Source organism: Elgaria multicarinata, chromosome 6 (genome assembly GCF_023053635.1).
Source record: "Elgaria multicarinata webbii isolate HBS135686 ecotype San Diego chromosome 6, rElgMul1.1.pri, whole genome shotgun sequence".
In the NCBI taxonomy this organism is placed as follows: Eukaryota; Metazoa; Chordata; class Lepidosauria; order Squamata; family Anguidae; genus Elgaria; species Elgaria multicarinata.
The window spans coordinates 111428444-112005159 of record NC_086176.1 but is presented as its reverse complement, the minus strand read 5'-3'; the positions used below and the strand labels follow the sequence as shown (position 1 = coordinate 112005159).

Sequence of the window (576716 nt, the reverse complement as noted above, 5' to 3'; positions counted from 1 at the left end):
TTTCCTGATGTCCAGCCGGAATCTGGCTTGCTGTAACTTGAGCCCATTATTCCGTGTCCTGCACTCTGGGAGGATCAAGAAGGGATCCTGGCCCATCTCTGTGTGACAACCTTTTAAGTATTTGAAGAGTGCTCTCATGTTTTCCCCTCAATCTTCTCTTCTCCAGGCTAAACATGCCCAGTTCTTTCAGTCTCTCTTCATAGGGCTTTGTTTCCAGACCCCTGATCATCCTGGTTGCCCTCCTCTGAAGAAGAAGAAGAAGAAGAAGAAGAAGAAGAAGAAGAAGAAGAAGAAGAAGAAGAAGAAGAAGAGTTGAAGTAATGGATTCTTCTGAACTATCTTCAAGGGCTCCCCCACGTAGAGGGCACTACAATAGTCTTCTGAAACTGGTGCTGCTGTTGTTGTTATTTGTCTTCATTCTGGGTAAATCCCACCCCCACTGTCACATTTCCTTTCAGTCAAGGCCTAATCAAATCAGAACCAAGTTTCTGTAATGGCACTGTAAGCTTCAATGCTGTAGACTCTCTGAAAATATTCCTGGAGAACTCCCAGAAAATGCTTCGCATCACAAATGTGATAAATGGGAAGCAGGGAATGAAAACTTCAGCAAGCCTCAGCTTTTACTGAGACGCAGCTGCACTTACAAGAACATATGTTGCCATTGGGAGGTAACGCAGGCAGACTTCCAAGACAAGGGTTTGGGAAGGTTTGTCCTTGCCAAAGCTAGCAAGAAAGACAAAAACATAATACAAAGTGACCGAGAGAACTGAGAGTGATGGGCAGGAAATAACAAAACGAGGTCCAACCTGGGGATAGTGGAGTCACCTGGAACATCTGGGGAAGCTGCACCGGGGAAAATGTCAATATGGTGGGAAATGGTTGAGTGTAGAGGAAGGGGAGAGTATGAACTGAACCATTGGGGACACTTGGCTTCATGAAAGAAAATTCCTCCACCTTTGGGTGGCCTGAGAAGAAATCAGGATACAATTTCTAGTTAAGCCTCCTTACTAAGCAGTGTGATTTACAACATCCTCCCAAAAATTGCTGTGGATAAATTGCTGGGAAATGGAAAACAAAGCAGAGGAGCAGGGGGAGGGGACAGACACAAACATTGATTTGCAAGTAATTATTTTGCAAGTCCTGAATGTTTTGTATGTTTTGTCCAAGAGGATAAATGATACGGGGCTACAGCAACACACATTTTGAATAAGCACGGATGAATTTGTTAGTTTTGCTTTCTCCCGCATTCAGATTTTTAGAACTGGACTGGGTGGGGGAGGTATTTTCCCATCCCATATATAAAGAAATTTGTGGATTTTGAAACGAGGATGATCAGGGAACTGGAAACAAAGCCCTATGAGGAGATACTGAAAGAACTATGTATGTTTAGCCTGGAGAAGAGAAGGCTGAGGGGAGACATGAGAGCACTCTTCAAATACTTGAAAGGTTGTCACACAGCGGAGGGCCAGGATCTCTTCTCGATCATCCCAGAGTGCAGGACATGGAATCATGGGCTCAAGTTAAAGGAAGCCAGATTCCAGCTGGACATCAGGAAAAACTTCCTGACTGTTAGAGCAGTACAACAATGGAATCAGTTACCTAGGGAGGTTGTGGGCTCTCCCACACTAGAGGCCTTCAAGAGGCAGCTGGACAACCATCTGTCAGGGATGCTTTAAGGTGGATTCCTGCATTGAGCAGGGGGTTGGGCTCAATAGCTTTATAGGCCCTAACTCAACTATTCTATGAAATTCTCACCTATCTGCACCAGCGAAGTTCCATAGGTACAGCTGTTCCCAGTGTGGAGAGAACCTTGTTGTACTTGCCTGCCATATATCTGTTAAAGGTGTGGAGTCTGGCAGAAAAAAGAGATGGTGACCTTAATTCTGTATCACAAACATGAGCAATTACACAGGGATTAAAAAAAAACAGACTTTTAAGAACTAATCACTCAAAGCAATTGGTCTGGATGAATGGATATGCCAGTTTTGGTTTTGTTTATTTTAAGACTCAAGTTGTTTCCATTCTGTTTATGAAGAAATGTATGGCTTTTGATAAGAAATTGTTGTTGTTGTTGTTGCTGTTAAATGAACCAAATGAAATCCGCACCCATTCCTAATTTTGATTTGCTCTGTTCCTGAATGTGTTTACCTGGTGGAAAGCTCAAAACCATGTAGATGCTCTGCTTAGTTGCAGCCTTTCAACTCTTGTGACTGTTACTTTTTCATAGCTAATGAATCAATTCAATGGTTCATCCATGTATGACAACAGTACCATCTCGAAATGCAGACAGCCAAACAGTTGATGGTATCATCTTGGGATCTCTCCTCTCTCATCTCACACTATCGCCCCGCTCTTGCTCTTCGCTCCTCTGATGCCATGTTTCTCGCCTGCCCAAGGGCCTCTACTTCCCTTGCTCGGCTCCGTCCATTTTCTTCTGCTGCCCCTTACGCCTGGAACGCTCTTCCAGAACATTTGAGAACTACAACTTCAATCGCAGCTTTTAAAGCTCAACTAAAAACTTTTCTTTTTCCTAAAGCTTTTAAAACTTGATGTTGTGCAGACTTTATACTGTTAGTTTTACCCTACCCTGTGCCTGCTTACCCTACCCTGTGCCTGTTTGCATTCTCTTCCCCTCCTTATTGTTTTACTATGATTTTATTAGATTGTAAGCCTATGCGGCAGAGTCTTGCTATTTACTGTTTTACTCTGTACAGCACCATGTACATTGATGGTGCTATATAAATAAATAAATAATAATAATAATAATCTACACAATGCATAGATCAAGTGTGTACATCCATCCCGATTCATTTCAGAGGCCAATTTGGAGCTTCCGAATCATCCCCAATTCAGCTTGGGGTGACTCAGAACCAGCTCAGCCCACTTTGGATTCAGTTTTGAATCCAAGGCAGGTGTGCTATCTCCAGTATTCGAGGCAGTAAGCCTGTGTACACCAGTTGCTGGGGAACATGGGTGGGAGAGTGCTGTTGCACCATGTCCTGCTTTGTTGGTCCCTGGCCGACGGCTGGTTGGCCACTGTGTGAACAGAGTGCTGGACTAGATGGAGCCATGGTCTGATCCAGCAGGGCTCTTCTTATGTTCTTATGTCTTTTGTGATTTCCCAGGAGTGAGGTTGACCAGAAGTCCATAGGACCCCCCTCCCCTCATGCTGCCCCCTCCCCTCCTGCTCTCCTGCCAAGCTGTGACCACCACCCCAATCTACAGGACTTATGTGAATCCTCCACTCCTACCAAGGAGCTCCCTGTCATTCAGAAGAGCCACCACAGTCTTCAGGCTGTGGCAGCCAGAAATGGCCTTTTCTGGTAGGAGAGAGGGGTACAGTGGCTGGCCATCAGGCTGAGTCAGCCCAAAGTGCTTTGGCTGATTTGGGCCAAAGAGGTACAATCTAGTTCTGAACCAGATTCAGGGTTCGGGACAGAAGCAGTACACACCCTGCTCAGAATTTCCCAAAATGGCTGTGACTATCATCTGTTACCCTAGTTTTCTCTAATAGATTTGAAGAGAGAGGCCCAGGTACATTTAAGTGGGTAGATGGGATGGTTTGAATTCAGGAGTGAGAGTTAAGTCCTCCAGTTCCTTTGACCAATATCTCATCCTTTTGTCACATGTTTCTCTAATACTTACTGGATATGCACAGCACAATATGGATGTGGGTGTAAACAAATGGTCCAGAGGCCATTTTAATGGGTGGAAGCAGCAGCATGAAAGAATGAGGCGGTAGGATGTGAGATTGTAGAACGGATTGTGCTACTTCAACTTTCGCTGGGGGGTGGGGTGGGGTATGCAGAGAACCATGTTTTTGAATGCTTCCCCGCCTGAAGCTTTGCCTGCAAGGAAAAAAAATAGCACAGCAGGCAAAATATCAGGCTAGACTCTTGTCTCATGTGCTAGTTTTCTTCTGGCAGGGGGATTCTTCTAAGAATCAGCATTCTCAGGTCTTTCCCCAATAACCTGAAATTGCTACAGTCCATGCTACCATGGGCCTTGCTAGACCTACCTTTAAATCCTGGAGTGTGGAGGCGCCAGCCCGTGCTAGAAGTAGTGAGGGCTGTCGCTCCTGTTCACACGTGACACGCGACGGGGTAAAGGAAAGCCCCGTCGCGTTGGCCATTTTTTTCTTCACTTAAAGGGGTCATGTGTGCAGGAGCACACCAACGATAAAGTAAGTGTAGGGTTTTTTTAAAAAAAAGGATTCCCTGCTCCCCCTGCCCCCGATTCCCCCCCCAGCGATGTCTGATCCCCCCCATCGCCTACGCACCCAGCCTGTCTGATCCACCGCCCCATCACCTGCCTGTCCAGCCTGTCCAATCCCCCTCCCCATCGCCCCTGGCTCCGCTCTTCTCCTCATCTCTCCTGCCAGGTCTGCTCTTTTCCCCCCGGCCCCCATCTATCCCCCCGCGATTTCCCCCCTGGCCCCGATCTCCCTCCCCCCCGTGATTCCCCCCCCCCGGCCCGATGGGCACAGCACTCCTGTGGAGCGCTGTGTGCGCAGCTTCTCCTGGCTACTCGTGAGTAAGCTGCGTAGCTGGGAAAAGCCACGGAACCGCCTAGACCTTCCGCAGCCCCAGGCTCAGCCCAGGGCTGCGGAAATACCGGGCCACAACTGGTGCTGGTTATCCCAGGCCAAGGGAGGGTTTAGCCCGGGCTGACCCCGGAATCCCCTGTGCATCATCTGGATGCACAGGGGCGAGCCCGGGTGTCAGCCCGGGCTAACCCCTGGTCTAGCATGGCCCCACGTCATCATTCTATTACCTCCTCTCCATCTCATCCTGATGGGTGTGTGTAGATGCAGCTGAAGTCTCATACTTGTTGGACCTAGGACTTGAGTGCAAAAAAATCCACATCTCAAGCTTAAGTGGCAAAACAGATACATTGCACCACCAGTTGGGATTGAAGCATGCACATCTAAATGGCTGGGTTTCACATTTTTTTAAAAAAAATATATGGAAGCATGAACTTGTCTCTACTGCATGTTTAGACTACAGCCTAATCCACGGACCATACTGGAGTTAGTTCAGGTCGTATGAAAGTAGAAGTGGAAAACCTGGCTTTTTTGCTTTTTGTAACATTAACGTTATTTAAGCACAATGTTCATTCCATTCTATATCCACATCAGTTTGCAATATCTTTTTAATTAAATCTGAACACATATACATGGACATTTGCGCGTATTCTGTAAGCAATTTCCCCTAAGTGCAAGCCCTTTTCTCTAACGCACGCCTTTTTGCACACTATTTTCCCTAATGTATATGCATTTTTATACTTATTGTGTTTTTTTTAATCAGAAAACCACATTGTACAATTCAGAGAAGTATGAAAACCAAAGGATAATTGCCTTGTGGTTCGGGTGTTCATTTGGCAAATGCAAGTTAGGTTGATTCAAATTAAAATGTGAACCAAATTATTTTTCCCCACCCCTAAATGAAGGTACACTGGCAGAAAGTACACTATTCAGAAGCAGGTTCCAGAGAGTTGACTGAAGCTCACTCCCAGGTAAATGTGTTTAGGATTGCAGCCTTAATCACTCACAGTCAGAACCCTAGACATCCTCATAGACAGAATTTCAGCACCGCTATTCTTTCTCCTGCCTTATTGTTGGCAAACCTGCTTTGACATTCAACACATGCTGCTATTCCTCTCATCTGAAAAGGATAAACCACCAACGTTGCCCAAGAATTGAGCCAATAGAGTCCTTGCTGACAGGTGTTCAAAGCTCAAGGTCAATCAGATATTCTCCAGTCAAACCAGGTTCCGAATCCTTCCATACATCAGATCAAATTGCCCAGCTGTCTTATCTCTCGTCTGGCTCTGCTTTAAACAGCGCATGTTTATGGATGCCAGGCCTGTGTTTGTACAGACTATACCCCTGGGAAGTGTCCTTCCTGGAGATCTTGCAGGCTCATTAATTTTGTCAACAGATCTGGGTGTTTTTTCAGACTACTGTGGGGAATGTTAGAGAAGATTCTACAAACACTGGAGTGAATTATCTGTGAGAAGCATTCTCCGAAGAGGCATGAGAAAACCAGCTCTTTTTCAGACACTATCCTCGTTGCTCTGTTGGAAGTCGCCTAAAGCAATATTTGAAGACAGATATAGAGGAACCACCTCGGTAGAAAGATCCAGAATTTCTCCACAGAGGAAGGGTCTCCACATCACTCTGGGTTACCACTCTGACCAGATCTACATCAAGCAAGATACTCCACTATGAAAGTGGTATGAAAGTGGTGTATGGAGGCAGGAGCCACACTACTGCTTTATAGCAGTATTGAAGTGCTCTGACAACTGTTGGGGCCCACTGACACATTCCACATACCGCTTTCATAGTGTTATATCCTGCTTGGTATAGATATGTCAATGGGCCCCAATAGTTGTTAGTGCACTTCCGTACCTCTATAAAGCAGTAGTGTAGATTCTGCCTCTTTCTTAAAAGAATTTTTTGAAGTAATTTTGCAGGTTCTTACTCAGCTGAAACATATGAGGGATTTGGGGGGAAGTGACTTGGGAAAGGGAAAGGGAAATTGTATCCCTGTCATCAGGGCCGGTGCCAGACTATTTTGCGCCCTAGGCAAGGTGAGCTACTTTCACACACACACACACACCAAAAAATGCCAACTTTGATTTTTAAGAACATGGAAAAAATAAGCACAAAACTTGAAACTGCTAAATTTATTTTAAAGTACAAGAAATACATCATGCCAATTATAGCAAACAAATTGGAAAGGAACATCTATGGGTCTGAAATGCATTATTTAATAGGAATATCACCTCCAAATCATCCCCTCCAACTCACACGTACACGCACACACACACATTCAGCATCACTCACTCCAAACAAACACATGCATGAACACATGCATTCACTCAAAGACCCCGTGCACCCCATTCACCCATACATTCTCTCTCTCTCTCTCTCTCTCTCTCTCTCTCTCTCTCTCTCTCTCAATCCCAGGCATGTTCCAGAAGTCCAAATGTGGAGCTGTCCCACCCCCACCCCAGCGTCCCTGGCTTCACTTTGGCTGGGCAGGCGCAGGGCACCATCTTGCCCGCCCAGGCCCAGCTGAATCCTCGGGCCGGGCCGGCTCACAGCCAACGCGTGTTAGTGCTGCGCTGTGCCTGGCGCCCCTGTTAGCGTGGCACTCTAGGCAGTCGCCTGAGTGGCCTCTATGGTAGCACCAGCCCTGCCTGTCATCAGACAGTATGATCCATAAGTTATATAGACTTCTGGGAAATTATTTAGGCCACAGTGAGTTCATTTTGGCAAATCAAACTAAACTTGCTCACATCATCTCCCCGTACTTTTCATCCATGCCAGGACCTTAGTAAATCAGAGGCATCCATAATGCCAAAATGGTAGGGGATTGTGCCCCAGAAAGTTATCCCATGGGATAAAAGATCATGGACTGATTCCAGTCAGATTTGGGGGCAATATTCCTTGAAAATGCTACACAGAGGGTTGGATCCAACATCATGATACTACTAGCAGGGATCACCACTTGTGGAATGGGACTTCCATGTCCTCTCCTGCCCACTGCAGCCTTCTTGCACATCCTCCAAATCTGCTTCAGAGGGAACAGAATGATGGACTATATAAGCCTGTGTTCTGAGCCAGTGCAGTTCATCTTATGTTCTTATGGCAAATTTACAAACCGCAACAAGAGGGGTTCACCTATCACCATTCATGACGGCGTGTCAGTGCATACATGAACATTGGTTGTTGTAGAGGGACTGCAGGAGACAACTGAAAGCGGTAGCCAGCTGTGCATGCTCCATTGCCTGTACAAAACACAGGAATTAAAGAAACAGAACCAGGGAGAATTCCTAATGCAAGGGCAGAGAACCTTTTTTTTTTTTCCAGTCGAAGGGCTGAAATCTATTTCAGTGAAGCTCTTGGGACTAAATTCCAGTGGTGGGTGGAGCTAAAGGCAAAAGGCACATGCCCCAAAATACCAAAAATACCAACATGTATCAGCTTAAAGCTTTGATCACCAATTACTAAGGCCTCATCTACACTAAGCAGGATATTGTGCTATCAAAGCAGTATGAAAACAGTATATAATAGGCAGGAGCCACACTACTGCTTTATTGAAGTGCACTGACTACTGTTGGGGCCCATTGACACACACCATATACCTCTTTCATACCACTATATCCTGCTTGTTGTAAATGAGGGCTAAGACTTAGGTGAGGCATTTCAACCTTTCCGAATGGGGGAAAAAACTGCAGAAAAGTCAGGAAGCTACCAAAGTATTGGTGGGGGGAAATGAAAGGGACACGGGAAAGGGAGTGTGGCCTTCTGGGGTAGGGATGTTGTGAAAGCCCGAATGAATCTACAAGTCCAATGGACTCCCCCCGTAACACCCCCTGGGTCCAGTTGGGCACCTGCATCACGAGCGTGGCCCTATGCTTGAGTGCTCATCAGACCTTGATTAGAACTCAGCAGGCAGCCATCTTCAATGCCAAAATTGTGCTCTTCCCCTGCTGTGTCATAGAATCATAGAATCATAGAATTGCAGAGTTGGAAGGGGCCTACAAGGCCATGGAGTCCATCCCCCTGCTCAGTGCAGGAATCCACCCTAAAGCATCCCTGACAGATGGTTGTCCAGCTGCCTCTTGAAGGCCTCTAGGGTGGAAGAGACCACAACCTCCCTAGGTAACTGATTCCATTGTCGTACTGCTCTAACAGTCAGGAAGTTTTTCCTGATGTCCAGCTGGAATCTGGGTTCCTTTAACTTGAGCCTGTTATTCCGTGTCCTGCACTCTGGGAGGATCAATGGTAGGTGACCATATGAAAAGGAGGACAGGGCTCCTGTATCTTTAACAGTTGCATACAACAGGGAATTTCAGTAGGTGTCATTTGTGTATATGGAGAACCTGGTGAAATTCCATCTTCCTCACAACAGTTAAAGGTGCAGGTGCCCTGCCCTCCTTTTCCTATGGTCACCCTAGTCAATGGGGCCTTTATGACTGACACTGACACAGTGAGGGGAAATGTGCAGTTTTGGCAGTGCGGACAGACGGCTGCCGAGTGCCTGGCCAGCTGAGCTGAGCCTCAGAAGAACCTTGCATGTCCCAATGTGTGGGGGAGGCTGGCAGCTGCGATGGGGCGAGAGTCCAATGGGGCAGATGTGGGTGAGTTCACCCACCCCAGTTCTGGGGACCCCAAGAGGGCCATATTTTACCCCCATGCCTGAGGTTCTGACTCCTCTTCAGAAACAAGTCCAGCAATTCAGAATGGTAAGATCCAGGATGAAAATCCAGACGAGAAGAATTTTGGATGCATGGTTGATGATTCCATGTGTAAAACAAGGTAGGAAAAATTACGAGCTTTATCACACTAGCGTTATACTGTGCAATCGCTGCAAACTGCGTGCAAAGGACTCCGAAGTTTTCCAGCTTATAATCTGTTTTTATTGTGAAGCACTCTCATGCATCCTGCTTTAATTGCACTTCTTAACCAAAAGAAGTGCAATATTTTGCTACTAGTTTTCTAGCGTATCATTTGTTGTTTTCCGAGCGGCCACTGGGGCGCAGGAGCAGGATTTGAAGAAAAATCAAACAAATGCTTACATCTGCATAAGCTTTAAAGATAAAGACATCAAAATTGGCGCAGTAATATATATTAAGGAGAGCTTTAAGCATACCAAATTTGAATTGGATTGGGTCATCTGTTGATTTTTTCTGATTTTTTTTACATTTTCTCCCTTAAACCCATTTCCTGGTATGCAAAGGATCGCTGTCGTCCGGTAGCAAAAACAACAACAACGGTGAAAGCTTAGCACTACGGGGATAATTTGAGGGAAATAGGTACGTGGGATGAAGCTCAGCTATGCTTTTTTCAGTGCTCAGGTATCCACTCTGATTATGGACGGGGTGAGCATAATCTACATGTGTGATTGTGAATACAGAGGCAGAAGTGATTTTTATTTACTCCATCTTATTAACACACATGATCATACAGAGATCCTTAAAAGTCCCCGAAAATGAGAGATCATTTCCCCATGATTTGAACAGTCCCAAGGAGAAACTTGAAAGACAATCAAATGAGTCAACTGAACAATTTAAGCTTCGCAGATATGGTCTCAACAGGCAGCAATTACATTTCGAAGGAAAATGTTTTACAATTGTAATTAGACATAATAGGAAGAATGTATTTTTCCCCTTTATCCTTCTCCCATGGCGAGTCAATTTAATTCTTAAATACAAGAGACATAATTGATTTTAGCCCTAGATTAGTACTGAAAATGATCTATATGCATTCTTGCTAATGGAACAAGAGAATTCACCTTCCTTGGGGACCACAACCCAACCCAGTTCACAGCAAAAAATTATTAGTCCCTGACAGGTTAGCTAACAGGAAAAAAGGGGAGGCTCAAATACCCCACAGATTAACAATTTAGTGCAATAATTAATGCTGCGCTCTTTCCAGTTAATTATGGATTGTGTACATAAACTTATTACTATTATTATAAAGACCACAAAGGGAAAATGGCAAGATGGAATGATGACATCAACTGCGCTGCTAAGAAAGGCCAGCTGCGAGAGTACTTTTACACGGGTACCAGTTCAAGGGGAGACTTCTAACCACATATTCAGCGAATGTTGAATATGGCAGCAGATGTGGTTTATATTCTGGATACTTGGAACACCCAGGCCATGGCTAGACCAGGCCTATATCCTGGGATTGTCCCGGGGTCATCCCTGTACATGCTAATGACACACAGTGGATTCAGGGATCAGCCATGGACGACCCCGGGATGATCCCAGGATATAGGCCTGGTCTAGCCATGGCCCCAGTCTACTGCCTGTTGGAACCACTGTTCTTCCCTCACCAATGGCAAAGCCATCCCAATACTTAAGGGAGGCTCTCCCCGAGATGGAGAGTTGTGCTATTCACAATGCCATCTCCATAATCTACGTGTTAGAATCCCTGCTTTAGTTGTGTTGGGTTTGTTTTAATTACAGGTCAGAGCACGCAGTCTTCATGGTCAGGAGGGGCAAATCAAACGTTGCATCTTTTAGATATCCAGGTGCAGGCAGGTGTGTTTGGATGCTCCACACAGAAGTGTTATAACAGCTACTGGGCGCAGGGTGCTTCTAGAAGAGCCCTTTATTGAGTAAGTGCACTGCCCCATTCTTGGGCTGGTGTTGTTCACAGGCATCACTGTCTTAGCTCAGTAGTCCTTCTAGAGCCAGTGTGGTGTAGTGGCTAAAGTGTTGGACTGGAAGTTGGGAGACCTGGGTTCTAGTCCCCCACTCGGCCATGGAAACCTACTAGGTGATTTTGGGCCATTCACAGACTCTAAGCCCAACCTACCTCACAGGGTTGTTGTTGTCAGGATAAAATGGACGGGAGGAAAAAAGGTGGGATATAAATGCAATAATATTAAACATTTTACTAATGTTTTCCTACTCCATCTTCCGTGTTTTCCTACTACTTCCACCTTTTCCAAAAAATATTAAGGAGCAAAAGATGAAATCGCTGCACATTGCCTTTTGAACGGTGGTGTTAGAAACCCTCCATTTAGGAGCACCTATACTCTCTTCCCTTGTTGCAGGTAAAAAAAAGAAATCAATTTCTGTAACCCCAAACCTGTTTAACTATGCCCTGGAAACACCCAAATTCAAAAGAGTTGGGTTTTTTAAAAATGTATTTTCAAATAGTTACCCCATAGTCTATATTTTTATGATCTTTCTGCTTATGGTGACACCACACTTAAGCTTCATTCCCATAACTCCCTGAGGCTGGGTATGGCCACCTCACTCTTTCACAAACCATTCACATATACCAACCACCATCCACAAGCACAAACATGGACTATTCACATGCACACACCATTTGCACACACATAAACCTCTTAGCCGCACCTCCTATACTAATCCATGCAGATCAGCTGGGAGGGGGCATTTCCCTTGCCCAGTGCTGAGAGGCGCTTCCTTTCTTCACACTGAACAAAGGGCTTAAATCCAAGGAGGAGCCTCTCTCAGCACTGGGCTGATCCAATCAGCAGCTGATCCATGGGAAAAGTGGTCATGGCTTTTCTTTTCTTTATTTAACTTAGGGTGACCATATGAAAAGGAGGACAGGGCTCCTGTATTTTTAAAAGTTGTATCGAAAAGGGAATTTCATTTGTATGTAATTCCCTCTTCATTATAATAGTTAAAGCTGCAGGAGCCCTGCCCTTTTTGTATCTGATCACTCTAGTTCTAGTATATCTCCTACAGCCTTAACTTTTGTGATGAAGCAGGGATTTCAGCAGGTGCTGCATACATGCAAATGACACCTGCTAAAATTCCCTTTTCGATACCACTGTTAAAGATGCAGAAGCCCTGCCCACCTTTTCAGCCTATTTTTAACAGCCATGCTGAGGGGCGTTGTTGAGAGAGGCCGTGGGGGGTGGGGGTGATACCTATGACAAACTTTGCGGACAATAGATTGCCATGTGCTGTTACCAACCAGGTTTTGATTTTGTCATTGATCATTTCACTTTTCCACCTCATCCCCCAGTTTTGTCTTGGGGTGGTTCTGGCTTGATCCTATAACCTAGCAGTTGTCAGCTCAGAGCTCATTTCCTATTTTTTGCTCAAGCGAGCCAACTTCTCCCCGCCCCTCTCTCCATCCAATGATGGTTTTGTTTTTTTTAATTATCATCAGGACCCTTTGTTGTAATCCCCGATCAATACGTAGATTGGATATTCCAAACTGGGAAACTGCAGAACAGCTCCGAGAAGGAGAAATAATCATTCAATGTTATTAAAGCAATGGCTGATGGCAGCACTATTCTCTCGAACCACGGCAACCCATGTCTCAAGTGCTTATTGATTTGCCTTTATAATAATTATGCTCCATTCAGAGAGTCGAAAGGGGAGAGAGTCACTAAGCAAGACCGAAACAACAAAATCTATGGGTGTGTTACACCATGCTCTCTCCAAAGATCCCGATGTGCAAAGGGCAATCCCTATTGTCGGATACATGCCCCTCAAATGTCCCAATTTCAGCTTTTGAGGAGATGTTAGGGTTGTCTTTTATCTTTTATTTTTGTTCCTTTACTTTTCCCTGTGCACAAGAATCCTTTGGCTTACAGCTCCCTCATCATAGCAGAAGTAAACCACAACCATGCACATCAGGGGAAGCTCGATCTGTGGGGCTCCAGATGTTGTTGGATTCCAACTCCCATCACTTCCAGCCAGCAAGGCCAATGATCAGCAATGATGGGAGTTGTTTTCCAGCAAGAGGGCCAAAGGTTCTCCATCTCTGACGTAAATGCATGAGGACAGAATTTATTTATTTATTGCATTTCTATACCTCCCAATAGCCGAAGCTCTCTGGATGGCTTACAAAATTAAGACAATTCAAAACAAAACCACAGTATAAAACCATAATATAAAATACAATATAAAAGCACAACCACGATTAAAACAGCATGTTCTAGCGTACTGCTTTTCTTCCTTCTAGGAATGCCCATCCCTGTGGAATCTGTCCATTTTGGGGCTCAGCAGACTCCTGGCAAACACCTAACTCACATTTGCCGGGTGAGCCATGGGGGGCGTTTCCCAAAATCTGGGTTCCCCCCCCCATTTTATTTTTAAAAATATGTAAATAGAAATGTCCGCAAATTGTGGGTTGCAATCTGTATGATTTACGCAAATTCCAGATGCACAACGCATCATTTGCACAAATTTCAGCTGCAATTGCACGAATTAAACAAATTGCAGCTTAAATTTGAATAAATTATGCAAATTGCACCCAGCAATTTGCATGTGTTTTTATTTATGTGATTGGGGGGGGGGGGAATCAACAACTGGAAAAATCCACGAGCTGGTCCAAACGGATGCGGGGGGATCTACACTACTGCTTTTAAAGCGCTTTAAAGCACTTTGAAAACGTTTTGAAATATGCAGTGTGTCCTGGGCCCCAACAGTTGTCAAAACTGTTATAAAGTGCTTTAAAGTGCTTTAAAACAGTAGTGTAGATCCCCCCGCAGATTGAGTCAGGCCAGCTCATGGGGGAGGCGAGCCGAAAACTTGGGGAGGGGCAGCTGAGCTGATGAAAGTTCAGGGAGCTCCACTTCCCAGATGGATTCCTCTGACATTCCCACTTCCATCCCACCCGCTGTAGGGATAATAAATGCAGCTTAATTCATGAATTCCTCTTCCAACCATCCTATAGTCAATGTGATGAGATTTATTACAGTATTAAACACCCTTAATCTTTTGTAAAGTTTCAATTTTAAGCAATTCTTATTAGAATCATAGAATAGCAGAGTTGGAAGGGGCCTACAAGGCTATCGAGTCCAACCCCCTGCTCAATACAGGAATCCACCTTAAAGCATCCCTGACAGATGGCTGTCCAGCTGCCTCTTGAAGACCTCTAGGGTGGGAGAGCCCATGACCTCCCTAGGTTCTATTGTCGTACTGCTCTAACAGTCAATGAGTTTTTCCTGATCTCCAGTCAGACTCTCGCTTCCTGTAACGTGAGCCCGTTATTCCGTGTCCTGCACTCTGGGAGGATCAAGAAGAGATCCTGGCCCTCCTCTGTGTGACAACCTTTCAAGTATTTAAAGAGTGCTATCATGTCTCCCCTCAATCTTCTCTTCTCCAGGCTAAACATGCCCAGTTCTTTCAGTCTCTCTTCATGGGGCTTTGTTTCCAAGAGCAACTTAATATGAGCAGAGCCCAAACTTCAAAGGGGAGGTTAGGATCAGCTTACCATGTCTCCCTTCAGTCTTCTCTCCTCAAGGCTAAACATGCATAGATCCTGATCAAAACTGAACTGTCACGAATTTCTCATACATCCCTACACTCAACACTGAGAAAGGCAAAATGGGTGGGGTGGGACAATGACATCAGTGGGTGTGGTCACACCCATGGAGATCATGGAGTCCATGGAAGAGGTCCCGGTGAAGCAATTCAGTTCCCTACCACATCCTATCCTCTTCTGGTTCTGCATCCCGGGCATAGATTTTCCAACCTTGATCTACCCCTTTCCTTCCCCATTAAAACCCTTGCAAGAGGTTTAGCCATTACAAATAGAAGTCTGCTTTGCATCTGTGACATTCTGCGATGCATGCTGTTCGGAAAACAATAAGTCCACTTGTCTGTTAACCTCTTCTGCTTATGTGTTGAGAGGAAGCGGTGCTGCGTCCTTGCAAAGGGAGTCTTTCGTTTAATCATTCACATTGAGAGCATTTTTATTGCTTTTCTCCCATGCCTATGGGGGGAGAGAACAAGGCCAGCTCACAAGTTCACCTGCCTGCACAGTCCTCGTGTTGCAAACCCCGCTTCCTCTATTATTTATTAAACAACGATACGGTGAAACAATTACATTAGCAGATTCCCCCTGAAGTATTGATGTGCGAGGCATCTTATAATTATTGCAAGACAATCACACTCTTGGGGGACAGAGGCAGCGAGGAAAATAAATGTCATGTGTATGGGTTTTTTTTTTTTGCCAGGACTGGTGGCGAAAGCTATAGTGCCAGTGCATAACTTAGCACTGTAATAATGCCATTTGGCTCGCATAGAGTTTAAATGATTCATGGGGTGTTTTGCAATTTAAATGAAGCTGATCACACACACACACACACACACACACTGTAGAAAATTCACAGATACTCCCCACTGTGATTGTGAAAGGGTGAACCTCCTCTCCCTGGCCATAGCTAGGCAGGGCAATATCCTGGGGCGATCCCAGGGACATCCCTGTGTGTTCACATGACACACAAGGGATCCCAGGAGCAGGGAGAGATGATCCCTCTCTGGCCCCAGGATCTCGCCTTCCACTTCTATCCCACTTTTCCACAATCTCAGGCTAATCCCGAGACTGCGGAACGTGTGTGCGGGCGTCACGGTTTGTCCCAGCTCCTTGTGAGTAACCGCGAGGAGCCAGGCACAGGCCACAGAGCTCCTCAGGAGCTCTGTGCCCATTGGGGTGGGGTGGGGGGAAAGGGGGAAATCAATTTTTTTTAAAAAAGAAGACTTACCTTCTGCACACAAGCACTCGTGTGCTCCTTCTTCTTTAAAACAAAAAAATTAGGGCTGTGCACGGACCCCCCGCTCCGCCCCGCTCCCAATCCGCAAATTGCAGATCGATCCCACTCTGCCCCACCTTGATCCGCCTAGGGGCCGCTCCACTGCAGAGCTCCGGCTCCGAAACGGAGCTCTGCAGCGGTGGGGAGCGGTGACAGGTAAGGCCCCCTCCCTCCTCCCCCTTACCTGCTTCTGTCCCAGCCTGCCGCCAGCTTTACTAGAGCCCGCGGCTCAACCAGGAACTGTAGGCCCCACTTGCAGCCTACACTTCCGGGTTGAGCTGTGGGCTCTAGTGAAGACGGCAACAGGCCATGACGGACGCAGGTAAGAGCCCCCTTCCCCTTGCCCCCTTACCTGGCTCTGCTGCTGTCGCTGCATGGGTGGTGGCAGCAGCGGCAGGGCCAAGTAAACCCCCCTTACCTTTTTTGCAGAGCTCTGGATCGAGGCGAAGGGTTGTGGAAAACTGATGACGAACGATTTAGAGCCACCTACTTCTCTTTTTTTTTTTGTTTAGAGCAGCCCTTCTTCAACCTGGTGCCCTCCAAAGGTATTGGACTAAAACTCCCATCATTGCAAGTCAGTAAGTGGCTCTAAGTTGTTCGTCATCAGTTTTCCACAACCCCACAGTCACCTCTGCATATCCTATTCTCCATCCTGTCCTCATGGTTTATCTGCTTTGGGAGAATGAGAATTTCACTGGTACTTTCTGCCTCCTTAGGGAGGATGTGGCGTTAAGGCTTGTGAGCCTTAACTCCCAATTCCCTGCTTTTTGGTGCTTGGTTGAAAACGGTACAGCCTTAACGTTGTTTTGTAAACTGTAGTTTTTTTGTTCATTGAATAGCGTTGGTGTTTAAACTCCCATCCCATGTTCGGTGGTCCTTATCCAATCAGGTCCATGCACACTTATACTAGAGTACACACATGCACAATAATCCACAGCTACAAGCTACTCTATTAATGCAACATGTAATTTGTCTCCAAGGGCCCTCAAAATGAGAAAGACCCTCTCCTTGAGTTGCCACAGGATGTCCCCTCTGAAAATCACCCCTTCTTGTACAGTCATCTCTTATTTATTTTATTACAATTTTATACCGCCCAATAGCCAAAGCTCTCTGGGCAGTCCACAAAAATTAAAACCATTAAGAACATAATAAAACATCCAACAATCTAAAAACCCCAATACAAAATACTATATAAAAAGCACAACCAGGATAAAACCACACAGCAGAAATTGATACAGGATTAAAATACAGAAATAAAACAGAAAAGTTTAAATTTAGGTGTTAAAATACTGAGAAAATAAAAAGGTCTTCAGCTGGCGACAAAAAGAATGCAGTGTAGGTGCCAGGCGGACCTCTCTGGGGAGCTCGTTCCACAGCCAGGGTGCCATAGCGGAGAAAGCCGTCCTCCTAGTAGAGTGGGAGGAACCTCTCTCCCCTGCTCATGAGAATATTTCATTGTCACTACCTTCAGATCCTGATGGCTCCTCCAGAGAATTTCTCCTAGCTCTGGGCTTCTTGTTTTCACACATCCCAACACACACACACATACCTATCCTAGAGGCAGCAGGCATACCAAAGTGCATGTCTCAGAATCGCAGGGTTGTCTTCTTATCTGAGAACTGTTCTCCTCCAGGAAGGTGGGACCTCGAACACACAGCTCCCTGCAAAATCATCTTAAGCTTCACAGCAGTGATGGAGCAACACTTGTCATGCCCCAAATATATTCCAAAGAACTGATCCATTACAGCTTTTGAAACATCTCAGCCTCCGTTTTTTTTTTTAAAAAAAAAAAAAGATTAGCTGTATTAATTAACTTACTACATTCAAAGCAGTTCTGAAATCAAACTTCAGCATTACACCATAAGCTCCATTAATTAGCTATTATTTAATCAGGATCTGCTGGTGCCTCCCCACTTTGTCCATCCTATTTGGATCATAGGGCATATCATGCTTCAGTCTTAGTGATCCCTTATCAAACCTAAACGCTTCTTACACAATCTCTCTGGCCTTCTGCTGACTCTCCAGCCTGCGAAGCAAAAGAAAATTCAAGATACCGAGTCTTAGTTTAATTTAGCATTATTTCGCATCATATCCCCTTGAGAATGGGGTGGGGGGAGCAGTGGTCCAACTCTCCTCAATGGCGAGACAGATTACGGTTCTTATGTCTCTGTTTCCATTTGATAATTAAACTCTAGTAGTTAATCAAAGGAAATCATCTTGTAGCAGGAAGCCAGAAGAAGCTAAGTAGGCTGGAAAGGAGATTAAAATACTAGCATCTGTGAAATCTGCCTGAGGATTTGCAGCTCCAGCTCTATTTTCCTCATCCTGAGCAATGGAGTTCCAAGGAGAGTCCCAGAGCCAGGTTGAATTTCTGCTGCTTCTTGCTGCACTTCAGTTCTTGTAGATTTAAGTGGCTTTAGGATACCAACGATCTCTTAGGAACATAGGAAGCCCTCTCATGTTGAGTCAAACCATAGAATCATAGAATAGCAGAGTTGGAAGGGGCCTACAAGACCATCGAGTCCAACCCCCTGCTCAATGCAGGAATCCACCCTAAAGCATCCCTGACAGATGGTTGTCGAGCTGCCTCTTGAATGCCTCTAGGGTGGGAGAGGGCGCTTGTACATGTATATCAGTATATCGGTTGTCTGGAGCTGCCCCTTTCCAGCATGTAACTCCTCTGCTGAGGGAACTGCACTGGCTGCCTATTTGCTACTGGACTAGGCTTAAGGTTCTTGTACTTGTGTACAAAGCCCTACACAACTTGGGACCAGGATACCTGAGAGAGCACCTTCTCCCCTACCAACCTGCCCAGTCACTGAGGTCATCCGAGGGTCTGCTCCTGGTGGTCCCACATAGATCCATCCTCCGATTGGAGTCCACCAGGGGACGAGCCTTCCGCGTGGTGGCCCCCCTCCTATGGAATTCCCTGCCTCTGGAGGTCAGCCAAGCGCCAACTTTGTCTTCCTTTCGGTGCCTCCTGAATACGTCATTATTCCAGGAAGCCTTTCCTTAATGACCAGCCACGGTTCACTGTACGGTTTGCTTCTTTTTAAATCTATTTTAAAGTTCTTTATTCTGTTTTTATTTTATTTTATCTTGTACACCGCTCCAAAATTTGGAATGGGGAGCAGTATATAAATATTGTAAATAAATAAATAAATAAATGGGCAGAGCTAGGGAGATGAGTACAGGGCAGAGATGTTTGTTGTTTTAAATAGGGATGTGCTCCGCTCCGATTAGAAGCGGAGAATCAGAAGCGAATTGGCCTGCTCCACCTTGCCCAGAGGTGGAGTAGAAGCGGACCGGGGACCCGTAGAAGCACAGCGAAGAGAAGTGCCAAAACGTGGAGCACTTCTCTTTTCACGGACCGATCCGATCGCCATTTTGGAAAATTTTGCCCATAGGATTGCATTGCGGAAAAGAATAGGGGATAACTGTGTTGTTTTTTAAGCTATCTTTATGAAACTTCTTGTGCTTAGAGAGCCGTGGCTGGGGGTCATTTTGAGCCTACTCTCAGCTCTCTGTGTGCTGCGGTTCGCTTGCTAGAATTTTTGGAAAAATCGGGTAAAACAGCGGGAAAATGTACCTTTTTCGAAGGGCTGAGGGGCAGATTCATGATCACATGATCCCAAAGTTGGAGGAGGGGATAGGCAAAATGGGTAACTTGGGATTCTGGGAACTTCTCTTTCTTAGTCTGAACGGACTTTTCCCAGTGTTTTTTAACACAGTAGCCCCACCAGATGCACAATCACAACCTGAAATCATATACTAAGCCAATAATAAGAGATAGAAAAAACACAGCACTGCTACCCACCCTAACTTTGGGGAACAACTGAATAGATGTGGTACAAGGGGATGAGCTCCCCTAGGGCATGTGGATGTGCCCTGTTCACTCTCCTGTCCTTGGAGGGCCATCAGAGCCCTCCAAAGGTAAATCACTGGAGAGAATGCCTATCATGAGTTGAAGTGATCGTTTGCTTCTTAAAGACTGGTACCTAGACAGGACCAGTCAAATTGGCAGATGATTCCCCCTCCCCTTGGGCACGTCCACTCCCCTCTTACTGGTAAAAGACAGATATAGCCTTTTTTAAAAAAATCTTCTTGTTGTTTATTCAGCAACACTGCTGCTTTTAATTCCACCCCTCCTTTGTTTATTTATTTATTTATTTATTCCATTTTATATGCATTACTGGCTTTGAAACTATCCTTGGCTCACTTCCTTGTGCCCCAGAAATGTCTGCTGCCTGCCTGCCTTCCCTCTCTCCTCCCCTGCCCACCTCGCAGGGATGGTTTTTGTGTGTTTTGCTTTGACTCAGGGGAGAAGTCCTTCCTGTGCACAAGTTCCAAATCAATTTTTCAAGTGTGGAAGACGATTCATATTTAGGTTTATCTCTACTCCCCAATTCATGGCATGTTGGGATTTCCTTTGAAATGGGCCCATTGAGCTGTCTGCAGATAATGGGGTGTCCGACTTTCATAAATTCCCCAAAAATCCGGAGATGATGGGATTGGCTTGAAACTTGGCATCCATGTGGACACATGGGTAAGCTGTCATGGGACCGAAGGTGAGGTTTCTGACATGCAAATTGACGTAGTTGTAAAATGGGACTTGATTTGGGGTGAGTTAAAAGGTTTAAGCCTCGCCAAAAATCAGGGGATGATGGGATTGCCTTGAGTCTTGGCGTGCATGTGTATCCCTGGATAAGCTATCATGGTGCTGAGTTTGAGGTTTCTAACGTGCAAATTGACAGAGCTATCGAAAGGGGTGTGAATGGGGTGCCCAATTTTCAAAAATTCCCCAAAAATCAGGGGATGATGGGATTGGCTTGAAACTTTGTGTCCATGTGGACACATGGATAAGCTATTATGGTAGCGATTTTGAGTTTCTAACATGCAAATTGACAGAGCTATCGAAAGGGGTGTGAATTGGGGTTATGGGTGGTGCGTTAGAGGTTAGAGCCCCGCCAAAAATCAGGGGATGATGGGATTGCCTTGAGTCTTGGCATGCATGTGTATCCCTGGATAAGCTATCATGGTGCTGAGTTTGAGGTTTCTAACGTGCAAATTGGCGGAGCTATCAAAAGGGGTGTGAATGGGGTGCCTGATTTTCAAAAATTCCCAAAAAATCAGGGGATGATGGGATTGGCTTGAAACTTGGCGTGCTTGTGTATACCTCCATGAGGTGTCATGGTGCCAAACTTGAGGTTTCTAACTTTCACAGAAAAAAAGTTGCATACTTTTTTAGCTTTCAATGCAAGCCTATGGGGGGGAAACGGAGCTCCGATCCGGATCCGGAGCTCTGCAGCGGAGCAGAGCGGACATTGGCGGAGCGGGGGCGGAGCAAAGTGGCCCAATCCACAAATCGTGGATATGGAAGAGAAGCAGAGCGGGGGGTCCGTGCACACCCCTAGTTTTAAATGACTCCAGAGGGATGCGCATGAGCACAGACGAGCAGCATCTGGTTGAGATGTTTTTATGTGGTTGAGCTTTTATATTGTATTTTATACTATGGTTTTATATTGTTGTTTTATACTTTGAAAGTTTTTAATTTTTGTGAACCGCCCAGAGAGCTCCGGCTATTGGGCGGTCTAGAAATGTAATAATAAATAAATAAATAAATAATGCTTGTATTAAAAAAAACAAACCACTCATCAGTAAAACATGCAAAACATCTGGTGAAAATGGCATTTCATCCTTCTAGAATGGAGGGAAACTGCTCAAAAAACCATGAAACTATCAAACAATTGATGGTTGGAGAAAGAGGGTGTGGTCGTTTAAAGGGGTGTGGCCAGAAGGTTTTGCCCCCACCCCCCATTCCAAACTGTGTTAGAGCTGCTGTTCTGTAAAGACCTCCATGAATATGGCTGATTTATTATTTTGGGGATGGACATGTCTACATAAGTAATACATGCCTCTTATATTAATGGACCTGTTCAGAAGACACCTGAAACCCTGCTGGTTAAGCAGCAAGGTTGAAGGTGTCTTGTGTGATGTGTTTTGCTAAACCCCGCTCACTCACTAAGCACAGTCGGAATGGTCAGCAGCAGGGTGAGAGGCTCTGACCATGGCTTAAAGTGTTGTGTGCGACAGCACGGCTTGTGGCTAGTGCTAACTGCAGAGAACCACCATTTCGCTAACAGAGCTTGAAGCGTCGTCTGAACCGGCCCAGCAAATGAGAATATCATGGATACCTTACATAGCCATTTTAGCTCAGCTGTTAAGTTGTGCTTGTGCATTCCTCCTTGCCTTTCTCTGGCCAGTCCACCCATTCACTCATTTTCCATAACCTGCAGGTATCGGTGATTAGAGGATAGGGCCTATAACTAGTATGGGATTAGCCAGTTTCTCCCTTTGGAGGGAGAGTTGAGTAGGCATTTTACCTGCCACACATTGGCTCTAGTGTACAGGTTTTCGCCTACTCCGTACTGAAATCAAACTTAGGCCATAGCTTAGGGTGACCATATGACAAGGAGGACAGGGCTCCTGTATCTTTAACAGTTGCATAGAAAAGGGAATTTCAGCAGGTGTCATTTGTCTATATGGGGAACCTGGTGAAATTCCCTCTTCATCACAACAGTTAAAGTTGCAGGAGTGATACTATAGTGACCAGATTTAAAAGAGGGCAGGGCAACTGCAGCTTTAACTGGTGTGATGAAGAGGGAATTTTACCATTTTTCATAAGGTCACCCTACCATAGCTAGATGGGGCTATATCCCAGGGTGATACCCTGGATCGTCTCTGTGCATCCACATGATGCACAGGGGATCCTGGGAGCAGGGAGGGATGATCTCCTCCCTGGGATCTCGCCCTACCCTTTGAGCCCGCTTTTTCCACAGTCTCGGGTTGCTCCCGAGGTTTGTCCCAGCTCCTCGCAGTTACTCGTGAGGAGCTGGGAACCGTGCGCAGGATGCAGAGCTCCTCAGGAGGTCTGAGCCCATTGTGGGTGGGGGGAGTGGGACAAATAATTAAAAAAAAACTTACCTTTTTTGCACAAGCATTTGTGCGCTCTGCTGCTTTAACAAAACAAAAACAAAATGGCGGGCGCGATGTCCTCTCCTTCCATGGTCATCGTGTACCACTTGTAAACAGAGGGGGAGATCTTGTGATAAAAATATCGCAAGATCCTCACCCCTCCGTCACGCTAGACCCGGTAGGTCTAGCTGAGGCCTTAGTCAAGGATCAGTAAGGAAGTTGATTTGAAGAAATGGGGTTGTACGGGAGCCTTAGGATATTAGAAAAGGTAAAGCAGCAGTTTCTGCAGCTGAAACTCTCCCCACGGCCTGAGTTTGATCCCAGCGGAAGCTGGTTTCAGGCAGCCGGCTCAGGTCAACTCAGCCTTCCATCCTCCCGAGGTCGGTAAAATGAGTACCCAGCTAACTGGGGGAAAGGTGATAACGGCCGGGGAAGGCAACGGCAAACCACCCCGCTATAAGGCCTGCCAAGAAAACGTCAGTGAAAGCTGGCATCCCTCCAAGAGTCAGTAATGACTCAGTGCTTGCACAAAAGGTTCCTTTCCTTTCCTGGTGAGCACTCTCTGGCACCTTTATGGTGATCGGCAAGTATGGAGGCCCTGCTCCTCAGGTGCTGTGCAGCTCTCGTGTCAGGATTCCGCTTGCCTCTGTCTCACCTACAGAGTTATGTGGCACCAGGCAGGGAAGACATGGGGTGGTTTCCCCCCAATCAACACACATGTGTAGCTTAAGAAAGGGGCCAGTTTTTACCCAACTCCTGCCTTTGGCAGAGTGGTCACCCAGAAGCCAGGCTAGTTTCTTGGAGAAAGGATTTATTAGATTCCCGCACTCTCACATGCAGATCCAGGGAGGGTGAATTACCCATTTAAATAAAGAGGCCCTAGTTCTTCCGCTTACTTCTCTGCCCGCAATCAGCAAGCAGGACTGGGGAGAATTTGGCACTGAAGAGCCTCTGGAAGCCAAGAGATAACAATTCAAGTTTAGATGCCCCAATCAGGGATGCTTCCAAGATTCTCCTAATATGCAAATGTCTTGTAAAATGTCTGCTTTCTGAGTCACCTGGTCTTGTGGAGCTAATGCTTTAGGAATATTCGGCTCCATTTATTTTTCAGAATTTTGTTCAGAGCACAATGGATGTGCCGTTTGCCCCCAATCAGCCTTCAAGAGGAATTGCGAACGAGGGCCACAGGAATCCCATTGAACAGCCGTGGCACAGGGGTATCTTTTCATCCCTAGGCCTAGTGACTTAGCAGAAGGAAGATTCATACGTTCCACAAAATGAATATATGCGGCGAATCTCATAAGATTAAAGATGCTTTGCTATTAAAGGGAACATGATGGGAATGCAGCTGCAGGCTCATAAAGAAGAAAGATGTACAATGTGGTGCCGGCATGAGTAGATATTTATGAAAATCAAAGCCACCATTGTAACAGGTAACATGCTCTCATTAAACTCTAAAGCATGAAATAATAATGCAAAAAGAAAAATCATCCATGGAACTGTTTTTATATTCTGAAACCCTTTGAAATATCATCATCACCTGCATCAAATGCCTCACACATAGCGGTCCCTAAATTCTCTCTACAGTTTCGTTCATCTTTTTCTGTTCTTTTTACCCTTGAAATTTACCTTCACTGTGGGAAGAAACAAAGGTTATACAAAGCCAATTATAAAATGTTCTTTTAAGAACATTACGTTACTATGAAGGATTGAATACAATTAATATCAATTAGTTCCTATTAAATTTAATAGAGGCTGAGTTATTGAGTTTAATTCAATTTCAATACATTTCAATTATGCCCCTTTTTTATTAATTCCAGTCACTATCAATTACCTTCAATTAATTTCATTTACTCACAATACATATTCAGGTAATTCTCCGTTACTTCCAATTAGTTGCTATTAATTTCAGCCAGCGTCTGTGGCTGTGAATAGACTCCAAAAGAAATAAATGGTCCTCTTGCAATATGGATTTGTCACATCACCAGATACTCACCTAGAGTACCAATTTGCTCCTAGTTTTCCTCATCCACATCAATGGAGAGATGATAATAATCCACACCCAAAATACACAGGATGGAATTTACACATTATAAGTGTGTATGCCTTCTGATGAAATATCAGTTCTGGACTGGCCAAAATGCCAGGTGTTCTAGCGTTTTTAGAAGTTCTGTTGCTGAAGAAGGCCTTGACCTGGTTTATATGACACAACATCACACCATGGGTGATTCCCCATGGAGGGTTGTTGTGACACTCAAACCCAGCACAGATTCTGCAGGAGAAGTTATTTTTCATGAACAAGTTGTCCTAAAAACCCATGGGTTATAGTTGGGTGGTTCAGGATGACTTGTTTTCAGGATTGTTGTGACATCTGAATCCAGCAGGGGGACTTCATCCAGGTTTGTTAGGAATTAGGGCTGTGCTCCACTCCGTTTCGGATCCCCGAATCCGAAGCCGAGCGGGCCGATCCGGACCTCTGAAGACCAGTTCCAAAGCAGATCGGAGGAGGTCCGAATTGGCACAAAGCAGTTCAGAACGGTCCAAAGCGATTCGGAACGGTCCGAAGCTCCGGACACAGGTAAGTGGGGGGAGGGGGCTTACCTGGTGGCAGCACAATCTGTGCGGCGTTGGAGGCAGAGCCAGGTAAGGGGGGAGGGGGGCTTACATGTGGCTGTCACGGTCCGGGCGGCAGCTTCAACTGAGGCCCAGGCCTCAAGGCGGAAACACAGCCTGTTTCCGGCTTGAGGCCTGGGACTCAGTTGAAGCTGCCGCCCGGACCGCAACAGATGCAGGTAAGTGGGGGAGGGGGGCTTACCTGCAGTCCATGCAGCAACAGAGACGGAGCCAGGGAAGGAGGCAGGGGGGAGGGGGGCTTACCTGGCTCTGCTGCCTGACGCAGCCAGGTAAGGGGGGACTTTTTTGGCCCCCATTTTGTCCCCCCTTCCCCACTTACCTGCCCCTGCCGCCCGCCGTAGAGGCAAGTAAGTGGGGAAGGGGGCAAAATGGGGGCCAAATCTCGACCCGACCCTCCAGATCTCGCTCTGGATCCCGTTCCAGAGCAGATCGGGGGATGGTTGGATCAACCCGAACCGGTTAGTGCCCAATCCGGAAGGTCCAGATCGGGACCTGAAGCGGTTCGGGGTGGTGGTGCACAGCCCTATCAGGAATGGCTAGAGAGCTACCCAGCAAGAGCAGCAAGCCACCCTTGCTGTTCCTCATAATTTCACTAGTGCCGCCATCACTCTCCCTCAACCCTTCTCAGTGCTGTCTACCCTGGGCTCATAAAAATTGAGAACAAAAGACACCAAAGAATGTCAGAAAATTAATTCTGTTTGGTGATTTGATGCATATGTGTGGAGGGGGTAGGGGGGTCCCATGGTGTGGCAGGGGAAGGGCGTCCCAGGGTAGCCAGCAATTGCAGAAAACAGATTACAGAAAGAGTGCTGATGTAAGAGTTCTTCCACAAAAGTGCCTGGGATACATGCCAGGAGCCAGCAGGAGAACTGGGGGCGGAGGCTGCAGAGAGGCCTTGACCTGGTTTAACAGGGCCTTCTCTGCTGTGGCACCCCGGCTGTGGAATGAGCTCCCTAAGGAGGTTCGCTTGGTACCTACATTATATGCTTTTAGGCGCAGGGTGAAAACCATTTTTATTCTCCCAGCATTTTAACAGTCTATAAATAAATTTTAACTCGGTGTTTTAAATTCGTAATTTTGCATTGCTGCTGTTTTTATCTGGTTGAGCTTTTATATTGTATTTTATATTATGGTTTTATACTGTTGCTTTATACTTTGAATGTTTTTAATTTTTGTGAACCTCCCAGAGAGCTCCGGCCATTGGGCGGTATAGAAATGTAATAAATAAAATAAATAAATAGGGGAAAACAAGCCATGGAAAGCTGCAGACCACCTGATCATCTGGCAGGTTAGGGAGTGAACAACCCAGCCACAGTAGCTTATTCTCAAGGTAGCTTAGCATGACCGGTGAAATCGCCCTTTGTCATGCATGCACAGAAGTTAATCGTAACCCAAGATAGTATGACGGCACGTGGATTACAAATAAGTAATATATCACGGATGTTCACTGATCGTTGCCCTAACTTCCAGAAGGGAGTTAGGTTTCATGGGCTTTTTTATCCCTTGAAAAACTATGTGCCAGTTCACCAGGTCAGATTGGCTAGTGATCCTGGGGGTTTTCTCTTATTTTCTCTGCCTTTCATTCCCCGCTCCCTCTTTTATCACACTGTGGATTGTACTAGCTCACATCAACAGAGAGATGAAGATAACCCACAGTCAAAGTACATAGTGACAATTGTTGTTGTTTATTCATTCAGTCGCTTCCGACTCTTCGTGACTTCATGGACCAGGCCACGCCAGAGCTTTCTGTCGGCCGTCGCCACCCCCAGCTCCCCCAAGGTCAAGTCTGTCACCTCCAGAATATCATCCCTCCATCTTGCCCTTGGTCGGCCCCTCCTCCTTTTGCCTTCCACTTTCCCTAGCATCAGCCTCTTCTCCAGGGTATCCTGTCTTCTCATTATGTGGCCAAAGTACTTCAGTTTTGCCTTTAATACCATTCCCTCAAGTGAGCAGTCTGGCTTTATTTCCTGGAGTATGGACTGGTTTGATCTTCTTGCAGTCCAAGGCACTCTCAGAATTTTCCTCCAACACCGCAGTTCAAAAGCATCTATCTTCGTGACAATACTAAGGAAAAAGGAATGTAACCTCCTACAACATTTCCCCAATTTAATCTACTCCATCTCCCCACCTCCTGCCTGCCTGAAAACGCAAAAGAGCCATTAGCTCTGTTAGCTAAAGGATTCATGTCACTTTCCACTAGCATCATGGTCATGATCCAATGCAATCCCTGTTTTTTGCTGAAGTTTTAGGCAAGGAAAAGGGCAATCCAACCCTTGATCTCTAATGTATCCAAAATTCTGATATCACATCTAACTTCATACTTCAAGAGAGACACAGGAAATACTAACAATTTTGGTTGCAATTGGAGGAAAATTATAGAAATATATATATGGGGGGACGTGTTTGTGATCTCAAAGAGATACAGTATGGTATAGTGGTTAGAGCACAGCTGGCTGGGGTGTGCTGGGAATTGTAGGACTTTTTCCCCCCTGTCTAAACATGTATAGAATTATACTCTAAATATATTAAATGCCTCATAAAATTTCCCTAGGTGTTTTACAAAAATACATAATAATGATACAATTTCAATGGACATAACAATCTACGGTGGTCAAGTGCTCCAACACAGCATAAAATATCAGGTATGAAATAAAATCAGATCCCAGAGACTAAAATAATAAAACAGAAAAATATTTTAAAAATTAAAAAAAAAAATTAAAAAAAAATTTTAAAAATGCAAATTCGGGGAGAACAGGAGATGTGAATGCTTGGGGCAAGGAAAACCAGGAGAAGACTATAAAAATTCAGGGAGGGGATGTTTTATTCCCCAACTTTAGCAAACATCTCTGGGAATTTTCATTTTTTAAAATCTGTTTTTCATTTTCTTTTCTTTTTTCCCCTTTTCTTTTCCAGGCCTCCACATCTTTACGTTGAGGTGTAGTGGAGGGTGTCGTCCCATCACCGGTACTGAAAAAAGAAAATCGGTTTAACTGCTAGCCTGACCTTTCTGTGCATAGTATGTGGTGGTGGGGGGGAGGGATTTCATCTATTGAATAATAATAATATTTCTTACCCGCCTCTCCACTTGGATCGAGGCGGGGAACAACAGTGAATATAAACCTTTGAAATTTGTGCTTTTAACCTGTTGGTTGTTTTATTATGGTTTTAATTTTTGTGAACCGCCCAGAGAACTTTGGCTATTGGGCGGTATAAAAATGTAATAAATAAATAAATAAATAAAATACATAAAAAATAGTATACATGATTAAAACATCCTTGAAGCATCCTAAAAACATTCTGAAATTTCACTGGATAGGCCTGCCGGAATAGAGCAGTCTTTATTGCTTTTTAAAATCCTAAAAGACTGTCAAGTTGATGAATCTCCTCCGGCAGGCCATTCCACAGTCTGGGAGCAGCAGAAGAGAAGGTCCTCTGAGTAATACCTGTCAGCCTAATCTTGGCTAGCTGAAGGAAATTCTTCCCAGAAGACCTGAGTGTGTGGGGCCGATTGTATGGGAGAAGGCGATCCTGCAGGTAACCTGGACCCAAACCTTGTAGGGCTTGGACCAGCACTGAGCAAAGGATCCCCCACAGAAGATCCACCAAGACCTTCACCAAGGAAGAGCTATTTACTTGGCTCTGCCGTTGAGCTGCTCATACCCTTCCTAGATTGGAGCTGGGATGCACGTAGCATCTGACTCTCCCACACTAGAGGCCTTCAAGAGGCAGCTGGACAACCATCTGTCAGGGATGCTTTAGGGTGGATTCCTGCATTGACCAGGGGGTTGGACTCGATGGCCTTGTAGGCCCCTTCCAACTCTGTTATTCTATGATTCTAAGCAAGGCCCCCACGCCAATACAGACAGGCAGGAAACAATGAAACCACATCCTTTCCCCTGGGTGGCTTTTGCTGTCTACATTTTGGATTCGAGAGGCGGGCAGGCGAAGGAGGGGACCCCACTGTGTATCTGTTTACATCACAAGAGCTCTTCTACACAGTATTTGGGTTTGAGCACTCATGCATCGCCTTTGGCGGCGAGAGCCGGTCCGAGCAAATTACACCTTGGCTTCAGTCAATGCCTGTATCAGTTACAGTTCAACTGTTCTGCGTTGGCAAGGAAATATCCTGGCACTCTTTGACTTGCCATGAAGGTCGGGTTACATAAAACAAATAGTTCAGCTTCATTCATATGGACTGGATTAAAATGTATTGGAATGGGGTAGGGGAGGGGGGAGACAAAACAACGCAGCAGCGAGAAGCAAAACCTGGGTTTCATTATGACCGTGTCTGTTCCAGCATCGGCACAACCCAATGGCAAATAAATGTTGGCTGCACTTAACACACATTAGGTTTTTGGTTTGTTTTTTAGCGTGTGTGTTTTTTAAAGGAAAATACGCACCATCTTAACATTCTTCCCCCCCCCCCCGCCTGCAACCCCCATCACTTTCCCCTCTTCTGAAGGCTTTCATTAGAACAGATTGGTTTCTGTAAATACCACTGTTAGTTCGAGGCACTTTTGAAAGGGCCAAGGATATTTGCGGGAAAGAAATGTGAGCTGTGCAAATTCTGAACATTTTGGCTAATGGCTCTTCCTCATCATCTTCTTTTTCAGGACTTTCTTCCTGCTGAAATGTAAAGGTGACTTTAATGGGGACGTTGTTGTCCAACGTCCCAAGTTTTGCTTACTCTCAGGGCTGGTTCAGCAGCAGCCTGGCCCTTTGATGAGAGCAGATGTGTGCCTCTGTGTGTAAACATTTTGCAGCCTGGGACAAAGGTAAGAAGTGCCCTTTCCCGTTCCATGCACAAAAGCGGACTGGACTGGTAGTTGAATCTTGAAGAAGCTTGGCAGTGGGACAGTATCTTCCTCCACCCCTTAGGGGGAGCAAGGTAGACTGCTCAACCCACAACTCTCTCTTCCAATGCCTTGCTGCCGCCTCTCAGCATCTGCTGACTGAGGCAACCACCTCACTCTGCCGAATGGTTGTCGTGTTTCTCAAAAAACCCTGCCTCCCTGGGAGGGAATAACGAGGACTGCTAAGTAATCCGCTAAGCTTTATTCAAGCAATAAACATTTCTTCCTAGCTGAAAAGAGTCTAATCTCTAGGAACTTGCCCCTAGGCAAAACTACGCAAACTAAGCAAGACATTTGTCCTTTCGAGAAGAATGGGAAGTCCTTTCCCAAGATGTGCTAACTTCCGAGAGACTAGTTGTGATTGAGCTTCTGACGGGTGACCAGCTGGGCTGACTTTCTCTCACCTTCCTTTAGCTCCGCCCATTTTAGTCTGCAGCGTACTCTAGGATCGGCTAACTTCTCCATGCTCTCCTCTTCGGAAGAATATTAGCTTCCCACTGATGTGTATTGTTTGTCCTTGAGGAGATAAGCTCTGGAGAGGTGAAGAGCTTGTGAGAGCTTTCTCCCCCACTGGTACAGGCTGGCCTGTTTCTGGTGGTGACTCCTTGACTTCAGAATCTGATTCTGATTGATCACTTGAAACACCTTCTTCCAACCCAGGTGGAGCAGGGCTAGACATCACAATGATAGAGCTGGCCCTGGAACATAGGAACAAAGGATTCAGAGTACTGGCGGAGCTCAGGTTTTTTTTTTTTTTTTATTTACTTATTATTCATTTATATCCTGCCTTTTTTCCTCCAAGGAACCTAGGATGGTGTACATAATCCTCCTCCTCTCCATTTTATTCTCACAACAACAACACTTTGAGGTAGGTTGGGCTCAGAGTCTGTGACTGGCCCAAAGTCACCCAGTGGGTTTCCACGGCCAAGTGGGGACTAGAACCCAGATCTCCTGACTCCCAGTCCAACACCTTAGCTGCTACACCACAGTGGCTCTTTCACATCTCATTCACATCTCCCTACTTATACAATGCTCACAGAAGGCTTCGACTTTTGCCAATATTGGTATTCAGAGACTGGGCTATTGTTTCTGGATTACTTTTATGGTGCCATGCTGCTTGGGGGATGCTGTGAGTTGTATGACTTTTTTCTGTCTAAACATGCATAGGAGTGCATCTTTAATCACTTCTGGATTGATGCAAGGTGCTTCAAAGCTACTTTGGCAACTAGTCTCCATGTGGCCCTTAACATCTTCTGGAAATGATAGCTGGTAAACCAGGGGGCTTTCAGAGCACGATGTCAACATGCCTCCTTTGACATGATTTTTTCTTTCAGTACTTCCCTCTCTGCATCCCAAAAATAATATACAGAATAGGGGGAGTGATACAAACAGAGATGCTTTATGAGAGTAATAGAATAAATCAGCATGGGGGGTTTGACTAACACAGCAAGGGACTTTCAACCACCGGATTTAGTGGCCACTGAACCAACCTTCGAGAAACAAGGGAGGTCATGTATCATGCTACCTTAAAATAGCCAAGAGAGTTTAAAAGGAAATACTTTCATTTCATTGTGATCACCTAATGCCCAATACTAAGGGCTGGGGGGGGGGAAGAGGGAGGGAAGGAGGGAGGGAGAGAGATTGGCTGCAATCCTACAAATTGAAATCTTGAGGTTAAATGTGTGCAACTCTTTATAAAATTGCAGCTACTTAGGCCTGAGCTAGACCTCCACTCTAGCGTAATGGAGGGGTGAAGATCTCACAATAAAAATATTGAGCCTGCGGCTCAATTGAAGAAGCCGAGGGACCGCGGACGGATGCAGGTAAGGGAGAGGAGGGAGGGGGCTTACCTGGCGCCACTCCCCTCCACTGCGGAGCTCCAATTCGGAGCCGGAGCTCCACGGCAAAGCAGAGCAGACTATGGGCGGAGCAGCGCAGAGCGGGCCGATCCGAAAATTTCGGATCGGCCCGCAGGGCGGATCGGGGGGTCCGTGCACACTCCTACTACCTACTCGTTACTTAGAATTTAACTTAGGGTCAAGGCAAATGGATTTCCTTATGACAGCTAAAAGATTGATATTATTAGGCTGGAAGGATAAATGTTCACCTCCTATAATGCAATGGACTGAGGACCTAACAATGTTATCAGCTTTTGAACAGGTATTATATAGACACCACTTGCAAGTGGAAGTTTGGTCCGCTTTTCTTAAAACCTATGCATAACTCCCCCCCCTTTTTTTAATAGATGGTATATCTGATTTAAAACATGATGTTTCTATGCCCTCTCTTGTATCTGGTCACTCTAGTATAGCTCCTACAGTTTCAACTGCTGTGATGAAGAGGGACTTTCACCAGGTGCTGCATGCACACAAATGACACCTGCTGAAATCCCATTTTCTATGCAACTGTTAAAGATACAGGAGCCCTGTTCTCCTTTCCATAGGGTCAACCTATTAATGAGGACACTCATACCTGGTCAGCAACCCTTCTATGCATAGAAAGCTATGCTCACAGGTGGGGTGTTTGTGCCCCATGGTGCACAGAGTGGAGGGGAGAGAAGTGAAAGTGAAAACCACAGACAGAATAGAGCTGAAGCCTTTAACTAATGTTAGCAACTTACAATATCAAAGAAACAATGATGTAAATATACCTAGCTGAAATACTATTCAGCATATAGATTTTTTGTCTCAAAACTCCACTTCTTTGGTACTCAGAAAATGCAATTAGTAATGGGATTTGTGCGGCAGATTTCCCAAATTCTAAGACCAGGATGTAATGCCAAGAGAGGCAATTTGACTTATCCGAGTTCCTTACCAAGTTAGGGCTCCCTGCCCAATTTTCATTAATTGGGTGCAACGCATGGCTACTTGATTGCTGAGAAGACCTCAGAGGATAAGGGGCCAGGATCTGGTTGTTAGCTTTTATTCTTTTTGTTGCTATTTTATTCTGTTTCTGTTTTATTGTCTTTAGTACGTTAGCTGGTTCTCTAACTTTTATTGTTGTAAACCACTTTGTGGGGCCTTCTGCCCTGAAAGCAGCCAAGAAATGTTTTAAATAAATAAAGTACCTTCATGGTCAATGGGCCTGTTCAGAAGACACCTTAAACCTTGCTAGTTAAGGCTTTTGGTTAAGCATCAGAATTTAAGGTGTCTTGTGCAATGCATTTTGCCAAACCCTGCTCACTCACTAACCACAGTCAGATCATCTGCAGCTGCATTAGCAGCTCTAACCATGGCTTAGAGTGTTGTGTGTGACAGCACGGCTTGTGGTTAGTGCTAACCCCAGAGAGTCACAGTTTCCCTAACCACAGAGCCTGAAGTGTCATCTGAAGAGGCCCAATAGCAAATGTGCCAGCCACACTTTTTGTTAGGAAAATTATAGGTAAAAAGCCCAGAATGGCTTGGATAAGGAAGGATGAGAAATTCGCCCCATCAGGAGTGAATTTTTAGGCTTACCCAATTCTCACCCCCCAGGACTGTATGTAGAAATGGACGCAATAGATCAGTGGTTCCCAATTGGTGGTCCGGGGACCCCAGGGGGTCCACGTAACCCACCCAGGGGGGTCCGTGGCACTATTCACCTATTAGCTCTGCAAGGTCTGCATTTTAATAAAAGAAAATATTCCGTCTCCCACACTCTGTTTGCTTCGACAGTGACGTCATGCGTGAAAACACCTGCGTGATTTAGCCACTAGCTTCAGAGATTACTTCCCTGCACCTAATCCTGAAAACTTATGGAGAAGGAATCCTTTTGAATGTAACAACTCTATCTGCAGAAGAGCAAGGTGCACTTGTTTACGTGACTTATGATGGTTCATTGAAATCATTTTTCAAAGAATATAGAATGGACCAATTCTGGGTGAAGGTTTTTCCTGATTATAAGAAGTTAGGTGGAAAAGCTTTGAAACATCTAGTTCCCTTTACATTTTCAACATTTTGTTATATGAAGAACAAGTATAGAAATCGGCTCGATGTTGATCCAGATTTGAGAATAAAAGTAGGAAATATTGAACCGGATGTGGAAGGGATTGTTCAGACAAAAAGAGGCATGATTTCTCCCATCACATTTAGGTTTAGTAGCTGCTAGACATGTCATAATTTGTTCAGTTGTAAACTAGACATTAGTAAAATTAAATTCGTCTTTATATTCCTAACTAAATCATTGTCATTTTTGCGTGGTAATATCACAAATATCACAAATTTTATGGTCTGTTTTTTAGTATATGTAAAATCCTTTGCTTATTAGGGGCTACCCCTTACTTTCTCCAAAAAAATTGCTTCACACAGATAACTACCATAGAGATAACAAAATTTTCAAAAGTAGGGGGTCCTTGGCTTGGCATTTGAAAAACAAGGGGTCCGCAGTACTTAGCTAATTGGGAACCATTGCAATAGATGGCTGGAAATGTGTTCCAGGCTTCTGATCCTGGAAATTGATAGCTGGAAATCTCTTCCAAGCTTATTTATTTATTAATTAATTCATTGCACTCATATACCGCTCCCATAGCCAGGGCTCTCTGGGCGGTTTACAGAAATTCTAAAATTAAGATTAAAACGAGTATACAAAATTTAAAATCCTAAAATACAGAACATACATACATAAAGCATTAAAAACAGTTAAAAAACTAAACATGTGGGTGATTAAGATGTGCCACCATAATCAAGCTTCTGATGCATTCCGCAAAAGGGAGGAAAAAAACATTTGAAAATGTGCAGTTGTTTGAAAAATGTGTGAAACACAGTGTACATGATCAATGGGGGGGGGGGGGGAGAATGATGAATCTGTTAAGTCTGTCCATTCGAGAGAGAAAAGTGCTAAAAAAAATGCATAGAGATTTTTTTCCATTAAAAAAAAGCAAATATCTTGGACAGAACTGACACAGAACAGACTTGGAAGTGGGAAAAGGGAGGGAAGAAGAAGAAGAAGAAGAAGAAGAAGAAGAAGAAGAAGAAGAAGAAGAAGAAGAGGAGGAGGAGGAGGAGGAGGAGGAGGAGGAGGAGGAGGAGGAGGAGGAGGAGGAGGAGGAGGAGGAGGAGGAGGAGGAGGAGGGGAAGGGGAAGGGGAAGGGGAAGGGGAAGGGGAAGGGGAAGGGGAAGGGGAAGGGGAAGGGGAAGGGGAAGGGGAAGGGGGGGAAGGGGAAGGGGGGAGGAGGAGGAGGAGGAGGAGGAGGAGGAGGAGGAGGAGGAGAAGGAGAGGAGGAGGAGGAGGAGGAGGAGGGGAAGGGGAAGGGGAGGAGGAGGAGGAGAAGGAGAAGGAGAAGGAGAAGAGGAGGAGGAGGAGGAGGAGGAGGAGGAGGAGGAGGAGAAGGAGAAGGAGAAGGAGAGGAGGAGGAGGAGGAGGAGGAGGAGGAGGAGGAGGAGGAGGAGGAGGAGGAGGAGAAGGAGAAGGAGAAGGAGAAGGAGAAGGAGAAGGAGAAGGAGGACTTTGGGGTAGGGTGGGGCTGGTATATCTTCCATAATAACAGCCTTGCTGAATCAGACCACAGGGTTATCTAGTCCTGTTTCCCACAGTGGTTTCCCACAGTGGCATCCAATTCATATGCTTTTGGGAAGCCCACAGTCAGGACATGAGTGCAATAGCACCCTCCCACTGTTGTTCCACAGCAACTGGCATTCAGAGGCACACGGTGTCTGAACTTGGAGAAGGCGAATGCCATAGCTCAGTGGCAGAGCAGCTGCTTTGCATGCAAAAGGCCCCCTATTCAATCCCCACATAAGGCTGGGAAAATTCCCACCTGAAACCCTGGGGAGCTGCTGCCAGTCAGTGTCGACAGCACTGGCGTAGAGGGACCAATGGCAGCTTTCTCTGTTCCTAAGTGGGGCCCACCATAAAATTGTGACTACTAGCTATGGATATTTATATCTCTTTTAGGATCCAATGTGATGCAGCCGATTTGCTGCTTGACGGAATTGTTAAGCCGACTGCCGCCTCCTACACTTGGCTTGTGCATGTGTAAATAAACCCCAATATTACAAAAATGCCACAGCTCTTCAGGGAGCTCTTCTTCCAAAAGAAGTAGGTCCCACTTCTGAAACTTATCCTTGTTCAAGCGATGGGGTGCACATTGCAGCTCCATTAAATATGAGGAACAGATGCTACAAAAATGAGCTTGTTAGCTCTGCCATTATGTGTGCTGGGTCAATTGCTGGAATCCACCAGGCGGTGCACCTGAAAGGTGCTAATTTGAGAGATTGGATGTGCTCAGGTAATGCAGAATAGCCAGAAATAAAGACCGCCATCCATTTCAACAGGTGCACTCTGTGGTCCTAGTAATTAAGGCAGCAAGGTTGAAAAGGTGCCAGATATAGTTTCACAAGGATCTTGCCAATGATCTCCTTATAGGTCTTCCAACCTCTAAAATCACCTTTCTCCCCAGCGACTCTTTGAAGCACTTCAGCTTTTCTTCTTGGGCGACAATGAAGCAGGGATATTTAAGGGTTTTTTTTAAAGCTCAAATTCAATTTCATGACAGGAGACATTGCCACCAATTTGGATGGCTTTAAAATGGGGTTGGATAAATTCCTGGAGGCAAAGGCTATCAATGGCTACTAGCCCTGATGGTTGTGTGCTATCTCCAGTATTCAAGGCAATAAGCCTGTGTGCACCAGTTGCTGGGGAACATGGGTGGGAGGGTGCTGTTGCACCATGTCCTGCTTGTTCATCCCTGGCCGATGGCTGGTTGGCCACTGTGTGAACAGAGTGCTGGACTAGATGGACCCTTGGTCTGGTCCAGCATCAGGGCTGTTCTTATGTTCTTATATTCTTATTCACTGGGACTCTGGGCAAGTTTCCTTCCATGGCTTGAGCTGCTTTTAAAAAAAAAATCTGAGTGTGCTGATAACACCTAACAACATGTGTTTTAGTGCCATTATTAAGAGGGATCAGAATGGGGTTGGTTCAAAACCATTAGGGGTGTCTGGTGCCATGTGAAGAGAACCCGTAGAGCTGATTAATCTCGCTGTGCTGGCTCAGTGCTCCTGTTAGTGGTCCTCGCAGGTCAACCTATCATTATCAAATAAGCCTTCAAGGGCAGAGCACTGGGTGGGAGGAGCAGCAGGGAGTCAGCTAGTGCAGCTTGTCCAAGACCAGCTTGTCCAATGGGCATGGAGTGCCTGAAGAACTCCGTGCCCGGTTCCCAGCTCCTCGTGTTTACTCACAAGGAGCTGGGATGAAACCGGGATGCCAGCCCACACCTCCCATGGTCTTGGGATGATCCCAAGACCACAGGAAAAATCAGGATACAAGTGGTGCCGGTTATCCCGGGGAAATGGAGGGATCATCCCTCCCTGCCCTCGGGAGCCCCTGTGCATCATGGGATGATCTCAGGGTGATCCCCGAGATAAGGCATCATCTAGACATGCCTACAGGCTCCCATCTCAGGACCTGGACAACTTTCTTCCCTGAAAAGCTTATATGAAATGTCATTGTCCAGGTACCCTCTTCCTGTTCTCTGCTCTACACCTCTCCACTCCCTCCTAGTTCATTCTACTCAGCATCTAGCAGCCCCAATTGCACTGCCATACCCTTGCCCCAGTGCAGTCATCCCACAGCCCCTGGTCATGATCAACTCCATAGCCAACAGCTGGCTCCCTCTTTGGCACATCAGAAGTGATGCATTACAGTGGACACCAGCGGCACTCCACAGTGCCAGGAAAATATAAACACAGCAGCTGATCTGGTTTGACCATGAATGAACAGCTGAAAAAAGGAGGACATTCAATGCCCAAAAGGGGGGGACAAAAGAGGGCATACATTTGTATAATATTTGCATATGCTAATTTTATGAAGAGATGCAAGTCTAGAAATAATTGTTATATTTTAACTAGAAGTGCAGAATATCTCATCATTAGTGGGAAGACTCTACCAGCTCTCCAGGTGCTAACTGGTGCAACAGTTCTTCTGGAACTGGACAAGAGAGTCCTTCAATGGAAGGATTGTCTTCTGCCAGTCTTTCACATAGAGGACTCGCCATTGTAAGAGAGGACACATGGCTATCCTAAGCTCATCTGGTTTATCACTCATGCTAAAAATTGCAAAATTCCATGGAAAATGAATAGATAGATAGATAGATAGATAGATAGATAGATAGATAGAGACAGACAGACAGACAGACAGACAGACAGACAGACACAAATAGATACTGTGCTCTGGTGAATTGACTCCCTTCTCTTGACATAAATTGCTGAAGCAAGTTAAGCTTGGATGAAGATTGGGGGCTCAAGGTTCGACAGTCCAGCTGAGCTAGAAGATGGGTTGAGATGAAGCACACTCTCATTCAACATGTCCACCAGGCTCTGTGCTGCATATGTTCCACAGGGGTTGTTTATTAGTTCATGATAATCACGCTGCCTCTGCTGTTCCTTTACTGCTATTATAAAAATGCTTTTACATTGGAGAGATGTGTTATTTATTGCATGCTACAGCAGGAAATGAAGTTGGTAGCTTTGAATGTTGAGCAGCGGTTGGTTGAGCTGAGGCAGTACTATTGCAGGTCTGAGAACTCTGTCTCCTGTTTCATAATCATAACAATGATTTATTCCCACTGTGACATCAAGGCATTTTGGAAGGACTCCAAGTAGATTCCCATGCCAGCATTTCTTTTAAAATTATTTTTGTCATTTTTGCCTAAGCTGTGATAGCAAGATTGGGTGCAAGTTTTCAAGTCATGCGGCTGAGTGAGCTCTATCTGTTTTTTCCCCTACTGGGGTTTGTCCATACTGGCTTCATACCAGTTCCATTGAACTGCACCAGAGCAGTAGAAAAGATCTGGTGGAACACCCAAAGAGAAGCCATGAAGTGAAAATTGAGGGTCATTTGCCTAAAGTGAAATTTGAAGTGTGAGGTGAATTTTGAAGATATTGGTTAGGCCACTAAACACCTGTACAACTTTTGCGAGAACTTGAAAACTTTTCAATAAGACTGGGAACCTTTCTTCAGGGGTGACCAGGGCTAGCCATCTCTCAGGTTTCCATGGGATTTTGCTCCAAGTGAAAGTTAAGGTGAATTTGGAAATATTGCTGAGGCAAAGAAGCCAAAATAATTTGAATAATATTAGGAAAATACATTGAGAAGGTCATGTATCTCTTATTGCATCTCATACAACTGGATCACTTACATTATGTTGTTGTTGTTGTTGTTGTTACTAGTATCATCATCATCATCATCATCATCATCATCATCATCATGTGTTCCTCCAAGAATCTCCGTTCAGTGCATTTTCCCATTTTATCTCACAACAACCCTTGTAAGGTAGGCCAGACTAAGAGGGACAGACTGGCCCAAAGCCATCCAGTGATTTTCGTGGCTGAGCAATGACTGAAATTCAAGTTTCCATGGTCTAACACACTCTCCACCACACTCTCTTTCTCTCTCCCCCCTTTTCCTCTTTCCTCAAGCCAAAATGTTATTAACAGGGTTGCTTCCTATGACCTGGACCCCCTGAGCAACTTTTTAAGGATCTCTGCCTCCTTATAAGTCCCACCTTCCTTCTTCTTACCTTACCCTTCCCAGGAACGTAGTGTTTAGGCTATAAACATGGGGTAACTGGCAAACCAGACACTTGAGATTTAACACAACAGTTTACTAATAATTTGCTTTTCAAACATTTCATTCTTCTTTCTAGTGTGCATTCCAATGATCGGGCACTATTCTTACTATGCATTGGAGCTCTCCCCAAATATTTATCTGATATTTATCCTTCTTCACTCAGTTTCACTGCTCCTCTTGGTAGCTGTTAGTTGGTGCCATTTTTTTTAAGAAACCGTGTTTCCATCATCCCCACCCCAAATTCATGGGAATATTGGCTGTACTCCACCCCACCCATTCAGAATGAAGAAAATGTTTCCTGCCCTCACTCTGAAATGGCTTTCTGACCATGCCATATATCCAATCAAATTTGGCTATGTGACATCATCACTAAGACACTTCAGAGTGAAGGCAGAAAGCATTGGATTTTGGGAGAGGGGCTTAATCACCAGTAAGAAGGACTAGGCAAACACTTTGTCACCATTCAGAGAAACCTCTGAAATTATCACTGAAAGGAGGTTCTTTTCTGATTTTGCAACTGGTGTTGACTCAGGACTCATTTCAACCCAGGCCAGTTCTACACCAAGCAGGATACAACACTTTAAAACCATTTGAAAATGGTATATGTAATGTGTCCTGGGCCTGAACAGTTGTCAAAACCATTATAAACCATTATAAGCGGTAGTGTAGATCCTGTCCCAGCCCTGTTCCACAATTATGTTTTCTGATAGAGGGTTTGCCTTCTTATGAGTAATTGTGCCCATCGCTCTAATTTCTTGTCCATTGCTCTGGTGGCTTACTGGTTCATTTAAAATGTACTAGCCTACCTGCTGATGCATAGCTTGTTCATAATTTTAAAAAAAGGAAAGAAAAGAAAGCCAGCTGTATGTTTTGTGCAAATAGCAGCATTACTTAGGAAAAAGAAAAAGGGGAAAAGATGTCAGCTCCTAAGCTGATTACAGACAAACATCTGGAAAATTGAAATGCATCCAAACCTACTAAAAATGACTGTGCCAGTTAATTTGCTGCATTCATTCATTTTGGGGAAATGAACAATGCTACCACAGAGATTTCTCAGCATGGATGGTGGCAGGAATACTAGAATTGGAAGTAATATGGCTTCAACATTTCCAAGGCATGTGAATCACATTTGTGAGATGATGGCTGGAATAGCAAGGGCCTTGCTAGACGATGCCGGATAAGCCGGCAGGGAGGCGGGGCGATGGCGCGCTAACTTTAGCGTACGCCGCCCCGCCTCCTACACGCACAACACGCAGGGACTCCAGAAGCCCTGCAGCGTCGGCCATTTTGTTGTTGTTGTTGTTGTTAAAGGGGCCACATGCACCCTGAAGACTCCGGAGAAGGTAAGTGGGTTTTTTTACTTAAGCCCCCCATCTGCTCCTGATTCCCTCCCATGCCTCCTGCCCAATCTTTCCCCGCCCTCCCCGTCCCCATCCCCGATCTGTGTCACCCTCCGCCCTCCCTCCCTGATCTGTGCCACCCTCCGCCCTCCCTCCCCATCCCCGATCTGTGCCGCCCTCCGCCATCCCTCCCCGATCTGTGCCACCCTACGCCCTCCCTCCCCGATCTGTGTCACCCTCCGCCCTCCCTCCCCGTCCCTGATCTGTGCCGCCCTCCGCCATCCCTCCCCGATCTGTGCCACCCTACGCCCTCCCTCCCTGTCTCCGATCTGTGCCACCCTCCACCCTCCCTCCCCGATCTGTACCACTCTCCACCCTCCCTCCCCGTCCCGGATCTGTGCCACCCTCCGCCCTCCCTCCCCGTCCCGGATCTGTGCCACTCTCCGCCCTCCCTCCCCGATCTGTGCCACCCTCCGCCCTCCCCATCCCCAATCTGTGCCGCCCTCCGCCATCCCCCTCTCCTGCCGGTCTGTCCTTCCCCCCCATCTCCCCCCCCGGCCCGATGGGCACAGCGCTCGTATGAGCGCTGTGCCCAGTCCGTGGCTTTTCCCGGCTACTCACGAGTATGCGAGTAACTGCAAAAAGCCACGGACCTTGCTAGACGTTCCGCAGCCCCGGCCTCAGGCCGGGGCTGCGGAAAAGGCACGCAATAAGCGACTTCGCTTATGGCGCGTTAGGGGAGGCTTCAGCGTGGCCTGACCCCGGATTCCCCTGTGCGTCATCTGGACGCACAGGAGGGAAACCGGGCCTCACAGCGCGCTAAGGCCTCGTCAAGCAAGGCCCCGAGTCTGTCTGTATATGGTGTTGCATTCATAACTTTCCTACACTTGTAAAAAGCAATTTACTAATCAGTTTATTGTGGTCAAGAAGTTCAAAAAGTGATGAAGGGGAACCAGCCAGAAGAAAACCCAAGATAGGATTTATTTGTTAAAAAAAATAATGAAAAAAGGCAAAAAAACAAAACCCTCCAGCAATTGTAGAGATGCCTGACCGATTTTGAACACTTGTTCTCTTTTCAGAGGCAATAATATCTTCTAGTCTTCAGTCTAAAAAAATCTACCAACTTCAAACAGCCATTCAAGCAGTTACTGGTAAAATGTTACTGCAGGCACCTCTTTATCAAACTGTTTATATTGAAAACTAGAAGATCATATTGCCTCTAAGGAAGAGCAATTGTTCTAAATGTGTCAAGCATCTACAACTGTTGGAGGTGATGGTGTGTGGTGTTGTTATTGTTGTTGTTTTCACAAATCAATTCCTTCCAGACCTCTTGGGGGGAGGTCTTGCTTGCTCACTCCGGGCCTTGCTAGACCTACCTTTAAATCCTGGAGTGTGGAGGGGGCAGCCCACGCTAGAAGTAGCGCAGGCTGTCGCTCCTGTCCACACGTGACACGCGACGGGGTAAAGGAAAGCCTCATCGTGTCGGCCATTTTTTCTTCACTTAAAGGGGCCATGTGCACAGGAGCGTACCAACGAGGGCCAGGATCTCTTCTCGATCCTCCCAGAGTGCAGGACACGGAATAACGGGCTCAAGTTAAAGGACGCCAGATTCCGGCTGGACATCAGGAAAAACTTCCTGACTGTTAGAGCAGTACGACAATGGAATCAGTGACCTAGGGAGGTTGTGGCCTCTCCCGCACTAGAGGCCTTCAAGAGACAGCTGGACAACCATCTGTCAGGGATGCTTTAGGATGGATTCCTGCATTGAGCAGGGGGTTGGACTTGATGGCCTTGTAGGCCCCTTCCAACTCTGCTATTCTATGATTCTATGATAAGGTAAGTGGTGTGTGTGTTTTTTAAAAAAGGGGGGGTTCCCCACTCCCCCTGCCCCCGATCCCCCCCATAATGTCTGATCCCCCCCATCGTCCGCCCGCCAGGCCTGTCCGATCCCCCGCCCCATCGCCCCTGGCTCCGCTCTTCCCCCATCTCTCCCGCCAGGTCTGTTCTTTCCCCCCCCAGCCCCCATCTATCCCCCCACAATTCCCCCTGGCCCTGATCTCCCCCCGCCGGCAATCCCCCCCCGGCCCGATGGGCACAGCTTCTCCCAGCTACTCACAAGTAAGCCACGTAGCCGGGAAAAGCCACGGAACCGGCTATACCTTCCACAACCCCGGGCTCAGCCCGGGGCTGCGGAAATACCGGGCCACAACTGGTGCCACTTATCCCAGGCCAAGGGAGGGTTTAGCCCAGGCTAACCCCTAGTCTAGCAAGGCCCTCCGTCGCTCGCTCGCTCACTCAGATAGGCCCCAATTTAGTTATAGTTTGTATGCTGGGTTCTTCTTTTAATGATATGTGCTTGAGAATGGCTCCGGTTTAATAAGATAACAGCTGAAATTATAGTAAGAATTGCAAGTGGGACCCATTGCCATGTGGAGTGTTCCTGTTCAGGGTTCTAGCAGTCACTCAGCCAGCCATGCCCTCTTTCAGGAAACACCCTTCCATTCATTCTCCCCACACCCTGTTTCCTATCCCTGCTTCACATCTCTCACCCACAACTGTCAGTCAGCATTATGTTGCCACTGAGCATGCTCAATACTCACTGGCTTATTTTTGGAAGGGTTCCCCCTTCCCTCCCCCTTGAGACTTTCCTTTCCCCCCACCCACTTTCCCCTGCACTGTTCCCCCCCCCGCAAAAAAAGCTGCTGTGGGGATAATTTGGAGGATACCTTAGAGGCTGCAGGGTGGGAAAACAATTCAATGCATTAGTGGTTCCACTGAGAGAAGACCCCAGTGGGTACAACCCCATATTCGTAAAGTTCAATGAAGTCTGTTAGTCAGAACTAATGAGTGCAGACAATTTGTTGGCAAATAGGCTGGAGAAGCTAGTAAACAGATTGATGGGTGAAGCAGTCCAATGACAGCTTGGGCCACAGCTAGACCTAAGGTTTATCCTGGGATCATCCAGGGTTCACCCCTACCTGAGCACCTAGATGAACAGGTTTGACCTCTGGACGATCCGGGGATAAACCTTAGGTCTAGCTACGGCCTTAGTCTTTACGCCAAAAATGAAGATCCAGGCTTGGTGAAACTCACTGATCTAACATCCACGGGCCCTGTTCAGAAGACACCTTAAACCATGGTTTTAACCACTGTGATTAAGCCAGAAAGCTGGGCTGTGTTCAGAAGACACCTTAAACTACGGCTTTAACCATGGTGAATAAAGCAAAAGGCCTTATTCACTGTGGTTAAAGCCATGGTTTAAGGTGTTTTCTGAACACAGCCTGGCTTTCTGGTTTATTATTTATTTATTTATTTATTTATTTATTTATTTATTTATTTATTTAGAATATTTATATACCACTCCCCATTGAATAATTTCAGAGTCGTGTACAAAGTAAAATGAAAATAAAAACAGAATAAAACAGTTAAAACAAAATTTAAAAAGAAGCAAAAACAGAAATCCAAGGCTGCATGTTAGAGAAAGGCTTCTTGGAATAAAGATGTTTTCAGGAGGCGCCGAAATGAGTACAAGGTTGGCGCCTGCCTGACCTCCAGAGGCAGGGAGTTCCACAGGAGGGGCGCCACCATGCTGAAGGCTCTTCCCCTGGTGGATTCCAGTCGGAGGATGGATTATTATTATTATTATTTATTTATATAGCACCATCGATGTACATGGTGCTGTACAGATAACACAGTAAATAGCAAGACCCTGCCGCATAGGCTTACAATCTAGTAAAGTTGTAGTAAACAATAAGAAGGGAAAGAGAATGCAAACAGGCACAGGGAAGTGTAAACAGGCACCGGGAAGGGTGAAGCTAACAGTATAGAGTCAGAACAAACTCAAAGTTTAAAAGCTATAGGGAAAAGAAAAGTTTTTAGCTGTGTTTTAAAAGCTGTGATTGAGTTGGTAGTTCTCAGGTGTTCTGGAAGAGCATTCCAGGCATGAGGGGCAGCAGAGGAAAATGGACGAAGCCGAGCAAGGGAAGTAGAGACCCTTGGGCAGGCAAGAAGCATGGCATCAGAGGAGCGAAGAGCACGAGCGGGGCAATAGTGTGAGATGAGAGAGGAGAGATAGGCAGGAGCTAGACCAACCACCAGGAGCAGGCCCTCAGATGACCTCAGTGACTGGGCAGGTTGGTAAGGGAGAAGGCGCTCTCTCAGGTATCAGGTGTCTTCTGAACGGGCTCACTGAGTCAGTAAAACCTCCTTCAGCCCAGCTATATCAGAAGCATGAAAGAAGAATGGATAGCAGGGCAATGGTACCCTCCTAGGGCAAGCACAGAGCAAGGTGAGTTAGTCAATTAATCCTTCTACTGCCTTATGCTGTAATTTCAACTATATAATTCTTCGTCCTCCATGGCACTGCAGCTTACAAAGGGAAATTTAATCAACAAACCATCCTCAAATGCTTTCTCTTGGGCATGACTCCCAAACAAAGCAGGTGCAAGTCAAGTGTAGGATATAAAAATGCCACCCGGAAAATAGAAAGCTGGAACGAAAACTATCCAATGAAGCTTTCCCTTGGTTTATCGCGTCCTACTGGAGCCCCTTATTTCATGCCTCAAACAGCCTTGCCCTAAATAAAATCATGCCGTATAAAGTGTTCGTATGATTTCCAGCGCTCATTTCCAGAAAGTCTCCTGCAACACTCTAGCTATAACCATGATGAAAGGGGGATGCATCTAACACATTGCAATCACTCCCTGTGATCATTCATCAAGACGGGAGGCTGGTTGAACAAGGAACTTCTCCTTCGTACTGAAATGCAGAGACATAAAACCCAATGTGTTTCTTCACAATGTGTTTCTTCACAGAATAGGGGGAACTATTCTGAATAGGGGGAACAAAACAACAGCATAAAACCATAATATAAAATACAATATAAAAGCACAACCAAGATATTCAGAGGATGTTCAGAGGAGGGCAACCAGGATGATCAGGGGTCTGAAAACAAAGCCCTATGAAGAGAGACTGAAAGAACTGGGCATGTTTAGCCTGGAGAAGAGAAGATTGAGAAGAGAAGAGAAAAATGAGGGAAGACATGATAGCACTCTTCAAATCCTTAAAAGGTTGTCACACAGAGGAGGGCAAGGATCTCTTCTCAATCCTCCCAGAGTGCAGGACACGGAATAATGGGCTCAAGTTAAAGGAAGCCAGATTCCAGCTGGAGATCAGGAAAAACTTCCTGACTGTTAGAGCAGTACGACAATGGAATCAGTTACCTAGGGAGGTTGTGGGCTCTCCCACACTAGAGGCCTTCCAGAGGAAGCTGGACAACCATCTGTCAGGGATGCTTTAGGGTGGATTCCTGCATTGAGCAGGGGGTTGGACTCCATGGCCTTGTAGGCCCCTTCCAACTCTGCTGTTCTATGATTCTATAAAAACAGCAGCAATGCAAAGATACAAATTTAAAATTCAAATTTAAAACTGCAAAGTTAAAATTAATTTATAGACTGTTAAAATACTGAGACAATATGGATGGGTTTTATAAAATCTATTCCATCTGCATTTCGTAGATTATCCATGCCTTTCTTTCCATTGTCTGTTATTGACAGAACTAGATTTTTTCCCCAAGTTCCTGAATTTGCACAAATTCTTCCAAAACATGCATTTTCATGCTTTAGCTTACGGGAGAAATGCACGTTTTAGTGAGTGGATAAAGTTTCAAAGTGGAATTTGGGGAACTTTGACAAGCTTGACTTGTGCTTGTACACACAGCCCTAGCCCCAACCAGCAGGGGTTATGGGAGTTGTAGTCCAAGGCATCTGGAGGGCACCAGGTTGCAACCCTGCTCTTGATGGAGTGTATCTATGGCGATAAGAGGTCCACACCATTCTCAGTGATTCCCACTTTGTTCCGTGGGGCAAAGGAGCAAAATCATGACTTGCCAAGCAGATGTGAAACCTGTCGTTGTAGACATGAATGGTGATGCTCATTCCCAGGATAATGAGAGGGCAAGCCAGGCAAAAGCACCTTGAAGGTGGCAAATGGGTTCCTGCAAAAGGAGCGACAAAGCTCTGTGTGTCCTGCGTTGACCTTTCGGGGGGGGAAGGGAGATGCGTTTGCAAGACATTTTCAGCTCCAATCTTTGTGGCAAATATTCTAAAACGCCTTGGCAAGTCTTTGTCCAAATTCCAAGGCTGGGTTCTTTGAAATCTCTGCAAAACTCTCCCTCCAGGGAGGCGTCATAGAGAGAGCCATCTTTTCAGCTCACCCCTTCAATGCACTTTGAACAAGCAACTGCTTTTTACTGTAAGCACGTTATTCACGGTCTCTTTTCAAAAGCAAGAGATAGTACCCTGGAAAACGGCGTATTGATTCTTTTACCACCCTTTCCATGTCCTTGTTTCAATCACAGCTTGTTTGAATGGCTTTCATTTTTAGCAATGGCATGAGATTCTTCAGGAATAAGTGGCAGGGGCTTGGTGAAAGATGCTTTAGAGAGCCCACCTTAAATAACATCACTGCTCAATTTAAGCTTTGGCGGAAAAATGCTATTGATGTTTTTAATAGGCGTTTGGAGCAGCTATTGCTGGCTTGATAATGGCTACACAGTATTGGTGTGCACTCACGGATCATTTCATTCCTTCTCCTGTACGTGTTTTAATGGCAAATGGTTTAAACCTTGGCTCACTCAGCTACCCTGGATCAAAGGTCTCCAGAACATGAAGACATTTAACTCTCAGTATTTAAAGGAGAAACGATTGTGGGACTCTGAAACCTTTTGTTGGATATATATTTTGCATGCAAGGCCTGGGGTGTGATAAGAATAGGGATGGGCAAATCAGCAAAACTCAAGCTCGTCAAGGATCTCTGATTGATGTTTGAAGTTGCCAAGATTCTCCAAACGTTGGCTGGCTGCTCGTCAATCCTCAATTTGCTCTCACATTTGCAGCTGCTGTTCATTTTGCACAAACGAAAACAGGAAAATTGCACCAGACAAACAGCCATCAAATACGAACGTTGCGCCAGCAATTCCAAAATTTGTGCAGACTTTGAAAGTTGTGCACATTTTCCCCACAGACTGAAGCATGGATGAGTGAATGTGTGCATTTTGAGAAAATTGTGCATTTTGAAAAAGTTATGCATTTTGAGAAAATTGGGAATTTTTTTAAAAATGTGCATTTTGAGAAAGTTATGCATTTTGAGAAAATTGGGCATTTTAAAAATAGGGTATTTTGAGAAAGTTATGTATTTTGAGAAAAATGTGCATTTTTAAAATTGGGCATTTCGAGAAAGTTATGCATTTTGAGAAAATGACATTTTTAAAATTGGGCATTTTGAGAAAGTTATGCATTTTGAGAAAATTCGGCATTTAAAAAATTGGGTGTTTTGAGAAAGTTATGCATTTTGAGAAAATTCAACATTTTAAAAATTGTACATTTTGAGAAAGTTATACATTTTGAGGAAATTGGGCATTTTTGAAATTGTGTATTCTGAGAAAGTTATGTATTTTGAGAAAATTGGGCATTTTAAAAATTGGGTGTTTTGAGAACTAGAGGAACTAGAGACCAAGGGCCTTGCTAGACCATGCCGGATAAGCCGGCAGTGAGGCGAGCCGACAGCGCGCTAACTGTAGCGCGCGCCGCGCCGCCTCCTAGACGCACGACGCGCAGGGACTCTGGAAGCCTTGCAGCATCGGCCATTTTGTTTGTTTGTTTGTTAAAGGGGCCACGTGCGCCTCGAAGAAGGTAAGTGGTGTTTTTTTAATTAAGCCCACACCTTTTTTAATTAAGCCCCATGCCCCATGCCCACTCTTTCCCCGCCATCCCTCCCCGTCTCCCACACTCGAGGCCTTCAAGAGGCAGCTGGACAAGCATCTTTCAGGGATGCTTTAGGGTGGATTCCTGCACTGAGCAGGGGGTTGGACTCGATGGCCCTGTAGGCCCCTTCCAACTCTGCTATTCTATGATTCTGTGATTCTACCTGGAGTGAGCCATTCTGAACATTTGCCAACTTTGCCTCTTTTTACTACTGCCACCGTTCTTTTATTTCTCTTCCGTGAATTCCGTTGGAAGTTAATACTCCTCCTTGCTGACTCTGTCAGCTCTTTTCCCTTCCACCCCATAATGCAGGGTCATCTCTGAAAAGCTCTGAAGGTTTGACTCGCAAGCAAGGAGCAAAATTTGTTTCAGGTTTTAATGTCCCCCAGTAGGAAAATGCTTGGCAAAGTACTTTGTTATGAGAATATAAAACCTGTTTCCAGAACGAACAAGGGAATTCCTTTTGTTTGTTAGCGCTGGAAAGCCAGAGAGCAAATGGCCAGGGAGAGCCAGAGAACAGGATAGATAATGCTTTATTTTCATTTCTGCCACCATCTCACCCTTGCTCTCAAACTTTTTATTTCTCTTCCCCGACATTCTTCAGAGATGTCTAGCGGAAACGGAAGGTAAAAAATCAACATGCACAGCCAATGACACACAACGCTGCAGTCAAGGGCAATAATAACAAAGAGGCTAAGGCCACAGCTAGACCTAAGGTTTATCCTGGGATCATCCAGGGTTCACCCCTACTTGAGCACTGGATCCCCTGTGTGTCACCTAGGGCCTTGCTAGACCTGCCGGGATAAGCCGGCAGGGAGGCGGGGCGACGGCGTGCTAAGTTTAACGCGCGCCGCCCAGCCTCCTAGACGGCCGACCCGCAGGGACGACGGAAGCCCTGCAGCGTCGGCCATGTTTTTTTTTTTTTAAAGGGGCCATGTGGGGCCCGAAGCCGCCGGAGAAGGTAAGGGTTTTTTTTTAATTTAATCCCCCCCATCCGCCCCCCTCGCCGTCTCCTTCGTCGCCCTCCGCCCCCCCACCATCTCCTTTGTCGCCCTCCGCCCCCCCACCATCTCCTTCGTCGCCCTCCGCCCCCCCACCATCTCCTTCGTCGCCCTCCGCCCCCCCACCATCTCCTTCGTCGCCCTCCGCCCCCCCACCATCTCCTTCGTCGCCCTCCGCCCCCCCACCATCTCCTTTGTCGCCCTCTGCCATCACCTCGCTGTCTCCTTCGTCGCCCTCTGCCATCACCTCGCTGTCTCCTTCGTCGCCCTCTGCCATCTTCCCCCCCCCCCCGGATCACCCACCTCCTGGCACGATGGGCACAGCGCATCGTGCCAGGTCCGTGGCTTTTCGCGGCTCCTCGCGAGTAAGCGAGGAGCCGCGAAAAGCCGCGGAACTCTCCACACTTTCCCCAGCTCCGGCCTGAGGCCGGAGCTGGGGAAAAGGCGCGCCATAAGCGACTTCGCTTATGGCGGGTAAGACCAGGCCTCAGCGCGGCCTGTCTGCGGATTCCCCTGTGCGTCATCTGGACGCACAGCAGGGAAGCCGGGACAGAATGCGCGCTAAGGCCTCGTCTAGGAAGGCCCCTAGATGAACAGGTTTGACCCCTGGACGATCCAGGGATAAACCTTAGGTCTAGCTATGGCCTAAGTTGTTGCCTTGAGGTCATCCCATCACTAAGACCTCCAGCTTGGAATGAGGGTCTTCTGGGCTGTGTGGAGGCTGGTTGCCACCAACTAGTCTGCACATTCTGCTGCTTTATCATAGAATCATAGAATAGCAGAGTTGGAAGGGGCCTACAAGGCCATCGAGACCAACCCCCTGCTCAATGCAGGAATCCACCCTAAAGCATCCCCGACAGATGCTTTTCCAGCTGCCTCTTGAAGGCCTCTAGTGTGGGAAAGCCCACAACCTCCCTAGGCTTTGTATATAAGAACATAAGAAGCACCAGACTGGATCAGACCAAGGGTCCATCTAGTCCAGCACTCTGCTCACACAGTGGCCAACCAGCGATCGGCCAGGAACCAACAAGGCAGGACATGACACAACAGCACCATCTCACCCATGTTCCCCAGCATTGGAGGCACAGGACAGTCAAGTCTCCTCTAACCACTGAAACACCCCAATTGTCTATGCCTACCAAAAAAAGAAAAAGAAAACCCTCACAAGGCCAAGGCCGGTTGAGGATACCCATGAGGGTATCTATGGAAAAACCTTCAGTCATGCTCCCTTGGAAGCAGCTCTGATGCACTAAAAAGTGGGCAGTCTAGCATTTGAGGAAAGTTCCCATCTATACTAATGTCATCAGCCGGCAGTATGAAGCTTCTGGATTGGCCACGGCTGTATAAATAATGCAGGGAGGAACATTTCTGCCTTCGCCAACTCAACAACATGACTTGTAACCAATGCTTGCTAGATTCCAGCTTTGACTTCTACCTTCCAGGTCTGGATTTATTAATGTCCATTCTAGCTAAGGCCATAGAGATTCTGTGAGATCTCTGCCTATTGTAAAATTTCGAGCAGCTCTTAGGGGACTGAGAAACTGCCCATGCTAGGAGTTCTGTGAAGCTGTCCTATGGTAATTTATTCACATACATTCATGGCATAGGGTGCCCAATCTTTCAGTTCCACCCTGTACCATTTTTTGGAGCTTTCCTTCCACATATATACTGAATGCGCGGGGGGGGGAGTGGGAACCCCACCCCCCTGCCATCTGTACTTTCCAAAGAAGCTCTAAAAAGGATTCCATATGAACCCATCTGTGTGTGAATAGGCTCTTCAGGCAACTGGGAACCCTTCTCAGCATCCCATCAATGCAACACAAGGCCCAGCATTGGGCAAAAGGCGGGATACAAATAAATATAATAACATATAATTACATATATGTTATGATGGGACAAGGGAGAGGGCCTTCTCTGTGGTGGCACCCTGATTATGGAATGCCCTCCCCTTGGCGCCAACATTGATTTTATTTCGACGCCAAGTAAAAAATGGCTTTTTAACAAAGCCTTTAATTGTTAAACTCACTGGCACACTGTTTTAACTGTTTTAACTGTATCTATTGCTTTTAAATTATTATATATATATATATATATATATATATATATATATATATATATATACACACACACACACACACACACACACACACACACCTGGAACGCTCTTCCAGAACTACAAGCTCAATCGCAGTTTTTGAAGCTCAGCTAAAAACTTTTCTTTTTTCTAAAGCTTTTAAAACTTGATTTTGATCTGACTTTTATACTGTTAGTTTTACTCTACCCTGTGCCTGTTTGGTGCATTCTCTTCCCCTTCTTATTGTTTTATTATGATTCTATTAGAATGTAAGCCTATGCGGCAGGGTTTTGCTATTTTATTGTTTTACTCTGTACAGCACCATGTACATTGATGGTGCTATATAAATAAATAAATAAATAATATTGTTTTAACTTGTATCAAGGTTTAATTTGTTTTTAACTGTGTATATTTATTGTTTTATACTGTATGTTTTTTATCTGTACACCACCCTGAGATCTTAGTGATATAGGGCGGGATATAAATATTTTAAATAAATAAATACATAAATAAATTATCACAATGGGCTATCAAGTAGGGATGTGCTCTGCTTCTAATCGGACCGGCGAATTAGAAGCGAAGCAGGGTGCTTTGCCTCCCCTTAAGGCGGAGCAGAAGAGGATTGGGGGGCCAGCGGAGCGTGGTGAAGAGGATCGAGGTGAAGGCAGATCCTTCGCCTCGATCCGGAGCTCCGCCGGAAAGGTAAGTGGGGTTTACCAGGCCCTGCCGCTGTCGCTGTCGCCCATGCGGTGACAGCGGCAGGGCCCGGTAAACCCCCCCCCCCCGCCCTCCTCTCCCTTACCTGCCTCCATCCGCATTCCGTCGGCTTCTTCAATTGAGCCCGCGGTTCAACCAGGAAGTCTGGGCTGCACAGCCCAGACTTCCTGGTTGAACCACGGGCTCAATTGAAGAAGCCGACGGAATGCGGACGGAGGCAGGTAAGGCCCCCCTCCCCCTTGGTCCCTAACTGGGCTCTGCCACCGTTGCCGCACAGGCGGCGATGGCGGCAGGGCCCGGTAAACCCCCCACCCTTCTCTCCCAGCCTTACCTGGCGCCACTCCCCTCCACTGCGGAGCTCCGATTCGGAGCCGGAGCTCCGCGGCGAAGAGGAGCGGAGTATGGGCGGAGCAGCGCAGAGCGGAGTGGGCCGATCCGAAATTTTCGGATCAGCCCGCGGGGCGGAGCGGAGGGTCCGTGCACACCCCTACTATCAAGCATTTGGAAGATGCTATGTGCAATGAGTTGTACACACACATAGGCCCTCTTAACACACACACACACACACATAAACATAAGCATCCATATGTGATTGATGGTTGCAAGAGATATATAGCAAGAGCAGTAAGATTTTCAGTACATTGAGTGATAGGTGGTGTGAGAGTTTATCCTTCCAAGCTTGAAGTACAGGTCACTTTGTAACTTTAAGGGTTCTCGGTGTCCACTTTTGCTGTCCATCTCTTAATCCTAACACCATAGGGATGCAATTAAACTTGCATGAATATCAACTATCATCACAGACTTTTCAAGAACAAAACTTATATGACCAATAACCTTCAACCAAAAAGAAGCCATTACAGGACATACCGACATCATACACCTTAATGAGGCATTGTCCTCGTTATATTACCAATATGTTACAGAGCTTAACAAGACTCTGTGGAATCCAGTAGGGTTAAACCTCCATTTTTGTTGAATCAGCGTCAATTTTAAATCTATAAGAATAGCACATAGGAAAGTCATGGCAACGTTCCATTGATTCGAATGTATAGAACATTCCAACTCCTTATTCCACTCCTCTCTGACATTCTTAACGTCTACTTTACTACATTCCTAATTCTAGGCTTAGTTTTCTGTAAAGAACAAATTAAGTGCTCCAAAAAATGTAGGAAGCACTGAAGGATTAATCACTGATGGCCCATAGAGCGGTCTAATCCACACCAAGCAGGATATAGAGGTATGAGAGTGGTATATGGTCTGTGTCAATGGGCCCCAACAGTTGTCAGTGCACTTCAATAGTGCTATAAAGCAGTAGTGTGGCTCCTGCCTTTTATTAGGGTGACCATATGAAAAGGAGGACAGGGCTTCTCTATCTTTAACAGTTGCATAGGAAAGGGGATTTCAGCTGGTGTCATTTGTATATATGGAGAACCTGGTGAAATTCCCTCTTCATCACCACAGTTAAAGCAGCAGGAGCTCTACTAGAGTGACCAGATTTAAAAGAGGGCAGGGCTCCTGCAGCTTTAACTGTTGTGATGAAGAGGAAATTTATTTATTTAATTTATTTATTTATTTAATTTATATACCACCCCATAGCCAAAGCTCTCTGGGTGGTTTATGAAAGTTAAAAACAATGAACATTAAAAAGTATACAAAATTTAAAACCATCAAAAACATAAAAACAACAGTATAAAAACAACGGTATCTATTTAAAAACAACTACATATGAGGAAAGGTATACTGTAACAGGGTACTATAATATCCTTCTATTTCCAATATATATATATATATATATATATATATATATATATATTCCAGCATCTGTGCAATATGATATAGGAGAAACTGTTAGCCAATTGCCACACAGCATCTTTGAGAATGACATTTATCCCAATCATTGCGCCAGGTTCCCCATATATACAAATACACCTGCTGAAACATCCTTTTCAATATAAATGTTAAAGACACAGGAGCCCTGTCTTCCTTTTCATAGGGTCACCCTACTTTTATATACCACTTTTATGCCCTTTTCCTAGTGAAATATCCTGCTTGGTGTAGGATACACTGCCAACTAGGGCCTTAGCTAGATGGGGCTTTATCCCGGGGTGGGCGAACTCCGGGATAGTCCCTGTGCATCCACATGATGCACAGGGGATCCCGGGATCCAGAAGGGATCATCCCTCTGGGCCTGGTTTTTCTGCGGTCCCGGGCTGAGCCTGAGACCATGGAAGATGTGGCCCATTGCCGCGGGTTGACCTGGCTCCACGTGATTCCTCACCAGGAACTGTGCACGGGGCACAGTGATCCTTAGGAGCACTGTGCCCATCAAGCGTAGGGTGGGGGGAGCAGGGAATTTTTTTAAAAAAAACTTACCTTTCAGCGCTCGAGTGCTCGTGCGCTGCTGTTGCTTTTAAAAAATGAAAATGGCGGGCACGACGCTTCTCCTTCTGAAGTCATCGCACATAACATATAAACGGAGGAGGGATCTCACGATAATCACATCGCGGGATCTTCCCTCCTCCATCGTGGAATAAAAGGTAGGTCGAGCTAAGGCCTAGCACTGGTCTGTAAATAACACTTTATTTGCAATAGTGAAAATGGTAAAAACTCATTGTCTGATCCTATTAACTGTTCTAAAGTACAAATTTCACAATTATCCCAACTCCTCCACATCTATTTTTAAGACTGGATTCTCCCATAAAGTTAATTTGCCATGAGCGTGTGGATCAAACTGCAGCTGATAAGGCATTGCATGCCAAGGTTCTCTTGCTGCTCAGTGAAACACATATCAGGAGCCGGCTGGCTTTAGGTCTTATGCAGTTTATTTCTTTATTAATTAATTTAAACCTACAACCCCTACGGTCCACCAATGGTAGGTTGACCATATGAAAAGGAGGACAGGGCTCCTGTATCTTTTACAGTTGCATAGAAAAGGGAATTTCAGCAGGTGTCATTTGTATATATGGAGAACCTGGTGAAATTCCCTCTTCCTCACAACAGTTAAAGCTGCAGGAGCTATACTAGCGTGACCAGATTTAAAAGAGGGCAGGGCATCTGCTAGGGTGACCATATGAAAAGGAGGACAGGGCTCCTGTATCTTTAACAGTAATGTAGAAAAGTGAATTTCAGCAGGTGTCAATTGAAGAGGGTGAAATTCCCTCTTCATCACAACAGTTAAAGCTACACTAGCTATAGTAGAGTGGCCAGATACGAAAGAGGGCAGGGCTTCTGCAGCTTTAACTGTTGTGATGAAGAGGGAATTCCACCCTCTTCAATTGACACCTGCTGAAATTCCCTTTTCTACATTACTGTTAAAGATACAGGAGCCCTGTCCTCCTTTTCATATGGTCACCCTACATCTGCAGGTCTAACTGTTGTGATGAAGAGGGAATTTCACCAGGTTCCTCATATATACAAATGACACCTACTGAAATTCCCTTTTCTATGCAACTGTTAAAGATACAGGAGCCCTGTCCTCCTTTTCATATGGTCACCCTAACCAATGGGCTTTAAATTTACAAAAGAAAGGGACATCTAGGATCTCTTAACAGTTGAGGTATAAATAATAATTTTGTTATCAAGTTTGCAGCTTTGCTAAAGAATATAAAACATGCCTTGCTGAATCAAATCAAGATCTATTTAGTCCAGCTCCTTTGTAAGAGCTTTAGCAAGCTGTAGAAAGTAGCTGGTCTATGCAAACTGTCCAGTGTGGTCCATCAACAGACCACTGTTTACCTTTGCCCACCCATGGCCTTAACAACTACTTTGATGGATTCAGTCCTATATATCCACTGACCAGGGTATAAGTCCCAGTGAACGCAGTACGATTTACTTTTGAGTAGACATGTAAAGAACTGCAGTTTAGACAAATCCATGGAGTAGTAGGGATGCTTGAGGAACGCAATCTTTCTGAATTCCAATATAAATGGACCCGATCCACAATTCCCACATGAGTGTGCAGAAAAGGATGGAGTTATCCACTGGCTTTCTCATTTCCCAAATAGCCTTGTGTGGCGCAGAGTGGTAAAGCAGCAGTTTCTGCAGCTGAAACTCTCCCCACGGCCTGAGTTCGATCCCAGTGGAAGCTGGTTTCAGGCAGCCAGCTCGGGTCGACTCAGCCTTCGATCCTCCCGAGGTCAGTAAAATGAGTACCCAGTTAGCTGGGGGAAAGGTAAAAATGGCCGGGGAAGGCAAAGGCAAACCACTCCACTATAAGGCCTGCCAAGAAAACGTCAGTGAAAGCTGGCATCCCTCCAAGAGTCAGTAATGACTCAGTGCTTGCACGAGAGGTTCCTTTCCTTTTCTCTTTCTCATTTCCCAAATATCCAGTTCAGTTCTCAGGTGGAACAAACACATCAAAATTAATTTTCAAATGCATATTTTGAGGGGAAATTTACCCCTACCCAAAGGGGTGGTCTATATCCCGGGGCTAGGGCTATATCCTGAGCCCGGGATCCCCTGTGTGTCATCTGGATCTCGGTTATCACCCCAGGATATAGCCTGGTCTAGCTAAGGCCTTCAAATACTAAAAAGGTTGTCACACAGAGGAGGCCCAGGATCTCTTCTCGATCCTCCCAGAGTGCAGGACACAGAATAATGGGCTCAACTTATAGGAAGCCAGATTCTGGCTGGACATCAGGAAAAATGTCCTGACTGTAAGAGCAGTATGACAATGGAACCAATGACCTAGGAAGGTCGTGGACTCTCCCACTCTAGAGGCATTCAAGAGGCATCTGGACAGCCATCTGTCAGGTACGCTTTAAGGTGGATTCCTGTATTTAGCTGGGGGTTGGACTCAATGGCCTTATAGCCCCCTTCCAACCCTACTATTCTATGTTTCTATGATTATATGATCCCTTGAAACTGATTGGTGGGAGATTCAGGACAGATAAATGGAAGCACTTCTTCACACAGTGCAAAGTTAAACTATGTAATTCGCTACCACAAGATGTAATGTTGGTCACCAATTTGGATGGCTTTAAAGGGGGGGGGTTGGATAAATTCCTTGAGGAGAAGACTATTAATGGCTACTAGTCCTGATGGCTATGTGCTACCCCCAGTATCCAAGACAGCAATCCTTGTTGGGGAACATAGACAGTAGGGTGCTATTACAACTGTGTCCTGTTTGTGGGTTCCTGGTGAACAGCTGTTGGCCTCTATGTGATCAGAGTGCAGGAGTACATGCACGAATCCCCTGTGGCTCTTCTTACATTCTTATGATTAAAAGCAGAATGCTAAGCTTTGGTCTACTGCATTAATGTGATCCTTATGCTGAAAGATAAAAAGGGGAAATTTATTTATTTATTTATTTATTTGTTGTTACCATTTAAATACTGCCTTGTCTGCTAAAAAGTAAATATCCTAAACTAGAATAGATTATCCCAATGTCCATTGCTCGGATCAAAATATTATCAGAGCAATGCTTAATGAGAGACTAACTCTGAAGCTGGTATCCTTAGAATTCTGCATAAAATAGGGCTGTGCTCCGCTTCTCTTCGGTTCAGAGAAGCAGGAGCGAGGCGGCCTGATTTGCATCCGGAAAAGGCGGAGGCGAAGAGAGTCGGGGGGGCTGCGGATCGAGGCGAAGAGGATCGCCTCAATCTGGAGCTTCGCCTGCAGGTAAGTGGGGGGGAGGGGGACTCATGTGGCGGCGGCAGCGGCACCATCCATGCAGTGGCGGCAGTGCCAGGTAAGGGAACAGGGAGGAGGGACGCTTACCCACGTCCGTCACGGGCTTCAATTGAGGCCACGGTTGAAGCCGGAAGTGAAGGCCGAGGCCTCTTCCGGCTTCAACTGGGACTTTAATTGAAGCCCGTGACAGACGCAGGTAAGAGGGCAGGGGGGCTGGCCTACCTGGCGCCACCAGCACCATCATCCATGCAGCAGCAGCGGCGGCGGCAGGTAAGGGAGCAGGGAGGAGGGACGCTTACCTGGGTCCATTGTGGGCTTCAATTGAGGCCACGGTTGAAGCCAGAAGTGAAGGCCGAGGCCTCTTCCAGCTTCAACCAGGGCCTCAATTGAAGCCCGCGATGACAGACACAGGTAAGGGGGTGGGGGTGGCTTATCTTGGGCCGCCAACGCTGCCGCTGTCCACGTGGCGATGGCGGCAAAGCCAGATCTCGCTCCGCAGAGCAGGAGACGGGCAGAGCAGCACGAAGAGGATTGGGCTTGATCCGGATTTTCCGGATCGGGCCATGAAGCAGATTGGGGGGTCACCATGCACAGCCCCAGCATAAAATATAAAGAGCAATTTCATATTTGTCTGCATAATACTGCTGAAAGCATGGTTATGTGAGTACCGCATTCCAGGCTCTTGGGCACAGCTAGGTTTGCCACCTTTTCAATGTGCCATTGTAGCTGTGCCTTTAACGGCAGCTTGATTTGCACATACTAGCAAGCCAGCGGGGCACTTTTATTTATTTATTTATTTATTTATTTATTTATTACATTTCTATACCGCCCAATAGCCAGAGCTCTCTGGGCGGTTCACAATGTTGGTGAACCAACATTGCTGCAAAATGCAATGTTTTCTTGCTGTAAAATGCTTCGTCTGCTCAAACCTGAGTTATCCTGCAAAATTTGCAATTCTCTGAATTTTGCACTGGAGTTCTCCGGTTAAAAATGCATACAAAAATGTAAATCTATTAGAAAAACTGCTTAATGTGAATATTATGCAAAGATACATCGCCAAATGCACGTGTGAAGGGAAATGTGCACCACCATGTTTTATTATTTTCACGCAAACTCTTTTTAGTAATAAATAATCATCTTGAAGTTTGGTATGAACTGAACTTAAGACAGGTTAAATTAGTCACGAGTCCCTCTGCACCTGCCAAGACTGAATTTTTTTGCCACAGCCTGGCTGGCAATCCATGATATAGGGCTACTTCCCACTGTTCCAATCACTTCTGTAGGTTATAAGCCTTTAAGCACTGAGCACTGATGGAATAAAAATAAGTGAATGTTCCTTTCCAAAGAGTGAGGCCGAGAAGAGCTGATGGCACTGGAGTTTATTATCCGACGTTCAAGACTAGGAGTGAAACAGCAGTTCGACACCCCATTCCAGTAATGCACAGCTGGTTACTATTGTATTGATTTGCTTTTATCCTTTTCTTCCCTCCTCAAGTAGGCACCACACGCCAGGAGACAGGATGCTCGACTTGATGGAATAAATGGACCGCTCTCTTTCCTGGAGCTGAAGATCAATAGACCTTCATATCTGGAAGTATTCCTGTCAACAGGCCAAGTGATGAGTCTTTTCCTTATGACAAGATGGCCCCATTCCTGAGCAGGCATCAATGCTGGCTGCAAGACAAAACTCAGAAATGAAATTGCATTCCCTTTGAGTTAAAGTTAACTCTTTGCCTATTTGTCAAGAGCTGCCAAGGCTAGAACTGAGAACCCACGGCTTTGTGAATCACCGTCCCACAAGCTGAGCTATCAAGACTGCAAGCTGGAACATCTCTCTTGGCAGTAAAGCTTTCCCAGTTACTGGAGTGATTCCACCCACCCAGGTTGCTCTTCTCAAAAGGAAGAGATGTAAATGCTCTCTGTATCAGGTGGGCACTAGGAAGATGCAAATATGTCACTTTCACCCACCCACCCGTTTGAACTTTTGAAATATCAGTTTCTTTCTCTACCAAACACAAAGAATTTCACCAATTTTGCATGGGCAACAAAATAAAATTCTTACTCACCTGCACCAGCCAAATTTACTATGTACAGCTATTCCCAGCATGGGAAGGACTATGACACACCTGCCTGCCATGTAGCTGTTAAAGGTGTTTGAATGGGGGGAGATGTGGCAGTCCATATTCAGCACTAACAAGTAGGGCTATGCACAATCCCGCCCCCCAACTCAACTCGGAAGTTGATTCGGAAGCTTCAAATCAGCCCCAATTTGACTCGGGCCGCTTCGGGCAGGCCAACCTGCTTCACATTCAGCTCTGAAGCGAGTTTCAAACTGCCCCTGAAGTGGCTTGGTGGGTAGGGGTAGCAGGTCATCACTGCCCCAAATCAGGCCAAAGCTTTCAGACCAGTTCCAATCCACTTCAGGGTACCTTGGCCCAATCCAGTACCACTCCAGATTTAGGCTGAAGTGGGATTCGGGGTTTGGACCTGAAGTGGCGCACAGCTCTACTAACAAGACTGAATACACAGGGATTCAAAGTCAGATTTTTAAGAGCTAAGCAAACAAAGTCCTGGGCGTGGATGGGCAGATCTGTTAGTTTTGGTTTCTCCTATGTTCAGTTTAAAAACAAACTTGTTCTTATTCCAAATATGGAAAACGTTATGAATTCCATCTGTCCCCGTTCATTACTAACACCTTAATGAGTAGAGGGGGTATCCATCTGGAAAACCAACCCACAAACCCAAGACTCTAGGTGCATGACCCACTCCCTACCCCAATGCTAAATATGCTAGGTGACAGATCCCAGGATCCAGCTGATGTTTTCAGGTGTTCACGGATGACTCATCCACTATTTCCCACACACACACACACCACTGCCTGCCCTACTGTGACCAACACCTATTTAAATCACCAACGTTCTGATATAGTCAGTTGCCCTCCACTGATGATTTTGTGCATTTGGGGAGATTTGCCCTTTTTGGAAGATTTGTGCATTTGGGGGGGATTTGCACATTTTTGCAAGTGTGTATTTGGGAAATTGGGAGGAAATCCAATTCAATCAATGAGCAGAAAACAAAACAAAAGGCACCCAACAAACAGCGAAATGCAGATGGAACAGTTTTTATAGAACCAGGGCTCGTACACTTATTATTATTATTATTATTATTATTATTATTATTATTATTTATTTATTTATATAGCACCATCAATGTACATGGTGCTGTACAGAGTAAAACAGTAAATAGCAAGACCCTGCCGCATAGGCTTACATTCTAATAAAATCATAATAAAACAATAAGGAGGGGAAGAGAATGCAAACAGGCACAGGGTAGGGTAAACAGGCACTGGGTAGGGTAAAACTAACAGTATAAAGTCAGAACAAAATCAAGTTTTAAAAGCTTTAGGAAAAAGAAAAGTTTTTAGCTGAGCACTTCCCCACATCACATGTTTAATGACTGAGGGCCCTTGAGCAAGACACTGGATTGAAATGAATGAATAGGGCTAACATGAAGCAAACATCTTGGAGCAACAGCATCAGCTTAGAATATCCATTGCTCTGCTTTATGGTGCAATCTACCAGGCACCTGCATTATATAATCCCCCATGTACCAAACTGGGGCTGCAAAAAGACAGCAGAGGCTCAGACAATAACAAGAGACTGAACTACCAGTGAAGTAAAATCGTGGATCTTCCACTATCCTCCTATGTCTCCTTCCCTCGTTGTTCCATTTTTCTTTCTTTCTGAGCTTTATACAGAGCACTATCTGTCTACAGGTGACCACAAAATTTCATTCATTTGTGTCTTTCCCACCTTGACACTACTTACATGAATGTGAGATCCACATCGATGAAACACTGCAAAAAGGCAATCTTGATTTGACTGGACATCTGTTGCACAAGGATTATTTTCGTTCAATGCTTTACTGATGTTCATGAGTACCTATGTGCATAAATAAAACAGTGCACAAGAATATTAATTATATAATCATACCTAAGATGCTGTCAAGTTTGCTTTGTGGGGAGTCTTTTATCAATGCCCACATGATCATTGGTTAATCTCATTGGTGCAAATGAACTGATGAAGCTGAAATCTGTGAAGAACTATGAGTACTCAAGTTCCAACATGAATTTTAGGTGTACAAAATTATGCATGGTACGGAGAATGTGGATAGGGAGACATTTTTCTCCCTCACTCAAAATACTAGAACCCGGGGTCATCCCATGAAACTGATTGGTGGGAGATCCAGGACAAATAAAAGGAAGGACTTCTTCACACAGCGCAGAGTTAAATTACGGAATTAACTACCACAAGATGTCGTGATGGCCACCAATTTGGATGGCTTCAAAAGAGGGTTGGATAAATTCCTGGAGGCGAAGGCTATCAATGGCTACTAGCCCTGATGGTTGTGTGCTATCTCCAGTATTCGAGGCAATAAGCCTGTGTGCACCAGTTGCTGGGGAACATGGGTGAGGGCATGCTGTTGCACCATGTCCTGCTTGTTCATCCCTGGTCGACGGCTGGTTGGCCACTGTGCAAACAGAGTGCTGGACTAGATGGACCTTTGGTCTGATCCAGCATCAGGGCTCTTCTTATGTTCTTATGTCCTTAATTCTTTGAGGTCAAACAGAATTCAGGAGGTGTTGAATGTAGAGCTGAACAAAACCAATGAACAGCCAGTGAATGGAATAGGAGAAGGACATTCCACCTTAGAAAATGAACAAATGCTATTCCAAATATTTTGAATAGGTTAGAGATGGGAATGGATTAAGCCTATGTGACAGACCCCTTCAGGTCATACCCTCTGGAAGCAGCCAACTAGCACCTTTCAACTTGTTTGACCCACAGCAATCCTACTTCAGTTGCCTCTGGGTTCTCATAATTATCAATGGTTTCCCCGTATTGTTTGTCTCAAGGATTTGATGATGATTATAATTATTATTATGTCTTAAATACCTTTCTCAAAAAAAAAGTAACTTACAATAAAATTAAGCAACTATGACGCTCATCTATTAAAACACAGCTATCCTGTAAAATAACTAAAACATTAAGTGAGGCAGGTGGCTACTAGGAGGAGGGCTTTCTCTGCTGTGGCACCCCGGCTATGGAACAAGCTCCCCAGAGAGGTTCACTTGGCGCCTACACTGTTTTCCTTCCGTTGCCAGCTGAAGACCTTTTTATTTTCTCAGTATTTTAACACCTAATTTAATTTAAATTTAAACTCTGCTGTTTTAATCTCATATTTTAACATATATCAATTTTTGCTGTGTGGTTTTATCCTGGTCGTGCTTTTTATATTGCATTTTGTATTTGTGTTTTTAAATTGTTTGTTGCTTTATTATGCTCTTCATGGTTTTAATTTTTGTGAACCGCTGAGAGAGCTTTGGCTATTGGGTGATATAGAAATGAAATAAATAAATAAATAAATAAATAAATAAATAAATAACAACCATAATTTGAGTGCTGCATGAAACAACTCCTCTTATGTCATCAAAGGTCTGAGATTTTCTTCTGAGAAAATCAATAAATAACTTTTTGATTTCAGAAAGGAATACTCGCCTTTGTACATGAAGGCTCCATTTAATTATCAAATAAATCCATGCTCCAGTAGATTTTCTGCATTAAAGGTTAATGATGCACTGCATGAAGAAGTCTCCTAGAATCATAGAGTTGTAGGAGGCCTTGCAGCACAGAGATAGAACATGGCCATCAAATTTCAGCCCAACTTCTGCTTGAAAACTTCCAGTATGGAGAACCACCAACTCATTTATTTATTTATTTTTATTTATTTATTTATTAGATTTTTATACCGCCCAATAGCCGAAGCTCTCTGGGCAGTTCACAAAAATTAAAACCACAATAAAACACCCAACAGGTTAAAAACACAATTACGAAATACTGTATAAAAAGCGCAACCAGGATAAAACCACACAGCAAAATTGATATAAGATTAAAATACAGAGTTAAAACAGTAAAATTTAAATTTAAGTTAAAATTAAGTGTTAAAATACTGAGTGAATAAAAAGGTCTTCAGCTGGCGACGAAAGCAGCACAGTGTAGGCGCCAGGCAGACCTCTCTGGGGAGCTCGTTCCACCCCTCTAGCTGACTGGTTTCACTGTCAAATTCATCATACCATTAAGAAGTTTCTCCAAATGTTCAAGACATTAGTATGAAGTACTTTCTTCTGTCTGTCGGCGACCTCCTGGTAATCAACTCCATTTGGTGACCCCAAGTTTTGCTAACATATGGGAGAACACCCCCTTTTCCCCTCTGGCATGCTCAGTTAATTATGTGGAGAAATTCTTTCAGATTTTTATGTTTTTTAACTTTTTAACAAAAATAGGGCCAAAAATAAATTATCCTTCAAAATTTGCACTTTTCTGAATTTTGCAGTTGGAGTTCTCCAATCAAAAACTGCACAGAAAGATGTGTATTAGGGGAAACTGTGTATAAAAAAATATTTATATTAGAGAAAATAACATGCAAAATTAATTACGTTAGGAAAATTGCTTGCAAAGATCACTTGCAAAAATGTAGATTGATCTGAATTATGTACTTAAGGGCATGCATTAGGAGATATGCACACAAAAATGCATAACAATATGCATGCAAACTTTTTAAAAAGAATTCTCAAAGTTAGAGTTGAACCAAACATAAGATTTGAAATATTCTCAAAGTTCAGACATAACCAAACATAAGATTGGGGGGAAATGAATAAATTGAGAGACACCAAAGGTGTTGTGTTGAACCCTACTGCCCCTGTTTTGGGAGAAGATGCTTCAGGTAATCAGAATCAGATTCAGAACTAGAAGACGCAGCGCCAGACACCAGCCAGCCTGTACCAGTGGGGGAGGAAGCTCTCACGGGCGATTCCCCAGCTGGGAGTCAGCCCTCTTCAGAGCTTGCCTCCTCAAGGCCAAATCCTACACATTCAGTGGGAAGTGAGCCTTCTTCCGGAGGTGAGCGTCCCAATAACCTAGCTGATGCTAGGGTCTGCCGGAAGCTCAAATGCACGGGGTGGAAGGAAGGCATGAGAAAGTCAGTTCGATTATGCCAGAGCCTGCTTCCGCACCAGGCGCTCTGAAGTTACGGACATTTGGGAAGTGGCTTCCTATTCTTCTTGAGCGGACAATTGTCTTGTTTAGTTTGCATAGTTTTGCCTGGGGGGGGGATTTCCAAGAGGTTAGACTCTCTTCAGGTAGAAGAGATGTTTGTTGCTTAATAAAAGCTTTGTGTATTACCTAGCAAGCCTCGTCATTTGCCTCCCATCGAAAGCAGGAGTGTTCTGAGAAACACGACAAAAATTGTCAGTTTGTCCATCCCATTTCTGTACATATGCATATATGGGTTTATTTTGAACTGCAATTTAAAATACGTTGAAATCAGCAAAGTGAGTTGGGTTCCTCAAATAAGCCAAGTGAGATGAAAAGTTCTTATCTGAGAGGCTGTACTCATCCCCCGCCTTCTTAGTAAGAGTGGAGCGAAGAGATCAAGAGGTTAAATAATGTTGTTAACAAACTGAAGTGGACTTTTATCTTCCAGCTACACAGTGGGCCTTTTGTGTGAGAATAGCTTAAGCCATACAGCAGATTGCTTTCATGGTTCCTGCCAATGTCGGATGGGTACTGCATGAAAGGCTGCTCTTTGTGTAGGGCATAGCTTATATTGACTCTTGAGATACGTTCCTTTCGCAAAAAGCTCTATTAACATTTGGCACATCCCGGCATTGGAATCAGAGCCCATTTGTACATCCTAGCTCTTGAAAGGGGGCCTTGTCTTCCCCGCCCCCTCCTTACAACCTCTGAGAGTATTTTTAAAATAAAATGTAAACAGTTTGAAAAGGCTCGTAACAGCTAATATATAATTTCTAAAGAGGGAAGTGCTGGCGAAGAGAGAAGGCCTGGAAGCACTAACCTTTCCTCTGGAAGCACGACTCCCCCCCCTCATCCCAGATGTTGATCACAAGAGACCATGACATAATGGTGAAAATGTTTTTTAGAGAACAAAATTGCTTGCGCCGTGATGGTCCCAGGGTGTGCCCATGGGCGGTGAGACAGTTAGCCGGTGATAGAGGAGTCAGTATGGACCAATGATGGAATGTAAAAGATCAGAGGTTGGAGTCAGGGTGGATCCTGTCCTAGATGTGGATCTTGGCAGAATGTAGGTGGAAACTGGGATGGATTCAATAGCTGAACCATCTTCATTAGGAATACTCTGAATCTGACTACTTTTGAAAATGACATTTTACAGGCAGTACCACTGAAATACCCAGAGCACCTTCTCTTAACCAAGGATGATCAGCAACCAGGATGATCAGGGGTCTGGAAACAAAGCCCTACGAAGAGAGACTGAAAGAATTGGGCATGTTTAGCCTGGAGAAGAGAAGATTGAGGGGAGACATGAGAGCACTCTTCAAGGACTTGAAAGGTTGTCACACAGAGGAGGGCCAGGATCTCTTCTCGATCCTCCCAGAGTGCAGAACACAGAATAATGGGCTCAAGTTAAAGGAAGCCAGATTCCAGTTGGACATCAGGAAAAAACTTCCTGACTGTTAGAGCAGTACGACAATGGAATCAGTTACCTAAATAGGTTGTGGGCTCTCCCACACTAGAGTCCTTCAAGAGGCAGCTGGACAACCATCTGTCAGGGATGCTTTAGGGTGGATTCCTGCATTGAGCAGGGGGTTGGACTCGATGGCCTTGTAGGCCCCTTCCAACTCTGCTGTTCTATGATTCTATGATTCTGCTGCTGCTCCAAGACTGTGGAATGGCCTGCCGGAGGAGATTCGTCAACTTGACAGTCTATTAGCATTTAAGAAAGCTGTCAAGACTGATCTCTTCCGGCAGGCCTATCCAGTGGAATTTTAGGATGCTTTTATACTGTTTTTAGATGTTTTAGCAATGTATATTATGTTCTTGATTCCGTTTTATGTATTTTGTATTTCATAGAATCATAGAATAGCAGAGTTAGAAGGGGCCTACAAGGCCATCGAGTCCAACCCCCTGCTCAAAGGAGGAATCCACCCTAAAGCATCCCTGACAGATGGTTGTCCAGCTGCCTCTTGAAGGCCTCTAGTGTGGGAGAGCCCACAACCTCCCTAGGTAACTGGTTCCATTGTCGTACTGTTGTTCCCTGCCTCAATCAAAATGGAGAGGCGGGTAAGAAATTATTATTATTATTTTTATTATTATTATTATTATTATTATTATTATTATTATTATTATTATTAGGTGGTTGTAATGGAAACACCTTTCCACAGCCACATAGAGTATGTTTGCAGGGTTGGGTGTCCCTCTCTTTTCCTTTCCTCAGATAGGAAGATCCAGAAATGTCCTATAGTCCCTGGGATGTCCTCCAAGGTACCATTGGATTGCAGCCTAAAATGTGTATTTCGTCATCAGATGATGGTGATGATGATGATCTCACAAGGGGACAGAATCCATTCCTTTGAAAATTCTCGTCCTTTGGGGAATGTTATTCCCTGGTGAAAATAATATTTGCTCAGGAGTTGTATCACGGTTGTGTTCCCATCCCCCATAATTCCAAGTTCCCCCACTACAAGAAAAGGCTTCTTGTTTTTGCTTCTACATCCTGTTACATCTCCCTGTGAGTCACAGCTACCCAGTTGGCTAAATAATTAACTGAAATGACACACACATAGAAGCCAATTATCCTTTCAGATTAAGCTCTGTGTAGCGCCAAACTATGTCAACTGAGTTATTTTTAAAAGCTTCCCCCCCCCCCGGTCTAATCACCCTTCTTCATTTTTATTCTTCCTTTCACTATTTATTTTACTGCAGGGGGGGCAGTGAAGGGGGAAAGAGAGAGAAATGTAAGTAGCACCATCTCTCCTTTTGACAAACATTTGGTTAGGTGACTAAAGAGATGTAGAGCAAAGAGGAGAACAATATAGGTATGCTTCGGCACTTGCCAAGGGCCCACATTCCAACAGGGGGTGCTGACAAGCAACTCCTGGGCTTGCTCTGCCTCTTCCCCATTGCAGCCTGATTGTCCACCTGCCTCTCGCTCTGGTCCAGACAATGGTGGTGATGATGAGGAGAAGGAGGAGGAGGTGTCACTGCCTACTTGCTCACTGGTTTTCTGCCTGTCAAGAAAGTAAGGGGAATCATAGAATCATAGAATAGCAGAGTCAGAAGGGTCCTACAAGGCCATCGAGTCCAACCCCCTGCTCAGTGCAGGAATCCACCCTAAAGCATCCCTGACAGATGGTTGTCCAGCTGCCTCTTGAAGGCCTCTAGTGTGGGAGAGCCCACAACCGCCCTAGGTAACTGATTCCATTGTCATACTGCTCTAACAGTCAGGACGTTTTCCCTGATGTCCAGCTGGAATCTGGCTTCCTTTAACTTGAGCCCGTTATTCCGTGTCCTGCACTCTGGGAGGATCGAGATGAGATCCTGGCCCTCCTCTGTGTGACAATGGTGAGAAATATGATAAGGGGCAAGGACAGATGAGAAGTGACAATGGCAGTTAGAAACAGGCTGAAGGGGTACACTGAGGGTGTCTTTCCCAAGGGCCCTCAGAAACCTAGAGCAAACACTGTAAAAGAGGGCTGGGACAAGAGGACCAGCCATATAATATGTTAAGTTATCACTCTTCTGCCTATTCAAGGTTGCCCTACCAGCACTAGGAAATAATCTGTATTGCCATGTTGCAACCCAGGAAGGCTTAACGAATTATCTAGCATCCATGGCATAGGGATGTATGAGAATTTCATTTCAGTTTGCAAATCATCCGAACTTGCCCCATTTACAATCCCAAACATGAACAGGGATGCATTTTTAAAAAAACAAATATTCACACATTTTCAAACTTGTGTTCACGTTTGAAAAATGTGGGGGGGGTGTATGAGGGAGGGAGGGAGATACCCCCAAAATGAATTTTCATGCTATTGTCAATAGGAGAAAGTGCACACATTTGAAGAATGTATACAGAAATGCGCCCTAACCCTCTTTTAAATGCTCATTTCCCCATCTCCCCCAAAACAGGTTGCAGATAAAAATGGGAGCAAGCTGAATGGAGTTTTAATGTGATAATTGGAAAATTTTGGTGAGCGCAAGCATCCCTGGTTCTATTATTCCTACCTTGGCCCTGATGGTGTAAGAGAGATAGCCATCATCTTTTTTAGAACCTGGCTTCTCCAGTTCCTAGAATTTGGGATTGTAAAGATTACCCCCTATTTAATTAATTAATTAATTAATTGCATTTATATACCACCCCATAGCCAAAGCTCTCTGGGCAGTTTACAAAAGTTAATGAGCTCTTCATTCTGAAACATGTTGGGCATAATAATAATAATAATAATAATAATAATAATAATAATAATAATAATATGAAAATATTTTCTCTGTTTGCATCCTGTCACTGGAAGCATCACTGGGGTAGATGAACAAATACTCTTAAGTCCAGAAAGGTGTACTCTTATGCATGTTGAGAGGGGGGTGCGGGAGGCCTACAACTACCAGCATGCCCCAGCCAGCAAGGCTTGCTGAGGCATGCTGGGAGTTGTAGGATTTTTTACTTTTCTGTCTAAAAATGTATAGCATTGCACCACTGGCCAGCTTCAGATATTATTCAAATCTTATATTTAAGTAATGAGGTATGATACATGTAAATGCATCGTAAACCACCCAGAGAGCCTTGGCTATGGAGCGGCATATAAATGTAATAAATAAATGATTTATTTGTTAGTATTTGAAAAGTATTTCATGCCGACTTTTTATCATGGGACGTCTGGATCACATTGTCAATGGAATAAGTTTCTAGGTGTTCAGCTATACGTTGGGGCACTGAATAACTGCTGAGAAAAAGGGTACATCTACACCAGGCAGGATATTCCACTATGAAAGTGGTATATAAGAGGCAGGAGCCACACTACTGCTTTATAGTGATATTGACGTGCTTTGACAACTGTTGGGGCCCATTGACACAGACCATATACCACTTTCATAGTGCTATATCCTGCTTGGTGTAGATATGTCATGGGCCCCAACAATTGTCAGTGCACTTCAGTAGTGTAGATCCAGCAGTGCACTTCAATACCACTATAAAGCAGTAGTGTGGCTCCTGCCTTTTATATACCATTTTCATAGTGGAATATCCCGCTTGGTGTAATTTGATACAATTCTGAAAGTTACTGTACTGTTTTCACCCTTATAAATAAATGCACAAAAAAACCCTCAATCACAGCAATGCATTTTTGATGTGGATCACACTGCTGAGTCGATTACCCAGCACAAGATTATGTGATAGGTATGTGTGTGTGTGTTTCTAGGTTTCTCTCTCTCTCTCTCTCTTTCTCTCAATACCATCCTTATTCTTGTAGCACCAGCAAATGAAATCATGTGCACATAAACATATCGAAATATATCTCTGTTCTTGTCTTTTTTAGAAGATGGTTTCAATGTGACCTTTTTAAAGATGTTTTATACCTCCTAGTTCCACTCAAAGAAGAAACCACAAGCCATCATTAATAGCGTCATTCCTCTAGGTCTCTTAATTTATCTGACAATAGCAAGCAAAATGTCCTTCCCAAAATGACTTTATTATTTACCCATTTTTATGTTGAAGTTTCCTTAATGGCCCAGAGAGGGAGAACACTGGGAATCTATAAAAAACATGTGAAAATATGTCATTATTTTTCAGGCATCTGAACTGAGAAGTCAACTTGGGCAGCTGTGTGGTCTTTTATTGCCTTCCATAGAAATCAGCCTTCCAGTCAACTGTAGCTATCAAGGTGTTTTTATTTGTCACAAAATGCCAAAGGGCACTTGTAAAATTTAGCAGGGTAAAGCAGGGTTTATTCCACACCTTTGCTATCAACGATCATCTGCTTTCAACAATTATTAAGAATATACTTGTTTACCCTGACTATTGCCAACCTTTAACTTTTCTAACTGCCACTGTGCTTTTACGATGTATTGTGGGGGTCCCCCAGTGCAGTAGGGTGGGACTCACACAATTCAGTGTTTATAATTTGTTGTAAAACATTTTACTGCCGCTTGATATGTTTTACTGTAGTTGGAAGAACTTTTAAGGCTTTGTTTCAATGCTCTGTTTTAATATTGTGTTTTACTATTGAATTTTAATATTGTGAACTACTGAGAGATTTTACCATATTCAGTAGCGTATAAATGTCACAAATAAATAAATAAATGTGGTGCTCACAAGAGCCAGGAATCCCATGGGGCTTCCAATGGCATAACCAAAGTTCTCCACTCCCTTCCTCCTTCAAAGTAAATGTTTAATTAAAAAAATTGGGAAATGTTTGGGTAGTCTTCTTTCTCTCCCTTTCAAGCCTCTGGCCTTGCCCTTTCTCTCCCCTCTACCCCTTTGCAATACTATCTCCATGAATTTCTCTTTTGCTTAGACTGAAAAAAATTGCCTTCTCCGTTCTGTGATTTTTTTTTTAGCACTCTACTTAGGCCGTTGCTACCCCTACTTGATAATCTGGTGGTGAGGAGGAGCCAGCCCACACTAGAAGTAGCACGGGCTGTCGCTCCAATCCACACGTCAGATGCGATGGGCTGCAGGAAAGCCCCGTCGTGTCCGCCATTTTGTTTGTAGTGTTAAAGGGCCGGGTGCACAGGAGCGCACCAGTGGCAAAGGTAAGTCTTTTTTAAAAAAAATTGTTCTCCCTGCTCCCCCCCTGCCCCGACCTCCCCCCTGGCTCCAATCTCCCTGCCCCCCCTGGCTCCGATCTCCCTGCCCTGCCCTGATGGCCGCAGCGCTCCTGTGGAGCACTGCGCCCCATCCGCCACTTTTCCCGGCTACTCACGAGTAATTGTAGTAGCCGGGAGAAGTGGCAGACTGGTCTACACGCTCGTGGTCTCGGAATCAGCCTGAGACCGCAGGAAATACCAGGCTACAACTGTAGCCAAATACCCCGGGGCAAAGGAGGGTTACCCCTGCCTGACCCTGGGATCCCCTGTGCGTCATCTGGATGCACAGAGGTGAGCCCGGGGTTCACCCCAGGCTAAACCCTGGTCTAGCAACGGCCTTAGACATTTTCACCATATTTAGAACAGGGCATTCCCAAATTGCTTTCTAGACAGTCCATCTTAGATCTTTTAGGTCTACACACCCAATCAAATAAAAAGAAATGCATGGTTGAGCTCTCTAGGGAGCTACTTGAATGCTCTGGCAGGTATTCTTACTTTAAGGATTCTCTTGTTGCTGCAATCATGATGCTACAGATTTAAGAAGCCTTTTTATCTGTAAAAAAGCAGCTTTCATTAGCAGCAACAGAAGACGTGCTTACAAAGTATGAAGACATAGCCAAGTATTGAAATTGCTCCTTGGTGGTGCCACCATTTTGGATGCTATGAAGAAACAGAACTCCCCTCCATTTTGTATTTAGTTTGGTTTTAGGATATTATGGGGTTAAATCTCTCTCTCTCTGTGTGTGTGTGTGTGTGTGTGTGTGTGTGTGTGTGTGTGTGTTAGTCAGATTCAGACAAACAGTGTGTGTCCAAAGTTCAATTGGAATTTTAACAGAACAGAGAAACATATTTTAATGCAGGAAATTGAAACTTGGTTAGCAGAAGTGAACAAGAAAATACCCCCTTGGTTGTTTGGGGTTGGGGAAATAAATAAAAACAACTTAATTTTAGAAGGTAAAAGTGATAGGAAGAGAGAGAGAGGCAGAAAAAAAGAAAAGAGAAAAAAAAAGGAAGAAAGGAAGTCCAGTTTTCTTAGAGGGAACAGTCAACGCTGCTGGGGCTATAAACTAATGAAGAGAGCTGAATGAACATAGTATGAAAGCAGTATGAAAGCTGTATATAAAAGGCAGGAGCCACACTACTGCTTTATAGCAGTATTGAAGTGCACTGCAGGGTCTACACTACTGCTTTATAGTGGTACTGAAGTGCACTGACAACTGTTGGGACCCATGACACGTCTACACCAAGCGGGATATAACACTATAAAAGCAGTATGAAAGCACGTGTCAATGGGCCCCAACAGTTATCAGGGCACATCAATACTACTATAAAGCAGTAGTGTGGCTCATGCCTTTTATATACCGCTTTCATAGTGCAATATCCTGCTTGGTGTAGTTGAGCCCATAGGTTAGCTGAATGGATTTATCCCTGGTTATTTTATCACTGTTCTGCTCATAATTTTTTGTGTATGAGGTGTGGGTGTTAGTATCCATTCAGATGTGAAAACGTTTCCCTATCGATCTTTTAAACTTCATTATTTGAAAACTTGTGGTCTCTTTTCTTTATTGGGTTATCCACCACACATCCGATTTCAAGGCTGGTTTGGTGGAAGCCGCCAGAGAAAATGAAGAATTCTACCTGGTGGCAGGGGGGAAAGGCCGGAAGAAGGGAAGAGTAAAAAAGAATGCTCTCTGTTTTGCCCATTTTTGCTTCCACTCATAGAATCATAGAATCATAGAATAGTAGAGTTGGAAGGGGCCTACAAGGCCATCGAGTCCAACCCCCTGCTCAATGCAGGAATCCACCCTAAAGCATCCCTGGCAGATGGTTGTCAGATACCTCTTGAAGGCCTCTAGTGTGGGAGAGACCACAACCTCCCTAGGTAACTGATTCCATTGTCGTACTGCTCTAACAGTCAGGAAGCTTTTCCTGATGTCCAGCTGGAATCTGGCTTCCTTTAACTTGAGCCCGTTATTCCATGTCCTGCACTCTGGGAGGATCGAGAAGAGATCCTGGCCCTCCTCTGTGTGACAACCTTTTAAGGATTTGAAGAGTGCTATCATGTCTCCCCTCCATCTTCTCTTCTCCAGGCTAAACATGCCCAGTTCTTTCAGTCTCTCTTCATAGGGCTTTGTTTCTAGACCCCTGATCATCCTGGTTGCCCTCTTCTGAACACGCTCCAGCTTGTCTGCATCCTTCTTGAATTGTGGAGCCCAGAACTGGACGCAATGCTCTAGATGAGGCCTAACCAGGGCCGAATAGAGAGGAACCAGTACCTCACGTGATTTGGAAGCTATACTTCTATTAATGCAGCCCAAAATAGCATTTGCCTTTCTTGCAGCCATATCGCACTGTTGGCTCATATTCAGCTTGCAATCTACAGCAATTCCAAGACCTTTCTCATTTGTATTATTGCTGAGCCAAGTGTCCCCCATCTTGTAACTGTGCATTTGGTTTCTATTCATTAAATGTAGAACTTGGCATTTATCCCTATTAAATTTCATTCTGTTGTTTTCAGCCCAGCACTCTAGCCTATCAAGATCACTTTGAAGTTTCTTTCTGTCTTCCAGGGTATTAGCTATCCCACCCAATTTTGTGTCATCTGCAAATTTGATCAGCATTCCCTGCACCTCCTCGTCCAAATCATTAATAAAAATGTTGAAGAGCACTGGGCCCAGGACTGAGCCCTGCGGTACCCCACTCGTTGCCTCTCCCCAGTTTGAGAAGGTTCCATTGATAAGTACTCTTTGAGTCCGATTCTGTAGCCAACTGTGAATCCACCTAATAGTTGTTCCATCTAGCCCACTTTTAGCTAGTTTGTTAATCAGAATGTCATGTAGTACTTTGTCAAAAGCTTTGCTGAAGTCAAGATATATGACGTCCACAGCATTCCCACAGTCCACAAGGGAGGTTATCCTATCAAAAAATGAGATCAAATTAGTCTGACAGGATTTGTTCCTGACAAATCCATGTTGGCTTCTAGTAATCACCGCTTTGATTTCAAGGTGTTTACAGATTGACTTCTTTATAATCTGCTCCAGAATTTTCCCAGGGATGGATGTCAGACTGACTGGTCTGTAGTTCCCAGGTTCCTCCTTTTTGCCCTTTTTGAAGATAGGGACAACGTTAGCAATTCTTCCAAGAAAACCCAGTGTTGCTTCTCTTGTCTGCCACCCCCCAAAAATCTGAATCTCTAAACAAGTCAGAAACTCAAACAAAAACAACAAGTTTGTATTTCTGGGCGCAAAGATTACTGCAGACGCTGACTGCAGCCAGGAAATCAGAAGACGTTTACTTCTTGGGAGGAGAGCAATGACAAATCTTGATAAAATAGTTAAGAGCAGAGACACGACACTGACAACAAAGGTCCGCATAGTTAAAGCAATGGCATTCCCCGTAGTAACCTATGGCTGCGAGAGCTGGACCATAAGGAAAGCTGAGCGAAGGAAGATAGATGCTTTTGAACTGTGGTGTTGGAAGAAAATTCTGAGAGTGCCGTGGACTGCAAGAAGATCAAACCAGTCCATACTCCAGGAAATAAAGCCAGACTGCTCACTTGAGGGAATGGTATTAAAGGCAAAACTGAAGTATTTGGCCACATAATGAGAAGACAGGATACCCTGGAGAAGAGGCTGATGCTAGGGAACGTGGAAGGCAAAAGGAAGAGGGGCCGACCAAGGGCAAGATGGACGGATGATATGCTGGAGGTGACAGACTTGACCTTGGGGGAGCTAGGGGTGGCGACAGCCGACAGAAAGCTCTGGCGTGGGCTGGTCCATGAAGTCACGAAGAGTCGGAAGCGACTGAACGAATAAACAACAACATGGTTATAAAGACACAGTTCATTAGTCATTGATGCTCAATATCCTCCACAGAAGAGCTTGACCCAAGAAATAAAAAATCTCAATGTAATGCTGTATGGGCATCCCCTATCATACGCTTGTTATATTTTCTTAATTGTTACTTAGATGCTTATATTTATTTTAGATGTAGTGTTCTTGTTTGGAGGGCCTTGAGAACTATCTGCCCATCAATAATGTATTTTTCGCATTGAAAACAGCAAATATTTGGCTCTGCCTTCGCCTCTTTAGAACAATACAAATGAGCTCTCATAAGAGACCGATACAAGGGAGTTCTGTTTTCTCAATCTCTTGTTTCTCCTTCTGCACAAAGAATTATTTATGAGTCTGCAGGTGCTCTTTGCTGCAGACATAGATGTTCGCTCTGACCGGCCCTGTTTTCTACACTGAGAGAGAACAGTCTAGACAAAGGAATAAGACATGCATATGGTTCCGAGTCCCGGCTTTGTTGTCAGAATTTGCAATAACGCTGTAAGCCGAATGGCCTGTCGTTTGCTGCATGCCAACAAGATTTTATTTCGCCTCGTTCCCCTGGAGTTGCACAAATGAGACTTGGCAGCAGACACAGAGACGTTCCTCCCATGGCAAAGAGCGGGCTACAGAAAGCTGGCATCTTCCACCCTGGCACATCTGGCAACCTTGACGAGCACATCCACTGGCACAGCACTGCAAATTTAATTATATTTCCGAGCCTCGTCACAAACAGTAAGCCCATGTGCCAAACGCTGGTCTTTTGCATTGGTGCCAGATGCAATGCATCTGCTTCTCTTGACTCAGCTTCATCCCATTCGGCAAGGGAGGTGCCATCAAACAATGCAGCTGGACTCGGGGGGCGGGGGGAGGGCAAAGTGGCAGCAGGGGTTAAGGGGCGCATTGGAAGCTGTCGCCATGTCAAGCGAGGCATTCGGGACACGTTCATTATCACCATCACTGCTATGCGTGGCTTCCATCATAGCATCCTGACAGATGCTTCCATCAAGCATCTGTCAGGGATGCTTTAGGGTGGATTCCTGCATTGAGCAGGGGGTTGGACTCGATGGCCTTGTGGGCCCCTTCCGGCTCTGCTATTCTATGATTCTATATCATAAAGTCTCGACATCAATGTATGGCCAGGCTGGTCACCGGTACACCTAGGGGTGACCACATTATACCAGTTTTAAAATCTCTTCACTGGCTGCCAATTAGTTCCCGGGCGAAGTATAAAGTCTTGGTGATCACCATTATTATTATTATTATTATTATTATTATTATTATTAAGCCCTACATGGTTTGGGTCTAGGCTACCTGCTGTATCGCCTTCTCCCGTACAAACCGCCCTGCACACTCAGGTCCTCTGGGAAGAATTTACTCCAGCCAACAAAAACAAGGCTGACAACTATTACCCAGAGAACTTTTTCTTCTGCTGCTCCCAGTTTGTGGAATGGCTTGCCGGGAAAGATTCGTCAACTTAACAGTCTTCCGGAATTTAAGAAAGCCATAAAGACTGATCTCTTCCAGCAGGCCTACCCAGTTAAATTTTAAGATGCCTTTTTAATAATGTGCTGCTTTTAATAATGTATTCGTTTGAAATGTTTTAATTAGTTATATGTATTTTATGGTGTTTGCATTTGTGTTGTACCCCGCCTCGATCCAGAGGGAGAGGCGGGTAACAAATAAATTATTATTATTATTATTATTATTATTATTATTATTATTATTATTGTCATTAGTACATCGGAATTGCCACACTGGATCAGACCAAGCTACAGCTAATCCAGCTATTCCCAACCACAGCCAGCCTGACGTGTATTTAACATCTCTATGGATATATATAAGTATCCAGTCATTCTCTGTGTTGTTAAGGCTCTTGGGACAGTTATATTGGTTTCTGGGGGTACAGCATGGTGGTCTGTGATGCTGATTTGTCAATGGGAATCACAGGATAAACCATGCCATTTCTGTAAAGGTTGCCGAGGTATGCTGGACTCTTCCCCCCACACACACACAGGGCAAACTGCCATCTTGGCCCTGTGGGGAAGAAGAAGGACCGAGGGGACAGGAGCAGGCAGAAGTAACATCGGGGCCTGCTCCTGCTGGACTCTTCCCCCACACACAGGGCAAACTGCCATCTTGGCCCTGTGGGGAAGAAGAAGGACCGAGGGGACAGGAGCAGGCAGAAGTAACATCGGGGCCTGCTCCTGCTGGACTCTCTCTCTCTCTCTCTTTCTTTCTCTCTCCTCCCTCCCTCCCTCCTTGACTCCTTTTCCTTGTGTGTCATGTCTTTATTAGACTGTAAGCCTGAGGGCAGGGTCAGTCTTTTTTGCTAAGTGTAAGCCGCTCCGAGAGCCTTTTTTGGCTGAGGAGCAGGGTATAAGTATGATAAATAAATAAAATAAATAATAAATGTTTTTTCTGCATTGAAATGTGTATATTTTAGTGCACACTCCCAAAATATGCATCTAGGGCCTAATCTATACCAAGCAGGATATAGCACTATGAAAGCGACATAGGGTACATGTCCATGGAACCCAACGGTTGTCAGTGAGCTTCAATACCGCTACAAAGCAGTAGTGTGGCTCCTGCCTTTTATATACCACTTTCATAGTGCAATATCCTGCTTGGTGTAAATTAGGCCAAGCTTATTCTATCTTCATTCTGTATGAGGTTTTTTTTCCTCCTCCCCCAAAATCGGTACATATTTTTGGCCGCATTTTGTGAACGCATTTCCATCCTCGTAAACGCGCCCCTATGGATTAAAGCATATTTGTGCACTTCTGAGAAATGTATGCCGTGTTTATTCATTTTTTTCAAATGTGTGCATATTGTCCAACACATTGTTTGTTTTTAATCACAGACCACAAGGCAAGCTGATATGGACAGGTATGGACAGATCTCTGATCATAAAATTGCATTTGGTTGCTCATTCTGTTCTGGGAGGGGCAGATTGCATAAATCCATTTTTTAAGAAATCATGGAAGAGAAGGCCATCAGCAGTTGGCATTTTCAATGGCGATTAACCCTGATTGCTCTCCATTATTAGGGTGAATATATAAAAAAAGGAGGACAGTGCTCCTGTTTCTTTAACTGTTGTATTGAAAAGGGAATTTCAGCAGATGTCATTTGTTTATATAGAGAGCTTGGTGAAATTTCCTCCATCACACCAGTTAAAGCTGCAGGTGCCCTGCCCTCTTTTAAATCTGGTCACTCTAGTATAGCTCCTGCAGCTTTAACTGCTGTGATGAAGAAGGAAGTGCAGAGTGCAGGACACGGAATAACGGGCTCAAGTTAAAGGAAGCCAGATTCCGGCTGGACATCAGGAAAAACTTCCTGACTGTTAGAGCAGTGCGACGGTGGAATCAGCTACCTAGGGAGGTTGTGGGCTCTCCCACACTAGAGGCCTTCAAGAGGCAGCTGGACAACCATCTGTCAGGGATGCTTTAGGGTGGATTCCTGCATTGAGCAGGGGGTTGGATTCGATGGCCTTGTAGGCCCCTTCCAACTCTGCTATTCTATGATTCTATGATTCTATGAATTTCACCAGGTTCTCCATATAGACCAATGACACCTGCTGAAATTTCCTTTTCTATGCAACTGTTAAAGATACAGGAGCCCAGTCCTCCTTTTCATATGGTCACCCTATCCAGCATGCACTGGGGCCTAACAACAGGGAAAAGCCATTGACTTCATGCGCTGCTTGTTAAATTCTTAGAGCAGAAGTGGGCAACATATATCCAATGGATTGCAAATGGGGCCCCATCCACTTGTGCTTGGGCATGCTCTGAAACAGAATGAAATTTTTAAACTGTCATTTTAAGTATCTTAATATTGGAATGAACTGCCCAGAGAGCTTCGGCTATTGGGCGGTATAAAAACGTAATAAATAAAATAAAATAAAATAAATAAATATTTAATATATTTGTATCTTTATATTTATAGGTTTTGAATGTATATGCTTTAAATCTTGCAATGCTGCCTTGAAGCCCAGCATTGGACAAAAGGCGGGATATAATAATAATAATAATAATAATAATAATAATAATAATAGATGAAACCTGGTCTGATCCAGAAAAAGTATCACACATGAAAGGGCCTTCTTTGAAGTGGCACCACACCTTTGGAAGGTCTGCCCTGCTCTGGCGTTGCAGGCTTTTAAGAAGGCCTCGAAAACATATTATTTATTTATTTATTTATTTATTACATTTTTATACCGCCCAATAGCCGAAGCTGTCTGGGCAGTTCACAAAAATTAAAACCATGAAGAGCATAAAAACAACAAACAATCTAAAAACACAAATACAAAATGCAAAATAAAAAGCACAACCAGGATAAAACCACACAGCAAAAAAATGGATATAGGTTAAAATATGGAATTAAAAAAGCAAAGTTTAAATTTAAGTTAAATTAAGTGTTAAAATGCTGAGAAAATAAAAAGATCTTCAGCGGGCGACAGAAGGAGTACAGCGTAGGCGCCAGGTGGACCTCTCTGGGGAGCTTGTTCCACAGCCGGGGTGCCACAGCAGAGAAGGCCCTCCTCCTAGTAGCCACCTGCCTCACTTCCTTTGACAGGGGCTCACAGAGAAGGACCCTTGAGGATGATCTTAAGGTCCGGGCAGCTACATATGGGAGGAGGCGTTCCTTCAAATAACCTGGACCTAAACTGTTTAGGGCTTTGAATGTTAGTACCAGCACTTCGAATGGTATTATTTTACCATGCCCTTCTTGTGATATGAGTACTGTTGCTGCTGCTATTGCCATTGTTGTTGCTGCTGGTTTTATTAACGTCTTTTATTGTTTTTAACATTTTAACTGATTCTAGGTATTTTATTGTTGTAAGCAAGCAGGGGCTCACCTGCACCTGCAGCCCTTTGGGGAGTGGGGAGGGATGACCACAGAGTTTTCCACTTCCGGGATCATCCTTCAGGGGCCACATGCCAGTGAGTTGTCCTGGAAGTAAAGAGGGACGTTCTGGGGCACCATTTTTATTTATTTTTTATTTTAAAAAAAGAGGAGACATTTGCACAACTGCACAATTGCACAGGTGCAATCATGCACAAAGGTGAGATTTTAAAACAAAAACAAAACCCCAGGACTGGAAGTTGCCGTGCGCCATCCCAAAGATGGCAAAAATGCTCTTCCCGTCACTCCTGATGCCCACAGGTTCCTCCAGCACAGCTCCATGCCCATTTTCTGAGCCCTGCTACTCACGGGGAGGACCCTGGGAGGGGGAGCCACACCACCCATGGACCTCAGGGTGGCCCCGAGATGGCAAAAAAAGGGGGAAGCAGTCCCAGCTATCCTGGGAAAACTTAGTAGTCATCCCAAGTTCATCCCAGAATCAACTGTGCATCATTTGGATATGATGAGATGACCTCGTGACCATCCCGGGATAAATGGCAGGTGTAAATTAAGCCCTTGCAAGGCCTTCTACCCAGAAAGGCAGCCAATTTTTTTAAAAAACAACAACACACAAATAAAATAAATAAATGTGTTATATTTGACTGGTCCAAACATTGCGTCCAGTTCTGGAATCCACAATTCAAGAAGGACGCAGACAAGCTGGAGCGTGTTCAGAGGAGGGCAACCAGGATGATCAGGGGTCTGGAAACAAAGCCCTATGAAGAGAGACTGAAGGAACTGGGCCTGTTTAGCCTGGAGAAGAGAAGATTGAGGGGAGACATGATAGCACTCTTCAAATAAAGGTTGTCACACAGAGGAGGGCCAGGATCTCTTCTCGATCCTCCCAGAGTGCAGGACACGGGATAACGGGCTCAAGTTAAAGGAAGCCAGATTCCAGCTGGACATCAGGAAAAACTTCCTGACTGTTAGAGCAGCACGACAATGGAATCAGTGACCTAGAGAGGTTGTGGGCTCTCCCACACTAGAGTCCTTCAAGAGGCAGCTGGACAACCATCTGTCAGGGATGCTTTAGGGTGGATTCCTGCATTGAGCAGGGGGTTGGACTCGATGGCCTTGTAGGCCCCTTCCGACTCTGCTATTCTATGATTCTATGACTTGGAACAATATGCTTCCCAAAAAGAACCATTGCTCTCATCTAGTATGGCAGTTTTTATTCTTATCCAAGCCATTAATACTAAACCGCTGGCATTAATATGTCTTCTTTGGAGCAAATGAGCTGTGAATTTATGTCATTTTGTTGGTTAAATGTGGCTGCTCACCACAGTGTGATCACTTTTTTTTAAAAAAAAAACTCCTTGCTGCACAACTGCTTTCTGTTGCATCCCCCCCCAAAAAATCCCCATGTATTTGCACAAACTTATTTATCCTTCCTTTGTAATTAGCACTTATGTTCCACTCCCTTATTCCTCACACTTAAATGTGTCGCCTTATTGATTGTACTCCAACAGCCCAACTCGCTAAACAATTTTATGTGGTAGCTTCCAGTGATTTACGATGAGTAATGATGTAACTAAGGCGTATCATTTGGGCTAGCTAATAGGAAGTATGATGCCAATCAATAGCCGTAATGGCTTTGCTAATAGCTGGGGGCTCCCTTTTTCCATGGGAATGAGTTGCCCTTGCAAACCTATTATCTCTGGGCCTGATCTTCAAGTTGATTTAAATCAACTCAGGTTGCAGACGAGCTGCAGCAATTTATGGCCCTGAAGACTTGGGTGTCTCTGGTCCATGTAATTAAGCAGCCCTGAAATGTAAGCATTTGCTGTGGTGGACTCCTACACTGGATAACGGGAACTGACAAGCTTGGTGCATACAGAAGTACCCATGAAGATCAGAGTTCTGCAGAAAGTAATGTCCTTACCTTCCCATTTAACAGCAATGCTTCTGATATTGTTTTGCTTAGCAATATACCCCGATGGGGTATTAAACCCCCTTCCCTCTCCCCCAGCCTGGGAGGCAGCTGGGCAACCATCTGTTAGGCATGCTTTTGGGTGGATTCCTGCATTGAGCAGGGGGTTGGACTCAATGGCCTTGTAGGCCCCTTCCAACTTTACTATTCTGTGATTCTATGATTCTATGTCAGGATGATATAGTCCCAACGCAATCCTTTTGGGCCTATGGTATCTCACACTAATGGTCAGAGAGGGAGGGGTTCACCATAGACCAGTCAAATGGATAGAGTATGTATGTCCAAAGAGAGGAACGGGCAATGGCAGTGAAGAGTTTTTACTGGAAGTACCCAAGATTGGGGTTGGGGGGAGTTTAAAGTTAAGTTCCTTCTAGTCCCTTTTCCACATGAGATTGTGGAGTATGTGTGTATGTTAGGGTGACCAACTGTCAGGATTTCCCCGGATTTGTCCTGGTTTTTGTTCTTTCCATGGTGTCAGGGGGGATTTTCTATAATTTTCAATAATGTCCTGGAATGACACACCTTCCCCTTTAAGGCTGCCATTAGCATGGCAGGAGGGAATGACATGCTTTCTTGAGGCACATCATTCCCCCACCCCGAGCTCCAGTTGAGGTCTTAAAGGGGAAAGTGGGTCATTCGTGGACATTATAGAAAAGGGCCCCATTGGAGTGGATGGTGGTGGTGCAGAATGAAATCCTTTCCCCTCCTCCACTCCAATCGGGTTCTTTAAGGTGGCGGGGGAATAACGTACTTTCTGCAGGACTCAGAAAGCTGCTTCCCCACACACACACTAGGTGTCCTCTTTTTTGGTTTCCCAAATATGGTCACCCTAGTACTATGACTGTTGTGGTTGTTTATTATGTTATGGAAAATAAAGAAATGGTTTTATATAAGTGTAAGTTCCTTTTTTAGTATTTAGTATATTATTATAGTAGTTGTGTGCCTTTGCTACTCATTGGTTGCTATCATTTACTTTTTGTGAACCGCCCAGAGAGCTTCAGCTGTTGGGCAGTATAAAAATGTAATAAATAAATAAATGTGACCGAGGCCACGCCCCCTTGGAGGCTGAACATGTTGAGTTGGCACCGCCTTGGGGGTGGGCATGTTGGGGTGGCCACGCCTCCTGAGGGTGGCCATTTTGTCCTCCTTTTTGGTTTCCAAAATATGGTCTCCCTAGTGTATGTGTTTAAACAACCTTACTGAAATTCATACTTTTTCATTTGCATTTTTCATAATTTTAAATGCACACCTTTTTTTCAAACCACTTTATATTGCTCAAATATATGCATTTTGTTCACACCTATCCCCAATAAGCACATTTTGCATGCACTTTTTCTGAGATGAACTGTATTGAAAAGCTTGCCCAAAAAAATGGCAGATTTTGGAGCTTGTAAAAATAACCCTAGAGAGCAAATTTCTCAACCATTCCTAATTTCTACTTTACTTTGTAGTCTAAAAGCTCCATCACACCTAGGGTTAACACACTCCCTACCTCCGCTTCTCCACCCGTGTTTTCATTCCTCAGTTACTTCCTCTTTTCAAAAGAGGAAGAACAGAACGAGCACGAGGCCCATTGAGTCTGCTGTTCTAATGGCGCTGCTTCTCCTGCACACCGCAGGATAGAGCAGCGATTCCGAATTTAAAAAAACATCGGACTTAATGGGGGGGTTGTTGCACAAGGAAGGCCAGAAGGGGTGCGGGAGGCAGGCGATGTCATGTGAGGGACCTGAGCAAACTCCGTGAGTGCCCAGTAATGAGCATGCAATAAAACGATCATCAGATAGAGCTCCAACTCTTGTGGAGAAAACTGTTCCACATCTTTTTTATGTCTACATCTATCCAATTAGCTTCCCATCTGGGCGGTGGAGGGGCAGATTGGTAGGTGCATGTGCAGGAGAGATATGTGTCAGCATGTGGATTGGAATATCTATCAGCACTGCATTACTTTTAGTGAGATAGACATTCCCAATGGTTCTCACCACCATTGTTGACTAGGCCACAGCGAGAGCCAGTTTAAGAAGGTGGTTGCAATGGTGAAGAGCAGGAGCAACACTAGGGGGCCTCTTGTCGATAGGGATGGATGAACTCGCCAGAGACTGCCTTGCATGCTGCTCACCAGACCCCCACCTGCCACCCGCATGCTGCACGAGCTGCCAGTCTCTCCATGGACACCCAGCAGATGGCATACAGTGTCCACCCCTGAGCCACCATTTTGCAGAAGAACGGCAGCTCAACTATTTATGTCAATCACCATTTGCATAAAAATGGCAGCCATAAATGTATTATTTATGTATTTAAGATTTTTATGCCGCCATTCAGCCAAAAAAGGCTCTCACAGCAGCTAACAAAAGTATTTCTTGACAGTCCCTGCCCACAGGCTTACAATCTGAAAGACATGACACAAAAGGAAAGGGGATTGGGAGGGAGGAGGAGGGGGAAAAGGAAAGCAAATTCAGGCACTATAATCTTAGTTGCAAAGTTCAATAGTGACAGTTGGCAGCAGGAGGGAGGGGGCTCTCAGCTGGAGCTGGACCCAGGCACGATGGAGAGGTGCCTGGCTGCTGCTTCCTCCCTCACTGGTTGCCTCTGCAAAATAGCCCCCATTGATGGGAAATTACAGGAGAAATGGTCTACCCAGCTCGTGGAAAATAATAATATGCACCAAAGTAGTTTCAAAAAGCTTGGATATGTAGGTCGTTCTGTAGACTTTTCATGGAGAGTTGAAAGCAAGGAGGGCCTAGCAGAAAACTCCACAGAAATAAAAAATTAAAAGTCATAAAACTCTAATTGATATTCTTCTTGCTTTGAAAGGGTGCATAAAACAAAATCCATAAGGCAGGAGGGTTATATGTCTCCTTCTCTCTCCCCCCCCCCCCAATCTTCTTCTACTAACCCAGTTTGGGGATGGGTGAGAATTTCATAGGCACCAGGAATTAGTTGCATTGTTCTTCAGATCCTGATTATTATATGCTCTCAAGTGCTTTATAAAGATTAGAGGTGAGTCAAATCAATGCTTTTAAGTAGGGGTGTGATCCGCTCCGATTAGGAGCGTAGAAGCAGTAGCGGATTGGCCTGCTCCGCCTTACCCAGAGGCGGAGTAGGAGCGGACCGCGGACCCCTAGAAGCAAGGCGAAGAGAAGCGACCATTTTTCGGAGCTCCTAGTTCAGGCGGAGCGCTCCGGTCGCCATCTTGAAAACATTTCGCCATAGGATTGCATTGCGGCAAATAATCGCGCATAACTAGGTTGTTTTTGAAGCTATCGTTCTGGAAATTCTTGTGCTCAGAGAGTCGTGGATGGGGGTCATTTTGAGACCACTCTCACCTCTCTGCGTTGTGTGGGTCGCGTGCTATATTTTTTTGAAAATCGGGTCAACCGCGCGGCTCAAACGGCGTTTTCGGCTTTTCGCCCATAGGATTGCATTGAGGGAAAGAATCGGGGATAACTGGGGGGGGGGTTAAGCTATCGTTCTGAAAATTCTTGTGCACAGAGAGTCGTGGATGGGGGTCATTTTGAGACTACTCTCAACTTTCTGCGTCGTACGGGTCGCGCGCTAGAAGTTTTTTAAAAATCGGCGGGAAAAATACCTTTTTCAAAGGGCTGAGGGGCAGAGTCAGCTCCCGGTCATGATGATCCCAAAGTTAGAGGAGGGCATAGGCAAAACAGGTAACTTGGGATTCTGGGAAACTTCTCTTTCTTCATCTGAACGGGCTTTTCCCAGTGTTTTTTAACACAGTAGCCCCACCAAATGCACAAACACAACCTGAAATCATATACTAAGCCAAGAATAAGAGATAGAAACACAGCACTGCTCCCCACCCTAACTTTGGGGAACAACTGAAAAGATGTGGTGCAAGGGGATGAGCTCCCCTAGGGCATCTCATTGTGGACGTGCCCCCACTCTCTCCTGCACTGGAAGGCCATTAGAGCCTTCCAAAGAGAGTAAAACGGTGGAGCAATGCCTATCATGAGTTGAAGTGAATGTTCACTTTTTAGTGGTGGAGCGATGCCTGTTATGAGTTGAAGTGAACGTTTGCTTCTTAGAGCTCTCGTGGTGAAGCAATGGCTGTCTTGAGTTGAACTGGCAGCTGCTTCCCCCTCCCCTGGGCACGTCCCCCTATTGCTGGTAAAAGACAGATATAGCCTTTTTTTAAAAAATCTTCTTGCTGTTTATTCAGCAACACTGCTGCTTTTAATTCCACCCCTCCTTTGTTTATTTATTGATTTATTCCATTTTATATGCATTACTGGCTTATCCTTGGCTCACTTCCTTATGCCCCCAGAAATGCCAGCTGCATGCCTGCCTGCCTTCCCTCCCTCCTCCCCTGCCCACCTCGCAGGGATGTTGTGTGTGTGTGGCTTTGACTCAGGGGAGAAGTCCTTCCTGCGCTCACTTGGAGTTTTGGAAGTTCCAAATTTTGCAGGTTTAAGCCCCGCCAAAAAACAGGGGATGATGGGACTGCCTTGAGTCTCGGCGTGCGTATGTATCCCTGGATAAGCTTTCATGGTGGTGAGTTTGAGGGGTTTTTTTAACATGCAAAATTGACAAAGCTATGGAAAGGGGTGTTGGATTTTCATAAATTCCCCAAAAATCAGGGGATGATGGGACTGCCTTGAGTCTCGGCGTGCGTATGTATCCCTGGATAAGCTTTCATGGTGGCGAGTTTGAGGTTTCTAACGTGCAAATTGACGGAGCTATGGAAAGGGGTGTGAATGGGGTGCCCGATTTTCAAAAATTCCCCAAAAATCAGGGGATGATGGGATTGCTTTGAAACTTGGCGTGCGTGTGTATACCCCCATGAGGTGTCATGGTGCCAAACATGAGGTTTCTAACTTGAACAGAAAAAAAGTTGTATAATTTTTTAGCTTTCAATGCAAGCCTATGGGGGGGGAAACGGAGCTCCGGATCCGGATCCGGAGCTCGGAGCGGAGCGGAAGTGGGCGGAGCGGGGGCGGGGCGGAGCGGCCCGATCCGGAAAATGGCGGATCTGCAAGTGAAGCGGAGCGGGGGGTCCGTGCACACCCCTACTTTTAAGGCCACAGCTAGACCTAAGGTTTATCCTGGGATCATCCAGGGTTTGCCCCTGCCTGAGCACTGGATCCCCTGTGTGTCACCTAGATGAACAGGTTTGACCCCTGGATGATCCAGGGATAAACCTTAGGTCTAGCTATTTTATTTATTACATTTTTATACCGCCCAATAGCCGAAGCTCTCTGGGCGGTTCACAAAATACAAAACAAAGATCAGTTCTTGATTTTCAAACAGAACGCAAGACAGAAAGTTCCTTGATTCTATTAAGAAACTTAGCTATGGCCTAAGTGTCATTTTTGCCTATGATGTTTTGGAAAAGCTCATTTCTTTTTCACTATACTTACAACTCTTCCCTTGCAAGGTCATCTCTTTTTCATCCAAGTCCTGGCAAAAGTTTCCTAGGTCTGGCTTTCAAGATTTGGGAGAACTGTGCAGTCCATGCATACACAGGACAAAGCTGGTGAGGGGGTACAAGATGCAGAGGGAACCCTGAGTTTGTGCAAATGAGCTTGGGGGCATCCACCAACTCAACAGCAAATAGTGAGGTAGAGTCTGTAAGCTCCTCTCTTGGACTATGTGACCATAGGCAGGGCTGAGGGCAGGGCTGTAACCAATCACCCTCCCCACTCTTCATAGTTCAATTATGGAATTTGCTACCACAAGATGTGGTGATGGCCAGCAATTTGGATGGCTTTAAAGGGGAGTTGGATCAATTCCTGAAGGAGAAGGCTATCAATGGCTACTAGCCCTGATGGTTATGTGCTATCTCCAGGATCCAAGGCAGTTAAGCCTGTGTGCACCAGTTGCTGGGGAACATGGGTGGGAGAGTGCTGTTGCACAGTGTCCTGCTTGTGGGTCCCTGGTCGACAGCTGGTTGGCCACTGTGTGAACAGAGTGCTGGACTAGATGGACCCTCGGTCTGATCCAGCAGGGCACTTTATAATCGGACTGAAAGAGTACTTATCAATAGAACCTTCTCAAACTGGGGAGAGGCAACGAGTGGGGTACCGCAGGGCTCAGTCCTGGGCCCAGTGCTCTTCAGCATTTTTATCAATGATTTGGATGAGGAGGTGCCGGGAATGCTTATCAAATTTGCAGATGACACAAAATTGGGTGGGGTACCTAATACTCTGGAAGGCAGAAACAAACTTCAAAGTGATCTTGATAGGCTGGAGAGCTGGGCTGAAAACAACAGGATGAAATTTAATAGGGATAAATGCCAAGTTCTACATCTAGGAAACAGAAACCAAATGCACAGTTACAAGATGGGGGATATTTGGCTCAGCAATACTACAAACGAGAAGGATCTTGGGATTGTTGTAGATCACAAGCTGAATATGAGCCAACAGTGCGATATGGCTGCAAGAAAGGCAAAAGCTATTTTATTATTATTATTATTATTTATTTATATAGCACCATCAATGTACATGGTGCTGTACAGAGTAAAACAGTTTTGGGCTGCATTAATAGAAGTATAGCTTCCAAATCATGTGAGGTACTGGACCTCTCTACTCGGCCCTGGTGAGGCCTCATCTAGAGTATTGCATCCAGTTCTGGGATCCACAATTCAAGAAAGACGCAGACAAGCTGGAGCGTGTTCAGAGGAGGGCAACCAGGATGATCAGGGGTCTGGAAACAAAGCCCTATGAAGAGAGACTGAGAGAACAGGGCATGTTTAGCCTGGAGAAGAGAAGATTGAGGGGAGACATGATAGCACTCTTCAAATACTTAAAAGGTTGTCACACAGAGGAGGGCCAGGATCTCTTCTCGATCCTCCCAGAGTGCAGGACACGGAATAACAGGCTCAAGTTAAAGGAAGCCAGATTCCAGCTGGACATCAGGAAAAACTTCCTGACTGATAGAGCAGTACGGCAATGGAACCAGTGACCTAGGGAGGTTGTGGGCTCTCCCACACTAGAGGCCTTCAAGAGGCAGCTGGACAACCATCTGTCAGGGATGCTTTAGGGTGGATTCCTGCATTGAGCAGGTGGTTGGACTCGATGGCCTTGTAGGCCCCTTCCAACTCTGCTATTCTATGATTCTATGTTTTTATGACAGGAGGAGCAGAAAGGGATCGCTCTGCGTTGTTACATTTTTCACAAAGATTTTTTCTGCCACCCAGACCAGGATGGGCTGCACCCTGAAAAATGAGCCAATAGCTGCATTGATTTCAAATAGAGGGCATTACGTACATGAAAGATGTATTTACATTCTGCATTTTGTGTCATGCAGAATTTACTGCGTATTTGCATAAAGAAGTATGAAGCGTCCCTCTCTGTAAAATAATTCTGTTGACGAACATGCCACGGTGGCGCTAAACTATTAGAGTCAGCCAATGGGATCATAAATTCATAATACGGGTACATTTATATAACAGACACAAATAATTTTTATTCCCTTCTTCCCCCTCAAGCTCTTCCTTTTCGCAGAGTCGTTGAAATGACACCCCTCGGAAGCTCATTGATAAATGCTGATTAATTTCTTCAGAATGGGTTTTGTTAGAGAGCAGAAGACATGTAAATAAATATGGGAGGTGAAGCAGAGTTCAGGGTGTCACCGCAGAGATTAAAGACCATGTCTAGCCCCTGAAGCTCACTTATTACCGTTGTGATGCCGATACATCTTTTTGACTGGGGTAGGATGTTTCCTTAATCGAGTTTCTCACTTGCCTTTGCTTTTGCCTTACAGGAGAGACCTGGATTTTCAGGCCATAGGTTATGATTTGGGACATTTGTTTTTCATTTTTCAGAAAGTGTGACAGAGGAGGTCTGAAGAAGATGGGCCAAATCGTTAGAGAAAGGCATCCCATGATCATTAGTGTTAATTAAACTCCATTATTAGCCATCTAATTGTTTTCACAGGGTAACAGACTTGTGGAGTTTAGAGCTTACAAGTTTTCAGTGCATACCTATGAGTGTATTGGACATCTGTGGGCCTTGCTAGACCTAAGTGAGAATCCGGGGGAGAGGAGGGGAGACCTTGCATTATGAATAACATGAGATCTCACCCTTATTCAGATGCCAGACACGACGAGCTCTGGAGGAGCGCTATCGCGGCCGCCATTATTTTTATTTTTAAAGCGGCAGGAGGCAAGAAAAGTAAGTAGGGGTTGTTGTTTTTAATTCTCCTTCCTCCATCCGTGATCTCCCCCCCAGCCCCGTTCTCTTTCCCCCTCGCCCCCCTGCCCGTGATGTCCGATCCCCCGCCTGGCCCACCCAGACCCATTCTCCTTCCCCCGCCTGCCCCCCCTGCCCATGATGTCCAATCCTCCACCCGTGCCCCACCCATGATGTCCGATCCCCTGCTCGCCCCCTGGCACATTCTCCTTCCCTTGCCCGCCCCCGCCTGCGATGTCCGATCCTCCACCCGCCCCCCAAACCCATTCTCCTTCCCCCGCCCACCCCTCCACCCACAATGTCCGGTCCCCTGCCCAGCCCCCCCGGCCACATTCTCCTTCCCCCTCCCATCCCCCCGCCCGTGATGTCCGATCCCATGCCCAGCCCCCCTGGCCCCATTCTCCTTCCCCGCCTGCCCCCTGCCTGCGATGTCTGATCCCCCGCCACCCCAGCTGCATTCTCCTTCCCCCGCCTCCCCCCCACCCATGATGGCTGATCCCCTGCCCGCCCCTTGGTCCTGTTCTCCTTCCCTTGCCCGCCCCCCACCCGCAATGTCCGATCCCCCGCCTGCCCCTTTTTCTCCTTCCCCTGCCCACCCACCCCACCCACAATGTCCAATCCCCTGCCCGCCCCCCAACCATGTTCTCCTTCCCCCACCTGCCCCCCACCCGCGATGTCCGATTCCCCACCCGATGTCCCCTGGGCTGCGATTCCCCCCCCCGATCTCCCCGGCCTCCATTTCCTGCCCCCCCCATGTCCCCACCGTAGCCCTGATGGCCCGTCTGCCACTTTTCCCAGCTACTCGGGAGTAAATCTGGTAGCCGGGAAAAGCGGCTGACCTGGCTACACGCCTGTGGTCCTGGCCTGAGCCTGACCTGAGGCCGGGACCATGTGAAGAACTGCGCTACAAGCGGTTCCCATTAGTGCGGTGCCAGGGCGGCTCAAGGCCTGGCTGAGGCCAGGATCCCCTGTGCATCATCTGGACGCACTGGGACGAGCACGGGCCTCGCACCGCGCTAACCCCTGGTCTAGCAAGGCCCTGTGTCCATAGCCACATGTATGGTTTGAAGGAGGAGGCTTCTGGATTAATGTGCAAACTTGTATAGAAAGCCCAAAGCATCATGGAGAATTGGAGAACTGTTCCTGGGAACACCTGTATTGGTGATACTGTCCTTTAGCTACATCACACAGACTTAGAAGGGTGTTTTTAAACAAAATTTGGCATACAGAGAGTGTGCTTGCATGTCATCATACATATGGGAAGAGAACTTCATGGTGCTCTGGTCACCCACTCACACCTTCCACCACTCACTGATTAACCAATTACTTATTTTCTCAGAATCCCCACTGAGCGTCTATCCCTAGTAAGTGTGGTTAGGAGTTTTGCCTGGTACCCACCGATGGACTCTTTCCTGTGGATTCTCAAAATGTTGAAGCCAGCTCTATAGACGTAATCAAATGGATGGAGGGGGGTAGTGAGTTGTTTTAAAGGTTTTGTTGAACTTTCTTCTTTCTAAGAATTAATTGCTATTTCAAGTGAAAATTGAACAGCTGTCTCCTGCTTGAGGGACAGCTGTGAATCAGCAGAGCAACTCAATTTGAAACTTCCCAAGGTGGTCTAATGGCTTTCAGGGTCTTTTGTCTCAATCTAAAATTTCACCCCTGCCCTCAAATCCCCCCAAATCCCTGTGAATGGGAAGGAGACATTGGGGATGCTTGGGGTGAACGCTAGTGTGAACTGCCTTTGAGATGGATTGTAACAGGGTCTCAGATTGTATGGTCCCTTTTTAAAAAGAGTTCTACATTGGCTCAGAATTGTGTTGTTCCCACCATGTAGTTTGGTAATTGTAATATAGGGATAGGAGAAGACTTTGAATCTCCTAGACAAGATTTCCCCCAACGGGTGTTGACCAGTTATTTTAGACTACAGCCATTGCTAAATGAGGAGTTAGCCCAGTGTAAGGCCCGGTCTCCCTCCTATGCATCCAGATGATGCACAGGGGATCCCGGGGTCAGGCCGGGCTAAGACCTCCCTTGAACTGGGATAAGCGGATCCACTTATGGCCCAGCTTTTCCACAGCCCCGGCCTGAGGCCAGGGCTGTGGAAGGTCTAGCAGGGTCCGTGGCTTTTCCCAGCTGCTCGCATGGGGCGGGAGATGGGGGCTGGGGGAAAGAACGGACCTGGCAGGAGAGATGGGAAGGAAGAAGAATGGGGACAGGCATGGCGGACGGGGACAGGGGAAGAAGAACGGGGACGGGGACAGCCATGGCGGATGGGGGGAGGACGGGTGAGCGAGCGGGCAGGGGGGCCATCAGACATCATGGGGGGAAATCAGGGGGAGCGGGGAACCCTTTATTTTTTAAAAAAAATCACGTACCTTTTCCATTGGTGCACTCCTGCACACATGGCCCTTTAAGTCTTTTAAAAACTGGAGGACACGGCGGGGCTTTCCCTTACCCCGTCGTGTGTTACGTCTAGAAAAGGGCAACGGCGCACGCTAGTTGCAGCGCACCGTCGCTCCTACTCCCCACCGGATTATCTGGTAGGTCTAGCAAGGCCCTACAACTCTCAGGACTCCTGACCCTATACTGCCCGGGGCTGACGAGAGTTCCAAAACATCTAGAAGCTTCCCGGTTGGCAAAGGTTGTCCTAGACCAAGTTCAGACAAATGGTCCAGGACAAGGTTGCAAAGTAAATAGATCTCCAGACATATTGAACTTCCATTCCTAGAATTCCTGACTATTGACCATGCTTGAAGTTCAAAACATTTGGAGATCTATCTTCTACCCATCCCTGGTTTAGGGATATTCACTATTCTCCTATCCGCCAGCTCTGTCCACAAATCAAGTTAGTGGCTATGAAATCTGTGAGAATTATCCTGGTAGCATCCAGGGAATCCTCCCAATAACAGTGTTGAACCTGAAGGAGACTGGAGGTGGCATGAAATCACCACAACTACCACCACCCCTCCCCATTTGTGGCATATCATTGACCACCACCCCATTTAACCATTTGCAGCATATCATTGACCATTTCTTCAGGGGTTATGCTTCCAAATCTGAAGCTCTATGTAATTTCCAGACTTTAGCAATAAAATCTCTCCACCATTTCCCCCCTGCCAATAGTTCCTAACAATTTTCTCTCCAGTGATATCTGAGCCTTTGAAGACCACACATAAGCAAAAACTGAAAGCCTCCTCCAATATGGATCTCTGAATTTGGCTTAGAAATCTTCACTTCTCCTTCCAAATCTTGTGGAAAGTGAAACATTTGGTTCCTGTTAGGAATGGAAATACTCCACTGTGGTGAAATAATAGACATGTAAGTGTAGGCTTGTAAAAAGAAGTGAGGAGGAATAGATCAGAGCATGGCAGGTTCACACACACACACACACACACACTTCCACATGCAGTGCTGCCAGATTTATTTATTTATTTTAAAAAAAAACTTAAGTGTATGAACTGAAGGAAAGGAAAGGAACCTCTCGTGCAAGCACTGAGTCATTACTGACTCTTGGAGGGATGCCAACTTCTGCTGACATTTTCTTGGCAGGCCTTATAGCGGGGTGGTTTGCCGTTGCCTTCCCCGGCCGTTATTACCTTTCCCCCAGCTAACGGGGGTACTCATTTTACCGACCTCGGGAGGATGGAAGGCTGAGTCGACCTGAGCCGGCTGCATGAAACCAGCTTCTGCTGGGATCAAACTCAGGCCGTGGGGAGAGTTTCAGCTGCAGAAACTGCTGCTTTACCGCTCTGCGCCACACGAGGCTCATATGTATGAACTGAACCTTCAATTAAAATTACATAAGAAAGAATCCTTTTGTTTTTAATTGTTCTGTGTATGTATCACAACAGGCATGGAAAGACATTCCCACATGTCTGTTTTTGTGTGTGTGAGAGTGAGAGGGAGGGAGGGAGGGGAGACAGAGGGGAGAATGCCAATCAAATGCCATGATCCTATTCACCATTAATTTCACTTTTCCTATGCACAGAATTTAGAACAGAGAACCAGTTGGAATTTAAAACCACAGAACTGCAATGCAGCTGGGAAAAGGGCAAAAGTTTTAGCTTTCATTAATAGAGTAGTATTTATTTTCTAACCCACTGAAAGTCAAAGTCCCACATTATTCTGCTCCTCTGACTTTATTCTGCTCCTCTGCCTTTGGCCTAATCTACACCAAGCAGGATATTGCACTACGAAAGTGGTATGAAGGTGGTATATAAAAGGCAGGAGCCACACTACTGCCTTACAGCAGTATTGAAGTGCACTGATAACGGTTGGGGCCCATGACACATGCCATATACCGCTTTCATACTGCTATATCCTGCTTGGTGTAGATTAGGACCATATCTGGAATACTGGGCCCATTTAAGAATGATAAAGACAAATTGGGGAAGGGGATGTTCAAAGGAGGGCAATGAAGATGGTTAGTAGTATGGAAGCAAAGATCTCATGAGGACAAGTTGAAGGAATTGCATATGTTTAGTTTGGGGCCTTGCTAGATGATGGCTTAGCCCAGCACGAGCCCTGGGCCCACCCCGTGTGTCCAGATGATGCACAGGGGAGCCCGGGCTCAGGCAGGGGTAACCCTCCCTTGGCCCGGGATAACTAGCACCGCTTTGGGCCCAAGACTGCGGGCGTGTAGACCGGTCCGCCACTTTTCCCAGCTACCACCGCTTTTCCCTCACGAGTAGCCGGGGAAAGTTCTGGAAGGGGTGCAGCCATCAGGGCAGGGTGGGGAGATCGGGGGGATCGAAGCCAGGGGAAATCGGAGCCAGCGGGGGATGGGGGATCAGAGATCGCGGGGGGGGGGGGAATCATGGTCAGGGTGGGGAAATCAGGGGCAGGGGGAGCGGGGAACCCTGTTTTTTTTTAAACAACAACAACAACAACACCTTACCTTGGTTGTTGGTGAGCTCCTGAGCACCCGCCCTTTTTGTAAACTGCCCAGAGAGCTTCAGCTATTGGGCGGTATAGAAATGCAATAAATAAATAAAAAATACGAAGAAATAAGAAATGAAACAAAATGGAGGACGCGACGGGGCTTTCCTGCAGCCCGTCGCGTCTGATGTCTGGATTGGAGCGATGGCCCACACTACTTGTACCGCGGGCTCGCCCCTCCTCCAGCCTGGATCCCCAGGTAGGTCTAGCAAGGCCCTTGGAGAAGAGAGGCCTGAGGAGGCACAAGACCACACTCATCAAATAGCAGTAAGGGCAGATGACAAAGACGTGTTCTCTGCTGCTGGTGACGATTCCAAATATTCAATATTAATACAATGAAATGCGGTTTTACAAAACTAAAAAATAATGATGATGAAAGCCGATGCATTATTCCAGTGTTTTTCCTCCAGATTTGCCAAATGAACACTTGAAGGGGGGAAGAACTTTCTTTCTTAATTAGCAGTTGGCTAGAATACCACTGGCATGCTTTTCTTTATAAATATACAAGTAAAAGGGACTATTTTTGTCAAATGAAAACTGAAAGGTTAGGAAGGAAGTTGGATGACCCCTGAGGCCACTAAGCCACTATGTTTGTTAGGAACATAGGAAGCTGCCTCTACTGAGTCCGACCATTGGTTCATCATCTAGTCCAGTATAGTTGATATTGGCTGCAATGCCTCTCCAGGCTTTCAGGCGGTATTCTTTCCTAGGCCACAGCTAGACCTAAGGTTTATCCCTGGATCATCCAGGGGTCAAACCTGTTCATCTAGGTGACACACAGGGGATCCAGTGCTCAGGCAGGGGCGAACCCTGGATGATCCCAGGATAAACCTTAGGTCTAGCTGTGGCCCTAGTCTTGTCGGGAGAAGCCAGGGATTGAACCTGAGACCTTCTGCATGCAAGGTGGATGCTCTACCACTGGGCTATGCCCCTACATGGACATGTATTAACGTGGGTAAACTCCCCATCTGGACATGGATAAACACAGCTGCCTGCATTTTTTTATTTTTTATTTTTGCCTCTTCTAGAGGCATAGCTATTTAGACTGTCAACATCTACCACCATGCATGCGGTTGTCCTCTATTGCATGGGAACCTGGCCTTGTTTTGTCCAGTTGGGCCAACCAGAGCGGTGGATCATTGCAGAGCCAGCCCTTCTCAACTAGGGTGACCATATGGAAAGGAGGACAGGGCTTCTGTATCTTTAACAGTTGCATAGAAAAGGGAATTTCAGCAGGTGTCATTTCTATATATGGAGAACCTGGGCAGGATCTACACTACTGCTTATAACAGTTTATAATGGTTATGACATCTGTTCAGGACCAGGACACATTACATACTCAGTTTTCATACCATTTTAAAAGTGTTATATCCTGCTTGGTGTAGATTGGCCCCTTGTGAAATCCCTCTTCATAACAATAGTTAAAGGTGCAGGAGCTATACTAGAGTGGCCAGATTTAAAAGAGGGCAGGGCACCTGCAGCTTTAACTGTGGTGATGAAGAGGGGATTTCGCCAGGTTCTCCATATATACAAATGACAGATGCTGAAATTCCCTTTTCTATGCAACTGTTAAAGATACAGGAGCCCTGTCCTCCTTTTCATAGGGTCACCCTATTCACACCACAACATGTTACATTGTAAAGTGACATCTACACTGATGGCTTTGGATTTAGGCCACAGCTAGACCTAAGGTTTATTCCTGGATCATCCAGGGGTCAAACATGTTCATCTAGGTGACACACAGGGGATCCAGTGCTCAGGCAGGGGCGAACCCTGGATGATCCCAGGATAAACCTTAGGTCTAGCTGTGGCCGAAGTCTCCGCTAAAGAATATCCCAAAGCATTCAGATACTCCACCTGTATGGCCTTGCCTTTTGCATGTTCTTCCTGGACCAGCTTTTGAAATGCACCTGACTGTTATCTCGCTCAGCTTCTAATTGTTTTATGAATGGGCTAAATTTAGCAACATCCAGCGACCTTCAGCATGGATTCTTGTAAATGAGGCACTTACGGTTAACTCGGGTGATGAATTAAAAACCTGACTGAACATTTAATGTTGCTTATGAAATAACCATGACTTGGCTTGATGGATGGAGCTGATTCCCCAAACTTCCAACTGAGATTTTCAGCGTGAGTTTTCATTAGACGGACATGGATTGAGGCTGTTGTAATCCAGTTAGGGATGAAATTGAAAACCATTTCAACTGGGATTCTTTTTTTTAATGAATAATTTAGATGACTTCAGCTGGTTTCCCCTTTGGTGTTCTCCAGACTAGCATCTTCATTTAAGTTTCATTGGTGGAGTGACATACAAGCAGAAGGTATTTTTTTTTATGTTTGCTATAAAAATATTTTGTTGGCAGCTCTAACAAATCTCAACTGTAAGGCAAAACGGGAGGCAGGATGAAGGACCGAGCCAGGAGTTTGGACTGAAGAACAGTCAAGGATACAGATCAAACCTCTTAGGAACATAGGAATCTATCTACACCAAGCAAGATATTCCACTATGAAAGAGGTACATAAAAGGCAGGAGCCACACAATACCTGATGGAACGCCTCTCCCAACATGAACCTACCCGTACACTGCACTCAACATCTAAGGTCGTCCTCTGAGTGCCTCCTCTGAAGGAAGCTCGGAGGATGGCAACAAGGGAGAGGGCCTTTTCGGTGGTGGCCCCCTAATTATGGAATGATCTCCCTCACAAGGCTCGCCTGGCACCAACACTGCTATCTTTCAGGTGCCAGGTCAAGACTTTTCTCTCAGGCATTTAACAGCATTTAACAACACTAAGTTTGTTTTTTAACGGACCCCAGAACTGTCGTTTTTTAAATGGATACTGTTGTTTTTATGTTTTTGATGGTTTTAAATTTTGTATACTTTTTAAAAAATGTTTTAGTGTATTTAACTTTTGTAAACCGCCCAGAGAGCTTCGGCTATGGGGTGGTATATAAATGTAATAAATAAATAAATATTGAAGTGCACTGACAATTGTTGGGGCCCATTGACACAGACCATATACCACTTTCATACCACTTTCATAGTGTTATACCCTGCTTGGTGTAGATGTGTCATGGACTTCAACAGTTGTCAGTGCACTTCAGTACCACCGTATAGCAGTAGTGTAGATCCTGCAGGGCACTTCAATACCACTATAAAGCAGTAGTGTGGCTCCTGCCTTTTATATACCACTTTTAAAGTGTAATATCGTGCTTGGTGTAGATGAGCCCAACGGCCATGTAGCCCAGTATTGTCAACACTGATAGGCAGCAATGTGTCTCTAGGGTTTCAGGCAGGATTCTTTCCTAGCGCTACCTAGAGATGCTGGAAATTGAACTTGGAACCTTCTACATGCAAAACATGCACTCTTATCACTGAGACGCAGCCCCTCCCCTAAGTGGGTGGAGTTAATCCAGAACTATGGCAGACCTTGTTCAAGTAAGGCTAAACTGTAACACGCAGCTCTCTTACCCTCCTTCCTGCCGAGGATGATTCAATATCCATCCCGAGTGGGCAGAATCAGTCCAGAGCCTGGGGGTACTTTACTGGATAGCTGCCATCTGCAGTTCCGTGGCTCACCACACAGGAGTGCTGCATGCTGAACCAGAAGTTCCTTAATTTCCCCTTCCTTTCCCTACAGTTTGTGCCTTCCTGATTTTATTTCCAGTTTTATCAATGCACACAAGTGGTAAAGCAGAATAACCAGGAGAACCTTGATGCAAACATGCATATAATCACTTCAAGATTCCAACCACCCCATTAATAGAAGGCTGTCAATGGCTACTAGCCCTGATGGTTGTGTGCTCTCTCCCGTATTCAAGGCAGTAAGCCTGTGGACACCAGTAGCTTATTTTATTTATTTATTTATTTATTGCATTTCTATTAGGGCTGTGCTCCTCTTCTCTTCGGGTCAGGGTGCTTCGCCTCCCCTTAAGGCGGAGGCAAAGAGGATCGGGGGGGGCATCGGAGCATTGCAGAGCAGATTGAGATGAGGGTCACCTCGATCCAGAGGTCCGAAAAAAAGGTAAGAGGGCCTTACTTGGCACTACCGCCACCCGTGCAGCAATGGCGGCAGAGACAGGTAAGGGGGCAGGGGGAGGGGGTCTTACCTGGTCTGTTGCGGCCCATCGCTGGCTTCACTAGAGCCCACGGCTCAACCCGGGGCCTACAGTTCCAGGTTGAGCCACGGGCTCTAGTGAAGCTGGCAATGGGCCGCAACAGACCAGTAAGTCATGTGTCAGAGGGGGGTTTACCTGGCCCTGTCACCGCCACCGCCCATGTGTAGGCCCCAGTTCTGGGTTGAGCCATGGGCTCTAGTGAAGGCGGCGATGGGCCGTGATGGACCAGGTAAGTGGTGTGCACGAGGGGGGGTTATCTGGCCCTGCCGCTGCTACAGCCACCCATGTGGCAATGGCGGTGGAGCCAGGTAAGGGGGCAGGGGGGAAGGGTCTTACCTGCGTCCGTCCACGGTCTGGCGGCAGCTTTAACTGAGCCTGAGGACTCAAACCAGAAGACCAGGCCGTCTTCCGTTTTGAGTCCATGTGCTCAGTTGAAGCCGCCGCCGGACCGTGGATGGACGCAGGTAAGGGGGGAGGAGGGAGGGGGCTTTACCTGGCACCAGTGCCGCTGTGGAGCTCCGATTTGGATCCGGAGTTCTGCAGCGAAGTGAAGCAGACCACTGGCGATTCAGCGCAGAGCGGAGCGGACCCGATCCGGAAGTTGCAGATCGGGATCTGAAGTAGATTGGGGGATCCGTGCACAGCCCTAATTTCTATACCGCTCAATAGCCGGAGCTCTCTGGGTGGGGGAACATGGGTGGGCGGGTGCTGTTGCACCATGTTCTGCTTTGTTGGTCTCTGGTCAACAGCTGATTGGCCACTGTGTGAACAGAGTGCTGGACTAGATGGACCCTTGGTCTGAGCCAGCAGGGCATTTCTGTTCTTATTTTCTTTTAAGAAACACTTGGCACCGTGGAAATTTAAAATAGTGGGGAAAGATACAAAAGAGAGAACTGAAACTTTCAGAAAACTCTGCATGTATGAGGGGGCAGGATGGAGAATTCACTGCATTCCAAGGTCTCTAACTCCACATCAACATTCTATAGTTCCAAAGAAAATCTTCAGAGAAAAACAACACATGGTCTCTTACATTAGGGCATCCTGTGCCATAATTCTGCACATAATTATGGTCTGTACATAAATCTCTGGTTCTCTTCAGAGAAAGAAACAAGCTACGAGAAAAGTCAATATTGAGCTCAGGAAAAGCTCTAACTAACTTGGCTTGGAGGGAGAAGCCGTGGTTTGATCCAGTCCCAGACATTTTGAAGCTGATGAGTCAAAGTGGGGAACTCTTTAACTTCATTGAAACAGCCTGTGTCCTCTTCATAGATCTGTCAACATGCCTGGTGCGTGATTTCTTCTACCTTTATCTTTCAGCTGTCCTTAGCAGCAAGCCACAGGTTTTAGCATGCCTTATCGAACTGGAACTTGGCAACTTGTTGGAACCAATAAAGAAAATGCATGAAGGTTACCCCCAAATTGATATAAATCACTGCCCCACAGGAAAAGGGCTATTACTTTGTCTTCGTCAAATTGTGACTGTAATTGAAACTTGAAATGCTGGCCGCCTCTTTAGCCTAAGAATGACATCATCCTCTTTGATGTTGGCTCTCCTATCCTGTCATGGATAGGGTCCCCTGATGAATCAGACCAAAAGTCCCTACAGCCCAGCCCAGTATTTTGTTTCCAAAAGTGGACAGCCAGATGGCTCCAGGGCCATAAGAGTAATATCCCACCCATGTTGCTTGTTCTCAGCAACATTTTTCCAATGTCGAATTCAGTTCATCTAAAACTTTGAGAATTTCTCCAGTCTTTGGTTTGGATAATCCTGAACATTTCAGACATGTTTATATGAAAATCCAGAATCATTATTCTGCACTTTTCTCCTAATACATGGATTTTGTGTGCATTTTTGCTCAATGCACATTATTATTATTATTATTATTATTATTATTATTATTATTATTATTATTATTAGGCTTTTACCCAACACAGCGTGTTTTGAATGTTGGTTTCTCCTAAAATATGCATTTTTGTACACATTTTCCAATTGGAGAACTAATGCAAAATTTGTGGGAGTGCAAATTTTGAAAGATCACTGAGTTTCTGTTCACACAATGGTCGAAAAGTGTGCAATGTGGTAAATCTGTATTAAAATATGAAATGAATGCATTTCTCCCCCAACCCTAGCATGGAGGTTCAAAATATGGATGAACTGAAAAGCAAGTTGAAAACAAAACAAAAAGAAAGAAAGAAAGTCAAAACTAGCTTTGAAGTGATTTGTGGAGAATTTAGGCAAGCTTTAAAATGGCAGGTTCTTCCATCCTGAGTAATATATATGTATCACAACCAGTAGCCATTGATAGCCTCTTCCTCCATTTCCTCCATGAACTTGCCAATCCTCCTTTTAAAGCCACCAAAGTTCGTGGCCATCACTACATCCTGTGGGACTGAATTTCATAGTTTAATTCTGTGCCATGTGAAGAACTTCCATTTGGCTGGCTAGAATTGCTCACTATTCAGCTTCAATGAATGCCCCCAGGATATTAGGCCATAGCTAGATCTGAGGTTTATCCCTGGATCATCCAGGGGTCAAACCTGTTCATCTGGGGGACACACAGGGGATCCAGTGTTCAGGCAGGGGCGAACCCTGGATGATCCCAAGATAAACCTTAGGTCTAGCTGTGGCCCAAAAGTCTTCTCCATATCCATGCATAATTTCATACCTGTCTATCTTGCACCCCCCACTGCACAGTTCCTTGTTCCTTTCCCTAAAAAATATAGCCCTGAACATTGCAACATTTTTTTAGAAGCTTCCTGTTATGAAGTAAAATGTGACCACGAACTTCCTTGGCAATTTCCCACTTGTTCATGGACTCAATTTGATAGCAGTGTGGTCACTGCTTCGAGCTGGTTCAACAACACCCACATTTTTCACTAGGCCCTGGTCACCATTTAGAAGGATTAATTCTATTGTTGCCTCTCCTCTGGTCAGTTCTATGTAGGGGTGACCCACTCGTCAGGTCGCTATTTATTTATTATTGCATTTATACCCCACCTTTTTTCTTCCAAGGATCCCAAGGTGGTGTACATAACCCTCCTCCTCTCCATTTTATCCTCACAACAACAATCCTGTGAGGTAATTCAGCTGAGAGTCTGTGACTGGCCCAAAGTCACCCAGTGGGTTTCCATGGCCGAGTGGAGACTCGAACCTGGATCACCTGACTCCCAGTCCGACACTTTAGCCACTACATCACACTGGCTCTTTTGAGGCTTGGATCAATCCAGCAAGTGCTCAGCAGCCATTCACCCTCGCTGCCAAAATTGTAAAGACCCCATTTATGCAAGGGCAATTTCTGGATCCTCCATTGTGCACAATGGAGGCTCCGGAAATCCCGCAATTCCCCTTGTGGCATCAATGGCATCCTTAAAGGCCCCATTCACACAAGAATAAAGATGTGAACATAGCGTTTGCACCTTTAACCTTGCAAAAATGGTGGCCTTTAGAGCTGCCGTTGACGCAGTGAGAGGAAGTGTACAATTTCAGCAGTGAGGGTGGACAGCTGCCTAGCCCTCATAGGGGCCTTGTGACTGTGCCAGCACTTGTCCACATTCCCACCATGTGGTGGGGGTGGGGGTTGTGGATGCGGGCAGTCTGTTGGACTCCTGGACTCAGTTGGGCAGTCACGATATCTCTGATTCTCTATCCAACTATTCCAGGGGGACAGTATCTCGAAAGTGTACCTCTTTGTTATGACTGGCACACAGATTTATCCAGTCCAGGGCAATCAATCTCATTCCTTACTACAACACTTTCTCCTTTGGATGCCTCCCTGATTTGATTCTCCATCTCAAAATTTCCCTAAGCATTTTGGTTAGGGAAGCAATATCATCCTGAAGGACTAATTTCCTTCTGGGGCCTGGGATTGTTACCTGCAGCGAATCTGTGGAGGAGTCCTATCCAGTTTGAGGTTTCTAGTTTCTTTGTTGCTCCCTCTTTGACCACTACCAGTATGTCTTTCCATGTCCCTCAACTAGAGTTTGTAGACAGAGATGACCATATCTCCCTGGTTCTCCCTATTCCATAGATTTCCATTATGCCAAATGCATCCATCTTGGCTCAAAGACTTCTAGCATTACCATAGGAACAACTTACACATCTATCCTTTTTCAAAGTATGCATTTTCTCCTGTGGCTTTTCATCCTCTTTGACTGGCTATCATGTACATGGCTTATTTCTATCCCATCCCCATTTGAGCAATTGAAAAGACTTTCCCTTTCATCCCCTAGGGATGAATCAACCCATTCCAGAAATTTCCCAACTCAGCTTTACCCCGTGATCAATTTAAAGGCTGCTTTTAAATTTTAAATTGGACCAGTGGTATGGATCCATTCTGGTTCAAGTGAAGCTAGGGTGACCATATTTTGGAAACCAAAAAGGAGGACAACATGGTCAGCCCCCAAGGGGGCGTGTCCAGCACCAAGGGGGTGTACCCACCCAAACATAGCCTTGGTCACATGTCTGATTTTACAGCACACATTTAAGACAAATCTGTTCTACATAACATCTTAATGTTAAAATCACTGAAATAAAGAACAAGTGAGAGCTTCAATGTATCTGAAATTAACTTCACTCACTCCTACTTTTGTAGGTTTTGCTGTACTTGGAAGCTTTTGCTATACTCTGTGTGTTACATTCTCCCCTTCCCTCAAATATCTTTTCTGACTGTATCTTCACTCATTTCAAGCTGCTATTGTTGTTAACAGGGTTTGTTACTGGCCAGCCGGATGGCTGGCTTTTTTTAATTTCAATTTTTTAAAAAAGCTTGTGTATAATTGTCACAAGTTTCTCTACTCTAACATGAGGGTGGGTGTTGTGGCAGTGAACACTACTTTGCCCATTCACACTTCTCACTTATATACATTAGCTTCTCAAGGCTTGTGTGTTGGAACCACTTCACACATCCAGACTTTGAATTCCTGTCTCCTTCCTGCACAAAATGCAACTCTGAGACCCTCTTCCTAATGCCCTGTGTTTCATGCCAGCACCATGGGGCTAAGTTACAATAGATGTCTCTGGGTTGTCTGTGCAGCCTCTGTTGTCTCTCACTCTAAGTCATTGCAGACAAACCAAAGCCTCCAGCCTCAAACAATCTCTCCCCACCCCTCTCTCTCTCTCCCCCACCCCCCAAAAGTCTCCCAATGGTCCAGCTAGGCTGCACACTTGTGGCTGGGGATATTGCTTATTGCAGGTTATTGCTTGGTCATGTCTGGTGACTCTTACATCATCATCACTATTATTATTATTATTATTATTATTATTATTATTATTATTATATCCCGCCTTTTGCCCAATACTTTAAAAACCTCTGCCACCAGCCGCCTCCACCTCCTCTCCTCTTGCACAACTTTGATGCACTCTTAAAACACTCTGCGTGGCAAGCCAGCCTCAGGGCCAAGCTACAGGTGCATCTGGGTTGCCTTCAGCCTCTCTCTGCCTTATGCCAGCCTGCCAACATTTCCAGCCTCAAATAATCCCCCACCCCCTCTCTCTCTGCCAAAGTCTCCCAACGGTCCAGCCAGGTTGTGCACTTGTACCCTGTGGCTGGGGGTAGGGCAACAGCTTATGGATTGGTTGCATCCAGTGACTCTTGTTTTTTTTAAAAAAAACTCCACTGCCAGCCGCCTCTGCCTGCACCAAAACTAGACTCTGAGACACTCTTAAAAAGGCTCTGTGTGATACAGCAGCCTCTCAGGGCTCAGCTACAGCCATCTCTAAGTTGTGGCTTCAGTCTAACTCTGTCTCTAAGAGATATGCCAGCCAGCCAAAGCCACAAATCTATCTATTTTTCTCTGGTATGCATTTCAAATGTTCTGCATTGCATCCCAGCAGTGCAGTCAGAGCCTAGCTCACAAGTGTACAAAGTGAAGTGGAAGGGAAGTGGTAGCGAAGCAAAGCAATGATATGCCAGGTTCCAACATTCGCAGCAACAGGGCATCCGCAAAGAGAGCCCTGTCTCGACTGGCACCCTACTGTTGGTTGTGAGAGTTTTTCTCTAAAGATGACCCTGCATCGCCCATAATGTGGAAATTTGAGAAAAAGGCGTCTGGCCCATTCTGTTTTGCCCTATGGGCTGCTTTGACTGATCTCTCCTTTCCCAAATTTTGATTTGTGGATGCTGAGCTCCAGGTACCTGACTGCACACCAAATCTGCAAGAGGAAAAGTGCCATGCTTGCCCAGGACGTCTTACCTAAAGACTGGAGATCCCCTTAATGCCAAGGGCTGAAACTGCTCAATATGCAACACCCCAAAGAGGAGGTTTGAGAACCTGAGTTTGAAGGATATGGCTCCAGCAGTTTTAAAACAATAATTTTAAAACTTTGAACTTTTAAAAAAATCCTTTAAAAAATGGATGAACAGATCTTATTCAAACTTGGCATGGCTAAATCTCTCCTTAAGAGCTATCATGTTACCAACTTTCAGCCCTTTATCTTTAAAAGTGCCATTTAATTTTTTTTTAAAAAACCCTCAAACTTTAAAGAAAATCCTAAGGACGTAGCTAGACCTAAGGTTTATCCCATGATCATCCCGGGTTCATCCCTGCCTGAGCGCTGGATGCCCTGTGTGGCACTTAGATGAACAGGTTTGACCCCAGGAGAATCCTGGGATAAACCTTAGGTCTAGCTACGGCCTAAAACTCAATGGATGGACAGATCTATTTCAAACTTGGCATAGCTAAAGTCCTTGTTAAGAGTAATCATGATGCCAAGTTTCATCTCTTTATCTTTAAAAATAACATTTTTTTAAAAAAGTTAAATCCTCAAAATTTAAAAAATTCCTAAAAATCAATGGATGAACAGATCTGTTTCAAATTTGGTATGGCTAAATCTCTACCTAAAAGTTATCATGGTGCCAACTTTCAGCTCTTTATCTTTAAAAATGACCATTTTAAAAATAATAATTTTAAAACTTCAATTTAAAAAAAATCCTAAAAAAATCAATGGATGAATGGATCTGTTTCAAATTTGGTATGACTAAAGCCCTTCCTAACAGCTACCATCGTGCCAAGTTTCATGTCTTTATCTTAAAAAATGAAGGAGTTATAAGCATTTTTGTTAATTCCCATTAGAGCTGCTCTTTGGGAAAATCCGGATTTCCCCTCCCCCTCCTGGATTTGTCATCAAAAACCTGGACAAATCTGGGCAAATCCAGTCATATGGTCACCCAAGTGAAGCCCACACCTAGGTTATCCCAAAAGGTTCCCCAGTGGGAAAATGTAGTGCCCACTGGAACGGGAAGAGTCTTGGAAGCCAAATTTAGGTTGTGAGGTAAGAGGTTGAAAGCCAGGGCCTTTAAGGGAGCCTTGTTTGAAATGTTAACTGTCCCACACACAAGATCAGGTAGACAGGTGACACTGGAAGGCCTCATTGCATAGATGAGATCCTGGTGTAAGGATGGACCATTCATTTTGTTAAAGGGATTGCTTGTTGGCTGGTGGAAGGCAGGTGAATGTTATGAGTGGGTCTCTTGATACTTGGGAAATCTCTCTTGAGTGGTCTATTCTATGATTCTAAGATTCTAAGAGGCAGCTGGACAGCCATCTGTCAGGTGTGCTTTAAGGTGGATTCCTGCACTGAGCAGGGGGTTGGACTCGATGGCCTTATAGGCCCCTTCCAACTATACTACTCTATGATTCTATGAAGTTCAAGAATGGTACCAACCTCCCCTAGCAGATGTGGAAAAGGAGCAGATGTCATGACTGAGAGTTGATAGAAAGTACTTTAGGGGTGCATTCTCTCTCTCTCTCTCTTTCTCTCTGCCTCTGCCTTTCTCTATTTCTCAAGATCATATGTGGGGTAGCAGTAACTCTTTACCTGTGCTTATTCTCGGCTTGTATACAGACATTCCTTAATTCTCTCGTGCTCTCCAATTCAAAGGAAACCAAAACCTTTAGTAGCACTGCAATTAGAATGTCACTGCTCAGGAAAGTGGAGAGCGTACAACATTGCTTAGGATTTCTACTGGAAGGTTCTGGCATTTAGATCTCTTTGACACTATGTACTACAATGACAACTCAATGTCATAGTCATCATCATCTGACCAACAGATATACAGATCCCCAAACATCAGGGTCATCAGAAATAGCCCTAGTTTTGTTTTGCTTTTGAATGGGATTTATTTTAAGACATCTGCAAAATGCCCCGAGATTGCTAATAACATCCATTTGTGCAAACGCAAATGAGCCAAAGGTGAACAGAATTACTGCTAATTACACAAACTCCAATTAAATGATGGCACATCAAATTAGGACTAACAAAGCTCTCATCAGTCAGATGTGAAGTTCTCAAAGGGTGAGTTAATGAATAATTGAGATAGGAAACGTTCATCTGAATTTGATTTACAAGCCGGACTTGGCCTCATCACAGTCTCAGAAAGATGCATTTGTCAAGGCAGTTTTTCTTCTTTGCTTGTACTATAAGGTTTTGTGAAGTGTGATCCAGCAGATCAATCTCGTTCCAGAGAACTACCTCGGATGATATTTTCATGGTGGAGGAAAATGCCCTAATGCAGTGACTTCTCTCCACAAAGGTGACATCAGAAAGTGTTCTTAAAGGGCTATCTTTGCCTTCCTTGATTATGGAAAAAGTGTTAAACTAGTTCCAGGAAGATAGAACTTGTATACAGCTCTGAGTTGAGTTCCATGTGGCTGTGGTTAGTGTTGTGTTTCTCAAAACCTCCCACCTTATTGGGAGACAATAAAGAGGTCTGCAACATAATCCACAAAGCTTTATTCAGGCAATAAACATCTCTTCCCACCTGAAGAGAGTCCAACTTCTTGGAACTTTCCTCTAGGCAAAAGTATGCAAATTAAGTGAGACAATTGTCCTTTCAAGAAGAATGGAAAGCCTTTTCCCAGAATGCTTTAACTTCAAGGAGATTGGTTCTGAAGGAGCCTTTGGTGAGAAGCTAGCCGGGCCAATCTTCTCTCACCTTCCTTCAGCTCTGACCATTTTAGTCTGCGGCATACTCTAGGATAAGCTAGCCTCGAAGTGCCCTTTCCCCTCAGAAGAATACTGATTTCCCACAGACTGTGTGTTGTTAACGTTTTCAGAGATAAGTTCTGGCGAAGGTTCCTCCCCAGCTGGTGAAGAGCCCATGAGAGTCACCTCCCGCACTCCCCAGGCTGGTATGTTTCTGGTGCCATCTCTTCTGCTTCAGAATCTGATTCTGATTGATCGCCTGAAACTCCTTCCCCCAAGCCTAGTCATGACAGATAGTTTGTCCCTTTGTCTATCCTCGGGGAACTTCTAAGGGCCCATTCTCACAAGACATTCATGTTGTAGAGCCATTAAAGCATGGCTCTTCCTTGCAACATAATATCAGAAGAGTTTGGGGGTGGGAGTGTGTCAATGGGATAAGGAAAAGCCATAGTGAAGGTTTCCTCTATATGTGCTTGAACTTCTGGTATTGCCTTTGTGGTGCACGAAGGAGCTGAACTGCCCCATTTCCTATACAATGAAGGTTACATGAGAAAGAACCTGAGTGGCAGTGCTGTTATGATTTCTGTAGCCAGGGCTAGCCCTCAGCACCTGCTCAAACCCACACACATATCCAAAAAACTATCTGGGGGATTATGCATGGCAAGGGGCTGGTGAGGAAGGGGGTCTGACTAGAAGCACAAGTCATCCTATGAAGCTGATTGCTGGGAGATTCAGGACAGATAAAAGGAAGGACTTCATACAGCACATACTTAAACTATGGGATTCAGTACCACAAGATGCGGTGAGGGTCAGCAATTTGAATAGCTTTAAAAGGGGAGTAGGCAGATTCGTGGAGGAGAAGGCTATCGGTGGCTAATAGTCCTGGGGACTATGTGCAACCTCCAGTATCAGAGACAGTATTCCTCTGCACACTAAGGCCGTAGCTAGACTTAAGGTTTATCCCAGGATTGTCCTGGGGTCAAACCTGTTCATCTAAGAGCCACACAGGGCATCCAGCGCTCAAGCAGGGATGAACCAGGGATGATCTTGGGATAAACCTTAGGTCTAGCTACAGCCTAACTGCCGCAGAAGTCAAGTGGGAGGATGCTGTTGCATTCATGTCCTGCTTGTGGGGCAGGTGGTTGGCTACTGTGTCAACAGAATGCTGGACTACATGAACCCTTGGTTTAGGGTGACCATATGGAAAGGAGGACAGGGCTCCTGTATCTTTAACAGTTGCATAGAAAAGAGAATTTCAGCAGGTGTCATTTGTATATATGGAAAACCTGGTGAAATTCCCTCTTCATCATAGCAGTTAAAGCTGTAGGAGCTATACTAGAGTGACCAGAATTAAAAGAGGGGAGGGCACCTGCAGCTTTAACTGGTGTGATGAAGAGGAAATTTCCCCAGGTTCCCCATATATACAAATGACACCTGCTGAACTTCTCTTTTCAATACAACTGTTAAAGATACAGGAGCCCTGTCCACCTTTTCATATGGTCACCCTACCTTGGTTTGATTCAGCATGGCTCTTCTTATATGTGTAGGGCCATTCCATGGGGGAGGTAATCACTCCAAAAAATATTATTATTATTATCATTATTTGCATTTTTATACAGCCCAAGCTCCCTGGGCGGTTCACAAAAACTTGTATCTTATTGCAAGCAATTTCTTCATGTCTGTTACTTCAAGTAAACTTTCATCTCCCTGTCTCCCCTTCTGAACTGCTGCTGGCATCCAGGGGAGAGAGGTACATCAGTCCCAGCCAAAGGCTCTGGTTCTGGGATCTCACTTGCTGACTCCTTCCTGATGAGGCCTCCCAATCCTGCTGCTCAGGTATTTCCAACTCACCCCCAAATATGGCCTATTTCATTTTCAGAGTGAGCCTGGGCTTGCTCACCCATCCCTGTTAGCCAAAACTCGCTTCATCTCCCTTGGTTCCAAGGAGGCCCAGTTATAAGCGTATGCTCACATCTCTCCTATTGAAATCAACGAGATGAAGAGGAGCTAATCTCTGGCTGGATCGTGACCATGAGTAGCGTGGCACGGCACTCACCTTTCCTGTGTCCCGCGGTGCTTTGGCATATACTACTCCAGGGAATGATCCGATGCGGGAACCATCAAGCACCAAACCTTCTGACACAGCTGTAACTTTGATGCTCCAAATAATTCTTCACCACTTGGGTACGTGACAGCATTATAGCCGCAATCCAAGGAAATTAGGTAATTGGCTACTTTCCCCACTCTAATTGTGGTGGAAGCTATCTCCCTGCTAAATACTATAGGACTTTGCAGGCCCACCTGCTGTTAATACCAGCATCAAGAAGAGACCGTTTTCTGTTTCCTGGGAAGAGACAAGAACTGAGCTTGGACGTGACCTGCATAACTGGAAAGTTGGGTAGTGTTATGAGCAGGAGCTCAACCAAAGAAACAGCTAGTTGGCCAATAGGACTGAACAGGATGTGAAGTGAATAACAGGGTTATTAAGGAAGTGAAGCAGGTGGCTACCAGTAGGAGCAGGGCCTTCTCTGCTGCGGCACCCCGGCTATGGAATGAGCTCCCTAAGGAGGTTCGCTTGGCACCTACATTATATGCTTTTAGATGCCAGGTGAAGACCTTTTTATCCTCCCAGCATTTTAACGGTCTATAAATAAATTTTAACTTGGCTGTTTTAAATGTGTAATTTTGCATTGCTGCTGTTTTTATCTGGCTGAGCTTTTATATTGTATTTTATATTATGTTTTTATACTGTTTTATACTTTGAATGTTTTTAAATTTTGTGAACCTCCCAGAGAGCTCCGGCTATTGGGCGGTATAGAAATGTAATAAATAAATAGGGTTAGGGTTAGGGGGAAGGAGCTAACCGAAAGCAGCGGAACAGAGCAAAGAGAAGAAAAAATGAAGAAACTAAGCAGACCACTTCAGGTATTCAGTATGGTATACGGCAGGTGTGAGAAAAACCCTTTACAGCCCAAGGGCCAAACTGCAATATGAGAAAGGTCTTATTTATTTATTTATTTTAGGGTGACCCTATGAAAAGGAGGACAGGGCTCCTGTATCTTTAACAGTTGTATAGAAAAGGGAATTTCAGCAGGGGTCATTTGTGTATATAGAGAGAGAACCTGGTGAAATTCCTTCTTTATCACAATAGTTAAAATGCAGGAGCTGCTATACTAGAGTGACCAGATTTAAAAGAGGGCAGGGCTCCTGCAGCTTTAACTGTTGTGATGAAGAGGGAATTTCCCCAGGTTCTCCATATATACAAATAACACTTGCTGAAATTCCCTTTTCAATGCAACTGTCAAAGATACAGGAGCCCTCTCCTCCTTTTCACATGGTCACCCTATTTATTTACTGCATTTCTATAACACCCAATCGCTGAAGCTCTCTGGCTGGTTCACAAAAATTGAAACCATAAAGTACAACTGAAGTATAAAACTTAAACCACAATATAAAACATGCAATAAAACCAACGGTCCATCTAGTCCGACGCTCTGTTCACGCAGTGGCCAACCAGCAGTCACAAGCAGGACATGGTACAACAACACTCTCCCACACCCAAGTTCCCCAGCACCTGAACATAGACATGCTGGCTCTGATATTGGAGGTAGCACATAGCCATCGGGACTAGTAGTCACTGATAGCCTTCTAGAACTGTTGTTGCTGTTGAAAGTGCTACCAGAAGCTCCCTGGGTGACTTAGGGCCAGTCAGTGACTCTCAGCCTAACCTACCTCACAGGGTTGTTGTGAGGATAAAATGGAGAGGAGAAGGGCCATATAAGCCACCTTGAGTTCCTTGCAAGGAGAAAAAAAAACAGGATATAGATGAGTGCAAAATTACATAAAAAATAAATAAAACTATGGGTCAAGTTTCTGAGCAGCCTGTCCACCCTCATCAGAGGTCTCCATTGTGCACGGCAGTAGAGGCTCCGGAAATTGTGCATTTCCCAAGATAATAATAATAATAATTTATTTCTTACCCACCTCTCCGATTGGATCAAGGCGGAGAACAACAACAAGCATAAAATACACAAAATATTGATTAAAAACATAGCACACACTGTTAAAAACATCCCAAAAGCATATTAAAAGTATCCTAAAATTCTACTGGATAGGTCTTCCGGAAGTGATCAGTCTTTATAGCTTTCTTGAATGCTAAAAGACTGTCAAGCTGACGAGTCTCCTCCGTCAGGCTATTCCACAGTCTGGGAGCAGCAGAAGAGAAGGTCCTCTGGGTAATGGTTGTCTAGTCTTTGTTGACTGAAGTAGACTCTTCCCAGAGGACCTGAGTGTGTGGGGCGGATAGTACGGGAGAAGGCGATCCCGCAGGTAGCCTGGACCCAAACCATGTAGGGCTTTAACGATAATAACCAACACTTTATAGAATCATAGAATAGCAGAGTTGGAAGGGGCCTACAAGGCCATCGAGTCCAACCCACTACTCAAATCCACCCTAAAGCATCCCTGACAGATGCTTGTCCAGCTGCCTCTTGAATGCCTCTAGTGTGGGAGAGCCCACCACCTCCCTAGGTAACTGGTTCCATTGTCGTACTGTTCTAACAGTCAGGAAGTTTTTTCTGATGTCCAGCTGGAATCTGGCTTCCTTTAACTTGAGCCCGTTATTCCGTGTCCTGCACTCTGGGAGGATCGAGAAGAGATCCTGGCCCTCCTCTGTGTGACAACCAGATTTGGCCTGAGGGCCTGAAGTTCAATATCCCGGCTGTAGAAGATGCATATTCCCTCCCACTCCCTGCCATTTACTCAGGCCATAGTTAGACCTAAGATTTATCCCTGGATCATCCAGGGGTCAAACCTGTTCATCTAGGTGACACGCAAGGGATCTAGTGCTCAGGCAGGGGCGAACCCTGGATGATCCCAGGATAAACCTTAGGTCTAGCTGTGGCCTCAGTGCACTGGCAATTCTTTAAGCCATTGCATAGGCCCGATGCCACTTGCTTTGAATTCTCCCCAATGGAATTTAAATCAGAAAATCTACACTTACGTTCTCTCTCTCTCTCTCTCTCTCTCTCTCTCTCTCTCTCTCTCTCTTTACCCTTTCAGGGCTTTACACAGCTGTGCAGAGCTAATGACATCCTTGTTCGTTCTGTTGCGCATTGGACACAGGCTCTAAGGTTTCACAGTCCAAGCGATCCATTCCTGAAGTTCAAGGTAGTCTTTTAAGAATGTTTTACTTTCTTTCTTTCTTTTTTCTTTTAAACTATTAGCTACACACACACAAACTTCTTCAGAAGTTTGCAGACACCATCACTGTGCAAAGGGCCAGACAGTTTATGAGTGGCAACTTGCCCTTATCTCTCCACTATACATACACACACACACGCACACACACACTATTTGCACTCATGGCAAACAGCTGCCTTCCTCTTCCAAGGATCATTGGCCCATGCTAAAGGAAGTGTAATCCCACATCTGGCAAGATGGTTGACTGGTGACATCATCTAGTAAACACCAGCTTGACTTGACAGTCAATCTGGCTTCGTAGACCACCATGTGTTTATCTAACTCTGAACTTACAAGGAGGGGCACAAAATGGAGAGCGAACAAGCATGATGCTTATTTGTGTAAGGGAGGGGGGAGTTGGTGGGAATGCCAGGGGGGAAATTCACAGTGTGGGGGCAGCTGTCACTTGAATGATTCTTGTATTTCATGAGATAAGACCATTGCTTCTTCCCCTCTTGTCTGCCATGATTTTTAAATCTGACTGAGGGCTAATTAGTGATGTATGAAAAATTCCTTTCAATTCTTTTTTTTTTTTAAAAAAAAAATAGGATTTACCCAGTTTACACCTTCAGGACTGAACATAGACTCGGACATGCTCTACGGACAATCTGTACGTTTCCACATTTGCAATATGATTTGCGGCCCGAAAAAGAAATGTGTTTCACAACAGATATATATATATATATATATATATATATATATATATGAAAATGTGTACGAAAAAATGTGTACTTTTGAAAAATTTGCATGAATACGCTTTATACAATGGGAGAAGAATGCATCCATCTTAAAAATGCATACAATTGATAAAATACACGGGGAAATACACACAGATTTTCAGGCGGTAAGAAAAAGAAGTTCACAGCCTGCTTGACTCAGCAATACTACAAGCGAGAAGGATCTTGGAATCGCTGTAGCTCAGCAGTGTGAAGAGCCAACAGTGTGATGTGGTTGCAAAGAAGACAAATGCTATTTGGGGCTGCATTAATAGAAGCATAGCTTCCAAATTGTGTGAGTTATTGGTTCCCCTCTATTCGGCACTAGTTAGACCTCATCTTGAGGACTGCATCCGGTTCTGATGCAGACAAGTTGGAGGGCGTTCAGAGGAGGGCAATGGGGATGATCGGGGGTCTGGGGGGGGAACCTATGAGAAGAGACTGAAAGAACTGGGCATGTTTAGCCTTGAGAAGAGAAGGATGAGGGGAGAAATGATAGCACTCTTTAAGGACTTGAAAGGTTGCCACACAGAGGAAGGCCAGGATCTCTTCTCGATCATCCCAGAGTGCAGGACATGGAATAATGGGCTCAAGTTAAAGGAAGCCAGGTTCCAGCTGGGCATCAGGAGAAAGAACTTCCTGACTGTTAGAGCAGCACAAAAGTGGAACCAATGACCTAGGGAGGTTGTGGGCTCTCCCACACTAGTGGCATTCAAGAGGCAGCTGGACAACCATCTTTCAGGAATGCTTTAGGTAGATTCCTGCATCGAGCAAGGGGTTGGACTTTATGGCCTCATAGGCCCCCTCCAACTCTACTATTCTATGTTTCTTTGATATGGACTCAAGACAGAACAAGCTTTGAGATGGAATTCAGAGGACTTTGGCACAGGCTCACATTTACTATTTCACAAATCACTACGCCAGTCCATTGGTATTGCTGGTGATCTACAATCAAAACTCTCAATATAGGGTGTGTTTGTTGGTTGGTTTAACTTTGAAAGGAATATTTTGATTGGAGCGAATCAATTTTGATTGGAGCGAATCAATTTTGATTGGAGCGAATCATGATGGGGTTTTGTTTGTTTGTTTGTTTGTTTGTTTTAAAAATGAGCCTCGTGTGGCGCAGAGTGGTAAAGCAGCAGTTTCTGCAGCTGAAACTCTCCCCACGGCCTGAGTTCGATCCCAGCAGAAGCTGGTTTCAGGCAGCCGGCTCGGGTCGACTCAGCCTTCCATCCTTCCGAGGTCGGTAAAATGAGTACCCAGCTAGCTGAGAGAAAGGTAATAACAGCCGGGGAAGGCAACGGCAAACCACCCCGCTATAAGGCCTTCCAAGAAAACATCAGCGAAAGCTGGCATCCCTCCAAGAGTCAGTGCTTGCACAAGTGGTTCCTTTCCCTTTTTTTAAAAAAAAAAAACCTCTTGCCCCTGCCCTATTAAAATCTCCTCCTGGTAAAGTTGCCATTAGACCTGCAATGAAGAAAACAACACCAGCACAGCAACATCAGAAAGTGTGTTATACCAGTTCAGAGTATCCATCCATCTGACCTAGTAATTTCTGCTCTGGCTAGCATCGTCTCTCATAGGTCTCAGGCAGATCTGTATCTCCCTCCACACACCCTAGCTCTAACAGAGATGTTTTTAACAGGACATTCAAGGGATTGAATCTGCTCCCATTGAGCTATCTACTCCCTCCTCACCTACTGCATCTAGGGGAACCCAAAGCATATACATCAGTACACGTGTAGGGCCCTTCACACAGCTACCAAAAACATGGATGGCGAGGGGGGTTGGCTGGGCTACACATGGTTGTGCTCTTTGAACAGAACACTGTGTAACAGGGAACTGAGTGGAAAAGACAGAAAGTTTGGCTTTATAGTGCCTCTCAGAAAGATATTAAACAAATGCATTTGTTTGAATGAATTATCACTTTGTACATCTCAGAAGTTCTAGCTCTTGTGGTTAATGTGTTAGTGCTTTTTGTTTCTTTTCTCTCCAGAGAGAACCCAAAATGTAAGCCTAGATTGGGGTGCCCTCTAGATTTGAACTATAACTCCCAGAAGCCTCAGCCAGCATGGCCAATATTTAAGGGTTACAAGAGTTGTAGTTCAAAACACCTGGAGGGCACCAGGTCACCTACCTCTGTAGGCCCTAGATGAAAGGAAATACTTGATTCAACTTCAACTTCAAACCAGACCAGTGAAGATTATGCCCAGGGATCCCTATCTATAGGCATGGGTTATCCTATTGGCAGGGGTAGTCTCTGGCCAGCTGAAGGCATTCAAGTTCTAGAATTCTTTTATTGATATGACTCTTTTGCACTGTTGATTTTTGAAAGACAAATCTGGCCTGAGGCAATGGGAAATAGCCAATCACCTCACACCCCATCACACATGATTAGGGTGACCATATGACCGGATTTGCCCAGATTTGTCCGGGTTTTTGATGGCAAATCTGGGAGGGGGAGAGGAAATCCGGAATTTTTTTCCAAAGAGCAGCTCTAATGGGAATTAACAAAAATGCTTATAACTCCGTCATTTTTTTTAAGATAAAGACATGACATTTGGCACAATGGTAGCTCTTAGGAAGGGCTTTAGTCATACCAAATTTGAAACAGATCCGTTCATCCATTGCTTTTTTAGGATTTTTTTAAAAATTGAGGTTTTAAAATTATTATTTTTTAAATTGTCATTTTTAAAGATAAAGAGATGAAAGTTGGTACCATGATAGCTTTTAGGTAGAGCTTTAGCCATAGCAAATTTGAAACAGATAACAAATTTGAAACAGGTAGCAAACCCTGTTAACAACAACAGCAGCTTGCAATGAATGAAGATACAGTCAGAAAAGATATTTGAGGGAAGGGGAGAATGTAACACAGAGAGTATAGCAAAAGCTTCCAAGTACAGCAAAACCTACAAAAGTAGGAGTGATTGAAGTTAATTTCAGATACATTGAAGCTCTCACTTGTTCTTTATTTCAGTGATTTTAACATTAAGATGTTATGTAGAACAGATTTGTCTTAAATGTGTGCTGTAAAATCAGACATGTGACCAAGGCTATGTTCTGGTGGGCACGCCCCCTTGGTACTGGACACGCCCCCTTGGGGCCGACCATGTTGTCCTCCTTTTTGGTTTCCAAAATATGGTCACCCTATACATGATGGACCTGCACTAGCCATCACTAAAGATGAGGTAACTTGAGATACTTCTCCAAAAGAAGCTTGGTGCGTTTCAGGGTTAAGCGTTATCACTCATTTCAACATTTCATCCATAGAAGAAAAGCTCATAAAAATTTCAAACATCTAGTCTGACCAAGCCATGGCTAAAAACAGGAAGGCATCTATCACATATTGCAATGAATTTGATCAGCCCCGCTCTCAAAGAGGAAACACAACAAGCCAAATGGAGCCAAAGGTTTTCATTGCTTTATTCTTATTCTCCTCTCTCTCTCTCTCTCTCTCTCTCTCTCTCTCTTGTTTCACTTTGTCTTAATCTGCTAGAAAAATATGTCCCATGCCCCAGTCATAAAAACAAGCTGTTATGAAGTAACCACATTATAAGTCAAACAGGAAGACAGTAACCAAACAAGCCAGGCCTGAGAATTTCCCACAAGTGAGCTTCAACAATGTTACTGAAATGTTGTCGGAACTGAGGAGGTTCAAGCACAGGCGTAAGGGCACCGCGTGACACCACCACAGTCCAGCCACCACCCCACCCCACCCCACACACCACTTCCAGTGTTTGTTTTTAAACTATTCCAACATACCCTCTGACTGCTCTTATTTACCAGAAATAATTTATTATGGTACTAGTTCCCATTAAACTCAGGTGACCATATGAAAAGGAGGACAGGGCTCCTGTATCTTTAACAGTTGCAAAGGAAAGGGAATTTCAGCAGGTGTCATTTGTATATATGGGGAACCTGGGGAAATTCCCTCTTCATCACAACAGTTAAAGCTGCAGGAGCTATACTAGAGTGACCAGATACAAAAGAGGGCAGGGCTCCTGCAGCTTTAATTGTGTTTTACTCTGTACAGCACCATGTACATTGATGGTGCTATATAAATAAATAATAATAATAATAATTGTGATGAAGAGGGAATTTCACCAGGGGCTACATGCATACAAATGACACCTGCTGAAATTCCCTTTTCAATGCAACTGTTAAATAGGGTGACCATATGAAAAGGAGTACAGGGCTCCTGTTTCTTTAACAGTTGCATTGAAAAGGAAATTTCAGCAGGTGTCATTTGTATATATAGAGAACCTGGTGAAATTCCCTCTTCATCACAACAGTTAAAGTGCAGGAGCTATCCTAGAGTGAACAGATTTAAAAGAGAGCAGGGCACCTGCACCTGTTTCAATAGCCTAATTTAGAAAGGGAGAACTTCTTCTTCTTCTTCTTCTTCTTCTTCTTCTTCTTCTTCTTCTTCTTCTTCTTCTTCTTCTTCTTCTTCTTCTTCTTCTTCTTCTCCTCCTCCTCCTCCTCCTCCTCCTCCTCCTCCTCCTCCTCCTCCTCCTTCCCCTAATAGCTGCTATAGTTATACAATTGGGAGTCAGAAATCCTAGTCAACCTACTGCAAAGCATCAGGAGGCCTACCAGGAAATCCCAGTCCAACTTCTGTCATTCCCTGCTCTAGCGTACATGTAGGTGAATGCAGGTACATGAACATTAAGCCACTTTGCAGCACACAACTTGTCACTTCCTACACTCTGTGGCCCTGTTCAGACAACACGCTAAACCATGATGATTAAACATTTTGATCTAAAACATTATGGCTTAGCACGTCATGTAAAACATAACTTGGTGTGTCATGTGAACCCTTCCTAACCATGTTAGCTACATAGCCATGGTTTAAACACACTCACTGGCCCTGTTCAGAAGACACCTTAAGCCATGGCTTTAACCACAGTGATTAAGCCAGGCCGTTGCTAGATGAGGCGTTAGCCCGGTGTGAGGCCCGATCTCCCTCCTGTGCATCCAGATGACGCACAGGGGATTCCGGGGTCAGGCCGGGCTAAGACCTCCCTTAACCAGGGATAAGCGGATTCGCTTATGGCCCAGCTTTTCCACAGCCCCGACCTGAGGCCGGGGCTGCGGAAAGTCTAGCAACTTCCATGGCTTTTCCCTGCTGCTCACTTACTCACAAGTAGCTGGGAGAAGCCACAGACTGGGCACAGCGCTTCATAGGAGCACTGTGCCCATCGGGTTGGGGGGATCACGGGGGCGAGATGGGGGCCGGGGGGAAAACCAGAGCTGGCAGGAGAGAGGGGGGGAGAAGAATGGGGATGGGCATCGGGGATGGGCATTGGGGACGGGGGGAAGAAGGACGGGGACAGGGCCTGGTGAGCGGGGACAGCCATGGCGGACGGGGGGCGGGGGAAGAAGAACGGGGACGGGCATCAGGGATGGGGGGAGCCATGGCGGACGGGGGAGGATGAGTGAGTGAGTGGGGAGGGGGCATCAGTCATTGTGGGGGGAAATCAGGGGTTGCAGGGAACCCTTTATTTTTTTTTTAAAAGACTTACCTTCTTTGGTGGCGCGCTCCTGCGCACATGGTCCTTTAAGGGGGGGGGAAACCAGAGCACGCAATGGGGCTTTCCCTTCCCCCATCGCGTGTTGACGTCTGGAAAAGGGCGACAGTGCGTGCTAGCTGTAGCACGCCATCGCCCCTCCTCCCAGACGGATTATCTGGTAGGTCTAGCAAGGCCCCCAGAAAGCTTGGCTGTGTTCAGAAGACACCTTAAACCATGGCTTTAACCATGGTGAATAAAGCAAAAGGCCTTATTCACTGTGGTTAAAGCCATGGTTTAAGGTGTCTTCAGAACACTGCATGGCTTTATGGCTTAACCACCATGGTTAAAGCCATGGCTTAAGGTGTCTTCTGTACAGGCCCAATACCCACTTGCTGCAAAGGGGTTAGCAGCCTAACCATGGCTTAGTGTGTTGCCTGAACAGGCCCTGTGGCTGCTGAAGTGCATTTGGAACATCTGTTAATATTGGAGAACACCTGTGCTTTTTGAGTATATCTTTAACCAAAAGAACCATTTAAATTCTCCCCAAAATTCCTTGCGCTTTTTTTAAAAAAAAAATCCATTTGCATTACATTTGATAGAAAGAAACTGCTTTCAAAAAGAAATTCAGTGGTGAAGAAATTTCATTGAAATTCCCATGGGTTGGGTTGCTTAGGGGTGTGTGAGAGGGCCCTGATATTCATTGTACAATCACCTCTCAGTACCCTGTAGCCTTCTCAGCTTCCGAAAATTCCTACACTTAACGCCCAGGGGAAGATATCATGAAGTAATTCCTCCCATAGGGTCTTTTCAACTCTGGAAGTGTAGGCAGTCTGGGAGACTAGGAATGATTAGATAAGCTCAGAAACACCACAAAAAATAAATTGTAAAACACCCTGAGAGTTAGGTAAAACAATGGAAGCCTCTTTCATGGGGGAAGAAAACTGTAAGTGTCTAGACACAACATTCCCCCCCTTCACACCTGCATTGTGGAAGATGCACACTGAGAGCCAGCACAGAAAAGAAAACCCAAAAATCAAACAACACAAAAAAGCCTTCTGGAAAAAGAAAGACGTCGTGCAACAGCACCTGTCAATGGCCAGCCGTACCTGTAAGAAACTATGGAGAATTTCTCCTCCCCCTAGAGAAAGTTGGTGGGATTGTTCCCCCAATTTCCCCCCACACACACACAAATGGGGGAGGGATTTCAAGAGGCCCCTCGTGCACAGCTCAGATTTAAGTCAATTGCTGAGTAAATGGTATAGAATGGGGCAGGGAGTGACCCAGCCTTCAGCCATGTCGAATCATGTTGAATAGTGGAGGATATTGGGCTTATGATATGACACTTTAGTGATACCTGCCCCCCACATAAGCTTACCTGGAAGCAGCAGTGAGCAGTAACAACACTCCACTTGGCAGTGGGTACCTGGGTTTGGGAGTCCACATTTTAATTCCCACAATGCCCCTGTTGTGGCATCATTCCAGGGCACTGTGGGAAATCAAAGCAGAAACTCCCAGATTCAGCCTCCAGCTCTGTTTGAAGCGCCAAGGGAAAAGTGGGTCGGGTTAGGCATCCATACTGGAGCCTCTGGGATTCTGAGGTTGCAAGAGTAGGGTGATCCTATGGAAAGGAGGACAGGGCTCCTGTATCTTTAACAGTTGCACAGAAAAGGGAATTTCAGCAGGTGTCATTTGTATGCATGCAGCACCTGGTGAAATCCCCTCTTCATCACAACAGTTAAAGCTGCAGGAGCCCTACCCTCTTTTGAATCTGGTCACTCTAGCTCCTGCACCTTTATGATGATTCTATGGTTCTATGATCTGTGGATCAGCCATACCTAATTGACAACAAATCATGTAAAAGCTTTGCTTTTGCATGCTCCTTAGAACTGGCTAGCTAGCAGCCATCGCAATCTGATATTGTCAGCGCAAGCACACATGTTTACTTGAGTGTGTGCTGAGTTTCATGCCCTTATTGTCACATTCGCTTTGACAGCCACCTGCTAAGACGTTTTCCCAGTACAAAGGACCATGAATGCCTTTGGATTGCAAAGCCCTCCTGCTTGATCATTTATGATGTTTAAAACATGTGCATGGCCAAACGGATCTGCAGCGGAACCCTTTAGACAAAGCTTTCTAGTTAAAGGCCAGCCTGAAGCGACAATGATATGAAGGGCTCTTCTTGGCTGGATTTGGCTAAAGTGCTGTCATTCAACACTTGGGAAAAGTGATGGTTTGCTCCGTAAAACTAACTGCAGTTCATCATATTAGAGGTCAGCCTTCATCCATCCCTGCTTTCCCACACACCCCTTTTTTAAAAAAAACAACAACTCATTTTTCAATCCCTTTGAAAAATAAAGCATCGCCCATCAAGTGTTTCAGCAGTATCTCAAGCATGTGTTTTGCTAGGCACACAATTTCCTCCAATATGGCAGGCTGAATGGAGAGTAGACGAGACACGGTACTGGTACTTTTCAACATCAACCGTGCAGAACGCTTTAGCATCCTAGTAAATTATTCTGTCTAATCTTTCTGTCATTTCAAAGGTGAGGTGATAAATTCACCGGGGTGGGGTGGGGGGTGATATTTAGCGGTGATGATGGTGCCGTGCGTTTGCCACTTCTCTGCGTTCAGATGGGTCCAAACACTTTCTGGCCCCTGCAGAACGGCCGCTTTTACAGCCTGCCATGGGGGGGCGGGGGGAAGAGGAGAAGAAAAGAACAGGGAGGCACGTTGCGATGGATTTTCCAATTCCGCACACCCCAGGGTGTAAATATGATTAGCAGTAATTGGAGAAGTTCAACAACTGTTAATTTTGCCTTTCTTTGTTGTATTCCCTCTTTTAAAATATTAACGAAATGCGTATGTAGGCCAGGATGGAACTAAACAAAAGGATACATATTTAACCGGAGCGGTGGGACCCTGATGTGCCTGTCTCTGAAAGAAATGTGTCAGGTGCTTCCTCTTTTGAGGCACAACAACAACATCAATAGATGTCGAAAACTTATAAGCACCTGAAGAATATTAACGCCACACTGTGTGGCCAGCAGCTTCATAGCATAGGCGTGCTGTTGGGCTGTGCTACTTCAGACAGCGGCGGGGGGGGGGGGGGGGAAATCACATGATTGAATCATCCTCCATATAAAAGGATCACTATATGGGCAAAACCAGCCTCACAAGGAAAAGGCCAAATTAGAATCTTGCCGCCTTACTCTGGCTTTAAGCCCTTCACACACACACCCCAATTCTCGATTGTTTGATGGTTTCCTGGCATTTTCACACCCTGCCCCCTTCTCCGTCGCCACTGCATGCTGAAAGGTCGGAATACGTCTACCAAGGCTCGGCTCCTGGCAGTAACAGCTTTAAGAATGGTGGCATTCTTGGTATCTGGCCACACCCATTTTGCCTTTGACCCTACCCCTTTTCCATCTGGTCCCACCCATTACCGGAATGCAGCCCACAATAGTTTCTCCAAAATGGAATTCCACCCTCAAGGTGAATGAGGTTCAAAATCCCCGTGTTTAATAATATGCCCCAACCCACGTTCAGCTTGCCTCACCACAGGGGCAGGCGGGCAGGGATTGGCGTTGCAGATGTGGGAGGGGAATCAAAGGACGTGATGGCAAGCCCCAGCCTTGGTGGGTCTCGGTGGTGCCATTGGCCAGGGGAGGGCCTTATGGGGTGCTATGAGCTTGCAGGACCCTCCCCCCAGCCTCTTCGAAGCACGGCTCCCCTCCCTCCCTCCCTGTATGCAGTGTGGAGGCGTAATTGGTTGCTCTTCTGAGGGTCTAGCGGGATTTTTCGACACATGGTCTGATTGTTTGGCTGTGCATCTTTTTGCCTCCTTCACACTCTAAGTGGGGTGGGAGTACCTCGGGTTGATTTGTTGGGTTTTCTTTTGGTTCAGTTGGCCTCATTCACCTAGGTAAGCTGGTTCGGGCAGGCTGAGTTTGTCTGGGTAGGGATGGTGATCATTCTGAGGCATCATTGAGAGCAACAGGTGATGCCCGAGGCCTCCTGCTGAGGGTTTTGCAGCCTCAGTGGGGGGGGGGGCATAAGAATTACCTGTGGGGCCATTTCGCCTCGCACACCCAGGGTTTCATGGCCTGGGGGGATGTGACAAGGGATGTCCCCCCTTTCCCCAAATGGGGAAATCCTGACAGGTGCCAATTCTATAATCGACACCCAGCAGACAAAGAACATTTCACCCAATTACATTGATTGGCTAGTGCCAGTATAGAGGAGTAGCCGGCCAGGGCCCCTGCTTTGCAAACCTCATTCAATAAATGTGGCCCAATTTTCAATCCATAACGTTGTGTCATCTCTTTATTTTCTCACCTCCTTCACTCACAACAGGCTCCCTGTTTTGGCATACAAGCTCTTTGTTCAAGATTAATAGTTGAATCATGCGTTCACCCGTTCTGAGTTCATCACTTAAGGATCTTGAGTTTCTATGCAGGAACCCACATTTGGATGGGCTGGGTGTTCTTGCTAACTGCGGTTCCGCCACCCCCACCCTAAACCACCTTGGCTTCACTACTAAAGATTACCCTGGACGATGTTTCGAGTGTTTTTCTCTGTAACAGAAACGGAGATCAGAGATCTGTGGGTGGGTTCATTTCCTCTTTCCAGTAAAACCTGACACTTGGAACGCTTTGATAATTAATCTTTCCAAGCTGTTCCGAAGGCTAAGTGGTGGATTTTTCTTCTTTTTTAAAAAAAAAGAAGAGTGAAAATGACTTCTTTCTTTAAATAATAATAAAAAAGTGCTTGAAATGACATTTTCCAGCTAGAATAATTTCTTCATGTTAAATGTTCCACACACCTCTAGTGCTGTCCATCTTAGGAAAATTAATGACCACACTGTTCATTAAAAGCTTTTCTGGGAGGAAAAGAGAGAGAGAAAGAGAGAGAGAGGTCTTGAATTCCATTTGGACAAAACCCAGCAGTTACATTCACATACATCGTGGCTATTTCCAGTCTGATGTAAAATCACAACACGCCTTTAGCTTCCCTTCCTTCCAGTCTACATTTTTTTAAAAAACCCTTTTTTTATTATGACGGCAAAATTGATGGGCTGTGTTTATTTAACTTTATAGTTAGCTTGCACGGCTAACTGTGGAGCTTTGAAGAAGTTTCACTCCCCAAGGACTTCCAATGCAAACATTACCCCAGTTTCTGAATCCAGGCTACTGTGAGTTAGAACCGCGCCACATGGAGAAATATCACCTCCGATAATTGCATTGCTGTTTGCGCTGCAAACGTGGCTCTCTTGCCAGCAATAATAAAAACAAATGAGCTTGTATTTCTTTAATGACAAAGGCTCCCCATGTGTTAATTTGGCGCTGCATAATAGCATGTCTTACCAGGCGCAGCTGGAGAAATACGGAGGACGGTAGGCAGAGGACAGTCACACAAGGCAACTCCCCCACCCAGGTGTTGGTTTTTCAGAATGACAGAATTGCAGGGGATGGAGGACACCTAGAGGTCATCCAGCTTGTCCCCCTGCACAGATGTAGAACTCTTTCTAGCCAACCAGGTCTGACTGGTGAACCAAGGCGTTCTAGAACAGGGGCGGGCAGAAAGTAGATCTCCAGATGCTTTGAATTGCAACTCCCAGCATTCTCAACCACAGAATCATAGAATAGCTTTTGTGAACCACCCAGGGAGCTTCTTCTGTTGGGCGGTATAAAAATGCAATAAATAAATAAATGATTAAATAAAATAAATAGTAGACTTGGAAGGGGCCTATAAGGCCGTCGAGTCCAACCCCCTGCTCAATGCAAGAATCCACCCTAAAGCATACCTGAAAGGTGATTGTCCAGCTGCTTCTTGAAGGCCTCTAGTGTGGGAGGGCCCAGGACCTTCCTAGGTCATTGGTTCCATTGTCGTGCTGCTCTAACAGTCAGGACGTTTTTCCTGAGGTCCAGCTGGAATCTGGCTTCCTTTAACTTGAGCCCATTATTGTGTGTCCTGCACTCTGGGATGACCGAGAAGAGGTCCTGGCCTTCCTCTGTGAGACAACCTTTCAAGTGTTTGAAGAGTGCTATCATGTCTCCCCTCAATCTTCTCTTCTCCAGGCTAAACATGCCCAGTTCTTTCAGTCTCTCCTCACAGGGCTTTATTTCCAGAACCCTCATCTTCCTCGTTGCTCTCCTCTGAACCCCCTCCACCTTGTCTACATCCTACAGTCCTCCTACAGTTATGCAGGGTGTGCAGAGAGTGAGAGATCTGTTGGTGAAGCCACCATTGAACACATCGCTCTGCCATTTTTTTTCCATAGCCAGGGTTGAAGGTGGAACAAGCTGCTTTTTCACCATCCTTCCCATTGACTACAATGGGAGCAATTTTAAGACAGCCACCCAAATCCTGGAATAGGGTCCCACTAGTTCCCAGGGCATGTCAGAGAAACAAAGGAGCTAAGGCTGTGGCATCACCATGCGTTCCCCAAAGGTATCTCAGTTCCCCGGCTCCTGGTGGAACACCAATGCCGGTGGAGCTTTCCGAATGTTGGCTATGGGACTTCGGTCATCCCTCTGGTGGACAATCGTCTCTGCTGGCAGAGCAGCATCGGTCACTTCCTTGGTCCCTCCACCAGCTTGCAGCTGAGATTAAGATAGTGGCCTTAGTCCATTTCAGATTCATATCATTTTCACATGTTTTCACTCAAGCATATGCCTGTTCCATCTCATTTCCAGATGATAATTAATACATTTATTCTAAATAATTTAGGGATGTTGTGAGAGTTCGCCCAGGTCTGCAAGGGCAGCGGACACCCCCACACCTAGCCTTCACGGGTCCGAGCAGATGTGCCCAGTGCTAGGACAGACCTGCGCCCTGGTGTTCACAACCCCCAAGTCCATCCTGTCTCCCAAATCACACCCTTTCACCACCACCGCCACGCGTTAAAGGCAGTGGCGATTAACGCAGCTGAAAGAAATACAAAATTTCCCCAGTCTTCAAGAAATTGCACATTTTGGAAATAAGTTATTTCCCCAGCCTTGGGGAAATCACACGTCTCTCTCTCTCTCTCTCTCTCTCTCTCTCTCTCTCTCTCTCTCTCTCTCTCTCTCTCTCACACACACACACACACACACACACACACACACACTGATGGGAGCCTTAAAAGCCCTATTAATAGGGCCTTTAAGGCACCCATCAGTGGGAAGGAGAAACATGCGATTTCCCCAAGGCTGGGGAAACTGTGCATTTCCCCCCTCCACTTTCACATATTCCCCCCTTTTTTAAAAAACCAAACCAAAACAAAAATCACTTCAAAATGTCTGTTTAAGTACTTCTTTTTAAATGTATTTTCTCTCAACATATGCAGTGCTAAACAAATTTTCTTTTAAACAGTGCATTTAAAAATGGAGCGAGCAAGCAAGAGAGAGAGAGAGAGAGAGAGAGAGAGAAGTGTATTGATACATTTGGGAAGTGCAAACGTCAGAGGATAATTAAGTCCCAAAAGGTGCAGATCAGGTCAAGCATCCTTATTTATTTATTTATTTATTTATTGCACTTATATACCGCTCCCATAGCCAGGGCTCTCTGGGCGGTTTACAGGAATTCATCCTTGCCTTGAACCTTTGGATTGCAGATGTTCAATTCTGTTTCAGTCCCAAAATGTAAAAAAGAAAAAGAAAAAAAGTGAACACAGGTGTGGTCAAGTGAATATTTGTTAGGGAATAACAACAACAACAACAACAACAACAGAGGCTAGTAGAGGAGAAGCAATGGCTTTATCTCAAATTGAGATGCATGAGAGTTTCATTTCAATTCGACTTTGTTAAGAATTTACCAAAATTCAGAACGTTCTCCATATTCAGGACAAAAAGAATTAGAGATTTTAAAATTTTCTTTGCGCTTAATTAGGTTTGCCATCTCTCCCCCACACACACACCTTCCCCCGAGATGCTCCTGATTTGGTCCACTCCATGATGGGAATAGTAGTACCTATTGAATTTGGCTGGTACAGATGGCTAGAAATGTTGTTTCAGTGTGAGGTTTATATATATATATATATATATATATATATATATATATATATATATATGGGTTTACCAACATTAACAACACAATTCTTCACATTCAGGAGAGGAAGAACTTAAGATTTAATAAATTTGAACGCGGGAGAATCTGAAACGAAAAGATTCACCCATCACTACTGCTGCTACGTCCACAACCACAAAAAAGTGATGTTAGCAGCAGCCCTGAGAAGAGGTCCCAGTTTCAGAAAACCGTTCCCTATCACCACCACCTAAATTTGAGTCGGAATATTTCTTTTAATAACAGCTCCCTGCTGGTATAAAGACTGTCTGCAAATATTGCATTTACTTGGGAGCTATAGATGAAACCTTAGACACTGCTTCAACCTTGCCTGACCCACTGCCTTCAGGACCAGCAGCAAGGGCAGGCATGATCAGGGGTCTGCCAACAGCACACACCCCCAGCAGTGCCGCCCCCCCCCCAGACAAAAGTCCACTAGACCTGGTCTTCCTCTTGCCCATTGCTCCATCTTTGGGAACCTACTGGGAATAAATTCTCCTGTACAGGCCCCATTGCAATGAATGGGAGCATTATTTCTCTCTCTCTCTCTCTCTCTCTCTCTCTCTCTCTCTCTCTCTCTCTCTCTCTCTGTGCTATCTGGCTCCTTGGGAGCATTCAAACAATCCTGTAGCGGGTCTGGAACATGGGTCTCAAGTATGTCACATGAGGATTCAGACTGGGCTCCAGAACCGGCATCAAGGGTAGGCATGGTTGAGCCCAGCAAGGGCCTACTGACAAGAGCTTCCTGGAGTAGCTTCAATGTTACAACCTGCTGGTTGACCTGCCTCTTGCTCTGCCCCAGACAGTGGTGGCCATGGTGAGAAGGAAGAGCAGAAGGTGCCCCTGCCTACTTTCTTGTTGGCTCTCTTCCTGCCAAACAAGCCAGTAGTAGCAATGATAAGAATCAGGCTGAGCAGCAAGAGCAGCTAGTGACACTGGCCCCGTTCAGACAACACACTAAACCATGCTGCTTAACCTCAAAATGGTTAACGGAATGCAATCCATTCTATTAACCATTTTGTGGTTAAGCAGCATGGTTTAGCATGTTGTCTGAATGGGGCCAATGGCATTGAGATACAGGCCACAGCTAAACCTAAGGTTTATCCTGAGATCATCCAGGGTTCGCCTTTGAAAACGGTCTGGAAGCTTCAGCTGGTACAAAACAGGGCAGCCCGTTTACTAACAGGGACTGGCTGGTGAGATCACATTACACCAGTCCTTTTACAACTTCATTGGCTGCCAGTCCAGGTCCGGGCTCGATTCAAAGTGCTGGTATTGACATTTAAAGCCCTAAACGGTTTGGGGCCAGGTTATTTGAAGGAACGCCTCCTCCCATATGTACCTGCCCGGACCTTAAGATCATCTACAGAGGCCCTTCTCCGTGAGCACCTGCCAAAGGAAGTGAGGCAGGTGGCTACTAGGAGGAGGGCTTTCTCTGCTGTGGCACCCCGGTTGTGGAATGAGCTCCTCAGAGAGGTCCGCCTGGCGCCTACACTGTACTCCTTTCGTATATCAATTTTTATATCAATTTTGCTGCGTGGTTTTTTATCCTGGTTGTGCTTTTTATACTGTATTTTGTATTTGTGCTTTTAACCTGTTGGTTGTTTTATTATGGTTTTAATTTTTGTGAACCGCCCAGAGAGCTTCGGCTATTGGGCGGTATAGAAATGTAATAAATAAATAAATGTATAAATTTGCCCCTGCCTGAGCACTGTATCCCCAGTGCGTCACCTAGATGAACAGGTTTGACCCCTGGACGATCCAGGGATAAACCTTAGGTCTAGCTATGGCCACAGACTCACACAGGGAGGGGGTTCATTGAGGTTATCTAGAGCTGGCACTGCCTGCCTTCATGGGGGGTGGGGGATGGGGTAGAGATGGGCAGGCAAGCCCTGAACATTCATAACCATGGCCTTGAGGTACACCCTTCCAAAAACTCATATTCTTCCCTTCTTCTGTCAGCAACAAAGTTTCTCAAAATGTATGCCAAGTGGTTAAGACTGAGATGCTTGGAAAGCGTCTTTTCTGCAATAAGGTCCGTTCACAGTGACTCTCTTTGATGCTTCTGTGCTCCGGGGGTTTTGTGAGCAAACTAACAGCACCTTCCCCCCCCCCCCTTCGGAAGCAGGTGCAGAAGATTGACAATAATCTCGTAATAAAAATAAGAACCTATTAGCCGTGTCTCCACGACACTCGCGGTATCCCTGGGACCTGCAGTATCTTTAATGTAGACAATAAATCCAGGCCATTTCCTCCCTCAATTGCTCCCAATGTGACTCCAACTCCTAGGGATGCTCCACTTCCCTGGACATGGAAGAGTTCTCTAATCTTTGCAATAGAACAAGTAGCGTCCCCACTAACTGAAGCAGGTCGCTCCTGTTTAGATAAACGGGGGTGGCTACAACTGGAGCAACTGCCATAGAATTACTATGAATATCAATCCCAAATGAGCAGAACCATAAAATGCCAGTATCTTGAGTTCAAAGTGTGCGGGGGAAATTGTAGCAATTACAAGCCAGTGATCACATACTAGGGGAATGTGGGGAAAGAAATTAATGACTAATGGTACAGGTATTTGGCCATGAATGCCACCATAAACTCCCTTGGACGGTTCCAAGCTGTTGCTAAAAAGATTAGGGATGGATAAATCTTTAATTTTGTTTTCTTCATCATTTGTTCTTTTATTATTATTATTGTTATTATTATTTTAATCTCAAATTCTTTCCACCCCATTTATTTCTATTGCCTTTTCTATACCGCCCAATAGCCAAAGCTCTCTGGGCAGTTTACACATTTATTACATTTATATCCCACCTTTTTTCCTCCAAGGAACCCAAGGCGGAGTACATAATCCTCCTCCTCTCCATGTTATCCTCACAACAACAACCCTGGGAGGTAGGTTGGGCTGAGAGTCTGTGACTGGCCCAAAGTCACCCAGTGGGTTTCCATGGCTGAATGGGGACTAGAACCCAGATCTCCCGACTCCCAGTCCAACACCTTAGCCACTACACCACACTGGCTTATGAAGAAGTTTGTGAATTTTGATCGAACAGTGTGGTATGAGAGCCAAGGTGGTGTGAGAGCTAAGGTGGTGTAATGGTTAAAGTAGTGTGGCCATATGAAAAGGAGGACAGCGCTCCTGTATCTTTAACAGTTGTATTGAAAGGGGAATTTCAGCAGGTGTCATTTGTATATATGGAGAACCTGGTGAAATTCCCTCATCACAACAATTAAAGCTGCAGGAGCTATACTAGAATGACCAGATACAAAAGAGGGCAGGGCTCCTGCAGCTTTCACTGTTGTGATGAAGAGGGAATTTCACCAGGGGCTGCATGCATACGAAGGACAGCTGATGTAATTCCCTTTTCTATGCAACTGTTAAAGATACAGGTGCCCTGTCCTCCTTTTCGTATGGTCACCCTAGGTTAGAGTGTTGGAGTGGGACTAAAATAATCCGGGTTCTATTCTCCATTCAGTCATGAAGGTCACTGGGTAACTTTGGGCCAGCCACTGACTCTCAGCTTATCCTACCTCACAGGGTTGTCGTTGTGACGATAAAATGGAGAGGAAGACCATGTAAGCTTCCTTGGGTTCCTTGCAAGAGGAAGAAACAAAGGTGAGGTATAAATGTAATAATAAATCATAAACAATGCACTGAACAAAAATCTCAGCCATCTGCACTGGGCAAATTCAGTTGTACAAGAGAGGACCATGATGTCCCAAATAGTTGTAAAAGATGAGGAACCTGTCAGAAACCCTAATTTGACACTAATATGTGTGAATACATAGGGTTTCAACCCCAGACATTTATGAGCAAAACACTCAAGCCCTGGGGCTTGATGTACAGATTCCAGCTGGACATCAGGAAAAACTTCCTGACTGTTAGAGCAGTACGACTATGGAACCAGTTATCTAGGGAGGCTGTGGGCTCTCCCAAACTAGAGGCATTCAAGAGGCAGCTGGACAACCATCTGTCAGGGATGCTTTAGGGTGGATTCCTGCATTGAGCTGGGGGTTGGACTCGATGGCCTTGTAGGCCCCTTCCAACTCTGCTATTCTATGATTCTATGATTCTATGACTCTATGACTGCATCTGTCAGTTCTCACTCCCCCACATTAAGGCTATTTTTTAAAGATAAAAAAATAAATAAATCTCGAGTTCTATTGTTTTTACAGAGAAATTTATGTATTTTAGTAAGTTCTTATCACAAATCAAAGGAAATTTTCACCCATCCCTACACTAGACCAGAACATTGTGTTGCTTCTCAATTCTCGTCAAATGACTAATCAGTGCCACAAGTCACTGCTTCTTTTGTTGACTCTTTTTGGAGATTTGCAATAACTGCTCAGAATCTGATGGCTTTATTTGAGGCACTTACTTGTAATTGCACATGTGAAATGTTCACTCTGGGAACGGAAGAGCATTTTGAAGGACTTCCTCACAGTACAAGCTAAGCACGGCAAGAATTACCAAGTAGTGTCTTTGTTTGAAGACGTTGTCCAGTTCCACCAGGCTCCTCAGTAAGGCTCCTGTTGGCTTTTGGGCCTTGACACATGTTCCATCTTGCTACCCTCCGAAGTCAGCCATGCCCAGGGCAAATAATTCCAGGAAGAATAAAGGAAGAGAAAAATAAGTGGCTTATTTAGAATGCAGTGCACTTTGCCATGATTGAGAACACACTTTTTAATTCGTTTGCATGGCTGGCTGGCCATTTGAATAGAATTCAAGATTGTTTATAGACCCTATTTCAAATTTGAATATGTATTCCGAAGTTATGAAATTGCCTTTGTCCTTCAGGGCAGCTTAATATGATGATCCACGTTCCCTCTCTTTCTTCTTCCTCCCATGTACAGGAAGTCATCGGTTCAGTTCAGACAACATGTTAGTCAATGCAGTGCGAAAACTCCACTCAACAGTTTTGTTTTTAGGAGGTACTCTCCACACACTACCGTGGAGTTGAATAAAATCCATCACGACATTTGATTGACAGTACCTCCACCCTCTCTCCTCCCTTGATACTCCCAATATTATCCCATCAGCCATTGCTGAAAAAAAAAACCCACAATCCCGGTGGTTCTCCTAGATCAGCACTCACTCCTTTCGCCGCTTTTACCAGGGAACTCTGTACCCATTGGGAAAAGTCAACTCAACACAATGGAAAACTCCACAGAACCCTCCACACAGCACACAACACAACTCTCCTCTACACAGCATGTATATTCTCCAACATGGGATGGAGTTTTCCCACTAGAAAACATATTTCTCCACCATGGAGTTCTAAAACCACCATTAAGAAACATGTTGTCTGAACTGCCATCATGTCTAGGGTGACCAACTGTCAGGATTTCCCCGGATTTGTCCTGGTTTTTGTTCTTTCCATGGTGTCAGGGGGGATTTTTTATAATTTTCAATAATGTCCTGGAATGACACACCTTCCCCTTTAAGGCTGCCATTAGCATGGCAGGAGGGAATGACATGCTTTCTTGAGGCACATCATTCCCCCACCCCGAGCTCCAATTGAGGTCTTAAAGGGGAAAGTGGGTCATTCGTGGACATTATAGAAAAGGCCCCAATTGGAGTGGATGGTGGTGGTACAGAATGAAATCCTTTCCCCTCCTCCACTCCAATCGGGTTCTTTAAGGTGGCGGGGGAATAACGTACTTTCTGCAGGACTCAGAAAGCTGCTTCCCCCCACACACACTAGGTGTCCTCTTTTTTGGTTTCCCAAATATGGTCACCCTAATCATGTCTGATTTCTTTTTCCAGTTCAATATCTCCCAAGATTTGCCTTTCTTCTATGTAGTAAACTGCTAAATTAATTGTTCATTTTTTAAAAAAATTACCTCTGACCTAGAGTACCTTTCTTCACAACTGACCATGCAAACACAACTGGAACTATTGCTATTAATCAAGAACCCAACAATATAATGAGAATGGGCTCCTGCTCCTACAGGGACTTGCTGTGCCTTTCATATCTGCACCAGAGGCCCTGCTCCAGGTTCCCCCATAATCAGAAATACCGCAGATGGTGATTGATAACTAGGGGTAGGTGAGAAACCCATTCAGGTCATGTTTCAATGTGAACATACCAAATTTGCACTTCTGAATCTGAAACACAAGCATTCCGACCTTGAAATCTATAATTTCCTGAAAGTCTGCAATACAGTTAAGAAGAAGAAGAAGAAGAAGAAGAAGAAGAAGAAGAAGATTTGAAACACTACATGTAAAAATATGTATATTTGGGGGAATGTGCACAAAACTACTTTATTCATTTGGGAAATTGCTTGGGGAAACGTGTACATTTGTAAAGGTGCATACAAAAATGCATATATTTTGAAAAAATGTCATGAAAATACATATGGATTTTCATGCACACTAAAAATAAATTCTCATCATATGCAAAAATATGGATGAAATGAACATAGCAGTGGGGGGGGGGGGAAATGAGAGCCCCAGTAAAATCGAACAGGGCAGATTTGCCCAACCATATTGAAGACAGGGGCTTTTCAGTGGTAGCACCTTCTGATGGTGATAAGTGACCAGTACCAATTTTGCTAGCTTTTTGGTATCAGCCAAAGAAAAGATGCCATATTATTATTTTATTTATTATTACATTTATAAACCTCCCATAGCCAAAGCTCTCTGGGCCATTTACAAAGATTAAAAAGATTAGATTAAAAAAGATGAACATTAAAAATCAATACACAAAATTTAAAATCAAAACCATAAAAACTTATTATCCCCAATCCTTAAACGGATGCTTTATTTTGTTCTTGCTGCTGCTCTGTTTTAATTCTGGTTTTATTTTGGTTTATTATTTACAATTTACAATTTTTTTTTATTTAATGTTAATTGTTGGATTTTAACAGTTTGTTAGCTGCCTGGAAAGTTATTGATGAAAGCGTAAGATAAATATTTTGAATAAATGAGTAAGCACTTATATATGAAAGGAGAGAGAAAAAGTGCTGTAGAAATTAATGTTATGCTGCATTATTTCAAGATACTATAAGTTTTCCATCAGGTTGGAGAGAGTATATAGTTAAACTCCACTGAAGACACCTGCAAGTCTTATGGAAATTCTTTTAGCTCCCTTTGAAATTTCTCTGTTGTTTTGCCCAAGAAAGAATTCCTAAATTCACCTGAAGGTTGGTAGACGCTTTGGCCCAAACAATATGCCACATGTAAGACTGGATGCAAAGTTCTCCAAGGAGACATTTCACTTTGGTTGACTTATATAAGAGCCTCGTGTGGCGCAGAGTGATAAGCGGCAGTTACTGCAGCCGAAACTCTCGCCACGGCCTGAGTTCGATCCCAGCGGAAGCTGGTTCTCAGGCAGCCGGCTCAGGTCGACTCAGACTTCCATCCTTCCAAGGTCGGTAAAGTGAGTACCCAGCTAGCTGGGGGAAAGGTAACCACGACTGGGGAAGGCAATGGCAAACCACCCCACTACAAAGTCTGCCAAGGAAACATCAGCGAAAGCAGGCATCCCTCTAGGAGTCAGCAATGACTCAAGTGCTTTGCACGAGAGGTTCCTTGCCTTGCCTTTGACTTATATAGCTCATTAGCAAACCAAAGGGCAGTGTTTCCTGCATCTCACATTTGCACACTTTCCCCAAACCAGTTGACGTTTCACTTGACTTTTCAGATTTGGCTTGCAAAAAGTTATTGAAGCTAGACCGCAAGACAAGAAGAAATAACGTGGTTTTGAAACGATGCAGAAAGGAAGCCGTGTGACTGAAATTAGCTGTGTTTGAAGCTGAGCCCCACATATGAAACAGGTAGGCAGCTGTCAGAGCAGAATTCCACCGAGTACCATAATTAGTCTTTTTATGCTGTTTAACGTTATGAGAAATTACTTGCCTGAAGTTATAAATTTAGTTATTAAAGACTCATTATTCATTAGTAACATGACATATGGGACAAGAAAAATGAATAGACGGTATTATATGCAGATCAGGTTGTAGCCCTAGGTTGCTACAAGAGAGGTTGCTGTGTTTACCAACAGGTAGCCGCGTACCTAAACTTAACTGTTGGTGAGATGCAATTAATGAGAGATAAGTGAAAGTCTTACATGTAATTAGCAAAGAAGAAGAAGAAGAAGAAGAAGAAAGACATATCCTAGCTCCACTTAGCATGTTGCTTGCCTGCCTGTTTCCCTCCACTAACAGGCCGAGCTTCTGTGATGTCACAAAATGTTCAGGAACATTCTAAATGGTCTGGGTGAAAGTGTAAAACAGTGGCAACCAAATTAATTTCTGTGCGGGAACTGAAGTAGGGAGAGAAAAGTTACAGATGGCTTAAGGGTGTCTTCAGCTAGTTGGTGGGGGAAAGCCTCCCCAAATGAGATGCCATCTAGAGGAACATACGGAAGAAATTTCCTCCAACCAGCACCTTTGTCAGGGCACCTTCACCTGCCCTGCACTGTCCCCCATTAGGGAGGATGTAGTGCAGATGAAACTGGCCAGGAAGGAATCCATGCTGTTATCTCCAGTTATTGATCAGAGATAAAAATGGGAATCCCCCTGCATGTCCCTCCCTCTAACAATTGGGAGGATAAGAGGTGCTCTAAGTGCAATCCCTGGAGTTATCTCCAATTCTTGGTTGGTGATAACAGTGGGAATTCCTAGAAACAAAGCCCTATGAAGAGAGACTGAAAGAACTGGGCATGTTTAGCCTGGAGAAGAGAAGATTGAGGGGAGACATGATAGCACTCTTCAAATACTTAAAAGGTTGTCACACAGAGGAGGGCCAGGATCTCTTCTCGATTCTCCCAGAGTGCAGGACACGGAATAACGGGCTCAAGTTAAAGGAAGCCAGATTCCGGCTGGACATCAGGAAAAACTTCCTGACTGTTAGAGCAGTGCGACAGTGGAATCAGCTACCTAGGGAGGTTGTGGGCTCTCCCACACTAGAGGCATTCAAGAGGCAGCTGGACAACCATCTGTCAGGGATGCTTTAGGGTGGATTCCTGCATTGAGCAGGGGGTTGGACTCGATGGCCTTGTAGGCCCCTTCCAACTCTGCTATTCTATGATTCTATGATTCTATGATTCCTCTAACCACTGGACTTCAGGGAGTGGAGTCATGGGGCATGTGTAGACCTCCCAGCTTTCTGGGAGGGAGGGGGAGGATCTCATGATATGGTGATCATGAGATCCTCCCCCTCAGTGGTTCCTTCCTCTCCTGGGAGGAAGAGGATGTTGTGCCCGCCATTTTGGTGTTGTTGTTTTTTATTCGAAATGAGCGCAGGAGCACTCCACCAGAAAAGGTAGGATTTTTTTTTTTAAAAAAAAAAATCCTGCTCCCACCCCCGATGGGCATGGAGCTCCTGAAGGGCTCCGTGCCCTGTGCCCAGTTCCCGGTGCCTCGCGTTTACTCGTGAGGAGCCGGGACAAAACAGGATGGCCGCCCACACGTCTTGCAGTCTCAGGATCATCCTGGGACCACAGGAAAAACCAGGAAAAAAGTGTAGGGCAATATCCCAGGGAAATGCAGGGCTCTTTCCTCCCTGCTCCCAGGATCCCCTGTGTGTCATGTGGACGCACAAGGACGATCCCGGGACAATCCCTGGGATATTGCCCGATCTAGATATGCCCATGGGGAGAGGTCAACTCTACTGTGGGGTGGTAAATGTCATAATTACTTTGATGTGATACACTGAATCAATCAACGGAATCTGCATGACTCGGTTTAAATTCTATGTATAGTCAGCTATTACAAGTCATATGATTACTTTGATTTGATAATTTACCATTAATTGTTGGGATAAACATTGCTCGGGATAAACAAATGTCTCCCATCCCATTCTTATTTTGCCTCTCTGCTCATGTGACACACCCTGGTACTGTTGCTGCAGAGCTTCCAAGCAGAGACTGGTGGCTACGATGGTATGGGGCAGAGAGTCTTCTCTGGGTTTCAATCAGAACTCTAAAGGAGCCATCCAAGATACTTCAGCACTTTGGACAGCTCCTTTAGAGTTCTGTCTGGTCCTGACTGAGTAAGGTTTGCCACCACCACCACCCCTGGTGCCCTCAAGTGCATTGAAAGATGCTGTCCAGTCACCAGTGTCGGAGTAAGATTCAACTGCCAATACTGAACAGCCAATACAGGCAGCTTCCATACCTGAAATAGAGAGGTGCAAGATTTTTTGAACCAACCCTAGTTAATTCAGAACTCCATCCCCTGGGGGGAAATTGGATGAAGAGAATTTCAGGAGCATCCGTATGGATTGCTTTATTCAAGAGCAGCTATGCATCCAGACGGAACTGCTTTCTCAACTTTCCACCACCATACACAATCTACACATGTGTGTTCCTTATCCAGTTTTCACATAGAAGCCAGACTTTCTAAAGCACATGCAATTGACTTCAAAAGTTGAAGTCTGCAAAGCCTCTTGACAATCAGAGAGAGAGAGAGAGAGAGAGAGAGAGAGAGAGAGAGAGAGAGAGAGAGAGAGCACTCTATTCTGCAGCTGTGGAAAATAAAACAAAATAAAATAAATCCCTTGAAATATTTTTCCCCTAGTCTGATTGAAAGCAGACTTTAAAATTCTCCCGGGGGTTCTGCTTTTATAAGCAAACATAGATTTAAAGGGGGGGGGGGGAGAAGTCTTCCATTTCTTACAGAATGAGTTCCTGACTTCCCTGTTCAACTTTGACAGACTACCATCTACACTTGACAAGACTTGTCATCATCCGAATTTTAATATAGGAAACCCAACCCAACCCAACCCACCCTTTCAGTTCCATATTAGGCTGAAACACATCCCCATGTTTAGACTAGATCCAGATTGATTCGACTCCCCAAGAAAAGGCCAGGTTTCACTTCCTGGCACCATCGGACAGGTTGCAAATCATAACCCGCCCTAATTACCAAGCCCTGGATTTTGAAGCATACCAACAGGGGTGGGGTGGGGGGTCATTCACAAGAGAAATGGGAGGGGTGGAACGTGAGCAGTTTTGTGGTTCTGAAATATTGGACAGATGGTGGAACTAATGCTATGGCATACCAACCGTTTGCTTTCTACTTTGTGGTGAAGCTGAATATATATATATATATATATATATATATATATATATATATATATATATATTTTCAAGGATTATGATTACTATTTCTGTAGCTGTCAAATAGACCTTTGGATTGAGAGAACTCAAATCTTTGTAGAGTCCACCTGCCATAGCAAAGGCTGTTTTGTTCCCACTAGCCTCATAAAAGGATGGAAGGAAACAGTCATTTCGTCTAACTTTTTGGCATGCGTAGAGTCGGTTCTAGGAATCCGTCATCACTGGTTCCCTCTGAGGGTCCCAGTGACTAATTCAGTGGTAAGAGAATGTGTGCAGAAGGATCAGCAGCAATGCCCATTCATGTGGCTGGCTAGCTGTCGACTTTGGGAAGTGTGGAGTGGCTTCTCCACAAACCATGATTTGCTCCACACAATGGACCTCCAGTAAAACAAGGTCCTGACCGGGAATTGTCATTAATCTATGGGATTCACTAATTCAAAGTCTAGAAATAGCCACTGGTTCAGATTATCTTAAATTCTATCAGCAGCTAAATTAACAGTATGCCTCTGGGGGACAACCCACAGGCATTGTCCAGCACCTTCATATCTTCTGTGTAGCTTCCTGGAAGCATCTGGTTGGTCAATGTGGAGAAAGGGAATAATAGGCTGTTGGAATGATCCAAGAGCAATCTTCTCAGGGCACAAGCCTATATATGTTTAGACAGAAAAAAGTTCTACAAAAAGTACTACAATTTTGTGAGTTTTTGGACTCCCACCCCCGCCCCCCGCATCCAAACATGCATAGAATTGCACTCTTACGTTCTTATCTTTTCATTCTTATGACTGCTTCAAGAGTTTAACTTTTGTAAGATGATCTCTGAGTGATTTATGTATTTATTTGAAATATATATCACACTTCATGATCCAATCACAGGTACAATCTCCGCTGTGGCACCCCGGTTGTGGAATGAGCTCCCCAGAGAGGTCCGCCTGGCGCCTACACTGTACTCCTTTCGTCACCAGCTGAACACCTTTTTATTCTCTCAGTATTTTAACACTTAATTTTAACTTAAATTTAAATTTACTGTTTTAACTCTGTATTTTAATTTTATATCAATCTCTGTGGTCAAGGGACATGTGGAGAATCGCCAAAAAGGGGCATGACCTGGTGAGAAATGGTGGTCTGGATGGTCTGTGAGTGAGCCAGAAGTTCCCTACTGCTGATAGCAATTACTTTGTTGTTGTGTGATAAGATTGCATTGGCAGAGACAAACCCTTCCATGATGATGAACATACTTGTATGCTTTGATCATCTTGTAGAATAAAGAAACCTTTGTTTGAGTAAACCCCCCCTTCCTCTCCTCCTCCCATCACCAGGCAAAAGGCGCCTGTTGATGCCTTATTGACTTTTACCTGCTTGCCAAAAATGTCTACAATCACCCCATCCCAACCTCTCTGCTGCATGTACTAGAGCCGGCCCTGTCAGACACAGCTATTTAGAATGTAATCCCCAATGACAAGCTCATTATTTGCTTTTAATTTTCTGTATGGGTTTTTATTATGCATGAATATGTTTCTGAATCTCTTATTTAAAGGGAACCTCCTATAATTTTGTATCATTTACCTTTATTTGGTTTTTTTTTGGGGGGTGTTGTATAAAGTGTGTGTGTGTGTGTGTGTGTGTGTGTGTGTGTGTGTGTGTGTGTCAGGGTGGGTGGGAGTTGAATAAAAAGCTAAGTAATGAACAAATGCAAATAGAAAAAAAGTCTTATGCCAAGGTGGGGCAGTAATGATCTTGTAACAGCCCATGTGCCATATATACTGTAATAATAACATATGTTATATAAATTTATGTAATTGTAGAAGGAAGGATCCTCTTACTCACAGATAGGCCAGTGTTTTCGCTCTCTCCCTTAATCCCTCTTTATTGTAAAGAGAGGGCGTACCAAAAGGTTAGCAAGTCATTCAAGCACTAATCAATGGCTATTTATACTAGAAAATCTTGCTCTTGGATCCGGAGGGCTTACAAGATGAACTAGAGATGCAGTTAGCTTATGTCAACTCTCCAGTCAACATATCACACACACACACACACAGAGAGAGAGAGAGAGAGAGAGAGAGAGGGTTCCACTTGATTCTAGCATCATAGCAAAATCGAATAGAGAACACAAATGAGAAGGGGAAATGTGTGGAGCTATGCAGATAGAGTTCTGCTTAGTTTCTCAGGCCACAGCTAGACCTAAGGTTTCTCCTGGGATCATCCAGGGTTCGCCCCTGCCTGAGCACTGGATCCCCTGTGTGTCACCTAGATGAACAGGTTTGACCCCTGGACGATCCAGGGATAAACCTTAGGTCTAGCAATGGCCTTAGTGACTCTTTCCATCTTGAACCTCGTTTCAAGTCAACTCAAGCTTTTTCCTCTGCATGAAAATCTATGTGCATTTTCATGTGTATTTTTCCCAAACGTACACATCAATTATGTGCCTCATTGAAATGTACACATTCTTTCCCCAAAGTGTATTTTTGCACATTTTTTAAAACAAATGCTCACTTTTTTCACGCACAATTTTCAAATTCATGCATGCTCTCGAATGCTTTTTCTTTCTTTCTTTTTTTTTTGCTCCATGAATCATACTGCAAGCTTGGAAAAATATGGACTTCAAGTGCAGATTGCATCTGAGTCTGTGTCCGGTCTGGAAGATGTGTACTGGGTAAATCCAGATCAAAATATCTCATACATTCCTACACACATTGAATAGTGAGAGACGTTCTCCCTCTCCCATAATACTAGAACCCGGGGTCGTTCCATGAAGCTGATCAGTGGGAGATTCAGGAAAGATAAAAGGAAGGACTTTTCCACAAAGTGCAGAGTTACACTATGGAATTCACTACCACAAGATTAGTAATGGCGACCAATTTGGATGGTTTTAAAAGGGGGATGGATAAATTCCTGGAGGAGAAGGCTACCAATGGCTACCAGCCCTGATGGAAGTGTGCTACCTCCAGTATCAAAGGCAATAAGCCTATATATCCCAGTTGCTGGAGAACATGGGTGGGGGTGCTGCTGTACCATATCCTGCTTGTTGGTTTCCTGTGGTCAGCTGGTTGGCCACTGTGTGAACAGAGTGCTGGACTAGATGGACTCTTGGGCCATAGCTAGACCTAAGGTTTATCCCTGGATCATCCAGGGGTCAAACCTGTTCATCTAGGTGACACACAGGGGATCCAGTGCTCAAGCAGGGGCGAACCCTGGATGATCCCAGGATAAACCTTAGGTCTAGCTGTGGCCTATGTCTGATCCAGCAGGGCTCTTCTTACATTCTTAAGCTCTTATATAATAAATTGGTTGCAATCTGGGACATAGTTGAGAGAGATCCAAATCTCACCCAGACATTAGGATCAGCAGGGGCAGGAAACAGGTTTCACTTTATGGTTTAATTTGTTTTTGTTTTGTTTTTAGCTGTGTATATTTACTGTTTTGTACTGTATGCTTTTATCTGTACGCCGCCCTGAGATCTTATTGATAGAGGGTGGGATATAAATGTTATAAATAAATAAATAAATAAATAAATAAATAAATGCACCTGTACACCTTTTTGCTTTCTTGTGGATGGACAGTAGGTCACTGAGGGCATCTGAGGGCATGCTCCTGGTAGTTCCACGTGGACCTATGGTCCAATTGGAGTCCACCAGGAGAAGAGTCTTCAGTGGGGTGGCCCCCTTCCTATGGAACCCCCTGCCTCTGGAGGTCAGGCAGGTGCCAACTTTGTATTCCTTCCACCCCCTCCTGAAAATGTTGTTGTTCTAGGAAGCTTTCCCTTAATGACCAGCTGTGGATTTATTTGCACTTGGTTTCTTTTAAAAATGTATTTTGTTCACCACTCTGAAATTCTTGAAAGGGGAGTGGTATATAAATATAGTAAATTAAATTAAATTAAATTAAATTAAAATAAATGGTTGAAGTGCATGCCTTACTATCCGAAGGTCCCACATTCAGTCCCTGGAATATCTTATTTAAAGGAACATGTACCAAATGATGTGAAATAATTCCTTCTTCAATGTCAGAAATCTGTAAGGCTAGTTGGACAAATAGTTAGGGATGTCAGAGAAATATGTTTGGCAGGGCGGCGTACAATGGGTTTTCCTAGGTCCAGCCCCCCCTCCCAAGTTTGTTTTGGTCCCTGCTTGGGCCTATTTGTCAATTTTTCAGGAATTTTGCACATTTCCCCCCACAGGTTCCACGATTTGCACACATTTCTGATCAATTTGTACAAATTTGGCCATAATTTGTGCAAATTCAGCCATAATTTGTACAAATTCATATGTATTTTGCTCAAATTGCTCAGAACCTGCAAAATAAATGTGAAAGAAGCTTCTAGAGTTCAGAGAAAAGCCCACAGTTTGGCTTTCAAACATAAATTGTGCCCGTACCTGCCCACAGAACTCCTCTGAGTTGAAAAAGAACTGGACTTACCAGCAACGGACATTCCTGCAAATAGTACGATATTCTGATCTGGTATGATCCTCATCGACCAACCCATAAATCTACCTAAATGTGTTTTGGGGTCATTTTACAAGCCATTTTCCAATGTATCTTCAAGTGGTAAAATGTCCCACAATGCCTATGGTGTCAGAAATTGAAAACATTAGAAATATTAGGAAACTATCATAAACTGTCAAGGTAAAACTTTAGCCAAAATTATATTGTTACTAAAAACTATTTTTTTAAATTGTGTGTTGTGCCAACCTATTGATACCCAGAGGATTTTAGTTTGCTTCCCTAAACTGGTTTTCTTTGGAAACAGCCTGGGGACATTTTGACACCACAGGACATTGCTTGTGTTTGCAGCATACATTGATGGTGCTATATAAATAAATAAATAAATAAATAAATAATAATAATAATAATAATAAAGACACCCAAATAGCAACATCAATTGATTCTGGGCATATTTTATGCCCAAGTGTGTGTGTTTTTTCCAGAAAGAAAATGGTAGGTGGTCAAAGGCTGGAATTTGGGGGCACTGCGCTTCTGACAGTACACAACAATGTCATGGGAGAATGATCTTGCAGGTATACTTCTGTGTAATGCCAAGTGCATTTGGGATAACTTTTTAACCCCACAGAGGCCTTAGCGAGACCTATCGCTTAATCCAGGAGGGAGGAGGGAAGATCTCGTATTGTGTTTAACGCGAGATCCCTCCTCCGCTTACACATGAGGCACAACAACCTCAGGAACAGAGGCATCGTGCTCGCTATTATTTTTTTAAAAAGAGGATGGAGCGCATGAATGCTCGTGCACTGAAAGTAAGTTTTTTTTTAAAAAAAATTAAGTACTTTCTCCACTCCCCCCACCCTAACCCTGATGGGCGCAGCACTCCTGAGGAGCGCTGCACCCTGTCCGCGGCTCCACACAAGTATTCACATGGAGCAGGGTCAATCCGCGGCAGCGGGCCACCTGTTCTGCAGTCTCAGGCTAAGCCTGGGACCACGGAAAAAGCGGGCCCAAAGGGGAGGGCTATATCCCGGGGCAAGGGAGGGATCATTCTTCCCTGATGCCAGGGCAAGGGAGGGATCATTCCTCCCTGATGCCAGGGTAAGGGAGGGATCATTCCTCCCTGATGCTGGGATCCCCTGTGCATCATGTGGACGCACAGGGACGATCCTGGGGTTCGCCCCATAATAAAGCCCAGTCTAGCTAATGCCTAAGTTGAGTGAGGGATAAAGTTAACTTTTGTAAAACTCCCAGAGAGCTTCGGTTATGGGGCGGTATGTAAATGTAATAAATAAATGAATAAATATAGCAGCTTCCAGTGTCCCATATTACTGAATGGGTGCCTTCCACTTTTGGAGATGATGTGATGGCAATGGGGAAACCCAGCCCCAGCCCTTGACATTAAGTGCCCCCCTGTGTGCCAACAGTGACCCCATGGGGTACCATGCATCTAACTGGAGCACAAAAAGGTTTTGACATTCACTCTGGAAAATTTAACAAGAAATCAAAAGAGAAAAAAAATAGAGTTTTAATTCAGGAAATAGAAACATAGTTTGCAGAAATGCTCGCGGAAAGACCCTTCTGATAGGTTGGAGTTAGAAAGAGAAAAAATAATAATTTTTAGAGATGAAAGCCTAAGACAAAAAGGCATAAGGACAGAAAGGCAGAAAGGAAAAGAGAGAGAAATAAGGAAGGAGAGAAGCCCCAGAAACCTAGAAGAAAGAATGAGTCACAGCAGCTGGAACTACTAGAGATAGCTGAAGATAATGACAGTGAGATATTGTTTGGATAAGTGACCTGGATAGAATGGAGTCATGGTATGGTTAGGTCACCTTGCTGTGCTTATCCCTGTTCCCTTTATTACGTCCTTACTCATATCATTTTGTCTTTGTGTGTCCATTCAGACCTTTTTTTCCCCCATTGACATTTTTCTACAGTAAAATTTAATGTTATTATTTGAAATTTTGCGGTCTCTTTTCTTGGTTTCCACCCCACAACTTTTAGCCAAAGCTCACACTAGCTAAAGCAGATACCCAAAACCCAGACAGTTTTAAGGTTGGCTTGGCAGAGGCAGCCAGGGAAATAAAGATTTCCATCTGGTGTCAGGAGAAAAAGCCACAGGAAGGGAAGAGCAAAAAGAGGGTTTTGGTGCATTATTTTGCCTGCTTTCCCTTCCACTCATGGATTGGGGCATTGACATTCGACGACATAATGGGTTGCCAGTCAGAGTGGGCAGCACTAAACTCCATGGCTTGAGAATATATGCTGGGATACAGATAGGAAACCCACCTACCCCTCCAAGGTCTGGGTAACAAGGTCTTTCTGCCACTGATGTGTTCCAATGTGCCGCTCACTTCTGTGTCTTTGCTTACCTACAGCAGCCCACTAGGAGGGGCTAAATAAACCTTCTAGCCTTGCTGCCTAACTGGGACAGTAAAACCAGGGGTCAACTGCCTGGAAGGCCACAATACAGAGATGGTGGGCAATATTTGGACTAGAGGGTCACAAATTGTACAGCCTCATAAAGTCTGGGCCACACAAGACTACAGTGCACTTATCGGTACAGTAGGATCCTAAAGCATACATTAGAGTGAGTGGCGATGGAACCAGGAGATAGCTGTTAGCATGGAATACCAAGGTATGACATCGTGTTCCATGCCACAACTTCCAAAGGTGATGCCACTCTGTGGAGATATTCAGTGGTAATGGGGTGTGTTGCCCTAAAAAGTGGCTAGATGGTGCTAGACCACAAGTGTGTGACAGTCTTGGAGTGCCATCTGTCCAGATGATCGGAAGCCGTCAGACTAGATCTACGTGTATGTGCAAATCAGATTGTAGAACCAGACTTAAAAGCATTTAGCACTTTCTTTACAAGTGCTGTTCCAACATTCGTTAGAGTCAATAGATGCACTTAATAGAAGGGGGGGAGAGAAAACAGCTCTCTTCTGATGGCAGCTTCAGTGTATGACCACAACAGCAGACATAGCCACAGATGCAACTCACCAGAACTGAATATACTAGAACTCTTAAATTAATTTGCCCAATGTGCTTTTAAAGTGAGATGATTTCAAATGTTTAGGCATCGATTTTCACTTGATGGCTCTCCCATCGTTGTTTTTTAAGTCAACGTTTTGGCTTTCAGAAATGAGAGAGATCATGCATTTAGTCTGATATAAAAAAAAGCATCCTTGTGTTTTAATCAGAACATTATTATTTCCTGCATATGCTTCATCAATGAATTCATTTATTCATCCAATTCCTTTCCATTTTCATTCATTATTTTGGTTACTAGAAAGAAATTCCAGAGGAGTGGCCATGTTAGTCTGTTGCAGCAAAAACAACAGTCTTGTGGACCACAATAAACGGCCACCAATCATGCATCTGGTTTATATATATATATATATATATATATATATACATATATATATATGTATATATATATATATATATATATATATATATACATATACATATATACATATATATATATATGATTTTAAAATGTGAAATGTTTCGGCATAAAATTCCAGCAGTTCCTTGGAGCCCAGGTGTGCCTGCGTAACCTCTATAGACTAGAAGGTTTATTTTATTTTATTATTGCATTTATATCCCCATTTTTTTCCTCCAAGGAACCCAAGGTGGCATACATAATTCTCATCCTCTCCATTTTATCTTCACAACAACAACCCTATGAGTTAGGTTGGGCTGAAAGCCCATGACTGGCCCAAAGTCACCCAGTGGGTTTCTATGGCCGAGTGGGGACTAGAACCTGGATCTCCTGACTCCCAGCCCAACACTCTAGCCACTACACCACACTGGGTCTTTAATCCCTTTGGCAGAGTCCTCACTAAGGCCTTTGCTAGACCAGGCTATATCCCAGGGTGATACCCGGGATCGTCCCTGTGCGTCCAGATGATGTACAAGGGATCCCGGGCTCAGGCAGGGATCAACCCTGCCTGGCCCCAGGATATTAGCCTACCCTTTGGCCCCGGTTTTCCCCACAGCCTATGCCCGAGACCGCAAGCGTGTGGCCCATTCCATGGCTTTTCCCGGCTCTGCACAATTACTCGCACGTAGCCTGGAGAAGCTGCACACGGGGTGCAGCACTTCCCAGGAGTACTGCGCCCATCAGGGGCAGAGTGAGGGGAGCGAGAAAATCACGTTAAAACTTTACCTGAACGCACAAGCATTCGTGCGCATCACCCCTTTAAGAAAATTTTAAAAATGGCGGACACAACGGCTCTCTTCTTGAGCTCATCGCGTGTTACGTCTGGACTACCGCAACAGCCCGCAATAGTTGCATCGCAGGATCTCCCCTCCTCTGTCGTGGATTTAACGGTAGGTCTAGCAAAGGCCTAAGAAAAGAAACACCAAAAAAGTGCTGGTTTGTTCTGCTGGGGAGCTCAATATTAAGAGAACTGAATTATGATTATGGGCTCTTATCACCTTGCATAAGGTAAACAGAACTGATATTTCTGTATAGTGTAATTTCAAGGGGATGGGGAAACATTTTTGTATCTTTTGATATTTGTTGTATTATTATTATTATTATTATTATTATTATTATTATTATTATTATTATTGGGCTAATAATTTGAGCGACAATGTTTGCATTACAAATTGTGGGTTAAAGTTAATAGGGAATACTAAAATATCCAGCATCTTGAGAAACCAAAGTCACTTTGGGACTCGTCTACTGCAAAGTTGCAATCAAGAAATCATATTTTTGTTTGGACTCAGAGGGACTAATTGTTGTGTTTATTTGTATTGGGAAATAGTTATTATTATTATTATTATTATTATTATTATTATTTATTTATTTATTTATTTATTTATTTATATAGCACCATCAATGTACATGGTGTTGTACAGAGTAAAACAGTAAATAGCGAGACCCTGGCTTACATTCTTGCATGTTTTGTGTAATTTAATGCTTACTAAATACTTGTTGGTTGAAGTTATATTTTTGCAAGTTTTATTCTGATTAAGCCCCATAGGACTCGCAAGAGTAGAGGTTATACCAGCAGGGATAGTCCACTTGTCCAGAGGATGAAAGGCGAACCCATATTTGGATCCTATGTACTAATGTTTCCCCCTCCTCTCCCAGGTGCTCCTCACACAAGGAGTCTCTGTCCCAGGGTGGTCTGGAATGCTACCTCTCCCACCTCTCTGTAACATGGGGGAGGTGGAAGAGACCTGGGCCCTTTCTACACCTAAGGATTATCTCAGGAAAATGGAGGGATCATCCCTGCCTGCTACTGGGATCCCCTGTGTGTCATTTGGATGCACAGGGATGTTCCCGGGATGATCCCGGGGGGAAAGGTAGGTGTAGAAATGTCCATGGCCTCCGACTGGCAAAACACAGATCAGATTGAACCAAACTTTATATCATTTCCCATCCCTCCCCACACACACCGCCACCATCACCATCACCACACCGCCCATTTTTCCCTTTACTATTCACTGCTCAGCAAAGATACAAATATTTTGTAGATCAATCAATAAATAATACGGCAGCGGTGCGTAGCCATTCAATGGGATCCTAATGCCCCCTGTTGCATTTTATTAATATGTGGTGGGCTTGTGTGAACAACCCTAATAAAAACTACAAAAGCAAAACTTCCTAAAAACAGCACAGCCATGAAATCATAAAATCAGCCGAGCATCAGATGCTATATCAGGGCAACCATCAGAGGTCAAATGAGGAAAATGCTCTCTGGAGTAAAATCGTCTTCATGCCTGTCGAATTGTTGAGCAGTGGGGGGGGGGGAAGTGCACCTCCTTTGGCCAGCTGTTCCACGATTTGGGTGTCATAAGAAAGGCTTTTCTCTAATGTCCAGTCATGGTAACTGAGATGGAAAAAACCCAGGGAGGAAGACTTCTGGAGCAGAGTGGAGTTCCAGGGCAGGTTGTCATGTCTAACCCTACTGCCCCTGTTTTGGAAGAAGGTGGCCTTAGCTAGACCTAAGGTTTTTCCCAGGATTATCCCGGGGCCATCCCTGCCTGCTCCCGGGATCCCCTGTGTTTCATTTACATGAACAGGGATGACCCCGGGACAATCCTGGGATAAACCTTAGGTCTAGCTAAGGCCGGTGTTTCAGGTAATCAATCAGAATCAGATTCAGAGCTAGAAGAGGTGGCGCCAGACACCAGCCAGCCTGTACCAGTGGGGGAGGAAGCTCTCACGGGCAATACCCCAGCTGGGAGTCAGCCCTCTCCAGAGCTTATCTCCTCAAGGCCAAATCCTACACACTCAGTGGGAAGTGAGCTTTCTTCTGGAGGAGAGCATCCCGACAAGCTAGCTGATGCTAGGGTCTGCCGGAAGCTAAAATGCATGGAGCGGAAGGAAGGCGCGAGAAAGTCGGTCTGACTAGGGTTGTGCCAGAACCTGCCTCCGCACCGGGCTCTCTGAAGTTAGGAGCATTTGGGAACAGGCTTCCTATTCTTCTTGAGCGGACAATTGTCTTGCTTAGTTTGCATAGTTTTGCCTAGGAGGGCATTTCCAAGAGGCTAAGTTCTCTTCAGGTAGAAGAGACATTTGTTGCTTAATAAAAGCTTTGTACATTACTTAGCAAGCCTTATCATTTGCCTCCCATCAAAAGCAGAAGTTTTCTGAGAAACACGACGCAGGTTCATTTGGGAGGAGACAGTTGCAAAGGTACCCCGGACAAAGCTATCTCCATCTGGAACGTTCAGAGCCAGCATTTTAAAAGAATTCAAAAACAATTTGGCAACCATGCAGTTGGTAAAGGATGAGAGAAACATGCCCCACTTTCCAGCACCTACTAGAATCCTGGTGACTACATGCTGGACTGATTGGATGGAACTTTGGGAACTGAGTTCAAGCACAGACTAATGTAGAGTGTATTGCAATAATCCAACTTGGAGGTAATCAGGACACAGATGACTAGGGTGGGAACCTATCTTTCCAGGTAAGTGCGTACATAGCCACCACTCCTACTTGAGCTTCTTTCTTCTTTCTTAAGGTTATTTGTTTTGTTGCTGCTGCAAGTAGCAATAACTGTATTGGCCATCATTTTGCTTCATTCACAATGCCTCAGACATACCATATTTTTTGGGGGGGGCATTGTCGGACTGAAAACGATAGTAATAGTGGAGAGTGTTTGGAGAAAATTCTGCAAAGTGGTCTTCTTTTTTTGAAGGGTTTAGTAGGGTGAGAGACAGAAATCTCAGAAATTTTCTGAGGCACACAAATGTCTTCTGAGAAATTTCAGCTCAGCTCTACTTCCTTCCCACACACCCCTTTTTGTGAAACAGACCTGGACTTTTCAATATGTAAAAGGAGAAAGTGGATGCTTTGTTATGGTCCCACATTCTCTAATTTTCTTGCCTGCATTTGCCTACTAAAAGTCTTTCAAAACTGGAAACTTGGATGAGTCTGGCCCAGTTTGTTCAAGCAAACCGGGCACCACAAAATGTATTGTCTTTACCTACATTAATGTATTAATTGGAGACACAAATCTATGTCTTGCACAACATGTGGTCAATTCTTCTTGCTGAATTACATACGAGTGGGGATACGACAGTATGATTCTGTTATCCACGCACAAAATGTAACTAAAGAAACAGGAGTTCATATTCTTATTTTATTGGTATCTTAGGTGTGGAATTTAGTTGGTGCAACTGGGAAAATGTGAAGCTGAGGTAATAAAGTTTTCCTGGCACATCTGTTTATTAAATAAACCACCAGCCTCCACTGAGGAAACAACACTTTAGAGGTAGTAAACCATGGATCTTTTGATCCAAACTTGGCATGAAGAAGCTCATCTTATTTTGGGAGGAGAATAAAACAAGCTTAATCAACTTCCCAACTAAGATGAAGTAGCTGGTTTAAAAACTACTGACTCTCATTGAAATCCACTGGACAATATCTCCTTAAGGGTGTTCTATTTTTCTTTCCAGGATTTTTCTTTCAACTGGGTTGCTAGGGAATGTATGATATTTAATACACCAAAAAAGACTTTTTATCCTATCCAGTGAGGTTTTCCATTGATGTGACTTCTCCAACCCAACCTAACCCTCTTTCAGCCTTCATCCCATCTTTTCAGAGAGGTACTGGTTCCTTTCTATTCGGCCCTGGTTAGGCCTCATTAAGAGTCTTGCATCCAGTTCTGGGCTCCACAATTCAAGAAGGCTGCAGACAAGCTGGAGCGTGTTCAGAGGAGGGCAACCAGGATGATCAGGGGTCTGGAAACAAAGCCCTATGAAGAGAGACTGAAAGAACTGGGCATGTTTAGCCTGGAGAAGAGAAGATTGAGGGGAGACATGATAGCACTCTTCAAAAGGTTGTCACACAAAGGAGGGCCAGGATCTCTTCTCGATCCTCCCAGAATGCAGGACACGGAATAACGGGCTCAAGTTAAAGGAAGTCAGATTCCGGCTGGACATCAGGAAAAACGTCCTGATTGTTAGAGCAGTACGACAATGGAACCAGTGACCTAGGGAGGTTGTGGGCTCTCCCATACTAGAGGCATTCAAGAGGCAGCTGGACAACCATCTGTCAAGTATGCTTTAGGGTGGATTCCTGCATTGAGCAGGGGGTTGGACTGGATGGCCTTTTAGGCCCCTTCCAACTCTACTATTCTATGATTCTATGATTCAGGAGCCATTGATTCATATATGGGACCAGCTACTTTATCCCAAATTGCTCAGGGATTTCTATTCCTAGTGTTATTTATTTATTTATTTATTTATTTATTTATTACATTTCTATACTGCCCAATAGCCGGAGCTCTCTGGGCGGTTCACAAAAATTAAAAACATTCAAAGTATAAAACAACAGTATAAAACCATAATATAAAATACAATATAAAAGTTCAACCAGATAAAAACAGCAGCAATGCAAAATTACAAATATTCATTCCTATGGAATTTCTATTCCTAGTGGCAAAAGATGTGTAGATCCAGGTAAGCAACTTCTGGGGGTTGGGGGCTTTATTATTCCCCAGACCACACTGAGTGGGGGGGACATGCCTTCCTCTCCCCACATCACCACCAAATTTGCTGCCAAAATTCAGTGATGTGGTAGCAGCAAAAGTTGTGCGCTCCCAGCATACCTTGTTTTAAAGCAGTGGAGGCTGGTGGCTCTGATTTCAGTGGGGCTGTGCATCCGTTCTGGGTTTCAGTCAGAAACAGCCAGAACTCTAAAGGAGCTGTCCAAGGTGCTGAACCCAATCCCCTAAAATAGAATCAGCAGCTTGGACTGTTCTTTTAGAGTGCTGGCTGGTTCTGACATGAAACTAGAATGGATTCGTAGCCCCACTAAAATCGGAGTCATCATCTTCCACTCTTTTAATGCAAAATTGCTGCCTTTTACTGCCACTGAACCACTGAATTTCCGCAGCATATTAAAAGCTTCATCCCCGTATCTGCTTCCCTCGGATTATCCCCGTAGCGCTAAACTTTCGCGGTTGTTGTTGTTTTTGCTACCTGGTGACAGCGATCCTTTGCATACCAGGAAGTGAGTTGAAGGGGAGAAATGTAAAAAAAAATCATAAAAAATCAACGGATGACCCACTTCAATTCAAATTTGGTATACTAAAAGCTCTCCCTAATATCTATTACTGTGCCAATTTTGGTGTCTTTATCTTTAAAGCTTATGCAGATGTAAGCATTCCTTTAAAATCATGCTCCTGCACCCCAGCGGCGGCTCAGAAGATACGCTCAAAAAGTAGGGTCTAAATTTGGTGAATCTTTTGGCTTTATAGCACAATTAAGGCAGGATGCATGGGAGTACTTCCCAATCAAAGCAGATTATAAGCTGGAAAACTTCTGAGTCCTTTGCATGCAGTTCGCAGTGATTGCACAGTATAACGCTGGTGTGGTAAAGCTCTTAATGGCACGGTGGTAAGTGGAGTCCTCAACAAAGGCCAGAGGGGGCACACATGCAGCTCACAGGCTGCATCATGCCTGTCTCTGACCCAGATCCATCTTCGGCTGAGAATCTGATGTCTCTTGTGGCAACAAGTCAAATCCAGAACTTACTCTACATTAAGCACCTCTGAGTGGAGTATAGCTGCAAGGTTCTCCCTTACGATGTCTTTGATGTTGTCTCTAAATATGTAGGTAGCACCTTTGATTCTTGAGCCAGTGTGGTGTAGTGGCTAAGGTGTTGGACTGGGAGTCGGGAGATCCGGGTTCTAGTCCCCCACTCAGCCATGGGAACCCACTGGATGACTTTGGGCCAGTCACAAACTCTCAGCCCAACCTACCTCACGGGGTTATTGTTGTGAGGATAAAATGGAGAGGAGGAGGATTATGTACGTCACCTTGGGTTCCTTGGAGGAAAAAAGGTGGGATATAAATGAAATAAATTCATTTTTGAGTCTTCTTTGTAGAATATTGGCTGTTAACTTTGATGAACTGGGAAAGATGGAAATTCAGCACTACTCCCCTAGAAAAGATGATGATGATGATGATGATGATGATGATGATGATGATGATGATGATGATAATGACTTGGTGCTGTACAAAATATACAAATAAAACAGCGATACCCTGCCTAGAGGCTTACAATCTAAGATCCTACTGTTCCCTTCACCTCTTGTTCTGTCAAGGCTGGCTTGTGGGCAGCAATCTGGAGGAATAGCTATGAGCCAGCAACCAAGAGTCCAGGCTGAAATGCAGCAAACAAGCAGGACAGAAATAGTTCTCGGGAGTGCCAGAATGTATTCAAACCCGACACGTATGTGAAATGAAAGTTTCCGTCCTAAAGGGCAATTGGCAGCCTGCAAGAAGAGCAAACTCCTCTCAGCTTTTTCGTTACTGAATCGGAACCTTGTTTTCCGAAGTGAACCATAAAAACAATAAATGTTCAGTACATGAATCATTAAAATAACAAATACGGCCGCAGGAGAAGATAAAAACTTTCTGAGAAGCACAGTATTCTAAAATTAACCGGATGCAGGCTGGAATAAACTGCCCAGAAAGCTTTTGTAAAGTTTTGCAAACCGCCCAGAGAGCTTCGGCTATGGGGCAGTATATAAACATAATAAATAAATAAATAAATAAATACACCTTTAAATTCCTGCAGTAGGCCATCAGAGGGTGCGTGGAGAGCACACACTTCCAGAGGGAGTACATTCTAAAGATCTGGGGACATCACAGATAAGGCCCTTCCCCGGCACTCCACAGTCACAACTGTGGAGGTAATATATCTTGACTTCAGCAAAGCTTTTGACAAAGTGCCCCATATTGTGATTAACAAACTAACTAAAAGTGGGCTCGCTGGAACAACTATTAGGTGGATACATAGTTGGCTACAGAATCGGACTCAAAGAGTGCTTATCAACAGTACCTTCTCAAACTGCGGGGAGGTAACCAGTGGGGTACCGCACGGCTCAGTTCTGGGTCCAGTGCTCTTCAACATTTTTATTAATGATTTTGATGAAGAGGTGCAGGGAACGCTTATCAAATTTGCAGATGACACCAAATTGGGTGGGATAGCTAATACCCTGGAAGACAGAAACAAACTTCAAAGTGATATTGATAGGCTGGAGCGCTGGGCTGAAATTTAATAGGGATAAATGCCAAGTTCTACATCTAGGAAAAAGAAACCAAATGAACAGTTACAAGATGGGGGATACTTGTCTCAGTAATACTACAAACGCGAAGGAACTTGGAATTGTTGTAGATCACAAGCTGAATATGAGCCAACAGTGCGATGTGGCTGCAAAAAAAGCAAATGCTATTTTGGGCTGCGTTAATATTTATTTATTTATTTATTTATTACATTTTTATTAGGCATGTGCTCCGCTCCGATTAGGAGCGGAGAAGCAGTAGCGGATTGGCCTGCTCCGCCTTACCCAGAGGCGGAGTAGAAGCGGACCGCGGACCCCTAGAAGCAAGGCGAAGAGAAGCGGCCATTTTTCGGAGCTCCTAATTCAGGCGGAGTGCTCCGATCGCCATCTTGAAACATTTCGCCCATAGGACTGCATTGCGGAAAACAATCGGGGATAACTGGGTTGATTTTTAAGCTATCGTTCTGGAAATTCTTGTGCACAGAGAGTCGTGGATGGGGGTCATTTTGAGACTACTCTCACCTCTCTGTGTCATGTGCTTCGCGTGCTATATTTTTTAAAAAATCGGGTAAACAAACATTACAAACAGGGACAGCGCGGGTCAAACGGAGGTTTTCGCCCATAGGATTGCATTGCGGAAAACAATCGGGGATAACTGGGTTGATTTTTAAGCTATCGTTCTGAAAATTCTTGTGCACAGAGAGTCGTGGATGGGGGTCATTTTGAGACTACTCTCAACTTTCTGCGTGGTGCGGGTCGCGCGCTAGAATTTTTGGAAAAATCGGCGGGAAAAATACCTTTTTCAAAGGGCTGAGGGGCAGAGTCAGCTCCCGGTCATGATCACATGATCCCAAAGTTGGAGGAGGACATAGGCAAAACGGGTAACTTGGGATTCTGGGAAACTTCTCTTTCTTCATCTGAACGGACTTTTCCCAGTGTTTTTTAACACAGTAGCCCCACCAAATGCACAAACACAACCTGAAATCATATACTAAGCCAAGAATAAGAGATAGAAACACAGCACTGCTACCCACCCTAACTTTGAGGAACAACTGAAAAGATGTGGTGCAAGGGGATGAGCTCCCCTAGGGCATCTCATCGTGGACGTGCCCCCACTCTCTCCTGCACTGGAAGGCCATTAGAGCCTTCCAAAGAGAGTAAAACGGTGGAGCAATGCCTATCATGAGTCGAAGTGAGCGTTTACTTCTCAAGCTCAGAGCTGTTGGTGAAGCAATGGCTTTCTTGAGCTGAACTGGCAGCTGCTTCCCCCTCCCCCGGGCACGTCCCCCTATTGCTGGTAAAAGACAGATATAGCCTTTTTAAAAAAGTTCTTCTTGCTGTTTATTGAGCAACACTGCTGCTTTTAATTCCACCCCTCCTTTGTTTATTTGTTTATTTATTCCATTTTATATGCATTACTGGCTTATCCTTGGCTCACTTCCTTATGCCCCCAGAAATGCCAGCTGCATGCCTGCCTGCCTTCCCTCTCTCCTCCCCTGCCCACCTCGCAGGGATGTTGTGTGTGTGTGGCTTTGACTCAGGGGAGAAGTCCTTCCTGCGCTCACTTGGAGTTTTGGAAGTTCCAAATTTTGCAGGTTTAAGCCCCGCCAAAAAACAGGGGATGATGGGACTACCTTGAGTCTCGGCGTGCGTATGTATCCCTGGATAAGCTGTCATGGTGGTGAGTTTGAGGGTTTTTTTTAATTATTATTATTATTATTATTATTTATTTATATAGCACCATCGATGTACATGGTGCTGTACAGATAACACAGTAAATAGCAAGACCCTGCCGCATAGGCTTACAATCTAATAAAGTTGTAGTAAACAATAAGAAGGGAAGGAGAATGCAAACAGGCACAGGGAAGTGTAAACAGGCACCGGGAAGGGTGAAGCTAACAGTATAGAGTCAGAACAAACTCAAAGTTTAAAAGCTATAGGGAAAAGAAAAGTTTTTAGCTGTGTTTTAAAAGCTGTGATTGAGTTGGTAGTTCTCAGGTGTTCTGGAAGAGCATTCCAGGCATGAGGGGCAGCAGAGGAAAATGGACGAAGCCGAGCAAGGGAAGTAGAGACCCTTGGGCAGGCAAGAAGCATGGCATCAGAGGAGCGAAGAGCACGAGCGGGGCAATAGTGTGAGATGAGAGAGGAGAGATAGGCAGGAGCTAGACCGTGCAAAAATGTGCAAAATTGACGGAGCTATGGAAAGGGGTGTTGGATTTTCATAAATTCCCCGAAAATCAGGGGATGATGGGATTTACTTGAGTCTTGGCGTGCATATGTATCCCTGGATAAGCTTTCATGGTGGCGAGTTTGAGGTTTCTAACGTGCAAATTGACGGAGCTATGGAAAGGGGTGTGAATGGGGTGCCCGATTTTCAAAAATTCCCCAAAAATCAGGGGATGATGGGATTGCTTTGAAACTTGGCATGCGTGTGTATACCCCCATGAGGTGTCATGGTGCCAAACATGAGGTTTCTAACTTGAACAGAAAAAAAGTTGTATAATTTTTTAGCTTTCAATGCAAGCCTATGGGGGGGGGAAAACGGAGCTCCGATCCGGATCCGGAGCTCCGAGCGGAGCGGAGCGGAAGGGGGCGGGGCGAAGTGGCCCGCTCCGAAAATCGCGGATCTGCAAGTGAAGCGGAGTGGGGGGTCCGTGCACACCCCTAATTTTTATACCGCCCAATAGCCGAAGCTCTCTGGGCGGTTCACAAACTATAGAAGTATAGTTTCCAAATCGCATGAGGTATTGATTCCCCTCTATTCAGCACTGTTTAGGCCTCATCTTGAGTATTGCGTCCAGTTCTGGGCACCACACTTCAAGAAGGATGGAGACAAGCTGGAGCGTGTTCAGAAGAAGGCAACGAGGGTGATCAGGGGTCTGGAAACAAAGCCCTATGAAGAGAGACTGAAACAACTGGGCATGTTTAGCCTGGAGAAGAGAAGATTGAGGGGAGACATGAGAGCACTCTTCAAAAGGTTGTCACACAGAGGAGGGCCAGGATCTCTTCTCGATCCTCCCAGAGTGCAGGACACGGAATAACGGGCTCAAGTTACAGGAAGCCAGATTCCAGCTGCACATCAGGAAAAACTTCCTGACTGTTAGAGCAGTATGACAATGGAACCAGTTACCTGGGCATGGCTAGACAAGGTGGGGGTGGAGGGGAAGATCTTTCGATATGATGATCGCAAGATCCTCCCCATCAGTTTACACACAGCGTGCAACGTCCCAGGAGGACGTAGGATGTCATGCCCGCCATTTTGGATTTTTTTCTTCTTACTGAAGATGTGCGCTCAAGCACTCCTTCAAAAAAATAAGTTAGTTTTTTAAAAAACAAACAAACAAACAAAAACTCCTGCACCCCCACCCCACCCCCAATGGGCACGGAGCTCCTGAAGAGTTACTTGCAGTTACTCGCGAGGAGCCATGACAAAACCGCGATGGCGGGCCATACGTCCTGTGGTCTCAGGATCATCCCAAGATTGTGGGAAAAACCGGGTGATATCCCAAGGCAAAGGAGGGACCATCCCTCCCTGCTCCTGGGATCCCCCGTGTGTCATGTGGATGCACATCGACGATCTTGGGGCGACCCCCGGGATATCGCCCCATGTAGACATGCCCATCTCACCAGATGCTTTTGCTCCTCCTCCTCCTCCTCCTCCTCTTCCTCATCATTGCTTCTGCTAGCTTATTTGACAGGCAGAGAGCCAATGAGCAAGTAGGCAGGGTCACCTACTGCTCCTCCTTCTCCACACCAGTATTGACTGGGCCAGAGCAAGGGAGTTGTCAACAAGCAGGTTGCAACAGTGAAGCTACTCCAGGAAGCTCTTGTCAGTAGGCCCTTGCTGAGGTGTGGGCCCTTGACAGGTGCCCAACCGTGCCTACCCTTGATGCCGGTTCTGGAGCCCAGTCTGAATCCTCATGGGACATCCTTGAGCCCCACGTTCCAGACCTGCTAGAGATTTCATGGAGTCCTCCCAAGGAGCCAGATAGCAAAGAGAAAACAGTGGTGCTTAAGAGTGCTCCCATTCATCGCAATGGGGCCTATATAGGAGAATGTATTCCCAGCAGATGGTGCCCAAAGAACCTCTTTAATCTAATATTTATGGCTCCTGGTGGGACTCAGGAAAGCTGCTTTTTGGAGTGTCAGAAGGAACTGCTGAAAATGAGAGAAATACTATTAAGCTCTTTAATTCCTCCAGTTGCTCGAACAGGGTTTCTGATGGCCTCCGGCAGGAATAAAGATGCATTGTCTTTAAAGCAACATTATTCTTGGCATCCAGTTGTTTATGGATCAAGATGAAACTCGTTTGGAGAAATAATAACACTGGCACAACTTGAAAGGACTTTGCCATGAGAAGAGTAATTTTTTTAAAAAAAAAAATTAAAATAAAACGTATATCTAGGTCAATGTAAAAAAAAAAACCCTTAAGGGGCACACTTAAAAATAAAATAAAACCTGAGTGATTAGAAATGCAGCTTATAGAAATGTGTTGCTTATGAGGTTTGCAGCCTAGGGCTGGACCCAGAACCACACTTACAAGGAAATTAAATCCATTATATGCAGTGGAACCTATTGGAAATAAATATTCTTGCGATCAGGATTTAACTCTGTGATCCTAAACATACTAACTGTGAAATGTTAGCAGTCCTTCATTTTGAAAAAGCATGAACACTGATGCTTATTTGTCTAGAAATGATTTCCATTGACACTGTATATTAGGGTGACCCTATGGAAAGGAGGACTGGGCTCCTGCATCTTTAACGGTTGTATTGAAATAATAATAATAATAATAATAATAATAATAATAACAACAACAACAACAACAACAACAACAACAACAACCCGCCTCTCCGTCCTGATCAAGGCAGGTAACAAGAAGTATAAAATACGTAAAATATTAATCAAAACACAGTATACAATGTTAAAACGTCCCCCCAAAAAACCACTAAAAACATACTAAAAGCATCCTAAAATTCCACTGGATATGCCTGCCGGAAGAGATCGGTCTTTATAGCTTTCTTAAATGCTAAAACACGGTTAAGTTGACGAATCTCCTCCGGCAGGCCATTCCACAGTCTGGGAGCAGCAGAAGACAAGGTCCTCTGGGTAATACCTGTCAGCCTAGTTTTGGCTGGCTGAAGGAAATTCTTCCCAGAGGACCTGAGTGTGCAGGGCGGATTGTACGGGAGAAGGCAATCCCGCAGGTAGCCTGGACCCAAACCATGTAGGGCTTTAAAGGTGATAACCAACACTTTATACTTCACCCGGAAACTAATCGGCAGCCAGTGAAGAGATTTTAAAAATGGTCTAATGTGGTCAGCCCTGGGTGTACCGGTGACCAGCCTGGCAGCCGTATTTTGAACTAGTTGAAGTTTCTGGATTAGGCACACAGGGAGTTTCAGCAGGTGTTATTTGTATGCATGCAGCGCCTGGTGAAATTCCCTCTCCATCACAACAGTTAAAGCTGCAGGAGCTATACTAGAGTAACCAGATAGAGAAGAGGAAAGGGCTCCTGCAGCTTTACCTGTTGTGATGAAGAAGGAATTTCACCAGGTGCTGCAGCATACAAAGGGAAAGACAATACAAATAGCCAGGATAGCATGTTCCTGTCAATACGAGAGGTCTTGAAAATGGTCTTTTAAAAGGGGCTTTATGCACACAGTTAATATCCAACTGCTTTGAAACTATGCCATAAAGCACTACAAAACATTATTATTATTATTATTATTATTATTATTATTATTATTATTATTAATTTATTTATATAGCACCATCAGTGTACATGGTGCTGTACAGAGTAAAGCAGTAAATAGCAGGACCCTGCCGCATAGGCTTACAATCTAATAGAATATATTCTTTTATTTCCTCTTTTCCTAAGTAATAAAAGCAAAAAATCATCTTATCTGTAATAACTTTTAGGGATGTGCTCTGCTTCTCCTCGGACCGGAGAAGCAGAAGCGGATCAGGGGGCTTCGCCTCCCCTTAACGGGGAGGCGAAGAGGATCGGGGGAGCAGCGAAGCGTTGCGGAGCGGATCGAGGTGAAGGCGGATCCTTCGCCTCGATCCGGAGCTCCGCAAAAATGGTAAGGGGGGGTTTACTTGGCCCTGCCGCTGCTACCGCCACCCTTGTGGCGATGGCGGCAGAACCAGGTAAGGGGGAGGGGGGGTCTTACCTGCATCCGTCCGTGGTCCCACGGCTGCTTCAACTGAGCCCGAGGACTCAAGCAGGAAGACTAGGCCGCAACTGCGGCCTGGTCTTCCAGTTTGAGTTCTCGGGCTCAGTTGAAGCAGCTGCGGGTCTGCAGACGGATACAGGTAAGGGAGAGGAGGGAGGGGGTTACCTGGCCCTGCCGCCGCCGCTGCCCATGCAGCAATGGCGGCAGAGCCAGGTAAGGGGGCAAGGGGGAGGGGGATCTTACCTGCATCCATCCGCGGTCCTGCAGCTGCTTCAACTAAGCCCGAGGACTCAAACAGGAATACTAGGCCGCAACTGCGGCCTGGTCTTCCTGTTTGAGTCCTCAGGCTCAGTTGAAGCAGCCATGGGTCCGAGGACGGATGCAGGTAAAGGGGAGGAGGGAGGGCTGCGTCCGTCGCGGCCTGTCACCACCTTCACTAGAGCCCGCGGCTCAACCAGGAAGTGTAGGCTGCAATTGCGGCCTACAGTTCCTGGTTGAGCCGCAGGCTCTAGTGAAGCTGGGATGGGCTGGGATGGACACAGGTAAGGGGGAGGAGGGAGAGGGGCCTTACCTGGTGCCACTCCCCACCACTGCGGAGCTCTGATTCGGAGCTGGACCTCCGCAGCGGAGCGGACCCGAGGCGGATCGAGGCGGGGCGGAGCGGGCCCGATCCGCAATTTGCGGATCGGGCGTGAAGAGGATCGGGGGGCCTGTGCACATCTCTAATAACTTTGTATGTAGTAATGGAAGAAGCCTGCACTCTGTTTGATATTTTGTTATGTTCCATCCAAAGCAGGGATCTTTGTAACCATCTTTTGTATTTTTAGGCACTGGCTGTAAATACCTGAAGGCTAAATCTGGCTACGCAAATATTACTCATATGCAACACCATTTGGCTCATGGAGGTCTGGGTCGGGGGTCATCCTCCCCCCATGCCCCACATTTAGTTACCCAGCCCTGGTCTAATTGCTAACTTCCTTACAAACACTTTATATTCCTCCACTCTGAGTTAATAGAAAGTAGAGAAAGGCGTGGCATTTCACAACTTGTATGTCTTCCTTTGTGAACAAGAAATGCACGCAGCATTGACCAAGTCATCTTTAAATTAGCTCCGAGTTCCACAGTTAAAATGAAAGCCTCTTTTATTCCAGCTCCGGGATTTTCTTATCAAACTTCGAACACCTAAAATAATCCCTCTGTGGCAAGCAGTAGAACCTTGTCTGACTGCTGATCCAACAGCCAACAATGATTAAGGAATTTGTATGTTTTGACCAAAACTATTTTAAAAATTCCAGCATCCTGTTAAGCCTTTCAGCAATCTAGAAACTTCTGGTTTAGGCTTAGGGTGACCATATGGAAAGGAGGACAGGGCTTCTGTACCTTTAACAGTTGTATTAAAAGGGAATTTCAGCAGGTGTCATTTGTATGCATGCAGCACCTGGTGAAATTCCCTCTTCATCACAACAGTTAAAGCTGCAGGAGCCCTGCCTAGCATGACCAGAAACAAAAGAGGGCTCCTGCCTTTTACATACCACTTTCATACTGCTTTCATAGTGCAATATCCTGCTTGGTGTAGATTAGGCCTTGGACTCATGGTGTCAGTTACAGTTACATATTCAGACAAAGGATTCATTCTTTCCACACTCAAATAGTGCTTCTTCCCCTTGTGAATTTTTTTTTTTTTGTCACCTGAAAACTGAAGCTATTGAATTGCTCAGTGAGATCTGTAGTATTTCTTTTCCCTTTCTTACTGAAATTATGCTGGGCTTTCTTAAACCTATCACATCATTGCTGTTAAATTCCTATTCTTGATTTGGGAGAAAAAACACACACCACCCTTTTAGTTGTTCTTAATGGGTGGCAAGATTTGTAAGACCTGTTGAAGTTGCTTAGTGAAAATATTTGAATGGGTGCAAAAATAAAGATTAAATAAAAACAGTTTACATTTTTTTTTTCTTAAGATGGCCTGCTGACCGAGGGCATGTCTAGACCAGGGGAGGGAGGGAGGAGGATCTCACAATATGCTGCTTGCGAGATCCTCCCCTTTGGATAGACACACGCACGACATCCCAGGAGGAATGAGAGACGTTGCGTCCGCCATTTTTAAAATTGAAACAGACGATGAGCACACGTGTGTTCCAACGCAAATGCAAGGTGTTTTTTTTAAAAAAAATCCCCAACCCTGCTCACCCCACCCCCGATGTGCACGGAGCGCCTGAACAGCTCCGTGCCTGGTTCCCGCCTCCTCACGTTTACTCACGAGGAGGCAGAAGCCGGGATGGGCACCAACACCTTCCATGGGCTCAGGACGATCCTGAGACCATGAGAAACATCAGGATAAAAGCCGTCCCAGTTATCCCAGGAAATTGAAGCATCATGGCTGTTATTTTAGTAATGTATTAGTTTTTGTATGTTTTAATCAGTTTTACGTATTTTATAATGTTTTATATTTTATTTTGTTCCCCTGCTTGATCCAGAGGGAGCAGCAGGTAATAAATAAAAATTATTATTATTATTATTATTATTATTATTATTATTATTATTATTATTATTCTCTGCCACTGGGATCCCCTGAGCACCAAGTGGACACACAGGAAAGGGAGGATCCCCGGAATAAGGCATGGTGTAGACATGCCCCAAGTAAACTGTCCCCCTACTTTTCCGCAACCCCCCCCCCCCAAGAACTTTTAGGTGGGCTACATGTTTGCTTCTCTGAGCTACTACCCCTCCTCCAAAGTGTTAAAGTTGCTACTCCGGTTGTTTGGGATTTGGAGATCCCTTTTGGGGGCTTGAAGATTCTAATACAACTCCAGGATTAAAGAGGAACTTGGAATGTTTTGCATCATTCCAGAGAACAGAACAGAGTTTCTTTCTCATCTTTGTCCCATTTGATATTTCTCCCTCCGTAGGATTGGTGTATTACTTCCATTCCCACAGATTGTGACTTAGAAATGTTCAGAAGAGCAACTCTAATCCTTCTTCTTTGTACTGGATCCAGCGAAATCAATGGAGACGTCAAGGAGGCAAACTACACCACTTCGCCTGATCACTACAACCATATTTTTGTTGAAATAACACTACAAGGGAGTACAAAACAGCTCCGCTTTAAGGCATCTGTGATCACACATCTGAGGCAAATTATTAGCATTTTAAGGAGTAGAAGATGCTTCGTGCTTTGTACTTGAAGGCTTCCAATGTTAACTGACAGCTTGCAGAACTCGGAGGTTTGTCCTTTCTCAGGCTTAGAGGAAATGCCCAATAAAAGGTACAAATGCGGGGGTGACTGCCAGGACACAGGCTCTGAACACCAGACCCAGCCACGGCTACTCCCTGCTCAAGCCAAGCACCACCGCTTGATACGCCTGAGGCAAGGGATAAAAACCACCTTCCTCCAAACTATGTGGAGAAAGGGGTTTAAATGGAGAAGGAATTTTCAATATATAAAATAAAACACTGTGAGTTATATGTGCTGAGGTGAATGATTGTCAGAGTGGGTGCTAAACGTGTAAACTTCAGATGATAAATGCCAAACAGACCTGTGGGATTTTTGTGGTAGTTAAAAACAAAATAATTAAAATTTATTTTTTAAAAGTTCACAAGTTTTGTTTCAAATAAAACATTTTAAATCCTTTTTGAAACCTTTCATCCAATCCTTTCACTCATTCACATACACACTTTCCTTTTTCTCACACAATCAATCTTGAACTTTCTTTATTATCAGTATTGATTAATATGCATCAACTATGTGCACACCACACTCCAAAGACACCACTCTCTACACTGACCCTCAAATATCCCAGAACTTAAGTATTTCAAACACAGAGAGCACTAAAGACTCTAAGCGTACCTAACAAGTCCCCCTCCGTCCTTCCCTTATATATCACTCCTTCCCCTCCCCAGACACTCTAACTCCACCCACTCAGGCCAACATTCTAAAACCCACAGACTTACAAACTGCAGACATACATTTGGGAACTGGCTTGTGGGGTGTAACGCCACAGGCATTATTTAAGAGAACCTTCAGTATTGGGGAGACTAGAGGGCATCCATCAAAAGGCGAACAGTTCAAAACAGATGCACCTATTTTACATTGACTGAGAAATCAAATCCTCAGAGCCATTTCACACATTGATTGATTGATCAGTTTAAAGAATGTATAAAACACACCTTCATTCAGATAGCCTGGCTTGGGGCCACGCTATCTGAAGGAACGCCTCCTCCCATATTTACCTGCCTGGACCCTAAGGTCATCCTCAGGGGTCCTTCTCCGTGAGCCCCTGCCAAAGGAGGTGAGGCAGGTGGCTACCAGGAGGGGGGCCTTCTCTGCTGTGGCACCCCGGCTGTGGAATGAGCTCCCTAAGGAGGTTCGCTTGGCACCTACATTATATGCTTTTAGATGCCAGGTGAAGACCTTTTTATTCTCCCAGTATTTTAACAGTCTATAAATAAATTTTAACTTGGTGTTTTAAATTTGTAATTTTGCATTGCTGCTGTTTTTATCTGGTTGAGCTTTTATATTATATTTTATATTATGGTTTTATACTGTTGTTTTATACTTTGAATGTTTTTAATTTTTGTGAACCGCCCAGAGAGCTCCGGCTATTGGGCGGTATAGAAATGTAATAAATAAATAAAATAAATAAATAAATAAAAATCCAGAAATGGAGTTCAGGGTGGTATACATAAAACTTTGAAATCAATACAAAATATTTGGATGGCTTTAAAAGGGGGGTGGATCAATTCCTGGAGGCAAAGGCTATCAATGGCTACTAGCCCTGATGGTCGTGTGCTATCTCCAGTATTCGAGGCAGTAAGCCTGTGTGTGCAGCAGTTGCTGGGGAACATGGGTGGGAGGGTGCTGTGGCACCATGTCCTGCTTTGTTGGTCCCTGGCCGATGGCTGGTTGGCCACTGTGTGAACAGAGTGCTGGACTAGATAGAACCTTGGTCTGATCCAGCATCAGGGCTCTTCTTATGTCCTTATTAAAACAAATTAAACATCAACGACAATACACTGAAACTGAGAGGAATAAAAACTATACAACCAGCCAAGAAGACAATAATTTTAAATGCTTCAGTAAATAAAAAGGGTTTTAACCTAGCACCAAAAGGGCTACAGTGTTGGAACTAGGCAACCATATCTCAGGAGTGCCACTACACATAAACCCTTGTCTTTATTTATTTATTTATTTCATTTTTATACCGCCCAATAGCTGAAGCTCTCTGGGCGGTATAAAAATGTACATGCATAATGCACTTCTCTTATAGGTGGAACATGGAGAAGAGCCTCGCCTCACTATTTTAATGCAGGGGCAGGTTGGTATAGGAAAAGGCGCACTTTCATACATTTGGGCTCCAAGCCATTTAGGACTTTAAAGATAAGCACCAGCACTTTGACCTGGACTCTGTAGCAAATAATCAGCCAACACAGTTCTTCAGAACTCATGAAACATGGCTCTATCTGGATAAACCAGCCAGAATTCTAGCAGCCGCATTCTGTACTAGTAGTTAAAGTTTCTTAACTGTTTTCAAGGGCAGCCCCACATAGAACACTTTAGGGTGACCATATGAAAAGGAGGACAGGGCTCCTGTAACTTTAACAGTTGCATAGAAAAGGGAATTTCAGCAGGTGTCATTTGTATATATGGGGAACCTGTTGAAATTTCCTCTTCATCAAAATAGTTAATGTGTAGGAGCTATAAAAGAGTGACCAGACTTAAAAGAGGGCAGGGCACCTGCACCTTTAACTGTGGTGATGAAGAGGAAATTTCACCAGGTTCTCCATATATACAAATTACACCTGCTGAAATTCCCTTTTCTATGCAACTGTTAAAGATACAGGAGCCCTGTCCTCCTTTTCATATGGTCACCATAAGTAATCTAACTGGAGGTTACTCGAGCATGGATCACCATGGACAAGCCTTCACTATTCAGGGAAGGTTGCAGCTGACAAACCAGCCAAAAATGGGGAGGGGCAATCTCTCACACCAAGGAACACTCTGCAAGCTACAAACTTGCTCCTTCAGAAGTGCAACCCCCATCCAGAAGAAGTTGTACACCACTTTCCCAGACCCGAGAACCACCAATCCACACTGCCCCCAGAATATGAAAGAGCAGAGCCAATTTTGTCTCCAACATAGGCCTTAGCTAGACCTAGCAGTCTAGCTGGAGGGAGGGGTAATGATCTCACAATTTTTTCATCATGAGATCTCCCCCTCAGTTCACACGCAGCATGCGACAACCACGGATGGAGAGGCATCGCAACTGCCATTTTTTTTTTTTTTTTTGTTAAAGGGACAGCAGCACACAAACACTCATGCGCAAAAGTTAAGTGTTTTTTTAAAAAATAATTACTTTCCCCGCTCCCCCCTACCCTGCTCCTCCCCACAGCCCTGTTCCTGAGGAGCTCTGCACCCTGTGTGTGGGTCCCATCTCCTCGCGAGGAATTGCAAGGAGCCAGGACAAACTGCAGGGCTTGGGCCACACATTCTGCGGTTTCGCGCTCAGCCCGGGACCGCAGAAAAACCCGGCCTAAAGGGTAGGGCGAGATCCCAGGGCAAAGGAGGGATCATCCCTCCCTGATGCCGGGATCCCCTGTACATCATGTGGACGCACAGGGACGATCCCGGGGATCACCCTGGGATTTCGCCCCATCTAGCTATGGTCTAAGGGTCAAACACTGAAGCGGTCAGAAGTTTCAGCTTAGCAATCAATGTGTGTTTTGTTATGATACCACTGTCCTTGCAATTGTGTCTTTACAATTTAGCTGATTCCAGACGATCTCATCTGATCCCACAGTATGAACTACCAAGCTAAAGTTTTAAACAGCATTAACATTTATTGGCTGTGCACGACACGATACACAAATACAACAAATGCACATATGCAAAGATGATCCAGCGACGTCACAAGGAGCATGGCTGGGGGTGGGATCCACAGTCACGAAGTTGGCCATCCTTGTCTTATATACATCAACAACCCAAAACTTCACCGAGACCATGATGTGCTACGATTTCCAGGTGCTACACGCAGGTATTGTGAATTCTCGGTTCTCCCATTTTCCAAGTTCCCTTGGATTATTGAGTGGTAAACTCCCCCTGGCCTTGCAGGACTTGGATTCCTGTCACACAAATGTGGGTCCCTGATTGCTTGGTATTCATTCCCATCACGAAAGAGATTTACATTTTGGTGACGGGCAAGAAGATGGCCATTGTATACAAAAACAAAGACAGATCAATGATTCTGAATAAGGAAGAGCTGAAGACACTAATCAAGCTCAGTTAAAGATGTGGCATTATGCCGTCAGCGGCAGATTCTGCTCCTGGTTTGCAATCAGTTTGTAATCAGTTTGTACAATTTGTCAGGCGCGTTGGGAATTTGGGGGTGAAAGGTGTTGAGTAAATGTCAGTCAGCGTTTGCAGTTAACCATTTGAGGGCAACTGGCTACAGCTTTCTCAGAAAGACAAAGAAAGCACTCTACGTCCTCTGAGTGCAATAATACTGAGTGCAGAAATACAGGATTTGCAATCCTGATGTCCAGTATTGCTGAATCAGCTAGTCACGGGAACTTCCAGATGAAGCTGGAATCATCCTGCCTCATTCATGGAATTGTACAGGGCATCCAGGTATTGAGCTCCATCACACCGGAGGGAAACACGCTCCCTACTGTCGCTTCTCCACCTGTGTTCGTTCCTCAGTTACTTCCTCTTTCAAAAGAGGAAGTACACAACAAGCACGAGGCCCATTGAGTCCGCTGTTCTAATGGTGCTGCTTCTCCTGCACACAGCAAGAGAGAGCAGCAATTCCGTGTTCAAAAACACTTCGGACTTGTCACGCAAGGAAGGCCAGAAGGGTAGGTAGGCACACGGGAGGCGGACGATGTCATGTGAGGGACCTGAGCAAACTCCGTGAGTGCCCAGTAATGAGTGTGCAATAAAATGCTCATCGGATGGAGCTTATTGCCTTTGTCCACTTGGTATTCTCCCATTCCCCCCCCCCACTACTTCTTCCAGCTTTTCTTCTTACTGTAGAACATTCATTACGGAAGGAAAAAAATGGAATTGCTGCACAATGCCTTCTGATTATTAGTACTATGACCCCTTTGTCAGGGTTCCACCTATAACCAGGATGCCCTGAGCAATTATTTAAGGACCTCTGCCTCCAAAAGAGTCCCACCTTCCTTCTTTTTATCTTCTCCTTCCCAGTAACATGAGGTTTAGGCTGTAGATGTGGGGTGAGTAACACTAGGGTGACCATATGAAAAGGAGAACAGGGCTCCTGTATCTTTAACAATTGCAGGGAAAAGGGCCTCTAAACCTCTAAGTCCTGACTTTAATACCTTTCCTCAGTAGGCCTCAAACCTTCACACACTTCATCTCGAAGCACCCCATGTTTTCTATCCTTCTGGTTTTCCGAATCTGACGGCTGCCATGTTCAAGGTTGCTTGTTTCTGACCTAAACCGTAATATTGGACCGGGTAGAACTACAAACCTCTTACTATGCCAGTTGGGTGTGGGGAGGTTCACACCTGCATATTTACTACTTGGCAACTTGCATCTCTGAGTGGGCTATCACAGATCAAGCACCACAGACAGAGCTTTTACATCACTTGACGAAACCTCGGCTGCAACACATATTCCAGTCCTCACTTTCAACAGCCCGCCATGACATGTAATGAAATCAAGTGCTGCATGCATATGGCCTTCCCATGATGTATAGGGTGACCATATTTGGGAAACCAAAAAAGAGGACACAAAGGCAGGAGCCACACTGCTGCTTTATAGCAGTATTGAAGTGCTCTGGCAACAGTTGGGGCCCATTGACACATTCCATATCCTGCTTGGTGTAGATGTGTCCTGGGCCCCAACGGTTGTCAGTGCACTTCAATACCACAACAGTTCAGACCCATTGACACATACCATGTACTGCTTTCATACCACTTTCATAGTGTAATATCCTGCTTGGTGTAGGTCACAGCTAGACCTAAGGTTTATCCTGAGATCATCCAGGGTTCGCTCTTGCCTGAGCACTGAATCCCCTGTGTGTCACCTAGGCCACAGCTAGACCTAAGGTTTATCCTGGGATCATCCAGGGTTCGCCCCTGCCTGAGCACTGAATCCCCTGTGTGTCACCTAGGCCACAGCTAGACCTAAGGTTTATCCTGGGATCATCCAGGGTTTGCCCCTGCCTGAGCACTGAATCCCCTGTGTGTCACCTAGATGAACAGGTTTGACCCCTGGAAGATCCAGGGATAAACCTTAGGTCTAGCTATGACCGTAGAGGTGTCATAGGCGCCAACAGTTGTCAGTGCACTTCACCTTTTTATTCTCCCAACATTTTAACAATCTATAAATACATTTCAACATGGTGTTTTAAATTTGCAATTTTGCATTGCTGCTGTTTTTATCTGGTTGAGCTTTTATATTGTATTTTATATTATGGTTTTATACTGTTGTTTTATACTTTGAATGTTTTTAATTTTTGCGAACCGCCCAGAGAGCTCCGGCTATTGGGCGGTATAGAAATGTAATAAATAAATAAATAAATAAATAAATAAAATAAATTACCACTATAAAGTAATAGTGTGGCTCCTGCCTTTCATATACTGCTTCCATAGTGGAATATCCTGCTTGGTGTAGATGAGCCCTCTATCTTGAGAAGTAGGTATATTCATTCATTTATTTGTTTATTTATTTATTTATTTATTTTAAAGAAAGAAAACTTATAGAGGCAGCAGGAGTTTATCGAGAAGAAATTCTAACTTCACTTATTTATTGACGGGATTGCAGCTGGCAGCGTCTGACCAGGAAAGGGAAATTGTGGTTGTACTGGTTCATTCGCTGAAAATGTCAACTCGCTCCAGCATGTAGCTATGGCAAAAACAGCACATTCCATGTTGGGGATCATTGGGAAAGAAATCAAACATAAAATTGTCAGAATCACAATGCCTTGGTACTCGCTTGGAATACTGTGTACAGTTCAGCTCCCCATGTCTCAAAAAAGATATTGTAGAGTTGGGAAAGTGCAGAAGGGGGCAACTGAAGTGAGTGTCTTCACTTCAAAAATGTACCTCTGTACCACTGAATGGGTAGAACCAGTGACCGGGCTGGCCTATAATATTTTATTTATTTATTTATTTGTTACATTTATATACTGCCCCATAGCCAAAGCTCTCTGGGTGGTTTACAAAAGTTAAAACAGTAAACATTAAAAGTATACAAAATTTAAAACCATAAAAACAACAGTATCCATTTAAAAACAACAGTTCTGGGTTTTTTTAAATGTTTTAAGTTTGTTCATTTAACAAACTTAGCGTTGTTAAATGGTGTTAAATGCCTGGGAGAAGAAAAAAGTCTTGACCTGGCACCTGAAAGATAACAGTGTTGGTGCCAGGCAAACCTCATCGGGGAGATGATTCCACAGTCAGGGGGCCACCACCGAAAAGGCCCTCTCCCTTGTTGCCATCCTCCGAGCTTCCCTCAGAGTAGGCACTCGGAGGAGGACCTTAGAAGTTGAGTGCAGTCTACAGGTAGGTTCATGTCAGGAGAGCCTCCTTTGAGGGCAGAGGTCCTCACAACAATGAAATACATAAGATGTGAAAAGCAATAAAAACATGTTCACAATAAAATAGCAATTAAAACAATAAAACCAGAAGGAACAACAATAGCAGCAATAACAGTATACATCATTAGGGTGACCAACTGTCAGGATTTCCCCGGATTTGTCCTGGTTTTTGTTCTTTCCATGGTGTCAGGGGGGATTTTCTATCATTTTCAATAATGTCCTGGAATGACACACCTTCCTCTTTAAGGCTGCCATTAGCATGGCAGGAAGGAATGACATGCTTTCTTGAGGCACATCATTCCCCCACCCCGAGCTCCAATTGAGGTCTTAAAGGGGAAAGTGGGTCATTCGTGGACATTATAGAAAAGGCCCCCATTGGAGTGGATGGTGGTGGTGCAGAATGAAATCCTTTCCCCTCCTCCACTCCAATCGGGTTCTTTAAGGTGGCGGGGGAATAACGTACTTTCTGCAGGACTCAGAAAGCTGCTTCCCCACACACACACTAGGGCCAGAACTACACCAAGCAGGAGAGAGAATGAATAGTTTATTTGTTTGTAGCACAAAGACCATTACAAAATACAGAATTGCTCACATATAGCAACACACATTATTTAAAATATTCAAAATTTTTGAGGTACAATCCTTTCTCAACCAAGGAGTCAGTCAGTGGGTCACTCTAGGGGTGCTCCATTTGTCTGCAGCACCCACCCTTTGCTATCACAATGGTGACATACATGCCAAAGTCACAAGGATAATTTCAGTGATTACATTATAACCTAAAATGCTGGCAGTCAATATCTGGCACTATCAGATAGGTGGGATCTCTGATGATAATTTATACAAAACTATTAAATCAAATGGTCCCCCTTACAATCTACACAGACTTTGTTAAGAAAGTTATTTCTGATTTTTTGGGCTGCAGCAGCAAGCTTTGCTACCTTAATTGTGATTGCTTTATTATGTGATTGCTTAACCTTAATTGTGATTGCTTTACCAAGCAGGATATAGCTCTGTGAAAGTGACACGAAAGCGTTACATGGAGGCAGGATCTACACGACTGCTTGTTTATAGTGGTACTGAAGTGCACTGACAACTGTTGGGGCCCATTGACACGCTTTCATAGTGTTATATCCTGCTTGGTGTAGATGTGTCCTGGGCCCCAACCATTGTCAGTGCACTTCAGTATCACTATAAAGCAGTAGTGTAGATCCTGCCTAGGTGTTTAGTGTGGGGTCACCATACTTCTTTCATGCACATTGTATATAGTTGTCCACATGTCATCTTCCATTTGTAATCCTCCCATAGTTTCCCAGTGCTTCCCAGTGCAGTTTTGAGGGGAAGGATGGAAGGATAGTGAATGTTCACAGATGTGGATGCCTTTGGAGATAATCTAGTGGTTTTTTGTTTTTTTAAGATGTGGTTTTGACATGGGTAATGACATATTGAGGGAGGTGAACCTATCACAGCTCAGCTCATATCCACTAAAACCTTTGTGGTTGGAATCATTTTATAAAGCCTGCCTTTTTTTAAAAAAAATATATATGTTATTTTAATTATTGGTGAAATTATTTATATATAGGTCCTGTTCAGACAACGCACTAAGCCATGGTGGTTAAGTATTTTGAGCTAAACATTATGGCTTAGCATGCCGTGTGAACCATGGCTTAGCATCTTGCGTGAACCATTCCTAACCATGGTAGCTACAGAGCCATGGTTAACACATTCACTAACCATTTGCTGTAAAAGGGTTACCGGCCTAGCCATGGCTTCGGCCACAGCTAGACCTAAGGTTTATCCTGGGATCCTCCAGGGTTCGCCCCTGCCTGAGCACTGAATCCCCTGTGTGTCACCTAGACGAACAGGTTTGACCCCTGGACGATCCAGGGATAAACCTTAGGTCTAGCTGTGGCCTTCGTGTGTTGTCTGAACAGGCCCATATCCTGCATTATATATAACATTAGAGATACAGTGTAATATCCTGCATTATATATAGCATTATAAATACACTTTTTAAGTCATCTCCAATTTTGCAGTGTGTCTTTTTCTATTTAAACGGTTCCAACCCAAAGCAAACTTGCCCAATCCCTGAGTTTTAGACACAGTGTGAAAATCCTTCTGTTGTGTCATTCCTTTTAGATTTTAGATCTGAAACTGTAATTGTTGAAGGTTTTTTTTAATACATTTGGTTTCTTACTGTAACGCCATCCCTGCTCTTGATCTTAGTTGTGATCATTTGTTGAATCTCATATTTCTGTTGATTTTGATTTTTCCAATTGCATATTACCTTGATTATTATTATCTTTTTTACACAAGGAGGATTTGCAAATAAATAAATAAATAAAATAGATTCAAAATAAATATGTGTGCCCATAGCCCTTGACCCCATCAATTAAATGTTACCCTTCCCAACTATAATTGACCTCCACACTTAATCAAATAAAACTTTAGTTGATTCACTTAATAGTTTGACAGATTAACAGGGCCATCCTATGCATGTCTACTCAGAAGTAAGCCCAATTGTGTTCCATCAAGGGAGTTACGCCTAGGTAAATCTATATAGGATTGCATCCTTAAACTTGCAGTCCTAATAGCACTGCTTTTGAAAGATGCAAAAATTAGAATTTGTTCTCATAAGAACATCAGAAGAGCCATGCTGGATCAGACCAAGGGTCCATCTAGTCCTGCATTCTGTTTACACAGTGTCAAAACAGCTGCCCATGGGAAACCCACAAACAGTCTTCAGGGATAAGAGGCATAGAACCAAGACAATGTGTGTGCAGTCCTGAAAACGTTGAAAATAGTAGATAATGGAAGATTTAGGCATTTCAATAAAATGCCAATGGAAGTTTCATGAGTGAACATACCTCCCTATTTTGCATTTACTGTGTAGCATGTACAGCAGAGAATCTGGCATTTTCTCTTTTGAAAAAATTGTGTAGAATTTTTCAAAAGAGAAAATGCCAGATTCTCTGCTGTACAGTAAATGCAAAAAAGGGAGGTATGGGTCACTCATGAATCTTCCGTTGGCATTTTATTGAAATGCCTAAATCTTCCATTATATATGTATGGAGCTCCGACTTCTCAGCCCAGAGAAGATCACACTGTCAAAACATTCAGATGTGTAAAGCTCCGCTTTCAGATCCAATCCTTTCACTGCCAGCAAGTAGAAAAACAGCATATCAAGGAGGAAGTAGAATCAACGCCCCCCTACACACCCACCCACCACTACATTTATGTTCATTCCCTCCAGCATTTCGTAGATTTAAACGGGGACACTTTTTTTCCAATAATAATTATGTTGCTTGTGTCCCTAGCCCCTCCATGCAACACACACACACACACACACACACACACACACACACACACTAACATATCGTTGGAGGCTCTTAGCATGAATTCCATGATAATTACTTTTGGACTGTGTGAAGTAATAAAAAGAGTTCCTCCGAGCAAATGCAGACTGTATTCAGAACAGATTTATTCAATTATAAATTCATTTCCACCGTTACTCTGAGGATTGCAGCTAAACTTAGAGGGAACAAGGAAACTGAGGTGGGGTGTGTGTGTCAGATGACATAGGCATCCCTGTTATTAAAATAGTCCTGGAGGTACATCCCTGTGAATCTTGGCTCCACTACACCACTGAAGAAGCCCTAAACAACTTGGGACCAGGATGCCTGAAAGAGCGCCTTCTTCCTTATCCACCTGCCCGATCACTGAGGTCGTCAGAGGTCATGCTCCTGGTGGTTCCACGTGGAGCTGTGGCCCAACTGGTATCCACCAGGAGAACAGCCTTTAGTGTAGTGGCCCCTTCTCTGTGGAACTCTCTGCCCCTGGAGGTCAGGCAGGCACCAAAACCAGGCTGATTCTGGTTCCTCCTTCTGGCCTCAGCTAGACCTAAGGTTTATCCCGGGATCGTCCTGGGGTCGTCCCTGCCTGCTCCCGGGATATCCTGTGTGTCATTTACATGAACAGGGATGATTCCGGGATAAACCTTAGGTCTAGCTAAGGACTCTGTTTCAAAACGCCTTCCTCAACTGACTAGCCACTGTTTTTCTGGTTCCTTTGTTTTTAAATTGAACAATTGTAATTTTCTTTTCTTTTTTAACAACTTATTTCTTTTACTGTTTATACCTCTGGAATCTGTGTTAGATAACTAAGCAGTATATAAATATTGTAAACAACAACAAGAACAACAATTTGGGGGCTAGCCGCCTAGCTGCAGCATTTGAACCAGTTGAAGCTTCTCAAAGCTGTTCAAGGCAGGGTAGCTCTATGAAATGGACCTCAGAGATATTCTGAAAAAGCAGGTGTTCTGGAATCCAGTGAATCTTCAATACATAGATGAGGGGTAGGAGACCAGTTCTGTACCATGGCTTCCTATTATTTCATTTTATTTATTTATTTATTACATTTATATACCGCCCCCATAGTGAGAGCTCTCTGGGTGGTTTACAGAAATTCTAAAATGAAAAAAAACAAATATACAAAATTTAAAATTCTAAAACACAGATCATACATACATGAAGCATTAAAAACCGTTAAAATAAACATGTGGGTGATTAAGATGTGCCTCCATATGCCTGGGCAATGAGGAAAGTCTTAACCGGGCGCCGGAAAGATAGCAGCGTTGGTGCCAAGTGAGCCTCGTTAGGGAGATCGTTCCATAGTCTGGGGGCCACCACTGAAAAGGCCCTGTCCCTCGTTGCCACACTCCGAGCCTCTCTCGGAGTAGGCACCCAGAGGAGGACCTTTGATGTTGAACGTAGTGACCGGGTATATTCACATTGGGAGAGGCGTTCCGACAGATATTGTGGTCCCAAGCCATGTAAGGCTTTATTGGTCAAAACGAGCACCTTGAATTGGGCTCGGAAACATACAGGCAGCCAGTGCAAGCGGACCAGAGCAGGTGTTATATGGTCGAACCTTCTGGTTCCCAAAATCAATCTGGCCGCTGCATTTTACACGAGCTGCAGCTTCCGAGCCATCTTCAAAGGCAGCCTTACCTAGAGTGCATTGCAGTAATCTAACTTGGAGGTTACCAGAGCATGGACAACTGAAGCCAGGTTATACCTGTCCAGATAGGAGCATAGCTGGGCCACCAACTGGAGTTTGTAGAATCCATACCAAATGGACAAGCCATCCTTCTGATCTGCCCCAACGGAGTCCCAATTATGAGTATAACGGCCATGGCTAGACGAGGGAGGTAAAAGGGCGACGTTCTCGCAATTTTATGATCGCAAGATCTTCGCCCTCGTTTACACACAGCGCGCAACATCGGCCTGCCATTTTGTTTGTTGTTGTTATAGGGGACAGAGCGCACGAGTGCTCGTGCGGAAAAAGTGGGTTTTTTTTGGGAAACAATTAATTTCCCCACTCACCCCACCCCACCCCTGATGGGCACTGAGCTCTTGAGGAGCTCCGTGCCCTGTGCCTGGCTCCCGGCTCCTCGCGGTTACTTGCGAGGAGCCGGGACAAACCGCGACAGCGGGCCACACTTTCCATGGTCTCGGGATCATCCCAAGATCACGGAAAAACTGCGAAAAAAGGGTAGGGTGATATCTCGGGGGAAAGGAGGAATCATCCCTCTCTGCTCTCAGGATCCCCTGTGCATCATGTGGATGCACAGGGATGGTTCCAGGGATATCATCCCATCTAACTATGGCCTACATCATAGAATAATGATATAATGCTGTTAACTAGCTTATTGGTACGTGTTATGCTTATTTTCACATCTGATGTGGATTAAATGAACCGCTGATTGTTGAACTGTCAATATTATGTTGTAGAATAGTCATGTTTTTTATTAAGTATGATGGCTGCAGTTCTTTTACTGTATTTAAATGGTCTCTTTATTTCCCATATACTGCCCTGAGCTGAATGTACTTGTAGAAAATGTAGCATACAAAGAACAGTAGTAGTAGTGGTGGTAATAGTAATGTGAACTTGGGTCTTCTAGATAGGTGTGAGCTGCTGGACCTGTCTTTTTAGAAGCTTCCAATGCCTATTGAAAAAGAACTGATTCCATAGGAAGACCCTATTACTTTTTCAATAGTAATAGTAATAGTAGTAGTAGTAGTAAAGGTTGGGTCTTCTAGATACATTTGAGTATTGGGACCTGTCTATTTAGAAACTTCCCAGTGCTGTTTCTTTTTAAAGAACTGATTCCGTTTGCTAATAAAGAAAAATAAAACTGATCTCAATAATAATAATAATAATAATAATAATAATAATAATAGTAATAATGGTTGGGTCTTTTAGATACGTTTGAACCTTGGGATCTGTCTATTTAGAAACTTCCCAGTGCTGTTTTTCTTTTTAAAGAACTGATTCTGTTTGCTAATAAAGAAAAATAAAACTGATCTCAATAACAATAATAATAATAATAATGGTTGGGTCTTTTAGATACGTTTGAACATTGGGATCTGTCTATTTAGAAACTTCCCAGTGCTGTTTTTTTTAAAAGAACTGATTCCGTTTGCTAATAAAGAAAAATAAAACTGATCTCAATAACAATAATAATAATAATAATAATAATAATAATGGTTGGGTCTTTTAGATACATTTGAACATTGGGATCTGTCTATTTAGAAACTTCCCAGTGCTGTTTTTTTTTTTAAAGAACTGATTCCGTTTGCTAATAAAGAAAAATAAAACTGATCTCAATAATAATAATAATAATAATAATGGTTGGGTCTTTTAGATACGTTTGAACATTGGGATCTGTCTATTTAGAAACTTCCCAGTGCTGTTTTTTTTAAAAGAACTGATTCCGTTTGCTAATAAAGAAAAATAAAACTGATCTCAATAACAATAATAATAATAATAATAATAATAATAATAATAATAATAATAATGGTTGGGTCTTTTAGATACGTTTGAACATTGGGATCTATCTATTTAGAAACTTCCCAGTGCTGTTTTTTTTTTAAAGAACTGATTCCGTTTGCTAATAAAGAAAAATAAAACTGATCTCAATAATAATAATAATAATAATAATAATAATAATAATAATAATGGTTGGGTCTTTTAGATATGTTTGAACATTGGGATCTGTCTATTTAGAAACTTCCCAGTGCTGTTTTTCTTTTTAAAGAACTGATTCCGTTTGCTAATAAAGAAAAATAAAACTGATCTCAATAACAATAATAATAATAATAATGGTTGGGTCTTTTAGATATGTTTGAACATTGGGATCTGTCTACTTAGAAACTTCCCAGTGCTGTTTTTTTTTAAAAGAACTGATTCCGTTTGCTAATAAAGAAAAATAAAACTGATCTCAATAAATAATAATAATAATAATAATAATAATAATAATAATAATAATAATAATAATAATAATAATAATAATAATAGTGCATGTCTGTTTCCTCTGTTTGGCCACCGGGGGCGCTAGAAGGGAAGGAACGGCGGCGGAGAGGGGGAGCCGTGAAGCAAACAAGGGAGCAGCAGCAGCAGCAGCAGCCGCCACCACCACCACCAGCAGCAACCACGCACCGAAGAGGCGGCGGCAGCGGCTTCTCCCCGGCTCTGATGAAACTGCGGTGACCGAGCGGCAGACCCGTTTCCCTCCCGCCCTTGCAGCGCGCCGCAAGCCCAGGCGAGAGACGTCCACCCACCCCCCACCCACCCCCTCCGCCCTTGGCTCTCGCTCTGCAACGGGGGCGCAGCCGGGGGCGCAGGCTGGGATCCCGCTGGAGAGACCCCGGTCGCCCCTCTGCAGAGCCACGCGGCAGGATCAGGACCACCCCTCCCGAGAGAGCGAGAGAAGGGACGAGGCAGCCTGGCTGGCTGGCGCGCACGGGGATTCCAAGCCCGGGCATTGATTTTGCCTTCTTGAAATTTCCCCCCTTTTTTTCCCCCACCCCTCCCCTCCCCTCCCCTCCCCTTTTCTTTCTCTTTTCTCTCCCCCCCCCCTTTATAAATAATTACAGCGATCGCTTCTCTCTCCCCCCCCTTCCCCACCCCTCTTTGCATGTGTGTGATCCCCCCTCCCTCCTTTCAATCTTTTAAAAACATTACTATTATTTGAGAGGCGCCATTTTTCACCTCCTGGAAAAAATCTGCCTCTTTTATTTTCGCGATCGCGTCCATCGCCTCCTTCTTTCCCTTCTCCTCGCCCTCCCTCTCTCTTCTGCCCTCCCTCCAAGCAGCCACCGCGATCCCTCCCCTCCCTCTCTCTCTCTCCCCCCCCCCGTCATTCTCTCTCCCCCCCCCCCCATTTGACAGTTCCCAGCGCCATGGCTTTCGTGCACCAAAACCAGCAGCTGAAGCAGCAGCCGACGGAGCAATACCTTCGGGGGCTCTTGCAAGGGACTGGAACCAGGATCTAATCCGCATCGCCCCACCCCTCCCACGCACCCCCCGCCCGGTCCGCTCCCCATACACACGTCTCCCCAAACCTCGACACGCATCGCAGCCCCGTTTAAAAAAAAAAAGGGGGGGCAGATAAAATCATCGTCCTACAAGGAGACCAGAGACGCTTTGGAGAGGGGCGCGAAGGTGCCCAGAAGCCTCGCTCGGTTTGGCATGAAGAGATGGGTGAGTGTTATCCCCGGGATCGGAGCCACCTTGGCAATGGGGGTAGGGGGGTAGGAATGGGGGGGCTTTTTTTGGGGGGTGGATTACAGGGTGCAGGAGGCGGCTGATGGGTGGCCCCCCCCCGAAATAGGGATTTTCCGAAGTTGCTCTTGTTTTTTGGGTGACGCGGGAAAGGTTTCCTTCCTCTCTTTCGGATTCTCTGCGCGTGTTTTTGTTCAAAGTCATCTGTATATATTCCTTTTTTGGGGGCGGGGAGGGCGGGGGGTTTGATCGGCTTAAAATTTAAAAAAAAGGCAGGAGGGGGATCGTGTGGGGTGAGGGCGCTGCTTGGCAAGGAGTTTGCCCAAGGTCTCGGGCAAGGTCCCGATCCGAGGTGGGTTTCCTCGGGAGTAAGCCCGCCCTGTGCGCCACGCTCTACCTAGAGATGGGAGTAAGACACACACACCCCAGACCGCACCTCCTCGATCGTGCTGGAGGCGGCTATACTTCGGGAGTAGACCTTCCCTCCTCCCCCCCCCCCCACGATCCAGTCAGTTGACTTCTGAGTAAACCTGTTTAGTTCCGACTGGCGTCGCTGTGTGCAGCTAGGGAGCGCCGCGGGACTTCCCTGAAGCGTAAACACGCTCTTGGGATCCGGCAGCAAAAGCTGTGCGCGAGGCTGTGCTTACTCCCGAGCAAGCCACTTACTTCCGAGTCAACGTGCACAGGATCGTACCGTTAAGGCAGCTTCCTTAAAGGTAAGCCCCGTGGCAACCCCGTGGGGGCTTTCTTCCGAGTAAACATGCGCAAGGTCGGGCTGTTCAATTCCCTCCCCACAGGATCCAACTCTCCTCCTAGTAGCAGTAATCAATACGTTTGTTTATAGGTGCCCCCCCCCCCCAATCGTAGCTGGGGGACGGGGGCGAGAGTAGATAGGTGGCAGACTTCGCGTGTAAGAAGTGTGCAAAGCGGGTGGCAAAAATGTCATTTCCTTCTCGTTACTCAGTGTGAATCTGTGTAACGCTTTGTGCGGGGAAAGTGGTGTGTGTGTGTGTGTGTGTGTGTGTGTATGCATGCCCAGGAGCATGAAATGGCAACGTCACTTTAAAACACACACCACACATTAAAAAAATCCCATGCATCAGAATTTTGGGTGTTGCACACAGTTTCATGTCTCCTTTGCACCTTTGCATGTTTGTCATTATTATTAATTCCCCACTGCAAAGAAAAAGGAAAAGCCCAAACCCACAACAACAACAACAGAACGACCAGCCCTCCAGCCTATGGAGCCTGCTTTAGTGTTATTTTGACATTGGCGAAAGGACGCATCCAATAACTACAGCTTGCAGCAACAAACAAGCGCTGGTGTGTGTGTGTGTCTGTGTGTGTGTGTGTAGCAGAGAGTCTGCATAATTAACAATGCGGGGGTTTCTTGTTCTGCAACACCACCACCCTCCTCCCCCGGTTTGTGTTAGACTCCAGCTCGTTTATAGATCTACTACTAATAAATCCTCCCTTTCCTTAGGTGGCTTCCCCCCCCCCCTTTCAAAAAAGCAACACACACCAAACCCCACACTGTCTGTCTATCTGTCTGTCTGTCTGTTTGTCTCTCTACCCAGATCCCAGCTTTGGGATCTTGCAAACACTCGCCTAGCGAGATGATTTATTTTTTGCAAGATCCGATAACAAGATACTTGGAGGTTAAAACACACACACACACACAAACCCAGCAACAAAATGACACTAAAGCAAAAGAGCTTGAAACATATTGGGTGTGTGTGTGTGGGGGGGGGAGGCCATGGTCTTACCCCCTGCTTTCCCCGTCTTCACTCATTCCTTTCTTTTAAAAGGCCACGAGTATCCCGATTTTATGTTTTTAAAGGCTGCGTTCAATTTTCCTTGTTTGGTAGCCAGAGATGCATCTTGCTATCGAATAGAAACCTAGGACTTTTTGCTGAGTATGTGTGTGTGTGTGTGTGTCCTTTTTAATGCAGTGTGTGGGAGCTGCGATGGGATCATATAATAAGCATCTAGCTACAAGGCAGGGACGTGTTGCATCTGGAAGGTGAGGGGTGTGAAGGATTTGTTTCAAGGATTTTTTTGGTGTTGTGTAGGGTTGGCTTTTTGGGGGGTGTTTGTTTTTTCAAAAAAGGTACCGTTTTATTAGGGTTTCTCTCTGACTTAGACACTGCCAAACTGTATGCCTGGGATTGTGTATCTCCTCCACCATCCACTAAAGTTGTTGTTTAGGCACCTTAGCAATGGTGCTTGGGAGACGAGGATTCTTTGGCTGCGGTAGAAACGGGCTTCCGTGCTGTTTGTTCGTAGTGATGTGTTAGTGGCAACGGATCCAACGCGTCTGCAACACAGAAACTTTGCCTGGCTGAGAGCACCCAAAACCTCCCAGGGCTGCTTCTTGGGGAAGAACAGTTGATCTGTTTTACACCCTCTCCCCTCACCCCCAAATCACACCCTCTCCCTCCAGACACAAGCAAAGAAGGACTCAACAAGGCAGCTTTTGATGGGGGGGGGGAAACCCTCATCTGTGCTGCAGCAGTGGAGGGTGGGGGTGGGGATGTGGCTTCCCGCGCATTGGGGGTGCTTTGTCGGATAGAAGTGAGGTTGTCCGTGAAGGAGGAAAGGGAGGGATTGGGGTGGGGGTGGGGGTGGGGATGTGGTGGCCGGGAGGGGGAGAGGATTTAGACCTGTGTGGCCTGGAAAAGGCCAGGTCAGTTCCTCTACGGCGGTTTCGATGACACTTCAGCGCATGGTTCATCAAAAGCGTATCTCACTGCCCCTGCCGGTTTCCTCTGTGCCTCAAGGAGAATCTGCAGTGAAGTGCAAGCCTCTCTCTCTCTCTCTCTCTCTCTGGTGTGTTTATGATGTTTTAAATCAGCCAGGCTCCATTTTCCAAGAGAGGAGGGGGGAGAAATCCAACAGCGGAGGGCTAATTTCTACTAGGGAGCACTCCCCTTCTGTGAAAGGCTACCGAGGCATGAGTTCCCGTGGAATTAAGCAATATGTTTTAGGATGTTTAGAATCCGTGTGGATTGAGCAGAAAGCTTAGAGGACTGGAGACTGGGATGGTCTCTCGCCCCGTTTCGTTCCTCTGACCTTACAGGGCTGTTTGGCCTTCTTCGTAGAATCCTAGAGCTGGGAGGGACCTCACACATTGGATACCCCCATCCTTTCCCAATATTGGGCCTTCCGGATGTCTTGGACGGCAACTACGCTCATTCCCAGTTAGCACAGTGGCCATGCTGGCTGGAAAAGTTTTTGTGTTTGGAGTCCAGTACACCCGGAGGGCACTAGTTTGGCAAAAGGCCTATGGAGTATGAGAAATCCGTGCAAGATATCTTGGGAGTTTGTGTGTTCTGACGTGACTTTTTCTCCACTGGGATTGTCATTTTTTTTGGCAGGAGGTCAGACTTCAAGAGGGATAGAGAGAACCCAGCAGTTGGCATGGGGTGAGATCTCTAAGAAAGATGCTTTGCCTTTTTGAAAAACAACAACAACAGTTAAGCCTGGCATTTGGGAGCAGGACAGTGGTGGCAGCTTAGGCTGTTCCTGTTTCCTCTCTCTGACTTCTGTTGGGAAAGGCACAATGGCAGTCCGTGCTGAGCCCTGGCAGAAGTAGGTGGCAGATAGCTGTGAGGGTGAGAGAGAGAAAAAAAACATATGCAGGCCCTATTTCCGCCTCCCCTCCCCTCCCCCTTCTTCTTACTTTATATTGAAAGCAGAGGTGTTTCATTAACTGTACGACGTAAACAGCCCGGGAGTGTGGGCAGCCTAGCTGCTGGCCGGTGCCGTCATAAGCAGTGGAGCAAGTGAGCTAAGCTGGCCGGTCCAGGGTGGGGGGTGGGGGGCACCCACAGTGCCATTGCCTTATATGTACATCTGTGGAGTTTGAAAGGACGTTCCAGGCAAGCAGAATGTTGACCCTCCTAGTCTTCTTGCTTCAGGGAGGGGGTGGGGTGGGGGGGAGGGTGGGGTGGGGGTGAAGGGGAAGTAATTTGATGCCTTCCATGTTGACAGAAAGATTTTCCAGGGTGGTAAAGCGGTGGTGGCCAAGCTGACTGTGCATTCAGTATTCGGAAGCCGATGGGAGCAGTTGTATGGATTTGCATTTTCTTTTCTTTTTTAAAGCCACCCTTGCGTCTCTGAAGTTTTCAGAGCTGAAATCAGCCTGAGGAAGAGGATCAAAAGTAATCAAGGGCCTGGGATTTCAAAGCAGAAAGAGGATTTATTATTATTATTATCCATAAGCAATGCAGTCCAAGGATAATGGGAAGAACTTCCTCCATTTTTCAAACTTCTTTTGAAATTACGTGAATGGACTGCAAGTTTCCCTGCTATAGCTCTACCTCTGAGTGATGTTCATACGATCCTTTGGTTTCTATCCTCATTATGGGTATTATTCCTGATACATTTTCTTTGAGAAAAGGAAGTTGCCATAATGCATCAGGCTGTTTGTCCATCTAGTTTAGTAATGGTAGTGGCTTTGCAGGGTTTTCAGGAGAGCTCCCTGCCTTTTCCAGCTGTACCTAGAAATGCCAGGAATTGAATTTCGGAACTTTTGCATGCCAAACACTTCCTCTACCCCTGGTACCACAGCCACTTTCATTTCTCAACTTTCCGATTTGCTACTGTTTCTATCCACGTTTAACAGCCACAACAGCAGGTGGACATTCAGTTGGAAATATTTCTCTGACCACGGCCGTGCGGCTTGACCTGTTGCATTTTTGATGACACCAGTAGAATAGGAGATCAATTGAACTGTCTTATGTGGTTGGTTGCCTTCCCCCACATTGTACTGATGGGGAAGAAAATATTTGGCTGCCCCACTGTAGAATGTGTGCAGGGGCGGTGTAACTTCAACCCAGGTCTTCAGGGCTGATTTACAATGCTACAGATCATAGAAGAGTAGAGTTGGAAGGGGCCTACAAGGCCATCGAGTCCAACCCCCTGCTCCATGCAGGAATCTACCCTAAAGCATCCCTGCCTCTTGAATGTCTCTAGTGTGGGAGAGCCCACAACCTCCCTACATAACTGGTTCCATTGTCGTAGTACTCTAACAGTCAGGAAGCTTTTCCTGGTATCCAGCCGGAATCTGGCTTCCTGTAACTTGAGCCGTTATTCCGTGTCCAGCACTCTGGGAGGATTGAGAAGAGATCCTGGCCCTCCTCTGTGTGACAACCTTTCAAGTATTTGAAGAGTGCTATCATGTCTCCCCTCAATCTTCTCTTCTCCAGGCTAAACATTTATTTTTATTTTTTTTATTTATTACATTTTTATACCGCCCAATGGCCGAAGCTCTCTGGAAGCGGAAGGGATGTGGCCAGTGAGCACTTACTCACTATCCCTCCTCCTGACTATCGAACCTGGGTGTGGGGTGGTGGTGGTAGTTCATTTGCACACTGCTAAGGGCTTCCTTTCTAGCTCTGTGTCCCAATAAAAACAAATAGGTAGTACATATTACATTCCTCGGGAGCGTTCCGGTAAATGCTAGGGCTGTGTTGTGCCTGCCCATTGGATGGGATTTCTGATTAAATCCAAAGCCTGTTTGTGTTAAGAAATACTCCCCTAAGGCTCATGGACTCATGCCACTTACTTGCAGTAAGATCTTTAAGTTAAAATGTGATGGTATTTTCGCTTTCCCCTTTTTGTCTTTGGCCTTTGCCCACCTCTGGAATGCAGCCTCGAGAACTTTCCTGAAATGGAACGCAGTTCTCAGGCTGAAAGAAGTTCAATACCCCTGGTATATGGACTCGTGTCATGGGTAGCCAAGAGGCTAAGGCAGCCTTCCTCAACCTGGGGTGCTCCAGATGTGTTGGACTGCATCTCCCAGAATGCCCCAGCCGCTGGCTGGGGCATTCTGGGAGTTGTAGTCCAACACATCTGGAGCGCCCCAGGTTGAGGAAGGCTGGCTAAAGGGAGACATGATAGAGGTGTAAAAAAATATGCATGGTATGAAGAATGTGGACAGGGAGACATTTTTCTCCCTCTCTCAACATAGTAGAATCCAATGGGGTCATCCCATGAAGCCGATTGGCGGGAGATTCAGGACAAATAAGAGGAAATACTTCTTCACACAGCACATAGTTAAATTATGGAACTCACTACCACAAGATGTAGTGATGGCAACCAGTTTGGATGGCTTTAAAAGGGGGTTGGATAAATTCCTGGAGGTGAAGGCTATCTATGGCTACTAACCCTGATGGCTGTATGCTATCTCCAGTATTCAAGGCAGTAAGCCTGTGTGCGCCAGTTGCTGGGGAACATGGGTGGGAGGGTGCTGTTGCACCATGTCCTGCTTTGTTGGTCCCTGGCTGATGGCTGGTTAGCCACTGTGTGAACAGAGTGCTGGAGTAGATGGACCCTTGGTCTGATCCAGCATCAGGGCTCTTCTTATGTTCTTACACTCACACCAGGTTTACGAGAAGCAAGTGTAAGGGGGAAGACATATATTCTAAGTGTAGTGGACGCACATTTGCTGCATTCTGAGGCGTTTATTTTCAGGGCTGTGAATGTGTGTCCAAACCATTTCCACGACAGTTTAAAACGTCTGTTGGTCACAGCGAGGCATGTCACGAGCGTCCAGTTGGGGGCTCGAGTGTAGCAGGAATCTGTGGGATCCCCTTTGCTTGTCCAACTTGGCATGCACCAAGTCGGGTAAGCACGGCAGTCCCACTGCTCCACAGAACCACCATTTTGTGCAGAATGGCGGCTTGGCCTTTTCCGTAAATCGCCATTTTGCATAAACAGGGGCCGCAAAGAGGTCCATTTCTGCAAAATTAGACCTTTTGAGTTCGCCCACCCCCAAAGCACCTTGAAAAGGATTCCCTCTGTGTGAGTGAGCGGCCTGACCCTCCTTTGCTAGCTCACTCAGTTTCTGTAAAGGCCATGGAGGGAGGGGTGTCCCTTTCCCTGTATTGCCAGTACGGACATCAGGAAAAACTTCCTGACTGTTAGAGCAGTACGACAATGGAATCAGTTACCTAGGGAGGTTGTGGGCTCTCCCACCCTAGAGGCCTTCAAGAGGCAGCTGGACAACCATCTGTCAGGGATGCTTTAGGGTGGATTCCTGCATTGAGCCGGGGGTTGGACTCGATGGCCTTGTAGGCCCCTTCCAACTCTGCTGTTCTATGATTCTATGAAGCCTGGTGGGCTGGCTAAGAAGGTCCCAAGTGTCCTGCTTCCCCTTCCCCATGGAAACACATCTGACTCACAAAAGAGGAGCTGAGGACTACGTTTCTCCTTCGCCAACCTGTTGCACTTCTAGCCTGCACCTTTTTTTTTTTATTCACCCTCATGAGTAAAAAGCAAGTGAGTAAAACGTTTTTAGGCCAGTAACTTTCATGAGCTGAGTAGCAAGGTCGCCACACAATGCTATTTGTGTCTTCCCTAGCTGGAGAACTTGGCTGACGTTTCTACAGCAACCTGACAGAATGGAGGCTCTTCCTGGTATGAAGAAGAAAAGTGGCAGGAAGACCTGTGATGGTCAAATTTGAGGTGGACGTTGGCACCTGGGTCTGCCCCGTCCATTTTTAAAGCAGGGGAGCATGTGCTATTTTGACATCAAAATGGACTTTGGTCTTCTGCCTCCCTGTGTGGCTTTAGGGACTTTCCATCTAGCCCTGTTCATATCTGATATCCGAACAAGGCTGGGGAAAGAATTCAGGGAACTGATTGTAAGGGTGTAGTGGGGAGGATTTAGTTCCCCTCTCTCTGTCACACGCACACTTTCAAATTCAGACCTTCGCCCCCTGCTTTGTACATGAATGGGGGAAACACCTGACAGAAGAAAATGGCCACCACTGTGAAGTCTGCTTTGGCCTTCAGATAAGGTGGCCATATGAAAAGGAGGGCAGGGCTCCTGTATCTTTAACAGTTGAATAGTAAAGTGAATTTCAGCAGGTGTCATCAGTATGCATGCAGCACCTGGTGAAATTCCCTCATCATCACAACAGTTAAAGCTGCAGGAGCCCTGTCCTCTTTTGTATCTGGTCACTCTAGTATAGCACCTGCAGCTTTAACTGTTGTGATGAAAAGGGTATTCCACCAGGTGCTGCATGCATACAAATGACACCTGCTGAAATTCCCTTTTCAATACTATGGTTAAAGATACAGGAGCCCTGTCCTTCTTTCCATAGGGTCACCCCACTTCAGAAAAGCAGGACTAGTTAGCAGGCTGCTAACTAGTCAAGCAGGCTGCATGCTTGAGCTAGGTTCAAATAATTCTGTGTTGTAGGTTCATTGGATAAGTGTGATCAAGCCACTGTCTTTCTGCCACTTTTTCCATCTGTATAATGGGGCTATTGATGACCTGTTTGAAGAAGGTGAGAAAGGCAAAAAAGAAGAAGGTCTAAACTCCCCCATCCATTTCCCCTTCCCTTGTGTGACTAGTATCTTAGATTATAAACCTGCCTGAGGGAAGGACCTGTTTATTTATTTATTCATTATTATATTTTTGGTTTGTGTACAGTGCTTAGTTACTGTAGGCATGTTAGGGGACAATGAATCATAACAATATGAAAGTGTGCAGTGGAAATAAACAGTAATAATGCAAGGCATTTCAAGTCACAAAGGTTTGGGAGAGCGGACTTCCTGCAAAATTTCAGGAAGGCTGTGATTTTGTTAGGGTAGAATTTGGTAGTGGATGTAGTTATCACTGTCCTAGGATGTCCATTTTTTTTTCAAATGAGAAGTACAAGTTTCCTTCCGTGGCAAACCAGGGATACATGTTGAAGCGTTAAAGTATCAGTTAAACAGGGCATTTAGCAGAGGCAGGAATGGATGGGGAAAGGCTACATCTCCTGATCTCCGGGTCACATGTAGCAACCCTACTCATGATTGCAAACTTAGCTTGGAAAGTATGAGAACTGCCTGATGAAATGTCAGAAGCCTCAGATGGGCTAAACAGGGCATCCAGTGATTAGGAGGAGGTGCTGCAATACCCTTTATAAGGTCTTTGTTCTTCACTATGCTGTTCCTCTTCACCAGCCTTCCTCAACCTGGGGCGCTCCAGATGTGTTGGACTGCATCTCCCAGAATGCCCCAGCCTGCTGGCTGGGGCATTCTGGGAGATGCAGTCCAACACATCTGGAGCGCCCCAGGTTGAGGAAGGCTGCTCTACACCAAACAGGATATTGCACTATGGTATATAAACAGCAGGAGCCACACCAAGCAGGACACAGCACTATGAAAGTGGTATATGGTCTGTGTCAATGGGCCCCAGCAGTTGTCCGTTGACTTCAATACTGCTATAAAGCAGCAGTGAGGCTCCTGCTTTTTATATATCACTTTTATACTGCTTTCCTAGTGCAATATCCTGCTTGGTGCAGATGAGGCCCATGTCTACCAGAACTAGGGTGACCATATGAAAAGGAGGACAGGGCTCCTGTATCTTTAACAGTTGTATTGAAAAGGGAATTTCAGCAGGTGTCATTTGTATATATGGAGAACCTGGTGAAATTTCCTCTTCCTCACAACAGTTAAAGCTGCAGGTGCCCTGACCTCTGTTAAATCTGTCACTCTAGTATAGCTCCTGCAGCTTTAACTGCTATGATGAAGAGGGAATTTCACCAGGTTTTCTATATATACAAATGACACCTGCTGAAACCTCTTTTCTATGTAACTGTTAAAGTTACAGGAGCCCTGTCCTCCTTTTCATACGGTCACCCTAGCCAGAACCAGAATAAATTATGCAAAATAGGCATATGCAAGCCATCAATTGTTATAATTTGTACAAATACTAGAACTCAGGTGATCTTCGTGCTGTAATTTAATGCAGTGTTGTGTTGCGTTGCTAGGCCCAAAACCACGATGGCAGCTTATGGTTGGAAGATCGTGATAAATGAGAATCAGTGCAATTGAAAGCAGAAACCTGGCAAGTTTTATGTGTGGTGGCTTTCACATCTCAGGCCCTTCATAAACACTGTGTGCTCTCCCATTTTCATTTTTGGAACAAGCAGCTGGCTACTTGGCTCTGGAAAGGAGTCCATACTTGTTCAGGCAATATTATTCCTTCAGTTGTGCTTTAATCTCTGGATTTAAGAGAAGATGAGTCACCAAAATCTCTGTTTGTCCCTCCTCAGCCCCCAAAGATGGGAGATATTTAGATCTAGCTGGGTGGACATGGCTGCTTCCCGTGGCATTGTCCGTAATTTCACATTGTGGGATGCAACGTGTTGTTGGCCTCTCTCACATGATCTTGACGTTGTAATGTTACTGGCATAGGTGAAGGGTGGACCGAGAAGCTGTTCAGTGGTTCCTCTCCTATAGAAAAATGCTCTTGAATCTACATACTTCCCTTGAATTTATTTATTTATAATATTTATAACTTGTCTCTTAATCACATAGATCCCCAAGGTGGATTGCAGACACTATAAAAGATGTCAAGAGTTAAAACAATGAATAGTTATAGGTTGGAAAGAGCAACAACATCAAATTTTGCTAAAAGCTTAAAAGAAAATTAAGCAAGGGGACTTCCGTCTCTTTTTGGAAATCAGTAAAGAAGGGAGCCGGTAAACAGGTGCGGTGGGAGTGTTCCATCGGCAAGGCAATATGACCAAGAACCTCCACTCTCTCATTGCCCACCATGTCATGTGAGGGAACTCCAAGCAAGGCTGGCACATGGGAGAACATCTAACACGTAGCGTTACATTGCAGGGTTCGTCACTTATGCACTGCGCCCTGCAGCATATATTATGTACACTTCTTATCAGAGAGGTTTGCTTAAGTTACAAAATGTTTGGCTAATCCTGTAGGCAGTGACTTGTCTGCCCTCTCGGTAGAATTCACTTGCTCATATGTAATCTTCTGTGCTTTATCTTTCTCCTTTATCATCCCGCCCCCCTGCTTTTCAGGCCACCTAAACCTTGGCCTTGAACTTAAGGGAGGTGTAATTGTTCTTTGATTTTGACACTTAGCTCAATCACTTTCAAGAGCTGTCATTCCCTGCCCCCATCCTTCAAAATGCCCTTCCTCCGGAGGGGTAAACAGCCATTGTAGTTGGAAAAATAGTCCCTGTGATGAGATGATCACTAATCTCTCTGTTGATAGCAGAGTGCCCTTGGAATTCGGTTAGCTCAGGTAAAGTAAGAGGAGTTTTGAGAGGCATGCCTTGGTAACTTAGGGCATGACCATGTTAGCTGGGAATTATGGGAGTTGCAGCTACGGATGTACATATTTTGCTAAATGCACCCTGTCTCCATTTCGTGGATTGACAGGTGCCTTTTGTTCCATTGTCAACTCATTTACGGAATCAGTTTGTCTCTGAATGTGCTCCAGAAGATTGGGCTTAGACCTCCAGTTCCTCCCAACTTGCGAATTCACTGATGAATTTTGTTTTCACTGATGAATTCATTGGCTTATTATTATTATTATTAGTATTAGTATTAGTATCCCGCCTTTTGCCCAATGCTGGGCCTCAAGGCGGCCTTACAAAGTTTAAAACATACATGGGGGGGGGTGGAACAAATCCATAAACGTTTAAAATACACAACAAAATTATAAGACATTAACATAGATGGAGGGCTGGATTATTCTCCAAAGGCCTGCTGGAACAAAAAAGTTTTAGCCTGCTTCCGAAAGCCCATCAAGGAGGGAGCCAGCCTAGCTTCTCCGGGAAGAGAGTTCCAAAGCAATAGAGCAGCCACATAGAAGGCTCTCTCCCATGTTCCCACCAAGCGTGCCTGTGAAGATGGCGGGACTGAAAGAAGGGCTTCTCTAGAAGATCTTAAAGCACGGGCAGGCTCATAAGGGAGAATACGTTCTTTCAAATAATCTGGACCCGAGCCATTTAGGGCTTTATAGGTCATAACCAGCACTTTGAATTGTGCCCGAAAACAGACTGGAAGCCAGTGGAGCTGTTTTAACAGGGGAGTTGTCTGCTCCCTGTAACCAGCCCCGGTCAACAATCTGGCTGCAACTCTTTGAACCAGCTGGAGTTTCTGAACACTCTTCAAAGGCAGCCCCATGTAGAGCGCATTACAGTAATCCAATCGGGATGTAACTAAGGCATGTGTCACCGTGGCCAAGTCCGACATCTCTAGGAATGGGCGCAGCTGGTGCACTAGCTTTAACTGTTCAAATGCACTCCTGGCCACCGCCAAAACCTGGGCATCCAGGCTCAGGGCTGAATCCAGAAGTACACTCAAGCTGGCTTCCGGAGTCTTGCGTGCTTCCCTCCTCACCTTCAGCCCAGCTAGAAGGAAAAGTCTGAACATTTCCTCTTCCATTTTAGACTAACTTCAGCTTCTTCTGAGGTGGAAATCTGGAGAACCTATGTTTAGTCTTAAACAAGCCAATTTTAGATCCTAGTCAAGAGCTCATATGTTTTAGTAACCCATAACTAAAATTAACCACAGTTTAGGGTTGAGACATAACGCTACAACTAAAGTGGAAGCTTCCACTCTCCTCCTTACAACCAAGCCGAAGAAGGAGAGTGGAGGAGAGAACATAGGGACGGAGGTTTAGCATAACATGATACGTGGGTCAATGTATGGTTTGGTGCAAGTCACTCACTTTCAGCTTAAATTTCTAATCTGTAAAAAGGAAACAGTTAGTGATGTACCTCTCTGGGAGGATGAAGAATCCTGGGCCCGTCGTTACTCTTGGATGGCATGGTGTGGTGTGCAATCAATTTGTATTTTTGGTTGATTCTGGGTCTGACCAGTGGCCATGCTGTGTATTCATGTGCAATTTCACACACATTCATGCACTTATGGCTCTTTCATGATCTAGTTCACCCCCCCCCCCAAGCCAGTGGTTCTCTCCACATGGTGTCGGAAGAGTCCCATACATGCACTCCCCTCTCCTCCACCATGCGCTTTATGTAAAGTATGAAGTTACCGTTAGCTGGGCCTGTGACTGGGCATCCAAGCCGATACTTCCAAAATGTGTTACTTTCTTGTTCAGCACTGATACGCTTCCACCTTTTCATGTGCCCTGTGGCGATCTGAACAGGGTAGATATCTAGTATGGGCTAGGACTCAAAGCAAAATGGTGGTCGAAACCATCGTTTGTAGTGGCTCTTTGCAGTGGCTGTTGTGGATCTGAACTTATACTTGAACATCAGCTTATTCTATCTCGGCATGGGGCTCTGTGTTTTGCTGGCTTCCTTGGGACCTTAGGCTGTGTTTCTTTTATGGCCTTGTGATTTATGGCAGTATCAGTTGTTTAATCACTGTTGGCCTTCCTTCCCCTTCTCCCATAACGCAGTTAGCTACTTACATGGGAAGGCAACTACCTGATCTAATTATGGCATCTGAAACCTAATTGCAGAGTCAGATATGATTCTGTAATCTACTGCTTAGCACCTTGGTATTGGGAAGACAGTTACTGCACATGTTCTTCTCCCATGTCTGGAGGTGAACGTAAGAATATAAGAAGAGCCCTGCTGGATCAGAACAAAAGCCAATCTCAGCCTTCCCCAACATAGGTTCCCTCTAGACTTTCAAGATTATAGCTCCAGTAATCCCTGATCATTAGAGAGCATGGTGGTGGAGAAGGTTGGCCTACCAGGTCTAGCATTCTGTTCCCACGGCAGCCAAGTAGATGCCCCTGGGAAGTCCACAAGCAGAGTATAAAAGCAGCCTCCCATTCATGTTCCCTGGAAACTAATATTCAGAGGAACACCATCTCTGATCCTGATTGTAATGTACAGTCACTGTCGTATTTCTCAGAAAGCTCCCACTTTCGATGAGAGACAAATGAGGCCTGCTAGGTAATCCACAAAGCTTTTCTTAAGCATCAAACATCTCTTCTACCTGAAGAGAGTCTAATCTCTTGGAAACTTCACCCTATGCAAAACTATGCAAACAAAGCGAGACAATTGTCCGACCAAGGAGAACAGGAAGCCCCTTCCCAAACGCCCGTAACTTCAGAGAGCCTGGTGCGGAGGCAGGTTCTGGCGTAATCGAACCGACTTTCTCACGCCTTCCTTCCGCCCCGTGCGTTTCAGCTTCTGGTGGACCCTAGCATCAGCTAGCTTGTCAGGACGCTCACCTCCAGAAGAAGGCTCACTGAGTGTGTAGGATTTGGCCTTGAGGAGAGGCCTGACTCCCAGCTGGTGAATCGCCCGTGAGAGCTTCCTCCCCCACTGGTACAGGCTGGCTGGTGTCTGGCGCCTCCTCCTCTAGATCTGAAACTGATTCCGATGGATTACCTGAAACACCTTCTCCCAAAACAGGGGCAATAGGGTTAGACATGACAATCACATGACTAGTAGCCACCGGGCCTGTTCAGACCACACTACAAGCTCAGTGGTTAGCCAAACTGTGGTTCTCTGGGCTAGCACTAACCACAAGCTGTGCTGTCACACACAGCACTTTAAGCCACAGTTAGAGCCGCTAACCCTGCTGCAGACGGTCCAACTGTGGTTAGTGAGTGAGCAGAGTTTAGCAAAACGCATCACACCTTAAACCCTGCTGCTTAACCAAAAGCCGTAACCAGCAGGGTTTAAGTTGTCTTCTGAACGGGCCCATTGATAACCTTAACCTCCATGAATTTGTCTAATCCCCCCTTTAAAGGCATCCAAGTCGACACCGTCATTGCACCTTGATGTAATGAGTTCCACGGTTGAACGACGCACTGTGTAAAGTTGTACTCCCTTTTGTCTGTACTACTTAACAGTTGTCGGAGGAGGGAAACGTATTTTTAACTTCTAAGCCCCGACGTAACATTTCCAGGCTGTTCGTTGGGATTTTGAATGTCTTGCCGAAGGATGGCCACAGAACAGTGAGTCTGAAGAACACTTAGAACTGGAAATGAAATTAGTATTTCATGGTGTTTAGCTCTCCCTGATGGGGCAGTGCTGCCACACAGTAATTGGCTTCAAAGGGCAGATGGACAACCATCTGTCAGGGATACTTTAGGGTGGATTCCTGCATTGAGCTGCTCAATGCAGGAATCCACCCTAAAGCATCCCTGACAGATGGACTCGATGGCCTTGTAGGCCCCTTCCTACAGGGTTGGACTCGATGGCCTTGTAGGACCCTTCCATCTCTGCTATTCTATGATTCTATGATTCTATGATAATTTGTAGAGTAGGAGGAGAAACTTGAAAATGATCAAGCAGGCTGGGGCATCTTCCCTTTGAGGAACGGTGCAAGACCGTGGGGCTCTTTAAATCTCGAAAAAATAAGGTAACTAAGGGGAGACATTTATATGTGTGGAGAGATTCATAATGAATCATAAAGGGACTGAAATATCAATTAACCCAACCCTCTTTGAAATCCAGACCATTGGACATCTTAAAAGAGTAGATCTACTGCTATCAATCTCTGATTGATATTGCAGTTTGCGCCAGAACCTTCCGTACCTTGTTTTAAAGATGGTGCCTCCAGTTGATAGCAGCAATGGAAAGACAGATTGAGTTCTGTCTTTTTTGGGCACATGGAACATGTAGTGGACTATCAGAGATGCACCAGCTTGGAATCTTGTTCCGCGGGGAAGTCCAATATTCGTCCAACATAGATGACCAGCTTGCCAGGTGGTAAGGTTTTGACACTTCAAATCGGCTTGATTGTTTGAACTGATGGGAGCGAGATGAATTTTTGTTGATGTTGTTGTGTTTTATTTATGTATTTTTAAAAAATTGTATAGCACTCCATATCTGCAACAGATTCCGAAGTGGTGAACATAAGAATTAAAACAGTAAAAGATATAAAAATTAAAACATCACTATTATACTAAAAAACACACCGGATGCTAATAAAAACCTTGGATGTCCATCATTAATGCTTCCTGGAACAGCTGTTTTTAGGGGGGATTCCACGCGCTCTCCGAGCCGGCCGGCGAGGAGGTAGGTGGGTGGCGGCGGCGGCAAGGACGCCTCTTCCTCGTCTCTTCGCCAGGCAAGTTACACGATTGCTTTGGGGTCGCACTGGGGCCTCATGGAAGCGGCCTCAGTACGACGTGTGGAATCGCCCTAGGAGATGTGGGAAACAACAGTGTTGGCATCTGCCTGACCCCCAGGGGCAGAGAGTTCCACAGAAAGGGGACCACCACACTGAAGGCTCTTCTCCTGGTGGACTCCAATTAAGCCACGTGGAACCACCAGGAACATGCTTTTGATGACCTCAGTGACCAGGCAGGTTAGTAAGGGAGAAGGCGCACTATTGGGTGTCCAGTTTGCAAGTTGTTTAGGGCTTTACACTCTAGTACTAGAACCTTAAACCTGGCTCTGGTAGCAAACAGGCCGCCAGTGCAGTTCCCTCAGTGAACGGGTTGCATGCTGAAAAGGGGCAGCTCCTGATGACCGCCGAGCTGCTGCATTCTGCACTATCTCCTGCTTCTGGAGCAGCCTTAAGGACAGCCCCACATAGAGCACATTGGGTTTGAATATGTGGTAAAGTTAGGAGCAGGCAACATTTGATAACCAAAGCTCTCTTGTGATCCTCCAGATATTTTCGCTTTCAACTTCTATCATCCCTGACCATTAGCTATGCTTGCTAGGCCTGATGAGAGTTGTAGGCCAAAACATCTGGAGATGCACAAGCTGCCCACTCCTGTGATAAAGGCTGGGGTGGAATATATATATTTAAAACGTTTAAATAAATTTATGTGTTGTCTATTGACTAGGGTGACCATATGGAAAAGAGGACAGGGCTCCTGTATCTTTAACGGTTGTATAGAAAAGGGAATTTCAGCAGGTGTCATTTGTATGAATGCAGCACCTGATGAAACTCCCTCTTCGTCACAACAGTTAAAGCTGCAGGAGCCTTGTCCTCTTTTATATCTGGTCAAGAGGGTAGCTTTAACTGTTGAGATGAAGAGAGGATTTCACCGGTGCTGCATGCATACAAATGACACCTGCTGAAATTCCCTTTTCTATACAACTGTCAAAGATACAGAAGCCCTGTCCTTCTTTCCCTATGGTCACCCTACTATTGACACACTTAGGAAGTGGTAAGTCTTCCTCAAATCAACCATGTGACAAGCTGACTGGCTGTATTCATCTGTTGCATGTAATAATTAGTGCTGTGCCAAAAATTTCAACCATTCCATTTTTGGCATTTTATGGGGGGTGGGAAACAAAAACCCAGGCAAAAGAGGCTGGGGCCTTAGCTAGACCAGGCTATATCCCGGGGTGATTCCCAGGATTCCCCCTGTGTGTCCAGATGATGCACACGGGATCCTGGGCTCAGGGAGGGATCAGCCCTCCCTGGCCCCAGGATATAGCTACCCCTTTGGGCCCAGTATTTTCCAGACCGCGGAGCGTGTGGCCCGTTTTTGCGGCTTGACCCCGGCAACACGCGATTACTCGTGCTTAGCTGGGAGCTGCGCCCATCGGGGGCAGGGTGGGGGGAGTGGAAAAAACTTTTTTTTAAAAAAAAACTTACCTGAGGTGCGCATCTGGCCCTTTAAGAACAAAAAAAAATGGCGGTCCTGATGACTCTCTTTGTGAGCTCGTCGCGCCTTGCATGTAAACGAGGGCGAGATCCCGCGATAGTTGCATCGCAGGCTCTCCCCTCCTCTCGCCCAGATTTTAAGGTAGGTCTAGCAATGGCCTGGGAGAGGTGAGAATTTTGGAGAACTTTTTTCCTTGGGGATGGGGACAGGTTTTCCACATAGCTTTTTAAATGTCGCCAATTGTTGAGCGGTCTTCTTTCTGTTTATTCTTTTAAAAACACCCCCAGCATTTTCAAGAGCCCAGGAGTGCTTACTGGATGCTTATTGGAGAGGGTGAGGTCACGTGGTCTCCAATAGGCATTTAGTAAGAACTGCTGGGCTCATCCAAATGGTTTTGTCTTTTGAAAAACTAAAAAAAAAAAGGGAGAAAGGCCCTCAGAAACTGGCTACACTTAAAAAAGGTAGGTGTCCCGCTCCTCAAGGAGGAAAATTCTCCGAATTTACCCCCATGCCTGGAAAAGAAGCAGAAAAAACAATGCCTCTTTTGCAGGGAGAAAAAAGTTCCTGATAATAGGGCGGGGGGCAGGTTAAGAAAGTTAATTAAGGCTCATTAGCTTTACAGAAGACCTGCTTCTGGTGTAGATGAAAACTGGTAGGATTGGTTTGTGGATATGGATCAGCACAGCTGTCTGGATTTTGGGAGTGTCGTTGTTTGTGGGGGAGGTTATTTGGACTGCCGTGATGCACTTCAAAATTTACCACTGCTGCCCTGCAGGCAGTCAGGGAAAGGATCTTGCAACGACATTTTGCATTAGCTGGCCGAGGGTGCTGTTCCTACACCCCTTCCGTTTCAGAAGCATCACCCCTGAACATGAAGCTGAGTTCCTTCGTGCTCAGGAAGGGTGAACGCTATCCATCAAACAAATTCTCGGTTCCCATAAAGCCTCCGATTAAGACATCGAACATTACCTCAGTGTTTCCTAAAGGCTTAATTCCTTTTGCTTGGCATGCTGCAAGGTGAGGAAGGATTGAGATTAGAGGTGGTGAAACCGCTTCTTTGAAACTTGCCGGTTTCTTTTCTTCAGGAGGGTGAAACCAGGATTCAACATTATGAGTTCAAGCACATGTATTGCAGCCAGGTGAGAGTCGACAGAGTACTGGGGGTGTTTAATAATAATAATAATAATAATAATAATAATAATAATAATAATAATAATAGAAAGAAGGCCCCTCAACAACAGGCTACATTTAAAAAGGTATGTGGAAACCCTGTCCCCTCCCCAAGGAGAAAATTCTCTGAAATTCTCACCTCTCTCAGCCTCTTTTGCCAGAGTTTTCATTCCTCCCCCCCCCCACAAAATGAAAATGGAATAATTGAAATTTTCAGTACAGCACTACCTCAAACCATGTCCCCGCCACTCACCACATTTGCCTCTGCCTAAATCTCTTCTCATCTGTTATTTTTTAAAAACGGTTAACCCCCACTTTTCTTTAAAATAATCCAAAGCGGTTTACAATGAAAACAGGATACAAAGAACAATAAACCACCAAAATGAAAGGCAACCCACAAGGTTAAAAAAAAAGAGACAGCAGTGAAAAGTAATCAGCAGAATTGCCGCTCTGACCATGTCACTCCACTGCTGAAATCTCTTCATTGGCTTCCAATTCACTTCAGAATCCAATATAAACTTCTCCTGTTGACCTACAAAGCTTTTCACTGTCTAGCTCCTTCCTATCTCTCCTCTCTCATCTCACACTATTGCCCTGCTCGTGCTCTTCGCTCCTCTAATGCCATGTTTCTCGCCTGCCCAAGGGTCTCTACTTCCCTTGCTCGGCTTCGTCCATTTTCTTCTGCTGCCCCTTACGCCTGGAACGCTCTTCCAGAACATTTGAGAACTACAAGTTCAACCGCAGCTTTTAAAGCTCAGCTAAAAACTTTTCTTTTTCCTAAAGCTTTTAAAACTTGATTTTGTTCTGACTTTATACTGTTAGTTTTACCCTACCCAGTGCCTGTTTACCCTACCCTGTGCCTGTTTGCATTCTCTTCCCCTCCTTATTGTTTTATTATGATTTTATTAGAATGTAAGTCTGTGCGGCAGGGTCTTGCTATTTACTGTTTTACTCTGTACAGCACCATGTACATTGATGGTGCTATATAAATAAATAAATAAATAATAATAATAATAATAATAATAAAACTGCACAACCCCAAAGCAAAACAACAGTAACTCAGAGCAGAAAAGCAGAATCCAGAGAACTATCGCCCTTTCCCAAAGGTTTGCTGGAACTATCAAGTTTTAATGTGGTGATTAAAAGAAACATGAGGCCAGGTGCAGCTTCCTTAGGTGAGTTAGCACCAACATTGAGAAGGTCCTGCTCATTGTAGTCCACCAAACTTCCAACAGTGGGGAACCTGGTCCAAAGTTTGGGCTACTACAACATATTTGGAGATATTGGCCTAAATCCAATGTCACACATGCAGAATTTCCTTTGCTCTTCTCCCTGCTGCACCCTCTACATGCCTTTCAGATCTGCTCTGAAGGGTCCCCCAACTTTCTGGAGCAGATTTGGGGAAAGGAGGTCCATGAGAGGCTTCAGGGGGAGGGAGAAACCATTCCACTAGCTTTTCCCATTCTGCTGGCGGATGGTCAGGATTGGATACAGCCCACTATATGGGACATATTCCTCCTAATAACTCAAATATTTTACCTTCATCCAAGCGGTGGCTTTTGAGATTGAGATAAGAAAGTCAGCTCAGAATTTTTCTCTATGCAACATTTAAGTAGGTTGATAGCAGTGAAGCTTCTTCCTTCTGGGATCCACATAGATGCAATCTCTGGATTGCGGAAACCTTTCGATAGCAGCCTATTAGGTACACAGGTGGCACTGTTTGAAATTTAAGGCTGAGGATGCCCTGTGCAGGGAGGTGCAGCTTAACTTGTGAAAATAATTCTGCAGAGTGTCAGTATTCTTAATATACTGTCGTTTTGGGAGAAGATGAGGTTTGAATCCATGGAAGATCCTGCTGCATGTGTCTGCCTGTCCATCTTTTAACATGTTTTAGAGCTATATATCCTTGGTCTAGGCTTCTGATTCTTAAAGTATCAGTTTGATCTTTCTGTATTCTTGGAACAGATAATAGCCAGAATGACATATTGTGGGTGAACAATCCTAATTCATCAACTTCACAATGTGGATTTTGCAGTCAGAACTTACGCAGAAAAATAGAATACTTTATAACACAGATTTATTCAATAATAAAGACGCTTTATTTTTGCTTGTGATGGAATAGAAGACAAGGTGCATTGGTGGAAGGCTGAAACCCCAGTGATGGTCCCAGATTCTCCCGGAAACTCTCCACCCATTTTGGCTTCAGCCACCCCTTCACTTTTGGCCCTGCCCACTTCCGGAATGTGGCCTCTGCGACCCTTCCAAGATCGGAACTCGGCCCTCTGGACCACATTCCTGATGGAGATGCCAGACAAGCTCATCTCTCTGTTGCTCCAACAAGCAGCAGTTCATGACTGAACCTTAAGTAGGGTATGGCTTCTTTTAGACTGGCTCGCCCTACCTCCAGTTCTCTTAAAGGACCCTGGTCTGGCTGCAATGATGCGTGGTGGCTGTGACATGTTAGAGTCTTCATGGCTGGAGTCCTCAGAGTTGGAGGATAGCCATGTAACCAGGGGACAGATCACTGGGGTCTTCTTGGGGAACTAGGTCCTGAGGAGGTGGAGGGCTCGTTACACCTTTCTGTAACCTTGTACCTGAATAGTTAACTCAGGATCCTTGGTTCATGACAAATTGTCATCTCAACTGAAGCCAGTCCAGGGTTTTTTTTTTAATGCAGGGGACCCCCCACCCTTCAAGCCAGGTGTTCTCACCAGAAAACTTTGTGCTCAGCATTAGCTACAGACAACGAAGCGTCTTTAGTCACCTAGAAGGCTAGTTTATATATTTGGGAGAATGGAATGATAAAGTTTTTTCCTGGACTGCACTAGCTTGGTTTATACATGCCAGACTGCAGGTTCGAATGCTCTCTCTGCACACAAAAACCTAGCCTGTAAAGTTCTAGCCTAAACTTTGCCCTGACATCTGTATGAAGGCTCTATATAAACTTGGGGAGAACAAGACCTGATTTACACCTCCGCTGTGTGTGAGGCACCCCCTTAAGTGCTCTGGAAGGTGGACCAAGGGCCAGTTCTCACGGGTGGTGCTGCATTGCTTGATCACATACCCATATCAACTCACTGCACATAGAAAAAAATAACTTGTCAGACAGACTCTCCCTGTCATGCTAGTTTTCCGTGTGCAGGGAGGAGCGGTCAGTCTTGCGATCTCCCATTTGCAGTTGGAAGTCATACAGCCGGCACCTCAGTTTTTGCAGCTCAGTGAGAACCAGGCCTTTAAATGATCTTGTGGGTGGAGACAGTTCACAGAGTTCCTATTGTACTCCAGACGCAGGAACAGGTTGGAACGCTACTGTCGTGTGTTTATATTTCGGCGCTCCTCTCTAACCTCGGCAGAGATATTATCAATCAAAATGCCAACAAAGCCAATTTGCTTTCCTTTATTGTCAGGGCAGACGTTGGGGATGTGACGCTTGACTTTGGCAGCTTTTTTGGGTGCAGGAGGAGGGTTGCTGTCCCTTTTTTCGTTTGTGGGCGGAAGTGCTTTGCCATTGTCGGCTGTAGGAATACACCAGGGCCAGATCTACATGTGGTTGCGAAGGCGCTTCCAGTGTGCCTTTTTTAAAGGCGTACCTAAAAGAAGCGCCTCTTTCTTTACTGTGTGTACTGTGAGCTAGGCAGCGCCGCTTGCAGAAGAATCTCTACCCCATTCAAAGACGCTGCTCGGGCCGCTTCCCCCTCGCGTGTTCTTCCATTCGAATAATCCCCCCTCCCACCCGGCGGCTCTTCTGGCGCGTCCCGTCGGCGGCGACTCCTCCTGCAAAACACTTTTCTCCCTCGGTGTGTTTGTATTTGCGTTCGCGTGCGCGCGGCGGACGAGTTCAGCTCCTGCCTCTCGTTCTCCCCCGCGGTGTCATCTCCCCGGGACTCTCTTCAGTGTGTGCTCGCACACACGCACGCAAACGTGCCTGGGTCCAGCTCCAGCTGAGAGCCCCCTCCCTCCTGCAAGTGCGGCCCAGACTTCCTGGTTGAACCGCGGGCTCAATTGAAGAAGCCGAGGGACCGTGGACGGAGGCAGCTAAGGGAGAGGAGGGGGGTTACCGGGCCCTGCCGCTGTCGCCACATGGGCGACAGCGACAGCGGCAGGGCCCGGTAAACCCCACTTACCTTTCCGGCGGAGCTCCGGATCGAGGCAAAGGATCCGCCTTCACCTCGATCCTCTTTGCCACGCTCCGCCGGCCCCCCAATCCTCTTCGCCTCTGCCTTAAGGGGAGGTGAAGCACCCCGCTCCGCTTCTAATTCGCCGGTCCGATTAGAAGCGGAGCACATCCCTAGTTCCTGGGTCCACAGCTGGTTGCCCACTCTGTGAACAGAATCCTGCAGTAGATTTATTTATTTATTTATTTATTTAAGTATTTTTATGCCGCCATTCAGCCAAAAAAGGCTCTCATGGCGGCTTACAAAAGTATTTCTTGACAGTCCCTGCCCACAGGCTTACAATCTAAAAGACATGACACAAAAGGAAAGGGGATTGGGAGGGAGGAGGAGGAGGGGGAAAAGGAAAGCAAATTCAGGCACTACAATCTTAGTTGGAAAGTTCAGCAGTTACAGGGGACAGCAGGAGAGAGGGGGCTCTCAGCTGGAGCTGGACCCAGGCACGATGGAGAAATGCCTGGCTGCTGCTTCCTCCCTCATGGTGGCCTCTGCAGTGGCAGTTGGTAGCAGGAGGGAGGGGGCTCTCAGCTGGAGCTGGACCCAGGCACGGTGGAGAGATGCCTGGCTGCTGCTTCCTCCCTCATGGTGGCCTCTGCAGTGGCAGTTGGTAGCAGGAGGGAGGGGGCTCTCAGCTGGAGCTGGACCCAGGCACGGTGGAGAGATGCCTGGCTGCTGCTTCCTCCCTCATGGTGGCCTCTGCAGTGACAGTTGGTAGCAGGAGGGAGGGGGCTCTCAGCTGGAGCTGGACCCAGGCACGGTGGAGAGGTGCCTGGCTGCTGCTTCCTCCCTCATGGTGGCCTCTGCAGTGACAGTTGGTAGCAGGAGGGAGGGGGCTCTGAGCTGGAGCTGGACCCAGGCACGGTGGAGAGGTGCCTGGCTGCTGCTTCCTCCCTCATGGTGGCCTCTGCAGTGACAGTTGGTAGCAGGAGGGAGGGGGCTCTCAGCTGGAGCTGGACCCAGGCACGGTGGAGAGATGCCTGGCTGCTGCTTCCTCCCTCATGGTGGCCTCTGCAGTGACAGTTGGTAGCAGGAGGGAGGGGGCTCTCAGCTGGAGCTGGACCCAGGCACGGTGGAGAGATGCCTGGCTGCTGCTTCCTCCCTCATGGTGGCCTCTGCAGTGACAGTTGGTAGCAGGAGGGAGGGGGCTCTCAGCTGGAGCTGGACCCAGGCACGGTGGAGAGATGCCTGGCTGCTGCTTCCTCCCTCATGGTGGCCTCTGCAGTGACAGTTGGTAGCAGGAGGGAGGGGGCTCTGAGCTGGAGCTGGACCCAGGCACGGTGGAGAGGTGCCTGGCTGCTGCTTCCTCCCTCATGGTGGCCTCTGCAGTGACAGTTGGTAGCAGGAGGGAGGGGGCTCTGAGCTGGAGCTGGACCCAGGCACGGTGGAGAGGTGCCTGGCTGCTGCTTCCTCCCTCATGGTGGCCTCTGCAGAGACAGTTGGTAGCAGGAGGGAGGGGGCTCTCAGATGGACCCTTGGTCTGATCCAACATTATTTATGTATTTGTTGCATTTATATACCGCGCCATAGCTGAAGCTCTCTGGGCGGTTTACAAAAGTTTAAAACAGTAAACATTGAAAACAAATATCCAAAATTTAAAAACACAAACATTAAAACAACAGTATCCTTGTGAAAACAGCTATCCTGGGGTCAGTTAGAAATGAACAAACTCAGCCCATGTTAACTGCCTGGTGCCGGAAAGATAACAATGTTGGCGCCAGGCGAGCCTCGTCGGGGAGATCATTCCACAATTGGGGGCCACCACTGAGAAGGCCCTACCCCTAATTGCCGTGGCTCTTCATGTGTTTTTACTTAAAAACAAACTTAAGAAAATGAAATGGGACAGATTCAACAATTTCTGTCTTCCTAAAGCAGCTTCTCTTTCCCCCTCCCTGCCCTAAAGCTGCTAAACACAAACTAAACATTCCTATTTGTCTCTACTTATATGTCTCAACTCCAACTACCACGATTTCTGTGCCATGCCAACTAGCTGGAGGGTGTCACCTTCCAATGGTACATAGTGGCAGAGAGAGACTTCCAGCCATCAAGAAACATTAACAGCACAGTCCTATGCATGTTTAGACAGGGGCAAGCTGGAGCTGTAAGACTATTTTCTGTCTAAACATGCATAGGATTGTGCCTTAATGTTCTTTCATTAGTCCCTGCCGGCTGCCCATTACAAAAGTGTCCATTGATAGAATGTTTAGCAACTTTAGGGCAGGGGGTGAGGAAGAGAACCTGATTTAGGAGAATTGAAATGGTTGAATCTGTCCCATTTTGCTTTCTTCAGTTTCTTCAGCAATCAAGACATCCAAACCTATAATAATAGAATAAAAAAATATTTAAAAGGAAACGCTTGTGGAATTAAAGCAGTCTTCCCCAACTTGACGCCCACTATATGTTTGGTCATGGGTTGTGGTCCAAAACATCTGGAGGGCACCTGGTTGGGGAAGAATGGAGTAGAGTGCTACCTGTTGAACTTTTGCCACTCATGCAGCCTTCTGCAAGGTACGTAGGCAAAGTTGGGTTATCTCTGTATAGCTTCCAAATCGCGTGAGGTACTGGTTCCTCTCTATTCGGCCCTGGTTAGGCCTCATCTAGAGTATTGTGTCCAGTTCTGGGCTCCACAATTCAAGAAGGACGCAGACAAGCTGGAGTGTGTTCAGAGGAGGGCAACCAGGATGATCAGAGGTCTGGAAACAAAGCCCTATGAAGAGAGACTGAAACAACTGGGCCTGTTTAGCCTGGAGAAGAGGAGATTGAGGGGAGACATGATAGCACTCTTCAAATCCTTAAAAGGTTGTCACACAGAGGAGGGCCAGGATCTCTTCTCGATCCTCCCAGAGTGCAGGACACGGAATAAGGGGCTCAAGTTACAGGAAGTTAGATTCCGGCTGGACATCAGGAAAAACTTCCTCACTGTTGGAGCAGTACGACAATGGAACCAGTTACCTAGGGTGATTGTGGGCTCTCTCACGCTAGAGGCCTTCAAGAGGTAGCTGACAACCATGTGTCAGGGATGCTTTAGGGTGGATTCCTGCATTGAGCAGGGGGTTGGACTCGATGGTCTTATAGGCTCCTTCCAACTCTACTATTCTATGATTCTACTGCCTGAGGCATAATGTGAGAAACGTCCCAATCTCATTGAAAGAAGGTCGGGGGGGTGTCTTCTGCTGCCCATAGATAAAATACGCACATCTTAATCTACAGATGGCCTACTTGTATGAAATCATATCTTCACACTGCTCCTGTCTAAGAGTATATCTGGTTCCTCGTTATGTTGTGTTCATTTTTCTGAAAGCTATTATATCTGTATTTATTTATTTATTTTAAAAAAAGATGCCATGGCTTCTATTCCTGGCTGGGTTGAGTAACTAGCTAAGTATTCTTAATTTTCAGTGATCCCTGAGTTGGTCTAATAAAGGTATTACACTCTATGGAATTTGAAATATAACAATGAGGTGAGCTTAAAAACGATGAGATTGAAATATCTAAGAACTGCAGCTTCCTTTTTATGTACCTTCTGGGAATTGTCAGCTCAGTCTTGGCAAACTGCTAGTCTAGTTGTCTTGTCATCTTGTGACGTACAAGGGAGTTTGTGGTTCTTATTCACACTTTCCCTCTGTGTTGTATACATGCATTCAAATATTTGGACCAAGGTTGTTGTCTTCCACGCCCCGGTTTTTTTTATATATTTTGGATGTCTTTGGTCCCTGGAAAATCTGCTAGCATTATATGCACAGTACTAAAAATATAAACTAGATTCTGAAACTAAAGGTTATAGAGTCTGATTGAGAATTTCCTCAAACACAACTGAATTTTGAATGTTTCGATTAATGGGGAAGAAAAGCTTTTGGTTTTGATGCCTGTAGTTCAATTCCACAGATGCGCTGTATGAAATTTGTTGTGATTTGAAGCATAAAATACCAAGATTCAAACTTTAAAATGTGTAGATAACTTTATGAATTTTTGCGTACTCCAAAGGAGAGAGCCTTTTCAGTGGTGGCCCCCCAATTATGGAATGATCTCCCTGATGAGGCTCGCCTGGCGCCAACATTGTTATCTTTTCGGTGCCAGGTCAAGACCTTTCTCTTCTCCCAGGCATTTAATAGCATTTAACAACATATGCTGAGTTTGTTTGTTTTTTAATGGACCCCAGAACTGTTGTTGTTTAAAATGGATACTGTATACTGTTGCTTTTATATTTTTTGATGGTTTTAAATTTTGAATACTTTTTTAATGTCCACTGTTTTTTAACTTTTGTAAACCACCCAGAGAGCGTCGGCTATGGGGCGGTATATAAATTTAATAAATAGATAAATAAATAAATTTAAAATTCTGAATTTGGATGTAGTGGTTAGAACAGCATTCTCCAATCTGGTGCCCGGTCCAGATATGTTGGACTGCAAGTCCCATCATTCTCAGTTGGCATGTTACAGTCCAACACATCTGTAGGACACCCAGTTTTGGCTGTTGTGCAGTCTAGAAATGTAATACGTTAATAAATAAATTAGTTGGGGATGGCTGGTTGAGAGCATTGCAGTAGGCCTGCAGAGGCCTGGTTTTGTTTAGCCTGGAGAAGAGAAGATTGAGGGGAGACATGATAGCACTCTTCAAATCCTTAAAAGGTTGTCACACAGAGGAGGGCCAGGATCCGTTCTCGATCCTCCCAGAGTGCAGGACACGGAATAACAGGCTCAAGTTAAAGGAAGCCAGATTCCAGCTGGACATCAGGAAAAACTTCCTGACTGTTAGAGCAGTATGACAATGGAATCAGTTACCTAGGGAAGTTGTGGGCTCTCCCACACTAGAGGCCTTCAAGAGGCAGCTGGACAGCCATCTGTCAGGGATGCTTTAGGGTGGATTCCTGCATTGAGCAGGGGGTTGGACTCGATGGCCTTATAGGCCCCTTCCAACTCTGCTATTCTATGATTCTATGAATCCTGCCATGAAAGTTCACTGGCTTACTTAGCTCTCAGCCAAAACTGTCTTGCAGTGTTGTTGTGAGGACAACAATGGGTAAGTGAAGAGGACCGCGTGAGACTTCCTAGAGCACCTTGTCGGAAAGGCAGGTTATGAATGTAATAAATGAATAAATGAGCATGTTATGTCATCAGATGCTAGAGCGCAGATCAATAACTGCTGAAATGTTGACCTCCTTCTTCTCTGTTCTGTGTTCTCACCAGTTGCGGAACTGAATGCTTCTGAGCTCCTCACAGTGGTTGGACTATTGGGACTCTAAGAGACTTTACTGAGAGCTACTGTTCACTGCCTGGGGGGTTCCCCCCTGCTTCTTCTCCCATTCTCCCCTCTCCATCTAAAACTTCCATGGACCGGGGGATTGCCATGGAGCCAAGGGAGAACCTGGGCACTTCCCGGCAGAGGGGAGGCGAGACGGATTTCATGGGCTCAGCCATTGCTTCTGCGAAGGCCCCACCTGCTCCTGGTGGCGCTGGGGAGGCCGTGCTGCCGAGCTCTGCCTCTGCAAAAGGCGTCCCGGTGAGTGGCGAGCGCCTGGAGGCTGAGGAAGAGGACGAGCTCTGTTCGGGGCGCGACGTGGATTCCACTTCCAACGCGGACAGCGAGAAATGGGTGGCCGGAGATGGCCTGGAGGAGCAGGAGTTTTCCATCAAGGAGGCTAACTTCACCGAGGGAAGTCTGAAACTGAAAATCCAGACGACAAAGAGAGCCAAGAAGCCCCCCAAGAACCTGGAGAACTATATATGCCCACCCGAGATCAAAATCACCATCAAACAGTCCGGGGAGCAAAAACTGTCAAGAGCTGGGAAAAATAGCAAAGCAGCAAAAGAGGAAGACAGAGCACACTCCAAAAAGAAGGTAAGGGAGTCCTGTTCTTCTCCTTCCTTCTCTCAGCTTCTCTAGTTTTACATCTCTTGGTGTACTTAATGCAAAAAAAAAAAAAAAACCCACATATGGTATGCATTCCTCACTTGGTGCTCCGCTATCTTCTTAAATCTGGAGAATCGTCTTCATGTCGGTGTTGCCGAAAGCCTGCCTCGCTGGGTTTTAGAGGCAAACAAGACAATCTGTGCACCAAAAGGGTTTTTGAAATCTAAGGATGTGACAACAGGTGGACGGGATAAACAGATGGAGGTGGGAAACGGGGGGGGGGGCATAACAAGACAACGGAGAGAACGCTATTAGCATAAGAAGGTTCCATGGTCCCTGCACACCAGCTGCTTTGCCATTGTAGGGGGCTCAGCTGAAGGGTGTTTTAAAGAGCCATTTGAAGGGCAATATAATGGTCCTGTTAGTGTTAGACACACAAAGGCCGTGCCTGCAAACCGGAAGAGCTTGTGCAGTTTAGAGTCTCCACGGTGCAATGGCAGACTCTGTTGGTGTGCCTCTCTTAATGGCTTTTTTTTTTTTTTTTGCATTAGAGCAAGTTCTAACAGGCTGTGTTGACAAGTAAGGGGCAGGTAAAGGGGAGGATTTTCCAAACAGAAGGATCATATGGTTGCTTAATTAGCAAGGCCTGCATTATGTGGATTACGTGACGTTTTGCCGAAAGGTCCGGTCACCCTGGGGTGTGAGGGGCAGGGGCATGCTGTGGGCGGGACCCAGCTTCCACGTCCTTTCAGTCCTCAGGGGCTTTAAAGTCCGAGATGGAAGACATCTAAATGAAAGACTCATGGGGTGAAGAAAAAAAAAAAGGTCTTTGGCAGCAGAGGTGTTACAAAAATAATAAATGTTTGGTTTTGGCAAGGGGGAATTCAGTTTGGAAGAACTGGGAGAACACAGGGGGGCGAGTATCCGTTCCATGGTGCTTTTTGAACCTTGTGGGAATGATGAGAAATAAAGTACTTTTCTTAGCAATCATAGCCCATAGCTAGACCAGGCCTATATTCTGGGATCCTTCCGGAATCCTCCCTGTATATCCAAATGGCACACAGGGGATACCGGGAGTAGGCAGGGATGACCCCTCCATTTGCCTGGGATAATCCTTAGGTCTAGCTAAGGCCTTACAGTCCATTGAAAGGGCAGGTTACCTATAAGAAGGTGTTTGTTATCAATGTGTCGGCATGTTGCTTTCTTTTCTTTCTTTTTTGGGCCGGGGTGGGGGTATCGTATGGACCCCTTCCATGTATCGAAGTTCCTGAAAGTTACCCAGCAGTACAGATGGGGCAGGGCAGGAATATGGGGAGTCAGTATAATCGCATCTCCAGTGAACACCACTTGAAATGGCTTGCTGGTGCAGATTTCTTGCACTACACCTTCTTTTAGGAGAATTCCCTCCTCCCCTGTACTTCTGGTTTCACTCCAGAATGCCAAACCAGAACGTGATAGCTCCACTTGAAAAATCAACCATGGCCACCATCCCCAGAGCACCCGGCAGCTTTTCCTGGACACAGTTAGAGGCACAACGTAAGAACGGAAAGACACATTCTAAATACTGGGTTCTTGAAAAGAGACTGGGGGACAGTGCTCAAAACGTTATCAAGCCAGTGGCACAGTCTTGGATATTTCTGAGTTGCCACCTTTTTATTTCCCACCTGGCAGGAGTTCTGGGCCCTTAGCAGCCACCCAACAGTCAGAAATCCACTAGGTGCAACCCCCTCAACTGGGTCACTAAGGTGGGGATAGCTGCACCTGTTGAATGTCTGAGTGTTTTGAGAACAATAGAAAGTATGCTTCCGGGGCGGGGGAGAACTAGGTGGTAACATCCAGTGGTACCTTAGGAGCTGGGTCTTAAGAAGGACTAGCAAAATCTCAGGTTAACTAGTTGCCTTAAAGTTTCAACTTGGTGCCTGGAATTTGACACTTCTGCCTTCCCATGCAAGCCCAGTATCTGAAAAGTTTCATGTTTTCTCTTAAAACTTTGATGCTGTTTTCTGGAAATTGGCAATATCTTAATTAACCAACCTAAAACCACTAATTTCCATCTTTGCTGGCTAAGCAAATGGCTATTTGAGAATATGTCTTGTGTTTACTGAGAATATGTCTTGTGTTTACTGAGAATAGTTGGTATAATTCCTCATCCTTGGGTTTGAATATCATGATGTATCTATTAATGAATATTTGTCTTAAGAATCCAGAAAGAAGTATTTCATCTGAGTTAGTGCAGCTCCTGTGTAGTTTAGGACCAGGTTCTATATTTAAATACCTTCCTGATGTAGTTCCCCTGTGCAAAATCTTTCAACAGATCAAATACTTTTCCTCCCAAAGAGGATATTAGGGCCATAAATTGAACTCAATGTAAAATGTGTTGTTGTTGTTCTTTTTATCAATAAAGGGGCAAAATCAATTTTCTAGATTAATCTAGAGCTACAGTTCTTAACTTTGGGCTTCCTGGTGCTGAACCATGACCGACAAACCAATTGTGCTTCAATCCGTGGAGGCTGATGGCTCCGGTTTTGGTGGGTATATGTGAATCCATTCCAGGTTTCAGTCAGAACCAACCCAAAAATTAAAGGAGCCATCCAAGGTACTGATCCTTATCCCCAAAATAAGTTGAGCATCTTGGACAGCTCTTTTACCGTTCTGGCTGTCTCTGACCGAAACCTAGGATGGCTTCACAGCCCCACTGGAATCAGAGCCACCAGCCTCCACTGGTTTTAATAACCTCTGACCTATACTTTTATGATAGGTCTCCTGTAACAACAAACGCAAAACACATCTGGACTCTCCTTTTTTTATAACATTACAGAGATGTCTTCTTCGTTATAGGATTTCCACAGCCATAAACCTGCAAAGTTTCAATTTGCAAAGTGTCCGTATTATACTCACGAAGGAAATAATATGCTACAACAGACTTCAGCTATACAGTTTCTCAATTACAATCTTCTAGCCCTCAATTCAAAAATATAAAGCATGCACCCAAAACTTAAAAACATAACACAACATCAGTATACCCAACAAGGGAAATAGTCTCATACGGGCCCGTTTTCAACCGGGCTCAGGACACAATCCTATGCAATTTTTGACAGGAGAAGACCTACAACTCCTAATATTCCCCAGCCAGTATGGCTGGCTGGCCATGCTGGGAGTTATAGGACCTTTTTGTGTGTGTCTAAACATGTATAGGTTTGCACCATAAGTCACTCATTCTAATAGGTCAAACAAAGAGGGCAGAGCTAAAGATTACAATCACATCCTTCTATCCATGGCAGAGTATAAGGAACAACTATTCAGCAACAGCAGGATGAATTTAACACAATAAAACTAAACTATTAAAAACACACACATTTATTTTACCTCCCACTTTATAGCCCCGAGATGCTGTCTTAGCAGCGTGCAGGAATCTAAAGAAACAAAACAAAAATCACACTAAAAGTCTAGTACAGGAATGCAAATTATAGGGTGTTCATATATACATATGTAAGAATACATATACAGATGTAAGGATATACATACACAGCTGTATACACGAGTAAGGACATTTCTTTCCAGGAGCCCATGGGAAACAGCAGCTTGAGATCTTTTCCATTTTCAGCTGCCCAGTAAATTGAAATTGTATTTCAAAGGAATGGAAGAGACAGAATCAAGTGTTTTTAAAAGTGAATGGCAGAATGAATAGTTAATGAACTAGTATTACTCCATAAACATTAACTTAATGGTTCCACCTCTTTGAATTCTTGTCCCTTCCTTCCAACTGACCTGGAAGTCTCTCTCTTCTTTCAACCATCTTGGAATTCTCCCCGCCTTGGGAAGCCAGGCCTTCTTTTGGGTTAGAGGTAGGCTTGTTAATTTTATGCATATTTATTTAATTTATTATTGCATTTATATCCTGCCTTTTTTTCTCCAAGGAACCCAAGGCGGTGTACATAATCCTCCTCCTCTCCCATTTTATCCTCACAACAACAACCCTGTGAGGTGGGTTGGGCTGAGAGTCTGTGACTGGCCCAAAGTCACCCAGTGGGTTTCCATGGCCGAGTGGGGACTAGAACCCAGATCTCCCAACTCCCAGTCCAACACTCTAGCCACTACACCACACTGCCTCTGCATGTGTGTGTGTGTGTGTCCAGAGAAATCAGCTATGACATCACAATATCAGTTATCGCATCACCTGGACTTTGGCCCATGAAGACGATTCATTAAGCAGAGAGAAAGATGCTCCAGTTTTAGTTGCTTTAACTGACAGTGAAGCTGAGATGTTTCTCCCCCCCCCCCCAAAAAAAAAATCCATCCATAGATATCCAGGGTCAGACCCCACTGAACTATTAAGGCAATTTACCAGTACCATTATTTATTTTATTTATTTACATCATTTTTATCCTGTCCTTCAGCCAAAAAGGGCTCAGATTTATAATGACAGTCCCTGTCCACAGACCCACACTCTAAAAGACACAATACAAAAAGGAAATGGAGTTGGGATGGAAGGGGCGGTGTGCGTGTGTGTATGTGTGTGTGTGTGTGTGTGTGTAAACAAATTTCAGGGATCAGTTCTTAGTTTCCAAGTTCTTACAGGTGTTGGGAAATTGATCTCCCCCTTGCAATAATGTGTTTCTTAGGGTGTGGGTCAAAGTGAAACCCTGAGCGGATTCATCACCCGGCTGACATTAGAACCACCAGCCTCCACTGGGTTCTAGTAAAATAAACTACTACTACTAGTAGTAGTATGAAGTAGATTCCGGAAGCTTGAAGTTTGCCCACTGCTTATCTTCAAGTTTTTAAGTGGGGGCTGAATGGCCACCTGGGGTGTGTGTGCTGTAGTAGTAGATTTTCTGCATCAGCATGAGGTTGGAGTAGATGACCTCTGGGTCCCTTTCAACTCTGTGATCAAATCAGGAGGCCAGGCTGCGAGCCATTCAGGGGTCCTTGAGGAATGGAGCTATGGAGGATGCCAAGATTCTAACACTTCCCGAGTCTCCTCAGACTTGCCAATGGGACGGAACAAGAGATGCACCCCTCTTGGTTGCCAGCCGCTTTTGTGCAGCCCCAGCGCAAGACGCTAAGCAAACACATTAAGTAACTACATTCCTCTGTTGCTTTTCCACGTGAGAGCCACTGGCTTTCTAATTGCCCCGAGGGTGTTACGTGATCATTGCAAATGAGGAGGAGAAGCAATTGGAGAAGGCAGTCTCCATTTCTCCTGAGGCACGGCTCCTCATTGAGAATCGCTGGTGTTGTGGTTCTGAAGGTGAGTTTAGTTTAGGCAGAATTCCAGGGATGACTGTTCTATGCACTATGAAAGCAGTAATGAAGTGGTATTTGGTATGTGTCAGTGATCCCCAACAGTTGTCAGTGCACTACAATACTGCTATAAAGCACTAGTGTGACTCCTGTCTTTTATATACCACTTTCATGGTGCAATATCCTGCTTGGTGTAGATTAGGCCAGTGTTTCCTGCATCAAACAGGTAAAGCAAACATGTTCATGGACGTACAAAAGAACATAAGAAGAGCCCTGCTGGATCAGACCAAGGGTCCATCTAGGCCAGCACTCTGTTCACACAGGGGCCCATCAGCTGTCGACCAGGGAACCACAAGCAACAGCACCCTCCCACCCATGTTCCCCAGCAGCTGGTGCACACAGGCTTACAGCCTGATACTGGAGATAGCACATAGCCATCAGGACTAGTAGCCATGGATAGCCATCTCTTCCAGAAAATGCATCTGGAATCCCGGCCCAGACACGGATGCATACCTGAGTAAAGATGGGTAATGTCACTGCAGGAAACATTGGTCATGGTTTCCTTCAGCAATCATAATTGTGTATCTGCCATGAAAGTGGAAATTTGGTCCATTCTGTATGACTTACTTTCTCTGCTTTAGTTGTTTGGTGGCCATGGTGCTATTTCTCTTGTCTGTGAAAAGAATTACCATCAGAGCTGTAAAAGTATAGTTTAGAAGTATAGCTTCCAAATCGCATGAGGTACTGGTTCCTCTCTATTCGGCCCTGGTTAGACCTCATCTTGAGTATTGCATCGAGTTCTGGGCACCACACTTCAAGAAAGACACAGACAAGCTGAGGTGTGTTCAGAGGAAGGCAACCTGGATGATCGGGGGTCTGGAAACAAAGCACTGAAACAACTGGGCATGTTTAGCCTGGAGAAGAGGAGATTGAGGGGAGACATTGGAAATACATTTACTTTTATAGACTACCTGTACAATGATGCAACTTCTTGCAACCCTTAATTGAAGACAATCAGTTTACCAATTATTCAATTATGACATCAATGTCCAGGTGTAAAGTTGACCTTTAAGTTTTCTGCTGAGTCTTCTGTTTCTTCCAGCTCCTCAGCAATTAGCAAATCAATGGAAACATAACCAGGATCCTATTCCAGGATTCCAACATCTCCCACACTAGAGGCCTTCAAGAGGCAGCTAGACAGCCATCTGTCAGGGATGCTTTAAGGTGGATTCCTGCACTGAGCAGGGGGTTGGACTCGATGGCCTTATAAGCCCCTTCCAACTCTACTATTCTATGAAATGTTTGCTGCTGAAAAGGGTGCCTCCCCCGCCCCCTGGCCATCATCCTTAGGGGCAGTATCCAAACAAGGAGTGTGTAATAGCTATTGCTATTGAGGAAAAATGAGTTCTGGATCCGTTCATGCTTGCTTAGCCATTGTAAGGTGTTATACAAATATGTCCTTTCTGTTTGTATTTGGTTCACCTGTTCATTAAACTGGAAAGAAATGCATGGCATGCAGGTCATGTCACCAGTATGTGTCCTTTTATCCACATGTCCTATTGGAAATACTGAAAATGAAAGTGGAGACATGAACATGTAGTGGAGCTTGGTCTTGTTGACGAGATCAGGAATACCCAAAGGTCATTTGGGATTCCTCCCTGCCATCTCTCTGATACGTTTGCTATCTTGGATCAAAGCTGAATTTGTACCAGTATCGTTAAACAGCAGTGATAACTCACCTGTTAAAAAAATTTTCATAGCGGCATGTGGATGGTGCCTTATGGAGAAACGGTAGCAAAAATCTTAGCCCCCTTCTCCAACGGCCTTAGATTTTATTTGTTGGGCAATGGCAGTGATGCACTCAAAGTGCAGGACATGGAATAATGGGCTCAAGTTACGGGAAGCCAGATTCCGGATGGACATCAGGAAAAACTTCCTGACTGTTAGAGCAGTACGACAGTGGAACCTGTTACCTATGGAGGTGGTGGGCTCTCCCACACTAGAGGCCTTCAAGAGGCAGCTGGACAGCCACCTGTCAGGGATGCTTTAAGGTGGATTGCTGCATTGAGCAGGGGGTTGAACACAATGGCCTTAGGGGTAGCGATAGGATACTGGTAGAACACCTGTTTTACATGCAGAAAATCACAGGTTTGGTCCCCAGAAGCTCTGGTTAAAAAGGTCACTGTTATCAGATACTAGGGGACCTTGGAAGAGAAGAGGGAGGCATAGCAAGGAAATATGGGTAGAGTTGTTTAAGGAACAGGAATCATAGAATCATAGAATAGTAGAGCTGGAAGGGGCCTACAAGGCCATCGTGTCCAACCCCCTGCTCAGTGCAGGAATCCACCCTAAAGTAGCTGGGATGGTAGAAGTGGAGGAGCAAAGGTTGTGGTAGGAGATATATCAAGAAACGTGGGCAGAACTGTTGAGTAAGCTGAGGCCGTGGAGAGCGTTACAGGTAAGGAGAAGGTGTAAACTAGTTCAGCAGTTTGATGGAGCAATAAATTACAATGCTCCTGTACTGCTGCCTTTTGCAATGGACATTCTGTGACTCCCCAGGAAAGCAGAACATAATCCTACTAAAGTCCAGAATGGTGTCTTTCAAGCAAGGGGGAAACAGCAGGAAATTACCAGTAGATACTTCAGTAGTTATAGAACACCCAAAGTGTGGCTGATCTGGAGCGAACCGCACAGCAGGAAGAGACCTTCCAGGAGTAAATCATTGGACATGCTCCTGGATTATATTATGCAGAGGCTCTCTTCCTTTTTGGAGGTTTTGGCATCTGGTTACTCCTTTGATCATGTTTTTATTTTTAAATAATGAGATCAAATAAAAATGAAATAGATATTGAAGTGAATTTTGGAGTTCTTATCGCAGGAGGCATCTGCACCGTACATGGGTCTTTTGGGCCCGGCATTTAGGCACTGAACTGGAAATGCCAAGTAGTGCGTACAGCTGGAATTTTCAAAAAGTCGCTGCCTTTCTTAATGTTCACTTTAAAAAATAAAATAAAACACATGAATGACCGCTAGTCAAGATGCGTAAATCCTGTGAAATGTAAACTTGATTGTTCAGCAACCACACTGAATTACCATGAGAATATTCCCTTTTATATAGAGTGAACTTGCTAAATTCATCCCCCCAAATCAAAGGGCTTTAATCTCCCCTCACTCAACCTGATATAGCATGTTAATTTCGGCCGTTTCAAGGTTGTCTGGACTTTAACCAACCAAGCATGAATGGAAGGGCCCAGATTATTCTTCCAATTTTGAGCTGCTGGGATTCCGGCTGTTATCAAAAAATGGAAAATTAATTCAATCTGGGATTTAGTACCCAACTCTTCCAAGATAACCTCCAAATATGAAATTAGGGTCTATAAGCACCTCTTTTTTTGTGGGGGGGGGTAGGGGAACCAGGGGCGGAATGCACTTCTTGGCTTCTACAATTGACACTGTTTTCTGGATTGTCTTGTCAGGGACAAATGAAGGATGATATTGTAGGTATGTGCAATACAGGCTGCAATGATTGGATGCACTCTGGATGTGCACATGTTCTTCATTAAACCATACATGTGTGCCTGTTGTTCCCGTTTACATATAATTTCATTTCATTTTCATTTATTACATTTCTACACCGCCCCATAGTTGAAGCTTTCTTGGCTATTCACAAAAACTTAAAACCATTAAAACCCATTATACAAAGTCCAAAAAGAAAGGCATTTACATGCACATCTTAATCACCCACATGCTTATTATTTAATGGTTTTTAATGTTTTATGTATATATGCTTGGGTTTTAAAATTTTAAATTTGTATACTTGTTTTTAATCTCAATTTTAGAATTTCTGTAAACCACCCAGAGAGCTCTAGCTATGGGGGGGGGTATATAAATGTAATAAATAAATAAATCCATATAAACAGATTAATTTTTTTTTGCAGTGATGGCGATATTCACACTTTCCCTCATTTTGCGATGTAGCTTGCAAATAATAATAATGTGTACAAAAATGTGTTATAAGGAGGAATTGCACATAAAATGTATATAATAAGAAGTGCAAATGCAACCATATTATATTAGGGGATATTCTTTACAAATATATATATATCTATTTAGAAAAGTCGAAAATGTATTCAACAATACATATGCGTCTTTTGTTTTTTTAAAAGCAAACTGATACAGAAACGGGACAGAATTAACTTAGGCCTCAGCTGGACCTACCAGTCTAGTGCGACGGTGGGGAGAAGATCTCGTGATATTTTTATCGCGGCATCTCCCCCTTTGTTTACACACGGTGCGCGACAACCTCGGAAGGAGAGGACGTCACTCCCGCCATTTTGTTTTTTGTTTTTAAAGAGGAAGGAGTGCACGAGCGGTCGTGCGCAAAAGGTAAGTGTTTTTTCTAAAAAAAAACAAAAACATTTTCCTGCTACCTCAAGAGCTCTGCGCCCAAGTAACCGCGAGGAGCCGGGACAAACCGCGACACCCACCCAAACGTTCCACGGTCTCAGGATCATCCTGAGTCCATGGAAAAAGCAGGCCTAACGTGTAGGGCCATATCCCAGGGCAAGGGAGGGATCATCACTCCCTGAGCCCATGATCCCCTGTGCATCATGTGAACACACAGGGACAATCCCGGGGATCACCCCAGGATAAAACCCTGTCTAGCTATGGCTTTAGTGTAAGAAAAATTAGAAGCTGAGCACTTGACAAATTTGTCCATCCCTAATGGAGAAAATTAAGCACCAAATGAGGACTGAAGAGAGACTGAAAGAACTGGGCATGTTTAGCCTGGAGAAGAGAAGATGGAGGGGAGACATGATAGCACTCTTCAAATCCTTAAAAGGTTGTCACACAGAGGAGGGCCAGGATCTCTTCTCGATCCTCCCAGAGTGCAGGACACGGAATAACGGGCTCAAGTTAAAGGAAGCCAGATTCCAACTGGACATCAGGAAAAATTTCCTGACTGTTAGAGCAGTACGACAATGGAATCAGTTCCCTAGGGAGGTGGTGGGCTTTCCCACACTAGAGGCCTTCAAGAGGCAGCTGGACAACCATCTGTCAGGGATGCTTTTGGGTGGATTCCTGTATTGAGCAGGGGGTTGGACACGATGACCTTGTAGGCCCCTTCCAACTCTGCTATTCTATGATTCTATGACACAACAGTGTTATCTCTTTAGTACTTTGCATTTGTGGTGATGGGGTGTTAGTTAGCTATCGTGTGTGCGGAGGAAGCCTCTTGATGACTGTAGCAGCTTTTGCTTCTATAGCTACCAATGCAGAGTCTTCTTCTCACCTTCAGCTCTGGCCACTGGGCTGCTCGCTCAGCTTCCAGCTGTAGCTGGCTTCTTGTGTACGCTGGAAAGGACCAAGGAAGTTGCAAAGATGAGCAAGCGCATGAGTGGGCCCCAGGGGACTAGATTGGCAGAGCTGAAGTGAGTGGCTATAGCAGCTGCGAAAACTGAGAGCTATGACAGTCACCCACAGGCTTGTCACCACATGTGTTCAGAGCTCCAGTATGAAGTGGGTGTTTAACTTGATAGACATTTATGGCCACAGCGTTAAAAGTGTCAGCAAAGTTCATCGAGGCTTGTGTTGTCTTGTGTAATTAATCGACTTCTATTTGTTTGCCTCATTTACTCTTTTTCACTTTCCCCCATCTCCTTTCAGAGTAAACAGTTTCCCCATATACAAGTGCAGCCTGCCGCATTTTCGTTCAGGCTCCTTCACTTTACGTAATGTAGGGCCCCAGGGGATAGAAATTCAGTTTTTGTTTGGGTAAATAAATAAATAAATAAATAAATAAACGAGTGTGGGAAGAGTGGCTAAGATTATCAGCTTGAGATAATGAGCTGCATCTCTTTTGGAAGTAGTAATTGCCTCATAGCAGTTTTCAAAGAAGATGTCAACAGGTTTAGATAAGAGGAAGGCACAAACGCATATATAATGAAGTCGCTTTCTGTTGCAATAATCAGCTTTGGTACCACTTGAGGTCATGTGAATAAGGGTCCCTTCATGGGTGATATGTGGACTGCAGCAGCGATTCAGGTATTTTTCAACTCGTCACCATGACTAGCTGGGGAACCTTCTGCCTCTGTAGAATGCGAGTGGGCAGAGTTAAGGGTGACTTGAAAGCAAAAACAAACCGACAAGCCCAACTCTCTGTCCAAGAACTGCTACCACTTCTGGGTTCTGAACGATGCTCGGCGTTTTATGGTCCATGTATCTAAAGGATGCTTAGCCTTTGGTGGTCCATGAGGGCTAAACGAAGGGGGTAAGGGTCAGTGAGCCAATCCACTCCCACAGTCAGAAAGCAAGGGTGTGTCAGCTCGGAGTGCTTGAGTTGTTCTTGCCTTTGGTTTGCTCCCAGATGTTCTGCAGAAAGATGCTCCATCAGAGCTTTCTTTTCCAGGCACTAATTCTCTTCCTTAGATTCCACTGTTTTAAATGCCAACTACCCCCCAACCTGCCCCCCTGTCTATTTCTCCCTCTTGCCTCATTCCCCAAGGAATTACTGGCTTCTCAGCCATTCCTTTTCAGAGGGCCCTGTGGACAATGTGTTCTGTCACTGCTTTCCTTCCAGATCAATGCTTGCCCATTCTCTTCCCCATCCCCCAGCCGCTCATGGGTCCTTGGGTGCGTTCTTGGTTCCCCGTCTCTACCATCACAGTAGCCCTTGGCCATTTCCCCCTCCCTTGTGAGCTCTGTGCATGATGTGTCTGTATGCTCACATCCCATGGTGGCTTCTCTTTGAAAAGGGCAACCCATTGTGGGGTCCCTTTGAGTATACAGTGCTGTCCTTTGGGATCTAATGTTGGATTAGAAGCTAGAATAAGCTTTTAATTTTTCTCAGAAGGAAGCTTTTGGCTTGTCTTCTTCCTTCCTTCCTTTCTTTTTTCTTTCTTTTTTCTTTTGGTTCCCCCCCCCCTCTCTTTCTTTTTCTTTTTTAAAAGTTCAATTGAAAGACCGGGGGAATATTGAGCTGGGGAAATCCATCCCTCCATTCCTATTCCCTGCTTAATATCCATATGGGGTCAATTACTATTTTTTGTTTGTTTGTAAGAATGGGTGATTAGGGATAAGTGAGGAGTTTTTTTGGATTCGCATTTTTAAGCAAGATGTTCTAGCTTGCACCTCTTGGAACATGAACATGGACCCAACTGCAATTTCTTGTTGGAAATCCATACATTTTTGAGTTTGCAATGTGTTCTGCAAAAGAAGAGGGGAGAAAAGCGTTGGACAATATGAGCAGCTTTGTAAAACGTGCAAAGGACATTGCATCCATTTCTAGAATGTGCCGAGATATACTGTAGTTGAGTGGGGCAGGTCTACAAAAATGGATACATTGAGAAATGTGCACGTTTTTGTGTAGATTTCGATAAATGTGCAGAAAACAGCAAGTCCACAGGATCCGTGGGTCAGATTCATAGAAATCCAAACTCATTTGATTCCACTGGGGATTTCTCATGACATCTGTACTTTCTCTATGATAATGATTATTTATTTGTTTATTTACTAGAAACAGAAGGGGAGTGTGATTTTCCATTGTTTGACTGGACACTTGAAAAGCTTAATTTATTTTCTGGGGTCAGCCAGCGGTGGCTCACATATTCCTAATTTTAGGAAAACAACCTATCCAGAAAAGGAGAGAACACTCTTGACCTGAGGTATTCTATTTAGTATTTCTACTGAAGAAATTTTATGGTGATGTAAAACAGAGATGGGGAACTTTTTTCTGGAGCACGTACCCCATTTTGTTTCACCCCACCCAGCCCTGTGGGCTGCAGGTGTAAAGACCGAACCCTTCAACAGGGCTTTTGTAGGCCAAAGGACTTCAGGTTGTCCCCTCCTGTGGCAAAGCCTTCGGTAGTGACTGGCTGAGGTGCTCTGGTCCAAAAGAGTGACATAGGATAAACCTTGAGTGGGGAAGGATCAGGCCAACGGACACAATAAATACTTCACAACAGGTACAAGACGGTTCAGCACAGAGAGACCATGGCCTAATCTACACCAAGCAGGATATAGCACAATGAAAGTGGTATGAAAGCAGTACATGGTATGTGCCAATGGGCCCCAACTTCAAAACCGCTATAAAGCAGCAGTGTGGCTCCTGCCTTTTATATACCACTTTCATAGTGCAATATCCTGCTTGGTGTAGATTATGTCCAGGTCCCGGAGCAATAAATGGAAGTAGAAAATGCCGATAGAAGGTTTCTGGAAGGGGGAGCAAGAAAGAGCAGAAGGAGATGTTTAGCCTGGAGAAGAGAAGATTGAGGGGAGACATGATAGCACTCTTCAAATACTTAAAAGGTTGTCACACAGAGGAGGGCCAGGATCTCTTCTCGATCCTCCCAGAGTGCAGGACACGGAATAACGGGCTCAAGTTAAAGGAAGCCAGATTCCAGCTGGACATCAGGAAAAACTTCCTGACTGTTAGGGCAGTACGACAGTGGAATCCGTTCCCTAGGGAGGTTGTGGGCTCTCCCACACTAGAGTCCTTCAAGAGGCAGCTGGACAACCCTCTGTCAGGGATGCTTTAGGGTGGATTCCTGCATTGAGCAGGGGGTTGGACTCGATGGCCTTGTAGGCCCCTTCCAACTCTGCTATTCTATGATTCTATGAGAGGTGTACTTAGGCAGTGATTGCGGGGAGGGGGCAGAAGTTCATGTATTGGTCTGAAATAACCAGCCAAAACTTTAACTACAGGTTTCTAGTTCATTTGAACACTGCACATAGCCAGTTGCTCATTGAGATGTTGAGGTCAGATTAGGTGCAGTTCAGCATACACTTTCTGCCCCATTGTAAGCCATGCGGTGAATAGAGGTTTTTTGAGTGTGCCGGGGGAGACCTCAAGTTTCACATTTATGGCTCAGGAATGAATCTGAGTGGCTTTGGATACTCTTGTGCGATCTCTTCATGTATTCCACAGAAAGCAGCAAGAAGCTGAGGTGTGATTGAGTTGTGTTTCCTCCCCGCCCCCAGCTGCATTTTCCACTTGGCTGCTTTACGTGTTACCTTTAAACAATGCTCAAGGATATTTTAGAACCTGCTTTCCAGCTATGTTTTGGCTCAGTTCAGGCATCAAGCAAAACCATGATTAATGTGAAAGGTAGTTTAGATGTGCAGGCAAAGTATGATTTTGATTTGCTGGGATGCTGGGATTTTTTCATCTGATCAGCACACTATTCTGTAGGTGCAGTGATCTCTGGAGGAAGAATGGTGACCATACCAATGGTTTGTGATAGCACAAGCCGTGATTTACAAGCCCACTTCAAACCATGGTCTCTGATCCTGGTTTGCTAACCAATTGCAAATCATGACTTATCAATTCAAATTTCTCACTAAGGCCTGGATTAAATGTTGTAATTGAGCTGAGGTGACCCTAATGCTCTTGTCTTCTTCTTCTTCTTCTTCTTCTTCTTCTTCTTCTTCTTCTTCTTCTTCTTCTTCTTCTTCTTCTTCTTCTTCTTCTTCTTCTTCTTCTTCCTCCTCCTCCTCCTCCTCCTCCTCCTCCTCCTCCTCCTCCTCCTCCTCCTCCTCCATGTTAGATTTTCCCATTAACAAACGATAGCCATGGCTAGACCAGGCCTATATCCTGGGATTGTCCCGGGATCATCCCAGTGCATCCAAATGACACACAGGGGATCCTGGGAGCAGGCAGGAACGACACCTCCATTTGCCTGGGATAATCATTAGGTCTAGCTAAGGCCTAAGATATCAAACCACAGTTTGGTCCTGGTTTCTCTTAACTAACTACAATTAGAATAACCCACATTTCCCCAAGTTTGTATGTAAGTGGAAACTGTGGTTTAATCAAAATCAAAAATAGATGTTTTCAGTTTCTTCCTCTCATGTGTGGAGGAGGAGAGTGAAGGGGAGCACAAGAGCCAATAATTTAAATCATGGTTTAGATAATGTTCTGAACTGGACGATTGCCATAGCTAGGCTTCCTTAGGCATTGTTTGGCATGGTAGTTAAATTGATGATATTCATGATATTTCAAGAAGTTGGAAAGTCAGCAGTAGGAAGTGTGTTAGGGGTATAGGAAATTCTGTTCTAGGGCATTTGGCTGAAAGAGATTAAGTAATGACATTCTAGCACCTGTGATACATGCTTTTTTTCAGGTGATAACAACACACAAAGACCAGGAAGTGAAACTTTGTGTGTGGTTTCACTGTGCTTCAGCTATATACAGAAACGGAAATAATGAAACGCAAAGTGTTCTATGTCATGGGAAGAGATAAAAAGTTACTGTAATATTTATTGTTATGATTCGTGCTACTGAACAATATTTATAGAGAACAAGCCATGTGCTAGGAACTGTACGGAATGTGACAGTCACTTCTCCCAAAGCATTTAGTTTCTGGTAAACAGAAAAAGATGGGGGAACTAGGGAACAGAGATTTGATCATGATTTGTGTGAATGGGGCTGAGGGAGAATCAGATGTCATATCTATATATTGTACAGAATATATACAGCTCACATGCATTTGCCTCCAAATTAGCCTATGAAACTATAAGCAATGCATAAGAGAGTTCTCTAGTGCATGTGGACATACCCATATGCTCCGGTCATCAGCCAAAGCCCTGTTTCATATCTTCCTGGCGCATTCAAGGTTGAAGACACAATCAAACACGACTTACCATGAAGGGAAGCAACGCATGGAAGAACTTGTCTGTTTCGCATTTATAATGTTCACAGAGGGTCATTCTGTCCCATTTCTGCATCACTTTGCAAATGCCCTTTTAAAGTCCGCATAGAAATGTGCACACATTTCTACCCATTTCCCTCTGCCATGCACATGTTTGCAAACTACTGTGTTCTGTTTCCTGCAATGTACACATTTTTAACGCAGTTTTTATTTGCAGAACTGTATTGCAAAATTCGGAGTATTGCAAATACCAAATGATAATTTCGTTCTGGTATATGAATTACGTTGGTTCATATTAAAATGTGAACTAAACAAATTCCTCCCCCGCATCCCCAGTGAAGGCGGCTGAAGAGGGTCTCTCTACCTGTGCCAGACATCTCCTGGGAGGACCAATATAATCATTATAGCCTACTGTATGGACATTCATTGTGTGGGAGAAGTTCCTGGCAGCCTCCAGACTGCATAAGTAATGTTTGTATCAGCCCTCAGTACCTCCACGAAACGTTAAGACTTAAGAACTTTGAGTTAGTTTTGATGGCCAGTAAGCTAACAAACAGGTTTTAACACTTCATATATGCTTCAGCCTGTTATCCACTGCGAATCTGCAAAAACCTAACTCCATTTCCAGAAAATGGTCAGAAACGTATTTCTGACAACAGTTGTTCTTGGTGTACCATGGGAGGAAGAGCCCCTGCCCCAAGTTAACCACCCTGGTTTCCTTTACTGTGGAAGCTGGTTTTCATAGGGTGACCATATGAAAAGGAGGACAGGGCTCCTGTATCCCTAACAGTTGTATTGAAAAGGAAATTTCAGCAGGTGTCATCTGTATATATGGGGAACCTGGTGAAATTCCCTCTTCATCACAACAGTTAAAGCTGCAGGAGCCCTGCCCTCTTCTAAATCTGGTCACTCTAGTATAGCTCCTGCACCTTTAACTGCTGTGATGAAGAGGGAATTTCACCAGGTTCCCCATATATACAAATGACACCTGCTGAAATTCCCTTTTCAATACAACTGTTAAAGGTAGAGGAGCCCTGTCCTCCTTTTCATATGGTCACCCTAGTTTTCATTTTAATTCCCCTCTCTTTTCTGCTGCCCCTGCTTCTGTGCATACTTTTACTCAGGCCTTAGCTAGACCTACCTTTTGTTGTGGGGGAGAGGAGGGGAGACCTCATGTTGTGAATAACACGAGATCTCGCCCTCGTTTACACGTAAGGCGCAATGACCTCAAGAAGAGAGGTGTCGCGTCCGCCATTTTTTCAATTTTTAAAGGGCCGGCTGCGCACGAGCACTCCAATGGAAAGGTAAGGTTTTTTTTGGTATTTTTAAAATTATTTTCCCGGCTCCCTCCACCCTAACCCTGATGGGCACAGCGCTCCTGGCTCCATGCGAGTAATCGCGCAGAGCTGGCTCAAGCCGTGGCAATGGGCTACACTTTCCATGTGCGGAAAAAGCAGGCCCAAAGTTTGGGGCTGTATCCTGGGGCCAAGGAGCGTTGATCCCTGCCTGATCCTGGAATCCCCTGTGCATCATCTGGACGCACAGGGACGATTCCGGGGTTCGCCCCAGGATAAACGCTGGTCTAGCGAAGGCCTCAGTCTCTTCAGTTGGATTTCCTGGTTTATTTAGCACTCTGTGTCACTGTGCCTTTAAACAAAGCTCCAGTCTCTTTTAAACCTGATAAAACAAAATGTCCCTCACGCTGCTTTGTGTATTTATTAGACATGAGCCACTTTGGTAAAGAAGTAATTGGAGCTGGTTGAGGGCAGCTGAGGGCAGAGAGAGCACCTACATTTGTCATATCGAGATACGGTATTATTGTGGCTGCTTCGTCTATCACTTTGTGTAAAAAGGAGGGATTGAAGGCTAACGGGATAGAGGGGAGAAGGGTCATTTCTAAATATTTTTCCCCTCCTTCAAGTGCAACATTGTAAGGCAAGTGTGTGTAAATTGTAACTCTCCAAGCCAAACAAAGCCCACCAGCCATAGATAACAGCCTCCAAGGCACTTGCCCACCCCACTTTTTCTGCAACCCAAGGAATGGGAGGTTCATTGAGACCTTGGTCGGCCGCCATACTTGGGTGGTGGGCTGTTCTCAGCTTCCTGCATCACAGGTTGTGCAAGCTGCGTTCAGAGAGGCTTCACAGTGAACTCCACACGTGCTCGTGGCATTTCAGGTTTTGTTCTACAGCAAAATTCCCCTCATGCACGATAGCGTGAACCTTACATTCTGTTATGGCATAAGGCAGCCTCCCCTGACTGGGTGCCCGCGAGATGTTTTGGACTACAACTCCCAGAATTCCTGACCATTAGCCATGATGACTGGGGCTGATGGGAGTTGAAGTCCAAACCATTCAGAGGATACCAGGTCGTGGGGAATGCTGGCATTAGGCATTTTCCTTCCTGGCAGACGGTGAAGTGGCGAAGTCCAGAATCCTATGACCTCTAAAGATGGATGGATCTGACAATTTGTTTTTCACAGAGATTGGCTGATTTTCAGGATTAAGTTCATTCCATCCCATTTCCACATGTGTGCAAGTTAAAAAGAAGAAGTCCACGCCGAAATAAGTTCTTTCTTGTGCACATTTTTGTCTGCATTTTTCTAATATATGTGCTTTCCCCAAGTACTTGTCCATATATATTTTTTCTGACAAAGTGCTTTGCCAAGTCCAGAAAAGTGCAGATTATTACAAGAAACTACTCTCTGTCCGCTCATGTATTGGCTCAGGAGGTTTGAATTCAGAGGCTTGAAGGCGTGTCGGGTCGGCTGCTTTCTGCCTTCCCCCACAGAATCTTGGACTGGGGCGGTTCCATTGGGCATCCTTGCCCTGCCAAGATCACCCCTTTTTGGGTTTGTTTTTTTAATACCTGGGGGCGGCAACGGCTTTTTCTAGCCAAGCTCTTGTAAAAGGAAGCACTGTGGCTTCCTTTTACAAGCACTTTTAAATGAAAGAATTTCCCTCTCCCTTTAACTTTGAGTAGCACTGAGCAAAACCAATCAGGGGATATGGTCAATGAGGTGCAGTTAAGGGGCGGCCTTTATGCCGCCCCTGCGGCCTCATTGGCTCTGTTCTCCTAAAGGTTGTCAAGACATTAACCGTAGGTTTGTTCCTTTGTGAATTTGAAGAAATGTGTGCGTTTTGAGACATTCTTGGCAAATATGAACGGAAACGAAATTATCACCCATCTTCACCTACCAAATTCAGTAGGTACAGTTGTTCCTAGAATGGAGAAGAGTAGCATGATATACCCTGGCTACCAAATAGGTGTGAAAAAATGAGCCCACCAGAAAAATGAGGTGGCAACCCTGATTCATCACTAACCTGGACGAATACACAGGGATTCAAACCGAGACTTTTTAAGAGCCGTGCATTTGATGCCTTGGTCCTGGAGTGACAAATCTATCTGTTTTGATTTCTCCTACATTTGAACATTTTTAATCTCACGTCCTTTCCATCCTTAATATGAAGAAATTTGTGAATTTTGGTATTATTATTATTTAAAAAAAAAACCCAAACTGAAATGATTTTTTTCACCCATTCCTACTCTTTACATTGGTATGTTCTTTAGGAAAGGAAAGGAACCTCTGGTGCAAAGCACTTGAGTCATTGCTGACTCCTAGAGGGACGCCTACTTTGGCTGACGTTTTCTTGGCAGACTTTGTAGCGGGGTGGTTTGCCTTTGCCTTCCCCAGTCGCAGTTATCGTTCCCCCAGCTAGCTGGGTACTCATTTTACCGACCTCGGAAGGATGGAAGGCTGAGTCGACCCGAGACAGCTGCCTGAAACCAGCTTCCGCTGGGATCGAACTCAAGCCATGGGGAGAGTTTCGGCTGCAGTAACTGCTGCTTACCACTCTGCGCCACATGAGGCTCATGTTCTTTAAGTGGGGTGTTATTTAAAAGATCATTTTTACAATCTGAATTCCTGAACCTTCCCCCCCTAATAATTGTTCTTACTATTTTATTATTAATGTTAAAGAGAGAACAAGAGGGGAGGGGAGAGGGGAGGGTGAGCAAAATTCTTGACTGAGGTCTTGCATACTAAAAGTCAGTCTGGAACACTTGTAGTTGCCTTTTATGGTTGGGTGTAATAAACCTCTTTGAAAACACAGCTTTACAATGGGAATGCAGACAGACTTGTATCTTCAGGAGCAGGGCTTGGTACCTCCTGTAGGAAGTCTCCCTTGAGGTTTATGGATACAGGCAGCTGAAGTCTATTGTTTGAGATGCGACAGGTATGCAGTTTCCTGATCGAAGGACCTGTGAACAACAGAGTCCAGGTTAAAAACGAGACTCCCATCAAAGGCACAAGGGGGGGGGGCATGAGATGAGGAACGTCGGTTAAAGGAGAACCCAAAGGCAGACATTTTGTTTATAGTGGGGTAGTGATCATTTGTATTTTGGAAGATGGTTGTGTGTACTCAACTGAAATACTTAATACTTAACAGACTCAGGGAGTTCAAAAGTGAAAACACACACACACACAAACCTCAGAGCACATGAAGCTCTGATGGTTGTAAGGAAAGAAATGGTTTTTTTTGGTGTCATCACATAATAAAATTGTAGCATTGAAAGGGAATTAAAAAAGGCAATCTGTTGCTATCATCATCTTCATCATCATCATCATCATCATCATCATCAATTTTCATGTTGCTTTTCTCTTAAAAGACGCCCACAGTAGCTTATGGTAATTGGTAACCTAATTAGAACAACTAAAAACAAAACAAAACAATGCAGAATATTCTATTTTAAAACATCAAAACTTCAGTAAAAGTACAGCAAAGAAACAGCTGCACCGTTAGTAGTTAGGAGAAGCTTGTATTATCAGAAGTGTCCTCTTCCTGATTTTGTTGCCAGTTTGGTAGGCGTGGGAGATCTCATCCCTGAGCAGAGAATTCCTCGAGTGGGTGCCTTTACAAAGAAGGCCCTGCTCCATATCTAGCCCTCCTATTCCGCCCAGGTCATTGAATCCTTTGGCCCTTGATGATGTAATCCGTGCCACGGTGTTTCATTCTGCAGTTGCAGCCGTTTCGTAAATGCCGCCAAGAAATGTCATTTGGGCTGTTTGTTGGACAGAAGCCATTGCAAACAAACTCAGAAGATATACAAACAGTTAGGTAAATGTGAAACGTATAGCCCACCTCCGTCGATGGAGAAATGTACATAGAATGGCATACACTTGGATTGATATGCAGCAATCCAGTACCCTTGTTCCAGGAATCTGTCAGTGTAGTGGTAAGAGTGAAACCTTTATATCATCAGCCTGGATCAGGCTGATGATATAAATGCAGACATATCGTGGCAAGCAACGTATTTTTCTCCTTCCTCACCCCTCCACAGCTTGACTAGACTGCTTGCACAAACTATTTGGAAAAGCTCAGTAGTTTGTTTTTTAAATTTAAGCCCATTTGTATTGAAATTTTGGATGCTTACTAGGGTAGCCGAATGAATCCGCAAACTTATTGAAAAACAAGACCAGTTATTGTATTTATTTTGTTTAAAAACCCTCGAACTAATAAACAGCCTGTCTTGTCTTTCTACTTTTCCATGTAGCTGCCATGGCTGACTTTTTTTATTTGAAGAGTGGGTCAAAAAAGAAAGAAAAGAGGGGAAAAGAAAGAAAGAAAGAAAGAGGGGGGAAAAAGCTTTAAATAAATAAATATTGGATAGTCTCCTCGATTCTGTTCTTTTAATTGATGAGTTGAGCTAATAATTTCTTACACTCTGTTTTCATAATTAAATATCTATATCGATCTATCTAATCACCTCTCTCATTCTGCTCTCATACGGCTTGAAGTGCGGCTATGGAAAACAGCAGCTGCACGCTGTATGTACCAAGCAGTCTATTCATTCATGCGCTTTAATAGCCCTTTGTCCAAAGTCTGGGTTAGAGGCTGCCGCACCATGCCTGCTTCGGTCACCTCCCACTGATTTGAATCGTGGCAGCCTTCGCACCCCACCCCACCCCACCCCCACCCCCACCCCCACCCCCGCTCAACACTCCTGCTTGCGTATGGAAAGAACCATCTGCTGATCTGGCTTTCAGAAGACTTTTTCCCTTCCTTTCTTTCTTTTTAAGGCATTTTCTCTTTTGTTCCGAAAGAAAACTCAAATCAGACCAGTATTTCAAGTTGGGTTTTTTTTTTACAAAAAAGGACTTGTATTGTGTCTCTTGCTCCCCATGGAAAAGTTTTCCTCTTTCTTCTTCTTCTCCTTGTCTTGGATTCGATTCCCTGCCATTCGGGAAGCAGGTCACAGGTTGCAGCTGCTGCTGCCAGCTGCAGAAGGATCCCCCCCCCCAGTTTAAAATAAATAAATAAATAAGTAGGCATGTGTTAATCCCCTTGGTGAAAAAGCAGACCTGATTTCTTTTGCATCCCTCCTCACAAAACCCCCCTCCCAGCCAGTAACTACACATTATTGCCTTCTAATTATTGTTGATGTTGGGCTGTTCTAAAATTCGGTCTTAAGAACATCAGAAGTGCCCTGATACTGGATCAGACCGAGGGTCCATCTAGTCCAGCACTCTGTTCACACAGCGGCCAACCAGCCTTCGGCCAGGGACCAACAAACAGGACATGGTTTGTTTATTTATTTATTTATTACATTTCTATACCGCCCAATAGCCGGAGCTCTCTGGGCGGTTCACATGGTTCAACAGCACCCTCCCACCCATGTTCCCCAGCAACTGCTGCACACTGGCTTACTGCCTCGAATACTGGAGATAGCTCACAACCATCAGGGCTAGTAGCCATTGATAGCCTTTGCCTCCAGGAATTGATCCAACCCCCTTTTAAAGCCATCCAAATTGGTGGCCTTGATCCCCATCACCTGGATGAATACGCGGAATGGCACTTTCTCTAAATTTTGCGATGCTGCTCTGAGTTCAAAACCCACTCTGCTGTTTTAGGAGGAAATACATTCAGGGAAAATATGTTTAGAAATGTTTATTTTGTGAAAAAGTGTTATTTGAATATAATTTTTTTAATATAGATATTTAAAATAATAATAATAATAATAATAACATATTAATGCAGGAATAGGATGGATGGAGAGTCTTACGAATGAACACATGTGACATTGACACAGAGAGTGGAAAGAGACTGATTCATGCTGAAACTAGACGTGAAACCTTAAGAAGTTGGCAAGGGGAGTTTAGCCAGGCCAGGAACTGGGGGATGAAAGCAGTTTCCTACCTGAAGTTATCAGGCTTGTTTTGGTATTTTAACTGTTTGTAATCCACGCAGAGAGCATTGGGTAGATTAATAAATAAATAAATAAAAGCTAAAACATCTGGCTGTAGTACTAAAGCATCTGGTTATTGATTATCAGCTAGCTGATAAGTTTTTCAAGACAAGAAGAGAGGGAGCTTGACAAATCATCCCCAGGAGGGAATTCTACAGTCATGGACCCACCACCAAGAAGGCCCCGACTCTTTTCTCTGTCCGCTTGATCTCACGTGTGGACAGAACGGAGAGAGAGGCTAATCTCAAAAGGTCGGCCAGAGGGTTTCTGAGGTAACCTGCTTCCAAGACATCAAATCAAGCCTGGAAATAAACAGGCAAGCAATGAAGATGAAAAAAAGAAGAAGAAGATTTCGGTGTGCCAAACCATAGTCCGGAAGTAGCAGCATTTGGCACTAACCAAAGTTTCTGGGTGGTTTTTAAAGGCATCCCCGTGCTGTGCAGCTAAAAGAAAATGCTGTTCACGGCATCATTGACTTTCCCTGTGGCCCGTGCAGGGCGATTGCGACAAGAAATACCACTTTGGTGTGACTTCTGAAGATGAAGTCAGCCGTTATCTCGCTTCGGACGTATCGCAGATCTTTGACAGCTGTAGGAAATAACGTCCTTTGGCTGCTTGCTGTTCCTGGGGGACTTTAAGCGGGTTTATGCTGTGTCTTACAAGTGACTTTGTAATATGCTCGTGGCGTCTCATTTGAAGATGCATCTGCCGTTGGGCCTCTGTGGAGGGCTGACCTTCTGGATGATCGAGTTTCTTTCCTTTAGATTATGGGTGACCTTTGCTCCCAATTTTAGGTCTTGCAAATTAACCCACATGCCACTTTCCATATCATTTGGGTTCCTCATTTTCAGAAGTGGAGTCTTCCCTTTCTTCATTGTCCATCTCCCTGTGATGCCTCCAGTTGTTTTAAAAATAATATTTTAGTCTGTCTTCACTTTCACCCCCTCCGCTCTTCTGCAATGTGTAGTTAGTTTAGGGGCTGGTAATTGAAGGCCTCCATCTTCAATGATGAGCAGATTTTAACAAAATAAAACTGGAAATTATAGGAATGTAGTATTCTCTTGCGGCTACTTCAGTAGCATTCCACACTGGTAGTGGGCGGATTTTAGACTCCGGCAGTAGATCATATAATTATGACATTTTTAAAATGAACTTACATATTCACTTGATCATTAGCTCATCCTTCCTGGAAGGAGCTCAAGTTGGCTCACATGATCCACCGCACATTTTATCCTCACATGAACTTATGAGGTAGGTTAGGTAGACGTAGAATGTCTGGATTCAAACCCAGGCCTCCTGGGTTCCAATTTTTATTTATTACTGCATTCATATTTTTTCCTCCAAGGAACCCAAGGTGGTGTACATAATCCTCCTCCTCTCCATTTTATCCCCACAACAACAACCTCCTTTTACACTGCCAAAGGAAGTGAGGCAGGTGGCTACTAGGAGGAGGGCTTTCTCTGCTGTGGCACCCCGGTTGTGGAATGAGCTCCCCAGAGAGGTCCGCCTGGCGCCTACACTGTACTGCTTTCGTCGCCAGCTGAAGACCTTTTTATTCACTCAGTATTTTAACACTTAATTTTAACTTAAATTTAAATTTTACTGTTTTAACTCTGTATTTTAATCTTATATCAACTTTGCTGTGTGGTTTTATCCTGGTTGCGCTTTTTATACTGTATTTCGTAATTGTGTTTTAAACTGTTGGGTGTTTTACTGTGGTTTTAATTTTTGTGAACCGCCCAGAGAGCTTCGGCTATTGGGCGGTATAAAAATGTAATAAATAAATAAAATAAATAAATAAAAATAAATAAACCCAGTGAGTAGATTGTGCTAAGAGTCTGTGACTGGTCTAAAGTCACCCAGTGGGTTTCCGTGGCCTAGTGGGGAGTAGAACCCGGATCTCCAGGCTCCCAGTCCAACACTTTAGGCACTACACCACAATTTGACATCCGGTCTGCTACAGTCATAATAGCATCCCCATTCATTCCAGTGGAGGAAATGGATTTCTGTCCAATCCCTTTCTTCATGCAGATCTGTTACCTTAGTTTACGCCATTTTTTAAAAAAATATTTTTAGTATCTTCTTTAGGGTACAGAGACGTCTCAAGGCAGCTGATAAAAACAGTATCACAATAAACACCATAAGTAAAGAAAGCCATTGGCAGTAATAATACAAATATTGGATCCCAGAAAGCATCCAAAGACCCATTTGCTGGTCTGGCTTTGAGAAAAAGATGGAGGGAATGGCATGAAAGAAAGACAGACAGACAGGCAGACTTGGGCTGAAGTCTAGTATGCACACTTAGTGTGGAGTGAGCTCCATTGAATTCAATGGGATTTAGTCTCAGTAGACATGCATAGGATTGTACTGTTAGGACAGGTCATTGTGGCTGCAATTCTATATACAATTACCTAGGAGTAAGTTCCATTCACCTTCATGGGATGTACTTCTGAATAGACAGGCATAAGATTGCATGGTTAGTGCTCATTGTTAGTAGCGACATTAAAAGGGGGGATGAGAGAGAGAGAGAGAGAGAGAAAGGAGAGGGGGAATGCAGGAAAATGTAAAATATTGTTTTCATTGTCAGAGGTGGAGCTGTGGCCAACTGGATGAAGAGGAGAGAGAGTGAAGCATCAGTGTTCCATTAGGATGGCTGTTCGGTGTGTGGCGTTTTGGCTAGACATTTTGCTTTGAAAACCATTCAGGAAGCATAGGAGCAGATGGGGAAATTCTGCTTGTGTTATTTTTGGATATTCACATACAGTATTTCAGTCTCATGGTTGTGCCTTCCTCCCTGCCCCCTGCCCCAAACTCCCCTTTCATCGCTTCCATTTCATCTTCCTTTCCCCCTGCCCCATCTTTTTTTCAGATTGAAGCCAGATGGTCAGTAGCTGTGATATAGGGCTCATCTACACCAAGCAGGATATTCCACTATGAAAGTGGTATGAAAGCGATATATAAAAGGCAGGAGCCACACTACTGCTTTCTAGAGGTATTGAAGTGCACTGACAACTGTTGAGGCCCATGACACATCTACACCAAGCAGGATATAACACTATGAAAGTGGTATGAAAGCAGTATATGGTATGTGTCAATGGGCCCCAACAGATGTCAGGGCACTTCAGTACCACTATAAAGTAGTAGTATAGATCCTGCCTTTTATATACCACTTTCAAAGTGGAATATACTGCTTGATGTAGATGAGCTCATAGACAATATCTTGGTCAACTAGACCAGGAATGTGTAGAACCCCTCACCCTGCCCTCAGAATTTCCCTAGTCTTACCTTGTCCCTTCCCCTAACATTACTCGGATGATTTCTTCCTAGCTGAGGCCTCCAAATTTGACTGGGAATTTCACTTCAGGTGAAATGTAGCATCAACACTCTCATGTATAAAGGCTTTGCCTTCGTTGAGGTGGTAAATCTGTATCTGGGCTATACCACAAGTGCAGGTGAAAGCTCACAGAATGAGATATTTCTCCAACAAAAGTCTCGGGATAGTCTCAACGTAAAACTTATCTACAACTAAGGGTGTAACAGGATGGAGGAGGGTGGATCACGGACTTACCTGCTTCCGCAATCCACAGTCTATATGGCACTGTGAAAGTGGTATGAAAGCGGTATATAGTTTGTGTCAATGGAACCCAAGAGTTGTCAGAGCACTTCAATACCGCTATAAAGCAGTCGTGTTGCTCCTGCCTTGTATATACCACTTTCATACCACTTTCATAGTGCAATATCCTGCTTAGTGTAGATTAGGCCTGGGAAGATTTCAAAGTCTGGATAGCAAACACCCTTAGAGGATGTGAGTTCATATATTTCAACTTCCAATATTTGCTGGAGAATGCCTTTTAAAAATATATAGCGTTGAACTTTAGCTTGTTTTTCAGAGCACTCCTACAGTGCTTTCGGCCTTTTCTTTCAAGGCAGCTAAGACCGTCTTCGTGCTGATTTTGTTGCTTAGCTAGCTATGCTTTCCTGCAGAAAACATCTGAGGCCTTTGCTAGGCCTACCTTAAAAAGCGTGACGGAGGAGGGGAGAGCCCGCAATACAACTATCACGGGTTGTCGCACTAGTCTGTACGTCACGCGCGACGGGCTAAAGGAAAGACCCGTCGCGTCCGCCATTTTAATTTTTTTTTTTAAAGGGGCTGGATGCGCACGAATGCTTGTGCACTTAGGTGAGTAGATTTTTTTTAAAAGAAATAGTTTCCCCCACTCCCCCCACCCTGCCCCCATGGGCGCAGCTTCTCCCTGCTACGCGCGAGTAATCGTGCATAGCCGGGAAAAGTGGCGGAACAGGCTACACGCTCGCGGTCTTGGCTCAGCCCGAGACTGTGGGAAAAATAGGGCCAAAAGTGGTGCCCGTTATCCCGGGGCGAGGGAGGGTTGATCCCTGCCTGTGCCTGGGATTCCCTGTGCGTCATCTGGACACACAGGGGTGATCCCGGGTACCAGCCCAGGATATAGCCTGTTCTAGCAACGGCCCCAGATAATGGCAGACCTTCAGTGTTTATGATGGTCATGTTGGCTGTTCACGCTTCTGCTCCATTCACATAAAAAGCAGCAGGTGGACATCAAAATGGTAACTGATCCAATGCCTGCATGCTTCCCCCCAACTCCCCCCCGCTTGTTTCTGAAATCAGAAGTGAGCTAAGTTAGGGTGCTTAATTTGAGAGAACACGTGCTGGGATCTGTTCCCCTCAAATTGCACCCTTTAATGTTAAAATCAGACCTTCCCTGTTTTATTAGCAAATGATTTGGATGCATGAAAAACAAATGTGGTTGCCAAAATTACGTCTAGTTTGGGTCCATGGTAGACAGATTCTCTCAGATCCCTGATGGGATCATGGACTTCTTGAGGAAGAAGTTGAGCAAGAGGAGCCCTATGCATGCACATTTTAGTCTACCACCCAACACACAGGCAGCAGGACACATGACCAGCATGCGCATCCACAGGGACATGGCTAGTAGAACATGAGGCTATCATTGGCTACTAGTCCTGATGGCTATGTGCCACCTCCAGTATCGGAGGCCATATGATTAGGAATACCAGTTGCTGCAGAAGACAAATGGGAGGATTTTGTTGCACTCAAGTCCCACAGGCATCTGGTGGTCCACTGTGTAGATAGAATGCTGAACTAGATGGACCTTGGGTTTGATCCAGGTTCTATTTATGTTCTTAGTGGGCACAATGTTGCTCCCTCCCCACGCATTCTGGGAACGCATGGAGGAGACATTCTTGAAAGGACTAAGGAGAGCGTCCTTTATATTTTGAAACCCATCCATCTGTCACATATGCTAGTGAATGACTCGGAGAGGACCTACTGCTAAATCATTATTGAAGCTAAGTGGATGGAGATGGACCCAATCAATCCCTGGCTGGGAAACCCTGGGAAAAGCCATGTGATCTGCTCTTAGATCTCTAAAAACAGAGAGTAAAATAGAAGTGTAAAAATGGCTAAGTAAATCCCTTTTACAATGTTGGTGCGCTTCCCCCACCTCAAACGCGGGAGATACATCAGCAATGAAAGGTTTGGCATGATGAGAAATGAGCCGAGGAACGGTCTCAACCTTAGACAAAAGACAACACTGACCTACCATTTATGTAGTTACTTAAACATGATTTAACCTATATAATACTCACTGGGATTTGAGCACATCGTGTGGGGGGGAGGGGGGTGGTACGCGGGAGAGGGAAGCCGGTGTCTAATGAGTCAAGAGCCAAGCACAATTAATTACATGTGAAGGACAGATAACAGACAGCCAACTGCTTTCAGCAGAGAGAAGTAAAATACCCTTGCAAACAATCGAGCCATGTGAATGAAAGGTCATTCACTTTCTTTTCATACAGTGGAGGGGATAGTTTGCAGGTTGAAATCATTGAAATCAAGGTGGTTTAAATCATAATTTCAGTCACCAAGAAAAAGAAGAGGAGGTCGATTTAGATCAAATCTCCAATTCTTTTGATTCATATAGATAGATAGATAGATAGATAGATATAGATATAGATATCTCCTGGACCAGCAGGCCTACTACGTAGTAGCTATAACCACTGCAAGATATTTGGTTTGCGTGGAAAGAAGTCCAATTGAACAAAGTAGGATTTACTTCTGGGTAGGTGTTTCCCACCATGGTTAGTGATTAGTGGATCTAATGTAGCCCTAGCGCAAGTGGGAAACACTTCTGCACTTCTCAGGAGTGTGTCTGTACACATGTACTTGGGAGTAAGTCCCATAGAACTAAATGGGTGTTACTTCTGAGTAGAAGTAACTTGTGCTACAGGCAATTTTCTTCTGGTAACAGACAACTCCATCATTTTCAACACAATCCTTTTATAAAATGCATTATTTAAAAGATCTGCATATGTCTTGCTTTCCTACCCATTGGGTAGGAAATGCTTAACACCTGTACTAAAATATGAAGACTTACTAAAACAAGAAGTAGCCTGCTCTGTAACAGAGGTGCATTTAGTCTCCAACTCTGATCTTCAAAAGCCTGCTAGTAAGATGGATGTGGTGAACAAGACACATCATGCATTTGGGGGGCGATCCTACACATGTATAGACAGAAAAGGTCCTACAACTCCCAGCATTCTCCAGTCAGCCATGTTGGCTCTGGGATGCTGGGAGTTTTGTAGGATCCCCCCATCTAAACATCCGTAGGATTGCACCCTTATGGAATTTACTGCTGTGAGATGTGGTGATGACCACTGGCTGAGAAGCCTTTAAAAGGGGATTAGACAAATTTATGGAGGATGAGTCTACCGATACATATCCGCCATTATGACTGAATAGAAACTCTGGGTTCAGTAGTGGGAAGGAAATGGCTTCAATGGAGGAGAACTGTTGACTTCAGGCCCTGCTATGGGCTTCGTGGAAGCATTTAGCTAGCTACTGTTGGAAATACGATGATGGATGATTGGCCTTGGGTCCAATCCAGCAGGACACCTGTAAGAAGGAATTATATGATATGGATGTAACCACAGAAAACTCCCCGATTTCTTAGTATTAGGTTGTTTCTACACCAGCCCGAAAATGCGGGCTGGTCACGGCCGAGTCCCTGTGCGTCCAGATGATGCACAGGGACTCCTAGGAGGAAAGAGGGACGAGAACGGGTTTTCCCAGGGATAAGTACTCCATGGGAAAACCTGATTCTTCTCTCAGTCTCGGGATCATCCCAAGAATGCGGGACATGTGGCCACCTGTCCCAGCTTCTTCCCTCCTAGTGGGGAGCAGTTGAGGGAATGAACTGGGCTGGGAGGAATTGGGGGTGGGGGGAGCAGGGTTGGGGCTTTTTAAAAACAAACACTTCCAAAGGAAGTGAGGCAGGTGGCTACCAGGAGGAGGGCCTTCTCTGCTGTGGCACCCCAGCTGTGGAATGAGCTCCCTGATGAGGTTTGCTTGGCACCTACATTATATGCCTTTAGACGCCAGGTGAAGACCTTTTTATTCTCCTAGCATTTTAACAGTCTATAAATAAATTTTAACTCGGTGTTTTAAATGTGTAATTTTGCATTTGAGCTTTTATATTGTATTTTATATTATGGTTTTATACTGTTGTTTTATACTTTGAATGGTTTTAATTTTTGTGAACCGCCCAGAGAGCTCCGGCTATTGGGCGGTATAGAAATGTAATAAATAAATAAATAAATAAATAAATGTTTCATTGGAGTGCACGTGCGCTCATCTCCTTTGAAAAAAAAATGGTGGGCGCGACACCTACCTTCCTCCCGGGCTGTCACGCCCGCATGTGGACTAAGGGGAGAATCTCGCAATCAGAATCTCTCGAGATCCTCCCCCCTCCCTCCCTCTACATCAGGTTCGTGTAGAAATGCCCTTAATCTCACTTGAGACAGTGGTGGCACTTAAAAGTCATGCACCGTGTTCAGTTCAGCGTTCATGGAAACACTCCTATTTCCCCCCCCTGCCCGTTAAAAATGATTATCTTGATCTATGCTGCAAACATCTTGTATTTACAATGCACTTAAACTGAAGGTGTTTCACTTCCACTCCTCCTCCTCCTCTTCTTCGGTTTTTCAACTCATAACATTTCTTAGTTGTAATCACAACTCCCAAAGAACCAGAAATCCCTTGCTCTCTTCAATTGCTGCAGACTAATTCTTTTATTTTCACTTCAAATTTCAACAATTTGGGAATTCTTTATAGGTCCGAGATATCCTTTCTAGGATATCTCCAAATTGTTGAAATGAAACCTTCTTTGCCCACTATCCTAGTTCTCCTGTATTTCATGCCTCAGTCCTAAGCAGGGTTTTCATTAATTAATAGATCTTCTGTCATGAGGCCAGGCGTATCAACAGTTCGTTCCTTCCTTATCGCAGAGTAAATTCAAATGACATTGATCACCATTATTTGTGTCGCAGAAGCATCACTTTGTGTAGCTTGACTTTGGCAAGAGCGTGGGTTAGAGAGTGCCTGCTGTTTCTCACAACTGATTGACAATTAGATATCTTACAGATGGAGATGTGGGCAGTCCAGAAGCAACCCTCAATAAACGGCTCCTTTTCTTGACGTGCGCACTTTCCTCCTTAGCTCCTTCGGAACATGGCAACAAATCCCTACTGACCCTTTGCGACTCTGATTGAGCTATTAGGGCTGGCCAAGATATATTCCTTTCTCCGCTCCATCCCCCCGTCCTAAATATTAGATCTTGCAGCCTAACCCTGACTCCCATCCAAGTCTGCCCTTTAGTCATTTTGTGGCTGCCAAGATTTGAACGTAAAGGCCAATGGATTAGACCGGGAGAAGGTCAAAGGTTAAATGAGAGCGGTTAGCAGCAGGCAAAGAGCGGTGATTGAAATATTTGCTGAATGCTGACAGGCTGCAGAATAGAGGCAGACAAGTGGCAAACTCTGTTTTCTTTCCTAATTGAGAAAAAAATTATATATTTTGAGTGGTATTCAGGCAGAGTGAATCAAAGAGAGAGATACTGTGTCCATGCTGGGCAAATTTTGCATAATGAATCAAAGAGAGATACACCGTGTCCATGCTGGGCAATTTTTTTTTCAAATACTTGTTAGTTAAGCCAGTGAATTTTATTAAGGCTGCAATCCTATGCATGTTCAGATAGAAAAAAAGGTCCTACAATTCCCAGCAGGTCCCAGCCAGAAAGAAGTCCTACATCTGGCTGGGGCAATCTGGAAGTTGTAGGATTTCTTTTTCCTGTTTAAACATGCCTAAGATTGCACCCTTAAGGACTGAAGTTATGGGAACAGAGGAAGCTTCTTTCTACAAAGTCAGACTTTCGACCCATCTAGCCTATTTTTTGTCTGTATTGGCTCTCCTGGGTTTCAGACAGAAGTCTTTCACATCACCTGCTACCTGAGCTCTGGTTTCTTTCTTTGGGCCTTGCTAGACCTCAGTGAGAATCTGGGGGAGAGGAGGGGAGACCTTGCATTATGAATAACGCGAGATCTTGCCCTTATTCAGACGCGAGCCGCAAGGAGCTCTGGAGGAGAGCTGTTGCGGCCACCATTTTTTAAAAAAAAATTTTTTTAAGCGGCAGGACGCAGGAAAGGGAAGTAGGTTTTTTAAATTCTCCTTCCCACGCCCTCCCCCGGCGTCGTTCTCCGATCCCCCACCCGATGTCCCCCCCGCCTGCAATTCCCCCCCGATATCCCCTGGGCCGCGATTCCCCCCGATCTTCACGGCCTCTGTTTCCCACCCCCCATGTCCCCACCGAGCCCTGAGGGCTCCTGTGGAGTGCTGCGTCCCGTCCGCCGCTTTTCCCAGCTATTCGGGAGTAAATCCAGTAGCCAGGAAAAGCAGCGGACCTGGCTACACGCCCACGGTCCCTGCCTCAGCCCGCTTGTAGCGGGAAGAACCACGCTACAAGCGGTTCCCGTTAGCGCGGTGCCAGGGTGGCTCGAGGCCTGGCTGAGGCCAGGATCCCCTGTGCGTCATCTGGACGCACAAGGATGAACATGGGCCTCACACCGCGCTACCCCCTGGTCTAGCAAGGCCCCCAGCCTTCTTTGAACTGTAGTTTCCATTTCTGCATGTACTGAGCTATCATCTCGCTGCCTCCATAAATATCTGATTGGTCAGATCAATACAACGTTGGAAGCTGTTACCGTTGTAATTGCCACGGGTGGCTATGGGAGGGATTGCAGCTCAGTGGTCTGTGGACATGCTCTGCTTGCAGAAGATACCAGGTTCAGTCCTGGGCATCTCCAGTTAAAAGGATGAGGACGTGGGAAATACCACTGGTTGCCTGAGAGCCTTTGTAGCGAGAATAGAGAATGCCAGGCTGGATGCAGAAATAAGCTGAGCTGCTTCCTGTGTTCCTGTGATTAGCTCTTGAAATCAGCAGACTGAGTACTCAGACAGAATGTGCATGTCTACACCATGCCTTATCCCAGGGATCATCCCGGGATCATCCATGTGCGTCCACATGACACATAGGGGATCCCAGGGGCAGGGAGGGATGATCCCTCCATTTCCCTGGGATAACCGGGACGGGCTTTAGCCCGATTTTCCCCGTGGGATCATATTGGGATCATCTTGAGACCGCGGGAGGTGCGGGCGGCCATCCCGGTTTTATCCCGGCTCTTCCTGACCTTTGGCGGAGGAGCGCCCATGTGTTCCTCTCCTTTTTTTTAAAAAAAAAAATGGCGGCCGCACTGTCCTTCCAGGACAATGCACGGCCATCTGAGCACCCATGGAGGATTGCAGAAGCCAGTAAGTCCGCAGTCCTCCCCCTTCACCCTTGTGGTGTAGACATCCCCAATGTTGCTGGTTCTGGGATGGTAGCAGTGCAGTTCAAGGCTCCCCTCCCTCACCCTAAATGCAGCCCTACCACACCGGCTGCTTTAGACTTTGCTTTTGTAGCACATTCACCTGGCTTCAAAGCTAAATGCGGCCTTTTTAGGCCACCGTTGCAATGTTGCCTCCAGAATTCTGTGGCAAACCGCTAATTCTTTTGCTGCTGCCACTGGAAAAAAATTCAGCAGCATGGGGTGGCGGCAGAGAGGGACATCCCCGGAGGATTACCGCAGGGGGTTTGCCATTTGCCCCTGGAACTCCCAAGGTTGCCCACCGCTGCCATACAGGCCTAGATCAACATGACAAGAGACCCTGAAAGATGGAATGCCTTGCTCTGAAACCTCTCCCCACTGACCTTTCAGGAAGCAGGGTTGCAAGCCTATTTTGGTAGCTCTAGAAAATTGTTTTCCTTTAGAATGCCGGCTATGGTTCATCGGAAATTCGGCAGCTTTCTGCGGTGAGTTGCCTGCCTGTGTGGAATTCTGGAAGTTGAATGACCAAGAAATAACATCTGCTCTCATAAATCTGGAAGGCCCCAATGTTGATGAGATCACAGAGAAAGAAGAATCTGGAAGGAAGTGTTGTTTCCCCGATGCATCACGAAATCAGCTACATATGCTAATTTTTAGTCTGTTCACAAATCTCGTTCTCACCCACTCACAACATGCACCTTAAACAGAGGAAATTCCATCCAGAGTTGTGTGTGTGTCACCATAATCTCACAAAGCATCATTTGCTCTGATTCTCAACTTCTAGGAAGAGATGACTCAGAATTCCTCGCAGAAATGCCCCATCCTAAAACCCTCTCTTGATCGAAGCTGATAACGACATTAAGGGTTTTCAATTACAGCAATTTCCTGCCTATCTAGAAATCTGTGGTTAGGAGAGAGGGTGGTGGAAATCAACCCACCTGATCCCCCACAAAAAAAACCCTATCACCACAACTGGTTGGGCCAATAGGTGAAGAAATAAGACAACTTGGCCAGTTCAGTTTGCTTTTGCTCTGATAGAATAATCTCATAAACCCCAAAATGAGCTTGTAAAAACATTTTCTGCAGAACGCCGTGTCCGCTAATAAAACCAAGAGCAGAGAAGGGTTTTTGGCAAGAATCAGAGCAGCCGTGGGCCACATGTAACATTGCATATGGGGTCTCAGAGGCCCTTAGCTCTTTAAAGATACCCCAGAGAAACTCAGAAGCTTTTACGGCCAAGTGTGGGCTTTGTTAAAACAGACAATGTTTGTCAGAAGGCCTGCAAATACTGCTGGTTATTAAGTGCAGGAAGCCCAACCATGAGTCATGGTCATGGATGTTTGACTCCCAAGAGAAAAATGATGGGCTTAATGCCATGAGACTTGAAGATTTCTTTTTTGGAATTGCCGTTAGGAAAGATAGAGTTTCCTTCCATGTTCTACTACAGGAAAGATGGACAACCTTGTTGCACTTCTTTCGTCCCCACTATTGATGAGAATACAAACATAATGACCCTGTTCAGACACTATGCTAAACTGTGGCATTTTAAGCACATTCTGGCTTAGCCTGTCGTGTAAACCATGACATGGGCCACAGCTAGACCTAAGGTTTATCCTGGGATCATCCAGGGTTCTCCCTTGCCTGAGCCCTGGATCCCCTGTGTGTCACCTAGATGAACAGGTTTGACCCATGGACGATCCAAGGATGAACCTTAGGTCTAGCTATGGCCTTAGTGTGCCGTGTGAACCATTCCTAAACCATGGTGACTACATAACCGTGGTTTAAACATGATCACTTTTTACAAAGGTTTTTAACCTTTGTAAACCACCCAGAGAGCTTCTACTATGGGGCGGTATATAAATGTAATAAATAAATAAGTAACCATTTGCTGCCTCACTATAGCTGAGTGTGTCTTCTGAACATGGTCATTGACTGAAGTTGCCAGCCATCATAAGTATCCTTCCCAAAGAATAGAGGCAAACCTCTCCTTCTTTGTGGGATATTTATTAATTTAGAGCTTTTATCTTTTGTCCATCGTGGTACTCCAGGTGGCAAATATAGTTCATCTCTCGTCCAGGCACTGAGCTGCTTAGCTTCAGGATGGTAGCATTTGAAGTGAGCCAAGTCAACAAGTTCTGGGAAATACCTGTTTATGGCAGTTTGCAAAGTGGGATTGTTGAGACAGCGTGGTGGAATGTTTAGAGTGTTGTACGAGGATTTGAGAGATCCAGGTCTGTGAAGCTGACTGGGTGAAACTTTGGGCCATATGCAGAAACTTTGAGTCTCAGCCTGACCTATCTCAAAGGGTTGTTGCAAGAATGTAACAGAGAGGAGGTGTAATGTCCTGTGGAGGACCATACAAGCCATCTTGGGTTCCTTGCAGGGGTAAAAAAGAAAGAAAGAAAAAAAAGCAGGATATCAATGTAATAATAATAAATAAATAATAAATAATAATAAATAAAGGCCTAGCTGCATATTATGGGGTGGGGATGTGTGAGCCCCACTGTCTGCTTGTCCTCCACATGCCTCCCTGGTAATATGTGGTGAAAGAAGTTGCATCTCATGAAATCATTACCATGTGGTAAAATCCAGAATTTACCACAGTCTTAAATTTTCTATTAGTGTTTAGGATGTGGCAACGTATTCTGCAGGGAGAGAGTTTTTTTTTCACCATCTCAGTAATTGTCAAGCGAAGGACTTCTTGGCACAATTGGCAGAACCAAGTGTTTTCCCTGGACTGTACCAGTTGCAGTGTTCAAATATGTGAATGACATTTCAGATACACAAAGGAAAACTCCCTGCAGATAGAAATCTAGGAAGTCAAGGAAAAGGGCCCTACCTAGACGTTCTAGTTTTCTATATGCAGGGAGGTGGCCGCTGTTATTTCCATAGGAGGAAAATGTGGAATTTCCGTCCATCCCCTTTCCACACACTTGCAACTTGAAGATGGGCAGTCTATTAAATGCTTTACAATTTGATTCTTTTGAGGTTTAAATGAAGTCAGTCCTGAGAGAGGAGGTGAAACTAATTGGGAATGCCTCGTTTTAAAGAAGAATATACATTCCTGTTTGGCCGTTTCTGCAGTCCTTTCCAAATAGGTTATTGCCCTGCCAGAGGAAAATGACCTTCCAAATTTACAAAGCCAAATTGAACAGAATTGCCTTTAACTGTCTTTCCATAATACACCACCGTTTGTCCTATTGTGGTGGATGGGTGAGGTCATAGAATCATAGAATAGCAGAGTTGGAAGGGGCCTACAAGGCCATCGAGTCCAACCCCCTGCTCAATGCAGGAATCCACCCTAAAGCATCCCTGACAGATGGTTCTCCAGCTGCCTCTTGAAGGCCTCTAGTGTGGGAGAGCCCACAACCTCCCTAGGTAACTGGTTCCATTGTCATACTGCTCTAACAGTCAGGATGTTTTTCCTGATGTCCAGCTGGAATCTGGCTTCCTGTAACTTGAGCCAATTATTCCGTGTCCTGCACTCTGGGAGGATCGAGAAGAGATCCCGGCCCTCCTCTGTGTGACAACCTTTCAAGTATTTGAAGAGTGCTGTCATGTCTCCCTTCAATCTTCTCTTCTCCAAGAGAAGAGAAGGTCATGAGGAATTGACCAAGGTCATGAGGAATGGACCGTGCACTCATGTACTTAAAACACATGTGGATAGGCTCTTGAACAGCACCATCAGAAGTAAATTCCAACACTGTGCTGCTGTTTGTATAAAGTCAGCCTAGTCCACTGCGATTCCCAAATGCTTAGCCAGTGACTCACTCTTCGTCTTGGCTGTTTCGTTAGCTTAGATCCTGCGGGACTTCAGTTTAAGTAATTACAGAAGTACAGCAATGGATTAATTTAAAAGATGAAGAAGAAAAGCCACAACTGTAAGCAGTACAATGCTAATCAGAAAGTAACTATACTGGTGTGCATTGGGACACATTGACCAGTGTTGATGGATTGGAGATTGGCCCAGTTGGTAGGCTGGACGACGGATGGATCCAGAGCTTGGGGAGAGGATTCATTTGTGGCCGGCAGAATTAGTTCTAGTAAGGGTACTTGGAAGAGGAGGAACCACTCAGGTCTGCTGCACACAGCCAGAACTTGGAAAAGTTGGAGCTGACAGTTTGAGGTCAATAATATATCATTTAAGGCAAGGAGACGGATTGAAAGGAAAAGCCCCATAATAATGAGGCATAACAAATGATTTGAGAAAATGAATTCACTCCATCCAGGGAATCTGCTGACATCATAAACCACTCCTGCTCTTTGTGGTTTATGATCTCACCAGAAGGTTCCTCTCCGCCAAGGGATTATTTCCTTGTTTCTCACTACAAGCCATCCATTATTGTCTCCATAATTGCTTCGACAGTGCTCTCCTAGCAGAAGAGATTTCCTATAGCTGAGTGCTTGTATCCCCAATAGTTGTCACCCTCTGGGTCAAGTTCCTCAATCTTCTACAGGTTGTGTAACTATAGTGGGAAGAAGATATTACTGTGGATGGGAAATGCTTTTTTATTTTAAAATGAAAAGAAACGTCAAACCTGGTTCCATGCCCCCTCACCCCCCCTCCCACATCCTCACACACACTTCATCTTTATTTTAGCCCAAAGGACAAAACACAGAAAGTCGTATTTCGTCTACCAAGAAGACTAGAAGTGGAGGAAAAGTAGATTATCATCCACAGAACCCAAGCCAATAGTCCACTAAATCAGAATTCAGTAACCAGCATGTTAGCAACACATCAAACTAACGTGTACAGGAAATGAAGCAAGGTGGAACATTGGAAATGGTTTGAGAAACTCTTCAGTGCAGACCAGAAACATAGAAAGCATCAAATAGAATCATAGAATCATAGAATAGCAGAGTTGGAAGGGGCCTACAAGGCCATCAAGTCCAACCCCCTGATCAATGCAGGAATCCACCCTAAAGCATCCCTGACAGAGGGTTGTCCAGCTGCCTCTTGAAGGCCTCTAGTGTGGGAGAGCCCACAACCTCCCTAGGTAACTGATTCCATTGTCGTACTGCTCTAACAGTCAGGAAGTTTTTCCTGATGTCCAGCTGGAATCTGGCTTCCTTTAAGTTGAGCCTGTTATTCCGTGTCCTGCACTCTGGGAGGATCGAGAAGAGATCCTGGCCCTCCTCTGTGTGACAACCTTTGAAGTATTTGAAGAGTGCTATCATGTCTCCCCTCGACCTTCTCTTCTCCAGGCTAAACAGGCCCAGTTCTTTCAGTCTCTCTCTTCATAGGGCTTTGTTTCCAGACCCCTGATCATCCTGGTTGTAGAAAGAGTTGGTTAAGTAATAATTTGGTGCTAGTTGTAGGTTTATTTTCCCAGTGATATAACAGGTTATATCATTCATGGTTGTCTCTGGGCTCATCTACACCAAGCAGGATATTCCACTATGAAAGCGGTATGAAAGCTGTATATAAAAAGCAGGAGCCACATTCCTGCTTTACAGTGATATTGAAGTGCAGTGCAGGAGCTACACTACTGCTTTATAATGGTACTGAAGTGCACTGACAACTGTTGGGGCCCATGACACATCTACACCAAGCAGGATATAACACAATGAAAGTGGTATGAAAGCGGTATGTGTCAATGGGCCCCAACAGTTGTCAGGGAACTTTAATACTGCTAATAAAGCAGTATTGTGGCTCCTGCCTTTTATATAATGCTTTCATACCACTTTCGTAGTGGAATATCTGCTTGGTGTAGGTGCGCCTCCAGTTTCATTAAGACTACAGTACTGGTTTCTTTTTCTTTCTTTTTTAGAGGGTTTATAATTGGTGAAATAGTCTGTACTCTTGTGAAATGCATTCATGTGGAGGGTTGATTCACACTGAACTGATTACTCACAGGCAACCTGGAGCTGTGGTCTAAAATCCAGACCTCGGTTAGATGTTTCTTAGCCCAGGACCACTGAGATTGGTCTTTGAAGTTGAAAATGCAACAACAACAAGAAGGTGCTGTTTTGTTGGCCAGATAAGGGCAAAGTCCAGGCTCCTGCTGTTTATTTCAGCCCTGGCTATGACTAGGTATAGGGGAGATTTTGTTGGCCTTGATGAATATGCTGAATGGAAGATAAGTCATTCTTTGGACTGCACACCTTTCTGAATTTTGCGATGCAGTTTTTGGCTAAAAAATTGTGTACAAATCGGTGTATATTAGTGAAAGGTCTTCCAGGGGGGATTCTACACGTAGTACTGAGGGGGCTTCCATGCGCCCCCAGTGCGGCCCCAAAGCGATCGTGTAACTTGCCTGGAGAAGAGACAAGGAAGAGGCGTCCTTGCTGCCGCCGCCGCCACCCACCTACCTCCGACCCAGCCGGGTCGGAGAGCTCGGCGGAAGAAGGTGCCTTCTTCCGCTGAGCTCTACGTCCCGGCCAGCGAGGAAGTAGGTGGGTGGCGGCGGCGGCAAGGACGCCTCTTCCTCGTCTCTTCTCCTGCAAGTTACACGATCGCTTTGGGGCCGCACTGGGGGCGCATGGAAGCCCCCTCAGTACTACGTGTGGAATCCCCAGGATTCCAAATCACGTGGGGATCTTACTTGAGTAAAGAAAACGGTCTTGGCACAACGGGCTGGATTTGATTAACTTTTGCTGCATTCCATCCCTGGATTAAAGTCAACTTCCACTTGTTCTCCACCCTCTTGCAGCCCCCTGTGCGCCTTCTAAATCTGCTCTGGAGGGTCCCACAGTCTTTTGGAGCAGATTGGAGGCTGCACGAGAGCTGTACTGGGAAGAGAAAGCTGCCCTGGGAGTGGTTTCCGTTCTTCTGGATACAACCTCTTGTGATTCTAAGACTGGTTTAGAAATGTACACAGGTAGCGACATACTTAGAATCATAGAATCATAGAATAGCAGAGTTTGAAGGGTCCTATAAGGCCATCCAGTCCAACCCCTTGCTCAATGCAGGAATCCACCTTAAAGCATACCTAACAGATGGTTGTCCAGCTGCCTCTTGAACGCCTCTAGTGTGGGAGAGCCCACAACCTCCCTAGGTAAGTGGTTCCATTGTCATACTACTCTAACAGTGAGGAAGTTTTTCCTGATGTCCAGCCGGAATCTGGCTTCCTGTAACTTGAGCCTATTATTCTGTGTCGAGAAGAGATCCTGGCCTTCCTCTGTGTGACAACCTTTTTAAGTATTTGAAGAGTAATACTTTGTACAGTAGTGTAGCAAGGATGTATCTTCCTCTCCGCAACACACCTAAAGTAAAGTTTGACACAGATGCTCCATGCAGATCATTGTATGTATGAAACTGATTTGTGAGATCTTCCCTCTTTTTTTCTTCTTCCATGCTTGATGGATGAGAGGGATGCATGGTGACTCTTCCACCACATGAAGACCGTTGCCTCCTGTACCTACCCCACCATTAAATAGTGCTTCACGTATTCATTACACACTAGGGCTGTCCGTGCCTGAATTATCTGTTTATTTGTTTGGTTTTTGCTTGACAGCATTCCCTGGCACATCCGACTCCATTTGTGTCTGCAAGCCGAGCTCTGGGCTATTCCATGAACTCTGAGAACTTCTTTCTTTTAATGTATTGTTTGGAAGGTTCAGCAATTCACACAAATTTCCCAGCTGTTTGTGCAACACACGTCCGAATATGCAGCTGGAATTCACGCAGATTCAGACATCATTTGTGCAAATTGCAGAAGCTTCTCAAAGAAAAGGTGCAACATTCCTGGAAAATCCACGAACTGGGCCAACTCAGTGCATATCAAGTTGGACGCTGCAATGGGAATCAAAATGAAGTTGGGGGTGGGGGGAGAACCTAGGAAAACCCATTGAACCCCACCCCCAAAGAGATTTCGCCAACATCCTGATTGCACACATGCCTTTTTCACCATAAAACTCCCCCAAAACCCTTCAAGGAGGGAAACATGGAGCCGCTTTCCCATGCCTTTGGACTGATAGCACGAGAAACTGTCTGTCCGAACGCACCCCTGTGTCTTTTCTCACTCAACATGTCCCCCCGAGATGCCATCTTCTCCTGAAATGAAAGCAAGGGAAAGTCACTCTCAAGACAGAGCTGAGGATTACTCTGACATCAGCAGCCAGAGGACCGCTCCGTGCCCTTTGCTGTCTCCTTATTTGCTTCTTTTAAAATGTCCGGCTCTCCGGCTGAGAAGCCACGCTGCAGATTTCAAAGGTTCTCACCATTTGCTGAGCGAGAGCGTGCTGGTAAATAAATAATGAACAAGAATGCAACTGCCCTTCTCTCTCTCTTCCCTCCCCTCCCCTCCCCTTCCCTTCCCACCCCCACCCCTGCCCAGGCCAGCTTATCCCCCAAGGAGACGGCAGCACCTGGGATCCCTGCTCATTTGAATGCAGCATGAGTTGCTGCTGCCTCTTTGCTAAGCAGGCTGTGTCTGACTGTCTCCAGCTGCTGCTTCTGTGAGGAGGAGCTGCCCGTTGCCATGATCTGATGGCAGGGTGGTGGTGGTGGTGGTGGTGGCTATGGCAATTCCTGACTCAGAGCAGTCCGCACTAAGAGGAACCCAGGGCTCCTGCTGCTGTTTTTATTCCTCATGCTGGTCTGGATTCTTCGTTGTTCAGTAGACTCACGCTCACGTGTGAAAGTGTAATGAAGCAGCAGTACATGTTCCTGCAGGGTGTTAGGAGGACCTTAGTCTTCGCAAGCAAATACAAGGTCAAGACAAAAAACTTGCCTTGTTTTCAGTGGCAGTCAAATTGCTAGTTTAAAGGAGGCTTTGGCCATCCTGTGACACGATCCAGAATAGGCCTGATAAGGTTTCTTTCCTTACTAACTATCTCCAATGAACCAGGCTCCTTGTGAGTTCAGAATCTTCCTTGATTCTGGCCTATTTCTCTTCCCCTCTTTTTTGCTGGTGGTCTTATATATTAGCGATATTGTTGCTAATATCGGCCTACCTTTTCATAGAATCATAGAAGCATAGAATAGCAGAGTTGGAAGGGGCCTACAAGGCCATCTAGTCCAACCCCCTGCTCAATGCAGGAATCCACCCTAAAGCATCCCTGACAGATGGTTGTCCAGCTACCTCTTGAATGCCTCTAGTGTGGGAGAGCCCACAACCTCCCTAGGTAACTGGTTCCACCGTCGCACTGCTCTAACAGGAAGTTTTTCCTGATGTCCAGCCGGAATCTGGCTTCCTTTAATTTGAGCCCGTTATTCCGTGTCCTGCACTCTTGGAGGAACGAGAAGAGATTCTGGCCCTCCTCTGTGTGACAATCTTTTAAGTATTTGAAGAGTGCTATCATGTCTCCCCTCAGTCTTCTCTTCTCCAGGCTAAACATGTCCAGTTCTTTCAGTCTCTCTTCATAGGGCTTTGTTTCCAGACCCCTGATCATCCCGGTTGTCCTCTTCTGAACACGCTCCAGCTTGTCTGCATCCTTCTTGAATTGTGGAGCCCAGAACTGGACACAATACTCTAGATGAGGCCTAACCAGGGCCGGATAACCATGCCCATTTAGCACCATCCCCTCCAGCCACCTTAAAGGAATCATTCTGAACTCTATTAAAAGAATGGTGACCCTGAGCATATACAGTGTGTGAATTTTATGTCAACACTTCCACATTTTACATCTAAAGAACATTATTTCATTCAAGGGAAACTGGCAGGTCTCTTCATGTAGCCTTGTGCTCCAGCAGCACCTCTCATTTTGGGAATTAAGCACCCTCCATGTTTCCCAGTCTCATGAAACGTTGGCCATAGCTAGATGGGGCGAAATCCCGGGGCGATCCCTGTGCATTCACATGACGCACAGGAGATCCTGGGATCAGGGTGCCATGGTTTGTCCCGGCTCCTCGCAGTTACTCGTGACGAGTTGGGACCCGCGCACGGGGTGCAGAGCTCCTCAGGAGCACTGTGCCCATGAGGGTGGGGTGAGGGGGAAGCGGGGAATATATAAACACTTACCTTTTGCGCATGAGTGCTTGTGCGCTACTGGTTCTTTAAGAAAATTATAAAAATGGCGGGCGCGACACCTCTCCCTCTGAGGTCGTCGCACGCCGCATGTAAACAGAGGGGAGATCTCATGATAAAACCATCGCGAGATGTTCACCCCTCTGTTGCGAACTAACAGGTGACCTGTTATATCACTGGGAAAATAAACCTACAACTAGCACCAAATTATTACTTAACCAACTCTTTCTACAACCAGGATGATCAGGGGTCTGGAAACAAAGCCCTATGAAGAGAGACTGAAAGAACTGGGCCTGTTTAGCCTGGAGAAGAGAGGGGAGACATGATAGCACTCTTCAAATACTTAAAAGGTTGTCACACAGGATATAACGGGCTCAACTAACAGAAGCTAAGGCCTTTGTGCCAGTACATGAGTGCTTACTTCTATTCTGTTGCACTCTGCCCTTTTCCTCAAGGTAATTAATGTCTCAGTGCTTTCGGCCAAACATCTGGTGTGAAAAAGATGTCCCTGGGCCCTCATTGGCATATTCCATTTTAGGCCACAGTGCCCGTGTGCAGCCTTTTCCTAGCCTGGTGCCCTCCAGATGTTTTAGACTTTGCCTTCCATCAGCCCCAGCCAGCCTGGGTAGTGATTGCGAATGCTGGAAGTTGTAGTCCAAAACATTTGGAGAGCACCCCATTGGGGAAGACTGTCATAGCGATAGGAACCCGTAGTCATGTCCTGGACACCTTGTCCCCTTAGGGACCCAGTGAATCTGTGTAGTACATAGGCTCCCTGTCCTTGATTGAACTTTCCAGTTGTAGGTTTCCTTTTGTAGATTACAGAAACATCTATTATTAGTATTAGTATTAGTATTAGTATTAGTATTAGTATTAGTATCCTGCCTTTTGCCCAATACTGGGCCTCAGTAGAGCTCCCCTTCCCCCTGAAAAAACATGGCGAAACATGTATGTAAAGCTGCTCCGTTATTTTCTTCCATTGCGTTCTGGGAATGGTCCAGATTTGGTTCATGGCTGTTTCTGATGCAACGAGAGCTTTCAGCATCGGGACTAAGATTTTAAACCTTTTCGCCTTCCATTTGGGGCAGGCCAATGAAGACCAGATAGAGTGAAATGCCCCAGAGCAGTGTTCTTCTATTCTTCCTGAGAAGTGGCACCCCTTCCTGTTACTACCACAGACTCCCAGCCCCTTGCAATGGCCCTGCGTAAGCCAATCCTTGTCAGTTCAGCTGGGTTTTCGGCATGAGAAAAGGGGAATCCTTTCTGCTTCTCGCTGTATGGCCAAAGGCTTCTCTGTGGGAAGCTCCTTTATAGAGGGAGGACCCCGTTCTCTTTGCCAAAGGAGCCATGTCTGAGCTGATCTATCTGAACAGGTTAAATAAACAGGCCTCTGTTTGGGTTAATTGTCACCGGTTCTGCTGCTCTCCATTACTGATCTATCCGGGAGTCTGGCCAAGAAGCAGATGGGAGAGGCAGCGTCCCCTCTTCTCGCCCCCCCCTCCTCCTCCTCCTCCTCTTTGTGTCTGACTTTACCTTTCTCCTTATTCCATTTCGCTCTCCCCCTCCTCCTACCCCTTCTCCAGCTTGATCAAATAGGCCAGATGGCAGGGACAGCAACAGTGAACAAGAGAAGCAAGGCATATGGACGGCCTGTTTAATTCCTACGCCTGTTGGGGGAGAATATTGAGGGAAAGGAGGAGGGTTTGTGAATGGAGATTTAACAGCAGCAATAACAACAAAAAAAGCAGGGGGGTGGAGGAAGAAGGACCAAAAGGGACGAGGGGGTGGAAATGGTCTCTGTGCATCCCAAAATAGTAGCTAACAGAAACTTGAGTCTGCAAAAGATTAATGTGGACAGAGCTCACCAGCTCCAACCACCCTCCCTAAATCCGTGTTGTATCAGTTGTGATGGAGAAAATGTCTTTTCGCATGCACAGAATGCCCTGGAAACAAAGTCCTAGGAAGAGAGACTGAAAGAACTGGGCATGTTTAGCCTGGAGAAGAGAAGATTGAGGGGAGACATGATAGCACTCTTCAAATACTTAAAAGGTTGTCACCCAGAGGATGTCCAGGATCTCTTCTTGATCCTCCCAGAGTGCAGGACATGGAATAACAGCCTCAAGTTAAAGGAAACCAGATTCCGGATGGACATCAGGAAAAACTTCCTGACTGTTAGAGCAGTACGACAATGGAACCAGTTACCTAGGGAGGTTGTGGGCTCTCCCACACTAGAGGCCTTCAAGAGGGGTGGATTCCTGCATTGAGTGGGGGGTTGGACTTGATGGCCTTATAGGACCCTTCCAACTCTACTATTCTATGATTCTATGACTTTTTCCCTTCGCCAAGTCCCCCCCTCCCCTGAATATAGCAACTTCCGAGGAAGCGCCTCCATTCTCCCTCTCCGGCAATCTTGAACATCATCTGCCCCTTTCGTGCAGCACTCCTTGCATTTTTTTTAAAAACACACACCTGAAATGCAAAGTCATATTTAATGTTGTGTTGAATTTGGTCTTGAGACGCTGGGATGATCAATGAACCGACCATGCTGTTGTAAACGGCCCAGTGTGTCGAACCCCAAGCCTTAATCCTGAGATGTTAAATTCTGCAAAGTTCATACTGATGCTAATTGATAAGAATACCAAACAGTGCTCGGGAATAAATATGCTTTACCTGCTTCCCAGATATCTCCTGGATGGCACTTAGTTGAATCTTTTAAGGAAGAACATTCTGTAGAACCGGAGAAATGTATTCGCCCTGCCTTTTCCCCAGTCTATGTGGGCAGGAAAAAAGTGTTACAGGGACGGCCTAACAGAGGCCATAGCTAGACCTCAGGTTTATCCCTGGATCGTCCAGGGGTCAAACCTGTTCATCTAGGTGACACACAAGGGATCCAGTGCTCAGGCAGGGGTGAACCCTGGATGATCCCAGGATAAACCTTAGGTCTAGCTGTGGCCAGAGTCTAACAACCACACTGGCTCATATGTGAAGTAGTGGTGTTCACTTACATTAGGCTTTATAGGTAGGGTATAGCACCTTGAGCTGTGGCTGGAAGGTGACATGTAAGCAGTGAAATGGCATCAGAACTATTTATATGTGTTCTCACTCATCCTGCACTTCCTCATACCAATCAGTGCCTGTTAAAGTTTTAGAACAATCTTCAAGGGCAGACACGCACAAAGCATGTTATCGTATCTGAGTCTCCAGGTTACAAAACCATGAATGACAATAGTAGCAATTTTCCTGCATTGTACTAACCAGCCTCTATAAATTCAGGAAAATGTTTGAAGTCCAATGAGTGAGGTAAACTGAGAATTTACACTTCAGAAAGATAACGCATCTTGATGTTTCTGGTGTGACGAGACTTAGGCCTTAGGTAGACCTACTGGTAAATCCACGACGGACAAGGGGACTCTTGTTCATGCATTGGTTATTTCTCGGTTGGACTACTGCAACCTTCTTCTCATTGGCCTTCCTTCTTCTCACATCAGTCCGTTGGTTTCTGTTCACCACTCTGCCGCTAAGATCATCTTCTTGGCTCGCCGCTCTGACCATGTAACTCCACTTCTGAAATCTCTTCATTGGCTTCCAATTCACTTCAGAATCCAATATAAACTTCTCCTGTTGACCTTCAAAGCTTTTCACGGTCTAGCTCCTTCCTATCTCTCCTCTCTCATCTCACACTATTGCCCCGCTCGTGCTCTTCGCTCCTCTGATGCCATGTTTCTCGCCTGCCCAAGGGTCTCTACTTCCCTTGCTCGGCTCCGTCCATTTTCTTCTGCTGCCCCTTACGCCTGGAACGCTCTTCCAGAACATTTGAGAACTACAAGTTCAACCGTAGCTTTTAAAGCTCAGCTAAAAACTTTTCTTTTTCCTAAAGCTTTTAAAACTTGATTTTGTCCTGACTTCATACTGTTAGTTTTACCCTACCCAGTGCCTGTTTGCTTTCTCTTCGCCTCCTTATTGTTTTATTATGGTTTTATTAGAATGTAAGCCTATGCGGCAGGGTCTTGCTATTTACTGTTTTACTCTGTACAGCACCATGTACATTGATGGTGCTATATAAATAAATAAATAAATAAATAATAATAATAATAATAACCCCGCGATGCAAGTTTTGCAGGATGTCGCCCTTGTTTACACGTAAGGTGGGGCGACCTCACGAAGAGAGCCGTTGCGACCGCCATTTTTTAAAAACTTTTAAAGAGGACGACACGCAGGAATGATCGTGCGCAAAGCTAAGCGTGTGTGTTTTTTATACCACTTTCATACCACTTTCATAGTGCAATATCCTGCTTGGTGTAGATCAGGCCTCAGTATGATTCTATAGGGATGCTTTAGGGTGGATTCCTGCATCGAGCAGTGGGTTGGACTTGATGGCCTTGTAGGCCCCTTCCAACTCTGCTATTCTATGGTTCTATGATTTGGACGCGCGGGGCGATCCAGGGACTACCCCAGGATATAGGGCTGGTCTAGACATGCCCAAAATGGTACCTATGCAATTGCCAAAGTATATTATTGATATCTATATGCAATTATAATAGCTTTAATAACATTCACAATGATTCCTGCCCCGAAATGCTGATCCAATAACTTGTGTCAGTTCGACAACTTAAATCGCAAGGATTGTTTCACTCTTACTATGAATGAATATGTCAAATACTAACCTTCGAACACAAATGATGAGTTTGGGAGGTGGCAACATCTCTGTTCTCATATAGGTCACAGAACACTGATGGGAAAAATAATACAGTAACAGAAACAAAAGAATATTAGTATAACTGATAGCTCACATTAGATATATTGTGTGTGTGTGTGTGTGTGTGTGTGTGTGTGTGTGTGTGTGTTTGGGACATTCCCAAGTCCCAGCTTGTTTGTCTCAGGTGGGCTTGGGGATTAGGTGCAATTTCAAATGTTACGGCTTTTCGAGGCCCTGTACTGCAAAACCCTGAGCAGAAAGGAGAAATTGAAGCATAAAGTTTCTCCACCCCTCCTGTGAAGCATGACCAAGAGTGGATGATGGCCAGGGCTTGGAGGAAGGGCGTTGTGGGGGCAGGACGGAGCCTCTGGCTGAATTCTGATCACAAAGCTGCCTCCTACTGCTTAAGCCTTGTCAACTGCAGAAAGAGAGAGAGAGAGAAGATGGAGTTGTCTACCCTAAAATGCGGCAGCAGAGGAGAGGAAGGGGGGGGGGTTTCATGTGTCTCCAATTTCCACCTTCCCTCCCCTTCCACCCAACCTTGAGGTTATGATGGATGTGGGACACTTCCAGGTTGACACAAGTGTATGCGTGGAATGCTGTTGCCTCTGACCTTTTGTGTCTGAACGTTAGACAGGAAGGACTAATGAAGTAAGCGTCTTCCATTAAAAAAAAAAGGCGGGGGAGGGGAGAATGGAAAGAAAAGGAAAATGCCATTCCAAGGAGAGAGAGAGAGAGAGAGAGAGAGAGAGAGAGAGAGAGAGAGAGAGGTGGATTCTTAGGTTACAATCCATTTTAACAAGGAAATACAGTGTGGTCTTCCTTCTGCCACCTAAAAATAGGGTTCTTGTGCGATTTGAAATGTTACTGGAGTAGCATTCTCAATCAGTTTGCTGCAGACCAAGTATTTTTTAAAAAAACTCTCCTCATTGTCGTTATGTGGTTGAAGGTTTCTTTGTGTCCAGGGAGAATGTCTAAATGCTTGTTAACCGAGAAGATGTCTGGCTTAATTTTTGTTTTCTTGTGGGTTTTAAAGTTTTAAAGCAGCGTGCAGCAATTTTAGGAAATGACATCGGTCCTTTTGGTGATTACGCTCTTTCCGCACCTGCCCTGTAGGGAAAACTGCCAAGGAGGATTTACATATTATGCTCTTGCGGTTTGTCGCTGTTATATCTATGTTGGCATAATTTTGACTCAACTGCAGATGCTCTAATGAAGGTGATCAAGACGGAGGGATAATTCCCGCTGCGATGTGGCCAAAGAAGAGTCTGTGAGTGTTTCCACCAGCCTCTTTAAAAACAGCAACAAAGGAATTGTGGCAGATTAAGCAGCCTTATCCCACGCTATAGGGCAACCCTGTCAAATCAATATAGTGATCTCTTCCAGGTGCAGGAGATCTGACAAACACACGTGGTTCCTCCATGATCATAAACTATGGGAGATATCAGATGATCATATTTTGGCTTAATAAGCTGTGGTAAGAGCACATATTTTGCCAGCACATTTAGCCCCTTGGTGCAAGCCAGTAAATAAGCCAGGAAGTCTTCAGTTAACACTAGCTTCTTGATCCATTCTGTTTTATCGTTAGCTTTCTAAACTATGTAGAAACAGGGAAACTATAGTTAACAGCTTTGGAACGAGACGAGATATTAAATCAGCTTGGAGCTGAATGGGGTTGCAAAAGGTTTGTTCTTATTACGACAAGGTCTGCTTGTCTGAACACAGTCCACGGTGTGGGGACTATTGTTGGGCCTTGGCAATGATGAGATGGGTAAGTACTAAAGTGAACTGTAACTTCTGGCATTACGTTCAAAGTTTAACAGCTGCTCCTTCTATGGGTGAGTGAATCTGTGTGTTGCTTGGTCAATGCCGCTTTTGCATGATTTTACCTATAATCCTATTCTGTACCTGCATTAATCTGCAACTTTAAAACAAAAGAAAAACACCCTCTCCAAAGAATTATTTGAATGTCAACTTTTGCTCAGAATGTGCTTTTCAGTGCGTTTGTGATTACATCTAGACTGCCAAGAACTGTGTTATGAAGTGCAACTTTAGTCTGAGAGGTGCACTTCAGGTCATTTCATATAGGAATCTGCAAAAATTGAATTTGTCAAGCATTCTTAGCGCCTTCCTCATTTTCCCAAGTCATCTAAGGCATTGCATATTTCAGTGCCATTTACCTCCAATCCTTTTTCAGACCTGTCTTAAAACTGTGTATAAATCAAGTCTAGAAGCTCCCCCACCTGTCCCCAAATCTTGAATCTAATCCAGAACAGGGTACTTTTTTTCAGAGGGCATGTCTAGATGGGGCAATATTCCAGGGATCGTCCCGGGATCATCCCTGTGCATCCACATGACGCACAGGGGATCCTGGGAGCAGGGAGGGAAGATCCCTGCATTTCCCCGGGATATGGCCCTACACTTTTGTCCCATTTTTTCCCCGCGGTCCCGAGATGATCCTGAGACTGTGGGATGTGTGGGCAGCTGTCCTGTTTTGTCCTGGCTCCTCGTGAGTAAATGCAAGTTGCCGAGAACCGGGCATGGAGCTCTTCGGGAGATCTGTGCCCATTGGGAGGGTGGGGAGCGAGGCTATTATTATTTTTGAAAAAAAAACCCTTCCTTTTCGGTGGAGCGCTCCTGTGCTCATTTTCAATAATAATAATAAAAAAATGAAATGGCGGGCGCAACATCCTCTTCCTTCCATGATGTCAAGCACTGCATGTGGACTGAGGGGGAGGATCTCGCGATCACCATATCGTGAAATCCTCCCCCCTCTGCTGGTAGGTCTAGACATGCCCAAAGCCATCTCCTATGCGGCAGGGTTTTGCTATTTTATTGTTTTACTCTGTACAGCACCATGTACACTGATGGTGCTATATAAATAAATAAATAAATAAATAATAATAATAGGCACTTAAGGTGCATCTAGTTTTTATTATGGCAGTAATTAGTAACTAAGGGCTCATCTACACCAAGCAGGATATTCCACTATGAAAGTGGTATATAAAAGGCAGGCGCCACACTACTGCTTTATAGCAATATTGAAGTGCACAGACTACTGTTGGGGCCCATTGAGACATACTATATACCACTTTCATACTGCTATATGCTGCTTGGTGTGGCTACTGCCTTTTATATACCGCTTACATAGTGGACTATCCTGTTTGGTGTAGATATGCCTTAAGTGGTTTAATTCAATATCCAGGCATAAATAGAGAATGCAAAACTCAGACCACTCTGCCTTCAATATACTTTATTTTGTCAACTCAGAATTGCAGGATGGCGTTGATTGGTTGAATGTGATATTTGAGAATTGCTCTCTCAGCTGTATATATGTAGGTGCCAACGTATTTTTGCTTTAACTGATTTGCCTTGTTGTTGTTTGAAGAATAGGATAGGCTTTGGAGCTGAGGGCAAGAGGAGGGCTTACATATATATGACTTAAACGTGTATATATAAGATTGGGTTTATAAATTGAAGGATATGCACCATATTATTAGACACACTGAATAGAACTAATAATGAAAAGAAATCAAATTTCAATAGACTGCTTATTCTTAGGTGCTGAAAAGGTTTTTGATTCTGTTGAGTGGCACTTTCTAATACCTGATCAAGTTTGTAAGATGTGAAAATATTGAACACTGGATGAGTGCTCAGTTATCACCTAGAAGAGAAATCAGTTGTGAATTGATTATTCTTTGAAGGTTATATTGGGGACACAAAGTATGTTATCACAACAGTTGTTTGTTTTAATAATAGAATAGCTATAATTATTAGGTCAGATGCTTTAACAAAAGGAGTCTTGGCAGGAGAGCAATTAATTAATATTTGTTTATATGTATGACAATGATACTTTATCAATGGAAAGGATATTGAAAATTTTAAATGTGATTCTTTGATTTACGGTTGAATAAATCTGTCAACTTCTGTTCATATCTCATTTTTCCATTCTTAAATTTGGTTCTTCCTGAATTTTGCATTTTTTTTTCAGTTACATGGAAGTTACATGAAAATCATAGAATAGCAGAGTTGGAAGGGGCCTACAAGGCCATCGAGTCCAACCCACAGTTCAATGCAGGAATCCACCCTAAAGTATCCCTGACAGATGGTTGTCCAGCTGCCTCTTGAAGGCCTGTAGTGTGGGATACATTTCTCCTACTACATTACTCCTGCTACATGCATTTTACCTAATATAAACATATTTGAAAGTAATTTTCCAAATATAATGAATTTTAATGTTATTTTCACTAATATATGCATTCTTGTGTGCACATTTCCCTAATATACACATTTTATATGCATTTTTGATTGAAGAACTCCATTGCAAAATTTGGAGAAGTGTCATCTTCAAAGGATATCTGAGTTTTGGTTTGTGTTAGGTAAGTTCTCATTAAAAGTTCAATTGAAAGAATTTATCTCCCCCCCCCTTTTACTACTTTGGATAGTTGATAAATATGGTGGACACCAAACAGGTTCAGATTTTAAACCTGTGAAAGAGATTTCCATTATACTTCAGAAGTAGCTTTTCTTGAGCCAAAGTAAACCTAGTGAATCCCAGTCACCGAGCATCCATTACTGCCAGTGTTCTGGACAAGATATGTACAGGTCTTGATTTTGTCAGTCTCAATAAACTGATGAATCCAAAATCAGGGGTATGAAAAGAGGGATTCACCTGCAGTAATGTGAGAAAGGACAGAAATGGAAAATTTAGGGGAGTGATATTGCTCTTCCTCATGGGGGGAAAATGCTGCTTCTTTTCAGTGAGTCATAGCATTATATATGCATATCAACACTATTTGGTGATGAGAACTACTTGTTTTCTTGGGCCGTAGCTAGACCTAAGGTTTATCCCAGGATCATCCCGGGTTCGTCCCTGCCTGAGCGCTGGATGCCCTGCGTGGCACTTAGATGAACAGGTTTGACCGCAGGATAATCCTGGGATAAACCTTAAGACTAGCTACGCCCTCAGTTTGCTGTTGGGAGAGAGTAATATTGCACAGAACAGGTACGCACCAGATTGTGATATCGACAACTGCTTCTTCTTCTTTTGACCTAGCCTTCGGATTTTGCCCTCTCTTCTTTCCCGAATCTAAAGTCATGGCTTTTGAACAGGGATGGGGGAGTGTGTTGCTCTCCAAGATGTTGTTAGATTTTAACCCCCATCATTCCTTACCATTGACTATGGCCGTAGCTAGACCTAAGGTTTATCCTAGGATTGTCCTGGGGTCAAACCTGTTCATCTGTGTGCCACACAGGGCATCCAGTGCTCAGGCAGGGACGAACCCAGGATGGTCCTGGGATAAACTGTGGGTCTAGCTACGGCCTATGTTGGCTAAGACCGATTGGAGTTGCAGTGTATCAGCTTCTGGCATTCAAGAGGCAGCTGGACAACCATCTGTCAAGTATGCTGTAGGGTGGATTCCTGCATTGAGCAGGGGGTTGGACTTGATGGCCTTGTAGGCCCCTTCCAACTCTACTATTCTATGATTCTATGAGTTGCAAATCCCCACCTCTGCAGTAGAATAGAGGCAGATTGGGCTCATACAGAAATAGCACTATGAAATCTATCCATCTCCTGCCCCCAACCCCCTCCCCCCTCACACACACACACAACACACACATGTTAACTTACATTAGTTGCATAAGCTCTGTACTGTCGTGTTAGAATGCATGCCCCAGTTTGGATTGGGATCACTGTGCATCAGGTGGGGAGGATTAACCACCAAACACCACCGTTTGCTTCCCAAAACCTCCACCCCATGTGCACACACTTGCGTGGTGTGGGGTGAAGGAGGAGTTGACAGAATAAAAATAGTCTTTGTCGGTGTCATATACACACATTTGCATCATGACTTTATTCCAAGGAGCTCAGGGAAGCATATAGGTTATCTGATTTTTACAGATAGAGATTATCCCAGCCTCTCTCTCTCCCCCACCCCACCCTGCCCCCAAGATCACTGTGAGACAGTGATTTGCCCAATGGCTATCCCATGAGACCACATTGGTTCATTGACTGATAGTGATTTATGCTGTCTCCAGAACCACCGTTTGTGTTCATGAACCGAAGAGAGCGTGATCATTGCAGGGAATCACAAATGTGAGTGGATGGTGGGTGGGTGGGTGGGGGAGGGGTAGACGTGCAAATGAATTTAAATATTACATCCATCTAATATAGGCAGGCTGTGGCCTTCATTCGGGGTTCTCCAAAAAGCCCCCTTTTCTGACTGTAATATGTAAATATATGGGCCTGTTCAGACAATATGCTAAGCCATAGCTAGGCGGCTAACCCTTTTGCAGGAAATGGTTAGTGAACGTATTTAAACCGTGGTTATGTAGCTACCATGGTTAGGAATGGTTCACACAACATGCTAAGCCATAAGGTTTAGCTGAAAGTGCTTAACCACCATCACTTAACATGTCTGAACAGGGTTAGGGTGACCCTATGGAAAGGAGGACAGGGCTCCTGTATCTTTAACAGTTGTACAGAAAAAGGAATTTTAGCAGGTGTCTTTAAAGCTGCAGGAGCCCTTCCCTTTTGACCAGATACAAAAGAGGGCAGGGTTCCTGCAACTTTAACTGATGTGATGAAGAGGTTATTTCACCAGGTGCTGCATGCATACAAATGACACCTGCTGAAATTCCCTTTTCTATACAACTGTTAAAGATACTGGAACCCTGTCCTCCTTTTCATGTGGTCACCCTAAACAGGGTCTATGAGTGTTTAATAAAGTAAAAAAATGTACTTGGAACAAAGCCACACAGTTCACTATTCAAACTGCTTAATTCCAAAGGCTGTTGAATAGCTTGAGAAGTGGTGTAGCTTAGTGGCTAACAAGGTGAAATGGTGAACCAGGAAGTCCTTGGTTCAAAAATTACCTTAGCCAGGTGCTCATCACCAGACAAGTATTTCCATAGCCTCCAGCTTCCCAACTGCACTATTCAGATTAAAATTCGGATTTACCTTACAAGGCTGTTCCGAAGGTTACTGATACAATATAGGTGAAGCAGTTTGGACATTGGGGGACAGCCAAAGTTAAGTACTCTTGTGTCCCACTGACTTCAATGGGCATGTTAAGCACATACTTAAATCTCTCTTTTAAACAAATGGAATTTAAAAGTGCTCAGTTGATTGGATTGTACCCTAGAAATGCCTGGAACCAGTGCCACGTGTTATTATTATTAGTATTAGTATTTGGTGTTTATTTTATTTGGTGATTACTATTTGGTGATTGTTTTAAGGGAGGATTTACTGGTTTTATCGTGGTGTGTTATTCCTTGCTTGTTTGGTACCTGGGGAGGAAAAGCACATTGTATTGGGTTGTTTTGGCAGTGTATGAATGTTGATATAGACAATACAAATTATGAACAGTCCTCGTTTGAAAGGAAAGAACACACACACGCACACACGGAGCGTTTCAGAGGGAACAAGCGAGAACTCACATGCTTTGCATAAAATGTGCAAAGAATCTCCCTTCTAATGAATGTAACTCATGGCGGCTGGGTTATAGCACACCATTGACAACCCAAGAGCATTCTTTGCCTCCTTCAAAAAAATAATAAAAAAAAATCTTCTTTTACTTCAGTCCCTTTCAATGCCAGCACTGTGGTTTTGATCTCCCTTGAATGCTCTCCCCTCATTTGGGGCTCCAATTCTGAGAAGATTTGGGTCATTGTCTGAGGTAGCGGGATGTCGGATTGATTTCGAAGCTTTTGTATTGACTCCGGGCTCCTGAATGAAGCTGTCATGTGTGTCTATGGCTGGCTAGCGGGCTGTCCGGCTCCAAGCTGTGCCTTCCTTTGTTATTTAGGCCTCATTGAGCCGAGGGAAGAGGCTCATTTCAGGGTGATTTACCACCACCCAAACACCAGCTGTCTGTTGCATTGCTGCTGTTTTCCACCTTGGCTCCTCTGTCCATGGTCCAGCCAAGCCTTCCCACTCCCTCCTTCTCTTGCTGGTCTACACAAGGAATGGGCCAGCATCTTTAAACCCAAGAGGGGTTAGATGCTTTCCAGTGAATTCGAAGGGAAAGGAATGAAAAGAGGGTGGGGGGAAGGGTTTAAAGAAAACCGATGGAGACAGAATTCAATATTTTCAGCGTTGACTTCCTTGTCAGTCTGACCGCCTTATCCATATGACTTCTCATTTCACATATAGGCAGAGGAAATCAAATATGCAGAAAGCCTGGAATGATGGGAGGGGAATTAAAATGTGTGTCGGAATGCATTGTATGTGACATTCTGCAAGGGCCTGGCTGGTTTTCAGTTATTAATGTTAAAAATGTTTGTACATCATCGAAAAAAGGTGTTTTTTTTTTGGGGGGGGGAACAAAACCAACACCGGAATAATCAGTTATATCAAAAATGTAATCCAATAGGTTCAGGAGCGAGAATAGAAGACATAGGGGTTAGATTTGCTCCTGTGTTTCTGGGTAGGTATAACATTGGATGTGCTCAGAGAAGCAAATACTCATTCATTGATTTCTGTGGGTTGTGCTGGATCACATCCTATCTTTTGTTCTTAAAATGCTGTATTTTTAACTTACTATTCATTTGACTGAAAACTGTCAGATACATACAGACCTACTCCCTCTTGTCATGACTTTCTCCGATTCCAAAAACGAATTGAAGTGATGGAATCCACAGCAAATCCTCAGTGTATAAGGCGTGTACATCTTGCTTACGGGGTGGCTTAAAGTTATTTATAGTTGTATTTAGATATACGTTTTTGTGGTTTTAAATTTTGTATATTGTTTTTAATTGGTTTAATCTTATGTAAACCGCCCAGAGAGCTATGGTGTGGTATAGAAATGTAATGTCCTCATAGAATCATAGAATAGTAGAGTTGGAAGGGGCCTACAAGGCCATCGAGTCCAACCCCCTGCTCAATGTAGAATTCTACAGACCAATAAGGGCCAGTCATCAACCTGTGAGATGTGGATGGCTAGCAAAACAAGCTTATTTATTTATTTATTTATTTAAGAAATTTGACAGGAATCCTTTAGCATAAACTCCCAGAGTAGCATAACATTAAAAGAATAATACATTTTTTTTAAAAAATACTACTACTACTAATAATAAAAAATAATAATAATGGCTGCAGGATGCATTCTTCACTGGATCTGATCACACAACTCATTTCACCTTGCTTTAATCACTTGTTGACCACACAAAAGGCCTCTGCTTATTGTTTTTGTGTGTGCCTATGTAGGGAGGTTGTGTGAATCAACCACAGTTAAGAGCAGGAGATGATGAAAGATGAGAGAGTTGCACTAACTAAGATTTAAAAAGGGGTTTAATCCCCACATCAGCATTGAAGAGTAAAAACCTTATGTCCAGTTTAGCATTTTAAGAAAGTATTTATAAAGAATTCCACATGGGTAAAGAGGTCCCGTGATTGCTTTCGTAAGGATCCATCCTGGAACTTGACCTGTGTTTACTGTGCAACTTCAGTGGTACCCAAAGCAAGTTCATGCATTGGTTATTTCTCGGTTGGACTACTGTAACCTTCTTCTCACTGGCCTTCCTTCTTCCCACATCAGTTCGTTGGTTTCTGTTCACCACTCTGCTGCTAAGATCATCTTCTTGGCTCGCCGCTCTGACCATGTTACTCCACTTCTGAAATCTCTTCATTGGCTTCCAGTTCACCTCAGAATCCAATATAAACTTCTTCTGTTGACCTACAAAGCTTTTCACAGCCCAGCTCCTTCTTATCTTTCCTCTCTCATCTCACGCTATTGCCCTGCTCGTGCTCTTCGTTCCTCAGATGCCATGTTTCTTGCCTGCCCAAGGGTCTCTACTTCCCTTGCTCGGCTTTGTCCATTCTCTTCCGCTGCCCCTTTTGCCTGGAACGCTCTTCCAGAACATTTGAGAACTTCAAGTTCAATCGCAGTTTTTAAAGCTCAGCTAAAAACTTTTCTTTTTTCTAAAGCTTTTGAAACTTGATTTTGATCTTACTTTTATACTGTTAGTTTTCTCTACCCTGTGCCTGTTTGGCGCATTCTCTTCTCCTACTTATTGTTCTATTAGAATGTAAGCAGGGTTTTGCTATTTTATTGTTTTACTCTGTACAGCACCATGTACACTGATGGCGCTAAATAAATAAATAAATAAATAATAACCTGAGACTGGTTATGAATTGGTTGCACAACCACAGTTTCAAAATATGCTCTGCTTCTCATGGATATACTTGGCCCACATCTTTAGCATGTCAGTTTGGTTGTGTGAAGTGGCCCTCGCTTTCTATATTTAAGATTGGGAACAGCTGAGCTGAAGGGTTGTTTTTTGAAATCCACTTTGGGGGTGTAATAGACCATTAATAACCTGAAGAGGAAAAGTGACTCTTGAAAGTGAACTAAAAACATTAGCATAGTTCTGGAGACAGATTGAGGGAGTTCCTTTTGTTCTCCTGACAGACTCTAAATCTCTGAGCTGACAGGAATATGTTTCTACAAGGGTTGAAGTGAAGGGGAAGATAGAGCAGGATTGGAGAATAATCTAATAAAATAATATATACATAATGTATAGCTGGGGATCAAGTATATGATGGTGCAGAACAACACATCTTTGTCCTTTAACTCCCCTCTTTCAGGGACCATTCTACCAAAAAAAATAAATCAATCAATGTAGTTTTGCCTGGAGGGTGATACAGAGATAAAAAAAATGGGCATGGTATACCACGCATGAATGGAGAAGGTTTTCGTTCTTTGTGAGATCAAGTTGCTATATTTACTTCCTTCCGCAGGGCACCCCAGCTCATCTCTTTTCCAGTCTACAACATAATGTGTTTTTAAGAGTCCAGGGCTGAGCTTTGGGTGAAGGAAGGAGGTGTGTAGTTAAAAGCAAGAGTAATATCAGAAAGAAACATTGAGGCAGAGGCATATACATGGTGCTCTGTGTGTGCATAAAAGGTAGAGGAGCTCTGTGTGTGCGTAAGAAATCTGTGAGGTTTCTTATCCCACAGGAAAGACCAACAGTGATTCTGAGACCATGTTGCCTATGCTTCTGGACTTTTGAAACCACCAGAATCATAGAACAGTAGAGTTGGAAGGGGCCTATCAGGCCATCGAGTCTAACCCCCTGCTCAATGCAGGAATCCACCTGAAAGCATCCCTGACAGATGGCTGTCCAGCTGCCTCTTGAAGGCCTCTAGTGTGGGAGAGCCCACCACCTCCCTAAGTCATTGGTTCCGTTGTCGTGCTGCTCTAATAGTCAGGAAGTTTTTCCTGATGTCCAGCCGGAATCTGGCTTCCTGTAACTTGAGCCCATTATTTCGTGACCTGAACTCTGGGGTGATCGAGAAGAGATCCTGGCCCTCCTCTGTGTGACAACTTTTCAAGTACTTGAAGAGTACTAGCATGTCTCCCCTTTCACTTAAATGTTATCTTTGCCAGTCAGCTGAGGGGAATTATCTTATCATCATCATTGCTTTCAGAAAAGCAAATACAATTGAATACACCCTCTGTGGCATCATGTTGGCTCCAAAATGCAGAGACAGCACATGGGGCAGTCTGTCCTTGACTGGACCATTTTGGTTGCACGTTTCTACGTATTCATATAGGCTCTTAGATGCACAAACCCCTGAGTTTTAGGGAAGGGGAGCAACATGGTTTTCTAACTTCCCTATCTAAGACTCAAGCTACTTCTCCAGACTAGCTATTAATGCTAGCTGTGTCAGAGCAAAGCAACAGAATCCATGTCTATAAAGTCCCCAAACATGACTTGACTGGCAGATTATTCCTTATTCGCTAGTGATGGCATGAAAATAGGGTTCCCAATGACATTAGTGAAATCTCTTATTTTAAAGGACTATTGTCTGACCCAAAATATTACACTTCAATAGAATATGTTTTTGTTCTGTGACTGGACTCTACCATAAGGAAGGCTAACATCTCTAGTCTTGGAAGACATATTCTTCTCCTGACGGGGAGCTACATAATCTCACTGTTTCATGGGTTGAGAGGCTCTATAATAAAGCCAGTGCAACTTCACAATAAAGATTTAATGATTATTATGGACCACATGGCAAGTGCATTATCTATGATCCATCATTGCCACCAAAATTCCACCTGAAACAAAACGATTTTGTGAAACCCTCGAGGCTTTTCAAGAGAAACCAAAAGATATTAGATAAAATTTACAGCATAGCTTGGTGTGGTGGTGATGGTTGCACACCACTAAAACCCAGAGGGAGATACGATACTAAAGTGTGGAGTATCTCTGTCTTGTTCACTTTCTTTAAATGTTCTTTTCCTTTATAGGTGAAACCATGGACCACATCTTTGACCATGGCTTGGTCTACACTAGTGCTTTGTTATTGTTATTGAAGTGGACACATTTTGGGCACATTAGGCGTTCTGTATATCGCTTTTCTAGCATTATTTCCCAAATACCACAAGAGATGTCATTGTGTGTGCCACAGTGCATAAATGCACAAGAGCTTCACCATGATGGGATGGTATCAATGTGACACGAGCTATAGATCTGGCTCACATTTGATTAAAATTTGGTAGAAGATATGAAAACAAATACATTTGTTTGTGCTTTTTCTTTCTTTCTGTTATGTTTTGCTTTATTGGATTAATCCTGCTGTTCCTCAGGTTTATGTTGTTTTAGTGATGACTATTTAAAAATGTATTATTCTTTTAATGTTATGCTAACCTGGATTAGGCTAAAGGTTTCCTGCCAAATTTCTTAAATCTATCAATCAATCAATAAACTTTTTTTGCTGGCCATCCACATCTCACAGGTTGATGGCTGGCCCTTATTGGTCTGTAGAATTCTGCACTGAGCAGGGGGTTGGACTCGATGGCCTTATAGGCCCCTTCCAACTCTATGATTCTATGATTCTAAGAGAACATGGATACACAATCTCCAGATCTCTCTTTCTCTCTCTCTCTCTCTCTCATTTTCAAATTTAGAACTTGCACCACTAATTAAAATCTCAAGTGTAGACTAGACTTGCGTCCACTAGACCTTTGCAGCAGACCCTTTGATGATGACCTTCTTCCAGATTTGAACTGGAAGAAGATTTCTGAGACCCAGCAGTAAAAATAAAACTAAGAAAGGTGTGATCACATACCCTAAGAGCTGCAGCCAGGTTCCAGAAGCTCACAGTGGCATTTATCTTCCTGTTCGTAATGACTGACACCGGGGGGTTCACCTCTTTACCATGGTCTGACATTGAGAAATGGATACAATTCCTTTAAAAGAGTCTTCTCCCATCCCTGCCATTTAGGGTATCGAGTTTCCGCCTTGCCAAACTCGTTAACCTTTTTAATGCCGCAATATCCCTTTTCTATATAAACCCGACTCTCTCTCTTTTCACCTCTCTCCCTCATCTTCAAAGCAAGAGGATTCTCTTTCTCTCTTGTCACTCAGCAAGCACCACGTGTTTTATCTCTTGCTGCAGACAGCCCAAGCTAGAAAAGGAGAGGGACGTCATCCTGTTTGTGAAATTTGGGTAATGTGTTGTTTACGGGGACGAGAATGCAAATTTGGTAGGCGCTAAACAAGAATTCAGAGAATACCCAAAGTGCTCCTTCCATATGGTCATAGGAGTCAAGTCAGGTGAGTCTCCCAAGCCTGTGGCACGTTCAGGACAGCAGTCTCCTAAAAATACTCCATTGCATTTTGAGCAGCTGCTTGATCAGGACTTCATCAAGGTTTATTTTCAGCAGCGACCGCCCACGTCAGATGGCGATTCTGTTTCCGTTCAGCACAGCTCCTTATTGAAAAGGGGCAAGCTTCATCATTTCATTTCCAGCTGTGTTGCGTAACCACTGGCGCTGAATGCCCTGACCCACCTATGCATCCGTTTCATTTTATTTATGGCCAACGCTACCGAGAAGTACCAAGGAGGGTAACAATTCATCAGGATAAAAGATCCAATTGATTAATTTTATTAATCTATACAGTGATGCGTTATGATGTTAAAGCAAGAATGTAATTCCACAGTAATCGTCTCATGTTGCTTGGGCAGTTAAGCCCTCTCCCCAAACATTTCTCCTGCTGTGTGCAGGAAAAGCGACGCAATAAAAACAGCCCCTGAATGGGCCATGTGGTCTTTGTTTACTTCCTCTTTCCTTTTCGGGAGGAAAGAGGAAGTAATGAAAGACAGAAGTAGGGGCGGAGAAGAGCTAGTAAGGGAATGTGATGTTCCCCCGTGTGACGACATTCTAAGACAACTTGTAGACCACTTTTGTTATGGAGGTGAGGCTGTAATTGGAAACAACCATGAAGATTTAAATGTTAAGATTCTACTGCTGAATTTTAATAAGAAATGAATCCACAAAACCTTCTTGCAGATAAGATTTTCTTCCTTTTCTTTTTTTTTTTTTTTTGACATGGCATGACATTGTATCGTTTCACTGAAACTGTGAAAAAGGTACATATTAATTCATTGAACTGGAACTATTTGAATTTCTAATGATGCAATTTAGAATCAGTGCTCACAGTTCTGTTCATTTGATTAACCTCTTGTATTACCGTATGCTCAATATCCAATTTCCTTTCAGGATTGCCACCATCATTTTTGCCTCCCTTCCCATCCTCTGATCTTCCACCCACACCTTGCCTTTTCTGAGGAAGAACAACTAATTTAGTACTTGGTAAAGCCCTGTGTATACTTGAGGGGACAAGGCATAGACAGACTGAAGGTGGTTATATGAGGTTGTTTTGAACGTGAACTGAGTTGTCTGTGAATTGAGTTCTTCTCCCTCCACTGGATTGACTCCAGTTCAAAGCAACTTTGAGGCCTTTGCTAGACCAGGCTATATCCCAGGCTGATACCTGGAATCGCCCCTGTGCATCCAGATGACGCACACGGGAGCACGGGATCAGGGAAGGATCAAGCCTCCCTGGCCCCGGGATATAGCCTACCCCTTCAAGCCCGGTTTTTCCCACGGTCAAGACCGCGAGCATGTAGCCGTTCCGTGGCTTTTCCTGGCTCTGCACAGTTACTCGCACATAGCCGGGAGAAGCTGCACACGGGGCGCAGCGCTCCCCAGGAGTGCTACGCCCATTGGAGGCAGGGTGGGGGGAGCAGGGAAACTGATTAAAAAAAAAAAAAAGCTTACCTGGGTGCACGAATTTTCATGCGCATTATCCCTTTAAAAATGAAAAAAATGGCGGACGCGACGGCTCTCTTCGTGAGCTCATCGTGTCTGACGTCTGGACTGGAGCGACATCCTGCGATAGTTGTATCGCGGGCTCTCCCCTCCTCCGTCGTGGATTTTAAGGTAGGTCTAGCAAAGGCCTGAGTATGATGCTGTTGCCTCTCATTCTTTTTGTTTCAATTGCATGGAGAGAAGATGAGGAGACGCAAGGCTGCTGTTTTCAGCGGTAGCCATGTACTTCCTCGAGTGCATTGATCCATCTCCAACCATTGGAGAGTTTTTATTTTATTTTTATTTTTTTAATACGTTAAGTATTCCTTGGACTAATTCAATAAAATGAAGTGTGTTTTTTAATTGGAATAAAGAAAACATGGATTAAATAACAACGTCATTAATGGTTTATTCAACCTTATTAATTACATTGCGGAAGAAACATTGAGGTGCAATCAAATTCAAACAGAACGAAGCAAACGAGGTAATTCTCAGCATATGTTAAATTCAGCTGGTTTATTTGCTTTTCCCCATTTCTTGTTCAACTTTCACTTTTTTGTGGGTTTCTTTTGACTCTTGTGAAGTTTTTTCTTCTTCATCAATGGGAGTTCAGCGTCTTTTTCTTCTTGTTTTGTTTTTAAGTTTGATTTTGCAGTGATGGATGTGTGCTTCCGTACCCTGTCTCCTCTGGAAATTATATCCAGGCTGTTGAGCAATTATTTAGTGACTGGTAGATGCAGTTTGTGTTGGTAGGGATCAGATTAATCATTATTAACCATGACCCTTCTGACAGTAACCGCATCCTGGGCCTAAATGCTAGACTTTATTAAGAAATAATAGCTATTAGCAAATGGCGGATGGCTGCTCTGGTTACATTGTCACTGCAGCCTCAGGACTGGTGACAGGAGATGGAAGAGACTCCAGGTGAGAAACTAGCACAGACCTCATTGTACCTTGACATGGCTACTTCTAGAGCCACAGTATGCCAAGAGCTCCACATTAGGGTGACCATATGAAAAGGAGGACTGGGCTCCTGTATCTTTAACAGTTGCATAGAAAAGGGAATTTCAGCAGGTGTCATTTGTATATATGGAGAACCTGGTGAAATTCCCTCTTCATCACAACAGTTAAAGTGCGGGAGCTATGCTAAAGTGACCAGATTTAAAAGAGGGCAGGGCACCTGCAGCTTTAACTGTTGTGATGAAGAGGGAATTTCACCAGGTTCTTCATATATACAAATGACACCTGCTGAAATTCCCTTTTCAATACAACTGTTAAAGATACAGGAGCCCTGTCCTTTTCATATGGTCACCCTACTCAACATGCCTAATGGAGGCATGAGCTTTTGTAGGCAACAGTCTACTGCAGCCGTGCCCAACTGGATGCCCTTCAGATGTCTTGTTTTGCAATGTTATACACATCTGTACAGTTGCAGCTTGGGAGAGGCTGGCTTATTTCTCACAACTCATGAAACCCACATTTTGTGGTTGGGTGTGGGTTGTTGTGGAACTGTGGGTTGTTGCTTGTTAACCATGAAGTGTGACTTGTTAACCACCCTGAACGATCCAATGACAAACCATGGGTTCTCAAGGTGGCTTGTTCGAGAAAAAAACAAGCCACATTGCATGGTTAACAAGCTATCCTGCAGAAAATGTGCTGCATTCAGACAACACTATAACCCACAGTACGACAACAACCCATGGTCAAGCAACAACCCATGTTTCAACACTGAGAGTAGATTAGTGTGTTGTGAGAACCCAGTAAGTGTTTGGCCTCTGTTTCTGTAGGGTTTGCTTCCTCTCTTTGTGCCAGTAGTTTGGCAGACAACAAGAGAGAAAAAGGGACCTGGATTTTCCTTGCAAGTTTGGCCAGACTGTGCAGGCTTCTCTGGCACAGAAATAACTTCCTCTCATGTTCCATGTAAACATAATGTAAACATTACCCTTACCATGTAAATAAGATAGCACCTCAAATTATCACAGAATTCCTGAGGTGAAGAGTAGGAAACTCAGCACAATATCTGCTCTTGATAGATATTGCAAATGAGCAAAGACACCATGTAATACTCAAACCTGGGTTATCAAGTGAAGGTGAATGGTGGGAGATTCAGGGTAGATGAATGGAAGAACTTCTTCCACACGGTAAATAGATCTAGTTAAACTATGGAATTCACTTCTACAACATGTAGTGACGGCTGCTCATTTATATGGCTTTAAAGGGAATTAAGACAAATCCATGGAGGATAACGTTACGAATGGTTAATCGTGATGGTAGTATTGGAGGCAGTATGGCTCTGAATATCAGTTACTGGGGGATACCAGGGAGAGGGTACTACCTGTCGGCAGCTTTTTGGCCACCGTGGGGACAGAATTCTGGACTAGACAAGCCTTTGGTCTGATCCAGCACTTCTCTAAATGAATGTGCCAGAAGTTTTACCCCTACCAAATTAAATATCCCCCCTCCTCAAAATTGCTACTTCATCTGATCATGTTAATCGCCCTTAAGCCTGTTATTATAATGAATTTGAAAGTTGGTAATTTTAAAAACCTACTTTGCAAAAACAACAACAAAACCTGTTTGAACTTTACCATGTTCTGTCTACCTTCATCCTGTTCTATTTCTCAGACTTCATGAGAAGAAATATTTTTATTTATCCTTCTGAAAGTTTGTCTACAGCTTTTATGTGAGACAGAAGAAAGAAAGAAAGAAAGAAAGAAAGAAAGAAAATATTTGACTTTTGTTAACAGTGCCATGTTTTCATTTCTTTCCCTGCTGGATAATGAATTAAAAACCCAGAGCTTAGGTAAACCACAAACCTAAACCCTTAATTACATTATAAATTAACTTCATTGGCTCTGTGTAAATCTCGAAAACAGTCTCCATTTTGATTAAAACAGGACAAAGTCCAAAAAGGCAGGCGAGAAAAACTTAAAAAAGGGTGTTTTATTTCTTTATGAGTGCTTGACTCTACCAGAAGGGATGACTTGAATTTGGAGTGAAACCTCCTTTATCTTTTGATCTCAAAAACGGTTCTTCTGAGGGGAACGTCACTTGACATTTGAAGGAGTTTACTGAAGAGTAAAAATAGCCGCCTGGACAAAGAGCTAATTGAAATGATTATTTTTTTTATAAAAAACCTGACAAGTTTTACATGCACTTTAATACTAGCGGTTTCCGTCTTTTTCTTTAAAAAATGGGTGTGTGTGTGTGAACTTAAAACAAATCAGTCAAGCTGTTTAAATAACCAACTGTCAAGATCCAAAGAGGGAATGAGGTTGTGGATGTACAGTATGTTTTGCTATCTATTGAAGATGAACAGGACATACACAGAACTTTTAGGAGATTGACTTGGCCTTTCTTTGCTAGTTCCCGGTTACATTCTTCCGCTTGTCAGTAAGAAAATCAGTAAAGCACAAAAAGTTCAAGAGATCACACAGTTGGAAATTGTCTGAGCAAATCTGGATCGAGCCCCTGAACTTGACATTCCTTCCGCTCTGTTTCAAAACTGTTGGGTTCACTGTGGTGGGAGATGCAAGGGGAGGTGGAAACGTGTACTTGCTGTCTTTGTAGCTGCAACCGGGGATTGTTGGAAGGCGTACAATTTCAGGGATGACTTCACAAACCAAAGCCTATTGATCATTGCACTGTGTTGTCATCCAGGGTTGGGTTTGCCAATGCTCAACCAGAAGCCTTCAGAATTGGGAGAAACAGAGGGCCAAAGACTTCTCCTCTTCCCCAAAAAGTTTTCTGCTGGATCACACCCTCATAAGGAGCATACAGTGTTCACAGGCCATTTGTTTCCAAATGGACATGCCCCTAATCCAACAATTGTTTGTGGTTGTGGAAGCAGATGGAGGACCTCTGGAGATCCCTGGGAAATGCACAAAACCATGGTGAGATCCATGTATTCCTGATTCCCTCCCTGTCATGGCCCCAATTTTGATCCCTGCCTTGGGCAACTCCAGCAACTATTCAAAGTGTGTGGGGGTGGGTGGGGCTGGGTGTTTTAAAGAATCACGGAACGTCAAATGACTTGGTTAACTTTTTGCTTGGGTGGCTTGAACACTGCTGGTGATGAAGTCATTGTCAATGTTGGTGGTGTGTGTTTTTCTTCCACAGCATTTATGATTTCTATGCTTGCTCTAGGAATAGGTTATAAGCAGCTAACTTTGGAATTCCAGAGAGGGAGAAAGAGAAAGGAGGGGGAGGCAGAGGGAGAATGAAAGGAGGAGCGAGAGTCTGAGAGAAAGGGCTTAGGGAAGGATTTTTCTTGACGGTTCATAAAATATTAACTAGGCTGGCATATAAAATACCGTGGGCAAAGATTCAGAAGGTGCTACAGGCAAAAAAAGTATAAAGTGTGAAGTGTGTGTGGGGGGAGTTTGTTGAGATGGTTCCAAGTCAAGCTTGCCTGTGTGAATGAAGTGCATTTATTTTGTCTTGGAACTCTCAGTCCGGTTTCAATGAGGTCATCTAGGCTAAAATACACGCATACCCCAGACTAGGTGGGCGGGAAGGGAGGCCTACCGGACGCCCAGACAAGAAGGTGTTGACTTGTCAGTGTGCAGCTGAGTTGGCAGTTGACGTCTGTTGATTCTGGCAAACCATCCCCATCAATTTATTTATTTTTCATTTGGTTTGGTGAAGCAGAGTGTTCTTGTTGGGTTTAATCTTGCTTTCATGCTAAGGGCGGGTTAAAAGGTCTCCCTCTCTCTCTTTTGTGTGCGTGGGCGATTTCAGCTGTTTGTTAGGTGGGTGCCGGCAGGTATCTCCCGGTAACACGTCTTTGGCAAGATTATGTGAAATTACAGCTTCTGCAGCTATTTCAGTGCCTGCTTGCTTTCCTTTGCTACATTCGGGACCTCTAGTCCATGCTATCTCAAAGGCTGAGAGAGGGTAATGGTAGAATAAATATCAAATGAGAAGTAGGTCCTTAAAATCCAATGAGGCAACGACAACCGTAATATTTTAGCAAAGCATAATTCTGAGATTCTAATAGTCAGCTCAGAGAGAGAGAGAGAGAGAGAGAGAGAACTCAGAGCTCTGAGAAATGCTTTGATTTGGCAGAAAGGGAGGCCTTACGATTGCTATGTCATTGCACTCAATATAACACTGAAGTACGCAACGTGACACTCAGCGTAACACTGATGTGTGTGTCAGGCACTGCATTAAACACTGAACTGACATGCCCAGAGGGATTCCTATACAGCCTGAACCTCAGGTTGGCAAGCCAAATCCAGCCTACCTGAGGTTCTCCAGCTGCTCACGTCTGCTGCCTCTGGCCCAACACCCTTTCCCCCAACCACTAATTACATGGTGTTTTCCTAAATATGTCCAGTTCCCCCACCCACCCCCAGGCTTCCTCCTCTTCTCTCCCACCATACAAAATGGACAACACAATGGACAAAGTGGCATCACTGTGGTCCATGTTCCCTCAGCCTCACAGGTGGCAGCTAGTGAAGTAGAATGGAGGAGGAGAAGCTAGGAGCACGAGAACATCAAGCCACACATATTATATTACTTGGTGTTCCCAGGAAGTGAGAAGGGGATCATCTACCCCAAGCAGGATATTCCACTATGAAATCAGTATGAAAGCAGTATATAAAAGGCAGGAGCCACACTACTGCTTTAGAGCGGTATTGAAATGCATTGACAACTGTTGGGGCCCATAGACACATCTACACCTAGCAGGATATAACACTATGAAAGCGGTATGAAAGCAGTATATGGTCTGTGTCAATGGGCCCCAACAGTTGTCAGTGCACTTCAATACCGCTACAAAGCAGTAGTGTGGCTCCTGCCTTTTATATAACACTTCCACAGTGGAATGTCCTGCATTGTGCAGATGAGCCCAAGGAGAGACAATGCTGGTGCTTTTGATGGCAGCCTTGCATCCTCCATAATATTGTCCATTCTGATTAAAGTCTTTTTCTGTAGCTTGAGCAGGGCATTGGCAGGGGTCATGGGAGTGCCTTCACTGGCCATTCAGAGGCACAGTTGAAAGATTCAATAATTTCTTGGGTGGGAGTGTGCTGTTGCATCCATGTCCTGCTTGTGGATTCCTGGTCACCAGCTGTTTGGCCACTGTGTGAACAGAACACTGGTTTAGGTGGACCGTTGGTGTGATCCAGCATGCTTTCTCTTACGTTCTTCCGCTGCAGCCTATGTTGTGGATCTTAGGTAGGGATGCATCAGGAGTTTGTTTCAGCTTATAACCAGTTTGCTGCTTTGACAGTATGTGCACATTTTTCAAATGTGAACAAAAAATGTGTACTTCCGAAAAATGTGCGCAAATACACTTTAATCAATGTGAGAAGAAAGCGTGGATTTCAAAGATGTGCACAGTTAATGTGTACATTTGGAAAAAACGCACACAAAATATGCACAGATTTTCATATGAAAGGGAAAACAAACGAACAAACAAACACCCAAGCCTCAAAATCTGATATGGACTTGAGCTAGAAGGAGGTTTGAGATGGAATTCGGGGGAACTTGGGCGAACTGAAATTCAGCTGATTCACACATCGCTTCCATTGGAACACTGGGTTCATAGAATCATAGAATAGTAGAGTTGGAAGGGGCCTATAAGCCCATCGAGTCCAACCCCCTGCTCAGTGCAGGAATCTACAATAAAGCATCCCTGACTGGTGGTTGTCCAGCTGCCTCTTGAAGGCCTCTAGTGTGGGAGATCCCACCACCTCCCTAGGTCATTGGTTCCATTGTCATACTGCTTTAATAGTTAGGAAGTTTTTCCTGATATCCAGCCAGAATCTGGCTTCCTGTAACTTGAGCCCATTATTCTGTGTCCTGCACTCTGGGAGGATCGAGAAGAGATCCTGGCCCTCCTCTGGGTGACAACCTTTTAAGGATTTGAAGAGTGCTATCATGTCTCCCCTCAACCTTCTCTTCTCCAGGCTAAACAGGCCCAGTTCTTTCAGTCTCTCTTCGTAGGGCTTTGTTTCCAGACCCCTGATCATCCTGGTTGCCCTCCTCTGAACACGCTCCAGCTTGTCTGCGTCCTTGTTGAAGTGTGGTGCCCAGAACTGGATGCAATACTCAAGATGAGGGTTGTTCCAGTAGGAACAGTCTTTGGGAGTCGTTAAGTGTTAAAGAGTTAGGAAGAATCAAGCTATGTGCATGAATGCATGTGTACACACACAGAGAGAAACAATCTGAAGAGGAACTGGAGTGTATTGACTTTCACTCGATTTACTGGAGCAATTGAGTATGTCAGTGAAATGCGAGCAGCTCCTTCAGCTGTCACACTGAGACTGTCCTGCCATGGCTGTCAATAGCTTCGAGTTTCTGATCCTTTCTCTGATTAGCTTGCCCAGAGAACATCAAATGAAAAGATGCATTGGGTGTGGGAGAGAAGGCAGAAACTCCAAGCGGTTACCTAGGAATCAGTTTACAGGCTTCAAAGTGCTGTCAGTTTTATCGCAATGGCATGTAGCAATGGGCAAGGAGAGAGAGAGAGAGAAAAATGCTTTTGAGTGCAATTTAGATTCTTCTCTTAGGGATGGAGTCCATGTATGAACAGATAACAGTGGGGGCACAGTGAAGACGGACCTTTTCCAGTGTGGGAACAAGAGTGCAATTCCTCCTCTTCATTGACATTATAAAGGGCTTGTTTGAAATCTAAAGTTTCCAAAAATATGGAGTGCCCCTCCTTCGTGGGAGGCGTGGGCAGCTCAAAGACCCACCTGTTGGCATCTCTAGCTAAACATCCAACTGTCGGGCGATTGGAAATACATCTGCTGAAAGCCACTGTTAATCAGAATAGTGAGTACTGCACTGACTGGACCACTGGTTAGGCTCTGCATAAAGCAGCTTCTGACGTCTGTATGACCCTATCATCACCCATCACACACATTTCGTCTTGTGTTTTCTCCTGCATCTGTAATATATTGATGGATGTTAACTCAAGGTCATTCACTGAGTTGAGCCCAGGACTCACTTCCAACACGGTTGCAAATGGACTGTCATCCATCCTTCGCTGTATGAAGACTTTGGCTCTTTCTACACTTACAAGTGTAGAGGGAGGGAGAGGGGACGATCCTGGAATTACTTGCTTACAGGATCATCGCCCTCCGTCTAAATGGGCTGCACGACGTCATGGGCATCGTGCCCGTTGCGGCCGCCATTTTTTTTTTTTAGACCAAAGCTGGACCGTACTTGCGCACCAGTGAAAATAAAAAGGTTAAAAAAAAGCAAAAGCCCTGACCTCGCTTCTCACCCCCGAGGATCCTGGGCACCCCTTGTCCTGGCTCCTTCCCTCTCATGACCCCTGCTAGAGGGAGGAAGCTGGGATGGGTGCCCGCGGTCCTCGGCATTGTCCCAGGACCACATGTAAAACCGGGATAACAGGTCTCCGTTGTCTTGGGGAAATGGAGGGATCATCCCTCCTGGTCCCAGGATCCCCTGTGCATCATTTGGACTCACAGGGATGATCCCGGGATGATCCCTCCAACAAATGATGGTGTAGAAAGGACCTTTGTAGAAACAGGTGACTTTTCTGATTGCACCTGTCACTGTCTAGATTGTAGGTGGGCTAAAAGCATCAGTCCCAATACAGATCTTTGGGAAACCAATATTGTTTTGCCTTTGCCTATCCCGTTTACTCCTATAATTTGCCTCCCATCTTTTATCCTGTTGGCTTTCAAACTTCTCACCTTGGAAGAGCCCTTTCAGCTAGGACTTGGCTACCATAAAACCCCTGCACGTTGCCATTGGTTCTAAGACATATGCTAGAGTGCACACTCATATTCTCACAGGCGCGGGCCTGCAGGGCCTCACAGTCACCCCCTGTGGATGGACAAGAAGAACGGAGGACAGGACTGCTGGGTTTCATTCACTGAGTTTTGGCAGAGAGCAAAATGGCTTCATTCGACTCGCCTGAAAGTCCAGAGTGGATCACGAAAGCTGGAATCCCTCTGGGATTTCGTTGTGCCCAAAAGTTTCAGATCCAGTGAGGGGAGCATTTCTCCTTCCCTTTGCATGGTTGGAACACTTCGGTCCTTGGATGTGGAAGCAAAACGTGGGGCTGTGTGAGATATCTGCTTCCTATGCCAGAAAGCCTATGAGGTACGGTGGGAGAGGCAAAACACGCCCTTCCCTGTCCTAGAGATCTCCCTGTCTGTGGAGGAAGCTTCCTCCGCCTCCTCCTTCTTCTTCTGAACATAAGTCCCATGCTAGATCAGACCAAGGGTCCATCTAGTCCATCACTCTGTTCACACAGTGGCCGGCCAGCCGTTGGCCGGGGACCAACAAAGCAGGACATGTTGCAACAGCACCCTCCCACCCATGTTCCCCAGCAACTGGTGCACACAGGCTTACTGCCTCGAACACTGGAGTTAGCACACAACCATCAGGGCTAATAGCCATTGATAGCCTTCACCTCCAGGAATTTATCCAACCCCCTTTTAAAGCCATCCAAATGGGTGGCCATCACTACATCTTGTGGTAGTGAGTTCCATAATTTAACTATGTGCTGTGTGAGTAAGTCCTTCCTTTTATTTGTCCTGAATCTCCCACCAGTCAGCTTCATGGGATGACCCTTTTGGGTTCTAGTATTTTGAGAGAGGGAGAAAAATGTCTCCCTATCCACATTCTCCGTACCATGCATAATTTTGTACACCTCTGTCATGTCTCCCCTCAGCCTCCTTTTTTCCAAGCCAAACAATCCCAGTTGTTGTAACCTTCCCTCATGGGGAGATGCTCCAGACCCTTGGTCATTTTGGTGACCTTTTCTCCTCCTCCTCCTCCTCCTCTTTTTCTGTTACCAATCACATTCTTCTTTCAAAGAGTTCAGGGCTGCATCCATGGTTCTCTCGTGAAATCCTGTGAGGTAACTTAGGCTGAGAAATAGTGACTGGGCCAAGAATTGTGTACGCATGCATGCATGCATGCATGTATGTATTTGAAAGTCTTATATACCACCCATTTGCAATGCTTCCAGAGTTGTTAAAAAATGATGAATTTGCAATAAAATAAAATAAAATACTTTGCAACATGTTACAATAACAATGCATTTTAAAATCTGGGAAGGTAAAAAAAAAAGCATCACCGGGGGAGGAGGAAGTATCTCCTAATGAGCTGAGTAGAGATTTAAACCTAGATTTCCCCTGTCCCAGTCTAACGTGCTAACCACCAGAGCCCATTGATGATCTTCCTAAATAACCCTGCATAAGCTTCTGATGACCTCCAGGGTTGCCTCCGGTTTTGAAAGCCCTGTTGTAAGCTGTAAGCAGTCTACAAGATGGTTGTTCTCATCCTATGGGCGTAAGTTTGTAGAAAATGCTTTGAAAGTCCAAGTATGTGGGGTTCACTGGATCACTTCAAGCACTGGAGGTTTTCAGAGTGAAAACAAGAGAAGAGGTTTGTTCCCGTTGGAGAGAATGAGAGTTAAGAAAGAAAGAAAGAAAGAAAGAAAGAAAGAAAGAAAGAAATGAAATTCTCCTTATAGGGCGTTTCAAAGTGAATGCCGGACACATACCTTCAGTGACCTTTCCTTCAGATTAGTTGTGTATGCAGCTGGTGTGCTAGTATTTCACATTCCAACAGTAGAGCTGTTTCGCGAACAAGGTAAAGTCTGTTGGGGCGTGCGAGTGTGTGTGTGTGCGTGTGCGTGAAAGAGAGCCCGGCAGGCCGACGGATGGACAGACAGAACTTGTTGACCCTGTTGTTTCACCACCTCCCTTTCTAGTCATCCTTTTGAGGTTTTGTTTATTTAATGAGTGATGAGAAACCTCAGATGTTTCATACCTTTTGAACAAGCTCTGAAACTTGCGGGCTTATCTGGAACTCTGATCTGTTTCCTTAAGACCTGCCTGTCAATTGGCATAAATGGGGCAGAAGTTTCTCAAACCAAAACCCGTGATCGATACTTGCTAGTTAAATTGGCTTTCAGTAGTTTTTCAGCGTTTTGGCACTTACAAAGAAACTGCTGCTGCAACTACTAGTAGTAGTAGTAGTTGTTGTTGTTATTATTATTATTATTCAGCATGAATAGTGTCACTTGTATGTAGGGGAGCTGGAAAAGTTTCTGATGGACGAAAATGAGATTGGATTTCGAAGAATCCAGCGTTTGGAATCCTCTGTGCTGAGTCTGCAGACTTCCCGATTTATTTATTTTATTTTACTTTCCTAAAATTTACGCAAATTCATTCACAAGAAAATATGCAAGTTTCTGCTGAGACATATAGCGTGCTGTAAAATACATGCAGAGGAAAGTCAAATGGAACGGGGGACAATACGTTCAATGTTACGTACCAGCATAAATGATGTAAATGGTTTCAAACTTTCTTACGGAATTATTTGCGTATTTTTCTGCATAATAGGGGAAAAAATCAAATCCGTCTGTGAATGGACAAAACTGCACAATCCACAAAACACATGCAAGTTGAATTTAATAAAATCCAGACAACCCTCCTTATATGAAAAATAGGAGACCAATTTAGTTTCTGACCATCCGAGGATATGAGTTATTAAAACTGTCCCGAATGGATGGCTGCCTTGGGGTTGTAATGAAAAAAAATGGAGAAACGTTTGCTCCTGGAGTGAGTTGCTCATTTTGAGACTTACCTGTGCCTTCATTGCCAGAACTTTGCAAAGTTCTCAGTTTATATTGGAACACGTACAGGCTGTAGCTAGACCTAAGGTTTATCCCAGGATCATCCCGGGTTCGTCCCTGCCTGAGCGCTGGATGCCCTATGTGGCACTTAGATGAACAGGTTTGACCCCAGGACAATCCTGGGATAAACCTTAGGTCTAGCTACGGCCACAGTTGTTGCTGAGTTGTTCCATGACAAGCAGGCATCTTCCCTTGAAGTATCACTTCTGTTTCAAGAAACCATCATTTCCCACTACTCAAAATTGTAATATATTGGTGCAGGAAAAATGCAATCCCTCCTCTAATTTATAGGGGGACGCACACTACGATTTAAAGTTTTCTCTGGAATGTGGTTGCACAAGTGTTATGAGCAATGATTGGGTAGCGCAGCAGACATCACCAGTGCCAAGCGGCATAACCCTCCAATTTCATGGTGTGACTCATCACCAGCATTGAGTCTTCCAAGAGACAGCTCACCCAGCATCCAAAATTTACTATTCTCAAGGGGCAAAGTTTGGAGTTTCAAGCTTGGTAGTAGATCTTCAGATTTGCCTGGAGGTTTTAATTAGTTTTCCTGCATATGGGAAGCTTGAGAATTGAGAAGAGGTAAGACATATAAAGAGATTCTTAAGAATTCTTAAGGAGTCCAGTTTTACTTCTTTCCTTCGTCTTTTTTCTTTCTTTCTTTCTTTCTTTTTTTAAAAGCAAGTTTCTAGTCTTCAGGTCTATGAAGTAGTCTTGGATGTGCGTGGGCGAAGCCTGTTGAGTGAATCAAATTGGCAATAGTTGGGGTGGGGGGCAGGACTTCGGTGCCCGCATCCCTCCTCGTCCCTTCCTCATATATTTTGCTTAGCTTGCGTAATTTATTCAGCTTGCAGAATTCAGTACTACAATGACAAAAACGCATGTGGAGGGACCTCCTAAACACTTCTAGTATCTGAAGATTCAGTGCACGGGCTTGAGACCTTCCATCCTCGTCCCTGAAGGAGTTCATCTGTTTTCTTTAAATTAACATCTGTAAGCTGTAAAATGCCAGTGTTTGCGTGTGCTTTTTTCCCAGCCAGCCTTGGTGCTGTTTTCCCGGGATGGATTTAGCGAGTGGTTGCCATGGCGTTCCTCTTTAGCTTGATTGCATTCCCAGTTGCTGCTTTATTTGAATTCCGTTTTTGACACATCTAATGATGATGGCTCCCGAGCAGATGATGCCTTTGTTTTCCAAAATCATACAAATTGCCGGGAAGCCAAACACATCTGTGTACTCAAATGTTTTCCTTTCATGGATTTTCTGCACAAGTATCTTGTGTGCTCGACTTAAGCTTAGATTCTTATGGTGAGAAGAGGATGAGTTCTGTTTTTCTAGAGGTCAACTCTGAGGGATGTGCAAAACCTGCCTTTTTAATATTTTATTTCTATAATGTTTACCACTTTTCTGCCCTGTTGTCTGTAATTGTCTTGGGTTTCATTGCTGGAAGGTCCTGCAGGTAGATTGGATGAGTTTCTGAACACAGGTGTTGGACATTGTTTTCAGTGAGGTGTACATTTGTTTCTGGCCTCATTTCAAAAGTGCTGGTCTTAACCATTAAAGCACTAAACCGGATAGTGGGTATTCAACCTGTTCTGCATGGGGTTGCACTCTCCCTGAAAGAGCAGGTTTGTAGCTTGGAGGTTCTCCTAGAACCATCTCTGTCCCTTGAGGCTCAGATGGCCTCAGTGGCATGGAGTGCCTTCTATCAGCTTTGGTTGGTGGCCCAGCTACGCCCCTATCTGGACAGGGATAACCTAGCTTCAGTTGTCCATGCTCTGGTAACCTCCAAGTTAGATTACTGCAATGCCCTCTACATGGGGCTGCCTTTGAAGACGGTTCGGAAGCTACAGCTTGTGCAAAATGCAGCGGCCAGATTGATAACCGGAACCAGAATGTTTGAACATATAAGACCTGCTTGCATTGGCTGCTTATTTGTTTCCAAGCCCAATTCAAGGTGCTGTTTTTAACCTACAAAGCCTTACACAGCTTGGGACCACAATACCTGATAGAACACCTCTCCCAACATGAACCTACCCATACACTACACTCAACATCTAAGGTCCACCTCCGAATGCCTACTCTAAGGGAAGCTCGGAGGATGGCGACAAGGGAGAGGGCCTTTTCAGTGGTGGCCTCCCAATTATGGAATGATCTCCCCGACAAGGCTCACCTGGTGCCAACATTGTTATCTTTTCGGCGCCAGGTCAAGACTTTTCTCTTCTCCCAGGCAGTTAGCAACATGTGAGTTTGTTTGTTTTTAATTGATCCCAAAATAGTTGTTTTAAAAGGATATTGTTGTTTTTATGCTTTTGATGGTTTTAAGTTTTGTATATTTGTTTTTAAAGTTCACTGTTTTTAACTTTCGTAAACCGCTCAGAGACCTTTGGCTATGGGGCAGTATATAAATGTAATAAATAAAAATAAATAAATAAATGATTTGGGACTTGAGTATTTGAAGGGTTATCTTCTCCCATATGAAGCTACCCACCAACTGAGGCCTTTCTGGCTGTGCCCACCTCCAGAGGTCAGGCATTCATCTACCAGATAGAGACCTTTTTCAATGGTGGCACCCAACTGTGGAAACCCTTCGTAGATTTATTTATTTATTTATTTATTACATTTTTATACTGCCCAATAGCCGAAGCTCTCTGGGCAGTTCACAGAAATTAAAACCACAATAAAACAACCAACAGGTTAAAAGCACAATTACAAAATACAGTATAAAAAGCACAACCAGGATAAAACCATGCAGCAGAAATTGATATAAGATTAGAATACAGAGTTAGAACAATAAAATTTAAATTTAAGTTAAAATTAAGTGTTAAAATACTGAGAGAATAAAAAGGTCTTCAGCTGGCGACGAAAGGAGTACAGTGTAGGCGCCAGGCGGACCTCTCTGGGGAGCTCATTCCACAACCGGGGTGCCACAGCGGAGAAAGCCCTCCTCCTAGTAGCCACCTGCCTCACTTCCTTTGGCAGGGGCTCACGGAGAAGCGTTCCTTCAAATAACCTGGCCCCAAACCGTTTAGGGCTTTAAATGTCAATACTAGCACTTTGAATTGGGCCCGGGTGTGTAGGCCTGGTGTTGCTTTCATTCTCTTTCAAGTGCCAGGTGAAGTCCATCCTGTTCAGTGACTTCTATGCCTTTTAATAATGTTTGAGGCTCGTTTACATACCCTTTTCCATGCGTTGAAATTAGTTATACTGTTGTTTTCTCTTGCTTTCATGCCCCCCCCCTCCAAAAAGAGTTTTAATTTTGTCGTTTTAAGCTGTCTTAAGGGCACTGGTGGTAAGGCAGGGTGTAAATCTTATAAATAAATAAAGGCACACATTTTGGATTTCTCTCCCCATTCTTATTCCACCCCTTCAGCTAACTTGAATAAGAGTGTGCACATCTTGATGGAAAGTAAGTCAGTTGGATTTCCTAAACGTGACTTGAGAACGTATGGAGAACGCAGCTGGGTCAGATAGAATTAGAGAGAAAGTGGTCTCAGGATAATTGTCGGGATCAACGGAATTACGATATATGTCTCAGAAATGGATCTTGTTGGATTATTGCCGCATTCTTTTTGATATTGAACATATTTCATACACATATTTGGCTGAAATTATAGAAGATGGTAATCTTAAAACGGATGAGATGTTGAAGTAGAGGTGGTCAGTTTGGGGTATGTGTATTCCTTTCCATGCAAGGTTTCCCCCCCATCCCCTCCAAATATTATGAAAGGTCTGTTTCTCAAGGCTGAGAAATGCCTTTCATACTCACTTTGCTTCCGCCTGCTTTTTGACCGGCTTTCCTAGTGATATATTAATTAGCCAGAGCGTTGCAGACTAACGAGCAGTTGCAGGCCAGTCTCCAGTCTCGTTAAATGTTAATGCTTAACTAGAAAAACAGGACCAGCGACCCGGCAACCCGCACACTAAGGATTCCTTCCTTGTCAGGCTGTAAAAAAAAAAATTGGCCTGTTCAGACGGGAAGGAGTTCAGTTTCCTAAAGAAATGGGAACGGCAGGACCGAGCAAGGAGCACTTGGTAGATGCTGAGGCTGCTGAAAATACTCAAAACCGCAGATGTTCTGAATTGATATTAATGTCAATCATGGCCTTGTGTGGTAGGCTCGGGTGTGCCAGTTATGGAGTTCACATTTGGCTTGCAGCTGTTTCTGCTGCGCCTGGTACTGTCTTTTTGTGGTCATGGGCCAGGAAGGAATCCAGGAGCTCATTTCCCAAAGAGAGTCCTGACGGAGGGCTCATTGACACAGTTGGTGTGGCATGTAGTATTCTACCTGTACAGCAGCTTTCCACAACCTGGTGTCCTCCAGATGTGTTGGACTACAAAGCCCATCATCTCACTACCAGTTTAGGGGAGGTTGATAGGTCCTTGGTCTCCTAAATGAGCCACTGAAGCCATCAAGAACTTGTTCTCCAACTGTGTCCTAGGGCTCTCTGTTGTTCCTTGGGTGCTTCGGGGTTCCTCCATAATCCGTAATGATGAACCAACTTCCTAGCAGAAAAGCTGGCCCACCACATACCCATCTCACTCTGTCACATTCATACACATGAACATTTGAAGTTGTCTTATACTTAGTCAGGCCGGTGGTCGATCGATCCTGGTATTGTTTGGTAGCCGTTCTGCAGAATTTTAGGCAAAGATAACTTGACCCTTGTTTTTACTTGTGGGGTGGGGGAGGCAAGAAGACTTCTTATTTAAGAAAGGTTTTCAGCATTTGAGAGTTATGTTGGAATGATATACCCAGTGGTTCTGTTCTGAGAATCTCCAAGGCCATAGCTAGTCCTAAGGTTTATCCCTGGATCGTCCAGGGGTCAAACCTGTTCTTCTAGGTGACACACAGGGGATCCAGTGCTCAGGCAGGGGCGAACCCTGGATGATCCCAGGATACACCTTGGGTCTAGCTGTGGCCCAAATCGACTCATACAGTGTTTTTGTCATTTGTTATTTTATTCATTTCCATGCCATTTCCAAAGTTGTTAATATAATTAGAAGGCTTATATAATTTTAAGAACATAAGAAGAGCCCTGCTGGATCAGACCAAGGGTCCATCTAGTCCAGCACTCTGTTCACACAGCTGTCGACCAGGGACCCACAAGCCGGACACGGGTGCAAGAGCACCCTCCCGCCCATGCTCCCCAGCAACTGAAACTGGATTAATTTTGAAAGTATTAATATTTTGACTCTGGGAGGGGGGAATGTCCAGATGGGGCCTTTATCATGCCATCACCCTGCCTCAATCGTGGAATTTTCCATGTGTGTGTGTCCCTGGAGGGCGATGTCTTTGCATGTTGCCCTGTCATGTTTTCGCACCTCTTCTTCCATCAATTTTCTAACCACAGACAACCCATTAAAGAAGGTAAAGGGCAGAATAGCTAGTATCCCTCAGTCTAGAAGCACCCTCAATCTCCAAGCCTTCCTGTTACCATTACTAAAGGTAATAGTGATACTCGTTGTATGATAATACCAGGGGGGTTATAGAAAACAATACTTTTCTTAACCTTGCAACTGCATGTCTTAAATAATTTCTAAATAAAGTAGATTGAAGGCTGTGGTTGAATTTAACAAAGCACAATACGGGTGATAACGCTCAACCACAAAAATTCACTTAGAGATGTAAAATAGATGCAATATTTTAGAGATATAAGTGATATATACAACATATATACAGTTTGTAATACATGTACTCCTAGCTGGTACATGTTCTTAAATCCCTTTAAACAAATCCAACAGTGAAAAACCTCCACAATAACAATAAATAAAGAAAAACAGAAATAAGCAAACAAAAATGTCCGATGTCACCAGCGCTGAAGTTCACAGTAGCATTTTACGTTTTTACAAAACTGCCAAAGAGCAAAACTTTTAGATAATAATAGTTCAGAAGTATATCACTCCACACATGCACGATGTCAGGTGTCATCTAGACACCTGACATTGTGCATGTGTGGAGTGATATAATTCTGAACTATTGTTATCTAAAAGTTTTGCTCTTAAATAATTGCTAGACAATTGATAATTCATTAATCATTACCTATCTGGTTAATATTTATACTTCTTAGGTATTTCTAATGTAGAATGAGATATGAGAGAGAGACAGACAGAGACAGAGCTACAAGAGTTACGCATGCATCAAACATCCAAATAATATTTCAACCGAGATAGCCAGTGGCAATTTTAGGATTTCTTTCTTGTTGCTTGCCAGTGAAAAAGTTCTAGGCCATCCAGTAAGCAGGTGTGTTCCGCAGTAAAAGTTGAAATTGTGGCATGTGCGTGTGCTTTGACATGAGAGACAGCGACATAGTGATGCGGTCTGAACAGGTTTAATTGTGACCGGAACATGCACAGCAACTTTAACTCACAATTCTCAGTCTTCAAAAGGGATCCCGTGTTGTGTTAGATTTGGTTTTCCTTTTTTTCCTTCTTTTTTTTTTTTTTACACCGATTGAAAATGGATCTGGGATTGAATTAAGGTGAAATACGGAAGGTTTTCTTAAATAGGCAAATCAACTTCCACAATAATGTCTCACCCTTCAAGAGAGAAATTGCATTGGGTTCTATTTTACATCCCCCACTTCTCTTTGAAAACAATTTTGCATTCGCATTGGAACCTGAGATGCAGGATTGTGCCATGAACATGTGTACCCGGTTTTTATTTTGACACCTCAACGTTCAGCAGAGTTCACAAACGGACAGACTCAAAACCGGAATGCCAAATAATGACTAGATTAAATCAAACTCCTCGCAGTGCCCCATCAGCTATGTGGAACAATTAGACACAGTTTGCAGATGAAAAAACAGACACCAGTTTGTTCAGAGACTTAATGAGGGCAGTAATCTAGGCAGAGAGGCATCTTGTGACTTCTTTTTTGCCCGGGGCTCACTCTCAGACACAGTCCAACATGGTCAGTGACATGCAACAGCAGTAGCTACTAAGGTTTTTTGCACAATGGCTTCTGAATAGAACCCACCTACCTCAGTGACGACACCTTGGGATTTCAGTGGCGGCGTTCTTATAGATGCACAACTGTTGTTAACACACTTTTATATCGTTCTCCAGGAGGGTTGTGCTAGGGGAAATGGGGCGTCAAACTGAGAGCCTGTCTTATACATAGAAGCGACAGCACAGCTTCCTCAACAAAATGGCTTTATAATTGGAGATCATAGAATCATAGAATCGCAGAGTTGGAAGGGGCCTATAAGGCCATCCGTCCAACCCCCTGCTCAATGCAAGAATCCACCCTAAAGCATCCCTGACAGATGGTTGTCCAGCTGCCTCTTGAAGGCCTCTAGTGTGGGACAGCCCACAACCTCCCTAGGTAACTGATTCCATTGTCGTACTGCTCTAACAGTCAGGAAGTTTTTCCTGATGTCCAGCTGGAATCCGGCTTCCTTTAACTTGAGCCCGTTATTCCGTGTCCTGCACTCTGGGAGGATCGAGAAGAGATCCTGGCTCATCTCTGTGTGACAACCTTTTAAGGATTTGAAGAGTGCTTTCATGTCTCCCCTCAATCTTCTCTTCTCCAGGCTAAACATGCCCAGTTCTTTCAGTCTCTCCTCATAGGGCTTTGTTTCCAGACCCCTGATCATCCTGGTTGCCCTCCTCTGAACACGACCCAGCTTGTCTGCGTCCTTCTTGAATTGTGGAGCCCAGAACTGGACGCAATACTCTAGATGAGGCCTAACCATGGGCGAATAGAGAGGAACCAGTACCTCACGTGATTTGGAAGCTATACTTCTATTAATGCAGCCATTTGCCTTTCTTGCAGCCATATCGCACTGTTGGCTCATATTCAGCTTGCAATCTACAACAATTCCAAGATCCCTCTCGTTTGTAGTATTGCTGAGCCAAGTATCCCCCATCTTGTAACTGTGCATTTGGTTTCTATTTCCTAAATGTAGAACTTGGCATTTATCCCTATTAAATTTCATTCTGTTGTTTTCAGCTTGGTCTGCTTGGTGTGCTCCCTGCTCTTCCTATCTTCCTCTGTCTTCAGACAGTATGTCATGGTTCCAGCGGACATTTGCTGGCTCCTGCCAGTATCCCATTGGGGCAATCCTGCGTTAGGGAATAAGAAGCTGCAGTGCTGTATCATGACCAACATTATTAGCCCTGCTGAGTTAAAAGCCAAAAGAGAGCTCATAATCTAATACACCGGCCTGCGTCCTGACACCCGAGAAGCACCGATTTCCATCTGGGTAACCAAATTAAGCTCTTCAGCATCACAATCCTTTTTGGCTGTGCCCCACAGTCCCACCCCACAACGCACATATGTCCCCCACAGGCCATAAGATAAAAACCCAGACAGTGAATGTTGGTACCATAAAAATGAGAATATCTCCAGTATTCAAGGCAGTAAGCCTGTGTGCACCAGTTGCTGGGGAACATGGGAGGGAGGGTGCTGTTGCAGCTGAAATGATAAAGGGAACCAGTGACCTAGGGAGGTTGTGGGCTCTCCCACCCTAGAGGCCTTCAAGAGGCAGCTGGACAACCCTCTGTCAGGGATGCTTTAGGGTGAATTCCTGCACAGATCAGGGGGTTGGACTTGATGGCCTTATAGGCCCCTTCCAACTCTGCTATTCTATGATTCTAAACCTAATTTTAAAAACAGGAACAAAAACTGGCAACTCCCAGATATAAATGGCAGGGCTCTCAAACGACTCTAATAGCTGTAGATTTTCAGGCCAAAACTGTGCTCTTTTATGGATGACTACATAAGGGTTTTCATTGCTGCCTTTCGCGTGGCTTTTGACATGAGTGGGCCAGGAGGGAATTAATAGTAGGACCCTGTTGAGGGCTTGAGGCTCAGCCACAGCAGTAGCCGGCAGCAGACTTAATGGAGTGCTATTGACTTTAGCTGCATCAGGGACTAAATTTAGAACGCAAAGTAATGTACACAGAGAGGATCACATGTAACAACCCAGGACAAAATGTGCTGGTCAGATGCAGAGGTTTCTAACATCGCTTCTTCAAAGAGCTCCCTCTGGGTCTTGCTGTTTCTTTTACTCACACACACACATCAAATGCAGCTGCAAAAGCGGCTTTCCCCAACCGGGTGCCCTTCATATGTATTGAGTTACAGCTCCCTGCAACTCCCAGTCAGGATTATTGGGGAAAGCTGTGAAAAAACATCCAATCTGTTCTTATAGTAAAGAAGAAGACGAAGGAGGAGGAGGAGGAGGAGGAGGAAGAAGAGGAAGAAGGAGCTAGGAGCTGTCTCAACAAACCTCTGAACTTAAGTATTTTGAAATAGGTGCATTTTTAAGTAAGAATATTTAGTATTTATAGAATCATAGAATAGTAGAGTTAGAAGGGGCCTATAAGGCCATCATGTCCAAACCCCCTGCTCAATGCAGGAATCCACCCTAAAGTAGGGTGACCATATGAAAAGGAGGACAGGGCTCCTGTATCTTTAACAGTTGTATTGAAAAGGGAATTTCAGCAGGTGTCATTTGTATATATGGAGAACCTGGGGAAATTTCCTTTTCATCCAACAGTTAAAGCTGCAGGTGCCCTGCCCTCTTTTAAATCTGGTCACAGTATATCTGCAGTATAGCTCCTGCAGCTTTAACTGTTGTGATGAAGAGGAAATTTCACCAGGTGCTGCATGCATACAAATGACACCTGCTGAAATTCCCTTTTCTATGCAACTGTTAGAGATACAGGAGCCCTGTCCTCCTTTTCATATGGTCACCCTACCCTAAAGCATCCCTGACAGATGGTTATACAATGCTTTAGAACAGTGGCGTTAACCGGTGGATCGTGATGGAAAAATGGGTCACGAGATCAATCCAGCTGTTGCCACCATGTTGGGCAATTGTGAAAGTGGGTCCCATATTGGACGTTGGGAGTCCAAGGTAGGAACATAGGAAGCTGCCTTATACTGTGTCAGACTCTTGGTCCATCTCGCCCAATATTGTCGACACTGACTGGCAGCAACGGCTTCCCAGGGTTTCAGGCAGGATTTCTTCCTAGCCCTACCTGGAGATGCCAGGGATCGAACCTGAGACCTTCAGCATGCAAAGCAGGGGGCTGCCACTAAACTGTGGCCCCTCCACGAGATGGGCCTCGAGTCTGGACCAGCTGAAGACCATTGCTTTAAAGTGTTCAGTGTGCTTCATGTGCAGGACTCCAGGAATTCTTACAATATCGTCTATGGATAATTATAACTGTCCTAGACGATAGGCTGGCGTTATTATCCCGATATTGCAGACATGGGAGTTTCATAGAATCATAGATCATAGAATCATAAAATAGTAGAGTTGGAAGGGGCCTACAAGGCCATTGAGTCCAACCCCCTGCTCAATGCAGGAATCCACCCTAAAGCATCCCTGACAGATGGTTGTCCAGCTGCCTCTTGAAGTCCTCGAGTGTGGGAGAGCCCACAACCTCCCTAGGTAACTGATTCCATTGTCGTACTGCTCTAACAGTCAGGAAGTTTTTCCTGATGTCCAGCCGGAATCTGGCTTCCTTTAACTTGAGCCTGTTATTCCGTGTCCTGCACACTGGGAGGATCGAGAAGAGATCCTGGCCCTCCTCTGTGTGACAACCTTTGAAGTATTTGAAGAGTGCTATCATGTCTCCCCTCAATCTTCTCTTCTCCAGGCTAAACATGCCCAGTTCTTTCAGTCTCTCCTCATAGGGCTTTGTTTCCAGACCCCTGATCATCCTGGTTGCCTTCCTCTGAATACGCTCCAGCTTGTCTGCATCCTTCTTGAATTGTGGAGCCCAGAACTGGACGCAATACTCTAGATGAGGCCTAACCAGGGCCGAATAGAGAGGAACCAGTACCTCACGTGATTTGGAAGCTATACTTCTATTAATGCAGGCCAAAATAGCATGGTTTGATGGAAACCGTAGGTGGTGAGATTTGAATTGGGGACCTTCCCATTTTGCTCCCCTACTCTCCACATTATGTCAGTTCTCTCATGAAACAACGACAACAATAGCAGTGTTCAGATTTATCCATGAAGTATCCTTTACTTCTATGTAGCTTGGTGCATGTGTGTGAGTTACTGGGAACTCGTTGTGTTTTAGGCACTTTTGGTTTGGTCTCATGTTGTGTTATGATCTTGGGTGTGGAATGTTGTGTTGGCAATCTTTTTAGGGCCTAGGCACAGAGAGTTTACCTTTAGGGTGGACTTCCATCCATAGGGATGAAAGGCTTTTCATCATTCTGATCTATTATTATTATTATTATTATTATTATTATTATTATTATTATATTTCACTCTACTGTGCTCCACTCCTCTGCTTAATTTCTGTTTAACTAGAATTTCTAAAGTGCATTCTAGAATTGGGGGATATGCAGTTTAGTACATATTTCGGTTCTTTCAGCACATTTTCATGTTTCCATGCTCAGATTATGGGTGGGTGGGTGGGTGGGTGGGTAGGCGGGTGGGTGTTGATAAAACACTACAAAAAAGCAATCTTGATGTGATTATATGTATGAAAGCGTCAAAATACTTTTGTGTGGTGTTTTTCTTACTCACTCCAATACTCCTGTGCATTGACAAAACACAACTCAAAGATGAATCTTAATGCTATCTTAAAGAGGATCACATCAAGATAGTTGCAGGTTTTTTTGCAGTGCTTTAAACACACTGTATATAAAATTCAGAAATGCACGCACGCACGCACGCACACAGTAAAACAGTAAACAGTTCCTAATGTAGTGGTTCCACAGGAAACAAGATCAGGGGATTCAGAGCTCTCAAATTTAGCTGAGGAGAACGTTGGGAGCATGCTATATCCGTACATTTCCTACTCAATTCCAGATCTCTAATTGCAAATGGGTATTTGGGGTGGTCAAGAGCCCCTCTAACCTTTCCAAAATGTCTTTCTAGTCTTTCCACCCCCACCCCCCACTCCCAGTGTATCCTTCTTTAACCCCCTCTGAACATTTGTTTAAACGTTTCCTCCTAATGCCTTTTGCCTTGTAAGAGTAAACCCATCAGCCCTTTCACAGAATGAAATATTAGTGTTTTCCAGTTGAAACACTGTATTTTTGTTTATAATGAGAATACCAATGGAGCTAATAAAATGAAATTGTATTTTTAAACTTGACTACTCTTCTTAATGGCCGGGGTAGTGTATTGGACGCTCTAAAGGAGAGCGTGCCTGTTTTGGAATGTGTGTGTGCGTGTGCGATTTTTTTATGTGTACAAAGATGCAAGCTGTGGAATAAGGCTGGAAAGTTGGCATGTCCACAGGGGTGCCCATGGCATTGCCCAAGGCACCCAGAACAAAGTTCACTCTGCCTTTTGCTTCCTTTCCTTTCTTCTTACATTTCCTTGTCACAGCAGGTGGCAGTTTTTATTTTTTAATGAAGCTGTTCTGATGGTGCAGGCACATCTGGTTGGCTATTCCTTAGGAAATGAGTTGGATTTGTGTGTGCGCGTGCATGCATGCGCGTGTACACACATGCATGTATGTATGTATCATAACTTTGTTGCTAATTTAAGCGGACTGACCTGAAATGCATGCTCTGTGATATATATGGCAATAAGGAGACGCTCGACAAAGAGTCCTTCACATAGTCAGTGCGAGCTGTTTCCCCATGGATCAATCCCATGCCACTTTAGAGCGTGCATGAGTATCACAAGCACACAGGCATGTTGATCATATGGGTCTTTCCCACCCAATTGCCACTCTGCTAGAGTGAGGATGCCAAGCCGGAGGGGGGGCGGAATGACCCATAGAACCCTATCCATGTGGTTGAGAATGGGCCTGTTCAGATGACATGCTAAGCCATGGTTAGGCAACTAACCCTTTTGCAGCAAATGGTTAGTGAGCATGTTTAAACCAGGGTTATGTAGCCACCATGGTTAGGAATGGTTCCCACGCCACACTAAACCTTAATGTTTAGCTCAAAATGTTTAACCCCCATGGCTTAGTGTGTCATTGAAGCAGGGTCATATTGACATGTGCCCGACACCAAAGGGAAGTGGCTCCAAGTAATATACATGCATATACATGCACGTATATACATGCACGTATATACATGCGTGCGTATACATGCACGTATATACATGCACGTATGAGTGAAAGGGATTTTATACTGATTCCTAGCAGTATACAGTAAATTCTGATTTGCAGTGTGTGATGCGTGCGTGCGCGCGCACACACCCACAACCACACACACACATCCAACAAGGCAGCCTCAAATGATGGCACAGTATTTATTTATTTATTGCATTTCTATACCGCCCAATAGCCAAAGCTCTCTGGGCGGGTCACAAAAATCTCTTGCTTTTGTGTCAACATTACCAGCTTTGTAGATTTCATTCTAAATTCTAAACTGAGCCAGGATGAATTACATCCACCGATCCCATTGTTTCCAGCGGCACACTGAACGCTTCCAAACGAGCTTAGGAGCATCCCTTAGGAATTGTGAGAACTTAAAGTGACCCCTCTGTCATCCCTAGCTTTCCAGGTTACTGGTGACCCTGGCCTCCCCTGCTCCCTGTAAGAGAGGGGAGGAGAAAGACAGGTGACAAGGCTGGAAATAGCTTGTGCCAAGGCAAGCGCGTTCTGAGTGGAGCTGGACTTCAGAGGTGGGACTTGACTTTCCTCGTAATTGGCACAGGTTTTCTAAATGGGAGGAATTCATTTCGGAACCACTCCTCAGTCTGAAATCCAGTGACATTTCTAAGCCACATTTATCCTGGACACCCATTTGCAGGGCAAGAAGGGCAAACCCTACTGCCATGTTTTGGCCCCCAGCTACTAACTCAGAAGTATGCTGCCTCCAAACGTAGAAGGCAACGAGTTACCATCCCATGGGTAAGGTGGACGGAGGGAATCTTTTGCACGAACAGCCTACAGACCAGGAGAGTTGTGTGCCGTTGGCACCAGGCAATTCTGGGAGAAGAATTCTCTGTGTTAGAATCATAGAATAGCAGAGTTGGAAGGGGCCTACAAGGCCATCAAGTCCAACCCCCTGCTCAATGCAGGAATCCACCCTAAAGCATCCCTGACAGATGGTTGTCCAGCTGCCTCTTGAATGCCTCTAGTTTGGGAGAGCCCACAACCTCCCTAGATAACTGGTTCCATAGTAGTACTGCTCTAACAGTCAGGAAGTTTTTCCTGATGTCCATCTGGAATCTGGCTTCCTGTAACTTGAACCTGTTATTCCGTGTCCTGCACTCTGGGATGATCGAGAAGAGGTCCTGGCCCTCCTCTGTGTGACAACGTTTAAGTATTTGAAGAGTGCTATCATGTCTCCCCTCAACCTTCTCTTCTCCAGGCTAAAGATGCCCAGTTCTTTCAGTCTCTCTTCATAGGGCTTTGTTCCAGACGCCTGATCATCTTGGTTGCCCTCCTGTGAACACGCTCCAACTTGCTGGAGTGAGGCTGGAGTGAAGCTAGACATATGGGTGGTGGTGGCTTTGGTATGTTGAGGAATTCTGCAACAGGGAGCCCAGAGAATTGGCAGTCAGGGTTGAAGATCACATATTGATTGATTGATTAAATATACCTACAAAATCTTTATCTTTGATAGGCCTCTGGCAAATAACCATATCGATGTTTCGTTGTTGTTTAATTGTATTTTTGTACCCACTGTATTTCATGGTATCATGGCGGCCTTTGTTGTTTTGTATATTTTCATCGGCTTTTTGCAAGCTGGCCTAGAGATCTTTATTGATGACCGCGCCCACGACGGAATTCAGAGTATCTCGGCAGCGTTTCACCCAGCCGGTCCCCTGTATGTCCGTTTCTTCCCTGTGAAGACAAGCTCCTTTATATCAGGAGTGGCTGTATTTCTTTCACTCAGCCCCTGCGGGAGATGATCTGCTAGTCAGAGGAAGGACCAGGAAAATAAAGTTAGATTTATACTCCAGGATTAGAGGGTGAGAATAATTAAATTTCGGACTAGGCCATAAACTGAAGGAAATCCCACAGGAACGAGGCCCCGTTCCTGGCCAGGAGAACAGACGTGTCAGGCCTGTCGTAGCATTGTGCCTGTAGTAGATGATTGATGCGTGCAAGTCTCCGTGCCCCAGCCAATTCCATCTCTAATGCCTGACCTTGCTGGATAATGAGCTTTGCTAGATTAGAGACACACAGTATATCACTCGCAAACGGGGCTCTCCCCGACCTGCTTATTGCTGCTCTCGTGATGGTGCGTGAACTTTGTGCTACCTTGCAGTGGAGACGACTACGCCTCCCCTCCGCCATGGAGGGCAGACTCTGTCGCCTGCTGCTTTGCCAGGCTTCCTTCCCCAGGTCTCCTGGTACCATCTCTCTAAGCCAGCCAGTCGCTGCTTTGAAGAACTCCGCGAGCGAACGAGAGGATAGGGGGAGACTGAGCCAACCCCGAGCCTCGCGCGGAACCTGCTCTCCTTCCTTCGCCCGCTGCAGTCGGACTCGTCAAAGCCCCCGCTGTGACTCTGAAGTTCTGACTGCAGGCAGGGGAGGAAGAATGAAGGCTAACCTCGCCTGAGCACCTGGGAGCTTCCTTCAAGACCAGTTACTGAGGAAGAGGCAGGCGTCAGCCTCAGAACCTTGCAGGAGGCCGAGGAGCTGAGGCGCCCCTTTCAAGTTAGTCCTCAGGATCATTGGCTGCGTTCGAGGGCCTCATTCTGACCTCGCAGAAGCCGCTCCCAGCTCACGCCGACTTCAGTTTCCGATCTGTCATGGAAATACCTTGAAGGGCATGGCACTGCAAGGGTGCTGAGGACCGCTGAGAGTGGATGAGCACAGGAACTGTCAGCTGGGAATTGGGGAATGTGCAATGAGCCAGCCCAAGGCAATGGATATTAAGAGTATTTAAATCCACCGCAGCCGTTTTGATGGAGCTGGGTCTACTGCATTCACTGGCAGGCTCCTTCTCTGCTGAACAGAGCCGGTGTGGCGTGAGAGCCAGTGTGGCGTAGTGGTTAGAGTGTTGGACTAGGAGTTGGGCGATCTGGGTTCTAGTCCCCCCCCCCACTCTGCCATGGAAACTCACGGCCATGGAGACTCTGCCCAGCCTACCTCACAGGGTTCTTGTGAGGATAAAATGGGGAGGAGGATTATATATATATGTCAACCTGGGTTCCTTAGAGGGAAAAGTGTGGGATATAAATGCAATAAATAAACGAGTAAATAATTTTTTTAAAAAAAAACCACCAACAGCTGCAATGAAACAGTTTAAGGAGGCAATATGCACCAGAGGAGCAGGGAATGTTAATTTTCTCCACTTTCGTCTTTTCTCCTGCAACACATCTCCCCTCCCTGGTCACGGAGGTCATCCAAGGGCATTCTCTTGGTGGTTCCACGTGGGCCTACAGCCGGATGGCATCCACCCGGAGAAAAGCCTTTAGTGTGGTGGCCCCCTTTAGCTAAATCTTGTCGTTTCTTCCTGTATAATATTGCCAGGATTTGACCATTTTTGTCTGTCTCTTCTGCCAAGACTCTCGTTCACGCACTGGTCATCTCTCGGTTGGACTACTGCAACCTCCTTCTCTCTGGCCTCCCCTCATCTCACATCAGTCCGCTGGTCTCTGTCCACCACTCTGCCGCTAAGATCATCTTCTTGGCCCGCCGCTCTGACCATGTCACTCCGCTTCTGAAATCTCTTCATTGGCTTCCAATTCACTCCAGAATCCAATATAAACTTCTCCTGCTGACCTTCAAAGCTTTTCACGGTCTAGCTCCTGCCTATCTCTCCTCTCTCATCTCACACTATTGCCCCGCTCGTGCTCTCCGCTCCTCTGATGCCATGCTTCTCGCCTGCCCAAGGACCTCCACTTCCCTTACTCGGCTTCGTCCTTTTTCCTCTGCTGCCCCTCATGCCTGGAACGCTCTTCCAGAACACTTGAGAACTACCAACTCAATCACAGCTTTTAAAACTCAGCTAAAAACTTTTCTTTTCCCTATAGCTTTTAAACTTTGAGTTTGTTCCGACTCTATACTGTTAGCTTCACCCTACCCGGTGCCTGTTTACACTTCCCTGTGCCTGTTTGCATTCTCTTTCCCTCCCTATTGTTTACTGCAACTTTATTAGATTGTAAGCCTATGCGGCAGGGTCTTGCTATTTACTGTGTGGTCTGTGCAGCACCATGTACATCGATGGTGCTATATAAATAATAATAATAATAATAATAATAATAATAATAATAATAATAATAATAATAATAGATCAGACAGGCACCAACACGATGTTGCTTCCAGCACCTCCTGAAAACAGTCCTATTCCAGGAAGCACTCCTTAACTAACCAGCCACGGCTTTTATTGTCATTCTGATTTTTAAAAGAATAATTTTAATATGGTGTTTTAATTCTCTTTATCTTCTTACTTTTTTTTTTTACCTCTTATGTTCAACACTCCAGAATCTCTATCAGTTGTTGATCACAATACAAATGTTGTAAATAATTAAATAAATAAATTGTTTGCAATAGAAACACAGCTTTAGAACCCCAGAAAGGTGAAAAGAGACTTTCTCTGTGCTTCACCCTTTAGCAACCTGAAAACCATATGCCTGCTATATATACCACGGGCCCAATCCAGTTAAAGTTGATCACCCATGCATTTATTTTTGAAAGCTTTTCACTTTTTTTTTTTGCGGGCGGGGGGAGGGTACTATAAAATACAAGGTTCCTAACTTATTTGTTGGAGCCAATATCCCCTTTTTAGAGAGCTAAGCTGTATCTTAAGCTGAGAAAATGATTGAATTCCTATGTGCCCATACCAGACTTTTAGGTGACTGGATTAAGAGGTCTGTGGGATTTATTTCAGTCCATCTTGAGCTACGTGTACTGCAGGCTTGGCTGCTGGTTTCTCTCAAAGACTTGCCAGTTCATGAACGCTGACTGCTGTTTTTAAGGCATATCGATAAGCTGCCTAAAGTGAGTCTGGAGTATTTTATGCATTGTGGGAAGGCACAGTGCATAAGAGGGGAGACATGATAGCACTCTTCAAATACTTAAAAGGTTGTCACACAGAGGAGGGCCAGGATCTCTTCTCGATCCTCCCAGAATGCAGGACATGGAATAACGGTCTGAAGTTAAAGGAAGCCAGATTCCAGCTGGACATCAGGAAAAACTTCCTGACTGTTAGAGCAGTACGACAATGGAATCAGTTACCTAGGGAGGTTGTGGGCTCTCCCACACTAGAGGCCTTCAAGAGGCAGCTGGACAACCATCTGTCAGGGATGCTTTAGGGTGGATTCCTGCATTGAGCAGGGGGTTGGACTCGATAGCCTTGTAGGCCCCTTCCAACTCTGCTATTCTATGATTCTATGATCCACAAAGAGAAACCTGCACATAGATTGTTGCATTTGAATAATGTACACAAATTGTTCTTGTTCCCTGGACATGCGTCGACAATGCAGTTGATGCAGCTTCTCGGGCTGTGTGTGCCACATGTACACAGAATAAAATATTCGTGTGCGAAGGGTGGGTGAACTCAACTATGTTTGCCTGTGCGGTTGCTTGCACCACAACCGCCCGCCCCCGTGCAAGCCTCAGAAGAGGCTCACAAGGCCCCATGCGCCAAAATTGCGCCCTTCCCTTTACGGTGTCAACGGCAGCTGCAAGAAGGAGAAGGTCGGGATTTCAGCACATGCACAAGGCCTTTCAAACACTCTGATGGGGGTCCGCGCTTGTGTCGGGAGTGCCCAACTGGGGCTGGGGGCGGGAGGCAGGGAGTTGTCTGCCGGTCTCCCGGACATAGGTGAGTGCCTTGTGTGACCATTCTTAAGAGAGGCTAAGGGGAGGCAGGATGGAGGTGTACGAAATTACGCGTGGCATGGAGAAGGTGGATAAGGAGACATTTTTCTCCCTCTCCCATAATACTAGAACCCAACAGGGTCATATCCCATGAAGCTGATGGGTGGGAGATTCAGGACAGATCAAAGGAAGGACTTCTTCACACAGCGCATAGTTAAATTACGGAACTCATTTCCACAAGATGTAGTGATGGCCACCAATTTGTATGGTTTTAGAAGGGGTTAGATACATTCCTGGAGGTGAAGGCTGTCAATGGCTACTAGCCCAGATGGTTGTGTGCTGTCTCCAGTATTCGAGGCAGTAAGCCTGGGTGCAGCTGCTGCTGGGGATCATGGGCGGGAGGGTGCTGTTGCACCATGTCCTGCTTTGTTGGTCCCTGGCCGACGGCGGGTCGGACCTTGTGTGAACAGAGTGCTGGACTGGTTAGACCCTTGGTCTGATCCAGCATGACACTTCTTACGTTCTTCTGTTCTTATTCTGCACACACTGCACTAGGCTTTCAGTACAGGAAAGCTTTAATGCATGAAGAGAGCCTCCATTCTGTGTCTGTGATGGACTTTGAACCTGTTGGCTGGATCAAGCTGTTTAATATTCGTATGTCACACCCACATTTTGTAGGGGTGGGCTGGTGCTGGTGCTGCAGAATGGCCAAAGGGACAAAGCTGCCTCCCCTCTTTCACATTTCAGGATCTATGGGCGGATTTCAAATGCCAGGGGTGCAAAGTTCACTGGCAGTCCCCCAACTCATGTCTGCCACTGGCTGCCATGTTGAATTCCTTGTCATGCTACTCTGTCATGACTTGATGGAATTGCAGGGCATTGTGGGACTTTAAACATGGTTTCCGGTAGCACGGAGGAATACCAGTGGGCTTCATGCCTGCTCTCAAACTTTGCCCCCTCCCCCAGTGAAAATAGCCCAAATGGAGACCTTTCAGTTCAACCTTTATTGAAACCGCACTGGTCTGTTCTCTGACTACTCTGTCTAAAATGAAATCCTGGTGATTTGAAGGTTTTTGAAGCTGTGTCCTTTGAATTTTAAATCCTTTTAAGATGTTAATGATTGTTTTGTTTGCTTTGGAATTTGCTGAGCTCTCCCAGATTCAAATGTTGCTTCTCTGAGAGGTCAGGGCGAGAAAGCCCTCCGCCCGATCACATGGGGCGAGGCGACAGCTTCTCCCAGAGTTAAGGGCTTTAGAAGGGATCCTATACTCCTTGCCACTTTGATCCTCCGTGCTCGCCTAATCGTGCTAATGTGCTGTCTAATTATGGTAAACACCGCATCCATTTACATATTATGCTGATGAAAAATGTATGCTCCGCTCAGCTCGTCTGCTAACCTTTTTACACATTAGTGCGCGTGATGCTGAAACACCCTCTGGTATGATCCGGAGGCTTTATATCCTCCCATTAAGTGAAATGGAAAATCCTGCATATGATCTCTTTGCAGACTGATTCAGATAATGGTTTCAACTAATCATTTCAAGCGGAAATGTAGAAGAGCGTTTGCAGAACGTAGCGTCTCTTTTATATATTAAAAAAAAAGAGGCTTCGGTCCCAGACATATCTCCTCTATTTCAGGGCTCCCCAACACTGCACTTCCAATGGCGCCTGCTCAGCGCTCCACTCCCTGCCCCATAGATTTAAAAACGTTAGGGTGCCACGTTCTCATACCTGTTCCTAAACTTCCTGCTGACCTGCTGATCAGCTGATCAGCAGTCAGGAAGAGAAAGCAAGGCAAATGAGGTAGAGGGGTGAGAGAGGCTGAGATAGAGAGGTGCAAGGGGAGAGAAAGGCCATTTCTACACCAGCCCGAAAATGCGGGCTGGTCACGGCCAAGTCCCTGTGCATCCAAATGACGCACAGGGACTCCTGGGGGCAGGGGGGGGATGAGCGCAGGTTTTCCCAGGGATAAATAATCCCTGGGAAAATCCAATTCTTCCCATGATCTCGGGATCGTCCCGAGACCACGGGAGGTGTGGCCTCCCATCCCAGCTTCTTTCCTCCTCCCCGCGAGTAGTGGGGAGCAGTAGAGGGAAGGAGCCAGGCTGGAAGGAATCAGGGGTGGGGGGGAGATGGGGTGGGGCTTCCCCCCCCCACTTTTCACTGGAGCGCGAGTGCACTCCAACTCCTGTCACGTTAAAAAAATGGCTGCCTCCACTCACGCAATGTCCCTCTTCCCATCCCAGACGTTGCGCTGGCCATGTGGACACGGGATGATCCCAGAAGGAGGTAAGTCCGGGATTGCCCCCCTTCCTCCCTCTATGCCTGTATGGTGTAGAAATAGCCAAAGAGTGAGGCTAGAGGCTGAGCGTTGGGAGAGAGCGAGCACAGAGAAAAGGATTGCTGGGACGGAAGACAATGGGATGTGCCAGGAAACCACTCTTTCCCTTTCTCCTTCCCTCCCAGCCTCTAGCCTCAGTATTTCTCTCCCCCACGCCACCTCTTGACTAGTCAGCCCCCCCCCTCTGCAGCCATTAATTATTATTTTTTTAAAAAAATTCCCGCTCCCCACACCTGGCTGCTGGCTCCTCATGGTTACTCGCGAGGAGCCGGGATGAAAACAGGATGCCCGGACATATGTCCCACTGTCTCGGGATCATCCCGGGACCGCAGGAAAAGTCGGGATAGAAGGGTAGGGCGATATCCCAGGGAAAGGGAGGGATAATATCTCCCTGCTCTCAGGATCCCATGTGCGTCATGTGGATGCACAGTGATGATCCCAGAGCGATCCCCAGGATATCGCCCTGTCTAGCCATGCCCTTGGACTAATGTGCATCAGCGCTAATGCGCATTTGCAGATCAATAAAACCTGATCCCATTAATGAGCAGATGACGGAACAGAAGACACCTGAAAACACTCGAAACAGAGATAGAAAGGATCTAACAAAATCTGTACATCCCTAGAAAGAGCTTTATTCTGAAATATGCAAGTATTTGGGGTTATGTTGGCCCTCCCCCTTTTGCTGCCGGGCCTGCCCACCACTGGATGGGCTCCCCAATAGGCTCTGGATTTAGATTTGAGGCACTTGAGGCACAGGTGAACTCAGTGGCAAAGGGCACCTTTTCTCAGCTCAGGCTGATATACCAACTACGCTCTTATCTGGACAGAGATAGCCTAGCTACAGTTATCCATGCTCTAATAACCTCTCATTTGGATTACTGCAATGTGTTATATGTGGGGCTGCCTTTGAAAACGGTCCAGAAACTTCAGCTGGTACAAAACAGGGAAGCACGGTTATTAACAGGGACTGGTCGATGAGGCCACATCACGCCAGTCCTTTTCCAGCTTCATTGGCTGCCAGTCCAGGTCCGGGCCCGATTCAAAGTGCTGGTATTAACATTTAAAGCCCTAAATGGCTTGGGGCCAGGTTATCTGAAGGAACACCTCCTCCCACATGTACCTGCCCAGACCCTAAGGTCATCCTCAGGGGTCCTTCTCTGCAAGCCCCTGCCAAAGGAGGTGAGACAGGTGGCTACCAGGAGGAGGGCCTTCTCTGCTGTGGCACCCCAGCTGTGGAATGAGCTCCCTAAGGAGATTCGCTTGGCACCTACATTATATGTCTTTAGACGCCAGGTGAAGACCTTTTTATTCTCCCAGTATTTTTATAAATAAATTTTAACTTGGTGTTTTAAATTTGTAATTTTGCATTGCTGCTGTTTTTATCTGGTTGAGCTTTTATATTGTATTTTATAGTATGGTTTTATACTGTTGTTTTATACTTTGAATGTTTTTAATTTTTATAAACCGCCCAGAGAGCTCCAGCTATTGGGCAGTATAGAAATGTAATAAATAAATAAATAAATAAATAAATATGCACACACTCATACCTGCCACCCACTTTCACTCCTTAGGGTTGAAAGATGACTGCTTAAAAGATTTGTTCCTTGAAATTTAGTCTTTTGCCTGGGATGGGCTCCAGACCCAATTCAATTGTTTCCTGCCTCTCCCGGGGTATTTACTTTTTTCCAGTTGTTTTCTTTCAGCATTTTGGGAAGAGTTCCCAGACCTTAACAAAGTTAGGGAAATGTGATTCTTAGGAATCCGCTCGGAGTTCAGAGTTTCATCTTCACCTCAATCCTTTCTCCTTTGCACTCTTTTTCTTTCCTTCTTTTTCTTCTTTTTCATGTGCGCCTCTTCAAACAAGTTTTACAAATGGTCTCTTGTTTTCTGCAGCTGCTGGGAAAAATGAAACTTTCGAGTTTAAAACCAGCCTGTGCAATCCTTCAAGGAGAGATAAGTTTGTAGAACAGCTTGTAGAAGGTTCTCCACCTATATCTTACACACATACCCCCCCATTCCATCAATTGGCCCTTTCATCAGCCAGTGATTATTCTTTCTATGAGATGCACATTTTAAAAGCCCAGATGAGCCTGAGCTGAGAGATAACTTTGCATGGATAAGTCGATGCATGGATTGCAACCCTGTCAAAGGAGGTGGCTTGACGGCTGCTGTGGACACCCATTTCACAGAAGAGCATGTTGCCGATTCTGCAGTTTCCCTTGGTGGTGCTCTCATCAATCCAAGTGTCCACATCTTTTGGTGTAGTTCCAGGACCTCTTGAAAAGAGCAGGTTCTTGTCTCTGACCTTGAACTGTGCCTCCACAACTCAGCACATGGTCAGAGTCAATCTCTACTCCCCTCCCCAGCTCTGAGTGTTCAAGGGGGCGCCTTGGAAGCACAAACTCTCAAGCTTAGAGTGCCATTGCGTGAGGGAGAAATCATCTTTGCAACAACACTGTAATTCTGAGCTATCCAAGCACCTCAGAAGGAGTGGGCAGCTACAGAGATATCCCCATTTCTAAGATGGAGGGGAGAGTCGGGGATCATGATGGTTGGGTTACAGTTCTGTGCCTTTTGGTTTGATACCCTGTGCAAATCTCTCCTCAACCCCAAGGTTGGGAGGAAGGCTGGAGACTGTTATTCATCCTAGAGCTTGTGGAAGGCTCACCATCGTGAGCACCGTGAGTGGACTTGTTGACTCCTGCACCAATCCTCTTACTCTTTGCTGTAGAACAAAACTGTCTGGACCCCCCCCCCACACACACACATATTGACACAGGTTGTTGTTGTTGTGTTGTTATTTTCAAATTTCAGATTAATGTGGATGAGAGCAGGAATAGATTTATGGGTGATAAACTCAAGAGCTTCTGCCACCTCCAGTAGAGATGCTTCCATCACCATCACAAACTTTCCATTTTTGGAATCTCAGATTACCAATCAAATTGTACTTGGTATATTTGTGTGTGTGTGAGAGAGAGAGAGATGGGGGGAAGGGAGGGATAGGGATTTCTCAGGACAGTTTGTTGTACCTGGATATCTGGACAGTAAAATATCATTTTGGTCTCCTACTGGGAGGATAGAAGCTGAAGTTTATTTCTTTCATTAGAGATCTAGAATGACTTTGGTGTAGGCCAGGGAGGCCAGATTGTAAATTTTGCCCTCTCTCTTCTAGCAGGCTACTAGTCGCTCTTGGTGCCATGCCTAATGTTGTACTTAATGTGACTGTCAGAGCCAAGGAACTGTTCTAGCTTTTAACTTTGAAACTCTGGTGCTGCTGACCCTAGACAGGAGACTTCACGGGAAGGTGTGCTGTGTATTCATGATACCAGCCCTATTCGGTGTTCTACTTGTGTGTAGAATCAACCCGTGTGGGGAGGGTGGGGACCGAGGGCAATAGCTCCACCCCCTCGATTGCCAGTCCTGTCACCCTTTCTGAGTTGGAGGGATACCTTCTGCAGAGGGGCTCTTCTCTAATTACAGAGGCTCCTTACTCAGTTCAGCAATCTGGTTTCTAAACCGCATGAGGAGTAGCCTAGCAATGTGTCATTTGGCTTGGAGCAGGGCCTTCTCTGTTGTGGCACCGCCCATGTGGAATGACCTCCCTGTCAAGATCAGGCAGGCTCCTAGCATGGAGTGTTTCCAGTAACAACTCAAGACACATTTCTGTGCCCAGGCATTTCCCTGACTGTTATCATTGGCAGGTACCCCTGGTTATTTTAATGAGATATTTTGTTTTATTACTGCTTTATGGATTGGGCTTAATTTCTTACGATTATGTCTTGTGAACTACTTTGGGATTTATTTACTTATTTATTTATTTTAAAGTGAAAGGTTGGTCTAGATATCTCCTGAAATAAATAAATAAATAAATAAATAAACAAGCTCCACTCTGCGGATGCTATCCCTCCAAGTGATGGAGAGCAGTAGGGACGATTATGGGATGGGATAAGCTTGCCTTCTCTCTCCCTTATGTTCCTTCTTTACATAAGTGGAGCACTTGAATAGGGTTACTGTGCATTTGGCCCAAAACAGAATTTGTCCTACATGCTGTGGTGGCTGGTGAGAAATTCCTAGGGGAGTTTCCATGGATACCTGAAAGGAAGAGACATGTGGTATGGTCTTCCTGCGAATGTACCACTTCAGGATGCGGACAATGGAATCACATGTTTAAATGCTCTCCTACGTTAAAGCAGATCAAGCCCGCAGCTTTCTCTCTGACATGGTAGCTTTGTATAAACACAGTTTTTTTTTTAATGTGAGGAAGCATTCAAACATGTCACTCCCCCACCTGCGTTCCGAAGTGATACGGTGCCAGGAAGGCTGTACCATGTGCCAGGAAGGCTGTACCATGTGCTTTTTGTAAATGCATAGACCAGCTTCAACTTTGTTTCTCCCTGGATATAAGTGCAAGGAAGGATGGGGTGGGGGCAGGAGCAGGGTGAATGAACACTTGCAGACTTATTCACACAGTGCTTTGTACTTGGAGCATTTCTTGGAAGTCTTGCGTACAGAGTATTGTGTGAACTGTCAATTAGTCACACTTGGCAGGGCTTGCGCATTTGTTTCCTTGACAGATGGCTTGCTTAAACTGGTTGCGATCTTATAGGCCGATTAAACTGACATCAGAAGCTGCCTGCAGGTTGCAAGGCCTAGATCCTGTAGGGTCTTCCTGCATAGGAGCAACAGCTAGGCTTCCAAAACATGTGATTGCTGCTATCATTGAAGTTCCACCCGAGGATTTGCACTCCCAAGATTTGGCCACTGTCGTTCTGGCCTTGAGCACATCCAGTTTAGATTACTGTGAGTAGCAGCACCATCTATGGTGGGCTGTTTCCGAAAAAAAACGTTTGGAAACGTCTGTTGATGCAGCGCCCATGGCGGTATCCTGGACCTACTTTTAGGATCATAGAACTCAATTATTCCTCAAGCTACATGGGTTTCCAGTTTGTTTCCCAGCACAATTCAAAGTTCTGACTATTCCTTATAAAGCCCTAAATCACAGGCGTTGAGCCTCTTTCAAGCCAGAGGACCAGATTCAATTCCAAAGAAGCTCTCAGGAGCTGCGTTTCAGTGGCAAGTGGGGCAGAAGGTGATTTAATTGCCAATAACTTAGCCTCAGGAGAAGCATTTCAATCATTGAAAACAGAAGGCCAGAAACCACCAAATGACCAGCTGCCAGTGGAAAGGAGATGAGGCCACCCTGGGGAAACCCAGAGAGATGGATTGGGACCCGAGGCAGGCCGGATTTGGCCCATGGGCGTGAAGTTCTGTACCCCTGTCCTAAATGGTTCGGGACCAGAATATTTGAATGATCACCCTCTCCCACATGACTTTTAGGAAGAGGAGAACCAGGAATGTTCAACCTTTTTGAGATACTCCCAACTCCACCTTGAAGGCAAGAGTGCCTCACTCCCGTTTTCATTTGAAACCTGTTTTCTTTCTGAAACAGTGTGCATTTCGAACGGGAAAAGCATGCATTTCCACATGCGGTTTTCAAAAGTGTACACTTCCCCTGCCCTTTGACTAAAGTGTGAAAATACATAATTTTGGGGTGGGGGTGGAAACATGCACATTTTTAAAGTGCAAGCTTTTCAAAAGATACATTTTTTTTCCAAATGTGATCACATGTTTAATGTGTGAGCTTTTAATGAAAAAAACGTGCTCCCATTTGTGTCCGAGGTGTCGAACAAGGCACGTTCTGAGAATTTGCAAACTGAAACGAAATTCCCATACATCCCTAATGACTCTGCTCCTATACTGTGATGATTATCAGAGGCTCCACTTTACTTCTCATTCCATTTGGAGGTCCAGTCAGCTGGGACACAGGACAGGTTGCTTCCAATTGCAGAGTCAAGGTTCTGGAACTCCATACCTGGCAAGACACCACCCACGGCCCCTGTATTTATTGGTGTTTTGGTGTGTTGCCAAAACCTTTGTATCCCACTATGCCTTTTGGTTTGGTTACCCCCACCTCACCCCACCCCACCCCACATTTCTCTCTCGTTAATATCTAGATTCTAAAAAAAAAGAAAAAAAAGACCTAGGATTTTTCTTTGGGTGTTCATTATTTTAATTTATGTTAGGTGCCTTGGGCTTTCCTGTGAGGGGAATGAAAGATGGATATAAAATAAATAAATAAATCTGACACCAGATGGCTTGGTTCTGCGGGACATAGTTGTACAAACCGTTTCATGGTTTATTGACCCCTTGAGTTAAATTTGACTGCTGGGCTGGAAAATCAGGATTGTTCAAGAACAGCTGGGCCAGTGTGGTGCCCAGTTGAGTTGCCAGTTCACGTGTTTACTTCCTGAGGAAATGGCACCCTTCGTGGAAATCTTACACATCTGGCGAAAAGCCTGGGCTTCCTGCCTGGCTTTCTCTGTGACTTCAGCCTTCTTCTTCTTCTTCTTTTTTTAATGTGGAGCTCAGTTTTCATGCTTGATGGGTGTTGGGGGTGAAGACTTTCAACTGAGCAAACCACCGTTGAAAATTGTGCTGTGGTAGAAGGTGTGACAGGCCTTCCCTACCTTCTGGAACGGAAGCTTCAAATTGGCCTGGGAGAAGACGGGATTAAATGAGGCATCTCTCGAACTGGAAACCATTCCCACCTCTGAGGATTGCATTCACCAATAATAGCTCCAGGGGAATGGAAAGTTGATACCACCTGAGCAATGTTATATCACCTCTTAGTGGGTCTTTATCTTAACAGTAAAAGATGCAGAGCTGCTACACAGAGGGTTGTCTACTCATTTAACAGCAAGGAGACATTCCTCACAATAGCTCCCAGGTGCTAACTCAAATCCGTCCTTGTGCAGTCCAGCCTAGCTTCAAATGGTGGAAGACTGTAGCATCTAAGGATCTCCTTATATTGAAAGACTGTACACTTTTACAGAGCATCACAGCTGAGAAGACTCTTGAATTAATTCTGAAGCTAATTTTCCTTTGGAGGTCCCATTTCTGTGGCACACCTGCTTTCTGCAGACAGTGCACCGAGGCCTGGTTTGTACAGCTACACGGGACTCCATCAAGAGACGCCACGGCTCCCATATTTATTGACAGTTTCATCTAAACGCTATTATCAGCAAGCAGAATTCGGCCTCAAAGAATGCAAGGCTATCTTAGGAGCTTGGCAACTTGTGAGACATTAGTCAGGATGAGGTGGCCCAACACAGGTGATAGCTTTGGGGTACCATTAAAGGGCAGCAGACTCAAGGATTTAGTTGTTTACAATTTTATCTTATTTTTGCTACCGTAGGCAGCACTGTTTGGACTTTCTGCCTCGGACCACTTAATGTCTTATGCTGTCTCTCTCTCTCTCTCTCTCTCTCTCTCTCTCTCTCTCTCTTTCTGTTCATCCGTAGAGTAAACAACAAAGAAGACAACATTTTAGGCATTTATAATATGATATTTTAGGATAAGGCTAATTACATAGGGACATTGGAAGTTCATAGAATCATAGAATAGCAGAGTTGGAAGGGACTTACAAGGCCATTGAGTCCAACCCCCTGCTCAATGCAGGAATCCACCCTAAAGCATCCCTATAGAATCATGCTGAGGCCTGATCTACACCAAGCAGGATATTGCACTATGAAAGTGGTATGAAAGCGGTATATAAAAGGCAGGAGCCACACTGCTGCTTTATGGCAGTATTGAAGTGCACTGACAACTGTTGGGGCCCATTGACTCATACCATAAACCGCTTTCATAGTGTTATATCCTGCTTGGTGTGGCTCCTGCCTTTTATATACCACTTTCATAGTGCAATATCCTGCTTGGTGTAGATTAGGTCACCGGTCCACCTAGCCTGCTATTTTAAACACTGATTTAGCAGCGGCCATCCTAGGTTTCAGGCAGGAGTTTTTCAAACCCTACCTGGAGATGCCAGGAGTCAAACCTGGGATCTCCTTCATGCCACGCAGGTACTCTACCACTGAGCTATGGCTCCTCCTCGTTCCATGACGTAGCTGTGGAGCTGAATAGAACATTTTAGAAGTTTTCAGAAGGTTTACCTCTAAATGCAAGGCGAAGGCACACAATAACCGTAATTAATGATAAACATGGGAGTGGGGAAACCTTTAGCTCAGTACTGGATCACATGCTTTGGTATCTGAAGGTTCAGTTCCTGGCAATTCCAGGTAGAGATGGATTAGACACTGAGCACGTTGGACCAATGATTTAACTTTGTGTATTTTGCTATGACGGTGTCTGCAGCATCACTAGATGCCTTGAAAGGGCAATCTCCTTAGCATAATCTTCTTAGAAGAAGTGTGGTACGTTAGTAATATGCTCTCATTCTCTCTCTCTCTCCCCCCCCCCCATGCCCCCCAACTGTTTCTGGCAATTATGAGTGTATGTCGGCTATCAAAAAGGTTTGATGTTATCTGGCCCTTTTACAAGATAATACAAAGTATTCCTATGTGGTATAAGAGAACAGAACATTCCCGTCTCTATGGTGTCAGGACTTCCGTTCGTTGAGGTTCAAATGCGAGATGCCAGTTTTGATTTTGAGTCGGCCATCAGAGGAGCTTATGCCCAGCTAGCTTATATGGATTCACTCTGTTGGTCTATTTATCCCGGCGTTTCCTCCTCAGCATGATCATAGCTTTCCAGAATCTCTGCTCTGCTCTCTGAGGTCCTCTTAGCCGAAGGTATAGGGGACAAAATCTGGGGTCTTCCACAGGCAAAAGATGCTCAATGGAAAATGCTGATTGGAGTAGAGAAATGGTTGTTTTTCCCAAAAGGACAAAGTTGGGGGAATTTGTCAGTACCTTTTAGTGAGGTCTAGTGTAGAAAACTAAACAGTTTGGCCTAATTGATTCAATAGGTTATCCACTCGAAGCTTTAGATAGGCATCAAATTTGGATGCAGTTTACCTTTCAAGAATCGATACAGAATTGGACACGCCCATCTAGATTGGGTAAAAGAACAGGTTGACTTTGCCAGGGGCTTCTTGACTCTTTTATAACACCTCGTTCTAACATTAGGTTCAGTTTCTAACATTAGCTTCAATTTCTTGAATGCCACACTGGACGCCTTCAAGAGGCAGCTGAACAGCCATCTGTCGGGTGTGCTTTAGGGTGGATTCCTGCACTGAGCAGGGGGTTGGACTCAATGGCCTTATAGGCCCCTTCCAACTCTACTATTCTCTGATTCTATGGCTGTTTCTACACCTGCCTTTCCCCCCAGGGTCGTCCTGGGGTCATCCCTGTGCATGCAAATGACACACAGGGGATCCCGGGAGCAGCAGGGACGATCCCGCCATTTTCCTGGGATAATCCTTAGGTGTAGAAAGAGCCTATGATTCTACCTGCTGGTGCGTTATTAGTCTTCCCCAGTCCTATGTGACAGGTGGACATGCCAAAGGCGCAAACCCTTTCGCTTATCCAGTGTGACTGATTGATCTCTGCCAGTCACATTGCTGTACTTACTACGAAGGATAGGGGGGAACCACATGACCACAATATACGTATTTTTGGTGTTGTTTTGCGATGCATTTTTGAAGATGCTCATGGTTGTGGCTCTGTGGCTCTTGCCTGCCCCCCGGGCTCCAATTGGAAATGGTGTGTTTGCTTGTGCTAAAGATAAGCTATATAGACAGACGCAATGGATTCTTGTTTACCTCTACAGTTTTTAGTGGGTTTTTTTTTTTACAGCATTTTACAGTTTATGATGTTTATGCTTTGTGTTTTAAAGTACTGCAGACTGCCAAAGGCTGGATTAACAATCAAACAAATCACTTCTTGCCACTGTTTAGAGGGAAGCGTGCAGCCCCAGGAGATAAACACTGAGATAAATGCTGTGGTAACTTCTAGTTAATTCCTGCCAGGGGAGGTAGTACTTAGCCCTTGTTCTCACTGAGCTGTGCCACTTCAGACCGCAGGAGTGTATGTGGTATGTGTGTGTGTGTGTCACATAATTGACTGGTCTGCCCGTCAAATGAATGCCGTTTACATAGAAAGCTAGCATCCCAGGGAGGAAAGTTCCAGGCTTGCGTTTCCAGACTTGCTGATTTTCTACACAGAAGGAAATCCTTTGTCAGGAGGAACATTCAATCCTATGACCCTCCCCGCCTGCATAACGAAATGGTACAGCCCAGACACAGGCTTGTAAAGCAGTGGTTCCCAAAGTGAGCAGTACCGCCCCCTTGGGGGCGGTGGGATTTCATAGGGGGGCGTTAAGAGGCAAGGGGGTGGCAGGGTGCGCTAAGAGGAAAAGGAGCGGCAGGGAAGCGCTTGAGGTGGTCTTTTCCAAGAAGCGCCTGTCCAGAAGGTTTTAAAACCCAGGAACATTTTTATGGGAGAAGGTAGTTAGGGGAAGAATCCACACATGTATTAATACCGTTTAAGAAGAGTCCTTTTAACAGTGAATTGAAATGTTTCAAAAGCACCAAAGTGCTAATGAAGAGACATACCCTGCTTGGTGTGCCCCGCCACGCTGGCTGCAAAACAGAGGCGTTCGCTTTCTTTTCCCTCCCTCCCTCCCTCCCTCGGCAAGCCTGTGGCGGGTGCTTCGGATTTTGAATAAATATTCAATTAATTGTTACTGTTTTGAATTTTATTGTTATTATCTTCCTTAGTGGGTCATTGAAAACCGCTATTCTGATTAATTATTTTTATAGTGTAGGGTAGGGGGCACTGGGCATGAGTTTGTGGAACCAAGGGGGCGGTAACTTGAAAAAGTTTGGGAACCACTGGTGTAAAGCCTTATTAATAACGGAGCCTTAGTCCATCCTAGTTGGGGATGATGGGAATTGCAGTCTCCACATCTGGAGGTCACCAGCTTAAGGAAGGCTGCCTGAGTCTTATCTCCGGTCCGTAAGGATGTGCATAATTAACTGAGTACATTAGAACAAAATGTCCCGAATTCTGTAAAATCACATCTTTATTTGGTGCATTATTTAATGCATTGTGTGAGTGTTTCAGAGTGAGGTGGCAGAGCTAGTCTGTTGCAGCAAAAGCAACAAACAACAATGCAATCGTACGCGCGGTTACCTAGAAGTAAGTGTCCCTGGAGTCGATGAGGTTTATTCTCAAGTCAGTATTCACAGACTTGCAGCCAAAGAGTCTGGTGGCACTTGAAAAACTCACACATGCATAACGGCATAGGCTTTCGTGGGCTTTCGTCCACTACATCAGATGCCATTTTTCTGGGTCCCCCCTCCCCATTATACTGCCACTCATTCAGCCTCCCCAAATCCTGCCTCCCTTTCAGGCGAGGAGAAAAGTCGACCGTTTCAACGTCTTCCCCCGCTTCCCCGCTTTCGATTATTATTCCGTTTTGTTTTCTTTGCCCTGACAGCCGGCAAAGCGAGGAGGAAGAAAAAGAGTTGTACAAAAAGCCTCCTGTGTTCCTCCTCGCTCGGGCCGTTTGTTTGCTTTGGACCTGTTGGAGGCGAATCAAGGACTTCCCCCCACCCCCAAATTCACCTCCCACTTTAAAAGGAGAAAGAAAGATGAAACCAAATGAGCAGAGAAGAAGAAACCAAGTTAGGTGTCCCTTCATCTTTTTTTTTGGCCTGAGAGATGTACTTTGCTCGAAAGGCAGCGAAGCCGAGGAGCCGGGGCCCTGACAGCCAACAACAAATCGAAGGGGTGGCGGAGATCAATCACTCAAAGTGTTTTGGAGGGAGAGGCAGAGAGAATGCAGCAGCCTCTACACCAAGAGTGGAGGAATTCCCCCCTTCCCACTCTCCGCTCCATGTTGTCTTTGTTGAAGGGAAGGGTTTTGTCTGTTGGTCTCTCCTCTCCCCCCACCCCCTCCATTTATTTTTTTGGACATCTGCCCAGCCGCACGCAGATTAAAGAACAAGAATAAATTTCTCGAAGAAAGAATGGAGAGAGGGAGGGAGAGAGGGTTGGAGGAGGAAAGTTACACAAAGAATGGAGGGCCGAATATTGTGGAGGGGGGTGGGAGTGCAACTCCACAGACAAAGAAGGCTGTGTGTGCATGTGTGCATGTGCGCGCACTTCCTTACTTTCCTGGTTTTATGCTGCCCTTCACTATACAGTTATCAGGGAGGGCTTTAAAAGCATAAAAACATGCCACAGCTTTCTTTAGAAGCTATTCTCTCTTCCCCCCTTCCATGTTCAAGGAATGTCTGGAGGACAACAAGGGACATGTGGACCATGCCCAGGTTCTAGGGATGGGTGAATCCCAGTATCACTTTCTCTTGCATACCATTTTTTTAAAAACTCTCAAGTACATCCTCTCCCCAGTAGGAAGGACTTTGCAAATTTTGGTAAATTTTTATCAAAGGAAATGAAATTCTTACCCATCTGCACCAGCCAAATTCAACAGCTGTAGCTACTCCCAAAGGACCATGATGTGACCTGTGCAAAAGAGCTCCTGATGCAACCCGTTTGTGGGTCCCACTAGCTGAAAACCAGAGGAGTAGAAGGATCAGGAAGGGGGGATGGAATTTTAGTCTCGATGGCCTTATAGGTCCCTTCCAACTCTACTATTCTATGATTCTATGGTTCCTCCTCCCTTCCTGACATTTTTAATCCTGTTTATTAAAATAATAATAATAATAACTTCAAGGTTCTAAGCTTATAGCCTTTAAAACAATAAATGAAAAAAGAATGTGATAAAATTCAAACGTCTAAACAGTATTAAACTATCAGAGCAGGTAGAGCAATCTCAGCAGCAGCTAAAACAGCAGAGTAACAATATCAACAGGTCAATGTTTTAAAAGGTCTCGGGCAACACAAAAGTTGTTTTCCCAGGACCTTAAACTCATAACGTTTGGCACCCAGCAGGCCTCCCTGCCATAGCTTCAAAGCCCTTTTCCCTCGTCAGTGTGTACCTAATTTTGCCACCAGGGGCATTCGGAGAACGGACACCAGATGGTGTCCTTAGGAATCCAGACAGGTTCATCTGGGACATGGTGGCCCTTCAGTTCCATGGCAGAGCACGTGGTTGTATACACAAAGTCGTACGTCCGATGCAGGCATCTCAAGATAAAAGATTGCAGATAAAAGGGTTGGGATTGACTTTTCTCGGAAAGTTTGGAATGCCAGTTCCACCTAGGGTAGAAAAACAAAGCACCTGTATTGTGTGGTGGTTAGCGTTTCAGGCTTAGAACTTTGTAGACATGAGTTCAAATCCATGGTCAACCATGTACAGGTATGGGTGAGCATTTCAGTTCAGTTCAGTTTTGAGAAACATTTACCAGTATTTACAAAGTTCTTCATATTCAGGAATGAAAGAACTTGAGATTTATTTATGCATTTATTTATTTTTTAAAAAAATGTGTGAGAAAGCAAAGCTGATAGATTCGCCCATCCTTAGAAAGCCTACTTTGGTTACCTTGGGCCAGCCTTCCTCTCTATCTCATATACTCTACAGTTTTTTTTGCGAGGAAAAAATTGAGAAAATACAAATATGCTGAACTGCTTGGAGGATGGGTGGAATTAATACATATATAGGGGTTGAATTGGCATAAGGCAGCTCAGTACAACTAAAGGAAGGTCAAAGTGGAAGACCATAAATTTAAGGACTCAACATGACACATGACCTAAAGTATCTAAATTGTGGTTCTCCAAGGGAGTGCCATCACATCCTTCCTTGCTGACGAATGTCCGCTGACTGCTTTTTGCATCAAAAGGCCCATGAGTGATTTGTGCTGAAATCCATTAAAGGAGGAGATAAATAGATAGTTCAATTCAGTCGAGGAAACAAAATATGTGTGGCAAATTCTTTAACTAATGACAAGAAAGTGAACTATTTACTGGGCATTCTGCAAATGGATCTCTCTGCGGAGGACCAGGCATATATATATCTTGTGGGTTTATGAAGAGGGTATGCAATTTTTCTTCCATTTTTTTTTTTACACTAAGTTCTAGCCGTGATACAACTAATGACCAAGATATTATCAGGTTTAAGGAGCCGCACAGCACCTTTGAGTTGAGATGGTACTATTTTGGCACACAACCATCAGGGCTAGTAGCCATTGATAGCCTTCACCTCTAGGAATTTATCCACCTCCCTTTTAAAGCCATCCAAATTGGTGGCCATCACTACATCTTGTGGTAGTGAGTTCCATAATTTAACTATATGCTGTGTGAAGAAGTCCTTCCTTTTATTTGTCCTGAATCTCCCACCAATCAGCTTCATCGGATGACCCCATTTGGTTCTAGTTTTTTGAGAGAGGGAGAAAAATGTCTTCCTATCCACCTTGAAAGACAAGTGAACAGAAATGCATGCACAATGCTTTGGGGTGTCTCTTCCTTCCCCTGGGGAAAAGGAAAGAGACATTTTGCAAAAGTTGAAATATTGACCTTGTTTCGTTGGCGAAATATCCAGCTGGATATGCCCTTTGGGCTCTGATATAAAATGTGAAAGAAGCTTCCCCTGATGCTTTTGCATAACAGCGAAAGAACAGGGGCACCTGTTTTGAACCGCCCAGAGAGCTTCGGCTATTGGGTGGTATAAAAATGAAATAAATAAATAAATAAATAAATAAATTTGGGCAGAGAAAAGAGATTTCAGCAGTGGCAGGCAAGGTTCACATGGAGGCTCAAAGACCAGCTCTATGTTGAAGTCAGATTCAAATTCTATTTTAACAGTATTTATTGCAATTATGAGTGCAATCTTGTGCATGTTTAGACGGGGGAGGGGGAAATAGTCGTACAGAAAAAAGTGTGACTGGCTGAGGAATGGTGAGAGTTGTAGGACCTTTTTCTATTAAAACTTTCTATGACCCTTTTGCACTCTATACCTCCATAATAAATAGACATGTTATCATGTCTATACAGAACATAGGAAACTGCCATACGTTGAGTGAGACAGTTGGTCCATCAAGTCCAGTATTGTTGACACAGTGGCTCTCCAGGACTTTTCCCAACCGTATCTGGAGATGCCAGTGGTCGAAACGGAGACCTTCTGTTTGCTGTACTACTGAGCTACAGACCTTCCCCACACCTAAAACCAGGCCCAACCACCTGATTTCATGCTGGATAATAGTCACTGTGGCCACAGCTAGACCTAAGGTTTATCCTGGGGTCATCCAGGGTTCACCCCTGCCTGAGCACTGGATGAACAGGTTTGACCTCTGGATGATCCAGGGATGATCCAGGGATCCTTAGGTCTAGCTATGGCCTATGTGTGAAAAACAAGAGAACCGTCTAGAGATAAAGGCGTTCCTATTCCCATAGATCAACTTCTCCCAACCTGGTACCTTCCAGATGTGTTGGGCTAGAACTATCATAGAATCATAGAATAGCAGAGTTGGAAGGGGCCTATAAGTCCATCGAGTCCAACCCCCTGCTCAATGCAGGAATCCACCCTAAAGCATCCCTGACAGATGGTTGTCCAGCTGCCTCTTGAAGGCCTCTAGTGTGGGAGAGCCCTATGATATCCCTGGGCTGGGAGTGGTGAGACGTTTACATGTCCAACTTTGGGAGGACTTCATAGCTGGAGACCTTTTGTCCACATCTCACCCATGGTCCACTGGACTCTTACTATCCCCATATCATGCTGGTTCTAGCATCTGTTGCTGGCCCTTGCTCACTTTACTCATTCCCTCTTTATTTTCTTTCTGTTAGAAATATTACGTTAAGCATAGTCTGATTCTAGACATTCTAACAGTATAAGGTGGGAGGGGGTCTTCTGCTCTCGTTTTTCTATCACGTTTCAGCCAAGCCTTTAAATTTGCTTCTTCATTCGGGGCATTTTCTTCAACTACGTCCCACAGATCTTTCTTCACAAGCTCATTCTCCATTCGAAACTTCCATAACAAATAATTGCCAGGCGTGAGTATGGGAACACTCTCAGCAATCTTCACTGCTCCTGTACTGTATATAGAGCTATTACTTTATTCTCTCTGATCAGTATTTAGTGTGATCTGGGCCCATAAGCTCTATTAGAAACTCTTTCTCTATATAACTCCTAACAGAATTATATATAGAGAGAGTTTCTAATACTTTCTTCCTCTGTGCTTGCATCTGTGGGCATGTCTACACCAGCCATTTATCCCGGGATCGTCCCGGGATCATCCCTGTGCATCCAAATGACACATGGGATCCCGGGAGGAGGCAGGGATGACCCCTCCATTTTTCTCTGATAATCCTTAGGTGTAGAAAGGGCCTGTGTCAGCCCCTTTCATCTGCTTCTGCACCAACAATGTCGGTGGCTAATATGAGAGCTGTCCACGCATATCGAGACCAAACCACAACAATCGTAGTAATTGTGCTAGTGTTGGTGTACATATCATTAATAGAGATAATGTATGGACACAAAAAAGAATCCCTTCTCCTGAGAACGTGCAAGAGAAACTTTAATAATGGTGAGGTTACGCAAGTAGAGAGACTTGGGTGTTGGACCCCACCCTTGGGTGTAAGGAGGTCTTAAATCAGCTCTTCGTAGAGAACCACGTGCCTTTCTGTTAAGAAAGCTAGTTGCTGTTGTATCTCCCCAGGGGTCTGGACTGACTGTATCCTTCGCTAAGCTCCGATTACAGCTGTGCATGCCAACCTGATGTTGTGTTTGGCTCTCGCCCACTCCCTCTTTCTTTCTTTCTTTCTTTCTTTCTTTCTTTCTTTCTTTCTTTCTCGGCAGCGCTCTGTGTCAAAATGAAAAACATCTGGTTGACTTTCAGGCTCTGTTTAGGCTGGAGACACAAATGCATGATGTTATGTAAGCCAGGCTTTGCTTCATCCCGTTCCTCTGCCTCCCACCCCAGTTTTGGAGGGCATTCCACATTTGGTTTTATAATTGCATCCGTCAGGCTGCAGGAGAGGATCCAGGTGCTGCTCTTGAGACCATGATGCTTGAGCATGACCCATTCAAGGCTGCCACTGGTTTATTGTCCCGAAACATGTCTTCCACGTGTTCCTGATGAAGCCGTTGGCTGGGGCCCAGAGCTCCACGCAGTCAGGCTGTTGCTCTATCTATTGTACTTCTGTATTGTCTTACTGACCAGCGGCAGTTCTCCGGCATTTCCAACTAGGGATGGCGTGAACGTTCGGCTGGGTCTGCGAGGGCAGCGGACCCCCTCGTGTCTGGCCCTCACAGACCCAGTTGGACGTGCCCAGCCCGAAAGTGGACCCGCGCCTGATCCCTTCGTGAGCACTTGGGCACGGGGGTGCCCTGGCTTCCAGCATCTTACCATTTCCCCTCGCTGCATTAGTGACGGCCACCATTAACACAGTGGGGGGAAATGTGCACTTGGCAGAAACTCCGGAAATGTTACATTTCCCTCCCCCCTTCCACAAGGGTACCTGTGGCATTACCCACATTTCTATTCCCTTAGGTATGTCTGGGAAAGTATGTCTAGAGAGTGCGGAATGTTGGACTGAGTGGGTGTGGCTGGTGATGCGGTGGAAAGGGGGAGGAGTCTATATAAGGGGAGCTGAATGGTTTGAGGGGTTCGGTTGGTGATGGGGTTTGGAGAGTAGATGTGCTTAGCTGGGTGATTTCTTGTCAGGAGTTGTGTGAGGAGTGAGTGAAAATGAGCTCATAGGGACTAAGGATGGTTATTAGGGAGTATGGAAGATCAAACCAGTCCATACTCCAGGAAATAAAGCCAGACTGCTCACTTGAGGGAATGGTATTAAAGGCAAAACTGAAGTACTTTGGCCACATAATGAGAAGACAGGATACCCTGGAGAAGAGGCTGATGCTAGGGAAAGTGGAAGGCAAAAGGTAGAGGGGCCGACCAAGGGCAAGATGGATGGATGATAATCTGGAGGTGACAGACTTGACCTTGGGGGAGCTAGGGGTGGCGACGGCCGACAGAAAGCTCTGGCGTGGGCTGGTCCATGAAGTCACGAAGAGTCGGAAACGACTGAACGAATAAACAACAAATGGTTATTATTACATCGGTTACTACCAGTATCCTTAAGAATAGGCAGGATTGGAATATAATTCAAAGGAACTAAGAACTGTAAACAACAATAAACATTTTCTTTGTTTTGCTACCATAAAACCACGTGTCAGTTTGGCTGTGTCTCCTGCTCTATTGGTTCATGAATAAACACATTACATTAAAGGTTCAGCCTGCTATATTCGCAGAAAAGCCTTGTCCAAATCTCCTTACCTTTTCCCTCTGCTATAAGGGAAAGGTTATACTTTTCTTTTTACCCCTTCCTCGGGTATTTAAGTGGTGGTGCTTAGCCTGAGGGAGGTGTGTGTGTCAAAGCCTTGCGTGTGAGGTGGTGGTGTCACAGTACCCCCTTCCACAATCCCCCTTCCTCTCTAAACCTTCCATTGACACAGGGGTATGCACCATTTCCGGATCCTCTGGAAAGGGCGCGTTTCTCCTTCCACACTAATGGCGGATGCCATTAACACAGCAGGGGGAAACGAGCACTTTCTGGGGGCTCTGGAAATTGCGCACTTTCCCCCCAATGCAGCAAGTCAGTGAGAGCCAGTATGGTATGGAGAGCCAACGTAGTGGCTAGGGTGTCAGACTGGGAGTTGGGAGATCCGGGTTCTAGTCCCCAGTCAGCCATGGAAACCCATTGGGTGACATTGAGCCAGTCACGGACTCTCAGCCCAACCCACCTCACAGGGTTGTTGTGAGGATAAAATGGAGAGGAGGAGGAGGATTATGTATGCTGCCTTGGGTTCCTTGGAGGGAAAAAAGGCAGGATATAAATGCAATAATAAATAAAATAAATAAAGTCGGTGTGGGCAACACTGAGCACTGACAAGCCTCGCGAGTGCTCAGCGGAGGCTTGTGCTGCCCGGTTCGTGGGCGGTGGGGGCAAGTGCTGGCAGGGCGAGTGCTTGGCGATTTGGGCTATTTCCAGCCAGAGTATTTCTCAGGCCTATATGGAGGCATCAGAGGGTGACCCGGTGACCTTTTCTATGCAAAGCATGCGCTCTACCACTGAGCTGTGGCTTTTATAATAATGTGTGCAAAAGGAGAGAGACGCTGGCTCTAGTGCTGGTGAAAAGATACTTTTTTTTTTCTTGTTAAAAAGGTTATTTTAAAAAACTTCACGAATAATAATGGGCCTGTTCAGACAACATGCCAAGTGATGACTAGGCCACTAACCCTTTTGCAACAAGTGGTTAGTGAGCATGTTTAAACCCTCATAGAATCATAGAATCATAGAATAGCAGAGTTGGAAGGGGCCTACAGGGCCATCGAGTCCAACCCCCTGCTCCATGCAGGAATCCACCCTAAAGCATCCCTGACAGATGGTTGTCCAGTTGCCTCTTGAAGGCCTCTAGTGTGGGAGAGCCCACAACCTCCCTAGGTCACTGATTCCATTGTCATGCTGCTCTAAGAGTCAGGAAGTTTTTCCTGATGTCCAGCTGGAATCTGGCTTCCTTTAACTTGAGTCCTTTATTCCGTGTCCTGCACTCTGGGAGGATCGAGAAGAGATCCTGGCCCTCCTCTGTGTGACAACCTTTTAAGGATTTGAAGAGTGCTATCATGTCTCCCCTCCATCTTCTCTTCTCCAGGCTAAACATGCCCAGTTCTTTCAGTCTCTTTTCATAGGGCTTTGTTTCCAGACCCCTGGAAACATGTAGCCACCATGGTTAGGAATGGTTCAATGATAAGTCATGGTTCACATGACCCACTAAGCCATAATGTTTAGCACAGTGCTTAACTACCATGGCTTAGCATGTCATCTGAACAGGGTCAGTGAAAGCTTATTGACTAGGGCCTAATCTATTGACTAGGGCCTAATCTACACCAAGCAGGACATTGCACTATAGAAGCTGTATGAAAGTGGTATATAAAAGGCAGGAGCCACACTGAGCAGGATATAGCACTATGAAAGCTATATGATCTGTGTCTGCAATACTGCTATAAAGCAGCAGTGTGGCTCCTGCCTTTTATATACCGCTTTCGTAGTGCAATACCCTGCTTGGTGTAGATGAGGCCTGAATCTCTCCCCTAAAACACAGAGGTTCTAGAAGTGCAAGCCAGGCTGCCTTTGACAAGCTGATGCCTTACTATAGTTATCTACTCCATCCCTGAACATTCTGTATATTCCAAGGGATCATGTTTTCCTCCCATCTGGTCTTAGTTGGTCGTGTTGGATGGAAACCATCTCTTCTATCTCTTGATGAGAAAGAGGCAATAGCCGCCTTTAGTAGACTTTTCCATTGTATTGTTCTGAAGTGCTTGACTCTCCTGGGCTGGTGCTTCTCCAGTCTTCTGCTTCCTGGTTATTATAGTGCCAACTGATCAGAATTTCTGTTAAAATGAGGAATGAGAAAGCAACGTAGGGGCTGATTAGTTCTTGTTATCTCTGCAGCTCATGCTGGTTTCCCATTGTCCAGTTGGTAAGTCCTTTACAGAGATTTTCCTTTTATCCCATTTGTCTTAATCCTTGGCCCTAGCAGCTGAGAAGGAGGAATTGCTCCTTTAATTTGTTGGAAACTGTCCAACCTCTGGAATCTGGTTAGCTCTTAACCCAGGCCATTTATTTATTTATTTATTTATTTATTTAAAAAAAGGGGCTTTCTGAAAATGGCAATTTCCCCAGCTGATGTCCGGAGTCCTTTTCTCTTGGGCACAAGAAGCTCTTCTTTTGTTTAAAATCCATTGACGGTCCTCCGTGTTTTATTGCTGAAGCAGCACCTGCTGATCGAATTGTTCTGTCTCCCCCTCCTTCTCTTCTACTCATTAGCATCCTTAGAAAGTCAGGATTACCTTACACAACTTCGCTGGATCATATGCCAAAAGGCGCTACAGCAGACGAAAGATTTAGCATCTCTCTTTACTTTGATAAAGGACATTACAGCTACGAGTGGCACTTGGCCTTCTCCGAGTCTCCCGTATTAAGCGGAGAGGGTGCGTTGACACATCTGTCTGGCTTTTATTGTTTAGGGCGCAAGAAAGGGTGGCGGAAAGCAAGGAAGGAAGGAGAAATAGGAATTTTTTTTTGGAGGTGGGGGGGAAGCCAACGGAGAAGAGAGAATGGAAAGAAGCACAAAAGGGTATTGCCGAGATTCTGATTCTTTCGCCCGCAGCAGCTGCCGAACACCGCACTGCCGTCTTCCTCGTCGGGCAGGAGGCGAGGTTAATCTTCTCTGCACAATTGCCCCAAGCGTATGAAATCTCTACCACAGCGTAATGGCTCCTGGAACGGGGGGGGGGGGGAGACCATGATAAAGAGATTGCAGCGGTGGAAAGGTCCGTGGTCTTTGTGAGCCGGTTTGCACTCTCTGCTTTCGGCGGCGTTATTCAAATCGCAGCGAAATCGTGATAAATTATAGATGTTACCAGAACAGATGCATCCCCCTTCCAATACGGTGGGTGAGGGTGGGGGGCTTTATCGGAGGCCGGCCTGATTGTTTTTCATTGATTGCCACTGGAAATGGCAGAGTGGGGGGGGGGGGGTGCGCGTTGCTTCAAGTCACATATGGCATCGTTACATCAGAGGGCCATTCTGGTCTCATGACAAGCGCGGCTGAAGTCAAACCACATGTGTTCCTCAAACAGCCTCGGAGGCATCTTTAAAACGGCTCTGCCACTGAGCTGTGCCGTGCCAGAAGATCCCAGGGTCTGTGGGAAAGGCGGTATTAGGTTACAAGGCAATTGCAGGGAACGGTCCTGTTGCAATGGAGACGGCCGAGAGTACTCGGCTCATTTTGCCGCAGGTTTCATCCGCCCAGGTCTCTGCCTTGTGCACTTTGCCGTATCTATTCCTGGCAACCAGCACAGATGCTGGCTGTTGTACAGTGTGTTTTCACAAAGTCAGGGTAGGGCTGTGCTTTTATATCCAAGATTCTTCTTCTTATTATTTATTGCATGTATACCCTGCCTTGTTTTCCCTCCTGCAAGGATCCTCCTCCTCTTCTGCATTTTATCCTTACAACAACCCTGTGAAGTAAGTTAGTCTGACCCAGCAACTGGCCCAAAGTCACCCAGAGAGCTTAATGGCTGAGTAGGACTAGAAACCGGATCTCCTGAGTCCCAGTCCCACACTCTAACCACTACACCATACTGTTCCTCTGTGTGTGTCTCTCTCTGTACGCTCATATTCTTAGCATTTTTGAGACCATCCCATCTTCAGTATTGTTTTGTTTGTAAGATTTTCTCAGGATTGTGAAACAAACTTTCTGTCTTGTGTTCCTGGAAGAAACATTCTGGGTGGTGACAGTTGTGGGGATTGGGTGGGGGTGGAGGGAAAGGCATGGAATGTAGACCAGGGAAGTCCAGATGGAACCACTCAAATTCTAAGCCTTTCTTAGACATGACTTCTATCAGATCGGACTCTCCCTTCTCGGACATTACAAGTTGTGTTTCTGTGTGAATCGTGGATTGAGAAAGATTCCTCTAAAGCAAGGAGAGCAGTGGTTTCCACACCGTGGTTTATGGGTTCTCCTGGATCCATGGAACGTCATCAGTGGTTACTCCCTACCAGTACAGAAGCTTCCCTGACTGACCGATTGTCTATTACAGGAGATGCCACAGGAGAGTGTTGGGAGGGTGACAGGTCACACTTGGTTTATGTGGGGTGGTCGTGAGGTCGAACTGGTCTGGCCAGCACTGTTCAGAGGTGGAGTGCTCAGTCTAGGTCCTTCTCTGCCATCTCCCATGAGGGTTCATTGGCTGGCGAGTTAAGGTGGAAAACCACGGGCCTAACAGCACATTTCAGCTGCCCTTATAGCAGGCTTTATAGTATTGAGCTCTTACCCAGCAACTAAAGCTGGGGTGAAACTCACTCTCTCTCTCTCTCTCTCTCTCTCTCTCTCTCTCCCTCTCCCTCTCCCTCTCCCTCTCCCTCTCCCTCTCCCTCTCCCTCTCCCTCTCCCTCCTTTCCCTCCCTCTCTCTCTGTCCCTCCCCCTCCCTCCTTCCCTCCCTCCCCCGTCTCTCCCTTTCCCTCTCCCTCTCCCTCCCCCTTTCCCTCCCTCTCTGTCCCTCCCCTCTCTCCTTCCCACCCTCCCCTGTCTCTCTCTCCCTCTCCCTCTCTCTCTGTCCCTCCCCTTCTCTCCTTCCCTCCCTCCCCTGTCTCTCTCTCCCTCTCCCTCTCTCTCTGTCCCTCCCCCTCCCTCCTTCCCTCCCTCCCCCATCTCTCCCTCTCCCTTTCCCTCTCCCTCTCCCTCCCCCTTTCCCTCCCTCTCTCTGTCCCTCCCCCTCTCTCCTTCCCTCCCTACCCCCGTCTCTCCCTCTCCCTCTCCCCTCCCTCCTTTCCCTCCCTCTCTCTCTGTCCCTCCCCGTCTCTCCCTCTCCCTTTCCCTCTCCCTCCCCCTTTCCCTCCCTCTCTCTGTCCCTCCCTCTCTCTCCTTCCCTCCCTACCCCGTCTCTCCCTCTCCCTCTCCCCTCCCTCCTTTCCCTCCCTCTCTCTCTGTCCCTCCCCCTCCCTCCTTCCCTCCCTCCCCCGTCTCTCCCTCTCCCTTTCCCTCTCCCTCCCCCTTTCCCTCCCTCTCTCTGTCCCTCCCCCTCTCTCCTTCCCTCCCTACCCCTGTCTCTCCCTCTCCCTCTCCCCTCCCTCCTTTCCCTCCCTCTTTCTCTGTCCCTCCCCCTCCCTCCTTCCCTCCTTCCCTCCCTCGTCTCTCCCTCTCCCTTTCCCTTTCCCTCCCTCTCTCTGTCCCTCCCCTCTCTCCTTCCCACCCTCCCCTGTCTCTCTCTCCTCTCCCTCTCTCTCTGTCCCTCCCCCTCTCTCCTTCCCTCCCTCCCCCGTCTCTCTCTCTCTTTCTCTCTCTCTCTCTCTCTCTCTCTCTCTCTCTCTCTCACACACACACACACACACACAATTATTTTGCAGGTGGTGGCATGGTATGGGGAATTTTTTTTTCAGTTTTGAGATAAAATCTAGGGGATAAGGATCAGCTATAGATAATTTAGGATAACCATATAGAAAGGAGGACAGGGCTCCTGTATCTTTAACAGTTGTATAAAAAAGGGGATTTCAGCAGGTGCCATTTGTATGCATGCAGCACCTGGTGGAATCCCCTCTTCATCACAACAGTTAAAGCTCCAGATGCCCTGCCCTCTTTTCCATCTGGTCAGTAGGGCAGGGCACCTTCAGCTTTAACTGTTGTAATGAAGAGGGAATTTCACCAGGTGCTGCATGTGTAAGAATGGCACCTGCTGAAATTCCCTTTTATACACAACTGATAAAGTTACAGGAGCCCTGCCCTCCTTTTCATATGGCCAACCTAGACTGTGAGTTCTGTTCAGTGCTGCTGCCATTCAAAATAAATTCCTGGGCTCAGAATGCTTTAATTCTTTTGCACTTGAGTCTAGTTGGTGGAACTTGGTGTAATAATAATAATAATAAAAATAAAAAATTTCTTACCCACCTCTCCAATTTGATCAAGGCAGGGAACAACAATAAACGATAACATACATAAAACTGAATTAAAACATAACATACATTGTTAAAAACATCCTAAAACATTCTAAAAACATCTTAAAATTCCACTGGATAGGCCTGCTGGAACAGATCAGTCTTTATAGCTTTCTTAAATGCTAAAAGACGGTTAAGTTGACGAATCTCCTCTGGCAGGCCATTCCACAGTCTGGGAGCAACAGAGGAAAAGTCCTCTGGATAACAGTTGTTAATCTAGTTTTTGCTAGCTGAAGTAGATTTTTCCCAGAGGACCTGAGTGTGCGGGCCAGATTGTATGGGAGAAGGCAATGCTGCAGGTAACCTGGACCCAAACCATGTAGGGCTTTAAAGGTAATAACCAACACTTTATACTTCGCTCGGAAACTAATTGGCAGCCAGTGAAGAGATTTTAAGACTGGTGTGATGTGGTCCCCCCTAGGTGTACCGGTGACCAGCCTGGCTGCCATATTTTGAACTAGTTGAAGTTTCCAGACTAGGCACAAAGGTAGCCCTATGTAGAGCGCATTGCAAAAGTCGAGCCTTGAAGTTACCAGCACGTGTGCGCTACTGTCCTAAAGCCTTCTAACTCTAGGAAGGCGCGCAGCTGGCGTGTAGATCCCGCAAGCTTGAAGTCTGTTCACCTCTGATTTAGAGGGCCCAAACTACTTCTTATGCATTATAGGTCAGTGTTATTACCCCCATACTGCAGATTTAGGGACTGAGGCTGAAAGAGTGATGGACTCTTAGGCCATAGCAGGACCTAAGGTCTATCCCTGGATCGTCCAGGGGTCAAACCTGTTCATCTAGGTGACACACAGGGGATCCAGTGCTCAGGCAGGGGCGAACCCTGGATGATCCCAGGATAAACCTTAGGTCTAGCTGTGGCCCAAGTGTGGTTATTGCAGAAGGGAAGAGATTCTAACAAGGGAGATCGTGATACATATTCTCTTAGCAGTAGGCTGCACTGAGCTTTATTCTCCTTGTGAATTATGTTGATGACTTCTATAAGCATCTTCGTTTGCTAGTTATCCCCTTATCCTCAAATGGCCTCCATTTCCTCTTTGGGGCTCTTAAGAGTTTCTGTTAATTCCCTGTATGGTATTCATTAATGGTAAGGGAAATTGTTGAATCAAACTCCCCAAGCATTTGAACTGAAAAGTGTGGTTCCCCCCTCCTGCCGTTATTGCTAGGCCCTTCTGGGAATTAGCTTTGGGTTTTTCTCAGCCATGCTTATAAACCGGTGGGAAATAGTAGCTCTGAAGGATACAGATTTGCGTTTCAATATGGCTCAAACCACGCAGCAGAACCAGAGCAACATCAGCTACCTGAAGGACTGAAGGACAGAGAGCAAAGGTCTGTCCAGGTCAGAGTTCTTTCCAGCCATGGCTGTCTTTCCTTCTGCTATTTCATTTATTTTAATCCAATCGGGGAAACAAATGGCTCTTAATTAATTGCCTTCTACTCCAGGCTCGAGAAGAAAGCCTGCTTCAGAATGAATTTAAAGCAGCGAAACTCTGCGGGTTGTACAACTTCTAGAAGAGTACTTTGCTAGTGAGTAAGGAAGCACTTGTCTCCAGCTCTGGAAAGAGCTCAGGACATAGCTGGCGCTTTGGGATCATGGCAATGAGGTTTCTGAACCATTCTTGATCTGAGAGAATGTCCAGGTAACTGGAGCAAATTAGAGCACCCACTGATCAAATGTGACCCTGTTTGGATGGGCTAAGCAACTCATATTGCCTTCAACCTTACTTAAAAGGTTGTCACACAGAGGAGGGCCAGGATCTCTTCTCGATCCTCCCAGAGTGCAGGACACGGAATAACGGGCTCAAGTTAAAGGAAGCCAGATTCCAGCTGGACATCAGGAAAAACTTCCTGACTGTTAGAGCAATGCGACAATGGAACCAGTTACCTAGGGAGGTTGTGGACGCTCCCCCCCTAGAGGCCTTCAAGAGGCAGCTGGACAAGCATCTGTCGGGGATGCTTTAGGGTGGATTCCTGCATTGAGCAGGGGGTTGGACTCGATGGCCTTGTAGGCCCCTTCCAACTCTGCTATTCTATGATTCTATCCCATTGCAGCTTCTGGGCACTTTTTCCACCTTGTTGCTGAGTATTGAAGTGGGATAATCTGAGTGCAGTTGTCAGGCAATCTCACAATCCCTTCGCCCAGCCAGTCGGAGTTAAAAGAGATGGACAGAAAATCAACAGGATATATCTGTTACTGGGTTGTGCCATATCATATTTGTTAACTACCCAGAGAGTTGTGAAGCGGCCAGAGAGCTTCGGTTATTGGGTGGTATAAAAATGTAATAAATAAATAAATAAATATCTTCCCCCACAGAAAATTCAGTGCCCCCCAGAGTTGTGAACCGCCCAGAGAGCTCTGGCTATTGGGCGGTATAGAAATGTAATAAATAAATAAATAAATAAATAGTTTTTGCCTTGACATATTGTCAATAGGGGAAGAAAAAGCTAGCCCTGAACCTTGATCCTGCTATGATAATTTTATGTATAGGGATCCTATTTTTTGCTCTGTAAGAAGCTCTTCTTAATAACCTCCAGAGGACTAGTTGCTTGTCCTTGTCTTTGTTTGAGTACAACAACTGGATGACCCCTGGGTCAAAAGCTTGGAAATGAGCACAGTTTGACCAAGTCCATGTTCAGTCTGGACGAGGCAAACTGGGCGAATCGTTATCCAAAACAAACTGAAATGAATTTCTCATTTGCCCCTGTTCCTCTAAATGCGCATTGTGGGGCGGGGCCAGCAGGCCCATGGGCATTTTAGGCGTGGCTTAAATGCATGATTCCCCCTCCCCCTCCAACAACCCTTGAGAGTGTGTGTGTGTGTGTGTGTGTGTGTGTGTGTGTGTGTGATCAGCCCTTTGGAGATTGGCACTTCAGAAAATTACTTGCTGGCAAAAGTAGATGCCATTTTTCTTTTGATGTAACCCTTGGCCCTCTCCATACTTCCTAAATGAAATGACTTAACAAATAAAATATTCTCTCAACTCGAAAGCAATCACAGTCCGGGTGAACAAGCCTTCTGCCTTTCCTCATAATGAAATGTTTATCTTCAAGTCACGACACTTGCAGAATTCAGTGGCAAGAGCTATACTTCAGCCACCTTGGATCCAGACATGGAGCATAGGATTGTGTTAGCGGAACCGCGGGGACGAACCTGAAATGTGAAATTCTCTCTCTCTCTCTCTCTCTCTCTCTCTCTCTTTGTTTGCAAAACAATCATGCCAGGGTTAAGAGTAGGAGAAACCCCACTTTCAGAGTAGATGAGTCAGTCGTGGTCAGATTGAAGGTGAAGAAGCTCTTGACTATGTTTCCAGTGGCAGAAGATGCTAGAACTTTGGTGGTCTTGGATACAGGGATGCCAGTTCAGATGTTCTCTTCTCAATCACTTCTCAGTCCTCCCAGAGTGCAGGACACGGAATAACGGGCTCAAGTTACAGGAAGCCAGATTCCGGCTGGACATCAGGAAAAACTTCCTGACTGTTAGAGCAGCACGACAATGGAACCAGTTACCTAGGGAGGTCGTGAGCTCTCCCACACTAGAGGCATTCAAGAGGCAGCTGGACAACCATCTGTCAGGGATGCTTTAAGATGGATTCCTGCATTGAGCCGGGGGGTTGGACTTGATGGCCTTATAGACCCCTTCCAACTCTACTATTCAATGATTCTATGATTCTAGCTGGTCTGATAACATTTCTGTCCATTTGTGGGGTGCAGCTCGATAAGCTTTTGTTGGCCTGCCCCCCTGGACTCTGTTCTGTCTTCCGCCAGCTGCCCCAGCTTGGATGCGCAAGGAATCGGGCCAGCTGATGGAATTTCTGTAAGTTATTATGTAAAAATACAGTTGCGTGAATCATGACTGTAAATTGAGTAATTTGCCCAAATCACGGTGGCTGTTTGCACAGATTACACTTTTTGTGGCCATAATTTGCCCAAACCTCCCAACAACAAAAATGCATAAAAAGTCCCCTGAATTCAGGGACTGTGGCTTGTCTCGCAAAAACAAGCCAGGTCAGGCACACTGTGGAAATCTGGTTTAGCCAAACAGAGCCAAGTTTCCTGGCGATGGACATCACTAGCTTTGATATGTGGATTGGGCTTGGGAGCGTAACACAGTAATAAAGCATTGGAGCTTGAAATGTGAAGAAAATGGGGAGGAGAAGGAAGAGGAGGAGGAGGAGGAGGAGGAGGTGGGAAGGAGGGGGAAAATTGAAAACCTTCTGAGAATGATGCTTTTCAAAATTATAGTTTCCCCCACTTTTCTGTTCAGCAAGTTAGCAACAATGGCCTTTGCCATTGGAATCCGAGCGGTAGGAGGGGCGAGCCCGTGATACAAGTATTGTGGGCTGTCGCCCTAGTCTTAACGTCAGACGCGAAGGGCTAAAGGAAAGTCCCGTCGTTCCGCCATTTAAAAAAAAAAATTAAAGGGCCAGGTGTGCACGAGAGCACGAATGACAAAAGGTACGTGTTGTTGTTGTTTTTAAAAAAATGCTTTCCCCACTCCCACCCCTGCCCCCGATCTCTGTCCCTGCCCCTGATCTCTCTCCCTGCCCCTGATGGGCACAGCGCTCCTGGGAAGCACTGTGGACCGTGCATGGCTTCTCCCGGCTACTCGTGAGTAAGTGCGCGTAGCCGGGAGAAGCCGCGGACCGGTCTACATCTTCCACAGCCTGAGACTGCGGAAATACCAGGCCAAAGTGGAGCCCGTTACCCCAGGGCATGGCAGGGTTGACCCCTGCCTGAGCCAGGGGTCGCCTGTGCGTCATCTGGACGCACAGGGGCGATCCCGGGTATCAGCCCGGGCTAAACCCTCATCTAGCAAAGCCCTATGTGTCTAGAGCCATCCATTAGTATTATGCTTATTTATATAATTGTTGGTGTTGCATTCACAAGGTACATGTGCATTAGGTACCGCAGGCAGGTGAGCGTGGGTCTGTTAGTCTAGCACACCTGTGCCCTTAGGAGAAGACATCCAGTGCTTTCGACTACGCATTGTGTTTTTTCTAAACGTGGATCACATCAAATGTTTCACGCTGGTATTTTATTTCCACAAGGTTCTAACCTACCTTTATCACCTGTGAACGGGGTGGGTTATAAACCTTTCTTTTTTCCTTTCTTCTTCTTTTAAGGACTGGTTTGTTTGCACGCTGTGTTTTAGCCTTACCTTCAGAGGATCAGATGAAATCTCTTTCTTGTTGTTGCCTGTGTTTGTCTATTGGTTTCAAGTCCCTCGCTAGAAAATGAATGAACCTGCGCTGCACCACACATGTGTGATCGCCTCGCTGCGTCATTTGCTTTGGAGTGCTGTGAGCCTTTCTGCCCTTTCTCTCCCAGAGTCGGAGGCCCCTGTCTCTGCCAGCGCATAATCAACAAGCTTGTTTGAGGGTCTGTCATTAAGCAGCGTTCTGATTATTCTGGCAGCCGCGCTACTCCGAGTCCCCGTGGACAGCAACAGACACGGAGAGAATTGTGTTGCGCCAGGGACGGGGCTAAAGGTCATCCCGTACAGTGGACAGCTTTGTCTAGTCAAATCGAAGCGCCGTTTCTCTCAACCGCTACCGACGGAATCACCGATAGCTCTTTGTCAGTTTGTTTACGCTCAGGCTCTGCTGCAATTTAAACCGAAATTTGCGTTTACTCAAGGAGCAGAAAAAGGAATCTACCCGCAGAGTGACAAGGGCGTCTCTCTCTGGCTATGCTGACAATCACAGAATATTGCTGGGACTTGTTGGTTTCCAGATCTGATGACTCACGATGGCCCGGCTATCCTTGGCCAAAGTTTCTATCATCACCCCTTTTCCTTTACCAGTGTCTCCAGCTCAAGAAGAATAAATGTTGTGCCCTAATGGTCCACTTGGCCTTCTGGATTGCATTTAGTGGTTGTTGTGCTTGATAATTCAGTGTCTATGGTGTCACGATTCCTATTGGTGAGGGTGGTCAATGATAATTGACAATAGGACACATCAATGCCGAAATACAGGTGCTCAATTAAGAACATATTATATGAAGCGAGATTAAAATGATCTCACACATGTGTGATTATAGTGCCAAGAAGGGAAGAGGGAAGTCATGGTTCAGACTGCCTGCTGCTATCCAAGCATGCCACGAACTCTCACTGTCTTGTGGGAACATGTGCTACCAGTTGAGTGCATAATTTTGCATCGAATTTTAAGGCATGAAGTATTTGGGCCTGAGAAATTGCATCTTGGAAGGCTAACTGGAATTTGCTCATTGTCGTCCTCTCTCCGGAGGACTCCTCTTCAGAGGGTGACTGGAGCCCCTGCCCGAGCCAAACATTTAGGCACTTGTAGAAGGGCTGTCTGTGCCAGGGGATCTTCAGGCAGATCTTCAGACTTCTGCCTTGTATTTCCCTGATAACTGAGCTCTTCTCTGGAACTCCTTGTGTTTGGACCTTACCTTTGGAACTGACCTTGACTTATTTCCTGGACCTCTGCCTTCACAACGCTGGAAGCAGGACACTTATTATTATTATTATTATTATTATTATTATTATTATTATTATTTATTTATATAGCACCATCAATGTACATGGTGCTGTACAGATAACACAGTAAATAGCAAGACCCTGCCGCATAGGCTTACAATCTAATAAGTTGTAGTAAACAATTTTTATGTCTGCAGAAATTGTTCTGGAGGAAGCATTCTACTTCATTTTAACATCTGATTTTTCTTATGGTTATGTGGAGGATACAGTATTAGACGTTACTTCTAAGTAGCAACCTCTTCTGAGCAGAAGCAGGACTAAAACTAAGAATATATATGAGAAATTAGTCTCAATTCGTTTTTGATCAGGATTTCCCTAGTTCAGACCTTCCGGATCTTGCGCGGACTTGTACGCAATATGAAATTGAAGTCCATAAACTGCCGAATTTGCAATGTGTGATTCATGGACTTAAAAACAAACAAACAAAAAAAACTGTTTGACAGCATATGTACATTTGAAAAACGTGCCTGGAGAAATGTGTGATTTTGAAAAATGTGCACAAATACGCCATAATCAATGAGAGGAGAATGTGTACCTTTCAGAGATGTGCACAATTGATGCATGAAAATTCACATGGATTTTCATGCAATAATAATAATAATAATAATAATAATAATAATAATAATAATAATGAAATAAATGCTGTCAATCTGATAGGCACTGGAGTTGAAACACGCTTTCAACTGACCCACGCTTTCCTAAGACCTAGGGAAGAAGTCTTGACTAAAGAGCAAGTTGGCTTTTAACTGTCCGCCTAAGACATGGTGCAATCAGAAATCTGTTTAATATCAGCCATGGCTGTGCCAACTATCTTGGCAGTTACAATTAATGACCTTTGAATTGGCAGGCTATTTACTTTTCTGGCTGATTTCAGATTTGCTCTCAGCCTCCCTGGGAAATCTAACATAAGCACTAATAAGAGTGACCATCTGCGCAAATGGGCCTGAGATACCCTCGTTGTGAAAACTGATGACGGAGAGCCCTCCCCCACGGGTAATTTTAGGCAAGAGACAGGCGACGTTGCTTTTCAGACGCTGGGCCTATCTCTCTCTCTGGGGCATTGCAAGCTAGGATGGGTCCGGCAATTGGATGCCAAACAAGCGGGGGTCAGTGTCCCTTTTTTTAAATAGCTTCCTTGGCAAACAAGTGTTATGGTGACCTTTCTGCCCTCCTTCCGACATGCAGCGTGACTTTGGCAAATGAGCGTTGCACCTGTGCAGAGTGATCTGCTAAATTTTAGCTGTGGAGTCAGATCTCTTTGTGGAGCAGGAAAATGCGCAAATGAAGAGTACCTTCAGCTTTTTATCACTGTTTCCTAGGCATACGTTTCACCCAGCAAGATAAACATAGGGTGACTATATGAAAAAGAGGACAGGGCTCCTGTGTCTTTAATAGTTGTATTGAAAAGGGAATTTCAGCAGGTGTCATTTGTATATATGGAGAACCTGGTGAAATTCCCTCTTCATCACAACAGTTAAAGCTGCAGGTGCCCTGCCCTCTTTTAAATCTGGTTGCTCTAGTAGAGCTCCTGCAGCTTTAACTGTTGTGATGAAGAGGGAATTTCACCAGGTTCTCCATATATACAAATGACACCTGCTGAAATTCCTTTTTCTATGCAACTGTTAAAGATACAGGAGCCCTGTCCTCCTTTTCATATGGTCACCCTAGATAAACATAACCAGACAATAACCACCAACATTGAAAATGGGGCTCAGGTTACTGGGTTTTTTTTAAGGTTGAAAATACAATTTTTGGTGGAGTAGAGATACATTCCCCTAAATACGAAGATTATGTACATTTTTGACTTTCATTGGTCCTCTTAGGTGTATTTCCTGCCCCTCCGGCCGCCGTTTCATCATGGCCCATTAAAAACAAAACCCACCTTTTGCTCCATCAAAATGTTGCCCCTAATTAATCAAACAGTGGGTTTAAAAGAAATGGAAATATTTTAAAACTAGCGTAAAGTCCATGTTGCCATGGGCAGTAGTAGTTTGAGGGCAAAACATACTGCAAATCCTGCAATTCTCACCCGTTGGGAAACCTGAGAGGAGTTGGACTTTTTAAGCCGCTGTACCAGCAGGTGATGCAGGTGATGCGCTTCCGACTCCGTTGAAGAAGAATCGTCTCGGCTCAGTCCGGCCTGTTCTGCACCCGCTCCAGTGTGGAGCAGAGCCAGGAGGAAGTGATTCCCTTGTCACGGCTGTTTCCCATGCTGTGTACTTGGAATTATTATTAGAGAAAGATCTTGGAATTGTTGTAGATCACAAGCTGGATATGAGCCAACGGTGTGATGTGGCTGCAAAAAAAGCAAATGCTATTTGGGGCTGCATTAATAGAAGTATAGCTTCCAAATCGCGTGAGGTACTAGTTCCTCTCTATTCAGCACTGGTTAGGCCTCCTCTGGAGTATTGCGTCCAGTTCTGGGCTCCACAATACAAGAAGGACGCAGACAAGCTGGAGCGTGTTCAGAGGAGGGCACTCTGCAGGCGTGTACCCTGAGTGGAATAGAGATAGGCTGTAATATTTTGTTGCAAGTCTCACTTGTGAAATACTAATGGAAGAGCACAGAGCATGCCCATGTTCTCAATGAAAGATCTTTAGTCTCTTCTCGCTCCTTTTTATTCGTTTGCTTGCTTCACTCATGGGAGTTGTAATCCAACAACTTCTGGAGGGCCAGACGTTCCCCCACCTAGGCCTAATCTACACCAGAGGAGTAAAAAATAGGCCGAAGGCAAGGAACCTTCTACAATAATATTATTAGTAAAAGGGTTATTGAAGTGCCAGGTGCCTACGCGTTTCGGACGCGGCTGCATTCTTCCTCAGGGCTTTATAACGTTAGTGCAGTTGTCTGCAGAAGCTACTGCTGCTCATTCTTGGCATTCGTTCAGCTTTTCGTCTTTTCTCTTCCCTTCGAAAGCGGTATATAAAAGGCAGGAGCCACACTGCTGCTTTATAGCGGTATTGAAGGTAACAAACGTATAACCCCCTTCAAGGTCACGCTATTCAGGTGGGGCGGAAGAATTGGTGAAAAGCACTACAGCTTAGTGTAACAGTCACCAGAAATTCAAGTTACAAGGCATCGAATGTTGTTCCTAAAACAGGTCTCTGTGCCAGGTTTTAAGAACTTTAGCAAAAAATCCGTCTGCTCCAGCTTGCATCCAAAGACAACTACTCCGCCTTCTGCAGTGTTCTCAAAGTAGGAATAATGTCCCTATCTGCAATTCGATTTAGGTTTCTTTCTTTCTTTCTTTTTAATTACACTTGTGAGAGTATACACATACTCTAAGTGTGTGTGTTTGTGCGTTGTTGTTGTTGTTTTAAATGCAGACAATCTTTCAGTTCGTCAACACTTCTACAAACAGCCTAAGGCAGGTTTATCACTTGAGGAAAAACCAGTCTGGCAAAGAAACTGAAAACATAGGATAAGTGATCATGCTGAATTGAAGTTTGGAGGGTGTAGAATATGAATTTATGCGTTCCAGCATCGTTCATGCTTTTCTGCTGTGATAGTCACCCTCTTTCCTTTCCCATTGAAAGTCACCAGGTGTTAGTGACGGAGACTTCACTGCGAGGTTTCCGTTATCACGATTCACCACCTGCGCACAGATATTGTTTGAAGATGGCTGTGAAAGGGCATAACACCAATTACCTGTTCAATAAATTGACCTGAATGGGCTTCATTTGCCTTCAGCGATACTATGTTCATTGTGTGATTTCTGTTTGGTTAGGATCACCCATGTGACCACTCCAGGAAGTGTTGCCTTTACTTTAAATCAGGTTCACTTGCCCTCAGTGACATCAACTGATGGAGTAACATCCAATGGTATGCCAATGTTAGTGCCATTGACATTGTACTAGCATAAACCAGCGCTTGCCCAAAGTAACTAGCACACCAGGGAAAGCGGTAATTTGCTACCCAAATTCACCACTGCTGAGATTTGTCCCTGCCAAAACTCACTACTTTTCCCTGTTGCCTTAGTGGAAATGTACAGAAAGACCCTTCCCATAGTCGGATCTAATGGGCTATGTGGCCTCATGATATCACATTTACAACATGATCCCTGATTGGCTAGAAGGAAGCCCTATAAGGAGTGTGTGTGGGGGGATATGCCAACACAGCAGCAGAGGGCAACACATTGCAGTGAATAGGACCAGAAAAAAAGTGGACATTCTAATTTATTAAAGGCATTTTCAGAAAGTATTTTGTGCCCCTGGTGGAAGTGTTGCATTTACCCTGAAATTTGAAATGGGTGAACAGTGAGATCAGCCTTAATTTTTTGTTCCCAAACAGTCAAAAACATGGGGCATGAATTTATGTCATGATTGCGGCTAGCCAGCCCAACTTATGTGCGGGGCACCGTGATGGGATGTAGAGATTACATTGTCTCTTCCAGATATTTATTTATTTATTTATTACATTTATATCCCGCCTTTTTTCCTCCAAGGAACCCAAGGCAGCGTACATAATCCTCCTCTTCTCCACTTTATCCTCACAACAACAACTCTGTGAGGTAGGTTGGGCTGAGAGTCTGTGACTGGCCCAAAGTCACCCAGTGGGTTTCCATGGCCGAGTGGGGACTAGAACCCGGATCCCCCGACTCCCAGTCCAACCCCTTAGCCACTACACCACACTGACTTTAGGGGAAAAAAACACTGCCACTGTATCCAGGAAAATATTTCTCTGTGTGCAAAGATTGATAGTACCTCTGATGAGCTGTAGCTCTTGGGTCCTTTCCTTTCCTTTACTGTCTGGATGGGTTTCCTTGGCTCCTTCTACACCATAACTGTGTAGAGGGACGCAGGAGAGATGATCCCAGACTTACCTCCTTCCGGGATCATTGCCCTGCGTCTAAATGGCCATGTGACATCCCGGGCGTCGTGCTCGTTGCGGCCGCCATTTTTTTCTTAAAGAAAAAGAGCTGGAGTGCACTTTCGCTCCAGCAAAAAAAATAGTAAGGGAGGGGGGGGAAAAGGCTGCCCCTTCTCCCCGCCCCCACCCTATTCCTCCCTGCCTGGATCGTTCCCTCTACTGACCCCCGCTACTCGTGGGGAGGAGGGAAGAAGCCGGGACGGACGCCCACACATCCCGTGGTCTCGGGATGATCCCGAGACTGCAGGAAGAATTGGGTTTTCCCAGGGATTATTTATCCCTGGGAAAACCCATGATCATCCTACCCCCCTTGCTCCCGGGAGTCCCTGTGTGTCATTTGGATGCTCAGGGACTCGGCCATGACCAGCCCAGGCTGGTGTAGAAACGGGCCTTGCCCCCCATCCAAGCACTGGTTTTCTCCTCTGAACTCTGTGGGAGTAGAGCTCTTTCCTATTGGTATGCACACAAGGTCAGTGGGTGTCTTGCTCTCAAAGAACGCAATCCCCTGTATACACAGGCACCCTATTTGCTTTCTTAACTCGTTGGAACATTGCATCATGTTCTATTCCCCGTCTCAGAGGTTCTGCTCTTATGGAGCCTGCTCTGCATTTGCAAGCGATTTTTTTTTTTTTTTTGTAGTGTGCGAGGTAGGAAGAGACCCATCTTTTGGGGGGGAGGGGGAAAGGTAAGAGACCAAAAGAGATGAAATGATGGAGGGGGTGACCAATGACAGCAGAGAGAAGAGGGAATGAAACCAACCCTTTGCCAGGCTTGGAAGAGGGCGGCTTGCCAAACTCAGCTGATGAGCTCAAAATGAAGTTGCCGAAGGAGTCGCCACGCCCTCTCTGTGTAATGTTTGTTTCATCTCAAATGTTGTGTAGAAGTGGAGGCGTGAGAGGGTCACCCTGCTGCCCGCACAGCATGGCAGGAAGCAACCCCCGTCCTCTGTTTCAAATAAAGGAAGAGGAGCTGCCATATAACACGCCCTTGTTGCGCGTATTTGAGCATGCATGTGCCGGCGGTAGCGCATCCGTGGTGCCTGCGTTTATCCTGGCTTCTAGGCAAACAAGCCCCGAATTCCAATATTGTGGGGCCGTTTGGGCACAGCTGTGCTCCTCTGCGTGGAGAGAGGCCACTGGGTTGGCAGGCACCATGACGATGCTTCAGAGGAGAGGAGGCGGGTGGGAAAGGTATTCGGAGGAAGGAGAAGGTCAGCTTCTCGGCTTTGAAAATGTAACTGAGCACCAGCTAAAGACACGGCCACAGAGGTGTGGCCGTGTGTTTGTGGTGGCAGGAGGATACACAGTGGTGGCGGCTACTGATTTATATTTGCGGTGTAGTTTTTGTTGCTGGGGAAAGTGGCAAAAAAGGGGGGTGGAGGAATACGGAGGGGAGAGGGCTCTTGTTCCACAGCCCAGGGTGGCTGGATTTATTTGTTGTCTCCTCCTCCTCCTCCTCCTCTTCCCCCCCCCCACTTTTTGGGCTTTCGAAGGGAAGGGAAAAGACAAAAAGCTGAACTAGTGCCAAGAATGAGCCGCTGCGGCTCAAACATCACATTCTGTGCTGCGCTGATATTTTGAAGCAGGCCGGTTTGGGAGAGAGCAGCACAAACGTGCCGGGAATACGAACAAGCGCGGAGACCGCACCGCTAATGTTGTCAGGGAGGGGAGGGTTCCCAAGCCAGATTAAAGATTTCATCAGCGCCGTCTCCTCTGCCCTTTCCCTGCGCCATTCCGCAACGCCGCCAGCCCGCAGAACGCATCGGGCGTTTAGCGATCGGGGGGTCTGAGAGTCACACGTTGGTGGCTTTCTTTTTAATGAACTCCGAAGCGTCGCCCTTCCTCCAAGCCAATATCCATCTGTCCTTCTGTGGCAGCCTTTTTCCTCGCTGCCTATTTACATCACGGGCAGCAAATGTGTCGTCTGGAGCTTAATGGTCACAGAGGATAAAATGTCTCATGGGGGTGGTGGTGCAGAGGTTATTTATTTTTTTGCGATCATTTCCAAACCCCATTCTCTCTTCGCTTTACTACCCCTTCTCTTCCTTCTTGTATCATCCGATGTTTCCATGCCCCTTTCTTAGGGATCGTGGGGGCGAAAGGGGCGATAGCAAAAGCTTGCCAGAATCCACCACCCACCCACCCATTCACGTCTCTCCGACGTAATTGCCTAGTGGAGAGGCATTGGTCCTGTTCCTCCGGCGCTCTCCGGCGGCTTTTCTGCTGTCTTTTCCGAACGCGTCTGTAAGCCTACCCTTTCCTGTTCCCTGGCATGAGCCAAGGTGACTTGTAGGACGTTCATCTCTCTACAAGGTGCAGTGGTGCTGCCTGCACCAATGCTCTTCACTCCTCATTTGTGAACGGGGGGGAGGGGGTGGGGAGCCATTGCATGAGCACAACAATTTGTCCGCGCTGCTTTGCAGTGAGGTTTCACTCGAGCGGCTGAGACGTGGGCGACAGGGATGGAGAAAGGAATCAAAAGCACCTTACATAGTACCTAAACCAAAAGTAAGATTCCAGTCTCTGCAGTAGCTTCTCATATCATATGGGATCATATGGGAAGGCAAATGGCGTTCCACCCACCCTTTAGCAAGCTGCCATGCTCAGTCAAACTATATGTCCATCTAGAATCATAGAATAGTAGAGCTGGAAGGGGCCTATAAGGCCATCAAGTCCAACCCCCTGCTCAATGCAGGAATCCACCCTAGTCCAATATTACTACTTTGACTGGCAGCAATTCTTCCTCTCATCTAATATTTTCTAAAGGCCACACATGCTACTGATGCTAGCTCTATACAGATGTTGCCTTCCACATATGGGGACCATGTGGCCCTCCAGATGTTGTTGGTCATGCCGGCTAGGGCCGATGGCAGTTGCTGCCTGACAACATCTGGAGGGACTCATCTTCCCCACCCCCTGCATTAATCCCTACATGAGTGGGACTGTACCACCTGGCCCTGCCCACAAAGTCATGTGCCCAGTGCCCACACATTGAGCATGGGTGTCTACAAAGGGGTGTTTCCATGTGAGCAGTACTCTATGCGATTGGGATCCCTGATCAAGTGAAGTGATCAGGCAGCTTCTCATGCGGCGATGCCCCTTTACAGACGTCCATACTCAACGCACAGGTACTGGGCGGCAGGACAGCTGGTTGCACAATACAGGTGAGGCTGGTAGGCACCGTCCAGCTCAGCCTCCACCTGTAGGACTTATGCGTGGAGGCCAATGTCCTGTTGAGATGAATTTCATAGGCAAAAACCTGTTTTGCACATCAGCTGGCTCAGGTCGAAAGAGCAAAAGTGGTGGATGTGGTTCATGCTCTGAAGAAGAAGGTGTTTGGCTGTGGGCCATCTCACACATGTGTGTTCACATGATCACTGCAACATCAAGCCATTCAGTCATTTCTTAGTAAGCCACGGCCGATACAAGACCACAGACTGGGTTTCTATAGCACGTTAACGTTTTCCAATAGAATCACTTCACACATAACTATGAATCAGCAAGAATTATTGACTCAACTTATGAGATGCATGTGTATAGAAGATCATCTTTCAATACATTAGGCGTGATAGTGTCAGGCTCCCTTTACCCATGGCTGCTTCTCTGATCACTTTATTTCTCCTAAGTCTAAAGATCACAGGACTAGCACCGGCTACATGATCACCTATTCTTGGGGTTTCCATCATGCTGCCTTCAGACACCTTTAACTGTACGGCTGGACATCAGGAAAATGATGTCCGGCTGGACATCGGAAAAACTTCCTGGCTGTTAGAGCAGTACGACAATGGAACCAGTTACCTAGGGAGGTTGTGGGCTCTCCCACACTAGAGGCATTCAAGAGGCAGCTGGACAACCATCTGCCAGGGATGCTTTAGGGTGGATTCCTGCATTGAGCAAGGGTTGGGCTCGATGGCTTTGTAGGTCCCTTCCAACTCTGCTATTCTATGATTCTATGATTCTTAATAATAATAATAATAATAATAAAAAACTAGGAGGCAGGCAAGTTGCAAACTAAAGTGCCGTCCCTCAGCATCATATTTATTTGAGTTCATCCAAGTGATGTTGTGTTTTGGAGCTCAGATTCCATCGCTGCCTTGTTTGCTTTTAGTCTCACCAGATTAGGTTCTGGGAAATTAGTTTTCATGTATGTCTGGCCATGCCCATTATGGTAGCCTTTCCCCCCCGTTTTCTTTTCTTTTTTTAAGGAATGAGCAAGCCCCCTTCCCATATCAGCCACACTAGTGGCTCATACTAGTGATGTTAAAGGTTTCTGGCTTTACTCATTTTTTACATGTACGTATCTTCAAGAAACCCACGTACCTTTTGCATGAAATCCCACCACACTGCAAAGATTCTGGAGTACATTTTGGGCACATGCTCCATGTAGGGTACTGGTCCAGAAGATTAGGCCTATTATCCTGTGTGAACCGAGAGGGCAATAGTCAGTACACTGTTGTGGCCATGGAAGATCCGGAGCAGTGGGGAAGCTGTCTTTTAGGCATGCTTTGATTGCCGTCACCAAACTTCTTACGCTTAAGGTACTGTGGGCTTTCCCGGAAAACCAAGTGGAAGATGAAGCTTTGCCAAGTACTTGGAGCAACTCCCCATATCTGGCAAACTAATGGGGCAGGTAAGGATGCACTGTAGATACAGTAGAAGCCCTTGCAGGCCCAACCCATCTTGAATTGGTGCCTCAAGTGCACCACCACAGCTGACCAACTTCTTCGTGGTGGTGCCCCCCCCCCAGCCTGCTCAATTGCTCGCTCGTCTACCCAGCAGCGGTGATGGTAGCCCCTCTGCTCCATCCCTCCTCCCTGCTCGCTCACTGACCCGTCTGGCAATGAAGGTGGTAAAGGCTCCTCCTCCCTCCCTCCCTCCCTTGGCAGAGTTCTCTCAATATTTTGGCCCTGTCTTTCTGGAGCTCCGCAGCTGGGGCAGAAAGTGGGAGCGGCCAATGAGCGAGAGAGGAGGAGGAACTGCCACCACTGCTACACGGCCGCAAGCTGTTAGCTGTCTGGCCAAGCAGGCAAGGAGGGATAGAGGGAGCTGTGGGAAGGCAGGAGGGAAAGAGAGTGGCAGGCCCTTTGGGAAGGGAAATTTGGCACTCTTCCCATTCTGCACCGCCTGATGCAGGCACATCAGGCTACTTCATTGTAGGGCCGGAAAATAATGCCCACATTGCACTCGGAGATACCCAACCTGTGAAGTGTCTAAAGTCTGGGGAGCCATGTTTGTTTACAGCAAATCCTTTGTGGAAGAGAATGTAGGAAACTCAAGGCCGCATCAGACACGCAAAAACACGAGGATGTTTATGGAGAAGACTGAAGTGCCTTTTTTTTAAAGGTAGTAGTATAGTGATTTGTTTATAAACTGCAGCTGCCTATGGCCAAAGCCATAGCGATTCATAAATCTACAACATCTGGTTGTCTGCACAGCCTGCCTAAGATTTTAGACAGACCTAATCTCCAGTCTTGTGTTTGACATCCTACATCCTGTGTACGCAGTCAAAAAGATAAGGGTGGTTGTTAGCTTCCGGGTTGCATTTTAGGAAGCTTCTCTCCATCTCATAAAGCTTACAGATTTGGGAGATGATTATGTGTATATAGGAACTAAAAGAGGGATGAAGCATCTCCCTTCCAGCAAGCATCTTGCGTTTTTCATGCTGAAAGTGGCTCCTTCTGGAACCTCTATAATCATAAGGAGGTTCTTTGAGTGGCAAACAACTAGTTGTGTGGATTTTTAATGGATTTGTTAAGGCAGAAAATGTATTAAAGTAGGTTGGTTTGGGATGGCCCAGGGATTGGTTGGTTGCTTTCCAAAAAGCTTCATCGTGTGTTTTGAGGTGTTTTGTGGGACAAGAAGCCTAGGCAGGCAGGTTTCCGGCTGAGGGACCTCCTGTGATTTCTACTGGAACCCCCAGGTCCACCAACCAGATCCAGGTCCAAATTAGTGGCTCATAGATATAGCCGTACATTTAGAATTAGGGACCATGGTGTTTCTAAGCACTTAATCAGGCCAGGATTATTTGGTTTGTTTGTTTAATTCAGTATCACCACCAAACTTTTCGTTCTTACATAGACAATCGTCATATCAACAACCCCACAACCTTTGTTCAGTTCAGCAGGAAACTGTTGTTGTAGTTGTTGTTGTTATTAAAACAATTCAGAGTCAGAGACCCTTGATGATCTACTGTAAGCCACCCAAGGATCTTCTGGTAGATCTTGATTTCCTTGCTCTATGGGGTGAAGCAAAAGGTATTCCCACTTTCTAGATTCTTTTGTAGCTCATGGCAAATAATATATTTCTGGAGGAAGAGCATGTTCTAATAGATACAGTCAGTTCATTAAAAAAGTATAGCCAGGAGTTTAGGTTCATGAAAGCTCTGGAGGGTGTACCGGGTTATATCCAATGTTAATCCTACTTCAGGTATAGCAGTTGAAATGAATGGGATTTAAATTAGACTAATAATTGATATTATCTGCTCATGTCTCCACTAACAAGTATTGGGGTTTGTACTGGAAGGCCTACTATCACCACCACCACACTTTCCGCTGTCATCCAGATCATGCAATACTTTTTATCATGGGTCGGGAGGATGCACACAGAAGAGGTCTACTTGGGTGGGTAGAGTTACTAGTATAGAACGATAGAGCAAGCTGTATTTTCCCTTCTCCTGGTAGGGAAAAGCAGCAACTTTGCATGAGTTAATGGTCCTCATATTACAGTGCTGGCTTGAGAAGACCCATAAGTCAGTGTTGGGGTAGATCCTTTGCACGCAGAAAGTCCTAAATGCCATTCCTGGCACTAAATGGATCTTGGGTATCGGTGTCCATGGTTGTATTCCATAGAAAGATGCTTCATATGTTCCCCAGATGTACACGAACAGCCAGTGTGGTGCAGCGGTTAGAGTGTTGGACTGAGACTCGGGAGACCCAGGTTCTAGTCCGCATTTGGACATGGAACCTCACTGGGTGACTCTGGGCCAGTCACAGAGTCTCAGCTCAACCTACCTCACAGGGTTGTTATGAGGATAAAATGGATGCCACCCTGGATTCCTTGGAGGAAAAGAGGTGGAATATAAATGCAATAAATAAATAAATAAAAATTCTACCTTCTGGGCAATTGCTGTCTACTTGATCACTGTTTCTACTCTTTTAAAAAAATCTATTCTCCCCTGTTGCATAAAGCTGCTATGATTAACGCATATGCATTAAAAGGGAGGGGGATGTATAAATAAAGAAGTTATATGTAAAGATTTGGAAGTCGACCTCTGCTGTTGAAACCTGTACCAACTCTGTTTTCCCTAAAGGCTTGATGCTCTCCTGCCCCCACAACCCGCCTCCGCCTCCTTCTTCCATTGAGTGAGTCACTCTCAAGTGCCAGTGCGCGGCTGCAATCTCCAAATAATCAATGGCCCTGATAGATGAGCATGCCCTGGAAATAGAAGCATTGCTGTTGCTATCGAACTGTCAATCTAAACAAAGCTGTCAAACATCAGAGTTGGTACATGCGAGAACCTGGCTTTTGCATTTTGCCTTGAAAGCCTTCTCCTTCTGAGCTGCTAAACGTACGATACCCTCCAGGGTGTAACCTTTGAGCTCGTAGAACACACACACACACACACTCACACACACTAGATCACACAGACATTTTGATCAGTCACAGACATGTATCAGTCGCAAACATTTCTGGCTGGAAGAGATTTTCAAATAGGCATACAGCTCATTTCCATGCCCTTAAGGAAGGCTAGTCATATTTATAGTCCTGAGAGACATCTTCTGGTAGATTCCTTCCCCACCCCACCCCACCCCACCCCCAATACTCACACTTCCACCTGGACAGGTATCTGGTGCAATTGGGCAAATGGCAGAATGTAGAAATCTGGTTGAGCTGGTAGAAGGAACTCATTTCCACCCTTTCTTAAAATGGAATTTGACATTCATGGAGATTATCCGTGGTTTTTAGGCTTGGTAGCTAGATGGAACCTTCATGTTTAGAGACAGTATATGAACATTGAAAACAAGATCTTCGACTGGACGGACCTCAGTCTGATCTCCTAGGACTGTTGTGATTTATTCTATGCTTTGCTTCTTCTTGTGGAAAGAACACCGGTTAGATTTGTGCACCAAATACAGAGTTTTATGCTGAAGGCTTGTTTTTGTTTTGCCCATGGGCATCTTATGGTAGACAGCTATGTGCATGTTGGTCTTCTACCAGATTGTGGGTTCTGGACCTCCGAACGTGGTTTATCCCAGGGGTAGGCAGAAAGTAGATCTCCAGATGTTTTAGATGTCAACTTCCAGAAGCCAGCATGACCAAGGGTCAGGAGTGCTGGGAGTTCACATCCAAAACATCTGGAGAGCTACTCCTGGTTTAACCTGTGAGCTGAGCACATGCTGAACTAGTTCGCCAGACTGAGAAATATGTGGCTGTTCTCCATGACTTTTCACTTGTCTTGTGCATTCTCTGACACTTCTTGAAATGCCTGATAAGGTCACAGCCGGGAGGTATCAAACCATGTTTACGTGGAAGAAAATTATTGGAATATTCCAGTGATGTGTCCACTCCATGCCACCTCGACTGGCTCTTGCTCTTGCAGACCTCAAAACAGCTTGCTCACTTTGTAGTTGTAAGAACATAGGAAGAGCCCTGCTGGATCAGACCAAAGCTACGTCTGGTCTAGTATACTGCTCCTCTCAGTGGCCAACCAGTTAACCATAAGCACATGAAGGCTGTCCTGTTGCATGTTCACCAGAAGCTGGTGTTCAATGGAATACTGTTCCTCATCTAACGGGTTACATACAGTCGTTATGATTATTATGCACTGACAATAGACTTCCACCCAATCACCAGCTCACCATTGCTGGTGTCTTGTACCTTCAAGAACTCCTGCTTGAACAATACTGTGCATAGAATCATAGAATCATAGAATAACAGAGTTGGAAGGGGCCTACAAGGCCATCGAGTCCAACCCCCTGCTCAATGCAGGAATCCACCCTAAAGCATCCCTGACAGATGGTTGTCCAGCTGCCTCTTGAAGGCCTCTAGTGTGGGAGAGGCCACAACCTCACCAGGCAACTGATTCCATTGTCGTACTGCTCTAACAGTCAGGAAGTTTTTCCTGATGTCCAGCTGGAATCTGGCTTCCTTTAACTTGAGCCCGTTATTCCATGTCCTGCACTCTGGGAGGATCGAGAAGAGATCCTGGCCCTCCTCTGTGTGACAACCTGTTGACCCTCCTCTGTTGACAACCCTCCTCTGTTGACAACAAGCGTGTCAACAGTATATATTTTTAAAGCTAATCGAAACGAGTTGAACTGTCATGACTTCTTTCATAGAACACTGAGGGTGCAGGGAACTTCTTATCTCAAACATGTCCCTGATCCCCAGTTCCCATAGCTGGAGACATGGGAGTTGGAACAGGCAAACTGGTTTAACTTCTGTCGTGTGTGGACATGCCTGTTGTTCATAGTTTCTACAGTGCTTTGACTGCAATGGGTCCTTTACCATCGATACCGTGCAACAATGATAACAAAGCAAATTAAGAACACCCAACAGCTGGAAAACTGATGCAGAGAGAGACAGGAGATTGTCTGTGGCCACCCACTGTAAATTAATAGCCAAATACATTGATCAAAAACTGGAACTGCCTCATTTTTGTTTAATTCTTCTTAAAAAATAAAACTGCTCCGGGCCTATTGTCTGTTGATTCTGAGGGGAGAGAGAGGCACAATGCAGGCGTTTTTTGTGTGTGTTTTTGCTCCTGTTTAGCATTTTGAGGGAAGAGCTGACCTCCGCGCTGGCATACTCAGCTGCTAGTGGCTTTTTTTTTCCCCTTCCCTTTCCCGGCTCCCAAATTGGCTCATTAGATGAGCTTCAGAATCCACTCGGGTTCAGGCGACTGCTTTTGAAACACCACGAGATTTATCATCTCTCTCACCGGGTTTCAGCTGCAACTCGAGAGGAAGAGAAATGTGGGGGGTAATATTGTAATTCTCTGGGAAAAGCAAATCATGACACCAGGTCATGCGCAATTACTGGATCATTTTAGCTCGGGAAACGAAAAGGGGGGGGGAAGGGTACGGGTGCTGAGGAAAATCCCTCTTCCCCCCCCCCCAAAGATGGTGCCTGCAGCTGAGAAGCCACCTTTTCCTCCCTCGGCCCTAACCTGACTCGGCAGTTAATTCTCCTCTCAGCATAATGCTGGTTTGATGCCGGGAAAGAGGAGACAGGAGCAAGGGGCAATCCGCCCTCCATGCCTGGAGAAAACCCTTGACTTGTGATTGCATCTCAGCCACCCTGATTGGTTGTCCAGGTGCTCGTACAATGCGAAGAGGGCCCAGAATCTTGATTTAAGAGCTGCAATCCACATAGGTGCAGAAGCCTCAACGTCCTTTTGTTTGAGTTTTCAGCTGAGACGGAAATTCAGCGGAGTCCTGATTTCCTCCTATCTTCCCAACCAATGCAGCTTAATTGGAAAACACAGTACTGGTGGTGTGTGTGGGTGTGTGTGTGATGTGTGTGCTTTGTAAGGTGGATTTTATTTATTTATTTATTTATTTATTACATTTTTATACCGCCCAATAGCTGAAGCTCTCTGGGCGGTTCACAAAAATTAAAACCATAATAAAACAACCAACAGGTTAAAAACACAAATACAAAATACAGTCTAAAAAGCCCAACCAGGATAAAACCACGCAGCAAAATTGATATAAGATTAAAATTCAGAGTGAGAACAGTAAAATTTAAATTTAAGTTAAAATTAGGTGTTAAAATACTGAGAGAATAAAAAGGTCTTCAGCTGGCGACGAAAGGAGTACAGTGTAGGCACCAGGCGGACATCTCTGGGGAGCTCATTACACAATCGGGGTGCCACAGCGGAGAAGGCCCTCCTCCTAGTAGCCACCTGCCTCACTTCCTTTGGCAGGGGCTCACGGAGAAGGGCCCCTGTGGAGGCCCGGGCAGGTACATATGGGAGGAGGCGTTCCTTCAAATAACCTGGCCCCAAGCCGTTTAGGGCTTTAAATGTCAATACCAGCACTTTGAATTTGGCCTGGACCTGGACTGGCAGCCAATGAAGTTGTAAAAGGACTGGCGTGATGTGATCTCGCCGGCCAGTCCCTGTTAGTAAACTGGCTGCCCTGTTTTGTACCAGCTGTAGTTTCCGGACCGTTTTCAAAGGCAGCCCCATGTATAACACATTGCAGTAATCCAAACGAGAGGTTATCAGAGCATGGATAACTGTAGCTAAGCTATCTCTGTCCAGATAAGGGTGTAGTTGGGAGAGAACATTGATTTTTTGTTTTGTTTCCATGTTGTCCCTGGTGGTTGTCTGAACGTGAACATGACTTGTACCAACAGCTACACTCCAAAGATTTGCCTCATCATTTCCCCAAACGTCCTGAGAACTATATACTGAAAACTCTATACTTGTCACAAAGGTGCGGGGGGGGGGGCTGTAGAGGAGAAGAACTAATGGTCCCTGCTCCCAGGAGTTTACAGTTCACATTGGAAGGACGAATGTTCACTTCCCATAATGCAATGGGCTGAGGACTTGACAATGCTATCAACATTTGAACGGATGGTACATAGATGCCACTTGCGAGTGGATAAATACAAGGATATTTGGTCTGCTTTTCTTGAGAAGTATGCTAATGTTTTATCCTTTGCATGTAATGCTTGTTCTCACACACCCCCATGATTTGTTTTCTCTTCTGTTTTGTTAAATTCACAATAAAATAAAATAAAAGTTCACAGTGTGACAGAGGGAGGTGATAGAATGAGTAGAGAAAGGATGAATGTGAGCAAATACAATCCGATGTAGCTTAGCTACATTTGGATTGGGGATGAGAATTCATAGAATCATAGAATAGTAGAGTTGGAGGGGCCTACAAGGCCATCGAGTCCAACCCCTGCTCAATGCAGGAATCTACCCGAAAGCATCCCTGACAGAGGGTTGTCCAGCTGCCTCTTGAAGGCCTCTAGTGTGGGAGAGCCCACGACCTCCCTAGGTAACTGGTTTCATTGCCATACTGCTCTAACAGTCAGGAAGTTTTTCCTGATGACTAGCCAGAATCTGGCTTCCTGTAACTTCAGCCCGTTATTCTGCGTTCTGCACTCTGGGAGGATCGAGAAGAGATTCTGGCCCTCCTCTGTGTGATAACCTTTCATGTATTTGAGGAGTGCTATCATGTCTCCCCTCAATCTTCTCTTCTCAAGGCTAAACATGCCCAGTTCTTTAAATCTCTTGATGGAAGTGCCGTGACTTTGCTTCCCAAAGGCCTGATTTACCAAAGAACGTCTAAAGTGCCATTATGTTGAAGACACCACAAAGTTGTTGTTTGTGGGCCGTGATCGGTCTCCTCTTGAAAACGTTCTCCATGGAGCAATTGCAAACAACTTCAGAGATTTCTCAGAGCATTTATGTACAAACATATGCATGTGTATATATGGAGTGGAGAACTTCAAAGTCTTTACAGTAAGAAACGACGCTTAAAAAAAATACTATAAAACAAGCTACAGTAGCTGCAGCAAATAAAAACAGCAGATAAAACAAATAAAAATAACTCTTAAAAAAACACAGATTAAAGTAAAAAGAACAGATGAAAAGGACAAAATGAGTTGCCTGACTAAAGGGAGAACCCAATGTCTTTAGTTAGCCCTTAGTTAAAGGATAGAAAAGAAGGCACTAAGAGAAGTTGTCACTAGAGTTTGAGTGTCACACCTCAAAGAAGGTCTGTTGTAGATACCCATCTGACCTCTAAAGATGGGATGTGGGGTGGGGTGGGGGGACTGAAAGGCCTCAGAGGAATGTCGTAATGGAGGCAGGTGCAGGCAATTTTGCAATAACAATTGCTGCACATCCACGAGAATGATTTCACCATGTAGCTTTTATAAAGGGATCAAGTCAACTCATAGCTATTGCTTCTTCACAAGTCAGGGCCAACAACTGGATCACGCCTTAGCCTAAAGTGGTTTTCATTAGCAGTAGCACTACCATTTATTTATTTTTTTAAAAAATGTTTAGGGTGTTTGTCTCTCTCTCTCTCTCTGTGTGAGTGTGTGTGTGCCTTTTAGTTTTTGAGAGAAGGAGCGAGAAAAATAGAGAGGGGGGAAAAAGATGGAGAAATTGAAAGAGGAGGGGAAAAATGGAGATACTATGAAATAAAATGGGGTGGGAGGGGTAAAAACAAAAAGAGTTTCAGATTGGAGATAAAGCCTTAAAAGATTGAAGGCTTTATCTCCAGCTTTATCTCTGGGAGGATCTCTTCTCGATCCTCCCAGAGTGCAGAACATGGAATAACGGGCTCAAATTAAAGGAAGCCAGCTGGACATCATGAAAAACTTCCTTACTGTTAGTGCAGTATGACAATGGAATCAGTTACCTAGGGAGGTTGTGGGCTCTCCCACACTAGAGGCCTTCAAGAGGCAGCTGGACAACCCTCTGTCAGGGATGCTTTAGGGTGGATTCCTGCATTGAGCAGGGGGTTGAACTTCATGGCCTTGTAGGCCCCTTCCAACTCTGCTATTCTATGATTCTATGATTCTACGAAAACAGATTACTGATTATCTTCTGAACCATTACTTGAGGCACATGGCGATACGAATCCAGTCAACCTCCAGGCCTGACTCTCCCATCCTGGGAAACCCTAACAAAATAGAGGATGGTCTGTCAGAATGACCCAGTGACCGTGAAAGATGCCATTCTACCACTGCAGATGAAAAAAGCAGCAGTTCCTTCCCAAGAAACCCAACTGTGTACCAAGCAAAGCTCAAAACATGTGATCAAGGCAGCCTCGGAATAAATTCATAATAACCTAATTTAGAGTATTTTGATATCTGAAAGACTCTCCAGCCCTCCTTAGAAAATATTATTCCAAGTGAGTTGCCAATCTTATTTTTGGCCAGCATTGGTGGTTTTCTTGAGAAAGCCGCATGAGACCGACATGTTGGGGGGGATTTATTAGCCCCTTTCAAGACAAGTCAACACGAAAAGTTAGTTTTTTGTAGTTTGACGTGTGTGGGACTTAAAAGACTTCTTTCTCTATTTTTCAGTTAGGTCAGAGGGCCTGTGATGTTATATTGGGGAGTACCCTGAACTGCTGTTGTGCCCAAGCTCCATCTGTTGCGCTGATGGGACCCACCGCTGGCACAATGAGGAGTTAATGCATTGTAAAAGCATACAACTCCCCTGTTAAAACAGCTCCACTGGCTTCCAGTCTGTTTTCGGGCACAATTCAAAGTGCTGGTTATGACCGATAAAGCCCTATATGGCTCGGGTCCAGGTTATTTGAAAGAACGTATTCTCCCTTATGAGTCTGCCCGTGCTTTGAGATCTTCTGGAGAGGCCCTTCTTTCAGTCCCACCATCTTCACAGGCGCGCTTGGTGGGAACATGGGAGAGGGCCTTCTCGGTGGCTGCTCCAGTGCTCTGGAACTCTCTTCCCGGGGAAGCTAGGCTGGCTCCCTCCTTGATGGGCTTTCGGAAGCAGGTTAAAACTTGTTTGTTCCAGCAGGCCTTTGGAGAATAATCTGGCCCTCCATCTAGGTTAATGTCTTATAATTTTGTTGTGTATTTTAAACGTTTATTTCCCCCCCCCCCAATGTATGTTTTAAACTTTGTAAGGCCGCCTTGAGGCCCAGCATTGGGCAAAAGGCGGGATACAAATAAATATAATAAAATAATAATAATAATAATAATAATAATAATAATAATAATAATACCCCAGAAACACGCAGAAACGTTTGTTTCCGGATCAGTTCCGGCAAGCGGAATTGCGAGCTGCACTGATCTATCTGTTCCTGAAAGAAGCATTTCTGGTCATTTCCTCATTGCGCTAGTGGTGGTAGGTCCCACTGTTGCAGCGCAGGATGCTGCCCCTAGTTGAGTTGCAGCGCGGGATGCTGCCCCTAATGGTTAGGTTTCACTATGTTAAACATTTCCCCAAAGTGCAAGTTACAAGGGAAACGTGGTTCCCGGTGAGATTGTCTCATTGTGCATGTGTGTGGGGTGTGTGGGGCATTTGTAGGGGAGAATCAGCAAGCAGGAGGTGGGTGGTTAAACCTTCTCCCACCTGTGGATTCAAACACACAGCAGGCCCTTCCTGCCCCTTCCAGCTTGTGGGGAAGTCTGGGGGACAGGGAATTAGTTGGTGGAGAAAGGGTTAAGCATGGCCCTCCCATTTCCCTGTTCTCCTCTGCCCATTCTCCTCTGACCCCACACTTCCATTACTTCTGCAAACATGTATTTGGGAAATGCATTTGCCGGTGTAACATATTTCTCTGTCCTAAAAAGGGAAAACGTGCGGTTGCTTGAGTGTTGGGCTAGTATCGGGGAGGCTCAGATGCAAATCCCCACTCAACCGTGACATTTTCTTGGTGGCCTTGAGCTCTGTACACTGCCCCCATGATTTTTGAAAGAAGGTTGGGATCCTAAAATATATAAAAAAGGCAACTAAGCAAGCAATGATATGTTCTAGTCTTTGGCCTACAGAGCCTGAGGAAGGTTTTGAAATGCACCTGTCTTTAAACATTGGGAGGTCATGGTTGTGCTAGAAGCATATTCTCCCCCTTCCGACCCCAAGGAGGAGGATATTTTAAAGAATTAAATTCTGTTCCTGGTTGTTGGTTCAGGTATTGGCAACCAAAGCTGGTCTCCTTGAACCAGAAATGCCAAGATGTTTTGAGGCTCACACCCTTTTCTATCATTAAAAGGACACTGACTTTGATTTTTGTGATTACACAAATATCAGCAGCTGCTACACAGCCCCAGACATGTTGATGTTGCATTGACCAAAGCACAGGCTGGCCATAAGCCCACTAGCCACATGGCAAGTTCTGGAGGCACTAGTGTGGACCACCAGAAAGTAGGGCTGTGCAGCCACCTCCCGATCGACCTCGGAGGCTGATCTGGAGCCCCTGAAGCCGCCCCGATCCGCTTCGGGGCTGCCTCGGGGATTGCCCGACCCACCTTGGCGCCTAAGCCAAGGCAAGATTTGGACCCTCCGAGGCGACTTGGACTTTTCTGGGTGCCGGCACCCAGAATAGGCTCCCCCCCACTCCAGTCTCCTTACCTGCTGCCTCCGTCACCACTGCCATCTTTCTTCTGGCGGCTTCTGGTGCCGCTACCGGAAATGAAAGGGAGTAGGCTGTGTGATTTTAAGATATCGCACGGCCTCTGCTGATTAGCACAAACTACGGTGGCCATAGAGGTACTAATCACAGCAGAGGCCGCACGATATCTTAAAATTGCGCAGCCTACTGCCTTTCATTTCCGGCGGCAGCACCGGAAGCCGCCAGAACCAAGATGGTTGCGGCGACAGAGGCACCAGGTAAGGAGACTGGTGGGGGGGCGGGGCCGGCTCCGAAGCGCCAAGGCGGCCCGAAGCTTCAGAGCCAATTGGCTTCAGGCCGCCTCAGCCTTCGCCCGAACCGCCTCAGATCAGTGATTCAGAGGTCCGAATCACCTCGATCCGCTTCAGATTCGGGGTTCGGATCCGAGGCGGTGCACAGCCCTACCAGAAAGTGTGCAGTGGCCCAGTGATTCCATTGTAGAAATGGGCCCTGAGCTGCAGCTATTGCGGAAGAGTGTGATCTAAAATCTCTTAAATATATAAAATAAAATAAATGTGGCCATGCCAGGTCTAAGGCTGCTCAGTTTCCATCCATAGGACTGGGTGAGCTACAGACTAAAGCTTCACACAGAATTTTTGGAAGGACAGGTTGGGAAACCCTAGGCTGTGTGAGGGAACTTCTGAAGTCTGCAGAGGGGAGGCAGTCCGTTTATTCCTAATGAACTCCAGAAGAAGAAGAAAAAAGAGCAATCAGACAAATGAAAGCTGAGCAAATTAAATGGCGGTGTGTAGATTGCAGAGCAGAACATGGACAGCATCCGAAATTCCCCATCAGCTGTAATGACGCCAATTACTTTGCCAATTGCTGAATCTGTCACTATTTATTTAGTACAATCATATGCTGGTCTCTCTGCCTGGGCTCCTTGCCTTTGTTTATCCTGAATATTCATGTTACAGTGCATCTCTCCCCCCCACACCCCGCCCCACACCTGTTGCCCCTGCTTCTATGTACGTCCAGCATCTATTTTTGCAAACTCAGAAGGTTTCATTGGTAGCTGAAGCTCTGTGGGCAGTTGACATCGTTCGCACAGTTTAGAACAAAAAGTAACCACTGGGGCTTTTGACAAAACGTTAGAGTGTGGAGTACTCGTCAAGGTTCCAACCAGCAAGTTGTGTTTGGAAGCTATTAATAGAAGTATAGTTTCCAAATCACGTGAGGTACTGGTTCCTCTCTATTCGGCCCTGGTTAGGCCTCATCTAGAGTATTGCATCCAGTTCTGGGCTCCACAGTTCAAGAAGGACGCAGACAAGCCGGAGCATGTTCAGAGAAGGGCAACCAGGATGATCAGGGGTCTGGAAACAAAAGCCCTATGAAGAGAGACTGAAAGAACTGGGCATGTTTAGCCTGGAGAAGAGAAGATTGAGGGGAGACATGACAGCACTCTTCAAATACATAAAAAGGTTGTCACACAGAGGAGGGCCAGGATCTCTTCTCGAGCTTCCCAGAGTGCAGGACACAGAATAATGGACTCAAGTTAAAGGAAGCCAGATTCCATCTGGACATGAGGAAAAACTTCCTGACTGTTAGAGCAGTACCACAATGGAACTGCTAGGGAGGTTGTGGGCTGTCCCACACTAGAGGCCTTCAAGAGGCAGCTGGACAACCCTCTGTCAGGGATGCTTTAGGGTGGATTCCTGCATTGAGCAGGGGGTTGGACTCGATGGCCTTGTAGGCCCCTTCCAGCTCTGCTATTCTATGATTCTATTATTCTGGGATGCTCTATTCTTCCCCCCTCTGGGTTTCCATACACACAAACAAACAAACAAATCAGCCGTCATATTGCATCCTCTGAGCATCTAAGTCCTTTTTGAGCTGTTTTGTTTGGGGTTTTCCCATAAATAATAATAATAATAATCATCTCCTTCTTCTTCTTCTTCTTCTTCTTCTTCTTCTTCTTCTTCTTCTTCTTCTTCTTCTTCTTCTTCTTCTTCTTCTTCTTCTTCTTCTTCTTCTTCTTTTTCTTCTTCTTCTTCTTCTTCTTCTTCCTCTTCTTCTTCTTCTTCTTCTTCATGGCATTTATATACCGCTGAATATAAAAAGAAAAACCTCTCAGTATTAAAACACAATATTAAAAACACTTCAAACTGTTACAGCAAGAAATCAAGGAGCAGTAAAATGCAGTGGCATCATTCATTTAGTTACAGCCCAGGGAAAGCCTGGGTGAACATGGCCGTTGGTAGACGAGGGTCTAACCCGGGCTGATACCCGGGCTCACCCCTGCACATCCAGATAACGCACAGGGGATCCCGGGGTCAGCCCGGGCTAAACCCTCCCTTGGCCTGGATTAACCGGCAGGTGGGCGGAACTGCCTTGAGTTCTAGCCCATTCCATGGCTTTTCCCAGTTACGCAGTTTACTTGCAAGTAGCCAGGAGAAGCAGAGCTCTGTGCCCATTGGGCTGGGGGGGGGGTGGGAATCGCGGAGGGGAGATGAGGGGAAGAGTGGAGCCAGGGTGGGGAGATCGTGGCCCGGGGGATCAGAGATCACAGACCGGGACGGGGGGGCGGAGGGGGCATCGGACATGGCGGACGGGCGGGCGATCAGACATGGCGAGCGAGTGGGGTGGGCGAGTGGGGTGATCAGACATGGAAAGTGGGCGGACAGGTGGGGGGGCATCGGACATTGCGAGGGGAATCGGGGGCAGGGGGAGCGGGGAAACCTTTTTTTAAAAAAAGACCTACCTTGTCGTTGGTGTGCTCCTGTGCACATGGCCCCTTTAAGTTAAAAAAAATGGCCGACACGACGGGGCTTTCCCTTACCCCGTCACGTGTCACATTTAGACTGGGGCGACGGCCCGCGCTAGCTGCAGCGCAGGCTCGCCCCTACTCCCCACCGGATTAACAGGTAGGTCTAGCAAAGCCCCATGTGTGTTTCTGCTTCCCAAACTACATGAGGGAGGATTTTCCAGTTGGTGGATGCTGCAGCGGAGAAGATCGTGCCATATAGGTACTTCATGGTGACATTCTGTCCATTTCAGAATGACCATCAAGACCTCCTCTGCTGATCTTAAAGATTGCCTGGTAATGTAGAAGGGAAGGCTGTTTGCTAGGTATCCTGGTCATAAGAACATAAGAAGAGCCCTGATGCTGGATCAGACCAAGGGTCCATCTAGTCCAGCACTTTGTTCACACCATGGCCAACCAGCCATCGGCCAGGGATGAACAAGCAGGACATGTTGCAACGGCACCCTCCTGCCCATGTTCCCCAGCAACTGATGCACACAGGCTTACTGCCTCGAATACTGGCGATAGCACACAACCATCAGGGCTAGTAGCCATTGATAGCCTTTGCCTCCAGGAATTTATCCAACCCCCTTTTGAAGCCATCCAGATTGGTGGCCATCACGACGTCTTGTGGTAGTGAATTCCATAATTTAACTATGCGCTGTGTGAAGAAGTCCTTCCTTTTTTTGTCCTGGATCTCCCACCAATCAGTTTCATGGGATGACCCCATTGGGTTCTAGTATTTTGAGAGCGGGAGAAAAATGTCTCCCTATCCACATCCTCTACACCATGCAATAATTTTGTACACCTCTACCATGTCTCCCCTTAGCCTCCCTTTTTCCAAGTTGTTTAGGGCTTTGTGTGACAATAACACAACATTGTACATGGTTCAGTACCTAATAGGCAGCCTCTACAGTTCTTGTGGTTCTCTCAAGTTTGCAAATGCCTCCCCACTTGTGCATGCCTGGTGGCCTTTTGGCTATGAAAGGATTGACACTCAGAAAGTGTGTTTACTGTTATTTTATAGAACGATTATGCTTTTCTTCATTGTTAATTCAGTCTAAGTGCTGTAGCACCCAGTGTAGTGCTACTGAGGATTTCAAAATATTGTGGACAGCACCTCCTAAATTGCTTAACGTTCTTTAAATGCCTGAGTGATCTTCCACCTCCCACACACACACACACACATACACACACCCGACTCTCTATAGATGAACCATTTGGTTGGTCGATAAATACATACTGCTGACTGCTAGCACAGGTATTTGAAGTCTCTGACAATTGAATGGGCTTGTTCTGAAAGGTGAAGAGATGACAGTTATTCCATGAACGGATGGACAGGATACAGAAAACATGCAGGGTGAAGCAGATTGAAAGATGGAGGGGAGGGGCAAAACGAAGAGGTAACGATAACAGCCAAAACGGACAGAACACTTTCCATAGAAATGGAGCCTTCCAAATCAAAAGTGCTTTATCTTAGAACACGGGTGGGCGGAACTGCCTTGAGTCCCAGTACTGGGGAAAAGCCGGGATATAAATAATAATAATCTATCTATCTATCTATCTATCTATCTATATTAAACGCTTAGGTATGTTACCATTTTGCCACGCCCACTTTGCCTTTAGGGATTCTAGAATGGCTTCAGCTGATACAGGTTGCTAAGCAACAGTAACAACATGTAACATCAGCTGATACAAGTTGCTAAGCCCCTTGCCCGACTCCTCCAGGCTTTCCAAGGTAATCCTACCCCCTTTTCTGCCTCTTCACTCCCCCCCACACGAAGGGGGCAGCGCCACGGTCCGGAGCATGAGCGAGACACGGCCGGGACCCTTGGTGGCCGAGTAGGAGGCCGCTCGCCTTCTGCTGCGAGCCGAGGCCCCGGCCTAATCTCATGCGAGCTGGGCGGACGGCCCAAGGCTGACAGGAACCCCAGGGAGAGGGGGACACCTGCTTCCTCTCCCTCCGACCTCCCTGCCCCCCAAGTCTGCCAGACGGCACTGTATCGGCGGCCTCCAAGCAGCCTGTGCCCGCCCCCCTCCAGCCCTTCTGACTCCGGGCTTTCCAAGATAATCCTACCCCCCTTTCTGGCTCTTTGCTCCCCCCACACGAAGGGGGCAGCGCCACGGTCCGGAGCATGAGCGAGGCACGGCCGGGGCCCTTGGTGGCTGGGTGTGAGGCCGCTCGCCTGCTGCAAATGAATAAATAAATAAAGTGCAATGATATTTAATTAATAAACTTTAAGATATGCTACAACATTGTACATTACGCCGGGTACAGCTAATAATAATAATAATAATGATAATAATAATAATAATAATAATAGGTGCACAGGTGGACCACTAGTTAGATCCACTTTCCCTAACCTGATGGCTTCCGGATGTGTTGGATTGCAATGCCAAGCTGATTAGGGGATTCTGGGAGTTACAATCTAACACATCTCAGGGGTGCAAGGCCTTTTTGGCCTGTGGATTTGGTCTGGTTATAAGTGCTGCTGGTGCTGTTGTTTTTAACTGGCTGTTTTATAGATCTCTTTCATTTCATTTTATTTACTTATTTTGTATGCTGATTTATATTTCATGGGATTTTTTTTTAACCCGTTTTATTTTATCTTATTCATCCTGGCTTATTGAAACTGACCATAATTACGAGTGAGCCGTGGTTCCAGTTCCAAATGAGTGGCAAACTGTGGTTAACTAAAACTGAAAGCGAACACTTCCAAAGTCCCCCTCCCGGCCATGTGGGAGAAGGAGAGGAAAGTGGGGAGCATGTGAGCTCAAGGAGTGCTGCAATTTGTCCCTGTCATGCAAAACCACGGTTTACTGCGACGGCTGAATGTGACCCGTGTGCAGATAGCCCCTTCCTGATTGAAACCTTTTCAAACTAGTTTCCCCGTATTTCTGGAAAGCGAGTAGAAACTTTCATTACTGTTTTCATGCCAGCCGTTTAGAAATTAAGGGGTGTGCTTCTGCAGCCACTTTGAACAAGAGCTGTGATTCTTCTCCCACTAATTGGGAAAGAGAGCTAATCATGGACATTGACGAGTATACATCTGCTTGATTGACAATGCACATGCAAACGAGCGATGTGGGTACTAGGGTTCTTTTTAATCGCTGATTTAATTTCCCCCTTTCTTCCCCGCGCTCATCATCAGGGCACAGATGGAGAGGCTGTGAGATTGAGAGTTATTTGTTCTTATCCATTTGAGTTTATTTCTGTTGGACGTGTCACCTTCTGCCTTGGAGATGGGAGGTGTTTTGCAGATGGCTGAGATGTCACAGTATGCCAGGTGGCCTCAATACCTCTTGGGGTCCCCTTTTCATTGTAGCTAAGTATAGCTCCCATAGATTAAAAAAAGGTACATTGGGTACAGCAATCATAGTGCCATGTGCAACCTGAGCATATGAACACCATATGTTTGACTGTGACTATCTCAGGCTGTGGGAACATTTCTCATCACCTGCAACCTGATTCTTATTTCTGGTGATACCAAGGAGTGAACCCGGGTCCTTCTGAATTCAAAGCATCTGCACTAGCAGTAAGGTGGGATCCTTTTCCCAACCTGAAACCACAGCAGGGCTTACTATATTATCAGACTAGGGTCAAGGAAAGGCAACATCTGTCACCACATCCCTGATCTCTTTATTCGGTTTTGGAATGGCTGTATTTGTCGGTTTCGCTTTCTACCGCATTCAGATTGTATAAATTGCATGTTCTTTGTCACATAAATATGAAGAACTCTGTATTTTGGTAAAAAAAAATAATAATATTACAAACCAAACTGAAACAAAATTCTTACTCTAGCCAAATTCAAAAGGTACAGCTCTGTCTCCAGCATGGAGTGAACCAATGAGGCTGATCAAGGGTCTGGAAATGAAGCCCTATGAGGAGAGATTGAAAGAACTGGGCAGGTTTAGCCTTGAGAAGAGAAGGCTGAGGGGAGACATGAGAGCACTCTTCAAAGACTTGAAAGGTTGTCACACAGAGGAGCGCCAGGATCTCTTCTCAGTCATCCCAGAGTGCAGGACACAGGATAATGGGCCCAAGTTACAGGAAGCCAAATTCTGGCTGAACATCAGGAAAAACTTTCTGACTGTTAGAGCAGTATGGCAATGGAACCAATGACCTAGGGAGGTAGTGGGCACTAGAAGCATTCAAGATGCAGCCATCTGCCAGGTATGTTTTAAGGTGGATTCCTGCATTGAGCAGGGGTTGGACTCGATGGCCTTATAGGCTGCTTCCAACTCAACTATTCTATGATCCCATGAGCATGTTATACCTGCCTGCTATGTAGCTGCTATCAGTGAAAAGCTTGTCCAAGGTGGGATGGGGAGAGAGACATTAACATTCAGCACTAACATGGTTGATTAAGCACGGATTCAAATCCAGGCTTTTAAGAGCCAAACGTTCAGCCCTAGACTTAGAAAGATGAATCTGTCCGTTTCAGTTTTCCCCACATTCAGTTTTTCTTTTGCTTTTAATTCTCAGGTTCTTCATGTCCCAAATATGAAGAACTTTGCATAGTTTGATCAATTCTTATCAAAGCTGAATTGAAACAAAATTGCGAACTACAAGTTCAATCGCAGTTTTTAAAGCTCAGCTAAAAACTTTTCTTTTTTCTAAAGCTTTTAAAACTTAGTTTTGATCTTACTTTTATACTGTTAGTTTTATTCCACCCTGTGCCTGTTTGGTGCATTCTCTTCCCCTTCTGATTGTTTTATTATGATTCTATTAGAATGCAAGCCTATGCGGCAGGGGTTTGCTATTTTATTGTTTTACTCTGTACAGCACCATGTACACTGATGGTGCTATATAAATAAATAAATAATAATAATTTCTCAACTATCCCTTACTTGATTTTGATTCCCATGTGCACTCACCACATCACTGCCCAACTTGACACTCTATCCTATGAAACTACTTCCGGTTATTCTCCCCGGCCTCCTTCCTCTCTCTTCTCCTGTATTCTCTTCCATTGGGGTTCATAGAATCATAGAATAGTTGAGTTGGAAGGGGCCTATAAGGCCATCGAGTCCAACCCCGTGCTCAGTGCAGGAATCCACCCTAAAGCATGCACTGAGCTTCACTCTGTAGGTCCCCAAATGCCTGCACTTTGGAGAAATGGTGAATAGCATATTGCCACAGGTTAATTCTTGTCAAAAGCACTTGTTGGTGTGTGTGTGTGTGTGTGTGTGTGTGTGTGTGTGTGTGTGTGCAGGGTCATAAAAAATATGTTTCTGGTAGAGATGTGCAACTTCATTATTTCCATGAATGTACCTTGCAAAAAAGATTCACTGCATGGTCAAGACACTTCTCTACAGGAGAAAGGGTGTAAGATTTTCGAGAGCGGTCTTTTCCAAATTGCTGTTTTGTGTGTTAGATCTGAGCTCATGTGCAGTCTATTGACCCACTCGCTCTTGCATTCCGCTGGGCTCTTTCTCAGCAAAGTTCCCCGTTCAAATAGATTTTGTGTTAATCGCTGGTGGTGTTCAGCGTGCAACGTCTTGGGGCAATGGGGCAGAGGCGGTTTCCAGCCTTGAGATCCTTCGACCAAAGCTTGAACTTCTGACCTTCTATATATAAAGTGTGCATTCCGTCTCCAGCCTGTGGTTACGTGAGCAGCTTCTTTTGCACATGACTTTGTGGCACTCTTTTTGGGGATGCTGCTGAGAGGCAGTGCGACTACTAAGGCGTGCTGCAGAAGACCTCGCGCCACAACCCTCCCAAAAAAGGAAGTGGCAAAGAGGAAATGTTCCTGTCCGCAGCTTCACAATTTCCTATTTAGATGTTAACTAGGGTGACCATATGAAAAGGAGGACAGGGCTCCTGTTTCTTAAACAGTTTATTGAAAAGGGAATTTCAGTAAGTGTCATTTGTATATATGGGAAATCTGGGGAAATTCCCTCTTCATCACACCAGTTAAAGCTGCAGGTGCCCTGCCCTCTTTTGAATCTGGTCACTCTAGTATAGCTCCTGCAGCTTTAACTGTTGTGACGAAGAGGAAATTTCACCAGGTTCTCCATACATACAAAAGACAGCTACTGAAATTCCTTTTTCTATGCAACTGTTGAAGATACAGGAGCCCTGTCCTCCTTTTCATATGGTCACCCTAAATGAAACGGTTAAAACTGGAAAAATCAGGAACTGAAAGAAACCAAAATGGATGGATTCATTCATCCCTATGTGCTTACAACAATCCTGTAAGGTAGGCCCTTATTGCAATGCCTAGGGATGGTGCCCGTACCTAAAGACATCTTATGAGTCTCTAGAGAAAGCAAGAGCTGAACTGGAGACCTGAAAATATGGCGTCGCTTATATTGAAGTAGAGTGACCATATGAAAAGGAGGACAGGGCTCCTGTTTCTTTAACAGTTTATTGAAAAGGGAATTTCAGCAGGTGTCATTTGTATATATGGGGAACCTGGTGAAATTTCCTGTTCATCACAACAGTTAAAGCTGCAGGTGCCCTGCCCTCTGTTAAATCTGGTCACTCTAGTATAGCTCCTGCAGCTTTAACTGTTGTGATGAAGACGAAATTTCACCAGGTTCTCCATATATACAAATGACACCTGCTGACATTCCCTTTTCTATGCAACTGTTAAAGATACAGGAGCCCTGTCCTCCTTTCCACATGGTCACCCTATGTTAGCGCAGAGACACAGTAACAGGGCCTGAGCAGCACTGCTGCTAGTTTCGTGACCTCTTCCCATAACACCCAAAGCCATTCCTAGTGGGCACTTCTTAACACATCTTTTTTCCTCTTAGACTGGTGTTACAACTATCTTGTTTGTTGTTTATTCGTTCAGTCGTTTCCGACTCTTCATGACTTCATGGACCAGCCCACGCCAGAGCTTTCTGTTGGCCGTTGCCACCCCCAGCTCCCCCAAGGTCAAGTCTGTCACCTCCAGAATATCATCCATCCATCCATCTTGCCCTTGGTCGGCCCCTCTTCCTTTTGCCTTCCACTTTCCCTAGCATCAGCCTCTTCTCCAGGGTATCCTGTCTTCTCATTATGTAGCCAAAGTACTTCAGTTTTGCCTTTACTACCATTCCCTCAAGTGAGCAGTCTGGCTTTATTTCCTGGAGTATGGACTGGTTTGATCTTCTTGCAGTCCAAGGCACTCTCAGGATTTTCCTCCAACACCACAGTTCAAAAGCATCTATCTTCCTTCGCTCAGCCTTCCTTATGGTCCAGCTCTCGCAGCCATAGGTGACTACAGGGAATACCATTGCTTTAACTATGCGGACCTTAGTTGTCAGTGTGGTGTCTCTGCTCTTAACTATTTTATCAAGATTTGTCATTGCTCTCCTCCCAAGAAGTAAACGTCTTCTGATTTCCTGGCTGCAGTCAGCGTCTGCAGTAATCTTTGCGCCCAGAAATACAAAGTCTGTCACTGCCTCCACGTTTTCTCCCTCTATTTGCCAGTTATCAATCAAGCTAGTTGCCCTAATCTTGGTTTTTTTGAGGTTTAACTGCAACCCGGCTTTTGCACTTTCTTCTTTCACCTTTGTCTTACCTGCTACTAAAATAATTGCACTTAGCAGCAGCCAGATTTATTATCCCCACCACCACTCCAGCATCCAACCCCATCTGGCCTTGTTTGCCCACAGGATGGGGGCATCTGCTTCTATTTCCACCTCCCAGGCTGCTTAGGTTTCACACCTGGATCTCTCCTATGATTGCACAGCTGGGTAGAGGAAAGGCTGTTACTATAGAGCAGCCTTCCTCAACCTGGGGCGCTCCAGGTGTGTTGTACTACAACTCCCAGAATGCCCCAGCCAGCTGGCTGGGGCATTCTGGGAGATGCAGTACAACACATCTGGAGCGCCCCAGGTTGAGAAAGACTGCTTGAGAGAGAGAGAGAGAGAGAGAGAGAGACTCTGGGCATAGTTAGACCAGGTGGGTGGGTGCAGGGGGATGATCTCACAATAGGATGATCGCAAGATCCTCCCCCTCAGTCTACACGCTGTGCGCGACGTCCCAGGACGAAGAGGATGTCGTGCCCGCCATTTTATTTGTTTGTTTTTTATCGGAAATGAACGCAGGAGCGCCCCTACGAAAAAGGTGAGGTTTTTTATTTTAAAAAAAGAGACTCGGCTCTCCCCTCCCTCCCCTGATGGACATAGAGCTTTTAAAGAGCTCTGTGCCCCATGTCCAGTTCCTGGCTCCTCGTGGTTACTCGCGAAGAGCCAGGCTGAAAACGGACGCCTGGCCACACGTCCCGCAGTCTCGGGATGAGCCTGAGACCGTGGGAAAAGTCGGGATGAAAGGGTACGCCAATATCCTGGGGGAAAGGAGGGATCATCCCTCCTTGCTTCCAAGATCCCCTGAGCGTCATGTGGATGCACAGGGATGATCCCAGGGCGATCCCCAGGATATCAGCCGATCTAGACATGCCCTAAGTCAGAGAGAGGGGTTTACACTTTGCCCAGCTTTGACTATGACCATTTAAAATTACTTAATCCATGCAGGTATAATGCCATTTGCTGTTGTTTTATTGCAAGCCAGCTCACAGAAAGAAAGAAAGAAAGAAAGAAAGAAAGAAAGAAAGAAAGACAGAAAGGAAGGATTGCCCTTTCTATTGCCGACAGCTGTTCATATCGTACGTGTGGCCTTGTGATAGAACTGTAACTGCTCTTCACTCTTTCTTCCCTTGGGGCAACAGAGAGAGCCTCGGTGCCCAAGACAGCATGAAATCCATCACACAGCGTTGAGGTTATCAAGTTGCATTATGTACACCCTGCTGTGGCTCTCAGTTTCCCTGTTGCCGAGGGAGAAACATACAGGGCTCTACCGGAACCCTACTCAGCTTCCTTGCCCCCATGAATTGTTAAAGGTGTCTGAAGATGCATCTTCCATTCATGTCAATAGAGCCTTAAAGTAATGTTCTTCCTTGTGAGTAGCTGCACTGCCTGGGCAATTTGCGAGAGATAACGAGTCACCCATCTTCCACCCCGGCAATGCACCTTAGGGAGCTGGCTAATATCCATCACACCCTTGGTTGGCTTTGTCATAGAATCATAGAACCCTAGAATAGCAGAGTTGGAAGGGGCCTACAAGGCCATCGAGTCCAACCCCCTGCTCAATGCAGGAATCCAACCTAAAGCATCCCTGACAGAGGGTTGTCCAGCTGCCTCTTGAAGGCCTCTAGTGTGGGAGAGCCCACAACCTCCCTAGGTCTGTCGAGGTCTGTCGAGGTCTGTCCATGCAGGGCACGTTTACGAAATGAGCCGGCCATGCAACGTAGGTCTCATTTTGATGTTTCCCCACCTACCTTTGGTCACCGGCACACCTAGGGGTGACCACATTACACCAGTTTTAAAATCTCTTCACTGGCTGCCGATTAGTTTCCAGGTGAAGTATAAAGTGTTGGTCATCACCTTTAAAGCCCTACGTGGTTGGGGTCCAGGCTACCTGCGGGATCGCCTTCTCCCGTACAATCCGCCCCGCACACTCAGGTCCTCTGGGAAGAATCTACTTCAGCCAGCAAAAACTAGATTAACAACTGTTACCCAGAGGACCTTCTCTTCTACTGCTCCCAGACTGTGGAATGGCCTGCCGGAGGAGATTCATCAACTTAACAGTCTTTTAGCATTTAAGAAAGCTATAAAAACTGTTCTTTTCCGGCAGGCCTATCCAGTGGAATTTTAGGATGCTTTTAGGATGTTTTAACAATGTGTACTATGTTTTAAATCAGTATTTTATATATTTTATATTTACTGTTGTTCCCCGCCTCGATCAAAATGGAGAGGCGGATAAGAAATAAATTTAGTGGAAGTAGTAGTAGTATTCCCCATCCATATTGCATCGTGATCCTCTTCCTGGACTTCAGAAAAAACTTCCTGACAGTTAGAGCAGTACGATAATGGAACCAGTGGCAATGGAACTACTGGTTCCATTGTCGTACTGCTCTAACTGTCAGGAAGTTTTTCCTGATGTCAAGCCGGAATCTGGCTTCTTGTAACTAGAGCCCATTATTCCATGTCCTGCACTCTGGGAGGATCGAGAAGAGATCCTGGCCCTCCTCTGTGTGACAACCTTTTAAGTATTTGAAGAGTGCTATCATGTCTCCCCTCAATCTTCTCTTCTCCAGGCTAAACATGCCCAGTTCTTTCAGCCTCTCTTCATAGGGCTTTGTTTCCTGACCTCTGATCATCCTCGTTGCCCTTCTTGTGGGTTGCCATTGGGGCAGCGGGTTGGCCACTATGTGAACAGAATGCTGGACAAGGTGGACCTTATGTTCTTATGGGGAACAGCAGAGTCAAAGAGTGAATTGGAAGTGCCTACTACAGAAGAGTGGGAACTTGTAGAAAGATGGATGAAGATCGGAATTGCTCTGTCAGATTGGCAAAGAATAGAAGATCAGACCAAAGTCCTATTTGGTCCAGTATTTGTCCCTACATTGGCCAACCAGATATCCCCAGGACACCCGCGAGCAGGATATGAGTGCAACAGCAACTTCATCGGCCTCTTTTATTTTCTTCCATGCTAGTATTTGGATCATAGAGCCTCTTGTGGCACAGAGTGGTAAGTGGAAGTTACTGCAGCTGAAACTCTCCCCATAGCCTGAGTTCGATCCCAGCGGAAGCTGGTTTCAGGCAGCCGGCTCGGGTCGACTCAGCCTTCCATCCTTCGGGGGTAATGTAAAATGAGTACCCAGCGAGCTGGGGGAAAGGTAACTGCGACTGGGGAAGGCTATGGCAAACCACCCCGCTACAAAGTCTGCCAAGAAAACGTCAGCGAAAGCAGGTGTCCCTCTAGGAGTCAGCAATGACTCAAGTGCTTGCACGAGAGGAGTGTTTGGATCATCTCCATTGTGTGATATCACAGAATCATAGAATAGCAGAGTTGGAAGGGGCTTACAAAGCCATCGAGTCCAACCCCCTGCTCAATGTAAGAATCCACAATAAAGCATCCCTGACAGATGGTTGTCCAGCTGCCTCTTGAAGGCCTCTAGTGTGGGAGAGCCCACCACCTCCCTAGGTAACTGATTCCATTGTTGTACTGCTCTAACAGTCAGGAAGTTTTTCCTGATATCCAGCTGGAATCTGGCTTCCTTTAACTTGAGCCCGTTATTTCGAGTCCTGCACTCTGGGAGGATCGAGAAGAGATCCTGGCCCTCCTCTGTGTGACAACCTTTTAAGTATTTGAAGAGTGTTATCATGTCTCTCCTCAATCTTCTCTTCTCCAGGCTAAACAGGCCCAGTTATTCCAAGCTGGTTGATTGACCTCTAGGCACATTATTTTGTTGTGTTTCTTCTCCTTAGCCTGTTGAATTTAGCACAATTACATCATCATCATCATCATCATCATCATCATCGTTGTTGTTCATCATTATCATTTATCACATTTCTATACCGCCCAATTAAAAAGCATTAAAAAGGTTAAAAAACATTAAAATGCATTATACAGAATAAAAAACAATTTACATGCAAACGTATAAACAAACACCTAAATAATTTTAAACATGGTTGTTATTATGCTTGTTTAGGTTGTAGAAACTGGTGGATGAATGGTCCTATTTTGATCAGAAACCATATTGATTATATGGTTAGTTTATTGAAATAACCTTTGAAGGGGAATTAGCAGATAATTCGTGGGGAATATATCTGTTGATGGCTAGTAATCATGGTGGGTAAATAGAGCCTCCATTTCCAGCAATGGTGTGCCACTAAATAACTTTTAGTAGGTGTGTGGGGTGGGGGGCAACAGAGGGGGGTGATTGTAAGCTTGTAGGCTTCATAATCATGTTATACAGCTCCTCTAGGACTTTTCCACTTTGGAATGCAGGTAGGTGTGTTTATAAAACAAACGGAAAACAATCCTCAATTCCTTGCACATAGAAAACCAGAAAATCAGGGTTAGAATATCCTGTCACTCTAACTTTCTACAAACAGGCTTTTGTTTTGTTTTTAAATATTGGGTATCCAGTTCTTCCACTGCGTGCTCTGTGATTCTTCTGCAACTGTCAGTTCTTGGCCCTGAACAACAGGAGTAGGGATTTTGGTAGAGGAATTCTCAAAAGCAAGAAAATCTCAACAGGCTTCATTCTGGGACTCACAGCCATGTGAAAGACCTGGATTGTAGCTTCTGGACTGATGACCTGTGGCTCCCTTTACTCTGTGGAGTAGAGGCTAGTCAACTATGAGTATTTGGTTGTGAGAATCAAGGCGCCCCACCTCTAGTAACAAAATTGCATATTAACAATGGGCTCATTTTAACAGGTGGCTGGAATATGTAGGAGCCTCGGCAGATGAAATCAGAAGCAGCCTAATGCTCTCTAAAGTTTCAAAGTACATGACATTATTCTGTATTCAAAATGCGTCACATATCAATATTCACTCTCCACTTTCCCAATGGAACCCTGCTGGCTCTCTATCTATAAATCTATGTATTTAAAAAAATTCTGGGCTGCCTTTCAGGGCAGAAGCCCTCCCAAAGGAAATGCATACCAGCATATGGGCTTTCTAACGTAGATTTCAAAACTATATATGGTGTGAAGCTTTTGATATCAACTGTTGGGGGTATGCATGGAATTTTGTGTTGGGTGAAGTTCCTTTGAAATGGACGAAATGGCTGGTTAGGTAACAGCCATACTGCTTCTAACAGAGCCATTCCCTACTTCACAATTCAGAGATTTGCTTCACAAAAAGTTTTCTCTAGACTAAACACATGGAATGGTGGGGAAAAACATTGAACCCACTGGATCTCCATTAACTGGAAGGTCTAAAACTCTCCTACACTCATACACATGTACTTGTTTACTTCAGAAACTTCTATCCCATCTCTCATACAATCTATCCCAGAGGAGTTCACAAAATAAGGTAAAACAAAGATAGCAATAAGAATATAGAATAGCATTAAATCAATAAAGCAGACATACCTTCATCAGTCTATTTAAACTATCTAGTCAATACCAAATAACCCAACAGTCCACACAATCTAGAAACTGGCACAATTCTTCTGTATCGGTTTAGGTAAGTCGTCCTCTGCCTCAGTTCTCCATCGGCAAAACGGGAATGATAATGGGCTACCTTATCAGGCTGTTGTGACAGGGATTGTGATAAAAGCTGCAAAGCTCCTTGCAAATGAGAAGTGTATCTGTGATTACAGATATGTTGTCTCATCTAACAGGGACATTTTGGGGGAACGTGTCCACAAGACTTATTCGCTCACATAATTTGGTAGCCCACGCGAATCTATGTGTGTCATAAATGATCTAGGAACAGAATATGTAAAGGTGTAGATACCCATCAGTTAAGACAATTGGTGGTCACTTTTCTCGAAGTTCCCTGCCTTCAGAAGTAAGGCAGGTGGTAGGTTAAGAGAGTGTCTTTTCTGTGATGGCACAGTGACTTTGGAACTCCTTCCCTAGGGATGGTCGCCTGTTGGCTAAATCATAGTACATACTGTTTTTTCAAATAGTAATCATGGCTCTTACAGGTTTTATTTACTGGTTTTATTCTGCATTGCTGTCTCAATTGGTTTACATTGCAATATTGATTCTTTGCATTTTCTTTCATAAGTCATCATGTGGATCGTTCTTTTCTCTCTCTTTTTTTAAAAAAAGGAATGGCCGGTTAGAAATCTCTTAAATAAATAAATACAAATAAAATAAACATGTGGCAAAATGCCAAGAATTTGTGCAAGGCAGGCGGCGGTTTCATTGACTTGCATTGGGCCATGTGGCATGCCATGAAAATTGGATATACTGGTGGTCTCCCCTTGTGGAGGCATTTACTTAGTGTTTCAGCCCGCAAGGAAGGGAAGCCCTGGCACAACAGTGGAAAGACCTGACGTTTTAGAAGTACAGATGCAGGATTCCAAATAGTTGCTCTCAACAGCTTCCCAAACCAGATTTCACAGAGATATCTTCTTTGATGTGCAATTAAATGCTTGAGGTTGGTGGGGTGGGGTGCTGGAGAGGAATAGCTTTGGGTAATGTATAAATAGAAGAATGGGGAGATAAAGGCAGCTGTTGACAGCTTGTCATTTGAGCATGAAAGGCACATTCCACTATCTTTTCTTAAGGATGGATTTCTGCAAATCCAGGCTCCTTTCATTCCAACTTCCTTTTCTTTTCTTTTCTTTTTTTTGGGGGGGCGGTGGGTGGGTTTCCTTCAAGTGAGCTTGGCCTGTTTGGGAAACGGTTTTCAGCTTCATGTACAGGCTGCTTTGAAAAAGAATATTTTTCTTGAGAACGTAAGAGTTTCCTTAAGAGTATTCTGTAATATTCTCACATCCCTTCTCAACCCGCAGTTGAGAAAAGTGTTCCTTCTGTATGGAAAGATCACCTGATGGAAAAATCTAAGGGCGTGTCTAGACGGGGCGATATCCCGGGGATCGTCTCTGTGTGTCCACATGATGCACAGGGCATCCCAAGGGCAGGGAGGGACTATCCCTCCCTTGCCCCGGGATATTGCCCTACCCATTAATTTTGTTTTTTTCCCCACGGACGGGGGGTGGGTGGGAGGAAGTCCAGGACCCTTGGGGATGGGGTGGGGAGCGGGCCTTTCTCCCTCCCCTTACCTTCTAATTTTCGCTGGAGCTTGAGTGTGCTCCAGCTTTGGCCCTTTAAAAAAAAATGGCGGGCATGATACCTGTGATGTCACGCAGCCCATTTAGACTGAGGGCGACGATACCAGAAGAAGGTAAGTCCGCGATCGCCCCCTCTTCCTCTCTCTACACCCGTAGGTGTAGAAAGGGCCTAATATACAATTTTTCATAATAGAAAGTATGTTTGCTGTTATTTTCCCTGATATACACATTTTTGTACACTGCTTTTATTGTATTGCAAATTCCGGAGAAGAGTGACTTTCAAAGGATAACTGAGTTTTGGTTCTCATTGTGGTTCGAAAGTGCAAAATTAGGTAAGGTTGCGTAAGAATGTATTTTCTTTTCCGTCCCTAATGGCTGCGCACCACCGTTAAGGCCATGCTCTAGTGGTTTCCTGTTCAAATCCTGATATAGCAAAATAGGGTGACTGATACAGCTGCATGCTCACACCTTTACAAGTTCTGTGGTTGAGGAAAGGGCTGTAGTGAAAGCCAGAAGTAGGCATCTGTAGTAATTAGGGATGGAGATGAGTTACGGCCTGGGGCTGAACTCATTCCCAGATGTCTATGCAAAGCAGTAATAAATGAACTGAAGTGTATTATGGCAAAGAGCATCAGGGTCTTGCAGATGCACTGTTAGAACTTTAGTCCAAAGATATTTAATTACACCGTCCTTTAACCAGATTATCAGAGCTACACACAGGTTGCCTTAGCCTGGAGTGACCTTAGGGCTTTATTTGCAGAAACCCGGTGCTTTATCAGAAATGGAGGCTACTGTATACTCTCCAACAGTTCCTCTGTCGTAGGAGTGCCAACTGTTTTCTCCCCGAGATATTTCTACGCTGCTTTTCAAAGTAGAAATATTTTCCCAAAGTGATCTACAGAATATCATAAAATCATATGAAAACAAACATCAGAGTTAAAGTTGAAACAAACAAGCAAACAAAAAACCATGAGGATCAATAAAACTCTTTTCACAGCCACTAAGAATAACTTACAGCCACAAAACCATTAATCTACTCTTTAAAAACAAGCCTAAAATAAAAACATACCTGCCTAAAAGAAGATAGGGAGCTAGTCATAACCATATCTCAGGGGGATGGATTTCCGTATATGGTAGGGTGACCATATGAAAAGGAGGACAGGGCTCCTGTATCTTTAACAGTTGTATTGAAAAGGCAATTTCAGCAGGTGCCATTTGTATATATAGAGAACCTGGTGAAATTTCCTCTTCATCACAACACTTAAAGCTGCAGGTGCCCTGCCCTCTTTTGAATCTGGTCACAGTGTAGCTGCATTATAGCTCCTGCAGCTTTAACTGTTGTGATGAAGAGGAAATTTCACCAGGTGCGACACGCATATAAATGGCACCTGCTGAAATTCCCTTTTCTATGCAACTGTTAAAGATACAGGAGCCCTGTCCTCCTTTTCATATGGTCACCCTAGTATATGGGGCCACCACTGAAAAGGTCCTGTCTCCTTCGCCCACCAGTCAAAGCAGCGCTCTGGGCAAGTACATCTGACCTTAATACTCAGGAGGTTCATATGGGCGTAGATGATAAGTTGTAAGCAAGCACAATTTGTGACATTGCACAACATCATGTCTGATCATGGGGCATGTCCGATAAGGTATCAGCCTTAGCTTCTAATTTCCTGGCTTTGTGAAGTTTAGACATGGTGCGAAGACCTTATCTTCTGGTCTTTTAAACCTGCAAGGATTTTGATGATTGAATTCATACAGATTTACTTGATTAAACCAAGTGATTAACTGACCACAATTCATCTGATTGATTGATTAAGATTTCCGTAATTGTGTGATAGACCAAATTTCCTTTCAAAGGCACCAGGGAATCACAGCCTTGGTTTACTTCTGAGAACATTCCCTACTTCTTCACGTTGTCCTTTGTTGTTCTTGGGTGAGATATAATAGGTGAGCTGGTATCAGTGCTTGGAATCACACCAGCAACAGACCTCAGCTAGAGCTATATAGTTTCTCTCACATCACATGACGCTCAATGGTAGTCATGTGACATCTTTGGAATGCAGGCATTTTGAGATATGGCTGGAGGAACTCCCCGTTGAAATATCTCCAGGGTCTACGCTCCTAAGCATGAGCTTGCCACCCCCAAGGTTTGGGAAAAGAGCACATTCCTTCCAGGATTAGAGGATTAAAGAGCTCAAAAGTGATTCAACTTCTTCATTAAACAGGAGGGGAGAATGAAAGAGAGGAGAGGAGACTCTTCAATGCATGCATCAGTCGACATGTTTTCCCAGTAATTAAAGGAAGTTATTGAAAAATATTTGAGGGGATTAAAATGCTCAGGATATGTGTGTGTGTGTGTGTGTGTTTATGCGTACATACTGATCAAATAACAGCGGAGCCCACGTTCTTCTGAGTAATCGATGGGAGGGATTGAATGCCACAGCTGGAGAAGCTATCACCACAGCACCATTGTGATGGCATACTCCAAAGTGCAGAAAAGGGCAACTAAATTGATCAAGGGGCTGGAGCATCTCCCCTGTGAGGGAAGGTTGCAACAGCTGGGATTGTTCAGCTTGGGGGAAAAGGAGGCTGAGGGAAGGAGACGTTATAGAGGTGTACAAAAGTATGCATGGTGTGGAGAAGGTGAATAGGGAGACACTTTTCTCACTCTCTCAAAATTCTAGAACTTGATTGGTGGGAGATTCAGGACCAGTACAAGGATGTACTTCCTCACACAGCTCAGTGTTAAACTATGGAGTTCACTACCACAAGATGTAGTGATGGCCACCAATTTGGATGGCTTTAAAAGGCTGTTGGATAAATTCCTGGAGGGGAAGTCTATCAATGGCTCCTAGTCCTGGTGGCTCTATGCTACATCTAGCATCAGAGGCTGTAAGCCTATGTACACCAGTTGCTGAGGATCATGGGTGGGAAGGTGCTGTTGCACCCTTGTCCTGCTTGTGGGTCTTTCCATTAACAGCTGGTTGGCCCCTGTGTGAACGGAGTGCTGGACTAGATGGACCACTGGTCTGATCCAGCATGACTCATGTTGTTCTGTTCTTAAAGTGAATGCTGAATTTCATGGGAATTCCCCTAGAAGGAAGCATCCCGTGATAGTACAGGAGATGCAGAGACATCTGGAGATCAGAGCCATTAATCTTGTCCAAGTGAGCCCATTATCTGTCCATGAAGGCTTTTGAAGGACGACATCAGTTGGATTCATATCACTGCGGTGCTTTCCCCAATTCACAGTGGCTTTAACAATCACCACATGCCAGATGGGGTTGCCTGAAGTGGTTTGGTCCATGGTGGACTCCCAATTCGACCACTGCAGAAATTGTGTTTGCTGAAAGCATATCCATTTCTGATTAATTCCTTAATACCCCATAGTTATCATCAAATGGCTACTGCGGACATAGTTGTGTATGAGAAGAACACTAAACAAATCTTAGTTTAACTTTCAGGGGGGAAATAACACAAAATGAACATTTTGGTAAGAGAGGGTGGTGTATTCATACTCACTCAAGTTGCAATCATTAAAAGAAGGTGGCATTTGAAGGTTTTCTATTACCTTGGAAACGCCATGGATATAGGAGGTTAGCACCCACTCCAGAGGTGATTCTCTTGTTAAGAGTTGTTTACACCCAAGTAGACTCCATATTGTCAAAATTAGACCTGCCCAAAAGACTTTCCAATTGTGTGAGCTCTTGGCCTGAACTTTTACTTTGTGATTCCCTCCATCAGGGAGTCAGAAGCAATTCACAGTATTTGTCATTTCAAAAGATCACAATACTCTTTTTGGGGTGGTGGTGGTGGTATGATGCCATGTAAGACCAGGAGGTGGTAAAAGAAATCAGAAAAGGTATATAGAGTTGTCTCGGCTTGTAGTCCCATGCCTGGCCACTATACAAAATGCTGTGCAGTACCAGCCTTTTTGGTAGTCCTTGGACTTGTGATTTTGTTTTAATAGAAAAAGAGGCATGATACCAGATTCTCTCATCTCCCTGCTTTTGCTGCATAACTGGCCTTCAAACATCATGTGATTGCAGTTTTTCACTATATTTGCATTTGGCATTTCCTTTAGCATAAGGGTTCAGCCTGGCAATGGCATATAAGACGTAGCTGGTGAAATGTGTGACAAGCAGTTTGAACTGTGACCCAGGAAGTCTCCACTTCAGATTTCAGCTCAGTGAAGGCCCTAGGGGCCTTAGGGAGGTCTGTCTGTCTGTCTGTCTGTCTCTCTCTCTCTCTCTGCTTGTGTCTCAATGCCCACCCTTACATTGATAATGTTACAAGGTGATGGTGGCTGCTGAGAAATGTCTGTGAAATGCTTTGAATACTTGACACTTGAACTATAAATGTTGAATGGTTTTATTTTCTACTACTTATTATAACTTGGAGGGACTTGTCCTACCTATGTGATTCTTGGGCAAGGTGCTACCTCTGACCTCAGTTTCCCTAGCTGTGAAATGGGAATAATAAAGGCCTACGTTGCAGGCTTTGTGGAAGCAAATACAATAAAGAATTCGTGAAGGCCCAGGCCTTCTAGGGTGTGGAATTGTGTTATCTTTGTGTGTGTGAGAAATGTATTTTACCCTATGGCGACCCATTGCCAAGCGCTGTCCAGGATACTGAGTTTTAGGGTGACCATATGAAAAGGAGGACAGGGCTCCTGTATCTTTAACAGTTGCATAGAAAAAGGAATTTCAGCAGGTGTCATTTGTATATATGGAGAACCTGGTGAAATTCCCTCTTCATCACAACAGTTAAAGGTGCAGGAGCTATGCTAGAGTGACCAGATTTAAAAGAGGGCAGGGCACCTGCAGCCTTAACTGTTGTTATGAAGAGGAAATTTCCCCAAGTTCTCCATATATACAAATGACACCTGCTGAAATTCCCTTTTCAATACAACTGTTAAAGACACAGGAGCCCTGTCCTCCTTTTCATATGGTCACCCTACCATATATACAAATGACACCCGCTGAAATTCCCTTTTCAATACAACTAGGGTGACCATATGAAAAGGAGGAGGAGGAGATTTTACAGTTAGTAAGGACTACTAAAACCCCTTAGTTTTAGGGGTGTGAGTTTCAGGAAGTTATTTGTATGATCCTCTAAATTTGGGGGGATTATTGAAAAGTCATTTTTGACATCCTGCATTTCTCTTTTCTACGTCTCTACAAGTCCAGTATTCCAGTTGTTTTCCCACTATCCAACACAATTATGTGAAAGTTGGGGGTTATGATACTCTTTTAAGACAAATCAGGTACTTGTTCACTTCCTATTCTCCATTCTTCCCTCTTTTAACCACAGAGAAATCTCTTTTCTGACCCATCCGAGCAAAGTGTAAGGATTGTACTCTTTGTACCTCGTGATGTAAAACAGGCCCCTTTAATGGAATCTGGTCTTCCGCAGTTGGGAAGGGAAAGGTCTGTAAGTTTCACAATACGGTTTCCATTGCACAAACAGCTTGCCCTTTGACGGAGGTGCTGAAATCCAGCATTTGGTTTGAGTAAAGCTTAAAGTTGCATGGTTTCGTTTGCTTGCGATTTCTTTCTGGGAGACAGCAACGTTAAGGGAAGGGAGGAAAGTCCATTTTGCACCCACTCTGGATCTGATGAAAATAACTTTTTGTGCAACGCTTTCACCCACGTGGCCCTGTTCAGGTAATTCTGTCATGTCTTCATAAACTTGTAAGGTTTACTTTAAAAGAAAAGAAAAAAGAAAACAAACCTCTAGAACATAATGTAAATACCCGAATACAAATCGATGGGTTGATATCCCTTTTGTCAGATTTCTTTTCTCTCCCCCTGCCCCCCCACCCCCAATTTCAAATGTGTTTGCAGGAATTAAAGCCCTTAAACAATATTAGATGTTTAAACCACAAACTTACAGGAAGAGAGTAACGGAAGTAAACAATGACTATGTTTGCACCTACCGTTTAGTATACGTAATAATTGCCTTGTTTGGGGAAACTGTTGTCGTTGTACAGTGTGCAGATACTCTTGAAAGATGGAGGCACCCCTCCCGACTCACAGTAATTATTTTGCGGTTTCAGTCCAGTAGACCTGACTTTTTCACTCTGCAGAATGGTCTTGCTGAATTGTGGCGTATATGTTATATAAGCCTTTTTAAATGGCCTATTCATGCCAGTAGACATTATGTTATATGGTAGTGGGTTCCATAGATGGTGTGGGTGGGTGGGAGGGTGGGTTCATGTTTGTGTACACATATGTTCTTATGTATGTGTTTGCATGTGTAAGATTCCATTTCTGTGGATGGATGTCTGCTTTTCTTACCTTGCGAGAAAAGGAGCTAGTGGGGACAGAGTGGACCCAAGTTGCCTTAGGGATTTGGTACCTTCCCCAGAAACACTATTCGAAAGTTGCTGCTCTATACCATCATTTAAATGTTTAGCTACACTACTGCTTTATAGCAGTATTGAAATGCACTGACAACTGTTGGGGCCCATTGACACATACCATATACCACTTTCATAGTGCAATATCCTGCTAGGTGTAGATTAGGTCTTTGTGTCAGAACTTTGCAAATCTCCTGGAGATCTTCCAGTAAATCCCAGTAGATCTATCATGTCCTTTGGAGCAATGCTATAGAAGAGTGGTTCCCAATTGGGGGTCCGTGGACCCTAGGGGGTCCGTGGCACCATTCACATATTCACCATTCATTTCTGGAGTCTACTGACGAAGAATTCCTACCAGAAGTAAAATATAACATCACTGAGCACCTGCGTGATTTAGCGACTAGCTTCAGAGATTACTTCCCTGCACCTAATCCGGAAAACTCATGGATAAGGAATCCTTTTGAATGTGGTGATGTACAACTAACAACTCTATCTGTGCAACAGCAAGATGCACTTGTTGACGTGACTTGTGATGGTTCATTGAAATCATTTTTCAAAGAATACAGACTGGACCAATTCTGGGTGAAGGTTTTTCCTGATTATAAGAAGTTAGGTGAAAAAGCTTTGAAACATCTAGTTCCCTTTTGTTCCACATATCTTTGTGGACAAACGTTTTCGACGTTTTGTTGTATGAAGAACAAGCATAGAAATCGATGTTGATCCAGATTTGAGATTAAAAGTAGGAAATATTGAACCGGATGCGGAAGGGCCTGTTCGAGACAAAAAGAGGCATGATTTCTCCCATCACATTTAGGTTTGGTATCTGCTAGACATAATTTGTTCAATTGTAAACTAGACGTTAGTAAAGTTAAATTCATCTTTATATTCCTATCTAAATCATTGTCATTTTTGCGTAGTAATATCACAAATATAACAAATTTTATGATCTTTTTTTTTAGTATACCTAAAATCCTTTGCTTATTAGGCTACCCCTTATTTTCTCCAAAAAATTGCTTCGCACAGGTAACTACCATAGAGATAACTTTTTTTTTTTCCAAAAGTTAGGGGGACCATGGCTTGGCGTTTGAAAAACAAGGGGTCTGCAGTACTTAGCTAATTGGGAACCACTGCATATAGAAGATAATTTATGTATGTTTACTGCAACTGAATAATTAGCTTTGTAATGGTCATCAGTCAATAACTCATAATGTAGGGTATGCCCCATGTGTTTCTGCACGAATCTATTCTTTTTCTTCTCTCCTCCTTCCATAGATCTGTTCACCGGTCCAGTCATTAAATTAATTTTCCATTTCTTGCTCACCGTGCCCTAAGGTCAGTCAATAACTTCACTAAAATAAAAATCATTGATTATAGAGCAATTAATGAGGTCACAAATATACCATTTATATCCACCTTTTCTTGTGGCTACTAAAAGCTTTTTTTCTGAAAAGGTTAATCTCTCTAATTCAATTTAAAAGCACAGAATCTACAGATGCTGGCACTTTTACCTGAACAAAGATAATCTGAATTAGCAGGGGATTTCAGTTTAGGCAAGAATTGTATACTTCTGAAGAGCTTGCATTAATGAACGGTGTGCTCATTGCTAAAACTAATTTCTAAACGAACAACAGTTATTGGTTATGTAAGAGAAGGTGAACATCAACAGATCATTTTGAAAGGGTTCGTCTTGATCACAGATCATATAATGAAACAGTGTTGTAATATTAAGTTGAAGGCTTGTTTATTTGTTCCTGTATACTTCCATGTTTTCCAGTGGAGGCTAGTGGCTCTGATACCAGTGGGGCTAAGAATCTGTTCTGGGTCTCAGAACCAGTCAGAACTCTAAAGGATCTATCAAAGGTGCTGAACCCTATCCTCAAATGGATTCACACCCCCACTGAATCAGAGTCACTAGCCTCCATTGATTTGCGCAAATACAACCATTACTTGCGCAAATTTTTCAGAGGATTGCACAAATTACAGAACCTCCCCCCCCCCAAAAAAAAAAATGTGCAAAAAACTCCCGGAGTTTGGGTAACAGCCCTCAGCTCAGCTTGCAGATGCAAAGCGAGTCATACGAAGCGAATCTTCCTGGAGATGAACATACCCTAGCAAGGCCAGCCTAACCATTAGGTAGAGTGGGACAGACAGGCGCCTGATTTTGGGTGAAATAAAAAGGCTTCAACAAGTTTATTATTGAATTTAGTATTGTTATATTTTACTGCCAGGTACAGGGAGTGGACCTTATGCCTCAGGTTGTCAGAATAACTCGAACAGTCTTGGATATTAAACATTATGACTTGCGGGGCAAGGATTTGCTGTTCCAGCTCAGGCAACAACATATTTTTTGCGTTGGCCCTGGCTATATCACTGAGTTACAGTCCGTTCCGAGATATGCAGCTCAACTCAACCCTCTCATGTGGGCCTGCCTGGGATTTGAGACACACATGTCCTCGCCACGGAAATGTTACACATTTTAGCACCACACTTTCTATTTCCTCAGACTTACTGTAGATTTTTGGTCTGAGCAGAAACAACCATACTTGCCTTGAATCTCACATTCTGGTGGAATGCAATGACAATGCTACAATCACTCATTTTAATAGAGTTATTTTATACGTTGGAAGCAGGAATTTTTTTTTTTTTTAAAAAAAAGCTATAACAGGTGAGAGGCAAGCATTCTTAGTAAAAGAAAAAAAATGGGAGCAAAAAAAGAAAAACAGAAGTGACAGGTGTGATTATGGACGTCCTTTCCTCATTGCTTTTTTAGAAGTCCATGCAACAGCAGGCAAACTGTGACACTGGAGTTGTCATTCCTCTAATGGAAAGAACAGAGAGCCTGAGAAACTTCCTAGTTTTGATGGTTAGGTTGTGTTCCCTGCTAGGAATCAAATGACAGCCAGAAGCAAGGCTACTATGTCCAGAACAAAAAGTTCTTTGAAGGTCATCTTGAATTTCTAGCATATAGTTCCATAGCGAATGAGTTTATTTAGAAGTCTATTGAGACGGAGGAAGGGACATGTAGCGCTTGAAGAAAGACATGTTGACTTAAATACCTAAATGACAACTTATGAAACTGTGGTTTTTCTTGTTATTAAGGCAAGCAGCCAAAATCTGGTGTCCTTCCCTAACGCCAGTGACCAGATGTTCCCTATGGGTTCTCAGTTCTACGCCCTTTGTCAGCTGCCTTGGCTGCGGACGGCTTTTAACCGCTCCTAAGATTCAAAAAACCGAAACAAAACAAAAACTAGGTTTCCGTTCTCAGGCATTTGATAGCTTTTATTGCAGCTGTTTGTTTCACGTTGTGGCCGGTAGCTTTGGGCGAGTGTTTCAAAGCACCTCTTAATTCCCTCTGGCGGGTCTTCTCATGCCTAACTTTAAAAGGAGAAATCATGTACGGTCTGTGTGTGTGTTCGTGTGTATGTGTGTGTTTATAGTAGGAAGTAAAAGGGACACCCTTAAGAAAACTCGGAGGTACCATCTTTAAAAGGAATGGCAGGACATTTCTATTTATAACCAGTTTAAAAGTCAATATTTGATGGGTGCAGTTTGCACAGAAACCCCAATGAAATCAGATGAAATACCAGAATTAGGAAGCATGTGGAAGGCACAATCTGATTATCTCATGCTGCTCTATGTGGATCAAGGCTGCTTTCGGCTTACTGGATTTCTCCCTACAAATGGAACACAGGGCCCATTAAAAGATATCTGATTATCTGGTATTGCAAAAACATCTAATATTTCAAATTCTGCACGTTTTCAATCCGAATAGCTCTTCTTGATGGCTCACTTTTAGACAGCACCTCCGTGGTAAATCTGAATTTATGGCTATTGCCATCCTTTCACTGTGTGTTCCCCCCCCCCCCGGCTTGTTTGTTTAGTTTTGTTTCATTTTTCTCGTCCTCCAGGCAGTTTGAATCAATTACGTTTGTTTCATTTGTTAGCATAAAACGGCGTCTATGGGATCAATTGAATTCTTTATTTCGTTCTAGGGGACAGAAAATTAAACACGGAATTTCCTAGTACAGGATGAGAGTCTGTTTTTGTCCCAGATACACATAAGTGGGTTGTGATAGCAAGAGGTCCCTCAGGTTCTTCAGAGTAGTAGCACTTCCTGTAGGAGAGGAAGTAGTAGTGTAGCAACACAGGCCACAGCTAGACCTAAGGTTTTTCCTGGGACCATCCAGTTTTCGCCCCTGCCTGAGCACTGGATCCCCTGTGTGTCACCTAGATGAACAGGTTTGACCCCTGGACGATCCAGGGATAAACCTTAGGTCTAGCTATGGCCACAGAGACATTGGCAAGTTGGTTCTGGATCGTGAAGCAGCTTCACCTGGCCCCCAACAGCTGTATGTAAAATCAGAGTACGGATTTAAAACTGGGAAGGGAATGAATAGACCAGCTTAAATCCGGTGTCAATTGAGCAGTCCTCCCCATGTGCCTTTCACATCTGTTCTGGAGGGTCCCCCAGCCATCCAGACCAGATTTTGAGAGGAGAAAAGGGGATCGAGAAGTCAGCACAGGAAGAAGAAAACTTCCCCAGCATCAATTTCTGTTGCACTGGTCGATACAACCCATCATTTCGGGTTTACCTGTTTGAAGCTCACCTCTCTTCTTGTTTTCCCTTCCTCTCCTTTTGTCATCTCTGACCTAAAATAAACAAATTGGAAGTCATTTTGCTAATTGCATCCCGAGTGAAACTCGACTCTCGTCAACGATTTCAGATTTTGAGTTCCTGATTTTCCTAAGGAACTAGCATCAAAAATTATTGTTGTCCCATGAAACCGAACACATGTTGGAAGATTCCTAGGCAGCAGCCTGGTATTTTTATTGATTTCTTTCATTATGTATTTATCAAAAAACATTTTACCTTTTCCCATCCACAAGACAAGAATCCTAGGCAGTTCAGTTCCAGACTTGTCAGGCAACTTCAATTTGTAACCCTGCAATTTTATATTTCTGGAAGCAATGGATATACATGATGGTGGGTGAATCTGCTCAAGTTGGCTATAGAATAAATTTGGTATCCAAATAGTCAACCACAACTATAGATTGTTTCTGGAGAAAACAGGACTTCCACAGCGTTCCTCGGAACAGGAATGCTCCCTGCCTCCCATCCCACCACCATAGGGAGAGAAGCCTGGTTCCCAAGAACGCGACAACAGGAATGGAGGCTGTGGAAGGGGAGAACCATGAGAACTTTCTAGAGACAAGACTAGATTATGGATCCATTACACTTTCTCTAGTATATTTATTTATTTATTTATTTAAAACATTTATATCCCGCCCTATATCATTAATAGGGATGTGCTCCGCTCCGATTAGGAGCGTAGAAGCAGTAGCGGATTGGCCTGCTCCGCCTTACCCAGAGGCAGAGTAGGAGCGGACCGCGGACCCCCTAGAAGCAAGGCGAAGAGAAGCGGCCATTTTTCGGAGCTCCGAGTTCAGGCGGAGCGCTCCGGTCGCCATCTTGAAAACATTTCGCCATAGGATTGCATTGCGGCAAATAATCGCGCATAACTACGTTGTTTTTGAAGCTATCATTCTGGAAATTCTTGTGCACAGAGAGTCGTGGATGGGGGTCATTTTGAGACCACTCTCAACTTTCTGCGTTGTCTGGGTCGCGGGCTATATTTTTGTGAAAATCGGGTCAACCGCGCGGCTCAAACTGCGTTTTCGGCTTTTCGCCCATAGGATTGCATTGAGGGAAAGAATCGGGGATAACTGGGGGGGGTTTAAGCTATCGTTCTGGAAATTCTTGTGCACAGAGAGTCGTGGATGGGGGTCATTTTGAGACCACTCTCAACTTTCTGCATCGTACGGGTCGCGGGCTATATTTTTGTGAAAATCGGGTCAACCGCGCGGCTCAAACTGCGTTTTCGGCTTTTCGCCCATAGGATTGCATTGAGGGAAAGAATCGGGGATAACTGGGGGGGGGTTAAGCTATCGTTCTGGAAATTCTTGTGCACAGAGAGTCGTGGATGGGGGTCATTTTGAGACCACTCTCAACTTTCTGCATCGTACGGGTCGCGGGCTAGACGTTTTTAAAAAATCGGCGGGAAAAATACCTTTTTCAAAGGGCTGAGGGGCAGAGTCAGCTCCTGGTCATGATGATCCCAAAGTTGGAGGAGGGCATAGGCAAAACAGGTAACTTGGGATTCTGGGAAACTTCTCTTTCTTCATCTGAACGGGCTTTTCCCCGTGTTTTTTAACACAGTAGCCCCACCAAATGCACAAACACAACCTGAAATCATATACTAAGCCAAGAATAAGAGATAGAAACACAGCACTGCTCCCCACCCTAACCTTGGGGAACAACTGAATCGATGTGGTGCAAGGGGATGAGCTCCCCTAGGGCATCTCATCGTGGACGTGCCCCCACTCTCTCCTGCACTGGAAGGCCATTAGAGCCTTCCAAAGAGAGTAAAACAGTGGAGCAATGCCTATCATGAGTTGAAGTGAATGGTCACTTTTCAGTGGTGGAGCAATGCCTGTTCTGAGTCGAAGTGAGCGTTTTACTTCTTCTCAGAGCTGTGGCTGTCAGTGTCTTGAACTGGCAGCTACTTCCCCCTCCCCCGGGCACGTCCCCCTATTGCTGGTAAAAGACAGATATAGCCTTTTTAAAAAAAGTTCTTCTTGTTGTTTATTGAGCAACACTGCTGCTTTTAATTCCACCCCTCCTTTGTTTATTTGTTTATTTATTCCATTTTATATGCATTACTGGCTTATCCTTGGCTCACTTCCTTATGCCCCCAGAAATGCCAGCTGCATGCCTGCCTGCCTTCCCTCCCTCCTCCCCTGCCCACCTCGCAGGGATGTTGTGTGTGGGGTGCCCGATTTTCAAAAATTCGCCAAAAATCAGGGGATGATGGGATTGCTTTGAAACTTGGCATGCGTGTGTATATCCCCATGAGGTGTCATGGTGCCAAACATGAGGTTTCTAACTTGAACAGAAAAAAAGTTGTATAATTTTTTAGCTTTCAATGCAAGCCTATGGGGGGGGGAAACGGAGCTCCGGATCCGGATCCGGAGCTCCGGGCGGAGCGGAGCGGAAGTGGGCGGAGCGGGGGCGGGGCGGAGCGGCCCGATCCGGAAAATGGCGGATCTGCAAGTGAAGCGGAGCGGGGGGTCCGTGCACACCCCTAATCATTAAGATCTCAGAGCAGTGTACAGATAAAAACATACAGTATAAAACAATAAATATGCACAGTTAAAAACAAATTAAACCATGATCCAAGTTAAAATAATATATAATTTAAAAACAGTTAAAACAATGTGCCAGTGAGTTTAATCATCAAAGGCTTTGTTAAAAAGCCATGTTTTTACTTGGCGTCGAAATGCAATCAAAGTTGGTGCCAATTGGGCCTCCAAGGGGAGGGCATTCCACAGTCGGGGTGCCACCACAGAGAAAGCGCTCTCCCTTGTCCCAACATAGCGTATATGTTGCATTGGTGGGCTGTGGAGAAGAGTTCCTCCAACAGATCTAAGGTCTCGGGCAGGAATATATAAGGAGAGGAAAGAATATAAGTATATATGAAGGTATGATGGTCATCATAATACTATCTCTCTCAGCATAGGTTATAAAGATGGAGAATACTGTATTGACCTAACACTCTTTGTAAGCCCATTAATTTTAACGGTGTTGTACAAGATATAAGTCACTGCAGATTCCCCACCTTAATTTGATGTGCCATTGGCATCCAGGTTAGCTGACCTTCTCCCTTAAAACTTACATGCTCACACAAAGAGGCTACTTGAAGGAGACAACCTTTGCAGATAACCATTACACAACTATTGCTGAAGTCAGTAAGGAGAGAGAAGTCTCCCCATACTCCTTTAAACAGTGGTTTCTTCAACTTGGAAAAAATACTCTGATTAGAGAGCTGTTGGTTATGTCAGACTTCTATGGGTCAGATCCAGAGTTCATCATGCTGGCTGGGGGTGGGGAGGGTTCTCCAACACAGCTAGAGGACACCAGGTTGGGGCCTCTGGTCTGCTGTGAGTATGACCAAGGGAAGTATCCAATGGAAACTGCTTTTGAGCTGCCATCCCCGCTAATTCTTTTCCATAAGTGGTGTCCACCACTTGCAGAATGGAGATTTAGCACCTCCATAGTAGAACAGCATCGCCTAAGTGAAATCCTGCAGAAGTCTATGTAGGTCCCAGTGTGGTACATTGGAAAGGAATGCTGTAAAATCCGTCTGGACTGCAAACTCCTTTTTGTCCATATCTCCAGGACTGCACAACATCTAGCAAGCCCTCCATCCCATCTTTTTCCCTTGTAGCTTCAAGCAGCTGCCATTAAAAAAAATAATAAAGTAAGACCAGCCCCAGAGGGTGGGGGGGGGAGAATGTTTTCCTTTGTCTCATCAAATATGATGGGATTTCCTCTTAACTCCCACAGTAAAGATTTTTACATAACTAGGGCTTAATCTGGATGAGTTTCATTTCTGCATCAGGTTCCCCATCCATAAAAATGTCATGCTTTTAATGTCTGATATTTTGTTCAACAAATGGGAATTTCATACCACTGGGCAGAAGACAGTCCCATTTTCTTAATGGAATATGCAACTTGCAGATAATCCTAGATCTAAAGACTCGAGACGTCTATATACTTAGGAAACCTACTTTATCTCTAAATGGTTTTACCTTTTGGGCAGGATTATCTACTCCCCCTTTCTCCCTACCAGGCCATTCTTAGCTCGCTGATTTCATAGGGGAATCACTAAAATGCTGAAATAAAAAGTTTATGGAACTCTGCATCATTCCCAAACTAGTCTATTGGTAACATATGCTGTGAGAATTCACCGTACATTGGCTGGAGAATTATTACAGTTTCATCGCTGAGTTGTCTGTACCACGTTAGTTATCATTTTCAGCCAAATCACAACCTTGAGCCTCAGAGCAGATGTGATGGTAGCTTTCGGCCAGCCATGGTTTGCAAACCAGGTGCCAGCTAGAAAAGCTTGTACCTCCTCCTCTCTCTTGAAGCAAACTGCTTCCTCACTTTCCTTGTGGCCAATAACCATGACGTTATACTACATGTCACAGTTCACATGTCCCTCATAAACTGGAGATTGAAGCCATGGTTTGAGTACATTCCACTTAAAGCTCCAAAGACTGGTCAGGTAATCATGTGGACTAATTGATTAAAACCCCTTCGATCCACCCCACACAGAAATGTTTCCAAAACCACAAGTTTAGCCTTTGAAAACACATTGGATTGCTTTGCAAACAATGGCAATCCAAGGTTCTTCTTTCAAACCCTGGGTCACTGTGAATGAGCCACCTGACAACCCAGAGTTGGAACCTGTGGGGCAGAGATAAGCCAGAGTTCCAGGATTATTATTTTTTTAATCTGTTCCTGCTCACCACAGGAGCCAAGGAGAAATGAGTGAGCACACCCTGGGTTTTTCATTGCGTTCGAATCAGGCCATTCCATTTCTCTCTTAAATTTATTTATTTATTTTTATTTATTGATTGATTGGTCCACAAGTCCATACGACTTAGAAAAGGCTGGTACAGTATGGAATCCACGAGTTAGATTCATAGAAAAACAAATTAATTTGAATCTATTGCGGATTTCCCTGACATCCCATACCTCTGTTCTTCCAGCAACCCTACGGCATGGCAAACCAGGGAGCATAGCTTAGATGCACATCAGAATGTATCCCAGTGTGCAAGCTGTCTGTCCACACTATAGGATTGTGCACTGGAACTTTGGAATTAGGACAATGCAACTGCATTTGTTGTAAAGTGCTGTAGACAACTCTGATAGCCTCTATAGGATACGCACATTTGCTGCATGGTCTCTGGTAGGCTAAGGGCTCATCTACACTAAGCAGGATATTGCACTATGAAAGCGGTATGAAAGCGTTATATAAAAGGCAGGAGCCACACTACTGCTTTAGAGCGGTATTGAAGTGCACTGACAACTGTTGGGGCCCATGACACATCTACACCAAGCAGGATATAGCACTATGAAAGCAGTATATGGTCTGTGTCAATGGGCCCCAACAGTTGTCAGTGCACTTCAATACAGCTATAAAGCAGTAGTGTGGTTCCTGCCTTTTATATACCGCTTTCATAGTGGAATATCCTGCTTGGTGTAGATGAGCCCTAAGAAAGAGAAAGAAGAAGCCCTGTTAAAGGTATATTTAAAAAGAGTGACAAAAGCGGCAGGAATTAGGGGAATGTAAAAAGTGTCACCGAAGAGTGAAAGGTAGGGAGGTGTTGTTGTTTTTAGAATGGTTTGCACACGCACATAAAACCAACCTTGTTGCCTTGAAAATATTTGAGGGTGACAAACACACACACATACGTTTAAAGGTTTGGGATTTTTTCCAGCTCCGATCTCATACAACAGCTGCCATGGGATGGGAATCCAGAGCTGGTGGAGAAGCATTTTTTTTTCCAGTAGTGTCTGTGAACCTCTGGCCATATTGCACAAAGACCTGTGTCTTGTAGATGGGGACAGGCAGGTTTTTTCACTCTGACCGCCATCACTATCAGCGAAAAAGCCCTCCGATCCGCAAACTATTTCCAGACACTCCGTCTCAGTTCTTCTCAGCAAGAGCAGAAGCATCTTCAATTACCAACCTCTAGCTCCAATAGTAGGTTTTATTTAGTACACCGTAAAAACAGTCATTTCTCAGATCATAAAAGGGCCTTCACGTCATTTTCTCTGCAGAGAGCTTTCCGGTGGAGTGGTTCTATCTCTGGGCTTTTGTGCCCCAGGATGCTACCTGGCTCTGTGTATTTATGTGCTGAAATAAAATGCAATTTTGCAAATTTTATTGCGTGTGAATTCGTGCTAGGGAGAAAAATCCATTTTGGAGTAGAAACGGTACAATTTATTAGGCTTTTGCGGATTGACATTTCCAAGATGAAAATGGCCGTTTGCCGGGAGGAGATATCCCTTGTCCCCATTTTGTCAAACGTAAGTGGATCTGAACTCTGCCTTGCAAGCTGACCCAGGGCAGCATTAAGGGAGGGCCAAAGTGGTATCACGACCTATGATTTGTGAAATGATCAAGGGGAAATGAAGCAACTGTGGTGACTCAGGGCTTTGCTAGACCTACCTTGGAATCCGTGCAGCAGGAGGGGCGAGCCCGTGCTATAAGTAGCGTGGGCTGTCACCCCTGTCTACATGTGAGACGCGACGGGCTGCAGGAAGGACCCGTTGGGTCCGCCATTTTATTTTAGTTTTAAAGGACCATGTGCGCAGGAGCGCACCAACGATAAAGGTAAGGGTTGTTGTTTTTTTAAAAAAAAGGGTTCCTCGCTCCCCCTGGCTCCGATGTCCCCCCGCTCTGGCTCCAATGTCCCCCCCTCTCCCCATGGCTCCATTTCCCCATGTCCTCCTGGCTCCGTTTTCCCCCACCTTGATTCCTCCCCCCACGATTCCCCCCGCTCTGGCTCTGATGTTCCCCCCCACCCGCGATCTCCGATTCCCCCCCACCCGCGATCTCCGATTCCCCCATCTTCCCCGGCTCCAATCTTCCCCCCCCAACTCCCCCCCAGCTCCAATCTTCCCCCCCAGCTCCCCCCGGCTCCAATCTTTCCCCCCATCTCCCCCTGGCTCCAATCTTCCCCCCCATCTCTCCCTGGCTCCGATCTTCCCCCCATCTCCCCCCTGGCTCCAAACTCCCCCCCCCTCATCTTCCCCCAGCTCTGATGGGCCCAGCGTTCCTGCGGAGCGCTGCGTCCCGTCCGCCGCTTTTCCCGGCGGAGGAACGGGCTACACGCTCGCGGTCTCAGCCTCAGCCCAAGACCGTGGGAAATACCAGGCTACAACTGTAGCCAGATACCCCAGGCCCAGGCAAGGTTGACCCCTGCCTGAGCCCAGGACCCCCTGTGTGTCATTTGGACGCACAGGGGCAAGCCTGGATGTTAGCCCGGGCTAATCCCTGGTCTAGCAAGGACTTCAAGAACAGGAATCCCAGGACAGTGGGTGTGGCTAGGGGTGGATGGACTCACCCCGGTCTGCCTCACACACTTATGGTACACAATTTGTAAAAATGGCAGCTCATTCATTTATGCAAGATTACTCCAGTCCGGGGGGCTGAGCGGGTGGATATGCTTCAGACTGGATATCCGCAACTTCCCTAGATGTGGTGCAACTCCGTGGATGTGTACAATACTTTCAAAGTGGTACATGCTCTCAAAAGTAGATGACTCACATTTCCGCTGATTCTGCCTATCCATTCCTGCGCCATGCTGTTCAGCAAGGGATTTGAGCTTGTCCCCCTCCAAGCTCTGCATGCATCGAGGCCAACGGACAGAGATAAACCTTTGATAATGACTGATAAGATAAAATAGATTTCAGCTCCCCTAAAGATTGAACAGCTTCTAAAAGAATATCTATCTGTCGATTGCAACAGCCATAAAAGTAGGCAGGGCAGTACATTTGCTTTGGCTTACATTTTGATTGAGCGCTCCATTATCTGTAATTTCTGTTTTGTTAGCAAATGGACAGGAGCCCCAAACATCACAACTGTGTGCTGTGTTTCTCTGTGGCAGGATCTACACTACTGCTTATAATGGTTTATAATGGTTTTGACAACTGTTCAGGCCCAGGACACATTACATATACCGTTTTCAACCCATTTTTAAAGTGTTGTATTCTGCTTGGTGTAGATCTGGCCTGAGGCTCAGTTCAGACAACACATTCCCTTACGCAGTGTGTGTGTGTGTGTGTGTGTGTGGGAGAGAGAGAGAGAGAGAGAGAGAGAGAGAACATAAGGTATTTTCACTTAAACATTTCTAAAAGTTTCTCTAAAAGATGCATACTTTCAACATTTTAATGTATTTTGCAGGAGTTGCAAAATCTGGTGGATAACTAAATTCTAATCCCCAGATGACCCTGGGAGGTCTGCATAAGATCAGTTCATCTTGGCATTAATCAAGATCAAATTCCTCAAGCATCTCTATCCAGAAGGCGGTTTCTGGGCTCTTCAGTTCAGACTTTTGTGCTAAATCAGATGGGTCGCATTCAATACATGGGAAGCTGCCTTGCATCAGGTCAGACTATTTGTCCCGCTAGGCTGGTATTGTCTGCCCTGACTAGCATAGCAGCTCTCTAGAGTCTGCAGGGCCGGATTAAGGCCAGCTGATGCCCTAAGCACAGCCCAATAACGGTACCCCCTTAGCCCTTCCATTGCTTAGCTGGCAAGACATTAAGGCCATAGCTAAACCTAAGGTTTATCCCTGGATCGTCCAGGGGTCAAACCTGTTCACCTAGGTGACACACAGGGGATCCAGTGCTCAGGCAGGGGCGAACCCTGGATGATCCCATGATAAACCTTCGGTCTAGCTGTGGCCTAAGACTCAATAAGTGCGGAAGGTGAAATAAGACATTAAAAACAGGGCTGTGGAGTCAGAGTCGGAAGCAATTCTTGGGTTACTGGAGTCGGAGTCGGTAAAAATGTACCGGCTCCGACTCCTAATAAATTTAAATTGTATATAGAGTTGTGATATGTATATTCACTTGGATTTTATAGTCAAATGATACTTTAATCTCGAAAAAGGTTTATGTTACTTACGTAACCGGGTTCATTTCTTTTAAAATGGCCATTTGTTAAGTTCTTTTAGGTGTTCCATTGTTGTTGTTGTTTACTTTTTTGTAGTTTTGACTTTGATATCAAAGTATATACTTTAGATTTTTGAACTAGTAGAGAAAGTTGTTCCTGATTTTCTTTTATAGTTTCATATCCTATTTCTTTATACTCTGTCGTCTTTTGATAAACCGCCCAGAGAACTCGGCTATGGGGCGGCGATATAAATGCAATTAAATAAATAAATAAAAATACAACCTCATTGTTTTCATTTTTGGGTTTCTTTAATAAATAATAATAATAAACACCAGACTGTCTTGGCTATAGCCTTTAGACCCGAGCTTTAACAGGTTAGGGTTCTAAAAAGTTGCGTGCTCGCAGTCGATGTAGGAAATATATAGGAAATTTATTTCCTATATCAATATATAATTAAAGGAGTCGGAAGTGCCATGAATAAAGGAGTCGGAGTCGGAGGTTTTACGTGCCGACTCCACAGCCCTGATTAAAAACTCAGTTTTCTTCAAGGCCATCCCCACGCCGGAACACACAACTATATTAAATATAAACTGTTTTTTATTATATTTATTTAACACTAAATAGCAGCAAGTAATATATGCCAATTACTTATAACTAGGGCAACAGAAATAAAATCAGATGGCTACAGCTATGGTACCAATACTCTGTGGTGCCTCCCCACTTTCCTCGGTGCCCTAAGCACGTGCTTATATTGCTTAAAGGTGAATTCAGGGCTGCTGTGATGGTCTTACCTGCTATTACCTCCTACCTGGCCTTTTAACTGAAGATGACTGGAATGGAACCCAAGACCTTCTGCAAGCATGTGCCTTTCCATTGAGATATAGCCCATCCCCAGTGGTTGTTCATAAAGGACCAGCTCCATGTCAGTTTCACTTACAGAGAGCCATGTCATTATTATTATTATTATTATTTTTATTACATTTCTACACCGCCCAATAGCCAGAGCTCTCTGGGCGGTTCACAAAAATTAAAAACATTCAATGTATAAAACAACAGTATAAAACCATAATATGAAATACAATATAAAAGCTCAACCAGATAAAAACAGCAGCAATGCAAAATTACAAATTTAAAACACCAAGTTAAAATTTATTTATAGACAAAATACTGGGAGAATAAAAAGGCCTTCACCTGGCGTCTAAAAGCATATAATGTAGGTGCCAAGCAAACCTCCTTAGGGAGCTCATTCCACAGCCCGGGTGCCACAGCAGAGAAGGCCCTCCTCCTGGTAGCCACCTGCCTCACTTCCTTTGGCAGGGGCTCGCGGAGAAGGACCCCTAAGGATGACCTTAGGGTCTGGGCAGGTACATACGGGAGGAGGCGTTCCTTCAGATAACATGGCCCCAAGCTGTTTAGGGCTTTAAACGTTAATACCAGCACTTTGAATCGGGCCCAGACCTGGACTGGAAGCCAATGAAGCTGGAAAAGGACTGGCGTAATGTGGTTTTCTGCAGGTATCATAAGAAAATAAGGAGAGACCTGCTGGATCAGACCAAGGGTCTATCTAGTCCAACATTTGTTCACACAGTGGCCAACCGGTTGTCTGTCTTAACTGCCCCCATTTTCTGTTCTGGATCAGAAAGCGCCAGTGAGGGCATGGGAGTGATTTAACCCGTGTGACCAAGGTTTTCCTTGTATCTTGGACATGCACATAGCGGCCACACAACCAGGGTTGGATCAAGACATTACAAGATGGTGCCCCCTCCTCATTCCTCGTTCAGATGTAAACTGGGCCGGCACTTAGCAGTATCCTTACCACATCTCATGCATCAGGGTAGCTTAGGGTCACCAGGACAGGCCCTGCACCATAGGCAGTTCAACAGATGGGAATGTCTGGGGGCTCAAGAAGAACAGTCAGGGAGCTACTGATACCCCAGATATCTGTTGCCTGAGGCAGTTGCTTCACTCTGCCTGATGATAGGGCCTGCCCTGCACACAACCCACAACCTTCCTTCCAATTTTGGAACTTTGGATGTTACGGGAATTGCCATGGAACTGACAGGACAATCTCGGCCCACCTGTGCAGCTTCAAAGCTAGGAGGAAATCCTGGCACCATGGCAAACTTGGTGAGCGAAATTTTCTGAACTAATATGAACTAATGAGCATTCAGTGTAATTGACTTCTATGGAATCCACGTCAGTTTCATATATTCATGAAGTGGTGGGGAATACTGGCCACATTTGGCTCAGTTGTCAAACGGTTTCCCTTTAGTAACGACTCTTAGCTGAAATTTGGACAGACGTTTGTGTGTGGTGTGGTGAAGAAGCAACTGAAGGTTTGGTTTATGAAAGATTAACTCAGATCCTTCTTTTCTTTCGCACAAAGTCTCCTTTCCTGAGCTCCTATTTTATACACCCGTTGTTTAAATATTTACACAGGCTGAGCCACGTTTTCGATGTTTGCAACATTTGCCATAGCTCTATCCTTTTCTTTCACACCAGCAAATACAAGTTTCGCTATGTACAAAAGTACTTGGAAAGATCCCCCTAGAGAACTTGCATTCAGTAAGCGTAGCAGGTTTATGATACACACAAGTTCTTTCTGTTTATTTTGTCATGGAAGCGGCAGAGCAGAAACTGCAGTCGTTGATACAGGAGTTACCCTGCCCTACTGAGTAAAGCTCTGAACCAGTGATTTTGTCGTTGTCGTTGTTGTTGTTCATAGGAGAAGCACAAGAGATTCTACAGAAGGCAAAGACTCACTATAAAGAAGAGTTGGTATAGTCTTCCTCACAAGTTGCCATAGGATTATTTTAATGGGTATAGCTGCGATTTGGGGTTCTGAAATGCATGGCCCACTCCTGTGGCCTCCCATGCCATGCAAAAAGTAGATAAGGTTTAGTCAATGTACCTTGCACCAAGGCAAACTGTAATGTATCAGGGGAGCAACCAGGGATTACTGTAGCAGAACACTACAATGGTACCTGTATCGGTCCATCATCAGTTAAATTATCCATGAATCAACCTTGGGGTATTAGCCAAAGTTAGTCCTATATAGAGTTAAGATTAAAAGGTTAAAATTAAAAGGACTTATGTTGGTTGTAACTAGGCTGACCATATGAAAAGGAGGACAGGGCTCCTGTATCTTTAACAGTTGCATAAAAAAAGGGAATTTCTGCAGGTGTCATTTGTATATATGGGGAACCTGGTGAAATTTCCTCTTCATCACACCAGTTAAAGCTGCAGGTGCCCTGCCCTCTCTTGAATCTGGTCACTTGAGTATAGCTCCTGCAGCTTTAACTGTTGTGATGAAGAAGGAATTTCACCAGGTTCTCCATATATACAAACGACTCCTGCTGAAATTCCCTTTTCAATACAACTGTTAAAGATACAGGACCCCTGTCCTCCTTTTCATATGGTCACCCTATTGTAACTAACTTCGATCTCATTCATTTCAATGGGCTTACTCTATGTAGGACTAAACTGGATACTACCCTTGGTCTCCCAGACTTGGTAGGGTTCTGAAAAGCTTCTTGGACAAATTTGGGGTTTGCTTGGCATGATTCAGCTACTCTGGCTGCCAGTCATGGCTCTGCTTCCCAGGCATGGTGGATTCTACTGAGGCCCTGGTCTCAGGGACGTATGTTTTTCTTTATCTTATTTGCTGCCCAGCATTATAAAAGCCAGCTGCCTGTTGCTGCAACCTGTTGAGTCTTTGACTGTAAGCAGCCTTCAACATCCTGGAAACCTGTCTTCCTAAATTCCAGAGTTGAACAAAATGCAAATGAACAAATACAAACAAACTACTGAATATAAGTGAACACCATAGAATATCGCACAATGATCAAAGGCTCCCGCACACATGTTCAAACACAAACTAACATTACTGAATTTCTCGGAAGGGTACAAATGCACAGTTCAAAAGTTGTTAATATTAATGAACATCCAAAATGTGTCTTCTGAACGTTTCAAGGGTAGATTTGTTCACCTTCATATTTATATTTGCGTTTTCAAATCCAAATCTGCCCCCTCACTCCCACCCCCCACCCCCCGGCAAAAAATAATAATCCATCAAATGATAAAATGAAACCAAAGCAAGGAAACAGAATAAATGCATAAAGCAGCTTTAAAGCAGTTCTCTTTTATAAAGAGAATTTGGCTGCAAATTATAATGTATACTTAGAGCTGCCACCTACCCAGAAAAAAAAGGCTAATCTGATCTGCTCCTTTGCCTTTAAGAACGTCTGTTTGGTCCGCCGAATTCTGGAGGTAAAACTTTTCACGACCTGGAGATTTATTTATTTATTTATTTATTTATTACATTTATATACCGCCCCATAGCCAAAGCTTTCTGGGCGGTTTACAAAAGTAAATGGATTGTTTGTTTGAAGCATTTTTACACCATCCTTCACTCTGTTTAGAATTCCTGGGTGCTGTACAATCCATTAAAACATAATCAGAAATACAACCATAAAACAACAGTTCAGGGTGCAACCCTATGCATGTTCAGACAGAAAAAAGTCCCAACATTCCCCAGCCACCTGCTAATATCTGAAAATCAAGCTGTCATTAAAGGCATAGCAGCAAGTCTAGGGTGACCCTATGAAAAGGAGGACAGGGCTCCTGTATCTTTAACAGTTGCATAGAAAAGGGAATTTCAGCAGGTGCCATTTGTATGCATGCAGCACCTGGTGATATTCCCTCATCACCACAACAGTTAAAATTGCAGGAGCCCTGCCTCCTGTGACGAGATACAAAAGAGGGCAGGGCTCCTGCAGCGTTAACTGTTGTGATAAAGAGGAATTTTCACCAGGTTCTCCATATATACAAATATATGCTTTTTATACTGTATTTTGTATTTGTGTTTTTAACCTGTTGGTTGTTTTATTATGGTTTTAATTTTTGTGAACCACCCAGAGAGCTTCGGCTTTTGGGCAGTATAAAAATGAAATAAATAAATAAATAAATAAATGACCCCTCCTGAAATTCCCTTTTCAATACAACTGTTAAAGATACAGGAGCCCTGTCCTCCTTTCCATATGGTCACCCTATGCAAGTCAACATGGTAAAGGTGAGCTGGTATAGGATGGGGATGTGGAGATCATAGGTGTGCACCCAGGGAATTATTATTTTTTGAAGGCGAAAATTTATTTAATACTCAATCATAAAGGACATTATTTTTATTCATTTATTTATTAAACACTGTAAACACGGATGCTCTACTCCGCGCTCGGCTTGCCTGTCCGTGGGAGGGTTGTTGCAGGTGTGGGGGAAGGAATGAGGAGACGCTCCTCAAGCCCCACCAGTGGTGCAGGACACGGAATAACGGGCTCAAGTTAAAGGAAGCCAGATTCCCACTGGACATCAGGAAAAACTTTCTGACTGTTAGAGCAGTACGACAATGGAATCAGTTACCTAGGGAGGTTGTGGGCTCTCCCACCCTAGAGGCCTTCAAGAGGCAGCTGGACAAGCATCTGTCAGGGATGCTTTAGGGTAGATTCCTGCATTGAGCAGGGGGTTGGACTCGATGGCCTTGTGGGCCCCTTCCAACTCTGCTATTCTATGATTCTATGAAGGGTAGCACAGCTGAGTAAGCGTAGCTTCCATTCCAGGTATGGGACCTAGATGACTTATTTGTGTGTTGGCTAAGGAGAGTATGAAGATACAGAAGCGTCAGGTGGATATTTCCATGGGCATGGCAGTATACCTTTGGGACCTATGTACCTGCAGAACTCCAAGTGCTAATATTCAGAGTAAAAGCTTTATTCCGGATAGGGCATTTGCCCAGGTCACTTGATAAATAGAGATAGGTAACATGGTATCTGCACATGTCCATAGTGTCATGTGCAGATAGTTTAAACCCTTGGAGTTACAGGGCTCCCCATAGAAGCTGTGTTCACACTAATCCATTGTTAGGGAACATGGCCAGATTCACGTGCGGAGTTATGAAATGGCCTATGCTATAAAATTGCGTCGGTAGAGAAGTGAGCCCTCTGTGGGTCGCTGCAACCTCTTTGCATCTGTGTCAGTGGCAAGACTTTGTCGTTTCTAAATGGCACTTGAAGGCCATTTGAAGTGCCTTGGCATTGCCGCTTTGTTCAAACGAGGGTTATTCACTTGGTGTGGGAAGGGTCACGTTTTTGTCAGTAGGGCCGTTGTACTGTATTTAAGCTCTGATGTTTCTCACACAGCTGCCCCGAAACCAAACCGCCAAACCGTGTTGCTCTCGGCCACAATATTTAAATGGATTTGTTATGTCAGCAGTGACGGGCCCTTTGTGAAAGCTGACAGAAGAATTCTATTGTTCTGAGTTTTCCCAGACTCTGCTCCTGATACAGGCCTCTGAAGATGGCCAGCCTGATGGTGAAGAAAACATGCCTAGAGATGGAAAACACTGGGGCTGGAAGGAGGGAAACCAGCCAGACCTACTGCAAGAAAACCAAATTCATTAATATTAGGCTAAAAATCGAATAAAAGCAGTTCGAAACGAAACAGAAACCAAAACTCACAGTTCTTCCCACAGTTCAACATACATCGAACACTCTTCCAGGCAGAGATGTATGAAACTCCTGAAGACCCAGCTCAGTCACAGAGAACATCCACAGTTTGTATGGGCCCCACACCGCCATTTAAAGTGGGGTGTTGCCCCCCTTGTATCATAGAATCATAGAATAGCAGAGTTGGAAGGGGCCTACAAGGCCATCGAGTCCAACCCCCTGCTCAATGCAGGAATCCACCCTAAAGCATCCCTGACAGATGGTTGTCCAGCTGCTTCTTGAAGGCCTCTAGTGTGGGAGAGCCCACAACCTTCCTAGGTAACTGGTTCCATTGTCGTACTGCTCTAACAGTCAGGAAGTTTTTCCTGATGTCCAGCTGGAATCTGGCTTCCTTTAACTTGAAATGCCTGCTTATGTCCAATGTGGGAAGGAGTCAGAGTTGGACTTACAAAAAAACCCCTTTCTGCTTCTGATAAAGGAAGCAAGCTGCTGGTCATCAGAGTGATTGATCCTGGAAATATAGCTGCTTAGGCTGCAGTCTTACGCACACTTATCATTGAATAAGCCTCATTGAACATAACGTACCCTTCCCCAACCTGGTGCCTTTCAGATACATTGGACTACAATTTCCACAATAATGGGAGTTTCCACAATAATGGGAGTTGTAGTAACAAGGAAGATGCCATGTTGGGAAGCTGATCTAATGGGACGTATTTCCATTATGAATAGGATTGTTTTGTGCATTTGTAACCTGTGTTGTGTTGAAAATTAATACCACCTTTTGCTGGTAGCCATTTTGCCACAGAGAAATGTAGCTAGTTTGTTTCCTAGTGGGGTTTGGCTCCTGTATTAGAAAAAAGAAGTGTATACATGTGAGTAGAAGTGGTGGAAGGGGACTTCTCAGATAACAAAACTACAGATGCGATCATGCCACAGTTCTGTGGCCTCAGGCATGGGCGTCACGAAATCACTGCCTCTTATTGTGTTAGTGGCTGAAATCATACTCTTCTGAACTCAGCACCATTCGATATGTTTTTCTCAGGACCATCAGTATGGTGACCATATGAAAAGGAGGACAGGGCTCCTGTATCTTTAAGGGCTCCCGTATAGAAAAGGGACTTTCAGCAGGTGTCATTTGTATGCACGCAGCACCTGGTGAAATTCCCTCTTCATCACAACAGTTCAAGCTGCAGGAGCTCTATTAAAGTGACCAGATACAAAGGAGGGCAGGGCTCCTGCAGCTTGAACTGTTGTGATGAAGAGGGAATTTCACCAGGTGCTGCTGAAATGACACCTGCTGAACGTCCCTTTTCTATGTAATTGTTAAAGATACAGAAGCCCTGTCCTCCTTTTCATAGGGTCACCCTACCATCAGGCTGTCTGTTTTGCCTCTCCTGTTCCTGGACTTGCAGCAATTTTAAGAGCTAAGACCCTCTCAGAGACCTTTAAATAGTTTCCTTTTAGGAAGGAAGGAGGAAGTGGCAACTGGGATAGCATTTCAGCCGTGGTTCTGAACTTTACAATTTCAGGCTGCATTACATCACCCATGTAGAAAAGCCTTCTTCTTTGTTCTTGTGCTTGTGTGTGTGTTTTAAGGCTTCAAAAGAAAGTAAAGACATTACATTAAATCAGTATCTAGCATTTTTATTCTAGAATAGGTGTGGAAGGTGGGGTATTCCAGATCGTAAAAGAACCTTGAGCCTCGTGTGGCGCAGAGCGGTAAAGCAGCAGTTTCTGCAGCTGAAACTCTCCCCACGGCCTGAGTTCGATCCCAGCGGAAGCTGGTTTCAGGCAGCCGGCTCGGGTCGACTCAGACTTCCATCCTCCCGAGGTTGGTAAAATAAGTACCAGCTAGCTGGGGGAAAGGTAATAATGGCCAGGGAAGGCAACGGCAAACCACCCCGCTATAAGGCCTGCCAAGAAAACGTCAGCGAAAGCTGGTATCCCTCCAAGAGTCAGTAATAACTCAGTGCTTGCACGAGAGGTTCCTTTCCTTCCTAAAAGAACCTTGCCATGTAGACAGGTCCTGATCCAGATCCTCCTACTACTCTAGAGTAAAAATTTAAAAAGACTTAGCTGCTGGATACAGATTGAAAGTAATGTCTGTTTTGGCCCTAATATGGAGGGCATGTTTTATATACATAGTCTGTATTTACATGCACTGCCCAGTCTCCATCCATCTGCTCCTAACACTTAAAAAAAAAAAAGATGATGAAACTTACTGATCAAGTTTCTGTTTACCCTTTAATACTTTCTGCAAAGAGCCTGTGCTAATTAACCCAGAGAAAGAATCAGTGATATGTGTTTTTTATTTTTATTTTCCCCCTTCCAAGATTCAGGGTGATTAGAATATGAAAATGACAAGCACATTGGTGCAAATGTTTTAAAATCACAGCAGACAGCAATTAGTGGCTTGAGAAACAGCTGCTTATCTATCCAGATAAGGATTCTTAATAGGGAATTACACTTGAGGAACCATTTTTGCAGATGGATCGCCTAATGCTTTAAAGAAGAGAGCATTGAAGTATTAACTTTGATTTCTGAGCCAGTTTTTTATCGAGCAATCTGGGTGAAGCTTCTTCGAGAAGGTGGATTTTGGAATTAGAGAGAGAGGGGTTACTTACAGGTTAGGAGCTGATATCCCTCCTTCCTTTTTTTTTAAAAAACAAAAACAAACAGCACGTAGAACTTGTTTTGCAGTCTCTTGTTTACATGCTTGATCTCTGGATTACAGAGTAACCTCATTTTGGTTGGTATATATCGATGACACAGCTGTCCGTGTTGCTTGAACAGGGAGAGAGAAAGAAAAACCCTGAATACAGGTTGATTAGGCAAGTTGCTTAAAGTTTGAAGCATTAAGCTAATCAATGGAGTACTTGGAGTAGTACTTGGAGAGGCTTGGAGTGTGGCAACGAGGGACAAGGCCTTTTTGGTGGTGGCCCCCAGACTTTGGAACGATCTCCCTGACGAGGCTCGCCTGGCGCCAACGCTGCTATCTTTCCGGCGCCAGGTTGACTTTCCTCTTTGCCCAGGCATATGGCGGCACATCTTAATCACCCACATGTTTAGTTTTTTAAACAGTTTTTAATGCTTTATGTGTGTATGTTCTCTGTTTTAGAATTTTAAATTTTGTATATTTGTTTTTATCTTAATTTTAGAATTTCTGTAAACCGCCCAGAGAGCCCTGGCTATGGGGGTGGTATGTAAGTGTAATAAATAAATAAACAGAATAGATGTGCACATGCCATGCCCCAGCGGCCATATGCACACACCCCTCTCCCATGACTTCCCCCTTCTGCTGCCAAATTCCTTTCCCCAACATAAATCACTCTTCCTCCTCTGATGCTATCAGTGAGAAAATTGAAATCTGTATCATGATTGCTGGGATGTGTATTATGTGTGTGTATAAGTGTGTGTGCAACCCCCAACTGGACGTCACATGTAGCCCTTGGAGCTGAAAACGTTGTTGCAATCCTGGTGTAAATGATCATTTACTAGCATGTTGAGCTCGTCCTGTGAGTAGAGTTGCAACCAAAATTTTGCAACAAGTGAGGTTTCCTGCTTGGGAGCTACATTGAGGAATTAGAAAGGTTAGGCTGATAACATTTGCCATGGTAGTCCATTGTTAAACGGTCACCAAGCTTCAGCTAACAAGGCAATTGGAAGGACTGCACTCAAGCAAGGAAAGCATGGCGACTGAATTCAGACAAACCTCTAACCATGGTTTAGAGGATCATGAAAGAGCCATAGGCTTGTGTATTTCCTCCTTCCCCACCTCTTTCCTCCTCCCCTTAGAATCATAGAATCATAGAATAGCAGAGTTGGAAGGGGCCTACAAGGCCATCGAGTCCAACCCCCTGCTCAATGCAGGAATCATAGAATCGTAGAGTTGGAAGGGGCCTATAAGGCCATCGAGTCCAACTCTCTGCTCAATGCAGGAATCCACCCTAAAGCATCCCTGACAGGTGGTTGTCCAGCTGCCTCTTGAAGGCCTCCAGTGTGGGAGAGCCCACAACCTCACCAGGCAACTGATTCCATTGTCGTACTGCTCTAACAGTCAGGAAGTTTTTCCTGATGTCCAGCTGGAATCTGGCTTCCTTTAACTTGATCCCGTTATTCCGTGTCCTGCACTCTGGGAGGATCAAGAAGAGATCCTGGCCCTCCTCTGTCTGACAGCCTTACATGTGGGGCTTCATAGATTACTTCCTGGCTTTGTGGTCAAACCATAGTTTGCTGTTATTCCTGAACCATGATTGCAAACCATGACTGCAAACCATAATCAGATCCCGATCTGGCAGACCTCCCACCCAAACAAAGGCTTGAACCTTCAGCCAGCAGCAGCCGTAGCAGCAGACATACTCCACACACAGTGTAAGATGGCGTTTTGTCTTGTCAGGCCAATATGCTGAGGTCCTGGTCGTTGGTTTAGCAGATTTCCTTTATTGCTGTTCCCATCACCTCACAAGTTATTTGTTGCTTCATGGTCCAGCCAGAGGGAAACACTTTACTGCTACTTTAAATGTTATAGATACCCGCACAAATAGTGAAGGCCACAGCTAGACCGAAGGTTTATCCCTGGATCGTCCAGGGGTCAAACCTGTTCACCTAGGTGACACACAGGGGATCCAGTGCTCAGGCAGGGGCGAACCCTGGATGATCCCAGGATAAACCTTAGGTCTAGCGGTGGCCGAAGTTAAAGTGAATCAAGGTTGTTGTTTTTCTAGCATTGGACTAAGATGATGATGGTGGTGGTGGTGATGATGATGATGATGATGATGATGATGATGATGTATTTATATTTATATAGCACAAGTTTCAGAGCACTTCGCACCTCACTTATTATCTTATAATCCTTACAGCAAGCCCTGTACAGCAGCTATCGCTACCCCCTTATTGAGAAGGGCTGAGGCTAAGAGATATGTCAGTGGTGAGATTTGAACATGGGACTTCCTGATTGCAGGTTCAGTGATTTAGCCACTGTGCTATTCCAAATGGCTTCATTATCTTCACCATCATCATCATCATCATCATCAATAATAATTGATATAGTGCTTTCTAACAAAGTGTTGTACATGAGATAAAATAGGTCATGGCAGCCGTATAAACATGTTTTGACCAATGAGCTGGTTGGTGTTTTGTGGGTGTTCTGGAGAGTCAAAGGAAGGAGGGAGTGACAGCTTAACTTACCTGTCTCTTCCTCCTCCCTTTGACTCTGTCATTCCCTTGGCATGGTGGCTGATGCTTTGCATTTGTTCTTCCCTCTGACTTCTGACCAGGGCTGGGCAAGTTGGTGCCCTCCAGATATTTTGGAGTACAACTGAGAGCTGGGGTGGCACAGTTATTTTGAGTGATGAACTGCAACTGGGGAGATCCGGGTTCTAGACGCCACTCAGCCAGGACGCTCACTGGTTGGCTGTGAAGCCAATCACTGACTCTCAGAATAACTAACTCACAGGATTGTTGTGCGGATAAAATGGAGAGGAGTTGGGTTGTGTATGCTGCCTTTGTCTCCTTGGGAAAAAATGGGATATAAGTGTAACCAATAAATGAATGATCTCCATTATGGCCAATGATCAGGGATTACGAGTTTCAGTCCAAAACATCTGGAGGGCACCAGGTTGCCTCTCCCTTGCTTTTGACATTAGAGCTCACCTGGCAGGGCGCAAAGTAAAGCCAAAACATTTGGAGCAATGAGATCAGGCAAAGAGCTAGATGGATGTACTTTGGGCAAAACACCCCCCCGAGTGTGTTTCTTTCAGCTTGCTTTGCCGGTCATGTTGTGTCAACAGGCTACACATATCAGTTGCAGTTAATGAAACCCGACCTGCTCCAAACCAAAGGATTTGTAGTTACTATGCAGCAGGGAAACATGTGGGAGGATTTTTCTTCTCCTTCCCAGAATGTGCAATCCTGAAAACTCAGGTGAGGGTCTTAAGAGCAGTGGTCTCAAGGAGAAGAGTGGAGGAGGATAATAATAATAATAATAATAATAATAATAATAATAATAATAATAATAATAATAATAGCAGCAGCAGCAGCAGCAGCAGCAGGAAAAGGTCACAATTATTCCATTAGTCACATCGGTCACGAGCATCACATCAAAAAACTGTACAGAAAACCTTCAGAAACTGGGCCTGCCAAAACACATCCACACCAACATCCAGAAAGCAGTCGTGCTTAAAACATGTTCAATAGTCAGGAAATTCCTGAATCTGTAAAAGACAGCATGACTTGGCAAAGCCCATCATGTCCATCTAGAAAAGAAATGCTTATGGCAGTGTCTCCCGATGTATGCATGTAGTGCAACCAGTGAGGGCTTGCATGGGTTGGTGGAAGAAGAGAGAAAGAAGGGAAATCTAGAGGCTTGTCAAGATGGGGCGATATCCCCGAGTTCGGCCCGGGATTGTCCCTGTGTGTCCACATGATGCACAGGGGATCCTGGGAGCAGGGAGGGACGATCCCTGCATTTCCCCAGGATATTACCCTACATAGAATCATAGAATAGCAGAGTTGGAAGGGGCCTACAAGGCCATCGAGTCCAATCCCCTGCTCAATGCAGGAATCCACCCTAAAGCATCCCTGACAGATGGTTGTCCAGCTGCCTGGAAGAACGAAATGTACACAGTTTTTACTCTGAATATTAGCAATTATAGTTCTGCAGGTACATAGGTCCCAAAGGTATACTGCCATGCCCATGGAAATATCCGCCTGACGCTTCTGTATCTTCATACTCTCCTTAGCCAACACACAAATAAGTCATCTAGGTCCCATACCTGGAATGGAAGCTATGCTTACTCAGCTGTGCTACCCTTCATAGAATCATAGAATAGCAGAGTTGGAAGGGCATCGAGTCCAACCCCTTGCTCAATGCAAGAATCCACCCTAAAGCATCACTGACAGATGGTTGTCCAGCTGCCTCTTGAAGACCTCTAGTGTGGAAGAGCCCACAACCTCCCTAGGTAACTGGTTCCATTGTCGTACTGCTCTAACAGTCAGGAAGTTTTTCTTGATGTCCAGCTGGAATCTGGCTTCCTTTAACTTGAGCCCGTTATTCCATGACCTGCACTATGGGAGGATCGAGAAGAGATCCTGGCCGTCCTCTGTGTGACAACCTTTTAAGTCTTTGAAGAGTGCTTAAAATGTCCTGGTTTTTCCTGCGGTCCTGGGATGATCCCGAGACTGCAGGACGTGTGGGCAGCTATCCCGGTTTGTCCCGGCTCCTCACAAGTAACCGCAAGGAGCCAGGCACGGGGCACAGAGCTCCTCAGGAGTTCCGTGCCAATCGGGGGTGGGGTGGGGGGAGCAGGAGTAGTTTTTTTTCTAAAAATAAATAAATACCTTTATCGCTGGAGTGCTCCTGTGCTCATTTTCGATAAAACAAAAACAAAATGGCGTCCATGACATCCCCTTTCTCCCAAGACATTGCATGCCATGTGTAGACTGAGGGGGAGGATCTTGCGATTAGCATATCACGAGATCCTCCCCCTCCACCCCCCTGGTGTAGACATGCCCTAGGATAGCTGTGCATTACTCCCACAACCAAGAAAATCCTTTGTGTGAAGGAGAAATGGAGAACCTCTTACCCCAAAAAGCTCACAAATCATTCCGACGTGTGGTGCTTTCTTAATGAACAATACCCTACAGAAGTAGCTGATCTCCTACTCTACTCGTATGAAGTCAGCATCCATGTGTTTTTGTTTACTTTCAAGGATCCTTGCAATACTTGTTGATTTCTGTTTAGAATAGAAACGTAGCAACGTTGGTGTAAAAAGCAGATGAAAATTATTATATTGTTCAACTGCAAGGGGAAGGGAGGAATTTCCTGATGTTTTGGGGGTACAGAAGAGATAACATTTTCACTTCTCCTCCTTCCCAGGTCTATGAAAGGCTGCAAAAGCATTCTGCTGTGCACTATGATCCAGGCCTGCAACAGGACTTCACCAGTGACACCTTAAAATCACGGCACCAGCAAAAAAGCAACAACCAGCATCATCTTGACTGGTCGATGAGTTCCGAATCTGGATCAGCCTCCCAAACCTGCTTCATTGCCCCAGAGCCAAATCGAGAAGTTACTAGTTCCACCAAGATCCTTGCTTTGGAGCCCACAGTATCTTTCAGCAAGTCCCAAGCTAAGAAATCCAATGCCAGCAACACATGGGGTCAGTTGCCAAGTGCTAATAACAAAGACCATGCCATATGCAGTGCAGTCTCGGGGTCAAATTCTCTCGGGGTAACTTCCCAGCCTAACAATCTTTCTGATTGCAATGGCTTTTCACCGCTAGTGAGTCAAGAGGGAGGGGGACAAATGGAAGCCCTCGATCAACCCACTGGCAGCACAAAGAAAAAGTCCAGTAAGAAAGACTTAATTAACCAATCTATCCAAAACGCAGACATAGAATGGGTGAAGAGTGCTCAGAAGTCATTTGAAGCCAAACCCCATGACAACATGGAAGGGAAAAAGGAATCCCATGCAACCAAACTGTCGCCCCCCAGGCAAAGCCCGAACTCTGCCAGCAGTTCTGAAAATGATGCTAGTCATGTACGAATTACTATCCCAATTAAGACATCAACAGTGGAGCCGCCTGGCCACAAAAGGAAGAAACGGCAGTCTGCAAAAATGGCTGTTGACAGGAACGTCACAGAGAAAATCCCACCTTCTGGACATTCTGTGAGCAGTGATGTTGCCAGTAGGACTAACTCACAAGCAGAGCTGTGTAAGAAAGATCTACGAGTCACAAAGCAAATGAAAGCTACTGAGAGTGAGTCTCCCCTGGCACCAGTGGAAAACAATGAGATAATCAATAAGTCACCCACAAACAATGCTACCAGACTCAGAAAGTCCACAGTTGTGACATCTGCTTCAATGACAAATGGTATCCCCACACCCAGCAAGCAAGCAGAAGTTCAGCATCCGAAGTTTTCCGCAAAACGAAGGTGGACTTGCAGCAAACCTAAAAATCTGCTCCGGGAACCTTCACTAGGCCCCTCTGAGAAACTGATGGTAGAACCTCCTTCAGCTTATCCCATAACTCCATCCAGTCCTCTGTACACCAATACAGACAGTCTTACTGTGATTACTCCCATCAAGAAGAAAAGGGGGAGACCAAAGAAACAACCTTTGCTCACTGTCGAAACCATCCACGAAGGAACGTCCACCAGCCCCGTCAGTCCAATCAATCGGGAATTTCCCGGTACGAAAAAAAGGAAGAGGCGACGGAACTTGGTGAAGCTAGCCCAAATGGCTCCAGGAGAAGATAATTCTATCAGTGAGCTGAAATTTCACAAAAAGGTTGGCAAGCTTGGTGTGTTGGATAAGAAGACCATCAAGACCATCAACAAAATGAAGACCCTCAAGAGGAAGAACCTTTTGAGCCAGATCTTATCCTGCTCTAGTAGCATTGCTTTGAAAACAAAAACTCAGCCACCAGCTAGTACGGGGGCTCCAACCATTGATGCCAGACTAGGGAAGCAAATAAATGTGAGCAAGAGAGGGACTATCTACATTGGCAAGAAAAGGGGAAGGAAGCCAAGATCTGAGTTGCAGCCCCCAATGGAAGAACCTAAAACAGCCATCAAGCATTTGAGGCCTGTATCCAGCCAGCCAGAAAACCCAGCAGTGCCTTGCACCTTGCAGTCGCTCGTGGCATCATCACCAGCAGTTCTTCATCCTCTTTCGACTCAGTTAGTGGGGTCTAATGGCAACCTTAGCCCCGCCAGCACTGAAACAAATTTTTCAGAGTTAAAGACTATGCCAAATCTACAGCCCATAAGCGCTCTTCCCACAAAAACTCAGAAAGGGATACATGGTGGGACTTGGAAGTTGTCCCCACCCAGGCTCATGGCAAATTCTCCTTCCCACCTTTGTGATATAGGCTCCCTAAAGGAAGTCACACTGTCTCCGGTGAGTGAGTCCCATAGTGAGGAAACCATACCAAGTGATAGTGGGATCGGTACTGACAACAACAGTACTTCCGACCAAGCGGAGAAGACTTCAGAATCTCGTCGAAGATATTCGTTCGATTTTTGCAGCCTGGACAATCCGGAGGCCATTCAGTCTGACACCAGCACTAAGAACAGGCATAGTCACCGGCAGAAGCATCTAATTGTTGATAACTTTCTCTCTCATGAGACTATGAAAAAACCAAAGCACAAGAGGAAGAGGAAAAACTTGCAGAACAGAGACGACCTCCAGTTTCTGGCGGATCTGGAAGAGCTCATCAGCAAGTTCCAAGTTTTCAGGATTTCTCACAGGAGCTACACGTTTTACCACGAAAATCCATATCCCAGCATTTTTAGGATTAACTTCGATCACTATTACCCTGTGCCATATATCCAGTATGACCCATTGCTATATCTTCGCAGGACCTCTGACATGAAGTCTAAGAAGAAGCGTGGTAGACCTGCCAAAACCAATGACACCATGACGAAGGTGCCTTTCTTACAAGGGTTTGGTTACCCTATTCCCAGTGGGAGTTACTATGCACCCTATGGAATGCCTTACACATCAATGCCTATGATGAATCTTGGTTACTACAGTCAGTACCCAGCTCCTTTGTACTTGTCCCACACACTTGGAGCAGCTTCTCCATTTATGAGGCCTACCGTGCCCCCTCCCCAGTTCCATGCTAGTTCTCACATGAAGATGCCCAATACTGCCAAGCATAAAATGAAGCATGGTGTCCATCTCCAAACACCAGTAGGGATGGGCCTTGGGGATGTGCATTCTTCATTGACCTCTCCAAAGGTTGCAGGGACAAACATACCCAGCGGCCGACTCCACAAAAGGAAACACAAACATAAGCACAAACACAAGGACGAGCGGATATTGGGGGCTCATGATGACTTGAGCAGTCTCTTTGTTAGCAAGTCCACCGGCTTCTCCAGCCATTCAGTAAGCGACAGATTAAATGTCTCAGACAAAGACCTCTCCTTGCTGAATGAGAAAAGCAAGCATAAAGAGAAACAGAAGCACCAGCATTGTGAAACCGGGCACAAAGGTTCCAAGAGCAATTTTGAAGTGGATACCTTGTCTACGTTGTCACTCTCTGACACCCAACAGTGGGTGCAGAGTAAGGATAAAGGCGACTTGAGTAACGATCCCGTTGACTCGTGCATGAAGAGGTACTCTGGGAACAATGAGAGCAGTACAAGATCTGAGTCCTTGGACGTGTTTGGCGAGATTAATTCCTTGAGCGAAAAGCGGGACAATGACGGGAGCGGAAGCAAAAGGAGGACTTTTGAAGGATTCGGAACGTACAGGGAGAAGGACCTTCAGACCTTCAGAACAAGTAGGAAGGACAGGAGCTCCTATGATCCCTCTGCCACTTCAGGTAGGAATCTGATATGCTTCTCTCATTGCAATCTGTTATTTCCCCCCACCCTCTTGGGCATTTTGATATATACTTGTTTATTCACTGCATTTATGCACTGTTGTTTTGGCAATCCACTCAAGGAGATTCGCTCTTTTAAACAATGTCCTGCAGTCTAATGAGTTCAATACAGAAAGGAAAAGGGATATGGAGGTAAGAAGAAAACAAAGAAATCCAGATACTGTCTCTTTGATATTGTTGTATAATGAAGCCACATATTGACCGTGTGGAATAGTCACTGCAGGAGCCAGCTCTTGGGCAGGGAAGAAGACAAATGGAAGTTGGTTTTGACGAAGCTGATGGAGGAGTCAGGTTGCTGGCCCGTGCTTGCTGAACTTCACCTTTGAGCCTGATGTTTTTGTGTGGGAAAGTGTTCTTAAATAATACAGTGAGCTCTCACACACCCCAGGACGGCTTGAGTGCAAAAGTCCAAGTGCAGTTAAATAAGTAAGTCATTTGAGGGAGGAGGCATTGTTCAGTGGTAGAACCAATGTTTTGCATGCAGAAGTTCCCAGGCTCAAGCCCTAGTATTTCCAGGTAGGGCTGGAAAAGATGCACTGGCAGTCAGAGTCAATATGACTAGGCTAAATGCAGGGCTGAGCAGAGGAAGGGGGCAGTGAGGCCAGTTGGCATAGGCCTACGATTTTAAGGGGGCCTACTCCAAGTCCCCCTGGGCAAAGTTGCTTGATTCTTCTGTTGTTGACGATGAATTTGCCCAAAGAAAAGCACAGAAAGCATTTCTGAATGTGAAGAAGTGATGTCTTCTATACATCTTGAATAAAAGTGCTTGCCATTACCTTTTTTATAAATCGTTTTAGTTCATATGTATTTAGAACTGATTAAAAAATACTTATTGAGCGGTTTGAAATGGGGCCTACATTTCCCATCTGTCCCGGGTCTACTACCAGCTTTGCCCGGCCCTGGCTAAATGGATCAATGCTTTGACTCCATTGATGGAAGCTTTATATGTTCATATGCAGCTTCAGAAACTAAATTGTGGTTCTAGAGACAAATCCAGATGAGTAAAGGTAGTTTCATATCTGTCTCCCCCATGTGGTGGTTGTCAAAACCCACTTCTACATGATAATATTCCATGTAGATGCCATTAACATTTATAAACCGCTTGCTGTGAGCTCTGGCCCAATTGCATAGACAGTGAGTCCACCAGAAGAATTGTCTTACCTCCATATTACACTGCCCATTCCATAAAGCTATTGTCAGAGGCTCTTCTCCGTGTCCTCCACTAAATGAAGTATGGCGAGAGGCAACTGGAAAGAGTGTCTTCTTAGTGGTCTCACCCCATCTGTGAAATGCTCTCCCCGGGGGGCTCACCTCAGTAGAACCTTTCTTGGCTCCAGGCAAATACCGTTTCACTGTCCGAGGCCCTGTAAGAACTTTTAACTCTAAGTGGATTATTTTTTTATGCTGCACTTACGTGTTCTTTTTAATTTTTGTTTGTTGTGTTGTATGTATTGCATTTTTATTGTGTGTAAGCTACCCTGGTAAATGTTATTTGAAGGGCAGGATAAAATACTAGTCAACTTGAAGCTAGCACTGGATGTTCCTAGTAGTTTCTGGCTCTCATATGGAAATTCCCCCAAGCAATTGGGTCAGTGCATGAGGTAAGAAGCTTATGGGTGTAATGGCATGAGAAGTCACAACTTAGAAGTGGTTTTCAGTTACCTTTAAGTAAGGCTGTCACATGAAGACGTTCATTTGGTAAGGAGATACAGTTACCAACATGTTCAACGAAGCACAGAAACAATGGAACCATAGGAACAGTTTTGCTTTATTTAGGACGATTCTTTTGCCTTTATGGTAACTTGAGGAAAGAGAATGGCCCAGTAGGTTGTCCAAGGTTTGAGGTGTCTGGATTCATGTTAGTCTGGTAAATTACCTTACTGTGGGGAAAAGCCTTAAGTACTACTTTATATGATCTGGTTTGAGGTCATGGCCATGTGTGGCCACATAGGAACAATTGTGTGGTGTTTTTTCTGCCTGAACTTTTCATCGTGGGAAGACATTTTTGTCTACCACAGACCAGCTCTTGGAAGACTTGTGCTTCTAGAGACAAATTCAGAAGAGTAAAGGTAGTTACGAGTAAAGGTGGCGGCAAGGGGAAATGGCTGTCCAGACTGAGAAGTTGTGACTTGCGCTGTGATCCTAAGATCGCTGGCTTGCAAGTAATTCCATTCTGTCAGTGAATCTTGATTACAAGGAAATGTGTTTATTCTAGAGCTGAAGCAATAGTACATACCCCCCTTTCAGTATTGGCAGCAATTTATCTTGCACAGCTGCTGAGAAAACATCTTTTGTTTCAACAGAGCTTGTGCATGCACTCCATCTGTGCATTTATTTATTTTTTTCCTGGATAAATGGCAAAAGAGGCCGGTAACCCCAGCAATGCTTGTCTCCATCAAAGTTAATGTGGGTAATGTGCAACAAATGCTTCTTTGTTTAGACATTTATATCTTTTATGATGATGATGATGATGATGATGATGATGATGATAAATTTATTTGTTACCCACCTCTCCCTCTGGATCGAGGCGGGGTACAACAAAATTAAAACCAACATAAAGTATATAAAACTAATTCAAACATTTTAAACCAGTGCATCATTAAAAGCAGCACACCATTAAAAAAGGCATCTTAAAATTCAGCTGGGTAGGCCTGCCGGAAGAGATCAGTCTTTATGGCTTTCTTAAATTCTGGAAGACTGTTAAGTTAATGAATCTTTCCCGGCAAGCCATTCCACAAACTGGGAGCGGCAGAAGAAAAGGTCCTCTGGGTAATAATTGTCAGCCTTGTTTTTGTTGACTGGAATAAATTCTTCCCAGAGGACCTGAGCGTGTGGGGCGGATTGTACGGGAGAAGGCGATCCCACAGGTAGCCTGGACCCAAACCATGTAGGGCTTTAAAGGTGATAACCAACACTTTATATTTCACCCGGAAACTAATTGGCAGCCAGTGAAGAGATTTTAAGACTGGTGTGATGTGGTCACCCCTAGGTGTACTGGTGACCAACCTGGCTGCCATATTTTGAACTAGTTGAGATTTCCAGACTAGGCACAAAGGTAGCCCTATGTAGAGTGCATTGCAGAAGTCGAGCCTCGAAGTTACCAGCACGTGCACAACCGTCTTTAGGTCTTCCGACTCTTAAATAATTTGGTGTCATCGGCAAACTTGGCCGCTTCACTGCTCACTCCTAATTCCAAATCATTTATGAATAAGTTGAAAAGGATTGGTCCCAATACCGATCCCTGTGGGACCCCACTATTTCTCTCTATCGGGAGAATTGGCATTTATTCCTGATCTCTGTTTCCTGTTCTCAGTTACTGATCCATAAGTGGGCCTCTCCTCTTATTCCATGACTACTAAGTTGATTCAGGAGTCTTTGGTGGGGGACTTTATCAAAAACCTTTTGGAAGTCCAAGTAAACAATGTCCAACGGATCACCCCTGTCTACATGTTTGTTGACACTCTCAAAGAATTCTAGTACATTGGTGAGACGGAAAAGGGAATTTCAGCAGGTGTCGTTGTATGCATGCAAGCATCTGGTGAAATTCCCACTTCATTACAACAGTTCAAGCTGCAGGAGCCCTGCCCTCTTTTTATCTGGTCACACTAGGCAGGCCACCTGCAGCTTTAACTGTTGTGATGAAGAGGGAATTTCACCAGGTGCTGCATGCTCACAAATGACACCTGCTGAAATCCCCTTTTCTATACAACTGTTAAAGCTTTACAAGTCCTGTCCTCCTTTTCATATGGTCACCCTATGTAACACAGGTAGCCTACACTGGTCAAATGAAAGAATAAACAGTTTATTTTTTCATACTGTTCTGTTTGGCATCCAGAAAGTCAGTAGCCCTTTTCTGACAGCGTACTCAACGTGTACGCTGAACATAGGAAAGGAAGTAGGATCATGCTGGATGGTTATTTCCCGATGTCTGAACATTCAGCTGTAGCCAATATCCTATTTGTCACTAGCACTAACATAAACTATGTTGTGCTAGTGTAAGTAGGGTGACCATATGAAAAGGAGGACAGGGCTCCTGTAGCTTTAACAGTTGTATTGAAAGGGGAATTTCAGCAGGTGTCATTTTATGCATGCAGCACCTAGTGAAATTCATCACAACAGTTAAAGCTGCAGGAGCCCTGCCTAGCGTGACCAGATACAGAAGAGGGCAGGGTCCCTGCAGCTTTAACTGTTGTGAGGAAGAGGAAATTTCACCAGGTGCTGCATGGATACAAATGGCATCTGCTGAAATTCCCTTTTCTATACAACTGTTAAAGATACTGGATCCCTGTCCTCCTTTCCATATGGTCACCCTAAGTGTCAGCTACCTCAAGTGCAATGCCAATAGCGTTTGCTGGTGCGATGGGTTTTCCGGGGAAGCCGGTGTGACAGAAAATCCTATTGACATTGGGATAGATGTAGCATAAGTAACCACAGGGTAACCGCAGACCCATCGTCCAAAGCGGCTCCCCAAAAGGCCATTCCGCCTCCCCCTGGCCCCTCTGCCTTTCCCCTGACCACTCATTGTTTGGGGTTTCCCATCTGTTTCAGTCCATCCCCCCGCCCTCAAATGGTTGAAATGTTTCTATTAAGGCTTTGAGCTAAAACAGGGTGACCATATGAAAAAGAGGACAGGGCTCCTGTATCTTTTAACAGTTGTATTGAAAAGGGAATTTCAGCAGGTGTCATTTGTATATATGGAGAACTTGGGGAAATTTCCTCTTCATAACAACAGTTAAAGCTGCAGTTGCCCTGCCCTCTTTTAAATCTGGTCACTCTAGTATAGCTCCTGCAGCTTTAACTGTTATGATGAAGAGGGAATTTCACCAGCTTCTCCATATATACAAATGACACCTCCTGAAATTCCCTTTTCTATGCAACTGTTAAAAGATACAGGAGCCCTGTCCTCCTTTCCATATGGTCACCCTAGCTAAAACACGATGATATTGTTTGCATGTTCTTACGTTCTTATACAACTGTTAAAGATACAGGAGCCCTGTCCTCCTTTCCATATGGTCAACCTAGCTAAAACATGATGATATTGTTTGCATGTTCTTACGTTCTTATACAACTGTTAAAGATACAGGAGCCCTGTCCTCCTTTCCATATGGTCACCCTAGCTAAAACATGATGATATTGTTTGCATGTTCTTCCGTTCTTATACAACTGTTAAAGATACAGGAGCCCTGTCCTCCTTTTCATATGGTCACCCTAGCTAAAACATGATGATATTGTTTGCATGTTCTTCCGTTCTTATACAACTGTTAAAGATACAGGAGCCCTGTCCTCCTTTCCATATGGTCACCCTAGCTAAAACACGATGATATTGTTTACATGTTCTTCTGTTCTTATACAGCTGTTAAAGATACAGGAGCCCTGTCCTCCTTTCCATATGGTCAACCTAGCTAAAACACGATGATATTGTTTGCATGTTCTTACGTTCTTCTACAACTGTTAAAGATACAGGAGCCCTGTCCTCCTTTCCATATGGTCACCCTAGCTAAAACACGATGATATTGTTTGCATGTTCTTCCGTTCTTATACAACTGTTAAAGATACAGGAGCCCTGTCCTCCTTTCCATATGGTCACCCTAGCTAAAACACAATGATATTGTTTGCATGTTCTTACATTCTTATACAACTGTTAAAGATACAGGAGCCCTGTCCTCCTTTTCATATGGTCACCCTAGCTAAAACACGATGATATTGTTTGCATGTTCTTCCGTTCTTATACAACTGTTAAAGATACAGGAGCCCTGTCCTCCTTTCCATATGGTCACCCTAGCTAAAACACAATGATATTGTTTGCATGTTCTTACATTCTTATACAACTGTTAAAGATACAGGAGCCCTGTCCTCCTTTCCATATGGTCACCCTAGCTAAAACACGATGATATTGTTTGCATGTTCTTCCATTCTTATACAACTGTTAAAGATACAGGAGCCCTGTCCTCCTTTCCATATGGCCAGCCTAACGTTACAGGGGAACACACAGCTGATCAATGTCACCTTGTTTCTGAGCCCTTTACTCTGTCAAAGCCCTTTTAAATAAGCAATATGGCCATCCCATGAATGCTAGGCACACCTTTGTGTTCATGTAGCTCATGTAGTCCATCATCCCCTCCCTCTTAACTAGCTGTTTTCCAGCACTGCTGCATTCAGGCCTAGTCTTTTTTTGCTATGCCAGAGAGAAAAGGGGACCTGTGTTGTGGTTGCTTAGCAACTGCTGCATGCTGAGTGCAGGACCGGCTACCAGAGCTGATATTCCGTTTCCCCTATCAGTTGTCCTGGTCTTGATTATCAAGAGGCAAAGAGAAATGAGAGAGTAAAATCCTCTTCCTGGCTTGAAATAATCCCATTTAGTCTCTGTTGGTCGCCACGATGCATCCAGGCCTCAGTTTCTATCCCTTAAAAGCTCATTCACACATTGTGTGTTTGTATATGGATCTGCAAGTATAAACTACACGCACAAGAAGTCAGCTGTGAATAGTGCAGATGCGTTTAGAGGTCAGCGTTTAGAGGAATTGTTGGTGGTAGTGGTAGGGTTTCCCCCCGAAAGCCTCCATTTAAACCCATGTGCACAGTTTACAAGAATTTATGGGTTTTGTACGTGGGCATGCAGAGATGGAAGAAACAAAATCTATGAAATTTAAGGAAACTTACGCAGTTGTGATTGCCTAAGACAGGCTCATGCCAGGTCCTATGCCATCACTTCCCAACTTCTCAGGAAGAAGCTGAAAAGGATGACAAAGAGTGGTAAGCAGCAGTCACTGCAGACGAAACTCTCCCCACGGCCTGAGTTCGATCCCAGTGAAAGCTGGTTCTCAGGCAGCCAGCTCAGGTCGACTCAGCCTCCCATCCTTCCGAGGTCGGTAAAATGACTGAGTACCCAGCAAGCTGGGGGAAAGGTAACTGCGACTGGGGAAGGCAATGGCAAACCACCCCGCTTCAAAGTCTGCCAAGAAAACGTCAGCGAAAGCAAGCGTCCCTCTAGGAGTCAGCAATGACTCAAGTGCTTTGCACGAGAGGTTCCTTTCCTTTCCTTTGTACCCCTTAATATAATGAAATCTCTAAGTGGTTTACATATAAAAAGATACAAAAAAACACTGTTTAAAGTATGTTTTAAAAATTACAACTACAATAATAAAATTATTATTATTATTATTATTATTATTATTATTATTTGTATCCCGCCTTTTGCCCAATGCTGGGACTCAAGGCGGCCTTACAAAGTTTAAAACATACATTGGGGGGGGGGGGAATAACCATAGTTTAAAAACACAACAAAATTATAAATCAACATAGATGGAGGGCCAGATTATTCTCCAAAGGCCTGCTGGAACAAAAAAGAACCACCCAGAGAGCTTCAGCTATTGGGTGGTATAAAAATGTAATAAATAAATAAAAATAAATTAATTAAAAGCATAATGATTAATGACCATTAATTACTAGCCAGAGAAACCCTGCATTTCCAGGAGGTGTTTGAAATATATCACATTTTCTGCCTCTTGTACCACATGGGAGGGGCATTCCAGAAGGGGGGCCCTACAGAGAAGGACCACTTTTGAGATGTTACTTGGTGAAATGACCAGCAAGCCCTCCTCTGAGTATATATAGGGGAACACGGTCTGCTAGTTACCCTGGTCCCAATTTTGAACATGACTCAGTAGTTAATAGGCAGCCAGTGCAGTTCTTTTAATACAGGTGTAATGTGAACATGGCAGGGAGCACTATCGAGCACCTATTCCGAACCAGGTGAAAGGGCAGCTCCACATAGACTGCATTACAATAATCTACTTGTAAGGTTACAAGTGCATGAGCCATAGCGGGGCTGTTGACACAACACACTAATCCACACTCACTGGTTGAATGTGGGCTGTTGTTGAACCACGGGTTGCTTGTTGAATTGTGAAATAGTGTGTTGTCTGAACCCAGGAATTTTCTCCAGTGTGGCTTGTTAATCATGCAGGGTGGCTTGCTAACCACTCTGAGCAGCCCAACAACAAACCATGGGTTCTCAGGGTAGCTTACTCAAGAAAAATAAGCCATGATCCATGGTTAACAAGCCACTCTGCGGAAAATGTCCTGCGTTCAGACAACACGCTAACCCAGAGGGAGAGGGAAAGGAAGCAGCTGTTGAACTTTGCAACTAAGAATCTAGTGCCTGAATTTTTTTTCCTTCTCCCTCCCAATCCCATTTCTTTTTGTGTCATGCTTTTTTAGGCTGTAAGCCTGTGGGCAGGGACTGTCTTAAGAAATATTTTTGTAAGCCGCCTTGAGAGTGTTTTTTGGCTAAAAGGCGGGATTAAAGTGCTATAATAAATAAATAAATAAATAAATAAATAAATAAATAAATAAATAAAGTTCAACAAACAACCCACAGTTTAACAACAACCTACACACAACCACTGGGTGTGGGTTTGCGTGTAATGCAAACCCAGTTAGTGTCTAAGCTATCCCTGTCCAGGAATGGGCATTTAGCGTCTTTAACTGTTGCATGTTTTAATTTTGTTGAAGTTGTTTCTTAAAGAAAGACATCTTTGAAATATTGCTATTAGTGTATTATCTTATTATTCCCATTACTTATCCCCCCGACAAAAAATATTGCATGGCAAATCTACCACAAGGTGACTTTCCTTCATTGTTAATTCGCAGCGAGAATAACTTCCTAACGCCCCTTCATGTGGTGATATTTGGCATTTGCCCAATCAGGTTTCACTGAGTTTTCCTGAAGTGGCATTTCACTTCATGGAGGAATATTCAGAAGAAATGGTCAAGACATGAAAAAGGACCTTCAGGTTAAAAATGTGTGCGAGTATTCACTCATTTTATTTATAGCATTTCTATCCCGCCCAATAGCTGAAGTTCTCTGGGTGGTTTACAAAAAATAAAAACCATTTAAAATACATCATCCATAGTGTGTGTGTGTGTGTGTGTATGTATGTGTGTGTGTAGTTACATACAAACATATAAACAGACTGCACACACATGAACACACAGATATCTAAACAATTTCAAACCATCAACAATTAAAAAAAATCCAGGACATGATTAAAATGGTCTGTTTATTGTGTCTTTAAAGAACAGATTCTCAGCAAGTAGGGGACCATTAAACTTGCAGTTTCTTCAGAGGATTTAAAAATACAACAATTACTCATAAACGGAAAAAAGTCATCTTTCCTTGAGCTCTAACTTGACTGGGTTTGCTGTTCCAGCTTTTTGAAAACTGTATGTTTATTTTCATGTCTGCAAATATGTGTGGCTCTCCATGATCTAATCCATCAAGCTGCAGATTATGAGCCTGGTTTGTTCATTGTCAAAAGTATTATTTGGATGGAAAAGTCATCAGCGTTTAGCTAACCAGAGCCATACTTTGTACAACAAGGAGGAAAAGAAAAATATATTAAAGTTAAAACAAGCTCTGCCAAGAAATTTTTAGAGCCAAGAGTGCTCATTAAATTCTATGAATATCTGTCTGTTTATGATTGTCTGAGCCCATGCGCAACACTTTCTTTTGACTTTTGTCCTTCAACAAGAATTGTCGTCTCTGTTTCTCCACTAAGATTGCCTGAATTTAGGACTATTTCACACATTACGCAGCAATAAATCCCGGCTTAGCCACTGAGAGCCAAACTACATATTACACTAATTGTGTAGCGGATGCTTCACTATTATTATTATTTTTTACTGTTGTGGAGATGTTGCATGACCCCAGTTTGGTTTAGGACCACCGCTCTGTGGGAGGAGGGGATTAAACCTTTTTTCCCCCCCACCATCCGTTTTTCTCTCAAAACTTTTTTAACACACGCACACGTGGAGGAGGGTAGAGTTTCAGGGGGTGGGAGAAGTCCCAGCCTGAATTGGAGTTGCACCTGTTCACACAAGGAAACGAAAACCTATCTGAATCAGCTACAGATTACACAATTCATGTTATGTGTAGTTTGGCCTTGAGTATTCGCTCAGCAGGAAGCTGCACCCACTTCCCTCACACATGTTTGCCTGTTTGAGACACGTTTTCAGATATTTATTTCCTGCATTCACACATTGCTTTTTTATATGTACACGTTAAAAAAAGAACACCTTTAGTGCACGACTAAAACTGTAGCGTAGGCTGATATTGAAAACCAGTCAATGCTTAACTCACAAACACACACACACCAAAAAAGATGGACCTATGCTCAAGCCCATAAAGAATCATGTCATTTTCCCTGAAAGTTGGCTAGGTGTTAATTGATCCTGTTAGTTCTGTGATTCTATAAGACACTCTGTGTGTATGTTGTCTGTTTTAGCTAATATGCATATTATATTCATTTAATGTAAACACATAGAACTGTTTGGACGTTAGGATAAACCATGGTTCATCATGATGCGAACAAGATGCAGTGAACCCTGGGTTTGCATCTCCCTTCCTTAACTGTCACTTGCCATTTCGCCCAAACCCAACAAACTGTGGTTAATCTTAACTATAGTTTGTTTGAAACAAGACAGTTTCAGGCTATGGTTTATGAACCTGGCTTGTTTAAAAAAAAAACATAGTTAAGGTTGACCATATGGCAAGATTGAGACGTAACACTAAACTGTAGTTAATCAAAACTGGAATTGAAAGCTCCTGGTCTCCTCACGCCAGAGGAGGAGAGGGGAGGTGGAGTATTTGAGCCCTAGACTCATTATGGCTTATTCCATCATGGTAAACTGTGGTTTATCGGAATGTCCAAACTGGCCATCATAACCCCGTCCCCCCACCCACCCCAAATCCTTACTAATCTACCATTTGTTCAACCATTAACTTACTCATACCAAGATCCATGACTGCCTGTTTTGTTTGGAACTCCCTCCTTCCAGGACTCTGTGGTGCCATCTCTCCTGGTGTCTCTCCCTTCAAATCTATCCTCAAAACCAGCTTTCCCACCATGCCTCTAGCTTATTATTATTTATTACATTTATATACTGCCCCATAGCCAAAGCTCTCTGAGCAGTTTACAAACATTAACAACATTGAACATTTCTTTAATAGGGCCTTTACTGAAAAGCATTATTATTATTATTATTATTATTATTATTATTATTATTATCATTATTATTATTATTATTATTATTATTATTATTATTAAAAACATTTGTATCCAACCCTATATCACAAGGATCTCAGGGCAGCATACAAGTCATAGAATCATAGAATAGTAGAGTTGGAAGGGGCTTAATAGGCCATCGAGTCCAACCCCCTGCTCAATGCAGGAATCCACCCTACAGCATCCCTGACAGATGGTTGTCCAGCTGCCTGTTGAATGCCTCTGGTGTGGGAGAGACCACAACCTCCCTAGGTAACTGATTCCATTGTCGTACTGCTCTAACAGTCAGGAAGGTTTTCCTGATGTCCAGCTGGAATCTGGCTTCCTTTAACTTGAGCCTGTTATTCCGTGTCCTGCACTCTGGGAGGATCGAGAAGAGATCCTGGCCCTCCTCTGTGTGACAACCTTTTAAGTATTTGAAGAGTGCTATCATGTCTCCCCTCCATCTTCTCTTCTCCAGGCTAAACATGCCCAGTTCTTTCAGTCTCTCTTCGTAGGGCTTTGTTTCCAGACCCCTTAACATGCTGGTTGCCCTCTGAACACGCTCCAGCTTGTCTGCATCCTTCTTGAAGTGTGGTGCCCTGAACTGGACGCAATACTCTAGATGAGGCCTAATTTTTGTGAACCGCCCAGATAATTTTTGTGAACCGCCCAGAGAGCTTCAGCTATTGGGCGGTATAAAAATGTAATAAATAAATAAATAAATAAATAACCAGGGCCGAATAGAGAGGAACCAGTACCTCATGTTTGCAAGTAAAATCATGCAAACAATATAAAACAACAGATATAAACAACTAAAAACAAATTAAACAAATTAATTAAAACCGCAATAGAATTCAAAACCAGTAAAACCAATTAAAACTATGTACAGGCTTGGTGAATTTAGCCATCAGAGGCTTTGTTAAAAAGCCATGTCTTAACTTGGCACTGAAATGAAGTCAGTGCCGGCACTAGTCAGGCCTCCAAGGGGAGGGCATTCCACAGCCGGGGTGCCACAACAGAGAAAGCCCTCTCCCACATCCCACAATATAAAGCCATCCCACCACATCCTACCATAGGATTTAGGGATTTGTTTTTTGTTTTTCCCATCTGACTTCTGTTTTAGATTGCTCCACTACTGGATTTTAAAATGTTTTTAATGTTGCATTTTTTAAATTAAATTGTTGCAAGCCTCATTGTGTCTGCTTTGCAAAGGAAGGAAGGCACAACTATGTGTAACTGAATTTGCTTGCATTCCTCCCTTTATACCCATGTTGTTCCCATCATTCCCCTCACCCAGTTGTCTCCACCACTTCTAAAATTTAGCTTTGTAGCCTGCTTGGGGCATAGACCTATGTTTTTCCTTCTTTGGCTGCACTGTAAAGTGTCCCATGTGCAATGATGCTGCAATAAGAATAATGATAATGATAATCGAATCCACATAGAATATAATAAATATCTGCTGCAGTATTCCTATTGATCTTATCGTTACCAAGTTTAGGTGTCTCAAGAGCCCTTATTCTTCCTCTTCTGAAATGTACCAGAATGTCCTGTTTTGACATTTTTATATTTTCAATTGCTGGTTTATGGAATTGTGGCTTTTATATTTTTGTATTCCAGCAGCTGCTCTTCCTACAATGTTGGCTTGAGCCTTGGCTTATGATCCAATCTTCACTTGAACCCTTATAAATAAGGTGCAATGTCATTAAAAGCCCAGAGAAGCTGCACTGATGTAAAACTGGTGGATATGAGAGAAGTCCCAGGTCACATGAAGGTTTCCATAAAAGCAACTGTTTTCTTTTCTTCCTGTGTTTGCTAGCTATGTGCATTTAAAGGATTGACCATCATTTCATCAGAAGACAGTCATATTTTTCATAACAGCCTCTCCTCATTTGAGACACCCCATGGAGGGAAGTTCTCTTATAAATTATTGGGTTCTATTCTTCTCTTAAAGAAGGAATCCTCCAACCATTTTTGTAGTGTACCTGTAAAGAAGATCAGGGGAGGAAATCAGCTGCTTCTAGTTACCTTTTCATTCAATCATGTGTTGATCTTAAAGGGTCTTTCTAATTAAAGATTTGAGATGCAGTTTGTTGATTAATAGTCATGCTCTTTTTAGAGAGAGAATAAATTTGATGGGATTGCTGACCCAAATGAACCCAGCCAGCATTACTTAACATATCCTTTATATGCCGATGTACTCAGCTCAGTATTCAGTACTATGTACTCACACATCCCTTACCCCATGAGAAGAACACTATGCCTTCTGATGGGTTGGCCATCAGGACATTGTTTCAGAACATTGATGTAACCCAATGCTTCAATAAAAATGTGCGCTTTGCAGAATTCTGTCTAATCCCAAATCATTGAGAGCCCTCTACTGGTGTGTGGATGGCCCTAGTTTGTGGCATGAAGTTGGATTTTGGGTGCCTTCAGGCTCTTATAATTATATGAAACCAGCAGAATGTATGTACAAGTAAATGCGTTGAGGATCAGGAGCAAAGCTCTGAATGCACCTTATGTGGAATAGACATTAGCCCTTCTCGGATATTATTAGCACATACAAGGTATGCATTGAGAAGAGAGAGTACATTACTGCCCCCATATCCTTGACATCTGGAAAGATGTGCCTAAATGTGTTCTTAGGTGCCTCTTTGCAGACATCTCACTGAACCAGCTTCAGGAAGCTCTGATTTCAGTGAGACTGTGCACCATAGAATCATAAAATAGTAGAGTTGGAAGGGGTCTATAAGGCCATCGAGTCCAACCCCCTGCTCAATGCCTCCACCAATCTACACCAAGCAGGATATTGCACTATGAAAGTGGTATATAAAAGGCAGGAGCCACACTACTTCTTTATAATGGTACTGAAGTGCTCTGACAACTGTTGGGGCCCATTGACACGTACCATATACCACTTTCATACTGCTTTCATAGTGCTATACCCTGCTTGGTGTGACTCCTGCCTTTTATATACCGCTTTTACAGTGAAATATTTTGCTCGGTGTAGGTTAGGCCTGTGAATCCAGTCTTCATTTCATTCGGAACCAGCCAAAACGCCAAAGGAGGTATCCATGGTGCTGGACCTATTTTTAAAATAGGATTCAGCACCTTGGCTAGCCTTGTATTTAGAGTTCTGGCAGGTTCTGACTAAAACCCAGAATGGTTTCACAACTCCACCGAAATCCAGCATCCACTCGGGCATGTGGATAATACCTGAAATGGATGTTCACCATAACCATTGAAGGTGGTTGGGCTCACACTCATAACAACAACAGCAAATCTAAGTTGCACAGGAAATAATCCAGAACACCAGGATTCATTTTCAAGACATCGTCATGCGTCGCACTTCTCAGCATCCTTGGACGGATTGCGCGTGCGCACATCATCCAGGGCTTTCAGACCTGCTGTGACCATTTCTCACAACGGCAGTTCTCTAGAGTCTTCTCCAAAACAGAGAGACTCCCTAAAGCTGGTTTTGAAATCCAAGTATGACAAAGTTCACTGCCTTCTCTAATTAGCATTTCATTAGTTCTCCCAAGGCAAGGGTATTTAAGAGGGAATCCAAGAGTATCTTAGAAAATTATAGTGAAGGCCTACACAAGCAGCAGGAGACATCCCAAAAGGAAATTACAGAGAGCAAATGTATACAAGCTCTGGACACAGGAAACTGCTTATGCATAACTTTTCTTGCAACTTCCATTTGGGACCTCACTACAGCAGAGACATTGTAATACCTTCGGGAACCAGTTGTTGCTTGTTCAACAGCGCAACCATGGTGTTAAAGGAGAATTAATTAATTAATTAACTAAACAAGCTGAGCAATCATCACAAATCTTTGTGGCATTTTATTTCAAAACATTTGATTTTAACCCGTGCAGGGTTCTTCTGAACCTCATCAGAGGCATCCAGCTGCAGGGTGCCTCATAGGGTGGTCAGGTGTCATCTTTTACAGAGGACTGTCCTCTCTTTTGAAGACGGCTTCTGTCTGAAGGGCTGTCCGGTCCAAGTCTATAAAGATAAGGAGCAAGGTAGTGTTAACAGACAAGGACAAAAAGGGTGATATAGGCTCAATGGGATTTGATAAGGAGTTAAAGAGCTGTTTGCCTCTAGGTCACTAGTTTAAAACCTGCTCACTAAAAACAGTGACAGAACATCAAAGAACTTTGACATTACTGTGACACAGCAGCCAGACCAAATGAATACTGTGTGAGTTAGGTCTGGTTTTCCTTTTCAGTGCCATCTCACTAGAGAGCACTAGCGCAATGAAAAGGGTGCATTCGGTGTTAGCCAGTGTGGTGTAGTGGCTAAAGTGTTGGACTGGGAGTTGGGAGATCCGGGTTCTAGTCCCCACTCAGCCATGGAAACCCACTGGGTGACTTTGGGCCAGTCACAGACTCTCAGCCCAACCTACCTCCCAGGGTTGTTGTTGTGAGGATAAAATGGAGAGGAGGAGGATTATATACGCCACCTTGGGTTCCTTGGAGGAAAAAGGCGGGATATAAATGCAATGAAGAAGAAGAAGAGGAAGAAGAAGAAGAAGAAGAAGAAGAAGAAGAAGAAGAAGAAGAAGGAGGGGATTGCCTGAACAATTGGACTGTGAAGGAAAAGCAGGGGGAAAGAGCTATTCCCAGAGACAACGAGGAAGTAAAGAACTTGGACAATGATTGATTGTCTTCAGGTGGGCCTATCGCCCACCTTATATAAAGGGTGCATTCAGTGACAAGCCCAGGTCTGACTGCATAAGAAGCATTAAATCCCCCCCCCAATAATACCAATAGGAAGTGATTATTTCTGGCTGGATCTTACCAGTAATTCATGTCGTTGAGTATGTGTTTTCAAATATATTCTATTAATTTCTTTTAAAGTTAATTTTTACAACATTCATCATTTAAGAAACAATTTATTAATTTTATCTGTGCAGCACACCACAGTATATGGCTCAGTTGTATGCAGACAAACGTGGGTCAGCTTAAGAAATCTGCTGATAAAATGCAACAGGGCCTCAACCTTCCAGTCTCTGTGATTATCAATATTTGCTTCATAGAATAGAATCATAGAATAGCAGAGTTGGAAGGGGCCTACAAGGCCATCGAGTCCAACCCCCTGCTCAATGCAGGAATCCACCCTAAAGCATCCCTAAAGCATCATGTCTTCCATGTAGCCTTTTATCAGGATAGGGAATACACATTTCTACGTTAAGCTTGGCTCAGTGTTCAGTGCACATAATGAATGTGCAACAGGTCAAATGGAAATATAATATTCCCGTGGCAATTTCCAGAAATATTTAATTGATCCCCAGGGTGAGCAACATTTACACCAGGTGCATCTCTCAAGTCCTTTGAAAGTGTTATCTCTTTGCTAGCTTCTGTTTTCAATGTTCTATTTGATGGCAATAGGAGCCAGGCAATTCCATCTCATGCCAAGGCCTGTTTAGGGGAGGATCCCTCCCTGCAATGTTGACATTGATTCATGGTGCAAGCCCATTGGCTTTGCAATGGCTCTCTGCCATCCTGGCACAAAACATCTCAGAATGCTGCTAGTCCTTCTCGACTGTTTTCTGTAAATAAACACAGCGGTGTGCAGGCAAGTGAACTGTAGTAACTACAGGCCTAGTTTCACAATGTAAAACGTATCAGGGTGTAAAGAAATCAAGGCATTAGGCTCTGTGCCATTATGAACCAGTCCCAGTGATCCGTTTTGAGTAAGGGTGGACAAATTTGAGTATTTTGGTCTGTGTCCCTTTTTGCATGTTTTTAGCCGTAATTCTGTTCCGTTTCTAAATTAAACTACATTTTAAAAAAATCTCAAACTATGTCTTTAAATACATATTTTAGCATGCACTAAAAAGTGTGTTTTCTCACAAAATGCATATTTAAATGTTGCAGTAGAACATTTGGAAAGGTGTAAAATTCAGTGGATAGCTACGTTTGTTTATTTGTTTATTTATTAAAACTGTATAAACCATGCCGTCATCTGAAAATGGATTTCAGACTGGCATACATAATACTACAAATATACAATATAAATTTTAAATAATACAAAATTTTAAATAGTAATACGATACAACTAAGAGGCATAAAAACCAGCTAAAAATACAATACATTCAAGGTTCCTAGGAGGGTTTTTAACCTAGCACCAAAGGAATACAATGTTGCTGCATGGTGTACTTTCCTCAGGAGGGCATTCTGGCATCAGGGTCCCACAGCAAAGAAGATCTTGCCTTTTCTTTTCTTTTATTTTCTTTGAGATTCCAAATGCACCTCTCTCCTATAGATGGAACTCCTTTGATGACCTGAATAACCAAGCAGTTCCATTTGGCGTGTTATGAGAAGTGATGAGATCAAGTCATTTCATATCGATATTGATTAGGGCTGTCCAACCCCTACCCAAACCGCTTCGGAACACGATCCGGACCTTCCGGATTGGGCCCAAACCACTTCGAGTCAATCCATACCTCCCCGATCCGCTCCAGAACTGGATCCGGAGCAAGGTCCGGATCGATATTCAAGCCCCATTTTGCCCCCCCTTCCCCACTTACTTGCCTCCGCAAGGGGAGACTGCAGCGGCAGTTAAGCCCCCCACCACGCACTTACCTGGCTCCGTCGCGATCCGGGCGGCGGTTTCAACTGCGGCTCAGGCCGGAAACAGGCCACGGCCTGTTTCTGGCCTTAGACCTGGGCCGCAGTTGAAGCCGCCGCCCGGACTGCAACGGACCCAGGTAAGCCCCCCTCCCTCCTTCCCCACTTACCTTGCTCCAAAGCTTCGGAATGGTCCAAATTGCTTCGGACCGTTCCGAATTGCTTCGAGTCAATCCGGACCGCCCCCGATCTGATCCGGAACCGGGCTTTGGAGATCCAGATCGGCCCACTCCGCTTCGGAGCAGAGTAATGGAGCAGAGCACACCCCTAATATTGATAGTTATTTGTTTCGATTTGTATTGAATGCGTACCTTGCCTTTTGGCCCAATAAAATGTTTGTGATCCTGCCAAATCCCTGGCCTGCACCTGGAATGAGACAGTGACCCATGCTATCAGTACAAGTGTTCCTAAATGCCTTCACCCAAATCCTAGAGCTGCCTCAGTTCCTTAGTATCCCAAATTGTTGAGGCAATGAAACGTCTGGGTCAATGCCTAAAACACAGATGGCAGAAAACTTGCTGTGAGCGTGATCGAACACAGGTGGGAGTTCCTTTTCAGACTTATGCTGTGGTTACAATAGGGGTGAAGAAAGTTTACTTTCCTGCCATCATTGCACCCGCATTGCGTACATTCATTCCAGGGAAGCTCACCGCATTTTCTGCCTCCCAAAGTGCATATGGGGGGGAGGGTGATTCAGAGGGGGGACACTTTTGAGATGCCATATGGCAACGTTCTGTTGGTTAGTATGGAATGACCAGCAAGGCCTCCTCGGAGGAACTTAACAGTCAGCTGACTGTATTTAAGGGAAGGCAGTCTACTAGATACCCTAGGCCTCAATTGTTTAGAGCTACATATGCCAACAACAGAATAGTGAACATGCCTCTGTATCTAATAGGTAGCCATTGCAGTTCTTTTAACCACAGGTGTAATGTGTATTTGACTGGGTACACCTTAGCTGCTGCATTCTGCAGTAGTTGCAGCTTCCAAACCGGGGGCAAGGGCAACCCCACATAGAGTGTGTTACATTAATCTAACTGTGAGGTTACCAATTCATGAGCCACAGTGACTAATTTATCCCTATCCAGGAATACCAGCCAAAGTTGGCACTCCAAGTCACTGAGGTGACGTGGTCCTCCAGTGACAAAGATAGATCCAGGAGCGCGCGCACACACCCACACACCCACACACACACCAACTGTGGACTTTTTCCTTCAGATGAAGTGCAACCACATCCAGAACATGTAAAGAACTCAATTCCTGAACTTGAGAACCACCCACCCATAGGAGCTCTGTCTTAACAGAATTGTGTTTCAGGTTATTACCCATCCGATCACTTCATGATAGCAATCCTCAACATATTCCAAGACAAGCATGCAAAATGCAGCGTTAATGCAGTCTTACTTGTTGAATCACCCGTATGCTTAAACTTGCTGGTGTCTCCAGGCTTGTGAAGCCGCGTGAGACTTTTTTGTACCGGAGTTCTTGTCACGCAACTAGCAAAGAGGCCTTTTTTGTTTTAAATCACTGTTGTGGGTCAAACATTTTTCTCCCCTGCATGGGAGAACTTTCCTAACCTTCTAACTCTGGCGCTGCTGTAAAGCTCAGTAAAAGGATTTCACAGGGAATATAAAACTCACCAGAAGGATCATTGCTGTGTTAGTTATATATATGAATAGCCTGAAGAAAGCAGCAATTTTGCTCTTTTAGTAGCTAGAAATGCACCAAATCCATCGTGCACCTCCTAATATTTTACCTTATAAGACTAAATTGCAGTCGGTATTATCTGTCCAGCAGGACGTTATAGATTTCTCCACTAACACCACCACCACCTTCCTGCTTGCTTCCAAGGGAGTTTTTAAGCAGTTTCATTTCATCCAAATGGCATTGTTTACTTGACATATATCGTACTCCTACCAGAAAATGGTCTATAGGATTGTCTTGCTTCTAAAAAGGCCTTAGAAGATACAGCCTAAATAGGAATAGCAGTTTGTGAAAGGGGGTCATGTATTGCTCCTCCATAAAGCCAAGGGGGAATGTTTTAAGAGTATCCCTTATGACATAGAATCATAGAATAACAGAGTTGGAAGGGGCCTACAAGGCCATCGAGTCCAACCCCCTGCTCAATGCAGGAATCCACCCTAAAGCATCCCTGACAGATGGTTGTCCAGCTGCCTCTTGAAGGCCTCTAGTGTGGGAGAGACCACAACCTCCCTAAGTCACTGGTTCCTTGGTTGTACTGCTCTAACAGTCAGGAAGTTTTTCCTGATGTCCAGCTGGAATCTGGCTTCCTGTAACTTGAGCCCGTTATTCCGTGTCCTGCACTCTGGGAGGATCGAGAAGAGATCCTGGCCCTCCTCTGTGTGACAACCTTTTAAGGATTTGAAGAGTGCTCTCATGTCTCCCCTCAATCTTCTCTTCTCCAGGCTAAACCTGCCCAGTTCTTTCAGTCTCTCTTCATAGGGCTTTGTTTCCAGACCCCTGATCATCCTGGTTGCCCTCCCTAAGCAAGCAGTGAGAGGAGCAAGGACCAGGAGCAGAACCTTTGTACTCCTTGTCCTCTCCCTCTAGGACAGGGGTGGGGAATCTCTTGAGTGCCAAATCTGGTTTTGGAGAAGCTCTGGGGAGCCACATAAAATTAGCGGGTATAACCAAAGGGAAAAGGAATGGGGCCAAAAATGCAATGAAATGAAATGAAGACACCTTAAACCATGGCTTTAACCATGGTGGTTAAGCCAGAAAACCAGGCTGTGTTCAGATAAAGCCGTGGTTTAAGGTGTCTTCTGAACCGGGCCAATGCCATCATATTTTAGCTTAAAGCTCTTACTACTGGTGACTAAAGCTTAGGAGATGCATTTCTATTTTTTACAATGGGGCGGGGGAAATGGCAAGACCCCAGGAAACCACCAAGCCATTGGTGGTCAAGGAAAAGGGGTGTGGATATCTGGGGACCACAGAAGGGCCATATTTTCCCCTCCCCAGTGCCTGCAGATCACCACCCCGGCTCTAAGAGATGGTAGAGACTGGGCCCAGAAATTTCAGTGGCAGGAGTTTCAAGGAGGAGGAGGAGGAGGGTTAGCTTGGGGGAGGGGAAAGGAGGTTAAGGGGAGACATGATAGAGGTGTACAAGATTATGCATGATGTGGAAAATATGGACAGGGAGGCATTTTTCTCCCTCACCCATATGCCTAGGACCAAATGGGGTTAACCCTTGAAGTTGATTGGTGGGAGATTCAGGACACCTAAAAGGAAGGACTTCCTCACACAGCCCATAGCTATGGAATTCGCTACCACAAGATGTAGTGGTGGCCACCAGGTTGCATGGCTTTAAAAGGGGGTTTGATACATTCCTGGAGGAGAAGGCTCTCAATTGCTACTAGTCCTGATGGCTATGTGCTACCACCAGAGTCTGAGGCAGTATGCCTATATACACCAGTTGCTGTGGAACATGGGTGGAAGGGTGCTGTTGCATTTGCATCCTGTTTGTGGATTCCTGGCCGACAGCTGATTGTCCACTGTGTGACCAGAATGCTGGACTAGACCAGTCCAAAATGGGTGGTACTGCCCCCTTGGGGGGGGGATTGCATAGGGGGGCATTAAGAGGCAAGGGGGTGGCAGGGGGGCACTAAGAGGCAAAGGGATGGCAGGGGGGCGCTCAATGTGGTCTTTTCTGAGAAGCGCCTCTCCAGAAGGTCTTAAAACCCAGGGACATTTTTATGGGAGAAGGTAGTTTGGTCCCAAGCCATATAGGGGAAGAATCCACACATGTATTAATACCATTTAAGAAGAGTCCTTTTAATGGTGAATTGAAATGTTTCAAAAGCACCAAAACACTAATGAAGAGACATACCCTGCTTGGTGTGCCCCGTCACGCCGGCTACAAAACAGAGGCGTTCGCTCTCTTTTCCCTTCCTCCTTTGGCAAGCCTGCGGCGGGTGCTTCTGATTTTGAATAAATATTCAATTAATTGTTACTGTTTTGAATTTTATTGTTATTATCTTCCCTGGTGGGTCATTGAAAACCGCTATTCTGAATAATGAGTTTTATAGGGTAGGGTAGGGGGCACTGGGCATGAGTTTGTGGAACCAAGGGGGCGGTGACCTGAAAAAGTTTGGGAACCACTAGACTAGACGGACCCTTGGCCAGATCCAGCATGGCTCTTCTTGTGCTAAACTCTGCTATCTGTAGCCATTTATGGCTGTCTCCTTTCATAAATATTTAGAATATAATTAGGGGGAAATTATTATCAGAGAAGGCCCTTAGGGGTTTAAGAAATGCTTGCTAGTTGGAACTTTGAATAAAACAGTCTGCAAGAAGCAAGACTGAAAGCAATTGTTCAAGACTTGAGGAGAAATTTTTGACGCTTGTCTTCCTGACTATCCTCCATTTCAACCCAAACCTGTTGCTTGAAAGGAAAACCAAATTTATCCTTTATATAAATGTATTTACATAATCGAAAGCTGAAAGGAAACCAGGACAAGCTGTCCTTTGGGGGAATTTTGAATTTCTTGCCATTTTGTTTGTTTATATATACAAAAAATAATGTTCAGTGATGTCTAGGCTTCAGGAATGCATCTCTTCATCCAACCCACAAGCTTCTGGCAAAATGCTAATGTTACACAGAATGTTCTTTTAACATTTTTTTCTTCCCCTTCCAAAAGGTATAAATCACAGTGTTTAGTTTTTGCAAATTGAAGTATAGGCGTTGCGCTATAAGTCTAGCAATGTTTCTTCTGGCCAAAGGCTTGATATTCCTTCCAAAGAAATATAGACGATGATCTCGCCACTGTCTGGCTTTGAACGCTTTTACAAAACCTCCGTTTTGAAGCCCCCGAAAGAAAACAGACAGATCCTATTAGGTTCCTTTTGTTGCTGCACATTTTCTGAGTCTTCTGATTCCACGTAAACTAAAGTGAGGCTCAGTGCTGGGCCACGACTTCCTTACACGGCTCAACCAATCACAATCTCTTCAAATTCTGTAGCTCTTCGTTCTTTGAAAAGGAACGTTCTTTAAATACTCCCAGACATCTCAAGCTGTTCTCGCTCATTAGGAAACGTCTTGATTCCTGTTAGATAAAATTAGGGTTTTATGAACCAGATTTGCGCCGCAAGCGCTTGTACAGTCCACCGCAACGAGCTGGACTTCGCAAGCCTATACTGAATGCTTGTGACACTCGTGACCCCCTGGCAACTGCCTGCCCGTCCCCCCTCTTTGAGCTAATGGCGGCCGCCATTAGCATGAAAGGGGGAAATGTGCAATTTTCAGAGGCTCCAGAAGGCCCACTGTCCTGCTACCACCACCCGCTCTAATCAGGGCCTTAAAGGCCTTCTTGACGCAAGTACCCTTGCATTAAGAGGGCCTTTAAGGCCTGGATTGGAGGAGAGGAGAGGAAGGCATGCTTTCCGGAGCTTCCAGAAAGTGTGCAATTCTTCCGGGTGGCCGAGGAAAACGTGCCTCTTGCGAGAGCTCCAGAAAGTGTGCTTTCCTGCCCTCCTATGCTCCAAACCAGGCCTTAAAGGCCCTCTAAACGCAAGGGTAAAGATTTAAGGTTAAGAGGGCCTTTAAGGTCCCCACTGGAGCAGAGCAGGGGAAGGCGCATTTTTGGAGCCCCGGAAAGTTCACAATTCCCCCCGCTGCGTCAGTGATGGACACCATTAACATAGCAGGGGGAAGGGGCAAAGGGCATGGTCCTGGAAACCAGGGCAGATTCTGCTTGAGCACTTACAGGGGCTCAGGAGCATTCAGGCGCAGGTCTGCCCTCACACCGGGCATGTCTGATTAGGTCCATGAGGGTCGGACACGGGGACGTTCACTGCCCTCGCAATGACCCAACTGGACACTCATGACACCCCTAGGTAAGATAAACTTCCCTGGATCCATAAAGCCGATTAGAAGGTACTCTAATGCAGCGACCTTCAAATTTTCCCGACCCGGGATCCAACTTTAGTCCCAATGTGCAAGATAGGATCCATTTTTAAGACTGAATACTGTATACTATTGTAGCCCAACTTTCATTTGTCCATCCATCTGGATCTATCTTATCATTGTTGTTGTTACCATTACTTTATACAAAAAAAGGGATTCAATGGGTCAAAAACAAACCTAAGTTGGACATACATACGACCAAATGAATCTACCTTATATTAATACCAACTGGGTGCTCTCCTGCATTGGCTTTCCACTAGCACTAGAAGAAACCAAGGTTGATGCAAAACCTCCTGCTGTCATTACGGCCCTCCTCCTCCTCCTCCTTTCCCTCCTCCTCCTCCTCCTTCCCTCCGTGCACACAGATACACATCCTGGGCAGCTGCCACTCCCTCTTCCCCAGTGCACTGCTCTGAGGGCTCCTTCAAAATGAGGGATTGGCGGGCAGGAGCCTTGGAGACCTCCTGTGCCATGATAGCACAGGCTACCCTCAAGTCCACCTCACTCAGAATGACCCACTATGAGAAAGGTCCCTTCAGAGCAAGGCCTTTGGGCAAGCCATCCAGAGAGTCCATCTGGCAGAAGCCTGTTTTGCTCTGCCAACCGCTCAGAGAAGGGCATTGGCTCTGTGGAGTGGCTGCCCGCCATATGCCTTACTCTTCTCTGTGCCAGGGTTGGTTTCCACTAGCACAATGTCATTAACGCTAGCAGAATGCCAGTGCTGGATATTACCATCTAACAGACAGTGACTCTCCTGGTTCACAGTGGTCGTTCTGACCCTTGCTGCCCCAGATCCTCTTAAGTGAAGATGTCAAACATTCATCCTGAGAGCTCTTGCATGCAAATTGTGTCCGATTCCACTAAGGTGCAGCCTCTCTACAGGCAGGACAAAGAGATTCAAGATTCAAACAGGGCAAAATTCTAGAGAAAAGAGTTTTAGGTAGCAGAGAAGTGAGCCAAGTTGGAAAGCAAAGCCATTGACCCTAGAGACCATGTGTCTGGGGCATCTCATTCAAAGCTTACCTTGTACTTCCAATGGAGCTTGCTAAAGAGTCCCAATAGCTAAGCAGACTCCAGCTGGTGAGACTAAGATAATTGAGTAATCAGGATCAGAAAAAAGAAAGAGGCACAGATAAATGGTAGAGCACGTATTTTGCATGCATAATGTCCCGGGGTCACAATCCCTGACATCGCAAGCTAAACGGATCTTTTGTAGCATAGCTGGGAATGGCGTCTGTCTGAGACCCTGGGGGGTTACTGCCGGTCAGACAATACTGTTCCAGAGTTCTAGGCAGGTCAATGTTTTGACTTGATATAAAAGAGTTTCGTAAGACCTGTGTGCTTGTGCAGCCTTCTGTCCAGGCGCTAATTATTGATGGGCAGCTTCAGCACCCTGGGTTTTCCCTCCTTATTTATTTATTTGCTTGTTGAATTGCAGAACATTTGTATACCGCTTTTCATTTTTTGAAAAGCAAAACAACAAAAATCAAAGTGGTTCACAAAATATAATAATGCTAAAATCCAGTAAAAAAAACAATCAAGAAAAGAATAAAACACGGACATATTTAATTAAAATAACCAAGGATAGCTGGCAATGGTAGCAGTCTGGAACATGCCTGGGCAAACAGGGTGACCCTATGAAAAGGAGGACAGGGCTCCTGTATCTTTAACAGTTGTATTGAAAAGGGAATTTCAGCAGGTGTCACTTGTATATATGGAGAACCTGGTGAAATTCCCTCTTCATCACACCAGTTAAAACTGCAGGAGCTATATTGCAGCTATACTGTGACCAGATTTAAAAGAGGGCAAGGCACCTGCAGCTTTAACTGTTGTGATGAAGAGGAAATTTCACTAGGTTCTCCAAATATACAATGACACCTGCTGAAATTCCCTTTACAATACAACTGTTAAAGATACAGGAGCCCTGTCCTCCTTTTCATATGGCCATCCTATCTTAACTTCACACAACGCATCATTAAACTATGGAATTTGCTACCACAAGATGTAGCAATGGCTACCAATGGCTTTAAAAGGGGGTGTAGACAAATTCCTGGAGAAGAAGGCTCTCAGTGGCTTCTCGTCCTGCAGCTATATGCTACCTCCATTATCAAAGGCAGTAAGCCTGTGTGCACCAGTTGCTGGGGAACATGGGCAGGAGGGTACTGGTCCATTTATGCCTTGCTTGTGGATTCCTGGTTGACAGCTGGTTGCCCACTGTGTGAACAGAATTTGGACTAGATGGACCCTTAGTCTGATCTTACACAACTCTTCTTATGTTGTTATATTCTTAAGTTGTCACTGGAAACACTCCGTTCTAGGACCTCACCCGATCTCAATGGGGATCAGCTGGAGAAGGCTCTCCTCTGCACCAAATGACCATCAGTAGGCCTGCATGGTTCTTTATCTATTAATCAGGCTTGGACCGGGCACCTTCAAATAGAGACCTATAAAGTAAAACAAATAGCCATCATATGTACACCCAATCGGGGGACAAGCAGCCCCCTCTCATTTAGAGGGCTTCTCACTGAGAGGCATTGAGAGAGGATTGCCTGTGAAGAAAATGCGGGAGGGGAAGTTTCCGTCCTTCCACTTGGAGCAAGACATCAATCCTTAGATAAAATAAATAAAATAAATAAATAAATAGAGTGGGAAGAGTAGTTATTTGCTAGGTAGTTATAGTGTCCACAATGACATGGGAAGGAAAATAGTGGGGACTATAACTGAATTAGCGCTCTGCAGAAAGTGTGTCTGGGGGACATTTTCCTGATGTCCAGCTGGACATCAGGAAAAACTTCCTGACTGTTAGAGCAGTACGACAATGGAATCAGTGACCTAGGGAGGTTATGGGCTCTCCCGCACTAGAGGCCTTCAAGAGGCAGCTGGTCAACCATCTGTCAGGGATGCTTTAGGGTGGATTCCTGCATTGAGTATGGGGTTGGACTCCATGGCCTTGTAGGTACCTTCCAACTCTGCTATTCTATGATTCTATGAGGGGAGAAGAGCAAGGGGCATCCCAAAATATTTGTTAGAATCAAAGGAAGATCTCCCTGTTTCTGTGATTTTTCAAGGATAATTGCCAGGAAAAATGCAGGTGTGTTTTTAATGATAATTTGTGATCCCTGATTGTCTAGGATCACCTTTATATCTTGGTCTTAAATGGGTTTCACTTGCTCTTAGTTGTGTCAGCAAATAATCAGATCCGATTGGCTAGATAGCACTGTGATGTAATTATTATTATTTTTGTATAGGATCCTGGATTGACTGGGATCACTTGATTATTCCCCTCCCTGAAAATCACTCCCTTTAAGCGAAAGAACAACCCTAGAAAGCATTTGACGCAGCCCTGTATTGGAGAACATACCCCAGGTACTAAATTTCCAGAGCCACCGATCTCACTGCAAGGACTAAACGTTGGGTTTTGAGCTGGAAAGTCTGGTTGGTTCTTTATCCCACTGTGAAATTTTATGTCGGCCAGAAATTGCTCTGAGGCTTTGGGCTTGAGCCATTTGGCAACCTTATACTATACTGTAATCACAGTTGGGGAAAACTAGCATTGAAAACACTCCCTTGAGATTAGCATTGAGACTTGACAATTTGCTCATATTGTGGCTGCTTCAGCTGGTCAGGAAGAGGCAGAGGTAAGATTATTGTTTATTATTATTATCTCTCTTTTCTCGCTCATAGCGTTTTTTCTAGACCAGCCTTCCTCAACCTGGGGCGCTCCAGATGTGTTGGACTACAACTCCCAGAATGCCCCAGCCAGCTGGGGCATTCTGGGAGATGCAGTCCAACACATCTGGAGCGCCCCAGGTTGAGGAAGGCTGTACTAGATGGACATAATGGGCTTTGCCACGTCTTACTGTCTTTTACTGATTCAGTAATTTCCTGGCTAGTGAACATGTTTTAAGTACGACTTCTTTCTGGATGTTGGTGTGGATGCATTTTGGTAGGCCCAGTTTCTGAAGCTTTTCTGTGTAGTTTTTTGATATGATGTGACTAATGGGATAATTGTGACTTTTTCCTGTTGCCATAGTTCTTTAAATTTGATAGCCAGTGGTATATATTTTCTCTCTTTTCCTCTACCTTTCCTACAACTTTTTTTTGTCATTGGGTATTGCTATGTCAATGAGGTGAGTGGTTTTTTTGTCTTTGTTTTTGTCTATAACTGTTATGTCTGGTCAGTTGCAGGGTATCATTTTGTCATCATTTGTCATCATCATTATTATTATTATTAGGGATGGGCAGCCCATGTGCTGCATGCATGTCCCGCCAGCCCTGCACCATCAAATTTGACAGAAAAAGTGCAGGGGGAGGACTCAGTGTCATTTTAGTGCTACACAGCACTAAAAGGATCGAATTTATTTTTTTGCACAGTCCTATGCTGGCTGAGGATGCTGGGAGTTGTAGGACTTATTTGATCTACACATGCATAGGATTGTGTCCTCAGTCGTATTGGTTAAACTGGTCTTTTTTCTCCATTGCCCCTCAAAGTGTGGCCAGAAGAAAATAGGGCTGTGCGCAGACACCCCAACCTGGTTTAGCGGCCGTTTCAGGGATGGTGGATTGGCCCCAATCCGCCTCGGCTTGAATCGGGCCCGACTGGATCCAGATTAAATTTCTCTGGATCAGCCAGGTGCAAGGCTGAGAGAGGTTGCAGGAGCCCTAACCCCCCACTCACTCTCCAACTCAGCTCAGCAATCTGCTGCCCTCCCTTTAAATTCCCCCAACATAGATCTATATTGAGACGCAGCTCCCATCTTTAGTAAAAATGGCAATTCCCATGGAGGAGCATAAGTTAAGGTGGGTCTGGTAGGTCCCGGGCACGAGAAAGACAAGTCTGGGTCGGGCCAAAGTGTTCTGACCAATCCCACCCCACTTCGGGCCAATCTGGACCAATCTGGGCTCCATCCATCCGAATCGCCCTGCTTCATCTTGGGATTCGGACCCAGAGCCAAAACAGTGCACAGCTCTAGGAGAAAGAAAGAATCGCTAGTGAGCTGTTGACAGTATCAGGCTAGACTATCCATTCGCCTTCCCCTCCCTCCCTTTTTTGTATAAGGCAGCTGTTCATAACCTGGTTTTCCCACATGTAAACCCAACATACTATCCACTACACCACACTGGCACCAAATAAATGAGTTTCTAATTTGTTTCCAGGGACTGTGTGGGTGTTTCTGGGCTGGCTGTTTCCTTGCATTATTAATAGTTTCCATGCCTGCTTCACTAACCAGCCTTCCCCTTATATCTTGAGTGGATTTTCATATTAAATAAGAAAATAATGAATTGCAGGAGTGAGCCAGCCAGGGTTTAGTTTTTTCCCCCCTTCTGGATTGCAGAGTGGTGCCAAGTCTCTGTCTGGCATCCTCTCTTGATCTTCCGCAGATGGCATCAATGCACAAGTATGGTCGGTTGTGTAACTTGTAAAGCTAACGTAAGTGGGTGCTAGGACTTTTTGTCTGAGTGGTTAAGATTAAAAGCTGTTTTGCCTGAGGGGAGTTTCATGGCAGCCATGATTTCATGGTGGAGAGCAAGGAAAGGAAGAGGAGATCAGGCAATAAATATTCAGCCAGATGCTTAATGTCTTCTGGAGTGACGAGAATGACGGGATTCCAACCAATGCTCCCCTACATACAGCTTTTCTAGAGTATATTGCCTGCAACACACTTTCCGTTAATTACTAACTCAAACTAACTGGCCTTTTATCTTCATAGGCAGCCCAAAAACTGTACATTTACAGGGAAAAAGAGAACCCGCTAATGGATTTGTGTGAATGAAGTCGAAATAATATCAAAGCCAGCTTATTTATTTTTTATTATTGCATTTATATCCCGCCTTTTTTCTTCCAATGAACCCAAGGCGGCATACATAATCCTCCTCTCCATTTTATCCTCACAACAACAACCCTGCAAGGTAGGTTGGGCTGAGAGTCTGACTGGCCCAACGTCACCCATTGGGGTTCCATGGCTGAGTGGGGACTAGAACCCGGATCTCCCAACTCCCATTCCAACACTTTAGCCACTACACCACACTATAGTGAAAACCAGTGATAGAAATGGATGACATGGATTTTGCCAGAACTCCTGAAAACCTTTCCCAACAGTCTAAACACAACCATAAATGTTGGCAAAATATTTCCCCCATGGCTTATACCTGTTTCCCCTACCCACTTTCACTGCTGGGAGAAAGCAGAGGGGGTAACATAGAATCTTCTTGAACATATAGGATATAAGAACATAAGAAGAACCATGCTGGAACATAGAATCATAGAATAGCAGAGTTGGAAGGGGCCTACAAGGCCATCGAGTCCAACCCCCTGCTCAATGCAGGAATCCACCCTAAAGCATCCCTGACAGATGCTTGACCAGCTGCCTCTTGAAGGCCTCTAGTGTGGGAGAGCCCACAACCTCCCTAGGTAAATACCTCCATTGTCGTACTGCTCTAACAGTCAGGAAGTTTTTCCTGATGTCCAGCTGGAATCTGGCTTCCTTTAACTTGAGCCCGTTATTCCGTGTCCTGCACTCTGGGAGGATCGAGAAGAGATCCTGGCCCTCCTCTGTGTGACAACCTTTTAAGGATTTGAAGAGTGCTATCATGTCTCCCCTCAGTCTTCTCTTCTCCAGGCTAAACACACCCAGTTCTTTCAGTCTCTCTTCATAGGGCTTTGTTTCCAGACCCCTGATCATCCTGGTTGCCCTCCTCATATCAAGGGTCCATCTAGTCCAGCGTTCTGTTCACACAGTGGCCAACCAGCTCTCAACCAGGGACCCACAAGCAGGACACGGTGCATCACAGTCCCAACCATTTCCCCCATCAACTGGTGTGTATAGGCCAGCTGCTGGGGCCTATATACACCATATAGACCATAATCACATTCATCATAGCGAATGATACTAGATTCAAAATCCATGGGCATGGCTGCAACCCTGAAGATGAATTTATTGAGGAAAAAGTCACCAGGTAAAGTCAGCAACTGTCTTCTTTGCAATTGATTGCAAGCCGTTAAAAGAGCCTTTTTTGGCTGAGGAGCAAGGTAAAAATATAAGAAATGAAATGAAATGTTCATTTCTCCTGACTGCCTTCTTTCTGTTGATATATGTTTCTGGCCTTGAGTAAGTAAGTAAGTAAACAACAACAAACTCCAGGCAAATATTTGAAAGCATGTATCAGATAGGTTGAAGCCCAAATTTGGATGTATACAAATGTTAGGAATGGAAAAATCGAACTGAAAGTAATTAGTTACGTAGCCCAGAGACAGAATCTTCTACCCTTTCTGCCCTTTGTAGACTTCCGGAATTGACACATTTGTGAATGAGGGAGGTTTAATAAGCTAATTAACACCAGTTGTGTGATACTTTTCAGGTTCCTTTTTTTATTTTTTTAAAGAAAGCGCTTATCATTTCAATGAGAAGACATAAAACATTTACAGTTCTCATTGTGAAATACACCAGTTTGCTCGGACAATATAAGAGAGAGATGGGTTGGTCTGTGAGTAAAAGAATTCGGAAATATTGCCTGCAGAGTTGAAGCATCCTTGATTTCACACCTCTCTGCCTTCTCCAAAGGAATTTAGCAGAGTTAACTGGCAATCTGGCAGAAGGAAAATCCTAAAACACGAATTTAATCTGGTTTCAGTGGCAACTCTCTCTCCTAGCACAGATAAAATTCATTTTGTAAAATGCATTTGACTGATTTATTTTTAATTTACATTGTGCCTCTTATTTTTATAACTTTAATTATTTTATTTATTTATTATTACATTTATATACCGCCCCATAGCCAAAGCTCTCTGGGCGTTTTACAAAAGTTAAAAACAGTGAACATTAAAAACATACATACAAAAATTTAAAACCGTCAAAAGCATAAAAACAACAATATCAAGTAGGAATGGGTGATATCAGTTAGTTCCACTCCGTTGGATTTGGTGAAGAGTAGTTTGTGCCCGGCCAAAGTTCTGGAATGGCTTCTTCCATTTATTCCACAATGAGGAGAGGTCTTTAAACCCTTTGCAGGATCAAGACCTTTCAGATGCTAGGCAGTTAGAGAGTCTAACCCTAACACCAGAGACCTCCCTGATTTTCTGGAGAGGGTACAGGACCTGGATATCAGCAGCATCTAGTCCCAGTATGGAAATGCTTCTGCTCCATCCCTCTCTAAGATACTAAACTGCCGGGTAGTCTTCATATCCTTGAAATACAGTTATTAACAGTGCTTTCAATCCATCATAAAATAAGCATGATAAAGTCCCAGTGAAATTGTTGGGTTAAATGTGAATTATGGACATTATAAATCAATAAAGGTCCGTTCCATTAATGTTATGAGCAACACATTCAAGGTGGACAAAAGGGAGTATTTCTTATAGAATGCATAATGAAAGAATGGATCCCTTAGACTGTAATCAGGAGATGATTCTAGAATGTTAATCTAGCCAACAGTGTGATGTGGCTTCCCGAAAAGCAAATGCTATTTTGGGCTGCATTAATAGAAGTATAGCTTCCAAATTACGTGAGGTACTGGTTCCCCAATATTTAGCACTGGTTGGGCCTCATCTTGAGTATTGTGTCCAGTTCTGGGCAGGATCTTTTCTCAATCATCCTAGAGTGCAGGACACAGAATAATGGGCTCAAGGTACAGGAAACCAGATTCCACCTGGACAACAGGAAAACCTTCCTGACTGTTAGAGCAGTACGACAATGGAACCAATGACCTAGGGAGGTTATGGGCTCTCCACACTAGAGGCATTCAAGGTGGATTTAAGGTGGATTCATGCATTGATCAAGGGGTTGAAGTGCACTGACAACTGTTGGGGCCCATTGACACATACCGTATACTGCTTTCATACCCCTTCCGTAGTGTTATATCCTGCTTGGTGTAGACGTGTCATGGGCCCCAACAGTTGTCAGTGAACTTCAGTACCACTATAAAGCAGTAGTGTAGATCCTGCAGTGCACTTCCATACCACTATAAAGTAGTAGTGTGGCTCCTGCCTTTTATATACTGCTTTCATAGTGGAATATCCTGCTTGGTGTAGATGAGCCCCAAGTCATCTAAGGAATTTAGAATTGCTTCCTGACCTGAAGGGGTCCTGGAAAAAAGCTCTATGGCACCTGACACAAAGAAGCAAGCCAAAGGTCCCAGAAGTTTCTTATTCATTGTTCTATCTATCTATCTATCTATCTGTCTACCAACCACAGTCTCCACTCAAGCAAGGCAATCAGCATTTTGGCGATGATCTCGTAAAGCTTCCCTGCTTGGAGGTGCCATTATTGTCAGCAAGATGAAATATAAAACCCCTTTTGTGTTGTGCAACCTGCAGATTTTATTGACCAAAGTGTCAGCAGCAGAAATACCAGAAGTCTCTGTGCTTGTTGGGAGATAAATAAACAAGGCCTATCTTCGGAGATCCGTAGGTTTATTCAATTTGTTTAGATACAAGCTGACTGCAAGCATTGATTCCATGCAGTAGTGGATATGGATTTTGTAGGTAGGGACATACACTCTGGGAGTGACGGATGGCTCTAAAATTGAGTATACAGCTACAGCTCACGATGGAAGCCAAACAATAGCATTCTTCATGCTAGCTTTACCATTGGCTAGAACCACTGTCAGAAGAAGCACAATCGTTGTAGGCCCCCTTTCCATCATTATTAATCCAGGTGTCAGAGCTGGCAAGATGAAGGCTTGATCAAGGGTGACCATATAAAAAGGAGGACAGGGCTCCTGTATCTTTAACAGTTGTATTGAAAAGGGAATTTCAGCAGGTGCCATTCGTATGCATGCAGCACCTGGTGAAATGCCCTTTTCATCATAACAGTCAAAGATGCAGGAGCCCTGCCCTCTTTTGCATCTGGGCACTCTAGTATACCTCCTGCAGCATTAACTGTTGTGACGAAGAGGGAATTTCACCAGGTGCTGCGTGCATACAAATGACACATGCTGAAATTCCCTTTTCTATGCAACTGTGAAAGATACAGGAGCCCGGTCCTCCTTTTCATATGGTCACCCTATGTAATAAGCAACAGAGGTCTACTGGGGCCTTTAACCAGTGGTGTGCATAGACAGTGGACTCGTGTACTATATCCTTATACAAATGTGGAATAGCTACTTCTGAGTTGGGGAGCAATTAGCTCAAACACACTTCTTTACAAGTCCAAAGATATAGACATATTATTTAAAAAAAATGTGCACAAAAACACATGCATGCATATTCATTACAGAAGGGAAAGTTAGTATTCCCATTTCTGGTAATGTCCAGTAAATCCATAGTACATAATATATGTGAACAGTTATTCAGTATGTCTGAACCTCTTCTGTAACAAGACATACCCTCAATAATTGGTTTATTAAAAAGAAAAGGGGGTTGGGGAAAGCACTTTATATAGGGTGACCATATGAAAAGGAGGACAGGACTCCTGTATCTTTAAAAGTTGTATAGAAAAGGAAATTTCAGCAGGTGTCATTTGTATATATGGAGAACCTGCTGAAATTTCTTTTTCCATACAACTGTTAAAGATACAGGAGCCCTGCCCTCTTTTAAATCTGGTCATTCTAGTATAGCTCCTGCAGCTTTAACTGATGTGATGAAGAGGGAATTTCACCAGGTTCTCCAGATATACAAATGACACCTGCTGAAATTCCCATTTCTATGCAACTGTTAAAGATACAGGAGCCCTGTCCTCCTTTTCATATGGTCACCCTACTTTATATGCATGTGTGTTTCCTTCCATGTTTCACAGTTCTGCTGTTGCTCTGTTTGTGCTTCAAGAGCCAATTGGTGGAGAGGGCTTGTCTCCACTCTACAGGATCATCAGTATAGTGCTGTGTTTGAGCCCTGCTCTCAAACGGACAGCAAGCACCATCACACTGAATTCTTTATATTTATTTATTTATTTATTACATTTATATACCGCCCCATAGCCGAAGCTCTCTGGGCAGTTTAAAAAGTTTAAAAACAGTGAACATTAAAAACAAATATACAAAAATTTAAAACCATCAAAAGCATAAAAACAACTATCCATTTAAAGCAACTATTCTGGGGTAAGTTAAAAACTCAGCATATGTTATTAACTGCTTGGGAAAAGAGAAAAGTCTTGACCTGGGCCGAAAAGATACAAGGTTGGCGCCAGGCGAGCCTCGTGAGGGACATCATTCCATAATTAGGGGGCCACCACTGGAAAGGCTGTCTCCCTTGTTGCTGTCCTCTGAGCTTCCATTGGAGTAGGCACTCGGAGGAGGATCTTAGATGTTGAGCGCAGTGTACGGGTAGGTTCATGTGTGGCCCCAAGCCGTGTAAGGCTTTATGGGTTAAAACCAGCATCTTGAATTGGACTTGGAAACGTATAGCTTCAGGCCAGCTCTATCTGTTGAGTCAAGGGGTGTTTTGAACCTCGCAATGTAAACTTTGCACTTCTGCTTCTTTCTTCCAGGCAAATATTTAAAAACAAAATGGCAACAACCTTGTCATTAGGCTCAGTCCAGCATTCAATGTGACACTTGCTGATTCAGGATATGTGTGTGTTAGAACTGGGGTGGAGATGATGGGAAAAGAGGCTGATTAATCAAAGCTCACGGAACGTAACTCAAATCTTATGGGAATTGGGCCCATCCCTGCACCTGATGCCCTCGTCAATAAAATCTGGCGCTTTGTACAATATGAAATAGTTTTATCATTCATCTTCCTGACAATAACTGTACCTTCAAGCACAAAAGATTTCACAGGGTCATCCCAAAACACCGTTTGCCTTGCTTGTAAAGCGGGTGTGCCAGCTTTTAAGTCATATGTAACGCCGAATGAAGTTACCCTTTCTGGATCTAATAACGCAAAAACAGATTTGATTTTAAAGAGAAATCTATTCTTGGCAGGCAATTTGTTCAAATGCGAATACGAATGATGGGAATTATTAAATCATCTCATCCAACTCTTATCTGCCAGTGAAAGATGGCCCTATATATTGTATTCTGCAGGGCAGTCGCCTAATTTGATTATCTTAAATGCCACAAACGAAAGATAATTTAATTGTGCCACTTGGCTCTTTTTGTTATAGAGCTTCCTAGAGCCTGATGTTCAAAACTAACATCTCAAATAGATATATATTTCTCTCTCTCTCTCTAACAAAGCAGTCAGTAAATTGCAAGCGCCAATGATAACACTTCAGAATTTGCGAGGTGCCCGACTTTAGGGGCTCCCCAAATATGACCATCCTGATTTATATGCAGAATGGATTTTCCTAAGTCCAGACATGGATGATTGAGCCCAGAGAAGCCAATATAGCTGTGTTACATAGGGTGACCATATAAAAAGGAGGACAGGACTCCTATTGGCTTCCAATTCACTTCAGAATCCAATATAAACTTCTCCTGTTAACCTTCAAAGCTTTTCACGGTCTAGCTCCTTCCTATCTCTCCTCTCTCATCTCACACTATTGCCCCACTCGTGCTCTTCGCTCCTCTGATGCCATGTTTCTCGCCTGCCCAAGGGCCTCTACTTCCCTTGCTCGGCTTCGTCCATTTTCGTCTGCTGCCCCTTACGCCTGGAACACTCTTCCAGAACATTTGAGAACTACAAGTTCAACCACAGCTTTTAAAGCTCAACTAAAAACTTTTCTTTTTCCTAAAGCTTTTAAAACTTGATGTTGTGCAGAGTTCTACTGTTACTTTCTACTGTTAGTTTTTCCCTACCCTGTGCCTGCTTACCCTACCCTGTACCTGTTTGCATTCTCTTCCCCTCCTTATTGTTTTACTATGATTTTATTAGATTGTAAGCCTATACGGCAGGGTCTTGCTATTTACTGTTTTACTCTGTACAGCACCATGTACATTGATGGTGCTATATAAATAAATAATAATAATAATAATAATAATAATAATAATAATAATAATATAGAAAAGGGGATTTCAGCAGGTGTCATTTGTGTGTATGCAGCACCTGGTGAAATTCCCTTTTCATCACAACAGTTAAAGCTGCAGGAGCCCTGCCTACCATGACCAGATACAAAAGAGGACAGGCCTCCTGCAGCTTTAACTGTGGTGATGATGAGGGCATTTCATCAGGTGCTGCATGCACACAAATGACACCTGCTGAAATTCCCTTTTCAATACAACTATTAAAGGAACAGGAGCCCTGTCCTCCTTTCCCATATGGTCACTCTACTGTTGGGCCAATTCTGTTCAGAAAAATAACAGGCCAAATTTTGTAGCACTTAGCTGGGAAAAGAAGCCTTTCTCTCATCCTTTTCGCTAACATGATCCATTTTAAGGGCTTAGCTGTCGTTTGGGGAGTTTGCTACAACAAGGGGCAGGTAGAGAGGAGGATTTTGGACTGAAACACCTGGGACAGCATCTCCGCTTAGCTGAGTGGCCTCGGATAAATCACTTTCTTGCAGCCTCTTCTTCCGGCAAGAAATAAGCTTTCCTCCTACACTCTTGTACAAATCATTGAGATAAGTAGCTCTAGCACCTTGTGAGAATTTCAATGATAGACATTTATTATTATTATTATTATTTATTTATATAGCACCATCAGTGTACATGGTGCTGTACAGAGTAAAACAGTAAATAGCAAGACCCTGCTGCATAGGCTTACAAGACCAAATGCTCTTTGAGGCCTGTTTTGAACCCTTAAGTAGGGTGACCATATGAAAAGGAGGACAGGGCTCCTGTATCTTTAACAGTTGCATAGAAAAGGGATTTTCAGCAGGTGTCATTTGTATATATGGAGAATCTGATGAAATTCCGTCTTCATCACAACAATTAAAGCTGCAGGAGCTATACTAGAGTGACCAGATTTAAAAGAGGGCAGGGCACCTGCAGCTTTAACTGATGTGATGAAGAGGGAATTTCCCCAGGTTCTCCATATATACAAATGATACCTGCAGAAATTGCCTTTTCAATACAACTGTTAAAGATACAGGAGCCCTGTCCTCCTTTTCATATGGTCACCCTACCTTAAGCCTCACGGCAAGGAGAGGTAGGTTTGCTCGTTCTTTCTTTCTGGCTCCAGGGAAAGATTCCAGTGCAAGCGAGTCTGTGCTACAGCTCTAGCAACTACCCTACAGAATTGGCAGTAATTGCTTTGATAATCCATATTTAGCATCCTGCCGAATTAGACCTAATCGGCTTGGAGGATATTATTTGATGCTGCGCATTTCATGTTGCAACAGGGAAACTGTTAAGCTTCAATCTCTGCCGTTTTCCTGTCTTAATTAAGAACAAATAGCAATAAAATTAAAACGCTAACAGGTGAAATTGCTGGAGCAGGACTTCCCTTTGCTATTAATGAGATGGGCGCAGTCATTAATGTATTTGGCCAGAAAGAAAACTGTCCCTTCAGCCAGCCTTATTCAGATGACCATTTTGATAGTGTCCATTTCATGGAATAATCAGGCCACACAGTCAAGGATGTGTAATGTAAATTACTTTTATCCCTGTTTTTGGAGTTCCAGTTTAAACATTACAGCCGACACATGAAAGGCCATCAGAAAATGCTTCTAAGTGGTGATTGCTCTGTACGGTGGCCATGTGTTATCTTTCACGAAGGACCGTCCTCTATTTGATGCATTCTGCTATATACATCAGTTGCTGGGGAACATGGGTGGTGGGGAGGGTGCGGTTCCATCATGTCCTGCTTGTGGGTTCCTGGTTGACAGCTGGTTGTCCATTGTGTGAACAAAGTCCTGGACTACAGAGACCTGTGGTCTGATCTGGCATGGCTCTTCTACTGTATTTCTTCATGTGGCTGTCCAGATGTTTTCACTAGGGTGACCATATGAAAAAGAGACAGAGCTCCTGTATCTTTAACAGTCGTATTGAAAAGGGAATTTCAGCAGGTGCCATTTGTATGCATGTAGCACCTGGTGAAATTCCCTCTTCATCACAACAGTTAAAGCTGCAGGAGCCCTGCCTAGCATGTCCAGCTACAAAAGAGGACAGCTTTAACTGATGAAGACGAAATTTCATCAGGAGGTGCTGCATGGATACAAATGGTACCTGCTGAAATTCCCTTTCCAATACGACTATTAAAGATACAGGAGCCCCCTCTTCCTTTCCATATGGTTACCCTAGTTTTGGCCTACAACTCCCTCAGCCCTAGACACTCGTGAGAGATGCTGGGAGTTGTAGGCCGAAATATCTGGAAGGCCCCAAGTTGCCCAACCCTGCTCTTGTTGAAGAGTGGTCCTGTCCAATTCTAATTCAAAGATAAAGGACCATAGGAGTGGCAGTCCATCCACAGTTAACACCTGGAGGCAAATTGAATAGGCAGACACATGGTTCACTTGGCCAGTCTTCCACACTACAGTGAGATGCACTGTGCTTCTCCCTTTGCATTAACATATACATCCACATGTGCAAATTTTATGCACATTTCCTCCTTTTGGGCAAGTCGTAAGTAGCTAACTTCATTGGGGCTGTAACATTTATCAGCTGCTTTATCACGTAGGTGGTCTACCCAACATCTGCATACAGTCGCATACTCCTGGAAGGAGATTCGCTGGCCAGGAGTGGCAGAAAGGTACTCTTACAGTTGCTAACCATCTGTTCATCCCTTTAAGCACCCTCATAAAATAATAGTTCAGTGATCCGCAGTGTGAGTGGATGGATAAAGCATGTCTACTTTTAAGGGAAATTACCCTTGGGAAATGGCACAGTGTTGCCAAAGGAAGTTGAGTTTATCATCTTTCCCATCTACAGGGCTTTATCATAGTTGTTGTTTGTTTTTATACTAGCCCAAACTTGTGAACAATGTATTAAAATACCATGACTTAATATGAATGCTTGCGTAGAGAAACGTTGGTAGAAAAGTCTTTCTTTCTTTCGGCACAATTGTGCTGCTGTATAGTTGAGTTTGGGGTGTTGATGGGGAACAATTGTGTCTTTAATTATTCCCCACTGCCACTGACGTCTTCCAGTGATGCGCCTGCAGCAGCCACTCAAATGGCAACAGAAAACTCTGCCTGGAGGAAGACTGCGGTTCCATAACTTACCTCTGGTTTTGATGTGAGCGTAGGAAAACAGAAGTGGGGCTGGAACGGAAAGGGATGGACCAGTGGGGAGGTTCTCTGTGGGATTCTTACCTTGCAACCCAGACACTGGACAATAAGTCTTTTAAACCTGCAATTTTATTTATTTATTTATTTATTTATTTATTTATTACATTTTTATACCGCCCAATAGCCGACGCTCTCTGGGCAGTTCACAAAAATTAAAACCATAGTAAGAGAACCAACAGGTTAAAAGCACAAATACAAAATACAATCTAAAAAGCACAAACAGAATAAAAACCACGCAGCAAAATTGATATAAAATTAATATACAGAGTTAAAACAGTAAAATTTAAATTGAAGTTAAAATTAAGTGTTAAAATACTGAGAGAATAAAAAAGTCTTCAGCTGGCGACGAAAGGAGTACAGTGTAGGCGCCAGGCAGACCTCTCTGGGGAGCTCGTTCCACAACCGGGGTGCCACAGCAGAGAAAGCCCTCCTCCTAGTAGCCACCTGCCTCACTTCCTTTGGCAGGGGCTCATGGAAAAGGGCCCCTTTAGATGATCTTAAGGTGCAGGCAGGTACATATGGGAGGAGGCATTCCTTCAAATAACCTGGCCCCAAACCGTTTAGGGCTTTAAATGTCAATACCAGCACTTTGAATCGGGCCCGGACCTGGACTGGCAGCCAATGAAGCTGGAAAAGGACTGGCGTAATATGATCTCGCCAGCCAGTCCCTGTTAGTAAACGGGCTGCCCTGTTTTGTACCAGTTGAAGTTTCCGGACCATTTTCAAAGGCAGCCCCACGTATAACACATTGCAGTAATCCAAACGAGAGGTTATCAGAGCATGGATAACTGTAGCTAGGCTACAATTGAAGTGGGAGACAAAACCACAACAGCTCTCCGTCTCTGTTCCTTCCCCAATATCCCCCTTGGAGCTGTATTCATCATAGCATGTCAGGGGTGGGGGTGGGAGAGAGTGAACTGGTCAGGATGACCTAGTCCCAACCCCAAAACAACTTGGGACCACGATACCTGAGGGAGCGCCTTCTCCCTTACCAACCTGCCCAGTCACTTAGGTCATCAGAGGGCTTTTTCCTCATGGTTCCACATGGACCTGTGGCCCAATGGATTCCACCAGGAGAAGAGCCTTCAACGTGGTGGCCCCCTTCCTATGGTATTTCCTCCCTAGGGATTGCGTGAGTATCCAACTGGAATAATGGGCTCAAATTACAGGAAGCCAGATTCCGGCTGGACATCAGGAAAAACGTCCTGACTTTTGGAGCAGTACAACAATTGAACCAATGACCTAGGGAGGCCGTGGGCTGGACAACCACCTGTCAGGGATGCTTTAACGTGGATTCTTGCATTGAGCAGGGGGTTGGACTTGATGGCCTCATAGGTCCCTTCCAACTCTACTATTCTATGATTCTATGAATCGTTTAGATGTGCAGCTTCTTTGATTGAGGATGTGCCTCTATTTCTTATGGGACTATCATGTGAACATTAGATCCAAATGGATAAATCTAGTATTGGAGAATATGAATTTTTATACATTAGAAGGCAAAGTTTCATTCTTACTAGAAGACAAAGACACAGAGGCAGATTCTATTATTCTATTTATTATTGTGACTTTAATTTTGATGGCAGGATAGTTTGTGTGTGTGAAGAATGAAGTGAAGTGATGGCCACCATAACCGTATGTTACTTGTAGGCTGCAATCCTGTACCCACTTACCTGTGAGTAAGCCCAATTAAACTCAGTGGGACTTTCTTATGAGTAGACATGTATTCAGTTGTGCTATAAATAATTAAAAGCAACTGCTGGTCAAATTTGGGGGGAACTTATCTGCATTTCTGAGGAAATTTGTGGTCTGCTAATGTGTCGGAGGAACTCTTAGTGAAGTTTGTCAGAAATGTTTCTGACACATCTCTGGAAAATGACGTGTGTGTGTGTATATTTATTTATTTATTTATTTATTTATTACATTTTTATACCGCCCAATAGCCGAAGCTCTCTGGGCGGTTCACAAAAATTAAAACCATAATATAACAACCAACAGGTTAAAAGCACAAATACAAATTATGCAGGCATGCTTCTTCTCCAAATTTCCTCAGTGGCATCACTCTAACCTAAATTACCTTTTCAGGCAAAATTAAACCTGCTGACAGAAAATCCCCAAGTTTCTCTGTGAAGCAAAGACAGGGCCTTTTAAAGAATGAAAACGTTCACTGCCCTCTCTTCTTTTAAAATTGGAGAAAGTAAGGGATGGGAGAGGGGGAATCAGATGCCTGCCAGTTCAGTGACATCTTTCAACTACAAATAGGCAGCCAAGAATAATGTTTTCTCTGCAGTCACGAAGTGTGTAGAATGTGGCTTGTCATAGAACTGTGGAAATCAGGGATGGAAAAGGCCTGTTAAGTCATCTTAAACTATTCCTTTGCCACTGAGCTGAGTGGGAGTATGGGAGGAGAAGAAGAAGAATCAACTACACTTAGAGCATGTCAGCTACAAATAGTGTGTGTGTGTGTGTGTGGTGTGTGTGTGTGTTTACCCAAGAAGTTGAAAGAGTTCCAAGGCCTGACATTCCTATGTTGGAGGAATAGCTGCATAGGGAGTGAGAAATGAAATAAGGAAACGGTGTTTTTTAAAATATCACTTCAAACTAGGGTGACCATATGAAAAAGAGGGCAGGGCTCCTGTATCTTTAACTGTTATACAGAAAAGGGAATGTCAGCAGGTGTCATTTGTATGCACACAGCAGGTGGTGAAATTCCCTCTTTGTCACAACAGTTAAAGCTGCAGGAGCCCTGCCCACTTTTGTATGTGGTCAAGAAGGCAGGGCTCCTGCAGCTTTAACTGTTGTGATGAACAAGGACTTTTACCAGGTGTCACATGCATAAAAATGACACCTGCTGAAATCCCCCTTTCAATACAACTATTAAAGTTACAGGAGCCCGGTCCTCCTTTCCATATGGTCAACCTACTTCAAACTATAGCAACTATGTCTTTCCCCACTCCCATGCAAATTCAGATTGGGATCCTAACGGGGGGGGTAGGGGTCTTTAACCTTTAACCCCTACCACAGTCCTGATCCAGGTCAAGTGCCCCGTGTCTGTAATGGCTTCTCTTTTGGGCAATACAATTTGCATAGGGCCCTAATGTAGATCACAACCAGAGCAGGAAGCAGACAGTTAAAGCCCCACTCTACACTGGGTTTCTGATTCAGATTGGGTCGCCAAACTTACTTCTGAGTAAGAAAAATAAAGGCGTTGGAGGCAGTGGAGGCTGGTGACTTCAATGTCACTGGGACGGAAGATCCATTCTGGTTTTCAGACAGAACTCTAAAGGAGCTATCCACCCAGGATAAATGTAATGGAGCATCACACTTTGTAGAGCTCCTTTAGAGTTTTAACTAGTTCTTACTGAAAACTGGGGCGGATTCACTGCCCCACTGGCTTCGGAGTCACTAGCCTCCGCTGGTTGGAAGAATTGTAACATGTCAGTAGATGGTATCAAGCTTTAGGCTCATGTACCAGTCCTTGAAACCTGTCACCTGGACCATCTGCCAGGCTGGGATCAATTTTATTTATTTATTTATTTATTTCATTTCATTTCTATACCGCCCAATAGCCGGAGCTCTCTGGGCGGTTCACAAAGATTAAAAACATTCAGTGTAAAACAGTATAAAACCATACTATAAAATACAATATAAAAGCTCAACCAGATAAAAACAGCAGCAATGCAAAATTACAAATTTAAAACACCAAGTTAAAATTTATTTATAGACTGTTAAAATGCTGGGAGAATAAGGTCTTCACCTGGCATCTAAAAGCATATAATGTAGGTGCCAAGCAAACCTCCTTAGGGAGCTGATTCCACAGCCGGGGTGCCACAACAGAGAAGGCCCTCCTCCTGGTAGCCACCTGCCTCACTTCCTTTGGCAGGGGCTCACGGAGAAGGGCCCCTGAGGATGACCTTAGGGTCCGGGCAGGTACATATGGGAGGAGGCGTTCCTTCAGATAGTCTGGCCTCAAGCCGTTTAGGGCTTTAAATGTTAATACCTGCACTTTGAATCGGGTCCGGACTTGGACAGGCAGCCAATGAAGCTGGAAAAGGACTGGCATGATGTGTTCTCGTCGGCCAGTCCCTGTTAGTAACCGTGCTGCCCTGTTTTGTACCGGTTGAAGTTTCCGGACCGTTTTCAAAGGCAGCCCCACGTATAATGCATTGCAGTAATCCAAACAAGAGGATATCAGAGCATAGATAACTGTAGCTAAGCTATCTCTGTCCAGATAAGGGCGCAGTTGGTATATCAGCCTAAGCAGATAAAAGGTGCTCTTTGCCACTGAGTTCACCTGTGCCTCAAGTGACAGTTCTGGATCCAAGAGCCACCCCCAAACTACAGACCCGATCCTTTAGGGAGAGTGCAACCCCGTCCAGGACAGGGCAAACATCACCTCGCCGGACAGATGAACCACCCGCTAACAGTACCTCCGTCTTGTCTGGATTGAGTCTCAGTTTGTTAGCCCTCATCCAGTCCAGTACCGTGCCCAGGCACTGGTTCAGAACAGTCACTGCCTCACCTGGGTTTGATGAAAAGGAAAGGTAGAGCTGGGTATTATCCGCATATTGATGACGCTCCCTTGTTTAGGACTCCCTTGTTATTTGGGGGGTCTCTGCAAATAGCAAGCAAAGTGTTTTCAATCTGCGGGCACCTGTTTGCCTCCCTGCGATCATCCGGCACCCTCCCCCCACCTCAAGGATCAGTGCTTTTGTGTCTAAACAGTGAGATGATTATAAACCTTCCACTTCACTGGCCCTTTACATATTCAAAGAGTTGTGTGAACATTAAGTTAATGAATCCTCAGGACATAGCTGCGAGGCAGGTGAGTAACTCTAATCCAGAGATAAGTGCCGAGAGATTAACAGGATAGAATATTGTCATATTCATTTTGTGCAGTCGGGGAAATTGAAACACAGATTTAAACTATTACCCAAACCGCATGGCGACTCAGCCACAGAATTAGATTTGGGAACTTGAGAATCGTAGCAGGGAGGTCCGTGATTTGCAGTCAGGCGTTAGCTCGTGGGTTGGAGAGGGGAGATTTGAGAATCAAAGGACCCTTCATTCAGAAATATTCCGTAGAGCTGAAATTGGCACTTGTGGTAATGAGCATTGCTGTCTCTTGGTAGCTCCCAAAGTGCCGTAGTAGCTAAGGGTACTCAAGTACTTGTCTGAAGGTGCTTGCAAGTGACAGAAGCCACTTCCTTCCAGCCCATCTGCGGACTCCACCTGCTCGCTAGTTTGCTCCTTACCCCAGAAATAGGCAAGGATGAGGAACATACATAGCAAAAGAAGATGACCATGATTGTGTTAGCAGTGGCCACCCTCTTCCCTGGGTGCCCCGAGTAGTACAGACAGGTTTATGTTCCTCTTGGACAAGAGCAGGAAAGCCTGGTGACCTGGCTTTGGGCGGTCAGGTCTGGTAGGTGAGATTTAACCTCCCGCTGCCCATGCCCCAGCTCAGTACACTACGGCGGTCTTCCACACCAAGGTACGGCATAGGATCCACAGTGTGTAATGGAGGAGCATTGTCTAATGCAGGTCTACTGTTGAACCTCTTTCAGCCCAAGGGTCACATCCCAGTGGTGGGCAGGGTTGAAGGTAATAGGGCATGGGTTCTCAACAAGGGGGGAATTCCCCCCCAGGGGGGATTTTAGGGTACCAGGGGGGGAATTGGGACCACTATTCAGCAAAGTATGATGTCCTGTAGATTATGTCTTCCTACACATGTCATTAAAAACGTCCCAGAAAAGTGTCATGTCGTCGGCAAAAGCCAGGCCTTTGCTCTCTTTTCCCTCCCTCCCTCCCAATCCTAGAAGTTTCAAGCTTCCCATTTAAAGGGGCAACGCAAAGCATGGGAGCTGAGAATGTAAAAGGGGCCATGCTTTGCGCTGCCCCTTTAAATGGGACTAATAAAGAAAAAAATAAAAGTTTTTCAATATTATATGCATGTTATTTGGAATGCACCGTTTGAGTTAGACTATCTTGGGAAGGGGGAATTATATTCTGAACAATGGTGAAAGGGGGGATTGGAGCAAAAAAGGTTGAGAACCACTGTAATAGAAAATGAGACTAGCGATGTCTGTCACTGGGAAATCTAGCTCAAAGACAGGGGAAACAAGCATAGTCATCTGGGGAATCCTGGAGAACCAAATTTGGCTCTACGTGGGCTGGATTTGGCCACCAGGCCTGATGTCACACCCCTGAGCTAATGCTTTGGACTTGCCCTGTGGCACCCCTGCCATTGGACTAGATGGTTGAAGCAGACAAGGCGCAGCATATCCAGAAGGAGGGCAGGGCACAGGCACAGAAGCAGAGTGAGTTTTAGGGATGGGTGGACCTACCCCCGTCTGGTTTTGCCGGGTGCCAGATAAGCCATTGCTGCCACTCATCCCCGCCCACTAGGCCATGTGTACCCCTGGAGTGCTCAGCAAGTGGTCCGGGAACACCCCAAGGCTGCGCTATCCTAGATGCAAGATGGCATTTTTGCAGATCATTTACGGAACATTTTTATGGAACATTTCGTATATTCGTATTGTGCAAAATGGGGGGCCGTAAAGGGGCAATTTCCTCAACATTAGATGGTTCAGTGAGCTGATTCTGGGTGAACAGGCTCGGAGAGTCTGCCAGACTCCCAGACGCAATTGTGCACCTGCACATCCCTAGTCCGTCGCTATCTGACTTAAGGGGAAATCCCTTCCTAACTCCTAATCCACTGATCAGTCAAATTGCTCGAATACTGAGATATTCCAGGGATGTTTTGTTTGGCCGCAAGTGCACACACAGGAGATCAGAAGAGGTCGAATATGAATAGGTGACTTTAATGGGAGAATATATATTCTTAGAGTTAATATGTAACTGTCTAAAGCAAGGGGAGGATACAACTCCCATCATCCCCAGCCAGCATGGCGTATGGTCAGGAATTATGGGAGTTCTGGTCCCAAGCATCTTGAGGGCATCAGGTTGTCTTCCCCTGGTCTAAAGGTTGAATGAATGAATGGTGAGTGAACTCTCACCACTCTCTTTAATTTGGGGTTTTGTTTTTTGGGTGTTTTTTTTTAAGAAAAAAGCTTAAGTTTCTCAAGCTTACCTTTCAGTGGGGGAAAGCAAGCAGTCATAACCTCGCAAGGGGGAGAGGGAGGGCTGGCCTGAGATGGAAGAGGCTTTCCTTAAGACCCTGACACCAGTTTTCAGCAAGTTCAAGAGCACCCACTCATGCCGAGGTGCACAGGAACTGCATTGTAGTTTCCTATACTTCCCAGTCCAATTCATGGAATCGGGAGCCAGAGGGAACAACAGTTCCTTTGGCACCCTGATAGGAAAAGCCTTAGGAATGCTTTCACCAGCCAGCCATCCCTGCGAGTTTTCTTAGGAAAGAGGGGTGTTGTTAAGACTCGGTTGCTCATTATAAAAGAAGGTCTGACCTCTATAGTGGGTTGAACATGGCTAGTAATGGGCCATGCATTTTCCTCCTTGTGGTTCCTGAGAAAAACCTCCTAATCCTCTTCAGATTTTGCCTTAAGAGAAATCTGCTGACAATGTATAGAGGACATAGAATCATAGAATAGCAGAGTTGGAAGGGGCCTACAAGGCCATCGAGTCCAACCCCCTGCTCAATGCAGGAATCCACCCTAAAGCATCCCTGACAGATGGTTGTCCAGCTGCCTCTTGAAGGCCTCTAGTGTGGGACAGCCCACAACCTCCCTAGGTAACTGATTCCATTGTGGTACTGCTTTAACAGTCTGGAAGGTTTTCCTGATGTCCAGCTGGAATCTGGCTTCCTTTAACTTGAGCCTGTTATTCCATGTCCTGCACTCTGGGAGGATCGAGAAGAGATCCTGGCCCTCCTCTGTGTGACAACCTTTTAAGGATTTGAAGAGTGCTATCATGTCTCCCCTCAATCTTCTCTTCTCCAGGCTAAACATGCCCAGTTCTTTCAGTCTCTCTTCATAGGGCTTTGTTTCCAGACCCCTGATCATCCCGGTTGACCTCCTCTGAACACACTCCAGCTTGTCTGCATCCTTCTTGAATTGTGGAGCCCAGAACTGGATGCAATACTCTAGATGAGGCCTAACCAGGGCCGAATAGAGAGGAACCAGTACCTCACGTGATTTGGAAGCTATACTTCTATTAATGCAGCCCAAAATAGCATTTGCCTTTCTTGCAGCCATATCACACTCTTGGCTCATATTCAGCTTGTGATCTACAACAATTCCAAGATCCTTCTTGTTTGTAGTATTGCTGAGCCAAGTATCCCCCATCTTGTAATTGTGCATTTGGTTTCTATTTCCTAGAAACAGATGAAACATGTGTGTTCCCTCTACCCAAAATTCACCAGTCTTGTCAAAATCCTCCCAGATGTCTTTAAAACGTATCAGATGAGTCTCCATAGGAAGACCTTCTCCCACCCCCACCCAAAAAAGGTTTTGTATTTTATTTACCTCCCATTTCAGTGGTAACTCTTCCCATTCCTGCAATATGTAATTCTTGTTAGTGAAGAGAGATGGGACTTGGCCACTAAGATTCCTTTCCATTCAGAACACTTGGGTCTCGTCTCTTCATGCCTGTGAAGGACATCCCAGTAGATAGTATCATCGTTTTTGCTATAGAACCACATCCTACCTTCACAACAAGGTGCCAATTAACGTGAAGCAAGTTGCAATATGTGCTAAAGATTCCAGCTTTTATTTCTTATTTAATGAGCTTTCTGGGATTTCGACACGGGGCTCAAACTAGCAAGGGAAACCACATAATTAGTTTCAATTAGAAGAAGTTCCTATGCATCACGGCTATTTGATGAACTGCAGCGGGAGAGAGAACTACCAAACAGATACAAATCACTAGCTTTGTTTCATTTATTATTATACTTATTTTCTTCTTAATTAGCTCTGATTGGCTTATGATCCTAATTAATGCAAAGGAATCTGGAGTGGGATACAATGGCATGGTTTAGAGAAGATGCCAGAGCATACAACTGCTAAATTATTGCTAATTGTTATTTACATGGGGACAGGAAGACTAAGTAATGTGGTGTCTAATTAGCATTAAAGATATGGTTTCCATTTCGATACTCAACTAAAGCAAATGGGATAAAATCATTCCCTTTCTTTTGGGTTTTGTAAAAGAGCGTGAAAATATAGCCCCTGGAAATCAGAAATGGCTTTGGTAATATAGAATAGATAAATGGGCCAAATAAGTTTAGCATTAAAAAGTATTTATATTGCTGCCATGTGCTCTACTTCCATTCCGGCACTGCCCATGTGGTAGGACCAACGGTAGCCAGGCAGTAATGCAGTTGCTGGCAAGAGTCATCCACTGTGGATGGGGTAATCAAGGGGAAAGCACGTTCTTGAAAAGAGCCACCTGGAGTCAATCATTCCCGCATGGGGCGTTTCAGTAACCATGGTGCAAATGCAGTTGTGGACTGGCAAGCATCCTCACCGACATGAAAGCCCTGCACCAGAGACTGCTAGCTTGTCAGCCATTGTGGGTTTGCACAGTACTAACTGAGTAGCCCCATAATTCCACCTCCCCATAGTTCCAGGTAAGGATGTGCTTTCACCTTACTGCTCAGTCTTCTCTAAGCTTCAGCGGACTATTCTCATCAACGCAGCTGTCTCTTGAATCTTGTTGCTGTCTTCTAAGGCATTAGCTTAGCTACCCCTCCTAGTTTGGTGTCCTCTTTAAAAATGATTGGCATCCCTTCAACCCCCTCGTCCAAGTCATTTATAAAGATGGCAAATAATACTTGGCCCAGGACAGAGCTCTACAGAACTCCATTTGTCACTTCTCTCCAGGTTGATGAGGAGCCATTGATGAGCACTAACAAGAATTACATATTGCAGGAATGGGAAGAGTTACCACTGAAATGGGAGGTAAATAAAATACAAAACCTTTTTTGGGTGTTAGTGGGGGGAGGTCTTCCTATGGAGACTCATCTGATACATTTTAAAGACATCTGGAAGGATTTTGACAAGACTGGTGAATTTTGGGTAGAGGGAACGCACATGTTTCAGGTTGAGGGGAGACATGAGAGCACTCTTCAAATCCTTAAAAGGTTGTCACACAGAGGAGGGCCAGGATCTCTTCTCGATCCTCCCAGAGTGCAGGACACGGAATAACGGGCTCAAGTTACAGGAAGCCAGATTCCAGCTGGACATCAGGAAAAACTTCCTGACTTTTAGAGCAGTATGACAATAGAACCAATTGCCTAGTGAGGTTGTGGGCTCTCCCACACTAGAGTCCTTCAAGAGGCAGCTGGACAACCATCTGTCAGGGATGCAGTCCCTACCTAGGACAAGTCCCATAACCCTAAAACTAAGAATGGACAAATCTGTCAGTTTCATGTTCACCACATTTTTTTTCTAACCTCAACTTCTTTCCCTCCCAGATATGAAGAAATGGGCGAAAGTTGATAAATCCTTATGCAAAATTACTGAAACAAAATTCTAACCCATTCCTACTGGAAACGAACCTGCAATAAGCAATGCTACTGCTATAATGAACCCAGTTGCATGTGATTAGTATAGTAGCAAAGAAATACCCCCCTCTCCTGGTAAGAACCACATTGATTTGTTCCAAGTAAGACACTGACAAAGAAAAACAAAACCTACTTAGGCTAGGGTGACCCTTTGAAAAGGAGGACAGGGCTCCTGTATCTTTTACAGTTAAACTGAAAAAGAAATTTCAGCAGGTGTCATTTGTATATATGTGCAACCTGGGGAAATTTCCTCTTCATCACCACAGTTAAAGCTGCAGGAGCCCTGCCCTCTTTTAAATCTGGTCACTCTAGTATAGCTCCTGCAGCTTTAACTGTGGTGATGAAGAGGGAATTTCCCCAGGTTCCCCATATATACAAATGACATCTGCTGAAATTCCCTTTTCTATGCAACTGTTAAAGATACAGGAGCCCTGTCCTCCTTTTCATGTGGTCACCCTAACTTAGGCCCCATGTGTCAGAGGCAGGCTGGGATTCTAAGGCCTTAGCTAGACCTAAGGATTATCCCTGGCAAATGGAGGGGTCGTCCCTTCCTGCTCCTGCGATCCCCTGTGTGTCATTTGGATGCACAGGGATGATCCCGGGACAATCTCGGGATATAGGCCTGGTCTAGCCATGGCCTAACTTGCATCCAGACCCAAGATGAATGTTATGGAAGCCAACGTTTTGAACATCCATTCTTTGAACAGGAGGCTGGGACCCGGGTTTCTGTTTGGAAGATGGTACGTGTAGGACAAATCCCATTTTGGAAAGAAAAAAAATGTCTCCCTTCTTTGGTCCTGTCTCTCTTTCAGTTCCTAATTGGCCCACGCAAAAAGAAAGTGTGTGGTAGTTAAAATTAGGTGTGATGCCAAACTGGCTTGGGAGGAAAGTAGCTCCAGGGTAATTCTGGTCTTTTGTTTCCTCCTGTTAGCGAAAAAACTAGAACCTGTCGGGATTTGCAGAGAATCTTAACATTCTCTGTCTGCCCTTTTCGGTGGAAAAGGACAGGCTTCTGATTCCAATTATTTCCTAGTTGGAAACATTTGCAAGAGCGATGAATTATTCTTTTTGCATGCAGGCACAACCATTTGCAAAAAAACCCAAAAAAACTGGTGGAATTTTGTTTTTGTTTCAGTTGAGTCCTTTTTATTCCTGGGGGCTGGAGGAGGAAAAGGAGGGGGATTTAATTTAATACCCTGGTATTAATGACAATAAGAAATTTCATTCCTGGTTTCATTCCTCGATGGGTTGTGTGTCCCCCCCCACACACACACACACCCTCCACCTTTCTCATTATGTGTTTAGAGCATAAACGTTTCAAATGCTACTGCCAGATTTTATGGGCTAGTTGTTATAAAGTGTGGGTGGCTTTGCCCCCACCCACCACCCACCCCTCCTATTCACACGCTCGAACATGCATCCTCCTTCCCCGTGTGAAGCATCGAACAAAATCACATCATTTGGGGGAAACGAGGAATAACCCAAATCCCTTTTTATGACTGTGATTATTGTTTTAGGTTTAAATGCATATATTAAAGCTGGTAGGTAGAGAGCAATTAGCTTTGAAATGATTATATATACTTTTGCTCACCCTTTTCTATTTGAATCAGATTTCGCTCTAAAGCTCCTGGCTAGTTTAGACACACACCAGTATTGGGCTGTTCTCTTGCTTTTCTTCCAGGCATATTTGTAATGTTTCTTCCCCCTCCCCTCCCCCCCCCAGAACATCGAACAGAAGGGAAAGGAGGGCCAATGCAATTTCTAAAAGCACAGTGGGCCGAGTGATACTGGTTAAGTTGTTAAAAGCATAGTGGCACAGCTGGGGCCAGACTTCAGGGCTAACGTCCAGAGTCCCGGCATCCCAAGGGCCCCCAGATAATCAGCCAGAGAGCAGCAGGTGCTGGGGCCTGGGGCAGACAGGCCAGCATTTGCACCCGTGCCAGCATGGGCATATTGGGGCCCCGTCAAAACTGATGCCACTCACCACTCCATCCTCCTTGTTTTTAAACATTTTGAAGTCGGTGGCCTTTTAGGCCCCTTCACTATTCTATGATTCTAAGTTACATGTACGTGGTTGCAGGTGTTCATTTTATTGACTTAACCTTTCAAAAGATATTATAGGACCTTTTCAGACAACACGCTAAGCTACGGTTAGGCCGCTAACCCTTTTGCAGCAAATGGTTAGTCTACATGGTTATGTACACACCGTGGTTAGGAATGGTTCACACGACACGCTAAGCCATAATGTTTAGCTCAAAAAACCATCACGGCCTAACACGTCATCTGAACAGGGTCATTGTTTCTACAACAAAATGGAGCTTCTTTCCAACTAAATGTGTTTAGCAGCAGGAGGGTAGAAGCAAACTCCACATTATTCATAGCAGAATAGCAGAGTTGGAAGGGGCCTACAAGGCCATCGAGTCCAACCCCCTGCTCAATGCAGGAATCCACCCAAAAGCATTCATGTGATCAGTCATGACGGTCCGATGTCTTAATTGAGTTTAACATGCAAAGGGGGGAGAAATGAAATGTTGGTTCTGTGCTTTTCAGCTGAAGTAATACACTTGGCCGGCTAACAGGGGGGCCCTTAAAATCACTGGAGGTATGTATGTGTGTTCAAATGAAGCCCTCCAAGCCTATACCCAAAGCGTGAAGAGAGGAAGCAAGACCCTACTTTGTAGTCCACACTTGCAGTGTCTCTGCATTTCCCACCGGACATTCATGCCTTGTCTGCAAAGGGAGGCCTACAGAGTTGTCACACAGAGGAGGGCCAGGATCGCTTCTCAATCCTCCCAGAGTGCAGGACACGGAATAACGGGCTCAAGTTAAGGGAAGCCAGATTCCAGCTGGACATCAGGAAAAACTTCCTGACTGTTAGAGCAGTACGACAATGGAATCAGTTACCTAGGGAGGTGGTGGGCTCTCCCACACTAGAGGCCTTCAAGAGGCAGCTGGACAACCATCTGTGAGGTATGCTTTAGGGTGGATTCCTGCATTGAGCAGGGGGTTGGACTCGATGGCCTTGTAGGCCCCTTCCAACTCTGCTATTCTATGATTCTATGATCCATACCCATGTGGACTCTCCACCTGATCCTGGATCCTACACAACTGGGCGGAAGGGTTCCCCATCACGTGGAGCATGTACTCACATAGGGCTGCATTTGCACAGGCATCCCTTTTTAGACATTCCACTGAACACACAGACAGCAGAGCCGAAAGGCCTTCTCGTGGATGGCGCAGGGTCATTTGAACACTGTAACTGCCCCACGTCCGTTACTCTTTCTCCAGGCCTCCATGTGGCGTTCTTCCTTGCATATAGGGTGACCACTTATGGATCTCCCAAAAAGAGGACAGTGGTTTGTATAATATTTCCATATGCTACTTTGTTCGTATAGGTGCGCACTTAGAAATCGTAATTTAAATAAAAATAGGGTGCGTCTCAGCATAGTGTAGAAGCCTAACTTGGTGACCTTCCTGCTCTGTCTGCTGACCATGGGCATCAGACCTTAGGGTGCGTAATCTTTTCCCTGGAATAGGATGGCCCAGCTCTTCGAGTCGGGGACGGTCTTCCGTCAAGGAAGAAACCTGAGTGCCCTACTTGCACAGCTTCGGTTTTAAGCAAGCGGCAACAATCTGTGCCGTGAAGTATAAAGATGTCTTAAAAGCAGACCCACCCAATCAATCTGACCTCGGGGCCTAAAAATCCCACACGCTGGTCGTACGAATTTAGCTGCCACGAAGCCGTGATGCTGAGCTGTCAATGTCTTGTTTTAACAGCCTTCCTTAGTCAAATAGGTTCAAGGGAAAAGGGGAAAAAAAGAAACCCAGTAGGTGCAATTCCCCACACGTACGTACATTCCCCTTACATCACGGCTACTGGCCTGATTTTGGCACTAATGTATTTTCTTTTTCTATTTTTCTTTTCTTTCTTTTTTTTACTTTGCCAGTAATTGAACTCGTTTTAAAAGGGGCGTCAGGCAATGACCGCCTGGTTTCCATGGCAACGCAGGTGAATGCGAGGTTAGTCATTCTTGTGAGGGTCACTCTGACTGACACACGTCACGCACGGCCTTTTAGAGCCACGTCCGGCTCAGTTTGTCTCTCCTCAACCTGGGCCTGCCAAACCTGACACTGGGAACATGGTCACCGTGAGGAAGTCCTGGCCACCCTGTGCCACTGCTCTAGTTTGTAAAAAAGGCCTGAGAAACCTGGATAAGCAATTGGTAGAAGAACATTAGAGAGGTGTTTTCTTTCTCTTGATTGACAGGATTGCAGATATAACTTAGTTTTAGGTATACATGGACAACATACATTCACAACAGGGAGGGCCTTAGCTCAGCAGTAGAGCACATGTTTGGCATGCAGGAGGTCCAGTTCTGGGCTCCACAATTCAAGAAGGACGCAGACAAGCTGGAGCGTGTTCAGAGGAGGGCAACCAGGATGATCAGGGCTCTGGAAACAAAGCCCTATGAAGAGAGACTGAAAGAACTGCGCATGTTTAGCCTGGAGAAGAGAAGATTGAGGGGAGACATGAGAGCACTCTTCAAATCCTTAAAAGGTTGTCACACAGAGGAGGGCCAGGATCTCTTCACGATCCTCCCAGAGTGCAGGACACGGAATAACAGGCTCAAGTTAAAGGAAGCCAGATTCCAGCTGGACATCAGGAAAAACTTCCTGACTGTTAGAGCAGTACGACAATGGAACCAGTTACCTAGGGAGGTTGTGGGCTCTCCCACACTAGAGTCCTTCAAGAGGCAGCTGGACAACCATCTGTGAGGGATGCTTTAGGGTGGATTCCTGCATTGAGCCAGGGGGTTGGACTCGATGGCCTTGTAGGCCCCTTCCAACTCTGCTATTCTATGATTCTAAGTCTTCACGTAGGGAGTGACCCCTGTTTGAAATCTTAGAAGGATGCTGCTAGTTGGTGGAGACAGTACTTGGACAATGGATCAGTATCACTATGAGGCCAGATGTACACCACGTAGGACATGACACTAAGGGCCTGTTCAGAAGACACCTTAAACCATGGTGGTTAAGCCAGAAAGCCAGTCCGTGTTCAGAAGACACCTTAAAACATGGCTTTAACCATGTTGAATAAGGCTTTTTGCTTTATTCACCATGTATAAGGCTTTTTGCTTTATTTACCGTGCTTTAAGGTCTCTTCTGAACATGGCCCGGCTTTCTGGCTTAACCACCATGGTTAAAGCCATGGTTTGATGTGTCTTCTGAATTGGGCCATTGAAAACGGTTTGAAAACTGTATATGGAGTATGTCCTGGGCCCCAACGGTTGTCACTACTGTTATAAACCATTTTAAAGCAGTAGCGTAGATCCTGCCTAAGGCAGCTGACTCTGTTCAAGTGCCCAAGCGCCGATTCGCACATACACTTAGCAGCATGGTAGCCACATGAAAACAACCCCTTGAAAGCAGGTCTGTCCATGTGGCAGGCTGTTCATGGGAAGCTGCTCTGCCCACAGTTCTAGAGATTTTCACATGGCCAGTTTTCCATCCTCTCTTTTTTTCTTTATGGCTTGCAACACATTGAAAAAAACACAACTGCCGTGTGTGGAATACTCTCATACCTCAGCCATGTGGGGAATCTGCTCTCACACAGCAATTTACCATGTGGGGATAGCTTCCTCAATGCTGACTCAATGTCTGTCTTAGCTTGTTAACCATATTCTCCTTACCTTTCAACTGTATCTCTATTTTAAGTGCATATTAGTCTCTAATATTAGCCTAATTGTCAAGAGCCAGTTCAGATAAAGGGTATGATACGGTCTGCCTGGGACATTACCACTTTAGAATGAAGGTAGGGGTTTCATGTTTCAGTGCTCCTTCACATCCAAACTAGCTTCATATGGAAAGCTAGCTTGTCACAGAGAAAGATCTACACACACACACACACACACTTATTTATTTATTTATTTATTTATCACATTTTTTATACTGCCTATTAGCCGAGGCTCTCTGGGCAGTTCTCAATTAAAATAATAAAATACAGCAAGTCAGAACATAATATAAAGTAGGGGTGTGTACTCCGACCCGGAATTATCTGGTAACCACGAACATCCATGGAGCATTTGATCTTCCAGAGCGGAGATTGGCCGCTTCCAAACCTGTTGATTAATATCAGAGCGGAGCTGTGCCCAATCGGAGCTCCAGAATTATCTGACTGTTTTTCAGGCGTCACTGTGTGTCTCAACTGTATATCCATATTTGGAAGATGCTGAGTGGGGTCAGGGGTAGCTTTGATATTGACATTTGTGGCTAACCAATTAGGAGTTGCCACGGCGCTATCTATGACCATGTTCTCCTCCAATCGTAGTGTTTTGGGGAGTGGGAAACACTGACTGGCTGCTGATTCTGGCTGTGGCAGTGGGGAGGATGTGGGAAGGGGGGGCACATTTCTGCTCGGCATAGAAGTCAATCGTCCACATTTTCACAGTGTGAAAGTGCTGTTGGGCTGGCTGGCATTGTGAGTGAGAAAGCTTCTATACCTAAGTCAGGCACAGGCAGGATCTTTATTTCAATGGCTGGGCTTCCAGTGCAAGGGGCAGGGGAGGGGCTCCATCCAATAGATCTGGAGGGCACCAGGTTGAAGAAGGCTGGAGTGGGGGGGAAATTAAAAAAAATCCTAAAAACCAAGGCATGAAGGGATCTGATCAAACTTAGCATGGCTAAAGTCATCCTTAAGAGCTATTACCTTGCCATGTTTCATCACTTTATCTATAACAATTAATCAAATGTAAGCATTTTTGTTGATTTCCATTTAAAAAAATCAAAGCGTGAACTGATCTGTTTCAAACTTGGCGGGGCGAAAGCCCTTCTTAAGAGCTATCACTGTGCCAAGTGTTATCTCTTTATCTTTAAAAATGAGCATTTGATGAATTTCCATTTATTAGAGCGGTTATCCGAAAAGGGGCGCTTTTCTAACAGGTAATCCGACAGGACGGAGTAAGGGGAACCGCTCTGAAATCGGGGAAGAGAATCACCTCAATGGAGCTCTGACTCAAATTTCAAGGCAGAGAAGACCCACTTTGCACATCCCTAATATAAAGCTTTAAAACTTAAAATACAATATGAAATTACTCTGTGCTGTTGTACACCCTTTTGACCTTGTGATTTACTTATACATTAAGTATAAGTAATATGTGGTTGCAGCTACTAGCATAGATGACAAAGTCATGGAGGAATTGTTTGTCAATATTTATTAAGCATGAAAGCTGAATCGAACCTCCGTGAAGAGTGGCAGTCTATTTCTGAATCCCAGAGGCTGGGAACAACCCAGGGGGTTGATCTCTTGTGTTTATTCTTGTGATCTTCTCAGCGGCATCTGGATGACCTCAGTTGGAGACAGATTACTGGGCTAGATGGAATCCAGCAGGGTTCTTTGTCTGTCCTTAAAGAGTTGGAACCAGGGGGAGCAAGTAGGACCCAGAAGTAATGTAGAATATTCAGGGACATTTCTTTTATCCTCCCCAACTCACCCATCCATCCATCAAATCAACAAGCTAGAATCAATAAAACAAAATCAATATATCAACTTTTTGTGGAATCTCAGGATTTTAGGACATATACTTCCACATGATGTAAAGTTGGGGTGTGTGGGAGGATAGTAACTATAATGATAGTTAGACATTTATTAACATCCACATTGGAAATAGCTCCATAAGTGCAGATCATTAAATGCTGTTTGTCTCGCTAATTTATCAGACGCGCTCTGCCACGCTTTCCTTTTGCAATCTGTGTGACATATTCAGAGAGCGCGGTAACAAAAGTCTGTTTGGGTGGCTGAATAGGGCCAAAAAAGAACCACCCAAAAACAATTACTGAAAGCCTTAACAACCAACCCATTCGGGGTTGAAGTCAGCCTTATTTTGATTACACTTCCATTGAACACCAATTATTCTTAAAGCAGGCAGAATTGTCAATGAAGGAAACCACTCTGAAAACTGGTTCAAAGAAGACTTGTTTAAAACTGGAGGGCTTGGAATCAATAGGTGATTGTTTTAAAAGTGGAGGCCACTTAGCTCCACCACAGTCGAGGGTCAGCTGGCACTGCAGTTATAAATCATGTGTCGTTTCTTTTCTTTTTTAGAGGTCCGTTAATACACCATTTTTAATTCACAGATGGCAGGAAACATGCCGTGCAAGTTGGCGGGTGAACCAGGCAGAGGGGGGCGGCGAGAGAGAAAAGGAACGGACACTAAATTTAGCTGCTCTGTTTTTGTTGTTTTACTTTTGCGGCTTTAGCTAAAGTCCTGCTTAGCCGTAATAAATGTCAGTCTCTAGCCAAATGCTTAGCGCGGGTCTTGCACTGAAATCAATCGGAACGGTTCAGCTCAAACTCATGCCTTGAGCCTAATGAGTCAGTGTCGTTGGTTTACTTAGGGTCTTATCCTATTTCTGTACCGTTTGTTTAGTGCCGTCACTCTGCTTTACGGCGGGATAGCAAAAAGATCCAGATGGACTTACAGTTTCAAAACTGGCACGGGGAAGGCAATATTGGGAAGGCAGAGGATTTTCTAATTATGGATCAAGCTAGGCGTTTGGCAGAATTCAAAGAGTGGAGAGTGGTGGAAGGTGATAACCCTCCGGGTCAGAAAATATTGTTAACGCCAACATCATCCAGGAGGAGGCTACTACAAAGACATGGTTGGGCAAAGTGGGAGTTGTGAGTTTGAGCCAGTTTCGTTGACCAGGTTTCTCCCTGTAGCATCATCCTAGTATCAGGAGGCCGAGGATGTGGCGTCACAGTGGTCTATCATTTAGGCCATGGCTAGACCAGGCCTATATCCCGGGATTGTCCCGGGATCATCCCTGTGCATCCAAATGACACACAGAGAATCCCAGGAGCAGGCAGGGACGACCCCTCCATTTGCTGGGATAATCCTTAGGTCTAGCTAAGGCCTGGGTCTTGCTGTCCAGGTGCCCCATTTCAAGTGTTTGCTCTTCATGGTGGTTACTTCACATAGAATTGGGATTTTATGGGTGTATCACCCACCTCGCTGCCCAACTGTCCCCTAGGCTGAATTTTCTAGGGTGATCTCAAACATGTGTTGGAATGCCCCAGGGCAGGGGTGAGAATCCTAAATGGAGTGAGTGTGGATAACCCGTTATTCAGCCTTCTGTAGGCCAGAAGGGGATGTGGGAGGGGGGAACTTGGTGAATTTTCGTGAGCTCGTCCCGCCCCACTGGACGGCTCATACTTCCATGACTGGCCCAACTCAGCACGTGTTTTTTCAGCGGTTATTTTATTTGCACAAATCATGACTGCAAATAACACGATTTGCACAAAATTCCAGATGCAAATAGTCTAATTTGTACAAATTAGACCCTTTATGCCTTCATTTTTGTGCAACTTGTGCTATTTACAGCTGTACTTTTGCACAAATCATGATGATAATAATAATAATAATAATAATAATAATAATTTATTTCTTACTTCCTCTCCACTTGGATCGAGGCGGGGAACAACAATGAATATAAAACACATTAAAAACTGATTAAAAACATAGCATCATGATTCAAACATCCTTAAAACATCCTAAAAACATTCTAAAATTTCACTGGATAGGCCTACCGGAATAGATCAGTCTTTATTGCTTTTTTTAAATTCTAAAAGACTGTCAAGTTGCCAAATTTCCTCCGGCAGGCCTATACAAAAAGTTCCTAGATTTCAGGTCGCAAATGCAAGCTGAGGTGGGATCAGGATCCGTTGGACTCCAAAACGGCCAGTTTCCCCACCCTGGAAACCCTAGGGCCAGATGAGGTCTGTGAGCAAGACATATCCTGTCCCTGGCCAAAGCGGTGGCTGGCTGAATGTGGCGAGAAGCACTTAGCCTGCTGCTCACCCTCCCAAATGTGATGGTGACTGGTGCACTAAAGAAATCCCTGTTATTGTCTCTCATCCGAAGTGACAGTGGGGATTCTTCTAACCCAGGGTGCCTTGGCGGAAGCCCCACAGACTGGATTGGCAGGCCTGGTGCAGCAAAATTATCCCGCAGGGTGGAAGTTCCCCAAATCCATGCCCTAGTCTGATTGTCCGGGGGTGGGGGGACTTCAGCATCCATGCTGAGTCGCCACCGTGGTCACTAACCATGCGTCTGTCTCAGATGATATCAGGTTCAACTCACCGGACAGATCATACTTTGAAATTAGGATGAACAATGATGAGCCTGGGATGGGTGAACTTCGTGTGATTCCTTTGTGATGTACATACCACTACATTAGGGTTTTAGATTTCCCTGGATCATTAATCTCTGCAGAGTTTAGCTATCCCTTTAAATGGTCCACCCTCAGATGGATATGCATGGATTTCTGTCAAGGCCTTAAACAACCTTTGGTATAAACAACCTTTGTTGGGCAATTGATACAAGTGCTGCTCACTTCTTTCTCCCACCTGTGAATACTTGGGGAATATCTACACGAAGGGTTATCCCAGGGATCTCCCTGGGATCATCCCTGTGCATCCACATGATGCACAGGGGATCCCGGGGCCAGGGAGGGATTATCCCTTCCTTTCCCCAGGATAACCAGGATACTGTTGTTTTTATACTGTTTTTATGTTTTTTAAATTTTTGTATACTTTTAATGTTTACTATTTTTAATTGTTGTAAACCGCCCAGAGAGCTTCGGCTGTGGGGCGGTATATAAATGTAATTAAATAAATAAATAACTGGGATGGCTTTAATCCTGACTTTTCCCATGGTCTCAGGATCATCCTGAGACCGCGGGATGTGTGGGCTTCCGTCCCGGTTTTGTCCCGGCTCCTCGCAGCTAAATATGAGGAGCCAAGAACCAGGCATGTGGCACAGAGCTCCTCAGGATGGGCTCCGTGCCCATTTGGGGTGGGAGGGAGGAGCAGGATCTTTTAAAAAAAACACCCCTAACCTGGATCGCTGGAGCGCTCGTGCACTCATTTTCAATAGAAACCAAAAAAAATGGCGGGCGCAACGTCCTCTTCCTCCTGGGACATCGCACACCATGTGTGTACTGAGGGGGAGGATCTCGAGACCAGAAAATTGCGAGATCCTCCCCCCTCCCTCCCAGAACGCCGAGAGGTCTAGACATGGCTCTGGTCATCCCTCGTGGTTTCTGGAGAGCTGCAGGCAATGAAATCAAAGGACTGCTAGTGCAACTAATGATAGACCAAACCAACACAGTCTAGAGCTCACTAAAGGGCATACTCCACAGTACTGACGGCAACAACAAATATATCTCCACCGCCATTGCAGTCACATAGAGTTGGCCAGCAAAGCTGTGTCAAGGGGCCAGACGCATCCTCGTTTTCAGGAATAGAGGAATAATCAGTGACCTTGTTTGTGACACACGTTCCTGCCACATAAGCAAAAGGCATGTCTTTTCATCGAAGCGCATTTTTAATGAAAAAAAATCACCTAGGAAAGTTGCCCTCTTTTTGCGTAAAATTCAGGTTCCCATGAACTTGAACTCATATACATCCAATATATAACCGTCCCTGCACATAAGAGCATGAGCGCTGTGCTCCAGAAGTGGATTAAAAAGGACGTTTCCATTTTGGGAAACATCGTCTTCTTTTTCTATCCTCAACTGATAATCACCATTTTGCAGGGATCCACTCTGTTCAATTTGTCTCTGACCTTTTCGCCCGTGGCTTCGGGGAGTTCTGCTCATTCTCTTGCTGCTTCTGGTGGGATTTCGTAGTTTGCTGTTTTACTTCCTGGACTCCAGGCTTGATTGAAACTTGTAAGATGCACAACAATACCTCTCTTAAACAAGCATCTGCAGCACATATGAGGAAGATTGGGCCTAGTGGTTTTTTTAAAAAAAGCTTTAAAGCTGAATGCAGACATTACTGTACAGGCTACTACAGCACAAGACAGCATGATGACTCTTGAAAGCTGAAGAAACCCACACCCACCCACACACAAACAATGTGGAGGTTATTTTTCTCTGCCCATCGTCTGACATGGTGTTACGGAGTGTTCTTTTGGATAGAATTAAGCTGCACCCTCTCTTCCCCCACCCTTTCCGAAACCTGCACTATCTTTGAGAAAGCAATCTGCTTTTGCAAGGCAGGCTATAATTGAATCCCAGCTGAACGCAGCTCCGATTGGGGAGAGGTGCCAACGTTACAGACAGTATCTGAAGAGGGACGGCGGGAGCCACAACGCAGAACCAGCCAAACTAAGGAATATTAACAATCAGCAGAGGAAGGAGTTGCAGAGCCAAGTGGGATATTTGAGACTCTAGGAATAACACCAGTGTAGAAAATGGTGTCTCGATTTACCAGTGCCTTCCAAAAAATTTAAAAAAGAAAGCGTATACATGCCAAGAATAAGAATAGATATATCTGTTAAACAATGGATCTGTCATGTTCTTGATCATTTTATGATTTAAGAACGAGTTCTGGCTTTTGTAGGGTGTGTGTGTGTGTGTGTGTGTGTGTTTTAAACCCCATCCTCCCCTCCCCCCTCTCTCTCTCTCCGGGATATGATTCACACATTTCCAGATTTATTTGAGCAAAACGCAATAAATATGCTGCCTCAATTTTAACCGCTGGAATGCAGCCAACAATTTTAATGAATCTGCCCTGTGCTGTTTGAAGTGATCCTCAACCTCTCTCCTCACCAGCCCAGCTCTAATTCTTTTCGGGACCTTATGAGTTGCATACCACTGCAAGGGGGTATTTTCACATAAAAAAAAATCTGGTGTGTTCCTTACCACTACCCAAATCCTGAACCTGTTATGGTTCCCGTGTGTGTGTGTGTGTGTGTGTGTGTGTGTGTGTGAGAGAGAGAGAGAGAGAGAGAGAGAGAGAGAGAGTTTCTTCTCCACCTCAGCTTCCTTTGTTTCTCATTTTTAAACAAAAATATTGTCTGCCTTTGGCCCTATCTCCAGTGCATTTTTAATAAAAAGTGAATAACCATTGCATTCATTTGTAACTAAGCCCAGAGCTTCCCAGTGTGTGGAGATGTCAGGCTTGCAATATTAAGCTCTCTCACCCCCTTTTTTCCCCCTATCTTAAAAACTGTAGATTTGGGGGATTTATTAATCCTGATTAGGAGATGCATATTGAACCGCTTTGAGAAAACATTTATCTTTCATTACCAGGGCTTCCTTTGGTCTTGATCGGGAAGGTTTTGGGCACTAAATTCAGTGGCGATGGAGAGTTGTCGTGTGGCATTCAGCCCGAGGCTTTGAAAACAGCTGCATTGAGGGAAGGGAAATGGCGCATTGGTTGGGCCTGAACTCCAAACCTAGATCTGTCTGCAAAAGCCTGGGCCTCCAATCTGTGTTGACGTTGCAGGGGGTCCCTTTGCACAAACCCAAGCGGGCGGCAGCCCTGTCACTTGCGTAGTATTTTTGCGGCTTTATTGGGGCTCTCGTGTTGGGGCAAAGGCATCGTGAGAGGAGAAGCCCGGCGATTCAAAGAGCAGCGCAAGCAGATGGAAAAGACTAGGGATGTGCAAAGCAACAAAACCCGAGTCTGAGTCTCACCGCAAAGCTTAGGTCCATATCAGATTGTGAGCTCTGTTTCTTTCCGTTCTTTTCTCTTGCACATTTCATTTTGGTGCCCATTTCCCCCCCCCCTCAATGTCTGCCCCAATTGTACACCATTTTGAAATGCCTGCACTTTCCTCTCCTTGGTCAAAGTGAGTTTGCGCATGTTTTTTCAAATGTCCACATTTTCCAAACACGTTCTTTTCTTGTTGTTGTTGTTCAATACATTGTGTTGCAAAAGTACAGACTTTGACCACAGATGGCGTTTGGGTTCCAGGTGGTACAAACTGGGCAAATTCGGGTGAAAAACGAACTGGGATGAATTTCTCATACATCCCTAGAAGGAACTCCTCTGAAGATGAAGCTTCTTGTGTCGCTCTCTGTTTAGAATAAATAGCTACCCAGCCCCCTCATAAGAACATAAGAAGAGCCCTGCTAGATCAAAAGAAAGGTATACCTCGTCCAGCACAGTGCTTTACCCAATGGCCCACCAGATGCTTTCAGGAAGCCCTCGAGGAAGACTTGAAGGCAACAGCCCTCCCCTGTTCTTGCTTCGCTTTCAAGTGATGTTCAGTAAGTGTTCAGTAAATGGAGGTTTCATAAAGCCAATGTCAAGGGTCAACACCACCAAGGACCCACTAACTAGATCCTTGCTCCTCTTCTTTACCATTACACCACGCTTGTCCACATGGCCCACGCTCTGGCCCAGACCATGTGTTGGTGAGAAGGAGGAGCAGGAGATAACACTGCCTACTTGCTCACTGGCTCTCGCTCTCTGTGGATGAGGAGCTGTGGCACTTGGTGATGCTAGTCGTGAGAAGGTAGACTGACAGAAGAAGGGAGCCCATTAAGCGTGCCTTGCCCAGGAGTCCTTAAATACCTGGAGCCATCGTTAGCCATCATGACAAATAGACATTAAGAACATAAGAAGAGCCATGCTGGATCAGACCAAGGGTCCACCTAGTCCACACAGTGGTCAACCAGGGACCAACAAAGCAGGACATGGTGCAACAGCACCCTTCCACCCATGTTCCCCAGCAACCGTTGCATACAGGCTTACTGCCTCGATTACTGGAGATAGCACACAACCATCAGGGCTAGTAGCCATTGATAGCCTTCTCCTTCTCTTCCATTGCTAGACATTTACTCCGTGAATTTATTTAACCCCTTTTAAAGTCATCACTCTAATACTGAACTCAGATGGTGAGGGCCAACAAGACGGTAGTCAATACCAGGTCCCTGAGAAACAAGAGGGATGTGTCAGCATTCTTGGGGAAAACCCAAGGTTTGCAAAAGTACAACAGAAACCTTTGCGGGGGATGGGGGAACCAAGTGAAGGCCCTGACATCTGGCAAATCTGCTTAACTGATGCGAGAAATGTACACACACACATGCACACACGTTGCTCTCAGTAGTAGGTCCTGCTGAGGCAGCACGGTGTAAGTGCTACCTGCTGAGCTCACTGTTGCAATATACTATGGATAATTTTGCAAGCGGAGGAATATTTCCCCCCTCCCTTTAGGACGATGATGAAGAAAGCAAACAAAAGACAGGAAATTAAAATTTATGCAAACACCAGGGTTCCCAGAGCAACGATAACAAAGCTGTATTGTACATATAGATGAAGGCATAAAAGTTAATGCCATGTACAACGATTGCAAGCAGAAGACTATGGGGCAGGAGGGGGTAAAGGAGACACCAGGGGCTAGGTTACATTTACCCCGGGACCAATAACACGGAATGGACTTTTTGTTGTTGTTGTTGTTGTTGTTGTTGTTGTTGTTAATACTTTCAAAAAACCAGACACAACATTGATTTAATATGTGACCAGAGGAGTAAAGGGAAGAAGGAATGTGTTTGCATGTGTGAATGTGCCTGTGGAGTTATTTGCATTTCATGAGGCACAAATGATGCCATTTCAAGTTATAGATATCATAAACAACCAAAGTGGCCCAATTTGGATTTCAGGGTTTCGGAACACTCTCAAAGGGAGGGTGAGAAGGAAGGAAGGAAGGATGGATGGATGGATGGGAATTTAATAGCAGCAAGAGTTTTCTATATCAGTATTTATCCCGACTCAGTAGCAAAACAGCGTTGGACATTGTAATATTGCTGGTGACTTCATCATTATAATTCCAGTTCCGGGTCCGTCTATCCAGTTTCCAGACTGGACATTTTTTTGCATTTGTGCAGATTTTCAGTCCATCTTTAACCAGTGATGAACAAATCAAGAATCTTTTTTTTCAGCGTTGACGGTGTGTGTGTGTGTTGTAAAGGGAAGGATATGAAGGAAATTGTCTGATTTCCCTATTATCATTGGGGAGGGACCATAGCTTAATGATAAGGTGGGGACTTTCTACTTTACAGAAGGTCTCAGGTTCCGTTCCTAGTATCTCTAGTTGGCAAGATCAGGTAACATGATGGGATAGACTTCTACAATGGAAAATCATTGCCAGTCAAAAGTACACGATACTGGGTTAGACAGACCAATGACTCAGAATTGTGACGCAGCATAATGTAGTTTCATAGCTCCATATTTTAAGCCCGATTCAGGTGATCTATTCATTTAGATAGAATCATAGAATCATAGAATAGCAGAGTTGGAAGGGGCCTACAAGGCCATCGAGTCCAACCCCCTGCTCAATGCAGGAATCCACCCTAAAGCATCCCTGAAAGATGGTTGTCCAGCTGCCTCTTGAAGGCCTCTAGTGTGGGAGAGGCCACAACCTCACCAGGCAACTGATTCCAGATAGCAAAGACGAAAGAGGAAGGGTCTTCTATACAGAGTTGCTAGAAACATAACATAGCCACCGGTAGGAGGAGAGTATGATAGCCAGTGTGGTGTAGTGGCTAAAGTGTCAGACTGGGAGTTGGGAGATCTGGGTTCTAGTCCCCACTCGGCCATGGAAACCCACTGGGTGACTTTGGGCCAGTCACAGATTCTGAGCCCAACCCTACCTCACAGGGTTGTTGTTGTGAAGATAAAATGGAAGAGGAGGAGGATTATGTATGCTGCCTTGGGTTCCTTGGAGGAAAAAAGGTGGGATATTAATAATAATAATAATAATAATAATAATAATAATAATAATAATAAGTATTAGAAAGTGTTGTTTTTGGCTGTGCACTCAGGTCTCCATGAGTGCAATACGTGACCGTGAGTTACTCAGCCCTCCCCAAGTTATTTTACATTCGTTTCATGCCAAAACTGTAAAAAACATATGGGTGACACACACCCCAAAAAAAGAAAAAGAAAAAAACTCTGCCCCAGAGGCTTTGCAGCTATTTACACTTGTTAATTCAATCTTCAGACTTTACTGATGATTAAACAATTTCCCCCTCAGATGTGCAAGAAGAACCAGTGGTGAGTTAATATATTTCCTGAACCAAAGAGGAGGAATCAAAAGCTTTATCGCCCTTGAGTATAAATGGAAAGATAAAGACTCAATGTATATTATTTCTCCTCTCTGCATAGATAAGGCAAACATACGTTTTAGTGATAAATCAGGATTAAACCTTGAATTGACTTGGATAATATAACAAAGCCAAACCAAGGCTTTGAAAAAGTGTTTGGCAGCAGTCTATGTCTGCAGTCCTCATTGAACTCAGTGGGACTTACTTCTGAGTAAACATGCATAGGATGAGGCTGAATGAGGGAGTGTACATTAGGTTCAGAGGAGGGCAAGGAGGAGGATTGGGTGTCTGGAAACAAAGCCCTATGAGGAGAGACTGAAAAAACTGGGCATGTTTAGCCTGGAGAAGAGAAGATTGAGGGGAGACATGATAGCACTCTTCAAATACTTAAAAGGTTGTCACACAGAGGAGGGCCAGGATCTCTTCTCGATCCTCCCAGAGTGCAGGACACGGAATAACAGGCTCAAGTTAAAGGAAGCCAGATTCCAGCTAGACATCAGGAAAAACGTTCTGGCTGTTAGAGCAGTACGACAATGGAACCAGTGAGCTAGGGAGGTTGTGGGTTCTCCCAGACTAGAGGCCTTTAAGAAGCAGCTGGACAACCATCTGTCAGGGATGCTTTAAGGCAGATACCTGCACTGAGCAGGGGGTTGGACTCGATGGCCTTATAGGCCCCTTCCAACTCTAATATTCTACGATTAGACTGAAAATGTGTATATCTTCAACCCTGTAACAGGAAGGAATTCTCCTTTCAAGGTTCGAGCTAGCTAGCCATGCTACTGCATACTGCTAGGCGTTCAAACAAGGGTGGATTCCTGCATTGAGCAGGGGGTTGGACTCGCTGGCCTTGTAGGCCCCTTCCAACTCTGCGATTCTATGATTCTATAAGCCAATTCACAATTGTGACTGGAGCATGTTGCTGAACCATCATCACATCGGAAATGGTGCTTGTGTTTTGTGATGAAGGAATGCCATTGTTTTAACAAGAGTAGCCCTATTCAGACATTCAGGGACTGTGTGGGATCAGCATAATAGGAGAAGGTGCTTTCTAGCTCTGCCCCCACCCCACTACTTGTGTGTATCCATCACCCTGGAGTCTCTTCTCATCCGGCTGCTTCCCTACACAAGTTCAGGGCAATAGAAACACATGAGGAGGGGGCAGTTCCTTACGTAGATCTTGAATGCCTGAATAGGGCTAGTGATAATCTGAAAAGGGAGGCTGCATCAGGTTTTCTTGAAGTCTACCAATGGGCCCAGTGAAGTAGAAAGCAAAAGCAAAATGTATTTAACCTCATTAGTTCCAGCGAGGCTGACTCCATGTAATCCATCACTGCTCAGATGCAGTAGGAAGAGAGGACTGTTTCCACATCTCATTTGCATAATAGATGGGATGTGAAAAGAGTCCTAGGGAAAAGAGAAGCGCCCTGAAGGGACGAAAGTTTATCATTGCGCGTAAGAGTTCCTTTAGATCGTTGCATTAAATTTCCACTAACAAGATGACAAATTAATCGTCTCAGCGGCTGGATCAACCCCACAGCAAGAACAAGAGCAAAACAACAAAGCGAAAATGGGCTGGTTTGATTTCAGCAGAGGAAACGGGGCAATTTGAAGGCGGCTTGACGGTGGCAGAAGGAGGCAGGCGATAAGCTCAGCGTACCTCCCTGCATTCATGTGCCGGGGCACTGGCCTCTTTGCGGCTTCTTTAAGGAGCCCGTCTCTGTTCTAATCTGATATTGGGCTTCAGCTTTATTAGTGAGGCAAGTGAATCGACTCTATCAGACAAGCCTCAGGACATCCAAGAATTGATCATCCAGCAGCAATAACCGCTTGGTGTTTATTAGCTTGGGAGTTCATCACTATCACTTCTCTTCATCCTATTCCTAAGAGGCTTCTCAAAGCTATCATTGTGGCATTAGTTCTTCTGGGTGTACCGGGGAGATAAAGATCGGGAGATCTAGCTAATGATTGGTCCTACACACTCTTCCCTTGCCTGCATCCCTCCCTCCCTCCTTCCCTCCCTCCCTCTCTCCCTCCCTCCCTCTCTCTCTCTCTGTGCAGAATTTAGAACAGGGATAACTGATGTTTTCATCACTGAGGCACACAATATGAGCAAGGGAGCCATGGCTAATTTGCATGTGATTAACATAATTTGCATAACATTTAATGATGCTTTTCAGCTGCCAAGCAACTGTCAGTCGACCTATTGCACTTACTCAACAGTATTCTTCTTTTTAACACATTACATTTGTTGGGGGAAATGCAGGACAAATAACATTCCATACGGATATAAAACAAAACTCATTCTCTCTCTCTCTCTCTCTCTCTCTCTCTCTCTCTCTCTCTCTCTCTCTCTCTCTCCACACACACACACACACACACACAGAGAGAGACACTCACCACCATTTAGTAGAAAAAGATTTTTTTTATTGTGTTTAGGGTGACCCTATGGAAAGGAGGACAGGGCTCCTGTATCTTTAACAGTTGTATAGAAAGGAGAATTTCAGCAGGTGTCATTTGTGCGCATGCAGCACCTAGTGAAATTCCCTCTTCATCACAACAGTTAAAGCTGCAGGAGCCCTGCCTAGCATGACCAGATACAAAAGATGAGTTGTCATCTCAGATATCTGGTGGGAACTAGGTTTGGAAAGGCTGTCCTAATCGAAACCTCCCCAAAACAAAGGTGTGGAAGAGCTACGGGCATCAGACAAGCATTTAGTTTGGACTGGAGCTACTTTAAGTGTCGGGTTTTTGTTTGGTTTTTTAAGCAGGAGATGATAGTTCTCTTTCTTTGTGCCTTAAGAGATGGACAGTAATGTGTTTCTTGATGGTGAATTGGACCCCATCCCTTTCCTTTTGGAATTTAAGGTTTAATGCTAATGATTATGTTATGTTAATCTGATTAGTATGTTATGCTTTAATATGATTACATTATAAATTATTGTGTTCTAAATGGGGCGTTTATATTGTGGTTTCCTCAGTCTCCTTTGCATGAGAATACTGTCAGATTTGATGCAAACTGTGCCATCAAAACTCACATTCGTGTAGTGTACAACAGCAGGATCATGCATTTTTAAGTCACCTTCCCCAGTCTTCCCCAGTTTGGAGCCTTCCAGATGTTTTGGACTACAATGCCCGTAATTCCCAGCCAGCATGGCCAATGGGTATTATGGAAGTTGCGGCCTCCAACTGGTGGTCACCAGACTGGGGAAGGCTGAGCTCTATTCTGTTGTTTCCCGCAGTGTGTGGATTGGATCCAGATTTAAACTGGATCAACTGTGCTGGACGAAGTGGATTTCTTGGCTCCCTCCTTCCCATAGCGGTCCTCCAGCTTCCCGAAAAGGCTAGGCAGAGAATCAAGAGGCCCTGTTAAATGGGTAAGGGGGGGATGCCCAAAAATCAAGCAGAGGGACCTTCCACGACCAAAGCCCTTCTTTCGGAGAAGGCAGATCCTGTAGTGTTAGCAACATGGGTTAGCTGATTCCCACACAGTGCAACCCAAGCATCTCCCTCACAGTGCTGTGCGAACCAGCAAAATTTAAGCTCACCAAAATTCTCGGAATTCCTTCTCAATGCTTGTTCTGACTCGAGCCCGTATCAGATTGCAAGCTTTATTTTGGGGTTCCCCCCCCTCTTCACATGAAAATCCCTGTGTGCTGTGATTCCAAGCCCTCCCACTGAGACGTGAGACAACAAAGAGGTCTGCCGTACAATCCACAATGCTTTGTTCAGTAAATAGACATCTCTTCACACCTGATGGGAGTGTGAATACTAGGAGCTATCCTCTAAGATTAATTAGCCTAACAAAGCAAAGTAGTTGCTGTCAACTAAATGGACAGTTTCCCACAGTGCCCAGTGGGCTTTTTTCTGAATCCCTCATTCATGGAGGGTCTTCCAGTTGAAGCCCCTGCTGAGTGGCCAACCTCATGGACCACCTCCCACCTCCTCTCAACTCCGCCTGCTTGACCTTGCGGCAGACTGTGGTCTATCAACTCCGATGTTCCTTCCCCCTCTGACAAAGACTGAGGTCCCATGGATCAGGGTGATCTCTGCACCTGTTCAATAAGCTCCTACGAAGATTCCTCCTTGACTCCTGTCCTGGGGAGTCTTGAAGAATCTCCTCTTCTGTGTACATCTGTGTACATCTCCTCCTTCCAGGCAGCTGGACAACCATCTGTCAGGGATGTTTTAGGGTGGATTCCTGCATTAAGCAGAGTGTTGGATTCGATGGCCTTGTAGGCCCCTTCCAGCTCTGCTATTCTATGGCTGTAGCTAGACCTAAGGTTTATCCCTGGATTGGCCAGGGGTCAAACCTGTTCATCTAGGTGACACACAGGGGATCCAGTGCTCAGGCAGGGACGAACCCTGGATGATCCCAGGATAAACCTTAGGTCTAGCTGTGGCCTATGATTCTATGATTCTTCTTCAACCTCTGAGTCCAATTGAGGCTCCAAAAGCTCGTCCCGACACTGGGGAGAATGGGCCTGATCCTGACAGTGCCTGTTTCTGTGTGTATTTTTCCATTTGTACATATCAGTTCTGTGCATCTTTGAAATGTATGCATTCTTCCTCACTGATTAAAGTGTAGTTGTGTGCATTGTTCAAAAGTCATGTTTTCCCATATGCGTTTTTTCAAATGTGTGCATGCTGTCAGACGCATTTTGTTGAGGGCCCCTGCATCACATTGCGATGTCAGAAATGTATGGACTAAGTCTGTGTCAGGCCAAAATTGTGAGAACTGGGTAAATCCTGGTCAAAAACAAACTGAAACTAATTTCTCACCCATGATCCTTTGTTTTGCTGCTATAGAGCTAAGTTTCAGCCTTAAAAGTGCTGATGCTTACTTCCCTTGGCCTACCTAGGATGTCGCTGCACCTGTAAGAAGATCAAAAGGATTGTGCTCTCTGTATTTTAATTTTTTTCATTATTTCAAAGAGATGGTGCATGAGATATGGGGCAGAGTGAGCATTACTTTAAGAAGAAGAATCACTTCTCTTTGCTGCATTTATCAAATAGTAATTCTACTCTCACTTCTGAGCTATGAAGCAAGCCATTGCTCTCAATGATCCACTGAGGATCAGCCTTCTTTTCTATCTTTACTCCTTTTTTAAAAAGCAATTTCCTAGATACTATAGTTCATCTTACTCTTTATTCAAGATAGTAATCAAAATGCAAATGTTCAGACCCAAATGCACCATGTAATGAATTTGTAAAAGTGAAGGGAACTCAAAAGACATTTTGGGTCAGAGGTGAGGGATGTATATTTTGATGAGGGGAGTAAATGGACAAATCCTTAGAGTTTGGAGAAATGACTTCCAGGCATATGGGCAGCAAGGAGAAAGGGGGGAACAAAGTCTTTTTGAAGGAGTGGGAGACCTTCAGATGGCAGAGGGAGGAAGTGCTGGAGGAGCAAAAGTCATGGGCACGTATGTATCAGGCTACAAGAGCAGAGAGGTACAGTGGGGCAGGAGGCCGTGGAGGGTAAAGAGAAGGAGCTTGCGATGGATCCACGAGTAGATAGGAAGCCAGTGGAAGGACTTGACATCACATGATCAGAGCAAAATGCTGGCTAGAAGTGCAAGGAACAGTGGGAAATCAGAGAGGTGAATGATGCAAGAGATTATCAAAGCGTGGACCATCTGTCAGGGATGCTTTAGGGTGGATTCCTGCATTGAGCAGGGGGTTGGACTCGATGGCCTTAGAGGCCCCTTCCAACTCTACGATTCTATGATTCTATGTTTTTGTTCCGACTTTTCAAATCACTTTACAAAAAAATAACTGAGCAGTGCAATCCACATCTTGCTGTAGTTAGTGGCAAAGCTGTTGCAGAAATTAGTGGAAGTTCTTGGAGAGTAATAAACTTTTCTTTGTTTCTGACTTTCCCCAGATGCTGTGTGCATTCCGAGCAGAAAAACTAGTGTGTGTTTTCCTAAATGGGGGTTAGATTTGGGTGGTTTTTTTTAGAAAATCAGGATTAGTTACCTAGGGAGGTTACCTAAGGAGTAACCTCCCTAGGTAAATCAGTTACCTAGGGAGGTTGTGGGCTCTCCCACACTAGAGGCCTTCAAGAGGCAGCTGGACAACCATCTGTCAGGGATGCTTTAGGGTGGATTCCTGCATTGAGCAGGGGGTTGGACTCGATGGCCTTGTAGGCCCCTTCCAACTCTGCTATTCTATGATTCTATGATTTAACTGCATGAGGGCATGTATATTATTAACAAAAATTATGTATATATGGTAGAAATTACTAAATCCAGATTGTTGGTATTAGTTAACCACTTATCCTAACACAAGTATATAAATGTAGAAGGTTGGCTTTGTAGTCCAGCAGATTCACAAGATCTTTAAAATGTATCCTCTGTACGCCCACAGAGGATACATTTTAAAGGTCTTGTGAATCTGTTGGATTACAAAGCCAACCTTCTACATTTATATACTTGTGTTAGGATAAGTGGTTAACTCAGTTGATTCAAAGCTTTGCTTGGTAGTCTCAACTGGCGGTCTTGCCCTCCAGTGGCATCATCATCATCATCATCATCATCATCATCATCATCATCATAACAACAACAACTTATTTCTTACCCACCTCTCCACTTGGATCGAGGCGGGGAACAACAGTGAATACAAAACACATTAAAAACTGATTAAACACATAGCATACATGATTAAAACATCCTTAAAACATCCTAAAAACATTCTAAAATTTCACTCGATAGGCCTGCCGAAATGGATCCGTCCTTATTGCTTTTTTAGATGCTAAAAGACTGTCAAGTTGATGAATCTCCTCCGGCAGGCCCCAGTTGGCAACCTTCTCTTCCAGCTCCTGGCATCTCTAGCTAGCCCTCTTCACCCGTGCCTCCCTGTACACGCTAAATACATGGAGAGGGGCAGCGTGCACCCCCTCCTGACATTGCGGTTCTGGTCCTGCCTTCCCACCATCTACGTGTTGAGCAGGATGTGTGCCCATGATGGAGTGAGGTTCCCCAATTGCTCATGGGATCCGGTCACATGGAGTGCCCATGTACGTGCAGCTGTACACACCTAGGCACCCCCTCTTGCACATTCTGCACACTTATGTCAGGCCCCACCTTTAGCAGGAAAAGGGCTTTCAGACACTAATCTCACCTGGCACCATTTCCCCTTTAATCACAGGCGCCGGTCAGGTGCTGGGATCAGCCGTCAGCTTTGCCCTCAGATAGGGCGACCATATGGAAAGGAGGAACAGGGCTCCTGTATCTTTAACAGTTGCATAGAAAAGGGAATTTCAGCCGGTGTCATTTGTATGCATGTAGAAACTGGTGATATTCCCTCTGCATCACAACAGTTAAAGCAGCAGGATCCCTTCCTTCTTTTGTAGCTGGTCAGTCTAGAATAGCTCCTGCAGCTTTAACTGTTGTGATGAAGAGGGAATTTCGCCAGGTGCTGCATGCATACAAGTAACACCTGCTGAAATTCCCTTTTCTATGCAACTGTTAAAGATACAGGAGCCCTGTCCTTTTCAGATGGTCACCCTACCTCAGAGCTTAGGTCCTTTCTTGCCGCCAGACTCTAGCGGGAGCCTTCTCCGCTGCCCCAGTCCCCAAGGCCATGCTGGCTGGAAATGATGGGAGTTGTAGTCCATCATACCTGCAGGGCATCAAGTTGGGCTGCACCAGAGACTCCCTCGCTGTTCACCGTTCAGGCAGGGGCGTCCCACCTTCCAGGCAGATCCTCCTACGGCTTTTCCAGCCTGTAGAGTAGCTACTTCCAAATTGCCCCCCAAAATAGGAAATGCATCACCCAAAAAGAGGACATGAAATTTGCATATGCTAATTTATATGTATAGACACAAATTTAGAAAGAACTGCTTTAATAGAAATGCAGTGCATCTCAGTGTAGTGCGGGAGACTGTGGGCTTCATCCCACATATCCGTTTCCCTCGAATTATCCCCATAGCGTAAAGCTGTCATCGTTGCTGTTAGCTAAATCACACCCCGGGTGGCAGCGCTCCTAAGATCCTTTGCATACCAGGAAAGGGTTTAAGGGGGAGAAATGTAAAAAATCATTAAAAAATCAACGGATGACCCAATCCGATTCAAATTTGGTATGCTTAAAGCCCTCCTTAATATCTATTACTGTGCCAATTTTGATGTCTTTATCTTTAAAGCCTACGCAGATGTAAGCATTTGTTTAATTTGTACTTTAAACATATCAAATCATTCTCCTGCGCCCCCAGTGGCCGCTCGGAGAACAACAAAAGATTAGCTCCTAAAGAGGTAGTTAAATAGGTTGGTTCTTTTATATATGAAGCGCAATTAAAGCAGGATGCATGGGAGTCTTTCACAGTCAAAGCAGATTATAAACTGGGAAACTTCGGAGTCCTTTGCACGCAATTCGCAGTGATTGCACATTATAAACCTGGTGTGATGAAGCTACCAGACCAGGTGACCTGTGTGCCCGCTTGCTGAGTCTCCTACCCAGGTGCTAACTGTGGGTGGGCAACAGTTCTTACGCCCCTTTATCTTTAAAACAGAATTGGAACAAGGAAGCCCTTCAAACAGAGGGCGGTCCTCTAGCAGCCCTCCAGTGGAGGACTATCCTCTGTAAAAGAGGACACCTGACTACTAACTGTCACTTTTCACTCCCCCACCCCACCCCAGCTGAACTGTGCTCCGAGGGTGAAGACAGGCTTCCAAGCTGAAGTGTGCCGCCGATTGGTTTTGCATCACATTTCAAAGTAACTCTTCTCAGGGCTCAAAGCACTTGTCTGTCTGTCTACACTTTGCGTTTGCTCATTCAGAACTTGTCAACGACCTGCCTTTTGCCCCAGATACTATTTTTAAGTTTGCCGTTGCTTTCACAAGGTTCATTGCGATTGGGGTGGTCTGATGGCAAGTCTTCCGGGGCCTGTAGATAGATAGATGTATTCATTTTTAATAGCACCTCAGCGGCCCATCAATGTGTTTGCAATTTACAAGGCAGGGCTGTGAATTCAGGATTGCTGATCAGGTGTGGAATAAGTAATACGTGTTATGCGGTCTTGAGTATGCGCCCTTGCTTAAGAAAGAAAGAACAGGCTCAATGGTTCAGAGCGAGGAACACTTAGTTGAGAATTCAAGTCCAACGTGGCCCACCAGGAACTAATACAAGCAGTACCAAATGAGAGCCTAGCGTAACCCGAATCAGGTGGGTTTCTGGGTATACTAGAACTTGCATAAATTGAAATATCTGTCAAAGAGTTTATAGTTCTTTAGCAGCTTTTGGTGACTGAACACCAAGATCAACATTCATATAGTCAGAAAGTGGTGACTGCCTATGGCCACTACTGGAACCAAGAGATGATGGAGAACCTTCTGCAGATAAAGAATATGGTATATTACTTGCTTTTTCACCAAAGTCAATATTTATATATTCCCCAGGGCTAGATGGCTCAAATGGAATTGTACGATTATATATTCTTGGTATGGTGTTACTACGTCTAGTACCTAGGAGGGGTCTTGTAGGCCTGATAACTCTGTTCTGTGCTAGATGAGTGGTTTATAGCTAGACCCTAGACTGACTCGCACCCACTCCTGCCCTACAGTTCTTGACAAACTTTCAGACAGTCTAAACTTTTTATAGGAACCTGCCTCATACCTGGTCCATTTCTTTATTTCTCCATCTGGCTTTGGGGTGGTGAACCTTAGGCCCATAGGCCTAGTCTGGCCTGCCTGGCATCCTAATCTGGACCTCAGGCCACACCCCTTCTGATGGCTTCACCTCTTTCCTGGACTACCCAACGTTTGCTGGTTCCCCAGCTTTTTTTTCCATTCTAAAAGGTAGAAGTGTGTTTCCTAAGGCTTAGTTACTGCTTGTATGAAAGTTAGCTAAAGTAGGCTGATATTTTTTGGGGGGATGTTCCTTTTGTTTTCAGCCCCACCTCCCACTGGAATGAGGCCCCCAAGACCTTGTCCAAAATTGAATTTGGCCCTCAGAGTGAAAGAGGTTTGACACCCCTGGTACATCTCGGTATTGTTCACTCTGACTGGCAGATCTCCCATCGCTTGCTACTTGGACCTTCTAGATGGAAATACCAGGGATTGAACCTGGGTCCTTCTGTATCCAAAGCACGGGTTCTACCAATGAACCATGCACCCTTTTGTTTTGGGGTGGCCTCTGGAGGCCAGGGAAAGGGTTAATCTCCTATCCGGTGGCATTCTAATATTTGTCAAGCTTTATTCCGGGTGAAGTATAACGTGTTGGTTATTACTTTTAAAGCCCTACATGGTTTGGGTCAAGGTTACCTGTGGGATCGCCTTCTCCCGTACAATCCACCCCGCACACTCAACAAAAACAAGGCTGACAACCATTACCCAGAGGAACTTTTCTTCTGCCGCTCCCAGATTGTGGAATGGCCTGCCGGAAGAGATTCATCAACTTAAGAGTCTTCCAGAATTTAAGAAAGCCATAAAGACTGATCTCTTCCGGCAGGCCTACCCAGCTGAATTTTAAGATGCCTTTTAATAATGTGCTGCTTTTTAATAATGTATTAGTTTTACATGTTTTAATCAATTATATGTATTTTATGGTGTTTTGCATTTGTGTTGTACCCCGCCTCGATCTAGAGGGAGAGGCAGGTAACAAATAAATAAATATATTATTATTATTATTATTATTATTATTATTATTATTATTATTATTTTCTCTCATTTCGTCTGGTTACTCCTTGTATATGTCCTTCGCACACCACCATCTGGATTGAGCGTTCAAGAGGTTACCTTTCCAAATAGGGCCGAGATGAATTAGAAACAAAAATGAACTCTCAAGGCGCAACATCAGTGGTCCTGTGGAGGAGCTAATGATGAGCCGAAGGGTGGACGATGTGTTCTTTGAAGTCGTTTGTCTAATTTGTAACAGCGCCCCAGGAGAACCCTGTTCCTCAACGATTTGTGTGACCTTGCTAAGCGCAGATAGGTGGCAATTGAGTGCATATGCACCCCCTAACTTCTTCAGAGGAAACCAAATAAAAATATTGAAAATATTGACTGCCCCCGAAGCCAGTAAGCAGCACTTTGGTCTTTGACCTTTGAAGCAGCCTAGGGTAGTCAATAAAATCTGCCTGTTAGATGCTTGGGCCCTGCCACTGCTTTTGAGTTGGGAGTAGTTTAACCTTGAACCGAGATCCAAGTAACCACGGCAACAGGAAGTGGGCCTCAGCATCCAAGAATCAGGGATCCATAAATCAAGGGTCCCTAATGCAAACACGGTGTGCAGGTAGAGATTTTGAGAGGATAAGTGGTTTGTGAGGGATTACCTTTGAAAAATGGATGACTGCTGCCCCTTGATATGGTGAAGTGCAGCTTCACAGAGGCCCGGGTTAAAGTGGAGGGAGGGGGTTCAGGGTTTGGGTGTGTGTTTTTTATCAATACAGGTCAGGAGGTTACAGCTGCTAGTTTTCATACAGCTTTTTATACAGGATCTTCAGCTTAATTATCAACAGATGTTGAATCCAGGAGGTGGCTAGCATTATTATATTCTAAATATACAAGCGCGCTCTCTCTCTCTCTCTCTCTCGCTCACTCTATCACACTCATGCACACACCCATAAACATATGTCCACATGCTAAAATTGCTCCCATCTTTGAAATACTGGCATAACTCTAATTTGCTGCACATTTGTGCTGTGTTTGACACGTCATTTGGTTTGTGCATCCTGCTTTGTTATCCGAAATCTGTGCCGGAAAACGACTCATCTCAAATCTCCAGATACAGTGCCTCGGGCTGTGCAGGACAAAACATGATGCAAACAGGCTTCCTAGAGCTGTGGCCTCCACCTTTCTATACTCAGGACGACCTATATTTAACTCCAACCTTTGGCATGGACACCCATTTTTATTTTACTTTTAATGATTCTGCCATCTCCCTTGCTTCTGCTCATTGGTTCATGCAGCCCAGCAAGGATTTTAATCCCAACTGCTAATGTGCAACTGCCAGATGGCTGCCATTTTAGATCCATCCACCCACCCACCAATCTCCAACAAAGAGTCAAAGAGAACTAAAAGGAAAGTGTTGGCTGTGTTGTGACCTAGAGATACATGATAGCTCAAATACCTACCTTTCAGTGAAGACTACCAACTAGACAGTCTACCAGCACTAAAACCAGGTTCAGTCAGGTAATAAGTGCTGTGGTCTGAAAAGCTAGCGCATTTCAGTTGTGCCAGGGACAAATCAAGTGTGATGGCAGGGGAAAAAATCCCATTTAATTGGGAGTTTGCCCAAATTGTATATGAAGTTGTTTGTGGTGGAGTGGGGTCTAGTTTTAAAAGCAAAACAGACACATGGGCCAAAGCTAGACCTAAGGTTTATCCTGGGATCATCCAGGGTTCGCCCCTGCCTGAGCACTGGATCCCCTGTGTGTCACCTAGATGAACAGGTTTGACCCCTGGACGATCCAGGGATAAACCTTAGGTCTAGCTATGGCCATGGTTAAGGAGTGCCAAACTCTACCCATGGTTTTATCTGCCCTCCATCTGTCCACAATATCACTTTGCGTGATATGCCTTTGAACAGTGAGGTTCTGCCTGGGCTTCTCCTTGACATTCCAGGTCCTGCACTACTGTCATAGGAACTCCCTTGGCTTCTGTGTTACCTCCTCTCTTGACATTCCAGGTTCTGCAACCTGCCCTGGGGATGAGAGGAAGTACAGTATTTTTGGAAATGAAAGATGGCTTCTTGCTTTTACTTACACTGCTGTAGAAGGTGGGACTTTGCAGATCTGAGTTGGTTGGTTGGTTGGTTGGTTGAGCAAGAATGGGAGAGAGTCAATGGGATTGAGCTGGAAAAGCTGGTTTCAAAGTCCTGCTCAGCCAGAGAGCACACTGGGACATCATGGGCTACTCACAATGTCTCAGCTGTGAGCATAACATAGAATAACTCCAATGTAGACCACCCTGACTCCTTTGGAGAAAGAGTGGGTTACAAAAAGGACGAGGCAGGGAATAACAATAGTACAATTTTGAGGGATTGGGTGCAAAACCCATGTTGTGTGCGTAAGATTGGAGTAATTATCAATTGTGTCACTGGTCTAATGGGAAATTATGCACTGGGCAGTTAATGTGTGGAGGGTCCCCCTTTAGGGTGAGTGGTTTGACCATGATACTCCCATCTGTTCTCATCCTTGTGCTGGTGCGATAGATACAAAAGTGCATGGAGGCACATGGAGGAACAACACCAAATAGAGATGTGATTATAATCTTTCCTTATATTGTTTTAAAAATAGATTTGTGAGGCAATAATGCGTTGGCCGGGAATCAATGTTTATGTTTTGTCCTGAGGCAAAATGACTGAAACTCAATAAAAAAAAATTCATAATCCTCACTAGTATCAAAACTGTGTTATTAGAAACACATTTACAAGCAGGGGATGCTGGAATGCTGGCTCCCCTTTGAAACACAGCAGACCATTTATCAGCACTGCCTTCCCAGTTCTTACCATGTTGTTGTTATTGTTTTGTTCTCCAGGAATTACCAGTTCCCACCTGAAAGCAGACCAGGCTTCCCTTCACAATAAACACGAGGGATCTGCTTCATCTGTGATGACCCGTCGGAAACCAGCAGCTCTTGATGGTATTGCGACGTCCTCAACGCCAGTATTATCTCTCTTACCTTCGTCAGCATCAGAAGCAGGTAACTGTGTCCTGTCATGAAAAGTTAAGGCACCTTATCGGAGGCATCTACTGCTCTGTGCCCATCAGGAGGTTCTGTGTGGCATTGTTTTCCAAACACTCTCCACCAATATATGGTCATCCTAAAGTGGATATTAAGAATGCACCAGAATTCCCTGACACAGGGTCAGGGAGATGGTCCAGATGGATGGATATTAGATTCCAAAGTAGGTAGATGAAGGTCCAACATGCCACAGGCAGAAGACATAATCATGGATGGGTGAATTCAGTTACCCTCATATAGACTGGATAAAATGAATGCATGTTCCAGTCATGACATAAAGAGAACATTTCTAGATCCTCTAAAGACTGTGTCCTGGAACTGTTGGTCCTGGAACCAACCAGAAGGGAATCAACTTGACAATCGTAAGTGGTGCCCAGGACCTACCGTGAGATGTAAATGTTGCTGAACCAGTTCGAAACAATGGCCATGGTGCTACCAATTTGATTTATATGTAAGGTGGAAATTGCCAGGGAAATCCAGCACAGTCATATTTGACATCAAAAGAGGAACATTCTAAAAAATAATAATAATGAGGGAATTGAAAAGGGAAAATCAAGGTAAAAAGGGAGTAGAATGGAAAAATGAAGGGAAATCCACCCACACATCTACAGTTAATAGAATTTGCCATGCTTCCCCCGCCCAACTCACTGAAATCCCATACATATTTTATAGGGCTCAAATGGACTCACAAAAAGTGAAGATATCAGTGCCACATTAGATCTTACCATATTCTGTATGATTTTAATTGATAAATGGCATGGTGTCCATTTTGTTTTGTGATGCCATAGGATCTAAAAACAACTCATGGTCCATCTGTCTTTTGCCTTAAGCCCCTTCACCTACTCCCCTCTTTTTAGCATGTAATTAGTTTAAGCAATGTCTGGAGTCCCATATGCGAGCACCTGTGCATAATGGAAAAAGCATGACTAGAAGGCACCTCCATGTATATCACAAGGAAGCTGGATACAAGGGTAGATTCTCACAACAACATGGAGCTCCACTCTAAAAGGTCTCCCAAACATGGGAGGAGAGACTGTTGGTGTAAAGGAATGTTGAGGAGCTTCTCTGCACAACTTATAGAATCATAGAATAGTAGAGTTGGAAGGGGCCTATAAGGCCTATAACCCCCTGCTCAATGCAGGAATCCACCTTAAAGCATACATGACAGATGGTTGTCCAGCTGCCTCTTGAAGGCCTCTAGTGTGGGAGAGCCCACCACCTCCCTAGGTAACGGGTTCCATTGTCGTACTGCTTGTGCTTTGGATCCCAACCATTGAACATTATTGAAACCGCCCAGAGAGCTTCAGCTATGGGGTGGTATATAAAAGTAATAAATAATAATAATGACAATAATAATAATTGAGATAGGTTGATAAATCTTGGAGTCTTGTAAGTCGGGGGTAGGATGTACTGGTAGATCCCTGGGTAGTTTGCAGTAGATCTCCAAGGGTTTCCAACTTTAACAAGAGCAAGGAGGTAAACCTACAAGAGCAAGTAAAACAACAACAGCAAACCTCTGCAGTAGCTTATCTTTCAGCCTCAGTGTTCCTCATCTGTAAAATAGGAGTACTAACTGGCTGCTTTTGAGCAGGTCTTCATTGTGCTCTTCAGCGACGGTTAAACTGATATGTTAGAATCCCTGATCTATGGTCATTCACATGCAGATTTGTATATATCCCAGTGTATGGTGCATGGCATGCATTACACGCACGCACGACAACCACCATTTTGTATCTGGCCTTGGTTGGTAGACCTCAGCATTCTAGTAAGAAACAAAATGGATTCCACAAGCCAACATGGAGTTCCACTCTAAAGGGTCTCCCAAACGTGGGAGGAGAGACCGTTGGTGTAAAGGAATGCGGAAGAGCTTCTCTGCACAACTTCTGCTTTGGATCTGAACCATTGAATGTTATTGAACTTTTTTTGAGAATTTTCCTCTTTTGATGTCAAATATGACTGTGCTGGACTTCCCTGGCAATTTCCACCTCACAATTGGTAGCCTTCCCTGTTGTAAGCTACAAAGAACAATGGTTGGCAAAGTGTGATATATGGTATTTTGAGCTCAATCCTATACGATTGCCACCCATTAGATGTGCAGGCAGGGCAGATGGCAATACCATGAAGGCAGTTGTACCTGTGTCTAGGATCTTGGGAGAGGAAGAATTTTGCACCAACCTGTGGTCCCTGGGATGCCCTCCTAGGGACCATTGGATTACTGTGTTAATTTTTAAAACCAGAAAAGGAGGAAACCTGTTTTACATGACAGGCAGTATTAAAATATTGTTCAATATAAATACAATCTTTTAAAAAATCTTTTTTTTTTCAAAAGCAAATCTCTAAAGAAGAGAAAGCAAGATGATTAGTGCTGCAAGAATTCATACCTTGCGAGAAGATTATGCTCAACAATATCAGGAAATGAAAACAGTATCTCATTGCTGGAATCTTACTAATTTTATTTCTTTAGTTCACCTACTATACTAAGGTCGTATTAACGACAAGCTTGTAGGCATAGTGTATCTATGACTGTCTTAATAAAAAATAATTTGAAATAATAATAGTAATAATAATAATAATAATAATAATAATAATAATAATAATAATAATAATAATTTCTTACCCGCCTCTCCATCCTGATTGAGGCAGGGAACAACAATAAATGATAAAATACATAATCCTAAAAACATCCTAAAAACATTATGAAAACATCTTAAAATTCCACTGGATAGGCCTGCCGGAAGAGATCAGTCTTTATAGCTTTCTTGAATGCTAGTAGACTGTTAAGTTGACGAGTCTCCTCCAGCAGGCCATTCCACAGTCTGGGAGCAGCAGAAGAGAAGGTCCTCTGGGTAACAGTTGTTAATCTAGTTTTTGCTAGCTGAAGTAGATTCTTCCCAGAGGACCTGAGTGTGTGGAGCAGATTATACGGGAGAAGGCGATCCCACAGGTAGCCTGGACCCAAACCGTGTAGGGCTTTAAGGGTAATAACCAACACTTTATACTTCGCCCGGAAACTAATTGGCAGCCAGTGAAGAGGTTTTAAAACTGGTGAGCTATTCTATTTTGTATGCTGTTTCCCATCTTCCCAGCATTAGTCACAAAATGCATCCCCAGCAAATATTTACATTGGCCCACATTAATCATATCTCAGCAAGTGGTTTTGCAAACCGGTGTGTGACCATCTCCGTTGGTTCTGACCTAAACCGTCATTGTTTCCTCTCCGCTGCAGCCAACTCACCGCTCAAGAAACGATTCAAGCGCTGCGAAATCGAGGCAATCCAGTGTGAGGTCCGCAAGATGTGCAACTACACCAAGATCCTCTCCAGCAAGAAGAACTTGGATCACGTGAACAAAATCCTGAAAGCCAAGCGGCTGCAGAGACAATCAAAAACAGGCAATAACTTTGTCAAGAAGAAGCGAGGGCGTCCCCGGAAGCAGCCGCTCTGTTTGGACGAAGACTCCAGAGACCAAATGCCAGTTTTGGAAAAATGCGTCGACCTCCCTTGCAAACGAGGTCAAAGGTTCGCGCTGAATCCTTTAATATTGGAACAAGCAGCCAATCAGGATACAATAGCCGCCACCATCGAAGCCGTTATACATATGGCCCGTGAGACATCCCAGCTGCTCCCTCCGCCGCCGCCGCCGCCTTTACGGACACCGAGAGTCGGGAAAAGGAAAAACAAATCGCAGCGACATCTGGAGGACGAGGAGGATGAAGTGAAGGTGAAAAGGCACCGGAAAACCAGAGGGAGTGAAAGCGAAAACCTTCCCTAGTAGTGAGCCCGGCCAATCTAAAGACAGTGCTGGGGGATTCGTGCCCTAGGACCAATGGGTCGGAGTGCTCCGTAGGGCAAGGTCTGCTCGACACCCTTCTGCAGCATCAGACTTGCTGTGTATTTCAGTAGCACATCAGCCATTAAGCATTCAGATAGGAATGACCAGTAATAATAATAATTACAATAATGACAAATCTTTGGCATTAGCCTTTGGGTTAATAATGGTGGAGGGGGGGTTCTGTGCAGAGAGAGTTCTTCAAACCTTGTAAGTCCATCTGCTTTGCAGAGTTTCTGTTCTCAAAAGCCAGCGTTTTGTTTTGTTTTTTCTTGTGTCTCAGAAAGGGAGAGGGGGGGGGGTCACTCAGAAGTCAATAGAGCTTCACCCATGGCAGAACTAACCATGACCCTACTAGGACGGTCAGCAGCTTTTGTCACGAAGGCGCCTGCTCCTTTTCAACAGGCACATTGCAAGGAGAAATTCACCAGCAGCAACTTTTCCAGTCACTGCTGTTACAGGAAGGGAAAAATTGCACTTATCAGATTTCTCCCTGCCGTGCAGCCGTTGAGGAACAAGAGCCCCTGCCGGAAACGAAGTTGGCAATCCTCAGAGTGGAAATTCATGTCACTCTTTAAAAAATAATAATAAGTCGTGTAAATTCCTCAACTGTGCTCTTGGTTTTGTTCTGCTTTGAAAATGTTTCTATTTTATTTTATCAAGTTTGGATTTGTTTGTTTCCTCTCCGTTTTTTTTTTTTTTAAAAATCAACCTTTGGGGCAGCGTGAATCCCAAGAGACATGAATCACTGGCCAGATCTACACCAAACAGGATATTGCACTATGAAAGCGGTCTGAAAGTGGTATATAAGAGACAGGAGCCACACTGCTGCTTTATAGCGGTATCGAAGTGCACTGACAATTAGGGATGTGCTCCGCTTCTAATCAGACCGGAGAAGCAGGAGCGGAGCGGGGGGCTTCGCCTGCCCTTAAGGCGGAGGCGAAGAGGATTGGGGGGCCGGCGGAGCGTGGCGAAGAGGATCGAGGTGAAGGCGGATCCTTCGCCTCGATCCGGAGCTCCGCCGGAAAGGTAAGTGGGGTTTACCGGGCCCTGCCGCTGTCGCTGTCGCCCATGCGGCAACAGCAGCAGGGCCCGGTTACGCCCCCCGCCCTCCTCTCCCTTACCTGCCTCCGTCCGCGGTCTGTCAGCGTCTCCAATTGAGCCCGTGGTTCCAGCAGGAAGTCTGGGCCGCACTTGCGGCCCAGACTTCCTGGTGGAACCACGGGCTCAATTGAAGACGGCGACGGACCGCGGACAGAGGCAGGTAAGGCCCCCCTCCTCCTTACCGGGCTCTGCCGCCGTCGCCGCATGGGTGGCGATGGCGGCAGGGCCCGGTAACCCCCCCTATGTGGGAGGACTGGAGCTCCGATCCGGAGCTCCGAGCGGAGCGGAGTGGGCACAGGCGGAGTGGGGGCGGGGCGGAGCGGGCCGATCCGAAAATGGCGGATCTTAAAGTGAAGCGGAGTGGGGGGTCCGTGCACACCCCTACTGACAATGGTTGGGGCCCATTGACACAGACCATAGACCGCTTTCATAGCGCTATGTCCCGCTTGGTGTGGCTCCTGCCTCTTATATACCACTTCCATGCCACTTTCAGAGTGAAATATCCTGCTTGGTGTAGGTCTGCCCACTCACTCCCACCCCCTTGATAATTTGCCCAATGCAAGTAAATAAGTGGTGAGTGGTATAGGTGAAAGAAGTGGAGCCCTGCTGTACAGAGCTAGCTTAATCTCTGATTGCCATCCTAGAATATAACAGAATAGTTTTAGTATTTCACGTAAAAACGAAACCCAACTTTTCACTAAAACGGTCTTCCCATTGAGTAACTTGGTGTCCCCATTGGTGATGGAAGCAAGGACTCACTAATGGCCTAGTTTATATTGGGAGTTGAAGGAGGTTTGGGACATATCAGCCAAGAACAGTGGGAATGTAGAGATAATATTGCTCTAAAAAAGCAAGAAATCCAGAAAGATGTGAGCCGATGAAATATTTGTTGCCCAAGGCAAGTCAGTGGGAAAACTAGGGATAAACATATATATTTTTTGCAAGTTTTTATCCAAGCGGTGCAGCAATGCCTTGACTTGGTTTTTGTTTTTTTGGTTTTCTTTAGAATAGAAACAGTAACAGCCGGTTAAAAAAAAAAGTTCATACAGAAAGTAAAAGCAGCGGAAGAAATATGTCATTTCTTAACAGGCATTTCCTAAATTAAAATAAAAGAGGAATAAGTGTTCTTATCTAATAATCTAGATGTTCAAAGGGTATCACCACTGCAGTTATATTAATGCCACTTTGGACATGTTCTTTTTTTCCAAGTTGTGGTTGCCTTAATAAACTGAAAAATAATTTTGGGTTTTTTTTTTTCTTTTGTACATAATGTAATTATAACAAAGAAGAAGGGAAAAATCAGTCTGCATGGACACAAACTGTGTGTGACAAATAGTCTCTTTAAATTGTCCGTTCCAATCATCCAGTTCAAATTCAAAGTGTACTTTTAACCACCAAGATTTTTATTTTTAAAGTTTGGATATATCTATCTATTGCTGAGGCAATTTTCCTTCGTCAAATCCAGAAATTATCACCATTATTTTGCTTTAAGCAAAACTGTTCAGATCAAACACAATAACATTTTTAAAGAAAATATTATTTCATTGCAGCAATAATACTTCCTTTAAAAAAAGAAAGAAAGAAAAGTAAGTCAGTTGTTGAAATTTAAAACAGGTACACCACAGTATCCTTTCCTTTCCCCTAGTAATTTCATCATGGTAGAGAGATGTTAGCATAATTCCTGCTTTGTGCTCATGCTGAAGAAACGAGAAATACATGGTTCAATAATACACAATGTAATGGTTGAATCTGGTTTCAGAAAAGAAAAGAAAAAAGCATGTTAACGACATTTGGAATAATCTGCAGAACATTTTTTTTTTAAAAAAAACAACACCTAACTTTTCCTTGCCCCAATACCCATGTGAATCTTCCTTGTGACTTATTTGCAACTTATTGTTAAATCCTTTTCCCCTGCTCCCACACGCACTGAAGAGGATTAGGCAGCTCACCAACATGTAGCATTTTCCTGTGCTCATTTTGAATGCTTTTGGTATACCAGAAACATAAAGGATGCCGAGCACCACGGCATACATATCCATAGAGCCTGTTCTAGGGTGACCCTATGAAAAGGAGGAGAGGGCTCCTGTGTCTTTAACAGTTACATTGAAAAGGGAATTTCAGCAGGTGTCATTTGTAGGCATGCAGCACCTGGTGGAATTCCCTCTTCATCACAATAGTTAAAGCTGCAGGAGCCCTGCCCTCTTTTGTATCTCATCACGCTAGGCAGGGCTCCTCCAGCTTTAACTGTTGTGATGAAGAGGGGATTTCACCAGGTGCTGCATGCCTACAAATGACACCTGCTGAAATTTCCTTTTCTATACAACTGTTAAAGATACAGGAGCCCTGTCCTCCTTTTCATAGGGTCACCCTAGCTTGTTTAGACAATACGTTAAGCCATGATTAGGCCGCTAACCCTTTTGCAGCCAATGGTTAGCGAGCATGCTTAAACCATGTTTATGTAGCCACCATTGTTAGGAATGGCTCACACGCTGTTTAGAACCCTCATTTGCCAAGTTGCACTGGTATCCATGTACATGTTTCTAAGGCCCATTTCAAAGTTTATCTTTCGTGTGATCTGATATCACACTACTCTAGTAACAATGAAAACAGAAACCATATGGGTCAAGATCCCATGGTTGCCTCCTGCTCCACTTCACACTAGGCCTTCTGTCCATCAAAGTCTTAGCGAACCCACCCACTCCCCGGTCTCCTTTCCAGCACCCAGCCGTCTTTGCCATAATGGCTTTTCATTCATTTTGAACAGCTTTGTGTAATGTGTGAATGGTAGCACAAGTATCTCTCTTGGCCTCTGCCTTCGGAGAACCCAATGCATCTTGCAGCTTTTTGATGTACGTCGCTAGACCACAGTAGACAATTAAGGTGTCCTTCACTCAAGTTGTGCATCTTTTCATGTGGCAAGCCTGCACAAAGTGTGACTCACCAAGTTGAATGTAGCCTGTCAGGCTTGTGCTTAGGAACCAGCACCATCCCTGGTTTTTGCAGTCCACAAAGACAGCAAAACCAGTAGGTTTATCAAGCCCAAGCTGGACAGGGCCACCATACCATATGTGGCTGATGGATTCTGTTTGACTTGATGGATCACAAATCGTGCATATCTGTTTTATAATAAGGGACTGGTCTCAATCCATTCAACATCTTTTTGTTCAATGATTCTCTGATCCTGACGTTGCAAAGGCATGTACATTTCTGAGTGCAAATATTAATTCTCAAATAGGAACACGTTCACAAAATGATTTGGCCTTGAGGATTACGAGAGAGAGAGAGAGAGAGAGAGAGAGAGAGAGAGAGAGAGAGAGAGAGAGAGAGAGAGAGAGAGAGGTGAATATTTTCATCTGAATCTGATCACTGCCACAGAACCTTTTCAGGCTAAATTTCATGCTATCGGCATCATTCTTATGGATGAGTTACTACTGGGTTACTATATGCCTGTGAGTAGCTGACATGGAAGTGATGTCACGTGGTTTTGGTGACTTTGGTACATATCAGAAAGTAATTGCTACATTGTCCTGTGGCCAGAGAGACTTTCTGCTGGCATTTTGTCACTTTGGACCACTTCATATATTACTTTTTCTTGACATATACCTGTAAAACATTTTACTTTCACACACAGAAATGCAAACAAATATATTACAGAGATGAGGGTAGGGGAGCCATAATCACCTGCTGGTTCATGCTAGTTGTGCAAAAGGAAGTATTCACCACTGCAGAACATGTAAAGCCATCCTATCATGTTTACTACACACCTTCTTCTAGGAGAGTTGTCCACGTGAAAGGGGCATTACAGATCTATCATCCCTATCCCAGCAATGCGAAAATGGATGTTAGCTCTTAAAACAACAGTAAAGCTACAACTCTGGGCACACTTATCTGTGGGTAAGCCCCATTGAACATAGTGGGACTTACTTCTGAGTAAACTTGCATAGGAGTGGACTGCAAAGGTCTGATACTACCTTTGAGGCCGTTCTCATTAGTGAAAGGCATCGGATATTGTGAGCAACATCCCAAAGAATTTCAACCCAATATTGCTATTTAACAACAGTGGCCTTGTCTACACCAAGCAGGATATTGCACTATGAAAGTGGTATATAAAAGGCAGGAGCCACACTACTGCTTTATAGCAGTATTGAAGTGCACTGACAACTGTTGGGACCCATTGACACATACTATATACCGCTTTCATACCACTATATCCTGCTTGGTGTGGCTCCTTCCTTTTATATACCACTTTCATAGTGCAATATCCTGTATGGTGTAGATGTGCAAAAAACCCACCATAAATGTCCAATGCCGCCATTTACATTTCATTAAAACAACATAAGAGAGAGGGAGGGAGAGAGTTTTGCATCTTGAGACGCAGTTGAGCCATACTGAAGCCATCGGCTTTCAGCCATAAGGCCAAAATCCCGCAGCCACCCACACAAGAGAGCCTTCCAGGGGATTGCTTTTCCACAAGAACCTGCAAACGAAACATACAAAAAGCAGAGATGAAGTTGTGGTCCACATTTGACCTGTTGACCAATGGCCATCACATGCAGCAATAGATTTGGGCTGAGACGGCAAGTGAGAGAAGCTCAATTCATGCAAGAACAAGACAACGCTGTGAGATGGCAGCTCAGATTTGTGTTTTGCACTTTGTGTACCCTGTCAGTATAATAAAGGGCCATGGACAGAATAAGAATTCAAATAGAATGTGCTACATACAGATATCTTATTAAGGATTGTTAATTTTAGGGTTCAAGCCTACATAATGCTACACAATATTGGAATAATAAGCCTTTTTAAAAAAACAAAAATTAATCTCACCCCTTCATCTTTTTGACGATTTAGTTGAGCCAATGTTTAAATTCCCCAAACAAATTTAAAACACACACACACGGATATGACAGTTTATAGGTATCTGGTCCTAATTCACTTCTGCATCTAGCCAGTTTAAAGTCACATGGATGAACATTGAGATGGTGATGTGGATATACACTTCAGATGTGCACATGGGAGTTTCTTCTGTGCTCAGATCTCCCTCACTGGATCTGGGTGATTGTGTTCCTAGAATGCATCAATGTACCAACGCCATGTTTACAAATCATACCATCCTTCTATATTAAAATTTCAAGGACCCACTTACAATGTTTCTTTTGGGGAGGGAGGGGAAATGAGCTGGACCCCACAGGAATCAATCTCAATGAAAAGGTTGCTTGGCTATACAAATTGAAATTCTGAAATGTTGAACCTTCGATGTCAGTAACGTGACTCAAGATGAAAGTATAATATCCTGCTCATTTATGCTGCTTCTATTTTTAGCCGGTAATGATGAATATCATGATAAAGATGCTCTGAAATCCCCCCATCCCCCCTGATTTCTCCCCACACTAAATAAATTTGGATGAAACCAGAATATCTCGTATCTTTTAAAGCACTGTATTCTAGTTAGCACATACACGCCCTTCTGTTTTCCAGCGGGACTGCCATCCAGAATGAGGATTTGTTCTAACATACAGGTTGAGTGATATCTTCAGCTTAGACAATTCACCCACCCAAAAATTTAAGGTACAACCATTACTGATTCACAACCCAGCCCTAATATTTGCAGCTGTAGGCTGCATTGGCATAACATTTCTTGTTTGAAACTTTGGTATTCCTGCTGGCTTTCCTTCATTCAAACTTTAAAATTGCGAGCACAGCAAGTTTTAGGATTGGGGTTGCTTATCAGAAATACATTTCACCCGAGGAAATGTCTTGGCAATGTTCATAAAATGCCTGCCTACTTAGGAAAAAACAATGTCATTTAGAAGTCTGCCCCCACCCCCACCCCCTTCAGATGGAGAAAAATAAAATAAAGGAAAGGTGATGCCAATTTTGTCAACATGGGGGGGAAAATGGTACAAGCCCGTGTTGATTGGTTTGTTTATTTTTTTTAAATGCTGTTTCTTAAATAATAATACTAAATGCACACTGAGTGTTAAATATGTATATAATGTATTTCAAAAATTAAAAGAAAAATCCTACAAAAATGAATGGGGCACAAGATTGTTCTATAAGTCGTGCTGGCTACTTTTTAGTTTGTACTCATAAGTGGTTTTTAAAAGCCTTTTTTAACGTGTAATTTGCATGTTCTACTTTGATTGTATGTAAACATATTTTAGAGCAAAAAAATGTATTTGTATTTTATTGAATATAGAGGCAAGACAAAAAAAACTTGTACATTTGTTTGAAATGTTCTTTTTGTAACGGTTTTTATTCATGAAGCATTTTTGTACATTAAAAAAAATGGATACGGACTTGCTGTTATTTGAGGGTTAGGTACATCTGGCATGCTGAAATGTCATGCTTTTTCATGATTTTAGATGTTGGTTTTTAAACATTTTTTTCTAAAAGGAGGCTCCAGTCTTTTCGCTACCAAATCAGGTTAGCACAGTATAGAGCACTTAACTATTAAAAAAAAAAAAATACCAGAAAAAAAGGAAAAAAAAGTTAATCCTATTCATATGTTATTCATTGTGTGAAATTAAAGGAATTCAAATCAGTCTGCCATGAGTTGTGAATTCTTTTGTCTTATTTTCCATCTGGTTCACATCACTGAGGAGTTTAATAGCTATGGGGATAGAAATGCATTCGCTCACCAGTTCTCCTTTGTGGTCATGGATAAATCTGGTGCGTAGTTCTTTTACTTTTCTTTTCTTATGGTCCCAAAAAATGAATTTTTATTTTTAAAAAAGGTAGTTTAAGCCACCTTCTCCAAAAGCAGTGGCAAAACCCAAGTCTGGAAAAGTCATAGATAGTTATTCAGAAAGGATGTCCTTCCCATTTGCCATTATTATTGATTTTGATTATTTATTTGCAGCATTCTTACTCCACTCCTCAACCTAAAAGGCTTTCAGAGCAGCTTCTGCAAGTACAATAAAAAGAAGATAGCCCCTGCCCTCAGGCTCACAATTTAAAAGGCACAACACAAAAGGAAAAAGGGATGAGGAGGGGAAATGAAATTAAGAGAAACTGGGCACCAATTTTTAGAATTCCACAGTATTTCTTATAAAGACCAGCTGGAAGCAGTTCAGGGAGAGGAGCCCAAGGCAGTTGGTCTCTCAGCAAAGTTGATGGAATGGCTGTGCTGTCCTTCTCTTCATCTGCTGCAGCCTCATGGAATGGTTTCTGCTAGAAGATAGTTGATGAAAGGTAGTTGATGGAAGGAGGAGCCAGATGGAACTTGGTCTCTCAGCATTAAGAAAAACTTAAGAAGAGCCATGCTTTCTTATATTTCCACTGTCTGATTCGGAGTGTGCATGGATGTCTATCCCTCGATGATGGCCATTTTTTTACTGGAGACTTGCCTGCACCACGAAGAGCGTGTTCAGAGGAGGGCAACCAGGATGATCAGGGGTCTGGAAACAAAGCCCTATGAAGAGAGACTGAAAGAACTGGGCATGTTTAGCCTTGAGAAGAGAAGGCTGAGGGGAGACATGGTAGTACTCCTCAAGGACTTGAAAGGCTGTCACACAAAGGAGGACCAGGATCTCTTCTTGATCATCCCAGAGTGCAGGACATGAATAATGGGCTCAAGTGACAGGAAGCCAGATTTCAGCTGGACATCAGGAAAAACTTCCTGACTGTTAGAGCAGTACGACAATGGAAGCAATGACCTAGGGAGGTGGTGGGCTCTGCCGCACTAGAGGCCTTCAAGAGGAAGCTGGACAACCATCTGTCAGGGATGCTTTATTGTGGATTCTTGCACTGAGCAGGGGGTTGGACTCGATGGCCTTGTAGGCCCCTTCCAACTCTGCTATTCTATGATTCTATGATCCAGTTCAGCTGTGCACTATGGTCACCTCATTGTCACACATAGCAGAATAAGGGGTCAGAATCCTGAGGTAGTAGAGTGGACTGTGGGGATCTCAATTTTGAATGGCCCCCATCCACGGTACAAAATTATCTCTGCAGGTTTCAAAACTAAAACCCCAGCACATCAGGAAAGAGGATTCTGCTTGCTGTGGTAGTTGTTTTACTTGTCGGGACTTAGGAAGATAGGAAGCTGCCTTACACTGAGTCAGCCCAATAGTGGCGACTCCGGCTGCCACCAGTGGCTCTCCAGAGATGCAGGTGGGATTATTATTTTTACAGCTCTACCTGGACATATCAGTGATTGATCTAGGGACCTTCCGCATGCAAAATGTGTGCTCTATCACAGGTACAGCCCCAGACATGGGATCATTCAAAACTTGTATTGCCCCTCCGCCAACACGCACCTGGGGATGGACGGTGTCACATGCGCCCGGCTCTGTCAGACACCCCCAAAGCCACTGCTGGCCCTCGCCCCCATTGAAGGTGCAACACAAGCTTCTTTGTGGCCTTGTGAGCATAAGAGAGCCTCTGGAAATTGCGTATTTCCAAATGGCGCCTTTACGCCGCCATTTACCCAATATGGGAAATACACAATTTCTGGGAGCCACCATCGCTGTGCACAATTTATTTATTTATTACATTTATATACCGCCCCACAGCCGAAGCTCTCCGGGTGGTTCACAAAAGTTAAAACAGTAAACATTAAAAAGTATGTTGCTGTTTATTCGTTCAGTCGCTTCCGACTCTTCGTGACTTCATGGACCAGCCCATGCCAGAGCTTTCTGTCGGCTGTCGCCACCCCCAGCTCCCCCAAGGTCAAGTCTGTCACCTCCAGAATATCATCCCTCCATCTTGCCCTTGGTCGGCCCCTCTTCCTTTTGCCTTCCACTTTCCCTAGCATCAGCCTCTTCTCCAGGGTATCCTGTCTTCTCATTATGTGGCCAAAGTACTTCAGTTTTGCCTTTAATACCATTCCCTCAAGTGAGCAGTCTGGCTTTATTTCCTGCAGTATGGACTGGTTTGGTCTTCTTGCAGTCCAAGGCACTCTCAGAATTTTCCTCCAATACCACAGTTCAAAAGCATCTATCTTCCTTCGCTCAGCTTTCCTTATGGTCCTGCTCTCGCAGCCATAGGTTACTACGGGGAATACCATTGCTTTAACTATGCGGACCTAAGTATACAAAATTTAAAAACCATCAGAAACATAAAAACAACAGTGCTCCTCAACATGCCTGTTTTAGATTTCTTGGTGTGGGGAGTGGTAAGAAAAAGAGGGGAAACAGCCATCAAACAACTTTTATATATATATAATAGAGCAACAAATTATGCAAACTTGAAACTGGTTCCCTGGACCACGAGTTGGTTTAGACAGTGAAACTGGTCATTCAGCGTAGCATTTTCGGGAAATTTCTAATTAAGGTTGTGAAAAGCATTAGGAACATACTATTCACAGGAAATCCCCACAAATGCTCTCGCTGACCTCGTGTTAGACTTCAGCAGCTGCCGTTGAATAATGAAGGGACATACAAACCAGTTCAGCACGCCATTCATAACAAAAGCTTCCAAGGAGACCACCGTTTCGCTCCTGTTTCCGCCGATACCCAAAGCAATGCCACTCTAGACCTTAACAACAACAACAACCATCACACAGTTGTTGCCACCATGTTTTCGCCCAAAATGAAAGCTAAAAGAATTGGAATTGTCTCTCCTTTGTCATAAGGAGAGAACCACCAATACAGTGAAGTTAGCAGTGCAGTAGAAAGAGCGATGAACTTGTGGCACAGGTAAAACCAATGGTATGGAGGTAAATTTTGAAGTGTAGGCTCTTATCTCCATAGCCACGCCTCCAGAGACAACCCAAACCATCAGGCAGTTATGTAGATCCATATCAATGAACCAGTTGTAACAGTTTTATCTCCACTGGGTTGTAATTGCCCATTCAAGAACAAGCCATCCCAAAATACTTGGCATTAAAACAAGGAACAATATATTTTTTCTGGGAAAATCCATTTCCCCCTGAGCTACTGTGTGGATTGCAGCTAAGCTCAGAGGGAAAAGGGAAGTCTGAGGGGTTGGCAGATGTCATCAGCGTCCCTGATAATAAAAGAAGTGTCTGTGCTATGTTCCTGTCAGTCAGCTCTGGATTCACAGCTGGGGGCTCACCGTGTGAGTTTGTTGAGCTCGGTTCAGTCGGCCCTGTTCCGGGCCCAGTTGAGTGTTTAGCAAAGCACATTTTCTTGGGCCTCTGGAAAGTGTACAATTCCCCCAGCACGCCATTAGCAGGGCCGGGGGAATTGTGCACTTTCTGGAGCCCCTGAAAAGTGTGCTTTGCCTCCCCCCACCCACCCCGATGCCAATCACAAGGTTTTATGAGGGCCTTTAAGACGTCCATCAATGTGGCAGGGGGTGGGGGCAGAAATGCAATTTCCTTCTACTGGAGGGAAAACTATGTCATTTCCCAAGCCTTGAGAAAATTGTATATTTTCTCCCACTGCCATTAATGCACTGGGGGTGGGGGAGGAAGCAAAACTGCAGCACTGGGGCAAAAATCCGACAGTGTATCCACCTGAGCCTGTGAGGGCCGGACGTGGGGGCATCTGTTGCCCTTGTGGGCCCAGGCAGATTTTAACCCCAACGCTAACTACAACACTGAGTAAAACTGCAGCCCACATCTCCTGTCATTGAAGCTCACTGAGGGGATGTACTACTCAGAAGTAACTCCTGTTGAGTTCAATGGGGCTTACTCCAAAGTAAGCATACCTAGGATTACAGCCTCAGCAATGTTGGATCATAACTTACATCTCTGTCTCTGTCTCTCCACCTATCCTATTTTACAGGGTTGTTGTGAGTATGAAACAGGTTGATCCCATGTATGGCACTCTGAGATTCTTGGAAGAAGATTGGTACACAAATGTCATCAGGAAATTTAAACAGAATGTCTCAGGGGGAGTCCAATCCATCTTTATGGCCATCGGTAGATATTTCATAAACTGGTGAAGTGAATTTGGAGGCATTTTCAAAATTTGAAGTGTAAAGTAAATTTGAGGAGGTTTCTTTGGATGAAATGCTGGAAGGACTTTAGTAAAATTCGCAACATTTTTCTGAGCAGGTTTTTATCAATGCCCTCCATAGTAGTCCTCTGCTGTACAGCTAGCTTGACCTCATGTATGTTTGTGCATAAGTACATTCTGTGGGGCTTACTCGCAAGCAAGGGTGCATAAGACTACATCTTTGATATCTTAATCACAATGTTTATTTAAGTCGAAGTGGGCCGATTCACCCTGCCTCTGCCCGAATCTGGTTCGGGACTGGATTGGGCCGTCCGAGCCCGAAGCAAACGAAGCACTTCATGCTGATTCAGCCCAATGGCCAGCCTATGACCCCTATCACCCAACCGCCCATGGGACTTGCCTGAAGCTTTCATGCACACCGGCGAGCTGTCTGTCCTCCATGACAGCTGCTCTGCTGAGCCATAGATCCACTGCTTTAAGTCCCACTCACCTGCCCAGGGGACTTACCTGAAGATTCTGCTTGGATAAGCGAGCCACCCACCCTCCACAAGGGCAGCTCTGGCCTGCCGCAGATGTATTGTTGTACACTACAGTGGTTGGGTGGGAAGGGAAGGGAGGCCTATGGGAAACTGCAACACCTGGCCTGCTTCAGATTCAGAACTGAAGATGAAGTGGGCTGCGGTGATGGCAAGGTGCCCCAAATTGAATCGGGGCTGGTTTGGAAAGCTTCGTGTACAGCCCTAATTTTCGTAACACTGCTGCGCAGCGTTTCCTGTGTTGTTAAATAAACTACATTAAAACGCATGTCCAAAATGGATTTCACAACTGCATATTTGCTTTACGTTGCTGCAATAATAATAATAATAATAATAATAATAATTTCGGAAATGAAGTAGTCATTATGCTTTGCAACAGTGTAGAGAAAACAAGGCAAGCAATGTAGACCTTCTTTATTGTCACCAGATGCTGCCACCACCCTGTTCCACATTTCTTCCAAAACACTAAGCAACAAAATCTGTGCTTCGTAAATAAAGAGTCCCACCAGATTATTATTTAATGGCTACTTAAAAAGAAAAGAGAAAAGATCTAGAAGAGTCAGATGGAAAATTCCCATTGCCTTCCCTAGCAAACCATCATGACCTACTCCTATAGAAGCTGGCACTCAATGTCTGCCTGATTGGTGTCTTTTCACGCCAAGCACTGGCGATGTGGTCCGGCATCAGCACCAGGCATAACAGGGCAAATGCCAGGAGCCCCAGGGGATGATGTCATTACGCCTTTAAAAAAAAACTTTCAAAAGCTGCCCAGAGACATTCTGAAGTACTACAGATGCCTACGGCTGCTGCAGCCGCTTCTCTGCTTTGCTGTGTGCCACTACCTCCCTTCCTCGCCACCTGACCTAGTAAGCTTACAGGTGGGGTTGGGCGGGGAGGAGGCAGGGACAGCAGTGGCGTTTCAGCCTGGTTCTCTGCAGAGAAGTAACAAACGAAGCCGCTGCAACAGCTGCTGCCTTCAGGCATCATCAGACGAGCGTTTATTGCACGCTCGTTACTGGGCACTCGCAGATTTTCACAGGTCCTGTTCACGGCGAGGTCTGCGTTCTGCGCGCCTCCTGCCCTTTCTAGCCTTCTTCGCACAACAACAAAAGACAGCAGTAAATCCGAATTATTTTTGAGACGGAAGTTGCCGCTATCTCCTGCTGCGTGCAGGAGAAGCAGCGGGATCAAAACGGCCCACTGAATGAGCCCTGTGCACGTTGTTTACTTCCGCTTTCAAAAGAGGAAGTAATGAGGGACAAACGCAGGGGCGGAGAAGCGACGGTAAGGAAACGCTTATGTGATGATACTCTTCGTTCCTCTGGGGTCTGTGTCCCCCAGGATGGCACTGGGGTGTCAATCCACAGCTCACCCAGGGCCTCCTCAAACCCGGCACCAGCCCTGTTCACAACCCCCATTCCAAAGTCAGATTGCTTTGCGCAAATGGCATTCTGTACCTTGGCTAATGCAGGGGAAGCTTTCTGACTTAAGACATCAGGATTTCATCGATTCGGCCATTTGGAAGGATGCCTATTGCCAGCCTAACAAGGACAGGCTTTGCTTAAAAGGCCGTCCTTGACGGATGTCAAACCAACCATTTCTTGAAAGGTTTCTTGAAAGGTTTCCAAGAAAGCAGATCCCACAGACCGCACAGTGTTTATTCCCTTGTTAAACGATCCTTGCAGCTCGGACTTCCTTGCAGGAAACAAGCTTCCTTTAGATTTAACTCACTCAACATGTGAAGGTGCCTTACAAGATTATTAAGACACTGGCCAGCCCTCTATTCTCCACTCTCACTGAGAGCAGCTTGCTGTGGCTGTTTCCATCACCTGCGACATCAGTCTTCCTGGACCTGGTGCCCTCCAGATGTTTTAGACTACAAAACCCATCATCCCCCATCAGCAGGCCCCATCCTGGCTGGGAATGAGGCTACTTGGAGGGCTCCAGTTGGGGATCCTTCTAAATGGAGATTCGAGAGCGTAAACCTGGGACCTTTTCCATGCAGAGGATGTGATCTACCAGATCCTGCCCTCAGTAGATGGACTACCAGGAGGGCAGTCACTGACGCATCACCAAAATGAAGATATGTGTTGCCAAAAGCAGAGGACCTCAATTTGCATGTCATTTGTATATGCTCACTAGGGATAGCCACTCGCCCAGCCGCTGCCACAGTTAGCCCCTGCTTGCAGTGGCTCGTGAGCTTCTTTTGTGGCACGGCGAGCATCCGATGACGTCACAAGCCCGTCCGGCATCGTCTGGAGCCTCCATTGTGCGCAACAATGGATGTTCCGGAAATGATGTAATCTCCCCTGTTGCATAAAGGGCAGCTGTAAAGGCCCCATTTACGCAAGAGTAAAGGCGCGAACGGAGCATCCATGCCTTTACACTTGCATAAACGGGACCTTTACGGCTGCCATTTACACAACGGAAAACACACGATTTCCAGAGCTTCCATTGCCGTGCACAATGGAGGCCAAGGACGAGGGCAGGCGGGCTCGTGGAGGATGCTTGCAATGACGCAAAAGAAGCTCACACGGCACCACGAGTGGGAATTCAGTGGCAGCGGGATGAGTGTCTGACAATATGCACAATGGAGGCTCTGGAAACGGTGCATTTCCCCTGTTGTGTAAAGGGCAGCTGTAAATGCCCATTTTCGCAGCAGGGGAATAACAAAATTTCCGGAGCCTCTGTTGCCGCTCACAATGGGGGCTCTGGACGAGGACGGTGTGCTGCCAGGCACTCATGAGTCTGTGTGGGTACTCAACCCACAAGCCCCACGGACATGCTGCAGGTACCCAACTGCATTCAGGGAAGCGGACACCCAGACCCAGTCCACCACAGCACCCCCAATTTAAATAGAAACATAGTACAACTGACCATACCTCCCTGCTTGGTCTGCTGTCCACTCACTCTTGATAGGCACCTTGTAGACCCCTGCTCATCCTTCTTAGAGTTCTGCCAGACCTTAACTTGGCAGTCCATCGAATAAAGGATAGCTTCAAATAGAGGATGGTCCTCTCACCCCTAAATCCTCGCAGCTTGTTTTTTTAAATCTGAGATCCTCCTTCAAGCCTCATGCAGGCTCCCTTTGTTTTGCACCAGAGACAGAGATCCACCAATCCTCCTTCCAACATTAACTCCATGAGATGGTTGCACCTGCACACAAAAATTTATTTCTTTTTCTTTTTCCTGTATAGGTCCTGTTATATGCTCCAAAGCACATGTTAGTATGTACTGATTTTTTTAGAACTTTTCTACACAAAGCATTCATCGTGAGCTCGTGCTTCCTCACTCACAGTAGTTTATGGGTGCTTTAGATGTCGTCGTCCTCCTCCAGGGCCTCTCCCGTGCTTTCCAAGAATTTTCACTGAATTTCTTTGATCAGGGAAAATCTGGTATTTGGGGAATGGTGGAATGAAATGCTAGTGTAGTCGTGAAATTCTGCTATAGCACAGTGCCACCTAGAGGTTATGCAGCAGAACATATAGAAATGCAAGGAAGGGAAAACCCGGGGGACACACACATATAGAGAGGATCTGATCTTAATCCCACAAAGAATACAGAAGCAGAAACTGCAGTGAAGTGTATTTCCTGGTTGCCCTGCTGCCAGGGATTAGTATAGGCAAACAGTGAAATCCTATCAATGATATCATTTGAAGGTTTCCTCCGCCCTCTGATGTCTCTCTCCCTGCACTTCCTAAAGAGATCTACTACTTCTTCATGCAACTCCTTAGTGTGCATCTTGGGTGTAGGACCAGCATAACTGAGATGGGTGCGGGGCTGGGAGCTTGGCTGCTAGGCCTAGAGTTCTGTTCAATGTGGCTGCTGCCCCCAAGTCCCAAGACTGCTATCACTGTCATGGGAAGCTTGGGTGGCCATGTGTCCTATTTTATAGAGGACAGTCCTGTACTTAAAGGGCCATCAGAGGTCTGTCTTCTATTTTGAGAGCTTCCCCGATTTGAAGGACTGTCCAACCCAAGTTCAACATAAAGATGAAGAAAGTGTTTTAAATGTCAGCTGTTGGTATATATTTTTATGGTTTTTTAAATTTTGTATATTGATTTTTAATGTCCAGTCTTTTAATCTTTGTAAACCGCCCAGAAAGCTTCAGCCATCAACAGGTGAATTGCCCGTCTGTTACTGTTCTCCCTGGCTTGACTGTGTTCTCTTAAACCAATGTTAAGAACATAAGAAGAGCCCTGCTAGATCAAACCAAGGGTCCATCTAATCCAGCATTCTGTTCACACAGAGGCCAACCAGCTGTTGACGAGGAACCCACAAGCAGGACATGGGTGCAACAGCACCCTCCCGCCCATGTTCCCCAGTAACCGGTGTACCTAGGCTTACTGCCTCTGATACTGGAGGTAGCACATAGCCATCAGGACTAGTAGTCATTGCTAGCCTTCTCCTCCAGGAATTAGTCCAATCCCCTTTTAAGGCCACCCAAATTGGTAGCCATCACTACGTCATGCGGTCGTGAATTCCATAGTTTAACTATGTGCTGCGTTCTGTATCATTTTATTGTGTTTTATGGCTTGCAGCCCACTTTGGAATTATTTTATAATGAAAAGTGGTTAAGAAATGTCTTAAATAGATAGAGAAATAAACAGCACCTGAAGAACAGACTAAAAAAGGCACTCAGCTCACCTGGTCTCAGTCTTACCCAGTATGGTGAGATGTACTGAATTTCTATTACAATGATAATTATTATGTCTAAACTTGCATCTGCACATATAAGTGACATATGCAGATGTTACACGTATAAGTGTCCTCTTTTGGGGTGATACATTTCCTAGACAACCATCTCTCAGATATGCTTTAAGATGGATTCCTGCATTGAGCAGGGGGTTGGACTTGATTTATTTTATTTTTATTTATTTATCATACTTATACCCCGCTCCTCAGCCAAAAAAGGCTCTCGGAGCGGCTTACACTTAGCAAAAAAGACAGTCCCTGCCCTCAGGCTTACAATCTAATAAAGACATGACACACAAGGAAAAGGAGTCAAGGAGGGAGGGAGGGAGGAGAGAGAAAGAGACAGAAAGAGAGTCCAGCAGGAGCAGGCCCCGATGTTACTTCTGCCTGCTCCTGTCCCCTCGGTCTTTCTCCTTCCCCACAGGGCCAAGGTGGCAGTTTGCCCTGTGGGGGGGGGAAGAGTCCAGCAGGAGCAGGCCCCGATGTTACTTCTGCCTGCTCCTGTCCCCTCAGTCTTTCTTCTTCCTCACAGGGCCAAGATGACAGTTTGCCCTGTGGGGGGGGGGGAAGAGTCCAGCAGGAGCAGGCCCCGATGTTACTTCTGCCTGCTCCTGTCCCCTCGGTCCTTCTTCTTCCCCACAGGGCCAAGATGACAGTTTGCCCTGTGGGGGTGGGGGAAGAGTCCAGCAGGAGCAGGCCCCGATGTTACTTCTGCCTGCTCCTGTCCCCTCGGTCTTTCTTGATGGCCTTATAGGCCCCTTCCAACTCTACTATTTTATTATTATTATTATTATTATTATTATTATTATTATTATTATTATTTATTTATTTATATAGCACCATCAATGTACATGGTGCTGTACAGAGTAAAACAGTAAATAGCAAGACCCTGCCGCATAGGCTTACAATCTAATAAAATCATAGTAAAACAATAAGGAGGGGAAGAGAATGCCAACAGGTACAGGGTAGGGTAAGCAGGCACAGGGTAGGGTAATCTACTATATATCTATCTATATATCTATCTATGTCTATCTATAGGTATATCAATCTTTTTGATGATTCGTAGGCCAATAGGTCAGATGGACCACCTCTCTTTCCATTCATTTTTGTGCTTATGCAAATTTCATGCAAATCAATGCCCTCTTCCTGTCCTCTTTATTGGTGACCTACAAGTGGCCATCCTATGGGGAGGCAACCTGCCCACTTGCAACATTGGCCCCATTCAGACAACATGCTAAACCATGCTGCTTAACCACAAAATGCAGCATGGTTTAGCACATTGTCTGAACGGGTCCAAAGTAAGCCGGAGTGGACCAAGCACTGGTGTGTGTTTATGGATGGGGGAGGATGATGTATGGCAGCTTGTCTATGGCTATTCAAAAGCTGGAGCTGGGCCTGAATTGCAGGCGGTACCAGTCATTTAGCATGACGAGAGATTTCGAAGATCTCTCTTCCTTGAGTGTGTGAAAGAAAATGCTTTTAAGAATAACGGCTTGCCCATAAATCCACTGGCCTTTCCCAGTCTCAGACAACCTGTGTCTTTGCCACCATTCCAGGAAATGGTTGCTTCAAAAAAGCCTATCGAAAGGGTACATTATGTTTCCTAGACATCCTGCTTCATTGGAGGTTAATTTGTTCTGACGCAAGTGGCCATGTGCTGCCAACTAAGTCAAATGTATTTTACGCTTTTCTTTTTCTGGTGCCTTACAGGATTTTGTTGGAAATAAACAGAGAGGTTGGAGGGGAGGGAAACCAACATTAAAAGAAAGGCATAAAGAAAACTTGCCAAATGTTGTTAAATGATTTGATCTGCTGATGGCAAGATATTACTAAATTGGTGAAAAAGAGGGATTCTGGAGCCAGGGGCTACATTTTAACATTTGCTTGACAACTACATTGTCCTTAAGATACTTATGACAGAGGGTGTGGGATGGATATATAAATGGTGTATCAATAGCTTCTGGTTGAACTAGTCTGTAAAGTATGCCATAGACAGGGCTGTCCATCACTGAAAATCCAGATCTTTTTTGACTCGACCGAGTTCTGCAACACGCATAGCTTGATTTGTGTTTGCAGGTCGAGCTGCAGGCTTTTCCCCGAACTGTGGGAACATGATTTGCACATTTTCTTTCACAGTTTCTGCAATTTGCACACATTTCTGAGCAATTTGCCTAAAGTTCTGAGCAATTTGCATGCATTTCAGCCGAATCCGTGTGAATTGCTGGGAAATTTGCGCAAATTGCTGGGAAATTTGCGCAAATTGCTCGGAAATTTGTGCCAATTGTTCAGAAATTTGCACAAATTGTGGAACCTCTGAGCGGGGAATTTGCAACATGCCTAGAAAATCTGTGAACTGGCCTGACTGTTCAGAGGTTGAGTCGGGCCCCACAGAGGGAGCGAAAATCAGATCCAAACAGCCGACTCTAGGGAAAATCATATAATTCCACACACCCCAATGGATTTCTCTGAGATCCCTAGCCATAGAGCAGTGATTCAATTCCTGGGTGCCCAGGAAAACCATGATAACAATGGTGGTGTAGTCTACAACTGTCCATATTCTTGCACATGCAAGTACTGTCCTTTACATGTGTCTTAGACTTGGACTAGAGACAAGATTTAGTTCCCACCTGCCACTTACTAGGGCTGTGCTCCGCTTCTCTTCATTTCAGAGAAGCAGGAGCGAGGCGGCCTGATTCGCCTCTGGAAAAGGTGGAGGCGAAGAGAGTCGGGGGAGCTGTGGATCAAGGCGAAGAAGATTGCCTCAATCCAGAGCTCCACCTGCAGGTAAGTGGGGGGGAGGGGGACTCATCTGGTGCTGCCGGTGCCGCCATCCATGCGGCGCTGCCAGGTAGGCCAGCCCCCCTGCCCCCTTACCTGCGTCCATCGCGGGCTTCAATTGAGGCCCCGGTTGAAGCTGGAAGTGAAGGCCGAGGCCTCTTCCGGCTTCAAGCTGGGGCCTCAATTGAAGCCTGCAATGACAGACACAGGTAAGGGGGTGGGAGTGGCTTATCTTGTGCCGCTGCCGCCATCCATGTAGCGACGGCAGCGAAGCCAGATCTCGCTCCGCGGAGCGGCACGAAGAGGATCGGGCCTGATCCGGTTTTTCCAGATTGGGCCACAAAGTGGATTGGAGGGTCCGTGCACAGCCCTACCACTTTCTTAAGCAGGCTTCCCCAACTTGGTCACGCTGAATGATCATTTCTACTTTAGCTGCTCTGAGCACGGCAGGAGGCTTGCTTGCTTATTTATTTATGAAAGGTTGTCTCCTGATTTTCATAAAACATTTAAAATGGCTCACAACAACAGACACCACTAAAAACAATAGACTTTTTTTTTAAAAAAAAAATCACCATAAAGTGGGGATTACATGTCAGCAGAGAGAGAAAGTATATGATCAAATTGACAAAGCAAGAAATAAACCATACAAAGGCAAAACAACAACAGTGAGACAGTTTGGAGCAGTGGTTAGAGTGTTGGGCTGGGACTCAGAAGATCCAGGTTGTAGTCCCCACCGGACCCTGAAGCTTACTTTGGGCCAGTCACAGACTCTCAGCCTGGCCTACCTCACAGGGTTGTTATGAGGATAAAATGGACAGGAGGAGCTGTCTTGGTTCCTTGCAAGAGGGAAAAAGGTGAGATTTAAAAGCAATAATAATAATAATAATAATAATAATAATAATAATAATAATAATAATAATTTTTAAAAACAAGCAAACAGAAAGCACAGAGTTAAGTTAGGCAACTTCAAAAGCCTCCTTAAAGCTACAGGTTTAACCTGGCATCTGAAGGCAATTAGCACGGGGACCAGATAGGATGAAGGAGAAACCTGTTCGATTTGCATTTTAATATGAATTGACGAATTAGCAGTTCCTGAAATAATACACAAACTGAAACAATGTTATCCCTTCCTTTTCGCACTATTCAGAATGCTGTGATGCAAAAGAAAGGGGGGAGCGGGAAAGGGGGGAGCATATATGAGGAGCAACTGCATGCAAAAAGGCTTATATTCTGGGCTCGTCCCAGAAATGCATAAATTAGGGAAACCGCATACACATTGTGCACAAATTTGTGTGTGCACAAAAATACGTGCAAAGTTTTGTGTCGACACTTCAGAAAAAAATAACTGTTGTGGAAATGGCATAGAACAAACTTGTTTTTGGAAGGAAATGTGAACATTATGCATGAGAGAAAGTGAAAGACACCGATTTGTCCTCTTGGAAGGGAATTCCATAGGATTGACTCCATGACTGGAAAGGCTCTCGTCTTAGCAGGAACCCACAGAACTGCAGCCGAGGGGCCCAAATTGAGGAGGACCTCGGATGTTGAACAGAATGCATGAGAGGGTATATATTAGGGTGACCATATGAAAAGGAGGACAGGGCTCTTGTATCTTTAACAGTTGTATTGAAAAGGGAAATTCAGCAGGGGTCATTTGTATGCATGCAGCACCTGGTGAAATTCCCTCTTCATTACAACAGTTAAAGCTGCAGGTGCCCTGCCCTCTTTTAAATCTGGTGACAGTATAGCTGCAGTATAGCTCCTGCAGCTTTAACTGTTCTGATGAAGAGGAAATTTCACCAGGTGCGACATGCATACAAATGACACCTGCTGAAATTCCCTTTTCTGTGCATCTGTTAAAGATACAGGAGCCCTGTCCTCCTTTTCATATGGTCACCCTAGTATATATAGGAGAAGGGAGTCATTTGGGTATTCAGCTCCCAGGCAATTTAGGGCTTTAAAAATAAGACAGTGAGTTAAACACACACACACACACACACACACACACACACACACACACACACACACACACATCGTGAACAGTGAGTCTGTTTTGTGCAGGCATGGGGATCTTATGGTACACGGACAGCAGCCAGAGTTTCCCCAGCCGGTCCCTACCACCCTCCTCACAGCTGAAGGCTGGGGATATTGGAATAATGGCCATCTCTAAAGCACAGTGATTGGCATCTCTGGAGTCCCACCCATTCGCAGCCCCAAATGCCAGTGCACAGGGGAATGCAATCCTCAGGAAATCTTGGCAATTTTCCAAAATACAAAATGCTTGAGCAAATGTGTATTTCCCCTTCCTACCTTTGCCCACGGGGGGAATGTGCATCTTTTCACTGAGGAAAAAATTTACATTTTTTTAAAAAAATGTAATGTTTTTAATTTGAGGGGGAAAGGTGCCATTTTAAACATGCACATTTTTTCCACCATTGAAAATCTGCATTTTTCATGATCTATTAAAAAAAGAGATTTGAATTTGGGAATGTGAATGAGGTGACCTGAGCTTGAAGGAGGAATCTGGAGAACTTCAACCAGCTCAAACATTGCAACTTCGTTCCACCTTAGTCTCTCTCCTTCACAAGTAACTGAAATTAATCTTCACACATCCGAGATTTAAGTGGCAAAAGGGTTCAGAGGGTTTGGCTTTTAGTTAGGCCTTATGTAGGGTGACCATATGGAAAGGAGGACTGGGTTCCTGTATCTTTAACAGTTGTACAAAAAAAAAGAAAGAATCTCAGCAAGTGTCATTTGTAGGTAAAATCCCCTCTTCATCAGAACAGCTAAAGCTGCAGGAGCCCTGCCCTCTTTTGTATCTGGTCACTCTATTATAGCTCTTGCAGCTTTAACTGTTGTGATGTAGAAGGAATTTCACCACCTTCTGTGTGCGTACAAATGACACCTGATGAAATTCCCCTTTCGATACAACCGTTAAAGATACAGGAGCGCTGACCTCTTTTTCATATGGTCACCCTACCCAACAGGGCCTTCAACTAGGGTGGCCAGATGGAATAGAGAACAGGGCTCCGATACCTTCAACAGTTGTGTAGAAAAGGGAATTTCAGCAGGTGTCATTTGTATGCATGCAGCATCTGGTGAGATTCCCTCTTCACAACGACAGTTAAAGCTGGAGCAGCCCTGCCTAGCATGACCAGATATAAAAGAGGGCAGGGCTCCTGCAGCTTTAACGGTTGGGATGAAGATGGAATTTCCCCACCTGCTGTGTGCATATAAATGACTCCTGCTGAAATTCCCCTTTCTATCCAACTGTGAAAGATGTCCTCTTTCCCATATGGTCACCCTACCTTACGTTTGCCTCCTCTAATTTCAGAAACTGAGCCCTGGAAACAACCGTTTTGTTTTCCAGCCTCATTACAACCACATGGAGATGAATCTCTTTCTTGAGTTCCTGGTGTTCGTACGAGCACTAAAATATGTGTCGAGTCCGGATACATAAGAATTGCAGAGGGTATCTTTATTAAATTGTTGGCTAGTCTCTGCAAACACCCCCCACACACCCCACTTCTCTGGCTATCACCCTGGTGTGTTTGTTATGGGAGGGGGATTAAAATTGTTTGCTGGGAGCACAGATTTTGGGTTTGCTTGGGGCTGGATTATTTTTCTTTCAGTGCTCCCAGGGTCTGAACTGCCACATCTTTAACCCAACCACTTTTATTCCCCCCTTCCTCCTCCTCCTCCTCGTCCTCCTCCTCTGAGAAGCCCCAGCACTCTAAATGCCACCTACATTGCGACAGCTCTCTACGATACGCGAGTGATTATATCCTTTCAAGATGTTTTGAGTGCTGAAAAGAAACAGGGACATTATGGGAAATGGCTCTTGGGAACACACTGGATGATCCATTGTCACCCCAAATTGCCTGCAATTTCCACGGGGTGGGTGGCGTTCCATTACTTTTGCCAATGGGGGAAGCCAGCGCTTCTGAAATTGCGAGGTTTTGCAGTGGCCTGCGAACCTCGGCGGAGTCGTTGCCAGAAGGCCGTCAGCCTGGAATTATGGAGAGGGGAATACCAAAGGGGGGGGGGTTGAGAGAAGCCGAGCTATTAAGGCACCCTAAGAGCCTGGAGGTGGGAGGGTGGGAGAGAAAAGAAACATGTGGATTTTATTTATGTGTTGATTTACTTACTAAGGGTGCAGTCCTTTGGTCCCTGCGATGCTTTGAATCTACCTCCCTGTGGGGTGAGAGAGAGAGAGAGAGAGAGGTCCACCCATGGAGGGGAACCAAGCTCAGAAAACCCCTTCCAGTTGCCACGGAAACCTCCACAGCCCTTGCCTCACGTACATCAGAACTCGGACATTGGCTGAGGCAAAAGGGAGGCATTCCTCGGGTGTATCAGGGGAAGGTTCAGATCCACAGTTCCCAGTGCCTTCCCATGTCCCTAGCACCCCGCCCTCCCCAAATCAGCAGCAGATCCATGGCAACCCTGAAGCTGGTGTAGATGGATTATTTCCATTGCAATCAATAGGAGGGAACTCAGGGGTGGGGTGGGGTGGGGGAACTGCTCTGGAAAAGGAGGAAGACCAGTAAAATGCCAGCATGAGCCCTGTAGGGTTTTATACATGATCATCTTCCTTTGATTCTCCAACCCTGCCGATGGACCTACCCGCACATGTAAGGTCCTCCTCCGAGTGCCTACTCCGAGGGAAGCTCAGAGGGTGGCAACAAGGAAGAGGGCCTTTTTGGTGGTGGCCCCCCAAACTATGGAATGATCTCCCCTATGAGGCTCACCTGGCACCAGCATTGCTATCTTTTTGGCGCCAGGTCAAGACTTTTCTCTTCTCCCAAGCATTTAACAGCATATTTATTTATTTATTATTTATTTATTACATTTTTATACCACCCAATAGCTGAAGCTCTCTGGGCGGTTCACAAAAATTAAAACCATAATAAAACAACCAACAGGTTAAAAGCACAAATACAAAATACAGTATAAAAAGCACAACCGGGATAAAACCACGCAGCAAAATTGATATAAAATTAAAATACAGAGTTAAAACAGTAAAATTTAAATTTAAGTTAAAATTAAGTGTTAAAATACTGAGAGAATAAAAAGGTCTTCAGCTGGCGAGGAAAGGAGTACAGTGTAGGCGCCAGGCGGACCTCTCTGGGGAGCTCATTCCACAACCGAGGTGCCACAGCAGAGAAGGCCCTGCTCCTCCTGGTAGCCACCTGCCTCACTTCCTTTGGCAGGGGCTCGTGGAGAAGGACCCCTGAGGATGACCTTAGGGTCCGGGCAGGGAGGAGGCGTTCCTTCAGATAACCTGGCCCCAAGCTGTTTAGGGCTTTAAATGTTAATACCAGCACTTTGAATCGGGTCCGGACCTGGACTGGCAGCCAATGAAGCTGGAAAAGGACTGGCGTAATGTGATCTTGCTGGCCAGTCCCTGTTAGTAAACGGGCTGCCCTGTTTTGTACCGGTTGAAGTTTCCGGACCATTTTCAAAGGCAGCCACACATATAACAGTAATTATATTGCAGTAATTGCAGTAATCCAAACGAGAGGTTATCAGAGCATGGATAACTGTAGCTAGGCTATCTCTGTCCAGTTAAGGGCGTAGTTGGTATATCAAGCTAAGCTGATAAAAGGTGCTCTTTACCACTGAGTTCACCTGAGTTCATCTGAGTTCATATGTTGAGTTTTTTAACTGATCCCTGGATAGCTGGTATGTAGTCTGCTTTTATGCTTTTTTGTATATTAGTTTTTAAATGTTCAATGTTTTTAATCTTTCTAAACTGCCCAGTGTCATGCCGGTTCCCTCATCTTTGCCCCAGCGTGGCTCCAAATCCATGCTGCGTTGACTATATGATGCAGACGCAGATTCGAAGCCACTCTGAGGTAAAGAGATGAAGATGTGCAGGGGACTTACCCTGACATTTCCAGACAGAGTGAGGTCATCCCAGCTCTTCTACTGGCCTATCCTTACTCAGAGCCACTCCGGGGGCATTCCTGGGTGGAAGGCAACCTCCTATTGGTCGCTGGAAGCTGGGGGAGGGGGGGAGGGGCCTGGTTAGCCTAATGGATGCCAGAAAGCCCACGCTGCCTCCCCTCATAGGGACAACATGCCACCACCAGGCACCAATGATAGTGTGCAGTTTGGCAGGCAAGACGCTTGGCGAAATATCCAGAGTTCGGTTGAAGATCCTGATTCGTATTCAGCTGTACTCAAGCCAAGAAACCACACTCTTTGAAATACAAGAAGTTCCACCCCTTCCTAGACAATGGCCCTGTTCAGAAGACACCTTAAATCATGGCTTTAACCACAGAGATTAAGCCAGAAAGCTGGGCTGTGTTCAGAAGACACCTTAAACCATGGCTTTAACCATGGTGACTAAGTTATTCACCATGGTTAAAGCCATAGTTTGAGGTGTCTTCTGAACAGGGCCACTGAGAAAGTCACTGGTGTTAAACTAAAGGTGAATAGGTCTCAGATGTCTCTCTCCCCCTCTCTTTCTCTCTCTCTCTCTCTCTCTGCCAGGCCTTATGTGGTAGCTCCACAAAGCAAGTGTTTTAATACACCAGTTGCTGGGGAACATGGGTAGGAGGATGTTGTTGCTGCTTGTAGGTAACCTTGGTCTGATCCAGCAGGGCTCTTCTTATGTTCTTATTTTTTAAAACAAATATTTTTGGACTGAGTGGCTGATAGACCTTAATTTCCGCAGCAGTCCAGCCTCCAACCCCTGCCCAAAATCTCACTCGAAGGCCAACTGTTGTGGAAAGTACGTCATCAAGATAGCAAAAGTAGGGTGGAAGGGTACCTAATGGACTCACGTGATTTTGAAGCTAAGTAGATACTTCTCTGAAGAGTCCTTTTAAGGAGTTTTGAGGCCGGCGTGGCCACTTAAGCATCACCACAAAGAGGAACTGCATCATCAAAAAAGTTGACAGTGGTTTTCATAAAATTCCCATGTGCTGATTTATCTGTATAATGGGAACTTAGAAATAATTATTGTCATTTAAATAGAAATGCAGGACAACTCATCATAGCGGGGAATACTGTGTGTAGGTGACCTTTAGGCCAGCTCAGTCTGCCCTCCAGGAGGGCAAGTGTTGATGGGCAAATTCAAGGCCCCCTCTGTTTTCCCAGTTTACGGTCCTTGAACTGGACAGCTCTTCAAAGAGCTTTTCAAACAGAGGACTGTTCTGTGTTAAGTAGGACACCTGGCCACCCTATTTGAGCCCCAATATCCCTGAAAATCAATTGCCTCTAACTCTATAGTAACGTCTCATAGATGGAAGAGGTGCCTTAAAGGGTAGCCAAAATGACCAAGGGCTTAGTAGGAAATGTCTTTCCTACAATTAAATAAAGGCTAAAGCATTTAGGGGTCTTTCAACATAGGGTGGAAAACCAAAATTGGGGGGAGGGGGATGTGATCAATGTTTTTAAGATCATGAGTGGTGTTATCTCCTAAAACTAGAATTCAGGATCACCCAATGCAACTGGTCAGCAGTCACTTCAGAATGGAAGCACCGGTTCACACAGTGCAAGATTAACTTATGGAACTCACTGCCAGGGAATGTTGTTGAAGGTGGAACGTTGGAGGAGGTGGTCCTTTGGTTGAATCGCCAGTGCTTGAGTCCAGATTTTCAGAGATGGGGGGCTTAGGCAAGATGCTTTCAGAGCCCCCTACCCTCCCTGGATGGGCGCACCTCTTCTTTACTGATGTTGCCCGAGTCCTTCACCATGTTGCCTTCACCCTTTGGGTTAAATCTGCGCTGTGCCCAAAGGCAAGGCAAGCAGCCCGTTCTCACAGTCCACTCAGAGGGCAGGTGAAGGCCATGGCAGCAAGAGGGGCAGGGAGCCCTAGGTATGGGCAGTTGGCCCCCTTCTGGGCACTGGCAAGCGCCCAAACTTAATGACCCCTGGTGCTGGTTCTGCTGGGAGAACCCATTCACACGTGCCCATAAGTTATCATTTGATATTGCAGTCTTCGAATGACGAACCTGCGTGTGTGAATCAACCCTGTCCCTGAAATGCATTGGCAAGTTCAACTCTTCCCTCTTCGACCTGCAAATTGCACCGTGATGCCTGTTTATTGCCATATCTATAGCCAACGTTTCAGCGCTTGCTGTTGACTGTGTTAATGGTCACATTACTTCGGTATTTATAATTCATGGAAATGGCCTCAGGATGCAGAATCTGCCTGGCTGATAAACTCTCGGTGTGTCATACTTGGTCTACGGGGCTGCAGTTGTCATATGCGGAAACGTTCTTTCCAATTTCACCACTTCTTTTCTTCCCCTTCTTCTCTTGCCCAAGGCAACAGCAACACCACAACTGTCAACGCCGGTGTCCTTGTAGTGTTAAAGAAATGTAGGATCAGTTCCGTTTTGGCATCTAAAGGAGGCTGCAAATTAAACCGATGAGGCTGCCACCCTAATGGGCCAGATTTAATATGTGCCAGCGTACATTTTCTTTACCATTTTTGTGATTGGAGTGGAGGTCTCGTTCACCATCCTCCATCTCTGGCACAAGCAGTCACACAATGGCCATAGCGACAGCACGATTGTTAGGAACTGTGATTCTGGCCTTAGCAAGACCTACTTGATAGTCCGCGATGGAGGAGGGAAGATCTCATGTTGTGATTAACGTGAGATCCCTCCTCCGTTTACACGCCAGGCGTGATGACCTCAGGACGAGAGGCGTCGCGCCCGCCATTTTTATTTTTAAAAGAAGACGAGCGTACGAACGCTCGTGCGCTAAACGTAGGTGCTTTTTTTTAAAAAAAAATTCATTTTCCTGCTCCTCACCCACCCTGCCCCCGATGGGTGCAGCACTCCTGAGGAGCACTGCGCCCCATGCATGGCTCCACCTGAGGAATCGCATGGAGCTGGGTCAAGCCGTGGCAACAGGCCACACGTTCCGTGGTCTCGGGCTCAGCCCGGGACCGCAGAAAAAGCAGGCCCAAAGTGGAGGGCGAGATCCCGGGGCAAGGGAAGGATGATCCCTCCCTGATCCTGGGATCCCCTGTGCATCATGTGGATGCACAGGGACGATCCTGGGGTTCACCCCAGGATTTCGCCCAGTCTAGCTAAGGCCTCTGTCGCACTATCTAGGTCAGCGTGGTGAGTCTCTATTGGTCCATGAGCTGGTTATCTGTTTTTAAATTATTATTATTATTATTATTATTATTATTATTATTATTATTATTATTTCTTCGATTCTAAGACACACTTTTTTCCCTAAATTAACATCTCTAAAAATGGACTGCGTCTTAGAATTGATGGCGTCTTAGAATCGAAGAAATACGGTACAAAGATAGATAGATCTATATGGGACAGGGCAGCAGTATTCCATGGGGCAGGAGGAGCCCTCCTCTAAGTTCAATGGGGCTCTCTTTAAAAGAAGAAAATTGCTTACTCTCCTATGGGGCGGGAGCCAGGCTGTTCCGGGAGGCCCTTCTTTGAATGTGGGGCTGATGTGGGATGAAGAGCAAAGCCTGTGGGCAGGAATGGGGGGGGCTCCCCCACCATTTTGCACCCCCTTCTCCAACCGCCCACCAGGCTCCACACTTCTCCCTCCCCGACCCCCAAGTAAAGCCCCACTGAGGAGGAGGAGGAGGAGGAGGAGGAGGAGGCCTCCCTCTGCCCCCTTCCCTGGCCCAGCGGCCTTTCCCCCCGCGGCGTCCACCCACCTGCTTTCTCGCTCTTGCCGGACATGTCGCAGCCGCGCTGGGGCTGGGCTCCGATCCCGCCCGCCGGAGAGCTCCAAGGCCCAGCCCAGCTGACGAGGAGGGCGACAACGAGGAGGAGGAGGAGGCCGCCACAGACGCCGCAGCGGCCTACGACGAGCGGCTCAGCCCAGCCCCCTCGCCTCGCCTCACCTCGCCTCTCTTCCCCGCCTCCCCCCGCCGGGCCCCGGAGAGAGGCAGGCAGGCGAGAGAGCAGCAGCCGGAGGAGGCGGCGGACAAGGCCGCACAGCGCACCCTGCTCCCGGGCCTGCAGAAAGCAGCGCGGTTCTGAGGGAGAAGCTGAGGCGCCTCACAGATGGCCCACGCCGCCGCCGCAGCCCCCAGGCCACGGCAGCCTCCTCCTCCTCCTCATTGTTATTATAATTATTAGTAGTAATACTACTACGTAAAGGAAACGGAGTCATTCGCGTCTTCCCCGCCCCTTCTCCCTCCCTTCTTAGGCGCGAAACCAAACTCTGGCATTTCCCGCCCTGGATGCAGCGGAGAGCGGCTGGAGGCCTTTCGGGGTTCATCTCCCCCTCTGTGCTCAGGACCCCCGAACCTTTCAGGCTGCCCCTCGGCCGGCCCCCTCCTGCCCGCAGCCCCTGCAGCTCCTTCCTGCCGCGACCCTGGGCTCAGCGGGGAGGAAGCAGGAGGGTGGCAGAAGGGCTCTTGCTTCGTCCTGCGTTTGTGCAGGGAGGGCGGTGGGGCAGCTTTTGACAGGAAACAAACTATTTCTTTGATTCTAAGATGCCCTTTTCCCCCCAAATTAACATCTCTAAAAATGGGGTGCGCCTTAGAATCGATGGCGTCTTAGAATCGAAGAAATACGGTATTATTTTAAAAAATTTTATTGTGAATATCAACAAAACAGAAAAGAAAATTGTGAAAATGAAACACCCACACACACACACCATACATTACATATATAAGATCATCATCATCATTTTCCATCATGTGTACCATTCATTAAAAAAAGGAGGGGGAGAAGAGAGTTATATAAATGTTTCAAGTAAAGCAGACAAGATATCCATGTGTTTACCCACTTGCAAGTTGCGTCTATGCAACACCCGTTCAAAAACTGGAAATGTTATTAGATCCTCGATCCATGGCGTTATGGGGTGTGCGGATTTGAGCTGGTTATCTTAAAATGTCCATTTAAGGAGCACAATTCTGTATCATCCGTAGCAGAGAGATTTGAGTTTGTAACTAGCAGGGAGCTAAGTCTGCTCAGCTTGGTAGCAAATCAGCTTGGAATTTAAGAGATTTCTCTGCAATCATTCAGAAAAAAAAGGCCTGTTTCAGGATATCGGGGCTTGATTCCAGACACATGTGCATTGCTTAATAACCAGGAATTGAACATTCTGGGGCAGAAGGGTAGTGGCAAATTTTGAAATGCAGACGGTCATCATGACACTCCCTATAGCCACACCCCTAATCCCCATAGCCACGCCTCCAAGGAGAGTTCAAAACCGCAGGCTGCTGTGTTGATCCATATCAACAAACCAGATCAAGGACTTTTCAGCCCTGTCTACACCATAAGGGTGTAGAGGGATACAGGAAGATGATCCCGGACTTACCTCCTTCCAAAAACGTTGCCCTGCGTCTAAATGGCCACATGACATCCTGGGCATCGTGCCCATTGCGGCAGCCATTTTTTTTCTTAAAGAAGAAGAGCTGGAATGCGAGGAGATGGAAAGTCAAACCATCTGGAGTCCGAATGTCTGCCCACCCTAGCTCCAGCACATGTGTTCCAACTGAAAAAGGGGATAAAATTATTATCTTTTTGCTTTTTCATTGAATATGATTGATTTATTGATATTGAACTGGATGGATCCAATATTAGCCATCCTCAGAGTCAACCCAGTGGAATCAGAGGGACTTAACTTAGGGGCTTGCTAGACCTACCTTTAAATCCCAGCGTGTGGAGGGGCCAGCCTGCGCTAGAAGTAGCGCAGGCTGGCGCTCCTGTCTACACGTGACATGCGACGGGGTAAAGGAAAGCCCCGTCGTGTCGGCCATTTTTTTTACATTTAAAGTGGCCATGTGCACAGGGGCGCACCAATGATAAGGTAGGCTTCTTTTTTAAAAGGTTCCCCGCTCTCCCTGCCCCTGATTTTCCCCCAGCAATGTCCGATGCCCCCCACCCACTTGCCATGTCTGATGCCCCCCACCCGCCATGTCTGATGCCCCCCACTCCCACCCACAATCTCCAATGGCCCCCGCCCCACGCCATGTCCAATGCCCCCCTGCCCCCACCGGCCGCAATCTCCCCACCCTGGCTCCGCTCTTTCCCCCATCTCTCCTGCCGGGTCTGCTTTTCCCCCCTGGCCCCCATCTCCCCCCCCGCAATTTCCCCCTGGCCTCGATCTCCCTCCCCCCGTGATTTCCCCCCTGCACGATTCCCACCCACCTGGCCCGATGGGCACAGTGCTCCTGTGGAGCACTGTACCCAGTGCGCAGCTTCTCCCAGCTACTTGCGAGTAAGCCGCATAGCCAGGAAAAGCTGTGGAACAGGCTAGACCTTCCACAGGGCTGTGAAAAAACCAGGCCACAACTGGTGCCAGTTATCCCAGGCCAAGGAAGGGTTTAGCCCAGGCTGACCCCGGGATCCCCTGTGCGTCATCTGGATGCACAGGGGTGAGCCTGGGTATCAGCCCGGGCTAAACCCTTGTCTAGCAACGGGCCTCTGCTGTGATTAAATCTGGATCCAGCTCTTATACTTAATATGTTGGCTGATCTCTCATCTCTTCTCTTCCCTCCCTCCATGGTTCCTACACTGCCAATATTGAGATTGTGCACTGCTTAGGGTACAAACTAGTGACGTGCCAAACTTTTCCATTTTTGGCATTTCACAGGGGAAGGGATGAAAATGCTGATGAAAGAGGCTTGGGAAAGGTGAGAATTTTGGAGATTTTCTCCTTGGGGATGGGGACAGGGTTTCCACAGACCTTTTTAAATGTAGCCAGTTTTTGAGTGGTCTTTCTTTCTTTCTTTCTTTCTTTCTTTTCTTTCTAAACACTCCAGCATTTTCAGGAGCCCAGGAGTGCTTACTAGATGCTTTTTGGAGAGGGTGAGGTCACATGGCCTCCAACAGTCTAAGAACTAAGAACTGCTGGGCTCATCTAAATGCTGGAGGAAGAGTTTTGTTTGTTTGTGTTTTGAAAAACTAAAAAATGCAAAGAAAGCCCCTCAGCAATTGGCAACACTTTTTAAAAAAAGGTACATGGAAACCCTGTCCCACTCCCCAAGGAGAATTATCCCCTCCTTGAAAGAGGCAGAAAAAACTATGGCCTCATCTACACCAAACAAGATATTGCAGTATGAAAGCGGTATGTAAAAGGCAGGAGTCACACCAAGCAGGATATTGCACTATGGAAGTGGTATTTGGTCTGTGTCAACGGGCCCCAACAGTTGTCAGTGCACTTTGATACCGCTATAAAGCAGTCGTGTGGCTCCTGCCTTTTATGTACTGCTTTCATAGTGCAATATCCTGCTTGGTGTAGATGAGGCCAATGACTCTGTACAGTACCATGTACACTTATGGTGCTATATAAGTAAATAATAATAATAATAATAATAATAATAATAATAATAATAATAATGCCTCTTTGCAAGGAGAGAGAAAGTTCCCAAAAATAGTGGGCAGGTTTCAGCCCAGTATTAGTAGAGCCTGTATAGTATAGTATAGCCTGGAGTGTTGGGCTGAAAACAACAGAATGAAATTTAATAGGGATAAATGCCAAGTTCTACATCTAGGAAATAGAAACCAAATGCACAGTTACAAGATGGGGGGTACTTCGCTCAGCAATACTACAAATGAGAAGGATCTTGGAATTGTTGTAGATCACAAGCTGAATATGAGCCAACAGTGCGATATGGCTGCAAGAAAGGCAAATGCTATTTTGGGCTGCATTAATAGAAGTATAGCTTCCAAATCACATGAGGTACTGGTGGCTCTCTATTCGGCCCTGGTTAGGCCTCATCTAGAGTATTGAGTCCAGTTCTGGGCTCCACAATTCAAGAAGGCCACAGACAAGCTGGAGCGTGTTCAGAGGAGGGCAACCAGGATGATCAGGGGTCTGGGAACAAAGCCCTATGAAGAGAGACTGAAAGAACTGGGCATGTTTAGCCTGGAGAAGAGAAGACTGAGGGGAGACATGATAGCACTCTTCAAATACTTAAAAGGTTGTCACACAGAGGAGGGCCAGGATCTCTTCTCGATCCTCCCAGAGTGCAGGACACGGAATAACGGGCTCAAGTTACAGGAAGCCAGATTCCAGCTGGACATCAGGAAAAACTTCCTGACTGTTAGAGCAGTACAACAATGGAACCCGTTACCTAGGGAGGTTGTGGCCTCACCCATACTAGAGGCCTTCAAGAGGCAGCTGGATAACCATCTGTCAAGGATGCTTTAGGGTGGATTCCTGGATTGAGCAGGGGGTTGGACTTGATGGCCTTGTAGGCCCCTTCCAACTCTGCTATTCTATGATTCTATGAAACCTGTTATTGAATTGGGCTGAAAGATCTCCTCCACCTCTGCTGTAAGCACTATGTAGACATTCGCCTTTAACACGAGTAAGAGTCCACCACTGAGATCCAGCCCTTAGACATCATCAAAGGATCTAGAATTTTATTCATTACATACTAGAGCCCAGACGAAGCCCCCTAGTATTTATGAATGGGAAACTGCAATACATGAACTTGCCATTTTGTTAACACACTATGTAGTAATAAGAGAAGGAACACAGCAGTATAATATTTTTTGCAATTAATAAAGGCCAATCTTTATTGATTAATGGAAAGCAAATGCATATTCATCATTCATTTGGCTTACAATGACACCGCAAGTTTAACTTTGTGTCTTTTTGATAAAATGCTTTCGTTCCTGGGCCAACCAATCAGGGTGTAGGACTCTGGGCTGAGGATCAGGGAGGGGAGAACCATATGGTCGAGAGAAAGCTTGAGTAGAGATAGGGGAAGAAGTTCCAATTTGAACTGAATTCTCATTTGAATGTGAACTGACCTAATTTTTCACCTTTGAATCACTACACACACCGAAACTCAATTATCCATTGAAACTCAGAGTTCTCTGAATTTTCCAATGGAGTTCTCCAATCAAAAGAGGTGTACAAAAAGGTATTCATTAGGGGAAATAACATTTAAAGATGTGTTACATTAGGGAAATTGCTTGCAAAAAAAATTGGGTATATTGGGCAAAATATTAGGCAAAAATGCATAGAAAAATGCATGCATTGGGACAAATTGGGACAAATGTGCATGAAAATGCTCCTGTGTTTGCATGTGAACATTATATTATTATTATTATTATTATTATTATTATTATTATTATTATTTATATAGCACCAACAATGTACTTGGTGCTGTACAAAATATACATAAAACAGCGATACCCTGCCTAGAGGCTTACAATCTAAAATCACATTAAAACATATGAGGTTATAAAAAAAAATCACCACATTTGGGGCAAACTGAACTTAATTCTCAAAATTTGAGATGAACCAAATACAAGATGGAGAATATGAGAAATGGAGAAAAACCAGCATTGACAGAATCATCTATTTCTAAAAGAAGTTTCACCTTGGCCTTATATTTACCTAGATAGTGCCTTTGGACCCCATCACCTCGCTGTCTTCGCAGTTCTCCATAGTTCTCCAGGGACACCTGCTTGGCGCTTGGGAAATTCCCATCTTGGACTGATAGGTCCTGTTTAAGCATCACTTAAGCAGCAAAGTTGTTCTGAGGCAGCTCACCTGTCCTGAGGGAAATGGATGTGCCCTTCATCCATCAATCGTAGAGGAACTCTCTACCGGCCCACTCCTCCTTTGACAGTGGGATGGAGGTTAAGCTGTGGAGCATCTAAGCCAATGACCTCTACTAAACCACTCCATGTGTCTCTTTCTGCTCTAGAGTTGTCTCTCAGGTCCTCCTCCTACACTCTTTCTCTCTCTTGCATGCTTCAGCTGTTCCCTCCTTGTAGATTAGAGGAGGGGGCTGTCTTTATTAGTCACCAATAATGCTCTAATACATTCTTTCTCCTATTACCTCAGACACTAATTTGGTGAAATTGGATACCGACAGTACATTGATGTTGTTAAGGTTAATGACCCAGAGATTTACAAGGAAAGTTGCATTAGAAGTCAAATTGATTGTAATAATTGTTTCGCTGAACAGTGTCAACATTAAGTACAGTGTGTTGTTCCATGTTATCCTGAAGAGGCTACTTGGCTGTCCATTAGCTAGCAACCTTGGAGAGACAAAAAAAAATCGCTTTGGGAAATGGAGGTGCAGCCAGCCACCACTAAGAACCATAGGAACAGAAGACGTGATGTGTTGCATCCAATCACTGTCTAGTCCAGCATTTGTTCCCACAGTGGCCAACCAGACAGGAACAGAAGAAGTTACTGTGGTTAGAGTGTTTGACTGGGACTCTGGAGACGTGGCTTATAGTCCTCACTCAGCCATGACTTTGTGACTTTGGGCTGGTCCCTGAATCGCAGCCTAATCTAGCTCACAGGGTTGTTGTGGGGATAAAATGAAGAGGAGGGGGACCATATAAGCCACCTTGGATGCCTTGCAAGAGGAAAAAATGGGATATGAATGTAGTAGGGCTGTGCTCCACTTCACTTCGGGTCGGGGAAGCAGTAGCAAATTGAGGCGCTTCGCCTCCCCTGAAGGTGGAGGCGAAGAGGATCGGGGGGGCCAGCGGAGCATCACGGAGCAGATCGAGATGAAGGCGGATCTTTCGCCTCGATCCGAAGCTCCGAAAAAAAGGTAAAGGGGCCTTACCTGGCGCTGTCACTGTCCGTGCGACGATGGTGGCAGAGCCAGGTAAGGGGCAGGGGGGAGGGTGGGTCTTATCTGGTCTGTCGCAGCCCATCGCCGGCGACGGGCCGCGATGGACCAGGTAAGTGGTGTGCACGAAAGGAGGCTTACTTGGCCCCACCGCCACTGCAGTTCGTGTGGCAACGGTGGCACAGCCTGGTAAGTCTATGGGTAGGGGGGGGAACGGAGCTCCAATTCGGATCTGGAGCTCCATAACGAAGCGGACTGGGCCACAGGTGGATCGGGGCGGATCAGCCCAATCTGCAACTTCCGGATCAGACCACAAAGAGGATCGGGGGGGGGGGAGGTCCGTGCACAGCCCTAGAATGTAGTAGTAGCAGTAGTAGTAGTAGTAGTAGTAGTAATAAATGTTCTGCATGTCCCTATATTCCAACATATCTGTTAACCTTTATCTGAGTCATCATTGACCCTATCAAGACCCATCCTCTCCTCAGCAAGCTTGGCTGTTGATGTTCCAATGCCCTCAAACAAATGAAGCAGGTTTGGTGGCATTCCTGTGCTCTCTTTTCTGCAAAGAAATATCGGTCCCCCTTAACAGGGCTGCAATGGCTCACACAAACTAGGGGAATTACACAGAATTACACCACCTGGAACGCTTCCCCAGGAATGTAAGTCATTGGCGTTGTACGCTCTGAAACAGCCTTGTCAAAACACAGACTCATGTACTTGCATGTCTCTGAGATGCTGTTTTGGCATCTCCTTATTTGAACTTAGGGTTTTTATTAAAAGTAATTAGAGCTAGGGAAACACTGGCCTGGTATGTCTGCTTGGTTTTAACATGCACCAAACCTAAAGAGGACAGGAAGCTTTGGAAGAGGAAAGCATTGTAAACAAATAATATCAGTGCTCACCATCATCTGATCTGTCCAGGAGTAAAACAGGAAAAGGAATCTGCCACAGAAGGGGTGTGTTTAGGGATGTATGAGAAATTTGTTTCAGTTCATTTGTGATCAGGATTCACCTAGTTTGCACCTTCTGAACTGAACACAAGTCAAACAGAATTGGCAGCTGAGCACTGTACATTTTTGAGTTTGCAGTGTGATTTGTTGACCAAAGGAAATCTGATTTGGGGATCAAAAAACATACTTTAATCAATGGGAGAAGAATGCATACATTTTACAGAGGCGCACAACTGATGGATACATTTGAAAGAAATAGAATAGGTACACATTTTCATGCGAAAAGGAGAAAACAAATTTCACAATCTGATATGGACAAGAAGCAGGACAAGCTTCAAAGTTCAAAGTGGAATTTGGAGAACTCTGATTAACTCAAAATTTTGCTTCTACACACATCCCTAAGTGTGTTTTACAAAGAGATTTACAGATTGTGCAAAATGTTCCATCTGTGTTTCGTGGATTGGCAAGAACCTTTCATTCTGTCATCCGCCTCTTGACAGAATCAGATTTATTTTTAGACACTCAATTTGTGCAACTGCGCAAATCCCCCCCAAAATCTGCAAACTCCCCCCAAATGTGCATTTTCACACTTTAGCCTAAGAAGAAATGTGCATTTTTGGTGGTGGGTTTGTTATTTGTTTTTTGCATATTTTTCTATGATGAAATTTGTGCAAAATTCCCAAAGATATGCTTTGCAAGTCCATGGACTCCACCCAACAGGGAAAAAGCTATTCTACTGCAGAATCCCTTGGTCAGATTCATAAAAATCCAAGTTCATTTGGTTCCATTAGAAATTTCTCCAACATCCCTAGTTTTACTTGTGGAATTTGAACCAGCCACTACTGGAAAAGCAGCACATTAGAATTGCAGGTTCTGAAGCAAGATAAAATGCTTGCATGGTAAGATTTCTAGCTGAAAGATTGCTTTCCTGTTTCATGACTTTCCAGTCTACAATTCTGAGTTCAACAGGCACTCATCAGTCCTGTTCAGACAACATGATAAGCCATGGTTAGGCTGCTAACCCCTTTGCAGCAAATGGTTAGTGGGCATGTTTAAATCATGATTATGTAGCCACCATCATTAGGAATGGTACACACGACACACTAAGCGCTCCATCACAACTAGGAAGAAATGCTGGCTACCATCGCTTAGAATCATAGAATCATAGAATAGCAGAGTTGGAAGGGGCCTACAAGGCCATCAAGACCAACCCCCTGCTCAATGCAGGAATCCACCCTAAAGCATCCCTGACAGATGCTTGTCCAGCTGCCTCTTGAAGGCCTCTAATGGGGGAGAGCCCACAACCTCCCTAGGTAACTGATTCCATTGTCGCACTGCTCTAACAGTCAGGAAGTTTTTCCTGATGTCCAGCCGGAATCTGGCTTCCTTTAACTTGAGCCCGTTATTCCGTGTCCTGCACTCTGGGAGGATCAAGAAGAGATCCTGGCCCTCCTCTGTGTGACAACCTTTTAAGTATTTGAAGAGTGCTATCATGTCTCCCCTCAATCTTCTCTTCTCCAGGCTAAACATGCCCAGTTCTTTCAGTCTCTCTTCATAGGGCTTTGTTTCCAGAGCCCTGATCATCCTGGTTGCCCTCCTCTGAACACGCTCCAGCTTGTCTGCGTCCTTCTTGAATTGTGGAGCCTGTTGTCGCTCAGTTACTTCCTGTTTGAAAACAGGAAGTAAATGAGGAGCACGAGGCCCATTCAGTTGGGCCTTGTAATCACACTGCTTCTCCCACACACAGCAGGAGAGAGCAGCAACCGGACTTTTTTTGGTTTTTCTTGCGGCGCAAGGAAGGCCAGAAGGGGCAGAAGGCGTGAGAGAGGCAGATGACATCATGTGAGGGACCTGCGAAAAATCCATGAGTGCCCAGTAATGAGTGTGCAATAAAATGGTCGTCGGATGGAGCTCTAAGTCATGGTTCACACAACATGTTAGGCCATAATGTGTAGCTCAAACACTTAAGCACTGTGTCTTAACATGTCCCCTGAACAGGGTCATCTTCTGAATACTTTTTACTCTCTCAGTATTTTAACACTTAATTTTAACTTAAATTTAAATTTTACTGTCCTAATTCTGTATTTTAATCTTATATCAATTTCTGCTACATGGTTTTATCCTGGTTGTGCTTTTTATACTGTATTTTGTATTTGTGTTTTTAGACTGTTGGTTGTTTTATTGTGGTTTTAATTTTGGTGAACCGCCCAGAGAGCTTCTTTGGCTATTGGGCGGTATCAAAATGTAATAAATAAATAAATAATCACCATAGCGCTGCTCTGTACAGAACAATCTCCAGTCCAGTCTATCCTGCGGTGATCAACTTCCATGACAGCTTCTCTCACCCAGGTGGCCCCGGGGGACATCCCAAAACTGTTGGTGAACAAGACGTTCAGGAAAAAATGCTAAGAAGTTTGCTTAGGTTTAGGGAAATGTACACATTTTCCAAATGCATTGTTGTTGCTGCTGCTGCTGCTACTGCTGTTCTACAAATTGCATTGCAAGCTTGACTGCACATTTTGACTGCAGATTCAGTTCAAACTGGATAAATTCTAGTCAAAACTAAACTGCTCAGAATCCAAGGCTGAAACCCTGGCCTGATGAGATCATATTATATGAAAGCACCCTTTTAATGGCCCATGACAAGCATAACCTTAATTCCAGCATCATTGCCTCGGTGGTCAGTATGAACTTTCTTGACTGGGTTCTTGACTGGTTGAACCTTCTTGAAGGTCAGTATGAACCTTCTTGACTGGCTAAACCAGTATAAACATCAGTATTCTAGACCTTTCATCATCACTGGGTCAACTGTATGTGTGTCTGTTGTTTCTCTCTTCCCTCCTATAGATCCCATCTCTTTGCTCAGAGTTTATAAGTATATATTGCTCCTTCCTAAGAACGTCAGAAAAGCCATGCTGGATTAAGTCAAGGTCCATCTAGTCCAGCACTCTGTTCACAGCTTTCTGTTCACCCACCAGCTATCTGTGGGAAGCATAGAAGTAGAACATGAGTGCAAGAGCACCTGGCCAGTTGTGCTTGGCAGCAACTGGTGTAAAATGGCACACTGCCTCTGATAGTGGACTTAGATATAGGAATGTAAGAACTGCCATGCTGGATCAGACTGAGGCCACAGATAGACCTAAGGTTTATCCTGGGATCATCCAGGGTTCGCCCCTGCCTGAGCACTGGATCCCCTGCGTGTCACCTAGGTGAACAGGTTTGACCCCTGGACGATCCAGGGATAAACCTTAGGTCTAGCTATGGCCCAAGGCTCCATCTAGTCCAGCACTCTGTTCACACAATGGCCAACCAGCTGTCAGCCAGGGACCAACAAAGCAGGATATGGGGCAACAGCACCCTCCCACCCATGTTCCCCAGCAACTGGTGCATACAGGCTTACTGCCTCGAAGACTGGAGATAGCACACAACCATCAGGGCTAGTAGCCATTGATAGCCTTTGCCTCCAGGAATTTATCCAGCCCCCTTTTAAAGCCATCCAAATTGGCGGCCATCACTACATCTTGTGGTAGTGAGTTCCATAATTTAACTATGCGCTGTGTGAGTAAGTCCTTCCTTTTATCTGTCCTGAATCTCCCACTAATCAGCTTCATGGGATGACCCCATTGGGTTCTAGTATTTTGAGAGAGGGAGAGAAATGTCTCCCCGTCCACATTCTCCACACCATGCATAATTTTTGTACACCTCTGTCATGTCTCCCCTTAGCCTCCTTTTTTCCAAGCTGAACAATCCCAGCTGTTGTAACCTTCCCTCATAGGGGAGGTGCTCCAGCCCCTTAATCATTTTAATTGCCCTTTTCTGTACTTTTTCCAGCTTTTTGTTTCGGTGCAGTGACCAGAACTGTACACATTATTCTAAGCATGGTCGCATAATAGACTTGTATAAAGGCAGCATGATACTGGCAGTTTTATTCTCAATTTCTTTTCTAATAATGGCTAACATAGATTTGCCTTCTTTACACAGGCTGCACACCCACTTGCATTACCTGCTTCAGGTTCTAGTGTGGCACCTAGTTCCTCCACCTAGGCCTTTGCTAGACCTACCTGATAATCTGGCGGTGAGGAGGGGCCAGCCCGTGCTAGAAGTAACGTGGGCTGTCGCTCCAATCCACACGTCAGATGCGACAGGCTGCAGGAAAGCCCCGTCGTGTCCACCATTTTGTTTGCAGTGTTAAAGGGCCGGGTGCGCAGGAGCGCACCAGCGGCAAAGGTAAGTCTTTTTTAAAAAAATCATTCTCCCTGCTTCCCCCCCCTGCCTTGACCTCCCCCCTCCCTGGCTCCAATCTTCCCGCCCCCCTGGCTCCAATCTCCCTGCCCTGCCCTGATGGCTGCAGCACCCCGTCCGCCGCTTTTCCCAGCTACTTGTGAGTAATTTCGGTAGCCGGGAAAAGCGGCAGACCGGTCTACATGCTTGCGGTCTCAGGCTCAGCCCGAGACTGCGGGAAATACCAGGCTACAACTGTAGCCAAATACCCCCAGGGTAAGGGAGGGTTACCCCCGCCTGACCCCGGGATCCCCTGTGCATCATCTGGATGCACAGGAGCAAGCCCGGGGTTCACCCCTGGCTAAACCCTGGTCTAGCAATGGCCCTAAAGAAAGCCATTGTAGTGTAGAGATGAGAGAATTGTATTAGATTGCAGAGACCCGAGTTTAAATCACTGCTCACCTTCAAAGCCTATGGTGGTCATCTTGGGCCAATCACTGCCTCTCAGCCTAGCATACCTCAGAGGATCATTGTGGGGCTAAAAGGCCTGGGAACCTTGTATGCTACTTCCAGCTACTTGGATGAAAGATGGGATAAAACCATAATAAATGCATAACTAATACCCTGCAATAGATTTGCAGTGGAGCACTGACTAAGGCTTACCAACAGGGCTGAGCTATGGAAGAAATCATTCATGGTCTTAGGCTGGTTGAGTCAAAACGATTTTCATCAAGGAGAAATTGCCTAAGGGACAGGATCTGGGAGAGGATGAGAGGGAAGGAGAGAGGGTGGACACTGTGCCCGATTAAAGAGATGAGAAAGGAAACTGGAATTACAGAAAGAAAGAAATTGACTTTGAGTTCTTTCTCCCTAGAGGGACATTGGAGGGTGTCAACTGAAGGCAGCCTGATGTGACTTCAGTTTGTTAAGACTTCCAGAGTGCCACAGAAGGACGATTGTGAACATGGGGATTGGAGGGGACTGGGGGGGGGGAGCTTCTAAAAACAGCCTTGATGTGCATCGTTGGTTTACAGTTCAAAATGTTGATCCTCCTGTGCTGGGGGGATGTCCTGTCTCCTTGGATTAAGCACAACAGCATTTGAAAAAGCCAACAAAGTGCATTGTGAGAGAGCTGGGAATGGTATGTGTGTGTGTGTGCACAGCACACATTAAATTTGCCAACATGTCATTCAAAACACAGAAGACTGTCTCAACCCAGAATAATCTTGGCACTGGGGGTTGAGCACACCTTAAGGTGCTCTTGGCCAGCACTTTCAAGGCCATTGGCTCTTAAATAAGAAAACTTCCACGCCTTCTAGTCTAGAGCTCTGTTCTTTGAGCTACTGTACCTAAACTATAAGCATTCTGAGGACTAAATAGGACTGGATGGACCACCTCACGGCCACTGCATGCTGCTAGCTGAACCCCTACCATCTACCTGATCCCAGCAAGGGAACCGCTGGGAAGACCACAGGCGCTTGACAGTGGGGTGTGGGCACCTGCTCCCTTGCCAAGTTGCCATTTTTCCACAGAAATGGAGGCTCATTCTTGTCCGTAAATGCAAATGGTGGCCTTAAAGGGGCAATGTATGCAACATTACAGGCACACACCAAGTTGGGCAAATGCTGGGGTCCACAGACTGGCATCCAGATGGCCGAGACGGCAATTCCTTTCCAGACTTTAGCCCCAAATGGATGCCTGTGCCACCCCTAGGCCAAAATGGTGTTTGCCATTGCTTGGCTTTGAGGCAACTCTTGGTGCTGTGATTGGCCACTGCTCTGGTCTACTCCTATATGAATACTCCCTTCTTGTTAGCAGCCATTTTTGGGCCCCAAAGCAGGCACTATGGGCATCTCACTTAAGTGAGTCCTGCTTTGTTCATATATGTAGGGTGACCATATGAAGAGGAGGACATGGCTCCTGTATCATTAACAGTTGTATTAAAAAGGGAATTTCAGCAGGTGTCATTTGTATATATGGGGAACCTGGTGAAATTCCCTCTTCATCGCCACAGTTAAAGCTGCAGGTGCCCTGCCCTCTTTTAAATCTGTTCACTCTAGTATAGCTCCTGCAGCTTTAACTGTGGTGATGAAGAGGGAATTTCTCCAGGTTCTCCATATATACAAAGTAGGGATGTGCTCCGCTCCGATTAGGAGCGTAGAAGCAGTAGCGGATTGGCCTGCTCCGCCTTACCCAGAGGCGGAGTAGGAGCGGACCGCGGACCCCCTAGAAGCAAGGCGAAGAGAAGCGACCATTTTTCGGAGCTCCGAGTTCAGGCGGAGCGCTCCGGTCGCCATCTTGAAAACATTTCGCCATAGGATTGCATTGCGGCAAATAATCGTGCATAACTACGTTGTTTTTGAAGCTATCGCTCTGGAAATTCTTGTGCTCAGAGAGTCGTGGATGGGGGTCATTTTGAGACCACTCTCACCTCTCTGCGTTGTCCGTGTCGCGTGCTATATTTTTTTGAAAATCGGGTCAACCGCGCGGCTCAAACTGCGTTTCGGCTTTTCACCCATAGGATTGCATTGAGGGAAAGAATCGGGGATAACTGGGGGGGGTTTAAGCTATCGTTCTGAAAATTCTTGTGCACAGAGAGTCGTGGATGGGGGTCATTTTGAGACTACTCTCAACTTTCTGCGTGCTGTGGTTCACGTGCAATGTTTTTGTGAAAATTGGGTCAACCGCACGGCTCAAACTGCGTTTTCGGCTTTTCGCCCATAGGATTGCATTGAGGGAAAGAATCGGGGATAACTGGGGGGGTTTTAAGCTATCATTCTGAAAATTCTTGTGCACAGAGAGTCGTGGATGGGGGTCATTTTGAGACCACTCTCAACTTTCTGCATCGTACGGGTCGCGGGCTAGACGTTTTTAAAAAATCGGCGGGAAAAATACCTTTTTCAAAGGGCTGAGGGGCAGAGTCAGCTCCCGGTCATGATGATCCCAAAGTTGGAGGAGGGCATAGGCAAAACAGGTAACTTGGGATTCTGGGAAACTTCTCTTTCTTCATCTGAACGGGCTTTTCCCCGTGTTTTTTAACACAGTAGCCCCACCAAATGCACAAACACAACCTGAAATCATATACTAAGCCAAGAATAAGAGATAGAAACACAGCACTGCTCCCCACCCTAACCTTGGTGAACAACTGAATCGATGTGGTGCAAGGGGATGAGCTCCCCTAGGGCATCTCATCGTGGACGTGCCCCCACTCTCTCCTGCACTGGAAGGCCATAGAGCCTTCCAAAGAGAGTAAAACGGTGGAGCAATGCCTATCATGAGTTGAAGTGAATGGTCACTTTTCAGTGGTGGAGCAATGCCTGTTCTGAGTCGAAGTGAGCGTTTTACTTCTTCTCGGAGCTGTTGGTGGCTGTCAGTGTCTTGAACTGGCAGCTACTTCCCCCTCCCCCGGGCACGTCCCCCTATTGCTGGTAAAAGACAGATATAGCCTTTTTAAAAAAATTCTTCTTGCTGTTTATTGAGCAACACTGCTTCTTTTAATTCCACCCCTCCTTTGTTTATTGATTGATTTATTCCATTTTATATGCATTACTGGCTTATCCTTGGCTCACTTCCTTATGCCCCCAGAAATGCCAGCTGCATGCCTGCCTGCCTTCCCTCCCTCCTCCCCTGCCCACCTCGCAGGGATGTTGTGTGTGGGGTGCCCGATTTTCAAAAATTCGCCAAAAATCAGGGGATGATGGGATTGCTTTGAAACTTGGCATGCGTGTGTATATCCCCATGAGGTGTCATGGTGCCAAACATGAGGTTTCTAACTTGAACAGAAAAAAAGTTGTATAATTTTTTAGCTTTCAATGCAAGCCTATGGGGGGGGGGAAACGGAGCTCCGGATCCGGATCCGGAGCTCCGGGCGGAGCGGAGCGGAAGTGGGCGGAGCGGGGGCGGGGCGGAGCGGCCCGATCCGGAAAATGGCGGATCTGCAAGTGAAGCGGAGCGGGGGGTCGGTGCACACCCCTAATACAAAGAACACCTGCTGAAATTCCCTTTTCTATGCAACTGTTAAAGATACAGGAGCCCTGTCCTCCTTTTCATATGGTCACCATAATATATGATTTTTTCATTCCTCCCTAGTTCTGACATACGTCTCCTAGTTATATCTCCAGGCATTGTCAGTTGCTTCTTACCCTCCACCTGCCTGGAATTGATACCATCTTACCTTTCCAAGAAGAGCTGAGCTAGATCTGACCAAAGGCCCAACTAGTCTGACCACCTGTACACATAATAATATAAATAATAATAATAATAATAATAATAATAATAATAATAATAATAATAATAATGGATCGAGACAGGATACAACACAAATAAAAACATCATAAAATGCATGCAACTAATTCAAATGTTTAAAACCAGTGCATCATTAAAAGCAGCACACCATTAAAAAAAAAAGACAACTGGGTGCTTCCAGGCCAAAAGTTCTGGCTGGTTCTGACTGAAACCCACGATGGATTCACAGCTCCACCAAAATAAAAGCCACCAGCTACTACTCAGAATAGGGAGGTATGAGAGAATTCCGTTTGGGGCGTGCGAAATCTCAAAAGATTTCAATGGTTAGACCCTAGCAGATTCCCTTCCATTTCTCCCTGCTTGTGTCAACTTGAACCATAGTGAATCAATCAAAAATGAGGATTTTCTATTTTTTTTTTTAATGGCAGCTGCAATTTGCACACATGGGTTTGTTTGTTTGTTTGTTTGAGTGGGTGGGGGTTCCTTAAATTTGCACAAATGGTAGTCTTTTGCAAGTCCAATTGTCTACTGTGCATTCCCCTTGTAAATATTATTGTCAGTTTTATCCACTTTACATACTACTTTCTTTTGTCCAGAAGAGCCATGTTCTGGACAGTGCTTCCTCCACCACTTTCCCTTGGAAGCACTGAAGTGGAGGATGAAATTGACGAGTTCGTTGACATGTATGGAATATGGCTCTGCTGGACTAAAGAAAGGACAGAATGAAACTGACAAGGATATTTACAATGGGAATACATAGTGGATAGGCGGGCTTCTACAAGACAACTGGTTATATCTATATATCTAAAACCAATGATTCAATTTGCAGAAACTTAAAGACTTGAAAAACAATAACAATAATAATAATGGAACCTAAAAAAAATATTTAATGTGCAGCGGGGGGGGGGGGGGGGAGAGAGAATCGCAAGAACATTTCCAGAATTAGAATAGAAAATCCACTATAGTCCACCATTGTTTATTAGAATGGATGCACTTCAAAATCCCATCAGGCTTAAAGGGAACAAAATACCCAGCATTACACATCCTTAGAACAGAATGCTGGTCTGTATCTTCTAATCATCTTATGTGTAGATAGATAGATGGATGGATGGATGGATGGATGGATCATTCATGGAGGAAACTTGTAACAAGTAGCCCAAATGCAATTAATGGTGGAGTGTGTATGTCCGTTACTGCTATTTAGTTTATAGGTCAGCCTTCTCCAGCCAGGTATCCCTCAGATATTTTAGACATCAACTCCTATGAACTCCAGCCAGCAGGAATCAGGAATCCTATAATCTTGGAATGAGGTCAGGAATGCTGTAATCCAAAACATCTGGAGGATACCAAGTTGGGTAGGACTGTTACATAGGGTGACCCTATGAAAAGGAGGACCGGGCTCCTGTATCTTTAATAGTTGTATTGAAAAGGGAATTTCTGCAGGCGTCATTTGTATATATGGAGAACCCGATGAAATTTCCTCTTCATCGCAACAGTTAAAGCTGCAGGTGCCCTGCCCTCATTTATATCTGGTCACTATAGTATAGCTCCTGCACTAATCTTGCCTGGCACTGTTTCCCCTGTAATCACAGGCACTGGTCAGGTGCTGGGATCAGCCATCAGCTTTCCCCTCAGATAGGGTGACCATATGGAAAGGAAGACAGGGCTCCTGTATCTTTAACAGTTGCATAGAAAAGGGAATTTCAGCAGGTGTCATTTCTATGCATGCAGAAACGAAATTCCCTCTGCATCACAACAGTTAAAGCTGCAGGATCCATGCCTTCTTTTGTAGCTGGTCAGTCTAGAATAGCTCCTGCAGCTTTAACTGTTGTGATGAAGAGGGGATTTCACCAGGCTCTCCATATATACAAATGACACCTGCTGAAATTCCCTTTTCTATGCAACTGTTAAAGATACTGGAGCCCTGTCCTCCTTTCCATATGGTCACCCTACGTTACAGTCATTCTGACAGGGATCTGTGTGGTTTATTCTTATTTATTCTATGCTATTTTTTGAAGTTTACGTGCCTAATAAATAAACAACCCTATGGTAAATTGCATTTTGTGCAAGTTAGAGACTGCAACTGGTGTTTCTCTCCACACCCCACCTAAGATAAAAGTAGACAGTCAAGTATGGGGGGGTAATCAAATGGGAACCAACTCAATGATTTTAATGACAGGGCTCAGCATGTTCTTCTGGCAACCATTGTATAACTTGGGCCCTAGAACTGTCACGGCTGTTAAATGTTACATGTTGCAAATTGAGATGTTACAGAGCGTGGGCTAGTGGGTGATGCCAGCATTGCCAAGTGTGAGCTGGGATGATTAATGTCACTCGCTGTGGAGTTTTTGATGACTCCATTAATTAAGACCTTTCCTTTTTTTTAAGGCGGTGGACTGAGCTGGGTCTGTGTACCAGTTATGGTCAGAACTAGATGTTACAGGAGCCATCGGGCTTCAACCCAAAGTAGCAGCCCACATTTATTTATTTTTAGATCCTAACCTCCTTACAAGGATATCTGGCTGGCAAAGATACAGTCATTTTATCCTCACAACAACCCTATGAGGTAGGTCAAGCTGAGAAAGATGAGAAACAGCCTAGCATCACTCAATGGATGTTATGGCTGAATCGGGATTTGAACCCAGGTCTCCTCAATCCTACACTTTCTACCACTGAACCACATGGGTCTGTTCCTCCTTCTCTCACACCCATCATGTCTAATAGTACAAAATCTGTGACAGAACCTCAATGCTCTCCTTATTTCCCTTCCCTGGACACCACGTTCCTGACTGGAAAATATCCTGAAATTCAAGGCACTGACAAGGCAGAAAGAAGCAGGAGAATTCAGGTTTGCGATCGCTGCTTGCCCCGAACGAAATGTAAAATTACGCAAATCGAGCAGCGATCAAAAATGAAATTTGCACAAATTCCCCCAAACCTGCACAAATTTCCCAGTTTGTGCAACCTTCTTTGATAGACTTTCTTCTGTGGAGAAATTTGTGCACAGTAGGAAATTTGCACAAAATTGAATCGGGAAATTTTGCATGAATTGAATGTGAGCACATCTGGCAATTTGTGAACTTTTTTGGAGGACACGTGTTCATGATCATGGTTGCATTCTGGGCTTCGAACAGGGCACAGTTGGATGTAATAATAATAATAATAATAATAATAATAATAATAATAATATATTTATTTATTTCTTACCCGCCTCTCCCTTTGGATCGAGGCGGGGAACAACATTAGAACAGGAATCAATACATCTCAAGAATTCACGATTTAACATTGATCTGGATAGGCCTGCTGGAAAAGGCTAGTCTTTAAAGCTGCCTTAAAATCACAGAGAGAATTAATTTTACGAATCTCCTCTGGCAGGCCATTTTACAATCTGGGGGCGACAGAAGAAAAGGTCTTCTGGGAAACTGATGTCAGCCTAGTTTTAGCTGACTGAAGTAAGTTCACCCCAGAGGACCTGAGTGTGTGGGGCAGATTGTATGGGAGAAGGTGATCTCATAGGTAACCTGGACCCAAACCATTTAGGGCTTTAAAGGTAATGACCAACACTTTGTACTTTGCCCGGAAACTAATTGGCAGCCAGTGGAGTGATTTTAATGTTGGGGTAATGTGCTCACCCCTAGGTGTACCAGTGAACAACCTGGCTGCCATATTTTGAACTAGTTGAAGTTTCCGAACTAGGTACAATGGTAGCCCTATGTAGAGCGCATTGCAGAAGTCAAGCCTTGAGGTTACCAGCACGTGCACTACTGTCTTTAGGTCTTCTGACTCTAAGAAGGGGTGCAGCTGGTGTATCAGCCGAAGCTGATAGTAGGCACTCCTGGCTGTCGTATCTATCTGGGCTGTCATTTGAAGTGACGGATCCAGGAGCACCCCCAAACTGCGAACACATTCAGGGGGAGTGTAGCCCCATCCAGAACTGGTTGACACACCTCCAAACCTAGGTCAGAGCCCTTGAGAGCAAGCACCTCTGTTTTGTGAGGAAGAACAAAATTCTCATGCATCCTTAGTTTGAATATAGGAGGCTGCCTGGTGCTGAGACAGACAATTGGCCCATCTTAGTATTATCTACCCTGACTGATAGCATCTTCCTCATGACTCCTGTTGAGTTTTATGGGAGGAAGTCTTGTTCTGCTTGAGACATGAGCCTCCATTAAGCTCTTTTAACTTAAGCTTGGGCCAGCTTTAAGGCCATTGAAAGTTTGGCCCAACACTTCGGCCTCTGCCATCAGACAGTGCACAAAAGGCAACTGAGGTTGCACTCTCTGCCTCCTAGGAAGATCATCATGGTAAGGGGAGAAAGCAATTTGGCCCCAGCTGCGGGGAGCATTTCCCCCCTTCCTGGTCTCCTGTATCTTTAACAGTTGTAGAGAGAAGGGAATTTCAGCAGGTGTCATTTGTAGGCATGCAACACCTGGTGAAATTCCCTCTTTATCACAACAGTTAAAGTTGCAGGAGTCCTGTCCTCCTTTTCATATAGCCACTCTACAAAAGAGGGCAGGGCTCCTGCAGCTTTAACTGTTGTGATGAAGAGGGCATTTCACCAGGTGTTGCATGCATACAAATGACACCTGCTGAAATTCCCTTCTCTCTACAACTGTTAAAGATACAGGAGCCCTGTCCTCCTTTTCATATGGTCACCCTACCTTCCAACCCCCCACTTGTTGTTGGGCTGCAGGTCTGAAAACAAGCATTCTCTGAGCACATCTATTGGGCAGGGGGCTAAAGGCTCCAGTGTTGGGTGGGTTTGTGGATATAAATTCAGGATGGCTAAAATCTATTCAGCTTGCATTTTAATGCAAACTTACCTATTTTCCCACTTTCAAGCCAATACATGACCCCAAATTCAGCTATCCCTTCAAAATTTGCTTCTTTCCAAATTTTGCAATGGAATTCTCCAATCAGAAAACAATGCACCCATTAAGGGGAAAGTGCACATAAAATTGCATTACATTAGGGGAAATTGTTTGCAATAATGTCTGCACAAGGCAAAATTGGGTTCTCAAATCCATGTGTTTGGAGAAATATGCACCAGGATGTGTAGGAAGTTTCATGCAAATGTTTTTGGAGAGAAATCTCAAAGTTTTGGATGAACTGAAGTGAAGATTGGGGTGGGGGATGTGAAATAGAGAGAAGCCCAAATTGATGATTTGGAGGTCTGGAGAGAAAAGAGGGCACAAAACTCCTGTCCCTGTTTTGAATTACAGGTGGGGACCGCGTGATTTTAGGAAAGTGACTGAATCTTAATTTCCAGCGTGGGGTGGGTGGGAATGGCAGCCACCAGCAGTGAGGATTTTTTTTTTGCGGGTGGCTGTCTCCCACCCCCCAGAACTGGACACTGGGATGGGTGGGAATTTGGCTGATGACAGTGAATGAGTTACCCCTCCTTACAAAAATTGCTCCCTTGCGCCTGAAAATAGCCAATATACTTACCCAATTTGATGGCCAATTCAACAGCCGTGGAATTATTAGTGGTGGGAATTCGGCACAGCCCTACATGCTATAATGGTCATAGAAGCAACACCTCCATATAAGAGGTGATGCTGTTCTTACTGAACTACTTTATTGGGTTTCTGCAAAAGATTACTCTGAAAGAGCTCTTCCCCTTTAAGGATGTATGAATATGAGTGTGGGTTTCTCCTCCACAGTTCTATTTTCCATTTCCACCATCAGTTCATGTCCTGGGTGTCCATAATATCCAAGGAATGAGTATACACCTGAAATAAAAATAATAATCTCTCACTCCCTGAAAGATCAGATTCACCATCTGGGTTTGGGAGTGCTCTTTCCTATAGCAATGTCTGTCTGACTATTGCAGAGTTTTTAAAAAGAAAAAGGAGAGGGAGGGAGGAATGAAATACAGCCTTTATCTCTAAGTTCAAATGTACATTTCTTTCCCTTTATTGTTTGGCTCTGGGGTCAGAGGCTAAAGGAAATAAACAATCGAGAAGACAACAATTGAAATAAAGATTGTTTTCTTTGGAACCATCGCCTCTGATGCTCACAGCATTCAGGGGTCGTGATCTTTCCTCCACGTTAACCTTTCCTGGTGCTTTCGCAGCACTTGCTGCTATTGGGAGCCTCTTAAAAGAGAAGACGGAATAAAGAGGTCTTTTTGTTGCTGATTTATGTAGCGGTGGCAGGAAAGATTTCCCATGCAAGGGGAGCAGAGGGCGCACCGCTTAGAGCCCCAAAGCTAAAGAGATGCCAAGGCCCTGTATTAGGGCATTCCTAGACAACATCCCCCAGATAAACTATGCTTAAGAAGCATGTAACTGTTACATTTTCCTCCATCTCCTTCTCCTCCTGCTGTGGCCTGGGCGATGTTGAAACTTAGAATGGAAACTCCTTGGGGCAAGGGGACTTTGTTGCCATTCGTCCCTGAGCACATGGACATATCCACACACATCTGTATATGGTAGGGATGTGCTGCGCTTCTCCTTGAACCGGAGAAGCAGGAGCGGAGCGGGGGGCTTCGCCTACCCTTAAGGCGGAGGCGAAGAGGATTGGGGGGCCGGCGGAGCGTTGCGAAGAGGATCGAGGTGAAGGCGGATCCTTCGCCTCAATCCGGAGCTCCGCAAGAAAGGTAAGTGGGGTTTACCGGGCCCTGCCGCTGTCGCCCATGCGGCGACAGTGGCAGGGCCCAGTAACCCCCCCTCCTCTCCCTTACCTGCATCCATCCGCGGTCCCTTGGCTTCTTCAATTGAGCCTGCGGCTCAACCAGGAAGTCTAGGCCGTACTTGCGGCCCAGACTTCCTGGTTGAGCCACGGGCTCAATTGAAGAAGCTGAAGGACCGCGGACGGACACAGGTAAGGCCCCCCTCCCCCTTGGTCCCTTACCAGGCTCTGCAGGTAAGGGAGAGGAGGGGGGCTTACCTGGCGCCACTCCCCTCCACTGTGGAGCTCCAATTCGGAGCCGGAGCTCCGCGGCAAAGAGGAGTGGACTATGGGCAGAGCGACGCGGGGCGGGCCGATCCGAAATTTTCGGATTGGCCCGCGGGGCGGATCGGGGGTCTGTGCACACCCCTAGTATATGGGTGCATTATGGATTTGAACATACCAGGGTCTTCAGCAGAGGTATGTGCACAAACAACAGATCGTAAACTCTACTTAAACTAGGTAATGACATTAGATCAAGAGCACTGTCAAAGCTCTAGCTTAAAGTGGAGAAGGTTTAAATTTTGCATCAGCTCCGAAAACAAGGCAAGTTATTTCCACGTGTCTGCGCGCCTGGTTCATTTCTGAGTAGGGATGGGTGAATCTATCAGTTCTGCATTCAGATTTTTTAAAATCTTGCAGCCTTTCTGTCCTGAATTTTTAAAAATCTTGCATCCTTTTTCTCCCGAATATGAAGAACTTTGCAAAATTGGTAAAAAAACCCAAACAAACTGCAAATAAATTCTCACCTATCTACACCAGCCAAATACAATAGCTAGAGCTATTCCCAGCATGGAGAGGACGATGTTGCACCTGCTTGCTAAGTTGGGCTGTGCACAGCCCCCCTGATTTGACACAGAGGCTGATTAGAGGGCTCTGAATTGGTCCCAATTCAACTTGAAGCACCATGGTCCCAGGCCACCTCATTTCAGACTTGGTTCCGAATTCAAGGTAGGGGCAGCTGCTGCAGTTTCCTGGGTGCTCAAGTGTTTCTGGAATATCTAGGCATGAGGCTGACCAGGAGTCCAGGAGTCTCTCCTCTTCCAACCACTTCCCACTGCTCCCTTCCAGCCACTGCCCCCCACCCACCTGACCGCTGATCCATGGGGCTTACCTGAGGCCCCTGTGTGCCAGTGAGCACTACAGCAGCCAGAATGGGGCATTTTTCAGCTGCCATATTTACCACACCCAATCTATGGCAGCCCAGAAAGGAGGCTGGGTGGTTCACTGGCGCATGCAGAGGTTCAGGTAAGTCTCACGACCAGGTGAGCAGGTGGGGGCTAGCAGCTGACCATTGGGCTGAATTGGCCTGAATCTGTGCAGCTGCTTCGGGTTGAGGTGGCCCTATCTGGTTCCTGAACCAGATTCAGGCTAAAATGGGCCTGCTTCCATGTCCATTCGGGCTTAGGGACTGAGGTGAAGCACAGCCCTACTGTTAAAAATGAGGAACTTGTCAGGAAAAAAGAAAAGAAATAGCAGCCCCAATTAAGCAAGAACATCTTTGAATACACAGGGATTGAAACCCAGATTTTTAAAAGCAAAGCAATTTTAAAATAAATAAATACATCTCCTGTTCTTTTTATCCTGAACGTGGAGAAGTTTGTGAATCTTGATGAATTCTTATCAAAACTGTACTGAAACAAAATTGTCATTCGTCCTTATTTCTGAGCCAATCTGGACTGACTGGGGCAATTTGCTCATTCTCAGCTGTCTTTCTTTAAAACTAAAACAACCCAAAACAAAAAACGAACACTTTAGCCTTTTCTTTTGTTTTTTAATACTGAAGATGTGTCAACCTTCGCTATGAGGATGCTGGGCATGATTGATTGTTGATTTGATCTGGCGGGCTCCTCTCGTGTGTTTATAATGCAATGGCTGAACCTGTACTACATAAGTGGTAATGAAGCATCTGTTTTAAAGGAAGTTGCCAAACTGAGTTGAACAAAGCCACTGTCTGCCACCGAAGTGAGTGGATTCAAATTACGTTGTCTGTCAATTGCTCTGATTTGATTTGTCAATTTCAAAAGCCGCTTTGGTTTCCTGTCTCCTCCTAAGAGGCACCTCACGGCCCTGTAGTTGCTCATCCTTGATAAACACGCTTCTCCATTTCCCTCCCTGAAACGGCGTATGCATAATTAGGGGATCACACACACACACACACACACACACACACACACACACACACACACCGAGCCAGTAATTTTTCTTCCCAACTGCTAGTTTGTCAGTGTAGATTTTGTGTACTTGGCCATGTCTTCAAGCTTTAATAGAGTTGTCACTCCATCCTCTCTTGGCAGAAATGACAAATGACAAAACAATCCTTGCTTATTTCAACAGATACCCCTAACACATGACAGTAATTGCACAGCAACAGGCTTGGCGGACCTGCTTCTCCAACATTATGGGTTATTGCAGGTCTTTGCTGACCTCCTGGATAAAATTAAAAGGACCATCTAGACCATTTCCCACAGTGAATATCCAGCAGTGATCAGTCTGGGTCCCTCACAAGCAGGTCGTTACTATGATGGTCTTCCCCTGTCATTTGCAGCTAACATCTGGTATTCAGAGGTATACTAGCTATATCATTTTGTAGCCACTGATAGATCTATCCTCTATGAATTTGTTCATTTCTCTTTTTTAAAGCCAACTAAGCTAGTAGCCGTTACAAAAACTTGAGGCAATGTAGCCAACAAGTTCATTCCTTATACATGTTTAGTACATTTATATCAAGATTTATGAGAAATTCATTTCATTTCATTTTCTATCTGGGTTTACCCAGTTCACATCTTCCAGACCCAACATGGAATTGAACCCAATCAGTTCACATCTTCCAGACCCAAACATGGATTTGAACCCAATCTCTTCAAGCAGGCCTATCCAATGGAATTTTAGGATGCTTTTAAGATGCTTTTAGGATGTTTTTTTAAAGAAAGTTTTAACAATGCATACTATGTTTTAATCAGTATTTTATGTATTTTATACTAACTGTTGTTCCCCGCCTCGATCAGGATGGAGAGGCGGGTAAGAAACAAAATTATTATTATTATTATTATTATTATTATTATTATTATTATTGATGTTTGTACATTTCTGTATTGTAATGTGATACTCAGATCGAGAGAGAGAGAGAGAGAGAATTTGTTGGAATGGATGCATTTGAAAAATACACATGAAATGTGTGCACTTTTGAAAGATGAGCATAAAAAACTTCAACCAATGGGATAAGAATGCGTACATCTCAAAAATGCACAGAATTAATGTGTACATTTTGGAAAGGAAAGGAAAGGAACCTCTCGTGCAAGCACTTGAGTCATTGCTGACTCCTAGAGGGACACCTGCTTTCGCTGATGTTTTCTTGGCAGACTTTGTAGTGGGGTGGTTTGCCGTTGCCTTCCCCAGTCGCAGTTACCTTTCCCCCAGCTAGCTGGGTACTCATTTTACCGACCTAGGAAGGATGGAAGGCTGAGTCAACCTGAGCCGGCTGCCTGAGAACCAGCTTCCACTGGGATCGAAAGTTTCGGCTGCAGTAACTGCCGCTTACCACTCTGCGCCACACGCAGACATGAAAATATGCATGAATTTGCATGCAAAAAAAGTCTCAATCTGATACAGACATGAGATGGAACAAGCTTCAAGGCGGAATTTGGAGAACTTTGACTAAAACTTTGTGTTTTGGCTGTACACATATCCCTGTGCTCAGACCATCCACTGCCTATCCTGAACTTTATGACAAGTCATTTCATTGAGAAACCCAAGTCCTGATACTATATGAATTAGTGATGGTGGTGGTGGCTGTCCATCTTCCCATACTATTCATGATTTTATAAAAGTTTCCCATATACTGCCTTCATTCATCTATTTATTTTTAGACCAAAAAGCCACAAATGTATTCACCTTTCATTCTGGGGATAATCTTCTATTCCTTTGATAATTTCACTTGATTTCTTTATTGCTCTATGACAGCCTTCCCCAACCTGGGGACTACAAGGCCCACCATCCACAGACAACATGGTCATTAGAGGATGCTGTTAGCTAGAGATGGAAAGAAAATAATTCAGTTCACATTTTAATGCAACTTAACTAATTTTGTGCTTTTAAAGCACTACATGAACTGAAATTTAGCTATTCTTCAAAATTCACATTTTTCGAAATTTTGAAGTAGAGTTCTCCAATCAAATGATGCGTGCAAGAATGTATGTGTTTAAGATAATGATGTTCAATTAAGGATTGTATTAAGAAAACAATGTGCGAAAATGTGTATATTAGGCAAAAATTAATACAAAAATGCATGCATTTGCAGAAATGTGCACAACAATGATCATGAATTTTCATGCAACTTTTTATTTTAAAGCTCAAAGCTTGGGGTGAACTGAACTCAAGACTGGATAAATTCTCGAAGTTTGTGATGAACCACATGTCAGATTGGAAAAATGAGAAACTGAGAGAAAGTGAAATTGACCGATTTGTCCATCCCTACTTTTAGCCTCCCAGCACCACTACGAAAGTTTGGGATGCTCCCCAGCATCCCATCTGTCTTTCTTTCCCTCCTTCCTCATGTGGTGCAGAGTGGTAGGCTGCAGTTACTGCAGCCGAAACTCTCCTCACGGCCTGAGTTCGATCCTAGCAGAAGCTGGTTCTCAGGCAGCCGTCTCGGGTCGACTCAGCCTTCCATCCTCCCGAGGTCGGTAAAATGAGTACCCAGCTAGCTGGGGGAAAGGTAACTGCGACTGGGGAAGGCAATGGCAAACCACCCCCCTACAAAGTCTGCCAAGAAAATGTCAGCGAAAGCAGGCATCCCTCTAGGAGTCAGCAATGTCTCAAGTGCTTTGCACGAGAGGTTCCTTTCCTTTCCTGCACCCAAACTGCCAGTTGAGATCAAGCAAAGTAGTGATAGGCGTTAGCCAATATAGCCAATCAGGAACCCCTGCCACATGTCATAGCAGAGTAGGATAAAAAGGCCTCCTTCTTGCTACCCATTTTAAAGTGGAACAGCAACAACAACAAAAAGTCTACTTAGACCACCCATGCTTGCTAATTCTGGCCTGTTGAGAGTCTGGTGATGGGAGAGGTTACTGCAAAGCCAGGAACTGTGGCATGGGGCAGGTATGGCCATATGCAGTCGGTGCCACCTGATGATGCTGATAGGTTGGATTGCACAAGGCAATTCAATCCACCTAGCCTCATTTCAATGCCCTTAAGGAGTAGAGGAAAAATCTGCCTCTGCACATTGATATAATTATTCAGTTTATATGTATTGAAATGATATACTTGGAACAGAGCAATCTTTTTGTGTCTGGGAACAAAAGAAGGGAAATGTTGACTTAACGTTCCTATGCCAAAGGAAAGGTTCCCAGATTTGATAGCTGAATTGTAAAGGCCTGAAAAGAGGCAGCTTAAATAATTCATATTAATTCCACTGAGAATGAACAATTTGACCTCTTCGCTGATTAGCATCTACACTGTTCACACACTAATTATGAAATATTTAACACCAACACCTTATAAACAAAATATTGAGAAAATTAGAACTTTCCTCCAGAAAACAAAACTTCCATTTAGAAACTGCCACTGGAAAGAATGAAAGAAAAATATTTTGATCTTTTCACTCTCTAACAAACAACAATAATAGGAAGGAAAAGAACACCAATAATACAATCTGATTTATACTTTCCTTGGTTTTGTCAGTGTTGCCTGTTACAGACATTTGCACTGCCGTGGATACTCCACATGTTTGTCTAAAATGAGTGTGACCTTCTGCATTGGTCTCTAGTATTCCATTTGTTGACATATAAAAATAATATTTAATTTCTAAGCATCTTAGAAATAGAACCAATAACCTTTGATGCAATGGTCCTGGGCATGTTTGTAGTAGGGCTGTGGTCCGCTTCACTTCGCTTTGGAGAAGTGATAGTGGAGCGGCCTGATTTGCCTCCGACAAAGGCGGAGATGAATCGGGTCGGGGGGGCTGTGGATCGAGGCAAAGCAGTTCATCTCAATCAGCAGCTCCGAACGCAGGTAAGTGGGGGAAGGGGTACTCACCTGGCACCACCACCACCGTCGCAGTCCGTGTGGCGATGGCAATGAAGCCAGGTAAGGGGACAGGGGGGAGGGGGGCTTACCTGCCTCTGTCACGGGCTTCAACTGAGAGCCAGGACTTCTGCTTTGTGGCCTGGCCCTCAGTTGAAGCCCGCAATGGAGGCAGGTAAGGGGGTAGAGGGTAGGGGGCTTACCTGCCTCTGTCACGGGCTTCAATTGAGGCCTCGGCTTGAAGCCGGAAGAGCTTCAAGCTTATTTTGGTTGCTTGGACTGAACAGACTGCCTGTTTGCTCAAAGCCCAGGCAGGAGAAAATTTCCTCCCCTCTGCCTTTCTACCACTTATTTACTCCTGAGAGCCATTGTGGTGTAGTGGCTAAAGTGTTGGACTGAGAGTAAGGAGATCCGGGTTCTAATCCCCACTCAGCCATGGAAACCCACTGGGTGACTTTGGGCCAGTCACAGACTCTCAGCCCAACCTACCTCACAAGGTGGTTGTTGTGAGGATAAAAATGGAGAGGAGGAGGATTATGTATGCCGCCTTGGGTTCCTTGGAGGAAAAAAAGGCGAGATATAAAATAAAACAAACAAATAAATAAAAATATACAGTTGAAAACTATAGTCCTTTTTTTTTTAAAGAAGAAGTTAGTTGCACTATTTCATCATAAAACAATCCAGCTATCCTGAATTTCTTCTTAACATTTTTTTTAAGTGCCTGCAGCACAGGGCAACAAGATCACACTTAAGCTTTGTTCTGATTAAGCATGTTGCAACTGGGCTGTGCCTTCCATTGATTTCCTGCAAGGAAACCTGATCTCCAGTCTAGTCAATTTCACACCTGGGTCTTACCAGGCAACCCGGATCTAGTCAGTTTCATCACCCTAGCTAGTCAGTTGACAATGCAGATAGAAATTTTACAGGTTTGATTTGACTCCTCAACTCGTGTTTTCGCAGGAAGTCTCAGTGCCCATCTCACAGACTCAGAGCACAACACAGCCCCATTTTAATTCTTCTTCTTTTTTTTTACAATACTTGTCTTTCGTTAGATCAGAATTGCAGAAGTATTCAATCTTTTAAAAAGAAAGAAAGAAAGAAAGAAAATAGCACTGTAGAACCCCCTAATTAAGTAGTTAATTACAGGGGTGGGTGGGTCTGGAGGGGAGGGGGGAGTTTCCTTCCAAGACAGAAGAAAGATTCAGGAAGCAATCAATTAAGGAGTTGTTGGGAGCTATACAGACAGAGACAGAAGGAGGAACTGCTTTAGGGGACACATTTACATTCTTGGAAAAGGAAAGACTGAGAAGGCAAAAAATCAGGAGGACGCAAAATCAGCTGCAGCTGGTGGTTCTGATCTCAGTACGGCTGTGAGTCCACTTTAGATTTCATTCAGAAACCTAGAGGCGCTAACCAAGGGGCTGAACAAAACCCCCAAAATGGCTTTGGCATCTTAAATAACTCCTTTAGAGTCCCGACTCATTCCACCTGAAAACCAGAGCCCAGTGAATCATAGAATCATAGAATCATAGAATAGCAGAGTTGGAAGGGGCCTACAAGGCCATCGAGTCCAACCCCCTGCTCAATGCAGGAATCCACCCTAAAGCATCCCTGACAGATGGTTGTCCAGCTGCCTCTTGAAGGCCTCTAGTGTGGGAGAGCCCACCACCTCCCTAGGTAACTGGTTCCATTGTCGTACTGCTCTAACAGTCAGGAAATTTTTCCTGATGTCCAGCTGGAATCTGGCTTCCTTTAACTTGAGCCCGTTATTCCATGTCCTGCACTCTGGAAGGATCGAGAAGAGATCTTGGCCCTCCTCTGTGTGACAACCTTTTAAGTATTATCACACAGAGGAAGGCCAGGATCTCTTCTCTATCCTGCAGTGCACTTCAATACTGCTATAAAGCAGTAGTGTGTCTCCTGCCTTTTATATACCGCTTTCATACTGCTTTCATAGTGGAATATCCTGCTTGGTGTAGATGAGCCCCTAGTTCAGAAATGTCTAAAAACATTATACAAGGCAAAATCTCTTTGATGTTGTCTTGGTTCCTAAAAATGCGCAGTCCATTGCAAGCTGCCTCTGCCCCATTCCTGTGATGTTCAGCTCTTTGGGCCATTTCTGAACTGAAGCTGGATAAACATTTGTCAGAGATGTTTCTGGTCTAGTGAATCCTGCCATTTTCATAGATTCATAGAATCATAGAATAGTAGAGTTAGAAGGGGCCTACAAGGCCATCAAGTCCAACCCCCTGCTCAATGCAGGAATCCACCTTAAAGCATCCCTGACAGATAGTTGTCCAGCTGCCTCTTGAAGGTCTCTAGTGTGGGAGAGCCCACAACCTCCCAAGGTAACTGGTTCCATTGTCATACTGCTCTAACAGTCAGGAAGGTTTTCCTGATGTCCAGCTGGAATCTGGCTTTCCGTAACTTGAGCCCATTATTCTGTGTCCTGCGCTCTGGGAGGATCGAGAAGAGATCCTGGCCCTCCTCTGTGTGACAACCTTTTACGTATTTGAAGAGTGCTTTCATGTCTCCCCTCAATCTTCTCTTCTCCAGGCTAAACATGCCCAGTTCTTTCAGTCTCTCTTCATAGGGCTTTGTTTCCAGACCCCGATCATCCTGGTTGCCCTCCTCAGTGCTGGGTTTAGGAGCAAGCCAAGTAAGCCAAAGCTTCGGGCCTCCTATTACAAGGGGTCTCTAAATATGTTGGTGATAACTAAGGCAGGATCTGCTTTAAAATGGTTTATAATAGTAGTGACAACTGTTGGGGCCCAGGACACACTCCATAGACAGTTTTCAAAATGGTTTCAAAGCACTCTATCCTGCTTGGAGTATAATGGTGGGCACTTTGGCTGAAATACGTTGGAAAGTCTGATGTGACTTAGAGCAGAGTGGCCTTTTTTAGAAAAAGTGTGGCTACACAGCATTTAGCATTGGAGGCAATAAAAGCAAACTAGAGCCAGGTTAGAAGAAGTTCTAATCAACTTCCTTCATTACTGCTTCTATACCAATCTTCAAAGAAGGCTATCTAACACTCTTTAACTGTAAGCACCCCCTAATGCCAGGTGGTAACCTTTCATTACCCTTCCAATTATAATGTAACACTTTTTCTCTCTCTATTTTTTATGGTATGGTGCCTTCAAATCTTGATATGGCTTAGGGCCTCACCATGTCTTCATTCAGCCCTGCCCAGAGTGGTTCACAGCCACACTGACATCAGAGTCACCAGCCTCCACCAGACAAAACACAGGAAAAGAGGCAAAAGCTCTTGAAATGACTCTGCAAACAAAAATGCAAAGTTATCCAAAAGAGAAACACATCATCCACCTTCAAAGGAGAAAACTCTTCCCATTGTGTCTTAGGGCATGTCTAGACCATGCCTTATCCCCAGGATTTCCCCGGGATCATCCCTGTGTGTCCACATGATGCACAGGGGATCCCGGGGGCAGAGAGGGAAGATCCCTCTATTTTCCCAGGATAACCAGGATGGCTTTTAGCCCAATTTTTCCATTAGTCTCGGGATCATACTGAGACCACAGGAAGTGTTGGCAGCCATCCCGGCTTTTTCTCTCCTCCTCATGAGTAAACGTAAGGAGGCGGGAACCAGGGATGGGGGATGGAGCTCTTCAGGCACTCCGTGCCCATTGAGGATGGGGTGGGAGCAAGATTGGGCTTTTCCCCTCTTTACTGACCTTTTCGTTGGAGCGCACATGCGCTCATCTTCAGTAGAAAAAATAATAATGGTGGGCACGATGTTCTCCTTCCTCCCTGGATGTCACGTGCCACGTGTGGATAAAGTGGAGTATCTCACAATCAGTATATCGTGAGATCCTTCTCCTTCCCTCCCCTGGAATAGACGTGACCTTAATTGCACATTTTCCTGTCCATGCCTGAAAAAAGACTGCACTTTTATTCCACTCTACTTAATTAACATCTTTTCTGCATTAAGAGAAAAGACGGGCAAAGCAGTACGTTCTGCCCTTTCAAAGAGTGAATCATTTTCTCCTGTTCACTTTCTCCATCAGAGTAAATAGCATACTGATTAAATATAATTTCCCCATACCTTCAAATCCAGCATGCTTACCATTTCCTTATAACAGGCAGCACAACCTATATCCTTTTTTAAAAAAACAAAAACAAAAAACAAAATTCTAAACATTGTTATTGCTCTTGCCTTTTACTGTATCAATCGCTCCATATTAAGATGTGGAAGCAGAGACACAGAACTCCTTTGTCTTCATCTGCAGGCTTAGGTTAGTCTTCCGGACCGATTTTCTTCTTGGATTCTTTTGCTAATGATAATTTGTGTTCTCATCATATTGCATTTGCGGTGGAACGGTACATTTCCAACAAGGCTGCAAATGCATTGTGTAGGATATCAGCGTTATCTTGCTGGTAGTGACCTGGAAAATGATTCCTTACCAAGGGTAGAAATAAACCTCATCAGCAGATATTTTTCATCCAGAAAATACCTCTTCTTTCAATTGCATGTGTGTTAAAGAGAAAACAAGTTTCTTAAACACTTTTTTGTAACTCAAAGAGTTTAGTTCTAAGTAGGGCTGTGATCCGCTTCTCTTCGGGTCGGAGAAGCAATAGCGAGGCAGCCTGATTCACCTCCAGAAAAGGCGGAAGCAAAGAGAGTCGGGGGGGGGGCTGCGGATCAAAGCGAAGAGGATTACCTCAATCCGGAGCTCCGGACGCAGGTAAGGGGGGGAGGGGGATTCATCTGGCACTGCCACCGCAGTCCCTGCAGCGACGGTTATAGAGCCAGGTAAGGGGGCAGGGAAAAGGGAGGCTTACCTGTGTCCATCATGGTCCATTGCAGGCTTCAATTGAGGCCCCGGTTGAAGCCAGAAGCCTCTTCTGGCTTCAAGCTGGGTCCTCAATTGAAGCCCACAATGGACACAGGTAAGGGGGCGGGGGGGGGTTGGCCTAACTGGCAGCGGTGTCTGCGGAGAAAAGTAAGGGGGAAGGGAGGAGGGAGGCTTACCTGTGTCCGCTGCAGTCCATTGCGAGCTTCAATTAAAGCCCCGGTTGAAGCCGGACGTGAAGGCCAAGGCCTCTTCCAGCTTCAAGCTGGGGCCTCAATTGAAGCCCACAGTGGACACAGGTAAGGGGGCGGGGGGGTTGGCCTAACTGGCAGCGGTGGCTGCGGAGAAAGGTAAGGGGGAAGGGAGGAGGGAGGCTTACCTGTGTCTGCTGCAGTCCATTGCGAGCTTCAATTGAGGCCCCGGTTGAAGCCGGAAGTGAAGGCCAAGGCCTCTTCCAGCTTCAAGCTGGGGCCTCAATTGAAGCCCGCTACGGACTGTGATGGACGCAGGTAAGGGGGCAGGGGCTGGCGTACCTGGTGCTGCTGGCGCCACCATCCATGCGGCGACAGCGGCGGAGCAGGATCTCGCTCCGCGGAGTGGGGGACAGGTGGATTGGCCCAAAGAGGATCAGGCCCGATCCAGAAGTTACGGATTGGGCCACAAAGCAGATCAAGGGGTCCGTGCACAGCCCTAGTTCTAAGAATATAAACATACATCAGCAGGCCAATGGAGATAAAGGTCCTTTTAGGAGGCTTACAAGTGATTGTACACATTTTTAATGGTTTAATAAGTCTCCCAGCTACTATATTTCCCCTTGTTGTTTGCTCTGCTCTCCATTACTCTCCCAGAGCATCATCACACAGGGGGAAATCGAGACTGCTTACCATCGCTTCTCTGCCCCCGTGTTTGTCCCTCATTACTTCCTCTTTTGAAAGCGGAAGTAAACAACGTGCACATTTCCCATCCAGTGGGCTGTTTTGATTCCGCTGCTTCTCCACACAGCAGTAGGTAGTGGCAACTTCCATCTTTAAAAATAAGTTGGACTTACTGGGGTGTTTTTTTTTTTTTTGTGGTGCGAAGAAGGCTAGAAAGGGCGGGCTAGAAGGGGTGGGAGGTGCATGTGGAAGGTGGACAACATCGTGAGAAGGACCCATGAAAATCCACAAGTGCCCCATAACAAGCATGCAATAAAACACTCGTTTGATGGAGCTCCAAGTGAACATAGCACAACATCACTTGAGAACACCCCCCTCGGAATGGTGTTGTAGTGTTTCAATCCTTTGTAGGTCCAACAGAATTTCACCAAATCACACTACCTGAAAGTGGAAGAAATAACACAGTTACGACTAAAGCCATCAAATTCACCCTCTTGCTCTGCGGCAGGATCTTCCATTAATGAAGAGCTACGGATGAATGGATCCTCCAAGCAACCCTACAGAGCACTACTGAATAAGGAAGACCACATCAACATATATGTTACCAGAGTCAAGCAAGTCCCATCAGTCACGTTTATTCCTTCCAGCCAAAGGCCTTTGCAAAATGTACAGTACATTACACACATTAAAGTCTTTCCCTGGACTTTAATTTATCTATTTGTAAATGATATAGCTCTTGATTTGGCTGGTGATTCTTCCCCCCTCCCCCAGTAAAATTAGAAGAAAGGAAACTGTCCTTTCTTCTCTATGCTGATGACCTGCTCCTCATTTCACACACCCTGATTGGCTTACGTAGATTACTCTCGGCATTGGCTCATTATTCCCAAAAAAACTTACTATCTATCAACTACGGGAAAACCAAAGTTATGGTCTTTGGTCACAAATCTCCATTGCACAAATGGAGATTAAATACCCATGCTATCGAGCAAGTATCATTGTATGTGGGTGTTCTTTTCTCAGCTTCAGGAGGCTGGTATGCCCATTTTAAATCCTTGAAATGAAAGACAAACCTGGAATTAAATGGACTATCGAAGTTCTGGTGCACAAGGGGAGGCTACCAAATCAACCCAATGCTAACCTTGTTGAAATCAAATAGGAGGCCGTAGGCTGCCAGAGAGATGATTGTATCATGAAGGACACATCCACTCCTCAGCCACCTCACAAGCAAGGCAAGCACCAGAACCCCAATCCCAACCCGTGAGGATTTCTCCACATTTTTCTCTCCCTTTAAATTTGTTTTTGAAAGCAATTTCATTTCATAGAATGGTAGAGCTGGAAGGGGCCTATAAGGCCATCGAGTCCAACCCCCAATTTGTATCAAATTGAATGAGAATGGTCAAAAAAATGTGGAAGACATTTTTGGCACAGCTCTGCTTTTAATCCACCACTTAAAATGTGTGAAGACCCATCCTCCATTTGTACATCTGGATTTTTTTTCCTAGCTGCTTTTGAACTCTCTAGCAGATTAAAAGCAGGATACAAATTTTAATTTTTTTTAAACAATAACAACAACGGAGGCCCAGCATTGGTGGGATACAAAGAAATATAATAATAATTAGGGATGTGCTCCACTTCTAATCGGACCGGAGAAGCAGTAGCGGAGCGGGGGGCTTCGCCTGCCCTTAAGGCGGAGGCAAAGAGGATTGGGGGGCCGGCGGAGCGTGGTGAAGAGGATCGAGGTGAAGGCGGATCCTTCGCCTCGATCCGGAGCTCCACCAGAAAGGTAAGTGGGGTTTACTGGGCCCTGCCGCTGTTGCTGTCGCCCATGCGGCGACAGCAGCAGGGCCCGGTAGCCCCCCCCCCCCGCCCTCCTCTCCCTTACCTGCCTCCGTCCGCGGTCCGTCAGCGTCTCCAATTGAGCCCGTGGTTCCAGCAGGAAGTCTGGGCCGCACTTGCGGCCCAGACTTCCTGGTGGAACCGCGGGCTCAATTGAAGACGGCGACGGACCACGGACGGAGGCAGGTAAGGCCCCCTCCCCCTTGGTCCCTTACCGGGCTCTGCTGCCGTCGCCGCATGGGCGGCGATGGCGGCAGGGCCTGGTAACCCCCCCGCCCTCCTCTCCCTTACCTGCCTCCGTCCACGGTCCGTCAGCGTCTTCAATTGAGCCCGTGACTTGCGGCCCAGACTTCCTGGTGGAACCACGGGCTCAATTGAAGACGGCGACGGACCACGGACGGAGGCAGGTAAGGCCCCCCTCCTCCTTACTGGGCTCTGCCGCCGTCACCGCATGGGCGGCGATGGTGGCAGGGCGTGGTAACCCCCCCTATGGGGGGGGGAACGGAGCTCCGATCCAGATCCGGAGCTCCGAGCGGAGCGGAGTGGGCACAGGCGGAGTGGGGGCGGGGCGGACCGGGCCGATCCGAAAATGGCAGATCTTAAAGTGAAGCGGAGTGGGGGGTCTGTGCACACCTCTAATAATAATAATAATAACAACAATAACATTGCATGAAGAAAGTTGCATATCTGCTTTTGCAATGAGTAAGTGTCCAAAGATGTGACAAAGTGGAAATAGCTCAAAGAAAGAAAGAAAGAAATTTTGCAAATCCCTTGGATCTTTTTCTGTTAAATCTTTGCTTTTGCCTTGGAGATAAGCAAACTAGCATCAGTCATAAAAACACACACCACCTAACAGCTTAAAGGCTAACAAATTTATTATGGCATAAACCTCCATGGACTTGAATCCTCTTCATCAGGGATGAAGTGTTATACTGAGTCGCAGATATGTTTGGGGGAGGAAAGTGATGTCCGAAGGAGAGGAAATGCAGAAAGCAGGGGCATAAGGCATGTAATCATAAATAAAAGCCTCAGTGAACCAGAGCAAAGAAAACAGATCAATAATGGACATTTGTCCCCCGTGGCAATAAAACCCTGTGACGTGCGGTTTCTGGAACATGTTCTCTCATTGTTTCTTTTCGTCTTCTTTTTTAAACAAAACCACAAGGAATTCCCTATATTATTGTCAATGGCCACTTTATTGAAGGAGTAACAAGGAAATGAGTAAATCCTTAAGGGGCGTTTGAAACCACAAGTCAGCTAAAGCTGTAATATGGTGGAGGACAAGATCCTCCACTGTTCTTAGCAAGAACAGGCATACAATGTAAGAACTTTAGTGGAGCTGTTGGGATGGTTTGTACAGTAAGGCCCCTGCAAGGAGTCCACTTTCAGTTGCTCCATGTGGTGGTTGAGATTGAATCATAGAATAGCAGAGTTGGAAGGGGCCTACAAGGCTATCGAGTCCAACCCCCTGCTCAATGCAGGAATCCACCTTAAAGCATCCCTGACAGATGGTTGTCCAGCTGCCTCTTGAAGGCCTCTAGTATGGGAGAGCCCACAACCTCCCAAGGTAACTGGTTCCATTGTCATACTGCTCTAACAGTCAGGAAGTTTTTCCTGATGTCCAGCCAGAATCTGGCTTCCTGTAACTTGAGCCCGTTATTCTGTGTCCTGCACTCTGGGATGATTGAGCCCTGTCCTCCTTTCCATATGGTCACCCTAGATTGCACAATGGCAAACTGGTGGGCCTGAAAGAAATGTAATTTACCAAATAACTGAAGTACAAGACAGAGGTATGATCTGAGTTGCAAAAAATGAAAACATTACTCTTCTCAACCAACAGTTTTCTGTCCCAATGCCTATTTCACAGGAGGCAGACTGAAGAGGCCCAGAGACAGTATACGGTTAGTGAGCTCCATTTGGTTCGGTGGGTCACCAAATTAGGGTAGGCCTAGAAAAGACAGCAGGTCTGCAAATCCTCAGTGAATTCTGATATCCCTATGCACATAATAGGCAGTATGAAAGCAAATGTGCATAAAATATCCCTCAGAATCATTTAAGCTGATCTTGGGTAATCTGTATTAATAATAAAAGCATCACAAGACAGTATCTTTCCCGTACAGTTTTCAGTGCCCTAGATAGGATCAAAGTAATTGCTCCATAAATTAGGCAACCCGGTAATAACTAAAACAAAAGGAGCCCCTTTAATTTACTGATTCATATCTTTAATCAATTGCAACACGGTACAATTGAGTCCAAGGCACAGTTTCCCAATTGTTTGCTCAATAGCGATTGCTCCATTGCTTTTGACTGACGTGGCGTTATTGCATTTTTATTGACTTTTATGGTTGCTTTTACAACATCTGAAGTGCATAAGTTAAATAGAAATGTAACATGGTAACATTTCGGGATGGAAGCAGGCCATAAATATGGAAGGGAGATATAATGGCCTCCAATTCTCAATTACAGGGAAATCACAAAATGGGTACAGCAACCCACCACATCTACTGGGCACCTGCAGCAAGCTACATCTCTCCACAATACTCAGTGAATCATGAACCACAAGGAGGACATAAAATGTACTCTAGCGCTATGGTGAACGAGGATAAAGGGTTGACACCTAAATTAATTTCTCCTCCATTTTCAAATAATGCAGACTTGTAAAATACATTATGGCAAGGAAAAGACAAATAGAACAAGTTTTTTCTCCCTCCTTCTCCTATTATAGTAGAACTTGAGGGCACCCAATGAGATGGAATCTCAGTAGGCTCAGGGCCAGCAAACAAAAGTTCTTCCTCTTGGAACCCCCTACTACATAAGAGCGTAAGATCTGAGATCAGAGATAACAGTGGGGTGGGCCCTCTGAAGCTCCATGAGCTGGAATGATGGGCCTGGTGGGCTAGAAGTTTTGCAACCCTCCCTTATGGAATTCATGTCACAAGGCATGGTTATTAGGGTGACCATATGAAAAGGAGGACAGGGCTCCTGTATCTTTGAAGGGAAGGAAAGGAACCTCTCGTGCAAGCACTGAGTCATTGCTGACTCTTGGAGGGACGCCAGCTTTCGCTGACGTTTTCTTGTCAGGCCTTATAGCGGGGTGGTTTGCCGTTGCCTTCCCCGGCCGTTATTACCTTTCCCCCAGCTAACTGGGTACTTATTTTACCGACCTCGGTAGGATGGAAGGCTGAGTCGACCCGAGCCGGCTGCCTGAAACCAACTTCCGCTGGGAGGGAATTTCAGCAGGTGTCATTTGTATATATGGAGAACCTGGTGAAATTCCCTCTTCATCACAACATTTAAAGCTGCAGGAACTATACTAGAGTGACCAGATTTAAAAGAGGGCAGGGCACCTGCGGCTTTAACTGTTGTGATGAAGAGGAAATTTCACCAGGTTCTCCATTTATACAAAGGACACCTGCTGAAATTCCCTTTTCAATACAACTGTTAAAGATACAGGAGCCTTGTCCTCCTTTTCATATGGTCACCCTAATGGTTCTGGCCATGGGCTTAGATGGCTTTAAAATGGGATATGAGACAAATACATGGTGAGTTAATCTATCAGGATAAGAACATAAGGAGAGCCATGTAGGATCACACCAAGGGTCCATCTAGCCAAGCATTCTGCTCACATAGTGGCCAAACAGCTGCCCTCGGAGAAACCCACAAGCAGGACATGAGTGCAAGAGCACCCTCCTTCCCATGTTCCCCATCTACTGATGCACATAGGCAGAAAGCCTATGGTACTGGAATTAACATATAGCCATCAGGGCTAGTAGCCATTGATAGCCTTCTCCTACAAGAATGTGTTCCCTTTGATAGCTATCCAAATCGGTGGCCACCACAACATTTTGTGGATGCAAATTCCATAGTTTATGTGCTGTGAGAAGGACTTCATTTTATTATTTATTTATTTTTCCTGAATCTCCCATCAGTCAGCTTCATGGGATGACCCCAATGGGATCTAGCATTATGAGAAAGGGAGAAAAATGTCTCCCCATCCACTTTCTCCACGCACGTAATTTCTACACCTTGATCATGCACTCCTTACTCTCGTTGTTTCTAAGGCCAGATCTACACCTTGTGTCATTATTAATGTGAACCGCCCAGAGAGCTTCGGCTATTGGGCGGTATAAAAATGTAATAAATAAAATAATAAATAAATAAATAAATAAATAAATGTGGAATAAAAAGCAAAATATAACACTATGGCCTTAGCTAGACCTACCTGTTAGTCCGCAACGGAGGGTTGAAGATCTCGCGATGGTTTTATCGTGAGATCCCCCCTCAGTTTACACGCGGTGCGCGATGACCCCAGAGAGAGAGGCGTCGCGCCTGCCATTTTAAAAAAATTCTTAAAGGAGAAGATGCACATGAACACTTGTGCGCAAAAGGTAAGGATTTTTAAAAAACAAAATTAATTTCCCCACTCCCCACCCCACCTGCGATGGGCGCAGTGCTCCCTCGGATGACCTCAGGGACCAGGCAGGTTGGTAGGGGAGAAGGCGCTCTCTCAGGTATCCTGGTCCCAAGTTGTTTAGGGCTTTGTACACAAGTACAAGAACCTTAAACCTGGCCCAGTAGCAAATAGGCAGCCAGTGCAGTTCCCTCAGCAGATGTTAAACCCTGTCCTCCTCAAGTGCTATTAGCTATGAGATCTAAATGGAACCTCTATTGTTAGAACCAGTCTACTTCTAAAATACTTTTTTAATGGTTGGATACTGCCACGACACAGGCTCTGAACACCAGACCTCACGTCTGCCACCACTTCTTATGGGGCGACACAGGCTCCGAACACCAGACCCGGCCGAGGCTACTCTCTGCTCAAGCCAAGCACCATCACTTGGTACATCTGAGGCAAGGGATAAAGCCCACCTTCCTCCAAACTATGTGGAGAAAGGGGTTTAAAATGGAGAAGGATTTTAATATATATAATAATGTGCTGTGAGTTATATCTGCTTAGGTGAATGATTGTCAGAGTGGGTGTTAAATGTGTAAACTTAAGATGATAAACGCCAAACAGACACGTGGGATTTTTGTGGTAGTTTAAAAACAAACAATCAAAATTCATTTTTAAAAGTTCATAAGCTTTGTTTCAAATAACAACATTTAAAAACCTTTTTGAAACCTTTCATACAATCCGGTCACTCTCACATTCGCGCTTTCCTTTTTCTCACACAATCACTCTTGAACTTTCTTTATTATCAGTATTGATTAATATACTTCCACTACGTGCACACCACACTCTAAAGACACCACTCACTACACTGACTCTCAAATTTCCCAGAACTTAAGTACCATAAACACAGAGAGCACTACAGACTCTAAGAGTCCCTAACAAGTCTCCCTGAAAAGCTTTCCTGAAAAGGACAAGAACAAGAACTCTCAATCCCCTCCGTCCTTCCCTTATATATATCACTCCTCCCCCCTCCCAAGACATTCTAACTCCGCCCACTCAGGCCAACATTCTAAAAACCACAGACTTACAAACTGCAGACATACATTTGGAATTGACTTGTGGGGTGTAACGCCACAGATACCACTGCTGGAAACATGGCAGTGCTCTTCTTGATGAATCCTTGGTTTGATCCAGCGAGGCCCTTGTTGATGTTCTGATGCTTTTTGGAAACAGTCCGTCAGGAACGTCCCCTTTGCAGGAGTCCGGGCAAGGGCCCCACTGTGCAGCACAATCTTTTTTAAAAAATATGTGAGCATTTTCAATCTATTCTCATATCCACTTCACTTTCATCACCCTCTGTTTCCCCCCGGCCATGGAGAGCGGGGTTCCTCTAGCTTGTGACAGACAGAAATTGAACTGCTGCCATGTTTCTCGGCCATTATTTATTGATTTTATTTCCATCCTGCCGTTTAGTTCATAACAGGGCCCACAAGACTGCTTGCATCGTAATAAAAACACCGACACACAAAACCTGCAACCTAATAAAAATGCAACCCAATAAAATTCCAGCACATTAAAACAATTAAGACAACCCCCAAACTCATAAGCAATCATATGAGTGAAGATGCATTAATATGGGGGGGGGGGAGCTTTACCTATTGAATTTCTATCTGTCATGCAGCCATTAAAGGCACAGAGATGCTTCTGTGGTGGCCATCTATTGTACATGTGTCAATATCTTCCTTCAACTCTGGATCTGCCTAGAATGAAACACGGGGTTCTGCATGATGTCTGACCAGCGTGGTGGGGAGCAACTCACTTGTTTGCTGACTGTTATACATGACACTCTGCCTCTCCTTGCATCTCGCAGAATGCATTGGCCTTGAGCGTCACATCATGACAATATTCCTTCACTCATTTTGTTATTGGAAATCTATATGCAGCAGCACGCGGAGCGCACAGACAGTCCAGCCTGTTGCAGAGCAAGGTCACCCAATACGACGAACGTTGCTAAAAAAAGAAGAGAACATAAGAACATAAGAAGAGCCCTGCTGGGTCAGACCAAGGGTCCATCTAGACCAGCACCCTGTTCACACAGTGGCCAACTAGCTGCTGGCCAGGGACCAAAAAAGCAGGACATGGTGCAACAGCACCTTCCCACCCATGTTCCCCAGCAACTGGTGCACACAGGCTTACTGCCTCGAATACTGGAGGTAGCACACAACCATCAGGGCTAGTAGCCGATAGCTTTCTCCAGGAATTTATCCAACCCCCTTTTAAAGCCATCCAGATTGGTGGCCATCACCACATCTTGTGGTAGTGAGTTCCATAATTCAACTATGAGCTATGTGAAGAAGTACTTCCTTTTATTTGTCCTGGATCTGCCACCAATCAGCTACATGGGATGACCCCGGGCTCTAGTATTTTGAGAGAGGGAGAAAAATGTCTCCCTGTCCACATTCTCCACACCATGCATAATTTTGTACACCTCTATCGTGTCTCCCCTTAGCCTCCTTTTTTCCAAGCGAAACAATCACATTTAAAAAATATATGGGGGGTGGATTGTCCAACTGCCCCAACCCTCACATATCCTAAGCATCCTGTAGCTAAGTGCGCACGCACATGCACACACACACGCACATGCACACACCTCTTCAGCAAGGGAGGAGCAAAACCAAATTCAGTTGAGGTGGGATGGGGAAAACTTGGGCATTGCTATGCGCTTCTCCAGCTGTGGCCATTGAGTCTCTTGATATGCGGTCACCAGGTAAGGTAGGGTGACCATATGACCGGATTTGCCCGGGTTTTTGATGGCAAATCCGGGGGGGGGAGGGAAAATCCGGATTTTTTTCAAAGAGCAGCTCAAATGGGAATTAACAAAGATGCTTATAACTCCGTCATTTTTTGAGATAAAGACATGAAACTTGGCACAATGGTAGCTCTTAGGAAGGGCTTTAGTCATACCAAATTTGAAACAGATCCGTTCATCCATTGATTTTTTAGGAATTTTTTAAAAATTGAGGTTTTAAAATTATTATTTTTAAAACCGTCATTTTTAAAGATAAAGAGATGAAACTTTGTACCATGATAGGATTTAGGCAGAGCTTTAGCCACACCAAATTTGAAACAGATACGTTCATCCATTGATGTTTTAGGAATTTTTTTTAAAATGAGGTTTTAAAATTATTATTTTTTAAACTGTCATTTTTAAAGATAAAGAGCTGAAAGTTGGCACCATGCTAGCTTTTAGGTAGAGCTTTAGCCATACCAAATTTGAAATAGATCTGGGGCCAGTAGCAAACCCTGTTAACAACAACAGCAGCTTGCAATGAGTGAAGATACAGTCAGAAAAGATATTTGAGGGAAAGGGAGAATGTAACACACAGAGTATAGCAAAAGCTTCAAAGTACAGCAAAACCTACAAAAGTAGGAGTGAGTGAAGTTAATTTCAGATACAATGAATCATTAAGATGTTATGTAGAACAGATTTGTCTTAATTGTGTGCTGTAAAATCAGACATGTGACCAAGGCTATGTTCGGGTGGGCACGCCTCCTTGGTACTGGACGACCATGTTGTCCTCCTTTTTGGTTTCCAAAATATGGTCACCCTAGGTAAGGTGCAAATAGAGGGCCCATGGCTCAGTGGCAGAACACATACTTTGCATGCAGAAGATTCCCCGGTTCAATCCTCATCCTTTCCAGGTAGGGCTAACAAAGACGATGACCAAGGCCGTAGCTAGACCTAAGGTTTATCCCAGGATCGTCCCGGGGTCAAACCTGTTCATCTAAGTGCCACACAGGGCATCCAGTGCTCAGGCAGGGATGAACCCGGGATGATCCTGGGATAAACCTTAGGTCTAGCTGTGGCCTAAGTTTTTGCTGTGTGTCCTCACTGGTCCAAGGATAAGTAAACAAGTGACCTTCAAATGTTTTGAACTACAACCCCCATAATTCCTGACCTTTGCCCATGCTGTCTGGGGCTGGCGGTAGCTGTAGTCTGAAAGATTTGAAGGATACCACATTGCCTACCATTGACAAAGCACTAATTGACTCCAATTGCCTTTTCCACGGAGGCAAAAAAGCTCCTATGGCTTGGCGGTGAAAAATCCATGTCTGCTCATTTCTAGGTCTGAGGATTGCTTGGCCTAATCTACACCTGCAGCCCTTTGGTTCCAATGAAGCCCCCAACATGACTATCCTCAGTTTCCTATTTGCTACTTCTGTTGATTGAAACCATTTTGGAAACTGCAAATGACCAATGTCACATTCAGTGGGACTTTCACCTTCAGAGCAATACTACAGTTTCTACTTATTGTCTCAAAACATATTATGCTATCATCTGGCTGCATTTGTATATCATGTTATTTTCACCTGTGGCAAAGACATGTCTTAAATTTACCAGGTCACTTCTCCCCACCTTCTGTTATCCTCCAAACTTAATGGCCCATCAGTTATTAATCTCATTACATTGCCTTTTTGCACTGGATAAATTCAGATGAAGATAATCTCACCGCTGCATAATCTTGTTAGGCTCTTGAGTTTTATCCCCCTCCTCCCACTGGATATTATTTTATCATAATCTGCTATCAGCCAAATATGTAAGATGTTTGATCTCATTGAAGTCACCCTGAGACTTGCTCTGGCATCTCCCAGATTCATCTGGAAATCACCACTTCACCTTTTCAACATTGTTTGGCCTTTTCTTTCCAGTATTACCAAAAAGTAGAAAGCAATGTCGGTCCATGTTATCTTGGCTGTCGGGTATTATTTTGTTACACTAGCAAATTCATGTTTTAAAAGGGATATGTATAGAGGAAGCATCTCTTAGAAGCATCCAACCAATTTGCTGCTGTAGCTGAAAATTAATTTCACATCTTGTTGTATGCTGGGGGGGGATGGAATTGCTTTCTTCTCAAGGTGACAACGACAAAGGATTTGCAGAGGGGAAGGGCCGGTGTTCTCTTCCATCCCCTTAAAGATGTTTACAATTGCAACCCATTTTCTTTGTTCCATACAAGTGAATGGTTACTTTCAGTTCACCCTATTCTCCCTCTTGGGTTGAGCTGGCTACATACTCTGAGCATTAGTATAAATGCATCAAAAGCCATGAACCTTAGGCTCCAATTACCCTCCTGCGTTTTTATTTATAGGTTTACCCAGCCCTGCTGCAGCTGCTCTCCCAGTTCCTGAGCCCTTATCTGTAGTCCTAACCTTGGGGCTTTCATCTTAATCCACCCCAGGATTCAGTTTAAAGCCCTCCTCATTGAGTGTCACCCCCTGAATGGATTCCTCGGACATTCCTCTAAAATGAACAGCTCTAGACTCAGTTATTTTATTTATTTATTTATTTAGAATATACCGCTCCTCATTGAAATTTTTTTGGAGCGGTGTACAAGGTAAAATGAAAATAAAAACAGAATAAAACAGTTAAAACAAAATTTAAAAAGAAGCAAAACAACAACAACACAGAAATCCAAGGCTGCATGTTAAAGAAAGGCTTCTTGGAATAAAGATGTTTTTAGGAGGCACCGAAAGGAGTACAAGGTTGGAGCCTGTCTGACCTCCAGAGGCAGGGAATTCCACAGGAGGGGTGCCACCACGCTGAAGGCTCTTCCCCTGGTGGATTCCAATCGGAGGATGGATCTAGGTGGAACCACCAGGAGCAGGCCCTCGGATGACCTCAGTGACCAGGCAGGTTGGTAAGGGAGAAGGCGCTCTCTCAGGTATCCTGGTCCCAAGTTGTTTAGGGCTTTGTACACAAGTACAAGTTAGGTGCTCATTGCATCAGAGTGAAGGGAAAAGTGGATTTAAAGGATCCCAAATAAAAGCTAAATGGGGGGGGGCAAGGTAGTCTAACAGTGTAAGCAAAGAAATTGCAGATGGGCCAGATCATAGAATAGAATAGCAGAGTTGGAAGGGGCCTACAAGGCCATCAAGTCCAACCCCCGGCTCAATGCCTTCTGCTGGCCTGATTAGTCCCATGGGTCACAGGTTCCTGCTCCTGGTCTAAGGATGTCAGGTGCTGACTCTGTGCCTTAATTGTCACAACACAACACATCACTACACAACACGAAGGTACGTCACTAGGCTACTAGAGCTTTGTAACTTCATCTTGTCAGCTCAGTGAGTCATTGTGGGAGGTGTACACACCTGGGAGGGCTATCTAAACCCTAGGAGGCAGCTCAGCACAGCTCATGTTTTCTCTCGTTCCATGCAGGAAACTTGCCCGTGCAACTATTTCTTTTGGCTCGAGGCTCTATGCTTCTGCAAACCCCTCCCCCCTTAACGAAGAGGAAAGAAATGTCTCCCTAACGGCCCAGGCTCCATGATTTGAAAGCCAATTTCAACAGTGCACATAACTTTCAAGATTAGATGCCCTCGAGCAAGTATAGTTCAGAAAGTTTGTTCTCGCTCCACAGGAAATGTCTGAACCGTCCATGAAACGACGCAGAGAGGGCCTCGGAGTGAGTGAGTGATGGAGTAAGCCCCTAAAACTTTAAAACAGCACAGAAGACAGGAATATCTTTGAGGTGGGAGGGGATGTTTAGGGAGCAGCTTTGGAGAAAGAATATACTGTTATATCTGAACAAGGGATGCCAGCTCAACGTCTTGGTTCTTAGTAAGCTTCCTAGAATTACGAAGTTTATTTGCAGCAGGGCTGACTGCTACCTGAGGCATGTTGAAAGATCCCCCCCCTCAACATTCCACATACAACCCCAGGATCGTCCCTTGCGTCCACATGACACATGACACTAAGTTATGATTTTGTGTTCAACTCTTGATTGCTTCTGTTGCATTTCTGGTTGTTTTAAATTAATTGCTTCTAATGCCTCCGATAACGTGATGCATTTTTGATGTATTTTTGCAAGACATTCTATGCAGCCATATGGGTCAAAAATAGGGATAAAAAAATATCTTCCACAAACAAATGTATGTTGCAAGTATGTCCTGAAACCAAACAAGACACTTTATAGAGGGGGTGACTGCTTACTCCATTGGGGTTATGATCTTCAGCATACTTACTTGGAAGTAAATGGAATTTAAATTAACTAGACCTGGGGCCTTGCTAGACCTACCTTAGAATCCGTGTGGGAGGAGGGGCCAAGCTGCACTAGAAGTAGAGTGGCCTGTAGGCCCCGTCCACACATGAGACGCGACGGGGCCGAGGAAAGCCCCGTCGCGTCCGCCATTTTCCCCCTGTCGTAAAGCGGCCGTGTGCGCAGGAGCACACCAACGGCCAATGTAAGTTTTTTTTAAAAAAAAATTGGGACCCTTGCCCCGATTTTCCCCCACGACTTCCCCTGGCCTCCGATTCCCCCCTGTCCCTACCTGCTGTGTCCTGCTGCCGGACATGGCGACAACAGGAAAAGCCGGCTGGGGACAGTGGCGGCAGCGGGACAGGGCGGCTGGGGACATCGGCGGCAGCAGGACACAGCTGGTAGGGATGGGGGGGATTGGAGGCCAGGGGAAGTCGTGGTGGGGGAATCAGGGGCAGGGGAAGTCGTGGGGGGGGAATCAGGGGCAGGAGGCGGGAGCGATGCAGCCCGTCCGCCGCTTTTCCTGGCTACTTGCGCGGAAGTGCAGTAGCCGGAAAAAGCGGCGGAATGGTCCACACGCCCGTGGTCCTGGCCTCAGCCCGACCTGAGGCCGAGACCGAGGGAAGAACGCAGTCCTCTTAGCGCGGTGCCAGGGCGGCTTGAGTCCTGGCTGAGGCCGGGGTCCTCTGTGCGCCATCTGGACACACAGGGACGAGCACGGACCTCGCACCACGCTAACCCGTGGTCTAGCAACGGCCCTGGTTAGGATCAGGCTGCAAATCTCCTGTTCCATGATAGTGCTCCCAGCTATAAAGGGCTTAAGCACCTCCCATCATGATGTCACTTCCTGGGAGATTAACAGGCCCATTTCCCACTGTTCTTTACAAAAGGGAGGCCATGTAAGTCCTACTTCAAGCTCTACCCTGCATCACTTCTTCTCCATTTTCCTATTACTTGTTGGAGGAGTTCACTGGATCCGAGAATTCCTCACTAATCTTACTGGTCCAACCAGTAATGCCAAATTTCATCTTCAGAGTGGTCTGCAAAGTCAGATTCTGCTAAACGCTACCTATAGTGCATTAGATTTTGGCACACTCTACTCATAACCTGCCAATTTACATCCTGGCTATGTCCCCTGGAGCCAGTGATAATTCTAGTCTTTTTGAAATCCAACCACCACCACCACAACCACATATCTCTGTGCCACCCAATAGCTGAAGCTCTCTGGGTGATTCACAAAACAGAGCTAAAATCATACAATTATTTTAAAAAATACGAATATAAACATCTTAACTATTAAAACTTAGCATAACAATCTATTTTTTTTAAAATTAAAAACAGCTACAGAACAAAGCCAAAGTGAAACCAAAAGAAAGATCTAAAAAGCATCAACACAGCTTTTAAAAAATGAAATGACTAAAAAGCCTAAGGTTATAAAACAGTCATCTCTTGGTGCCAAAAAGCCCACAATGTAAGTGTCAGGTGAGCCTCTCCAGGAAGGATATTCTGCAAGCTCCAGTCCTACTGTAGCTCACCATGACTTTTGGTTGAAGATCCTTACATGTGTCGGGTGGGTATGTATTCATGACTTTATACACATGTGTACAAGGACATGTGGGAAAGCCCTATGAAGAGAGACTGAAAGAACTGGGCATGTTTAGCCTGGAGAAGAGAAGATTGAGGGGAGACATGAAAGCACTCTTCAAATACTTGAAAGGTTGTCCCACAGAGGAGGGCCAGGATCTCTTCTCGATCCTCCCAGAGTGCAGGACACGGAATAACAGGCTCAAGTTAAAGGAAGCCAGATTCCAGCTGGACATCAGGAAAAACTTCCTGACTGTTAGAGCAGTACGACAATAGAATCAGTTACCTGGTGAGGTTGTGGGCTCTCCCACACTAGAGTCCTTCAAGAGGCAGCTGGACAGCCATCTGTCAGGGATGCTTTAGGGTGGATTCCTGCATTGAGCAGGGGGTTGGACTCGATGGCCTTGTAGGCCCCTTCCAACTCTGCTATTCTATGATTCTATGATTCTATTATTTCTTCCTCCCTTTCCCTGGTTGTAGAAAAACATTGCTGCATGCTGGTGTTAAGTGAACTGCCAGGGGTTTATGTTTGAAGTGTCTGGATACTTTAGGGGAGGCTGGCCGCAGCTGCAGCGG

General features: G+C 45.0%; 1 protein-coding gene across 1 annotated transcript; it reads left to right on the top strand.

Moving 5' to 3' along the window:
* The first annotated feature begins 180842 nt into the window (after positions 1–180842).
* SETBP1 (SET binding protein 1) lies at positions 180843–497811 on the top strand. The gene is made up of 5 exons (XM_063128296.1): positions 180843–180889; positions 208752–209403; positions 408950–412403; positions 492970–493134; positions 496403–497811. The coding sequence occupies exons 2-5, from the start codon at positions 208894–208896 to the stop codon at positions 496945–496947; spliced, it is 4674 nt and encodes a 1557-aa protein (XP_062984366.1). The 5' UTR covers positions 180843–180889; positions 208752–208893; the 3' UTR covers positions 496948–497811.
* Positions 497812–576716: the final 78905 nt, after the last annotated feature.

Excerpts from the sequence above, each read along its gene's own strand:
- SETBP1 (XM_063128296.1), top strand. The coding sequence starts at position 208,894 with ATGGACCGGGGGATTGCCATGGAGCCAAGGGAGAACCTGGGCACTTCC. Across the intron at positions 412,404-492,969 it reads TGATCCCTCTGCCACTTCAG|GAATTACCAGTTCCCACCTG; the intron begins GTAGGAATCTGA and ends TTTGTTCTCCAG. Across the intron at positions 493,135-496,402 it reads TTCGTCAGCATCAGAAGCAG|CCAACTCACCGCTCAAGAAA; the intron begins GTAACTGTGTCC and ends TCTCCGCTGCAG.